Source organism: Vulpes lagopus, chromosome 10, assembly GCF_018345385.1.
Source record: "Vulpes lagopus strain Blue_001 chromosome 10, ASM1834538v1, whole genome shotgun sequence".
In the NCBI taxonomy this organism is placed as follows: domain Eukaryota; kingdom Metazoa; phylum Chordata; class Mammalia; order Carnivora; family Canidae; genus Vulpes; species Vulpes lagopus.
This window is the reverse complement of record NC_054833.1, coordinates 93,461,932-94,014,923: the sequence shown is the minus strand read 5'-3', so window position 1 is coordinate 94,014,923 and position 552,992 is coordinate 93,461,932. Positions and strand designations below refer to the sequence as shown.

At 57.0% G+C, this 552,992-nt stretch overlaps 4 protein-coding genes across 11 annotated transcripts; 1 reads left to right on the top strand and 3 right to left on the bottom strand.

Moving 5' to 3' along the window:
* Nucleotides 1–7,567: 7,567 nt before the first annotated feature.
* CIBAR2 (CBY1 interacting BAR domain containing 2) lies at nt 7,568–18,593 on the bottom strand. The gene is given in 10 exon segments (XM_041772855.1): nt 7,568–7,864; nt 8,628–8,726; nt 10,173–10,235; nt 10,237–10,287; nt 13,982–14,090; nt 14,307–14,308; nt 15,041–15,142; nt 15,217–15,285; nt 17,240–17,474; nt 18,470–18,593. Coding segments are annotated over 10 exon segments (867 nt in total). The 5' UTR covers nt 18,490–18,593; the 3' UTR covers nt 7,568–7,747.
* Nucleotides 18,594–70,901: 52,308 nt separating this feature from the next.
* On the top strand, nt 70,902–485,843 carry GSE1 (Gse1 coiled-coil protein). Of its 5 annotated transcripts, none has more exons than XM_041770335.1 (17): nt 70,902–72,480; nt 224,529–224,709; nt 448,132–448,350; nt 459,532–459,731; nt 464,894–465,066; nt 465,511–465,711; nt 466,253–466,444; nt 466,867–467,171; nt 467,672–467,996; nt 470,139–470,752; nt 471,988–472,100; nt 472,408–472,678; nt 474,268–474,381; nt 475,230–475,601; nt 477,503–477,778; nt 481,118–481,221; nt 481,997–485,843. In XM_041770335.1, exons 1-17 carry the CDS (start codon nt 71,131–71,133, stop codon nt 482,129–482,131), a joined length of 5,145 nt encoding a protein of 1,714 aa, XP_041626269.1. In that variant the 5' UTR covers nt 70,902–71,130; the 3' UTR covers nt 482,132–485,843. The 5 variants fall into 5 exon arrangements, with proteins under 5 accessions (XP_041626269.1, XP_041626270.1, XP_041626273.1 ...); XM_041770336.1 differs by having other exon boundaries at nt 464,891–465,066; nt 472,450–472,678; XM_041770334.1 differs by having other exon boundaries at nt 70,903–72,480; nt 464,891–465,066.
* A 1,500-nt stretch (nt 485,844–487,343) lies between these two features.
* Nucleotides 487,344–500,623, bottom strand: GINS2 (GINS complex subunit 2). Of its 2 annotated transcripts, none has more exons than XM_041770340.1 (5): nt 500,467–500,623; nt 498,438–498,552; nt 492,042–492,141; nt 488,252–488,378; nt 487,344–488,012 (listed from the first exon to the last, which is right to left on the bottom strand). In XM_041770340.1, the coding sequence occupies exons 1-5, from the start codon at nt 500,554–500,556 to the stop codon at nt 487,887–487,889; spliced, it is 558 nt and encodes a 185-aa protein (XP_041626274.1). In that variant the 5' UTR covers nt 500,557–500,623; the 3' UTR covers nt 487,344–487,886. The 2 variants fall into 2 exon arrangements, with proteins under 2 accessions (XP_041626274.1, XP_041626275.1); XM_041770341.1 differs by having other exon boundaries at nt 487,900–488,030.
* Nucleotides 500,624–513,738: 13,115 nt separating this feature from the next.
* Nucleotides 513,739–545,375, bottom strand: C10H16orf74 (chromosome 10 C16orf74 homolog). 3 transcript variants are annotated; one of them, XM_041770344.1, is made up of 5 exons: nt 545,152–545,375; nt 538,122–538,196; nt 536,103–536,147; nt 516,521–516,664; nt 513,739–514,273 (listed from the first exon to the last, which is right to left on the bottom strand). In XM_041770344.1, the coding sequence occupies exons 3-5, from the start codon at nt 536,128–536,130 to the stop codon at nt 514,215–514,217; spliced, it is 231 nt and encodes a 76-aa protein (XP_041626278.1). In that variant the 5' UTR covers nt 536,131–536,147; nt 538,122–538,196; nt 545,152–545,375; the 3' UTR covers nt 513,739–514,214. The 3 variants fall into 3 exon arrangements, with proteins under 3 accessions (XP_041626278.1, XP_041626277.1, XP_041626276.1); XM_041770343.1 differs by lacking the exon at nt 538,122–538,196; XM_041770342.1 differs by lacking the exons at nt 536,103–536,147; nt 538,122–538,196; nt 545,152–545,375 and adding an exon at nt 518,518–520,902.
* Nucleotides 545,376–552,992: the final 7,617 nt, after the last annotated feature.

Here is a 552,992-nt window from a genome sequence, read left to right as displayed (position 1 = left end):
GTGTCGTTGGCTTTGTCATTTCTTATTTGTTGGTTGAAATGCGTTAGGACTTTACCGTAAGGTGCCCAAAAGACTTATCCTTGTGTATGTGAGGTATTTGTATAGAAGTTTGGTTCTACTTTCTGGAGAGAGCCAAGTGGGTCCTGAGGTCCATTCCCCCAGGGAGGGGCCTGCAAGACCTCGCGGGCTTTGGAAGGAAGCAACAGCTGTAACTTCTTTCGGCTTTTTCAAGCACTTTAACTTCAAAAATGACCTTGAGACTTTTATTCCCCCATGTAGGCCTCTTGAAATAGCAGTTAAAGGTGGAAGCAAGGGCCACTTTGGGTTTTCTCCCCTCCCGCTCCTTGTTCTTTTGGATCTGGCTGGGAAGAGCGGGATTGGTCAGCCGCCGGCTGCTGCCAGAAACGTGAGCCCTCCTCAGAGGGCTTGATGATGGCTTGCCGTCTCCTGGTGGCAGCCTTAGAGTGCCTCTGGCCAGTGTCACCTGGAGGAGTACCAACCCTAGAAAGAAGGCTGGCAGCTTGCTCTGCTATTTCCTTCTGTCCTTGTAACACTGTCTCTTCCCTCCGGGGCCTGGCCGGAGCAGACACAGGACAGTCTCAGAGATCCTAGCATGTGGAGAGGTGCCACCCTGGTGTACACACAGGGACACTTTGGTGTGAAAGCCCCTCTAGCCCTTCCTGTAAACTCAGGAACCAGAGACTCAGTGCAGAAAGGGTCAGATCATATCCTAGAAGAGAGTTTCCCATCCCAGCAGATAGGGTGTCTGAAGCCGGGAGCTCTGAAGGCTCACCCTAATGCAGTGGCATTTCAGGTTTTCTGCTGCCTGTCCTCTGGGGCTGTGTGAATCACAGTGAGCCAGGACAGCCAGTCTTCTCAAATAAAAAGTTCCCTGCACGGAAAACAGGATGATGTTGAGATGCAGCTTTTGAAGGAGGGGTCAGGGTGGTGCTGAGGGAGACAGGGAAGGAGAATCCCAAGCAGGCCCCACGCCCAGTGCAGAGCCCGACACGGGGCTCCATCTCATGACCCTGAGATCACGACCTGAGCCAAAATCAAGAGTCAGATGCTTAATGGACCGAGCCACCCAGGTGCCCCACGATGCAGTTTGGTATGTGTTGACTGTTTGTTTTAATTTTAGCAATATTGGTAGATATGTAAGAGAGGCCACGTTGATATTCAGATTGCATCTGCTATATGTGTGTGCATGTGTTTCACCAAAGGAGGAGAACCGGATTCTGATACTCTGAGTTATTTGTACAGTGAAATGGAGTGATCTATGATTTTCCTGTTGCCAAAAAGGGGTGGGGGGAAATGCTAAGAAGCTCCTACATTACCAAAAGGAGGACCAGAAAGTGCCCATTTCCTGAGTTCTGCACCCAAATTAAAACCTAGGATGTTCAGGTTAGCTGGTGAGCCCACCCAGGCAGAGGTGGACAGTTAACTTGTCCCGCGGAGCACCTGGTATTCCAGACTCCTGATGTGGGAAGCGCAGCATGGATGCCAAGAAGAAGTTTGTGTGAGGCTCCGTCTCGCCCCGGTGACACCACCTGCCAGTCAGGGCCGCAAGCTGCAGGCCTGACCTTCTTGTGCACCGCGGCAGCCTGACGGTTGGCTTGTATTTGGGGAGGATCTAGGTGGACCTGTGAGGTTGGATCAATTTATTACCAGATTACCTAAAACTGCAAACACGTGGCAACTGAGTGGGGGCAGCCGAATCCTTTGCCTGGCACAGTGGAGTAGCTTGGGAAGGATGGTCTGTCATCCAGAGGGAGGGGGCAGGAGTGGGGAGCCAGGCCAGCCCCAGCCTTGGGGGAGGTGGGTAGAGCGCTCAAGCCAGCCCAGGCTGCATCCTTCTCTCCCCATGTTTAGTCATCGACCAACCTGTGAGGTGGAGCTCCCTCCTGCCCCCAGCACCCCCGGCCTTGTAGTCCTGAACCATTGCTCCCATGTCTCTGCTGCCTCCTCCCAGCCTCCCTGTACATCATTTTTCCCTTTAGGACTCTCAGCGATCAGTTTCACCAAAAAGGGAATTGTACTGGCTAGAAGCGCCCCAATTGAATAATGTGCATGGTTCAGACCACAGGCAAGGCCACCTAGGCCATGTGTCCCATACGTCCTAGTCATCATGGGGCTGGGAATACGGGTGTTTTGGTCACCAAATAATGGGTGGAGGAGTTGTTCTCATATTCACATTCAGTAAATGCACTCGATGCTAAGGCTGTCCTCCATGGGGGGCTCCAGTGGGGCCTTGTCAGTGCCCCTCGTTTTCCCTGGGCCCGAGAGTCACATACTCCTCATGAGGACTGACGTGCTCTGTTCCCTGGGTGCTGGCCTGTTTTCCCGAGTCGACCAGAGCCCAGCATGGAACCCCACCCCAACTGTGTCCAGGGGACTCACATGTCTCCAGGATTCAAGTGGGGCTGCACTCTCCATGTCGGGGCTCTTGGTGACTCATGGGAAGGGATAAACTAATCATTTCTAGAAGAGCGTCAGGATGGTCTGGGTTTGCCCGTCTTCCCATCACTTCCACACACACCTGCCACCGGGTGTCAGGAGCTGGGAGAGAACTGGGATCCTCACCTAATCCACAGACTCCAAGGCTACCAGGCAGAGTCAGAGCAGAGCCCGCCACCACCGGGAGCCCTCCTGGGCTGCACTGGGAGTGGTTTGCACTTTAGGTAAAAGGGACCGCCTCTTGGTAAATCCCTTTTGACCCGGGGGTCAATCCCAGAATTGGGGGGCTGTACCTCTTCCCTCCTCGGGCCCCGGATGTGTGTTCGTGAAAACAGGGGAAGGCACTGCGGGCACCCTCCCACACGTCAGCTCTCACGGGGTGGGGTCCTGACCCCTTCTGTGCTGCAGACAGGGTGGGTTAGCTCCCTCTGCCCGCGAGGTCGCCAGCAAGCTGGGGCTGTCACTTCTGTGAGGCGCCTTGAAGAAGACAAGCCAAACCTTTGAACGTTAGGAAATGCTAGAAATTCAGACAAGAGACATATGTCCCCTTAAAATATGTAAATGTGCTAGAATAAGGTCAGTCTGCCGCCTTTGTTATAAAAACCGTGGCCTCCCCTGGGGCCTTCGGTGATGGTTTACACGTGTGCATTGTGCTGTTTTCTCCCTCGGCCAGCTGGTCGTGGACCTGAACTTGCCATTGCCACACCCAGACCTTGCCCTTAGGAGCCCCCAAAGTAGAGTTACGACGCCGGTGTTGTTGGTGTGACAATTATGCAATCCTGTCCCGCTAGGTGTTATCCTACGAACAGTATTTTAAGGCTGAGGAGGTTTCAAGGTGGAAGATCTCAGAACAGTGCTAAAATCAAAACTGTTTTCCTGTGAAGAAAAAAATATATGTCTCTATATTGCACCTCAGATTGTCAGAAGGTGGAAACTTAAATACATTATCTTAAAAAAAAAAAAAAAAAGAAAAAAGCTGGTCTGTTTCATTTTTTTTTTTTAATTAACTTTTATTGGTGTTTAATTTACCAACATACAGAAAAACACCCAGTGCTCATCCCGTCAAGTGTCCACCTCAGTGCCCGTCACCCATTCCCCTCCAACACCCGCCCTCCTCCCCTTCCACCACCCCTAGTTCGTTTCCCCGAGTTAGGAGTCTTTATGTTCTGTCTCCCTTCCTGATATTTCCCAACATTTCTTTTCTTCACGTATCCATAAGGACTTCTCACAGAATCTTCTCAGTGACGTAAGCGGGTTTTCAGAAGAAAGGTTTTGTTTTGTTTTGTTTTGTTTTTCTGGGGCCAAATAGAGGCTGAGCATGAGGGTCTTGTCGAGATGGTTGTGCGTCCCGTGGAAGCACGAGGAGGAGGAGGAGGAGTGCCCCTCCCAGGGGCAGCCTGGCCCGCACGGGGGTCTGTGTTGGTGGAGTGGCCCCCGTGGACTGGTCCTCAGCCCGGGCCCCCAGATCCCTGCAACCCCTTCCTGCTGGGGTCCTCGCCTGCTCTTCCCCTGAGCCCTCTGAGCCCAGGCCGCATCCCTCCTGTGTTTGGGGGGCTTGGGGTGAGGGCTGTAGGTGGAACCCAGTTGCATCTCCTCCCTGACCGAGGTGGGGTGCCTTTACCGGTCCTTTCCGGTGGGGTTTGACAGGCGTGCTCTGTGAGATGGTGCTCTTTCTCATTTTCTGATTATAAGAAGTCGGAAGGCACGTTCTAAATCTCTGGCCTAAAGGGCTGAGGGAGGTGAATCTGAGGAGCAGTGAAGGGCCAGGGGAAAGGGCGAGGGGGGTCCCGGGGGCAGGGTGGGGTATGCTCCCTGGGGGTGCCTGGCCTCCATGCCCCCGGTTCTCCCACCCAGTCTGGAGAATGCCACCCCCTCTTTGGCAAATGTAGAAGGACAGACTGGGTGGTGGATGCTCCCATCCCCAGGCTGTCACATCTGACTCATCCTCTGGTGCTCCGGGGACTCCACCAGCAGCGGCAGGCCAACCGACGGTGGGGTTCGGAGGCAACTATGTGGAAGGAGAAGGATCCCCTAGGGCAACAGGGACCCAGAAGACCATGGGGCAGGGTGAGGTAGCCCCGAGAAAGAGGCCAGGTCCCGTTCCACCCCCCTTCCCCCCCCCCCAACTACCAAATCATTCCTTGAGTCTCATTTTTACGTCTGTAAAATGAGAAGGAACTTAACCACCTGCCCTGGGTGGTCCTGCAAGAACCAAACGTGGCATACACAGACCGCAGAGCTCCCACCTACAAAAGGCAGAAAAAAAGAAAAAAAAAAAAAAGACCAGACTTTTCTAAATTTTACAGGAATACATTTAAAACACCTTACTCAAAATTCGAAACTCACAAAAACTCAATTTAAAACTTAAACAGTGTGGGGATCCCTGGGTGGCTCGCCAGTTTGGCACCTGCCTTTGGCCGGGGGCGTGATCCTGGGGTCCCGGGATGGGGCCTGCTTCTCCCTCTGCCTGTGTCTCTGCCTCTCTCTCTCTCTCTCTCTGTGTGTGTCTCTCATGAATAAATAAAATCTTAAAAAAAACAAAACAGTGAAGCCTTCGATGGTGTTTCTCTCTAGGTTGTACCCTTCCTCCCTCTGACCGTATCGAAGCGTTGAGGGAACACCCCACTGTTTTCTGGACAGGATGCTGCCAAACTGATGAGTCGCTTAGCAAAGCCAACCAGATCGTCTGATTTGTCCAGTTGGATTTTTGTGTTTTGATAGAAGCATTTGTGTGCCTCACCCTCCAGCGACGGCCACTGTCAGTCTTCTCTGCCGAGGTGTCTGTTCAGACCGCTACCCGTTTTTGATGGGGTGGCTTGTCTTCTTATTGACCTACGAGAGTTCCTTGTATGTTTTGAATACAAATCCTTGGTCGATAGGGGTTTTGCAAATATTTTCTCCCAGTCTGTGTCTCGTCTTCTGGTTCCCTGAACAAAGTCTTCCAGGGAGTAGGAGGCTTAATTTTATAAAGTACGCGTTACCGATTTGTGCGTGTGTGTGGATAGGCTTTGGGGGTCTTGTGTTAAAACTCATCCCCAAACCCAAGGTTATGTAGATTGTCTTTTGTATTTATTCTAGAATGGTTATAGATTTGCATCTGAAATTTATCTCTGGACAGTTTTGCATGAATTTTGGTGTACATTGTGAAGTTTGTAGCTGCATTCATTTCTTTCCATATGGTTTCTGGTTAATTGTCCCTTAACTGTCTTTGGATAAGACATGGGATATTTGGCTCCATTCGGTTTGAATTTCAACACTTGGAGGATTCCACAGGCCAGCCGGTGGCCGCTAACTGTGGCCGGTGACCCTGGCACCACAGCACCACAGATGCTCCCGCTCCCCAAAATCCTGCTCCCCTGAAGCAGCAGCTCCCATCTTCCTGTGCTTGGACGAGGCTCCCCCTCACCAGGTCATCGGTCCTGACCAGGGAGTGGTGTTGGGTGCTTTCTCTGTCCTGCGCAGACACCCGCACAAGTATCTCTGACCAGCAGCAGGTGAGCTCGCCCTCAGGGAAGAGGGGAGAGATAGCCAAGCATACACAGGGAGAGGGACCATCCCAATCCGCTGGTCCAGAGAGCCCCCCAAAAGTCACGCTCCTTCCACCCCTGTCCACCCCACCGCCCACCTCTGCCTCTAGGGCCCCAGAAGAGAGAAGCTCTGTATCTTTCTGCTGCTTCCCAAGTGGCCATCCGCAGAGATGGTGGCGAGGAAGGCGCTGGCTGAGTCCAACCCTGGAGTTAGGAACCATTGGTCTGTTTGGTGCGCTGGGGTCAGAGCAGGAAGGGATGGGCACCTACTGTGTGCCGGGTGCCACCAGGCTGCAGGACCGCCAGGTGAATAAGTGAGGCTGGTTTTCTCTAGAAACTGTCAGTATGGTTTGGACACAGCTGAGGTTGAAGAAGATGTGCATTTGTGCGTGCGCGTGCCTGTTTGTGTGCACACACATATGCGTGTAAAAGTATGAGATACGACATATGGCGTAAAATGTGATGACGTGTAATATGCAATACAATCTATATGTCTTATAAATCATTATGTAGAAGATACAGAACATTTTTTTTAAAGATTTTGTTTATTTATTTGACAGAGGAGAGAGAGCAGAAGCAGGGGGAGCAGGAGCAGGAGAAGCAGGCTCCCCACTGAACAGGGAACCCAATGTGGGGCTTGACCCCCAGACCCCACGATCATGACCTGAGCCAAAGGCAGACGCTTAACCTGAGCCACCCAGGTGCCCCAAATATAGAATGTTTTCATTACTTTTGGAATGGGTGTTGCCCCTGGTAGAATCAGGGTGGGCTTCCCCAAGGACGTGCCACGGAGCTGGATTTGGTGACTAAGAGTCACTGTGATGAGGATGTTAATCCTGCAATGATCCCATGAAGGTTTTGTGTTCTGTACTGTGTCAATATGAAAATCACAGTCTCACCCCCTTCCTTCACCTCCATCAACCCTCCATCCCCCTAGACCTCTGTGATGTGTCCTTGGTCCCAAGGTTATCCCTGCACATCATGTCCATGTGTTAGGGGTGACTCACATCCCCCCAAAACTCTTATGTTGACATCATAACTCCCAGTGCCTCAGAATGTGGCCTTATTTGGAAATAGAATCTTTGTAGATATAATTAGTTAGGGTGAGGTCACATTGGGTAGGGTGGATCCGTACTCCAACAAGACTGGTGTCTGTATAAAAAGAGGGAATTTGGACACACACACACACACACACACACACACACACGGAAAATGCCATGTGGGGATGCAGACCAAGATCAGAGTGTGGTGTCTCCAAGCCAGGGGACACCAAAGATGGCCAGCAGGCGCCGAAGGCCAGGGGGAGGCCTGGAGCAGATCCTCCCTCACGTCAGGAGCAGCCCACCCCGCCTGCTTCTAGATCTCGGACTGCAGGCCTCCCAAGCTGTGGGAGAGTAAATTCCTGTTGTTTGAGCCTCCAGCTTGCGGTGCTTTGTTACAGCAGCCCTGGGAGACTAATCCACCCTCTTCACAGCATTAGCAGAGGTTTAACCCCTCGACTCCCCAGGTCATAAGCTGCGAAATGAGACCCAGTACGACTCAGGTTACGATGCACCCCACGTTTATTGAGCACCTAAGAGGCACCAGGCACCATGCTAAGCCCATGGATCCCCAGAGTGACCTGTGAGGTGAGCGAGATTGCCCCTGTTGTGCAGACGAGGAAACAGGCTCAGAGGACATGAGACTCACCTGGGGGTGGGGGGATGCAGCGGAGCCCCCAGCCCACCCCCAGCCCCCATGTTTCAGACTGGGGAGCGCTGGACCTATGGATGGGGCGTCTGCCCCTGCCCCGTGAGGTCCTCCACGGGGTCCTCCTCCTCAGAGTGGTCCGTGCTCTCCTCCTCGTCTCCCCTCTGGCTCTCTATGGCCGTCTGAGTGCTCTGAATGACACAGCAACAGCATCAGTAATTACAGGGGCGGCGACAAGTGTCTGCAATTTCTAAGAGCTTCCTGGAGATTGGTTCACCTAGTACCCCCCACAGCCCTGCAGGCGAGGGGGGCACTGTTATTAGCCTTACTTTGTGAGGGAGGAGTCTGAGGCACAGACAGGTTAAGGAGCAGTGGATTCGGACCCAGGTGGCCTAGCTGGGGGCCATGCTGGCTTCACTGCCTAGAGAGGATTATTCAGGAAGCCTGCCCCCTCCACTGTGGGGTGAGGCTCCCCCTTGCCCCCCACTCAGTGACTAAACCTCTTCTGATGGACATGAGGCTGCTTGGAGTCTTTATTTGTCTCATTTGGTTGAGCACTCAGAGTCCTGCAGGAATACGGATGTGCTTTGCTGGGCTCCTAGGATTACATGTACCATATGACTTTCCTAAAATATGAGAAATTCAGACTTTTGAAACCTATGGGCCCATGGGCTGGGAACTAGGAATGACCTGCCCAGAGCCCCCGCTTCTCAGTGGACACACTTCAGGATGCCTCCGGGGGGCTCTCAGGACACACAGTGGCTGCTGCGTGCTGGGCTCTGAGCTACAGATCACCGGCTCGGACTGGCCGGTCCAGGTCGGACCCCGGGGCAGGTCTCCACACTCCCCGAGCAGAACCTCGTGGAAATCCCTGCTCTCAGATGGCCTCCCCCTCGTCACAGGATGAACACTCCCAGCCCCAGTGCTCACCTGGCCAGCGAGAGACCACGGGACAGCTGGGACAGACCACGGGACAGTTGGGGAGGGGGTGGTATCCTTGAGTGGCTGGGCATCGTGATGTCCATAAACCCCATGCGTCTTGGCTCTAAAATCCTGCCACGGAGAGACCAGGGCCAGCTGTTTCCAATCAGGAAAGAAAGGAAGGGGTGTGGGGAGGAAGGAGGGGACGGAGGCGATGCACAGCAGGCACTCCCAGAACCCCGACCTGGCCCAGGTCCTGTCTGGGAGCTTCCTGCGATCTACACTAGCCCGCTAAGTGGGCGTCAGCATCCCATTTCATAGACGGGGAAACAGGCCTAGGTAACACATCCTAGGTAACACATCCATAGTCACACAGGAAAATTAGAGATTTCTCTTGCCCCTAAAAGAATATCGCAGAGATAAGTGGACACACCAGAGCCTATCTGGTCTGCATTTAGCCTCATACGGTGGTTTTAAAGCTTACCCACAAGCTGGAATACAGTTCCCTTCCCCTTGAATACATCCTTAGTGACTGACTCACTTCGAAGGCGTGGACTGCGGCCGAAACGACACTAAATTACCTCTAAGATTAGGTTATAAAAGGCGATACGTTTTCTACCTGCCTCTGTCACAGGATACTGGCTTTATTTTTTTATTTTTAAAATATTTTTAGGAGCAGGGGAGGAGCAGAGGGGAGAGAGAATCTTAACCCCCGCCACAGGGTTCGACCTCACGACCCTGAGACCCTGACCTGAGCTGAAACCAAGAATCAGACACATAACCCACCGTGGGGCGCCCCAGGATGCTCGCTTTAGACCAGCTGTGGTGCTGCGAGGAAGCCCCCCGCCACCTGGAGAGGCCTCAGGCAGGCAGCCTTCGGGCTGCAGACCCCTGAGGAGCCAGGCAGGGCGGGCTTTGTGGCCCGAGCTCGGAAGAACCCCGTATTTGGTCTAACCCTCTGCTCTCAGTCTTGCAATTCGTTGAACAGAGGGCCTACGTTTCCATTTTGCACTGAACCCTGCAGACCCAGAGGCCCGTCCTGAACCCAGAAAACAGCCATCACCCGCCAGAGGCGGGGGAGGAAGCCTCATACATGACTCCAGCCCCAGCTGCCAACTGAACACCCAGGAAAGACCCATGAAAGAGCATCCAGCGGAGCCACCGACCCCGAACCAGAGGATCATCGCAGCAGCCCAGCTGCTGTGCAGCGAGGGGTGTTACAGGTCAGCCAGCCCTGCTGCATTTGCAGCCACCGTAAGCCCTCGTCCGCACCCGAACGGCAGCAAGCCTCCGCCGGGGATGCTTTTTGTCACTGTTGACTCATTTGCTTGTTTTTTAAACACCCAAGTCATGGTGAAAATGTTGATATTCCAGAAAGATAGGATTGGGAAAATTCTCCACCTCTGGTTTTGGCAGCCGGGGGCAGATAAAGAAAAGAATTCATCAGCACGAGCCTGCGAAACTGTAACAATCGCAAAATGTTGCCAATAAAAATTGCTCCTATGAGGATAACCAGAAGCAAACGGAGTCGGAGTCCCGTACGGCCAGCTAGCAGTGGGGCATCTGTGGTGTCCATACCTCCAGGTCTCTCTCCAGGTCATAGCTGTCCAGGCTCTGGAAGGCGCTGGAATAGACCTCCACCTGCTTTGGCGTGGAAGACCATCTCAATGGTGACAAAGTCGGAAAAGATTTTCTGTGGGGAGAGAAGCCCGAATCACGCAAGCGACACTGGCCCAAGGAGAGTCCCGGGGTCACCTTGAACGTGGAGCAAATGGGCGGGTGGGGGGTAGTGTTAGCTGTCCTCTGGGGCGGGGAGGTCCTAAGCCAGTGTCACTCTGCTCAGCAAGCGCTTTCGGGGTTCCTAGGGCATGCCTGGCTCCAGTGAGGCCTGCTGCTGTGCGCCAGGCCCCGTAATGTGTGCCAGCACCCCTACTGTGCGCCAGCACCCCTACTGTGTGCCAGCACTCCTACTGTGCGCCAGGACCCCTATTGTGCACCAGGACCCCTGCTGTGAGCCACCCCTACTGTGTGCCAGGCCCCTACTGTGCGCCAGGACCCCCTATTATGCGCCAGGACCCCTGCTGTGTGCCAGGACCCCTACTGTGCACCAGGACCCCTACTGTGCGCCAGGACCCCTACTGTGTGCCAGCACCCCTGCTGTGCTCCAGGACCTCTACTGTGCACCAGGACCCCTGCTGTGCGCCAGAACCCCTACTGTGTGGCAGGCACCCTCCACTGTGCACCAGGCATCCCCTACTGTGTGCTAGCACCCCTCTCACTGTCCACCAGGCCCCCCCTACTGTGCACCTGGGCCTTACTGTGTGCTAGCACCCCCTACTGTGCACCAGGCACCTCCCTACTATGCGCCAGCCCCCCTACTGTGTGCTAGCACCCCCCACTGTGCACCAGGAACGCCCCTCACTGTGCACCAGGCCCCCTCCTACTGTGCACCAGGCCCCTCTACTGTGTGCCAGGCCCCCCTACTATGTGCCAGAACCCCTACTGTGCACCAGGCACCCCCTTACCATGTCCCAGGCCCCCTACTGTGTGCCAGGCACCCCTGACTGTACACTAGGCCCCCTACTATGTGCTAGCACCCCCTCACTGTGCACCAGGCACTCCTATACTGTGCACCAGGCAACCCCCCATTGTGCGCCAGACCCCCTACTGTGTGCTAGCACCCCCTCACTGAGCACCAGGTACCCCCCACACTGTGCACCAGGCCCCCCTACTGTGTACCAGGCCCCCCCTACTGTGCTAGCACCCCCTCACTGTGCGCCAGGCAACCCTCCCACACTGTGTACCAGGCACCCTCTACTGTGTGCCAGGTACCCCCTACTGTGCGCCAGGCACCCTACTATGTGCTAGCCCCCCTACTATGTGCCAGCACCCCGTACTGTGCACCAGGCCTTCACAGAGACTCCCACTTTGCTTTGGGCCCCAGCAGGACACAGGCTTGGGGTGGGGGAGGAGCCTGCAGTCTGGGAACACCCCGTTTCCCATAAACTTTGGAACTCCCTGGCCAGGGAGGCAGGCTCCGAGGAGGTCTCCAAGCCAGCACAGGCGAGGAAAGAGAGAAGGGCCAAAACGGGGAGCGCCTGCCTCCTGCCTCCCTCCCGCCCTCCGCAACCCCCCAGGCCGACCTGGTGGTGAGCGCTGCAGCCCAAGAGGTGCGGCCAAGCCTTCTCCTGTCACTCACTGACCTATGACTGATCCTGTCTGAGCCCCCGTGTCTTCATCTCCACGGCGGGGCCCAGAGTGGCCCCAGTTCACGAAGCCCCCCCGAGATTCAGTTACGCAGCCGCTCTGTCTGGCTGCCCTGAATCAGCACCAGCCCTACCTGGGGGTTTGTGAGAAATGCACGTTCTCCAGCGCCCCCAGACCCACGGAATGGGGCTCCAGGGTGGACCCATCGCCAGGCGGTCTGCGTGTGAAGCAGCCCTCCGGGAGCTCCCTGACCCATGCTCTGCTGTGGGAAGGCCTGCCCGGAAGCATTACCCACGTGCTTTTACAGGAGCCGGAGAGCTCTCCTGTGCTTAGGATCATTTTATTAGAAATGTGACCTAAAACTGATACACTGATAGTCATTATCTCAAGTTCTGCGTTTTTTCCCTTTTAAAACTGGGAGAGTTCTTCGGCGGGGATGGTTTGGAGAAGTGCCTCTTACAAACTTAATCCCCAAAGTTTGAAAGGTGCCTATTTTAAGCTGCATGCGCTTCTTGGCCTCTAACTGTGCCAAGAATCTTGTCCTAAACCCTTGCCAGCACCCCGCTTGCCAGGGCCCCGCTTTCAGGCCGCATAAACATCAGGTGCTGAATAACGGTCTGCTGGTACTTTTAGGTCCTGCCTGCAACGTGGATGCTTGAGCACTAACCCCCACAGGTTTCTCTCACTCGTGCATTCATTTACTCGCCCGTTCACTTCCCAAATATTTACTGAGTACTGCTCAGCGCAGGCCCTGGACCCGGTGCAGGGACCCAGCGGGGGACACGACACACAGGCGCCACGTCGTGTCCCGTGTGTGACTCATGTGGCACCAACAGGCGGGGGGTGGGGTGGGCAAGTTGCCCCCTACACTCTTCATCCCGCGATGATTGGCATGTGTCATGGGTCTTCCCCAGGGTATCAACTCCAAGGGAAAGGGGCCTTCCTTCTCTGACTGTGGTGTCCCAGCGCCAGGCACAGTGTCTGGCAATAGTAGGTGTGTATTCAACATTTGTTGGGTTGATGAGTGAGTTAAAAATACAATTAACCCATCTACCCTGGGATAACTGCCCCCAGGGGGCGCAGAGCCATGAATTAATGTCAGGGATGGACTGAGCTGAGTGAGTTTCCCTGAAGATGAGGTGTTAACTTGACGCAGAGTGAGGGCAAAGCCTTCCTGGCAGAGGGCATGGCCTGTGCAAAGGCACTGAGGTGTGTCGGGGTTTGGTGCCCTGCAGCTTGATTTTTTTTTTTTTTTAATTTTTTTATTTATTTATGATAGTCACAGAGAGAGAGAGAGAGAGAGGCGCAGAGACACAGGCAGAGGGAGAAGCAGGCTCCATGCACCGGGAGCCTGATGTGGGATTCGATCCCGGGTCTCCAGGATCGCGCCCCGGGCCAAAGGCAGGCGCCAAACCGCTGCGCCACCCAGGGATCCCAAATAATTTGTGCAGATACTTCATTTTTGATGCCCTGCAGCTTGGATTGCTGCGTCCAAGATAAGGCTGGGCTGGGGCTTCCGGAGGCTTGGGGAGGATTTCTATCTTTATCTTTAGAGTAAGGGGGGTCATGGGAGGGTACGTAACCCAGGAGTGATAAATGGCAGCCGCCGTTTGTGAGACCCCTGGGACTGTAACGTAGGTGTGGGGGGTGCTGAGAGTGGGTGCGGGGATCTCTGTGACTGGCTGGGGCTCCAGGATTCTAGGTCACACTGTGGGGTGGAGTGGGGGAACAGGGTGGGGGGGTGGAAGGAGGAGGCACCTGTGCCCCCCCACTCCTTGTGCCTAACCATAGCTTACTCGGTCAAGGGCAAAGAAAGAAGGAGGAAGCCAGAGCAATGCTGTGGGTCCTTGTGTGGAAAGGACGGGGATTTGGGGTGGTGGTGGCAAAGTCTGCCAAATTCTCCTGGTGGGAGCTGGGCCTGGGTGCTTAGAGGCAGGGCCTTCCCCTGCAGCCAGGATTAGGCCAAGATTAGGTGTCCTGGGAGCCCAGGCTCTGAGACCCGTCCGGGCAACTGGCAACACATGCTCACGTACACACATCTGTGCTCACAAACACGGTATGTACACATGTGCATGCACACTCACAGACAGGTTCACACGCAGATGTGCACACACACACGTGTGTGTTCAAACACACACTCGAGGCCAGAGTATTTCCAACACCGGGCCACCCACACCTACCTGTAGGTCCTTCAGCTTCTGCTTCTGGAAGGTGTCGATCATCTCCTCCAGCTGGTGGGTGGTACGACTGGCATCCACTGAGGCCCTCTGCACACTGGTCTCTGCCTGGCTCCAGAGGCAGGAAGTGTCACGGAGCGGTCCGGGCCTTTACACACTACTCTGGATCGTTTCCCATTCTCCCTTTGGGTCATCTCTCCTGCCTCATGGACCTCTCTTGCCAATTTGGTCATCAGAGGAAAGGCAAAGCTGGACCATGGTGAAAGGGCCAGGCGCCGCTTGGCCAGACCTGCTTACTGGCTGTGTGACCCTGGGCCAGTCACGAAACCTCTCTGAGCCTCAATCTCTTTGCCTGTAAGCAGGGGACAGTAATAATACCTGCTTTGCAGGGTTGTTGAAAGAATTAAACGGTGGGCACCTGCTGAGCTATTAGTATAATAGGTGTCCCGCCTTTGATAATAATTCCTGCATGTGGAATGTTTTTAGGTAATTAATTTGTCTGACCCAACTGGTCGCCAGGCACATGGAGAACCTGGATTTTAGAGTTAGAGACCGTCAGAGTGGAGTTCCAAGTTTGCCTCTGGCCTCCCCTGTGTGACCTCAGGCAGGTCGCCTTTCTTGGCCTCAGTTTCCCCATCTAGACAGTGGGCATGAAGCTAGAGGTGCCCACACCCAGTGAGCATTCAGTGAGTAGTCCTGGTAAGGAAGTGGGGCCTTGGAGGGGGTGACTTGCTGGCTTACTGAACAGTGCTGAGGGGACAGACTCGGGTCTCCTGACCCCCCCCCCCCAGCCCACCGCCTGCCCTGCACCTTTGACTTGCATCCTGAGTGCACAGCTCTGCACACACCTGCCCAGGTAAAAACTCACCTCGCCGTTCCGTGGGGTCATTCCTCACCTGCCATGAGCCGCTGCCTTCCCCCCACAGACACGGGGCACTCACCTGGGTCTGAGAACGGTGTGGTTAAGGAGCCAGGTTAACCAGCAGCCCCTACCCAGGGGACACCCGCGACCAATGGCCACCCTGGCCTAGCAGCCTCAGGCCCCACTTCCAGGAAGGATACAATCATTTGCCTGTCCGAAGGGGACTTCTGCCTCAGTTTCTCCAGCTTTTCCAATTGTTTGATCTCGTTCTTCTGTTCTTGCTTGAATTTCTTGATCTCGGCCTAAAGGGAAAAGGAGGGCCATTTCCTGGTTGTCCCAGCGGGCCAGACCCCGTCAGGCAGTGCCCCTTGCTCACCCGTGTCTGCTTGATGTGCGCCCCGTAGAGTTTCAGGGGGTGGATGACCTTGGTCTCCAGCCTCTCGACCTGGGGGAGCGTGGACAAGCAGAGAGTCAGAGCAGATGGAACCAGGGGGTGAGTGGAGCCGGTGTGGGCTCCAGCCTACATTCGTCGAGTGCTGCGTGCACACCCGTAGCTGCATGACAGGAGCCCGTGGGGGGCCGTGAAAGCACGAGACACCCTCCCTCCCCGCTTACGGTTGAGGATACCTGCCTGTGCTCAGGCTCTACCTCCCCAAGGCTCGGGCGATCCGTTTCATCTCACGAGCCTCGTTTCCTCCCTGTAAAATGTAAACGGCCGTGCCCACCAAGGGTTTCGTGACAGTCCATCGGGTGCCACCGCCAATTCAGTTCTCCAGCCGGCCTTACTGTCCCCACTGCGGGGACTAGTAGGTGCACTTGGAACACGAAGTAGCCCGGGATTCAGAGCTGAGAGCCCTATGCAGCCCCCGAGGGCACAGCAGGGTGTGTGAGGGGGATGCCTGACGCCCCTGAGTCAGTCCCTGAGAGTCAGACTTAGGAGCCTCCCATCCCTTCCCCTGGGCTCCTTAAAACCCTGATTGCCAGTCACCCCCCACCCCACCCCAGGGGTTCTGAATGAGCAAGTCCTCAGTGTGACCCAAGAATCTGCATTGCTAACAAGTCACAGGAGAGGCTGAGGCCTTGAGGACCAGTGGCAGGGAGATCCCCTGAAATTTTGGCTTGCCAGATGCTCCAGGAGATCTAGAAGCCCCATCAGGCCCCTTCCTTTACCTTGTCAAGGCTTATGACCCTGCTAGGGTAAACACAAATCTTAAATAAATAATAATAATTCTCCCAGGAGTCAACTTTTAAAAATAATAATAATTTTCCCAGGAGTAGAAAGGAAAAGAGACTTTCCCCCTTGCTTTCCTTACAGCATTTTCTTTTAGAAAACCTGCAATTGTAAATCCCTTTCTTCTGTCCCTTTGGGACTCATGTAAACCTTTCTAAAAGCTAAATAAGATTCTTGATGGTTTACAAGCTGGGAATGGCAGGTGTGTCTTTGAAACGTAAACATCGAGGATGACAGGTCTCTAGGGAGTTTGCTCAGGTACCTGGTTCCAAGCCTGTGAAGACCTGCTTGTTAGAGAGAAGTTTCACTCTTCCTTCGGAGAGAGGCCACTCACTGACACAGGTGGCCACCCTGTCACCAGGTGGAATTAGGAATGGTGGGGGGACGAATGGTGCCATTAGTCCTGCATCCTGAGACGGTAAGTGTGGGGTTGTTTCTGCCTGGCTGTGTAGAGGAGTGAGGTTTTTTTCTTTCCTTTTTTTTAAAGATTTTATTTATTCATGAGCGACATACACAGAGAGAGAGGCAGAGACATAGGCAGAGGGAGAAGCAGGCTCCATGCAGGGAGCCCGACGTGGGACTCGATCCCGGGGCCCCGGGATCACACCCTGAGCCAAAGGAAGATAGATGCTCGACCACCGAGCCACCCAGGCGTCCCCAAGGCAGGGAGGTTCCTGTGTGCCAGCCCCTGTGCACTGCCTGCAGTGTGTGCTACAGTCTGGTTTCATGCTTATTCCAAAGAGAAGCTGGTTGGTTCAGAGGACTCTCCAGGGCTGGCAGGTGATTTTTATTTTTAGCTCTCCCCCTAACACCCTGCTGCCTCCTCACCGCAGCCACCAGGATTTCTCCGGGTCCTGGGCTCCGGGCATGTGCCTCCGATCTGGGACTCCTGGAGCCCACAGCCCCCGCCCTCAGGCTGGGCTTCCTGGGGTCCTTGCCTTGTCTGGCTTTTGTCCAGCACCACAACGCTTCCAGGCTCTCAGCCCCATGGCACGGGGCAGGGGGGTGGGAGGGTGTATGACCGGGGAGGGAGCTCTACGCGTGTCCACTCCTCACGGACACCTCTTTAAGAGACATGTGCACTAGCTGTGCCCCCTGCAGCTCAGCTCCAGCCCTCAGACCTGAGCCCAGCAAGGGACCCGGGGTCCCCCTGGGCGCCCCCGCCTACCTCGGCCTGCCGATAATCCTGCACTTTGGCCAGGTCCTCGGCGAAGTTCCTCACGGTGGCCCGCATCTCAGGGTTCTCGGTGTTGGAGAAGTCGATGAGCTGTTTGACCAGCTGGTCGGCCTTGTCCCTCAGCCGGGCCGTCTTGCGGGTGTAGGCGGCCAGCAGTGAGCAGAACTGGCCAAAGTACTTCTCGGCATTGGTCACTGTGTTCTCCATCACCCGCACCTGGCTGTTCCTGGGGAGGGGGGAGCCTGAGAGGCCGTTCTGGGCCATGACACCGGGACAGGTCGGGACAGCAACGCAGAGGTCACCCACCCATCACCCTGCACCTAGCTGGCGAGCTCCCTGCCCGGGGCCTGGTCCCATCTGATGATGCTCGTGGTTCTATCAAGGCAGATCTGGGAGGCCAGCCAGGTCGCAGGCTGGTCAAGTGGCCGGCAGGGATGCAAAGGCTGCTCTGGTTCCAAATCCAGCCTTATCCTCCCTGGGACCCTGAGCAGGGCTTTAGCATCTTCCTGGCAGAGTTATGCATCCTAGCTGCAAGGGCCCCTCTCTCCAGAATCCCCTGATTCTGCCTCCACCTCCCACCCTGACCTCCCTGAGCTGTTCAAACTGTCTCCCTTCTCTGAGCACTGAAGGTTGTTAAAAAATGAATAAACTTTTTTTGGGGGGCCAGGTTTAGGTTTACAGAAAAATTAAATGGAAGGTACAGAGAGTTCCTCAGAGCACAGGCGGTTTCCCTATCATTAGCAGGGGCTGCGTGTTTTGAGAAGCACCTCGAGTGGTTTCAAGGTCGAGTCTGTGACCTTCAGAGGAACCAGGCACCAAAATAAATGGATAAGGGGCAGGCAAGCCCCAAGGGAGCATTGATAAAACCTGGTCAGAGAGGGTGTGGTCAGGGACCATTCCACGGGGGCTAGGGGTGTCGTCTGGGGGGCTCTGAGGCACGAAGAGAGGTTTTGCAGGTGGAGCCGAATGAGGGAAAGAGGGGATGGATCCTGTGAATTTGGCTACCCCAGAGCTGTGGGCAGTAATGCCAGAGAGCAGAGGTCAGATCTGGAAGCTTCCCTGGCCTTCCCTTGACCTTGAGGTGGGGTGAGGTGGGACGGAGAGCAGCCTTTACCACCACCCGCCCCAGGAGGCCTGGCTGCCCCTGTCTCTCTTGCTGCATCAGCCCCCCAAATCCTGCCTCCCGGCCCCTCCCAGCCAAGGCCAGTGCAGGCCACTCACCTGGAAAGAACAATGCTCATTGCGACGGGGGACACCAGCTGTCCTAGTCTAGGGAAATAGGACAGGGGCCCAGGGGTCCGGCAGGCCAGGCCGGGGAGGGGAGAGGCTGGCGGGGCAGGGCGCAGCTGTGTGGTCCTGGCTCTAGGGACACTGCCACCTGGTTGCCAGGCAACATGGGCACCCACAGCCACCCTGGGAGGAGCCCCAGCTGGTTGCCTGGCAACGTCTCCCCAGGCCAGCCTGGCTGCGGGGAGGGGTCCCAAAGGACCCTAAAGCCCCCCTCCACCAGTACACTTCGTTTGACTGGATGTTCTGTGGAGCCAGGCAGTGGGGGGGGGGGGGGGTCCAAGGATGCAACAGAGATGGGATTCAGGGCAGCTTGCATGGGGCTCAGCCTGCACGGGAGGGAGGGTCCTTCCTAGCCATGAGGGGGTGCCGCCCCACCTCCCCCCAAAAGTCTGGGAGTGGTGGGCAGGGTCCTGGGATACCTGCTTACTCGGGAGGGAAAGCACAGCGTCACTCTGGGGGCGCCTGAAGCCGTGTAGCTGAATGGAGGTGGCGGAACACCAGCCCAAAGGGACTTTTTAACATTTCCATCATCATTTTATCATTTTTCCCCTTCTTTATAAAAAACAGTTCTTGCTCGTTGTTAGAAAAGTATGAAAGTACGACACAGAGAGAAAATCCAAGACCACGTTTAAGAAATCATGCTAAAGGGGCACCTGGGTGGCTCAGCGGTTGAGCGTCTGCCTTCAGCTCAGGGCGTGATCCCGAGGTGCTGGGATCGAGTCCCGCATCGGGCCCCCTGCGTGGAGCCTGCTTCTCCCTCTGCCTGTCTCTCTCTCTCTATCTCATGAATAAATAAAATCTTTAAAAAAAAGAAATCATGCTAAAGATACAACACATTTTACTAAGGGTAAGATGTATTCATTTCATGGTCTGTACATTTTACCTAAAGAAGTGTGGAAGTGGCAGCGACGACGTAGGAGATCGGGTGGGAAGATGGACCAAACACACGCAGCAGAACGTTGGCAACTGTTGCTGCCGTGGCTCCCCGGGCGAGTCTGCTCATTTGGTGCATCTGGAAGCTAAACACGGGCTTACATCCCAGCCCCCAGCCCTGCTGTGTGACCTTGTGCGGGTCGCCTCCCCTGGAAAATGGGATCCTGACAATAGCTCCTTGGCTCGTCCTCCCTTGTTAGGAAAGAGAAGTCTCTGGAGTGAGGCAAAGGGGACAGGGCAGGGGCCAGACGCCCACTGCAGTTCCTCGCAGGCAGGTGGGCCCGGGGTGGTGATTCCCTGTGCTGCTGCTGCTGCCTGGCCGCGCCCTACGCTTCCCTGCACCCTGTGCTCCCTGCGGGCCCTGGGCGATGCGGAAACACCCTACAGAGCTCCCCACCTCCTCCGACCCCGGTGCCCTGAGGCTCTTCCCTGCAGGAAGCCGGGAGCGCTGGGGTGGGGGCTCCTGTACCCCTGCCCTGTGCAGTGCACCTGGTCACATCCCTCTCACATTCTTGGCTCCCTTCACTCTTGGCGGCTGCACTGAGTAGAACAGGGTCCCCCCGGGATCCCTGGGTGGCGCAGCGGTTTAGCGCCTGCCTTTGGCCCAGGGCGCGATCCTGGAGACCCGGGATCGAATCCCACGTCGGGCTCCCGGTGCATGGAGCCTGCTTCTCCCTCTGCCTGTGTCTCTGCCTCTCTTTCTCTCTTTGTGACTATCATAAAAAAAAAAAAGAACAGGGTCCCCCCCACCCCGGCCAAATGTCCCCCTAGAACCTCCGGAAGGGATCTTATTTGGAGAGAGGGTCTTTGCACGTGGAATTAGGTGAGATGAGTCATGCTGGAGGACGGTGGGCTCTGGTCCAACGACTGATGTCCTCATAAGAAGAAGAAGCGGAGACCCAGGGAGACAGTCGTCTGGCACGGGGCCTGAGACTGGAAGGGTCTTGCCCCGGAGCCCTCAGAGGGAGCTTGGCCCTGCCCACACCCTGATTGTGGACCTCTGGCCTCCAGACTGTAGGATAAACCTCTGTCGTGTTAAGGCCCGTTTCAGGATGGCAGCCCCAGGACACTTGCACATCCCCACATGCTGTGTCCTCCCGTGTCCAGCCTCTCTCCCTCACTAGGGGCTGGTGACCTGCCTAGTTTCCTCTGACGTCACTCTGACTTCACACCTGCGCCTTATACATTTGATTATCTCTTTGGCTGATGAATGCCCTCCCGAACAAGCCTGGTGGAGAGCCTTGTCCAATGTGGAAGAGGCACTTTGCCCTGGGTTCTGGATCCTGTCCCTGACCAGACAAGCCTCCTGCCCTGTGTCCCTGTCCCTCTTGCTCCTTCCTGCCAGCGTCAACATGAGCAAACCTCTCCTCCTTATGGAGACATGCTCCCCAGCTGACTTCCCCATCCCTCCTCGCTTCTACTCCTTGCTTTGTGGGACTTTGCAAACAAGTGGCCTCTCCTTGCTCTCGTTTCTCTACCCTCCGTCTCTCTCTTTCTCCCTCTCCCGGTCTCTATCTCTGTGTATCTCTCTCTCTGGCATCATCAAGGACTCATGCAAGTAACCCCGATGGTAACAGCGATGCCCAGCACCCCCAGGGCCCACCCTTGGAGCCCCGCTCAGCCCCCTGCACAGCCCTATTCTTACTCCTCACACACTCAGAGAACAGACTCTTTCTCTTACAAAGGGTGTGTGGGGGGGGTGCTTTCCCAGGGCGTGATCCTGGAGACCCGGGATCGAGTCCCACATCAGGCTCTGTGTATGGAGCCTGCTTCTCCCTCTGCCTGTGTCTCTGCCTCTCTCTGTCTCTGTCTCTCTCTCTCTGTCTCTCATGAATGAATAAATAAAATCTTAAAAAAAAAAAAGTATGGGCTTTCTTTTAAAAATTAGGAGTTGGAAACCAGGACAGCATAATGTGAGACCAGGGAATTTTACTTTAAAATACTTTAAAATTACTTAAAATACTGGAAAAATGCTTTAAACATTCCTGCTGACCAACACCTGGTGGTCAGATTTCTTTCTTTCTTTTTTTTTTTTAAGGTTTATTTATTTATTCATGAGAGACACAGAGAGAGAGAGAGGCAGAGACACAGGCAGAGGGAGAAGCAGGCTCCATGCAGGGAGCCCGACGTGGGACTCTATCCCAGGTCTCCAGGATCGCACCCTGGGCTGAAGGCAGCGCTAAACTGCTGAGCCACCTGGGCTGCCCTCTCTCTCTCTTTCTTTCTTTCTTTCTTTCTTTCTTTTTTTCTCTCTTTCTTTCTTTTTTTCTTTCTTTCCTTTTCTTTCTCTTTCAGATTTTATCCATTTATTCATGAGAGACACGCAGAGAGAGGCAGAGACACAGGCAGAGGGAGAAGCAGGCTCCCTGCGGGGAGCCTAATGAGGGACTCTATCCCAGGACCCTAGGATCACGCCCTGAGCTGAAGGCAGACGCTCTACCACTGAGCCACCCAGGTGCCCCATGGTGGTCAGATTTCTGGGTCAGCTGCCTGGCCCTCAGAGCATCCCACCACCCATCAGACGCCCAGGTAGGTGTTGCCCTGAGCCTCACCTGGTGCCCGTGGGCAACCCCGATGTCCGTGCTCTGGGGGCCTCACACCATCCTCAATCCCTTGATCACTGGCCTCACGAGAAAAACTAAGCTTCCCAAACTCCACCTCCAGACCCCAGCATCAGCTCCTGCAGGGGGAGGGGCTGTCCAGGCTGCTCAGTGGAGTTTGGACCTGTCGACACCCCCAGTCCCACGAGCCAGCTCCTTAGCCTAAGTCCCTCGTCTGCCTGAGGGACTGGCTCAGTTTCCCTGGAGCCCCCAGCTCTTCCAGGATGGGGAGAAGCTGCAGAGCTCTGCAGGCCCCTGCCCTCCGGGAGGGGCGTCTGTGTGGTAGTAGGCAGCGGCCACAGGAGGGCAGCAGAGACCCCCTCATGGGGACCTCCGAGCCAGCGCAGGGGTGCGGCGAGGCGGGGCACCTGGAAACCCGAGCGGGAAGCACAGCCCAGAAAGCACCACCGGCTCGACACGGGCGGCAGGGAGAGCGGCCGGCGGGTCGGACAGGAAGGGCCACGTTTTAATTCCCATCTTAGCAACTTGAAGGAACTTTGGAAAATGAAAACCACCTTCTCGTAGGGCCACGTGGAGACACCTTGCGGCGGGAGAGGGAACAGCTAGGGGACAGCGGGCCGCGGGGCTGCAGGGCCCCTCCCGCCCCCTCCCACCACCTCCCCACCCCACACCCCTTTTCAGGGGCAGGCAGGTCTGAGTCCGGGCAGGGCAGAAGGTGAACACACCTGCTGGGGACCGGGGTGTAGAGCCCCTGGGCTCCGTCTCTCTTTCCTGTGAACCACGAGAGGGATGCACATCCTGACCCTTTGCCCAGACTCCTGCGTGCACCTGCAAAGAGCAAGGACGTTCTCCTGGGAGCCCTCACCTGACTGTCACACCCAAGAAATCCAGGGACAGGGGGTGGCATCACGCGTCCCCCACCATCCCAGCCCCTGACCGCCGGCTTTCCCGCTGATCTGGGAGGGTTTGCAATACCTGCCCGAGGCTGCTTAGTCTCCTTACATTGAGAACTGCTCCTCAACCTCTCTCTCCTTCAAGACTCTGACTTTTCTATTTTGTAACTTTTTATTTTGAAATAATTTCAGTGGTACAGAAATCCCGCAAGAAAGAACGCTTTCACCCAAATTCCCCAAATGTTAACATTTTCCTGAGTTCTTCTCACCGTTGTCTCTCTCTCTCTGTGCGTGTTTTCTGATCCACTTGAGAGCAAGTTGCGGACCCGACACCCCCAGACCCAGACACTTCATGGGTGTTTCCTAAGAGCAGGACAGGCCTCTTACGTAGCCACAGTACAAATGGCGAAATCAGACAACTAACACGTATTATTATGTTCTATTATCTCATCTACAGACTTTGTTCAGAATTCACACTTGTCCCAATAATGTCATTGTAGGAAATAAGCAAACATAATTTTCTCCTGCTCCAGGATCCAGTCCAGGCTCACCGGCTGTCTTTAGCTGGCCTGATTCTGACATCTTTGTGGATGCTGGGCCCGTCGTTTTGAGGAACGTTGCTCCATTTGGGGTCATTAGTGTTTCCTGGAATGTTGGGTTTCACACCTGGGAGGAGTGCTCAGAGGTGGTCCTGGGCCTGGGCTCAGTTGATCCTCTCTGTGGGATTCGGTGCTGCTGAGGGTCCCCTCCACCCCGGCTCTGGACTGCTGGTAGGGATGCCTACCTGCACGAGCACATAGGTTCTTGCCTCATGGAACCTTCTATCCAGGGGAGTTGGAGGGGCCAAGTCCAGGATCCTGGCTGGGGTGCAGCACAGGCCAGAACTCCTCACTGAGCCTCGGTGAAGGAGGGACGGTAATCATCCGCCCTCATAAGCTCACCTTGGGGAGGTGTTGGGAAGGACCCTCGGGGTCTGGCCGTAGTAAGCCAGGGCAGGAGGGTAGTGTAAGGTCCAGGTGGGCAGAGGGCCCTCCAGAGCCCAGGGGGGCCCCGTCGCCATATGTAGCCCAACCTTGCTCGGCTCAGGGAGCTTTTCCCTCCCAGGATCCAAGCCTCAGACATTTTCATTGCAGCCAAAGATTGAATTGGTTTTTTTTCCAGAAGCCACATTACGCTGCACTGACATTTCACAGACTGTGCAAAGCCAGCGGGCTAATGCCTGAACTCAGGAAGGGGCTCGGTGCAGGGCTGCTGCAGGCCTCACCACTGGCAGTGGTTTTGCGGCCCTGCCTGGCCCCAGTGTTTCTTCCGATCCTGAATCTGGCGTGGGGGATGTGGGGGGGGGCGGATCTCGGGGGTCTTGCTAAGAGGGAAGTGGGAATGCTAAGTGGGAATGGGGTTGAGCAGAGCCCCCAGCTGGACTGGGGTTAGTGAAAGCATAAGGGTGGTCCAGACTCCTGGGAAATGGCTCCATCCCAAGTGAGGATGCATGGGGGCTGGGGGCAGGGGTATCAGGCCAGCCCAGGAGGGGTGTGGCTGGTAGGGGCGATGGGCAAGCAGATGGCACAGCACGCTGCCCCAGTTGCTGGGCTTCGTGTTGGCAAAGAGCAATACAGAACGAAGCAGGGTGTCCCAGTTCCCCGTGATGGGCAGCCTCTGCAAGGGGCGAGGACGGGGTTCTCTCCCTGCCTGTCCTTCACGCCCCCAGACTCTGCCTCCTGCTCTGCCTCCCGACCTCCAGCACGTGAGATAAAGGATGTGTGTTGTGTTATGCCACTAAGTTTGTGGTCATTTGCTACAACAGCTACAGGAAACTCCCTCTAAATTCCAGGCTGGCCATTTATCCCCTCTCTGGGGCTGGCCACAGAGGACAAGAAGTAATACAAACACTGAAGGGCCAGAGAACTCATCGGGGCACCTGTCCAGGGGGACGCTGACCACAGAGCCCCTGCTGCCTTCCCCGGCCTTCTCATGTCCCCACTCCAGGACACGGGCCCGGAGCTCCAGATGGGACCCCTGGCCCTTTGCTCATGCTCTTCCCATTGCTCGAGCCCCAATGCTCGGCCCGCAGACCCTTGGGGAGGAAAACTGCAGAGCCAGAGTGTCCAAGTGTTCAGTCCTGCCGGGTCCTTGGGGAGGTACTTACTCTCTCTGAGGCTCAGGGACCTCAGCATCATGGGACGTAACATCCATGAAGCTTTTGGTCATGGTGTTTGTTGATGTCACTTGCTCTTCTTACTCTGTCTTTAAGGCCATGTTCAAATGCCTCCAGCACCTGGGCTCTTCCCTCTGACCTCAGATGGCTCTTTGGATCCTGTGTACCAGGATACATGGTTTATTCACCTGTAAGGACAATATAGTCGCTAACATTGATCAGGCTCTTACCCTGTGCCAGGCACTGAACTAAGTGCTTTACACATACACGCTGACACGTATCACAAATTACTATTATGCAAAATAATTATCAGTCTCATCTCAGAGTCTGCCCCAGACTCTCACACATAGTAGGTCCCCTATAGCTCCTCTGCAACTGATGGCAACTCCAACCCCCAACCAAAAAAAATAAATAAATAAATAAGGTATATTATTTAAAAATAGTTTTGGCCAAAGTAAAAGAAAACCCCAAATAATCATGGCTTTAAGAACATGGACATTTGGGAAGTCTGGGTGGCTCAGTGGTTGAGCATCTGCCTTTGTCTTGGGGCGTGATCCCAGTGTCCTGGGATCGGGTCCCATATCGGACTCTTTGCATGGAGTCTGCTTCTCCTGTCTCTGCCTCTCTCTCTGCCTCTCTCTGTGTCTCATGAATAAGTAAATAAAATATTTTTTAAAAAGAACATGGACATTTATTTGTTTCTCACTTGCGTGATGTGTGATGTCATGATGTCAGAGCCCAGATTTCTCCTATCTTATTCTTCTATTGGCTTCTATGCCTAGAGTTGCCTCTTGGTCCAAAATGGCTGCTGGAAGTCCAGCCATCATGTACACCATCTATCTAGTCAGTAAGGAGAAGAGAGGGACAAAGACCATGCTCCTTTCTTTACTCAAGTTGTACACATCACTTTGTACAACAAACGCTGCACACTTTGTACAACAAAGCACTTTGTGCTTGTATCCCATTGGCCAGAACCTAGTCACATGGCCACACCTAGCTGCAAAGGAGGCGAGGGGATGTAGTCGAGGCTGCAGGGCCCCACTTTTGGCAGGACCCACATCTAGCAACTCCCCATGGACTCAGTTGGTACCGCCATTCACGAAAGCCCCGGCCCCGGGAGGCTTGAGGTAGACTCCCTCAGCGTGTGCCAACAGGGACCCAATGTCGGAGATCTGGAGAACTTGGCAAATGCCCTGTACTGTCTAGAACTCAGAGCCCATGTGCTGACCAAGCACCAGGGGCAGGCCCGATGTCCTGTGTTTCTCCAGGCCGGTGGGTTCCTGGGGCTCAAGATCATATTTGTGGCGTGCCTCATTGCCTGTCTGCAGTCTTGACCAAACAATTAGAAAGGACTCTCGGATTTCTTCAAATGAGCAGAAGAAAAGAAAGAAAACCCAAAATATGTTTCCCTTGGAAACCCCGGGGATGATTTCAAAACCTGATGATGCACAAGCCGGGAAGGGGTTGGAGTAGCTGCTATCTGGGTGCATCAAATGGAAAAGCCTGGGAGCGCTGTGGGGGAAGGGCCCTGCAGGGGAGGGCTCCCGGTCCTGGGGAGACCGCGCTGTGTGACCTGGGGCGGGTCGCTTTCCCTCTCTGAGTCTCGTGTTCTGATCTGTGTGGGGTGTACTCCCATCTGCCGGCCGGCAGGTCTGCCCAGGCCCTGCAGCCCCAGGACTCTGACCCCCAAACCGCCTTCCGATGAGCAGAAAGCCCTCAGCACCATCCCTGGAACCCCCGGCTCCTCTCTTTCCTCCTTCTGCTGGACTCCTGGCTTCGGTGCAGACACGTTTCTGTAGAGCAGGGAAGCCTTATTTATCCCTCCTCAGCAAAGGGAAGACAGCGTAGGCGCCCTCAGCAGCTCCCTCGGGGGGAGAGACGGGAAGGGTGTTGGGGAGCGTAAGACCCCAAGACAGGTCCGTGCTCACGTTCTTTACAAATCAGTTCCCCCTGATTATGGGAGATCCAGGGACATAGGCCGAGAGCCCACAATCCTCCATCCAGAGTTGTCCGTTAGTAACACTTGGAAACGCTGCTTTCCTTTCCCTTTGGTAAATCATCTACGGTCTCCTACTCTCTGCAGATCACAGGCATCCCCGGGTTTGTTTCTTACAGACTCTGCGTTGGCGTAATTTCTGTTATTGTCCACCTTTTTGGTAAGAAAGATTTCAAACATCTAGAACAGTGGGAAACAGTAGTACCATCTGCAATCTGTCTACCCAACCACCGAGGTTCGGGAGAAGTTGGATTTCTAACGGTGCGAACGCCTCGCTGGGCACTCAGGGCACTGCTGGGGTGGGGGAAGGTCTCAGGGGGACTCATGGCCCTTCCCTCAGGGGGATGGATTCTCGAGGGCACCCCCCGCAGTGGGAATCTACCGCCGAGCTTTCCCCAGCCGCACCTCCATGACTGCCGCTGGCCGTGGGCAGGACGCCTCCGTCGGGGAGCCCAGCCTGGGGCCCCCAGTTGCCGACCACATGCCTGAGCAGGCCTGGTTGGCATTTCCATGGTCCAAAGCAAACACACGGGGAAGAATATGGAAAATGCAGCAAATGTATTCGCAACGTGGGGCTGACCCCAGTTAAAAAAAAAAAAAAGATATCCCAAACGGCTGATGTCCTTTGCTTTTGGAGGTTCACGTGTCTCCTATTTGGTGCAAAATGGCAGTGGCTTGAAAGTGGTATTTTGAAAACCGTCCTCCCTTGGCAAAACACAAAGTTGGCCACCCTATGTTGGTCCCCAAAACTGAAGAAAAGAAAGAATTACTAACGTACGGTATTTAAAGGCTGGGGACCGCCATCTGGTGTATGTCATCTGCCTCTTGCCGCCCGGCCTGTCCCAGTGGCCGCTGGCCCCAGGCCTCCACGAGGTGGGGGGCAGGACCGCCTGGGCCACAGATGAGCCACTGGGGATCATGAGGGCGAGGGTCTGCACACATGGCTCAGTGCTAGGGACACGGCTGCGGGGCATGGGGCACGGGGGACGGGGCGCCTTCCAGTTCTCCAGATGAGGAGACTGATCGGGAATGGTCTGTTCTGTGCCTGAGCAGAGCAGCATGGCACCGAGGCCCGAGCCAAGCCTCCACACTGCGTCCTGAGTCCACCAATCAGCAGAGACACAGACTGTCAACTGGGGGAAGCCCATGCAGATGCAACAGCTTGTGATTTGGCCATGTCAGGGTATTTTTTAAGAGCTCCCCCAAACCAGGATGCCTGGGTGGCTCAACGGTTTAGCGTCTGCCTTCAGCTCAGGGCGGGCGTGATCCCAGGTTCCTGGGATGGAGTCCCCATCGGGCTCCTTGCAGGGAGCCTGCTTCTCCCTCTGCCTGTGTCTCTGCCTGTGTGTGTCAAAGCAGAGGTCTCCCTATCACAGTATTTTATTTAAATAAAGGATTCTATAACACCCATATATATATGAGCCTGTCCCTTCCCACTGGTGTGCTTGAATCACATGGGCTCCCTAATTTGTGCCTCTGTCTTGAGCTCGTGGGAACTTTGGCCCGTTCCTCCCCCACCCCCAGGCCACCTCTTGGGGACTGCCATAGCCCTGCGCGCTTGGTTCGAGTCCTTGGCCTCCTGGTCATGCCACTACAGAGTGGCTTGGACCTGCTCCCGGCCTCAGTAACCTCACCCGTAAAATGGGAAGAGGAAGACGGCCCCCTTGCTTGTGGGGGGCGAACGCCAGCACAGCACTTGGACAGGGTCTGGCGCCAGGCAGGGCTCCCCAGTGAGCCGCTTCTATTCCTCCTCTTCCTGGCCCTGGAGCCGGGGACGAGCGGGGCGGGGGGCAGGAGCCTCCTGGCAGAGCGGGGAGCACGGGGGTGTGAGCCTGGAAATTGGGAAGGCGCCCAAGAGCCACTCTGCTGACTTCAGGGTTCCACTGACGCCCGGGACCACCGTCCAAGCCGCCTGCGTCTGAGGGAACAAAGGATGACCTCCCCGCAGGCTCCCCGATCCCACAGGGACGACTCAGTGTCGCTGGACAGAACTTCTGTCTTGAAACAGTGAGTGCCGAGCGCCTGTGCTTCCTCCCTCGTGGGGCGGCCTCGGCACATCCGCCCCATCAATTGACATCCCGCCACATTTGGCCGAGTTGACCACCTCCGGGGCCAAGTCGGGGGGCTGGGCCCTGGCCAGGCCAGGGCGCAGTCCAGGAGCAAAGCGGCAGCCGCAGGGCCCGGCATCACCACCACCCCCCCCCCCCGCCCGACACCGAGTATCCCCATTCCCAGGGCGGTCACCCTGGGGACTTGGTCCGCCCCGGCAGGGCCGCAGCCACCGCAAGTGGTCGGGGCAGAGCTCGCCCAGGACCCGGGAATTTCCACACGACACCAATGTTGGGGTGGCTTTCTGACTTCTTGCTGATTAAAAAAAAGAAAATCTTCAGATCAAAGCAGCGTGCAGTCAGGATTTATTTGACACCATTCCTGTTGAGCAGCTGCTCGGGGCTGGGCACCGGGGACCACGGGAGTCAGGACAGGTGCGCACCCCGACTTCCTGGGGCCCCCTGTTAAACCGGAGCAGCACAGTTACTTCTGGGGGGTGAGAGCTCTGTTCGCAAGATCAGTTACTTCTGGGGGGTTGAGAGCCAAGTAGGGGTCACCCCCCCTACCAGGGTTGGAATCAGAAAGATAGTCGGTACCCTGTGCCGGTGGGTTTGCAGAGTAACCGGAGCCCAGGTGTGCCGCCCGCGGGAGTGGACACGGGTGCAGCTGCCCTGGCCCTTCCTCCAGAGGTTAAACCCAGACCTCCCGGGCGACCCGGCCCTTCCCCTCCCAGGTGTCTGCTCAGGACGAGGGGAAACGGCCGTGCGGAAACGCATTCGTGAATGTTCATGGCAGCACTGTTCGCGGTAGCCAGCAGCGCAAACAGCCCATGTGTCCATCAGCGGGTGAACGGAGAAACAGATGTGACCCGACCACGCCAGGGGATGTTGCTCAGCTGTCTGGCACCGGCTGTGACATAGGTGGACCCTAAAAACACCCTACTAAGTGAAAGGAGCCGGTTTTAAAAGACCTACATAGTACATGGTTCCGTGTACGTGAAATACCAAGAATATGGACATGGTTAGAGCCAGGAGAAGTAGGTTCATGGTCGCCAGGGCCGTGGAGGGAGAGTGGGGGTGACACGGACGTGGGGCTTCTTTTGGAGGGGCATGAAAATGCTCCCCACTACACAGCAGTGATGGTTGTGCGCCCTGGTGAGTATATTGGAAACTGCTGAGTGGCTCAGCTAAGGGTCCGACTCTTGATATCGGCTCAGGGCGTGATCTCAGGGTCCTGGGACTCGAGCCCCGCGTCAGGCTAGGTGCTCAGCGTGGAGTCTGCCTGAGATTCTCTCTCCGCTTCTCCCTCCCTCCTCTGCCTCTCCCCCACTCGTGCCCACTCTCTCCCTCTCCCAAATAAGTAAAATCTTTTGAAAAAATTGCTGAATTGGAGACACCTGGGTGGCTCAGCGGTTGAGTGTCTGCCTTCGGCCCAGGGCATGATCCTGGGGTCCTGAGATCGAGTCCCACATCGGGCTCCTTGCAGGGAGCCTGCTTCTCCCTCTCCCTATGTCTGTGCCTCCCTCTGTGTGTCTCCCACGAATAAATAAAATCTGAAAAAAAAAGAAAAAAAAAACCTCTCTGGGCCTCAACTTCCTCATCTATAAAGTGGGCAGTGATTAATCTCTTTCTAGAGCTGCTGTAGGGATTGAACGATTTAACACCAGCAGAGAAACCCCGGTCCGTGCTAATGTTCAGAATCACGTGTTGGCTGCTTTTTGCCGCCAGTCCCCAAGGGCAGGGGCTCAGCTGTCTGGTTTGCGGGGGTACCCACTGCCTCGTGCAGCTCCCGGCACACGGTAAGCCCGAAATCAATAGTTTTTGAACAAATGAATGAGTGGGTTTCCCTCGGTGCAGGGGCTGGGCCTCTGGAGGTCAGCAGAGCCCCGGGGAGAAGGGGCCGCAGCCCCCAGGTGCCCCCGCCCGGGCAGAGGTCGGGCTCTCCCTGGGTGGTCCCACCCTGGAGTTTGATCAGCACAAAGCCCAGAAAACGCGGCTGGGTGGGGGGAGCGGAGGGGGAGCCCTGGCCTCTCCTGTCCTGGCCCTGCCAGCGCCGTGACCTTCCCCACCTGGCCCTGTCCGTCTCACCGGCTGTCCTGGCCTCCAGGGACCCCGCGGGGCCGCCTGGCTCGCCTTTCACACGGAGCGGGGGCACCTCCTCCATCTGTACAGCCTCACCGGGACTTGCCTCGCCGCCTCTCAAATTACATTCCATTCACAAAACACAATCTAGATCTTAAGACGTGTGAGCGAGCGCATTATGAGGGAAAAAGTGAGGTGGAAAAATGTGGTCAGAGAGCGGGCGAGCTGGGATTGGGACACAGGAAATCACTACGCCTTCCCCCCCTCCACCCCCCCTCCACACACATGCCAGCTGGGGAGCCTTTCCATCTGCTGCGTGGGCTCCCAGTCTCGGAGCTGCCCGCTCCGTGAGGGGCTTGTGGGGGCTGAGCCAGGGAGGCAAAGAAATTCAGAGGTGGAGGCCCTAATCAACCGTCATTCTGTCCTTCCTTCTTGGCCAGGGCTGCCGGGGACAGTTGGGCAGGTTGTTGACTCTGTGAGAGTACCTGGCTCCATCCGACAAGTCATGTGCCCGGGCATGGGACTCTGCGACCCGGCTGGAGCATCTTTCTCTCAGGTACCGCATGGACTAGTGATCTTGGCTCCTGTCTCTTTCCCTCTAATATCCCTAAGGGTGAGCCCCTCACTCTGCTGCTCCCTGTGGCTCTCGCTGACGATAATAACAACACGTTTCCTGACCAGTCACCATGTGCCGGACTGTGCTGAGGGAGCTGGTATGCAATGTTCCTTCCCCACCATCACACACAATCTTTATGTCACGAAGCATAACACGTAATCAGAACACGATAGAAAACGTGCACGTGCTGTTTAACAAATTATAGCCACTTTTAGCCACTGTTACCATCCCATTTTCCAGATGTGGAGACTGAGACATAGTGAGGGTAAAATCGCAGGCCTGAGATCATCCAGTAAGTGGTAGGGGCAGGATTTGGACCCAGGCCACCAGCTACATAAACGCGTGGGAGTCCCGTGCTGCTGCATCTCAGAGAGTCCCCTCAAAGACCCACCAGGGGCTTCTCCCATTGTGCCCATTTTCCAGATGGGACCCTTAGGTCAGTGGCCTCAGGCGTTCGTCCAAGACTCCAGGCCCAGTGGGGGAGGCCACACTTAGACCGTTACTCCGTCCCGTGCATGCAGTAGGTGCTGACCACATGCCCGACTGAGGGTGGCAGTTTGCTTCCCACTGGGCAGCCACGTGTAGGAGTGGGAGCCTTGCCCTCACATCCCTTCACTCCACCACACCTTGCACACAGTAGGACCTGAACGGAGCGGAAGCCCAAGCAGCGCAGGAGTCTCTGTGCTGGGATCCCACTCCTGCGGAGGAAAGCCCTTGGCTGCCCCAGCTCGCGGCTCCCTCACCTGCAGAAGGGGTCGGGCTGCTTGCCCTAGGGCCTGTCGAGCGCCCTGCACCGCCTGCTGCTCCCCACGCGCCTGGGAACGGGCCCACACGCAGTAGGCCCGCGACAGCCGCTGTCCGCCCCGGTCCCGAGGCGCTGGCAGCCGCAGAAGTGGGGTGCGGACAGATCCGGGGGCTGCTCTTCGCGCGAATCCTTCCCCGCGGGGCCCCACAGGCTTATTCCTGCACTGGGATTTTTTCCCCCCTGTTGCATCTGTCAGTATCATAAATACTTGCAAGGGGAGGAAAAAAGTTCCCCCAGACTTTACGTCAACACAAACAGCCCTAATTGGTCCTGGAGCCTCATAATTCTCCGATTGTCTTGACCGTGTGTATCTGGGAAATTCACAGCAGTAAAGGTGAAGGTTGTTTTCATTCGTAAATTGAAGTGGAGGCTTTGTCTTCAACTGAAATTTGGCTCCAACCCCTCGCCTTGGGGCACTTTTTCTATGTGTGTGCAGAAATCTGACTTATCACTTTCTTAGGGGAAGGAGAAAATGCATGAATATTTAATTATTCTGCTGCCAAGAGGGGAGGGTTAGAAGCTAAATGAATAAAGAACTGGATTTTTCTTTTCAAAGGCCAGGGCAGGATCCGATCTGGCCCTTCGGATTTTCCCCCATCTCCCCCGCCTTCGTCCTGTTGGGGGCCACAAGCTGTCATGTTTCTGCTACTCCGGCGTCTCTAGTTTTGGAAAGGATCAGCTGTGGGCGAGTTTGGGTAATTTCCGGTTGGTTCTTCTGGGCTCCTTGGCATATTTTGTGTTGCTTGCAACAAACAGGAGAAGGGGTGGCAGAGGCGGGCGGGGGGTGGTGGGAGGCTGAAGGTAGGGGCCAAGCACGTCTTTGGCCAAAGAATTGCCAGCCCAGAGGGGAAGGGGGGCGGGGGGGGGGGGGGCTCTTGCGGCTGACCTGTGGCCGACGAGGCTAGAACATTCTGCAACGTGGAAGCCAAAACATTCCGAAAGAAACATTCTGTAGCTTCCAGCCTGTAAGAGGAGGAAGAGGATTTCCTCTTTGGGCAGCTTCTGGGGGCTCCGGGGGAGGGCCCCCATCCACAGCGGCCCCTCTGGCGGCCAGCACAGAGGGGCGGGGACAGGGGCGGGGGACAGGAAACGGGGTCAAGAGTCTGGGCAGGACCAAATTTGGAGATACTCGGGCAAGAATTTCAGCCCAGGCAGCACAGGACTGTGTAAAAGCAGAGCATCATCCTCCTGCAACCGTGATCCTGGGGAGAGCCAAGCCTGCTTCCTGGGGCGGGAGGAGGGGGGAGTGGTAAACCAAGGCACAAAGGTGCCTCCACTTTGCAGAGCAGATTTCCAGGAGGGCTGTGTGTCTGAGGAGAATAAGCTCAAGGACCACTTGCTGAGTATCAGCTGTGCACCACTGTGCCCTCCCTGAATCTCGGGCATTCGGCCCATAAGACATACAGGGAGACAGGCTCAGAGGGGTGAATGGTCTGGGCCAGGCTCCTTAGAATGAATTTAAGTTGTACTATTATAGTCTCAATAACAGCAGTATGCCAAACATAAAGGCATACTGTATAAACTACTGAACATAAAATAATGGGGAATTCAACATTTCCATAACAACTCATTGGAATAATTAAGACAACTGCATTATGTGGATTTTTGTTCGATCCAGTCCCTCTGTTTCCATCTGACAAAAAACGGACACACTGGATGTGCAAACAGCCCAGCTTTCACATCAATAAAGCCATCATAAAAGCACAAAAAATATGTTTTAAATAATAAAGATGTCCACAATACGAACAGCAGCCCCTTAGATGTGGCACCTTGTGCAGCGTGTGACCTAAACAACTGTCCACAGCAGCCCTGATGCATGAGCACATTTGAACTTGGGGTGGCCTTCCAGAGCCTGGGTACCACCCAGGCTCATCCCATGGTTTAATTGGCTTGTGATGTGCCTGCAACCCCGGCTTCTAACCACGAAGACAAAGAGCACGGATGGGTCAGAAAGGAATAGAAGGAATAGAGGGTGCAGGGATTCTACAGCTGGGCCTTGAACAACTCATGGGTCTGCTTACATGTGGGTTTTTTTTTTCCTGACAAGTACAGTATGGCACTGTAAATGTCTTTTCCTTTTGATTTTCTTCTCTCTTGTCTACTTTATTGTAAGAATACAGTATGTTGGGACGCCTGGGTGGCTCAGTGGTTGAGCACCTGCCTAGGGCCCAGGGTGTGATCCCAGAGTCCCAGGATCAGGTCCCACCTCCGGCTCCCTGCAGGGAGCCTGCTTCTCCCTCTGCCTGTGTCTTTGCCTCTCTCTCTCTCTGTGTCTCTCATGAATAAACAAATAAAAATCTTAAAAAAAAAAAGAATACAGTATGTGGAACATGTAACATCCAACATATGTGTTAATCGAGGGTTAATGTTATCAGCAAGGCTTCTGGTCCAACAATAGGCTATTAGTAGTTAAGTTTGGGGGAGTCCAAAGTTATGCATGGATTTTCCACTGCGTGGCAGGGCAGGGGGGTAGTCGGCACCTCTCACCCCGTGTTGTTCAAGGGCTAGCTGTATACAGTTGGTATCACTGTGATCCCCAGGGCTGGCACAGGGCCTGGCCCACGGTGGGTACTCATTACTGAATGAACGCAGGTACGTAGGAGTTGACCCTACGCCCACCTCCCCTGCCCTCGCTCCTCGGCTGCAGGCCGCACAGCAGCACTGAGCCCGGGGACAGTGGCAGATGGAGGGGCCGCCCCCCGAAGCCCCACTGAGCCAGGGGAACAGGAGCCAGTTCCCACAGGCCCCGGGACGCAGCGAACCGTGTGAAAGCCACCAACCAGAACCTCTTGTGATCAGGGACAATGCTTGGCTCTCAGTCCCGATGGACATCCCGGGGTCCCCGGAGACTAGACCGGTCCTGCCAAGTGCCCTGGCCTTCTGCCCGCCCGGCACTGCTTTCCGAGGGTGGGACCCACCTGGCGACTCCTTCCTTCCAGCTGCTGGCTCCGGGGGTTCCGGCCACACCTTTCCTGTGGCCGCCCCTTCTTCCCGGCCCCCGCCCTGCTGGCCAGGCTGCTCCGTGTTCTGCCCGTCACCACCACCACCCCCCCCCCCCGGCCTCTCAAGGCTGCGCCCCTGAAGGGAGGTGACAGACCGCTGAGGTGAGGGCAGGGCAGGCGCCGGCTGCGGCCTGTGTGCCTGACCCGCTCGCAGGCTTGGCAGGGGGCGGTCCTGGGAGGGGGAGCCCGTCCGTGTGACAGCCAGCCTGTGGGTGCCGGCCCCACTGACTCCCTCGTGCTTCGCTCAGCAGTCCTCATGCAAGGCACACCCTCCCTTGACAGATGGGGAAACTGAGGCTCTCGGCGCTTGGGCAGCCTGATGAGGTGACCTAGCTAAGACTCGGGCATATCTGCCTCCCCGCTGGGAGTGACAAACCCACCATCCCGCTGAGCAGAGGTCTGGGGGTCAGAAGAGCTGCATCCCCGGCCCCATCTCATCACTCATTTAGCAGCTGCCAACCCCAGGATGTCCAGCTCACTGAGGGGCATCTGCATGTCTCGTGCCTGGTAGAGATGCCAGGGCCATGTTGGAATCAGAGAGAATTCTAGCACCCTCCCCTCCAACACCTGCCCAACCCCAGATTCCAGTAACCCTCAACAGAACAGCCTGAATGGGCCAGAAAGCCTAGTGGCCTTTGCCCAGATAAGCTCTTAGGGGGAGGCCGAGCTATTGCGTTGCTTCCTCCTGAAGCTTCTGAGGACAGACCCCAGGGTGTGGGTGTGTTGCCACCTACACCTGGTGGGCAGATGTCTCCGGGAGCCTGGCTGTCAGGGAGGACACAGGGGCCGGGGGGGGGGGGGGGAAGAAGCAACTGGAAGGAAGAAAGGACGGCAGTCAAACCACAAGACCAGGGGGCTGTGTGTTACCCAAGTGAAGACAAAGGAGGAGAAGGCACTGCTCCTAGGGGAGTGAGGCCCCAGGGCCAGAAGGGGGGGGGTCTGTCCTGCCTCTCCCCCTGCCCCCAACCCCCCAGCACCCCCAGCAAATCTTCATCAGTAGGAGCCCCTGGGCTGCTGAGGGAAGAGCCCTGGTCTGGGGGTCAGGAGAGCTGCATCCCCGGCCCCATCTCGTCACTCATTTAGCAGCTGTATTCCTGCTCAGATACATCACTGCTCTGACCCTCGGTATCTTCTTCTGGAAAGTGAGCGAAGCAGAGTTCCTGGCCCAGTGGTGGGGAGGGGCGCTGGTTGTGAGGACTAGATAAGCTGTCATGATGAAATCGAAATGATTCGGGATGTTCCTCCCACAAGTCAGGGAGAAAGGAAGAAGGTTTCAGCCATCCCAGAGGGTCAGTTTGAGGGTTGAGGGAAAGAATCCTCCATCTCCCCCGGGGCTTGGCCTTAGTTTGGCCCACTTCCTGCTCCAAAGCACCACTCTGGCCTGCCCTCGCTGAGCTCCTCCACTGTTCTGCTGCTGCACCAGGGCCCAACCTGCCCGGGTTGGTTTAATTGTCCATAGCCTGCATTTTGGGGGGAAATAGGCCCTGCGGAAGTGGTCCCTCTCCTGACCCTGACACAGGCTGCAGCTGCCCGTGCACCCCCCTGCTGGGGCCCTGATGCTCAGGGTCAGTGGGTCACCACTGTGGCTCCTGCGCCCACAAGCCCGACTCAGGAGCCAGCACGGTGGCTGAGGGCACCAGAGCTATAGGCATCCCTGCCCAGCCCCCAGGAGCTCCGCCTGGCTGACCAGCACACCGTGCCACCTCCTCGCTGCGTGAGCTCTGGACCCCAGTCTCCTTGCCTGCGGACTGACTTAGGGATCGGGAGCATCTTTCCAACCGAGTGTCCCACAAGGCGTGACCTTCCCGCTTTCCTCCACCTCTGTCTACCTAGAAAAAATCTCAGGGAAGGACTTTTGATTGGCCCTGCTTATGTCACATGCCCATCCCTGAACCAGTCACAGTGGCCAGGAGGATGGCAAATTGTGATTGGCCAGAGCTGGGTCCCGTGCTCTCCCCTGTTGCCGAGGGGCAAGGGCAAACCACTGTGATTGGCACCTGCCCCCACAACCTTGGGGCCGGGGCCAGGAGGAGCTCCTTCCCCGAGGTCGGGGCGCAGTGGCCCCGGCAGGGGGTGAGGGTTCAGGGCGACCCAACCAGATGTCCACACTCAAACTAAGTCCGGGGTGGGGTGCCCTGAGCGGGCTGTGTGGGGTCAAGCAGGGGGGACGCCCACCCCTTCTGCCATATGTCCAAAGAGAAGGGGTGTGGTGACACCTCCTGTGCGGTCCCGAGCGTCGGCCAGGCTGTCCTGGTGCCCGGGCCTCCCCTCCCCGCCGCTACAGCACATGTTGCAAACATCTGCCTGGCAGGGCGGCTGCTGGGGGTCGCCTCCTGGAGTTCCCCGCTGCTGACAGGAACCAGCTCCCCTTTTTATTACCCGCAGCGCACATCTGGGAACACTCTGGATCGGTCTGGTCGAGCCAGTGGGCTGAAGAGCTGACTCCCGGCCAAGCGATCGGGGCAGGGGGGGCGGCGGTGGCGACAGCCTGGGTCTGGGAAGCGCCGCCCCCCCACCCCTCCCGCAGAGCTGCCCCGTGTGACCGCTGCTGGCCGGCTGCCACCAGGCCGGTTGTGTAACCAGCCTTGTCCAGGAGGGAGGGGACGGCTGGGCCCAGGGTGGGGCCAGCCAGCCTGGCCTGCCAAGTCCAGAGAGGGGCCTTTGGGGTGGTTTCAGGATGGGGACATGAAGGTGGGGGGTGCTGGGGCTTCTCTGATTCGGGCTCAGGAGGGGTTACTACCTCCCTGCCCTTCCTTCCTTCTTTCTTTCCTTCGTTCTTTCTTATCTTCCCTCTCCCTCCTTCCCCTTTCCCTGACTCCCTCCTTTCCCCCTTCCCATTCCCAAAACTTTGCATCCTCTCACTTGAAGCACATCCTTAAGATCCACCTTTGAAACTGAGCAGGAGGCAAGATCCTGAACAGACAATTTTTAAAATTTTTAAATTTTATTTATTTATTTATTTAGAAATAAATAAATAAAACTGCCTCCCCAGCGTGGAGCTGGATGTGGGACTCGAACCCACGAACCTGAGGTCGAGACCTGAGCTGAGATCAGGAGTCGGTCACTTAACCAGCTGGGCCACACAGGCATCCCCGAACAAAACGTTATTTTAGATAAACCTGGTCTTTCTGCTTCTAAAGATGATCGGGGTGTGGTGGGAAGGAGCCAGGTTCTCACCCCCACCCCCACCATGTGTTGCACCCCTTCCTCTCAGGCCTTTGAAAAAAGAGAAATGACCCCACGATTTCCAGCTACAGGCCAGAGCTTTCCTTTTGCTCGTGGACCACAGATGCTTGCTTCCAAGATGGACATGGCTGCAGAGTGGGCTTCACAGGCCCCAGCAGAGCTGTGACCTAGGCTGTAGTTCAGCCACATACCCTCAGGCCTGGATGGACAGACCCTCTGTCTACTGATCTATCCATCCATCCATTTGTGTGTTGCACCCTCCAACTGTTACCTGTGCAAACCCCCATCCACACTAGGCCACGATGTGTGATGTTAATTTGATTTAAAAGTGTCAACTCGGGGATTCCCAGGTGGCTCAGCGGTTTAGCACCTGCCTTTGGCCCAGGGTGTGATCATGGGGTCCCAGGGGTCGGGTCCCACATCTGGCTCCCTCCATGGAGCCTGCTTCTCCCTCTGCCTGTGTCTCTGCCTCTCTCTGTCTCTCTGTCTCTCATGAATGAATAAATAAAATCTTTTAAAAATAAAATAAATAAATAAATAAAAGTGTCAACTCTTCTGCAGATGAAAACCCTCATGGAGGAAGGCTGTCTGGCCCCAGGGCAGCAGGACAGGGGGTGCTGGCCTCCTCGAAGCCAGAACAGTAGGGAAGTCCTCAGGTGCTGCTGAGGCTCTCTGCACCACCCAGCCTCTGCCAGAAACGTCCCCTTAGGTCACATCTTGATTTTTCTCGCAGACAGTGACCAAATTGTCTGGGCTCAAGACATGTGCCAGGTATCTGGATAGTAACAGTGTGCAAGATGGAATGTTAGGAATTAAACAAAGCCAGTAAGTAAATGCAAGTCATTGTAATTAGGGTGAGTCTATAAGCAAAGTAAACTAGGCACCAAAATCCGTAAGGCCAAGGTCAACTTGCTTCAGAGGCGTGAGGCTCCTTCAACCTGGGCTGGCCAGAAAGAGAGATCCAGTCTTGTGAGAAGTGGAAAGGGGGCAGCCCAGGTGGCTCAGCAGTTTAGCGCCGCCTTCAGTCCGGGGCATGATCCTGGAGACCCGGGATCAAGTCTCACGTCGGGCTCCCTGCATGGAGCCTGCTTCTCCCTCTGCCTGTGTCTCTGCCTCTCTGTGTGTCTCTCATGAATAAATAAATAACATCTTTAAAAAAAAAAAAAAAGAAGAAGTGGAAAGGATGCTCTGGGCAGTGGGAAGAGTAGGTGCAAAGGCCGTGAGGTAGGAAATGCTTGGTGGGTTCTAGGATCTGAAAGGAAGCCAGCCATGAGGCTTTTATGGAGGGAGCAAGGAGAAAGAAGGGAGAAGAGGTTGGGGACAAGGGTGGGACCTGATCACAGGGGTCCTGTGGGCTTTGGCCAGGACTTTGAGCTTTGTTCTAAGAGCCATGGGAAGTCACTCCATGAACTTAAGGGAATGTCATGGTGTGGCTTACATTTTAGGAAGACTACTCACCAGGTGGTAGGAGAACATGAGGGGCGACAGAGCAGAGAGGCAGGGAGGAGCCCGTTATAATCATTTTTTTTATTTTTATTTATTTATGATAGTCACACGGAGAGAGAGAGAGAGAGAGAGTGAGGCAGAGACACAGGCAGAGAGAGAAGCAGGCTCCATGCACTGGGAGCCCGACGTGGGACTCGATCCCGGGTCTCCAGGATCGCGCCCTGGGCCAAAGGCAGGCGCTAAACCGCTGCGCCACCCAGGGATCCCCCGTTATAATCATTTAAGCAGAGGTGCTGGTGGGCTGGACAGGTGGAGGCCCTGAAGTAGAACAATGGGTTAAATCAGCAGGAGTCAGAGTCTCCACCCTCATTGGAGTCTAGTTAGCAAGGGAAACAATTAAACAACTATTTAATTGAAAGATATGGGGGCAACTCTAGGGGCTGCAGGAGTCCTAAATGAAGGGCATCTAACCCAATCTTGGAATGATCCAGAGGGCTTCCTGGAGGAGGAGACTTCTAAGCTAAAAAATGGAAAGATGAGTAAGTGCCAGGAGAAAGGGGGTTGGCACAGCAAGAAAATGGTGTTCCAGGTGGCAGGAGTGACCCATGCCAGGGCCGGAGACAGGAGGAAGCATTCACATGTGGTGTGAGGGCGACAGAAGGTCAGTGCTCCCGGGGCAGAGGTGAGGAAGTGAGGCTGGGGACCTAGGGACCACTGGGGGATTTAAGCCTCCTGGTCACAGTCCGACTGTAATTTAGAGAGATCCTCGTGCTGCTGGTGGCGCTGGCGTCAGGGAGACGTGTCCAGGTCTGACTCGGCGTCTCCTTCCTGAGCTCCTCGGTGGTTAATCAGCTGCCACGCTGCCCAACCTCACCTGGGAAGTGGCAAGTGGTGCGGCACAGCGGCCCCGGGTTGGGAAGATGGGCATTCCGGGCCAGCTCTGCTCCTGTCTGGCTGTGGGCCGGGCCGGGCCCAGGGAGATGAGGCTCCGCGGAGGGTAACTCCTGCTTGTGGGCCCCGGAGTCCGCACTGCTCAGTTTACCCTCCTGGGTCTGGTGGCTGGCACTGGCCTGGGACCACCTCCCTGCGACCAACTCCTGCGCCTCACCTCCGACCTCTGGAAGGAGCATCACTGACATCTGGCGTCGACAATCTTTTTCTGTTTTGGATGTATAGGATTTTTTTTTCAGGATTTTTTTTTTAATTAAAAAGAAGAAAATGTATAATATATTTGACGATTAAAGCTATTGTCTGGGGACATCTGAGTGATTCAGTGGGCTGGGCGTCTGCCTTCAGCTCAGGTTATGATCTCAGGGTCCTGGGATTGAGCCCCTTGTTGGGCTCCCTGCTCAGCGGGGAGTCTGCTTCTCCCTCTCCCTCTGCCCCTCCCGCTGGTGGTGCTCGCTTGTGGGCTCTCTTTCTCTCAAATAAATAAAATCAAGATAGATAGATAAATAAATAAATAAATAAATAAATAAATAAATAAATAAATAAATAAAGCAAGCTATTGCGTGAATAGCCTAGCTTTAAAAAAACTAAAATATTTCCGACAGTCCTGTCCCTCCCTGCGAGGTGCTTTTGGGTAATAGTAAGGCTGGTTCATGACGTGGCCTCTCAATCTTAAAAAGCAGTGTTTGGAGAAAGCAGACCATGGTGGAAGGAGAAACAGAATATGGGAACAAAGCCCGCAGGTGTTTCTGAGGCTCATCGCTGTCACCCCGTAACTATAACTTCAGCATGAATGAGCTCATTTCACCCAGCCTCAGCCTGTCACCCGCTGTGGGCCGTGTCCAGGGAATGCGAGCTCTACAAGGTTCTACGGCGACTCTCCATTTGGGGAATGAAGCCGCACACCACTTCTTTCCCTCTTATCACTGCCCCTAGTCCTGACCCCCGGGCTTGTTTGAATCAGGGGCCAGCTCAGGTCCACACTGAAGGGTTAATTTAATATGTCAGTTTAGTATAGAGACTCATAGATGGGTTTCTCCTTAGTTCCCTCTCTCTGGTCCTCTCTCCCTGTCTGTCCTGTCTTGGTGTCTCTCTCTGCCTCTCCCCCTCTCTGTCTCCGTCTCAGTCTTTCCGCCCCTGCCCTCACTCTGTATTTATTGACGAAACAGGGCTGTTTGTCTTGGAGGGATTCCCACAGTCCTGGGAGTCTACTTTAACATGGTCCCTAAGTCGTAATTCATATATATGTATGTATGTGTGTGCGTATGTGTGTATGAGTGTGTGTACATGTATGTATATATGTGTGCATGCGTGCGTGTTTATGTGTATAGGCATGTGTGTGCACATGTGTATATGTGTGTATATGTGTATGTATATTTAAAAACCACTGCCCTATGTCAGGGCTTCTCGAGTGTAGAACTACTGACACGAAGGCTGCATCATCCCTTGTGATGAGGCCATCCTGTGCCCTGTGGGACACTGAGCAGCATCCCTGACCTTCCCACTACCTAGATGCCGGTAGTACTCAAGGAGCCAACTCTGGAGAGAGCCAACATGTGGTCACTTGTCGGGGTGCCCTGGGATCAGTGTTGTGGGGGGAGGGGAGCAGGCTTGACTGGCCCCCTGGGAGCACTGGAGATGGGGTGACCCAGAGTCATCCCTAGTTGGCCTGAGACGGCCAGGCCTTTATGCCCTGGTGTCCCTGGGTCACCAAGCACCGACTGCATGGGAAGGGTGTGACCTTGGGTGTGGCCAACCCTCAGGGGTGACAGCTGAGCGCCATCCACAGACACCACTGCCAGTGGTTGTGACAACACGTTCCCATCTGGGCCACCCCCCAGGGCCACCAGAGTGGGAGAACATGCATGTGAATGATGGGCGGTGCCTAAAGCACTGGGGCAGACTGCAGGGCATGAGCTCTGCCTGCAGGAGGAGCATGGGGAAGAGACTTCCCCGTCCTGCCTCTGCCACCTCCCCCGCTCAGGCTTGCACAGAGGCTTCTCTGCAAGGTGTCTGCACGATGACGTGGTACCATGGCTGAGAGCATGGCCGTGTGAGCAGGGCGGGTGGTGAGGGGCACCGTCTCCAAAGAAGTTTGTAACGATGGAGCCAGCTAAAAGTGGGTCTGCTTTTTAATTTGTAACAGTGTCATTGAGGTAAAATTCACAGACCATACACCCCATCTCCATAAAGTGTACAATTCAGTGTTTTCTAGTATATTCACAGATTGGGCAATCTTCACCACTACCTACCTAATTCCAGAACATTTTGCTCAACCTGGAAAGAAACTCTATATTCCATTCTTGCAGTCTTCCCCCATTTCGCTCCAGCTCCCTAGTCCTAAGCTGCTGGGAAGCTGCTTTCCATCTCTAGGGATTGGCCTTTTCTGGATAGTTCACACAGAGAGTCATACACCATATGGCCTTTTGTGCCTGGCTCCTTTCACTCTGCATGATGTTGTCAAGGGCCATCCGTGTTGTGCTTTATTCCTTTTTGTGGCTGAATAATATTCTGGTGCATGGCTGGACGATACTGGTTGATCCTGTCATCCGCAGATGGACATTTGGGTGGATTCCACTTTGGGCTGTGATGGATAACGCTATGGGACCATTTACGTACAGGATTTTGTGTGGATGCATATTTCCAATTCTCTTGGACATAGACCTAAAAGTAGGATTGTAGGGTCATATGGTAACTCTCTGTTTAACTTTTTGAGGAACTACTGGATTTTTCTCCAGAGCAGTTGCCCCATTTTACATTCCTCCCAGCCACATGTGAGGGCTCAGCTTTCTCTGCATCCTCGCCAACCTTTGTTACAATCTGTCTTTTTGATGATAGACATCCCAGTGAGTGCCAAGTGGTATCTCACTGTGGTTCTGATTTGCATTCCCCTAATGACTCATGACATTGAGCATCTTTTCATGTTCTTATTAGCCTTCTGTACATCTTCTTTGGAGAAATGTCTACTTGCCATTTGCCCACTCAGGCACATAGATCAAGCTATTTGTCTCTTTGTTGTTGAATTGTGAGTATTCTTTATATGTTCTGAATATAGGTCATTTATCAGATATATGATTTGCACATATTTTCTGCCATTTTGTGAGTTGTCTTTTCACTTTCTTGATGGTCTCCTTTGGACTGCAAAAGGTATTAATTTTTTTTAAAAGGTATTAATTTTGATGAAGTTCCAATATTCCTGTTTTTTCTTTCATTGTTTGTCCTTTTGGTGTCATTTCTAAGAGCCATTACCTAACCAAGATTATGAAGATTTCCCCCTAAGTTTTCTTCTAAGAGTTTTATCATTACAGTTCTTGCATGTAAGTCTTTGATACATTTTAAGTTAAAGTATATGGTGTGAGGTAGGGGTCCAACTTCATTCTTTGGCAGGTGGTTATCTACTAGTCCCAGCCCTATTTGTTGAAAAGACTATTCTTGGAGCACCTGAGTGGCAGAGTTGGTTGATCCAACTCTCGATTCAGCTCAGGTCATAATTTCAGGGTCGTGAGGTCAAGCCCCATGTCAGGCTCCACACTCAGCAAGGAGTCTGCTTGAGATTCTTTCTCCCTCTTTCTCTACTCCTCCTACTTGTGTGTTCTCTTTCTCAAATAAATAAATGATTTTTTAAAGAAAATAAAAGACTATTCTTTCCCCTACTAAATAATCCTAGGACTTTGTTGAAAATCAGTTGCTGTAAAGGTGAAGGTTGATTTCTGGATTCTCAATTCTCTTCCATTGAAGTATATGTCTACCCTCATGTTAGAACCACACAGTCTTTTTTTTTTTTTAAGATTTTATTTATTTATTCATGAGAGAGAGAGAGAGAGAGAGAGAGAAGCAAAGACACAGGCAGAGGGAAAAGCAGGCTCCATGCAGGAGCCCGACGTGGGACTCGATCCCGGAGCTCCGGGATCATGCCCTGGGCGGAAGGCGGCGCTAAACCGCTGAGCCACCCGGGCGCCCATGAACCATGCAGCCTTAATGACTATAGGTGTGCAGTAACTTTTGAAATCAGGAAAGTGTCCCTCTTCCACTTTTGCTCTTCTTTTTCATGATTGTTTTAGAATTTTCTGTATGAATTTTGTATTTCCATATGAACTTTAGGACCAGCTTTTTCAGGCTGCTTTTTAGTCGAAATAATATCGGGGCACCTGAGTGGCTCAGTTGGTGAAGCATCTGACTCTTGATCTTGGTTCAGGTCTTGATCTTGGGGTTGTGAGTTTGAGCCCATGCTGGGTGTAGAACCTACTTAAAAAAAAAAAAAAAACTAAACTAAACTCAAATAAAATCAATGATAAAATGTTTTCTCTCCCATACCATAGCCTCCTGGGGGTATCTGATTAAAAATCGGACTGAAGAGCCAAAGCACCTGGGTTGGTGCCCTTGATCCCGCTGCTTACTAGCTGTATGACCTTACACAAGTTAATGGGCCTCTCTGTGCCTCATCTATCTCAGATGTAGAATGTGGATGATGTAGACTGTGGCTGTAACTACCTTATGGGGTTGTCCTGAAGATAAAAGACACCAGTATGGGGGAAGGATTTCATTGCATATAACACACTGGACATGAGATGGCTCTTGGGGACCTTTGAAATGTACTCTTACCAGGGGCTCATCCCCCAAAGTTCTCATTTGATAGGCTTGGGGTGCATCCCAGGGAAAGTTGTTTTTTTGTTCTTAGTTTTTTAACTCACAGGTGATTTTACAGGAAAATGCGCTAAGGCTGACACAATCATCTCCACATGGCAAAGCACCTGTGCGCCCAGAAAGGACACATCCCCTAACCTCAAGGATGTGACAATGTAGCTGGCAAGCAAAAAGACATGCCAGGGAAGATGTTAAGTGTGGTTGAACGGAAGGTTATCAACGTGATACAAAATGTGAAGATGTGAAACAAAATACAGTCTTCTCAGGGTGAACTTCAGCGGGGAATGGACAGCTCGCTGGGAACACCCGGCCTGGGGTCCAGCCTGGAGAGCTGGGATGAAATGGCAGTCCCCACACCTCCCTCACAGATTGCCCCGGGGCTACATGAGAACATCAGTGTGGATGCAGCTGCCATGACAAATTGCCACAAATGTTGTGACTTGCAACAACACAGATTTGGTATCTTGCAGTTCTGGAAGTCAGAAGCCCTAACATGAAGGTGTTGGCAGGATCGCGGTCCTTCTGGAGGCTCTAGGGGAGACTGTTTTTCTGCCTTTCTGACTTTCTCCAGGCCGCCTGTGTTCCTTGGCACGCAGCCTCTTCCCCCTTCTTCAAAGCCAGCAGCGAAGCATCTGCCTGTCTCTGCCTCTGCTTCCGTCGTGCATCTCCTCTGGTTCTCCTGTCTCCCTCTCACAAGGACCCTTCTGATGACTCTGCCCCTCATCCCCCACGAGCCAGGACCATCTCTCCATCTTGAGATGCTTCCTGTGATCATGTCTGCAAAGTCCTCTTGCCAGGTAAGGTCACATTAAAAAAGAGAGAGAGATGTTATTGATTTATCTGAGACAGAGAGAGAGCACGCACGGCACGAGTGAGGGGAGGGGCAGAGGGAGAGGGAGAAGCAGACTCCCCAATGAGCAGGGAGCCCAATGCAGGACTCGATCCCAGGATCCTGGGATCACAACCCAAGCTGAAGGCAGACACCCAACCTACTGAGGTACCCGGGCACCCCTCAGGTCACATATTTACAGGATGCAGGGATTAGGGTGTAGACACCTTATCCTGCCGACCACAGTGCTGATGGTTACTGTTGACTGATCCCTGCTGACCTGCCAGGCACTGCACTCTGTACCAATCCATAAGGCCGCTCTCGGGGAGCAAGAGTCCCCGTTTCATCAGTGGGGCAGCAGAGGCCCCCAGTCATACAGCAGAGGCCGGACCAGGGCAGGCCTGGCTGTCTTGACCACGCTGTTCACGTCGTCCCCATGGGAACATTTGCACCAGCAGCTCAACATCTGAGTTGGAGAAGCTGTCAGAATTGATCGCGATTAGCAGGAAATGAGTTGGACCAACAGTCAGAGCTGAGATAGCAAGAGGCGTAATGGTCTCCCAGGTCGGCAGGATGGTGAGGACCAGGGGCTCCATCAGGCTGGGGACGTTTCCAGTCAGAGAGGTGCCTGGCAGGAGGGAAGGCTCCCGTTGGTGGTGAGGCCTGAGAAAGCCTTGAATGCCGAGCCTCGGTGTCTAGACCTGGTCCCTTAGGCAGTGGGGAGCCACAGAAGGTATGTGAGCAGAGGAGTAGCACGAGGGGGGGGTATTAGGAAGGCTGCCCCTCACAGGCTTAAATGCCCAGCCCCTCACCCAGAGCAGCAGTGGGTCCCTATGTTCAGGGCCCCTGGCATTCCTGGGGGCCACCTGGCCCAGTCCCTGTGGAAAGCACCAAGGCCACTGGCACCTCTTTCCTGTGCCTGGGGACCACTCGGCGGCCGGAAGCAATGCATTGTAATGCTGGCCTCCAGGATTTCCCGCAGCAGCCCAGGGGCTGGACCGGTCTTTGTGGAAACCTCCCCAGAGAGCCCTGTGCTGCTTGGTCAGGGTCAGGCCCCGGAGGCTGCAGGAGGAGGACGACCTTGAGGAGAGGGCCTTGCAGGAAGTGGATGCTCTCTGCCTCTTGGACCGCAGGACCTCCAGCCCCCAGGCTCTGGGTGTACGTCACCTCCCAGCATCCTTTGTGGTGGGTGCTGTTGGCTCCAACCCCATGGCCGGCCACCATCTCCTGATTCCAGCTGGCCATTGGCTCTTGGCTCTCTGCATCCAGCAGAAACGACATCTTGGACACCAGGGACCCAAGGATGTGTCCCCCTCTTCACCGGGAGGGCTCTTATGACCCTGGCCCACACCCATCTCCCACAGGCTGGGCAAATGACCCCCCACACTGGACATGTGGGTAAGGCTCGTCGCCCCTGGCCTCCCACCGGTTTGGGCTGAGGGCAGAACACACGCTGGCCAAACGGAATTGCATTTATACAAGGAGTGTCCGCCCAGCACTTGGTGGCCAGAAGGGGCTCCGTGATGGGTGTCAGAGGCCCAGGGAGGACGGTGGAGGAGGGAAGACACCCTGCTGCCCTTCCACCCCGGGGAAGAGGGGTGTCTGCAACCCCGCCATGACTTGCCGCCTCTGGACAGGCTCTGTGGCCCAAGGTTACAATATCCTGGGGGTGCAGTTGACCCCAGACAAGGCCACACAGAACATTCCCGTCCCCAAACTTAAAAGGCTCATCCGTGTTCCCTGCGGCCCAGATCCAGACGGGACCCCACTTGTTTCAAGGAGAAACTCACCAAGGAGTCAGCGCAGGGATGGGGCTGAGGTGGATGTGGTCAACCTGACTTCTGCCCCCAGGGTGGCTGGAAGAAACACCTGCTGAGCCCCCCGTTCTCTTCGGTCCCTCTGTCCCACCACCTGGGACTCCTAGTCCCCGTCCAGCCCACGCACAGCCCAGTAGCCCAGGAACCTTTGACACAAGCGGAGGACAGATTGGGGTATTTCGTCCACCTACAAAATGCCTCTGAGCCCTGCTTGCCTTCCCCATGGCCCCAGGGAGACGTCCCAGGGGAAATCAGACAGAGCAGGTTGGAAATCTGGCTGCATGATCTTGAATAGGAGCCTTCCCTGCTCTGAGCTCCATTGCCTCACCTGGAGCATCCCTGCCCATAGGTGGTGCCGCATAGCGGTGGGTCTCCCCTCACCCTCCGCCCAGCTGGAGGGAAGAGAGGACACCCCCGCAGGCTGTGCTGTCCATCGCCAGGGGAAGCGACCACCTCCTGGCCCATGGGTCAGGCTCACCTCGGTGAAAGCAGAGCCGCTGTGGCCGAGCACTTGCTGTGTGCAGGACTGTGCCAGGCCGCCCCCCTGGACGTCTTGTCTGGTGCTCTCCATCCTGGCAGGCAGGCGCACAGCATCTAGACTCACGGAGGGGGTCTTGGCTCACCCAGCGTCACCCTGGGTCGGCTCTGTGGATTCCCCTCCACAGCGTAGGCCTAATGCTGGCCTCCAGAAGATTCTAGAAAATAAAGCTAAGCAATAAATGAAATGATTTCCAGGTGTGACTGTGCCGCATGGGGCATTGTCAGTAGGCAAACAGAGTCCCCCTCGGAAGAGGTGACATTTTCCTTCAGTGCTCTACTGAGCTTTGAGCATAAGAGCTTCGCATCAGGAAGGGACAAGTGCTTGGGGAGCTGCTTGGGCAAAGGCTCTGCCAGGAGGCTTCAAGGGACCTGCCTCCCGGAGCGGAGCGAGTGAGGCCAGGCTGACATCCAGGGCCAAGGGGGTGGGAAGGCTGCATGTGCCCCGGCTGAGCCCGCCCTGCTCAGGGTGCTGTGGGAGAGACAAAGGGCCCTAAATCAGGTTTCCTGCCTTTGAGGAAATTCCAATTAAATGTGAGATGAGATGCAGAGGCGTGATAAGTGACTAACAATGACAGGCAGGGGAGGAAGGTGAGCAGGACCAGCCGGTGAGGGCACAGGAGCCCAGAGGGGGCTGAGGCCCTGCAGGGGCTGGGAGGGCCAGGACCTTCTCAGGCCTCTGGTCTACGCAGGGTGGGGGGAGGGGAGGGGCAGCCGGGACCCCCATGATAGGAGAGGGTGTCGGGGCAGTGTATGAGTGTCCTGTGGCTGCTGTGACACATGACAACAACACCATGGCTTAAAACATCACAGATTCCTTCTCTTCCGGCACTGCAGGTCAGGTGCCTGGCACGGGTCTCACTGGCCAAATCAAGCTGTCAGCGGAGCTGGTTCCTTGCAGGGGCTCTGGGGAAATGTGTTTCTCTCCGGCTTTAGCTTCTAGAGGCCTCTGCATTCCTTGGTTTGTCTCCCCTCCCCTCTTTAAAGCCAGCCTCCCAGCGACCTCATTCCTCTCTGGTTCTTATTGTGTGCCCTCCCTCTTCTAAGACCCTCCTGATCACATCAGGGCCACCAACCAGACCACATCATGTCACACTTAGGGTGAGATGGTCCATCCCAGGATCATCTCAAAAGGTGAGCCAATAAAGAATGTCCCAAGGAAAACAATGTGATGACAGTAGAGACCAGAGACCTCACTGCAGCACACAGTAGGTCGTGGGTAGAATGGACGTGGGTAGAACGAATAAACAAGTCGGGTGGGGAGCAGGGTGCGGGGCAGACAGCAGAAGGCCCTGGATCCCACGCAGAGGAGATGTAGGGGCAGCTGAGCCGTGCCCAGGGACCGCACCAAGGGCCGGGCTGGGGGTGAATGGAGGCCTCCCTCTCCCAGAGGCGCCACTGCCACCACTGTAAACAGGGGGAGATTAATAACTGGTGACCTCGAGCTGGCTAGGCACCAGCCTGGGTCTGCTCTGGGGAGGGGCAGCCACAGAGCCCACAGGCCGGGGCTTCGTCTCCTGCCCAGAGGCTTCTATCCAAGGGATAGAAGATGTGGCCCCGGGTGTGGATTGGCTGGTGCTGCTGGTGGGTGGCTGCAAGGCCCTGCCCTTCTGCTGGGGACTTCTGGAGCCCCCTGCCCTGTCCCCTGCCCCTGACAGAGCAGCCGCCACAGGGAGGCTCACCAGCCGCCTCACGTGGTCCCAGGGCTGACTCCTGCCACGTGCAGCCGGGGGCCTGGAGAAGCCAGGACTCACAGCTAAGCAGGACCTTACGGCCTCCCCTCCCCTGATGGAGGGGCTGTGCCCTCCGCAGCAGAGGCAGCAGTTTGCAGAGCCTGTCCTCCCCCTGCCTACCGGTGTGCTAACCTGGTGCATGCCTGTTGAGTCAGGAAGCCCGGAACTGGGTGATGGGGGAGATGCTAAGACCAGTGAGACATTACTCTTGGGCTCAGAGTTTGGCTGGAGAGAAAGGACTGCTGCACAGTCTCAGCTGCCACCCCCATCCCGCCCAGACCCACTGAGTCAGAATCTGCATTTCAGCTAGGTTTCCGAGCGCCCTGTGTACACATGCCCATCTGAGAACCCCGGACTAGATAATGGAAGCAGAAAGCAAAGTGGGGTCACCTCGTGGGCCGAGGGTCTGGCCAGCTGAGCTGTGGAAGGTGGTGTGCCTCTGGAGGAGCGGGAGGCAGTAGGCAGACGTCACAGTGATGGGGCAGCTACAGGGTCGGCCAGGTGGGGGCTGTGCACCCAGCACCCCATGGTCGGGGCCAGAACAGAAAGATGGACCGCCTCTATCCTCAACATGTGTCATGCTTAGAGCACCCAGCTGGCACTGTTCTAAACACTTTCCACGTATCAGCTTATTCACCATGCCAATAATGTGGTGCCGCGGAAGCGATCGCTATTCTATTCTACAGATGGACAAAGTGAGGGACAGGAAGGTGGGGTGGCCTGCCTGACATTACTCAACTTGTAGGTATGTGGTGGAGTCAGGATTCAAATCCAGAAATCCTGGCTAACGTCCTCTTAGCACATCTCCAAAACGCCTCTCTGAGGCACTAGGGAGCCACAGAATGTTGGAGGGTAGGGGAGTGATGTGAGCAAGTGGAGTTTTGGGTGGCTGGGTGTGGCAGCAGCGTGCTGATGGGCTGGCTGGGGGAAGCATGCGTGTGTGTGTGTGTGGAGTGGGGTGGGAGCCGGCGGTGGGGTCAGAGGGAGTGGAGACTCTTCTCATCCAGGCGGCAAGTGGCCTGACCCCGTGGGGAGGGGCCAGCAAGGCTGAGTCACAGCCAAGAGCGAGGTCTCTGGAGGACCGCAAGGAGGAGGACCGCAAGGAGGAGGACCGCAAGGAGGAGGGTAGCAAGGAGGACGAGGTATGCCCTCGGCGCCCTAGGGCTGGGCGCAGAGGCCACAGCTGACTTCACGGGAGAGGTTCGGCCACTTGGGGACAGAGCTCCCCCCACCCCCGCCCCGGCAGCTTGGAGCAGGTTTCCCTGGCTTATTTTTTGCTGTTTTCCTTGCGTCCTCTTTCCCGGTCTCAGAACAGACTCGGAGTCCCCGGGAACTCCCAGCTAGCCAGGCGCCTCCAGGCCCTTCCTCCTGACGCAGCCAGGGGGCCCCACTCGGGCCACATCCTGCCGCCCCCGGAGCCCAGGCTCTCAGGGCAAGCTCCCAGGGACAGAGCCTGGTGTCCCCTCCCCTCAGGTCTATTAAGTTCCAGAGCGGGAACCGCCCCCCAGGATGGCCCAGGGCACCCCTGCCCTTGCCCTTGCGTGGAGCCCCGCCACGTGTGTCCTGGGGGCGTGGGGGCTGCAGGGGGGTGCTGGCCGACCTGGTGGCGCTCACCCTGCCCTGCAGGCTCCAAGTCGGCCAGCCTGGGCTGCTTGCTGACCTTGGGCGGGATCCTCCACCTCTCTCGGTTTCCTTCTCAGTAAACACGGGGAGATTAATAATAATAAATGTTAAAAGATTCCCATCTGATGGGATTGTTTTGAAGATTTCTTGAAGATAATGAATGTGAAGGTCAGAATAGCGGGCAAACAAGCTCGTCACCACGTTTTCCTGGCAGGGTTCCACCCGGGGCCTGGGGAGATCCCACAGAGCTCGCTACTCAGGACTTCACAGATGGTGCTTGCCCACCTACTATGTGTCGGGGGGGTTCCAGGCACGGGGGAGACAGCCTCGCCCGGAACAAGCAGACAAAACCCCTGAACATCTCGATCCTTCATTTTGAGGACCGTGCGCCCAGCGCTGAGCCAGGTGCTTTTGCGTACTGTCTGGCTGGCCTTCCCCAGCAGCGCTACGAAGGCAGGATTCCCTCCAAATCATCCCCTCTTTGTAGAGTTGGGGCAAAATTCACATCACAGAAGATGCACATTTTAACCATGTGAACGCGCACGATTCTATGGCATGTAGTACATTCACGGGGCTGTGCACCCATCACCTCTACCTGATTCTGGAACATTGCATCCCCGGGAAAGGGGCCCCTGTGCCCATGAGTGCTCACTCCCCATCCCCTCCCCTGCTCCTGGCCACCACTAATCTGCCTCCGTCTCTAAGGATTTACCTGTTCTGGGCATTTCATGGCAATGGCAATCCTCACTATGCGCCCCGTGTATCTGACTCCCATCATTTCACCTGGTGTGTTCATGGTTCACCCACGCTATAGTGTGTGCTTCACTCCTTTTTTGGGGCGCCCAGGTGGCTCTGTTGATCTGTTGATCTTGGCTCAGGCCACGATCTCAGGTGGTGAGAATCAGCCTCCGCGGGTTCCACGCTCAGTCTGCTTGAGGATTCTCTCTCTCCCGCTCCCTCTGCCCCTCCCGCCCTCCCCCACTGCTTGTGGTTTCTCAATCTCTCTCTCTCTCTCTCAAAATAAAAGACTTCACTCCGTTTTACAGGTGGATAATGCTCCATCATGTGGATAGACTGCATTTTGCTCATCCTCTCATCTGCTGTTGGACATCTGAGTTATTTCCACTTTTGTATCCCCATTTTAAAGACAAGGAAACCAGAGCCAAACCGGCTACTGGCTCAAGGTCAACACCTGCCTATGACCCAGAAATTCCACTCTGAGGCATTTACCCAGGAGAATGAGAACAGACGTCGACACCAAGAACTGTACGTGAATGTCCATGGTGGCTTTATTCATAATAACCCTACACTGGAAACAGCCCAAATATCCATCCACAGGGGATGGATAAACATCCTATGGTCGTCATATAATGGAATATTGCTCATCAGTGGGGAGGGAGGAATGATCGATTCACACAGTAACTTGGAAGAACCTCAAAAACCTGATGCAGAGGACCCAGACACGAGAGTGCCTGGGGTGTGACTCCGGTTTATATGAAATTCTAGAAAAGCCAAACCTGCAGTGACAGAAAACAGAGCCATGCTTTTTAGGGGCTGGGGTCAGGGGCTGGCGGGTGAGGGGCACAAGGGATGATTTGAGGGGTGATGGAAATGTTGATTATTTTGAGGGAGGTGGTGGCCACATGTGTATGTGTGGGTCAAACTTATTTAAATCAATCTATTGTAGAAACTGTGCCTCCATGAAGTCGACTTAAGAAAAGAAGCTGTGCGTCCCAGCCTTGTACACCCGCGTCCTCCTGGCCCCCACTCTGGCCCCCATTCCCCAGATCATGCAGGCTGGGCTCATTTTTTCTGCTCAGTCCCTGAGTCTGCAGCTTGTGTGAGCCTGCTGATGCCCAGCTTGTAGCAGGCCTGCTGGAAACCATGGTTGCCAGGCTGAGCAAGGTCTGTGGATTCCCCCTGGATGGACCCCGGATGGAGAGTCGAGCCTAGGTCGGGAGGACTCCATGGAGAGCCCAAGCCCAAGGCCACACAGCTAATTACCACATTGTGTGGGCCTGGAAGCCAGGCCTCCATCTGGACCCTGGGGTTCTGATCCCCAGCATCCTTCACCTTGGTGGTGTAGACGCATCAATGCCTGCTGGCACCTGCTGAGGTTCATTGCTTCCCTCTGGCAGGTCCGTAGCCGCCCCCTCTCTACCTGAAAGATGAGGAAACAGACTCAGGGAGGCACTACCCCTTGACCCGGGCCTCTTGGCGGGCGGATGGCAGGCCCAGGATTACGACACAGGCCACGGGTAGCCGGCCCGAGAGAGTGTCTACCACACGGGCTCCTGTGCTGCACAGAGCAAGTCCTGAGCAAGTCTGGGTCAAGACGCAAAACACTGATGCTGGGATGTGAGGCATCAGGCACCCTCAAGACGGCCCTAGGGGCTGCTCCAGCTGCTCCCCCCAGAGGTAGCCAATTCGGGGTGATGAGGGCAGCTGGCTGATGGGAGCCTTGGGGAGGGTCTCTTGGGGGGTGACGTTGGGCCACTGTGCAGGAGTCAGTGCATGTCTCTCTACCTCTCTGTCTCTCTCTCTGATGCTGTCTCTGGTTTCACCCGGCGTGAGGTCCTCTGTGTCTGTGTGGGTCTCTCTGCGTACTGTATGTCTCTGCGTATGTACCTATATCTCTCTTTGGGTGTCTCTGTCTCTGTATTTCTGCCCATCTCTGCCTCTGTGTCTGTCTCTGTCTTTGTATCTCCGACTGTCTCTTATCTCTACTTCTGTTCTCTCTCTCTTCCTCTGTCTCTCTCTGGTGTCCCTGTCTCTCTGTATCTCTGTCTTTGTCTCTCTGTATCTCTGGTGTCTCTGTCTGCCTCTGGCTCTGGTGGGAAGAAAAGCCTTCTCAGGGCGGGGACCCGAGGAGGGGACAGGCCTGCCCTGACCTGGCGCGGCTCCTTCCCAGGCCGGCGCTGGCGCCTCTGGGCCGGTGGGAAGAGGCAGTCAGCCCAGGGAGGCCAGGGCCTGGCAGGCAGGCCTTTCCTGGGACAGGCCCTCCCGCTCCCCGCCCCCGGCAGCTGGCTGGCTTTCTTCCTTTACATCTTTAGGATGAACTCCCTCTCCCTGGGTCTCCCAGGCCCTGAGCACTGGGGGGAAGGCCCTGCCTCCCTCTAGGGGCCTCCACTCTGCATGTCCCTATGGGAGGGGTGTCTAGCAGTGCCCCCCCTTCCCCAATGCTGCCTCTGGATTCCCTTTGCTCCTTCCGGGGACCCTGCCAGGTCACTATCCTCCCCCATTGTTGTCTGTACTTTCTGGCCCCCATTTGGATGAGCTGCTGGGGAGCCCCCAATGGCTTTGAGGGTTGAGGCTACAGGCCAGACCCCAGAGATCAGGGGCCCCTGGGCGAGGCTGGCCAAGCCAGACTCCAGAGCCACCAGTCCTTCCAGAAGACCTCTCTGTTCAACAAGACAGAGCCTGGGGGGCCAGCATGGCTTTGGAGCCGACCAGTCGCAGCTCTCAGCCCCGCTCCCCAGTGCCAGGTACCACTTGCCTCTGAGGTCACCATCTCCCAGGAAGGCTGAGACCACAGATGGGGCCCACAGCTGCGCAGATGCCTGCAGTGAATGTCAGCCAGCGGCTCCGCAGCGACCACCCTGCCTGGAGCGGCTGCCCTAGGAGGAGAGGACACACACGTGCCCGAGGCTTTCAGGGCTTCTTCACGGCGTGTTCTTCCAAAGGATACTTGTGAGAACCAACATGTACCGATGAGCCACTATGCATCCCAGGGTCCTGAGGTTCCATCCAGGGAATCCCCAGCCGTTCCCATCCCAGTACCCCACAGGAAGGCCTTTCCACAGGCCAGTATGGGGAGGGTGGTACATGGCCCGGCAGGAAGGAAGGGGTCAGGCAGGGCTGGCTGCCTGGAGGAAGGGGCTTGGTAGGGGGCAGAAGTAGCACAGGGTAAAACACACTCTAACTGTGGCTCCTGCCCAGCCCTCCACCCACCCCCTGCCTCCAAAGGGTTAGAAGCTCTATGTGGCTCCCTGGCCTCGGCCGGCCGGCTGGCACCAAATGCCACACACCAGGGTCCCGGCAGCTGGGAGGGTGACAGCTGAGCCTGGGAACAGGTTCTAACATGTTCCCTTCCAGGGTGGAAGCAGATTCAGAGAGGAGGGAAGAGGGGGGCCGCGGTGGGGGCAGCTGGGGTCCCAGTGACTTGGGTCCCAGTCTGGGCTTGCCCCGTGCATGCTGGCGGGACACTTGACGTTTTCCTTCCCTCATCTGCAGAGGGCTGGTGATCCTGATGGCACAAGGTTGTTCCAAGAATAAAATAAAAGTATGTGATGCCGAAGTTGAAGAAGAGGATCAGCCCGTAGCACGTGGCATGGTGACCTTTTACACCACAGCTCTGAGAGGCCTGTGCTTTTATGGAGGAGGACACCGAGGCTCAGGGAGTGTCCTTCTCGCAGGCGGGCAGCGGCAGGCCCAGGCAGCTCGTGCACTATTACATTTTGGTGTCTGTGTGGCGTCTCCTCACTGGATTTATAGGTTCTCTAAGGCCTTATGTCTGCAGCTGGCAGGGAGCCCGGTTGAGAAACAGTTAGGGAATCGATGAGTGGATCGATGGATGTTAAGCTGTGTGACCCCAGGCAAGCCCCTTCACCTCTCTGGGCCTGCATTTCGATATCTGTCAGGTAAAGGATGGGCGCACCCAGCTCTCAAAAGCTCTTAGGCCAAACTCCAGGAACCCAGTGGAGAGAACTGCAGGTCAGGGCCTGAGCACGGGGACTTTCCAAGGTCCCTAGTCATTTTTAGCCTCACTCCTAGGGGACAAGCGACCCGCAAACTGGCCTCAGCCCGGCCCGCTCTCAGCGAGTTCTTTTTCTGGCTGTATGAACTCAGGCCGCGTGCACAGCCAAAGTTAAACTCAAGAGGGCTGGACACGTGGCTTGGGCGGGGAGTCACAGCAGATGGCAGGCCACCTGTTGAAGAGGTGGCTGCAAATCAGCAGCTCCCACCCAGGGCCCCTCGGCTGCCCACTCCCTCCTTCCTGCCCGCCTGTGTCTGCCCCCCCACCCCCGCCACCCCAGGGGTCCAAGTGGCCTGTGCTTCCACTGTGGGGACTCTAGGCCTGGGACTGTCACAGAGAGGGGGACCAGCTGAGGCTGCTAGGAAGGCAGGCCTTTCATTAGAGCCTGTTCCTCATTAGAGGCTGGGGGGAAGGCAAGATCCTGAGTGGACAAAGGCAAGGGGGCTTTGTTCAGCCCTCAGAGAAGACCCCAAATGGGGCCATGCACAGGTCTGCCCCCCACCACTGCCACTCGGAGAGGTCCTCTCACCAAGTCTTTGGACATATAAAAGTTTGAAGCTCCTATTTATTAAAAAAAAAAAAAAATCACAAAGCAACATATATGCATGGTTCACGGAAGGAATCTTTGGAAATACCAGAACAAAAAAGACGAAGCCACCACCTGCAGCTCACCTGACAGGTAGACTCACTGTCAGCTTTCTGGTCATTTGTCCATGGACCCTTATCTGATGTTCTCTGGCCTTTTGCTTTCACCATATAGGAATGATCTCCTAAGTCAACACTGGTGTGATCTTTTGCGTAGCATCATTTTAGTTGCCCACATTGTTATATGGGGCTCAGTCCCTTATCTAATTTCCAAAATCACAAAAGCTCAAAAATCTAAGTTTGTGTGGAATTCATTTGGTCACAGAAATGTGCCCTGAACTGACACGAGGCTATTCATAGCCTCTACTCCCAACTCAGCATGAAGATGTGTACGTTTTTCTGTAGAAATACCAACACGCTCAGTTAAAGGTGCTGTGTCAGACCCCACGGAGGGGTAGGGTAACACTGGGCATAGGTGGCACTTTGTATTTCTCTAAGTCGCAGAGTTCCGAATTCTGGAACTCCTCTGGTGTCACGGAGATGTACCCGATTTGCACTGAGCGGATGAGTTGGGAGCTGTTCGCTGGCTGTATCTTGTATTTCCTACTCCTGCCAACACCGAGAGGGCATTGCATCCCGTTCACGGGTGGAAATGTGGAGACCCAGGGGGGCAGGACTGAACCCAGACTCTTGGCTGTGGAGTTCAAGTGCATATTGCCTCCCTGCCTCCCTGCTCTTTCCTGATACGATTCGAGACACCACCGAGATCAGGGTTTTTCCTGATGCCCCCTGCATCAGGGTCCCTGGATACTCACTGAAACAGGGCACATCTCCAGGTCCCGCTCCAGCTCCTGACCAGGCACCAGCTTGCCAAGCAGGCTCGTGGTGATTCTGGGGCTCATTGAGTTTGAGGCTGTCTGCCCTGGGCCCCAGAGACTGGGGTCAAGGGAAACGCTGCCCAACAACTATTACGTAGACAATAGCGTGGGCTCGGGGGCTCCTGGGTCTCCGTTCTTGCCTCCATTTCTGCCCCTGCACCCCGCTGCCAGAGGCATGTCAGCACTGCTGAGTCGGAGCACTGAGTCTCTGGAGCAGCCCAGGACCACTGGGCACAAGCTATGGCCGGGGGTGGGCTCTCCAAACCAAAGTCATTAATTTTGGTTAACACGAGGGAATCCCAGCTCAGTTCAGAAACTACCTTCCCTGTCCGCTCCCTTCTCGGAGCCTGACCTTCTTGCGTGCTTCAGGGACACAGAACACAGTCCCCACATGAGCACTCCCATTCCCCCTCCCTGTGCTTCTCCTCGAAAGAGTAGTTGTGTCTTTTATCTAATTCAGCCTGCCCATCTTCCCTCTTTGCTTTCCTTTTTTTCTAGGAGTAAATTCTTCCTTCCTCCCACCATTAACTTATCTATCCATCATCTCTCCTCTGTCCTTCCATCCATCCGTCTCTCCATTTTTCCTCTTTCCTTCCTTCCATCCATCCTTCTATTCATCCAGTCACCCATCCATTCTTCCTCTTTCTATGCATACATCCATCCATTAGCCAGCCACCCATCCATTGTCCCTCTTCTTTCTTTCTTTCTTTCCTTCCTTCCATCCATCCATCTATCCACCCACTCATGCACTCATCCATTCATTCACGTTGGCACCCAATAGGTGCTCAATAAATTGCAGTTGAACAAATAAATAATGAATTTCTCCAAACAATCTAACTAGAACCTTCTGAGAAAGGGGAGGAAAAAATGATCCAAGTTGAATAGGTAATTATGACTGAATCAGTTGCTCACACCTCTCCCTGTTCATTCATTTGTTCATTCATTCTTCAGCGGATGCTTATCGAGTACCCCCTAAGTGCCAGGCATTAAACTATGTTCTGGTGCTGGAGATACAGTGTTGAACAAAAACAGATGTCTGGCCCTTACCTTCATGGAACTTGCAAATTTGGGGGGAGACAGATGTTAATCGAATAACCACACTCATGAATCCATAATTGCAAACATCAGTAAGTGCCCAGAAGGAAAAGAAATCACCCAGCATATCCCAGAGGCTCCTGAGCCAGGCCTGGGGATCAGCAAAGGCTCCAGTGAGGTCTGGACCCTCCCTCAGGAGCCCAGAGATGAGCCACAACCCACGAGGGAAAGTGCATCTGCATCAGGTGGCACGAGACATGGAATTAAGTAAAGGGACCTGGTTCCAAGAGCAGCAGGAGCTTAGGAGCTGCGGAAAGCTGCTGTCACTCCCTGGGCTGGAGCGACAAAGACAAGTGTTCCTAGAGCTGTTGCTGGGGTCACAGAGGAAATAGGGCCATTTCTGGAGATGCTGCCTGGAGCAGAGATGAGAGACGGAGAGGGGAGAGAGGAGAGAAGAGGAGAAAGGAAAAAATACCCCGACTTCTTGCTCAGCCCGCCTTCTTGTCTCCCTCCAGTGCTTCTATTGGCTGAACCCAAGGGGTAGGCACAAGGCAAGGGAGGCTGGAACATGGAGTTTGCAGGGCCTGCCTGCCGAGCAGCGCAGCGGAAGGATAAAGAATGGCTTATGTCCAGCACAGGCAGGAATTAATAGGCACAGCAAGTTCCAAGCCACCGAGAAGCATGTGCAAAGGCCCTGTGAAGCAAGTACACAGAGCCTCTTAGAAAAGCCAAAGCACCCGGAGAGCACCAGGGGCCAAGTGGAGTCTTGAGGTCTCCCGAAGACATGGGTGGAGCCCCACCAGCAGGGTTTTTGAGAGCTGTGTAACCTGAGGAGGATTTTAAAGAGGAGGGAGATCACAATCAGATTTGCACTTTTGAAAAGACTCCGTGGGCTCCTGCGTGGAGAGCAGGTGGGAGGCGACCCCGGAGGGGAAGCTGGCAGGAGGCCATCACTGCCCCTAGAAACCCACCCCCAACCCAGGCTTGCGCCCCAAGCCAGGGGTCCTTAGCCTCCTCCTCCCCCTCTGGCCTCACACCCACAGCAAGAGGAAAGCTCCAGCTTCTTATAATGACATATCCACTTCCTTGGTCATGTGCTTGCCCTCCTTCCAGATCTTTCCCCCAGAAGAGGCCTCCTGCTCTACCCCCTCACTCTCCGTGAAGCCCTCTCAGCTGCCCACAGCCTGGGCTGGGGTGCCAGCCACCACGGCACCTGTTCATGGCTGCTTTCCTCTTCTCCAGGGGATCAGCTTTCAGGGCTGATAAATATTAATGGCCAGGCAGGGTCATGGGTAGCCCCCCTGGGAGATAGTCTTTCTGGAAGGTGCGTCCCAGCCAGGTTGCAACGGGACACCCCAGCCTGACTCCCGGCCTCCTGCCTGCCCCCTATCCCCTGCCCGCCCCACATCACTCAGGGGGCCAGCCTGGAGCCCCAGGAGATCACCCAGAGCGTCAGATCTGCTCTGCTTCCCTCTTAAGGCCAGAGCTGGTCATCCCGGGAGCCAAGCCTTGGGGTCTCGAGGAAGACATGGAGGCAGGAAGAAGTATTTGAACAACTAGATGAGGGCGCTTTGGCCTCAAAACCAGAAACCCCCATCTCCTGAAGGAGTGGAAGAGCTATCGGCTGAGAGTTCCCCTCTCAACTCTGCATGCCTGGGAACTGGGAAGAGCCAGGGCTGCCCTGGCCCTTGGCCCCTCCACCTGTTAAGTAAAGGGGATGAGCTGGAGAAGGTCCAAAGTCTCAACTTTCCAAAAACAGACTTTAGAAGGCATACACTTCTTCCAGGCAGGAGTCATTTCAGGGAGTGGGTGGGGGAGGAACAGGTGCTGGTGGGGTCCCTGCGGAGGGGGGGGCACCTGTGTAGTCGGTGGGCTTCCATCACCCCACGGCAATGCGGGGAGGTGGGCATGGCTGTTCCCCACACGCAGGTGTGCTCAGGTGTGCTCAGGAAATGTGGCTCAGGCGTTCAGCCACTTGCCCAGGGCCATGCAGAGCATAAATGGCAGGGCTGGGATTTCCATCCAGATGGTGAAATCCAGTGACAATGCAGTGCGACGCTTGAGACCGTGGGCTCTGGAGCCAGCCATCCTGGGTCTGAATTTCAGTGCTGTCACTGGGAAGCTGTGTGACTTTTGGCAAGTAGCATAGTCTCTCTGTGCCTCTTTCTCCTCTCCTATGAAGTGGAAATTACACATGCGTCCCTACCTCACTGAAAGGATTTAAGGGGATGACAGACACAGATTTAGAACAGAGGTGGCTAGTTGAGGATCAGGGATCTCCTCACCCTAAGCACATGAGTCTTGCTTGTACCATCCCACCGCCCGGATGCTGCGACCCTGCACAAGGTCTGGCCCAGCCTTTCCCTCCAAAATATGCTTTGACTCCGGGAGCAAGTGAAGTCAGGACTCAAAGTGGGAAGTTGGGACTGTAAGTCACTGTTCCTGGTGAGCGCCGTCCTCTCGACAGCTGGAATGTTCTAAATCATTCTAAGACCTGGGCAGATTGGAATTTTAAAATCTGTTTCCCCTTTTAGAGCAAGCCATGCCTAAGTATTTCTGGCCTGTGAAAGGAATACAGTTTCAGAGCCAGGGCAGAGAAACCACGTGCACTCACACAGCCCAAGGAAAACACCCGCCACCGAGGCCTTTTCCTTTGCGGCCCGTGTGGGCTCCATGGGGGCTGCTGGGCAGGGAGGGGGCCCTGCAGGGAGACGGCATACAGGGTCGGGCTGGCGGGTGGGTGGCTGGGAGCAGGGGGTGGCGGCCAGGGAGTCCGAGGTATTCCATAAGCCACCACGAACAGGGTTTCCAACATCTCACCACATACTGACATGCCTACCTGGGGCCGAGCAATTCCGCTCCTTGTATCTCCCTAACAGAAACACATTGTGTGTTTGTGTTTTTAACAAAAGACACAGACCAGAATGTCTAGAGGAACACCATTTGTGTCAGCCTGAAATAGGACCTATCCAAAGCTCATCCATCAATAGTGGGTGGATGAGGGGCTCCTGGGTGGCTCTCTTGGTGAAATGTCTGCCTTCAGCTCCAGTTGTGATCCCAGGGTCCTGGGATTGTCATGCCTCGGGCTCCCTGCTCTGCGGGGAATCTGCTTCTCCCTCTCCCTCTGCCTCTCCTCCTGCTTGCATTCGCTCATGCTCTCTGTCTCTCAAATAAATAAATACAATCTTTAAAAAAAATAGTGGACTGGAGGAGTAAGTTATGGCATAGTCACCAATGGAATACTATATAACAACAACAACAAAAAAGAATGGAGTATTCCTACAGGGACAAATAGGGAAGAATTTCACAGACATAATATAGAGCCCAAAGCCAGACTCATAGAAGACATACGACATACTTCTATTTATATAAAGTACAAAGGCAGTCTGTACTGACACACACCACCACTTGGGTGAACCCTGAAAATGCGGGGCTAAGTGAAAGAAGCTGCACACAAAGGACCCTGTAGTCGATAATTCCACTTACACGAAATGTTCCGAACAGGCAAATCCACAGAGACCCAGCAGACAAGGAGTTGTCAGGGACTGGGGGTGTGGGAGGTGATTGATAGTGGGTGCGGAATTTCTTTTGGAGGTGAAGTACACCTGCAAATGTACATCTGGAAGCCACTGAATGGCCACCACAGAACTGGGAGATTGTGTGCCTGTGAATTCTATCTTGATAAAGCTGCTGCAAAATAAAACACCAGTTTGGTGTTAGAAGCCAGGATGCTGGGGTGCCTGGGTGGCTCAGTGGTTGAGCATCTGCCTTTGGCTCAGGTCATGAACCTGAGGTCCTGGGATCGAATCCCGCATCGGGCTCCCAGCCCGGAGCCTGCTTCTCCCTCTCCCTCTGTCTCTGTCTCTCTCTCCATGTCTGTCATGAATAAATAAATAAATAAAATCTTAAAAAAGAAAAAAAAAAGAGAGAGAAGCCAGGATGCCTGGAGCTTTGGCTGTAAAGTGTTATTCTTGGGGGCGGGAGGGGTGGGTGGTGGGCAGTGCCCAGAAGGGACCCAAGGAGGGGCTTCTGGGAGGCTGTCCATACTTATTTCCAGGTGCCAGTAACACAGATGTACTCATTTTGTGAAATTCCCACAAGCTGTCCCCATACAGGGATGCACACTTTTCAGCATGGAGGTCAGTGAGGGGGTTTTTAAAAACAACACCGCAGTCTAGTACTTAGACACACGCTTCTTCAGTCCCATTTTTTTTTTTTTTTTTGTCCCCATGGTGAGTCCAGCACCAACCAGCCACAGAAGTGAAAGACCAGGGCAGGCGGGCTGGCAGGCGGGCTTGGAATATCCTTCAGTGACTCAGATGAACAGCTGGAAAGAATCTGTGAATCTGTTGCTGCCGGCTGCCAGCCCCCGCCCCCCCGCGAGCCAGCGCAAGGACCTGCCACAGCCCCCCGAGTGTTCCAGGGCCCGAGAGTGAGGGAGCTGGGGCTAGGGCAGGGCCACTGGCGGAGCCATAGGCAGGACTCGAAGGCGTCCAGCAAGCCCTGGCCATTAGCCTCCCTGGCAGGACCCCGCGAGGGACAAGGGTGCCTTTATTGTAGAGGCTCGGGGAGGCTGGCTGGCAGGCCAGGGGCTGAGCACACAGCAGGCTGGATTAGAGCAGGGCTGTCAGGACAGACCTCCTGGGTTTGAATCCAGCTCTGCCGCTTCCCAGCCCTGTGACCTTGGGGACGTGTGTACCCCCCCCCCCCCCCCCCCCCGTGCGGGGCTTTTGTGTCCACGTTGGTAAAATCGGGTAACAATAGTGCCTGTTTTCTAGACTGTCACGAAATCTAAACTAGATCGTGCCGTCAGCTCCGAACATAGCACCTGGCATTGCGTCAGCATCCAGCAAATTAGCTGACTACCATTGCACGCTGGAGGCCACGGGCTGGTTCGTATAGTGAGCGCCTACTACATGCCAGGCACCCTTAAGGTACCATCTACTTTAGATCCCGGACCCCCCTGCCTCCCCGCCACACCCTGCCTTCTCAGGAACCCTCCCTGGCTTGGAAGCCTGGCAGCCAACCACGTAAACGATTGCTGTGATTTTGTGCCGCAGATCAGGGTCTGTTGAGAAACCAGCAGCCAGGGAGCTTTTGAGTTCACTCAAGATTTATGTGGAGTGTTTGTCCCTTCATCCCCAGTGGCAGGTCCACCCTGGTGATCATTCATCAAAGGGGTTTTACGAGGGCCTGGAGTTGCTGGGCAGTAGCCTCGGGTTTCAAGGCGGGGGAGGTCCGGGGGAATGGTGTCACCCGGAGGGAGACTGAGCTGTTTGCTCCAAGATTCTTTTTCCAGGTTAACGGGAACCAGGCAAGGTTTTAGGGGCACCTGATTCTGCTCTTAGGACCTGCACCCCACACTCTGATCCTTAAATGTGCGTGCAAGCAGTATTTGGTTTTGTTCTTAATGGAGCACTTTTCAGCTTACAGAATGCTTCTGCATAGGGGTCTTGGGCCCCCAAGATGGAAAGTGTGCCTACCTCTCACCTCCACTCTCTGAAGCTGCTGCATTAGAAAGAGAAGGGATGCTGAGACAGGGTCACCAAACATGCTGTGCATTTTTCATGTTTGCACTGAACAGATTAGCCCGGTTTACACACAGAAAATGTGAGGAAATTTCACCAGCCTCGGCAGCTGGGAGCTTTTCCGACTCTCAGAAGCCGTGCCTTTGGGCCTCGGTTTCTCTATCTCTCAAATGGAGCTGATGACTCCTGCTTTGACCCCCCCTGGATTGCTGTGTCATGTGAGCTAACGGGTGTGAAACGGCTCATAAGCTGGAGGCCCCCATAAATCCCAGGGATTTTTTTTTTTTTTTATTGTTAACGGTTGCATTCCTTCCCTCTGAGAAAGAGGACATATTTTTGCCGGTGGCCTGCCATGTTTAAAGCTCTTTCTGAGGATGGTAGAGAAGTGCTTGCTTTGTTCTTAGGGAAGAAAAAAAAAAAAAGGAAAGAAAGAAAGGAAAAAAAAATAGGGCAGTCAGATGATAAATTTTGTTTTTCTGGTCCCCAGTGAGCCAGAAGCCAAACACATAGCGCACACAACCTCTGCAAGAGAAAGGACAGACCAGCCTGCAGAGGTAAACGGTCCTAGAAGGGGAGCTCGAGGCACATGTGCAGTTTAGAGAGAGGAGGAACAGAGCAGAGGCCCTGTGAGAAGGGAGGAGGTGGGGGGGGGGCATTGGGATGGACTTGGCCCCCATCACCGGCCCTCAGAGAGACTGGGATCCTGGAAGCCGGCCGGAGTCGCTGGGCAAATCTGGAACTTGGAAGTCTGGGTGAAGTCTTGGCATCCCACAATGTAGCACAGATTGAGCCCCAACCGTGGCCATGGCCTTGTGACACGGTAGGACAGCACAAGGGAAGCCAGTCAGGCTCTGCGCTGGGGGGAGAGGCAGGCCCAGAGGCAGATGCGCAGAACAACGTGTGATAAGTGCTCAGAGCCTGGAAACCCGCCTCCCCGGCCGGGCAAGGGCAGATTCCTGCGGTTTCTGGGCCAAGACAACCCCACAGGAAGCCGCGAATCTGAGATGTGTCCAGATGTTCCATGCTGACGGCCTTCTGGTCTCCTACAGAACTGAGGTGGGGCTTTCTGGCTGGCCGGCTGTAGCACCAGGTCTGCTCTGAGCACCTGTCGCTGCTTGCGAGCCCCCCACACCCGAGCCGAGGGAGGATGATAGGGAGAGCAGGCGGTGGTCCTGGGGGGGAGGCCAGGGGCATCCCGTCTCCAGCTGTGCTCAGAGCGGAAGCAGGGAGATGGCTCTGCTGGGCTGGGAGGCACAGGTCCCAAGGGAAGTCAATACAAATGTGCCTCATCTTCTGGCGCATGTGCCACCCACTCTGCACCTACCCGAGAACCTGTCAGGGGCTTGGTTTCTTCAGGTGTGAAGCTGGGGACACAGGTGAGGAACGGGAGGCTGAGGCGCTGGGGGCCATCCTTGCCCTAATGCACGGGTGTCTCAGGACCTGGGGCCAAGCAGAGAGTCAGGGAGACACGCTGCCTGGATTTGAGCTCAGACCTGCCTTGCTGCACTACCTAGGGCCTTAAGTCCTGGCCCTGTGCCTCTGACTCCTCACCTGTACACTGGGGCTATAAGAGAACCTCCCTCGCAGGCTTGTTGCAAAAATTTGGTGGGTTTCCCTCTATAAGGCACAGTTCCTGTGTAAAATTCACATTCAACCAGCAGGCATAAGCACTGCTGTTATTTCTGGGTCCACTGACTTCCTGTGGACTGCCTCAGCTCATGGTCCTCCCCGCCCGATGGGATGAGTCATTTCATCACCCCTGTTTTGCAGATGGGAAAACTGAGGCCTAGAGCGGTAAAGGAGCATGCGGAGGCCGCACAACTAGTAAATGTCCTGCGGTGCCAGCGGCCCCGCCCCTGCACCACCCACCCACAGAGGACCAACCAGCTTCACCTGCCTTTTTCCTGCTCTGATCTGTGATCCCTTGCTTCCTGGTTCCTGAGATGTGTGCCAGGGGACTTTCCTGAGTCACCGGTCATGGAGGGAAACAAAAACATCCAGCTGGATGCCTCTCTCTTCCCACCCTGGGCCCACTCCATATACACACACATACACACGCAGACACAAACTCTTGAACACGTGTACATATGCACCTGTGCGCATGCACACGTGCACACACCATGTGCACACATTAGCACATGCACACACAAACATAAATATATGCACACACCTACACGTGCACATACCCACACACACACATACACACATACACACTTTCACACACATGGCACATACTCAGGAAGTTCTGCTTAAAGACCAGGTTAGTCAAGAAAACTCCACCTCCCTCACTTTGTCCTGTTGACCCCTGTGGCCTTCTCCCCTACAATGAAGTACCAACGGGACGTAGCAGAATCTTTCAACCACTGGGTAGAGCCAGAAAGAGGTAGGGGGTTGGGGGGAGATAATACGAAGGTATCACCTGCATCACCTACGATGTCCCAGGCCTCTGGACCCAGGGCCTCATGTAATGGGCACAGAAAAATCTGGCGAGGATCACCACCCATTGCACAGAGCAGGCGACTGAGGCTTGCGGAACTAACAGGTTTACCCAAGATTCACACAGATAGAGAGGGACAGGGCAAGATTGGGCCCCAAGGGCATGGGACCCAGGCCCTGAGATAGGCCCTGGATAACACAGTGAGCCAGACAGACCTGGTTCCTGCCGGAGGCGGGAGTCCCCAGGCTTCCGGTCAGCCAGACAGGGAACAGCTGACAGAAAAATAAATAAAATGAGCAGCAAATTCCTAATCCTCCAGGCTGAGGCAGAGAATGGCAAGGGGGACCTGCCTGAGGTGGAGAAGGCAGGAAAGCCTTTGGGAGAGAGTGCTGCAGCCGAGACCATAAAGGTGGACAGGAGTCAGCGTGCCAGGAGAGCCTGCAGAGGCCTGCGAGGTGGGAGGAGGCATGTGCCAGGTCTCAAGGGGTCCACCTGTAGCCCCCACAAGGACCTGTGTTTCCTAAGCCAGCCTTGTTTTACCTCTTGGTCTCTGTGAGGCTTGAGGGTTGTGCTAAGGCACCACGAACAGACGTCACCCCCTTGGTACTGAATTTCTGGTGATCACGATGATGATTTTTTTAACTCCTAGAAGTGAGCCCCAGAATATACACCAGGGATTCCCAAGAGGTGGCCTTTTTCTCTTGTTCCATTTATAATGCACGGCCCTCCTCCCTGCCTGGGGGAAGCCTAGTTTTATTTACATATGAGTGCACCAGAGGGCAGAGGGGCCCACCTGGCACCTTTGTCCCCAGGCTCACTCTGGGTTCCAGCTGGCAGGCTGGGACAGCTAGCTGTCAACTCCTCAGAAGTCAGAGACTTGCAGACTTTTGAAGTTGGAAGAGGTGTGGTTTCATGGATGGGGAATGGTTACCCGGAGATGCCTGAATTTGCACAAGGCTTCCCAGCCTGAGCCAGAGCAGTGGGCAGGACAGAGGGGTCCTGGCCATGTCCCCTGCTCTGGACAGTGTCCATCAGCAGATGGGTGACATGGACCAGAGGTTTGCCTGGGCGGGGCGGGGCTTGGGAGGAGGGGCTTTTGGAATCCGCTGCCTGGGGCTGAATCCCTGCAGGCCAGCCTGAAGAGTAACTTGACACCGCCCCCCCCGCCCCCCCCGCCCCCCCCCCCGTGGATCCTCTTTCTCATCTGTAAAATGGGCTGATGGCAGCACTTAACCCAGAGTTCTTGGGAGCGGGGACTGAGCTGACGTATCTAAAGTGCTTAGAATAGCACCTGGCACAGTTCATCCCTTGCCAGGGCTCCTATTTATTAAGAGGAAGAAAGGGCCCAGAGTTGTTGAGTCACTTGCTCTGGAACACACAGGCCCAGGACACACCAGATCGTTCTTTTACTGCTGGTGAGGGTGGGGTGGGGGTGGGGGACACCGCGTGGGCCACCCGGGCCAGAGGTAGGAAAAGGCATGGCAGGTTGAGGACTCGCGTCCCCCTGATGGTGCCTTCACCGACTTGATCCAGGCGACAGCTCCTCTTCCCTCTGTCTCCAAACTTGGCACACTGGGCCCTAAAAGGTGCCCCAGCCCAGGGCTGCGCAGGGCCGTAAAGGGCCCTGGGTCGGTCCCTCCTTCCCGAGGAGGAGGGGGCCGGGCGCCCGGGGCAGGATCCGCGGGGTTCCCGGGCGTTCTCTGTCTCTCGGGCGCCCGCCGGCCGCGTCCTCCGCAGCGGCCCCCGCGTCCTGCTTGCCCTTTCCTTAAAGCGCAGCTGGGGCCGCCGACGGGGCTCCGCGGGTCCCCTCGGGGACCCTCGAGGCGGCCCGAGCCGGCGCGCTGCAGAGAGCCCGTGGTCGGGGCCGTGAATCAGGGCGCGCGACTCCGGGCGGGACGCGGAATAGATGGAGGAGCCGGCGAGCCATTGTGCGCAGCCCGGGCGGCGGGGAGGGGGAGGGGAGGGGGGGGAGGGGGAGGGGGAGGGAGGGAGGGAGGGGAGGAGGGAGGGGGAGGGGGAGGGAGGCCCGCGGGGGGGGGCGGGGCGGGGCGGGGCGGGCGCCGCGGCGGGCGGGCGGGCGGGCGGGCGCGCGGGGGAGGGATTCCCCGCCCGCGGCCCGCCCCCGCCCCGCCCCGCCCCCGCCCCGCCCCGCCCCCGCCCTCCGCGCGCCGCCCCCGCCCCGCCCCCTCCTCCCCAATTAAATGACCCCACGCTTTGGCAGGCGCCGGAGCTCGCACATGCGGCCGCCGCTCCAGCCGCCCGGGGCCCGCCGCCGCCGCCGCTGCGTTCCGGGCGCGCTCTCCGCGGCGCCGCCGGGGGCTCGGCAGGCCGGGGGGGCGCCCCCGCGAGCGGCCGTGCGCCCCCGCCCGCGCCCGCAGGCCGCCGCCAAACTTCGCGGCGCGCTCATGCCCCAAGTTGGGCGCGGCGGCGGCGGCGGCGGCGGCGGGCGCTGAGGGCGGCGCGGGGCGCGGGGCGCGGGCGCGGGGCGCGGGCGGGGCGCGGCGGGGCGGGGCGGGGGCGCGGCCATGAGCGGGCGGCCGGCGCCGCTCTCCCGCAAGCAGCGGCTCATGGCAGCCGTGGGCGAGCGGGCGGCGGCGGGCGGCGGGGCCGGCGGGGGCGGGGGCGGCGGCGGGGGCGGCGGGGCCGGCGGGGGCGCGCCGCTCTCCTGCTTCATCTGCGGCGGCGGCATCGGGCGCGGCAAGGAGCTGAAGCTGCAGGTGAAGCAGCCGGCGGCGGGCGCGGGGGCCGCGGCGCAGCCCTTCTTCCCGTTCCTGCAGCAGCAGGAGCCGGCGCCCGGCGCGCGCGAGCTGAGCCCGGCCGACGGCTGCGTGCTGGTGTGCGCCGTGTGCCGCTGCTTCCTGGGCGAGCAGTGGGCCGCGTTCGAGCGCGCCCGCACGCCGGTGGACAAGCGCATGTACTGGCTCAAGCGGCCGCACCAGTGCGACGCGGGCGCGGGCGCGGGCGCGGGCGCGGGCGGGCGGCGCGGGGCGGCCGGGGGCCCCCGCGAGTGGAACGTCGCCTACGCGCTGGGCGGCGCGGCCGACGAGGCGCGGGACTCGGAGCTGTCGGAGCTGTCGGACGCCGAGCCCCTCTCCGAGGGCGAGCCCGCCGCGCGCGACGCCGCCAGCCCCCGCCGGGACGGGGGTCCCCCGGGGCCCGGCGCTCGCGGGGGCCGCGGCCAGGAGTGGAGGCCGGCGCCGGGGCCGCCCCCGGGACCCCCCGCGGGCCCGGGCGGCGCGCGGGAGGACGCGGGCGCCGCCCCCGAAGCAGCGCGGGGACGCGGAGCCCCGGAGCGGGCCCCGGAGCGAGCCCCGGAGCGGGCCCCGGCGGCGGCGGAAGGCGGCCGGGCGGCCCTGGGCCCCCGAGGCCCGCGCCAGCGTCCTCAGGGGCGTCGCGGACCCGTGGCGAGGCGCCCCCGGCCAGCGGGCCCCCGCCGACGGCGCCCAGGGAGGCCCCCCCGGCAGGGCGCCCAAGGGCCCCGAGAGCAGGCCGGCTGCGGACGCCCGCGGGAGCTGCTGCATGTCGGAGGACAGCGACGTCAACATCACCAGCGAGGAGGAGGACCGCAAGGAGCAGCCGCTCCCGGGCCCCAGAGACCAGGAGAGCGGCGGCCGCGTCCCCTGGGGCTCGCTGGCGAGCCGGCCGGCGCCCCCGCCCCCGCCCCCGCCCCCGCCCCCCGAGGGCCTCTGCTGCTACATCTGCGGGTCGGCCCTGGCCCCGGCCTCGCAGCACCAGATCCACGTGCAGAAGCAGGAGAAGCTGGCCCAGGCCCCCTTCTTCCCCTTCCTGTGGCTGCACAGCCCCCCTCCGGGGGCCCAGCCCATCAGCGAGGGAGGCAGCACCCTGGTGTGCCCGTGCTGCTTCTCCTCCCTCATGCAGCAGTGGCAGAGCTTCGAGCTGGCCAACGTGCCCGTCCTGCAGCGCCTGTACGTCGTGCCTCTGAACAGCCACGCCCCCGGCATGGCCTCCAAGGGCCGGAGGCTCCCAAGGGAAGACGGCCCGCCTGCGGGGGCCCTGCCCGAGGCCTGCTACCTCTGCGGGGAGGACTGTACCCAGGACGCCCGGGCCGTGGCCTTCAGGATTCTCAACGGCAGCGCCCGGGGCTCCATGCACTTCCCCTTCCTCAGCCTCCTGCCCTGTCCCCCCAACGCGCGGGGCCCCAACAAGCGTTGCGAGGTCCGGAGCTGCCCCAAGTGCTTCAGCGTCCTGGAGGACGTCTGGGCCCTGTACCGGGCCTGCCAGAACGAGGAGCTTATCACCTCCGTGCAAGGCTTCCTGGGCAGGTACCACCAGGCCTTCTCCGCCTCGGAGCCCGCTCTCTGCGAGCCGCCTGCACCGGCCCGGGGCAGCCCGGCATCTGTCTGCTACATCTGTGGGGCCGAGCTGGGCCCTGGGAAGGAGTTCCAGCTCAACGTGAACCCCTCCAGCCGCCTGGGCGAGAAGGAGCCCTTCTTCCCGTTCCTCACCGTTTACCCGCCCGCCCCCCGTGCCAGGCCCGCCGACTCCACCGGCCTGGTGGCCACCTGTGTGCTCTGCTACCACGACCTGCTGGGCCAGTGGCTGCAGCACGAGGCCCGCAGCGCCCACCACACCGTCAGCGCCTGGTCTCGCCAGTACCAAGTGGAGACGTTCGTGTGCTTCTTTTGCCAGCAGGAGAAGAAGCGCTGTCTCGGACTCAAGGCCCTGCGGCTGGCGCGGCTGCCCTTGTTTCTCTATACCCTGCGAGCAAGCCACAGCCTGCTGGTGGACGATGGGCGGCAGCTGATCATCGGCGCCTGTGTGGAGTGTGGGACCCTGGTGTGTGCTGGCCCGGGGCTCGCCCGCCAGGGGTCCGTGGGTTGGAGCTCCCCAGTGGCAGCGGCGATGAAGGTAAGTGATGGTTTTCTCTTCAGCCTCCGGTGATTTGAGTAGGAGAGGAAGACATGTTACTTTCTGTTCCTCTGCTGGGGAAGTGTTTTTACGGGTTCCGCGTGGTCTGTTCCAGGAGGAGCTTCCCTCCTGGGGTCACCGGGCCGGCGGTGCCTGGGGAGGGCGCCCGAGGTGGGGGTGCTGACTGAGCTGGGAGGCATGTGGAGCTGGGGGCACCTGGAGCGGGCTTGTGGAAGAGCAGGGCACTGCTGAACGCATCGGGCTTGGGCCTGAACTTGAGTGTGTGTGCAGCGGAGTCCGTCAAACAGAGGAAGTTCGGGGCACGTCTGTCATCCGCCTGATAACATTGGTAATTAGTCCGGCCATGCAGGTCACTGGGAGGTCTGTGCGCTTACCCGGTTGGAAATGCAGCGGAGGTGGCAGTTCCTCTCCGTGCTGGCGCTGGCACCGCTTCGCTCCTGCAGTTTTCCCCCAAGTTCACACTTTTCCTCTGAGGCTCTCCGGTTGCTTCACAGCAGATGGAAACAGATTTTCAGACGTGGGGGTTTGGGACCCGGGGGACAGTGGCCTAAACAGACTTTCCCCCTGGTGGGAAGAGAGGCTTTCTTCTCTGCAAGTCAGCTGTGCAGGAGGGGGGCGGCAGAGGGGCGGGGGGTGTGTGTGGTGGCTGGCGTGTGCCCTGTTTATAAGGCGCCTGCCTTCACGCTGCCTGCCCGGGAGGAGCCAGACGGGCCTCAGTTAATTTTGGATTAGGCTTTGCAAGGGCCAGGACAGGACCTGCCTGCAGTGGGTCTGGGGAAATAGGTGTTTGTGAGTCGGGATCACCATGATGGCTCCGGGACGGGGTGGGGGTGGGGGGTCGTGAATCCTCATCGCCTGGAGGCCTAGGTTTATTATAATCAGATGCCTGTAGTGGGAGCCACCAGCGAGGGGCTCCCGCAGAGGGCCCCGTGGATGGGGAAGAGCGGCTCGGGCTTGTTCAGGAATGATTGTTGCATCCATTTGGAAGGATGGAATCCCCGTATGTGGAATTTCTGGCTTATGCGTTCACTCTCACGGGAAGGTTGCATCTGTAAAGTGGGCGCACTGTCCCGCTTCCCTCCAGTGCTTGTCCTATGCCTTCATGCTCTGCTCAGGCTTTCTTAATCTGCCAGTGTCCCTTTTGGACCATAGAGATGTAACTGGAGGCTTTGGTAGTGGTCCTCTTCTTCTAAATGGATGCACGTCTCACCCCCCCCCCCCCCCCCGTGGGTACTGGACTTCTCATTTGCAGCCTGTGGTAGTCCAGTCTGTGGGGTCTGCTGCTGGGAGTCTGAGGAAGTGCTGTTTCCAGAAGGGCCAGAAACCGGGTGGTGAGCCTGGCTTTGAGCCGGACAGACCTGGCTTCCAATCTTGCCCTGTCTCTTGCTAACCTGAGCAGCCAACGGGTAGTGTCTTACCCTCCCTGTGCCCGTTTCCTTGGCTGGGGAGCGGCAATACAGATCGCCTGCCTTGGAGGGCCAAGTATGTGAACAGACTGGGCATTTAGCTGCCCCCAGAAAGTCAAGTGCCTGGCACACAGTGGGACCCTCCCATCCACCTGATGTGTTGGGCAGATTTTTCTAGGATGCAGGTTGGTTTCTCTGCGAGGCTTTCCGTTTGCAGAATGGTTGTGGGTCTCAGGCTGGGTGATTGGTGCTGCATGGAGGAGTTAAAGCACTTCCTCTGAGGTTTGTCGGAGTGCTCTCTGCAGAACATCCACTCCGTGCTGAGTGTTCCCGAGTTGATTTGCTCACTCATCGGGAGTTGATGAGATGCCAAGTGTGGGCCTCACCGGTAGGAGCTTGAGGAAGCAGTCCCGCTGGGGAGGTGGCAGCGGAGGGTAGCCTGGTGGGGATGAAAACGCAAGCTAGTGTCTGCCCAGAAGGGGTCAGCATGAGTTTGGGAAGGCTTACCGGCTTCTTACTTTTGCAGCATTTCTAAAGCAAGTTATTTCATTTGGTTCTATGAGGCGTCATTAGTCTCATTTTACGTATGAAGTGAATTGAGACTCAGAGAAGTCAGGTGGCATTGGTGCCTGTCACACAGCCAGTAGAAGTGGCTGAGGTGGGTCTTCAACCCAGGTCTTCCCACCCTGAGCCCCCGCTCCATCCACCACCTGGCAGAGGTGTAGCCTTGAGAGATGAGTGGGATGCGGTGGAGGGGGGCCCTCCAGGGTGGGGTACAGTAGAAGAGCCATGGAGGCTGGAGGAGCCTGGAGGGCCCCTGGGGGAGAAGGGGGAATGAGGTTGCAGTGAACTGGAGGCCTTGGAGTCAGGCTCGGGAGGTGGTTTTGGAGTCAAAGGCACAGGGGAGAGATAAAAAGTCCTTGAAAGAAGGCTCAGAATGCGAGGGGAAGAGATCCACCCTGGGTTGGGTGGTGGCAGCAATCCAGGTGGGTGGTGAGGCCATCGGCCTGGGGGTGGGGAGGGGGAGGGCAGCAGAGCGGCTCCCAGGCTCCAGCAGCCAGAGGGAGGGAGAAGCATCCACTCCTGCCCTAGGAGAGCCTGACTGATGAGCAGTAGAAAGCCGGAAATGCAGCCTCCTGCCCTTCCTTCCTCCCTCCCATTCATTTAACAAATGTTTATGGAGCGCCTACTCTGAGCCAGGCACTGTTCCAGAGGCTGGGGATCTGGTGGCAAGTGCAGCGCCTTCCGTGTCAGAGGGAAGGGCCTGGCCTCCGCAGAGAGTACAGCTCCCCGCAGAGCTGTGAACAGAGCGGGACGGGGCTGCTTCCCCTGGTGCCAGGGTGGGCGCAGGGGGCGAGCCCTGGCATCGGGCAGCCGGAAACCAAGTGGGCGCTCCCTGCGGGAGCCCCAGGATCTGCTCACGCCCGGCTCCCGAGTCCTGTCTGTCTCTGATGTGTGGTTTGCGAATTTGGGGGGTAGTGGCCAGGGGCATTGGAAGGTAGCCACCGGGAAACCACTGAGCCGGAACGGCATGTTCCGGAACCTCATCCATCGTGCCTCCCATGATGCCTCAGTTGGTCCCTGGTAAATGCTCATTCATTAGTGAATCAGCTTTAAATGCTATGAAAGAACACAGAGAAAGAAAGAGGAAGGAAGAAAGGTGTCAGTGACGCCCTCTGTTTGGATCGTGTTTGTGGCTTTTCTGTCCAGCCGGACCCTTGCCTGCTGGAGGGTGCCCTGTCCTGGGTCCCTGGTCTCCGAGCTGGCCTCTTGCACAGGGCTGCATTGGGGCCAGAGGGGGCAGGCTGCAGCCCACCTTCTTGGGGCCCGGCACCCCTTTCCTGAGGAGGAGTGCCAGCACACGGGACTCTCTGTGCAGCCATGGGTGAGACTCTGGGTTGGCCTTGGCTCGGACCTGGTTTGGGTCCTCATTGTGCTGAGAGCTGACCTTGGGTCAGACTTAACCCTCCCCACTGCACCTGAGAAGTGGAGACCATCTTTCCTCTGGAAGGTTTGCGATGGGAATGGCTGATGCGCAGTAGGCACGAGGTCCATCCCTTCCTCTCTCCCTGTGGTGCTGGTAACTCGGGGTTGGGTCTCTTGTTGGAGCTCACAGGCTGTGCTGCTGAAGCCTCTGCTCCCCACCTTTCTGCTGGCGGGTGGGGATGGGCTGTCCCTCCCTTCGGGGCTTGGGGGCACAGCTGGCCAGGCTGCCGGAGGTGGCATCTGGGGACATGATAACGATGATGATGGGCTTTACAGAATGTTCTCTGCGTTCTAGGCTGTGCCTAGAGGTGCTTCCCTTATATTCACCCTTACTGGATCCTCACGGCAGCCTTGGCCAGGGAGGTGGCACCGTCTCCATTTCTTAGAGGAAAAAGCAAGTCCAGAGAGGGCAAGTGATTTGCCCAAGGTTGCTCAGTTGGTCACAGCAGGACCAACATAGGACCTAGGGGTCCGGCTCTCGTGTCTGTGTACCACCCTCTACTCTCTCTTGCCTTTCTGTGCCATCTGGGGGCTCCAGCTATTACCCCTGCATATGCCTTCCCCACTCTTGGAGCAGCCGAGGGGCAGGAGTTAGTTTGCAAGGGCCAGAGGCCCTGTAACCCGCCCCCCACTCAGCCCCCACCGGCTGGCTCTGCTGTCCCGGCCCTGGCTCCCCTTTCCAGGGGGAGCCTGCTGATAATTGGCATCCCGTGTCCTTGCTCCCCATGGCATCACGCTGGTGAGGAGCGTTCAGCTGGGCCCTCCCGCTGCTGGTCGTCCCGATGGGTCTGCTGCGTGATCGATTGGCTTTCCTCGCTCGCCACTTGGCGGGCAGGCTGTCCCGGCCCCTTCCCGCGATCGGTCGGGGAGCGTTCTGGGTAATGGAGCGTGCAGCTGTTTACCTAACCGCACCCTGGCCCCTCGCTGCGGGGACACCCGGCCCGGCCCCTGGAGCGTGGCCTCCGAGCCCTGACAGGTGTTGCTGCTGAGGCGCCTTTCTTTTCTCCACGCTGACATCTGAGGCCTGCAGAGAGCGTCTGTCATCACTCGCCTGTCAGGCCGGCCCGCACATCTGTTTCCCGTGTTTCCCGGCTCTCCGCGCCCACGCGGCTCCCTGCTCTTCAGGGAGGGCCTGGCAGCCCTCCTCCCTGGGTCCAGGCTCTCGGGACACCTGAGCGAGGCAAGTGGATGGGGGGAGCCTTCCGGAAGGTGCCGGAGGGGGCCGCCTAGCTGGGCCGACATGGGCACCCTCTCCCTGACAGGACTGGGAAGTGGCTGGGCTTTGGGCCTTTCTCCTGCTCCGGCCACCTCCTCCGAGGGGAGAGCTGGACTCATTCTTGGCAGGTTGGGAGCCATCTGCTCAGGGGAATAAACTCTCCAGACACGCCTTGTCCTAAACCTGGAGGCGATGGGGGACACCTGGGAAAGAGGAAGTGTAGGCAGAAGGCCCCCCAAACTCAGCCTTCCCTGGAAGCAGGGAGGCGCAGGGACAGGGCGGCTGAGTAGCCATCTCTGGTGGAGTCCAGAATCTTCAGAGCTTTCTGGCCCCTTCTCTTAGATCTGCTTAGAGCTCTCTGGAACTTACTATTGATAGCGTCAGAAATATCTCATGGATCATTTTTTTGGGGCAACACTGTACCCAGAAGACCAGCAAGCCCACGGCCTAATGCCACTCATGCTGGTTTATTTTTTCAATAATACGAGCTAATTAGAATTATAGTTTTTTTAAATTATTTATTTATTTACTCATGAGAGACAGAGAGAGAGAGAGAGGCAGAGACACAGGCAGAGGGAGAAGCAGGCTCCATGCAGGGGAGAAAGAAAGAAACTCTGGCACTCTTATGGATCCTGTGATGGGTACACAGCTGTAGTTCTGACTCTTGTCCCTGCTCACATGTCCACCCTTGTCCGGGGCTGCCCTGGGGAAGCACACCTGGAGAACCACACATCCTACCCATTGGACCAACAAATGTTTCTGTGCCTATGGGGCACCGGGTGCTCTGAGGATGTGGTGTGAAATCAGGCAAGCCCTGCCCTCGGGTGCTCGAGCAGTTTGGGAGGTGCTGGTGAAAGGCTCTGGTCGTGGTTGTGCAGTTTAATCAGTTCTATGCTGGGGTCTGCTGGGAGCTCCCAGGAGGGTGGGAAACTGGTGTGTTCTGGGAAGGCTTCCTGGAGGAGGTGATCTCTCAGCTGAGCCCTGAAGGCTGTAAAGGCCTCGGCCAGGTCTGTGTAGGATTCACGTGCTCCTGGTGGGAAGCATATGTGCAGAGGCCTAGATGTGGGGAGTGGGGTTTGCTGGAGAACCTTAAATAGGTTTTTGAAGTGGGAGGAGGTGATGCTGTGGGAGTGGTTGGCAGTGTCTGGATGTGGGTTTTTTTTTTTTTTTTAAAGATTTATTTATTTATTCGAGAGAGGCAGAGACATAGGCAGAGGAAGAAGCAGGCTCCATGCAGGGAGCCCGATATGGGACTTGATCCTGGATGATCCCAGGATCACGATCTGAGCCAAAGGCAGCCGCCCAACTGCTGAGCCACCCTAGATGTGGGTTTGAATCAATTTGAATTTTATAATACTGGTGATTGGGCCCTACCCCAACCTATTAAATCGGAATTTCTGAGGGGTGACCCTGGTGGCCCTGGTATTTTAAAGCTTCCAGAAGAATCCAGCACTGGAGTAAGAATTGGTGATGGAAGGCATTGGAACGTAGCCTAGGAGTTTGGGATTTTTATCTGGAAAACTGTGGTGGTCACTAGAAGGATTCTATTCATTTGTTCCATCTGTCTTTACAAAGCAGCGACTATGTCCCAGGCACCGTTCTGGGCTTCAAGGTTTCTCTGTGAGTAAACTAGATGGGGCGTAGGGAGGGGTCAAGTCAGCGGTCAGAGGAGTGGCCGGGGAGCAGTGAGCAGGCTGGGGCCGTCGCCTGAGCACCAAGGGTGGATGGTCTGGTCAGGGGCCTGAGGTGGGACCTCGGGACAGCTGACAGTGAGGAAGCCGGGGTGCCAGAGGGCCCGGGGCAGGGGGGTGTTCGGAGCTGGTCAGGCAGGCCCTCTCTTGCACTGACTTTGGACAGACACTGGTTTTGTTTGCTCTGTTTTTCAATTGAGATATAATTCACACACCATAAAATTCACCCTTTTAGTCTACAATTGAGCGAGTTCATTCACATTTACAGAGCCGTGCAACCAGCAGCACTGTCTACTCCAGAGCCTTTCCTTCACCTCTGAGAGAAGCAGCCCCTCCCCAGCCCCCCAGCCCCTCAGTCCCAGCAAGCACGAATTTCCTCTCTGCCCCTGTGGATTTACCTAGGTGACATTTCATACAGCCCACAGCCTCTTGTGCCTGGCTTCTTTCCCCATGCATGTTTCCGGGGTCTGCCCCTCACCCCTGTGTAGTGCTGAATAGCATCCCAGCGCGTGGAGAGAGCGTGTTTTGTTTCTCCGCGCCTCCGTTGATGGACGTTTGGGTTGCATCCACCTTGGCCCTCGTGGATGATGCTGCTGGGAACACTTGCAGCCAGATTTTCTTGCAGACACGTTTTCGTATTTCTCCTGGGTAGACGCCCCAGAGCGGAATTGCTGGGTCACCTGATCACCCAGTGTTTAACCCTTTGAGTCCTGCTTTCCCGCTGGGGGTTCTAACGACACAGTGGGACTTGGGTTGTTATGTCAGCTCACCAACCTAAGCCAAACCTCCCATTCTAGGTCCCCAGACATCGAATGGGTGTTGGAAGATGGGAGTTGGTCTTCTCTCTGGGATAAGGGGAGCTGTGTGAAGGATTGGGATGGGTTACACACTTGCTTTTGGGGCTTTTGACTTGCTCCACCTCTAGCCTCAGAAACCAAAAGCCCTGGATTCTGGTGCCAGCACTCACCATGGCTTTGGGCAAGACTCTCCCCCTGCCTGCATTTCGGTTTTCCATCTGTAAAATGGGTGCAGATGCTGAACTAGTAGCCGAGCCCCTCAGTTCCTGCACAGCTGCCAACCTGTAGCTGTTTCATCTTCCTGGCCCCGTGGGCGGGGTTGAGGGGGTACATGGGGAAGACCCCGGTCAGTGAGGTCTGGCTTGGCTCTGAGTCCAGTGGCTCTGAGGTTCCCCGCCCCAGCACCAGCCACCCCAACCACGGGCTGTCACTGTCCGCTGCCAGCCTGTTTGCTGTGGAACCCTGTGTGAAAACCCTTGCTGGACTGGGTTTCCTTCAAGAGATGCCAGCAACCTCAAGTGAATGACACGAAGGTCATGGTCAGTATTTGGCTCTTGTGAGCCGGGGCAGGCATGCTGGGACCCTGGGCAGGAGCAGCCACCTCTGGGGACCACCGTTTCCACCTGGCGGCTGTTGGGTGAGAGTGAAGAGGGGAGAGGAAGCAGCGAGTCCATGGAAGACCCCTCAAAGGTTAGGGCTCACTGAGGCCATGTCTTCTCACTAGTTAGTATCTCCTGTAGGGCAGAGCTGGTGACGGGGAAGGGCATGGAAGTTCTGACCACCGACCTGGTCCTGATGAAGACACAGGGAGGTGTAGGGAGATGATGATGATGACACTGATGGTCGCGCAGCAGCACATTGATGGCACTTGCTCTGTGCCAGCCGCCGCCCTGTTGTGCCTCATGTAACCCTCCACCCATCTTATGAGGTAGGTTTTCCAATGTTATTAATGAGGAAATTGAGGCACAGAGAGGGGAAGTCACTTGCCCAAAGTCATGCAGCTAGGAAGTATGGAGCTGAGATTTGAACTGGGCCATCTGGCTCCAGCGTCCAGACGCTTAACTGGTGTGCCCCACTCCCCCAGGATGCCGCCACATGGGGGATAACAGTTGGTGGATATGGTGTGTGGTTTGGTGCAAGGACAGCTGAGGGCCCAGTGAGGACCTGGCCGGGGGGGAGGAATGGGAGTCAGGGAAGGCTGCCTGGAGGAGGGGTCAATGATGTGGGTTCTACAAATGGGCAGGATTTAAATAAATGGTGACTCTAGGGAAATCTTCACTTTTGGGGATTTATATGGCAGTAATGTCATTTTTAAAATGTCCATATTTTATTCTCCTAATGTATTATTTGGATGTTGCCCGTCAATTGATTATACTCTAGGAATCACCTTAATGCTTTACAGGTATTTTCAGATGGTTTTATATTTTACATTAAGGATTTTATGTGCTTCATGTTGGAAAACTTGGAGCAGATGGAAGGTGGCCATGTGTTGAGTTCAGTTCACCTCTGCCTTGTGGGTCCTACCGACCCTCTGGGCTCCATTTCCTGCAGCCGCCCACTGATAGGCCATCAGCCCAGGACCCCAGCAGGTCCTGTCACTGGCTCCACTCTGCCACCAGCTCACTGGGTGACCTTGGCTAAGATGCCAGCCTCCCCACCAGGCTGCCTGTCCTTCCCCTGACCGGGGAGGTGGCATGAGTCCTCTTTCTCAGATGACGAGGCTGAGCCTCATAAATCTGGGAGCTGGGGATTGCATCACTAACAGTAAATGGCAGAGCTGGGCCACCAGTGAGACCAGGGTGGTCTAGCTCCAGGGCCTGGGTCTTTCCCCCTGCCGGGTTAAGTAGCACTTCCTGGAGATGGTGTGGGGTTGGCAGGGACCTGGCCTGTGTCTGGCCCCACCCTGCTTTAGCCACACAAGGAGGCTGCAGTTGGACTCTGCGACCAGCTTCCAGAATGGGGCTCAGACAAGGAGGGTCAGGGCAATGACACACCGCAACAGCGTTTTATAGGCCGTCCCAGACCCGTAAACCTCGTCTCCCCGCTTCCAGGCGAGAGGGTTCACAGATGGGGATTAAGAGGCTTGTGTGGGTTCTGATGGGCCAGTGACACAGGCAGGTGGGAGGCCGGCGTGGGCCTTCCACACTCCCGGGCATAGCAGGGCCAGAAGGTATAGGGGGGTCCCAGTGACCACGGCCCAGAGGCCACTCTGAGACGAGGGAGGCTGGGAGGAGCCTTCCTTCATCTGAGGCTTGGACAGGCTGAGGGCCCGGCTTGCCCTTGGCTGCAGCACCAGCTCCTTTAATCTGATTCCTTTGAGCAGATCGATTTCTCCAGGCTTGTCATCTTCCCTTCCAGAGGGAGGGGGTCCTGTGCTGTTCTTACCTCTGTGCAATTATGCGACATCCTGGGCCGTTGGCCGACGAAGGCCTGGAGCGTGCAGAGGAAGGCCTGGAGCGTGCAGAGCGCTCTTTTCACAGGGTTGCTTGCACCAAGCACCAAGGGACTTGCCAGCCTGGTCTGGGGGCCCCTGGGAGGGACAGGGTGAAGTGGGCTGGACGTCCCTGGGCCACCAGCCCAGCAGGAAGCAGCCCAGCCTGTTCCTTGGGTCCATTACCTGAGTCTTGTTGTGGAGCAGAGGGGCTGCCTTTCTGATGCACGATCCCCTCCCGTGTTTGCCAGAGGACCTGTATGTCCCCAGCCTGGCACGAAAGATGGCTCCTGGCCTCAGTGCCCTCAGCCCTGGTGTGCAGAGAAACCAGGCCCGGGGCTGGGGTGGCAGTGTCAGAGGCCTCTCCCCCCACCTTCTTGTGCTGTGTGTGAACAGGAGGCTTGTTTGGTGGCCTGACCTTCCTGCTTCCCCTCACCCCACACCTTCCTCCTCTTCTTGAAGTTGCAAGAGCTCTTCTTGCCTTTGCAAAAATGGATAGGGCAGTAGTGGGCCTGGTTTTGTGATCTCCCATGCTATGTGATTGCCAGTTCCTTCCCATTGACGGCCAGACCCTGGCCCTTGCTTGCCGGTTACCCATCACTTGCCAAGTGACTGGGACGAGCAGGACCTTTCTCTGCGGGCTAAGGACTGGCTTCAGGGCAGGTCCTGAGGACTGGCGGGTGGAGGAGATGGGCTTCTCTGAAGGCCAGCTGAATCAGAAGGCCAGCAGGTCGCTAGGGGTGGCTGTGGGAGGGGGGGCGTTGCTTCTTCCTCTAACATCCCCTGGTCCCCTCCAGATGCACCCACATCGCCCCAACACCCACACACTCACCTTCTCTCATGTGCATTCCCAAACCCTCTTGCTAACATCCTGTCCCCTTACCGCACGCACATGCACACATTAGCCCTGGCTCTCTCACGTGTGTGTGCACATGCTCACAGCTGTGTACACACATGCTCCCCCAGACCCTCTGAGGGAGGGGTGTTAGTATCCAGTACGGCTTGGATTTGTCTCTTTCTCCCTTTAATTTTGTCAATTTTTGTTCCTTTATGAATTTTGGGGCTCCAGCACATTTACGATCACTTTGTCTTTCTGACAGATCGGCCCTATCGTCGCAGTGATATACCTCCCTCCTCCAGCAGTATCTCAAAGTCGGTCTCATCCAGACTATCCCCATCTGAAAACCAAGGCCCCAGAGGCCCAAAGAAGGGAAGTGACTTGCCCAGAGCCACATGGCTGGCAGTGTCAGGGGCAGGATTCATGCTTGGCCAGAGGTTTCTCCACCCCAGCAGCTGCTCTGGGGCAGTGGGTCTGAGAGCAGCCCCTTCCTGGTGACTTTCTGGGTGCCTGCATTTTGATGTCATAATTGTCAGGCGGCCAGAGCTGTGTCCCCGCCCGCCCTCAGCAGAGGACCCCCCAGGAGCCCAGCATCTGGCCTGCAGCCTGCGGGAGCTCAGCTGAGCATGCTTGGAACACACTCTGGAAACTTCTCACCAAACTCTGCTCTGGAGTTCCTAACCCTCCCCACCCCGTTTGGTGAGATTGTTCCGAGCACGTTGGGCGGACCTTCTCAGCACTCATATGTAGAAAGCATTTCTCTGGGTGGCAGGAGAAGTGTCCCCCCTCACTGGCTTCCCTGAACCATGTGGGTCTTTTGGAACTTGTGCCAAATCCACCTCCTGGTGGCTTCACCCCAGCCAGGCCCACAGTCTGGAACTCCTTGGGGGGCTCTGCACTGGTGGCCTGCCAGCTCTCTGGTTCCAGGGGAGAGTGGCCTCTGCCTTTCTGGGGCATTCTGGGAAACTCTGGGGCCCTGCAGGGAGCCTCAGGGGACGTTGCCTAGGAGATGTGTATATGTGGGCTTGACACAGAAGGGGGCACCTTTGCTGTGAACTGTTTATCAGAGGGTACCAGCAAGGATGGAGGGATCGGTCTGTCCAGCAGAGTTTCACTGAGCCCTGAGCCCCTGCTACGGGCTAGATGCTACAGAATGAGAGAAGCAGGACACACGGGCTGAAGGACCATGATTGGGGCAGCCAGAGGGTGCGAATGCTGTGACTTACTCCTCTGAGATGCCATCCATCGTGAACACATTATTGTTTTACTTATCACTGTGCCAGAAAGAATGCTGCCCCTGAGGCCGACGCTCCACCCACTGTAAGCTTCCTCCTGATTGCAGAGAGGTTACAGTGAGAAACAGAGTCTGGGCCTTCAGGGGAGTGAGATGCTGGGACGTGCGTATGATGATGATGATGATCAGAAGTAGTAGTGACAGCTGCCACGTATTAGATGCTGATGAGACAGTATCTTACTGACCCTGTGCATGGGACTCTAACAGGGGAGTGAGGGAAGTTGGCACTCCTCTATCCTGCTGGGCCCCGTTGGGGGTCCCACTCAGTCAGGACCCAGGCCCTCATTGGGTTCCATGCAACGACACAGCCACACTCGGGGCCAGCCGTTAGGGAGTCATGTCCCTTGAGATAGATGCCTCTCGCCTCTGTCACCTCCAGGTCCAGTGCTGGTAGCAGGGAGCAGTCTCGCTGACAGGCTGGCTCTGTGGCATCCAGGTGCCCAGGGCTCCGGGGCGTCACAGAATCCCTCGTGATTCTGGCTGCGGTGGCACCAGGGCCCTAATCAAGCAGAACACGGCGTCAGCAGAAGCTGGCAGCTGCATGGCTCAGGGGCCCTGGCTGGTGGCGGGAGGGGGCAGGAGCGGGGCTAGGCTGTGCCCCTCTGCCTCCCCACCGCCCTGCAGACCTGGGAACCTTTCTGCTCGGGGGAGAGAGAGAGACAAGGACAGGAGACACTTGCCTCCCAGATTTTTCCCCTTCTGAAGGGCTTCTCCGCTCTGACTCATCTGCCCTTCCCGGCCATCCATACGAAAGGGGTGATGTAAGTACTGCGTCACCCCTCTGGTACCGATGGGGAAACTGAGGCTGCAGGTGGGGTCATGCTGGTCTGTTCCCGGTAGGTGGGTGGTGCAGTTTGGCTAGGTGCTCTGAAGTCACACCACCCCCACCCCTGCCCACCATGTGGTCCCTCTCTGAGCCTCAGGCCCCTCACCCATACATAAGGACAGTCTTAGGCCCTTCCTCATAGGGACATAAGCAGGCAGAGTCCCTAGTGGAGGGCCTGGCAAGCAGTCAAGACTCCAGAAGTGGTGACTAGCTACTGGGAGCAGAGGAAGCAGGAGAGGGAGGGATCTGAGGCCCCGCTGACAGCCCTGGCCTCAAGGGCCCATGGAATGAACATGCCCTGTGCCCCTTGCCCTCGGAAAGCCCCACCCCTGGGGCCATGCATATCCTGCAGCAGGAACTCCTGATTAATCTCCCATGAACCTTGGCGCTGGCTGTGGAGAATCCAGGCCCTGTTCAGGATGACCATCGCCACCATGCTGTGGCCTCTTGTCTAAGAGGAGGGAGGGTGGGGGATGGGAGACCTGGAAGTAGAGCCTGGAGCACCTGGGATCTGAGCTCCCTTCACTCCTCCCTGGGATCCCACTGCTCCTCCTCCGAGAGATGAAGGGGACATGTAGACGGATGGTGGATGGTCCTTTCTGGACTCCTGGACCCGAGAACACCCACGTTGGCATTTGGTGGCAGTCAGCAGGTACATGCCACCTGACTACCTGTCTGTCTGTGCATAGGGCCTGTGTCCTCAGCTGTATACAGGAATTATGGTAGTGTATGTGTCACAGGGCTCAGTACGTAGTACATACTCAATAAATGTTGGCTCTTAACTATTTTTATCATTTGTCATTCAGTTTCTCCCCCAGTCCTCTGCATTCCAGAGAGCTGAGCTGTGGACCTCAAACACGCAGGGGTCTGGACTCTGTTAGTGGAATGAGGTGAGCTGGGAGGGGCCACGTGGGGGGTCAGGCCCCAGGAAGAGGGACACTCCAGAGTTGAGGCAGAAGAATTTACAAAGACCCTCCATTCTCACATGCACGTCTTAACCCTCAAATCTCTGTGCAAAATCTGATGCATGCATTCATTTTTCGAGGCAGAGGATCAGTAACTCATCAGACTCTGACCAGGTTACGTGGTTCCCAAAAGGTAAAGAGCCACTGTTACAGGTGCACTGACCTGTATACACGCTTGAAAGCACCATGTACATGAGCTGGCTCTTCGTTATTCCTTGAGATCACCCCACTTGTTCCCACCATCATGTCTTGACATCCTGAGCAGCACCATGGCTGGCAGAAGCAGCGTTGGCAAGATCAAAGTGTTAGAGAAGACAGGAGCTGGGGGAGTGGGAAGGACAACGAAGATAGCGTTATGTATACGTCCCTGAAAGCCGCTGTAAATAGAAGTTCTAGGAGACATCTCTGCCAAACCAAACCAGCTTTGCCCACATTTAAAAACCAGCTCTAGTTGAGAACCTTTTCCTAAATTATGTTCTTCAGTGGGTAAGAGCCTTGGTCACCATCTTGGTGTGCTGAGAGAGAATTCTCCCGTGAGCTTTATTTCTTCCTGACATTGTTCTGGTAATTAATGTTTTTCGAGGAGGAACTTATCCGTTTTATCCAGGTAGTTGAGTTAATTGGCATCTCTGCTGTGTAATATTCCCTTAGTGTTTTTCTAATGTCTGTAAGTTCTGTAGTGATGTCCCCTCTTTCTTTGGTGATACGGGTAGTGGGTACCTTCTCTCTTTCTTCTTGATCCATCTGGCTAGAGGTTTATCAATTGGCTTGATCTCCTAAAAGGTTTATGTTTAAGAGACTGTGCCTTTTTAAAGTTTTTTAACCAGCCCATTTGGCCTTGAAATGTAAGGTCTTTTGTGCTTTGCAGCCTCTCCTGCTCTATTTTTGCAAGTCTAGATGAAATGTTCATGAGACCACTAGGCTTTTTCCAGATTATTAGTGCTTACGGGAACATTTTGCACGCCCGATCTCCTCTCTCTGTGTTGAGTCAGTGGAAGTGAGAGTGATTTCTGTCTATCATCCTGCCCTTGTGACCTCCGTGGTAGTCAAAGTGGTGTGTCCTTTTGCCTGAGGACACTTTATCCAGCCTTGCATAAGTAAGAAAGATACTAGACATAAATGATTGTTAATGCAGGAGAGAAAACTGCCTTATCTTAGAGCCACAGATTGTGAAGGGTTGCCAGCTCTGTCTTCTGTGTTAATGGCTCTCTTATTTGGAACATAGGCACCTAATAACATCTATGTTTCATTTTTTACTATACAAAGTATTCACTGTTAAAAAGATTTGTGTCCTCCCATGTTATAAAGTATATTTTATCTGTCACGCAGATAAAATTTGCTACAAAGTATACTTAATCGTAACTGTGATTGAAACCTCCATTTCTTTTGTCTTTGCATTTATGGCAAATCTCAGACTGCCTCTTCAGAATCCTAGAACTGGGAGGAGGCTTAGTGATTCTGGAGTGCAACAGCCTCACTTTGTCAAAGACTCCAAGGCGGAGGCATGGGGGGAGGGGGTAGGAACCGGCCCGTGAACATGGGGCCTGTCAGAGGCTGAGGCAGGTTACTGGCGCCCTAGAACATCTCCACTGCATCAGCCAAGGCTCTCCCCTGGCGACGGTTATCTTGCTATGTTTGCATTTGTCATTTGAGGGGCCATGGGATCCCCAGCCCTGGGTACAAAGGAGAGACACCTGGAGGTGTGGCCAGATGGCGAACAGCATGCTTCTACGAACCTCTCGTCACTCCATCTCTGGGGTCACCTTGTGTCCCCTCAGAGCCATGGGAGGTGTTTTCTTTAGGCATTGCATTCTATTTGTGTATTTATTTTTAAGAGGAGGAGAGGGAGAGAGAATTTTAAGTAGACTGCATGCCCAGTGCAGAGCCTGATGTGGGGCTCGATCTCACAGCCCTGAGATCATGACCTGAACTGAAATTAAGAGTTGGATGCTTAATCAACTGAGCCACCCAGGCACCCCTGCCCTTTGTTGTTGTTGTTGTTGTTTTTAATTTCAATATTTATTTATTCGTGAGAGACACAGAGAGAGAGGTAGAACACATAGGCAGAGGCAGAGCAGGCTCCTCACAGGAAGCCCGATGTAGGACTCAATCCCCAGACTGGGATCATACCCTGAGCTGAAGGCAGACACTCCACCACTGAGCCACCCAGGTGTTCCCCTGCCCTTTATTTTTAAAAGAATTTAACAGCAGTTTTATTGAGATATGATTTTCATACTATAAAATTTACCCTTTTAAAGCATGTGATCCAGCGGTTTTATTGTACTCACAGCATTGGGCAACCATCACCACTGCCTAATTGTAGAACATTTTTCATCACCCTCGAAAGACAACCCCCATACTCCCTTCCTCCAGGTCCCTGGCAACCACCACCCCCTCTCTCTCTGGATGTGCCTGTTTTGGGCACTTTATGTGGATGGCACCATACAACATGTGGCCCTTTGTGTCTGGCCTCTTTAGCTTAGCAAAGTGTTGTCAGGGTCCCTCCCTGGTGTAACAGGTGTCGGCACCTCAAGCCCTGGTACCGCTGAGTGATACTCCAGCATGTGGCTGTGCTGCATCTCTGGTCCACTCATCTATCGGGGGCGTTTAGAGGATCTCTGCCTTTTGGCTTTGGTGATTGATGCAGCTGTGAACATTCACATCCGGGTTTTCATGTGAATGTATTTTTTTTTCCCTTGGGTGTATACCTAGGAGTGGAATTGCCAAGTCTGATCATAACTCTGTTTAACCATCTAGGGAACTGCCAGGCTCTTCTGAGGGGCTGCAAAGGTTCTGCTTCCCACCAACAATGTGCGGGGTCCTTACGTATGACTTGCTTTTAAATGAGGAGTGGGGTAAGTGGGCAGCTTGTACTTACTTATATACCAGTACACATTCAATAAATATGAAAATTCCTTTCCATTCCTTTGCTTTCCTATCAAAAGAGGATTTTAATACCTTTTAAAAAAAATTTTAAGTAACAGGACAGATCCCAGCTCTAGCGCTTACTGTGTGGTCTTGAGCAAGTCACTTACCTTCTCTGTGCTTTACTTGCTTCATCTGTAAAACATTTGTGATTAGATCGGCCTCCAAGAGGGGGTTGGGTGGATTAAGGCGTGTGAAGCGCTCAGCGTTGTCTCTGGCAATAAGTGCCATTATTTTTACATGATGATTATGTCATGGCTGGAGGGGTTGTGGGACGTCTGTCCGCAGGGGAATCAAGAAGTTTTTGCCCAGCCCAGCCTCGGCTCAGAGGCAGCCACTGTCCCCACTGTCAGGATTGCCTCCTGGGCTCGGTTAGCACATTTCTTTCTACCAAGTTGAGCTGAACCACTACATACAGTGGTATGTCCTGCTCTTGCTCACTTAACGTCTTGATGTAAACGCTTCCCAAAGTTGTTATAAACATCATTTTAGTATCTGTGCGATAGATCCCAAGGGGAGGGGCCATGGCTTAGTGCCCCCCACCGCCTGGCCCCCAGCAATCGTCAGAGGGAGTGGAGCCCCTGGTGCTGCCGCCGTGACTATGGTCTGAGGGCCTGGAAGGACCTAGACCCTGAAGTTCCCAGAGCAGGTGGGTGTGGGTGGGAACATGCATGGGGAGGTGCCCAAGAAGAGGGGGGCAGTGGGGATCTAGGGCGGCATACCTGGCGGTCTCAGGCTTTGCCTGAAGCCTGACACGTTCTGTGCTGAAAACTCAGGCAGCAGAGCCAGAAAGGAAGTGATTAAAGGCCCCCGTGATTCAGTAACCCAGAGCTTCCAGCCTTTTTCTGTCTGCGCAGGCTGGTGCGTGCACACATGCTACTGTCGCTGGGACCACACCGTGCCCTGTTGTCATGCGTCATTTCCACGTGGGTTGTGACGATTATTTCCTAGTGAGGCTAAGACTGCAGACTGTGGAGCAAGATGCTGGGGTTCAGCTGTGGGCTGTGCCTCTGCCTAGCTGTGTGTTCTGGGGCTAGTTACATCACCTCTCTGTGCCAGTTTCCCGATCTGTCAAGTGGGATCATAGCAGTGTTCCCATGGAAGCTTGGACCGACTAGAAGGTGTCAGAGCAGCGTGCGAGTAGTTACCCAGAGTCCTCTGGGCACGTAACATCCCGGGAGGAGAGCAGTTGTAGTGGCTCCGCAGTGATCCCCGGTCATCTGCTGCTGGACACCCAGGTCATTTGTGGCTTGCACAGATGTGGACTGCTGTGCAGTAAGGCTTCTTGAACCTCCTGTGGACCTTGGGGACCCCCACCCTGGGCCTGTCCCCTGCCCTTTGGTTCATACTGGATGACCCCACCTTGCCTCCTCAGGCAGCCGGGGCAGGGGGTCTCCTGGCCTCCCTGCTCCCTGCTCGCCGTGCAGTGAGTGGCCAGAGGGGCGTGAGACTGGGAGGGGGACATTTTCTTTGGCAGCCTCTGAGTGGCTTCCCTGGACGGCTGTGTGTCAGACAGGATCATCCGGGCGGGAGCAGGCAGGGGTGGGGGCGGCCTGTCTCGCACCTGGGCCTCCGCTGGAAGCCGCCTCCGCCTTCTGGGAAGGAGGTGGGATCTGAATAAATGCCTTCCCAAACGAGAATGGTTCTGCCTCTCTGCCGCCTGCTGCCCACCTGCCTCTGGCTGCCTGGCTTTCTGCTCCCCGGCAGCTGGCAGCTCTTGACAAAGCCCTGCTGCTGAGAGACCCCGGGAGCCCTCCGGTGGTGGTGGCCCCAAGAACCAACTCTGAGGCCTGCGTTTCTCCGGGCCGTTGAGACTTTAATCAAAACAGCAAGGAAAAACGATTGAACACCGACTGTGTGCTCCATGTATTTGTCCAGTTACTCCGTTCTTCTCAGTTTGTTTAGTGAACGCCCGCTGTACGGGCAGGCGTCCCAGAGGGAATGACGAACACACCGTCTTGTTGAATATCTGTGGTGGCCCCATGCTATAGGCATTAGCCTGCTTCGTTTTAAAGAACTTATTTTGAGGGGCACCTGGTGGCTCAGTGGTTGAGCACCTGCCTTCAGCCCAGGGTGTGATCCTGGAGACCAAGGATCGAGTCCCCCATCAGGCTCCCCGCATGGAGCCTGCTTCTCCCTCTGCCTGTGTCTCCGCCTCTCTCTGTGCATCTCTCATGAATAAATAAGTAAAATCTTGGGGAAAAAAAAACTTATTTTGAGATCATTGTGGATATACATATGGTTGTGAGGAAGAATGGAGAGATCTTGTGCGCACTTCACCTCATTTCCCCCGGTGGTAACATCTTGCACAACTGTAGCGCAATTTCACCAACAGGATATTGACCTTGACACAATCCACCGAGCTTGTCCAGATCTCCCCGATTCACATGTACTTGTATGTGGGTCTCTGTGTCTCTGTGTGTGTGTTGTCTCTGTGAGTGTGTGTGGGTCTTTGTGGCCTGTTTCATTTCACAGGGAGGAAAGTGAAGCTCGGGTCAAGGCCTTGCCCAGAACCGGTCAGTGGGGGTCAGCAGAGCTGGGCTCCAAGTCCAGGCATTCTGACTCCACGTCCCTGAATTATTCTAGGGGGAAAAAAAAGTCACATTTACTCTTTGCTGCTGTTCATAGACTCGGTAACCTCACTGGTCTCTGCTGCAGCTGTGAGCTGAAAGCCTGGGCAGGCTAGAATCACAACGTGTTGGTACTGAGCTGCTGGCTTCTCTGTTTCACAGACAAGACAACTGAGACTCAGAGAAGTTGACAGTTTGCCAAGTGTCACCCAGCTAGCTGCTCAGGGGCTGGTCTCCGTCTCTTCCCTCCAGGTGCACATGTGGGAGTAACCCTAATGAGCTTGTTTTTCCAAGAGGAGAAAAAACAGAATTCTTGTTAATCACAAGTGCCAGGCTCAGGATTCAGATCAGTTATCAGGAAGAGAGCAGGGGACATTTGGGAAGCTTTCTGGGCAGGAGGTGCCTCTGGAAGTGTACGAGGTGACGAGGTGACATCAGACACTTACCATGCCCCCGTGTGTGCCAAGGAACACTAATGACTCAGGTATTGAAGTACTTTTTTTTCCTTACTTACCTGTTTGGGAACAGTATATTAAATCTAGGGCAGCCCGGGTGGCTCAGGGGTTCAGTGCCACCTTTGGCCCAGGGTGTGATCCTGGAGACCCGGGATCAAGTCCCACATCCAGCTCCCTGCATGGAGCCTGCTTCTCCTTCTGCCTGATTCTCTGCCTCTCTTTTGGTGTCTGTCATGAATAAATAAATAAAATCTTTAAGAAAGAAAGAAAGAAGGAAAGAAAGAAAGAAAGAAAGAAAGAAAGAAAGAAAGAAAAAGAAAAAAAAGAAAGAGAAAGAAAGAAAGAAAGAAAGAAAGAGAAAGAAAGAAAGAAAGAAAGAAAAGAAAGAAAAATCTATACTGGGTTGTGTGCTGCAGGACTTATCAGTGCCTTTTAGTGCTCTGATGTTCACTCTGACCCTCCAGGTAGAGGACAGATTGCCTTTCTGCACAGCATATTTCAGGAACTGCTTGATGAGACAGTCTCCAGCCTGAGATTCCAAGTGTTCGGGTCATCCATAGCTCTGGTGGGCTGGTCTTGGGGTCAGCAGCTCTCAGATGAATGTGGAGGCTCTTTCTCAGCACGGGAAACACTTAAGCAGTGATGTGACACATGGGAAGTGGGGTGCAGATCTGTCCCCTGCTCGTGATCACAGCCATGTGCTTTTGCCTGTGTGCCTGTGTGGACAAGGAGGGGAAGTCAGCTGTCCTAGGTTGACAGAATTTCAGGTGATTTATTATTTTTAATATAAGATTTTTCTTTCTTAAACCAACAAAGGAGGTTGGGCTTCATTCACTGGGGCAATAAAAAGCCATTGTGTGTTTGAAGCAAGGGTTGAAGGCGACCTAACAAAAGCGGTTTTAAGAGAAGAATTTTTCTGTGTGGCGTTGGGCAGGCAGGCTGGGAGCAGGGGGGGACAGGCAGGAGCTGCTGGGAGCTGGCTGCCGTGGGCCCGGCCTGGGCACGAGTGGCGGCCAAGAAGGCAGAGCTGGATGCAGTTTCACGGCTTCGCGGTTTCCGAGGCCCAGAGAGGTTATGTCACTTGCCTTGAGTCACACAGCTGATGGTCTCCCGACCCGGGACTTGGACGCAGCTCTGGGATTTCTGAGTCTTGGAACATTGCCACGTGGCGCATAGCTGTCTTCATCTGCATTACATTTTCACCAGCATTCGGGGTATGTACTGCTAATCTACACTCTGGAAAACAAGACTCGTCTGTGTGTGTATGTGAGAGAGCGAGCGAGCGAGAGGTGGGGGAGGGAGGGAGAACCAGCATGTCCACTGCAGCGTGACCCTGTGAATTTCTCCCTGGCAGAGAACATCCAGGGTGTCCCCGGCCCCTGCAGTGCCCCGAACATCATGGGAAGGACAGAGACACTGAGATTCTCTGCTCCGTTCTAAGAGTTAGCAGCTGCTTTCTGGTCACTTCTGGTCACTTCTGGTCTGTAGGCCCTTGTTGGATGCTTTGGGGCCAGAAATGCTTCTGAATTTTTCAGCCCCATGGACAGTTTCTCTTGCTCCGTGACTGTATTTTTACCTAACGCCTGGCGGGGCCCGGGCAGTGTGCTGTCATTAGCCACCACGGATGGCACCTCTGCATGAAACACATGGATATTCACGCCCAGTGCGGAAGGAGCCGAATATGCAGATAGCCGCCAGGCCAGGCAGGCTTCACTGCCAAATGAGCGAAGAACACTTTTGGTTTCCAGAATGCTCAGACTCGGGGGCTCTAGGGAAGGGTTTGGGGATCAGTGTTGTGATCGCCTCGACTCAGCAGATGCTCATGAATTGCGCAGTCGTGGGCACAGGAGAATCTCAATTTCAGTGGCCGGGAGAGAGCGTCTCTCCTGGACATTTCCGCGATTGAGAAACGTGGGGAAGGACAGCATCCGATTGTAAACATAGGCAGCGGCAGGGGTCAGGTAACAGCAAGGAAGGTGCTAGATTTGTTATTCGTATACCCCTGCATTGTGCGACTGCAGTGCGTGTGTGTTCCTTCTTATGTTTTAGGGGAGAAAATGGTCCCCAGGGTGCCTGAGACTAAACCCCTCCTCCCCCGCCCCCTGGTTGCTGGCAGCAGGCCTGCCTGGACCTTGAGCAGCTACATAAATTCATCCAGGAGCGTGTCACAGTCCTGCACCAACGCTCCCCAGTAGCACTGAGAGGGAGTCCTGGAGGCCGCGTGTTTAGACGGGGTGGGACCTGCTGGAATTTGCATTCCCTAATTCAGAAGCTAAATGGATCTTTTATTAAGATCAGCAAAATCCATTTTTAACTGCATTGGAAGGTCACCCTTTGCTGAGGGTGACTGTGTGTCCACGGCCCTTGAGGACCGGCCACCAGCCTTGGAGTGGGCCACAGTGTGTTGGAGGCCCCAAAACCCCAGCACAGGACCCACCGGCCATCTGGTGCCCCTGGGCCAGCAACTTAATTCCTGCAGGGTCACTTGAGGAATTGGACATGATTCATCCATCCATCAACCATCTCTCGAGCACTGACTATGTGCCAAACATAGGGGAGAAGACCTGGTCCCAAGGAGCGCAGAGCCTGGCAGGAAGGCTGGGCAGATGGACGGAAGATTCCCAGATGGGAGAATGAGTGCTGGGTTGGGGTCAGTGTTCGGCAGAAAGACTGTGGGAACACAGTGAGGCCCCCCGTTTCCTTGGGGTGGGGCAGGCGAGGATTTGTAGCTCTCACATCCTGCATCTGTATCCTAGTTTAGGGCCAAAGACCCAGGAGAAGTCAGCACATCAAGTTGTAGTTCTAGAAGATGAGTGATGGGAGCTCTATTCCTCTCTAGCTGCCCGTGGTCACAAGAGTGTCAGCCCCTCGGCAGAGCTAGAGTAAATATCTCTGTACGCCAGGTTATTTGGCAGTTCTCCCAGGATCAAGGCCATGTGTCACCCAGGTTGGGAAACTGGTCCTGGTGTCCCCTGTTCCGTGCCACCTTGGAGCTGAGGGCCCGGGGGATGGGGCTGTGTGCAGGCCACACAGCTGGCCCCAGGCTGGTCCTCAGTCTGCTGTAGCCACGTTGGTCTGAGCAGAGCAGAAGGCAGCATGATTGTCTGAAAGCGGGTTTCTACTGTGCTTTTGATGTGTGCCGAGTGTATAGAGCACCTTCTAGATGCAGTCAATGACCAACAGAACATGTGTTCTCTAAGAAGGCATCTGTGCTTATCTCCTGCCGAGGGTACCTTTGTGCCTGGGGACCCCTTAGGTACTGGGCTCAGCTGTGGCCCTCAGGGTCCTCGCTCTGGGGGCAGGGGTCTGCCTGCAGGGAGGCCGGAGGAGGGGAAGCCCTGGTGGCCTGGGCCTGTAGCCTCCAGTCCCCTCCGTCCCTCCTCTCAGCTGTAACCCTCAGGCCCACCGAACATGTAGGAAAGGAGCCCACACGTCCCTTGATATAAAGGAAAAGAAGGCTCTGTGTCTGCGGGCCGCATGAATGGATGGGTACGTGGCCAGCCAAGTGCACAGGGTGTGCTCTTTCAGCAAACATTTTCTAAGGGCCAGCTGGGGGCAGGCGCTGTCCCGGGCCTGTGGCGGGGGTGGGGGGGTGCCCATGGCCATGGACGACCCAGACCAGAGTCTCTGCTGGCTAGGAGCTGACCTTGTAGCCAAGGAGACAGGCAAAAAAAAAAAAAAAAAAAAAAAACGGATGAGCAGAGCATAGGGCAGGCATGTCAGATGGTGGCCTGGGGAAGAGGTGGCCCAGGGTCCTGCCAGCCAGAGGCTTGGCCTGGGGAGGAGCGCTGACTGCTCCCCCTGTAGGAGGACCGGCTACTTTGGAGGTGCTGTGTACTTCCCCAGGCAACCCTGGTCGCCCCTGTTTGATTCTGAGGAGCATTGCCCAGAACCCTCCATCCCTACCTCCCAGTGCACCCCTGCCCCAGCTCCGTGCTCTCTGGTCTTGGGTCCCCTCCCTGCCATCCTGGCCAGGCCTCCCCTGTGTTGAGCCAGGGCATGGGGCTCCTCCCGTCCCCCCTGGTGGGGCCTGCGTGGAGCAGAGCACAGGTCCTGAGAGTCTGTAACAGAGGGTCCTGCTAAGGCATCCTGGCGTAGCTGCAAAAGGAGGCAGAGTTGTTCACCAAAGCTTTATTTCTATGTAAATATGCGGTTTTTTGTTTTGTTTTGTTTTGTTTTGTCTGTCAAAAAACATCTTGGGTGGGAACTCGGAGTTTGCGCCTCTCATCATTTTCTCTCTGAAACCTAAGTTTGGGAGCTCGGGATCCGAGAGGATGAAGCAGGGCATTCTGACCAGAGGTCGGGCTTTGGCCACTTAGCCATGGGCCGCAGGGAAGGGTTTTGAGCAGGAGTGTGATGTGACCCCGGGGCGATGCTGAGCCCCGAGTGGAGGCCCAGGTGGCATCTGGAGGGTGGTACCCGGGAGAGCAGGGAGGAGGCTACTGCATGAGCCCGAGCATGGATGTGGGGGCAGCATGGATGGCCACCGGGGGATGGAACGAGCTGGGCTTGGGGACAGGCATCTAGACCAGGAGACGTGACCACCTGCTCTATCTGACTTTGCCCTGCCCTGCTTTCTCCTAAATAAAAATAGCTGGGGCTGTTAGCCTTCCCTCTGCTGTTTGAGGACAATCCCACCTTCTCCCCTGCCTGTTCCCTGACACTTTGTCACTCTCTTCCTCCCCTTTCCTTCCACCTTCAGATATACTTGGGTCTCATTTTTGTCACTAGCAGGTGCTTGTCCTAATGGGCCAATTTTATCTTTTCCACATGAGGCTCCAGGGTCCCTTGGGGCAGGGGCCTCTCGAAAGAACCCTTGGGTGTCTTCCATATGTCCAGTGTCAGGCAGCCAGGCCAACGCCACAGTGATTTACTGTTATCCTATTATAATGGGGATCATTAATATTTGCGGACTGTTTTCCCAAGGCTTCGTCTCATTGTCCCAGCGGCTGCCCGTACGCTCCGTGTCAGGAGCAGGGAAACAAGGAAACTGCTCAGAGAGGTCATTTGACTCGCCCCACATCACACAGCTGTGTGTGGTGGAGGCCAGACCTGAACTCAGAGCCGTGGTCTCTGGGTCCTGAGCTCTGTCCCCTGGGCACTGTCACACAGGGTGACTTCCTTTACGGGACCTTCAGATGGGGCCCTAACCGACAGGGAATCACACAGAGAGAGAGAGTTGTATTTTTTGACTCTGGCTTCAGTCTTATTGCAAGGAGATGGCTCAGGGCTGGTGCCTTGTTCAACCTCAGTATTTTTTTTTCCTGTGGTAGAATGGATGTCACATAAAATTTGCCACAAACTCATGACATTGTGTTTTAGTTTTCAGACCCTTTTGGATTTCAGAATTGCCGATGAAGAAGGTAGAGAGCTTTAGCGTGAAATCCCTAGACATACTTAGTTACCGTCTGTGGATGGTGAATGATACTAGTTTTTAAAAAATCCTTTCAAAGGTTTTTTAACAAGTGGGTTGATGAGGGGACTCTTGATTGGCTGGGTCGGTAGAGCATGCAAGTCTTGATCTCGGGGTACTGAGTTTGAGCCCTGTGGTGGGCATAGAGATGACCTAGAAATTATGAAATCTTTTTTAAAACTGAGTTGATGAGAAGGAACATTTCAGGGAAACCATGGTCCCCGGTGGATGTTAGGGACCCAGACCATGCTTGGGGCAGGCAGTATGGGGAGCTGCCCTCCAGGCCTTCCTCCGAGGCCCCTGTACATGTTCCCTGGTCTGCAACATAAGGGAGCCAGATCCCAGAACCGATGCTCCTGCCCACACAGGTGCAGGACCTGGACAGGGAGGGACCGGCCAGCTGCCCCTAGTTCCAAAACCTCTCTGCCCCAGTCCCCACTGACTAGCACCTTCTGAGAAAGGGGCCTGAGTGTTGGAGTCGCTGGGAACATTGGACCTCCTGCCAGGGGCCAGGTAGCGCTCCAACACCGCAGCCCAAGCGGATAGGAAAGGCCTGCTGAGGCCTCGGCCTGGCTCCTGGGGTCAAGGAGCTGCTGCTCGGCTGTGGGGAGCTGGGGGCCCCCAGAGCAGAGCGCTGTGTGGATGAATGGGAGGTGCTGATGCAGGGAAGCAGGCCGACACTTCCCCAGCGGACCCTGGGCAGCACGGTAGGTTCCACACCAGGCTGTGGTTCCCAGCAGGTCCCCACCCCGTAGTATCTGTAAATACGTGGGGTGTCTTTAGTTGTCACATAATATGTGGGGCCGCCAGCATTCTTAGTGCCCTTTTGTTCACAAGGAGGATTCGCCACTCACCCCTCTGCCCCAAAAGCCAAGAATCCCTCTCTAGGGAAGCTGTGTGTCCCTTGGAAGGTGGCTGTGGTCCTGGAGGCGACTCCTGGCCACACCGGGATCTCCGTGTGGAGCCTGACAGAAATCCCCTTGTCTGGTTTCACCTGGGTGCTCTCCTTGGAGCCCAGATGTGGTCCACCCAGGCCCAGAGCAGCGCCACGCCTGGCCTGGGGGAGTGGGAGGCTAGGGTTCAGGCCTCGTCCCGCCGCCACCCTGGCGACATGCTGCAGGCCTCTGGCTGTGCCCCAGCTCCCGGGGAGGCAAGCCGGCCAGCCCTGGCCTCCCACTCCCGCCAGCTCCTCCTCCAACGCCCTCGGCCAGAACATCTGTGTGCTCCTGGGGAATGTGGCGCTCAGCTCCAGTCTACCCCAGAGAGGATTTCCCCCCAGATGCTGAGCCCTTGGTCCCATCCAAGGAGTAGGTCCTCAGGGGCACATGAGTTCACATCTGGCTCCTGGGTCTCTCCCAGAGCCCCTGCCTCCTCCTGAGGACTCCCACCCTTCGCCATCTCCCCAGCTGTCCCTCCCAGTGCCCTACTCAAGGCAGCCACCTGGACAGAGCCTCGGGCAGGCTGGGCCTTGACCTGTGCGCCCTCTGGGCCTGCAGCTGTGCAAGCAGGAGCGTCAGGCCTGCTCAGGTCTGGGGTGCTGCAGCAGTGGGACACACTTGTGCACAGGGCCCAGGGGAGTTCAGGGATGGGCCTCTGTGCCCCGGCAGGGGTAGGGCAAGGGCAGCTCAGGCACAGGTGAGGGCGGTGAGCAGGGAGCCACCCAGGAGCCACGAGGACTGACCCCGGGGCCCCAGGCATGGCTGACCCACGTGGCCTGGGTGACAATGTGGCAAACTCCCGCAGAAAGGCCAGGGACCGCCATGCATGGTCCACACTCCTGCCTCACAGGACATGCAGGCAGTGGGAAGAGAGGAGGGTCGACCTGAAGCCCCTTGTACTAGAAGGAAACCAGCGAGTGGGGTTTCCTTTTTAAAATGGTTCGTTGAGATGGAATTCACGCACCGTGCCATCACTCATCTCATACGTGCAGCTCAGTGGCTCTTGGCGTCTCACAGAGTCACACAGCCGCCACCGCGGTCTGTTTTAGGATGTTTTCATCACCGTTAATGGCCACGCTGCTCTCCTCATCCCCAGCCCTAGGGGACCACTCGTCTACTCCCTGCTTCTCTGGGTCTTTCTGTTTTGGATGTTTTATGTGAATAAAGCCGCATTGCCTGTCATTTGTGCCTGGCCTCTTGCACACTTCCAAGGGCCTCCGTGTTGTGGCATGTGTTAGGTCTTCAGGCCTTTTTTATGGCTGAGTACTAGTCCATAGTGTGGCTGCATTGCCATCTGACAGCATCAGGGACGCACTCTGTGCAGGGTCGGGGGAGTTCAGGGAAGGGCCTGTGTGCCCCGGAAGGGGCAGGGAAGCACATTTATCATGTGACAAACGTTTGGGCGGTTGAGGGACATGGACAGGTCGTGCACAGTTCATGTACAGACCTGCATCTTCCTTCTGCTGGGCAGGTACCTAGGGGTGGATTGGCTGGGTCGTCCAGGGCTGCCGCACTGCTTTTCCACATTGCTGCCCTGTTTTACGTTCCCACCCACACTACGTCCTCACCAGCGCTCGTGACTACTTGTTGTCTTGCTCATTGCCATCCTAGTGGGTATGAAGTGGTGTCTTCTTGTTTAAGGGGTGAGATTTGAATTGTGGTCCTCTTGCCCCTGGAGGCTATACTCTTCCCCGCAGGAGATTACCTGTGGTGTCCTCCCTGGGACTCCAGCATCCTCAGCAGCGGGTCAGGCTCCTGTGGAGGGCAGGGTCATGCAGCCCCTGACCCCCTGCAACAGTAGGTCTGCCCCTGTGCCGCCCATACCCAGCCAGCCAGGGGGCTGCTCTCCAGTCACAGCTCCTTCTGAGGTCTTCGGGCTAGGACCTAGGTGGGTGATAGACCACAGGCCGAGTTCTGGCGTCCAGACTGTCAAAACCCTCAGCTGGGCATTCTGGAGAAAAGCCCCTGAATCCCCCAGAATGTTCTAGACAGACGGCTTGCCCAAATCATGAGTCATCAAAGTTCTCATTTGTTGGACATGTGCACATGTCTTCACTCACTTGATCCTCCACATGGATCCTCCCTCGGAGACGTGAATGCTGTGAATGCCCAGAGAGGTCAGACCACTGGCCCAGTGCTGCACAGTAAGGCCAGAACTTGAACCCATGTTTGGCCAATACGTTCAATCTCTGGCTTCACGGCCTTACCTTTTTCTCACTTTCTTTGGTTTCCTCCAGCCCGTTCGTCCCTGCCCACTGACCTCCTGCCTGGGCAGCTCATAGCGTCCTCTTGACAGCTGTGGGGGTGTCCCTGTGAGCCAGGAGCCATGGGGAGCTCTGAGGAGCGGAGGCCTCACAGCCTGGGAGGGGATTTGAACTGAGCTCCAGGTGATCTTTCTAGGTCATTTCTTCATCTACCAATTCGTTCATTTAACAAGTGTGGGTTGAGTGTAGTTACATTTCTGGTGACTAAGAAAAGGGGTTTCGTAGAACCAGACACAGCGCCTCCCTCATGGGGCTTCCAGTCTGGTGGCAGAGACAGTGCAAGTCACCAAATCACACAAGTGCAAGCTTGTAGCTGGGGTAAGGAGAGGGACATAGTACAAGGAAGGTAGGTCATGGGGGCCTTTAACCTTGTGGAGGCATCTGGGAGGCTTCCTGGAGGAAGTGACTGCTGATCCAAGGTCTGCACAATAAGAGGGAGTGGACCCGAAATAAGAGGGGAGGGAAGAACTTTCCAGGGAGAGAGCTCCATGTGCAAAGGCTCTGAGGCAGGAGAGAGGCCCATGGTGGGGAGGCTGTGTCTGGAGAGGAGGCTGAGGAGGCTGAGGAGGCAGGCAGGTCTGGAAACACCGTGATGTGAAGGGCTGGGGATCTGATGAAGGGTTTCAGCTGGGAGTGCCATGGCTAGATTTGCCATGTGAGGAGCCTCGTGGTTCTGGAAGGTACAACCAAAATGAAGCAGCAGGTTTTCAGCCTGGTCTGAACCAGCACCAGGGGCTGCCCCGGGGCAGACAGACCGTGGCTATTCCCTGGGGTTTGTGTGACCACCTGGAAGCCCAGGTGGGCTCTGGGCAAGCTGTAGAAAGCATCTCCCTCCCTTGGCCAAAGCCAGGGGCCCTAGGGAAAGGGCCTCCCCTTCCCCTCGCCCTGCTGCCTGCCCTTGTGCCTGTGGCCTCACCTCTGCCTCAGCTGGGCCTCTCAGTCCTTACCGCGGCTCATTCATTCACAATCTCCGACCGCCTCCTCCAGAAAGGGGGAGGCTTCCAGGCCTGGGAGCAGAGGGCCTGGCCCCTGGCCAGCCCAGCTTGCCTGCTCACCGCCCCCTCCTCAAACGCCCCCACCCTGGCCTGCCCTTTCTTTATGGCAGGCAAAGTGCTAATTCCCAGCGCAGAGAGGTGGGCCAGGGGCTGCGGCCAAGAGAAGAGAGACTGTTTACAGCCTCCGGCGGCTCTTGGCTCCAGCGGTCCGGCGGGCTGGCCTCGCGGTGACATGTTTATTCTCCAGGCCTGCTGCTGGCCCCGGCTCCTGGCAGGGCCCGGCGCAGGGTTCTTGGTGATGGGGATGGGCTGGCGGCTGGGGGGCTGTTGGCGTCCCTGGGCTACTCTCGTCCTCCTATTTTCACATCCAAGGAGGCAAACCATGCGCCCTAAGCCAGAAGCCTCGCCAGACCACTCCCAGGGGACCCTCTGCTGATAAGGGTCCAGGGTCCCACTGGACAGGTCTTCGGAGCCCAGCAGTCTGGTCAGCACTTCAGGGCACCCTCCGCCTGCTGGCCAGGCCGGCCCCAGCCACTCACAGCCTCAGCAGATTCCTGCCGAGAACTGAGCATGGGCCAGGCCTCTGGTGATGGCAGTGAGCAAGATAGATGAGGCCCTGTCCTCTGGGGCGGGCAGCCCAGCTGGGAGGGGCCGGTCGTCCCCTGGCAGGGGGACCTGAGGACCTGGGGATCATTCACAGGCTCCCCTCCCCGCCAAGCCATAAAGCACCTTCCCATTCACGGCGCCCGGCTGGCAGGAATGAGGGAGCCAGCGTCGGAGCCAGACGGTGCTGGGTGGAATCCCGGCTCTGCCACTGATTGGGAGGGGGACCTCAGATGAGTCCCGGTCCCTCTCCCAGCCTCTGCCTTCTCATCCATAAAACGGGAGCAGTGTGCCACTTTACAGCTGACCACACGGGGCTGAGCACTTGTGCACTCGGCATGGCTGTGTGCTGCGCTCTGCTGGGCCTGCGGTGATGAACCAAGGCAGAGGCTTTCGAGGGCAGTGTGTGAAGCAGGGGCAGCTCTCCAGGGGGCCTGGGGTGGGGAAGGACAGACGTGATTCTGCTGAATGTAGCAGGGATAGGGCCTCACTCAAGGAACAACACCTTGTCCCGGCTGGAGTATCCCCATGGGAGGGGGTCTGACTAGGAAGTTCAGGAGGGTTCCAGCTCCGCAGGTCCACGGGGACCCTCCCCCCACCCTGCAGAGTCCATGTGTGGTATAGAGCATCAGCTGGGGAGTTGGGACCCCTGGGTTCTCATCCTTGACCAACCAGACACTTTGGGTGAATCATGCTGCCTTGCCTCAGTTTCCCTGGGGTCCAATCCTGTGGTATCTCAGTGTTCCCTCCAAATCTAGGTTCTTGAGCTCCAGTGGCGAGGGGTCACGCCCTGTGGCTGGGGCCTCATCTTGCAGCATCTCAGCAGATGCTCCTGTACACACCGGGGCCAGCGGCACCATCATCCGGCCATTTCCACCACAAAGACACAAGCAGGTCCCCATACCTGGGCCCAGCACTAACTCTGAGCCCACAGGTCCTTAAAGGCAGCTCTTTGCTCACATGCTGACTCCTTGCTATCCCCTCACTCCTTTGGGTCCTTGCCCCACATGCCACCTGTCCCCTTTCAAATGATTCCATGGGATACTTTGGGGGCCTCCAGACCTGGAGTCGACAAATTTCTTCTTAAGAGACCAGATGGTAAACATTTTCAGCTTTGTGGGCCAGTCTCTGGGTTCCTGTCCCATATTCTTCTTTCTTTTTTCTTTCTTTACTTACCTATTTAACAAATACTCCTTTAAAAATGTAAAAACTGTTTTTGGCTCTGCCAGTGGGTGGGTTGCAGTTTTCTGTAGCCTGCTGTTGAAGAGCGGGTGGGGTGTGGGCTTAATGCGTGTCAGCCCACATCCAGAGCTCGTGTTTCCTGAGCCCAGCCTGTGGCCTGGGCCTGCTGAGCTGCACACAGACCAGCCCCATTAATTCTGATGACAATGATGTGCCATAGGCAGTATGACTCTGCTTTACAGATAAGGAGACTTGGACCCAAGGGCATTAAGGGAACCTGCCCACGGTGTTGTAGCTGGTCCAGGCAGTGTCAGGATTTGAACCTAGACCACCAGCATCCTCATCTTTAACTCAATGCCTTGCCACATGGCTGGCTGTTGGCACCTGGCTTCTCTGCCTTCTGACCCTGTCCAATTATTTTGAACATAAAGCCCAGATTCTATGTTGTGTTCCTGGCTTTTTCTGCATCTCCCTTGGCCTCCAGCTGGCATGCATCCCCTCAACATTTGCCCCCTCCCATCCTCTCCCCTAGCACCTTCACCTGCCTGGAATTAGGAAGATGGCCTCTGGAGTAGCTCAGAGTCCCAGAAACAGCTTCAGCAGCACCTGCTTCTCCAGGGCCAGCCCACAGGTCACACAAGGCAAAGCGGTGTCCCTTCAGCTGCTTGGCCCACATTCTGCAACCCTATATCTGAGCCACGTGGGCTCAGCCATAGCATGTGACCTGAGGCGGGGACTCGGAGCCCCAGGCAGGCAGCCCAGACATTGCCTGCAGGGCCTGCCTTGGCAATAGAAGCAGCTGAGGCTGGGAAGGCCCCTGGGAGAGCCTGTCCCTCACCATTGGTCAGGCACCAGGCACAAGAAGTGATGCATTGGCGTCCTGAAGCTGTCGGCCACTGGAGGCTAGTTCTGAACTTTCTAGCTTCCAGGGTTGCTATTAAAAAAAAAAAAAAAAAAAAGTGGGGGGTGGGGAGTTTGGACAAGTAGTTCAAATGACAAAGAACACAAATAAGCATAAAGGGAAACATTTACATGAAAACTATTAAAATATCAGAAAAGCAGTAAGACCTAGTGTTGGTGAAGTAGTAACGATGGCTCATTCCCGTTGCCAGTGGCAGCATGAATCTGAATCATACCATCTTTCCCCAAACCATCTGTTGATAGGCGTCAAGGGCTTTACAAACTCTAGGGTTTGACCCACCATCCCATTTCTGAAAACGCATCCTAGGGAAGTAACTTGTAAGAACTGAAACACAGAGAAGTTCTTTGCACTGTTTATAATTGTGGGGGAAATTCTAAATGTCCAACAGCCCAATGTGGTTAAGAAGAGTACGGTCTATCCCTGGGGTGGATGTGGCGAGGCACCAGACAGTCATGGCGCTTGCTCCAGTACAGAGATGCTGATGCCCTAATGCCGAATAGGGAGAGGTGGATCACAGAGTCGCACAGGGGTCTTGGCTACAACTGTGAGGAAGCATGTACGCACACTTTCAGACAAAAGGGAATTTGGAAAGCTGATGTGGCTGTTTTCGGGAGGTGATGGGGCCCACCCCTCCCACTGGGACACTTGACCACTGTCACCGGGTTGTCTTATTAAATGTGCTGCTTCCGAGACGAGCTGAGGCCGATGTCTGGGCCTTGCTTCTGTCATCTGTGAAATGGGATGGCACCTTTGAAGCTTCTGGAGGAGGCTGTTTAGCAAGCCCCCTGGGGTTGGTGAGCCCTTGTTCTTCTGCATGGAGCTGGGTCATTGCCATCTTGCCTTGTGAAAGCAGGGGTTGGATAGGGCCGCGAAGATGAAAGGGTCTGTACCAGGAGGCCTGGCGTCTGGTATTAAGGAGACATGAGGCAGGCATGGGGTGGCCTGTCCAAGGCCTCACAGCTCTTGCAAGTTGGAGCCGGGTGCCAGCAGAGGCCTTTTGCCCAGCTTCCAGGCTGCCATTTGTGGTAGAGCATTTCAGGCAGGGCCTCCTTCCCAGCAGCTCATGAGACCTTTGAACTCTCGGGTCTCATGGCAACGGGGAGCCAAAAGCTTCTGTGCCACCTTGGTGCCAGGGTCGTTTGAAACACGACCCGTTGAGTGGCTTCCGTTTGGTGGAGGATGCCTGACATGGGCTGAGTTATGTCCCCCTAATTCCTATGGTGAAGTCCTAACTCCCCTGCACCTCCAAATGTGTCCATATTTGGAAACAGGACCTTTAAAGAGGTGATAAAGTTAAAATGAGGCCATTCGGGTGGGCCCTGGTCCATTATGACTGGTGTCCTCATAAGCCATTGGGACATAGATACAGAGGGAGGGCCATGCGAGGGCACAGGGAGAAGGTGGCGCCTGCAGACCCCAGAGAGAGGCCTCAGGAGGAACCCCCCCATGGCAGGGCTTGGACTCCAGCCTGCAGCAGTGTGAGAAATAGAAGCCCCCAGCCTGGGGCGTGGTCATGGCCACCCCAGCAATCTAGCACACTGCCCCAAGGATATCCGTGAGCACCATCCACCTACTCACAGGGTGACAGCTGGGGATGTTCAGCAGCATATGACCAGGGGATGTCTGGGTTTTGTTACCTTATTGTTGGACACTTAGAATATTTCTCCCACTGTTATAAATAACAGTACAGGGGTGCCTGAGTGGCTCAGTCGGCTAAGTGTTTCCGGCTCAGGGTCGTGAGATCGAGCCCCATGTTGGGCTCTGCACTCAGTGTGGAGAGTGTTTGGGATTCTTTCGCCTTTTCCCTCTGCCCCTCCAGCTCATGCGTGCATAGGTACATGCTCTCTCTTTCTTTCTCTCAAATAAATAAATGAATAAGAGTGCAGAGAACATCTTTGTGCACTTTACCATTTTCGTCCTTTGATGGCACCTTTCTAGAAGCTTCTTGGTAGCTGCTGCACACATCTCTACAACCACCTGAGTGCCCTGCTCAGCCAGGCTGGCCCTGCTGTGTGCTGTGTGAGGAACATGCCATTTCCCACCCCCCTCAGCCCAGGGGAGCCCAGAGCCTTGGCTCACACTCTCAGGAGCACCCTTGAGGGGACTCTGTGACCCGGAGGCCATCCTCTGGGCTCAGACTCTGGGTTGGGGTTCCCACGGGAGCTGGGAGCACCAGAGGAACCCCTCAGCCTGGGGCAGGGGTCCAGGCGCCTGCAGACAGCTCAGGCTCACAGCCTCAGAGGGTGGAGGTCAGCGGGCTGCTGACAGCTGCGCTGAGTCAGTTGTGTGGGAACAGAGGCCTCCGTCGTCCCCACAAAGATTTTCTGTGACCGGTTCCATGAGAGGGAGGGAGTGAGTGAGTGAGCGCTGTGAAGTGAGGCGGAGGCCATCCCAGGGCGGCTCTTGCCAGGCTGGGAGCTGGCACCGGGTGCCCTTCCTCTGGGTACATAATATCCCATAATAGGGTCTGGCTGTTTGGAGTCCAGAGACAGAAAAAAAGATTGACATCATGCGAGTATTGGGTTCTGTGAGTGGAATGCCTGCTGGCCCCATCTCCACAGGAGCAGCTTCTGTTCTCCGGCGAGATGTGTCCAGGTGGCTAACCTTGGGGAAGCGGACTGTGCAGGGGTGAGGTGCCCCCCCCAGAGTCCCATCACCGAACCCGTGAGCGTGGCTTTATTTGGGAATAAGGTCTTTGCGAGTGCGGTCGAGTGAAGAAGAGGCCGCGCTGGATGAGTGTGGCCCTGAGCACACCGCCTGCTGTCCCTACAGGATGAGGGACATGCACGTACACACACCTACACCCAGGGCCACGTGAGGACGGAGGAGGGACGGCAGCGGCGCAGCTCTCAGCCAGGAACACTGAGTGTGGCTGGCAGCCACCAGGAGCTAGAAGAGGCAGGAAGGATCTTCCCTTGCAGCCCTCGGAAGGAGCACGGCGCTGCGGGCACCATGATTCCAGACCTCTCCAAACCAAGGAAATGGATTTGTGTCATTTGAAGCCACCCAGTGTGTGGGACTTTGTGAGGGCAGATCCTGGACAGCAGTGCGCACCCCGCCAGACCTTCCCTACCCCCTTCCTCCGTGGCCCACGCTGGCATGTTCCCTCTTACAGACTCGCCCGTTCCAGGAGAGGAGAGTGGCTTTCACGCGGCCTTGTGTCCTAGGTGGGGCTGGCAGTGGGGCGGCACGCAGTTGGTGCACAGTAAACGTTTGTTCAGTGGAGGAGGGGGATGTTGGGTGCATGGCAGGAGGCCGGGAGGGGCAGGGTGATTCTCGGAGCAGACCCCGTGGCCCCAGAGGGTGGCCCCTTCCCTTCCTGCATGCACCATCTCCTCCTGTTCTAGTCCTGGCTTCTAGGGGGCCAAGGGGTGGCTAGGGGCACCATGCCAGGCCCATCTGGGCCAGAGTGCCCACTCCTCACATCCCTGTCCTGCCCTTGCTGGCTGGCTTGGGGCCACTTTCTGGACAGCAGTGTTCCCAGCTGTAACGTGGGTTTGCAGCATCCTTGCTGTGGGTTTTCTTGGGGAATGAGCGAGGTAGCCTGTGGGAAGTGGTGTGCCTGACTTTTGTGCGGTCTCAACAAAGGCTGACTGGGTTGATGAGCAGCCTGGGCTGGCCTGGGGGCAGGGAGAGAGGACCCCCCACCCGTGGAGTAGTGAGGAAGGCACGATGGTTGACAGCTCAGCATTGGAGGTGGACAGGTCTGCACCATTGTTACCTTGGGGCAACCTTGAGCAATTGACAGTTCCCCTCTCTGCCTCAGTTTCTCCATCTGGGAAATGAGGGAGATGAGGCACCAACCTTACAGGTGGCCAGGAGGGTATGGAGTGTGTCAGGACACTTGCGCAGACTGTCAACAAAGCCTGCACCTGGAGATATTAGGGTGGGGGACGGGGAAGCAGAGAGTGTGCCTGACAAGGGGAAACCTGCTATGCCTGTTGGAATCGGCTTGTCTTCATTTGTGGGCTGCATTTGGTGCTGAGGACAGAAGCATTGGCAAGGCAACCCAGAGGAACCTTCTAGGTACAAAAGCCTGGTCATCCCTCGGAAGGACCATGGTCCCCAAGCCATCGACTCTGCTGCCCCCCATGTTTGATGGAGGAGACGGGAATCCCAGGCTCAGAGGGAGCATAACTTGCCCAAAGCCATGCAGTGTGGGAGGGGTGGCACTGGGTCCAGACCGTGTCCTCTCCTGGCCTGTCATGGTCCGTGTGCTGAGGGATGAGTAAGACTGGGGTCTCTCCCCACCCACATACCTCCCTCCCGGGACCCAGTAAGTGCATCGGGGAACCTCTGGCGGGGTCAGAGGGTGTTCTGTGTTGTGGAATGGAGGCATCTGGCTGGGGCTAGAGACTCCAGCCTGCTCAGCCAGCAGCCAGGGCCCCGTTGACCAGATCCTGTCCTTCAGAGTGGGGTGGGGATGCCCCAGGAGGCCTCTTTTCCTGTGGTCATTCCTTTCCTTCCTGTATTTTCTAAAATCACATACAAAGGCCTCTTGTGCCAGCTGCAGCCCCAGGATTGCGAGACCCCGAGACCACCGAGATGGCTGCTTCATACCCATGGAGCGGATGGGATCACTGAGGCCTGCCTCCTCTGTTTCTGGCCTGGGCCGGGGAAGGCAGGCTCCCCTGGTCTCCGGGCTCTGCGACTAACAAGAGTTGACTTAGGGACAGGTGGGCAGCACTCCCCAGGGTGACCCCAGCCGGAGGAAGGAGGGGGGATCTCTGCTGCTATTTTCGGCCGCTCCAGGTGGGCCCTGGGCGGCTGCCACCCGCAGCAAGCCACGGCTGCTCAGACGTGTGTGTGTGTGTGTGTGTGTGTGTGTGTGTGTGTGTGTGTGTGTGTTGTGTGTGTTCTCGGGCAATATGGGAGCGTCATCCTGTCCCGGGGGCCTGGCACCCCCAGCCCCTGCTCTCAGCCCCTCTGCCCTTTCTCTCAGGCCGGGGCGGGGTGGGGTGGGTGGGGGACCCCGTGGGCCGAAGCCACTCGGCCTGCCCCGAGCCTGGGTGTTCAGAGCACTTTCGATCGCCCCTCTGCCGTGGGTGGCTGTAAAAATAGCACTGGTTGCAGGGCGGCGGGCGGGGGTCCGGTTCCCCTGCTCCTGGAGGAATTACCGGCACACATGTTGCCAGGAGGCTTGGCTGGGAGAGGCCAGCGCGGCTCCAAGCCGGCGAGCGGGCGGCGGCGCAGATGGAAACTCGATCACCCGGCTCAGCAGACTGTTTGATTTATTTTAAAATCAAGCAGATGGCTGCTACAGGGGTTTGTTTGAGTTCAGCGCGGAGCCGGGCCCGCGGCCAGGAGCCTCGGGGCAGCTGTGCCAAAAATTTTTCAATGACTTTGGTCGTCAAACCACCTCTTCCCCTCCTCTCTGAACCTCAGCCTCACCACACACATGTCGGCCTTCTAGCGCCTTCTCTGCGGCCGCGCTCTTGCCTTCTCCCCGTCTCTTTGTCTCTGCCTCACGGCCTGCATCTCTGTCGTGCGGTTTCTCTCTCCCTTCCGTTTCTCTCCGCGTGTCTCTGCGTCTCTCCCGGCTCCTTTCTTCAGGAAGCCTTCCCCAACCGTCCTCCCTGCTCCCGGGCTCCCTCCAGCTTCCTCCTGCCCCGCCCCCACCCGCCTGTGCCCCTCCAGCAGCCCCCCCCCCTCCCCAGCCCAGCAAGGCACATGGGAGAACAGCCAAGCCTTTGTGGCCACTCAGCGTCCCCTGGGCTGTCCTCTCTGTGAGACACCGTGGCTGGGAAAACCAGGCCCCCAACCATAAAATCCTGGAGTAGACCGGCTCTCCAAGGTCAAGTGGCTCAGCCCTGCTGTAGGCTGGGAGGCCAGGGGGCGGCCTGCAGCTGTCCCTGCTCGGGGGAGGAGCCTGGTCACCCACCAGGAGCCCGCTGTGTGGCTGGTGTGCCCGGGAGGTCAGCTGCAGGCTGCTGGTGTGGCTCACGTTCCCTTCTGAGTTACACGCACACATACACGCACACACATACACATGGGTGCACACACACTGCTTCTGTACTGGGCCAGCCACATCCCCCACGCCCTCAAAGGGACTCATTGGTCCCCTGGGGCAGCAGTCCCCAGACCCCAGCCCGGGCTGCCCCCTAGCCCGCATCCTCACCTCTGGGGCGTCCTGAACAGGCCCAGGATTTAAAATAGCAGCCAGCTCTGTAAACAAGCCAAGTGCAGAGAGGAGTGCTCTGCTGGCGGGTGGGGAGCAGCCCCCGGCCTCCCCGGCACTGTGGCAGGGTCGCTGATGGCACTCAGGCTCCTTGCCTGGGCTGGGCAGGCCCTGCTTGGAGCCGGGCGGTTTCCCGCCTCTGGGTGGAGAGGTCAGGCTCTGGTTGACCTGGCAGGAGCTGACTCAGCTGCTGGCCCGGCTCTTCCCCCCAGGGTCACCCTTATCCGGGCTGGCTGCCGGGGCGGCCTCAGGGAGGACAGGGGAAGCCGACACCCACCTGGCCACAGGGCAGCCAACGGTCTGCTGGGGGCACTAGGGAGAGAGAGGACAGGATGCTGGTGCCGCATCTCCCTTCCTCTCTGCTGCACCCACGGCCCCTCCGCCCTCACTGAGGCCCTGAATGCAGCAGCCTCCTGTGCTCAGGGTGGAGGCCCCAGCCTCTCCCTCCAGCTCTCCTGAGCTGGGCCAACCAACCAAGACCTCAGGGGCAGATCTGTCCAGAAGGTCAATCCACTGTGCCCAGCTCCTGGGTTGGAGCTGGCATGGGCCTGACTCCCCAGCTCCAAGGTGGCCCCATCTGCCAGTGAGCTCGTTGGGGAGGTGGCCGGCGGGACCACAGTGGGGGCTAGAGACAGTGCCCTTGGTCACAGGACATGTCGGCTCCTTCTTCTGGGATTTTCAGGTGTTCGGGTCCTTGCATAGTTGTCTTAGCAGCTCTCCAGGATGCCATCAGTGGTTGAAGCTGGCCGAGTAGCAGCCTTAGATCTGGGAAAGACCTGCTGGGGGGAGCAGGAGGGCGCGGTTTATACCTACTTTTCCAAACAGTTCCCACTTGCAGTAGCCGTGAGCCCGTGGCTCCGTGGGATCAGACGGCTTGGACGTTGTAACCAGTGTAGCACCTCCTCCAACATGAATGAAGCCCAGGGAGCTGGAAACTGTAACCCAATTAAAAACACAGCTAAGGCTCTCCGTGTGGACTGCGAAGAAGGCTAGTCCTCATTGAGAACCCTCTGTCCAAGGTTGGGAAGCTCTTGTTTATTTATCTTCTATGTCACTAGTCTCCGGCCTGGGGGCATGGGGGCCACCCCTCCGGCCCAGCCGCCGTCCCGCCAGAAGTCCAGATTCGCTGCCGCCGGGGTTCATTCATACAGTGACTTGGCTCCTCGTGCTCTCTTAGTTTTGCATATGAAAGTGAAGAAACCTTTTAAAAACTGTCTACCGTCCAGCCCAGAAGCACGTCTGTGACGCATTCTGGTGCGTGGGGTTATGAGGTTGGTTGTGATCATCTTCCGCAGAGTCATAGCAAGAAGTTGGTTTGTTGGCCAGGCTGGAGTCAAAGCTATTTGTTCCGTCTCAGAGAAAGGAGGAACTGTCTTCACACCTACCATCACGGTCAGTTTTAAATTGCTTGGACTTCTAAACTCGACAATACCAAATGGGGCCGGCAGCAAGTTTTTGAACTACTTTTTTGTTGTGTAAAAAATAAAAAATAAACAAATGCAACGTAAAATGTAGCATTGTACTGCTGTCACCATTTTAGAGGGTGCAGTCTAATGGTATTAAGTACCGCCACACTGCTATGCAGCCCTCATGGCCCTGCCTATCTAGCTCTAGAACTTTTTCATCATCCCTGGTGGAAACCCCGTACCCATTCTCAGAACCATTGTTAAGATGTTCTAGAGGCAAAGACACTCATTTCCTCAGCTTCCCGGGGCCATGCCTGGCCCCTCTCGAAGGCTGGTGGAGGGTCGGGGGACCCCACCAAGGTTCCTGCGTTGGGCCAGACAGCCTCTGATGCCGTGGAGAGAACGAAGGAATGGGAGGAAAAGCCATGCTGGTGACAGCAGTGACTATGGAGTGCCCAAGAAGGGGAGAAGCGAGGAAAGACGAGGTTTAGGAACATAGAGGAGAGATTCCTGGAGCCAAACTCATTAAAAAAAAAAAGAAAAAGAAAAATCCTCGGTCTGGTTGGCAGCCGAGAAACATTTTTATATTTGGGTTTGCTCGAGGCTCTACAAATTAGCGTGGTCTGTTCCAGTTTGAGTTTATAACTTAGTGCAGTTTGAGCCTGACTCCCTGGTGTCCTGGATGCCACGCTCTGGGCAGAATGCAGAGGCTCATTGAGCATCTACTGTGTGCGGGCACTGCTTCGTGTAAGGGAGACGCAGCCCTGAGCTGCATGGACCCACCCCCCAGCCCCAGTGAAGATTATCTTCTACTGGGCAGCAGACAGTGGCGAGGAAATAAGTGTGCACCATGGTGTCACGTGGAGGTCAGTGCTGTGGGTAGCGGCCAAGCCAGTGTGGGTCGGAAGCAGTCAGGGAACAGGGGCTCATGGGGGTTGGGTAGGAGATGCTGTGATCAGGGGGCCCTTTGAGCAAAGCGCTGAATGGAACAAGGAACAGACCGGTGAGGAGTGGTCCTGGTAGAAGGAACAGAACAGTCCGTACAGAGGCCCAGAGGTGGGAATGAATGAGTTTGGGATTTTATGGGGGAAGCAGGAGGCCCCTGTGGCTGGAATGGACGAGCAGGGGGAGGGAGAGCAGGGCAGGGTGGGATCTGAGAGGTCAGGAGTGGCTGGAGGATGTGGAACTCACTCTAAGTGGGAAGGGGGTGTGTTGGGGAAGCTCCCCAGAAAGACGTGCGTGGATGCATGCTGCCCCCTCCCTCTGGCTGCTTGGTGGAGAGCAGACTTGGAAGGGGTACAGGGCATCATGGGTAATAATATTCATGATATTGAAGGGTGCATGGAGCCCTGTCAGGGTCCACTTCCCTTTCTAGTTACTGTTTGATCATCCCAACTACTTGAAAGCAGGCCTCAGTTTGGAATTGCTGTCTTGAGTGCCTCTCTCACGCCAGCTGTGTGAGTTATCTGTCGCGGTATTACAAAACGCCCCAAAATGTTGCAGCTTCAAACAACAAATATTCATTATCTCACCGTGTCTGTGGGGGGAGTGGCTCAGCCGGGTGATTCCGCCTCCAGGTCTCTAATGAGACTGTAATCAGTATGGTGCCTGGGGCTGCGGTCTCAGCAGAAGGTTCCACTGAGGCTGGGGGACCAGCTGCTGAGGTGGTGCCCTCCCACGCACCCTGCCACCAGTGGCCAGAGGCCTTAGTCCCTGGCCACGTGGGGCTCTCTGCAGAGCAACTGGCTTTGCAGAGGGCGTGATCTAAGAGAGAACCAGAAGGAAGCTGTTTGCCTGTAATGACGTGGTCTCAGAAGCCACACGCTGTAACTTCCACCCCGTTTTCTTCATTGGTAGTGAATCACTAAGTCTGGCCCATGCTCACGGGCTCCACCTCTTTGTGGGAAGCATGTCGAAGCATCTGTGGACGTATTTTTAAACTACCGCACTCGGTGATCTCTCTTTTTAATAGAGAGTAGGCCTCGGGCCCAGAGCCTTCGTTGGGAATAGTATTTGGCTAGAATTGAACGGCATTGCTTCATTTCCATGGTATGGATTTTTAGGGTTACCTTCTATTTATGTTGCTTAATACCGATTTTCCTTTTATGGTAGTCCTGCACACTTCAAATTTATTTAAGCTGAGAAAGTGAGTTGATTTAAGGAAAACCATGAAGGAAGAAATCCTACATAGGATTAAGACAAGGAACAAGGGAAATGGGAATGCCAGGGGGCGGGCAGGTGGAACGTGGTAGCCAAGTTTGGGCCCCTCTGGCAGCTGAGTGGCTAAGTGTGGGGGCTCTGGGGCCATGCTGCCTGCGTTCGAATCCTGGCTCAGCCACCTGCAGCTTTCTGACCCTGGGTAAACACCTAACCTCTTCCGGCCTCCGTTTCCTTCTTGGTAAAGCGAGGGAACTGTCTCTCCCTGGTGCTGCTTTGGAGTTCAGATTGCGTGGAGTCTTCATGGAGGGGACTCCGTGTGTAGCACGGGCTCTGTGAGTGCCTCCTTCCAGGAGATAACTTGGAGCTTCCAGTCTCACCCCCCCGTCTGTGACCCCAGAGAGTGGGACGTACATGAGTGTGTGTGGATGGAGTGCTAAGGAAACACCACCCCAAGAGCAGTGGCAGCCCTTGCTGGTGAGGGTGGGGGAGACCCCTTTGTGGGTTGTTCACCTGGTCTGAAGGTGGAGAGGACCCACACAGGAGTAAGTGACACAGGCAGTGCTCATTCTCCCTACCCAGCTGCCTGCCTGCCCACTTGTACCACCTCCCTTCCTTTCTCCCTCCCTCAATCCATTCTTCATCTGTCCATCTCTCCATCCATTTTTCCTTCATCATCCATGCTTGCATGCATCTATTGTCCATCTGTCTGCCTTTCCTTCCTTCTTTGAGCTGTTCATAGATCTATCTTACCCAAGTCCTGTCTGTCCGTCCATCCATCCATCCATCCATCCATCCATCCATTCATCTTTTCCTTCTCGGTGTCCATCAACTCATTCATCTACCCATCCATCTATCCATTTTCCTTCCTTTCTATTCATCCACCTGTATGTCCATCCAGCGTCTATTGGTCCATCCATCCAACATCCAAGGCATTAGAGCTTGTACTGAAGATGTAAACATGAACAAAATAACCCCTGCCATCAATGCCCCATTCCGGTTGAGGAGGCCTGTACACCGTGAAGGAGCACAGAGGGGGTGGCTCTCCTCGAGTGGTGGGGTGAGCTGCTGGGTGCAGATGCCATGTCCAGCGAAGGCAAGCACATGTGAGCCTCATAGTGGGTATGTCCATGGGACACAGGGTATCAGGCGAGCTGTGATCCGCTCTGTCTTCCAAAGGAGGCAATACTTGAAGGGACTCTTGAGGGATGTGTAGGAGTTGGCTGGGTAGGTAGAACAGTGCAAGTATGCAGGCAAGTATGGGGAAGTCTACATAGTTGAGGTGGGTCTGGGAAGGTTGTGGGTGGGATCTGAGAGATTGGGGCTGGAGCGGGGGTGGTTGGGCCCCCCAGGGAGGCCTTGAGGGTCGGAGTAGCTGAGATGAGGCAGAGAAAACGGGAGGGGAGGTTCCTTTCAGCCAGGACAGGCCAGATCTGTGCTGATCCTGCCTGAGCCCCGGGAGCTGGGGACTCAGTCACACACGCACTCACGTCTTCACTCAGTGGTCTCCGAGCACCAGCCACGTGCTGGCACAGGCGCAGCAGTAAACAAGACAGGCACAGCCCTGCCCTCACCTGTGCCTGCTAGGCAGAGGCCTCAGACAGATTATCAGGTCATGCTGGGCAGTGAAAGGTGGTGGAGAAATCTGTAGGAGAGGGCACAGTGGGGGTGCTGCCACAGGCAGGGCCTGGACAGCCTCTCCGAGGAAGTGGCAGGTGGGCAGAAAAGCGCTCTATACAAAGGCCCTGCAGTGAGTGCAGGCCAGGCCTGCTTGAGGAGATGGTGTGCTGTCAGACTCTCTAGGAGCCCTGTCCCTTGGCTCCAGTGAAGAGTCAGTGGGTTCCAGAATTCATGTCAGGAGTCAGGGATGGGGAGGGCTCTGCAAAGGATTTAGTTTGTTTTCTTCCTGTGGGTGCTGGGGAGCCATTGAAGGTTGCTGAACAAGGGAGGGTTGTAAACACTGTTCTTGGGCAGCAGCGTGCCGGGGGTGGGGGGTTGGGGGGGACAAAGCCCTGCAGCCGGAAGGTTCTGGGAATGCTGAGTCAGTGCCGTTGGTGCCCTGGCTTTAAGGTCAGCCAAGCCTTGGTTTGATTTTCTGCCCTTCCGTGAACTTGCTGTGTGATTTGGGAGAGGTACTCACACTCGCTGAGCCTCCGCGTGGTGACCCCTACGATGGGAGTAATGACATCTCTGGGGTCATCACGGAGAGGCCAGAGGCGTTGTGTGTAAACAGCCAGCTCCCTGCTTGCAGTACGTGCCTCCCGTTGACCCTCACAGCGTCCCAGGCCGATGGGACCACAGATGGCCAGCAGATGGGGGGGACTCAGGCACGTCTGATTAGCTTTGGTAGAGGAGGGGGGTCAGCAGGAACACATCCCTGAGCCCAGGAAACCAGAGAGCAGAAGAGATCTGCTCAGAAGAGACGGTACCTTAAGACGTGAGCCTTCTACCTCGGTTTACCCTGGTGTTGTGTCCCCCCCCCCCGTCCTGCTCCCGCCCCCCGCACTCTGAGCTGGGGTGTTCAGCCCTCGCCGAAGAGAACACACCCGAAAGAGTTACGTGGCCCCCAGCCCGGCAGCCTGCTCTGAGCTGTGCAGGGCCCGGGCATCCGACAAGCCAAACAACTGTTCTTGACTCACTATTGCAAGGCTGCCAAGTGGAATTGCTTTCACGCTCGGCTGTGGCGGGAGGGGTGCAGAGACTCAGCTTTCTCTGCCGCCGAAGGTGAGACTCCCTGGCCCGGAGTCAGGGGTGCTGCCGGCGGAGAGCCGGGGGGCCGCGTCCGGTCCCCCCCGGCCCACGGGACGCCCCCCTTGCGGGCTGCCAGCCTGGCTCCCGGTGGGCAAGGGCGGCATAGCCGGCGGCCGGAGGGCGAGGCGGGCGGGCTGCGTCATCGGCAGGCTGGAGCCAGCTGCTCCGGCCTTGGCAGGAGGAACACGGAGCAAGTCAGCGCGGCGTCCGCGGTGCCAAGGCCGGGAGCAGACTCCCGGCTCCCGTTCAGCTCCTGCGGGCCGGGCCTCTGCGCTGGCCTGGCTTCCCCCGGCCCGGCCTGGCCGCCCCGGCCCCCGCGTTTTCCGACTGTGATGGCTAATTGCACCTACCGTCTCTGTGGAGCACTTTCCGTGGGCCAAGCTCCGTGTTGGATGTTTTCAAGCTGGCCTAAATTATCTCACACTCACAAGTATTATTATTCCCATTTTGTAGAGAAGAAAAGGGAAGCACAGAGAGGTTAAGTAACGTGCCTGAGGTCACACAGCCAGCAAGGCATAGAGCTTGGATTTGAACCCAGTAAGACTGGTTCCAGAATCACTGCTTTTATCTGCTTCGTGAGATCACTTCCCACAACCAATGGCGAGAGTGTAAATCCCAGCTCCCGACCCTGAGTGTACACGAGACGACTTTTTCCTTAAAGCAAATTCAAGCTTGATTCTCTCGATCCTTTCCTCATGGTAGCAAGCTGGCTGCGGTAGCTCTGAGCATCACCTTCTCACATGATAGTATCTAAAAGCAGGATGGGAAGGGGAAGGGGGCTCTCTCACCCTCTTGGGAAGAGTGTTTCCCAGAAGATTTCAGCAAACTTGAGTCCACTTGTCCGGGGCTGGTCATTAGTCCATTTGTAATTGCAGGGGTGCTGGGATTTTAGGGGGAGCAGGCTGTGCCATCAAAAAGAAGGGGGTAGGAATGGCTTGTGGGTGGGCAGCTCCAATGGCTTACTCCATCACAGGTCTCCAAGCAGCCCTGCACTATAGGGTGCCGTCTCCATCTTACAGGAAGGGAAGCAGGCTTACTGATAGGGGCTTTTGGCTGTCCTGTTTCAATCCTATGCTGGCCTTGAGTGTCTGAGCTGTGTGGCTTTCCTCACTGTTTGTTGTAGGACAGCCTGTCCAGCTGGAGCATGGGGTGGGGGTGGGGGGTAAGGGACAGCTTCTGGCTGGCAAGGACAAGGCTTGTCTTCAGGGTATCCTTATCTGACTCAGGGATGAGCATCTAGAAGGTTCTAAATCACCCGGTACTTGTGTGACCCATGCCCCTTTCCGTCTGCAATTGACCCAAGCCCAAGTCCAGTGCACACAGGCAAGAAGGGGCATTTTTGAATTAAGGGTGATGCCGGCTTTAGGCACTGTGGATGCTGGGCTTGTTAGATGCCTCCCAGGCCTCTGCTTTCTCCATCCTCAGCTCTGCTTTCTCCCACGTGGGATTCATTTGCTGGCAGGTTCTCTTTACGTGCTGTCAGAGACTGCCACCAGCAGTTCTAGGCTGACATCTAGTGACTCTAGAGTGGAGAGAAGAACAGTTTCTTGGCTAATGTCCCAGGGAAGATTCTGATTGGCTTGGGCCGGGGCACATGCTCACCCCTATGGAGTGAGAGGGAGTGTGCTGATTGGCAGCCCCACCAGGTAGGGGAAGGAAGATGCTGGTTAGGTAAAGTCAAGAAGGCGCTTACTACAGATGAGTAGGGGAAGGACAGGAAGATGGAAAGACAACAGATGGATGGATGGATGTACGCATACATGGTTGAGTGTGTGGAGTGTCAGACACATGGATGCTTTCATGGATGGATAGACGGACCAATAGTTGGACACACAGGTGGAACAGAAGAGTGGCTGGCTGGCTGTGGCCCCTTTGTCTGCCTCCTCGGGGCTGTCCATGTGGGGCTGCCCGTGTGAGCAGCATCATGGCTACACTGGGCCTTCCTTGCGAGAGCTGCCTGCCAAGGTCCCAAAGCCCATCTAAAGCTTGACTGTTTTGCTTCTACATCAAGGCCATTTCTGTACCTTCCTCCTGTGAGTGTCTTTTGTAAGACACACTGTTCACACTGCTCCCCCAGCACAAAATGATGCCTGAAAACTCAGAAGATCTAGAAAAACTCACAAAAACAAATGAAGAGTCATCGTGGTCCTGGCCTCTAGGGACCCCAGTGCTGACAGCTGGTGGGTGTCACCCTGTGGCTCTTCCCTGGCAGCTGAGGATGCCAGCCAGTGCTGGCAGCCCCTCTGCCCTGGTTTACGGGGTGTCAGGTTCATGGGGCATAGGCCCAGCCAGATTTGCTTCCCCACAGTTGGGGGGTGGGGGACAGAAAGTAGCAAGGCTTTTTGGCAGACAGGCTACGGCAAAGGCGTTGGCCCTTGCTGCAGCCCTTAGAAGGTACATATTTGTCACCACAAGGCCACACTGGGCCAAGGGCTTCCATTGCTTCTTCCTTGGGAGCTGCCTTCTGGATCCTGAAGAACAAGCAGACCCCAACGAGAAGCCCTGACCATGCCGTCCTACCTGAATGTAAATGTTCTGCCCCTTTGAGCATAATCTGCTCCCTTCAGGCCTCAGGCTTTGCACAGGATGGATGGGGGTGGGAGGAAGGACTCAGACCTCCCCCTTGGACACCCTCAGGTGTGTGGATGGATCAGGGCTCGGTGTGGACAGAATTGGGAGCCAGGAGGCACAGGACTGCTTCCTGGTGCCTTGTTCTGCTGAAGAGGTGGGTGTGGGAGCAAAACGGACAGATCCTTGGTCAGGTTTGCCATCATGAGGGCCCTGACAAGGCCCAGCCCAGCTCCTGGGCGAGGAGTCAAGGCAGACAGAAGGCGGTCCTTGCCGCCAGTCCTCATGTGGTGCTTCTTCCTGCACTCTGGAGTAGGAGGGGTCCTGCTGCCACAGCCCCCTGCCCTTCTGTCCAGGGCACCAGCTCTTTTGCCTCGAACACTCAAGTGTCACCTCCTCCTGGAGGCCCGACTGCTCTGCTGAGGACAGCTTCTCTCCACCCGGGTTGCATCTTCAGGATCTCAACCCTGTATTTGTGTTCTTTTTGGTAGGAGCGGGTGAATGAATGAATGGCTGTAGGTCCCAGGGGGGCTCGAGCCCGAGCTGGACACATAGCTGCACTTCTGGATCAGAGCAGGCAATGGGTAGGCAGGGGTAGGGGTATGTGCACTGTGGTCCTGGAGGTCTCTAGGGGGCTGCTGGCTCTGGATGGGCCCCCTACCGGGGGTCTTGTTCTCCTCAGTGAAATGCATGGGGAAGTGCAGTCCCACCCAGTCTTCTCACCCTGAAGCACCCTCCCCGGTACCGCCCTCCCTCTTGCAAAGGCAAGGTGTCTGCCAAACCATGTGTATCAGCCGATCATTAATTCATTTCCTCATTTTTTATTAATCACTCTGTCCACCAGCCAAAGCTCAGATGAGGATGAAAAGCCCCAGAGAGGTCCCAGGTTGACAGCATTGCAGCCCCAAGCAGAGGAACGGGGAGCTGGAACCTGGGTGGAGCCCTGGAGTGGAGGCCCTAGGGGGTGGGGTGGCCTTTGGGGATATCTGTAACAGCTCCGGGGCCCTGTCTGTCTCCTGTCACAGGGTGGGAACTGCTTTGACCGCCATGTGCACACATGTATGTCTGTGTGCATGCATGTCTGTGCCCATGTGCATGACAGGGTGTGAACGTGCCGTGTGTGGTGCGGGGTATGTGTGTGCTGTCTGAAATCTGTGCTCTGTGCTGCTTGTGTGTGCGGTATGGATGTGTGATGTGTGTCCATGCCGAGTGCGTGCTGTGGTGTGCAGTGTGTGTTCTTGCACATGTGGCGTATGCACATGGGGCTGTGGTGTGCATGAGGCATGTGTGCACGTGTGTGTTCCTGTGTGCGTGGTCTGTGTGTCTGTGCATGTGGGGGTTGTGCTTGGGTGGAGGCAATAGGAACGGAGGGAATGACAGGGAGTTTCTTTGGATGATTAATGGCCTCTGGAAGGAGGCGCCGCATCCATCAGACACTCCTGGCAGGTTCTGAGCTTGGCATCCTGCCCACCTTCTGGCTGGACCAGCCCAGGTGAGGCTGTGCTCCCAGCCCGGGTGGCCCAGAGCTGTAGGGTGGGCCCCAGAGGGGACAGAGAGCCCCTTTAGAGTTGCCTTGGGCTTGGCCTACCCCAGACCGCTTCTCCCCTTGCCCCCATCCACAGATGGGACAGACCACCTGGGCAGCAGCACAGAAGGAGCTCCTCAGACCCCCCTCCTGTGGTCACATACACACACCTGTAATAAACGCAGATTCTGGGGCCTCCCCAGGGGAGTCCAGTGCGGTACTACAGGCCAGTGCCTGGAGATCTGCATTTTAAACACGTCTCATAGGGGTCTGATTGTGGAGGGCTTTAGACCACACTTTGAAGACCTCACCTCCTGCTACAAGGGATCCTTGGCAGAGGCTGAGAAGGTGCCCTCTCAGGGCTCATCATGCATTTGCCCCTGGGGCATCTGTTCTCTGCCTCTCACTTGCTGAGTGACCTGGGCCATTTCCCTATTTTACTAATCATCTTGTCTCTAATGGGCTTTGGGAGCTTTCTGGGCCTCAGCTTCTTCCGTTGTGCAATGGGATTGATATTAGCACCAGCCTCCTTGGGTTCTCGGTTCTTGGAAGGAATGAGGTGTGCCTATAGAGTTCCATAGGCATTTCCATTTCTCCTCACCACTGTTCTGTGCCCTGGAGATGGGATGTGTGGTTAGACGGGGCACTGTGGCTCAGAGCACTGTCGGTGGGTCAGGGAGGTGAGCACCATTCCATTCCAGATCCTAATAACAGTATCTGGGCTGTAGGACCTATGGGTTTTGTCCTCATTATGCCCAGTTTACAGATGAGAGAACCAAGGTTCTGAGTCACATGAGTCACCCAGGGTCATCCGGCCCCAGGAGGACAGGATCCCAAAGCCAGGGGCCTCACCCTGTCCTTGGCCCTCAGGTAGGAGAAGGGTAAGGTTGAGGCTTCCAGCGCCCCCAGCCCCCACCCCCAGCAGCTCTGAAAACGCCAGCCGGGAGGGCGGGGCTGGAGGGTTTGGGAGGCTCTAGAGCCAAAGCCGCCAGCAAATCCAGCCCAGCTGGGGGATTAGACCGCATCTGGCTCGGTTTACACCGAGAAACAAAGGCGGCTGCCGGCGCCTTTATCTAGAGAGGAGGGGGCAGGAGGGGGGCCTGCCCTTGGCCCTGTCGGGGACCTGGATGGCAGAGAGGAGCGGAATCTGGGCTCTGATCCCCCACTGGCTGCCTGTCCTCCCTGCCCCCCACGACCCCAGGCTGGTGACCTCATGTCTCCCAGGGGAGGATGGGGTGTTCCCAGGGTGGGGTGAGGTGGAGGGGAGAGGTTAGGGCGGGGGTTAGGAGTTCCCTTGGGGGGAGGGGACAGGGAATCCTAGGAGCACCAGGCTCCCCGCAGCTGCACTTCCTGACAGGGCAGTCCCAGCCCCTGGTGGGGATCCCCAACCCAGGGGGCTCTCGGAATGATGCCCTTCCCTAGGGCCAGGACCCCAGACGCAGCACGTGGTCTCCTCTCAGTCACAGAAGGGAGACAGCCAGTAGGAGAGAAAATCTGAGCCAGCCCAGTGCCGCCACCCACCCCCAGCGGTGCTCCCACTGAATGGGGTGGGGTTCTGGCCTCTCCCACCTCGAGGTCCCACGCCTTGCAGGGGGGTGTTGGGGGGGGTGCTGTTTCTGCTCCCCCAAGGGGGTGTCGGCTCCTTCCCTGACCTCCCGTCCCCGCTAGCCCGGCGGCCCCTCCCGGACCCCACGGGGGCTCCCTCCCGCCCCAGGAAGCGCAGTGGCGGGTGCCGGGGAGGGCGGAGGCGGCCGGTGTGCGCGGCTCGCCGGAGCCAGGAGCTGACCTTATTAGCCGGGGGCAGCTGCGCGCCCTGCACATCTGGCGGCGGGCTGCGCCCCCACCCCCGCCCCGCCGGCCTGGCGTTACCTTCCAGGAATGCTGGCAGCGCCTCGCGCATCTGGAGCGCGTTTCTGGGGGCAGCCGGCGCCCCCTCCGGCGCCTGGCCCCGGGCTGGGGGGGCGCCGCCCCACCCGGATTTCCTGGCTCCTCCCTCCCCTGGCTGTCGGAGGCGCTCCCGGGCAGGCCCGCGGCGGGCCAGCACCGGAAAGGGTGGCAGGGCCTGGCCTCTCCCCACGGTGCCTGGAGAGCCGTGGGGGACCATCTGCGCGCACCGCACCCCAGGAGGGGAGAGGACGGAGCCACCCCTGCAGCCCTGGGGCACGCAGCTGTCCCCCGCAGTGTGGCCAGTGAGGCTGCCCATGCTGATTTTGGTGTTAAAATCATAAAAGGTCTAAGTCTGATAAAGTCGACAGAGGTTCCTGGTCACGTCCCTTGTGTGGCATCCTCCCGGCCGGGCTTGCGGGGATGAGTGTTTCTGCTCCCCCAAGGGGGTGGGCCTATGGGGCTGGGCTAGGTGTCTGGGGCCCAGGGCCACAGTGAGGAATGAAAGGCAGAGCAAGGGTCCAGTGAGGAATGTTGTGCACAGTCCAAGCTGCATAAGGCACTCGGGAGTGTGGCCCTGTCCCCAGCCCAGGCCCTCACTTAAGAGCTGTGTGGCCTGGCCATGTGGCCTAACCTCTCTGTGCCTGGCCTGGTCAGGGTACCTACTTCGAGGGGGGAGGTGCCAAGAAGACACGAGTGGGTGTAGGCCTGGAAGAGTGCCGAGGGCGGGGTGGACAGGAGGGCCTCCCTGAGAGGACAAGGAGGGCTGAAGACTGCCAGTTAGGGGGAGAAAAGGGGGGGCCGTATTTGGGAGCAAGAGAACGGCGGGTACCCAGGCCTGTGGGGAGATGGGGGTGTAATGGGCCAGCATGAGGATGGTGAATGCCCACTTTGAGGGCCAATACCTGGCCTATCTTAAGACTTTGTTGCCAGGCCATGGGGAGCTCTTGAAAGTTCATGAGGACAGAGGTCTTTGGACCCCAGGCCACAGTTCCCTCTCCAGCTGTGAACAGAGGGCCTCGCGGTCTATCAGTGAGTGATTCCCACCACCTGCAAAGCCTCCAAACTGTGACCTTCCCGCCCCCACCAGGCAGCTCCCCCATCCCCTGCATTGGGACCTCTGCCTGGCTGCTACCCCTGCCACCCCTTCCTCAGGCCCCTCATCCTTCTCTCCGGCAAGATCTCCTGTGACTCATACACCCCTGAGTGTGCTCATCTCGAGATCTCACACCAGGGGTCCTCAGTTAAAGCTAGTATCTGGTAGAGGGAACCAGGAAGGCATCCTGAAAGAGCAGTGAAAATGGGCCATGCATAGGGGGGACAGGATGGCGGGGGGAGGGACCCAGCAAAGGCTTGGAGGGGTCACAATCATGAGCGTGGGCACCTCACACACCATGGGGGGTGAGGTGGGGTGCTGTCCAGATGGTTGGGGGGTTGGGGGGTTCTGGAGTCCAGAGAGGAGAGCTCCAGCCCAGGTTAACAGCTTTGAATGTGTGTGTGCGGTTCACCCCGTCCTGAAGGTAGCGGGGAGCCATTGAGGGTGAAGGGTAAACTCTGCTGACCAAGACGGGCCTGTCCACTGCTGTAATCCCAGTGCCTTGAGTGGGGCCTAGAAGCTCCGGAATGACTAGTCGGGTGAATGAAGGAGGAGTGCTGGGGGAGGATGGCCGAGGGCATGACCACAGGCAGTGGCTGTGGACAGGAGTGGATGGGGGGAGCAGCTGAGGCCTGGGGTCCTGGGCTGGGCCACCCAGCCACTGGTACTGTCAGACCCAAGATGGCAAGGAGTGTTGGCTGTGAGTGCACGAGGACCCCTGGGTGGTGGCATCCCGCCAGAGACACTTTCTCTGCTCAGGTTCCCTGCCAGGCCCAAGCGGAAGAGCCTAGGGGCCCGACCCTGGCCTGGCGCCACAGGGCACCCGGGGGGCCACCCTCCAGCCCAGCCACCCGCCAGCTCGCCCTGACCTCCTCCAGACACTATGTCTCGCCTGCCAGCATCTGCTGCCTGCTTCCTCCCTCCCCCCAAGTGCATGTTTGTTTTTCTTCCTGAACCATGCCTCCCACAGAGGCAGTCATCCAAAGGAGGTGGTGTTCTGGAGACATCCCTCTGCCCTCCACAACCCCACCATGTCGTGCAGCCCTGGAGGGGATGCTGTGGGAGACGGGGGCCCTGGGCAGGCCGGCAGGCATCCCTGGATAGGTGGGATTCCCTCAGTGCTTGGCTCCTGGTTCTGCTGGTGGAATCTGGAGCACGCGTGAGAGCAGCCCCTTGCCTCAGCACGTCCTGGGAAGGGGCTCTGGAAGGCTCTCTGCTTTTCTTGGCCTTTCTTCTTGCTCCATCTCTTCCCCCCACCTTGGAGGAATCAGGCAGGATTTGGGTCAGAGCTCCATCAGGGGAGGGCCTCTGGCTGCTGGCTCTCCCTAATGGCCCCAGGACCCTGGGTGCTGTGGGGGCCAGCCCTTGGCCCCAGCCTGGTCAGCACTCTGCAGACATCTGTTCCTCTCCCTGACCCTGGCTTCCCACTTCCTTCCTATTTTCTACACTCTCTCGGTTTGTCAAACAGACACCTAATGAAAACTGACTATGTGCCCAGCTGGCGAGACCCTCCCTGCAGGGCCCTGCCTGGGGAAGGCAGTGTGGCTCTTGCACCAACATCGAGGGAAGCCTTTGGAGGGCAGCAAGGAGGGTGCCATGACCAGAGCTGGGCGTACCAGGACTCATACGGAGATAGGAAGCAAGGTGACTACCTCCATGGGGACAGATGGGCAAGACAAGGAGTATGAGCAAAGCAGGCAGAAATGGATGAGGGGGTGCAGGAGAGGTGGGTAAGGGGATGCTGGATGAGCCACTAGAAGGGACGTGGAGGCACTCTGAGAATTCCCTCCAGCCCTTCCCTCTCCCTTGGGCCTCTGAGCTGAGGCTCAGGGACAGGCCCTCCCAGCAGCCCTGTATCTCCAGGGCCGGACCCTTTGCCATTGAACCCTGCCTGCAGCTCCCCACCGAAGGTTGTGACCTCTATGCAAGAGAAGAAGGGGAGGCCAAGAGGGTTGGGAGGGATGGAGCCAGAAGGGCTCCTAATGGATAAGTCCGGCCCCTCCAGACAGTGTTGGCAGGGGTGGGGGTGGGGGTTAAGCTGGGGTCTGTGATTTTGCCATTTGTTGTGACCCAGCAGATGGCAGACAGCTGCCCTTCACCCCAGTGCTGGGTCCTGAAATCCCAGATCCCAAAGTGAGGGGCCTCTAGGCTGGAAGAGGCTGGGGTCAAGGATCTGTGCACCAGAATCTGTTCCATGGGAGCCAGGACAGGCGAGTCAGCTCCTCAGGGCAGCGATGTGACCTGGCAAGAGGAAAGGGACACAAGGAGCCCTGGAGGGCTCGACCGGCCCTGTGTCTCAAACTGCCGCTGACAGGGGACATCCATCTCTACTTAAGCACCAGGCAGGACAGTGAACCATGTGCACTTAACTGTGCCCCAAGTCTGTGGCCTGGGGGCGGGATACAGGCTGGAGGGAAAATTAGGTCAGGAGGTCCACGGCACCACCCATCAGTTCTCTGGGTGGATTTTTGCAAATCATCAGATCTGTCTGAGCCTCAGTTTCCTCATTTGTAAAGTAGGGGCAGGGGTTTTGCCCTCACTGGGTCTCATGAGGATGAATGAGTTAACACGGTTACAGCGCTCAGCTGTGGTCGCCATCCCTGTCACACGGTGTCCCCTGGGGTGTAGTCTGTGCCATCCCACAGGAACTTCCCTGCAGGAATCCCACAGTCTTCCTGTTGGCGGGGGCCGGGTCTTTCCCGCATCCACGCAGATGGCAGATGAGATATTCTGACCCTACTTTGGACCGTCCTGGCTCACTTTTGGAAAGTGCTCTGTATTTTATTTTACTTTACTTTTTTTTTTGAGAGAGAGAGAGAGTGAGCCCCCATGTGTGCATGAGCAGGGGGAGGGGCAGAGGGGGAGAGAGACAGAGAATCTCCAGCTGACTTTGTGCTGAGCGCAGAGCCTGGAGCCGGGCTCAACCCCACAACCTTGAAATCATGACCTGAGCTGAAATCAAGTCAGACGCTTAGCTGACGGGGCCACCCACGTGCCTGGAGAAGTGCCCTATTAAATTTTTTTTTAAAGATTTTATTTATTCATTCATGACAGACACACAGAGAGAGAGAGAGAGAGGCAGAGACACAGGCAGAGGGAGAAGCAGGCTCCATGCAGGGAGCCCGACGTGGGACTCGATCCCGGGTCTCCAGGATCACGCCCTGGGCTGCAGGCGGTGCTAAACCACTGAGCCACCCCAGCTGCCTGAGAAGTGCCTTATTAGTACAGAGCTGTAGCCTGGGTGCCCAGGTCCTGCCGCCTTTCAGTCCAGCTCGGGATGCATGAGGACGCCGGTGCCCGGCTTCCCGGGGCACCTGTCATAAGCCTTGCTCTCCGCTTTGGAGACAGACCAGGCTTTGAACCCGGCTCTGGCGCTCTGCCCCTGTGGACCTTGGGCTCACGGCCTCCCGTCTCTGAGCCTGCTCTGCATTGGTCACGCAGGGCTCATGGTTCCCACTGCCGGGGTGCCAGGGGCTTCAGTGCAGCAGCCCCAGACTAGCGCCCAGCGTGCACAGGTGTCATCTCACCTGTGGTCCCCGCACTGCCTCTGGGGCACTCCCGTCACACCGGGGACGTGGACACCTCCTCTTCCTGACTCCACATGGAGCACCGTCCTGTCGGGGTCCCATCAGGAGCTTGAAATCGGCTGCCCTGGGAGTATTTATACCATGGAAATGAGCAGATGCTACGAATCAGACTTGTTTTTTGGAGGTTTTGTTTTTGTGGTTTCCGGAAGCTGGTTGTTAAGCATTTACTACACACTCCTGGGGAGGGCTTGTCAGGGAGTCTCTGAAAGAAGTGTGCCTTTCATCTGGTGTGCACCCCGTGCACCTCACCCCCCTCCAGTGTCGCTGTAGAGGAATATGCCACACAGCTGATCAGTGACAGAACAAGGGTTCAAGCTGAGGTCTGCAAGAATGCACAACCCCTTGCTTTAAGTACAGAGCCCGCAAAGATGGTAGTCAGGGAGGGCTTCCTGGAGGTGGTAGGGCTTGCAACCAGGCCCCAAAGGATTCTCTCCCCCTCTTTAAAGCAGCTTTATCCCCCTCTCCCTCCTTTAGGACTAAAGATGGTCCAGACCCTTCTTATGGCATCCTCCCCAGGCACCTCCTGGCCTGGACCGGGCAGCCTGCCCATCCTTTGTGGTGGCTGCCGGGGAGGGAGCCAGCCCCTAGAAGGCCGCTCATCTCTCCCAGCTGTTCTCTGCAGCCCCAGGTCAGTCAGGTCCCCTTCCCTCCCAACAACACCCCCCCCTCCCCAGCACAGCCCTGGTCCTGGCTGGCCTGGCGTGCCACCATGCTGGTGCTCCTGCAGCCGCCCTGCTGCCCGTATCTCAGCTGCATGCTGCTAAGTGCCCACAAATGTCCTGGCACTGAGGGTGGGTTTAATGCTTTTAAATACACACACATTTCTTACCTTAATAATAATCATGCCCGAATACTTTCTGAAGAGTCGTATCCAAAAGCCAGAAGTCCAACATCAGTCTCATGGGACTCTAGTCAGGGTTTCAGTGGGGTGGGTTCCTTCTGGAGGCTCCAGGGGGAATCTGTTTCCTCTTCCAGCTTCCAGCGGCCGCCTGCCCCTCAGGAGAGAGACGCACGGGAAGGCCATGGGGATTCCACCCAGTGGGGATGTGCATCCCTCTGACTTGATGGTCTTGCTGCTAGGACTGTGTCCGCTGCTGTCACTTTGATTTTCCCTTGGGGGTGTCACATATATTCATCACTCTTTGGAGGAGGAGGGAGGCCCCAGAAAGTCTGTGGTGGCAGGTGCGTAGAGGTTGCCATGCATTTGAGCTTCATGGAGCTGATAAGGCTGTGCCCTGCACTGTTGCCACAGGGTCTCTGGCGGCCAGGTGTCTGCTGGATGGAGCTTGTAAGGAGGTGCCGCAGGGAGTCCAGCCTGGACTCCTAAAGCTAAAGGGTCAGGTGTGTGAGGGGCTTCAGTGTGTAAACTGAAGGTCAACTGAGTCACAGCACACTGAGAAGAATCCCAAGGCGACAGGATGGATAGCCCTGGCGACAGCCATGAGAAGAGTGCACCTCTCAGACCCCATTGCACCACCTGGAAGCAGGAGGGACAAACAGGATGAGGGTAGAGGGACAGTTTTCTGTCAGTGTATAGGCTCTGGGGGCTCCTGGGTGGCTCCGTCAGTGAAGCATCTGCCTTTGGCTCAGGTCATGATCCCGGGGTCCTGAGATTGAGCTCCAGAGGGTGGGCTCCCTCTCCCTCTGCCCCTCACCCAGCTCATGCGCTTTCTCTTGCATGCTCTCTCTTTCTCTCTCTCTCAAATAAATAAATCTTTTTAAAAATAAAAGTGCATAGAATTTGGAGAACAGCCCTGGTTCAGCCCTGCTCTGCTGCTCAGTTGAGTGACTGGGGCCTTCCATGGATCCTCTTGGGATGCAGTGTCCCCTCGAAAGGTGGACACAAAAGTGAATTCCCTCATGATGGTTGTGAGGAGTCCTGCAACACGTCTTTCCTTGGTGTAGTCACACTCACACGATACTTACCCCAGTATTTATTTCATAATTTGCAGGAGTAAGTGTATTTGAAAAAGGAAGCTTCCCATCACAACCGTGGCTGGCAGCAGGTGCCAAGAGTAACCCTGCCCCCACCTCATTATTGTTGTTCTCCATCGAGAAGGGGCTTCGAAAACTGGTCCCTTTTTGAAGCTTTTGGTGGGATTTATTGAGGTAAAGTTACATGCCTCAGTCTTGATTTTAAAGCAGTTATGTTAAATTTTTTAAATATTTATTTCTTAAAATAGCCTTTCCATTTCCTCCCACTACCAGTTAATTCAGTGCTTTTTATATGCATATGTACCCGAACTGACACAGATTGGGGTCTTTAGTAGGAGGGAGTTTCTTCCTCTGGGTGCAGGGAGAGGGTGGTTAGTGGGGTGGTTAGTGGGGTGGGGGTGAGCGTGGGAGTGAGCAGCGTGGCCCTGGGGTCAGCCCATCCAGTCTGACAGTTCCAGAAGATGGACCCTAGGTGGCGCCAAACCCCCAAACCTGCAGTTTCCCATTCCTCACGGGGTTGGGTGTGTGTATGTGGGGATGTGGGGTGTGAGTGGATGTGGGAGTCGACGTGCATGTGTGTGTACGTATGCATCTGTGTCGATGTGTATGTGGAGTATGAGTGTACGTGAATGTGTGTGCACGTGCCCGTGTGGTAGGATTGTGGGAGCATGTGTGTGAGGATGTGTGAGGATGTGGGTGGGAGTATGGGAGTCAATAGGCGTGTATGTGTGCCTGTGTGGAAGGATTGTGTGTGTGTGTGTGTGGGTGGGTGTGAGTGCCTGAGTGTCCATGTGGGTGTGTGTCGGGAGGACCTGGGAGCCCCTGCCCTCCCTGGGAGCGTGGCGGCCAAGGGGGGCGCGGACCCCCCCGCAGGACGCCCCTGCCCCCACCTCAGCCATCCTCAGATGTGATTAGCAGATGTCCAGGGCCGGGCCGTGATTTATGTTCCCGGTCACCTAATTATTCCCAGCCCCAGAAGAGGAAAAATAAAATGCTTTGCAGGGCCAGGGAGCCTGAATCCCAGCGGGGGCTCTGGGGCACCGCCGCCCGCTGGACCTCCCGGGGCAGCCTGGAAGTGATGAAAGGCTCTCTCTGGGGAGCAGACCTGGGGGGTGTCTGTCGCCACTTCTGAAGGCCGAAGGGGGCGGTGGGGAGGGGGGCGGCCCTCCTTCCAGGAGTTGTGAGTGCTGTGTCCGCCTCACGCAGCCCCAGGCAGCTTTGTAGAGGGCCTGTTCGGGCCACCCTCTACGGGGACCTGAGGCAGCTCCCCGGCATCCTAGGATAGAAGGAAGCTCCAAAGCCTCACCCCAGGGCCCTGGGAGGCCTCCTGCTGCGAGCAGCACCCTCCCCAAACCCTTGGGGACCAGGGCCTTCCTCCCGTTTCTCACGCACCCTGAGTCAGCCCGCGCCTCGGCCTATGTGCTTTCCCTTCCCAGTGCCTGGAATGCTGTTCCCTGTCTCTTCGGGGTGGCTGCTGAACCTTCACCCGGTCACCCAGGCATCCCTGACCACAGGTGTCCTTGGCTCCCTGTGGGCGGGTCTGCATCTGCTGTGGTGCTCTGCTGTCCCTGCTGCCTTGAAAAGTACCTGGTGGGCGGGGAGGGCTCAGGAAATATTTGCAGTTTGCTTAGATGTACAGACAGATGGACAGCGATGGTGAGCTCGCTTGCAGCAGCTCGGAGGGGCCCAGACTTGGGGCAGATAGGACCTCAGCTCAGAAGCAGTGAGATCCCTGGGGGGTGGCTCTGCTGGGGAGAGGCATCCACGCACCACAGGGCTCCCGGCCCGGCTGACCACACAGTGGCTTCTGGACCCTTCTCCTCTGGGGCTTGGCTCAGGCCCTCACCCCCAGGGGGCTGTGTCCCTGAGCCTCCAGCAGAGGACTTCCTGCTCCTGCAGGAGTGACTAGCCCTGACCTTGGGTCGCTGGCCTTGAGCACCAGCCTGGGACTCCCTGGCCAGGTGGCCTCAGGCAGGCTGGTCACTCACCCTCCATGTGGAGCCCATCATTGCTGCCCCGTGGGGCTGTTCCTCAGACTCAGGGGATGTGGGAAGGGGCTGGTCTGTCCCTGTCCTGGAGATACCAACGCCCCCTTTCTCTTTTGAATGGTGCTGGGCACGCACTGCAGGCCTGGCTGCCAGGCTGGACGGGTGCCTGGAGGCCGTTCTGCAGGAAGGTCCCAGGCTCCTCTGGGTGGCGGGGCTCACCTTGCTGCTCTGGGAAACCTCAGGGGACAAATCACTCAGTGCTGTGGGGCTAAGGCCCGGTAGAAGCAGCTCCACCCCTAGAAGGGCTTTCCTGTGGCCTGCCTGGTGGCACCCAGCCCTGCCTGCCTGCCTGCCCGCCCACCGTGGCGGCGGGGGTGGGGGTGGGCGGTTGGCTCTGGCAGTGCGTCTTGCAGGGGACCCTGACAGGTGTCTCCTTATAGAGCTCAAGCTGCCTCCTCCCCTCCGCCTCCTCTCCCTCCCCTCCTTCCCTGTCTCTCTCCCCTTCCCCTCTGCCTTCCTCCCTTCCTCTTTCTCTCCTTCTTTCTCTCTCTTTCTTCCTCTCTCTCTTTCACTCTTCAAGCAGCTGTTACCTAATAGGCTGTTAATGATGATACAGTAAGTAGAAGGCAGAGTCCTGGGGGAACCGCCATGATCTGTGTAACTGGTCTCAAAGGAGACAGAAGTATCTAATATTTACACACCAGCATTAGTCCTTTGGGAGCCTTATCTTGGCTGGAACCGAGCAGGGAGAGGCGGCTCTGCCTGGTGCCATCTCCCTCCATCGAGCCTGCTCTGAAGGCTTCTGGTCAATGGGAACTCCTCCCTTGGGGAGGGTGGGCCAGGCTCTGGGTCGAGGGTCCTAGAAGGTACAGGCTCAATGCTGGGGGTGGTTTCATTGGAACAGCCTGGTGGGCTCTGGGTGCATAGCATCCCCTCCAGTTAGGGTTCGAGGAGGTGCTGCATGGCCAAGAGCAAGAGCAATGTTGAAGAACTCAGGGCTGGGGGGGCGGGGAGGAAGGGACTCAGACAGGAGGCAGTCTGCCTCTCTGGGCACCTCCCAGCAGGTGATGTGTTTGAGCCCCTGGATCCAGCCATGCCTGAAGGCCTTTGTGCTCCAGACTCTTTCCTTACCGAATCAGTAAAGTCCCTGTTTTGCCCAGCCAGCTGGAGGTACAGAGAGACATCCTGCCTTAGCCAGGCATGATGGATGGGTAAGTGACAGTGGCGTCTGTTCAGATCTCTTTGTCCCCGGCAGCCCGGATATCCAGTCAGAAGAAGCAAAGCTGCTGCAGAGGGAGGATTAGGGCCAGAGCCCACCCACACTGGGCCACTTCTCTAGGTCCCATGGGGAGCAGGGAACCCCCACTTTAGAGCCTTCTTTGGCCCCACAGAAGGAAGCATGGGACCCAGCGATGTGGGGTCATCGGGGGGCCTGAGGTAGCTTCTGCCAGGTGCTCTGCCCAGGCTGGGCCCCAAGCATGTTATGGGCCTCAGGTAGGTAACAGCCCCTAGCTAGCCTGCTTCCGAGACTGGGAGACTGAGGCAGAGTGCCAGCCCGCGCACAGGGACCTCGCACAGCGCGAGTCACTCAGCAACATGACAGCTCTTCAGAGCAGAGCTTCGGGCTTTCTGCCAGTGCATGGGCAGGCAGGCATCCGGGCTGGCTCTTGGGGCCCAGGGCTGAGTGGGGCTCCCACCACCCAGCTGTCCACCCAGTGGGACTCTGTGGGTCTTCCCTGTGGCCATCCTGGAGTTGTACCCTCAACGGTAAACCAGTACTAGTGAGTCTTGTGTTCCTGGGTTCTGGGAGCCACTCGCAAGTCACTGCATCTGAAGTGGGGATCGTGGGAACCCCCAGTTCATAGTGTCCGGCTGGTCAGAGGCACAGGCGTCTGGAGCCGGGGTGCTCACGTGGAGCTGAGCCGTTCCTCGGCAGCTCTGGGCTCACTCTGGTCATTGGTGTCACAGGGAATTAAACACAGGGCGCCCAGCCCATGTCCACTGCCTGCAGGGTTGGTGGTGTGGAAGAGCCACATGTTTGGTGTCAGGAGTATCCCATGAGTAGAAGCGATCGTAGCCATGGAGAGGGTGTTTTTCTGATAGCCCCATGGCCTGGCTTTGAGTGAGGTCTGCTTCCCACGGTGCTGGGCCCAGAGGCATGTGCCGGGCAGCTACTGAGATGCATGCTGTGATTGGGCAGGAGGGCAGGCGGACGGCCCCCCACAGCCCAACACCCTGACCCTCCGGGGCCCTGACACCAGGCCGGGTGGACAGCCAGGGTCATGGGTACCACGGCTGCTGATGCTTTAGGGCTGAGATCCATGTACTTGGGTATCCCTCCCTGCCTCTCTTTCTCCATCTTTGGAGCAGAAATGGTACCAGTCTTCCTCTTGGGCTGGTCTGGAGTCCGCCGGGGAGTGTGTAGTGCTTGTGGGACAGCGCCCACCTGGACATGCATCACGCTCTGTGGTGTGGATCACTACGTCAGTCACCATGCTGAGGCCAGCTCGAGCCCTTGGCTGTGCCCCTCGTCCTTGCCCACCGCAGAGAGAGAATGCAGGCCTTTCTTTCAGAAGGAGCTCAGACCCCTTACTATAGGTTCCCATCCAAGGATGCCACACAGTCCTCAGTAGAAGCGCCTGGGGAGCCCCCTCCCACCTCCAGGTGTGTGCCCCCTCTTGGCCTGGACCCTCAAGGATCCACTGACCGTTTACAGACAAGCAGCCTTGGGAGCATCTTGGCCACCCCAGGACTGGCAAGCCAGGCTGGCGGGGACAGAGTGGCCAGCCCACACTGCCTCCTGGGGATCCTGGACAAGACCTCCCCTCCCACACCCTTCCCATCCACGCCAGCAAAACCACCTTGCCATGGAAGCTGGATGGCTGCACACACCTGTTTTACTGCTCTGATCATAAGACAATATGTATTCATTCCTTTTCATTTGAATAATTTCAAAATTACTCCAATACATGAAAAGTATGCATTTTGTAAGTGCTATTCTAAGTGCAGGTTTTAAAAGATTTTATTTATTTATTTGAAAGAGAGAGAGAACAGATGGGGAGTGGCAGGCAGAGGGAGAGGGAAAAGCCGACTTCCCATTGAGCAGAGAGCATGACGCTGGGCTTGATCCCAGGACCCGGGATCATGACCTGAGCCGAAGGCAGGTCTTAACCGACTGAGCCATCCAGGTGCCCCCTTAAGTGCAATTTTTAATAACAATTTACCCATTTAAAGTGGAGAGTTCAGTGGATGTTAGGATAGTCACTGGTACATGCAGCCATCACCACTGTCTGATTCTAGAACATTGTATCACCCCCCAAATCCCTTGCCCTGAGCAGTTCTCGCTACTTCTCCCTACCCACAGCCATGGCCACCACGAATCTGCTTTCTTTCCCTGTGGGTTTGCCTCTGCCGGAGGTCACGTATAAGTGGAGCCGCACAACGTGTGTCCTTGGTATTTTCAGGGCTCATCCATGCCGTAGTGTGTGTCAGCGCTTCCTGCCTGGCAGGGTCAAATTGTAGCATCTCATGGGGTGGATGTGCCCACTGTGCCATCAGTGGGCATTCGGGCTGCTTCCACTTTGGGCGATGCTATGACCCAGGCGTGTGCAGGTTTCTTGTGGACCTGGGTTTGTGTTTCTAATGATGCACTCCCAGGAGTGGAATTGCTGGGTGGCACGGGGACTCCAGGCCTCCACACTCTTTTGGAACAGATTACCTAACATCTCCTCCAGGCCCTGCCCCTGCTCTCTGTCCGGGATTCTCAAGTCTCACGGGGTGTCCGTGTGACCCCTAAGGGTCACGTAGCTTGTTCCTATGGGTAAGGGGCTTGTCAGCCACCATGTCCAGTGCCCAGGACAGTGGCAGGTGCTCAGGACACACCGGTGGGTGGCCACACTGGTGACCTGGCCCTCCGCCAGCCAGCCTTGTGCTCCACACCCCCCCACCCCCCGCACAGGAGATCAGCTTCACTCTGGTGCCTGGCTCAGGACCTGGCACACGTCAGCCAGCTTGGTAGAGGCAGACTTGGCTGTTTTGCCTGTGACGCTAAGCTCAGTAGGTGTCAGGGCCCAGGATCATCCATCCCTGGTCAGCCTGACTCAGAGCCAGGCAGAGAGCTGGGGTAACCTTGAAGGAGGCCTGGTGACCTTCCTGCTGTGCTTCCCACCTACACCTTCCTGGCAGGTGCGGCCAGGCAAGGGGCAGAGCTGGCCTGGCTGGGGGCCTCACCTTGTCTGTGATGTAGGCACTGCCACCTGTCTGGCACAGAGGGGGCTCAGTGCTCTTTTGATGGGAACATAGCAGGTTGAGCTTCGTGCCTCTTGCTCCAGCAGTGAACGTTTGTCCAGCATTTGACCTACACCAGGATAACACTGCTGTGTTCGTTTTAATAAGTGGAAATAAGAACACTCAGGTGCCAAGGACTATAGCCTCCAGTGAAGCCACGCCCCCTCATGAGACCACACCCCTTAGGTTAGGCCACATCCACCGTGAGACCACGCCCTCCTCCTCTGATGGTAGGGTGTTCTCCTTTTACAAAGGGAGATCCAGAGGACCAGAGAGGCTGGTGCTGGGACCAGGTGGGCTAGAAGCCTCCTGGGATAGGCTTCCCTCCAGAGCAGCTGGTGATGGCCATGGAGGATGATGCCCGGGCTGCCCCAATAGGTGCCCAAGGGGGCATTAGCCCCCAAAATGCCCAAGAATGAAGAGGACATAACTGAGCCCCACATTGTGAGGCTGATGGCAGGTGGACAGCTCATTGTCCATGCCTTGCTGTCTGCATCTGTAAGGGTGGGCGTAGGTCACCTGTCTCAGGTGTTTGGTTAGGATCAATATACTTACGTTCACTGGAGCACTGCCTGCGCAAGCTGTGCTCCAAGCCCCATATGTTCACCCGGAACCTGAGAGAATGTGACCTTCTTGGGAAGGACAGTCTCTGCAGATGTAACTCGTTAAAATGAGGTCATACTGGATTAGGGTGGCTGTAAATCCAGTGACTGGTGTCCTTATAGGAAGAGGGGAATTGGGACCCAGAACTGCACATGGGGGAGGGCCACGTGAAGGCAGAGGCAGAAATTGAAATTTGTGGCCACAAGCCAAGCCAGGGATAGGTTGGCCCCCATCAGAAGCAAGAGGAGGCAAGGCAGGGTCCTCCTCTAGAACCTTCCAAGGGAGCATGGTCCTGTCCCTACCATCGTCTCCAGGCTGTGAGAAAATCCACTTCTGTTGTTTGAAGCCCCCCAGGGTGTGGTAGTTTGTTATAAATCCTGGAAGAGTAACACAGTCCATTAATTCATTGGGCCCTCACTGCCATTCCCAGAGAGGAGCTGTTGTTGGTTCCATTTAGAGAGGAGGAAACTGAGCCATAGGCAGGTGGATTCCCTGACCTGAGCCACACAAGCTGACAGGTGGCAGAGGCAGGCTCACCACTGAGAGATTCTGATTCCGGATCCCTGACTTAACCCCTGTTCTGTGGGGTTCGGTGACCCTGCCTGGCACTTTGTAGATATTCGGTGAACATCTGTTGCCTGTAAAAGTGCTCCATGGAGTTGCCTCAGCACCCAGGGCTAGCCTGCTATTCCTCAGCATTACCTCCTGCGTGGTGCAAAGCTCTAGAATCTTCCTCCCCTCCCCCCATCACTTAGGACTTGTGTGCTGATATGCTTACCGAGGAAATCAGCTCTAGACGCTTTGTGGTTTAAGGAGACAAGCCTCTGCCCCATCTATCTCCTCATCAGCTCCCCCAGACAGACCGCAGGCCTGTCTGCAGAACCCCAGAGCTCTGGGGAGCCCAGTTTGGGATGCAAGGTCACATTCAGGCTTCAGGCCAGGGGTGCCCTGAAGATTTCCCGCTAGGGTTGTCAGAACAGGAGGAGACCAGCAGGCCGTGGTCTCCAAGGGGCCCTGAAGCTCTCTCAGGGGAGGAGGACGTGAAGGGTCTCCTGGAGAGGGGCTCACACAGCAGAGCTGGGAACAAGCCTGGCGTCCAGCAATCAGAGAATGCCACAGGGCAATGTCCCACCCAGCCCGCCAGTCTGCCCTGCAAGCTGTGTGCCCTCAAGCAAGTTGCTCAGCCTCTTGGAGCCTCTTGGCTTCTGTGATGTGGGATTATAGGCCTGCCTCCCCCACAGGGGTGCTGGCACTCCTCGGAGCAGCTCCTGCGCGGCTTGCTCACTGTAGCAGTTGGGGCGAGCTCCAGCTCAGAGGCACCCCCACCCCCGCCAGCAGGCTGCTTGCGGGCCCGCTGAGATGCTGTGACAGGGAGAGCATATGGCGGGCATATGCCACGCAGGAACACGGCTGCCCACGGGAAGAGGCAGGAGGAATTCTAGAAGGGAGGGGACCGAGTCCTGGCGGTGCCCGCAGCACGCTGCACCTGCTGGCCTTACTGGTACCCTTCTGCCCTGGTTCTCCTGTGGAAGGTGAGCCTCTGCTCGCTTGGGCACTTGGGAGGCTCTGCGGAGGCGGGAGGTGGGGGGGAAGGGGGGCTCCTGGGGTGATAGGGCGAAGTGTCCTCTGCCCACTAGATGTCGCTGTCCCCTGCAAGATCCAGCAGAGCCACAGCCTAACAAGCCCTGGACAGGGGAGGGTGAGGTCTCCCTCAGGAGCTGCCCCTCTGCAGGCTCCACCAGGGACGCGCACCCAGCTCCCTTTACAGAGCCAGAGATGCACGGATTGAGACCTGGAGGAAGAGTGTACGTTAGCCACGTGGCAAAGGAGGGCAGGCAAGGGTCTTCCCAGGAGACGGACCCATGTGTGCAAAGGCTGGGAGGTGGGGCTGGGCCGGGTGCCGTGGGCTTGTGGGGCAGCAACGGAGGTTCCAGGCGGCTGGACTCGGACCTTGCTACTGTCCTGCTGCCTGGCCAAGATTGAGCACTTGCCTGTGCCAGGTGTTACTCCCTGATCCTTGCAGTCCCCCCAGAAGGGGGCACTGTTCTTCTCCGTGGTGGACTTGGCGGTCAGGTCAAGTCACTAGCCTGATGTCACACAGCGAGGAAGTGGTGGAGCTGCATGGAGCCCTCCCAGGGGGGCGGTGTCAGAGATCGGGGGAGCTGGGGGGGGGGGTTCCTGGGTGCCCTCTGCAACCCTGAGGACCCATCTTGTGTCCCTCTGGAGCCTTGCCTGCCACCTTGACCCTCCCTATGCCCGCCTCAGCCCAGGTGCCCCACAAGCCTTGCCCACTTGGCCGGCCAGGCCGGGATGCGAGTGGACCCTCAGCGACGATCACTTGCTCTCCCACAGTGCCCTGCACACTGCAGGTGTCCGCAATGTGCTCTGCGGTCTCTTAAGTGGCCCCTCAGCATGACTGCCCCAGGGGAGGGGTCCCCTGAACTCCCAGGAGGTCTGGCAACGAGTGTCACAAGTTGGCCGACTGGAAGGCCTCTCCGAAGGCCCTCCCCACCTCGCTGTGAGTCTAAATCAGGCCACACGACAGGTGACAAGGATAAGTTTCTGGAACAGCAGGAAGCCTTGGCAATGGGAGGCTCTTGGAACGCCGGGCCCTGGGGTCAGAAAACCCGAGGAGGCCAGGACACGGGAAGGGGGCTCTGGCTGTGGGCGGGAGCTGGTTCAGGGAACACAGGCACACCAGGGGCACATGGCCGTGCCCGTTACGCACGCGACAGGGAGGTGACAGGGCCTCAGGGACCATGCCCCCTGGGGACGCCCGGGCCTGGGAGGAGGGGCGGGCTGGTGACAGCCCCCGTGGAGGCAGCAGCAGGCAGGCTGGGCAAGGGCCTGACGCCCACCCCGATCCCGGCACAGGAGCAGATGGGCAGGGAGGGGGAGGCGGCGGCAACAGTTGGTGCTGCCAGCTTCCGGCTCCCCCGAGGCGGCGGGTGTGAGAGGCAGGGATGGGAGCCGGTGGCAGAAGCCCAGCCTGCTGTCGGCGCCTCCTCTCCCACCCTGCCTCCTCGGCCCTTCCAGAGGCTTCTCCCCCAAACCCTCTGCCTGCAGCCTCCCTGAGAGGCCTGAGTCCAGGAGTCAGAGGCTGGGTGTCCACTGAGGCCCCCCCCCAGCCCACCCCATCCTCCGTCTCCCCATCTGTAGAATGGGGTGAGGTCAGTGACTGTTGGATCCTGGCTCTGCTAGGTGGAGCTGTGTGGCCTTGGCAGGTCCTGACCCTCTCTGTGTTCCCTATTGGTGTCTTCCCATCCATTAAATGGGAAAGTCCTTCTCCTCCCTTGTGTTGTAGGGCGGAAAGGAGTTGGTTCTGGTAGATGCCTGGAGGCAGAGGGGGTGTCAGGAGGCCTGAGCCGGGGGCTCTGGGACAGTCATGATCACAGCCAACGTTACAGCGTGTTCTCTGCAGCCAGCCATGCTCTAAGTGCTTTGCTTGTGTGAACTCGCTTAAACCTGCAGCAGCCTTAGGTTTGGTACCACTCTGGATGTGGTCTTACAGTTGGGGAAACTGAGGCACTTGTTTGGGGTTAGTGCTTTGCTAGTCTTCACAAGGCCCTCCTCTGGTGCAGCCTAACTGCTGCAGCAGGGCGGCCGGCCTGTTGGCATTTGCTCCCGCGGGGCTTCTGTCCAGGCCTCGGGACCCCGTTACCCCTCCTCCCTCCACCTGATGACACCCACTGGTCCCCAGGGCTGGTCTGGGCCCACCGTGCTGTCAGGACAGGGCTGGTACTGAACAGTGAGGGTTTCACCCTAGAGCTGCAGTGTCAGGCCACCAGCCTCACATGGCCCCGTAATGAAATGCAGGTGGAAACCCAGTTCCTCGGCCACACTAGCTGCATTCCAAGCGTTCAGCAAGCACATGGGGCCGGCGCTGCCATGTTGGGCAGCACGATCTGGAACACTCCCCATCACAGGAAGTGCTCCTGGAGAGTGCAGCCCATGCAGGGAGGCCTTAGGGGCCTTTGGGTGGGGGAGGGAGGACATGGGGGGTTGGAGAGACGAAGGGTGGATGGCACTTGCTGCCCTACTGTGTGGGGCAGGCAAGAACAGACTGGAACCACCCTCTGCACACTGCGCCTGTGTGTTTCACCAAACCTCAAACTGAAGCACATGGTCTGAGAAAGGGTAGCTCCTTATATATTCCAAATGTGATTTATAGGAGTCTTAGGATACGAAAAACGAAATCGCATTTGGTTGAGCGCTTTGCAGATTGCTGCATCCAGAAGATGAAAGAAACTCAGCCCGTGTGTCTCTCCAGACACCTGGGACATTTATCTTCATTCGCCCAGGCCTCCGTTTACCCTTCTGCATGAGTGCGATCTCCCTGCCCTCCCTGGCTCAGAGATTCCGGGAGGCCAGGCTCAGCGGTGGGGAGCACAGGGCCTGGAATGTTCCTTGCTTTGCCCAGTGACCTTGGGCAATTTGGTTGGCTTCTGGGCCTTGGTTTCTTCATCTCTAGTATGGGTAGAAATCCCTTGCTGAGCCGAGCAGCCGATCGGGGGTACATGTGCGGCACCTGGGAGGCCCAGTGGGAGCAGAGGCCGTGAGAAGGCACGGAATAGACAGGAGGCCCCTCCGCCTGCCTGCATGCCACGAATGCCACGCAGGTGCGGCCTGAGCTAGGCTCCTTCCCTGTACATAGGTCCATCGTAGAGCCTGGAAGAACCCAAGACACCTTCCCTGTCGCGGGATGGAGGAGGGGAAAGAACCCAGGCCTGCTGTCTTCAGAGTGGGGCTCCAGATGCTTCCAGGGGTGCAAGTCAGAGGAGAAAGGTCCAGAAGGGCGTGGGTACTTCCTCCGTGTCTGCAGGACTGAGCGTGATCTCAATGGGTTTCTGTTCCAGCCCTGTGCCCAGCAGCCTGCCAAAGCCTCGGTCACAGGTGGTTAGGGAGCTGCCCATTTGTTTCTGCCACTTGGCACGTTTTCTCCAAGTACCTACTACGTGCTCCAGAGGCAGCACACACGGCCAACACAGCTCAGCCACCTGGAGCCTACAGCCTCGCCGCCCGTCCTGGCTGGGCTCCAATCTCAGAAGGCACCAGAGCATTCCAGCAAGAGCCCCCACCCCCCACCCCCCATGTGAAGAGGAGGGGGCAGGTTTCCCCAGAGTCCAGCCCCGCTCAGTGGCTGCCCTGCAGGGTCACCACGCTCTCCTCGGAGAGTGACGTGGCCCGTCTGTCCGTCCCTTTGGGCACCTGTCAGCCCCCAGTCCCACCCATTGTGGCCCCTGCGCCCTGGCCCACTCCCTGGTGGGAAGCCAGCCCCGATGCTGTGCCAGACTCCACTCCTGCCAGCTGGCCTGGCCCCGCACGGTTGCCATGGCAATCCTTCAGCTCGTCCATGGGGCCCGCTGCTCCCCCTTTATCTCTCTCTGGGGCCAGAACCACTTCTGGGAGGCCCTGGGGGCTGCCAGGCTGAGGAGAGTTTCTCAGAGGCCCCATGGGGCCCTGGGCCCAGGCCAGGCCCTGACTCCTGTGGAGGGATGGGGGCTTTCCAGAGTGAGGCTTCTGCAGGGTGGCCCGTGAGAAGGTGGCAAGTAGGGGGACAGAGAGAAATAGAGTAAAATGAGCCAAGGTGGATGCTGTGCCCCTGGGTCTCCACCTCCAGCCGGACCTACTGTGCCCAGCACCCCTGACCTTGTGTGTCCCGGCCCCACTGTGTTCCATCCCCACTGTGTGCTTCACCTAAGCCCCAGTGTGTGCTCCATCTCCCCACCATGTGTTCCATTCCCATCTGTGCCCTGCCCCAGCCCTGCTGTATGCTCCATTCCCACTGTGTGCTCCATCTCCCCATCATGTGCTCCATCTCCCCACTGTGTGCTCCATTCCCACTCTGTACCCTACCGCAGCCCTACTATGTTCTCCATCCCCACTGTGTGCTCCATCTTCCCATCATGTACTCCATTCCCTCCATTCCCACTCTGTACCCTACCACAGCCCTACTATGTGCTCCACCCCCCAACTGTGTGCTCCATCTCCCCACTGTGTATTCCATCCCCAATGTGTGTTCTATCCCCTACTGTGTGCTTCATTCCCCACTGTGAGCTCCACCTCCCACTGTGTTCTGTTCCCCCACTGTGCCCCATGCCATCCCTACTATGTGCTCATCCCCACTATGTGCTCCACCCCCACCCTTTGTGCTTCACCCCAGACCTAGTGTGTCCTCCATCTTCCCCTGTGTGTTCCATTCCCATTCTGTGCCCTATCCCAGCCCTACTATGTGCTCCATCCCCACTGTGTGTTCTACCTCTGTCCCTACTGTGTGCTTCACTCCCCACTGTGAGCTCTACCTCACACTGTGTGTTCTCTCTCCCCAGGGTGCACTGCACTCCCCACTATGTTCATCCCCCCGCCACTGTATGCTCCACCCACACACACACACACACACACATACACTATGTGCTCCTACTGTGTGCCAGATAACAGGAGACCCTTCCCTTTGTGAGGAGGCTCAAGGTCTAAAAACAGCCTTATGGGGATGTCACAGGAAAGACCACAGTCGCACTGTCTGGGAAAGTGGAGGCCCCTCCTGGAGCCATAGGCGGGGGGGGGGGGGGGGGGGGTGGTAAGCAACCAGCTCAGGCCTGTAGCTAGATCTCCCTCGGAGGAGTTTTCACTGTGGAAACATCAGTGCCAGAGGTGGGGACCCTTGGAGAAGGAAGAACTGAGAGGGAAACTCGTATGCAGGAAGTAGGCCAGTCCAGTGGAGGGCTTTGCGGGGGGCAGGGGAACAGTTGGGAGGCAGTACGGGCCCCAATCCTGGCTTCCGGAAGGTGGAGACCTCCTCACACAGGGATTTTTTTTTTTTAAAGATTTTATTTATCTATTCATAGAGACAGAGAGAGAGAGAGAGACAGAGAGGCAGACACACAGGCAGAAGGAGAAGCAGGCTCCATGCAGAGAGCCTGACGTGGGACTTGATCCAGGGTCTCCAGGATCACGCCCTGGGCTAAAAGCGGCGCTAAACCGCTGAGCCACCGGGGCTGCCCTCACACAGGGACTTAGTTTCACTGGAGCTGAACAGACAGAGAAGAGGGGGCTGGAGGAGGCGGGGGTCTACTTAGGGATGGGACAGGGCCACCCAGCAGCACCTGGATGGACACTGGGGGGGGTGGTCCCAGACCTGGGAGGCTCATGTGAGGTGCCCCATGGCAGCCCACCTGCCCTTCCAGCACATGGCGGTAGAGGATGTGGAAGGAGTGAGGGTCCAGCCACTTCGCTTTGCCACCACCTCGGGGTGGGGGGTCACACCAGGCTTTAATTTCAGTGACCTTGACACTTGTCAGGTCAAATATTTCAACTCTAGGGGCTCATCTAGCAGGAGCAGGTTTCCATGGCGACAGAGGCTGACCCGCAGGAGCCTCCCTGGTCCCCTGAGCACTCCCCCCAGGACACTGCCTCCCTGTTCCTGCCTTCCTGTCCTGCCTCCCTGTCCAGTCACAGGACTTTCCACAGTGAGCTGTTCCTGCTCTGTGCTTGCCCGTCACCCCCCGGACTATGCTGTGCAAAGACCGGGACTGTGTCCAGCAGGCCCCTGCACCTGGCACTGACCACATGTCATGTGAGCGTGGGGGGGTGGGGCGGGGTGTGTTGTCCACGAGGACACGGGGAATCCATCTGGGGCTGCTCGTCGGCATCCACATGAGCTCTTGTTCTTGTTGGGGACATCTGTTGACCCTCCCTGGCCCCACTGCAGAGAGAAGGGGAGGGAGCAGAAAAGATGTGAGGCCTGGCTCAGCGTTTGGGGATGGATCCAACGAAGACAGCCCACGACCCCCAGTTGCTCAGAGGCTGCGTGCCAGTGCGTCTTGTCTCCGCCGGAGCTCAGGTCACCTGGCAGGAGCCCTGCCACGTGAGAATGGGGGGTTCACACAGTATTTTAAGCTACCAGCCCTCACATCCACCCTGTAGGGCCTGGAGTGCTGAGGCCGCCCCCATAATCTGGGTGCTGTCCTTCTGCCCTGGGATGCTCCGTCTCTGCTCGTGTCCCCACAGCCCCAACTCTCCTGCCAGCTGCACCTGTGCCACCACCACCCGGCGCCAGCCCACACCCCCGCATGCTTGCAGAGTGCCCGGCGGGTCCGGAAGCTGTGATGCCTGATTTCATCCCTGTGACACCCCACCAGGGCTCTGGGGGACAGGAGTCCCGGAGTCACCATTCCCTAGGCGCTTGACTTCGGAGAGGTGACACCTTCTGGGTGTCTCAGTATTCCCATCTGTACAGTGGGCTGCTGCTGGGCCTCCAGGAGTGAATTCATGGAGTGTTTAGAATCATACCTAACTTCTGTTTAGGACTCTGTGAGGGTGAGCAACTGGTGTGCTTGCCCCTGCCCCGCAGAGCAGGAGGGCACAGAGAAGGTCCTCCCGTCTCCAGGGCAGCACAGCAGGTTCCCACCACCAGGGAGCACTTCCAGCAGTTTCCACAGAGGCCCTGGGGAGCAGTAGGAACAAGGTCGGGGTGAGCGATTGGCCGAGCCACCTCTGCTGGGGAGGAGGTGACAGCCAGCAGGAGAGGCCTTCCTAGCTATTGATCCCTTACCCTGAAGCTGTCCACCTTCAGCGGCGCACGGGACCCGGCAAACATCTCGGACACTGGGAGTCAAGACAGCAAACATCACTCGGGTAGATGTGTGCTAAGCGGTCTGTGCTGCCTCTGTTCGTTGAGTTCTCCTGATGACCCAGGTCCCAGCCGCGACCCCCCCATTCTGCACGTGGGGAAGCTGAGCGCAGTTCAGACATGGGCCGTGTCCACGTGGGTGAGAAGGATGCGCCTGTCACTTACCACGTGTGGATGTCGTCCTCGGGATGCCCAGCGTTTCAGACGCGTTCCTCTAAGATCTTCCCCCAAACCTTACGATGCCGAAGCTGTGATCACCCCCACTTGACAGATGGGCAGACTGAGGCACAAGAGTGACCCCACCCCCCCCCCGCAGGTCCCACAGGTAGCGAGAGGCAGAGCCTGTTCTGAACCCAGAGCCCAGGCCCTCCGCCGCTGTGCTGGCACCTCCCAGAGGACGCTCACAACGCCCTGCTCTTCCAGAATAACTTCTTTCTGAAAACTGACGATGACAAATTATTTTTTTAATGGTTTTAATTTATCCCCCTTTCCTCGGAGAGTGTCGGAGGCAATCTGCTGCTCTGCCTCTGCGAGCCTCCCCGTCTCTTGTTAGCGCCTCGGCTTTGAACATACTTCCTTTTATCATGTGGTGACACGCGGTGGCAGAGGGCGATTCCGGGAGAGATTGTCGGGGAGGGGCCGGGCTAGAGTTTGCATCGCTCCTGACAGCTAATTAGCTGTGTGTCTTTGCACCGGGGGGCCTCTCGTATGGCAGGCATCATCGCGCCGCCCCGATGCCGCCTGCCGAGGCTTCACAGGAGGCGCGCTGTGCCCTCCCTCCATCCCCCGGAGATTTCCAGGGTAACGGTTTCCACTTTGGTGACGCCGTGGGACTGCTGGGGCCTGCTGGGGCCTGGGTGTCGGCAGGGGTGGGAGGGCAGGGCCGTATCCCTGGGGACCGAATTCGCCAGCGGTTAGCGGCAGGGCTCAGGACCCAGAGCAGGGGAGGCGGTGGCTGGGGCCGCAGGGGTGCGGAGTCCAAGGCTCCTTGCAACGGCGGGTCTGCTGTTCCTAAGACTCACTTTCCCCATCTGCAAATTGGGCTCAGGAGTGACACTTAAGTCTGCCTCCCGGAGCTTGTGGAGACCATCCCAGGGGAGAACATGCTGGGGATCAGCTGAAGAACGGGTTCCTTCCTTCATTGATTCAGTATTTATTGAGCACCTGCTGGGTACCAGGCCTTGGGCTAAGTGCGGGGCTAGAGCAGTGCACGGCATGGCTGCTGACCCTCGGGGGGGAAAGAGAGTAGCACCACGAATTAGTAATCTCTGAGTAGTTTCGTCTGTGCTGGGCCGTCTAGGGAGGGGGGATGGCGGCCTCACTTCCTGACAGCTAATTAGGGGTGACTGGGGGCCCAGAGAGATGCAGGCAGGGGAGGAGGTTACATTCTCAAATAGCGTGGTCAGGAAAGGCCTCGTTGACATCATCTTCACCATCAATTAGTATTATTATGATGTTTCCTTACAGAAATGAATCGCAAAGGTCATCACCCTCCCTTTTAAAATAAACTACCCCCCCTTTTTTTGGCTTGTTAGAGAAACAGTCTATTACTTTATGTGGCCGAGAACCCCGGCCACAGGGGTTCTCACCCTGCCTTTTACGAGGGGCCCCTGGGGTCTGGTGAGACCCAGAGAGTGGGGCCGCTCCTCCGGTTTCCCAGCTCATCCCCAGTCTGCATCTCTGACAAGCTCTCAGGTGTTGTGGATGCTGCTGGCCCGGGGACCACAGTTTGAGAATCCCTTCTCTGGGCCAGGAATAGACTTGGCTCATGTACTAAAGCTTGAATTTCTTCTACCTACAGGATGTGGCTGAAAGCCACTGATTCCCGTGACAAACACTTCACAAGCACCTAAGATCAGATCAAACTGTGTGAAATCACCACTTTTTTTCCATATCATATGGTCTAGCTTCATCTGTGTTGGGTCTAAACAGCCATCCTAGCCTCACAGAACTGCTGGCCAGCAGGGACAGTAGATATACAGATGCTGGTGTGCCAGAGTAAAGCTCAGCCCAGGCCCCCCTGCCCCCAGCCTGGGCATCAAGGAGGGCTTCCAGGAGGAGGTGACACCTGAGTGACATTTCCATAGACTCTCAGTTGCCTCCAAGGTAGGGAGGGTGGGACGGCTGTTCCAGGTGGAAGGGACATCTCGCTTGGAGGTTAGGAGTTAGCGATCATGGGGCACCACCTCTTGGGGGTATGGAATAGGGCTTCACTCCAAGGCCTCAAATGTCCTGCCAGGGGCATTTCATCCTAGAGGTTCATCCTGGGGGCACCGGATAGATGAGGCATAACGTCCTTGTGCAGATGTGTGTCCTGGATGTGGAATGTGCTGCCCACCCCCCAGATTCTTTCTGCAGCACGGGAAGACCCGGGGGGCGCCTCCATCTCAGTGAACAGTGCACCACCCTTGTGCCTGCACTGCTGGCTGGACGCTGGTCCGGGTGGAGCAGGAGGCCCGGCCTCATCTGGGTTTTACACACCTCCTCTCTGGGGAGTCCCTGAGCACCTTTCTGAAGGGGCCTACACCTTATTTCTCACCCATCTCCTGTCCTCACCTTCTTATTTTTTACTTCTGACCCTGTGATGCCAAGAGCACCCCACACTTTCCATCCTCAGCAGCTCGCTTTCTCTGAGACCTGAGAATCGCCCTTAGCCTGACACAAAGGAGGGAGGGACAGGGGTGCTGCCCGGAGGCCCGTCCTCTGTGAAGTCCATCTGTGCCTGGCGTCAAGTGTGCCCGTCCACGGTGCTCCGTGGGCGCTCCAAGCTCTGTCCCGCTGCCAGCTCCCCAGCAGCAGGCAGTCTAACACGTGTAGAGAGAGAGGGATGTGAGGCTGGTCCTGGCCTCCTCGGAGGACCCCTGCTGTAGCATATGCCGGGGGCACCCAGGCAGCCCAGCCCGGGCACTGGGGCTAAGTTGTTGCATCTTGAGATCAGATGTCCTAGGTCCTTACTTGGGTTGCTGTATGATGCTGCTCTGGTGACTTGGCCTCTGAGGGGTGGGCAATACCAGCATAACAGGTACGTCGGGCCATGGCGGAGAGTCAGCAGGCGGGCCCCATGCGCTGCTCCGGGAGTGCTATGGTCGGGGGTGACATGCCCTGAGTGTTCACTGTCTTCACTGTGTGACTGAGGGGGTGCCGGGGGGCAGCTTCCCTGTAGTGCCAAGTTGGGAGTGGCCTGAAGGGGGAATCACTATCGGTTTGTTATTCTCAAGAGCGCCCAAGCGTTGGAATCACACGAAGGAGGCCTTTGGGTGGATGCAGGGAGTATAGACAGGGGTTGGGACTCGTTTCTTCAGGTCTCCTCCTGAGTATGCCCAGCCTGCCTCTCCTGCTCAGGATCTCTCCCACCCCTCCTTTGCCCTTGGGCGAACTCATCTCAGATGTCACCTCCTCCAGCAAGTCTTCCCTGATAGCCCTCTCTAAGTCGCTTTCCAGTATCTGGTTTCACATCTGCCTCCCTGCTCCACAGGCCCCTACCCACAGCTTGGCTCCCCGTGCCCCCTGCCTGGGCCACCTTCTCTCCTTACTGTTTATCTCATTCCCAGACCAGCCTCATTTCCCCTCCTCCCAGAAGCCCTCTCTGATTTCCCCAGTCTGTGGGACAGCTTTATTTCTCAGCTTTGAGGTCTCAGCCACGGCCTTGTGCCTTTCCTGGTGGCTCTCCAGAGGGTCAAGGCCCTTGGTTGTGAAGCACAGGCCCCAAAGGCCCACATGGGGATTCACAGTCCACCTGGGACCACAGACCCCATCCCTGAGGCCCCGGGCTGGGTGCGGGAAGCTGCCTCCTGATACAAAGAGCCCACAGCGAGAGAGAGGATGAGCCACCTGCTGACCCTGGGGCACACGGTGGTTCTGGTGCAGACCCTGAGCCACCACCTGGCTCTGGGCCACTGCTTCCTTGCCAGTGCTGGGGACAGGCACTGAAAGGCTCAGGGCAGGTTCTGGTTTTCCTTGGGGAGGAATGTTCCGGTCCGGCCACGGGAGGCTCTCTGCTGTTCACAGGACACAGAGCTGAGTCCTACCCACACCCTGGGTGTACAAGGCCCGCTGGCCTGTGAGAGCACATTTTTCCAGGGAGCATCCCAGGGTCGGGAGGTGAGGTTCCAAGCCCGTGGTCCTGGGACAGGGGCAGGTCCAGGTCCAGGTCATTCAGCCTTGATGTTCTCTGGACACCATGTGCCTTGTGCTGCCCGAGCACATTTACCACCCTCCCCTTGAGAGTGGCTTGGTGGCCCTCGGAGCCCTAGACAGATGACACGGGATGATGGATTCCAGGCCTTGGCGCCAGGCTCCAGCAGGAGGAAGGGAATCATTCATGCTGTCAGGGGAAGGCCGTTCCAAGGAGGCCGTGGCTCCCCGGGGAGGTGGAGGGGCACCCCACCCCACTTGGCCCAAGAGGGGCCTCCTCCTCGGGCTACAGGGCACCTTGAGGGCTGTGGTGACCTGTTTCTGCTCCAGGGTCAGGTGCTGCTTCGTGCACCTTTTCTCTCTAGGATGTCTCCAGCCAGGAGGGAACAGTTTGAATGGTGGTACAGGGATGACCGTGCTCATCACTCAGAAAAACTGAGGCCCGAGAAGCAAGTTAGTGTATGTCAAGGCCCATCAGGGAGACCTTTAGCCCTTCCCTCTTGCTTTGTTGGGTGAAATCAGGGATTGCTGACTGCAAGCCCTCCAGAGCCGCCCCCCAAGTGGACAGGGGTGACTGTTCACCAGGAAAGGAACCCTGGGGTGGGGGCTGAGCATGCCTTCTCGTGCTTTAACAGTGGCTCCTGCAGTATCTGTCCGAGCAGTGGGGTGGCCTGTGGCGAGGGCCTTCTGCCTCTGGACCTGGCTTCTTCCCAACTTAGAGGTGGTGTCTGTTGTCAGGCCCACTTCACAGATGGCAACAGTGAGGCCAGCAGCTCTGTTGCTAACGTCACATGGCAGACAGGAGATGGAGCCGGTGCCCAGCCACCCGGGGATGGGAAGGGGGTGTTTTAGGGCCTGGGAGAAAGGGGGGAGCAGCAGGATGGAGGGCTCGTGGGCTGTGTTGAGGGAGCGTTTGCAGGCTTGGAGGGCTGGAGGCAGAGACTGTGATTTCACCCCGGAAAACCATACCAGAGCCGCATCTTAAGAGTCTGAGAGACATCTGGCCAGAGGAGCGGAGGCTTGAACCCGGGTCTGTGTGACGGCAGGCACCCTCCCCCCACCCCCATCCTGCACCTTCCCACCTCGTCCCCCCACTGCCTGACACTGGTGCCCACAGAGCCGGGGAGGAGGCGCATCTGGGGGGTGGCTCTGCCCTCAGCCACAGGCCTGGGGGCCCTGGAGCAGCCAGCTCCTTCCTGCCGCAGAGCAGGGGCCCTGTCTCCCGCTCAGCTAATTATGTGGAAAATTGGAAGAAATTGCACGAGCCTTGGTGGGAAATGAGGTCAGGGCTGAAGGTTATCGGAGCAGCGGCGGTGGCTGCCCGGCCGGCCTCCCCCGAGGCTCCCGGCCCCTCGCCTGTGGCTGAGCGCCGCCAGGCCCCTTCCTCACCCCAGAGCCAGGGCCCCCAGGAAGTGGGGGTGCAGCAGGCAGCTCCCCTCCCCCAACCACAGAGCATCACGCAGTCCTTAAAAGTCCAGGGGCGGGGATCCCTGGGTGGCGCAGTGGTTTGGCGCTTGCCTTTGGCCCAGGGCGCGATCCTGGAGACCTGGGATCGAATCCCACATCAGGCTCCCGGTGCATGGAGCCTGCTTCTCCCTCTGCCTATGTCTCTGCCTCTCTCTCTCTCTCTCTCTGTGACTATCATAAATAAATTTAAAAAAAAAAAAAAAAAAAAAAAAAAAAGAAAAGTCCAGGGGCGAAGTGAATGAGCCTCCCCCGCCTGCCCACCCCTGAGTCCCCTCATTTCTCCCCAGGGGTGCTCCCCGTTGTGGAAGGGGGCACTGGGCGGCAGAGGGCCTTGCCCTGGGCCAGCGGGAGCGCTGCTGGGGGCCGGCAGGAAGACAGGGCAGAGGGGATGGGCACGTGCGTGTACACAGGAGAAGGCCAGACTCCTTAGCCTGCCCTCCCAGCGTGTGTCTTGCTGCTCCCCTGCCCCCCGCCCCTGCCCGGCACCAAGGTCAACGGATATTTACTGAGCACCCCTACATGCCAGGCATATCCTTCCTTCCTCTGCGGTGACACTTCTTTCCATTCCCCTGAACACACCTGCGCTTTCCTGCACCCCAGAGTTGTTCCCGCTACTGACTGACCAAACTTCTATTCATCCTTAAGAACCCCCTGTGGGTGGCCCCTCAGCCAGCCTGTGCCCTGCATTGCCCCGATCTAGGGCACAAGAGGCAGCCGTTTGTGCTGGTTCCACGTGGCCAGTGGAGCCAGATGCCTGGGTCGAGCCCTCTCTGCTGCAGACCAGCAGACCTTGGTGACCACCAGCAAGCCAGTAACCTTAGCTGAATTGCCTGTCTGGGCCTCAGTTTCTCCATCTGTGAAATGGGGATAATAGAGGTGCCCACATTGAGATTAATGAGTTATTTGTATACAGAGCTTGGTTTGTCGCCAGGGCCTGTCAGGGTCTGTTGTGGGTGATGAGGGAGGGGGTGGTTTTCTCAGCCTCACCAGCCCCCTGGCCCCCAGCACCTGCTGGTTCCCGAGGGACAGGTCAACCCTCATCTGGTTCCTGAGCCTCTGGTGCCTGCACAGGCGTGGCCAGGGTGATGCGGAGCCGTCCTTCAGCACAGGCCGTCTGTTGGCAGTGATGGGGCAGCAGCCGTGCCCTCCTCCTGACAGTCCTTGGTGGGGAGCTGTGTGGCCAGTGGGCCTCACTGTTCTGGGGGGAGTCATAAGTCAAACCTGTTAGGACAAAGGACTGCCTTTATGGGTGTCCAGGTGTCTAACCGAACCCTGTCCAGCTGTTGAGGCTGGCCTAAGGCTCTGCTGCTGGAAGGATCTTGGGGTGCAGCTGTCCCCGGAGCCCCCTGGGGCCCGGACAGTTCAGCCGCCAGTGCAGACTCAGCGGAAGGGCTCCCAGCCGCCCCAGTCTGCATCCTTGCAGGGGACCAGGGCGTTTTGCCTTCCACAAGGGCAGTGCCCTAGGTGAGGACCCATGTGCCACCACTCTTTAGGGTAGACTCTGGGGCCCCCACACTCTCTGTCCACGCTCAGAGCTGCCCAGGCCGGGAGTCTAAAAGACAGGATCCGTTTCTACCCCCAAGTAGGTGGGAAGGGTCTACCCCGAGGTCCAGAAAGGGCCGGGGGAGAGCAGGCTGCAGAAAACACAGGAAGAGGCAAGAGCAGACCGTGACCTCTGCTCCAGGGGCCTCCCATACTGCGACCCCGGGGTCCATTTCGCTGTCCTGCGCCAGCTCCATTTCACAGGTGGAGAAACTTGCTCGAGGCCACGCAGGAAGCACACGGCGTGTTCTTTATCACTGCGCTGTTTAATGTGGAGGTTGAGGGATGAGAATAAATGAGCTGCCCCCACCTCCGGGGTCCTCCTGATTGAGAGGCTGCGGCCTCCCAAGGGCCGGCGGTCCCCCTCCCCCGTCCTCCCCGGGGGAGCATCCCACGTCCTCGGTGTCCCGACATGGAGCGACGCCTGCCCCCGGCGGCATCAGAGGCTGGCTGGGAGGTGGGCGTAATTGACTTGTAACATGCAGACCGTGACAGGCTGTCATCTGTGTCGGGCTCGGGGTGGGAGAGCACCTGTGTGTGTGTGTGTGTGTGTGTGTGTGTGCGGGCGCGCGCGCTCTGCCTCATGTTTTATGGAGATGACAAACAATCTTTCCTGATGAGGGAGATCCTTACAGATGCAGGGCTGGGGAAGCCGGATGGAATCGGGATTCCTGACTCCGTGGAGCTTCCTCCAAGCTCTGCCTGCCAGGCCCTGCCCCTGCCCACCTTCAGACCCGAGCCACGGCAGGGCGCTCCCGGTGCCCCCCCTAAAAAGCAGCCAGAGTGCTCTGCGCACTCCTCGGCAGCACGTTTCCCTGGGGTCTCGGGGCAGGAAGTGGCGCTGTGGGCAGGGGCCCCGAGCTTCACACGGACACACTGTGCCCCTGACCGAGCAGCATCTGGGGCGACGCTGTCCATTCCATGGACACCGCTGGGGGCTTTCCGAGTTGCCAGCCCCTTTTGCAGGTGTGACAACTGAGGCCCAGGGCAGGCACGGGACATGCCCAAGGTTGCATAGCTGGTAGTGCCAACACCCAACCCCAAGTCCGCTGGACTCGAGCCCCAGCCTCTGCCTGTGATGTTGCCACGTGGCCTTCTACTCAGGGTGGGGCTCCCTCCTCTAGAGTCACGATGGCCACAGGGGACCGGACAGGTGCTCAGGAGTGACCTTCCTGGGGCCCCAGCTCCGTGAGCAGAGTCCTAGGACTGCAGCCTCATGTCCTGCCTGCCGCCACACATTTCCATGGTGTCTGCGGGTGACAGAGACTACCCTGCAGATACCCTGGGGCCACCTCGGCCAGGGCAGTGACCAGCTGCTCTCCCGCTGGCGGCAGTCAGAAGGCCGAGCTGATGGATTGGTGTCCCTTCCCTCCCGGGCCGTTTGTCCTGGTGACATCAGGGTTTGGCCCCCTCTGCCCAGGTGACTCCTCGAGGACGCAGCTCACGTGGACATTCGGCTCAGCAAGCTCCAGACGCTGCAGTAGCCAGAGGTGGATTTTTCCATTTGCATCTTCTTTTCAGATATTTTCAGAATCTGGAAACAATTAAAGCAGCCCAGTGGGGGCCGATTTTATTAAATCAAAGCTCGCAGGCTGTTGTGTTTGTTGGATTGATGCTGCCCTGGGCCGGCTGCTTTGTTAATGCTCCGTCCTGCGTGCGGCCTTGAAGGGAACTCCAACCAGAGAGAGGAAAAATCCATTTAATAATCCTTGGAAGCCCGGCTCCCGCAAGCTGCGGAGAATGTCGCCCTGGGTGTTTCTGGGGTGGGCGAGGTTCTGCATGAGGTCTTGCCATCCTCTCCAGAAAGAGCAGTTTCTAAATGTGCCTGTCTGCAGCCCGCGACAGCCCATCCATCCAGGCCAGACAGGCAGGGAGGGACAAAGTCAGGCACCCTGTGTGGGCAGACACGCTGGGCCTCGGGTCCCCACCTCGCCTTGGAGCAGCTCAGCCAGCTTCGGATTCTTTATTTATTAACCGGAGCCCATCCCCCTCCCCACCCCGTGTCGTGGCTTGTTTGGAGGCACAGCAAATGTGGTTAGGCCCGCCTGTGCCCCATCCCCTGACCACTTCATCCCGACGGCCACCTTCCAAAGGTCCCCGAATGGATCTCCTTTCTTGCTCCTTCTGGGACCCCAGGAGTGCTGGAAGCCAGCGCCCTTTCCCATGACTGCCTGGAATTGGAGAAGTGGGGTACAAATGCCCCAGCTCCCTCCCGTCATGGAGGACCCCTGAGCCAGCCTTCACACTGGTTGCCAGAGCTCCCTGCAGGGTGAGCAGAGCTGAGGAGGGGTGCCCTTCTCACCATGGCTCTCTCTACTGGTGTCCCCACCGCCACCGCCCCCCCGCATCTCCTGATGCCTCTGTCATGCAAAGAGTGTGCTGGGGTCTTTGTCTGTGCTCCTGGGGTCCAGGGGGATGCAGAGTCTGGCCTGGGGAACACAAGGTCCTGGGAGCTGGTGGCGGAGTGTCATTGTAGTTATTGGCGTGGCATGTAGTTATTAGGGGGTGAAAGTAGAGGCATCCCCAAAGCCTGGGAAGCCTCCCCAGGCAAGGGAGTAACTGTCATGACCAGCCCTTTGTAGTTTACAAATGGCTTACCGGTCCCTAAGCGTCTCAGGACTCCACTTTTGCTCCTGTCCTGAGAGGCAGGTGGAGCTGTGAGCACCAGGCCCATCTTACTGCTGGAAATAGGAGCTCAGAGGCCGAGAGGCCTGCAGGGTCATAGGCCAACAAGGGGTCCTCTGGCCCCGTGTACCCTTCCCACTGTCTTGGGTGCCTGGGACAGAGACCAAGTGGGGAGGTCAGCATTGCCTGGAGGGAGGGGAAAAGGGCCCGGGGGGTCGGGGGCAGTTTCTGGGTCACATTGTGGTTAAGATTTGCCTCAGTCTAGGGAAGCAGGCAGAGGTCCCCAGGGCTGGGGTGGGGGAACCTCGGGAGTACCTGTGGGGCCTTGTGGCCAGGCCAGCGTCTGCAGGATGCCTTCTTGTAAGGACTCTTTTCTTCTGAACTCCCACCCGCGCACCCCTTCCCTTTGATGGTGGTCGCTCGAGGAGGTCTGTAGGTGGCTGGCTGCTGCTGAGGGAGAGATGAGCCCCGGGCTCCCCTCTCCTACAGGGCTGGGCCCTGGGTGTGAGGGCTCGCTCTGCCCACTTTGCAGCTCCTCCAGGGCATGCCGGGCCCCACCTGCTGTGTCTTAGAGCGGCTTCCAGCAGGGATGGGGGCCATCCCTTCCTCCAAGGGGAAGGAACCACATCTGGCCTTCACCATCCTTGGAGTTAATCCTTTGACAACTTTTTCTGTTTCTTCCCGGGTTTGAGGTCTGTTCATGTCTCTGCTTCTTCTTGGATGAATGTTGGCAGTTTTTACTTTCCTAGAAAATTGTCCATTTTTGGTGAGATCTTTCTCCGTGCTGGCTGCACATGGTATTCAGTACACCCTCTAGGCACCTGCCAGGTCGGTGCCCGCCACCACCTCCCCGCCCTGACCCCGTGGCCCCCTGGGCACCTGGCGCCTTCCTTGAGAAGCTGAGCGTGGCTTCTGAGTGTGGCTGGGGCTCCCGGGAGCCCTGGGGCGCTGGGTCTCAGGGCCTCGAGGAAAAGCAGAGAGAGAACCTCACAGCACCGTCTGTGCTCCAGCGACCCGGCTCCTGCTCAGGCCAGGAGGGAAGCCAGGCCTGGCTGGGGGGTTGGCACATGACAGCCTGGAGGCGAGCAGTGCCAGCTTCAGAGCCACACAGGCCTCAGAGTGGGGGGAGCACGGGCAACCACTCAGCCTCTCTGGGCCCCAGTGTCCTCACTTCCAGCCTGGGGTGACCACCCCCCCGTGCCCTCATCTCTCACCTAGGGTGATTGTCACCAGCTGTACAGAGGGGGTGAGGGGGAAGGGGACATCACAGCTAAGTGAGGTGAGAAAGGTGACTATTTCTGTATGTAACTAACCTCAACAAGCCTGACTTTGAAGCTTTTTCAAGGAACCGGTGCACACATGTTCACAGCAGCATGAATCACAATAGCCAAGAGGCAGAGTCAGCCCACATGTCCTTCAACAAATGTCAGACAAAATGCGGTCCGGCCATACTGTGGATTATTACTTAGCCATTAAAAAAGAAAAGTACCCTCTTCCTAGGTTCTGTCTCTCTTGGTGTGTCTCTCATGAATAAATAAATAAAATCTTTTTTTTTTTTTAAGTAGAACACTGACACAGGCTACAGTGTGGGTGGACCCCGAAAACATCACGCTGAGTGATGGAAGCCAGTCCCAAAAGGCCACATGTGTGTGAGCCCATGTATAGAAATATCCAGAATAGGCAAATCCCTGGAAATGGAAGGCAGGTTAGTGGTTGCCGGCTGGGGGCGAGGGGACAGGGAGTGAGTGCTGGTGGAGATGGGGTTTCTGTTTGGAGTGACAAATCACAACCCAGTGGATAGAATAAATGCTCCTGAGTTGTATAATCCACTTTTAAGATGTTCAAATTTATCTTGCATGTAGGTAGAGTGGGGTGTTCAGCGACGCCTGGCAGTGCTGGCCGTGGTGGCACTCTGGAGGCTTGGCTCCGTAGGTTTGGGCTTGGTGCCATGTACTTTGCTTCCTACAGGGTTTCAGAAGTACACCGGGGTCATTGACCACGTCCCTGTCCTCTGCTCACAGGGTCAGTAGGTGGCTGGGTCTCAGCTGCGCTGACAGGTCCCAGGTGCCCATGCCCCCTCCTGCCAGCAGAAGAAACTAAACCCAGAGCGCTGGTCTGGGCTTGTCTGGTGACTGGCACCTGCCCCCAGGAGCACGTCACCTGCCACCTGCTCGGTACGGAAGCTAAGCCCTTGACCCTGAAGGTCTCCCAGGCCCCTGGCCCTGTACCTTCTGTTGTTGGTGGGAGCGATGAGGCATTTCCCACAGTTTCTCCATCAGCAGCTCTGAGGATCAAAGTGTCCCTAATTATAGCTTGTTGGCAGCCCATGTCTCGCGTTGGGAGGCTGTCAGGAACGAGAGGCCACACATGGTTCTGCCCGGCCTGGCCACAGAGCATGGCATGGAAATGTCAGCCAGCCGCAGACGCTGACCTGGGCCTGCTCTGGCTCCGCCTGCAGGCAGAGGAAGATTCCAGAGTGCACAGCCTCAGGAATGGGGAGGAGGAGGGACAGTTCTGTGCCAGGACAACCAGCCGGAGCCCCGACAGCCCGGCTCCTCAGCACCGAACGAGGGCCAGACATGAGGCTTGTGGAAGGCAGGCCCGCAGAAAGGGCGGGAGAAGGAAACCCAGGGCCTTGAGGAAACCAAAGGCCTGGAGGCAGGGGGGAGCGTGACCTTGCTGTGCTGAGGGGCACATGCCCCCCATCACTGGCAGGGAGCATCTTAGAGAAGGGCCTTGGTGAGTCTGGGGCTGCCTCAGCAGCTCATAGTAAGCATCCACTGAGCTTGAACCACCCCAGTGAAAGGAGAGAAGGTTCTCGATCCAGCACCTAGCATTCCACCCCCGGAGCCTGGGGGGCAAGGATAAATCCTGGGGAGTGTCCTGGGGTGCTGAGCCACTCAGGGCACGGGGGCCCCAGAGGCCCAGTGTGGGTACATTAAGGGCACACCCCCGCCCAGGCCCCACACCCCAGGCCCCAGACCCCAGCCCCAGGTGGCAGCTGAGCAAAGGTCACGCTGGGGTGCCGAGCCCTGTGTCCCCAGCAGATGGCGTCCTTGGCCTGGGCAGAGAAGGGGCGTCCTGGGACCTAGGCCAACGGCCTAGTAAGAGTAACCCAGCCTGCATGGTGCCCCCTGGTCCCCATTTATTTCTGCACTTACCGGTGCAAGGCCTCAGGCAGGCTGTCCCTCGGCTCCTGCATGGCTGTGGGCAAAGCCAGAGAGGGCACTTCCTAAGTCCCTGATCCTCAGGGTCCCCCTCCCCATAATGGGCATATTTTCCTGCCTCAGAGGGTGGGGAGCTGGTAGTTAATTGAGCCATCTGCTAGCACAGCACCCAGTAGGCAACCAGGGCCCCTGAGAAAGTAGTCCTGACTATTCGACTGCATTGGCAGGGTTCCAATCCCCACTTTTCAGATGAGGAAACAGAAGCCCAGAGAGGTTGAGCAACTTGCCCCAGGTCACACAGCACGAAGGACTAAACCAAGCCGGTTGTCTCACCTTGTAAGGCAGCTGGAAGACCCTTCTGATGGTTGCTGACCTTTGCTGCGCACTTGCTGTCTGCACTGTTTGAACACCCAACACAAATCTCACTTAGTTCAGTAGAAGAAACTGAGGCAGGAGGACATAAAGGAAGGTGGCTCTGGAGGTTCAGAGCTATCCTGTGGTGGGCCAGGAAATCTGATTTGGAGCGAGGCTGGGGTGGAGTCATTCATTCAGCTGACAGTTTTCTGAGCGTCTGCTATGACCCAGCCTGCCTGACACCCCTGCACCCTGCCCCACACCCCTGCATGCTGCTGAGGGCAGAGATACTAGTGAAATCAGCCTGTAGGCCACTAAGCACTTGTGGGGCAGGCCATGCAGGGGACCTCTGGAGGCTGGCAGTGAGGACTCTTCAGAGGCAGCTGGCCAGGAAGGAGGTAGAGGATGCAGGGCAGGGGTGGCGTGTGCACCTGAGGGAGACCCCAGGGGACCCCAGGACCTCTGACTGCTGGGCTATGGGTTGGGGGTGGCCAGTGGCTTTCTCTGGGCCTCCACCTCTGGGCTTCTTCCTGCCTCGGGGCCAGCAGGTCCCCTGGTGCCAGGCTCAGTATGGAGAGGGGCCACTGGGTCCCGGGTGCCATCCCTGCATGCAGAGGGGATGCAGGCAAACAGGTAGCTTCGGAGGCTTTCCTAGCTCAGTTCAGTGGAGGCATGATATTGGCCGCGCTCTTTCTAATATCATCCTGTTTAAACCTCACAACTGGCCCGTAAGAAAGGTCTTTCTCATAAGCCCCATCTTACAGATGGCAAAACTGAGGAGAGAGATGTCCAGGTCTCTGGGCCAAACGTGCAGGATTGGGTTCCAAGCAGGTGAGGGCCCCTCCTGAGCTTACCCTCCATGGGCAGTGGGGGAACCCCCACCACCCCGGGCTCTGTAGGTCTTGGCCTGAGACCCAGTCTCCTTGCTGGAGAGCCAAGAAGGACCCAAGAAGCCAGGAGCAATGGTGGTCTTCATCTGCGTCTTGAGGCAGGATGCCCCGCAACCTCCTACTGAACAGTGCTTTTGGTTTTTCTTTCTGTGTTCTCCGTTCACTTATTTATTTAAAGATTTTATTTATTTATTCATGACAGACACAGAGAGAGAGGCAGAGACACAGGCAGAGGAAGAAGCAGGCCCCGTGCAAGGAGCCCAATGTGGGACTCGATCCCAGGACCCCGGGATCACGCCCTGAGCTGAAGGCACACGCTCAACTGCTGAGCCACCCAGGCGTCCATCTATTCACCTTTTTAGAGAAAAGTGACATTGCACTTAAAAATGCAGATTTTTAAAAATTAATCTTGGACTGATTTATGCTTCTCCTATCAGAATGAATTTATGAAGATTTTTGTTATGATATTTTTACTTCAAATGTCTTGGGGATGTTTTTACCTTACCTTAAGTGGCAGATGATGCGTTATATGTTGTCACACGAGAGGTTTTCGAGGACTGGCTCATTCCTCCGGCTTCCATGTCGAGCACTGCGAAGAAAAGGGTGAGAAAATCATGGGGAAGGAAGGAGGAGGCTTGGAGTCTGCGCCCCTGCGGAGGGGACCCGTGCTTCCCTGTTCTCAGGAATGAATTCCTTCTGCCAGACCCCTGCACGCAGCCGCACAGCCCAGAGCCTCACCCGCTCACCTGTAACGGGTGGCACTGTCCCTGCCACTTCTGGGCTTGTTGGGGAGCAAACAAACCCCATACGTAACCGCCGGTGAGGCTGCCAAAAGCTGTGCTGAGATTGGAGGAGGCTGTTTTCTGAGCCCCAACTTCTGTTCACTCACATCCATGAGACTCTGTTCCCCACCCCTGCCCACATTAGGATCGAAATTTCCAGAAAAGCCTCTTTCCTGAACACCACGTCAGAGCGAACTGGGCTTTCATCGGGCGGATTCATTAGCCAGGGGGATGGCATGTGTTAACTTCAGGTGTGTGACTCCAGGAGTCATTGGATTTTTGCACCTGCAGAGCTGGGGGGGGCGGGGTGCGTGGAGCCTGCCTGGGCCCCGGAAGGCACGCTTCCCTCCAAGGTTTGCTGAAGTCAGCACATCCGTTGGCAGTTTCCCCAGAGTTAGGTCTGCGGCGCTTGTCCTGAAGCCCCTGTTATTTCAGAGCCGATGGAACCAGCCCTTGAAGGCTGGGCTTCCCTGCAGGTGGAGCGCGGGGTCTGGGGCTTTGGGGTGCATGCACCCAGCTCCAGCCTGCCCCGTGACCTTGAGCAAGTCACTCACTTGCTTGAGATGTGAGCCGGGATGAGACCTCTCTGCCCAAGACCCCTGCTACCAAAGCTCTCCGACTCCACCCATGAGGAGTCACCTTCCAGGCCAAGGTCATGGAGTCCCGTGTGGCAATTTTCCCCACATTGTTCCAGCAAACTGTTATCTTTAATTTAGAAGGCATTACCATCGGTTCCTCACTCCCTTTTCAGAGCCCTCCAAGGACCTTGTCCTGTGTGACTCTTTTTAGCTTCTCAGAAAACCAGTGCAGGAGAAATAGAGGGAGCCAGGGACAAGGAGGTCTTGTGGGCCATGCTGGTGTGGCCAAGGTCAACTCCCCAGGGCCAGGGCCAGCTCATGCAGTCCTGGGGTTGCCTGTCCAGCTCATCCCACCTGAGCCTGCTGCAACAGCAGGGCCAGGTGGGGGCTCACCTGAGAAGGTCCTGAAGCAGGTGGAAGAGCTGGGCCAGGTGCCTTTGCTGTGCCCTTGTCCACTGGTGGGAAGAATGGCTCTCTCTGCTCTGAAGTTATTTCAGTAAAGACGCAGAAAGGTGAAGAAGCAAATAAACGCACAGTGCCACCAGCCTCTCCTTCAGCACCATTAAGCTTTAGAGCTGCAAGGTATCTTAACAGGCCAGCAGTTCCGAACCTCATGGGGTGGGGGGGGGGGGGGGGGAACGTCCGAGGCCGAGAGAAGCCAGGTGACATATCCAAGGTCGTGAATTCTTGACAGCAGGCATGCGGTGGCTTCTTCCCGGAGCAGCCCGGTGGTGATGTTCACGCCCCCCAAGCTGGGCCGCAGAGCAACTCAAAGCAGTTCAGTTAATTAACCCTCCCAGCACCTCTCCAGAGGAGATAATTATTACTCATATCCCCTCTGTAGGTGGTTAAACCGAGGCCTACAGGGTTGAGCGAGTGGATTAAATGCCCAATGGAGAAGTTACTCTGCGTCGGGGCTTCATCTAACCTGCCTCTTAATTAGTCTGAGCTGTGAGCCTCCACCCAGTTTCAAAGAATCCATTTTTGTTGTCTTGTTTTAAAAACCACACTCTCAAAAAAGAAAATCACAGAAGAGGGTTGAAGCTCAAACCCCGTCCGACCTGTGGTGGGGTTTCTCTGGGCATGGCTGTCGGGAGGCAGCTTACTTCCCGGGGGCTCAACTGCCTTTCTAGTGGATTGTACGCTCCCCGCCCTGGGACAGGAGGATGGACGGGGTGCATGACACTGGCATGCCCAGCCTCTTCGCCTCTTTTGCTTCTGAGAGGTCTAGGGGCAGCCCTGGATGGACTCACCTTGCCTGAGTGGGGCACAACTAGGATGACATCTGGGAGATTATTTAGCCAGGCATCACAGGGTCCTTGGGGGCAGCCACCCGACCTGCAGAGCGCTCGCTGCCTTCGGAGCCTCTGGGGCGACACAAACATCGGGGCTCTTGGCCATGTTGGTTTTCACTGTTGCTTTATGTGGACTGGGTAACCCCAGGACTTCTGCTTTCTCGCTCCGGGTTTGTGGAATTTGCTTTTGCCAAAAGCCTGCTCCAGAGTCCTCATGTCTTTTGGGGGTCTATAGAACTGGGTTAGGGCTGCAAATCCAAGGCTATTGAATGTCTGAGTCAGAAAGGACCATCGAAGCATCTGAGTAGCTGAGTGATTTGATGATGAGGACACTGAGCCCCCAGAGGAACAGGGCTTTGCACAGTGCACACTGCTGGCAGTGGGCAGAGGTGGAACCCCAAGGCTCTTGTTTCTGTAGGAGAATTTTTATCTCAAATTGTTTCTTCTCTTTTTCTGATCCTGTACCAGAGTCTTGTAAGCCCACATTCACCTTAATCACTTACTATAGAGGGTCTAGTTTACTGATTAATTTGGATAATTCAAGGCTGTATTAATACATATAACACATAACTCACCCCCCCACCCCATACCCCCGCCACCCCAAGCTTAGTGGCTTAAAACCACGTTGACTATCTCATGGTTTCCATGGGCCAGGACTTTGAAAGTGGCTCCACAGGGTTCTGACTCAGGGTTCTCAGGATGTCGGCTGGGCCTGGCATCGTCTGCAGGCTGGCCCAGGAAGGATTAGCTCCCGAAGTGGTGCCCTCACACAGTGGGCGGGTGGGGTCCTGTCTACATGGTGGGTCCCTCCATGGAGCTGTGGGGGTGATCTTGCAACACGGCCAGCAGCTCAGGAGAGTACGTGGAAGGGTAACACCTCCAGTGACCTAGTCTTAGATGCCATGAGCTATCACTTTGTCACTGGCTGTGCAGGCCCACGCCCTTGTCTAACTAGGCCTCCAGCACCCCCTCATGTACTGAGTTGATAGAAGCTGGAAACCCTGCCGGGGGAGCCCTGAGAGGCCAGAGATGAGTGGGTGCCAGCCCCTTATGCACAGGTTCTCTATGAACCCAGCCGGGTCTCTCCCTTTGACTTCCAGGGCTGCTGCTGAAGATGAGCACACTCTCATCCTGGGGCCCGGCGGCCCCAACACATGCTCTCACTGGGACAGAGGGGCTGCCGAGGGCCCCAGTGAGCGGGCTGGTGCTGAGTCCTGGGGTGCCCTCCCAAGGGCCAAGCTGCAGATCCCCAGCCGGCAGATTTGCCTTGCATGTGCAGCCTCATCAGGCCTGTAGACCAAAGCCAGAGCAGCCCCACAGGGGTGGAAAGGACATTTGCAGCTGGGTCCTGGGTCCAGAATCTCCTCAGCGGACTAGTTGAATTACACCTCGACAGCCCCTAGGGAGTGAATGGGAAATGGATGACCAGAGAGGTTGTCACCTGCCTGAGGCCGCACAGCTAGGAAAAGGTGGAGCTGGGATTCAAACGCAGGCCCTGTGGCTCCAGAGTCTGTGCTCTCTGCCCCTCCTGCATGCCCTGGGGCCCATCACTGCCCCCTCTGGGCTCTGTTTCCTTCCTGAGTAAGATTGGGGCGGGGGTGGGGGGGGGGGGGGGGGGGTGGGCAGGATGCACAGTCTCCACACCCCTCCCGGCAGTTCGGTGGCGGCCTTCCTCGGCAGACAGCTGCCTGCCGCCCTCAGAGGCACGCGGCTCTGCTTCAGAGATGCTCGGGGGCAGAAGGCCCTGCGGGTCAGGACGCTGGGAGCACGGAGAGCCTGGCCGCGGGCAGCGCTTTAGCTATAGCTGCAGGCGGACTCCGGGCATGTAATCACAGCGTACGGCGCAGGGACAAAGAACATGACAGCAGAGGCCCATCACACAGAGAGGAGGCGGGAGAGGGCAGAGTGGGCGGGAGCCGGGCCAGCGCTGTGGGTCATATCCACTCTGCGAGAGCCGGCAAGGTGACAGGGAGGCCTGCCCGGTGCCCTCCCCCCTGCTCCTGCCCAGCCGCCCGAGCTCTGGGCAGCACCACCTTCCTCGACCTGGGGGCACAGTCCTTGCAGCGCACAGCCCTGGTTTTTCATGTCCACCAATTAAGGGATTTGCTGGGTTGACGATTCTCGGGAAGTAGGTGCAGATGTCGTGTTCCGCGCCAGCGAAGGGGAGGCGAGGGTCCGCTGACCGGGTATTAACTGCTGCTGGGAGCGTCGCGGTCGGCAGCCTGCTGGGGTCCTTCGGGCAGGGGGGTGGTTGGGGAAATGGGGGCCCACGGGATCCAGCAGGGAAGGCTGGTCGATGCCGGCTGAGGGCTGGCGCACGCAGTCACCGCCGCAGAGGCTGCCCTCCCCGCTGCCGTGCTCTGACCTCGGCCAGCAGGTGTGACGGGCACGGCTGGGGGCTCCGCTCCTTGGGACCCGGGCTCTCCTTTCACATCAGATCTATAGGAACAGACCAGAATCTGAATGAAAACATCAAGGGGGCACCCTGGGTCGCTCAGTGGTTGACCATCTGCCTTTGGCTCAGGTTGTGATCCCAGGGTCCTGGGATTGAGTCTCGCATTGGGGTCCCCTCAGGGAGCCTGGTTCTCCCTCTGCCTGTGTCTCTGCCTCTCTCTCTGTGTGTCTCTCATGAATAAATAAATAAAATAAATAAAATCTTAAAAAAAAAAGAGTGAACACAGAACGTTAGAAACAGAATTCTCATGCGCAAACAGTGTGGTCACCCTATTTCAGGCAGGAATCTTCAGTGATGCCAAAATCATGGGGTGGGGGCAGGATGATGGAAACAGGGTATTTGCGTCATCGCAGCGTGTCTTTCCACAAGACCCTCCCTGATTTAGGGGACAAAGTGGTCACTTTAGACCAGGTGGATGTCACCTACACCAAGTGATCAGTGTCACCATCAGGAAGGTATGACGAATGACATGGTGGGCCTCCTGGTATCCCACACCGAAGGGCACAGTGGCCCCACATGGCCTGTTTGGTTAAACTAAGGAAAGTAGGTGCTTCTGGAAGTCACAGAGCTGCACTGGGAGGGAGTTTTTAGGGGGCCCCCCTTTCACTTCCGGCAGCACCCGGCCTCCCCAGAGCTTGTGAGAAATGCAGAGTCTCAGACGTGGCCCCCACCCTGGAAAAGAACCTGCACCCTCATAAGACCTGTTGGTGCCTCCGCCTCTAGAGGCCTCTAACGCTTCTTTCCATCTCGGGGAGCGTGTGGTTTTGATCCAGTTCCAACATCACGAGGAAGCACGCAGGACAGCAGCACGGGCGGGCATGACCCCAGGCAGACTGGAGGAAGCCAACCGGGAAGCCCAGGGCTGTTGGGGTGAGGAGGCTTATCTGGGAGACTGGGTGGCTCTCTGGACAGCTGGTGCAGAAAAGCTGAGTGTCCTGACCAAGCCCACGCCGCCGCCTTGTCCCGAGCTGCTGAGTCCACAGCCCTGGGCACACGTGTGCACCTCACTTGGCCAAGAGGAGCTGAGCAGACCCTGCCCTGAGAAACTGGCCAGGCCGAGGGCTCCCCGCAAACCCCCACCCCGAGCTCGTTAGCGGGGGAGCACAATGGCCACTTGATATTTTCCAAGGAAGGGTTCGGGAGGGTCAGCCTGCGTGTTGGCATGAGCTCCTGGCCTTCTTGCCAAGTGACTCATTCGAAATGGGAACATTTATTTGAGGGAAGAGTGTGACAACACAGCTCTGGAAAGTAAAACGGGGGCGTCTGTGTCCACATTACCGGCCGGTATGTCGTCTCCCCCAAAATTGCTGCTGTTGTCCCACCCCGCTGAGCTGGGGCCATGGGGTGCTGGGGCGCCCGTGCACAAGGTGGGCTTCCCGTTGGCAGTCTCAGCCGTGGGAGCCTCCTGTCTGGACAATAGATCATTGTGGAGCGCCTGGCCCAGAAGCCTGGGTCCTGTTATCATAAATTAAGAGCAGGCACGTCTGAGCTATAATAATCATCATGAGGACTTCTCGGGCTTGCCAAAAATTATTTGGCGATGTGGTTTACACATCTATTAATCCAAGTGCCCTACAGCTTCAGATCAGAGTGTGTGTGTGTGTGTGTGTGTGTTTGGAGAGATGAAAGATTGAGGGGCTATTTGAACATCTGTTCTGGTATCACTTGGGAAGTTTCGAGTCAGGCGAGTTTGTATGATCAGCCAAAGTGGGATGTTCTATTCCCTGTGTTGGGAGTTTAAAAAAGAAAAAAAAAGTGAGAACCACACATGTGTATTTTCCCTGTCCCGTGGTCTGGGACTTGGGGGTCTCGCAGGGTCTGGGGCACTGCAGGAAGCAGAGCCCCTTGAAGAGAAGCTGTTGCAAAACGTGCTTCCACCTGGGACGGCCAGGGGCTGCGGGCTTGCAGGGTGGGGGTCACTCCACTGCAGAGGGATGCGGTGCCCTCGGCTCTCAGCGCCCCTGGTCTCCCCCTTGCGTCTCGGGGGATGGGGACAGCAGATGAGTGTTCTGCAGTGTCACTGAGAACTCTGGCTTGTGCGAGGGACCAGCTGGAGGCAAGCACTGGGGTCTGTTCGAGACAGATGGCTCTGTCAGATTTGGCTCCCGGAAATTGTGCAAGACAGGTGACACTTGGCGGGGCTGCAGAGGCCTGGGCTCCCAGGGTGGCCTTGGGGGCCGACTCTGTGGGGCCCTGAGCAAACAACAGAGTGGGGGGACCTACTGCTGGTCTGCACTTTGTGCCAGCCACTCCAGGATTTTGTGAGAGGACTTTGAAGCTTCAGGACCACTCATGACCTCACAGTGCCCCAGGAGGCCTTTAGTGACCAGCCCACACCTTCAGCCCAACCTCCTCCCCTTACTCACTTCATTGTAGTTCAGCTGGTCATCTTGCTGTTCCTCCAACACACCAGCCACGTTGCTACCCCAGGGCCTTTGCACTTACGGTTCCCTCTGCCTGGAATGCTCTTCCCCCTGATACCTTCATGGCTCACTCCCTCACTTCCTCTGGGTCTTTCCTGCTGTTACCTTCTTTATAGGGCCTTCCTTAACCACCCTATGTAAAGTTCCAGCCCCCTGTCCCAAGCATTATTTTTCTCTTTCACATGTGTTGCTGACGTGCAGATTTATTTGTTCGGTGTCTGTCCCCCTAACTCCACGGAGACCTAAGTCAGCTCTGTAAGCCCTGGGTTGGCCCATTCTCTTCGTGCATACTGCCTAGAACAGTGCCTGGCACACAGTAGGCCCTCACTAAATATTTGTGGAAGGAAGAAATGCAGATCAGTGAGAAGCAAGTGCTACCACTCCCCCCTTTTAGGCATTTAAAAAAATGATCCCAACGCCTGGGTGGCTCAGTTGTTGAGCGTCTGCCTTCGGCTCAGGTTATGATCCAGGGGTCCTGGGATCGAGTCCCACATCGGGCTCCCTGCATGGAGCCTGCTTCTCCCTCTGCCTGTGTCTCTGCCTCTCTCTCTGTGTCTCTCATGAGTAAGTGATAAATAAAATCATTTAAAAAATAAAATTAAAAAATGATGAAAGAGGCACTGACCCTGCGTTCATTCCAGAATGTTGAGCCGGGGCAGGGGCACAGGGGGTGACCACAGACACCAGGCAAATGGGCAGAGAGTTGGACCCCGGAAGCGACCCACCTCGTGGCCTGTGGGGTCTGTGACGAAGACATTGGGCAGCCCCAGTACCTGCAGCATGTCACACGGGGGACCCTACAAAGTTCAGAGAGGTCTCTGATCTTGATCCTAATAACCTTGTCTGGGAGGGAGACACCCCAGCGCTGCTTGGAACAGCAGAGGTAGGAACGCAGTGTGCTTCTTTAGAGGAGGGATTCTAGCTGGCTTTCTGGGGAGGTGGCATTTGTGCTTGGGTCACTGGAGTCTGGGCAGAAGGCATTTCGGTCCCAACACAGCCTGGAAGCTGGGAGGCTGGGCATTCAGCGTCCACTCGGGAGGCAGTGAGTGGGAGCTGCGGTCCTGCTCCCCTCTGCCAGTGAGCATGACCCCTGACGTGGCCAGACCAGCTGTGATCAAGGTGGGGAGGCCTGAGCCCCTGCTCTCCCAGCCTGCCCCAGGGAAGGCCGGTGAGGACCACCAAGCTGGACCGCGTGCACCCCTGGCAGCCCCTAGGAACAGCCTCAGAAAAACTGATGCCACTTCTGGGGGTGCCGGTGTTCATTGTGCATATCCCCCGTTTTTAAGAGGTGCAGGCGCTAGAGCTCCGTGAGCTCCACCACTGTTTCCTACCTACAGAGCACACCTGGTAAATGCCAGCATTTACCTGGCACGTCATGCCCTGAGCCGGGCAGACGGCAGTGAACTTGAGGGTCGTGAAGAGAGGAGCCGTGTATCGGGGCAGTAGAGGCAGGACGGTGGGAGCTGGTGACGGGGACCCCGCTGGGCTCAGGTGGGGAACCCCTCAGCCGGTGGAGGACGTGGCAAGGTCCTGGGGAGGAGGATCACTTGAGGCCAGTAGCCCCTTACAGGCGCTATTCCAAGATCCCGTTTTAATCCCCATCTTAATCCCCAGGTGGTGTTTGGGAAACAGGATTGTACGTGGGTGTCTGGGAGCAGCACGCCGCTGATTTGACTCAAGCTGTCAGACTCCAGAGTCAGGGAGGGAAAGGCTGGGATGCATCCCACCCTGGGAACCCAGGGCCCTGCCCAGGGGCGGACCTGAGACCCCAGACCCCAGACGCCAGGCCCGAGACGGCCAACCCAGGACGGCTCCCCTGAGGATGTGGCGTTGGAAGGGAGCCCTGACATGCTGTCTGATAGACCAGGCTAGGGCCCCCCAGGAAGAAAGGAAACAAGGTGGATTTTTTTCCCTAATATTTTATTCATGAGAGACACACAGAGAGAGGCAGAGACACAGGCAGAGAGAGAAGCAGGCTCCCTACGAGGAGCCTGATGCAGGACTCGATCCCAGGACCCCAGGATCACGCCCCGAGCAGAAGGCAGATGCTCAATCACTGAGCCACCCAGGCATCCCCCAAAAACAAGGTGGATTATTCAAACAATCCCATGGCACTTACAGCACAAACACTGCTGTCCTCTCCTGAATGGGACCCTGGTCCGGTGACCCACCTGACCTCACGGGCCCCCTCTCCTTCCGTGATCACGATTCCTCAGAGCCCAGAAGCCTCTCTTCTTTCAGGAGGTAGGGGATTGGTTTCTGGAAACAGCCCTAGCAGGTGCCAGTGAGCTGGGGAATAAACCAGGTTTGGTGCCACATGGAGGAAAGCCAAGAAGCAAACATCACCCCGTGAGGCTCCTTCTCTGGGGTGACCCCAAAACCAGCTCCCAAGGCAGAGCCCAAAGAGGAAATGCAGAAAGGGGTGGGAAAAGCCCAGGGAGGGCAGATCTCCCACAGGCTGCAGGAGGTGGAGGTGTTCCAAGGACGCGGCAGTCCGGGGCCCGGGACCGGGCTGTGCACCCCACAGATCTCCCCCACCTTCCCGACACCATCTCCTGCCAAGGGATTTCCCATCCCTCTTGGCCTGATGAGGACCTAGGCCCGGAGAGGCTGAAAATTTGCCCAAGGTCACATACCAAGGAGGCTCTGCACCCCAATCCCTGTCCTCCCCCAGAGCCACAGGTGCCCACAGGTGCCCAGAGACCCACTCTGCTACCTTTGTCCCGATGGGGCAGGAAAGGCTCCGTCTTCTTTCCAGCTCTCACGTTGGCCTTTGTCGGACAACGGCCGTGGGGGCTTTCGGGAGGCAGCCCATGATGCGTGACTGCTGGTGCCCGGCGCTGTCTGAGCAGGGGCCCGGGTCAGGCAGCATGACTCTCAGTACTTCACTCCACCCTGGGTGGGGGTTGGGGACCAGGACTGCCCCAGGGTACGGACCTGCCAGGAGGTTGGAGCCCAGAGAGGTCAGGCAACTTGGCAAGGTCACACAGCTGGGAGTTAATAAAGCAAGATTAAACCTGGGCAGCCTGACCCCCCAGGGGCGCATCTAAGCACTAGGGCCGTAAGCTCCCCATGGGGCCTCCCGGCATCTGCTTCTGCTTCTGGAACAGTGGCGGGCAGGGCGACGGTCCACTGCTCACCCACAGAGACCTTGCCTGAAGCTTCTGTGGAGTCCGCTCCTGCCCGGCCTCTCTGACACCCTCGTGCAAAACAAACAAGAGGTGGGTGGAGAGGCCCTGGGGGGGAGCCCGGGCCCCCTCCGCTCCTTGGTTGTCGGTCTGCTGCCCAGCTGGCCCCGCAGGGCAAGCCGCACCAGCTCCCGAGGGCTCAGCGTGGGGAAGGACTGGAGAGGTTTAGTTGCCGTGAGCAGGTCCCCCGGGTCCCCATCCATCAGGGCCCCCTACCCCCCACCCACCACCCATCCATGAAGGCTCGGAGCATTTCCTAAGGGGCACTTTGCAGAAGGGGCCCCGAGGCCATCCTCTGTTCATTTCTGTTCCATCTCCTCACCAGGAAATAACAGCACCTCTGAACAGTCCGAACCGAAGCCAGCCTGGGCCTCAGGGTCTCCCACCGGGTGGGCCACAGCCCCCCGCCACCCTGGCCTTCCATGGGGGTGCCCAGAGGAAGGTGTAGGCTGGCTTTGCTGAGACCCGGAGGTACGGGGAGGACAGGCTCGCCCTGCAGGCAGGGGCCAGGGAGACGGCAGCGCAGGGTGGCAGTGGGCCAGCGGGCAGGTGGGAACGTGAAGAGGCCCCTTTCCTGGCCTGCCTCCCTCTGAGCGGGCCTGGGGGCGGGTGCACAGCAGCACTGGTGCTGGCCAAACTGTGGGGCACAGCCCAGGTGCCGAGGGTCTCAAGGTGAGCTGGAGGGTGGGTGTCACCTGGTGTCCCTGCGAGGCTGGTCTGGTGGACGCATGCTGCATCTGTGCCCAGGACTCAGGTCACTGAGTAACTTGGGCGAGGCCTTGAATTTTGCCAAGCCTCCGTGTTTTCATCTGTAAAATGGGCATATTGCTTGGCACTTAGGAAGGCGCTGAGCACCTGTCCGCTGCCTTATCGAAATGCCACCGTGACGATGATGCCAGTGTGGAGGCTGATTACAGAGGCTGAACAAGGGAGTAGAATGTGTGGGCCGACGGCCAGAGAGGGCAGGGACATCGTGGGGGCTTCCCGACCTGGTGGCATGGCACCATCGAGACTCCAGGCCCAGGGGACAGATGTCAGCTTCAGACTCGAAAGCTTCCCATGAGAAGGGGAAACCACAGCCTCAGAGGCCTGATCCTGCAAGTCACGGTCCTTGCCTGGACCGTGCAAGTCACTGCGCCTACACCACGTCCATGTTTTAGGGGCTGGAGTGAGGGGTACCCAGAGAGGGAGAGGCAGGTAGGGACCCCAGGGGCCCAGACAGGCAGGGGCCATCTGTGGGCAGAGATCCCTGGTCTCCAGGGAGGAGCTGAGGGCCAGGGGGCCAGGGGAGTACAGCAGACTTGTTGCCAAGTAGGAAGTGACCATGGACAGTGGGGTGAAGTGAGACCTCCAAGCCAGGAACTACAGAGTTTGCCCTGGGAAGTGGGCATTGGTCATTGGCAGGAGCCACCCAGATCGTTGGCGTGGGGGGGGGGGCAGGAGAGACCGAAGACCACCTCTCCCTCACCCTCGGGGTGGCTGGGGGCCCTCAGCCCCAGGATGGGGCACCCAACTTTCCCTCCAGCGAAGATGGTCACCAACCCAGCTGATGACCTGTGCTCTCCCTCGCCAGAGGGTCTTCCCCGGTGAAGCTGGAGTGGGACGTGCTTGGGGAACAGGGCCAGGGGCGGGGGCGGGGATCTGAGGGTGCAGTGCCCCCCCTCCCTGGCTCAGCCCCGTCCAGCAGGCTGGCTCCGGTTCAGGCTGGCCCTGTGGGGGGACGCGAGACATCTCCTCACTCCTCCCACAAGCACTGTCTGGGTTTTCTCTGATAAGAAGGGGAAGTGGTTTGGATGCCAGTTCTGGCACAAGGAAGCCCTTTCCTGGAAGAGGAGGTCATGCTCCTCGTGCCGCACCAGAGGGCATCCTTCCCGCCCTCGGGCCCAGGCCCAGCCCGGTTAGCGGGCCCCAGCTCGCCCCGGCCAGCCGTCTCCTGTACTCTGCTTGCCGACCTCCAAGCACACCGCCTTGTCCGCTTTACCCCCCGACCTGACGTGCCGTTGCCTGGCTACCCACCCAGAACACACTGGCCTCGGGGATCCTTCCCCACCAAGCATCACCTTGGTCTGTGCCTTCCTATTTGGTGCCAATCCCATCCTGCCTTACATTGTTAACATACTTGGGTCTCTAAACTGCACCTAAACACTAGGCCTCTCAAGAGCAAGAAACCTGCCTTAAGCCCTGTGTCACTCGGTAGGCACTCTGTTCATGATTTTGGGGCTCCCATGTGCAGTTGTGCAGGTTCCACACTGCACAAGGATATCATCTGAAATCTAGCCTATATACATTACACACCAGGCCATGTGTCCTGGAGCAAGAGGGCACCTTTTCCTAACTTAGACCTCTAACCTATGCTTTGCTCCTATTTTTTGTAATAATCTGTAATATTAACCAACTGTGAACAAAAGCTTGATGGGGGCCTAGACCGATAAAGAGGTGAGGATGTGGTCCCTCACATACTGCCCTGTCGTCTCAGGTGCTCGTTGTTTTGTCACGCTGACCAGACGGCCAGGAAGGACCAGGCCCTCTACTACTTTGCTGCACCTACAGCCGCTGCCGCCCACTCACACAAGGGAGTGAGTGGGCCTGTGTAGGAGCCCCTGCCCAGCCTCCCTGCTCAGGACCCCGGGGAGGGAGCAAGGAAGCATCTCTTTGCTATGAGAGCCAAAGCTATTAAACTCCGAGCCGGGGCTGCTGGTCCCAAAGAGGCCCAAGAACGAGCCCTGACATGCCATGTACTGTCTGCACCCGGGGCATCTGGTGTCTCACTGAGCTGTCACCACAGCCCCGTGGGGTAGTTGCTGTCGACCTCTGTTTTACAGATGGAGAAACTGAGGCTCTAAGTGGGCCTGTCACTCTGCAGAGCCGGGGTCCAGGCCAGGCCACCTGGCTGCACGCTCCGCTATGGCCTCATGAGCCCCCAGACCCATCTGGATCTGGTGAGAGGCAGGGCGTCCCTCCCACCCTTCCCCTGCCCTGGGGGTGCGCAAGCCTTGCGCAGCAGCCACTTGGCAGGAGAGTGCCTTTGTGCCTGTCTGGCTTCTGCTGTGTTTTCTCTCCTTCCTGAAGCAACCAAGCGGCATTTTCTGGATTCTTCTATCCCAGCAGACCAGCTGCCAGCCTTGCAGAGGACCCTGCGCCTCCCTGCCTCCTACCTGGCCCCCGCTTATGCTCTGGCATCCCCGGGTGTGAATGCAGGGCTGTTTGCCCACAGGGCTTGGGCACAGTGTGTGGCCTCTGCCCCGCAGGGAGGCTGGGCCTCATCCCGGCCCTCCCCTGCCGAGCCAGCAGCAGCTGCTGATGGAGCCCCTGACTCCCGGGAGACCCTCCCCATGCTGTCCTCACCCTGCAGGAGGCTGGGGGTGGAGGTCAGGCCTGGCACAGCCATCCATTGGCAAGACCCGACAGGCCTCTCTGTGGGGTCATTAAACTCCTGGCCCAGCTCTGCCCTCCTCCCTCGCAAGCACAGAATACTTCCTTGTCACTCTTCCCACAAAGGGCTCTTATTTCCCTCCATCTTTTATTAGCTCTGCTTTTGCATTGACTGGGTCAGGCTGCAGGGACTTAGAAATAAGACGGGCCTGCTCTTGACCCTCAGAGCCCGGTGAGGAAGCTGGGAGGGAAACAGAATAACCATCCTCAGCCTGGGAGGCACCGTCGTCCCGCATCTGTGCCTAGTTGCTGTGCGTCTTTGGACAGACGACTTAGCCTCTCTGGACTTTGATTTCTCATCTGTAAAACAAGACAAGTAATTGTTAAGAATAATTATGTGTTTGCCTACATAGAAACAGTGTTGTTTTATGTTTTATTTTCTGATCAGTTTTATTGAGGTATAATGTATGACAATAAAAGCCATGAGTTTTACTTGTCGAATTTAGTGGGTCTGGATTCAGAAACAGACTCAGTTGAGTAACCATCACCACAGTCTTCGCACAGAACATCCTCACTCCATTCTGTTTGTAGTCAGTCCCCTGCCAGCCCGAGCCTTCCTCCATCCCGAGTGTGTCCTTTTCTTTTCCTTTTTTTTTTAAGATTTTATTTATTCATGAGAGACACACAGAGAGAGGCAGAGACACAGGCAGAGGGAGAAGCAGGCTCACTGCAGGGAGCCTGATGCGGGACTCGATCCCAGGACCCCAGGATCAGTCACTCCCTGAGTGAAGGCGGACGCTCAACCACTGAGCCACCCAGGCGTCCCCAAGCATGTCCCTTCCACTGGGCAGCATCTTTCCATTAGCTGCCGGGCACTCATACGCCTGTATTGTGCCCTGGGGCAGCCGTAACAGGTGACCACAAACTTGGTGGCTTAAAACAACAGAAAGGTACTTTCTCAAGTCCCAGAGGCCAGGAGTCTGGAATCAAGGTGTGGACAGGGCTGGTTCCTTGGGGCGGTTCAAGGAGAATCTGTCCATGCCTTCCTGCCAGCGCCCAGCGTATGGTGGCCCCCCCGGCCTCTCTCGGCGCGGAGTCTGTGCCTCTGTGACATTCTGTGTGTGTGTCTTTGTGTGGCCTCCTCACAGGGACACCATCAGTGAGTTTCAGGGCCCACGCTCATCCAGGACGAGCTTACCCTAAGTACACTTGCAAAACCCTTATTTCCAAATAAGCTCACTCGGAGTTTCTGGGTGGATGTGAATCTTAGGAGGATGCTCTCCCGCGCAGTGCAGCACCCCTTTGTGTGGCAGCGCGCCCATCTCTACAGGGGCCATTGCTCTGGCAGGGCAGAGAACCCGTGTGTCCCCGCACCCCGGAGCAGCTCGCTGCCTGGAGCTGGACGTTCAGACGTCCCACGCATGTGGTTATAGTCAGAGACTACCTGTACCTCGGTGTGGGCTCCTGCTTTTTTTTAATTAATTAATTTTTTTAAAAGATTTTATTTATTTATTCATGAGAGACAGAGAGAGAGGCAGAGACAGAGGGAGAAGCAGGCTCCAGGCTGGGAGCCCGATGTGGGACTCGATCCCAGGACCCCGGGATCATGCCCTGAGCTGAAGGCAGACGCTTCACCGATGGAGCCCCCCAGGTGCCCCAGCCAGCCTCCTGCTTTTTAAACTCTGGGTGAATGTCCTCTGGCAGCTGCCTCTGGTTGTGCCATCTCCATTTTGTGACGTGTGTGGGTCCTGCCCGCCTTCCCAGCCACGTGGTCCTCCGTGTGTGACAATTCTTCGTTTGAGGTCTGCACTTCCACACGAGGCTTTCTCAGGGGCTCGTGGCTGAATTTCAGGGTGATCTTCCCAAACCAGTCGTACCGGCTGCCCCTCTGCCAGCCAGATAGGAAGCGGTCCGGGCTCCCTGTCCCCCCTCAGAATGGGGAATGGGTGGCAACTGAAGCAGAAAGGATGGATGGCGGGGCAGCCCCAGGTGGCTCAGAGGTTTGGCGCTGCCTTCAGCCCAGGGTGGGATCTTGGAGTCCCGGGATCAAGTCCCACGTCGGGCTCCCTACATGGAGCCGGCTTATCCCTCCGCCTGTGTCTGCCTCTCTCTCCCTCCGTGTGTCTCTCATGAATAAATAAATAAAAAATCTTTTAAAAAAAGAAAAGATGGATGGATGGCAAGATACAGGGAACGGAGGGGCCCAGCATCCTGCCCAGGACAGCAGCAAGCCACGCCGCCGCCTCGGCTGCCCTCCTGCTGTCAGCTTATGTAGCATCTGCTCCAAGTCACTCTGTCCTCCCCGCAGCCCTCGTAGGGACCACCCCCTGGGTCACCTCTGTTTTGCAGACCAGAAAACTAAGGCCCAGAGAGGTTAAGTAACTGGTCCAGACGTCTGGCCAGTATTTGGGCTATTCTCTGGAGTGTGTGGCTTGGTGTCACACCGGCATCCATGCGCACGCTGTCCCGCACCCATTGGGCCCCTCGAGAGGGCAGGACTCCCACGTGACCCACCCACCACTGACCTCTCCAGACCCCAACAGACACCCCGTGCTTGCTGATCACCCTGTTGACCTTGACTGCAGCCTGGGGTGTTTCCTGGGAGCGAGTGGGCAGGAATATTTCCTCGAAGGCAGCTTCTGGTCATCTGTGAGGTATGACAGCCCTCCCCGTGAAGCCTGGTGGCTTAAATCAGCAGCCACTGTGTCCCTTGACCTCGCAGCATTTGGGGCCTGACCCAGCTCAGCCGGGCGCTGAGCTTGGGGTCTCTTGGGCAGGCCGGTCACAGGGACCGGGCTGGGGCTCCCCAGGACCTCCCTCCCCTACCAGAAAAGGAGATACACTCTGGACATGGGACCGTCATTACCAAGTGGAGAACATGTTTGTAAATTCCTGAGTTTCCATCTAAACCGGCTGCTGTTTTAGTTTTCGGTGACAGCTCGCTCCTTGCTAGCTGATGGGTCGTCCCTGTCACCAATGCAGCCAGCATTTCTGAGGTCCGTACTCCTTTCCTCCCTCTGCCACCGGCATGCTGGGGTTTGCAACACCACCCACAGAGCTCGTTTTGGGGACCCTGTGACTTGGAGTTAAGACGCTCTCCTGCATCAGGAAAAGCAGGGATGAAAGTGGGAAAGAAGCCTGGTCGCTTGGAGCTCAGTGCAAAGACTGCCTTCTGTGAGGACACATCAGGACAGGCCACTGAGGACGGCGAGTGTCCCTCTCCAGGCAGCAGGACGCCATGTGCCTCTCAGACTAAAGTGACACACATCTCCTGAGATCTCGTTAGAAAGGGCAGATTCTGATTCCTGAGGTCTGGGTGGGACCTGAGACCTGCATGTCCAGGGGGCTCTGGGGACAGAGCTGCCACTGGCCTGGAGAGGGCTGGCTCCCTGAGGTCAGGAGCCTAGGCCCGCTGACCCCTTCCTGAGATGTCCCCCCGGGAGGCATGTCCGATGTGTCTGGGAAGAAACAACTTTTTATCTGCTCCCCCACCCCACCCCCACCCAATGCCCTTCCAGGGTGTCCCAGCTCAGCAAGGGCATCACCCCTGCCCAGTGGTTCTCACCAGGTGTCCTGCCCCACATCCAGCCAGCCTGCCCAGGTGATTCCAGGAAGTTCCAGAGTCTGTCCTTCACGCCCCTCCTCCGCCACACCTGCTGAGGGACTTCCAGGAAACACTGAATCTTGGCCAGAACACTCGCAGGCAGGATATCACCCTGGACGGTCTGATATTTCCAGCCAGGCAGCGGGGCCCCACCCCTGGGCTGCCACCCTCATGCTGTCTCTTAATCAGTTGTGTGTGGAGCTTCTTTCATTCCCGTTATCAACAGTTGCTTCTCAGGAGTCTGAGAACCCTGCCAAGGACCGGTATTGCGATCAGAAGGAGACGTTGAGACCCAGGCATGGTCCTGCCACCGTATTGCCATGTGCCATGCTGGGCCTGCTGCTCTGGCGTCGTGTGGCTGAGGGGCCCCAGGAGGCAGGACAGATGTCCCTCTGGGGGCCCTGCTAGCTGCCCCATCTGGGAGGGAAGGCTGGCCCAGGACCACCTGGTGGGGTGGGAGGTGATGCTGGGGTGGGCAGGGCTGCGGCTGCAGCACAGCACTTGGTTTGGGCGGGTGGTCCCACCGCAGACCCAGGGCTCAGGCAGGGGGGTGGGATTGCAGAAGCAGGTTCTTACAGGGGGCCAGGAAGGCATCCCAGCAGAGGCGATTCTGTGGGCAGTGGGGCAGCGTTCGCAGGTTTTGACGGTCAGGCGAGTGACACCGTGAGAGCTCTTCCAGTAGACATCTGCGAGTCACCCACCAAGGGAGCAGCACAGCGTTTAACAGCACAGCCACCACCTGCTTGTCACTCCACCTGCAGACCTTGCCCAAGGTGCAGACGAAGGGGCTGAGTTCCTGCTGCCTGAGAGGCTGGGGTAGAGCCCAGACTTGCTTCTGGGTCCCTGGGTGCTTTGTTCCCTGCCGGTCCCTCGGGGGGCCCTGCCCTGAGCTCAGGGGATCAGCATCCCTGTTGCATCTTAGCAGGTGAAGGCGAGGCCGAGCGTGCGCACTGGCTCTCTGTAGCTGCTTCCCAAATCACCCTAAACTCGCCGGCAAAAATGATGCATGTTTATTCAAGTCCCACACGGGTCTCACTGGGCCCAAATCAAGGTGTGGGCAGGTCTGGGTCCTTTCTGGAGGGAGAATCCATTTCCTGGCCCCTTCCCACTCCTGGAGAGCTGGCTTTCCTCCGCTCCTGGCCCTGCCTTCCTCGAAGCCTGAAGCCCAGCGTCCCTGACCTGCCTCTCCTGTCATGATTCCTACTCACCACCTGAGACCAGGATCACCTCATAATGTCATGGTCCTGAACTCCAGCACACCTGCAAAGGCCCATTGGCCATGAGAGGTCGCATATGTACAGGTTCGGGGGGACCAGTGTGGACTTACCGTTGGGGGGTCATTACTTTGCCTGCTACACGTGGCTGACCTCAGATGGAGGCCAACAAGAAGGGGGCAGTAGAGAAACCAGAGCCCAGGGACCCCCAGGGAGGACTCTCCCACCCTGAGAAAGGGACTGTGGGCTGGCTGCAAACCTGCCAGCATGGGGCTGAGGGAGCATGAGCCAGGGATGGCCTGGGATGGTGGTGCCTGGGGGCAGACGAGGTGCAGAGGTCCAACCCTAGGTGAACATCTTTCCATTTCTCAAGGTCAGTTGACCTAAGGGAGGCTCTGCAGCACTTTGCAGCCAGCCTGGGCAGTGGGACCTCTCTGTGGATGGAAGACCCCAAAATCCCAGGAAGATGTGTTGTGAAGGGATTTCTCACCAGTGTTGCCCTTGGAGTCTGGAGCACCATCTTCAGTTGGTAGATGTCCTTCGTCTGTGAGAAGGGACCCCTGGGAGGTCCCTTCCTTTGTCTAGCCCTGACAAGAGAGACCTAGTAATATTATAAAACAATTAAACAGATTCAGGCCCTGTTAATGGGAAGGCTGGGGCATGGACACTCGACTGCAGATGGTATAGAAGCTGCAGGAGTGGGCTCAGAGGGAGTCTAGGTATTTTTGTACATGGTGCTGGACAGTTTTCCTTCTGGGCTGGCAAAGCCAGACCCCCACCACCAGTACTTGTGGCTATAGGCACCTCCCATCTATCTGTGTTCTCTGACATTCCATGACCATATTTCCCAGCCACCCCACCCCCACCCCCCATAATGCCATGGGGGCTCTGCCCTCTTTCTGGTCAGTGAGCTCTTTTAGTGAACACGTACCATGGTGGTGAAGCAATCAAATCTCGTGTAGTTATGTCTTTAGGGAGGAAAATGCATTTGGGGTTGACCTGGAAAGTCTAGGAAAGGTGCTGGCCACACAGCACCTTGGATGTTAACAGATCTGGTCCTGAATGTTTTGGGTGCCGAGTCTGGCAGAGCAAAATTCCCATGGCGATTTGGGAATTGGCTTGGTCTTCAGGGCAGAAACCTGTGGGTTGGCAAAACTGGAGGAAGAACCCAGATTTCTAGGTCCTCGGCTGCCTTCTTCAGCCCCCCTGCCCTCCTGTGTCCTGTCGTCCATTCAGCCCTCACCTGGCCACAGGGAGAGCCCACACTGCCTCCATGCCCACGTCCACCTTACGGATAGGGGTGTGTCCTAAAACAGGCTGCCGTGGGGCATCCAGTGAACATGCTCTTGCTTTTAGAATTCAAGGGCAGCATGTTCCAGCTGAGACCTCTGGTCTACCCCGTCCTCCACAGAAATGGAAATGATCTTCACTGTACTTAACAATTATGCTTTTTAATGTATTAAAAAACATGTGTCCTATACAATTTGCCATTTTAACCATCAGACGTAGAGTTAGGTGGCATTAAGTGCGTTCACTGTGTTGTACAACGCCCCTCCCCCCATTTCCACGACTTTTTCATCTTTGTGAACGAACTCTGTCCCCACTCAGTGATAACTGCCTATTTCCCCCGACAGCCAGCTGCCTGTAACCTCTACTTTCTGCCTCTGTGAATCTGGCTTTCTGGAGATCTCACATGATAGAATCATATGATATTTGTCCTTTATTTTAAAAGTTTTATTTATTCATGAGAGACACACAGAGAGAGGCAGAGACACAGGCAGAGGGAGAAGAAGCAGGCTGCATGCAAGGAGCCCAATTTGGGATTCGATCCTGGGAATCCAGGATCAGGCCCTGAGCCAAAGGCAGACACTTAACCGCTGAGCCACCCAGGCATCCCATGATATCTGTCCTCTTGTGTCTGGCCTCTGTCACTCAGCGTGTTTCCCCGGGCTCATCCCACTGCAGTGTGGTCAGTGGGTCATTCCTTTTCTTGGCTGAGTAATATTCCACGGTGTGGCTACCATGTTCTGCATATCCATCATCTGTGGAGGATTGCATTTTGGAGTCATCAGTATGCATGCACCTCACTTCTCATGGCGGCCCTGATTTAGATTCTAGGCTGTGAACCAGGAGGCTGGAGGGTCTATGCAGTGAAGCCCCTTGGCCTTGGCCACCTAGCACACTGCTGAGCTGGGACACACCTCGGGGGTTGTACTCTGGGATTGCACGAGCCCCCAGCCAGCCTGCCTCCTGGTATCTGGGGGTGCAGTAGGCTGGGAGAGGAGGACACAGAAGGTAGAGTTGCAGGTGCTGGTCCCCATGAGCTGGGGGACTCGCCAGCTGGCCCTCTTGAATGTGGAATAGGAGTGTTGCCCTCCTCCGGGGCTGCCTCCACCCTGCATCCTCCCACCCTGCACACTTCCCACATGGACCCGGCTGATGACTCTCTGAAGTGGCACAAAACCTCCCAAGAGCCAGAGGCCTTGGCCAGGGCCGCCCCCGCCTTCCCTTCGCCTCACTCCCGTGGCGCCTTGACGCCTGGCGTCAGGAAGGTGGCCAAGCCCGCTGCAGGAATGTTTATGGTCGAACCTCCCAAGTTGAGTCCGTGCTACGTTTTACAAGCCACGTGGGCCCTAGCAGAGTTGTGCCCTCGGTGAATGTTTGCTAATAACCCAGGCAGTTGCCAGAGGCGGCCCTCGCTGGGGGATGTGTGGAATTGTGGGGGGTGGCAGAAGGAGCTCCCCGAATGGGGCAGTCCCTAGGAGATGGGCTCTAGGGTTTGCGAATAGTTTCCAGAAAATAGAATCTCCTCCTAAAAATCTGCCACTTTGAACATAGGCTTTTTCTGCCCTTGCTTGTACAAGCCACAGTTTAGATAAAATGAGACCAGCAGGGGGGTTGGGGGCAGGGTATCCCAACCTACCCTAAGTGGGCAACAGAAAGGAAACCCACCAAAGCGACATTGTAGGGGCTAGCCTAGGACTTGCCTCCGTTTTGTGATTTCTAGGTGGGATGGTCTCCGCCCTGTTGCTATGTGTGTTTTATGTCTCTGTGGCCTCGCAGCAGGGGCCTGCCCCCTGCGTCCTCTCCCAGGGCACAGCAGAGGGATCCCGCAGCGGGCAGCAGCCCCAGCATGGGCACACCCTCCTTCCAGATGGCCCAGAGGCCCTGCTGTGTCTCTCGCTAAATGAGCACAGCCAGGAACCCCCCCATCTTGCCCTCCGCCCCACCCGTTCCCTCCTAGGCTCTGACCTGCAGGCCCCGCGCGGAACCCAGGTGCCCCCCTCCCAGCCGCTCCCTGGGGTACCAGGATGGAGCAAGGCTCTCTGGGCTCCCAGCAGGGGCCCTCCCAGACCTGCCCGCCCAGCTCAGCTGCAGAGCGGCCCTCTGAACAGCTGTTAATGGCTGCTCGGCATCCTCAAACCTTCCATTCCAATTTCCCGTCTCAGAATGTCACCTGGAGGAGGAGACACAGCCAGGGAAGGGAGAGAGGGGAAATAAAAGGGAGAGAGAGCGAGCTCGAACGCACACTCTAATCTTCGCTCAGTGGCTCAGCTTTCAGGAGCCCCAATTAATCATTATTAATTTAATCCGGGATGACTCAGAGTCGTCCTGACAAGACTCAGCCACGATTTATCCCACCTGCTAAGGGATGACCTTATCAGAACTCAATGAATTCGTCATTGCGTTAAGCGAGGACCCTAATGAATCTCTTGTCTGCCCAGTTTACTGAATGACCATCAGCCACAAATGGCTCACGGCCTCCCCGCCCCCACGGTAGTGCTGGCAGGCCTTTCACGGACGGGGGGTGGGGGTGTGGGGAGGGCCGCACTCAGGCAGGAGGACCAGGCTCGTGCCCCTTCTGCAGCATCAAATGAGAGGCGGCGATTTTCTGCTCTATTACCAGCACTTCTCGAATGCATTCGTGCATCGGCATCACCAGGGGTGCTGATGTAAAAGGGGTTACAGGGCCTCACCCCCAGAGGTTCTGACTGAGAAGGCATGGGCTGGGGCCCAGGAATCTGCATATTTGCCAAGCACCCCTGGTAATTTCTGATGCAGAGCCCCTACAGGTTAACCGGAGAGCACTGTGGGCCCCTTGACATTGGGGCCCAGCCATCCTTGAGGCTCAGTGTGTTAGGCAGGTCAGGCAGTGCTAGCTGCTGTAACAAGTAGCCCCACCTTGCACTGGCTCACGGTCAGAGTGTACGGTCGTTTGTGCGTTGTGGTTCAGCAGGATGTTCCATGAGCTGGCTCAGGGCCCTGGGCACTGCATTCTCCTGGGGGCCCAGAGTCTCCTCCCACGAGCCCAGCTGGCAGGTGGTGGAAGAAGGTACAGTGGTGCCGTCACTTACCTACATCCCACTAGCCGAGTGAGAGGGTGGAAAATGTGTCCAGAGAGAGGAAGCAGATGTGGCGAGCAGCCAGCCAGTGTCCACCTCCTCCAGGCTCTCCCGGAGCACCCAGCCCATGCCCCACATCCAGGCAAGGTGGCCACGTGGCTGAAGGCTTGCTGAGTGACCCATGCCTCGCTCTTGGAGGTCACTCTGATTTGGCTTATCCGTGGGGCTCCAGGACACGCTCCAGTCATGGTAATGCTGAGGTCAGGGGCGCCCAGGGAGCAGAGGCCCATCATTGGGTTTCAGATCCACACTTCAATGGCAGATCACTGCCCACCTGCATCTCTGGGTGCTGGCTGCTTCATCCCCTGCCTGCCCCTCTGGTGATGCTGGGCGCCTCCTCCTCCCACAGGGAGACCTTCCTGTCACCAGAGGGCACTGAACCAGAACCAGTGCTGGTGGTCCCAGGATGTCTGTCCGGCATGTGGGCAGCAGAGCGTACCCTAGTAAACCTCATAGCTGGCACTTACTGAGTATTTGCTGTATGCCAAGGGCTGTACCTGGACTCATTCATTTGACCTTAACAACAACCCTGTGAAACAGGTGCTATGGTTACTTCCATTTTACAGACAGAGAAACTGAGGCCCAGAGAGGTAAAGCGGTCTGCGCAAGGCTACACAGTTCACAAACTGCAGGCCCAGTTACAAAGATGATGGTTAGGAGTAGGGCTGTGCGGCCAGACTGCCAGTTCACAGCTGGCACCGCCTCTTGTGCTCCAGGAGTGCTCCAGGAGAGCTAGGGAAAGTGCCTGAAACCTGGCCCTGCCTCAGTTTCCCCATGAGTAAAATGAGGGTGAAGTTTGTGCTCCCCCCTGCAGGGAGGCTGTGGGTGTTAAATGTGAACCCATCTGGCACAGGGCAAGTGCCTAATAAGTGCAGCCACTGGCTGGTCACAGCTCCTGCTTTCATGGCAGGCGGTGGAGCTTGAGCCCCGACTCCTTTGTGAGCTCTGAGCACAGGGACTGTGCCCTATGCCTCTCCAGGCATTCCTCAGAGCCATCCAGGGCTGGCGACAGAAGCTACAGAAGCATCTACCTCCTGGTTGCAGGTGAGGGCGGTGACCCAGATGAGGAGAACAAGACCAGGAGTGGTCCTGGGAGGTGGAGAAGATTCTAGAAGTGAGTTGAGAGGAGACCACCGATAGTGGCTCTGAGGGCTATCAGGGGCATCTCTCCAAGCACATGGGACAGGGTGGCTATGGCTACTGTGTATCCTTTCTGCACCAGATGTCCCAAATCATGGAATGTCACACAAAGGGACCTCAGAGACAGCCTTCCTGTTCATGACGGGGACACTGAGTCCCAGAGGGAGGAAGGGAGCAATCATACCACAATTATGTTCAGAGCTTGGAATAGTCCCCAGGCTGAGCCTAGGCCCACAGCCAGGGGAGGATGGGCACTCAGGTGGGGCATGGGAGCCCCTCTGCAGAGGTCACGGGGGCCCTGGGTGGGCTCCTCCAGGCATCATAGGTGAGGCAGGGTGGCCACGAGGGGCAGCTCGTTTCCACGCCAGGAGAAGCACCAGGCTTGTGACTTCAGGAAGGAAAGGCAAAGGAGAGTGGGGATTGGAGAGGCTGCGGGCAGCCGCCAAGGTGGAGGTCCCTTTGCCCTGAGCCTGCCAGGCCTGCTATCAGCTGAGCAAGTGAAAATCTGCCTGCTGGCAGCTGCAGGGGGATGGGGGGACCTTCTCGCTGCATACAAACAACGCTCACAGAATACAGACAGGATCGGCTGGGGCCCTCATGATCTCACTGGAAACAAGACAGCTGCCAGACGGCAGGACGACCCCACTGCCACCAGCGTCGCTGGCTGCTGCTGCCTTGCTGTGACAACTCTAGCCTCTTAGGAACAGCTAAAGTCCCTGTCACCAAATGACCCCTGCTTTCCATCATCATCCAGCCCAGGATGGGGCCCCCCAGGCCCACACTACCCAGCCAAAGTCCTGAGAGAGCTGCCCCTCCACCCACAGCCCAGCCCAAGTCCCCCTGTGGGATGGGCCACGTCCTACTGGGTGCTTGCCCCTTCTGCAGGAAGTGAGGGAAGCCCCCATGGACTGAAGGCACATCCCAGGGGCCTGCTGGTGGGCAAAGCCACTTCCTGAGGGTTTTGTGTTCAGCCCATCCAGACAGGGCAGAGGAGCAGTGGCCCTCAACTCCTGCTGTCCATGATGACCAGCTGGGGGTGTTAACAAAATACCAATGCTCTGGCCCCCCCTTCCCAGACCAGCTAGGCCAGAATCTCTGACCATGGGCCTTGGGCATCAGTATTCTGTGAAGTCCCCCAGTGTCTCTGTTGTGTCCCCAGGGTTAGGAGCTGCTGCTCTAGAGAAAGTGAGAACCTTCTTCCATAGTTTGTTGGCTGCCACTGTCCCTAGAACACCCTGCGGCTCTGGCCGCGTTCCTGCCCAGCTCGGTTTCCTAATTGTCCCCACTCGGGGCTGGGAACAGGAGGGCAGGTGTCGACGCCCCAGAGCGCTGGCCTGGCCAGCAGGTGTGGAGGCGGGAGGCCAGCCAGGACGTGGATGGAGCGCACGAGGCCATGTCACCCGAGAACAAGAATGGGGCGGAAGTGCTGAGGAAGCTTCATCGCAGGTGGCATGGTGGTGCTTCCTGAAGAGTGGATGCTTTGTGTTGAGAGTAAATAGATTTATGCTCCCCTCAGACTGGGGTGGAGTATCCAGGACAAAGATGTTGACTCAGTAGGGAAGGCAGTTCCTAGCAGTCCGAGGCCGTCCGACAGAGGGCTGCCTCCACCCCCGGGCAGGGCTGTACTGAGGTCCATCTCAGGAAGCTGTCGGGTGGACAGGGTGGCGTTCAGGCCAAGCGTTTTCCAGAGAGGAGAGTGGCCTATCTGAGCCAATTCACAAAGAGGGACGGAGCTCAGACCTGAGTGTTCTGGTGCCTGGAGCACCTTTCCGTTATGCACTGGGGCCCAAGCTCTGCTTTGGGAGAGAAGGAGGCCCGAGTGTCCGAACCCAGCTCACAACATGGAGTACTCCAGCCCTGAGTGGCGGGGTGGGGGCCCTGGCATCTGGCAGGGAAGAGGGGGCCCTCCAGGGGTTGGCCAAAAGCCAGGCTCTGCTCAGACAGGTCCACTGCCCCCAGGCGTGCGGAAGGCTCAGGCATGGCTCACCTGCTGCCGTGTGGCCTCCGAGGGCCTTGAGATGGTGTGCCCAGGTGGGAGGCAGGTGCTCCCCATCAGATCTGGCCGCTCATTGCCAGCAGCCCCACCTTTCTCTTGTCTCTCTGCTGTGTTCTCTCTGGTTCAGGCATCTGCAAACCTGAGAGGCAGTGCACAAGGCGGCCCTCACCTCTCCACTGGTGCAGAGCTCAGGGTCCCCAGGACCACTCTCAGGTCTGATACTGTGCTAGGAGCACTCACGGAAGTCCAAGCTGAAAGCTCTCATGCTCATGTTATGGTTTACAATCCTGAGTATAGTTAGCTGAGGATAAGAGGCACAGGAGGCAGGGTCCAGGAGGGGGCTTTCCAGAGGTAGCCAGGCCCCACCAGAAATCACACTGATGCATAGACTCTGCCGTGTGGTCCACAGCCCCATGGAAATGAAGACACTCTTATCCAGGACATCCCAAGACCCTAGACATCCTCTCCTGGGAGCTGAAGGCAGGGGCCTGACCTCTGCAGGCACAGCTCATTCTCCACTACTCACCAGTACTTGGGAGTTTTGGAGGTTTGGATTCAGCTCTGTCAAAGCCGATAGCAGGTTCGTGAAACATAGGGAAGGATATGGTGACTCCTCCCCAGTAGAGTGCTGGTGGCACCAAGGGCATCGTCCAGTGGCAGGGGGAGGGCAGAGGAGGGATTTAGCCATGAACTCTGAGGAGACCCCTCAGAAGCATCCCAGTGTCTGTGAACTCATATTGAAAGGAGAATCTGGAGCTGCTGCCTCTCTAAATTCAGAGGAGGCATCCAAAAGAGCCCTCGGCTCTGAGGACCTCGAGGCATGTGGCTGGTATCTCAGTGGTGAGAACCTGGGGTCAACTGGTCCCCACTATACCGTGGACCCCAAATGCAGCCTCCACGAGGACCTTTTGGGGCAGCCTGGCCAGAGGACACATTGACTTCTTCAGACACTAGAGTGAGTGTCAAAACAGACAGGCCTGGAAGTCCATCCTCGAATATCTGAATGCATTTTAAGCCACCAAATGCCATGTTGACCACAGACATCAGGACAGGGACTTATTTTAAACTGCTCGAGAAGGGCTCCCAGGACTGTCAACACACCTCCTGCAATCACTTCTCAACAGGAAATCTTTCTTTTCTGTTTATTAAAACTGACTCCCCACCCCCACCCCCGCAAAAGGTCTTGAAGAGGCCAGCCTGGCTTTCCACTGCTGTGTATACCCCAAAAGAATGAAATACATATGTTGAAGTGCCTTCCCTGTGGAAGGCTCTTGAGTAAACAGTTCTCGAATTCCGCAGGCCAGACCGCCTCCTTCCACCTAGTCTAAATCAGAGAGGTTTGGACCAGAAACCTTTTGGGGGAAGATCAGGGCAACTTCAGCATTCTGAGATCCTATTTTGTTGCTACCATGACCCACAGGAGGAACCCGCGCCCTGGCCCGCTGGGGGCTGCACTGCGTCTGTGGGTGATGAGCTTGTCTGCTGATTCAGGGCTTTGCAGGCACTCAGAGGGGTGCATGGCAGTGCCAGAGGCCTGATTCGGTTTGGTGGCAGGTCACAAGTACAGTGGTCAGAGGGTTCCCCAGTTGGCCGAAGAATTAGGATTTAGGGCAGCCCCGGTGGCACAGCGGTTTAGCGCCTCCTGCAGCCTGGGGCGTGATCCTGGAGATCTGAGATCGAGTCCCACGTCGGGCTTCCTGCATGGAGCCTGCTTCTCCCTCTGCCTGTGTCTCTGCCTCTCTCTCTCTTTCTCTCTGAATGAATAAATAAATAAATAAATCTTAAAAAAAAAAGAATTAGGATTTAATTCTGCAGACCTGTGTGGGGCCTGGGAATCTGCATGTCTGGCAGGTCCCCACGGGGTGCTGAGGCAATGGGTGCGGACCCCTCTTATTAGCACAGCTCTGGACGCAGGCTGCCCGATAGTGATAGGATCCCAGCCACATATGTCGTGTGAAATTCCTGCATAGCCATTTTTTTTTTTTAAGATTTTATTTATTTATTCATGAGAGACACACAGAGAGAGGCAGAGACACAGGCAGAGGGAGAAGCAGGCTCCCTATGAGGAGCCTGATGTGGGATTCGATCCCAGGACCCTGGGATCATGACCTGAGCCGAAGGCAGACGCTCAACCACTGAGCGCCACCCCACACCCCCACCCCCACCCCCACCCCCGGCGTCCTCGGCGTCGCCACATTTTACATGTACAAAGAAACAGGTGAGATGCATCTGCAGAAGATGTTTGGTTTCATTTGGAGTATCCACAGTCGTGTCTGGGCGGCGCAGAATCCGCCGGGCGGGGCAGGCAGCCGCAGCCCTCCAGGGACCCTATGGGGACAGTGGGGACGTGTCCTCAGCTGCCGGGCCCGCCCGCCCACGGCCGCCTTCCGTGGCCTCCATTCAGGCCCAACGATCCCTCCTCAGCTGCCGCCCGGCGAGCTGGGAGCCGGCCCTCGGGAGGGTCACCATGCCGCGGGGCCTGCCCGGCCTTCCAGAAGCATCCATTGTGCTTCCAGCTGGTGGAGAGGCAGCCGCCCCCTCCCCCGCCTCGGCTCGGGAACAAACATCTCTTCTTACAAAAAAATAAAAAAGGAGAAGTGACAGGGGCCGTGGCCGCGCTTTCCGCATGACCTGCCGGGGAACAGAGCGCGTCTTTGTTAATCCAGCCGTCTGTCAGTTGGCCTCTGCACGGAGGCATAAGCCACTTAGCGCCGCCTCACCCCTGACCCGCCGCGGCGCTCTGCCGGGCTGGGCTGGGGGGCCCTCGGGGCTGGGGGGCCTAGCCTGCGCCCCCCACCAGCTGCCCCCGGCCCAGTGGCCCCAGCAGGGCTGTCCTGACGGTGACCAGAGAGGGGCCCCGGGATGGGGTGACCTGGCCGGGGGTGGGGGTTGGCAGGGGACGTGGGGCCCGAGCATCGCCCTCAGTTGTGGGGCCAGCAGGTCTCAGTTTCCCCGTCAGAGAAATGGGGACGAGAGCCGGGGCTAGCCCGCTGGCTGGCTGTGAAAGCAGACGCGTTCGTGTTTCTAAGTCAGAGGGCAGAGCCCAAGAAACAGCAGCTGTTTTTGCTAAATCATCATTCCCATTAATATTTTTCTCCTCCTATCTTCCATTTTCATAACCAGGGGATCAGGCTTGCCTCCCTCCCCCCCCTCCCTCAGACCCTCTCACCTGCCTGCCCTGCTCCTCCCCCCTTGGTTGCCCTCCTCCCCGCTCCCAGGCATTGAGGCATCAGTTATGAACCGTCCAGGCTGAGGGAGGCCACGCTGGCTGCTGTCTGGTGGGGGCTGCAGAGCAGAATGAGGGCAGCTGGATGAGGACGCCTGGCTGGGGAGGGCGTCTCCAGCCCCATCTGGAAAGGGCTGTGCCCGGGCAGGACCCCCCCAGGGAGGGACATCCCATCTGGGATGCCAGGTCACGCTGCCAGGTGGGCTGTGCACCCCACCCCGCACCATAAAGCACTTCGCAGCCGAAGCCCTGGCTTGGAAGGTCTGCTCTGGGGGTTTGGGGCACACACAGAGGGGCCAGCAGGACCCCCTCCTCTCCCACCCACCCTGTACCTCCTCAGCACCTCCCCACCCCAGAACCACCTGGGCAGGAGCAGCATGAGGCTAAATAGAGCCCCAGCCGGCCTCTCCTCCATGGCTGTCAGAAACGGCAGTGGGTCTGTCAGGAAGGATTAGCTCGTCCTCCAGCAGACAAGGGGTCTGATAGCGGCGGAGGAAGCCCGGGAGGGGAAAGACAGCCCACTCCTGGGGGCCAGGCTCACATTCCCAAGGCCCCACACACACCCCATTTCTTGGGCTCCCCTGCAGCAGGTGGATGGAAGCCTTAAGCCCACAGTGACACAAATGGGGGGAGCAGGGCCACCCCTCCAGAGAAGGTGCCCTCTCCCCTGCCAGGCAGTGGTCCTGCTGCCAGCATGTCTGCAGGCCCCAGGTGTTCCCGGGTTCATGGCCAGATCCCTCTGGTCTCTGCCTCCACTGTCATATGGCTTCTCCTCTGTGTCCCCGAATCTCCCAGTGCCTTTCTCTTGTAAGGACATCTGTCATCAGATTTAGCACACACACACCCCCACCCCCAGCCAAATCCAGCATGACTTTGTCTTGAGTCCACCTAGAAAGATCCTATTTCTGGTAAGGTCCCATTCACAGGTTCCAGGAGGACATTCATTTGGGGGTGGGGATACCATTTACCCCAGCACAAGCAGGAGGACGTCTTATCCACCCAGGTCGGGGAAGGGCAGCCCCGGTCCCCTCTCTGCGCACTGGCCTGGCCTGGCTCGGCTGGCGTGCTTGTTACCAGGACCAAAAGGCGCTGTGGGTCCTTGGAGCAAGCAGCCTCCCTGGGACTGGCTGGGACAGGGAGGAGGTGCTGTCTGCACTGCCAGTTGCAGAGGCCCCGAGGGCTGATACCCAAGGGGCCCCTACACCCTGGCAGAGACCATCCCACCACCCAGACAGGAGGGAAGCCTCTGGGGCCTCCCAGGGTTCTTTCTCAGGGCGGGAAGGGCAGGCCCGGCAGTGGCCTCTTCTCCCTGAGACCACAGCTGGGAGTCCACAGAGCCAGGTGGGCTCCGTGCCCCATCTTCCCACCCAGAGAGTGGCCCCACCTGTAGCAGCTGCATGAAGGCCGCTGTAGGATCGAGTGAGGTAGTCTGCAGTGTTCTCCTGGGGGTGCGTACAGACTAGCAGAATCAGGGCCAGAGGAGCCGTCCTGCTCCTCCTCTGGCTGACCCCACCCCACCATTGCCACGTATCTCCCCTTCAAGGGCTCGAGAGGCCTTGTTCAACCCTTGTCCTGTGTGGCTTCACATTTGGGAGGCTGCCCCCCCAAAGACCACCCTGTGGGTGTCCTGAGGTGGCCCGCCTGGTTGGGCCAGGGCCAGGCCATCTTGGTCCTCTCTCCATAGACAACAGAGCCTTTCAAGTCAGCTCTGAGGAAGCCAAGCAGAATAATCCCCACCCCTGCCTCGGTGTCCCTTCCTGCCCCCTCCCTGCCCTGCACCATGAGAGGATTTCCTGCCCTGGCGGTTACTGCAGGACAGCTGTTGGGGCATCGAATCCAGGGGGGCGAGGTCTCGGCCTAGAGCAGGACTGCAGGGTCAGCTCAGACAGGCGACTGAGGGCTGAGGCCAGGTGGCCAGGCCTGGGCCGTCAGTAACTATAGAGAAGGGGGTATGTGAGCTGCTGGAGCTGCTCTCATGTCATGCTTCCGCCACCCTCTAGTCAGGGCTGAGCTGAGACTATCCACCCTGGGCCTGCTGGACCCCCACCCCTGCTCACTTTGGGAGGCTGGGAGGCCGGGAGACCTAAGAGAGATCTGAGCAGGTTCTAGGGTGGTATGATTCCTTATGGGTCCCAGCCAGGGTGGGGTGTGTGTATGTGTGTGTGTGCCACGTGCGTGTATGAGAGAGCTGGTTCAGAGAGGTACCCCCCACACACCTCCTCCCCATTAGTGCCTCATGCGGCTGGAGGAGGGAAGAGAAAAGGAGAAGTCAATCTGCTAGCTGGTGCCACAAAAACAGCCCAGCCCTCAAGGCTGTCTGCAAATGCCTCACTAGAGTAGGGGGACAGGAATGCTACCTCCTTCCAGGAACCCTCTGGAAAGTTCTTTAGAGGGCTCTGAGTGTTTGTTTTAAGCTCACAACTCCGGGTGGAGGGCGGAGGAGAAGCACACACAGCGTGCCGTGACCCGACCAGCACCGGGCAGAGGACAGCTGGGGGCCAGATGGAGGGACGGCAGGCACAGCAGGGCTTGGGGGATGCTGCAGGCCTCGGAGGTGGCCAGGCTGCGGCCCACTGTCCCCTCTGCATGCACACAGGCACGCGTGTGCACACACACACGCGCACCTGGGCTCCCTCCACCCTCCCCTGTGTGCTCCCTGACACCTGCCTCCTCCTGTGCGCTGGCAGGTGTGTGCCACCACCGGGGTCATCCCTCTTTCAGCACCCGCCGCGCGGAGCCGCCGCTCCCATCACAAGCACTAACCTTTCTCCGGCTAGCATGCTTCTCCTGCTGTTTCTGGAGTCTTATCTCCCCAGACAGGATTCCCCGAGGGCAGGCACCAGTGTGGTCTCTGTTTCTTGTGTATCTTTCAGGGCATCTGGTAGGAGAGACAGAGCCATCCTGGGGCCCATCCTTCCTAGCTAAGAGATCTGAATCCTTATCTTGGTCACGATGAAAACTGGTGCTGTCCCTGCATTTTGCCCCGATGTATCAGAACATCCAGGACATCTGGACAAGGTTTGACAAGTGGTCAGTGTTTCAAGTCAGAACCAAGCTCAGAAAATCTGCTGTGCACTGTGCATGTTCCGGGACCAGGCGGAGGCCTGGCTGATATCTGTGGCTTGGTTCAGAAACATCCAGAGCATCCAGTAACCTTTGGCTGTCCTTAGTGTCTTTCTCCAAGACTTGCAGGGACACCTCTGTACAGTTAGATTTAGCCACTGAGAAGGAGAAGGAGGGGTCAGCCGAGGGAGAGGGGACAGGAAGCTGGTGGCCACATTCATCCCTGCCCGGCCCTGAGGGCCAAGCAGCCTAGTGCATCCTTAAACCAGAGCTGGGACAGCAGCATGGAGGTGACAACAGACTGTCAGGGCCTGCTCTCTGGAGGGCAGGGCAGGTGCGGGGCCCCAGGTGGGAGGGAAGAGGAGGTGTCAGGTGAGGTCGGAGGGGGTGGCCGCACAATATGGTCTGTTGCCCCTGTGAGGCTGTGCTCTGGTTATTCCCAAGCCACTGCTCCAAGGCACCAAGTGTCCCCTCGCCCCCAACGCCAGAGGCCATCTGGTCTGTCTGCTGGTTTCCAAAGGGTCAAGTGACTTACCGGAAACCTCACAGCAGCCAATTAGCTTCTACAGCAGCGCCCCCGCCCGGTAGAAATAACCACGCCAGCCACATAATGAAATCTTAAATTTCATGCTAGTCCCGTTAAAAACAAGTAACATTCTCATCACAAGGGAAAAAGAAAACTTTGCAGCTCCGTGAGGTGATAGATGTTAACAAAGCTTATCGTGGTGATCGGTTTGCAATATTTACACACGTCAAATCGTTGTGTTGTTCACCTGAGGCCTACACCATCACATATGTCAATTATACATCTGTGAAACTGGATGGGAAAGTAAAAAGAGGTGAAATAAGTTTTACAGTGTAGCCAAAATATTAGCATTTTTTAAAAGATTTTATTTACTTATTTATTTATTCTTGAGAGACACAGAGAGAGAGGCAGAGACATAGGCAGAGGGAGAAGCAGGCTCCTCGCGGTCCGATTCCCCAGACCCGGAATCACGCCATGAGCCGAAGGTGGACGCTCAACCACTGAGCCACCCAGGCGTCCCAAAATATTAGCATTTTAACACGTCATTGATGCGTTGAATTATTCGTGAGATCTTATCTTCATAGCAAACCCGCTGTGTCCACTTACTGTACATCTCGAGGAATGTGGGGTACATTTTGAGGGTTCCACAGCCACGTCTGGCCTGGGGCCATGGCACTGGATGAGCAGATCTGGGACCCACACCCCCACTCCCCGTCCAGGCACCTTCTCTCTCCCTGACACCCCAGCAAGCGCCACCTCCTCTTGGTCCTGCTCCTCGTCCCGACTCAGGAGGGAGGTGCTCACAGAGGTGAAGGGTCCTGCTCGTGGCCAGTAGGGGGCAGTGGTAGGTCAGCGCCCCGGGTCTTTCCGCGGGCCAGGACACCTGCCAGGGCTTCGCATGTCCTCCACAGAGAGGCCCCAGAAATAACCAGTGGGCTTTGCAGCAGATCGAGAGGTTGGGAGCCCCTGCTGGACCACATCCCCATCCTGACCCCCCGGGGCTTCACAGGTGTCCTGGTCCCTAACGGCCTGGTGGCTTGTTTCCCTGTGTGTCTTGGGAGCTGAGAGGTGGCGTCCTCTTGGCAGGAGGGCCTGTTCTCTCACCAGGGGCGTGTAGAGCAGAACCTGGGCAGGTGTGAACGCCTGTCCTGCTCAGGTAACCCAATCCGGCTTGGCTGCAGCCCAGCACAGTGTGGGGGGAAGGCTTCACAGAGTCTAAATATTGAATGAGCTGCCACTTGAGTCAACAGTAATCACAGCGGGAGCCCAGAAGTGGCACCCTGACACTTGTGTCTGCCCCCTGCATTCATAGGGCGTGGGGCTGACCTGCAGCTGGCAGGTGTTACAGGGCCCTCCCGCTGCTGACAGCAGGCGTCTATCCTGATGGGTCAGAACCCGGAGGCACCCGGCCTCTCCCCGGGCTTGCCCATGCTGCCCACCCACACCCTGAGGGCCTCTCTGCATTCTGCGGCCTGTGGGGCTGGGGCCTAGTGTGCCAGCAGGGCAGCCGGCAGGAGGAGGGCACAAACCGTCCAGCCTCCTCCCGCTCAGGTGGCCCAACCCTGGTCTACACAGCCTCCTGGGTCCCCAGAGGAATGGAGTCCCCGCCGCCATCCACTGTGTAGCCTGATGAGCCCTACTGGCTCCTCTGATTCTTGCCTCACCTCCCACCCCCAGCCTGTGCATCTGGGTCCCCTGGTCCATTCCAGTCCTGGTCTCAGGGTCAGCTTCCTGGGGACCCAAGTAAAGACGAGGGCCCTATTTTACCAGTTACCAAGTGTCTGAATATCAACCCAGTGCCTGGGTTCCCAGGCAATCTGGGCCTTAGTTGAGCCCTCAAAAGAACTCAGAAGGTTCTAGAAAGCTGAGAAAGAGAGGGGTTGGCAAGCCAGGCCGGGAGAATGGCATCTGCCAAGGTCTGGCAGGGGGGCAGGACAAGGTTCGGGCAGGCCAGGTGAGTAGCTGCACAGAGGCCCTCCCAGGGTGACATGGAAGGGACTGCTTGCAGGGTGCCATGGGGTGGGGCACCTATTGCCAGGCCCCTTAGGACATCCAGCCCTTTGCAAGCGATGACCACTGGGGTCCAGCTAGGGCTGAAGGGACCCATCTTAGACATCTCTCTCTGGGCTTTGGCTGCCCCGGGAAGACAAATCATTAATCTGCTCTGGGCCTGTGTTTTCCCATCTGTAGAATGGAAATGACATGGAGCCTACTTACAGGAATGAGTGCAGGGGTGTGGAAGCGCTCAGAGCCACGGTGGGCTCCCCTGGAATGTGGGCCATCCCAGGGCCATGGTGACAGGGGTGTTGGCAGGGCCGTACCAAGCCTGTTGGGCCGGCCCTGTAGCAATGGCCAATGGGGCTGTGGCTTCTCACCCTACCCCCTGGAGCTGGTGCCAGGAGACACGGGGCTGCCAGGACTGTCAGTACATAGGCCACCTTAGCTGTCGGCTCAACCCGTGATGTTGAACGGCATAGATGTTCTCACCTCTGAAATAATCTCAGCAACCACAAAGCCCCTCAGCAGTGTGGCTCCTGAGCAGCTTATAAATCAGGCCACGTTCTTAAGGAACCAGCAGGGCCATGGGGGCCCCGGCACTCACGTGGCGTGTAGCCCAGTGTCTGGTACCCGCATCCTCATTTGGAAAGTCAGGGTGATCTGTAGCTTGGATGGGTGGGGGCGTGGGGGGGTCATACCTAGCGCTGCCCCCACTTGCTCCTCTTCTGCCCTGACATTTGGAGAGATGCCCAGGGGCTGGGCTGGGGTCTCAGAGCTCTCCACTGCCAGCCCACAGAGATTTGTGAGGGCGGTGCTGGAAAAGTGGGCATATGACCTGAGGCTCACGGTCAGTGCGAGTGTGCTGGTGGGGTAGTGCGACAGGAATCCTTATGGAAGCTTCCAGATTGAGTGATGTCATAGCCAGGCTGCCACAGGCAGGACGGCAGCTCCTGGGCCTCCTCCTCATCCACTCGACAGCTGGGACGGCACATGTCTTCCCCCTTCCCTGGATCCGGCTGGGCTGGGCTGGGCTGGGGTGGCTGGTGTCAGGGGAGGGCTCCTCCAGCGCATCCCATCTGAGCTCGATGTCTATGGTGCAAGGCCACGAGCAAGCCGAGGCTCCGTCCAGAACGGACTTACCGGGGCGTCCAGTGCCAGCTGCTGCCTTATTTCACTGGGCTTTCTCCTTCTCTTCTCGTTGAGACGTTTGTCTTGCGGGTATTTGCACATTCGGCCTCTTACCCAGTTATTTCCGGCTGGCCTTGGGTCTTCCTCCCTTTGCACGTTCTCTAGAGGCTTTTTCACAATTTGTGCACATTCTATAAAACAGTGCTGGACTAACTGAAGGTATGTTTGTGGAGATGCCTAGTATGCAGCCAGGCAAACACACGGTGCTTAATGAATGCTTGCTGCGTCGGTGGGTGACCTCTCCCTCCATCCCTGACTGTACGTTCCTTGTCCCTGGGCCCACGTCGGGCAAAGTGTGTAGCTGACGCTACGCATCTGACTCATTTCTCCTTCCGGGCTGTGTTCTTTTAAAAAAAATTACAGGTTCTGGGGTGGATAATGACAGGCTCCAAGTTTTCAGAGGAGAGAATCTGTCTGGGAAACTTTAAATAAGGCAACAAGGAGAACTGGTCTGGACCGGCAGATCCATTTTGCTGTTGTTTCCGGGGTGCGGGGCCTCCAGCAGGGCCTGCGTGGAAAGCAGAGGGGGCGGCTGTGGCCCGCCAGGGCAGGGCCCTGATCGCCTCCCACAGGGGAGCATGCACACTCAGGATGCAGATGGCCCCAGCGGACGTGTGTCATCCCAGGGCTCCTGGGTGAGCACAGGCCACGGGTGGGACGCTGCATCCGTGAACCCCCTCTGAGGCCAGGTCATAGATGCACACGTTTGAATTCAAGAACTCAGAGCCAGGGGTGGACAGGGTGGGCCACCAGAGGCCACCTGACCCTTGAAGATGCCCATCAGATTGCCCCCTGCTTATGCTCAGATCTGTGCTGACCTACAGCGTCCTGCCCTGGCTGTAGGCCTGTCCTGGGGTGGCTGTGACACGTGACCACAGCCTGGGAGGAATTACAGAAATTTATTCTCCCATAGCTCTGGAGATCAGAAATGCCAAACTGCGCTCCCTCTGGAGGCCCCCAGGGAGGGTCCTTCCTGCCTCCTTCACGGCTCGGTGGCCCCAGGCGTCCCTTGGCCTGTGGCCATGTCCTTCCAGCCTCTGCCTTCGCTTCCCCCCGGCCTTTTTCTGTGTCTGTGTCCTCTCTCCTTCTCATAAAGACACTTTCATGGGATTGGGACCTGCCCTGATCCAGTGTGACCTCACATCAGCTAATCACATCTGTGGACAGCCTGCTTCTGAATAAGGTCACGGCCTGAAGTCCCAGGGGGACATGACGTTTTGGGGGAATGCTGCCGAACTCACTTAGCCTACCGAAGTGAGACGTGACCCCTTTGCTGGGTCCCGCGCCTTCTTTCTTCCCACTCCCCTTGGTGGCCTCAGCCACACAGGCCTTCTTGCTGTTGCTCCAAAGCACCCAAGGGTGTTCATGTCCTAGGGCCTGCCTGGAAGGCACTCGGAGCTCCCTTGCTCACTCCCCCCAGGAGTTGGCCCTCCTGGCAATAACACTCCATCACCTTGGTCCTCTTTGCATGGCTCTTAGTTTCCATTTTCTCCCTTCTAGGAGTCCGGAAGACTAGGGGCCCTGTCCTGCCCCAGCTCCTCCAACAGTTCCCAATGCTTAGTAGGTGCTCAGCTAATCAGCAGCCTGAATGAATCCTTGTAGTTCAAGTGTTCAGGCTTTATGGGATACCAAAGGGTCCTTAGCGTGGTATATTTAGCAGAGGGGCCTGGGGGCAGGGGCTCAGATCAGGGAGAAAAGGGAGAGGAAATGAAAAGGTCAGCTCCATGCCCACCTGCAATGCTAGTCTGTCTTTATCTATTTTATGTATTTATTTGAAACAAGGTGAGGGAAACAAGGTGAGCTGCCTGCAGCTGATTGAATTCCAATCTAGACAGCCCCATTTTACAGATGAGGAACGGGGGTGGAAGGGTGGGGGGGGAGGGTTGGGAACATGCCCAAAGTCCCTGAGCTTCTAGGGGGTTAGAGCCAGACCCGGGATCTGGCCCTCTGACACCAGAGCGGTGTCCCGCACCATGCCTGACCAGTGGCTGCAGGGTGTGTTGCTCAGAGCTGGCCCTGGACGTGCGTGGGAAGGCACCCAGGGCCCTGCACCCAGCAACGTGCTGGTCAGAAGGGCTAGGACGAGTGGACTCTCCCAGCCTCCCAGAGCACAGCGTCCATTTCCAAGTTCAACAGTGCTGTCCGCCAGAGGCCAGCTCCGTGTCACGTGGCACACGTTCCAGGAAACCGAGCATCCTCTGCCATGCGTGGTGGCCAGTGGCGGTCTGATAGTGCCCGATGGGTCAGGCCTCTCAAAGCCAGGGATTTGGGGCTATGTTTGGGGTGGGGGGAGGAAGGGGCAGCCCACCCAGAGTGGCCAAGAACTCCCTGAGCTTTCTGGAAACATTGTAACCGGCCACACTGTTTGCACTTCCAAACCCTATTGCAAAGAAAAATAAATATGTGAACCTAATCAGAGGTGAATTTGCCACATGCAGTGACCGGTGGACTATTTATGCTGTGATTGTGCCAATAGCTGACATTTATGGGGGTCGGCAGGGCCTGAGCACTGAGCTCAGGTGCCCCAGGGACACTGATCAGGGCCCTGCCAGGCAAGGCCCGTTATCTGTGTTTCACATTTGAGGAAACCGAGGCTCAGCCGAGTCTGGGGGGGTCACTGCTGATGAGCGACCCCGCAGAGACCGGGCCCCGGGTAGGTGTGAGGTGAACACTCATGCTCGCTCTACTTTGTCTCCTGCCTCCCGAAATAGCTGTTGAAAGGGAAAACAGAACAGGGCGCCGTTGGTTGTTGTCTCTAAGCATTTGTGGTTCACGGTGGAGACAGGACCTCGGGGAACAGCGGGGGAGCCAGTTTCAGGTAGGCCTGGGACTCCCAGGGCCACGGTCTCCAAACCAAAAATGAGGTCCGTGGCCTGAAGAGGAGATTTTTTTTTGCCACCGCTGGGGAGGGAGGCGTGGTCTGAGAGCGCTCACTGCCAAAGACTCAGCATGTCTGGAACCTTCGGCTGGTTGGTGGAGACCGTGGGATCATGGGATCGGATCCCCTGCCTGCTTCCACTGCCCTTAGAAAAGGGAGAAGTCGGAGCGCATTGGAAGACCAGAGCTCCTCAGTTAGGTTCTCAGGAGGCTGTCAAGTTGAGCCAGGTTCTGGACACTTCAAAATGGTACATTTTGGGATGCCTGGGTGGGTCAGTGGTTGAGCATCTGCTTTTGGCTCAGGGAGTGATCCCAGGATCCTGTGATTGAGTCCCCAAGTCAGGCTCCCTGCAGGGAGCCTGCTTCTCCCTCTGCCTGTGTCTCTGGCTCTCTCTGTGTCTGTCATGAATAAATAAATAAAATAATTTTTAAAAATAAAAAAATAAAATGGTGCATTTTATGAAATGTAAATTGTATCTTAGTTAAAAAGAAAAAACGGCTTGGCGTCAAGGGCATGCTTTGGGCCTGGCCAACACACTTTATTTCTTTACATCCCATGCTGCTTTGACCTCTCAGGGCTTGTGATGGTCCCTTCAGGTCCTTACTGTCTCACGATCATGGTTTTCAGATCAAAAACTGGGTCCTGGGACCCCCAAACGGATAGGAGACCCAAAAAAAAGGATATTTTTTTAAATTGATTTTTAAAATATATTCATGTGAAAAATTTTACAGGCACACAAAAACGGCCTGTTCGTGTGCTTTAACATTTTTTCATTGGAAATAATACATTTTTTCTGGAACCAGGGCCCTCCTGGCCTTTTCGGGGACATGGGACCATCACAACCACCAGGAGGGGCAGGAGAGCCTAATGGTCAAGGGTGAGGGCTCTGGAACTGGTGGCCCCATCTGAATCCCATCCCACCCACTCCTGGCTGTGTGATCCCAAGCTAGTTACTTAGTCTCTCTGCACCTCAATTTTCTCATCTGTAAAATGAGAACGATTGTTGTTAGGATGAAGTGAGTTTAATGCTTCCAGCAGTGCCTAGCACTTAGGAAGTACTTACTGCATGAGTTTTGGCTCCTGCTGTAGAGCCAACCATCAGCAAGTATTTGTGGGGGCCCGCTGTGCGCTGAGTTCTGGGGTCCCAATCAGCCTGAGAGCAGACTGCCTGGAAACATTTCTGCTGGTCATCGTCAGCTGCTGGGTGACCAACCATCCCCAACCCCACTACTTCTTGCTCACAAATCTACAATGTGGGTGAGGCTCGGCATGGGGGTTGGGGGGCGGGGGGGCACTGAGGCAGCCCTACCAGAGCTGGGGCCTCCTGGGAAGTGGCGCATCCACGCAGGCCGCTCTGCAGGGCCGGCCCGAGGTGGCACAGGCATGCACGGCACACAGCTGGCAGGTTGGGGCAGGCTGTCCCTGAGAGCTCAGCCCCTGTTGGCACCTCCATGTGGCCTGTGCTCCAGGGTAGCGCAGCCCCAAGCCCAGATGCCGGGAGTCAAAGAGATGAGCACAAGCGTTATCGCCTTTCTGACCCAAGCCTCCTTGGTGACCTGGCCACTTCTGTGGCTTCCCCATCAGTGGAGGCTGTCACAAGGCTCTCTCCTTCCCAGGTTCAAGGGGAGGAGACAAACCTGGAAGGTTCTGGAATAGTGTGGGGGGTTGGGAAATACCATTATGGCCAGTTTAGGCAATGTAATCTATTCTTGCAACATAAGGGGTCCGGGCTGGATGGGTTCAGGTCAGCTGGCCCTTGCCACACACCTCATTTTACAGATGGGGGAAACAGAAGTCCCCAGAGAAAGGAACTCTTAGGGTCACAGATTTCTCCCCCTTACCCCGTGTTAGGTCATTGGAAGGATGTCGTCTTTCCTGCTTCATACAGAATTCCTGGAGAGGAAGGCTGAGTCATCTTTATTGTTGGGTCCCCACTCTTCACCCCCCCACCAAATGCCTGGCGCAGATCCCTGACCACACTTGAATCCCGCTAACCACCCCCACCACCACCAGGTCGTGTCCCAGAAGACCGCTCAGACAGTGCTGCATGCAATAAGTGCTCAATAAATGCTAGGTAGCTCAGGTCCTGCCCGGCCAGGGATATAGGACAGCAGAGCACTTGGCACAGCCAACCTGGCACCCACTCCTCTCACAAATCAAGCCCCCAGGGAGTGGAGGACCTGGAGGTGCGGGCCTGGGTGGGGTCCTGTGCCCCAGGACGGAGGGAGAGGCCTGAAGGCCCCACTTCCTCTTCCCCCTCTGGGGGTGTCTCAGGGCTGCAGGAAGAGCCAGAGAGCCAGATAAAAGCCCAGCGGGGGCTCTTTCCCAACAAAGGAAGCCAGCGAGGCCTTTTCTCTCCCGCCTAAACTCTCCAAACGCCTTTCAGGCTCCCCAGCACACTGGCGGGCTATTCAGTGGCAAGGCGGGGGAGGTGACTACAGCAAAAATGGGGTGGGAGGCGCCTCTGCCTTTCTCCACCAGCCCAGAGGCAGATCCATTTATTTTAAAAGAAAACAAACAAAAAACCCCATGATCTCGAATATGCTTTTCAGAGGCAGGCCCCTTTCTGGGTCCTGGGGTGGGAATTGGAGAGAGCTGATGGGCCTCTGCGCGCCCCACTCCCTACCCCCTGCCACGCCTGTCTCTCCTCCTCGGGGTCCCTGCGCCTCTCCCATGATTTACGAGGCCTGCCACTGGCCGCGCAGCTGGCTGTTCTTTCTGGGCCCCAGCTCCACCCAGTCTCCTGCGTTGATTGGATGCGGAGAGACGGAGGCCACCATCCAGACCAGCTGGCTGCCGTCTGCCCGCAGCCTCACAGTAGGGGACACTGGATCTGCAGGAGGTCACCAGGGGCCTTCAGGAATGGAAGCCTCCCTGGGTCATGCATTCGGTGGCGGTGGTGGGCTAAGGGGAGGTCGTGGCCCGAACCCCCTTGTGGGGCCAGAGGCTGGGAGGCTGAACTCTGACCTCTGCCCCTGCTCCTCCCACAGCCCCCCAGGCTCCCCGGAGAGAGCTGTCGGCCTTGGAATCAGTCTGTCTCCGTTGAGTCCCAGCAACCCCCTCAACTCTCCTGCAAAGCCTTTAGCTTTTCTGCACCTCGGCCTTCCCGTCTGTAGAATGGGGGCCAACGCTGCCTGCCTCCTAGGATGTTGTGTGCGATCAATCCAGAAAGTGCGTGCACGTACCAGTCTCTGCTCCCCCGGAGCCCCTCTGGGGACAGCCGGGGCTCCCAGGGTGGGGTGCTGGTAAATGTGAGCCAAGGTGCCCTGCTGGCTCAGGGGACACAGAGTGGCCTGTAGGACGCCACCCAATCCGGGCACACGCTGCCCCCCTCCTGCCCCAGGGCCTCCGACTCCTCTGGGCTGTCGGGCGCCTCCTGGCAGGGCTGAAGCCGGCTCGTAACGAGCCCCTGGGGCGCTGCAGGGCGCCTGGGAGAGGGCAGGAGAAGGTTCGCTGGTGCCAAGGCTCATTAAGCGCTGCCGTTCAGATGGGGATTAGGCGGGAGCCAGCCCGCCGATTCCTTGGGTTTGGTTATTAAAGGCTCCGTGCAAGGTAAACACCAGGCGCTTCCTTTCAAAGCCACACCTGCTAATTAGAGGGCAGAGAACTCATTAAAACAGTAACTCCGGGGACTGCCTGGGAAGGAGGGCTGGGGGGGGGGGCGGGAGGAGCCCAGGGCCAAGAGGACAGACCCCCCTGCCCCCACCCTCCCATGGTGGGCAGGCTCCAGCACGAGGCAGGTGCAGGGCTCCTTTCCCCTAGGGGCTCGGCCCTCTGGCCCCCACCTGCCGTGCTTCCTGGTTGCCTTGGTGGGCTCCTGGGGGGGGGGGGTGTCTGTGAGCTCTTCCTGTGACAGGGGGTGGCGGAAAATGGCAGGAGCAAAGCTGCATTTATTACAAGCCTGCTGTGCTGAAGAATGGTCCCTGAGATGTCCTTGTTGGAATCCACAGAGCCTGGGCACGTGTGACCTCATGTGGCACAGGAATGTGGCAGGTGTGATCAAGTTGAGGGCGGGGAGCCGGGTAGAGGATGCTGGACCATCCAGGTGGGACCAGTGTCATCACAGGGTCCTTAGGAGAGGGAGTGGAGAGGATGCTTCAGGAGAGGAAGTAGGACAGGTGAGAGGGCTTAGAGAGGGAGGAGGAGGGGCTGGAACCTTCTTTCCTGGAGCCTCCAGAAGGAGCCAGTCCTGCTGACACTGTCCTGGAGCCCAGGGAGACCTGGGTCGGGCTTCTGCCCTCCACGCTGTGTTGTTTGAAGGCACTAGCATGTTTCCTGATATGAAAAGTATTTCATAATTTAAAATGTTTTCAGTGACATCTGCTTCGTCCCAAATCCTGCGCCCTGTTCTAGGGACCTCCTGCCTCTTTTCGGCGACGGGTGGGGTGTGTGGCCAGACCTTCCCTGTGCTTGGCCTGGCCTTCGGGGCGTCTGGGGGTTGCCCCGAGCAGGTGAGGCCCTTCTTGACTCCCTGCTCCCCTCACATTGGAGCTGTTACCGCTCGCGCTTCCCGGCCTGTCTAGGGGCAGGAATTAACCAAACCAGCCAGACTAGGAATCCCAGAGACGGCGTTCAGGCCCCACTGTGTGACCTTGGGCAAGACACCTAACCTCTCTGGGCTCAGCTTTCTCCTCTGGAAAACAGAAAAATGCTTCTGCTCTTTGCGGCTCACTTACGGATACAGAGGCCACACTGGGTGGGCCTGGCGCAGGAGTGGGCAGCGTGGGTGTAGCGGGGGCCAGGGGGACGCCTGAGACATTTAATGAGCCTGTGTCAGGCCCTGGGACCTCTGGATGAAGGGGTGTGGACACCTGAGTCACCTTTATGGTGATTCCGCGCCTGCCGGGGCACCTCCTGCTTAGCTGGGGGGTGGGGGGGTGCAGGTCTGGTTGGGCTGCCTCTGGGCATCCCTCAGCCAGGGCTCTGGCTGCCCCAGACTAGAGGCCCTGGGCACAGGGTGGGGGACACAGGGTGGGAGCCTGGACTCTCAGTCCCGGGCACCCCTTGGGTGGGTACCAAGCCACACTCATGCCTAGAGATGGGAAAGAGCAACGCTGCCCAGCGCTGTCTTCTAGGCGCAAGCTGCCGTCTGCTGTGAGATGGGGCTGGCACCTGTCACCCCTGGGGCTGCCCTGCTGTCACCCCTGGGGCTGCGTGCCTCGGTGGGCAGCTTCCCGAGCCAGGTATGCCTTGCCCCTTCTCCCCCCACCAGGTGGCACATAGGAAAGTGGCCCCTGTGCTCTCTACTTCTGAACTCCCATGCTCCTCCAGCACCCCTACCAGACGAGGACCACGGGGGCCCCACTTTCCAGAAGGGGCAGCAGAGCTCGCAGAGGTGAAGCAGTGGCCTGGAGGCCACCCAGTGGGATTCACAGCCAGCTCTCGGGTTCCAAAGCTAGGAGTCTTGATTAATATGATTAAACCTCCTCTCCCATTTGTACCTGCCCTCTTCCTTCTCCTCTGCCCTCCCCTCTCTCCCCTGCCGTCCCCTGCGCTCTCCTCTGTCCTTTCCTCCTCTGCTCTCTCCTGCCCTGCCTTTCTTCCCCTGCACTCCCCTCCTCTCCCCTGCCCTATCCTCCCTGCCCTCCCCTTCTCTCCCCTGCCTCTCCTCCCTTGCCCTCCCCTGCCCTGCCCTGCCCTTCTATGTCCTTTCCTCCCTGCCCTCCCAGGCTCTCCCCTGCCCTTCCCTGCCTTCCCCTCCTCTCCCCTACACTCTCCTCCCCTGCCCTCCTCTCCCCAGCCCTCCCCTCCTCTCCCCTGCCAGACTCTCCACCCTGCTGCTTCTCCAAGCTGGCAGCCCTGAGACCAGGGCTTTGGTGTGTCCAGACTGGTAAACACAGTCCTCCCGGCAGGGAGGGGAAGGAATGTTGTTCTCGCAGTGTATTTAGTTGTTTTTCTTACATGGAAACCCCTGACCCTGCCTCCTCCTGTCTGTGCCTCTCTCCAAAACTCCATCTCGTCTTCAAGAGGCTGTTCTTGACTGCTGGTGACCGAGGATCCCAGACGCTAGACCCTGTGAGGGGGGCTCCCAGCCTCAGAAGCCTCCCTCCCCCTGCCCCCCACCCTATCCCAGTCAGAGCCTTCGCAGGTGGTCTCAGGCCTGTGAGCCTGTGCTGAGCCTGAGTCCCCAGGGGCCTCACTAAAGTTCAGGTTCTGACACAGGGCCCGGGAATGTGCATTTCTAGCAAGCCCTCGAAGCTCCCCATGTCTCTCCCTGCAGGAGGCTTTCTGTTGGCTCCTCCCCTCCACTCGCTCTCAGAGGGCCCTGACCTTCTATAAAACCTTCTATAAACCCCCGAACCCATCAGTTCCCACGAGAGAAGCGGAACCAGAGGGAGACGGGTGTGAAGATGCCCTGCCAGGGATTGGCTTAGCGACGGCGGGTCCTGCATCCACAGGCCCCCGGCTGGACCTCTCGGGCGCGGGCTGCAGCTGCCATGCACACGCCAGACTTCTCCAGGGAAGCCTCAGCTCTGCTTTCAGGGTTTCCAGCTGAGTGAAGCAGGGCTGCATAGACACTCTAGAACCATCCCCTGACCTGATCGCGGACTGCAGCCACATCTGCAGGACACCCTCCCTGCAGCACACAGAGTGTTTGGATCCCAGTAACAGAAGCCTCCCTCCTGGGCTGGAGGGCCAGAGGGAGGTCAGGCATTGAGAGCCTGAGCCCCCAGAGCCTGAACCCTCTACCCTGTGGGCCCACACCTCCAGCTGCCCTCAGCACGTCCCTGCGTGGGAGCCCTGTTGGTACCACTTCCCTTGAGTGCAGGGGGTCCTCAGGCTTTTCCTCACCACACCACGACCTGCCCACACCTGCTCCCTTCCTCTCCTCTGAGGTGAGGGTCTCCTTGTCTCCAGTTTCTCAACCTAGGCACTGTTGACATTTGGGGTCAGATCATTCTTGGGGGGGCAAGTGCCGTCCATGCTTTGCCCCTACCTTCTCGATGCCAGGCCCCCCCCCAGAGGTGACAACCAAAATGTCTCCAGATATGGCCAGACGTTGTACCCTGTTGACACCCAGGCCCCACCCCCACTCCAGCTTGCACCCAGCCCCCTGAGAGTGGTCAGCTTTGGCTTCAGCACCATCTTCTCTCCTCCTGGGTATGGGTCCTGGGCCTCTGAGTTGCCCAGGATCAAGCTCCTGCTCTCTGCCATCCCCACCCCTGGCCCTCCTAGCTTTCCCTGGCACTGACCAAGCTGCTCCCTTAACCTCTGGGTCTCCCCTCACCCCACCCTTCCTTCGCTCCCCACTGCCCACAGGCCAAGTGGCCCTATGGGAATCTAGCAGAGGGTCGACAACGTGAATTCTGTAGCTGGGGCATCTGTTGACCAGCCGGTGGGCCTCAATTTCACCATCTGAGAAACGGGCCTTGATAGGGAGGGACTGTGTAGGGGTGGCCAGAATGACTCTCAGTCAGCCTGTGGCCCCTGGTGAAGGGCCTGTCCTGCCTTCATCCCCCACCACTGTCCTCTCAGGCCTGGGCTGGAGGCTCCACGCCTGATGAGCTCTCTCTGCCTCGGCTTCCCTTCCTTGGAATCCCTTCCTCCTGTCTATTCCCCTCAGAGTCCTGCTTATCCCTGGCACCCCGACCAGAGGAGAGTGAGCTCCCAGGTACAGGGGCAGTGGGCCACTCACTCAGGGACTCTTAACTGGGACGTTGGGACCCCTCCCTGGGGCCCCCTGCCCTCCCTTGAGCCCAGCCAGCCCCACACCACTGTCCAGACACTGGGGCAGGTGAGCCTGTCCCCTTAGCTGGCCCGGCTCCCAGTCTGAACCTCAGGGCCACAGGCCATGCTACCAAGCTGGAAGGGAGGAGGGCAGGGCTCAGAGGTGGAGTGCCTACCGTCTTAGCGGTGTTCCCAGGGAGGTAAGCAGGCAAGTTCAATCCGCTTTTTAATAAATGAGGCCTTTGATCTAGCAAAAATGAGTAATTAGCAAGGAGCCAGTGAGTTGGCACCTTGGCAGGCTCTCAGCCTGCTGGAGCATATGCCCACCCGGGCCTCTGGAGCTTCGGGAAGTGAAGGCCATGCTGTACAGGCCGGGTTCCTGAAGAGGCTGGGACTCCTGTTTCTTTTTTTTTTTGGGGGGGTGGGGGGTCATGGCCAAGGACACAAGCCTTACGCCCCAGGGCTGGTGCCTGGTTCCTCTCCCCCAACCCTGGGCTGGGGACCCCCAGTGGGCTGCCTTCCCTTCCAGCCTCAGCTTCCTGATCTATAAATTGAGGCTAGTAGCCCTTTGCTCGAGGGATTGGCATGAGACGTCACCCGTGACATGATGGAGCAGCAAGGACGCATAGTCCCCGCGAGTCCCCTTCCTCAGGACATTCCCCCAGCATCACCACTGGTCCACAGGGTAGCCACCCCATCTGAGTGTACCCATCGGCCCACTGGAAACCTGGCTCTGTGCTGCTCTGAAGCTCCCCTGCAGTCCCCCTCCAGGGCCACCGGGAAGCCTGCGTCTGGTGGCCCTGCCGTATTTCTGTGAGCAGTGTATCGATGCTCAGGGCACCTCCCCTCAGCAAACGTCCGTGCCCAGGGAAAGCTTTGGAGGCTTTAGTCCCCATAATCTCCACCACTGCCACCAGGTATCCAAAATAATCCAAGTGGAAATTTAAAGCACGTGCTTGTTAGGCCAGACTCACTGGAGAGGCATCTCTCCAGGGGACAGGCTGCCCGAGCGCAGGTGCATGGAGCCTGGCGGTCCTGGGCCCTGCTCTATCCACAGGGGTGCCAGTAATCATAACCACTGAAGCCAGCAAGGGAGGAGAGGCAAGGGAGGAGGGACCACGCCTGCCCCAGAGCTGGGGACCCTGAGGCCCAAAGAAGGGAAGCCACAGCCTGGGAACAGGTGTGGACGTTAGCCTTCTGCTCAGCTAGCCTTCTGCTCACCTCTGGGCTCACAGAGCCTCTGGCATACTCCAGGCTGGCGGGGGAGGGGTGGATTCCAGCAGTGGGGGGTCAGGGGCAGGGGAATCCCCACCTTCCATGGGCTATGCCTGGAGAACAGCCAGGCAGGGCTCGGGGACTTGGATGAGGAGGACCCCAGGTGTCTGGGACCCTAACATCTTGGAGCTAGGACAGAACAGGGCATGGGCCTGGTTATGGCACAGATGCCAGCTGGGGTCCTTCTAGAAGTCTCTGGGCTGCGCCTTGGGCCTTGGTGATCACCGGGGGCTATTTGGCAGCATCCACTGACCCTTCTCTGTCTTTGTGACTTGGTGTTCGGGGCTCAGCTGCTGGGTTTGGAGCTAATTTTTTCCTTCCCTCCATTAATCATGCAACAAACGTCTTTGAAGCCTAGCTCTGGGCCAGCAGGTTACCAGGGGTTTGTTCAAGACTCTCCCAGTCTCTGAGCCTCAGACTTTGAAAACTGTTTCTCAGGTGCCAACACTAAGGAGAGTTCCTTGGAGGAGGGGCAGAGCTGCCGCAGGGAGCCAGTCGGCCACCCGGGCTCGTGAGTCTGACAGGGCGGCCCTCGCCAACCCGCTAGACTGAACTACAGGACAGAGCATCGCAGCCCAGTGTGCACACAGTGTGTCCATGTGCACGTGTGCATGTGCACGCTGATGCCTGTGTACATTCACACATGTACACCTGCATGCTTACACACAACCACGTGGGGGGTGCCTGGCTCAGTCTGTGGAGCGAGTGACTCTTGATCTCAGAGTCATGGATTTGAGCCCCAAGTTCCATGTAGAGATGACTTAAAAATAAAATCTTTAAAAAAAAATACCAGGTGTGTGCATCTACATGTGCTCACAGGGTGCACGCACACACGTGCCCAAACACGTTCATGTATGTGTGCGCACATGCTCACATATGCACGTGTGTGCACCCATTCACACAGACACGTGTGCACACCCACAGATACGCACACATAGATGCACGTGTTCTCTGGCACATCCACATGTGCACACACACACGCACACCCAGGTCTGCCCTAGCATCTGAGGGGTTGGGGACACAGGACACAGGACTGTTTCCTTCTCTTCCTGTCTGGCCACTGTAGCCACGTCACAGGGGCCCCCACTCAGCTCTGGACATGGAGTTCGCCTGCAAGCAGGGACACCTGGGGCCCTGGAACGGGGGGCATGGCCCCTGGCCCCACAGGCTCCTTGTCCTCGGGGACACCTGGGGAGAGGCTCTTGCCTCACACCCCCCCACACACAAACCCCATCACCGGTCACCAGGCAGGAACTGGAGAGCGCCCACCAACCTCATCTCTCCCTCCCACTGGATTCTCACTCTGTCCTCCTTCCCAGGGGCTGGAGCATTAGGGCTTTAACCCTCAGAGGCTCCAGACTTGCCCCACTCTGTGTCTCTCTCACTTCAGAGCGGTTGTTTGTATTAAGTTGCTCAACCTCCTTTGTAGGGTGGCAGGTACCCGAGGGCCTCTGGACTTTACTGGCTGTTCTGGGGGACAGTTTCATGTGGAGGTTAACAATTCAGACCGAGGCAGCCCTGGTGGCGCAGTGGTTTAGCGCTGCCTGCAGCCCGGGATGTGATCCTGGAGACCCAGGATCAAGTCCCACATCAGGCTGCCTGCATGGAGCCTGCTTCTCTCTCTGCCTGTGTCTCTGCCTCTCTTTCGCTCTCTCTGAATAAATAAATAAATAAATAAATAAATAAATAAATAAATAAATCTTTAAAAAAAAAAATTCAGACCGAGGAGAGACAGCCTGACAACATCTGAGTGCAGAGCAGGCTGTGTGATCTGGGGCGGCTGACTCACCCCCTCTAGACCCCAGTCCCCTTGTCCACAAAATGGGTGTGTAACAGCAGGAGCTACCTCATGGGCGTGGTAGGATCAAGCAAGTTAAGATCCGTAAAGCATTTGAACGACGCTTGGCACATACATCAGATGACATTGAATAACTGTCTTAAGGAAGGACGCCTGGGTGGCTCAGCGGTTAAGCATCTGCTTTCCAGCTCAGGGTGTGATCCTGGAGTCCTGGGATCGAGTCTCCCTTCATGGACCCTGCTTCTCCCTCTGCCTGTGTGTGTGTGTGTGTGTGTGTGTGTGTCTCATGAATAAATAAAATCTTTTTTCAAAATGGGGGGTTGCTGTAAGATGTAAGAGCCTCTAGGCTTTATTGGGTGGGTCCTGAGGGCCAGGTTGTGTCTTAAGCATGTACATCTGAGGCCATTTGTTTTTGTCTGTGAGGTGGCTACTGTCATTATAACCATTTTACAGCTGAGGAAGCAGGCACCCAGAGTGGTTTAGTAACTTCCCCGTGGCCACACAGTCCATCGTGAAGGAGTCAGCGGCTGAAGCAAGGCGAGCTTTAGCAGAAGGAGGCTGCTGTTGCTTGAGAACCTGGTGGGGTTGTTGTGCAGAGCTCGGCCTGGCTTGGAAGCTGGGCCCCCCACAGCTCATCCTGCGAGCATCGCAGTCAAGGGCAGGTGTTCTCGTGAGGTCACAGCTGTGTGTCTGCGGCCCTGAAGGCTGTCACGAGCAGAGCAAGTCCAGTGTGGGACCACGAGGCCTCCTCACACCCTCTCGCCTCTCCTGGAGCGCCATTCATGCACCAAATGGACCTCACTGGCTTTGGCGTCATTTCCCCTCCCAGCACCGAGGCCACGTGGTAATTCTCATGCTGTTTTACGTGATGGCAATCGATTATCCCCCTGACGACTTGTTCTAGAGTCTTACCTGGGCATCAAAGCCGAGCAAGCAGTACTGTCTTTTCCAACGTGAGTGTCTTTTCCCTCCGAGGACGGGGCACGTGTGTCAGCCCGGCCCTTGGGGCTGCCCCATTTCTCTCGTGGCTTCTCTGAACAGGTGGTGGGCAGTACTGAGTGGTCCTAGAGAGTGTATGCTATGCCCTCCCCGGAGGTCCCACTTTTACGTCCCTCCTTCATGTCCCCGCCCGCTGTGGCCAGGACTTCAGCCACCTGCTTCCCTCAGATCTTTTCAGGGGACACAGTAGTGAAAAGCCCCCAGAATCGCTGCCTTCTCAATGCCCCCTCCCTTCTCTTTCCCAGGACCTGGGTGTGTGCACCTGTGTCGGGAGACAGGGACAGAACGAGAGCTTCCTTCTAATCTTTCCCTTTTATACTTCCTTTTGAAAGAATAAACTTAAAAGTCCTTTGCCAGTCAGTTTCTTAGATTCTCGAGTTGCGTCCTTACATCATGAGACTGTTTGCAGATCCATTTTCCACGGCTCTCTTATCTGCCTGTGGACTTGGGGTGAGTGGCTGTGCTACTGTCTGCCTTCCGGAATGTTCCCGTCTGTGCCTGGAGCGATGACTGGCATGGGGCTGGGGCTAAAGGACAATGTGATATTAATGACTGGGTCCTGGGCTGCTCTTTCACTCTCCTCCTGCCCCCACTGCGTACTCGGCACGGCTTGCGGCACACACTGGGGACTTTAGAGAGCTTCGGTGAACTTTCCAGTCCCAACAGGTAAGGGTGAAGCAAAATGGAAAATAAGCCATACAAGTCACTTGAAAACCAGTGTAAGTTGCAGGCCCAGCTCCCAACGGCACTGTGTGCGATGGGTCCCACGGTAGGCCCCCACCTGGAGTAGAACATGCTGCGTGTCTGCTGGCAGGGGAAAACCTCACCCTGTGCGCCCTGCTGCTGGTGGGAGGGGGGTCTTTCCCCATGCACCCTGCTGCTGGGGGGGGGCCTTATCCCATGCACCCTGCTACTGCTGGGGGAGGGTCTTTCCCCATGCACCCTGCTGCTGGGGGGGGGCCTTACCCTGTGCTCTGCTGCTGCTGGGGGGGGTGTCTTTCCCCATGCACCCTGCTACTGGGGGGGCCTTACTCTGTGTACCTTGCTGCTAGGGGGGCTTTGTCGTGTGCACCCTGCTGCTGGGGGGGGCCTCGTCCCATGCACCCTGCTGCTGGGGGGCCTCACCCCGTGCACCCTGCTGCTGGGGGGACCTCACCCTGTGCACCCTGCTGCTGGGGCAGGGGGAGGTCTCACCCCATGTGCCCTGGGCACAGAGGCCATTGAGCCCCACAATCCCTCCAAGCAGGTTGCGCAGCCTCTCTGGGCCTCCAGACTCCTTTCCTCATCTGGAAAATGAGCATGATAATGACAGTGTCTACCTCACGGGTTGTTGCAAGGATTAAGTGAATTAAAATATGTGGAAAGTACTTAAAAACGGTGCAGAGCACAGAGCAGATGCCATCCCTGTGTTTATTATTATTTGATTGCCGTTACGTTTATAATTCTCTCCTACGCTCCGTTGAAACCTTTTCGGCTACGGGGAGAGGCGGCTCGCGGCTGTGCGTACCAGGACGCACACATTCTCCTGCGTCTCCCGGCTCCTCCATCATGAACCTTGTACCAACGTGTGTGTTTTGGGTTGGCATCGGCTTTAGCAAGCAGGACACCCGGACCACCCGGGCACTCCGGCAGGCGAGGCAGCAGGGCCCGTGCCACCACTATCTCCGTCCCTCTGCAGGGGGGCGGGCAAGGTGGTGACTGCGGGCCTATAGGCCTCTGGCCATCCTGCCACCTCCCAACACCGTGGGTGGGACCCGGCTGAGCCGCCACCGAGCAGATGTGATGTCCCATGAGGCTGTTTGCTGTGGCTGTCACCATGTTTCTACGATCCCGTGACAGAAACCCTGCCCCGGCGTTAATTTACATTACAGCCAGTGCACCCCGACGTGTGTTTTTAAAGGGTATAATTTCTATCAACTTCAATTAGAGCTATTTTTATTTTTGTCACCCTGGAGAATTTCCCTGCGGTTAAGCTGCCACTTTTCACTGTAATACCCCTGGCAAGGGCTGGGGAAAAAATTAATAGTCTAGTGATCACTTAGCTAATGCACTGTCAGTGCTTGATAAACTGACTGCCCTGGGTGAGACGGCCCGGTTTCTACCATAGTAATTATGTCATGTTCACCTGCAGCAGGCAGGGGCCCCTGTGGTGGAGGCCCAGGGCGGACCTGAGCCCCCACGGAGCCCAGGGCACAGACCCTCCACTGTACCCTCTCCCCCACATCTGTCTTTGTGGTAATTTAGACACACCAGGGTGGGCGTCTGTCCATCTGGCTATGTGACATTTGGCAGGTTGCTAAATATCTCTGATCCACATTGGAACAGGGAGCATAGCAAAGGGTTACTGCTAATGAACTTGCTGACTTCCCCGGCTTGGGGCAAGAAAGGAGATGGGTGATGCCAGAGGGCAGGGGCTGCGTGGGGAGTATTGTACCTGGTAAATGGGCGTGTGGAGGCAACCCTTCATGGACGGAGGGGTGTGTGCAAGCCCTGAATGAGGAGTAGCAATTAAACCAGGCACACACTCTGAACACAGGAGGAGGGAGCAGGGACAGGGCTGTGGTGGGCTGTGAGCCTGGTGTGGGGGCAAAGGGAGCAGCTGAACCTGTGGGAACCAGCCTCCCTCCCCCTGAGGCAGGTGCAGTAAAAAGGAAGGACCCGCCCTTGAGCCTGGCAACCTGGTGAGGTTCCAGGGAATCGTGCAGTGTGGTCCCTCTGTGGCTGTGTTCACACGCATGCTGGACGTTGACAGGACTCCAGGAGTGGAGAACAGATGGGTGGTGGCCGGGGTCTGGGGTCTGGGGCGGCAGGGGCAGGTGGGTGTGCTCAACAAACAGCATCACAGGGGACACCCGTGACACAGCCACCTGTGTCTCCACCGTGGCAGTGGATGCAGGAGCCAGCAGGGACACCACAGAGGAAAGGCTGCACACCTGCAGACCCGTGGCCAGACTGGGAGGCCGCGTGTGATACAGACGTCCGGTCAGTGGCGGTATCGGCCTGCAGTGTGATGCCACAGCTCTGTAGGATGTTACCCCTGGGGGGAAAGTGAGTAAAGGGATGCCACATCTCTCTGTCTTACTTCTTACAACCACATGTGAATCTGTAAGCATCTCAACAGAGAAAGCTAAAACAAACAAAATCTGGATCCCATCTCTGTTGGCTCACTCCCAACGAAAGCCAGAGCCTCTCAGGGGACCCACGAGGCCCTCTGAAACATGACCCCATTGTTTCCCTTGATCCTCCCCGGCCACACAGCCCCTGTGCTGCTCCGCAAATACACTAGGCCCACTCCTGCCTCAGGACCTTTGCATGGGATGTTCCCTATGTCTGGAACCCAGGCCTTGGGCCTCCACATGGCTCCTTCCATGACTCAGATGTCTCCTCTGGGAGCAGAGTAGCAGATGCTGTGTTGGGGACGTCATGCCAGGGCCATTGGTTACAGAGTGCCATCTGAAGAGAGGGCGACAGTCTGGGACAGATGTGCAACCCCTGTGTCTGCGGCAGTAGGATGAGGACACTAATGGAGGTGGGCTGGCAGTGGGTCCAGCTCTGCCTGGGGAAGGGAGCTGGGGAAAGAGACCACAGAAGGGGACGCTCCCCTGGCAGAGGAGGAGGCAAGGATCCGGGACATGACATTTCAAGCAGGAGAGAGGCCCAGGACATTGCAGTGCGGGAGGGGCCTCCTGGCTCTGACAGAGGCTCTGGAGCGGGGGTCCCCAGGATCCTGAACTGAGGGCTCTGCCCCAGGGAGCCTTCACCACGTACAGATGGAGAAACCAAGGCCCAGAGACACTTGCCTGAGTGTGCACAGCTCTGGGGCAGTGGAGCTGGGATGTGAAGCAGACGGGGTTTCTGCAGCTGCCCTCAGCCCCCACAGGACACCTGGAGGGGAGAACAGAGGGCAGTGGGCTCAGAGGTGCAGATGCGCAGGTGGGGGAGATCTGCCCCGAGAATGCGTGAACCTAGATGGCAGCTGTGTGCCCGCGGTGGCCCCACCACTCCCGTTTCTCCATGCCTTGCCTCTGCTCCAAGTGGGGCTCAGCTCCCCTCCTCCCACAGATCACTCCCCCCTGCCCCCCCACCCCATCCTTCCCTCCCCGCCTCTTAGGAGGGGCAGCAAATGGCACATCCCCCTTCCCACTGCCTCCAACCCCATGGGCCTCCCTCCTGACTGCTTCTAGAACAGAGATCAGGAACTCCAGCCCTTGGGCCGCATCCATCAGGCAGCTTGTTTATGTATTACTCATGAACCAAAAATGCATTTTATGTTTTTAAAGTTGCAAAAAAAATTCTTTTTTTTTTAATTCTAAGGAAGAAAAATATTCCAGGATGTGAAAATTCAAATTTCAGTGTTCATAAATAAAGTTTTATTGAAACAGTAACACATTGTTATTTTCACGTTGTCCAAGGCTGCTTTAGGGCAACAATGCCAAAGTCAAATAGGTTCAACAGAGACTATATGGTCCTTAGAGCTGAAAATACTTATTATCTGGGCTTTTCAGAAAAGGTGTACAAACATGCTCCTATCTCAGGGCCATCATATTTGCTGTTCCCTCTACCTACGACACTCTTCCTCCATATATCGACCTCCATGGCTAGCTCCCTTGTTTCCTTCAAATCTTTGCTGAAACATCCCGTTAATGAGGCCAGCCTACAGAAAACTCTGACTCTACTCATCTGCCCTCCTCCCTGTTGTCTTCTCCTTTTTTTTTTTTTTTTTTTTAGGATTTTATTTATTTATTCATGAGATACAGAGAGAGAGCAGCAGAGACACAGGCAGATGAAGAAGCAGGCTCTGTGCAGGGACCCCGACACAGGACTCGATCCTGGGACTCCAGGATCATGCCCTGGGCTGAAGACGGTGTCAAACCACTGAGCCACCGGGGCTGCCCCCTGTGGTCTTCTATTTGCCTTCCTAGCACTTGTTACCAACGGACATGTGAATGAATATGTCTGTCTCCCCACCCAGAATGTCAGCTCCTTAATGGTGGGAATTTTTAACTGTTTTGTATCCCAGGCATACTGCAGGAAATAAATACATAATAAATGTTTGTTGGGCAGTTGGATAGATGGATGGTTGGATGGATGGATGAGGAGTTGGCCAACCAGATGGATTAGTAGTTGGATGGGTGGATGGATGAATGATTGGATAGATGGACAAATGGACTGATGAGGAGTTGGCCAGCCAGATGGATGGGTGAATGGATAGTGGATGGATGGATGGATGGATGGATGGATGGATGGATAGTTGGATGGATGGATGAACAGATAGCCAAGTGGATGGATGGATGGATGGATGGATGGATGGATGGATGGACAGACAGGTAGGTAGATGCATGGTTTGATGGATAGGCAGATGGGGTGGATGGATGTGAGGTGCAATAGACGTATGAAAGGTTAGGTTGGGCCAAATCACACAGTTCTTGGATGCCATGTGCAGGGAGAAAACTTTGGTAAAGGGTTTTGTGCAAACAGGATGAATGGTGTTTTGCAAAGATCACTCAGACAGAGGCAGGGTTGGGAATGGAGCAGACAAGGGCTCTGTGTCCAGAGACTGATGGGAGGCTCTCTCCCTGGGAAGTGGGACGAGATGTGCAGGCACAGCAGACACAGCAAGAGTGGGAGATGGGAACTCCAGGAGATCTGGGGTGTCAAATGCAATTGGTCACAGCTCAGCCTAGCTCCCCATGCTGGCCTCTAGGAGATGGGGCTCCAAGTTGATGCCAAGGACTCAGGGGCCTCCATGTCCACGAGGGCTCTTTCCTGGGCCTGGGCTGGATTCACCAACAGCACGCTCATGCTCTGTTGCCTGCAAGCCAGGGGCTCTTGCCTCTGGAAGCAGTCAACTCCACACAGCTTTCTGCCCTGTACCCGGCCATGAGAGGGAATTGGTTGCCTCAGAGGCCTGCTTTGAGGGAGGGAGTCAGGGACATACCTTCTAGAATGTTTCTTTCAGCCACAAGAGCAGCAGAAGCTGGGCATGCCTTCTTCTGGCCAGTTCCCACTGGCCCACCTACTGCCCAAATATCCCATCAGCCTCCCTGTGACCCCACCCTCCCATTCTTTCTGCTCCCACCCCTGTGTGTCTCCTGAGGCTCTGGGTGCCCTTAGCAGCAGACTCTGGCTTTCCAGTAAGGTTCTCAGAGACATCTCACCTCCCCTGCCCATCCCATGCAATGTGGCCAAACACTGGAAGCAAGTCATCCTTTCTGTGCCTTGACTTCTTCATCTGTACAATGGGGCCTCACTGTTCCTGCCCTCCCCCACCCAGACTGTCTAAGGCTTGATGGGCTGACGCCTGCAAAGATCAGCGAGAGGCCCAGCATTTGTAGCTGCTGTGAATGAACAGCTGCGACCATGCCTGATGGGCAAGCCAGCCTGCCATTTTAGGATCACGGCCCATGAGCCTTCCACCCCTTAGGAGACACGGTATTCCTGGCTTAGAAATACACCCCAGCGTCATCTGCACCAGGAGATTCCTCCCTTCTGGTCTTGATCTGGGGACTTTCTCATTCTCCCATGAAGGCCTCTTTGTGGCAGATGAGGTTGGGATCCCTGGCCTCCCATTCTTCCTGCTTGAACAAGTACATTCATGGGCTTCCTGCATGTCCCTGCAGCCTGTGCTAGGCTGAGGGAACCCTCATGGCCACTCAGGCTGTGGGGGTGAGTCTCAGCACACCCCTAACCCTTACAGATGAGGAAGCTGAGCCCCTGAGGCATTAAAAACATGTCCAAGAGCACCCAGCTTGGAGGCCAGGAGTGGCGCCCTGAGTGGCTCCGTGGCCACATACTGCCTTTCACTCCATGGGGGTTGGCTCCTCTTCTGGGAAGCACCTGTGCTTTCCTCTTCCCCAGACATACACGGGAAGTGCCCTGTGGCTGCCAGCAGTGGATCCAGGCCAGGAGATGTCCGTGTACTTCCTCCTCTTGGCCTCAGCTCCTCATCTATACAGCAGGCTGGTCACAGCCCCTCCCCTGATGGCCAAGCTCCAGGAGGTGGTTCTATGCATACTCTGCAGACTGCTCAGGTGAAGAATTAGGACCACTTCTTCTTCTTTTTTTTTTTTTTTTTAACATTTTATTTATTTATTTGACAGAGAAAGCATAAGCAAGGGGATTGGCAGAGGGAGAGGGAGAAGCAGGCTCTCCACCAAAGCAGGGACCCAACATGGGGCTCAATCCCAGGATCCTGAGATCATGACCTGAGCTGAAGGCAGAGGCTTCACTGACTGAGCCACCCAGACACCCTGAGTTAGCCATTTCCTTTTTTTAAATTTTTTAAAAAATATTTTCCTTATTTATTTGAGACAGAGCACAAGCAAGGGGAGCAGCAGAGGGAGAGGGAGAAGCAGACTCTCCACTAAGCAGGGAGCCCAACGTGGGGCTCAATCCCAGGACCCCAGGACCATGACCTGAGCCAAAAGCAGACACTTCATCAACTGAGCCACCCAGGCACCCCAAGAGATGACCATTTCTCTCTCCTTACCTAGTTGCAGCAACTTGTCACCTGGCCAGACTTGAAGCCAGGGACAAAACCTTGTTTTCATTCTTCCTGGATCACGTGTCCTCTTGGGCTTCTGTGGTCCTCGGGGCTGGATGAGCCCTGTGCCTCCCCCGCTTCCCTCTAGCCCCTGGGAGGTGGGAGCACCTGGGAGGACTCTGGTGGGGAAGAATCGGATCAAGACCCCCGGCCAAGCTGGCGACACCCCCCACCCCCCATCCCCCCAGTGCTGCAGCCGAGTGCCCTAATTGCTGTCACAGATGCAGCAGCCACCAGCCTCTCCAGCGCGCTCTGCTATGTCGCGTGAGCTTAATTAGTCCCTGATTACTCATTTACTGGGTGCTGTGTGTATTCCACATCTAATAACTTTCCAATTACGCCTGGTCTGCGCCGCACATTTAATAACCCTGTACTTGTCTGCTTATCGGGGACTCTGCATTCGACAGCCTAGGCTCCCCCTGACCCAGAGCCTTATCGTTCCCTTTACTGCAGTGTTTGGAGTTCTCTGCTTGCCATTATGGAGCTATTACAGGGAATTAAGGGGCGTAAAATACTGGTTTTTGGCCTCTGATGCACCAGCTTGCAATGCAGAACGGGGAATCCCACCAGAGAGTGCAGAGCACAGTATCTCTGTGGGGGGGCTCTGGCGGGGGCTGCAGGCAGGCCAGGAGGGGGATGGGAGGCCCGTGGCAGGGCTGGGCCGTGTCCCCTTATTCCCCTCCACTGCATCCCCCAATAGCTGGCAGACAGAGGTCTCCGGCCGGTTCAGAAGGCGCCCTTGGCCGTGCCCACCCAGCCGCCCAGCCGCCCAGCCAAGGCGTGATCCAGCCATCACCGTTTGGGAGGCAGGTGACTTTTCTCCCCAAACTTGGCTTCCGGCCTCTGCCCAGTTTTTCCTGGGGCAAAGGGAAGGTGATGCTGTGTTCTTTTGTGCCATCGGGATCCTGGCATCTCCTCCTCTTCTCCTGCTCTGTGCCCTGTCTCATCCTCCCGGCCTTGCTCCTGAAATAAATCGGTCACAGCCCATCAGCAAACCCACTGCCGTTAACCCGCGGCACAGACTTGCATCCTGGAGACCTGGGGCCGGCCTGTGTGTTGCTGTGTGTCTGCTGAGGCAGCGAGTGTGGGCATCAGAACCTGCTAGTGTTCAGTGAGCCACACGGTGTGCCAGGCGCTGTGCAGTCTGGGTGCTGGACAGAGGACACAGCACTGGCCTGATTCTCAGCTGTGGTTGTGACCCACTGGGTGACCTTGGGCAACTGTCTTGGCTTCTCTGTGCCTGGGTTTTCTCCTCAAAAGGTGGGAGGTAAGGTTGGGTTGTTGGAAGGAGTAAATAGGCTACTGACGTCAGGAGCTTGGTAGGCACCTGGCACATAACAGGTGCTCAGTAAATCTGGGGTAGGCATTACTAGCCCTTTTCCCAGAAGCGTAAACTGAGCTCAGAGCAGTCATGAGTGCCTGTCACCTGTACTTAGGGCAGCAGTAAGCAGCAACATCTGCTGTATCCAAGGCCGGCACAGCCGGCTTCCTTAGTGCATCCTGAGCTGACTTGGAACTAGAGTAAGATTCAGGATTGTAAGGAAAGTGGGGCAGCCCGTGCCCCAGTGACTGCAGGAACCCCTTGATTGACTTGGGACTCCAGGCCAGAAGCAGGCAAGGGGGCCTGGAAGGTGGCCCTGCCGGCAGCAGCCAAAACCCCCCAGAGGCCAGGTGAGCCCCCTGCCGAGGCCAGTGCAGTGAAGCCTTCCCCAACGCGTACCCTTCCAGGCTTTGTGGGGCCCTCTGGCCACTGCACCCCTTTGCCTCTTGTTTCTGACACTCATGCCACAGGTCATGAGACTGGCTGCCATTTCTTGAGCAGCTATTATGTGCCAGTACATGTAGTGTCTGATTCTCTCCACTGTCCCTTTTTATGGCAATAGACACTCATTGTTATCCTGCCCCTTTTTATGGAAGAGGAAGCAGAAGTCCAGTGAGATGAAGTCACTTTGATAAGATCTCCCCATTGGGGGGGTGGCTGGGACCCAGTGCTCGGCCACCCACTGCCCCCAGGCTGAGAGGTGGGGTCTGGCCAAGCACCTGGGAGGGGGGCAGACATCGGCTCTGCCGCAGAGGCTGCTAGAGGGAGAAATCCTGGTGCTTCGTCCAGCCCCTGGGCTGCTCTGGGCCCTCAAACTGGAACTTTCCTGGTTTTCAAAAATACATGTTTTGCACGCTATGACATGGATGAGCCTGGGAAACATGCTGAGTGAAAGAAGCCAGACACAAAGAGCCACACGCTGTAGGGTACCACGTGTATGAATCGCCAGAACAGGCAAATCTATGGAGACGGACAGGAGGTCGTGGCTGCCAGGGCTCGGGAGGGATAAGGAGTGGCGGCTAGTGGGTCGGGCTTCCTTTTGGGGTGATGGAAATGTTCTGAAATGGATTCCAGTGATGGTTGTATGACTCTGCGAGACTATTAGAAGCCATTGAATCGTACACTTTAAATGGGTGAATTGTATAGTTTATGTGAATTATATCTCAATGAGACTGGGGTTTTTTGGTTTTTTTTTTTTAAGATTTTTTAAATTTAAAAAAAAATTTAAAAAAATTAAAAAAAAGATTTTTTAAATTTATTTATTCGAGAGAGTGAGAGAGAATGAGAGAGCTTGAGGGTAGGAGCAGAGACAGCAAGCAGACTCTGTGCTGAATGCAGAGCCTGACGTGGGGCTCGATCCCAGGACCTGAGATCACAACCTGAGCTGAAACTGAGAGTTGGACACTTACCCAACTGAGCCACCCATGTGTCCCTCAATAAGACCGTTTTTAATAACAACAGAGCAGAGGGGGGACCTGGAGGGCTCAGTAGTTGAGGGTCTGCCTTCGGCTCATGATCCTGGGGTCCTGGGATTGAGTCCCACATCGGGCTCTCTGCATGGAGCCTGCTTCTCCCTCTGCCTGTGTCTCTACCTCTCTTTCCGTGTCTTTCATGAATAAATAAATAAAATCCTTAAAACAACAAAAACAGAACAGGGGTTCCCAGACTTGGGGCCTCACGCACCAGTAAGATTAATAAGACAAAGCTGGGTGCTGACAACATCGTGACATGGTTTTCCCCTCTGGAGCAGGGATGTGGCATCTGCCCAGCTGCTAAATTTACCTGGGTCGGCTTTCTCCAAAATTCACTCAGTTCCCTGGAGAAAGTGTAACAATATAAGATCTTGTTAGGATCTTCAGTGATGGGCTCCTTTTATTAGATGCCCACCTTTATTAGAAAGAACCCTGGCAATTTGCCCCCTTTTGCCCTGTCCCACTAACCACCTACCGCTGTAATCCTAGTACGTGATCCAAGAAAACAAAGGGAACAACAGCCTTCACTCCACTTGATCTTTGGGGACCCCGTGGGCTGCTCTGAGATGCTGCAATTTCCAGGGTCCCCAGGTCAGGGAACAATGTATGTCCCAGGTCCGCTCCTACAAGTACCTTGAATGGATGAATGGAGACAAGCCGTGAGCTCAGAACTCTCGGCTGTGGTCGAGAGGGCATGATGAATGTGTCGGTTCAGGGCCTGCTTTCAATGAGTCAGGAACTGTCATACATTTGGCTTTGAAGTGAAAGCAAAGGCGACTCTTTACCTCCATTTGATGGTCTGGCTGAGAACCCTTGCACCCACCTAAGATGAGCCTCGCGTGAGATGATCTGTATTCAGGACACCACGTGTCGGCAGCCTGGCCTGTCGTTAATACTGGCTGAGCCCCCCTACCCCCTGCCAGGAGTCATGGGCAGCTGCAGACGACCACCAGAGAAAAGGGGGTGAAATTCTTTCACTTCCAGCAAGAGTCACAGCAGTGGGAAGAGCTAGCATGCAGGCGGGACAGGCATCCGGTCCCCTTGTGTTTCTGGCATAGAGTGGTGCCAAGAAACGTTTATATCTGGGCCAGGCACTGTTCTAGAGCTTTACAGGTTGTCATAGCTATCCACTGCTGCATAACAAACAACTACACATTTAGCAGCTTAGATAGCAACTCATTTATCTTCACACGACTCGTCAGGGCCTCCACTCCGGTCCTCACAGGCTGCCAGTCAAGGCGCCGGCCAGCTGTGCATCTGGAGGCTCGACCGGGGAAGGACCCACCTCCAGATTCTCTCGGGCTGTTGGCAGAATGTGTTTTCCTGTGGGGCTGGGGGCTGCCATGAACACCCACATACAGGTGTTTGTGTGGATGTGGGTTTTTGGTTTTCTGGGATATCTGCCCAGGAATGGAATTGCTGGGTCATATGGTAACACTACGTTTGACCTGAGGAGCTGCCCTATTTTATACTCCTGCCAACCGCGGATGAGCATTCACACAGTGTGTTAACATGTGTTGGACTAGATGCCAATATTTAATAATCATGAGAGTGTAGCCTTTAAAAGTGGGTTTCCAGGGCACCTGGGCAGCTCAGTTGGTTGAGCATCCAACTCTTGGTTTCAGTTCAGGTCATGATCTCAGGGTCATGAGATCGAGCCCCGCACCAGGCTCCATGCTCATCGGGGAGTCTGCTTGAGATTCTTTCTCTTTCTCTTTCTGCCCCTCCCCACTGCATGCTCGCTTCCCCTCCCAGATAAATAAATAATCTTTGAAAAATAATTAAATGAAAATAAATCAGTGATAGTGTATTCCCAGCCTCTTCTTGAAAAATGAGATCTGGCAAGATGGAGCTCTATTCCCTCCATGGGACGCCGGTGACACCGAGGCCATTGTCACCCCTACATTCTGACCTACCCAGTACTTTGTTCATGGTTCACTGTCCTGGTCTCTCGAGGATGAATGTTCAAATCTCTCCTCCCTCCCCATCCTCCCTTCCTTTCAAGACCTGCTCCCTTTGAAGGCCTAGTTCAGGTTCCACCTGCTCCAGGAAGACTGCCCAGATTTCTCCAGCCCCTGGGGAGGTCTTCTAACTCCCGCAGTGCTTGTCATCTGCACCTCTCTTGCCCAGGCAAATTGTCTTTTGCTGTCTGCTCTTCTCTACTTAAAAGCCATGTCCCCTACTTGCTTTGTAACAGCTGAGTCTGCTCCCAGCTGCTTGGGTTCAAGTCCTGACGCCTCCAATTACAGTTAGGAGCTCAGACAGGCCACTTTATCTCCTCATGCCTCTGTGTCCTGGTGCATGATATGGCTGTTGGGAAGATTAAGCATGGCACATAGTAGGTACTCAGTAAATGAGGTCCTCCTGCCTACAGCTCCCCATCCTGGGAACCAGCCTTCTAACTCCCAAAAGGTGGCCCCCTCGCCTTCCCCCAGCAGGACCCTGGAGGGGGTCTAGGGAGGAGAAGCAGGAGGGGGTCTCCCCTCTCTCCCTTCTACCAGCCAGTGGGCAGGGATCAGAGCCAGCCCCTCCCCCTACTGCCCTCCCCCGTGCCCCCCCAGCCCCCCCCCGAGGGTTTGACCAGGTATCACTATATAGATAGTTCCCATGCTGGCTGGGCAAGCCATCCTGTGACTAATAGTGGATACAGCAGCCTGTGCCAGGCAGAGTTTCCCAAGACAATTAGGATAAGATTGCAAAAGCAGCTAAAACCCGACCAGACGGGATATGTATGGGGCTCCAGGGTCCCTGCCATGCTGACAGGGCCCCCTGCCCCTGAGCAAGCAAGCGAGGGAATAAAATGTGTCGGGCTGAGATGCCGCCTCCTCCTGGCTCCAGCCTAAGCCGCCAGCACGCCTGTGGGATTTGCGGGGGCTGTGGTCTGGGCAGTGTCACCATATGGATCCCATAAATTAAAGCATTCCCGGAAACAAACGGTAAACGTATCCGCCTCTCCCAGGGAGGGCTGGCGGAGGCCCTGCTCACCCAGGGAATTCTGGGCCATCCATCTCTCTTAGGGCACTTTGGTTTTATGGCAGTAATCCCTAAAACAACTGGACCAACATGAAGCGCTTTGTGACAGCCGTGCTGGCCCTGGAGCTCATAGTCGACCCCTGGGGGGTCGCCAATCGCCAGAACTGGCCCCTGGGTGGCTGTGGGCACTGGGGCCCTGGACCCTGTGCAGGGCCTGTGTCACTGCCTCCCCCACCAGCCGGACAAAGCCTCTGAGGTTGGAGTGGGAGTCCAGGACCTGAAGCCCTGTTGTCTGGGCTGACCCTGCCTCAGAGTCAAGCGGCTCTGCAACCGCAGACTCCTCCTAAGCCTCAGTTTCCCTAGATGTGGGGCAGAGGATGGCATGACCAGGATAGTCAGAGTCCTAAAGACAGAAAGTAGGATGGGACACCTGGGTGGCTCAGCGGTTGAGCGTCTGCCTTTGGCTCAGGGTGTGACCCTAGTCCCGGGATCAAGTCCCGCATCGGGCTCCTTGCATGGAGCCTGCTTCTCCCTCTGCCTGTGTCTCTCATGAATAAATAAATAAATACTTTTTTTAAAAAAAGTAGAATGGAGAAATTGTGGGTATCAGAGGGTCTGGAGAGTTAGAGCACACCAGGTATGGAGTTTCTGTTTGGGTGAGAAAGTTCTGGAAATGGGTTGAGGTGATGGTTGCATACCATGAATGTACTTAATGCAAATGGTCAAGGTGGCAAGTTTTATGTTAGGTATATTTTACCACAATAAAAAAAATAGGAAACAGGGCTTGGGGTGGGGAATGGGTGTGTGTGGAATGGGGTGACCACCACGTGGAGGAAACTGAAGATTAGCTAGGTTAATCATTATAGTTATAATTAACTAGCGGGTAGCTATTGCCAACTTCGGTGCAGAGCTGAGGGGGCTTGGGGAGCAACAGGGCCAGCAGGTGTCCTCAGGCAGCAGTCACTGGGCAAGGAAGACATTCACACTGGTTTTGCTGGGGACAAAAGCCAAGCCAGCCAAGCTAGCTCAGCCGAGTCCCCGATGGCAAAGCCAGGCCATTGTGGGGGAGGAGTGGTGCCCGGCGGCTCGGTTGTCCACCTGTTGGGCATCTCTGGGCAAGTGTGCCCAAGACTCACCATGTCCCCTCCTGTCCTTCCAGGTCACAGCTGCATCTCTCGAGGCATCGACAACTGTCCACCCTCCATCCAGGGAGCCTGAACCCCGGCCAGGTGCCCCAGCAGAGAGCACGCCCAGAGGCCCCAGGCCGGCCCAGGAGCCGGGGCCCACCCGGTGTCAGCAGAGCAGCGTGGCTGGGGCCGCAGCGGACCTCACAGGCACAGGTAGACACCAGTGCTCTCCCGTCTCTGGGTGCTGGCGTGGCTCGTGCCATCGCAGCAGGGAGGGTGGCTCCCAGCACTGCGTCCGGGCACAGACCTCCACCCCACGGTCACCGTGTTCTCGGGGAGAGCCTGGAGGCTGCGTCTCCCTTCCTGGGGTTTGGATCTTTTTTTCACACTCCTCTGAGATTAAATCAACTTGTGGTTTCATTAGAATCTGTGCTTCCTGACACCCTCCCATCCCTAATTCACAGACGGCCTCTGTGTGTTATATTTATTACCTATAATTGCATTGTATTCACTTGTTCATTTTGAAACCACTGCCCACAGTGCTGGGCCAGGCCCTTCACCTGGCCGCTTCTGCCCCCCAGGAACCACCCGCCCGTGTGTGCCTCTTTCCAGCACACCTGTGTTTGCCCAAACCCCGATTACCTCCTTTTGCTGACAATCTGAGCCACATCTCAGCCGGCTGTCCTCCCCGGCGTCCCCAGTCCGGCTGTGTGGTCTCCGCCCTGGGCTGTTCCGACGTCCTCTCTCTGCCTGTAGTGAGGGAACCGTTTCTGGGCTTCTCCGTCGTGAATGCGCCGGGGCCTGGCACATGTCTCTCTGGGGGCTGGTGTCAGCTGGGCCGGGAGCCTGTGACTGGAGGAGGATGCTGTCCACAGGTGCCCAGCATGGGCATTTTGCTGCCATCGCACCAGCCACAGAGACCCTGTCTGCCCATCGTGGCATCTTCCCCGAAGACAGAGAGGTTGTCCCTCCTTGGGTGATGGGCCTGGGAGTGTGGAGTCCTGAGGTCTTCACCACGAGGCCTGTGGACACGGGCCAGGGGCAGCGAGTGGATCCCAGGCAGGCCATTAGGCCGGATGTCGTGTGTGTGTGTGTGTGTGTGGGCACCTGCGTCCTTACCTGGGGCAGGTCCTAGAGCAGCCCCTTCAGGCCATATTTCCATCCTCAGAGGGGGTCCCTGTATGTGTCCTGCCTGTCACTGCCCTGAGAGGGCAGTGAGTGAGGCCCATGCCAGTCCCTGATATGAGCCCCCACTGACAGCACTGCTTGTGCTGGGAGGAGACAGGCTAGCTGATGTGGGGAGTCGGGGGCAGGGTTGGGGGGCAGCTGGCCTGCCCCACTCTCAGGTCCAGGGCTTCCATCTGGGGCATCCGTCTCCAGGACAACCCCTTTCTCTCTGTGGAATGCTCTCAGCAAGGGACACGTCCAAGTGACCAGGGGCTTCCAGACCATGCAGGCCCCTGAGGGATCCCCAGACCCTGGCAGATGGGCCTGCAGGTGGTGGGTGAGGATGCTGTTTGGGGGAGCCATTCCCTCCAGCCCCCAGCACACTTGGAGCCCTGCACGTGTGTCTTCTTCTGCTCCATGTCTCTTCCTCCTCCAAGAAATGGGAATGAAGGCTAATGGGAGGGCCTGGCTTATAGGACAGGTGTGGGTGGGAATCGGCTCAACTGGGATGGAAGATGTCCGGTGTAGGTCTGGCCCCGAGTGCCGGCAGCACTGGCTGGTGTCTGCGCCGTTGTGGTTTGTGATCCCCAGGGCACCTGGCCGCGCCTCTTCCTGGCAGCATGGAGGGCCCTGGAGGATGCTCTCCTGCCCCACCTCCTCCACCCCAGCCACACCTCAGCTCTGGGGAATATCCTGCAAAACCAGACTCTGGGGGATCCTATCCCCCCACCCCCACTGGCACACACAAGGCCCAGCCCCCCAGCCCCCCAGCCTCCCAGCCCTAGGGCTGCCTTGGGCAGAGCAGGGGTCCAAGGCCCACGTCTGCCAGCTGCTACTGTCAGGCTGCAGCCCTGCCCGGAGGGGGGTGCGCAGCTTCACAGCCAGAGGCCTGCCAGGAGCGCCGTCCTGTCTTCAGGCTCCTCCCCGGGAGGCCGCTGATGCTGCTCAGAAACGTGACAGTGACTAATGGTTTATTACACACCTGCCACCTCTCATCGGGCGGGCAGGCACAGCCTCCAGGTCCAGCTGTGCACTGCCAGCTGGATGGCGGGCAGGCGCTGGGGGTGAGCACATCCAGACACACGGATACAGGAGCAGGGGCGTGCAGGAACGGGACCTGGCAAACGCACCACACACAAGGGTACACACACGGGTACAGACACGTGGACCGATGTGCACACACATGCCCCGAGACTCTCTGACCTGTGCACATGGGCACACAAACACACACACACACACCCCTTCCTGGCACTTCCTCTCTCCAGAGCTCCGAACCCCTGTCTCTCCACAGCCTCCCCCCACCTCCTGCAATGGTGGCTTCCACCCCAGTGCTCATGGGGGCAGGGGCCTTTCCCAGAAGGCCTGGGTGACTGTGGGCATCTGCTGCCTGGCAGGGTAGCTACCCAGTGCAGTCCACTTCTGACCCTTGATTCCCTGCAAACATCTCATACAAAGAGACAGCAGCATTTGCTGGCAGGAGGGGGGTGGGGAGCTGTCACAGCAGGAGCCCTTGTGCCAGGCCAGGTGGCTGGGTCCGGCGCCCCCCAGGTACTCAGGTGGCCACCCTGCTTGCTTCTCTCCCAAAGGTGCATGTAGCGTGGTGCAGAATGCCCTCCTAGGACGTGGTCACTTGCTGACTGCAGGGAGTATAGCTCTGGGGCTGCCGGGGAGGTAGGGACCTCAGGGCCAGGACTCTTGTGCAGGCAAGCCACGTAGCTTGGACTGACCAGACGTCTCCAGCTGGTAGGAGATAACCAAAGCCTGGCCATAAGATGGCCTTCCCTCGTAGGATCACGAGCCCCCAGGCTCAGCTCTGTCCCATATTCTTAAGCCGTTAATCAAAGCAAGATCCATTTCTCATGTGGCATACTTGCCTGTGGTATAAAATCCAGCAAGTGGACACTCCCAATTCATCACAAACTGATGGGAACAGGCATTCCTGAACAATTATCTTTGTGCAGCCACAGCCTCCTTGGGAGAGAGCAGCACCATCTGGTGATACATGAGAGTGTGGCTCAGTGTCCGAGACCTAGGTCCAAGTTTCCAAGGCAGAGAGGTACTCCCCAGACATGGGGACTTTGCAAGGTTCAGAATCTTCCCCAAGCTTAGCTGTTCCAACTGCGAGTAGGTGTGGTAAAAATGTAGTCTTCCTGTAGCATGATGTCAGTGGGATGAACATCACGGAGGTACTCAGGGTTGCCGTGCAAGGTTGTGCAGATTGCACACTGCACAACTCCAGGGTTGTGGTCTCTGTGATGAATGTGCTTCTTGTGTGGTCATCAGGGCTGCCATATGCATAGCTAAGTGATAGCCCCAGAGTTGCGCCCTCTGGGCCCTAGATGTCCTTTCGGAGCTGTGGCAGTACCTAATAATATCTCTATAAAGAGAGATAGTGGAGGGGTGCCTGGGTGGCTCAGTCGGTGAAGCGTCTGCCTTCAGCTGAGGTCATGACCCTGGTGTCCTGGGATCCTGCCCTGCATCTGCTCCCTGCTCAAGCGGGGAGTCTGCTTCTCCCTCTCCTTCTGCTGCTCCCCCTGCTTGTGCTCTCTCTCTGCTCACTGTCAAATAAATAAAATCTTTAAAAAATAATTTTAAAAATAAAATCAATTGTGTTAGGGCAAGCCCTGACCGGTGCTGTAACAGATACTCCTGAACCCATCATGGTTCCTGGTGGGTGACACAGGGTCCTAGTTGTTCCCTGAGCCCGTGGCTCTGACATTTCTTCCAGAGTGCCCTGCTTCCCTCACCAGCAGACACAGGGAAGAGAACATGGATACTCACCCACCTTGGCCTTGAGGCGACCCATGTCGCTTCCTTTTTGGCCTGAACCAGTTCCTGCCTCACCCAGAGGCAGAGGGCACCGGGCAGTAACACCAGTCCCGTGTAGGAGGGCCGGGCCTGCTGACAGTTGGCTGCCCATCTCTGGCCCCGCCGCACGTTCTCCTGGGCAGTTCATCCAGTGCTCTGTGAGCTCCGAGGCCGTGGGTCCGAGCTTGTGGCGCTCCACCCAGACACCCTCCCTTGGCCCCCATGTACTTCAGGGGAAGAGCTGGGAGCTCGTGTGCCCTTGCAGGTGTGGGGCATGAAGCCCAGCCCCTTGGCTTCCAGCAAAGGATGCGGATGACCCTCTGGGGCTCCTGCCAGGCTGGGGCTTTACCTGGATTTGCCTCTTGCCTCCTCGGCTCCCTGCTCCTGTCCTTTCCTCAGTCTCCCTGGATGCTCTGCCTTAGAAAGCACTTGCACACACATCCTTGTCTCCTTATCTGCTTCCGAGAACCCACCTGAGACTGCACACTTCCATCCTGCTTAGCCTTGTCTGTGCAAACAGCAGGAAAACACATGTACACCTCTTCTCCTCCATGGACACTGGGTAGCTTTGCATGCGGGTGCTGTGGCTCACCTACTTCTCTCGGGAAAGGTGACCTTCAAGACTCAGGCTGGGGACACAAAAGAAGGAAGCCAGTGGAGAATCACACGGGTTCCTAGGAGCTGAGTTCCTGGAGTAGGGGGTCCAGGGGAATAAGCGATATGACTTGCCCAGGAGTTGAATGTATGTAGATGCTGATCCAGGGGCTGCTTCATTTTTCTGGACTCCTACTCCCTAAGTACAAATCCGGCCTCTGCTCTTCCCAGCCTTGGTATCAGGTAGGTAACATCCCTGTACCCTGGTTCCCTCACTCTCACCCCCCTCCTCAGTCACTGTGAGGATCCAAGAGTAGATCTACATCCTGTGCTTAGCATAGGGCCTGGCTCTCAGGAACAGGGAGCTGGTCTTGGCCCCTGATGGCCCCCTGAAGTCCTGGCCCCACAGAGCCTTTTGTCTCTTTGTTGGGCAAATGGGCTCCCAGCCCTGGGCCTCTGGGGCTGGAAAGGCAGGGCCTCCACTTGGGTACTTGGCTCAGGCCCCGAGAAGTGCTTGGCAGGCCTCACTTGGAGCGGGTGCTGGTGCTGAGTGCTTTGACAGAGGCACTCGGAGGACTCCTGCCCCTGCTGCCAAGTGGCAGCTGCTCGGAGGGCACAGAGGCCGGTCCAGCCATGGCTTCTCCAGCCCTGCACGCCCCCTCTTGCCAGCTCTGGTGGGAAGGCGCTGTCTGGCAGCCCAAGGGCCTCCCCTCCCTCTCCCCTCTCTCCCTTCCCGTGTGTGGCTCCAGCTGAGCTGGGATCCAAAGCCTGTTTTCTCTGCAACAAGCCGCGTGTTTATCTTCTGGGAACTCATGTAATGCTGGGGAGCACAGGGCCTGCAAGTCGGGGCAGGAGGTTTAGGAAGCCAGGCAGCCTTCAGAGGCCCTTCACTTCTGAGTCTGCGTCTCTCCAGGAGCCTCTCTGACATTTCTCAGGGACTCACCCCTACGGGCCTAACACCCTTCTCTCCGTTCTTCTGCTTACCCAGGGTCTCCTCGGTCTCAGCTGCTCCCAGGCTGGCATGTGACTTGGGTGTCTGTCAATCTCAGTTTTCCTGAAATAAGAAGAAGAGAATTTAATGTGCAGGGTTTATAAACCAAGCATTGGCTGAAATGCAGTTCGTGATGGCACAGAGATCAGAGTAGCTCTTTCCTCGTGGAGTCGCTGCTGGGAGGGTCTGCGTGCCTGGGCCCTTGTTTCTTTCCAGGAAGGTTTGTGATCAGACTTTCAGGTGGAAAAGAAGAGATGAGCTGAGCATTAGAACCGCCTGTTCTGGGGGTGCTCCCATGGGGGTCTCAGAGAGCTGGAGCTGGACACATGCCCCTTCCAAGGCTTCCTGCACCCATGGCCATGTGGCCTCCACCCACCGCTCTCCTGCTTTCCCTTTGACTGGGTTCAAGCTGATAAACTGGCATTCGGGGACGTCAGCTACCACAGTTTGGCACCATGTAGGTTTAGTTGGCTCGAAGAGCTTCATTTCCAAGCCCTACCGTGCCCCGCACAACTTGCACCTATGACCTAATTTAGAGCAGAAACCATTTGAACATTGGGCATCTCTCCCAGCAGACCTTTGCTTGTGTTTTCACCATGACTGCCTGTTTGCACATCTGCACTGTCACTTACATGTATGCATTTGTTCATAAATATTTATTGAGCACCTACTATTGCGTGCCAAAGACCATGTTAGGCAAAATGTGTGACCCAGGTGGTGGTAGGTGCCATGAAGAAAAGTAGGGTGCAGGGACACAGGGAAGTGAGAGGTATAACTTTAGGCAGGGTGGTCACAGAAGAAAGCCTTGTTGAGGAGGTAGTATTGAGGAGAGTTCCAGGCCATGGGAAGAGCAAGTGCAAAGGCCCCGGGGCAGCCTGTGCTCAGCACACTTGCCCTCTTCATGAAGGCAGGAACTATCTCTTCCTGTCCTCTTTCTCTCTCCTGAACCTAGCACAGTGCACATAATAAGTGCCCCGTAGACATTTGTGGAGCAGATACAAGCTTTTAAGTCAGCTAGTGCTGGGGAACCTAAAGGGGAGGTAAGGAGAAAATGAACTTCTTAGACATGCAGGAGGCGTCTGTCTCCTCGGGCTTCCTGGGCTGGGGGTAGGGGAGGCAGGTTCTTACTCCATCCCGGAATGTTTCTCCCCTTGTTGGGTGCTGCTCTAAACTATCAAATTCTAGGGCCCCCCAGCTGCCTGCTTTTCCAGAGGTTTGATCTCCTGGGGTCAAGGATACTTGAAGGTTAGCTGCGAATGATTGGTTCTTTCTCTCACTTGAACTTGGATGACTCTGAGGTGGGGCTGTAAGCTTCCTGGATCAGACACAGAGGAGAGCGCCCAGCCAGTGGCTGCTGCATGCAGGAGCCGGGATTCCGGGAACAGTTTTCCCGGTTGTACTACTTTCCTGCAGGATTCCAACAAATTGGTGAACCCAGCGGCTTAGAGCAGCACAAGTTTATGACCTTACAGTCCGGAGGTCAGAGGCGGCTGTTTGGGGCTGGTTCCTCCTGGAGGCTGGGGGGCGGGGGGTGGAGAGTCAGGTTCCTCGCTTTGCCAGCTCCTCAGGCTCCCTTGGCTTCTGGCACCTCCTCACGTCACTCTGGCCTCTTCTTCTGTCCTCACCTCACCTACCACCATGCAGCCCTGCCTCCCTCTTATGAAGACCCTTGTGATTGCATTGGGCCCCCGCCCCTGGATCGTCCAGGTCTGTCTCTCTATCTCAAGGCTCTTCACTTAATCATGTCCCCAAAAGGGTTTGCCAAGTGACGTGACACGTTCACGGGCTCCAGGGGTTGGCACGTGCCCATCTTTGTGGCGCTGTTCTCTGACCTGCCACCTGGCCACAGTGGCTGGGCTGAGCTGGCCACGTGCAGCCCGAGGGGTATGGGGCCCAACCCCTGGACTAACGCATGGGCAGGCTGGTGAGGTCCGCAGGGGCACACGGGAATTTGCTGAGTGTTGACATGACACCATGTCATGTGGGCGCTTGGCCGGGGCTGGCCCCTCAGGCTTTATGGCCGTGCTCCAGGGGGAGCCTGAGACAGCCCAGTTCGGCCCCAGCCTGTGCACTCTGGGTCGCCCTGGGGCAGTCTCCTCCTCTGGAACATGAGGATGGTGATAGGACCTTTCTCTCGGGACCATTACTATGGAGATGACCCGAGTTACCAAGTACCATATTTAGGATGGGAGACGGGGAACTGCAGGAGTCCTCACACCACCCTGGCTGGGGAGGGGGTCCTGGCAGGTGCTGGATTCTCACCCATCCCGGGATGTTCTCAGTACAGTGTAGTGTGTTCCCAGGAGGTGATGCAATAAACCACTAGAAACGTGGCTGAAGCCACAGCCCCGGGCTGCCCCCAACCCCCTACCCCTCCCCAGCCCTGCTGCACCCCAGACACCTGGAATGGCTCTGCCCCTCCCACAGCCTCCCACCAGCACACCCGGGGGCCCTGGGCCTCCCTCTGGTCCTGGCCTGCACCCCCAGCCCCCTGAATGCCCAGCCCTCTGTGCCCACAGAGGCCACGATGAGCCCTCACAGGGGGCAGAATGGCAGAGAAAGTGGACTACAGCCAGGAGGGCTCCAGGGAGGAGGGAGCACTTGAACTGGGCCTCTTTGTAGGGCAGAGAGGAGACCCTGAGAGCTAAGACCCCCATGCAGTGGGCTTCTGCTACTTCCTTCCTTCCTTCCTTCCCTTAGGAGACCTTCTGTCTCCCAGGGGTGCTCCTGTCCCAGGCAGCAGAGACCAGAGTCCTGCGGCAGGTGGCTTCCCGCCCCCCGCCGGCCCTGGCATCTCCCTCAGAGCCCCGGAACCCCTGCCTCTGCTTCTCCCCACCCTGCCTCCTGCCAGCACCGGGCCCTCGCCCACCCTGGCACAGCCTTCCCACGAGGTGCCCGCCGAGGCCTAGCGTCCGGGGTCTAGGGCCCTGGGCCCGCACCCTCCCCTTCTGCCTAAGCTGAGCTGTCCCGGGCCTGTGTCCTCCTGACGTCAGCCCGTGCTGTTCCTGACCTCTGGGAACGCGGCCACGTGAGGGCCCCTTCTGCCTAAGCACGCCCTGGTGCACTGCCGGACCTGGCACGTAGTAGGTGCTCAAAAGAGACTGCCAGGCAGTCGTGGGAATGAACGGGGGTGACCCTGGTGGGTCAGGTGACCCGCTGTGGGACCCGCCGATGAACAGTGCAAGGGTTTGCAGGGAAAGCAGGAAGTGGCCACCGCGGCTCCCGGCACCCGCCACCCTCCGCCCCGCGGGGCTCCATCTGCAGCCCGCGGGGGTGTGTGCCAGGGCGGGCTGGAGGCTGGGAGGGCAGGAGGAGGGCCCGCCGCCCGCAGGGTTGTGCCGTGGCTTGCTGGGCAGCCCGGTCTCTCTCTCTCCTGACTCCTGGGAGGCTGCTCCTGAAACTGAAGTGCAGAGCTGAGGGAGCCTTGCTCTGCTCCTCCTGCCCTGCTGCTCCGCCCCCTCTACCCTCCCCCAGGCCAGAGGGAGCTGCTCCAAGGCCGCCAGGCCAGGCCAGGCCAGGGGCGGGGGGGCCAGGCTGGGACAGTCAGTTCTCATGGACCAGAAGAGCCCCAAGTGGAAAGTGCTCCTGCCGGGTGAGTCTCCCGCAGGGCCACGTGGGTGGGGTGCATGGGTCCTGGGACGCTGGCCAGACTCCCAGGACAGAAGACAGACGTGGGGGGGCAGTAGAGTGCTGGCCTGTGACTTGGTGAGGGGTGTGTGTCCTGGCCACGGGGGCATCTCAGAGCGTGTGTAGAGCGTGAGCATGGCCTAGGGGACAGATGTGATGTCCAGGGGTGCCCAGGGCGTAGCAGGGCACTGAGGCATGGCAGCAAGCCCTGGAGCCCCTGGGCCCCCTCCTCAGGTGTACCACTGTGCTCCTGCCCTGGGCACTCCCTCTTCCCCCTGCGCCGGCTCTGGGCACCCGACGTCGAGCACTGCAGTAGGTCTCAGGGGGGCCACCTGGGAGCCAGGTGGCCTACAGAGGAAAGAGCACCCCTGCAGGGGACTGCCCACCTGCCTGATGGCAGGTGGGCAGGTCTAGAGCCCAAATGAATGACCTGTCTACAAGCTATCTCCTGCTCCTGGAAGAAGTGGGAGGGGAAGGGCAGGAAGGGTTGGGATGTGAGCCGGGCAGATCTGGGAGTTGGGGAGCAGGGCGAGAAGGCCAAAGATGACATGATTGGGGCTTGGTCTGCACGGGGATCCTGGGAGCGGCAGATACACCTGGCCCAGGTGACGCCAGAGCCCTGGAGTGCCCGTTCCCGTAGCAAGTGGGGCGTAAGGGCCTCCCACCTGCATGACCTGAGCAAGGCCAGCTTTTTGGGCAGCACAGACAGCATGCGGGGTGCCTGGCTGTGCCGTGGGAGGCGCAGACTCTTCCTGACCCTGCACCCCCTGGCTGGGATTTCATCTGATTAAGGAGGAGCACGCGGAAGAGGGGAGCATGCTCCACTGCCCACCTGTAGACCCGCCGGCCGGCTCTGAGGTAGTAAGCTCCCTGACCCCGAGAGCATTCAAGCAGAGTCCACCAAACTGGTTGGACTGCCGTGGAAGAAGTCTGATTCCCGGTGGGCACCTCACCTGTGCAGCAAGAGGGACCGTGGCAGCTGGTGTTTAGCGAGCACCTACTGGATACCAAGGCTGCCTGCCGCACTTGGTAGGTGCCAGTTCACAGAATGCTCGCAGCACTGCGAGGAGGCACTGTTCTTCCCACATGTTCCAGATGAGAAGGCTCAGCCCGGTGAGGGGGGCGGGGGCGTCAGGTGATTTGCCGATCGTCACCTGGGATCCAAGGTGCATGGCGCAGAGCTTGCGTCCCGCGCCACCATGCAGGACGAGATGTCCCCTTGATTCCAGGAGGTCCAACCCCAGTTAGGAAACTGCTCCATAGACTTGGAGAAGTCACAAAGGTTCTCCAGAATCGCTTCAGGGCCATGGCGGGAAGGACGGCGGGCTGTGGCTTTCCAGGGGCCAGGCCCTCTGTCAGGCTGAGAACGGCCCAGATCCTGCCGGGACAGCAGCTGCCAGAACACCTCGTCCACCCCACAGGCTCTGGGCAGCACCACCAGGGGACGCGGGGAGGGCGGCGGGGGCTGTCAGGGGCGGTTCCCATCACAGGGGCACGGCCCCAACTCTGCCCCTTGCTCACACTCTGTACTTTCTGGGGTCCCCCCAGAGCAGACTGTTGAAGCAGACCAATAAAGCTGAGCACTGGCCTGGGTTCTGGCCTCGGCACCTGGGTAGGGGTATCTCCCTTCCTCCAGGCACGACTCAGCCCCACCTCTTCCAGGAAGCCTTCAGAGATTGCTCAGTGGTTGCTCAGTGGTTGCTCCGTCCTAGGACTCTCCCTTTTTCTCTCCTGTTACATCTTTCCTTCAGCTCCAGAGTGGAAAGGGAGTTTATCTGGCTTCAGCGAGGTCCAAACCAGGGCACGTCTGAGAGCACAGCAGGTGCTATTATTTATTACGTGGGGTGTTAGGTGAGAACCAGGGCTGTCCCGGGCAAACCAGGACATACGGTTGCCCAGCTGGTAACTTAAGTGTGGGTGTTGCCTTTTCTGGCTCTTTCTCTTTGTTATTTCAAACAAAACAGAGGGACACAGGGAGGGGAAGAAAGGAGGGGACAGAAGGAAAGGCACAGGCTCTTGGGTCTGCTACTTCTAGTGGGGGCTTCTTGATCCGTGAAGTGGAGGGGCTGGCGGCAGCCGCTGGGAGGGCTGCAAGGAGGAGTCAGCACACCCAGCAAAGGGTCAGTAACAGTGTCGTTGCTGGTGAGTGTTCTGTGTCCTCGAGCAGCACACTGGTGTTGAGCAGGGTCCCTGATGTACTTACTGCTGCCTAGAAGAGGGTCTGCACACGATCGGTGCTCAGCAAACCTTTCTAGGATGGATGGGTGGCTGCACGACTGGAGAATGGATGTGTCCCCCTGTCCTCCCTTGCACCTAGGGCAGTATTGCTGTGCTTTTGTCCCCGTGCCCCCCGTGGTCACCCACCTCCAAGGCAGGGCCAGACTTTTCTGCATGTCCTCCTGGCTGCTCACCAGGCCTCCCTCCCCGCCTCCAGGCACCATCAGGACAGACGAGTCAAGTGGGTTTCCAGGCCGGCAGCTCCCCGCCTCGTCATTCTGGCTGCCTGTCTCTGTGCGTCGGTGTGTGCGTGTGATGCTGAGCGTGTGTGTGGGGGTGTGTGGTTCCTGTGCGTATGTGTGTGTGCACACCCAAGGGGGCCCAGCAGGCAAGGTGACCGCTGTGGCTTCGGACTGAAGGAATGACTGAGCAGACGGTGGCTTTGGTGGCCAGCCACGCCTGCCATCCCCGGAGGGTATGAGGGACATGGACGTGACACATGCCTGACCTGCTGGTTTGGTGGAGGCTGTACAGGAGGGGGCCCATGAGGGCAGCTTTTGGGACCCAAAACCCCCTCCTGCTGGCTGGCCTCTGCTGCCTACAGCCAGAAGAAGGCCTCTGTCCCCTGTAGGGCAAAGACAGATACGTGGATGGGGCCAGCCTCTCCACCCCTTCACCTGGGTGACAGTGGCACCCTGCCCTCCCTTATGGGGGCTGAGAGACCATTCCAGGCACCCCTTGCTCCCCAGATGTGGTGTGAAAGGTAGGGCTCTGGACCCAGCTGGCCTGGGTTCAAATCCTGGCACTGACACTCACAACTGTGTGCCCTGGACAAGCTGCCTAACCTCTCTGGGCCACTTCCTCACTGGCCCGGGCTGTGAGGATGGAGGGTGGTCAGGGTGTGAGGCCCTCGGGACAACCCAGCTTGGCCATGTGAGCTCCCTGATTGTCAATGTTCCCTCGTCACTGCCACTTTGGTCCAGAAGCATTTGGGTCCCTGGTGTCATCTGCCCACCACCTCCAGGTCGGCAGGAATCTCAAGACCCCGACTGGGCCAGGGAGGACCCCATGTGACCCTCACTGGGCTTGGGGTGGGAGGCAGCCACCAAGGTGAAGACACCATTCCCTTATCTGGAACAAAGTAACTGCTCAGAAACCACTAGAAAACATCGAGCGGCGGTCACGGCCACCCTTCCCCACCCCCAGCATCCTGGCCTCTGCTTCTCTCTCTCCCTCACCCAGCGAGGCACAGAAACAGAAAAGGCATTTATTAAGCACCAACTGCATGCCAGCTCTCAAGCCGTTAGCTCTGTTTTATAGATAAGGAAACGGTTTAGTTGAGGTAGGAGGTTTGTCCCAGGCCCGTGCAGGGCCTGGATCAGCCCAGCAATTCTGAAGCAGGACTTTCCACCAGGAACCAACCTCCACACTCTGGGTCCCAATCACCTGGCCTCTAAGCCCCTGGGAACCGCAAGGGCTGCTCCAACCCCTCCACAATGATAGAGCCATGGACCCTCTGCAACTTCTTGCCCCCACCCCCCTCACACCCCAGGAAGCAGCCTCGGGAACCAGACCACACAGGCCCTATGGGTGCACTCTTTGTGAGCCTCAATTACCCCATCCATAAAATGGGGGCTAGCCCGGGATTTCCATCTTCCCCAGTGCTGGGAAGGCTGCCTGGGGCATGGTTCTGGGCACAGGATAAGCACCGGTCACCCTGGGCCGTCATGAGTGCTGCTGCTGTGGCCCTGCCCTTCGGCCACCACCCCTGGCTCCCGGGGGCTGGTCTGGGCTGAGTTTGGTGACTGGGTGGGCTGGTCTGGCCGCCTCGAGTCTCCCTAATGGCAGGTTTGGGCACAGACAGAGCCTGTGGCCTGGCGGTGTGGGATGGTGGCTTTACTCCCCCCCTGCGCTGCCCCCTCCCTGCCCGCCCGCCCGCCGTGTGGTCCCGGCGGGGACACGTGAACACAGCCTGGCTCTGTTCTCAGAGCTGTGGGAGGCGGACTGTCACCGCGGGAGCCAGGAGCTGGAGGTGAGCCCAGAAGTGGGGGACGGGCAGCGGATGTCTGCGCCTTCACCCCTCAGCACCAAGCCCTGCCAAGCCACAGGTGCCCCCACAGCACAGGGTGTGAGTGGGAGTCCCACTGGTGCAGGGTGGGGGCTGGGCCCCCTTGTGAGGTTCACATTCACATCTTAAAAGTTGGGGAGCACCATGAAGGGGCACATGGGAGAGCTGCACCTCTGTGCTGGGGAAAGAGGCTGTGTCCCAAGGTGGTCGCAGGTTGATCTGCAAATCCCCCTCCACAGCCATCATCACTGGGCCATGGATCCTGCTGGGTTTCTGGACTGTTCCTACTGTCGGGCAGGTCACACACTATACAATCTCCAGGTGGGTGGGGGACAAGCATTTGCAGTATGCAATGGCCCAGGTCCTCTTTCCTATCTTCTCCACCAACCTCATTTTGATTTTGGTTCTGAAGTTCTGGTCCCATTTGATTGTAAGCCTGGAATGTTGGTGGGGTTGACATGTGTCAGCGATGGTGAGTGACCGGCACCCATGGTGGGCTGCACATGGTGGGCTTGGGGGACTGCAGGGAGCCATGACTATCCCTCGAAGCGTCCTGTGCATCCCATTCTCGACAGGCATCTGTGTAGCGTCAAAACGTCGTGGGTACCAGGCCTCCCTGCCCCCCCGATTCCCTCCCTTGTCTCCTGGTCCTCCTTGCCAGCATACAGAGCATCACTCTAGGGCTCACATATGATCTGCTGGCCAAACAGAACTGGGGGAGAGAGACCCCCTTTGAAACCTCTCCCAGCTGTGTGACCTTGGGCAAATTACCTAATCCCTCTGTGCCTTAGTTTTCTCATCTGAAAAGTGCAGATTAAATGAGATAACGATAGGGAGCACTTAGAGCAGGGACATGTATAGAAGGTACCTATTGCTTCTCACTCCACATGTCCTGGGCAGAGCTTCCGGCCCTTTTCCTCAGACACCTGGAGGTCCTGGCCAGTGGGGGGCTCGCGGCAGGCTTGGCATGGGGTAAGCCCTGGATTCATAAACTACCTGGTAGGGGGCCTCCCTCTGTGGCTCTCTGGGAGCTGGGGGAGAGGTGTATGCGCCCCCCTACCCCCACTCCAATGCAGAATGTGCTAGGACACCCCTGCTGGTACACAGGAAAGCACAGGCTCTATGGTGGCCACTTAGCTTTATCTGAGGCCTTCTGCAGACAGCCCTGTCCCCAAAGGGCTTTATCAGCCTGGTCATCTGCACCCCAGTGGGCTTGGGAACATGTGTGGTCAACCGGACTTCCCCGGGAACGGCAGCCCATCTCCTGGTGCCAACGGTCAGGGCTAGGAGGGCCAGGTCAGGGCGCTGGGGAGGGAGGGAGGCAGTGAGGGGCATGGGCCACCTGACCCTGACACAGCCCCGTCCCTCATGCTGGGCTCTGGGCAGCTCAGAAAGGGCCAGGCTTCCAGACTCCCTTCCCAGACTCTGTGATTGTCCCTGGCCCAGGGCACTCGGTACCCTACATGCAGCTGCCCTTCCCCATCTTTGGGCTGGCCTCCCAGGCAGCAGCCACTTTGGGAGGGTTGAAGCCAGAAGCCTATTCCCACCATGAGCCGTGGGAAGGCCTCAGCCTCCCTGACTCCCCACTAGAAGCCAGGGAGGCCCCAGCTCTCTTTGTTGTCGGGAGAACAGCTGTGCAGTGTTTAGCACAGGAAGGCCCCACTCTCAGTGCTTTGCACGGATTGACTCTGTGACTCCTCCCCATGACTCTAGGGAGGCATGTGTGGTTATTAGCCCAACTTAGTGACCACAAGACTGAGGCCTGGGGATCCCTGGGTGGCGCAGTGGTTTGGCGCCTGCCTTTGGCCCAGGGCGCGATCCTGGAGACCCGGGATCGAATCCCGCGTCGGGCTCCCGGTGCATGGAGCCTGCTTCTCCCTCTGCCTGTGTCTCTGCCTCTCTCTCTCTCTGTGACTATCATAAATAAATAAAAATTAAAAAAAAAAAAAAGACTGAGGCCTGGGTGAATCTTTGTGCCCCGTGGCCTTGTACACACCCTGGGTCTCTGGGTGGGCCTAGCAGGCAACTTGAGGATGAAAATGGCCAGTTGTCCCCTTCGGTCTCCAGCCACCCACCTCCGTCGGTGCTGCTCCAGCATCTCCTCTCCTTAGGGAGAGGCTTTACGAATCTGGTGCAGGTTGTTGGGGGGTAGGTAGTAAGACTCTCCCCAGCTGGTGCACACAGCCAGAGAGAGAGGACTCCAGAATTAAAATAGCCCAGTTGGGAGCCCAGCTGTGGCACTTAACTGGCTGGGCAAACCTGGACAAGCCACTTGCCCTCCTGGCCACGTAGGGAGCCAGGTGCCCTTTCCTTGCTCCAGACACCACCCCCAACCTTGTTCCTACTGTGGCTGTTCCCCAGGGAGCCGCAGGCCTCCCTCCCTCCCTCCCCTCAGATCTGGAGGTAAAATCACTCCCTGTGTGGGCTTCCTGTCCACCTCTTCTAAAGCGTCCCCTCCTCCGTGTCACCTGCCTGTCCTGAGCAAAGGCCACCATCCAGTAGCAGACTTAGCAGATTTTCCTGCTCACTGTCTGCTGTCCCTGCTGGTGGCATAGCTCCAAGAGGCCGAGCACATCTATCCATTCCTGCTCCCAGCACCCAGGACAGTGGCCAGCGCATAGTAGACCCTCAGTAAGTATCTGCCGAATGAGTGGATGGATGAATCAGTGCATAAGAAAACTAAGAACAACTTCACACCTTTCCTGGTATCGATTGACCGGTTGTTGCCCCCACCTTGCTCCTAAAGATGTTGGAGAGGTGGTCCAGGCACATAGTAGGTACGGCCAAGTATTAGTTTCCTTCCTCATCTCCCTGGTGCGCTGCTGGTCAGTCACCCAGGCCTGCTGGTTCCTGTGGGCCAGCTGAAGTCCCAGCAGAACAGAAGCCCCTGAGCCATTCCTGCGGGGCATTTCCTACTGCCCCATCCCTGCAGGTGCCAGCTCAGGGCCCGGGAGCCCACTCCCTATTGGACCATGACGGGACTGAGCCCCTCCACTGGGCGTGCACTCCCTCTGCTGCCTGACACCCAGGCCTGGCCAGATCCCCACGACCACAGCCCAGGAGGTGAGGGAAGCAAGTTGCTGTCGGCATCCTCTGCTCCTGCTGGCCCGTTGGCCTTCCTGCTCGGTCTGCACCTACCAGTGCTGCAATCTTGCCAAACATGGTGGACAAAGGGGCTTATTTTTCAAGTCCAAAGACAGGACACCAGGTGTTTGGCTTTGGGAAGTCAAAGCATTATCATTTCAGGAACATTCTGAGGGATTCTAAGGACTGGCCAGGAAATTCTAACATAGATGGTCACTAGAGCTCTAAACGACAGCAGGGTGTCAGAGCTAGGAGGTCTTGTCCTCAGGGAGCTTCATGTGCAGCTGGGCACTCCGAAGGTTAAAGGCACACAGCTGAGGCGATCTGGGAGGGCTTCCTGGAGGAAGAGGGACAGAGCTGTGGCTTGAAGGATTCCAAGATGCAAAGGGGGTTGGTTGAGGTCTTGGAGGTAGAGGGAGACAATTCTGGGGGTGGGGAGGCCCCACCCCCAATTCTGGGGTGGTGCCCCAGTGCCTCATGTGATTATGAAGATACTAACCACCCCACCACCACCACTCATCTCCCCACTTTGTCCCTGGATCAGCCCCACTGTTCTACAGATGAGGAGGCTGAAGCCTAGGGAAGGTCAGGGTGACAAGCAAGACGGGGGTGGGGATGAGGTGAGGGATGCCCCTCCCCGCCCGGGTGCCCCCACTTCCCGGCTACTCCACTCTGGGCCGCTGCACATCTCCATGGCCCTCCATCATGATCCAGTTACACGTATCTTGGACATTTGGTCTGTGCTCTGTGTTACATGGTAGCGATTTGAAATCCTGACATAAACACAGTTAACAAATTGGCTTCATTTGCTGTGGCCATGGATCTAATTTTTTTTTTTTTTTTTTAGATTTTATTTATTTGAGAGAGAGCACAAGCAGGGAGGAGCGGCAGGCAGGGGGAGAGGGAGAAGCAAGCAGACTCCCTGCTGGGCAGAGAGCCTGACACGGGGCTCGATCCCAGGACCTGCGATCATGACCTGAGCTGAAGGCAGACGCTCAACTGACTGAGCCCCCCAGGCGCCCCGGCCCGGATCTAATTAGATTCAGTTAATACTCACGAGGGGATCTGTGTCCTCAGCCCCTGACCCACCAGCTCAGAAAGCAGCCCTCTCCTGCTCCCCTACCGGAAGTGCCGTTCAGCCCAGGTGGGGAAGACCCCTTCTCCGTTTTTTGCAGCTTGTTGGGGGACCCGTACATTTCCAGAAGGGGGTGCAGGAACCCGCCACTTGTCTAGCAGAGTCTTTGCAGTGCATGTCCACCGTTCGTTTCAACTTTTCGTATTGAGACAAAATTTACACAACACAGACTAACCATTTTATAGTAAGCGATTCAGTAGCTTCTAGTACGCGCACAATGTCATGCTGCCACGCATTCTGTCCAGTTCAAAACTGTTTTCATGGGCAGCCTGGGTGGCTCAGCAGTTTAGCGCCACCTTCAGCCCAGGGCCTGATCCTGGGGACTGGAGATCGAGTCCTGTGTCCGGCTCCCTGCATGGAGCCTGCTTCTCCCTCTGCCTGTGTCTCTACCTCTCTCTGTGTCTCTCATGAATGAATGAATGAATGAATGAATGAATGAATGAATAAAACTGTTTTCATGCCCCCAAGCGGTAGCCCCCTTACCCGTTAGCTGGCATCCGCCCCTGTCTTCCCTGGCAACCACGACCCTGCTTTGTGTCTCCATGGCTCTGTGCTTTCTGGACCTTTCACGGAGGTGGCATCTGCCTGTGAAGGGCCTCCTTCACCTAGTAGGTGTCAAGGTTCATCCGTGGGTAGCCAGTACTCCCACCTCTTTTCATGGCTGAGTAATATTCCATGTGTGGACGGCCCACATACTGCGTGTTCATTCTGTCGCTATTGGGTGTTTGCGTCACCTCCACCTTCTGGCTATTGTGAATATTCATGCGCAGGTTTGACTTCCAACACCTGTTGTCAATGCTGAAGTCCCAGGAGGACTTCTTAGGAGGAGAATCTGCGAGGTCATGCCGTTAACTTAATTTGACTTCATAAACATGTATGGAGCTCTTACTGGGTGCTAATTTAATATTCATGACATCCCTGAGAGGTAGATACTGTTAGCCCCGTGTCGCAGACAAGGAAGTTGAGGCTTGGCAGTCGGACAGGATGTGAACGAGGCAGCCACAACTCGGCAGGGGCCACTAATGTGAAACGGAGGCCAGCATCTCAGGCCGGCAGCTTGGGGTGGTGACCACTTCTCAGTGCTCGGAACACACAGGCTGGGCCCAGGAGGGCCTGCTTGTGCTAACCACCCTTCCGGAGGCTGTTGGGTAAACCTGAGGCCAGCGTTTCTTCTTCTTCTTTTTTTTTCTAAGATTTTATTTATTTATTCATGAAAGACAGAGAGAGAGAGAGAGAGACATAGAGGGAGAAGCAGGCTCCCTGTGGGGAGCCTGATGTGGGACTCATCCCAGGCCCCCAGGATCACACCCTGAGTGGAAGGCAGATGCTCAACCACTGAGCCACCCAGGTGTCCAGAGGCCAGCGTTTCTGTTTGTAGAGAGACATGTCTGTGCAGAACAAGCTGGGCATGGGTCCCTCTCGGTATCTGGGAGCACCTCGCTGACCTGGGGGCCATGCCTCGGGCAGGGCTAGCTGGGGTGCCCGAAAGCGTCCTCCAGAGGCCCAGGAACAGACAACAGCAGCGTGGGCTCTCAGCCAGCTCCTCTCTCCCGGGCTGCTGGATTTCCACGGAGCCCCTGCTTTCCACTGTCCCTCCCCTCTGGGCTGGCAGGCGGCTTGTCCAGTGCACATCAATCATGAAGCCTCAGCCCTGCTTGGGGCCCGCCCCCGAAATGTGGTTATCTCCCAGCCACACACCGCCTTGGGGCCTGGCGGGGGCACAGGGCTCCTGTGGCTTATCTCCCCGCCTGTTGCTCCCTCCCCGATCACCCTGAGTCCAGCCTTATCTTGGCGCCCTGGGCCCTTCCTTTACCCACAAGCCCTGGCCAGAGCAGGACAGGAGCCAACCCCTTGTCGTCCTGGATTCTGAGGACAGGGTTTACTCCCCACATGAGGCTGATCAGCTGTGAGGCCTCCACTGTGAGCACTTGTGTTTGAGAGGACCCACAGTGACCCCTCGGTCTTCCGGGCATTCAGATCACGTGGCCCCAGCCATGAGTTCAGGGTGACCAGGAAGGATGGCAGCAGGGCACGGGGGTGTCCTGTTTGTAAGTGTAGATGCAGAGGAGGTCAGATGCTTCTGGGAAAGACCAGGAATCCCCCAAGCGAGGCCTCCTTCCCACCATCCAGCCAGGGGCTGCCACTAGGCACCGTACCATAGTCTTGTGGGCCTGGTGTGGACCTGCAGAGCCTCCCTGCACAAGGGCACGTCCTCTCTCTCTCTCTCTCTCTCTCTCTCTCTCTCTCTCTCTCTCTCTCTCTCTCTCGCGCGCGCGCGCACACACACACACACACTCATAGGCGCCGCTCTCTGACACACACACTCCTCTCAGGCTAGCCTGGGTGACTGCAGGTTTGCTCAGACGCTGCCCACAATCGACTATTCATGCTTCGTGGGTGTCTGGCTGCCTGGGTGGACAGAAGCCAGGAGGAGACAGCAGCGGGGTCTTGAGGGTAGGGCTTGGAATAAGAAAGGTCTTCCATTAAAGGGGCCCTCCCTGCCTCCAACAAGACGACACCCATCCCCCACCCCCCAACCCCCCTGGCCAAGAGCAGGAAGTCACTGGGGCTGGGAGGGCCCTATGTGCCTGCCTCCTCCCTGCAGAGCCTGGGGCCAGAGAGGACGGTTGGTCTCTAGGCCACAGGACTGTGTCCTTGGCCGTTCCCTGCAGGCCGTGGCTGTCACCCCCAACTCTGGCTCAGATTCTGTTGGGTTCTCCCCTCAGAATCCGATTAACACCGACAATCCCTCTGGATCCGGGAGCTGCCTCTTCCAAAGCAGTTTCACCAGTGACCCTCCTAAAACTCATACCCTACAGAGACTGTCTCTATCGCCTCCCTTCACAGGCAGGGACAGGCTCAGAGAGGGTAGGGATGTGCCAGGGAGGATCAGCCAGCCCAGGCCCCCTGATCCAGAGCCCTGGAGCCCCCTATGAGAGGAAAGGAACATGCCCCATGCTGGCTGAGACCCCCCACCCCCACACACCGTGAGGATGGTGGCGTGGAAGCACAGCCTTCATCCCACAAGGGCCAGGCTCAGCTTGGAGAACCTCTCACGACCCCTGTCGTGTAGCTGAGACGACACAGGGGCACTGGCTTCCCTCCCAACGCTGCCGTTTATTTGCTGTGTGATCTCAGACCACTCTCTCAACCTCTCCAAACTGTCATGCCCGCACCTATGAAACGGAACCTCCTCTAGCCCCAATCCTGTAGCCTCACCAAGATCGCGTGAGGAATCAGCCTGCACAGAGTAGACATTGAAGAGCCGCCTGGAATATCATCATGGGAAAAAGATTTCGGGTACCCGTCCCTCATCCCTGGGTCTCCCCTTTGCTTGCATAAGCTGGGACCTGTGCGGCCAGTTGCTCAGCCCACAGAAGGGCCACGAGCTCACAGCCAGGCATGTGGGGTGGAATGTTCTGGATGCCTGACAGGCTTCATCCTCGGGGATCGCGATGGGCTCTGGCTAACAAAGCCCAGGTCCTCCCGAGAGGACGCAAGACAGAAGACGAGTAGAGTGACTGGAAACTGGTCCTTCAGGAGTGGGACCCGGGAGGGTCCAAGTTTTATTTTTCTGCGCCAGGGTGGGGGTTCTTTGGCCAGTGACCAGGGGAGGTGGGCAATCGGCCTTCGGAGCGGGCCTGCCGTACTCCTGGCTGCTCAGAGTCGCTGCGAAGCTAGGTTAGCCTGCTGGGCACCTGCCCCCACCCCGCCGGGCGCGGCCAGACGTCTCCAGAACTGCTTCCTCTCGTAAAGGTCTCTCTGGCTCCCCGCCGCCTGCCCCCGAACCCTTGGGTGCCTCTGCCAAATGGGAGACAAGCCCCTTCTCGCCAAATGGGAGACAAGCCCCCATTTGCTCCCCCCGGGCCCGGCCGAGCAGGGGAACATCGGCAGGTGTTTGGGGCAGGGCCGCCAGCCAGCGGCTGTTTGTCTGGGCAGGAGGCCAGGACCAGGGCGGGAAGCAGGTCTACCGGGTCTCACGGCCTGGCCCTGGCTGTCAGCCTCCACGGCCCCGACGCCCGGACAGAGACTCACAGCCACACAGGGCACGGCCGGTGGGAGACGCCTGCCTCCCGCCCCCTGGCAACTGGCTTCGTCTCAGGGTCCCTGGGGAGTGAGGCAGGAGGCGAAGCTGAGAGCAGAGCTTAGGTGGCGCTCGGGCGGAGCAGGGGGGTGTGCGCCCCCCCACCCCAGGGTCGGGCTGGCTGCTGATGGATGGTAATGAGACCCGGGGAGTCTGATGAAGTTCATTTTTCACCTGCGTGTGATTTTGCCTCCCCGCTCTCTCGAGGCAGCCGGTAATCCATCCTGGAGCCCTTCAGAGGCCTCGGCGGTAATGGGGTCATAGATCACTCCCTTGTGGAGACAGGGCTGGACAGGAGAGCCGAGCCATTAAGAATGACCGCTGGTGACCCCCGGGCCAGAACGGCTCCGGCTCCGGCTCCGGCTCTGGCTCCAGACGGGGCCCGCCATGGTCCTGAACTGGTGGGGGTGGCCGAGGGCCGTGGGACCCTTGAGGGTTGGCTCGTGCCCCATGGTGGCATGGGCTGGGGGGCTGCCGGGGGATGATTCCTCTTCCTAACCGCGGGGGTGAACTCCTGGCCCCGGAGTGAGGCCTGTCTGGGGTCCCTGGTGCCTGGGTGACAGCTGCCCCTTAGTCAAGGCTTCTGTATCGTGGCAGGATTGACAGGTGTCTGCTTGGAGCCCACCCCCACCTCCCACCTCCCACCCTGCTTGAAGACAGCCCACCGCGGGCCTCGGGTGGGATCCTTCACGTGCACCCTTGCCCCGGAGCTCAGCAGCATGGCCTGCAGAGCAGAGTAGAGCAGAACAGAGCAAGGCAGCAGATGCCCCAGGCCCCCACACGTACAGCCCTCCTGCCCAAACCAGTAGGGGCAGCTGATTCTGGGGATGCAGAAGCCCTGTCCTGCCTGCTTGGAATCCTACCTCACTACCTTCCGTGCTTCCCTTAATCCTCTTTTGCATCAGTTCCCCCACATGTAAAGGGGGACAGTCACCAGGGTTTTGTGATGATAAGAGAGGTTGTCGTGTGGTGTGCTCCCCACAGCACCAGGTACCCAGCGCTCTGGAACTGAGGCCTGATATTATCGGTATTGTCAGAGGCTCACAGCACAGGCTTGGATCCCAGCTGTGTGACCTTCTAGGACATTCTTACCCTCTCTGGGCCTCAGTTTCTCAATCTATAAAATGGTGATGAGGGGATTATTGAACACTCTGATTCATGAAAAGCCTTGGAAGGGAGGCCTCACAGAGCTCAGCGTCCAGGAAGGATTAGCTCCCCCACCCCATGCCACCCTCCTGGGATGCTCCTTCTAGAACCTTCCTCTGCAGTTCTCGTTAACAGATTCCACCCCAGTGGTGTGTTGGGGAAGAAGAAGGGGCCAGAGCAATATTCCTGGAACTCACACCTCAGCTGGGTGGACTTCGGGAGGGTCCATGGCTCTGGGACCATGGCTCCTCAGGACCAATTAGAACCAGGGGTGGAGTGTTGGGGTGAGCTGGTCCCAGGGCCAGGGCGGGCATTTATGCTGAGCAGGACTGCACTAGGGAGGCAGGAGGGACAGGCTCCTGGTCATAGGCCTAGATGAGAGCCAGATACTCCTCCATGCAGCCCTGCAGTGACAGGGCTTCTGTGTGGGGAAACCAAGGTGCAGAAGCTTCTGGGGCCCACGAGGGCCACCCAGCATCACACACAAGGCCCTCCTGTGCCAGCTCCCGGGAGTTCTTGCCGGTTTGAGTATGGGGTGCCCTGGAAGCACCCGAAGACCACAGGGAGCAGTGCCAGAGGACGCCACATTGTCTGACCACTGTGGTCCTTCAGTGGCTTCCTGGTCCAGGCCTGAGGAGGGTGTGCACTCCCCCCAGCACCTGGGGCCCAGCCTCCAGGCCCTACCTGATTCCTACAGCAGGGGATTTCCCCAGACTTGGCCCCTCCCGGTATCTGGGCCCCTTCCCACCATCCTCCAAGCCCCACCGGCTCTGACCTAACTGTGGCCCCATCTCTCCTCCTCCTGCTGAGGGGCATTTGCATTTGGAAGGGGCCTGGAATTCCCTTTCCCTGGAAATTTGCATGACTGGTTCCCTCTGCCCTTCAGGCTTTAGCTCAACTGTCACCTCTTCCAAGAGGCCCTCCTAGATTGCCTTCTTCACAGACTCCCTCTGTTAACCACCTTGATTTGCTTTCTTCCTCATACTAGGCACTAAATGACCTCAAATTCTCTCCTTCATTGATTTCCTCTTTTTTTATTTTTTAAGATTTTATTTATTTATTTATTTATTTATTTATTTATTTATTTATTTATGAGAGACACACACATAGAGGCAGAGACGTAAACAGAGGGAGAAGCAGGCTCTCTTCAGGGAACCCGAGGTGGGCCTCTATCCCAGGACCCGGGATCACACTCTGAACTGAAGGCAGGCCCTCAACCACTGAGCACCCTGATTTCCACTTTTTTTTATTAAAAAAATCTATCTCCCTTAGCTAGACGTAGTTACTGTGAGAGCTTGTCCATCCCTTCTGTTCACTGGTGTCTCCCCAGAACATGGGGTCATACCTGGTGCATCGTAGGTGCTCAGTAAACACTGGCTGCACGCATGGGTGAGCAGAAGGATGAATGGGTGGACAGAGGAAGAAGGAAGGCAGGAAGTTTTAAGGGTGGATGGATGGGGGGACGGAAGGAAGAAAGAGAAGAGAAAGCAGGCGACTTGGGCTGCTTTCCTTTCCCTGAGCCGGTTCTGACCAGTGATGAGAGACAGTGGGACGTGTGGTTGGGTTATGACAGGTGCGAGAAGGTGAGTCAGACGAAACACCTTCAGGGGACCTCGGGGGTGGAGGAAGGCGCTGTCACCTGGGGTCCTCTCTGAACCTCGCAGTCGCTGTTGCTGATGGGGACCAGGCACGCAGCCCCCGAGGCCTTCCAGCCAGGTGCTGGGGAGAGGAGTGGCCCGCCAGGCAGCAGTTCAGGCTTGCCTTGCCTCATCTGAAGCGTGCGATGGAGCAGAGCCTGGCTCGGAAGCTGCCGGGGTCACCCCAGGGCGTGTGGGGGTGGGGGTCACGTGCCTTTGCATGGGGTGTGCATGCAGGTGGTGTGCAACCTGACTGTTTCGGGTCCCTTCACGTGGCCATGTGTCTGCTTTTCTCCCTGCACCCCACCCACTGTGGGTTACTCTCCTGCAGACCCTAAACCCAGCACAAGGCGGCCCTGCTGTGCTGGCTGAGCCTCCAGGATCTCCTCTTCTGCGTAAATAAGAATAATCCAGGACAGTCATGGAGCCCTTCCTGCTGAAACCCCCCGCCCCATCCTGTGCCAACTGCGGAGTCCTCACCGCCCTGCGGAGAGGTGCTGTCCCCATGTTACAGAGGAGCACACTGAGGCCCAGAGAGGGGCACCATCGCAAGTAGCTGCATGGTGGGGAGGCCTGAGCTTGGCACTTTGTGTGGACTGGGGCCCGCAGTCTCACAAGGACCCTACAGGGTCGGGGGCTTTGCCTGTCTTCCACAGCCAGGGACAGGGGACAGGCCCTGACAGCTGTGCCCAGGATGCACCAGGACGCGCCTGTGTTCGTGCTTGTGCTTCTAGATTGTGTCCCTAGAATCCCGAGCCGTCGCTGGCACATCGTAGGTGCTCAGTAAATACATAGTGCCTGTAGTTTTATGAGGCCACAGACACGGTCATCCAGGTGACCAAGGGCAGGTGCTCAGCAGGAGACGGAGACGAGACAGGCTCTCTGTCTTCAGGCGGGGATGTCAGGGTCAGCTCTGCACAAAGTGGAGGCACCCATGCCTGGGCGGGGGGCAGCCTGGCAAGGGCGCCGAGGCCCCCAACCCCAGAGCCCAAATTCTGCGAGCAGCTCCGCATCCCGCCGTATAACAATATGATAGGTTAGGGTCAAGCCGTGGTCCCATAACTTATTGGAAGACATTTCAGAACAATAAAGGTGTCGGGCTTTATATCTGCTCATATTTTATCCAGGCTTTAGCCTCTCCCTCGCACTTGCCTTGGATTTACTGTGCGTATATTTTAAACGGGTGGAGGTTGACGCGGGCGCTCCCCGGTGGTGCCTGTCCCCTCCTGCCCGCCCTGGGGAGCCAGCCCGTCAAGCTCCCCGCGCTGGGCTCCCCTCCGCCGCTGAAATATTTACCTCCAGGCTCCTCTGACAGCTGGAGCTGTCTCCTGAAGCAAAGGTTATGGGACCGGGAATGTTATGACATTACATTTCGTGTCTGCACTCGAGACGCGTGGCGTTGGCAGCACCGGGGCCGCGGGCGGGGCCGGGTGGCGGGCGGGCACCGCGGGGATCCGAGAGCCGGGCCCTTATGACGGCGCCTCCGCACCCCACCGCCGGCGCCCCGGAGCCGATGGAACGAGGGCGCCCGCCGCCTGGGGGGAGGCGCTTACACGGCTTGATGCTGTCAGCGCTCTGCACCCCCCCCCAGGCTGTCAGCCCGGCATGCTCCAGCAGCGGCCTCGACAGAAACAGGCAGGGCAGCCTCCGGGCGCTGTGCCGCGTGCCCCGGGTCCAGGGCTGCGTTTTGCACCTGCCACCCCAGGAGACGGGTGTCTTCCTCCCTTGTCAGCACAGAGGTAGTGACTTGCTGTGTGAGTGTCCTGGGGCTGCCACAACAGAAGGCCACACGTTGGGGTGGCCGATCCCCTCCCAGTCCCCCCAGGCAGCGGTCCGAGATCCAGGTATGGGCAGGGCTGTGCTCCCTCTGAAGGCTCTCTGGTGGATCCTTCCTTCTCTCTTCCAGCTTCTGGTGTGTGCAGCCATCCTGGGTGGCCCCCAGCGTGTGGCCACATCCCTTCAGTCCCCCCCTCTCCCCGCCACGGCCACCTTCCCTGTGCATGCGTCTCTGACCACGTACCCCTCTTGTATGGACAGCAAGCCTTAGGCCAGGGCCCTCCCTGGTCCATTGTGACCTTTTTTTTTTTTAAAGATGTTATTTATTTATTTATTTGTTTGTTTGTTTATTTATTTATTTGGCAGGGAGATAGAGCACAAGGTGGGGGTAATGGCAGAGGGAGAGGGAGAAGCAGGCTCCCCACTGGGCGGGGAGCCCGACATGGGACTCGATCCCAGGACCCCAGGATCATGACCTGAGCTAAAGGCACACGTTTCACCGACTGAGCCACCCAGGTGCCCCACTGTGACCTCCCCTTAACTACATCTGCAAAGACCCTATTTCCATCTGAAGTGGCACTCACAGGTTGCAGGTGGATATGAGTTTGAGGGGACAATATTCACCCCAGTACGATGGCCCCAGTCACTATGGCAGGTTGCCATTGGGCGCTGCCAGCATCTGCTCGGCCTGGCCTAGAGCTCACCCGCAGAGAAGTCTGTAGAATACTATTGCTTCCGGATCTCTCTGCTCCAGGCTGTTAGCTGGCTATGCCCCTACTCTGGGTATGGGGTTCACACCCCTAGGAACCACTCCCACCCAAGAAGGAAAGGTGGTAGATAAAGACCCCACCGTGTATGTCCATCCCAGGGTCGCCAGCAGGCCCACTCAAGGTGACCCCTTGATGGCTCTCCTCCCTTCTCCATCTCATGGCTTCACTTCCTCGCTTCCTGCAGTCTGCCCACAAATAAATGCCTAGCACCTAAATCCTTGACTCAGGCTCTGCTTCTGGGGCATCTCAAATTAAGACTATAAAAGTGGGGACGCCTGGTTGGCTCAGCGGTTGAGCATCTGCCTTTGGCTCAAGGTGTGATCCTGGAGACCCAGGATCAAGTTCTACATCAGGCTCCCTGCATGGAGCCTGCTTCTCTCTCTGCCTTGTCTCTGCCTCACTCTCTCTGTGTCATGAATAAATAAGTAAAATCTTAAAAAAAAAAAAAAAAAAAAGACTATAAAAGTAGTAAACATAACAAAACAGCCCCGCCATGAGTAACTGAGGCAGTTAACTATTTAATGCCCACAGCAGGCCCCAGGGGCAGGGTTGTCAGACTTAGAAAGAAAAACAAAACAGGAGCCCAGTTATATTTTAACATCAGATAAACAAGTGTGTTTTTGTAGGAGTATATCCCATGTAATATTTGGGATATACTCATACTAACTAGAAATTATTCTTTGCCTGGGGAGGGGGAGGGGCAATGGAGACTGACAGCTGGCAGGTGTGGGGTTTCTTGCTGGGGTGAGGAGTATATTCTAGAATGGACTGTGGTGATAGTTGCTTGGCTCTGGGAGTAGACCAAAAACCATGGAATGGCACACTTTTAAAGGAGTGAATTGTATGGTATGGGAATTGTATCTTACAGAGTGTTATATTTTTTTTACAATTTTTTATTCATTTACTTGAGAGAGAGAGAGAAAGCACATGCAGGGGGAAGGGCAGAGGGAGAAGCAAACTCCCTACTAAGCAGGGAGCCTAATGTGGGACTTGATCCCAGGACCCAGGGATCATGACCCAAGCCAAAGGCAGATGCTTCACCGATGGAGCCACCCAGGCACCCCAGGCTGTTATGTTTTTTAATTATTCACAGTTTATCTGAGATTTAAATTTCAGCGGGCACTCTGTATTTTATGTGGCAACCTTGTTAGGATCCCCAGTTCACAGGTGAGAAGACTGAGGCCCTGCCAGATAGCACAGCCAGGAAGTGGTAGAAGGAGCTGGATCCCAGCCAGGTGATCGTCCTGTTAACCTTTAGGGAGCATGGCTTCTGGGAGCCAGCACATCTCCTGGGGACGGAGCCTGAGGCCAGCACGGGAGATGGGGTTCAGGCTGGCTGACACTGGCCAGGCTGGGAGCCCCTCACAAGGACGCCTTCCCGTCCACCCAGATGAAAGCAGCTGAATCCTGGTGTGGCTGGGCCAGAGCCTTGCCTCCTTAGGCTCAGCCTTCTCCTTTTGACAGGACTGAAATCTGGTCAGTGGGAGGAGGACCAGAACCCAGCAGATGCTGCTGCTGCTGCTGCTGCAGGCTGCGCATGGGGCCTGCGGTCACTGCTTCTGACAGGCCAGCTGCCTCCTGGAGAGACTGAGGCACATCACCCAGAAGGAAAAGAATGAGTTCACTTCAGCTGCGTCTGAGGGAGCTGCAGAGGGCCAGAGGGGAGGCGGTGGTCCTAGTCTCCCTGGGCTGGAGGCCGAGTGACCCGATGTCTGTGATTGATGCATCCCCCTCTTGAATCTTGCTAGTGGTTACGTCTGAGCTCAGCTTCAGACCTGCGCAGTACCTGGCACATAGTAGGTGTTTGTATATGCTGCTGGAATGGACTCCATTCTGGAGCTGAAGGGCTACTGAGGCTGCTGGATGGCATTTACCTCATTTTGCAGAGATGACCCTAGAGGGCCACCTGTCGCTGCCTGAGACAGGTCTGGAAACTTCTGGAACAGCTGTTCTTCAGGCTGTGGCTGATTCACAGTCCCGCGAGGGCTGTCCCATGAGAGAGCCGCCAACTCCAGGGCTCCAGTCGTTTTAGGGGTTCTCATCCAAAACCAGGCAGCTCCCCCAGCCTCTTGACTGGGCCTGAGCCGAGGGCTTTGCAGACCCCCACCCCCACCCTCAACCCTCCCCGGGGAAGTGGGTCTCCTCGCCGCCAGGGGGCAGCAGGGGCTCGGCCGCCCGTCCTGGGCCCCTTCATCCCTGGTCAGCACCCCAGCCCTTGGTCCCCATGGGGGACTTCAGGTCACGGTGCAGGCAGCGTGGACCTTCCTGACACTTCTGCTAATCTACCTGAAGCAAAGGAATTAATGACGTACTGCCATCCCTTGCATCAGGCTGACAGTCCTGTCTGCTGGCTGCTGACTCGGGGGTTTTAATTGTTGAGTTTTGCTTCTCTCCCCAGGAGGATGCCGAGTCACCTGGCACAGGAAGCTGGCTGTCAGGTGGTCCAGGAAGGCTCACAAACTTCTCTGAGGGTGGGCAGGAGGGGGAAGAAAGGAGGTCAAGGCCTGAGAAATTAAATGTTCATAAATGTAGGCCCGGCACTCACAAAGTAGGGCAAAGCCATTAGTGCTCATTAAAGTTTAATACCTGTCGGAGCCCCTGCGGCCCCGATGGACACTGCTCTAATTTGATGGGTGTAGAGGGGAATTCTCAAATAATCATGGAAGCTGGGGGCTGGCTTTTGTCTTGTTAACATGAAGAGGACAGGTGGGCTTTGAGCTTCACCTTTAAACCAATGTTTTGTGGGTCCTTGGGTTAACAGTTCTGGGGGGTGGGGGTCTGCCCTTGGGACTGTCCCCACTGCCAGCTTTTTGTGGGGTTGCTGTTTTGTCCAGGACAGCCCTTATGCTCCTCCCCACTCTGTGGGTTCACCTCAACCTTCCAGGCCCTGCCAGCAGCCAGGTGTCCTCTTTCCCTCTGAAAGTCCCCGAGGGGGGTGCAGTATTAGCTCATCTGTCTTAGCTTCAGTGGAAACTCCCTCATCTCTCCCTAGAGCATCTGTTTTCCTATAGCAATGTAAACCTTTCCCATCCTGTTTCCCACTGCCTCCAGAAAGCCAGCCTTCCCTGGGTACCAGGAATAGCCTCCGTGCTGCCCCTAGTTCCGCCAACATACAGTTTCTGGGCTCAGCGTGGGCCCAAGCTGAGTACTCTGGAAACTCAACCAAGGGAAGGCTGGAACATCCCTAGAAGGCTTCCTGGAGGAGGTGGCACTTGAATTGGGCCTCAAAAGACATATGGGGGAATCAGCTGGGCATTCTCAGTTGGGGAGGGTGAGCATGTCAGGAAGGCAGAGCCTCAGGTACATTGTAGAAGGGAGGCTGGGAGTTTGGGGCACAGCCACGGCAACAAGGTGGGAGATGAGCAGGATGGAGGACCTGGGTCAAGTTGGGACAGGCCGTGCACGCCAGGCTGAGAGTTCATTGCTCTGAACCCCTGGTCTGAGAATGGAATGGACCAGAAGAATTGAGGCCTGGGCAGCCAGGGCTTCAGGGCAGCGTGGACTGCAGAGCATTGTTACAAAGGAAAGAAAGGAAGAAATTAAGATGAGAACATCCCTACTGTACGCCAGGCTCTTCCGTGCGGGAAAGGCCCCATGAGTCTCCCTAGTTCACAGGTGGACAAAAAGCATGAGGCCAGTGAGGGAGCCCCATCTGCCCAAGGGTGGAGCAGGAATGCAGAGGGGTGTCTCCAAGCCGGCGGGGCCTGGCCGGGCCGGACACAGGCTGGCGTGTGCACCAGCCGGAGACACCCTCCCAGTGGCCGGTGCCCAGGTCTGTGGCTTGGGCTCCTGGCCACGTGCCATGCCCAGCCCTCACCGCAGCGGCTCCAGGCCTCCGTTCTCACCAGGGCTCCCAAGAAAACCCTTTGCATCTCTCGGCTCACCCTTAATAAATGCTCCTTCCATCTGTACCTCCGCCCTCCCCTGCCCACACTCTCCAGGGGCCTGCCCAGAACAGCTCCTAAATCATCCGCCGCCTGCCTGCTCCCGGCTTCCTCCTGGCTGCCCGCCGCCCTCCCCGGGCCTCAGCCCTTTTCCCAGGCTGGCCCGGAGCACAGCGAGCCCAGAATAGATCGGGAGAGAGAGGAAAACCGCAAGCGCACAGGCCCTGCAGAGGGTTGTCTTGGGGAGTCCCGCAGGACTTGGGGTCGCCCCAGACCGGACCCAGGACCTCCGCCTGGCGCCTGGAGCCTGGAGCTCCTTGTGGCCACTGAGCTCCGAGATACTCTGGGGTTTTTCCTCCTCCTTTCTCTGGAATGTTCTCTCAGATATTAATAGGGCTGTTGAGAGCACCCGCTGAGACCCAGCCTCCCACACCCAGCTCCACGGGTCCTGCTCACTCACAGCTCACTTGTGGCCTGGAGCCCCCTCCGATCCCGGATCCCTGATCCCCAGAGAGGACGGTGGGATGTACACAGCAGCATCCCTCTGCTCCCAGCCTCCCCCCCCATAGCCATCCCCAGCTTTTCTGCGCAGGCTCGGGCTGCGGGGGGGCGGGGTGGGGGGGGAGTGGGCGGGTGGATCTTGTTTTAAGAGGCAGGAAATAATGGGCCTCAAGCCCCAGGGCAGACAGGCCCCGGCCTGAACCCCAGCCCGGAGCAGATTTGCTGCCGGCCCTGCCAGCTCCCTTCCCGTCGCCCCGTGGCCCCCACTTCCAGCTGCATGCGGGAGCCTGCGGCCGCTGCCAGAGGCGGGCTGCCCACCGCCAGGCGCCAGCTGAGGAAACCAGTTGGCCCAGGGCCCTGGCGGCTCCCTTGGCTCCCCCCCACTGGGGAGGGGGAGGCTGTGTGCGGTCCGGGGCGACCAGGCCATTTCCGACGTCTCCCAGGGGGCTCGGGGTGACCATCTAGGGGCCCCTTGCGAGGGGTCACAGGCCCATTGGGCACTGGAGGTGGGGGGGCACCCCGGGAAGCCACACCTGGAATGCTTTGGCACTGGGAAGCCTGATCAGGAGCGGCCACCTGTGACCCCAGAGGCAGAGAAACTCAGATGGCAGCAGGAGGGAGGGAGAATGGGAGCAAGTGATCTGGAGGGGACCCGCTGGCTGAGGGGGTTGCCGAGGAAGTATGGAGTTGGGGGGGAGCAGAGGAGCCAGCACCCCGGACCTTCCTTGATCCCTGTCCCCTGTGAGTCCTGGGCCCCGGGGTAGGGAGGAGGGAGGCTTGCTTTTGCCTCCAGTCAGTCAGGGACTCCAGTACCCTCTCTGGCCCCATGGCCCCCTCTTCCCAGATGGGGAACTAGATAGCAGCTCAGAGAGGGAGAGTGCCGGACCCAGAGCCACACAGCAAGGCTTGCTGGCCCACAATCCCGGCCCTGCACAGACACAGACACACACACCCACACACATACGTGCATGTGCGCACGCACACACGCCTCTTGGCGCTTGCCCTCTGCTGTGCTGTCCACTCCCGCCCCACGGCCAGGTGCCTGGTGTTAGTGTCTCCTTACTTCATCCCTGCCCAGAGCACATGGTCCCCGTGTCCCGGCTCGTGGAGGGACTAATTCTGGAGACCGAGCCCTCCTCCCAGCTTCTGGAGCTGTCACGTCCGAATTCACGAGGTTCCAAAGTCACCTTCTGGGCAGGGAGCCTAGGTTTCTGACTCAGCCCCTGGGCCTCCCCAGAGCTTCTGGCAGCGCGGGCGGCACCACCTGCCGGCCGAGCAGCCATCTGGCCCCACTCAAGGACACCCGTCAGCTTCACACCTTGGGCGTCTTCGCCCCCAGCTTCCCTGGGGAGCTGCTGGCCTTGTGCTGCGGGATTGAAATGACACTGGAAGGGAGCCCCTCCTGCAGGTATGATTTATATTCAGGCATCCCCCCCTGGGACCCTCCCCCAGCCCTCACAGAAGGAGGCGTGAGGCTTTAAAAGCCCAATGAGCCAAACGAGCCCCGAGAGGTGCCCCCCCCCCTCATTTACAGTCCCCTTTACAAAATCCCAAGGCCCCGGGCTCCATCCACCCCACAGACCAATTAATTCAGAAGCAACTGGTGGGAGATTCCAGGCCATGATGTATGTTCAAAGCTTCTGGGTGATTCCACATGCCACCCAGGCAAGAAGCTCACAGAGATGCTTCTCGGCATTCTGGGGTGCACCAGAGCCAGGTCTCTGAGGTTCATACCCCAATAATTGACGTTGCCTCTCTGCACTTCGGTGTCCTCATCTGCAAAATGGGCATGACCATAGTCCTGACTCCCATGGATGGTGATGAGGGTTACACAGGTTAACGCACGTGAGAAGCTGAAGTGCCTGCAGGTACATGGGGTGAGAGTGTTAGTAATGTCATTCTTGGTCAGCACAAGAAGCCAGGCAGGGACATGAGAACCCACTCCCTCCCAGGTCAGGAGGCAGGGACTTGGAGGTGTCCAGGCTGGGTTCAATCTCAGCTCCACTGCTGGCTGTCTTTGAGGAAGTCATGGCATCCCCATCCTTGTGTATAGAGTGGGGACATACCTGCCACCAAAGGCTGTGGCAAGCATAGATCAAGGTAACACGGACCTCAGTGTCCCCAGCTGTAAAATGGGAGAGTAGGCTAGGATTACGGGACCCATTTCAGATTCCTGCAAGTCTGGTGTTGTAGCAAAGAGGGAGAACCAAACTGCTCAGCCTGATGGGATTCCTGGCCAGGGAACATCATCCCTCCCTCGTCACTTGGTCCTGCTCAGTGTGTGCGTGTGTGTGCAGGTACGTTTAGATGTGTGTGGACTGTGTGAGAGTGTGCGCGTGGACTTGTGTGTGATGAACATTGTATGGATGTGTGCCATGTGTGATTCGTGCGTGTGCTGTGTGCACAAGTGTTTGTGTGTGTGGTGCCTGCCATATGTAAATACGTGCGTATGTAGATGTACGTAGATGGGTGCACATGTGTGGTATGAGTATGCGGTGCAGTTAAGTGCTGTGTGTGCATGTATGGGTGTGCAAATATGCACACCGGTGTGCATGGACATGCGTGTGCAGCACGGTTGGGACACTCCAGAGTGGCATCAGCCTCAGCTTCGGGCCCTCATGCTCCCAGGGATCTGCCCCGTTCCAAGGCCCTGTGAGGTCTCCCCAGCCCCAAGCCCTGTGCAGCTGCCAGCCACCTTAGCCGGGGCGCACACCCTCTGGAAAGGTGTGCTTCCCAGGGGGGTTTGGTCCCCAGGGGCTGCAGAGCCTGCCCCATGGCTCACTGTGAAATGGTTGATGCATTTATAAAGATTATAGAATAATGCAACCACTCCTGCACCCCACCTGGCCCAGGAGGAAGGCGTAGTCACCATGGCTGTACCCAACTCAGAGTTTCCCTCTTCCCAAGCCCCACCCTGGATAAGCCTTATTGGTTTCCCTAGTTCTCCTGCCTCAGTTTCCTCACTTACAAAGTATACGGTACCAAGTTTGTTAGTTGGCACATATTTACTGAGCACCAGCTAGGTACTGAACACTGCCCAGGCCTGGGTGACAGACCAACCCCCTACTCTTATGGGGTGCACATATTCCAGTGAGTTCAGGGGAGAACAAACAAGGAATATGCACAAAGCTCCTAGAATGGGCCCTGCAGGTAGCAAGCACTCTTCCCTCCTGAATCCCATTCTGCTGATTGCTGAAAGATCACTGCTGGCCAGGGGCAGACCCTGGACTGACAGGCCCAGCTCGTGGCTGGGCTCCAGAGGGCTTTGCCCGGGAGCAGCACACACTGTGCGTGGGCCCGGAACCTGTAAGGTCAAACCACTGCAGGCAGCAGGCCCTGAGCAGGCCCAAAGCGAACCCAGGCAGCTTTCTGCAGGGGTCTTGGGTAATGGCCACATTGAGCCACTGGCAGTTAGCAACAGCATAACCAAGCCAGCACCTTGAATAATTAATGCTAATTCTTCAAAAGTCAGGAAAAAAATAGAATATTTACACCAGACATTGCTCTAGCCCTCCCCACTCTGCTGTGGTTTCATCATCAAAGATATGGAAAAACAAGGATTGTGTGTGTGTATGTGTGTGAGATTGTGTATATCTGATTGTGTATATCTATGTGTCTGAGTGTGTCTCTGTGTGTTATGTTTATATGTGTGTGGTTATGTGGATCATGTGATTGTATATATCTGTGTGTGTCTCTATATTTATGGGGTCATATGTCTTGTGTGACTGTGGATGTATATTTGTGGTTGTATATATCTGTGTCTGTATTTATGTGTGTGTGACTGTGTGTCTGTATGTATCTATGCATCTGCATGATTGTAGCTGTATGGTTGTGTATCTTGTGTGTGCGTGTGTGCATCTGCGTGCCCACTTACAAGGAGACTCAGCCAACCTGTTTCAAACCATGCAAATATCTGTTTGCAAGAGGAGGCAGCTGGACCTGAGGCCTGATTTGAATATCCAAATTAGCAAGAGTGCAAATCCAGGGCCCCTGCACCCCCTGTAGCCCCAGAGACACCTCCCTCCCAAGATCTCCGTGTGGATTCCAAACTGTGGAGTGTGAATGGAGAGCAGATGGTGCCCAGGACCCAAAGAGCTGGCTTTCTGACCCCGGCCAGGTGGGCACAGTGGTGGGCGGGGGGAGAAGAGGAAGCCAGTGGGGACCCCGCCCAGGCAGGAGAGGGACTGAGCCGGATGTCATGCATTATTCAGCAGCTCCTGATTTCACATTACTCTCCCTGATACTTTTACAACCTGTCAGTAAATAAAAAGATTCTACATTATTTATAGAAATGGAGCAGAATTGGCCACGAGGATTTAGTATTGCTATTATTAGAGAGTCCTTGGGACCATCAGGACGGGATGGAGCAGGTGGGCCACTGGGTGGGGTGGGGATTCAGAGATCCTGCGGCCCCAGCTGGAGGGGAGTGCAGTTTGGTTTGCTGACCTCAGAGGGGTACATAGTGACCTTCTTTAAGGCACCTCCCCCAAACACAGGCAGCAGGGAGATCAGCTGGCCCAGAGGCAGGTGGCTGTCTACCTGGGTAGCACGCAGGTCCTCCTGGGAAAGAGCATAGCCAGTCCAGGGGCAGGAAGCCACAGCTGTGGCCACAAGGTGGTGGGAGGGATCTACCCAGGTGGGGACCCCCAGAGGCTGCGTGCTTCGTGAACGGTTGCAGAGCGTGCAAGAGGCTCTGCTCACCAGCTGTTTATGAAGCACCTTCTGTGTACTCAAGGCTCCGCACACAGCATCGAGGGCAAGGCATGCCTCCTGGGAGATTTATCCCATTTCCAGTCCCTTTGTCCTCAAACCGTCAGGCCACGGGTCCGGTCGGGCTTTGGGAATAGCAGCTGCAGACAGTTCAGGGGATGGACAATCCCTGGGGTGGGGTGCCCCACTCTTCATGTTCACAGACACCGAATCCCGCCCGAGCGCCTCCCCTGGCCAGTCCTTGACTCCTATCTGACACTTCAGCACTTTGCACATGTTGCTGGGGCAGACTGGCAGTCACCCTGCTATCAGAGCGGAGTTTCTCAATCCAGGTTCCACCAGTGGTCCCCCAGAATTTTTAAACTTTGTGCTCGCCGCTCGTAAGGCAGTCTAAATGTAATTAATCTGAGCATATTCTGGCGTTTCTGGGGCACTTGGGGCCTGCGTCTGGGGGCAGTCACATCCACACAGAGGTCACCTGGGGACAGTGGGGAGTGCCGCACACCAGGGTTCTCAGAACTAGAGCCTAGACACATTGTGGGGCAACCGTTTCCCCACGCACCCTCCAGTCCCCAACCTGAGAAGCCCTGGCCCAGAGAGGGCAAGAGCTGTATGCCATTTACCTGTAAGCCCAGCGCCCAGAACATACTAGGTGCCCTACTGGCGTTGAGTGGGTTGAGGTTACCCATCCCAGTGTAGCTGGCTTTCAGGACCGTGGTATTTCCCAAGCAGAGCCCAGAGATGTTGAGGGGCCCAGGGGTGCAGAGACCTTGGTGGGTGGAGTTGGTCAGGGAAGCCAGCCATGCAGGGGAGGCTCAGGTAGACCTGGAAGGAGTGAGCCTGGTTCACAGAGCAAAGGGTAGCCTCACAAGTGAGCATGAGCCAGTGGGGTGGCCATGCTCAGAGCAGATGCTAGAGACGGGAGCTTAAGCTGCAAAACTGCAGGACAGTGGTTTCCAAAGTAGATGCCACTGGGACTGTCTAGCTGGGTACAGCAGCTAGCTATTGCTGCGTAACAAATTACACCAAAATGTAGTGGCTCCGAGCTCCTCCGTAGGTCAGGAATCTGGTGCAGCTTAGCAGAATCTCCTGCCCCAGGACCCTTACAAGCCCAGGTGTCAGCCGGGGCTGCAGGCTCATCTGAAGGACCCCTCACCAGCTCCCTCCTGCATTCATTGGCAGGATTCAGTTCCTCGTGGGCTGTTGGACCGAGGGCCTCAGTCCCTTGCTGGATGTTGGCTAGAGGCCTCCCTTGGTTCCTTGCCACATGGCCCTCTCCCATGTGGCAGCCCAGGACACAGCAACCTGCTTTGTGGAAGTGAGCAAGCCAGGAAGGCAGGAGAGCTTGTGCCAGCAGGAGAGGGAAGTTGCTGCCTCCATAAACCAATCTGGGCAGAGATGTCCTAGTTCAGTTTCTATGCTCTGTTCGCTAGAGACCAGTCCCTAGGTCCAGCGCCTGCTGAAGAGGCCTGAACTCCAGGGGGTGGGCCTGGCAAAGCTGCCCCAACGAAGAGTGTTAGGAGAAAGAGGGTCCTCCAGCCAGTTAACTTTGCAGTGTTAATCTGTGTGCCTTGCGAGCTTTCGGGAGGTGGGGGGATGAACTTGGCAGTGTTCCCTCAGAGACACCAGCCAGAGGCTCATCGAGGATTTACGGGGGGTGGTTCTGTAAGGCACAGGTTGCATGGAGTGAGGTTGGGAGGCTTACCCTTGGCCTCTGTAGGTAGGGGTGTTCAGGAACTGGCTGCAGGGCAGGGCAGGGGGTCATCCCAGTTCCCTGAGATGTCTCCCCTGTGCCCCTAGCCCTGGGCTTTGACTGCCGTGAAGTGAGAAGCACAGCTGGGCAGACCCGGTGCCCTTGCAGATCCAGGAGCTTTCTGGGGGGCTGGCCCAGGGTAGAGTGCCAGGATGCTCGTGAGGATGCCACCCCACTGGCCTGCCTGGCACTCTGGTCAGCAGGGCCAGCTCCACCATTACTGGGTCCAGGTGCAAAATGAAAGCCCATCCACCCTTCCCACATACCTGCCACCCAAGCCACGGCAGGAGGGCCACTCCTGAGGGTGGGCCACAGCCCCAGGATGTACCCAGTGCCTGGGTGGCAGTGCGTAAGGAGGACCATGGGGGGAGGTGATGACAGCCTCCCCCCACCATCCACAGCCTGGCTGCTGTGCTGGGGGCAGGGAGGGCAGCTGTGGGAGTGGGGCCCCTGCTGGGCCAAGGCTTCAAGTCCCCACTCCAGTACCTGCCGTTGTCGCTTCAGAGCCCACTCACAAGTCACCAGTTCACAGACAAAGTGATCAGGGGTGAGTACAGAGCCCGTATTCGTGGGTGGGACGCAGGCCTGTGTTCGAGTACTGGGGTGGCCGCAACAAGCCATCACAAAGTCCATAGTGTAATCCCAGGGATGGCACAACACAAGGGATGTTTCTTCGTACAGTTTAGGAGGCCAGAAGGCCAAATTCTGTGTCACTGGGCTGAAACCAAAGTGTGGGCAGACCCTGCTCCTCCGGGGTCCTGGGGTACCCATTCCTGGCCTCTTGCAGCCTCAGATGGGACCAGCGTGGCTCAGCTCGTGGCCCCCCCCCCGCCGGCCTTCCAGGCCAGCATCTTCCAGCCTCTGCTCCGCTCTGCATGGTCTTCTCCCGTGTGTGTCAGAGCTCCTGCTGCCTCCCTCTTAAAAGGATGCATGTGATTGCATTTTGGATGATCCAAGCTAATCCCCCTAATTCATAGCCTTAACTTCATCATACCTGCAGACTCCTTTTTTTTTTTTTTCCTCTGTGTGGTAACATATTCTAAGTTCCAGGGCCTTGGACAGGGACATCTTTGGGGCCTGTATTCAGCCCTGTGTGACTGCTCTGGCCACACACTCATGAAGCCAGTCCTGGCATTTGTTCAGATGCAGGTTACAAAGCCGAACCTTTGACCTACGTGTATGAAGTCAAGTTTCTGCTCACAGAAGTCCCGGCTTCTGGAAGGTTCCATGCTGCTGCTGCTGCCAGGAACCCACAGGGAACAGCCCTGTTGCTTCCTGGTTGACCCGTGGGTCAAAGTGCTTGTTCCTGTTTGAAAGCCCTTGTGTTTCCATGCACGCTGCCAACCCAGTGTGACACTTAGTGGCTGTCATGCTTCAGCGGGTAGCTGGACCCTTGCCCTGGCCCCTCGAGTGCAGGTTCAGGCCTGGGATCTGCACAGTAGCAAACACCACAGGAACGCTTGCTGCTCCACCCTAGGCAGGAGCCCCAGTCTTCCCAGTCCTCCACAGAGGGAAGTTGAGGCAAGGAGACCACAGGACTCCTGTGTCCTGAAACAGATCATGCTCAAGATAGCCAGGGTATGGGAAATAAGGTGTCTCTTGGGGGTTGGGGAAATGGGGATGTGAGCAGCTCCAAGGGCTTCTCCCCTGGAGGAGCAAGGGTATCCCTGGGCCCTCAGTTGGGATGTTGCTAAAAACACAGATTGGGATGCCTGGGTGGCTCAGCGGTTGAGCATCTGCCTTCAGCTCGGGTCATGACCCCAGGGTCCTGGGATCGGGTCCCACATCAGGCTCCCCACAGGGAGCCTGTTTCTCCCCCTGCCTATGTCTCTGCCTCTCTCTATGTGTCTCTCATGAATAAATAAATAAAATCTTTTCAAAAAAATAAAGACAGGAAGATTGATGTCACCACTTCCCCAGCTGTCATTCCCAAGGACAGCAGCCCACTCTTCCGGTTGAATTTGGACTGCTATCTTTAATTGTTAGCATTAACAACATCTGGTGCCAGGTCAATGGTGCCCCTTGGGTCCCTGCGGTCCCCAAACTTCCTCGAGCCCATGTCTGCACAATCGCTTTTCACACACACTTCCAAAAGATGTGTATTTACACATGAGGTACATGTGCTGCTGTTCTCACAGACCGTGGGCCCTATAAAACTGACCCCAGAAGAGCAATTCAGAAAGGATTCAGATACCAGAACACCGTGGAGGGTATGCATGCTCCCTGGCCCACCCTCATATTTGAGACCACTGTTCCATGGGTGAGACGTCAGACCAGATACAGGGCAGGGAGGGGCCCGTTTATGGGACTTACGCAGTGAGAACAGACCCTTTATTGCCAAACAACTGGGACAATCAAGTGTTTCTCAAACTTGTTTTTTTTTAAGATTTTATGTATTTATGTTATTTTAGAGAGAGATGATGTGCACACAAGTCAGGGGAAGAACAGAGGGGGAGAGAATCTCAAGCAGATTCCTTGCTGAGCACAGTGCCCTATGCAGGGCTCAATCTCATGACCCTGAGATCACCACTTGAGCTGATACCAAGAGTGGGATGCTTAAAGGGACTGAGCCACCCAGGCACCCCGGTTTCTCAGACTTTTAGGTTCTGCAGCCCACCATGTGACTTTTATGTTTTATATCAGGACTCAGGCCCTGTGTGCACGGATGGGCCCCTGAAACAATGTTCCATGGACTCTGGTATTTTCCGTCGTGTTTTGTACCGTGGGGAAAAGTCTTAGCCCGTTCACAGAAGGGCTTTGCAAAACTCTCCCCGGGCCTCACCGTGGCGGTGAGAGCAGCAGTGGTGTGTGAGGACTGAGGGCTCGGTGCCACGGGGCTTCGGTGCAGGGAGAAATTGTTTTCAATCAGATATGCAGACACATCAGCACAGCTTAACTGTCATACATGGGGATCTTATCTCTCCAACCATCGGTGCCCCCGAAGAGAAGGTGCAATGTCCTCGGGGCCACCCAGGACCCAGAACACAGAGACTGCCAAATAAGGTAGCAACGTGAGCAGATGGACACGTGAATGGCTGCGTCAGGAACCCAGGCTGGAGCCAGCAGGTGCCCGCCCCACGCGGAGGCAGAAGGCCAACCCCGGCCCTGAGCAAACCCCTCCCCGGCAGGCGGCCTCCGTCGACCCCCTGTCATTGGGATCTGCTGTTTGAAAGAAGATTCATTCCCTTTGCCGCCTCTGAACCCGCAGGAGCGCCAGGGAGAGTGGGAGGCGAGGCCCGCGTTGGCCTCCAGAACTTATCGGTTTGCTCCCTTGTCCTGAGATGCTTGCTGCCAGCCTGGCAGTGACAGTTTTATTGGCAGGCGGGCCTGCTAGAAGGATTGTAGGCTATTTACAGTGTTGAGGCCATGGCTTTGCGAGGAGACAGTTAACATAAATTCACATGATGGATCCGTTATCACTTCATTGAACTTGTGGCGGACCCATCGAAGGCCGAGCAATAACACACTGTTTCCTGGGTTTGCACAGCCCTGGGATACATTAAATACACTTTATTTATGGCTCACCACCGCTGCACTGTGGGCAGGAGAATGCAGCTTTTGCAACTACCGTCTAATTTTATGATGAGCATTAAAGCCGGGCCTATAATTTGCACCTTTTTATTCATTAGACAGTGGTGCAGCCATAAGTCAGAAAGGCCCAGGGATTTAGATGCAGATCCAGAAGATAAACTATTGACAAGCCAGATGTATTTTTACATTAGAGCGCCTTTACAATAGTTTATGTTGAGAGTGGAATATAAATTGCGTTATTAAATATGAACCGCTCTTGCAACCGGGGCTTGCCGGCGGAAGGAGGGAGGGGGCTCGGAGCCCGGCACCGGGAGGGGCCGCCTAATTTCTCAAGGTTGAATGTGTAATTCTGCTCCGTGGGGGTTTTTTTCTGCTCAGACCCCACGTGGGAGCGAACGGTGTGACGGTGTGGAGGGAGCAGGGGCGGCTGACTCACCTCTGAGTGGGTGGAAGTCTGGGTTCTGCTTTCAGCTTGGCTCCCTCCAGGAGGGAGGGCTCGCTCAGGTGCCGGGCCAGGAGGGCACATGTCCACTTGCTCTCCAGAGGGATCCCGGGTTGATGGCCGTGATGTATGTTACCTTGCTTACCTGCAGGATGCTCCTCAGAATCTTTCTGGACATTCATTCCAGCAGCCTGTGGGCTTCCTGGAAAGGCGTTTGGCGGGTATTAGAGGGCTGCTGGCACCCGAGCTTTGATGGATCCCTGGTTTCCTGGTCCTGGACCGGCCTGGAGACCCCAGAACTTGCTCTAGCCCAGGGCTTCTCAATCCTGTTGCTATTGACCATTTGGGCTGAGCTGTGCTCTGTGAGAGCTGTCCTGGGCGCTGTAGGATGTCAGGCAGCACCCCTGGCTTCCACCCACCTGATTAGCACCCATGCCCCCAGCTGTGGTGAAACCAAAACTGTGTCTTGGGTCAGCCAGTGAGGTCTCCTGTGGGGCGGCTGCACGTAGTATCTGAAGACCTGAGTTCAAGATGAAGCTCAGCCACTTGACACCTCCATGACTTTGACTTGCCTCTGCGTCTTCACCTACAAAAGGCCAGGGTTGAAGTGCTGGGTTTCTGACTTCTTGGGCTCTGGGCTCCTGTGGTTCTGGAAGGGCTGGCACAGGTGTGTGAGGCTGGCCACACGATTCCCACCCTCAGTGCTGGCTCAGTCTGTCTCTGTGAGTGAGTTTGTCAGCACCGGTCCCCCTGTGCCGAGGCTACCTGCAGCCCTACTCTCGGGTGGCATTCCTAGAAGGCTGGACCCGAGTCCAGCGGGATGGATGGGGCTCCGATATTCAGGGGTTCCACAAGGCTAGTTTGGGTTCTCAAATGCCCGCATCGTCAGCAATCCCTGGAGGGTGTGTTAAAATCTGTGTTGCCCAGCCCCACTTTAGCCTTTCTGACTCAGTGGGTCTGGGTGGGGCTGCAGAATCACTGGGACCAGAAAAAGCCAGGGTGAGTGAGGCAGGACTGCTGGAAATGGGTCGGGCAGGAATCTGTTGGGCTGCATGAAGCAGGTTGACAGCAAAGACGTAGAGGTGGTGTGACGGATGGAAGCTGCAGGCTCAGGGCCCTGGGGCTATGCCAGGCTGCCCCTGACCAACGGCTCCACACAGCTTGCTCACTGCCTCTCCCAGACACTGGTCCTCTCAACTCCATCCTTTTGCCCAGTCTCCCTCTTGGCCGCCCATCCAGATGGGCACTTAGCATAAGCCCCACCTCCTCCAGGAAGCCTGTTCTGACTGCTTGAAACTGCCAGCGCAGACAAGTCCCCACTGTCCGTGGGATGCTGGGGACGGGCACCAGGGAGGATGTGGTGCAGACCTGAAAGGATGGACAGCCCCTTCACCGCTCCTTCCAGGCCCTTGACCCAGGGTCCCCTGGCACTGTTGGGAAGAATAGACTGAGGTGCGCAAGGACAGCAGTGGGGTCATTGCTGCAGCAAGCAGAGCACAACGTGGTGGCTTGGAGCACCAGGGCAATGGCTTTGGAGAGGAGGATCAGATTTGGGCTACATTTGGAATTTCAGAATTTGGGCTGCATTTCACAATTTGCTGGCAGGTCGGACGGGGACACCAGGGATGGAGGGAAGAAAAGACCATGGAGGTTTTTATTTGAGCCACTGGAAGGACAGCATTGCCAAGGAATGGTTTTGGGAGAAGGAGAGGAACCCCATCCTGGCCTTGTTAAGAGATGCCGCTAGACTCCAAGGGGAGATCCAACTGGCAGTTGGCATTTGAGTCTGGAGCTCTGAATGTGGGTGTCCTTAGCACACAGATGGTGCATGAGGCTGGGAGCCTGGTGGAGGCACCTGGGAGTGAGGGGTGATCTGGGGGCACTGAGGCCTGGGGTGTGCTGACCCTGGGGATGCTGGCCTGGTCAGTGCAGGGCCAGCAGCGAGGGTGCACGGGCCCTGACCTGGGGCCGGCTCTCACCATGGAGGGTGCAGTGGACCACATCAGGAGACCCCCTCTAGAGTGGCAGTCGAGGGTTTAGGAAGGGACTGTGTTTCCCTTGCCTATGGTGTAGGCTCCTCAGCCTTGAATGCCTGCTGACACCACCTGGGGGATGCTAACACCCCCCCTCCCTGATGCCCAGGCCCCACCCCAGAAATCCTGATAGAAGAGATCTGTGTGGGGATTGTGCAGGAGGAGTTTTGAGAGCCCCCAAGTGATGGGAACATGCAGCCAGGGCTGAGAACTGCTGTGAGACCCAGCTGGGACTGTTTGGTCGTTCCTTCTGCTGGCAGTTGTCATGGGCCTGTGAAGTGCCCAGTGATGCTCCTGGACCAGAACCTCAGAACTTTGTTTGGAAATAGCGTCTTTGCAGATATAGTTGGTTAAGATGGGTCATACTGAACTGGTATAAAGCCTTCAACCCAACCCAAGCGCCCCTATAAGAAGGCCTTGCAAAGGCCAAGGGTGCAGGCAGCCCTCGGAGCTGGAAGAAGCAGGAAGGATCCTTCTAGAACCTTTAGAGGGAGTGGCCCTGCCAATGCTTTGATCTTGGACTTCTGGCCCCCAGCCTGTGGGAGAATGCACCTCTGGTTGTGTAAGTCACCCGGTTTATGGCACGTTGTTAGGACAGCCGCAGGAAACGCATGGGGCCAGGCAGCTTCTGATTCTCCCCTTGTTTCATCCTCCCCCGCACTTCACCTCAAAGGGAGCAGAGAGAGCACATGCCCCAGTGCCATGATCCCAGATTGTCCCAAGGCTGCCACGCTGCACCTGTGTTCTCTGGCCCCACGTGGGCCTGCGTGCCCTCTGCGTCCCACCCGCTCTGGCTGACTGCGGCTGGCCCAACCGGCCATGGGGGTGCCTGCCCATCACCCGGCCTCGCCAAGCCTGGGAGCTAATGATGCTCACCTGTGCGCTACGAGCAGTTCAGGGTAGGTGGCTTCCAGTTGTCCTGGGGGGTGGGAGGAGGCTCACCTCCAGGACCCCCCAGAGAGCATGGGGAGCATCCTTGAGCGGCAGTGTCGTGAGCCTCCACAAGGGGGCACCACGCAGGTCCCGCGGCTGCCCCTGTGTGCCCCTCTGTGCCTCCTGCCCTGCCATGCCGGACATGTCTCCTGACCCGCTCGGCCTCAGTTTCCTGTTCTGTCAAACAAAGAATAACAGTGCCTACTCAAGGGTCGTCGGGAGGCTTACGCTTAGCACGTGTAGTGTTTAGAGCGCACCCAGCAGGCAGTGAGTGCAGGGAAGCATTTGTGAAATAAACTCTGCAAGGAGAACCGGGCAGGTGGGGGTGCAGGCAGGGGCCCTGGGTCTCCCAGCCTTCTGGGACCCCCAGCCTTCTGGGTCCAGGATGGGGCATCTGAGGGCTCTCTCTGGCTTTGGCCCCAGACCATGGGAGGCTAGGGAGGATGGGGGCCCAGGGCATCCACCAGGTGCCTGTTCTCCACAGGTCACCCCAGTGCCCTGTCTCACCCAGCTCTGGATGATGTACCCCACAAAGGAGCACAGCAAATAAGGCATTGACTCCCCTGTCACTCAACGAGGAGTAAGCAAGCTGAGGCCCAGAGATGGGGGCGCTGCCTGAGGATACACAGCTGCCTGAGGTTCCCAATCCACCAGCCGGGCAATGCTCCCTCCATCCCATCTCACTTAATCCTTGCCTGTGGCAGCCTCTGCTCTGGGGTGTGTGATCTCCCCACCGTATGGCCGATGGCCCCAAGGCCCAAGGAAGCTCACAGGCCCAGATCTCAGAGGTAGTGGGGTGTAGAGCTGGGTCACACAGCAGCCCCCGGCTAGCTGGTCACTGAGTCATTCAAGGCAGCTGGGCTGCTCCTAACTGGGAAGGCAGGTTTCCTGAACTCTCTGCTGCTCTTTTTGCAGAGCTGTCCTTGTGAACGGGTTCAGGCTGCTTATGTGTGTGTGTGGGTTCAATCTGCTTATGTGTGTGCGCACACACATGTGGGCGTGTGCAAAGGGTGACTGCTGCAGTGTATCACTCTTTATACTGTCTGCTTCTCCAGAGCTGGAGGCAGAGGCTAGCTGTATCTCTGTGCTTGGTAGTTTCTCTGAGGTCCCCCAGGGGTGCCCTCGAGTGCCCTGACTCAAGGGCTTTCTTCCTCAAAGAACCAATAGTAGGTAACATTCATTGAGGGCTCTACCCCTCAATGGGTAGACACCCTGCTCTACCCCTCCCACCCTCAAACCCCACCGCACCCCCACGAGGCCGGCATTTTTGTCATCCCTGCTGAACACCTCTAGGGGGCACCCTTCCTGGGAAAGGCACAGAACTGACCGTTCCTGGTTACAGGGATGAACCAGCGTGGGAAGCTGGGTCTGGACCCGTCTGTGGACCCGGGCATCCCATGGTCCCCTCAGACTCACCCACCGCGGCCCCCACCACCCCCATCCGGGGCTGTGATGCAGCAGCAGCTTCTTCTAATGGGTTAAGTGACTTTGCTCCAGACACAATCCCGTTTACATTATCGGCATGAATAAAAGATGAAATCCGCGGGGGTGACTGTCAGGCTCCTCCTGCGCTCAGCTCCCGGCAGCACTGACAGTAAGAGGCTCTGTGGGGAAGAGGCTGGGGCGCCCCCACCAAGCCACTAAATGAAGGATGTCAGCTTGCTCCCGGGGAGGCCCAGGAGGTGGGGGAGGCCTGGTGGGAAGCACTGAGGAAGGAGAGGCGGGAGGAGCACTGGGCTGGGAGTCCGGACCCATGACACAAATATTTATTGAACAGCCATTCTGTGCCCAGTGCTGCTCTGGCCAAAAGAAAAAAATCTTAAAAAGGGCAGATACGGATTTTGCCCTCAGAGGGGGATGAATAGAAAATAAACATGTGCACACAGTCATACATGACACAGGCAGGGGGTGATCAGATCTTTGAAAATAGTGAAGCCAGGAGAGGATAGGAAAGAGGCAGGTGGGGCTGATGTCGCAGGATATGACATTATGGCCTGAAGCAGGTGAGGCAGGAGGCACTATAGGTGCAAAGGCCCTGAGGTAGGCATGCACTTGGGGTGCATTCCAGGCTGGAGGGTGGGTGGGGCTGTGGAGGAGCTGGGGCAGGTCATCCAGTGCTTTGGCAGGTCATCCTGCTGCTCAGGACTTGGTCTCTTTGCTGAGTGGAGTGGGAAAGAGCCTTTCAGGTTCCCCCGTGGATGGAGCACTGCTCCCCTAGGATTGGACTCGGGGGACCCTGACAGACAGGCATCAGAGGAGCAGCTGCTGGAGCCCACTGGCTGCTCATTAACCAGGCCTGGCCACTCCGGGCTCCAGCGGGGCAGGGCAGGGCACCCTGCTCTCCTACCCGGCTGCTTTATCTTGGCAACAGATTGCACAAACCCCAGAGCTAATATTGAACTTGCCTGGATTTTAAATAGCAGTTGTAAACACCACTGCTCCCAGCCCCTGGCCCTCTGATCCCTGCCTGAGGAGGGCATTCAGGTGCCACTGGCCCCAGGCACTGCTTGGGCAAACAGTGCAGAGGGCAAGGGGGGCAGAGTCAGTTCCCCAGGAACCAGAATCGGAATCATCTGATCTGTGCCTGAGAAGTGAAGGTGTCCCCTCACCTTCTGGGCTGGAAATGGCCAGAGGGACCCCTCTCTGCAGAAAGGGACAAAGGTCCCAGACAGGCTCGGGAGCCATTTCCAGCCCCGCGGTGAGCAGCTGCAGCCAGGCCTTTGCCTTCCCGGGTGCCTGCTCCCAGAGGCCAGGCACTGGAGTCAAGCCCCCTGTGGGATGCCCAGCCGACCCCACCCTGACCCGGGGTTCCAGGCCTGGGCCGCTGTTCCTGGAGTGTGGTCAGCTCCTGCTGTCCCTTAGGACCCCGGGAGAACTCCTGAGATCACCCCCAGGCAGAGCCCCACCTGCGCTGTTCACCATCCCGTCAGCCCAGGCAGGCCCGGCCTCGCACACGCTGATGGGGCGCTGCTGTGCCCTGGACAGGCCAGGGGTTGAGAGGGCTTGGAATGAAGGAGAAAGTAAATGAGGGCAGAGGACAGGGTGCTGGGAGGGGAGAGGCGGCATCTACCCCCCGCCAAGCCACTGCACCTGCTGGAGAGCGTGCGCCTCCATGTCACTCCTCTGGGCCGCCCCCAACCTTCTCCAGCCCTTCCTCCTGCATGCAGAGCTCTCCCCCGGGGCCTGCTTCCTGGCCCAGCTCACAGGGGAGGCCCTGCAGCCCCTCATCATCAGATTTCTGGAGGGGGGGTGCTTTGAGCCCCTGACCAGCGTCCGTCCTGGCATCCGCCGCCCTCACAGGGGGGCCGGCCTGAGGACATCCCCGGAGGTGGAGCGTCCTGCCTAATTGCTGTCCAGGCAGAGGCCCTAGGGAGGCCAGAACCCCCACGCCCCAGTGCTCTGAGTCCAGACACCAGCATGCTCTTTGGAGCTGTTGCTTATTCAGATGGAGAACATTCTGGGGTCTCTTGAAGGAGCCAGAAAGGCAGCTCTTGTCTCCCTGGTAACGACAAGCCCAGTTCACCCATTCGTACATTCATTCGTTCACTTAATCAGTCATTCATTCAGAGAAGACTTCTGTTCCCCTGTGTGTTCTCAGCGACAGGACAGAGAGGAGACATCCCCCTGCCCCCCTCCCCGCCCCATCGCACCTCGCAGGGGCCAGGGCCAGGTGTTCCTGTGGGAAGTCAGGGCTCGAGATGCAAAGTCATGGTTGTTCTCCCAGATAGTTTACCTGTTTACCCACAGGCCTGCCTCCCACCAGGGATGGGGGTTTCCTGGAGAGAGGCCAGGCCTTCCCGCAGCAGCTTGCTTGGGCCCAGGCCACAGGATGGGAGTATGTCAATATTTTAACAACTGGTCCAGCTGGACTAGTTGGTACAAGCCACACGGTGACCCGCCAGCCAGTGGGATCCACCTGCGTCATGCAGTCTGGTGCTGCCTACCTCTGCAAAGCCGGAGGCCAGCCTCCAGTGTTGGGGCACCCCCCCGCCGCGCCGCTTCCGTCCCTCTCCCTTCTCTCACAGCCCTCCAGGATCTTGCTTAAATACTTTAAAACAATCTAAAAGTAATTATCACGAACAGGCTGCTTGGGAACACCTGCTCCATCCGTCCCTCGGAATCACTAATGCGCCTGCACTGAGCGCTGACAGGCATCGGGCTCCCCGCGCGTCCCGAGTCGCCAGATGCTCCCGCGCCACGGCGCCCCCCTCGCCCCCCGCCACGTGGCACGGCGAGGCCGCCCGAGCCCGTGTTCCTAGCACAGCTGTCACTTACAGCGATCAGTAGGAAAATCATCACCCCACGAAGTCATACATATGGAACATCATATTTGCAGAATATTTATTTTAACATGTGTCAGGGCCTCCTCGGGCTGCAGCAGAGCCTCTGCCTCGCATACAGGCAGCTGCGGTGGGGCTTTCATCCCAGAAGACGGCAGGGCGGGCAGAGGGCCGGGTGGGTGGCAACACTGGGGGGTAGAGGGGCCGGGCCGGGGACCCCGGCCACACACCCCGTGCTCCCGGCAGCCCTCCTGTGGCGCTCAGGGTGGGGGCCTGGCGGTGCCCGTGTCCCCGGCTGCCCCTGCGTGGCAACAGCTGTTGAACAGCTGCCTGTTCTGTGCCATCTCAGCCAGGGGCCAGAGAGAAAAAACCGTGTGAGGTATTTCAACAAGGAGAACTTAATGCAGGGCATTGGTGGAACAGGTGCCGGGGGACTGAAAAAGCAGAGGGAGGACACACAGGTAACAGAGAGGTAGGTCTTGCAGGAAGCAGTACCCGCCCAGGGTCAGGAGGCAGCCATGGAGCTGGGAACCAGACCTCAAAGGAAAGGTGTTTCTGGGCTGGTGCTGGGGGCGTGCGGAGAAGACAAGCTGGCACCAAGAACCACCAGGGTGGTGAGCTCATGAGCAAACCTCATGGCAGCAAAGGGGCACAGTGTCTGCCGGGGAACCCTGGGCTGAGCAGCACGTTGCACACTTGGGAGACGCTGCCACCCTCCCCCCCCCCCCACCCTCTGAGGCTTACCAGGCCACCTACCCTTCCCACCTTCCTAAAATCATGTCAAGCTGTGCTGGGCAGTTTTAACTCGCTGGCCTCTTACTACTAGGACGGAGCAATCTGGTTCCGGAATTTCAGATGGAGAGATTGAGGCTGAGAGGTCAAATGACTTACCTTGGTCAAGAATCCACAGCAAGAGGCAAATAGGAATCTGAACTTCCTGTACTGCTACCTCCTCAGGCTCATATAGATAATATCTTACAGATACATACCTACTTCTAGATAGGGGAACTGAGGCATGGAGAGTTGGCAGGACCAGGACTCAGACTTCAGACAGTCCTCCTCCAGAATCTATGCTTTCAGTCACCACCCTAAGAATTTGTGGGAAATGGATGGATGGATGGATGGATGGATGGATGGGTGATGGATGGATGGTTAGAAGGACAGATGGATGGATGAAGGACAGATGGATGGATGGATGGCTAGAAGGACAGATGGATGGATGGATAATGGATGGATAATGGATGGGTGGATGGATGGATGGATGGTTGGAAGGAGAGATGGATGGATGATGGATAGATGGTTGGAAGGATGAATGAGCAAGAGAAAAATACTTCCTTGTCCTGAGGTATGTGTGGTCACTAGAAGTTACTGAACCCATCCTGCTTAGCCCACTTCAGGTGGCTCAAGTAACTTTGACTTTTAGTGAGAAGTGCTTGAAGTAGAGGCTGGGGAAAGCAAGGCAGATGTAGGCTGTGTCTCACACATCTTGATTTGAATCCTACTGGAGCCTCAGTGTGCTCACCTGGCAAATGGAGCCAGGAGGCTGTCTACCCCATCTCATCACTGCCTGTGAGCCAAGACCTCATGAGAGGAATGGGCTTGATGTTTGTTTCTGTCCCCATATGTCGCACACCCACAGCTTGACACATGTCCACACACAAGACACACAGAGACCTGAGCACACACATACACCCAATATGCTGCATAACTTCCAAACACACAAGGGAGTGGCAGACATCTGTGGGTACCCACATTCCTGCAAAAAACACCTGTAAGCAGAACACACAGAGCCACACACATGGAGATGCCACCCTGGACACACACACCTTCCCAAAACGCACGACTCCGGCCCAGAACATGCATCTGGGACACCTTCAGAGAATGCCCCCATAGTGCCAGATGCCCGTGATCACATTCTGTCACAGGTGTGTGCACACCACAGCACACGTGCCAGCACATGACGCAGCTGTGCTGCACAGCCAGAGCACAGGGGAAGCCCCAGAGGGACCAGGCGGTGCTTGGCCAAGAAAGGGAAACAATCTCTCCTGGAAGCTGTGACACAGGGAGCCAAAGACCCTTTACTTATCCCTGTAGGGCTCTGGTGGCAATGGGTGGGCAGGGGGCAGCTTGTTTCATGTGACAAGTGGGAATCTATAATGGGGTACAACATGTCCGTCCTTGCTCAGAACCTGCCTGTGACTCACATGTCACTGGGGCAAAGCCAGAGTCCTTACTTTGGTCTCTCCGCCTAGTGTGATCTGTCCTGTAACCTCAACCCCATTGCCTCCCTATCTTCATCTCCTCCCACACTCTGCCTTGCTTGCTCTCCTCCAGGCACACTGGCCTCCTTCCTGTGCCTTAGACATGCCCCAGGGCCTTTGCACTTGCTGTTTCTGCTGCCCTGAACACCCTTCCCACTCACATGCATTTGTGTGATCCCTAGCCTCCCTTCCTTTCATAGCTTTGGTAGAGCTTTGGTGAGACCTCCCTCCCTCCCTCCCTCCCTCCCTCCTTCCCTCCTTCCCTCCCTCCCTCCCTCCGGCTGTCTATTTACCTTACCTCCTCTGTTTTTCTCCAGAGCTCTGCATCATAGCTGACACATGCACGGATGTGTGTATTTACTTATTAGCTGTCTCCCCAGTGGACAGTCTGCTCCACCAGGGACATGTTCTGCTCAGGGCATTATTCCCAGGGCAGTGAATGGGGCCTGACCCAGGGCAGCTGCCTGACCAGGGCAGGTCCACAGTATGAGCTGTGGAGTGTGAGTGAATGTTGGTGGATCTCATTCATTGTTCTGTCTCCTCCATGACTAGATTAGGGGCTCAGCCTGAGCCCAGCTCTGTGCCAACTGGACAGCAGGATCATAACAATATCTAGCACTTTCTAAGCACTCAGAGTACCAAGTGCTGATCTGAATCTTCACAACCTGTGGAGCATGAACCCTGTTTTGCAGATGAGAAAACAAGTACAAACGTACAGTGAAGGATAAAGTCTAACCCCTCACTGTATTTAGAGCAATAAGACCATGCATTTTGGAACACAAATCTTGGTAATCAACAGTGATAATTGTCTCAACACAGGGACTGGCTCCTGTATGGTTGTAATCCCAGTTCACATGAGGGGAAAAGCCCACACAGAGACTCAAGCAACCTGCCCGAGATTACTCAGCTTGGCAGGACCAGCTCAGTGGGCTTCAGGAGGGACCTGGGCAGGAGGGTGGCCAAGGGAGGAAGGCCTGGTGATTTGATGATGGAGTCTACTGCAGTACTTCCACTGTACCTGGAAAGCCAGGCCAGGGAGGAGGTGGGCAAGCATGGCTGGTGAGCATTGTGCGCACAGTGGATCTCAGCCTGGGCTCCAGGCAGCAGTCACCTGGGGAGCTTTACAATATATGGACACTTGGCTGCCACCCCTAGAGATTCCGGCGTGATTGGTCCAGGGTGCCATCTGGGCCTGGAGATGTGGCATGGAGGGCATTCATCTTAAGGGCATTTGCGTGTGTGAATATACCTGCAGGACCTTCCCCCAGGCCAAGATCCAGAACGGTGGTTCTCATACTTGAGTGTGCGTCAGAATGCCCCTGGGGGCCCCTTCAGACACAGATTGCTGGCTCCAGCCCCAGAGTCTCCTACTCAGCGGGTCTGGAATGGAGCCTGAGAATCCACATTTCCAGCAAGCTCCTAGGTGATGTTGCCACTGCTTGGAGATCCAACTCTGAGGACCTCTGACTGACACAAAACATCCCCAGCCCCCCAGAGGGCACTGGGCATGAGGATTTTTAAAAGCCCCCAAAGAGGTTCCCCTGTACAGCTAAGGTTGAACCCCCCCCCCCCCCAACTACCACCACCAAGGGACAGATTTCCTATGTCCAGTGAATGTTCAAACCCTGTGAGCTTAGCTCAGAATTGCAGGAGTCCCTGGGGTGTTAATGCGCAAAGCCTCTCTGGTGTAGCCAGTCTAGCCCCACAGGGTGGCCAAATGAATGGACAGGAATGAGAGGAGGAGGGGGGGGTGGGAAGCCACCTGGGGTGGGTGTGGAGGGGAGTTTGGGTCCAGTCCATGGGGGACGGAGGGGGAGGGCAGCTTGCTCAGCCACAGCTGATTGTGGCTGCAAGATGGTGTATGGCAAAATCTTTGTTTTTTTCAAGAGAAGCCAGAAGTCCAGATTTTTCTGTCAAATCTGATTTTTAAATGTTGGCAACTAATGTGAATATACAATTCTTACGTTACCACAGGGCGAAAAACACACAAAACCCCAACGGCGTCTGCTGGCCACATTTGCAGAGCTTGCCTCTCTGATCCAGGCTCCTGCTGGCCCCTGGCCTGATGCTCTGGGGAAGATCAGAGCTGGAAAGTGGCCTCCGGGGATGGGTGTGGTGTCTTCCTCCTGCCTCCCCTCCGACACTTGGCCCTGACCCAGAATCTGCCCCTGGCCTTCCCTCCCCACCCTGAGCCCAGGGTAGGAGCGGGTCCCCTGGCACCCCGAGCCCCGAGGGTGTCGGTCCCGGGCCCCCCAGCCGCCCACGCACCCTCTCCTGACAGCTTTATCAAGCCCGCAGCCTCCCCAGTCCCATTGTTCCTGACATCTGTTTCGGTAAGTGATTAATTGCAATTAGCGAACGGTTTGAAAGCCTTGGAAGAATACTCAGCAGAAAACTCATCAAGATTAATGAGTGGCGGGGTTGTCAGGAGGGGCACTGCAGACACACGGCCCCGCAGTGGGGCCTGGTGGAGTCGCTGTCGCCTGGGCAGGTGCTGGGAAGCGAATGGGAGGGGACACCCCCGCTCCACGCCCCCTACTTGCCCCCACAACCCTCCTCCCCCATAAACTACCACTAGATGATTTCTCATCAAAATGCATGAATTACCCACTAATAGGCTATTAATAAAGCCCTTAGAGTATCATAAGATTAGGTTCTAAGCATGCAGAATGGATTGCAGCGCTTCCAGAACAGTCTGCCATTGGCCGGCACGGGCGGGCCAGGAGAGGGGCGGCAGGAGGGGGGCAGCCTGTGCGCCCAGCCGTACCCACTGCTCCCCGTGACCTCTGCAAGCCCGGGGAGCATCTGATGCCAGGAGTCAGGTCCGAGGCACAGGGAATGTCCCTTGAGGTAGGAATTCTCAGCAGCATTCGTGTCCTGGGCAGGTAGAGACCAGGTAGGACGAAGGTGATGTGCAGCCTGAAACTGAGGCCCAACTTTGGCCCTCTGAGCGCCCCTGCCCACCCTGGCACCTGAGATGCACAGCTCAGAACACGCCAACTCCACGCGGTGGCTCTCACCTGTCCGTGGCCCCTTCTAGGCTTTGCCCTCACATCCATGTGTGGTCCCATGTGCACATTCTGTACCCACGTGTTATTGGGCTACACCTTGCTGTTCCAAGGAGGCACCATCCGGGGCCCATTTGGCATGCCACCTTTGCTATCACATCCTTTGTGCGAGTCCACAATCCCCACATGCCGTCTGCCCGTTTCTAATGATCATAGTTGTTCATCAAGGGACAATTATGTGTCAGGTGTTAGGGAAACTGAGGTTGGGACTAGTTAGGCAGTGTGTCCCAGACGCACAGTGCTGGAATGGGGTCTGTCCGGCGGATGCTAATGGAGCAGTCACGCGGGGCATGCAAGGGCCTGTTTTTTTGTTTGTTTTTAAAGCAGGCTCCATGCCCATCATGGGCTTGAACTCATGACCCTGAGACTGAGAGTAGCATGCTCTACAACTGAGCCAGCCAGGCGCCCCTGCAGGTCCTCATTGTTTATCTTGTGCTTTTTCAGGTCCACTTTGGGACCTACGTGGTGATAAATCCATACTCCTCCTTGCCCCAGAGACTCTTCTGGGGAAATTAGAAAGGCTCCTGGAGGTTCTGGAGGCCTCAGAGCTCACTCAGCAGGGCTCAGGTCCCGACCAGGCAGATGCGGTTACTGACCAGTAAGAGACAAGACGTGAGCAAGTAATCCACCCTGCATGCATGAAGTACATGCCCAGGCTTTGTTTATTGGTGCCCATTTTCTTTTACTCTGTACAAAACCTGAATGAGGCAGCTCTTAAGGCCCATTTTACAGACAAAGAAACTGAGACCGTGGGAGGTTAAGTCACCTGGGTCAGGTCACCAGACATAAAAGCAGAACTGTGATTTGATTAAGCTTAGGTCGGCCTGACCTCAATCCTTGGGTCCCTTTTTTTGTTCCTATCCCCAGTCACTGCCCTGCCTTCTGCCAGTCTTAGACAGAGAAGTAAAGTGTATGCCATTGGCCATGATCATTGACCACCCCAGGCTCTTCTGCTGCCCACTCCCGATAGGTTCTGGGGCCTTTCTGCTTGGCACTGATTTCTTTCTTGGATCAGAGACAGGTTGGGTAGATGGATGAGACAGAGACAGATGGGTGAATGAATGACTGGATGGATGTTCGATGGATGGATGGATGGATGGATGGATGGATGGATATGGATGGATGTTGGATGGATACTTGCATAGAATTGGATGGATGGATGGATGGATGGATGGATAGATGGATATTGGGTGGATGGATGGATGAATGTTGGATGGATGGCCAGGTGGATGAATCAATGGATATTGGGTGGATAGTTGGATGGGTAGATGGATGGATGGATGGATGTTGGTTAGGTGACTAAATGGACGGAAAGAAAACCCTGGTTTTGTGAGAGGAAGGAAGAGCCCTAATTCTTCATTTCCCTGATGAGAAGAGATGAGGCTGAACAGAAGTTCTGCAGGGTCAGTCTGAAGGACTATGGCCCAGCCCCTCCCTGTACCAGGGAAGAAACTGAGACTTGCCACCACCCTGGCTTGCTTTCTTTCTTTCTTTCTTTCTTTCTTTCTTTCTTTCTTTCTTTCTTTTTTTAAGATTTTATTTGTTTATTCATGAGAGTCACAGAGAGGCAGAGACCTAGGCAGAGGGAGAAGCAGGCTCCCTGCAAGGAGCCCAGTGAGGGACTTGATCCCGGGATCATGACCTGAGCCAAAGGCAGATGCTCAACCACTGAGCCACCCATCCTGGGTTTCTTAACAGCAGAGTTGGGAACCCTGGTCTCATCCGTATAATATAGCATGCCCTCCAGTAACCCCCAAAGTCTTCTTCATGTGCATCGTGTAGCAGGTGATGTAGCGGTCACTAGGATGGTGGCCAGCAACAACAACAACAAAGATTATAATAATAAAAATGAGTAACATCCACATCGTGGTTACTCTATGCCAGCTCTTTACATTTGTATGTAACTTCTTTAATTCCAACAATCCAGTGAAGAAGGGGCTATCAGATTTACAGATGAAACTGGAGCAGAGGGGTAGAGTCCCAAGGGTCAAGGCCAGTATTTAAGGCTGGCAGGCAGGGACCCCTGGGTGGCTCAGTGGTTTAGCGCCTGCCTTCGGCCTGGGGTGTGATCCTGGAGTCCTGGGATCGAGTCCCACGTCGGGCTCCCTGCATGGAGCCTGCTTCTCCCTCTGCCTGTGTCTCTGTCTCTCTCTCTCTCTCTCTCTCTCTCTCATGAATAGATAAAATCTTAAAAAAAAAAAAAAAAAAGGCTGGCAGGCAGCTGCGTTCACCGCTCTCTGTCCCTGGGCCCATGTAGTCACAGCCTTCCCTGCCCACCCCCGACCCCCCAGCAAGTGGCTTCATGGGGGTGTGACCTGTACAGTCACCGGGAGTCGTGCTGTGTGTCATACCCCAGTATTGCCATCTTGACATTCAACCTGTTTGAACAAGGGGCCCTGCCTTTTCATTCTGCACTAGTGCCCCACAAATTACATGGCTGGTCCTGACTCATGGCTCCTGTTCCTTGTCCGGGTCAGGCAGGGGCCCCAGCCAGCAAAAGGCTGGCAGCAGGGCCGGGATGCTGGGGACCTTGGGCCATACCCACAGGTGGGGGGCGGGCTCTACCCAGCACCCTCCCAAGGGTGAATCGGCTTTGGGTCCTTCCTCTGCTCAGCCCTGGAGATCCTGCCCCCTCATGTCTGCACCCCCCTCCCCCCACCACTGCAGTAGAGGGTCCTTGGAGCCCTATGTGCGCTGGGCCTGTGCCCTAGATCTGTCAAAAACCCCCCAGCAGGCGCTCAGCAGGCAGGACTTCTGAGATGGGCATCAAGGGGAGGGGCTGGGGCCTGCTTGCCTTCCCCACAGTCTCCGCTGCAGGGGGTACAGTCTCCGCTGCAGGGGGCCTAGGGGATAATCTGGGCCCGATGGCAGAGCTTAGGAGGGGAGAGACACAGACTATACACAGGATGCTCTGATGTCCCACGAGTCCTGAAATTCCCTCTCCTACACACCGCCCCCTCCGCTCTGTGTCTTCCTGTGTGCTCCTGAGTTTCACCATCTGAGCAATGGGGTGATGCATCCGGCCAGCCTCCTCACTGCCAGGTGGAGGCCGTGGGCCCCATTTCCTCCGTGCAGGCTGCTCAGGGCAGCGGGGTCATGTCCTGGTGTGTGCTCAAACACTGTGACCAGGCCACATTCCACCCTCAGGCTGTGTGCTCTGAGGCCCAAGACCTTGGTGTCCCTGGCTGCCCCAGGAGAGGCAGGGCCTGGGCCTCCGGGGCCCTGAATCTCAGAGGTGTGCTTTGGGATTGTATTTAGGCTCTGTTGGCTCCCCCAGCCTCTGCAGCCGGGCAGGTGCAGGGAGGGACAGGGAGTCTGGGTCTGGGTCAGCCCTGGGTTAGTGGGGAACTGTTTGGATGGCCATGTCCTCTCTACCGTCTGACCCCCCTCCCCCTTCTGCCCTTCAGAAAGCAGCCCATGAGGGCATCAGCAAGGTTTTCCTTTCTTTTATTTTTTTTTTTAAGATTTTATTTATTTATGAGAGACACAGAGAGAAGCAGAGATGTAGGCAGAGGGAGAAACAGGCTCCATGCAGGGAGCCTGACGCGGGACTTCATCCTGGGTCTCCACGATCCCACCCTAGGCGGAGGGCAGGCACCAAACCGCTGAGCCACCCAGGAACCCCAAGGTTTTTCTTTATCCTGATTTTTCAGACAAGGAAACTGCTCAGAGAGCTCAGGACACTGGTGTGTGGACCCCCAGCTGATAACAGACTCAACCAGATGCCCACCCTGGGTTCTGGCTGGGGCACCAGCTGGGTCATGAACACTCCAGTGCGATGTTGTCATCCTGAGCCTCTCCCTGGAGTATTTACAGCTCCTGCTTGCTGTAGAAGGGGGGCATCAAAGCCCGCTGGTGTTGGGGGGCGGTTAACCTTTCAGGCCCCTGGGCCCACTCCTGGTCTCGGGGCTGGGCCTCATGCTGGGCCTCACGCAGGATTCCGGGGACAGCCCTGCCCCTCTAGGAGGCTCGGAGGGGCAGCCCGGAGGGGTAAGGCTCTGACCTCCCGGGGCGCCCCGGCAGCCAGCTGGGCGCGGCCCAAGCCCTCCCCGCCCTCCCCTCCCCAGGGGCGGGACAGCGGCCTGGAGGGAGCCCCGCTGGGCTGGCCGGGTGCCCGGTTCCCGGGCGGGGACCCCACGCCGCGGCCTCCCGGCCGGAGCCCCAACCCTCCGCGGGGGGGGCGGGGGGACGGAGAGGGGCCCGGGGCCGCCTGGGGCGCCCTCCCCCGCCCATCAATAGGGGACATCTGCTTTGAGGGGTGGGGGCGGGAGGGGGAGGTGACGCCGGTCCTGCAGCCCCCGGCGCCGCCCCGCGACTTTTGGCCCCGGAGCAGATGGCGGGGGCGGGGGCGCAGACGGCCGGCCTCACGTGTCACCACACCCCGAAGTCCGGGGGGAGGAGCGGCCCCTCCCCCTCCCCCCCCCCCCCCCCCCCCCCCGGGCCATCTGATCTCCCTCGGCGCGGCCGCCTCGGCCCGGCTCCCGGAGGAGGCGCCTGGGGTCACCGAGGCCCCCTGCGCGCCCGGCCAGCGGCCCCCGCCCCCAGAGGAAGCGGAGGGGGGGGCGGGGAGCGCAGACGAGACCTTTTTACATGTAAATACGAGAACCGGCCTCCTGGAAAGGCTTTTTCCCTCCTCATTTTTATTTCGAGAAAGCCTGATGTTGCCAAGCCCGGGGCCTCCTGCTGGACCGGGAGCCTGCCGTATGGTGCTGAGAAGGAGAAATAAGGAAATAATGCCATCTAGGGAGCCGGCACCCACACCGCCCGGGGGAGCGCCGCCGGGCAGGGGCGGCGGGGGGCAGCCGCTGGGTGCTGGCCGCTGGGTGCTGGGTGCCTTAGGAGTCCTGGGCGCCTGCCTGCCTCTCACTCCAAGCTGCCCCCTGCCCCCTCTGGCCTAGGCTTTCCCACCTGTGACGTCAGTGTACTTTTGGTGCTCCTTCCTGCTGGGGGGGGCACGTTGGCTGGCACCTCTCCAGGGCTGGATGCCACCCCAGAGCCAGTAGGACGTTTTTCTAGTGGCTGGGCTGTCTCTGGGCTGGAATCCTTTTCAGACCCTTTAGCTGTGTGGCCTTGGACCAGTCGCTGAACCTCCCTGTGCCTCCAGTTTCTTAGATCATCGCAGTACCTGCCTCGCCTGGTAGGATTGTGGGGATGAAGTGAGTTACGGCTGTAAACCACGGCAACGTAGTGAGCGTGCAGTAATAACCACTCCTAGAACTTTCATGACCGCTCAGTGTCTGCTTCCCCGAAGCTGTCCCAGGCTTCGGGAGGGGGTCAGTTCTCAGCATCCTGGAGGCTGCTGACCTCTCTATGTGTGTCTGCCTGAATGGGATCCTGTGTTTTTGCCTCTGCCTCCCCTGTCTGGCTGACGCACGCCTTACACTCTCTTCTGTACTCCCTACGAGGCATCAACACAGAGTAGGCACTCCGCAAAATTTGTGGAATGAGTGAGCAAAAAAATGAGTGAGTGAATCGACACACCTGACATGAGGGGCTTCGAGCCCAGGGCCATGTGTTTATGTTCTTTCTGGACCCTTGCTCCTCTTGCACAAACTGGTGAGTGGTGGTCTCCAGGGTGGGAGAGCAAAGAGGAAAGGCTGTACCCTTTCCTGGCCCCGTGGGGACCCCCAGGGCCTGCCCCACACCCTTAGAGGATGAGGAGTAGCAGCTGCCCTCTCCGGATGGGGCACACACAGCCTCATTTAATTGTCACAGGACCTGAGGAGGGGGGTGCTAGCATCCCCTTTTATGGATGGCAAAACTGAGGCCCAAGGCAGCCAGTCACTTGCCCAGACTCTCACAGCTAAGAAGAGAGACCCCAGAATGGAGGCTTAAAGAGCTCCAGAGCCTACATGTCCCCTGCCGCCTCTCCAGCCTCTGTTGGTTGAATTATGACCACAGCAAGGATTGTCAGGGAAGGTTGTATGCAGTTGGTGCAAGGACACAGGGTCAGGGTGACTCATCTATGCCCAGGTCTTTGAGCACGGATGTTGCATGCGGAGATAAAGACCGGGAATCAGCTGGTGCAGGCAGCTGCTTAGGGCCACCCAGCGTGGCCTCCTGCCTGCCGTCCACGTGGGCCACCTGGATAGGTGCTGGCCTGCCCCCTGCCCCCCAGGCCCCCCCATGCAGGGGCCAGCCAAAATCTCCCAGAAGCCCAGGGCAACATTGTACCTTCCCGACCTCCTAGCTGGCCCCTGGAGGCCCCCTGCCTCAACTGTCAGGGGTCACTGGCAGCCACTCTGTCTGCAGGCCCCAGGGGTTGTGCCCTCCCCAGCCCTGCTCTCTCACCCCATCCTGACCTGGACGGTGATTTATGTGGTGGCTGCAAAAGGCCACTTGAGTTGGGGCCCGGGGACAGGGGTCAGGACAGCCAGGAGGCGCCAAGGATGAGGGTGGAGACCTACCCTGTGACCTGGGTGGCTGTGGGGGCAGCAGCCCCAGTGCCGCCTCCCCTGGGCACCATGAGGCCTTGACTCCTGCCATCTGGCTCTCCTAGTCCTGGAGGTTGGGAGTGCCCCTCATCACCGGCTCAAATGGCCGAGCGGCAGGAGGGGGGAGAGACAGATGGTGGTGGGCCTGCAGAGGTAGAGGGTGGACTTAGTTCAGGAGCATTTGCAGGGGGGAGAGTGCTCCCCCTACACATGCACCAGTCCCAGGCGCCAGGCTGGGACTCTTTGTAATTCTGGGCCTGTGTCAGTGGGGGGCGGGCTTCTGCTGAGCCTTCAGGTCCAGACATGCCCAATGCTCAGCACCCCAGCATAGACACTGTGTGTGTGTGTGTGTGTGTGTGTGTGTGTGTACACATGCATGCACAGCGAGGCACAGACACACACATGAAGACCCACATGAGCATACACAGGTAATATACACAGACACTGGGTATACACTCACCTCCAGCAGTCACCAGCCTGCTGAGGGCTAGATTCCTTCCTCTGGACTTCAGAGCTAATTCTCTCCTGCTCTGCCCTCACCCCCACCCCCCACCGCCTCCCTTCTCACCCTATAACCCTTCTCCTCACAGCCACAGAGGAGAGGTACACTTTTAGGACATCCATGAGCGCATTTCACTCAGTCACAACCACCTAGCTCCCCATAACAGGTGGAATAAAACCCCAACTCCTTATGACAGCTTCAGTGCCTCTGGCAGCGCTCTCCTGTGCCCCCGTGTCCCCCAAAGGGAGCCCCTGCTGCAACCCCACTGACTGCCTTGATTCCTTGCTCAACCTCAAACAGAAGATCTTGTTACTCAGGGCCTTTACACTTGCTGTTCTACTAGCCTGGTGCTCTCTACTGCCTGATACTTGCAGGACTTGGTACCTTCCTTGTTTTAGGCCTCAGTTCAAATATCAAGGCCCCACAGAGGCCTTTGCTAACCACTCTCCTTAAAAGAGCCATTCCTGGCTTCATTTCCCCTAGAGAGTCTTCAGTTGCTGAAATGGTATTCCTTGATTCTTTCTCTTTAAAAAAAAAAACAAAAACGATTTTATTTATTTATGCATGAGAGACAGAGAGACAGAGAGAGAGAGAGAGGCAGAGACACAGGCAGAGGGAGAAGCAGGCTCCCTGTGGGGAGCCCAATGTGGGACTTAATCCCTGGACTCCAGGATCACACCCTGAGCCAAGAACAGATGCTCAACCGCTGAGCCATCAAGGTGTCCCATGTATTCCTTGATTCTCTACTTGTCCACTGTCTGGCTTCCCCATCTCAGCAGCAGCTCCATGCAGGCAGCACTTTTGCCATGTTCCCTGGGGCTTCCCCATCATCTGGAAGAGTGCAGGTGTTTAGTAGATGGTTGATAAATGTTTGTTGAATGAATGCACGAATGACATTGGCCAGTGCAGAGTGGCTGATGAGTCAGGAAGCAGGAGGCTTGAACCCAACCGCAGAAATAAACTGAGGCTGGTGATGTACAGCATCTGTGCCAAGGTTTCGTCCAGGATTTCTTTCTTTTTATTTTTTTTTAAGATTTTATTTATTCGTGAGAGACACACAGAGAGAGGGAGGCAGAGACACAGGCAGAGGGACAAGCAGGCTCCATGCAGGGAGCCCAACGCGGGACTCGATCCCAGGACTCCAGGATCATGCCCTGTGGGTGAAGGCAGGTGCTAAATTGCTGAGCCACCCAGGAATCCCCTCGCCCAGGATTTTTTTTTTTAAGATTTTTATTTATTTATTCATGAGAGACACAGAGAGCGAGAGGCAGAGACATAGTAGAGGGAGAAGCAGGCTGCATGCAGGAAGCCTGACGTAGGACTCGATTCTGGGTCCCCAGGATCACACCCCGGGCTGAAGGCAGGTGCTAAACCACTGAGCCACCCGGGCTGCCCTCGTCCAGGATTTCTTAGGACAGGGGTGTGATGTATCTGTTCTCCCAAATTCCATACGGCCCTTCAACCCAGAGGGCACCAGGGAGGAGTCCCAGTCAGGTGGCCTGTGGGGCTGGGCAGGGGCCATCCCTGCAGCACTCTGCTCCCTTCTTGGGCAGTGGCCACCCTGACAGTCCCCTGTCTGAGTGTCCTAGGGCTACCATAACACATTATCACAAACTTGCTGGCTTAAAACAATAGAAATTTATTCTCTCAGAAATCATTTGACTCTGGAGTCCAAAAGTCTAAAACCAAGGAGTCCTCTCCCCTTGTAAGGGTAGCAGTCATTGGATACAGGGCTCATCCTAAATCTGCAAAGACCGTATTTCCAAATAAAGTCACATTCTGAGGTTCCATGTGGATGTAATTTGGGGTGGGGATTCAGCCCTGTGTAGTCCCCATTCCCTTCTCAGCATGCTGCTGCCTTCCATAGGAGGGTCCTGGAGCGGCCACACTGCCCACGGAGAACATGTGCCATCTATTTGGGGTTGGGGGGAACGGGGAGAAGGTGCAGCTTCCATCTCTGGGGACCAAGGACAGGTGTCCCAGTGCAGTCCCCAGCCAGGCTGGCCTCCTTGAACTCTGAGGTGACAAGTGGCTTGATTTTACCTGCACCCCCTACCCCATGGTAAAGCTACAGCTGTTGTCCTGGACAATCGCAGTCCAGGCAGCTGTGACCAGATCCTGCTGGAGACGGGCCCATGTGAGGGCTGCACAGTGCTGCTCGGAGTGGGAGTGGGGGGCAAGCCATGGCCTGGGGCACTTGACTCCAAGGTCCAGTCCCCTGGCCACAGCTGTGTGCCCTGGGGCCAGTCTTCACCTCTCTGTGCTGCTTCCCTATCTGTAAAATAAAGATAGCAGTACCTTCCTCCTGCTGGTGTTGGCAGGATTGACCTGGGAGATATTATGTAAAGTACTTAGATCTGCGTCTGGCCCCAGGTAACATTCCTGTGTGTTAGCTGCTGTTATTATGGGCAAAAACTTATATGTTATGATCAAAAGAACAAATCTAGAGGCAAAGGTATAGGACCGACAAGGCACGTGTTTGTGATGGAGCCGGGCACTGGGGAATTCTGCTGAGCTACCCTGGCAGCTCCCTTTCCTGACCACCGGGGAGGCTGAGGGGGAAGGGGGGAGGAGCCCTAGAGTCTGGAACCCCAAGGAACCAGCCCGCAGGGAAGGTTGTCCCACTGGGCCACCTACCTCTCTGAGCTTCAGCTTCCTCTTCTGGCTGCCTGTGTACCTTGTGGCAACCAGAAATAACGCATACAGAGGCTCAGAGCTCCTACCTCAAAAGGGGGCCGGCAGGATCTGGGGGGCAGGGAGGAGCATAAGTCTCCAGAGCTGGAAAGGACTTGGTCTGGGGTGGCCAGAGCCCTGAGTCCTGTAGGGGAAACCAGAGACGTGTTTGGAAGGATGCTCGGTGCTTTTTCCAGATCAGCAGCGTCTCGTCCAGCTGGATCCCTAAGGTGCATGATGCAGAAGACTATTCGTTTTTATAGCTGCCGAGTCTGGCTTATTTGGAGAGCAGACACCCGGAACAGCCAGGAAAACCTGGGGTGGGGCCTGGGGGGTGTTCTGGTGGTTGCTCTGTTTCCTGGGCTGTAGCCCAAAGGGCAAAGGTCATGGCTCAAAGTGCCCTGGGTCCCCCACATCCCCTGGACCTCTGCAGGTTTGCGGGGGGTGGGGGGAGTGGCAAATCTTTCAGGCCCTGCGCGCGCACACACACACACACACACACACACACACACAGAGACGTGAATGCACACGCACACGTGCCCACACGCTACAGCTAGGGTTCTGTGTTGATAGAAAAGCTGCCCTCTCTGGCCTCTGGCCTTACCCCTGGGGCAGCTGGGACCCCCTGGGGCAGCTGGGAGAGGCCCAAATGGTACTTCCCCCTCCCCCTAGCCTCCACAGTTCAGATGTAGGATCTGAGGCTCAGAGGGATTCAGGGATCCCCCCACTACCACAGGGTACCACCTGGGCCGGTCTTGAGTGCTTTCTTTCTGGGACCTTGTCTCAGGAGGCCCTGCCAGGGGTCAGGCTCAGCGGTCCTGGGGCAGCTTCTGATTCCGTGGGCTTCCCCCATCACTCGCACACCAGGAGGCTGCACAACGGTGGCTTTTCTGCACGCCTGGCCCCCAGTCTGCCCGGGCTTTATCTTCCTGCCACCCGCATCGCTGGTGACGCCCCTTGTCCTGAGCTGCCTGGCACTGGGCACGGGGTGCCATGCGTGTGTCCACGGCCCTCTGCCGCCCCCTCTGCTCCCCAGCGGGGCTCCTGGCTGCTTCCCCTTCCCTCCCGGGAGCACCTGCCTCCTCCAGTAATCAAGGGCTCTGCACCAGGTGTGGCCGGCACCGCTGCCAGAAACCCTGGAGGGGAGCCACTACCTGCACCATCAGCCACCAGCTCTGCAAAGCGGGGGAGTGGGTGCAGAGTGTGATCACTGAACCAGAGAGGGACAGAGGACCCTGCGTGCCCGGGTGGCCGCTGCTCACGGCCCCGCACAGGTGCAGGCCCAGATTCTGTTGAGCTAAGCTTTGCGTGGCGGGCGGCTGGCAGCGAGCTGCTGAGCCTTCCAAAGGTAGCAGCCATCTGCACTGTGATAAAAAGCCCCGAGGATGATAAATAGACAAGTCGCACTTTTATTGGATTGCAGTTCGGGAGCAGCCACTTTGGGTTTGGCACTGTGTTAACGACAGATTTCTGCTTCCCTTGCAAGGCCTGGCCTCGTGGGGAGAGCGCCAGCAGCGGCCCTCTCCTGGTGGGAGGGGAGCCCTCCCCACCCCACCCCCCGCCACCACCCCCAACCCTGGGTGGTTGGACTGCGCCCACCCACACTGCCCCCGTGGGGTTTCTGGTGGGGCCCATCTCACAGCCCCTGGGGTCAGGCCAACAGGTTCACATCCCAGAGCTGACACCTGATGGCTGTGTGTCTCCGACAGACCAGCTAACCTCTCTGTGCTGCAAGAGCCCCATCTGTGAAATGGGCAAATACTGGCACTTTCCGAACAGGCTTGGGAGGTTCTGTGAGTAATGGTTGAGTACGTAGGATTTGGAAGAGTGCCTGGTGTACATACGGTGAGCGTTATGTAAATATTAGGGGCTGCTGTCTGTGCTACCATCAGAGCATTATTGCGAGGGTAACTGCTTCCAGAGAGCCTGGCCCTGGCATCCCACTGCAGGGAGCTGGGTGGGGTCAGGTCAGGGAAGAGGGGGCTCATCCCCAGGAGGGCCCTGACCCTCCCAGGATGCCAGTGCCCCCTCTTGGTCCCTCCACTCTTTGGGTAAAAGCTCTGGCCAGCTGTGAGACACTGGACAGCAGTTGCCATGCTCTGTGCCTCAGTTTCTCCATCTGTCCAGAGGAGATCACATCAGAACTTCCCTTTTAGTGCTGTAGAGAGGCTTCTGTGAGGTGGTCATCTTTAAGCTCTGGGGCTGGTGCCCAGCACCCAGTAGGTGCACATAACAGTGGCTCGTGGTGTTGGCAGTGGTTCCTCATCTGGACACTGAGGTGCCAGGGCATCAGCGGCAGGAGTGAGAGGAGCAGAAGGGGTGGCGCCTCCAAAGACAGCCTGGGAGGCTTGTGGACAGGACAGAGGGAAGGGGCCTGGTGGGGAGGGTGTACACGGCAGCTCATGTCTCTGAGCCTGGGTTTCCTCATCTGTGACCCCTGAGGGCCACAGGCCCATCCTGCCTCCCCCCTTCCCGGACCTCTGCTCTCTCCACCCGACCTTCCTTCCTCCCCGCTGGCACACAGCTTTCCTTCCTCCACCTGCAGCCCCTTCTGGAGCCTCTGCACGATGTCAGGTGCTCCGAGCATGTGCCCCATGCCCCAGGCTGGGCTTCTATTTTCAGCCAGGACAAGAGCCAGCTGCTCCAGGTGCTGGTGCTGCGTGGGCCTCTCACCCCTGGCCCCGACCCTGCCTCTTTCCGGGACTCCACGTCCCTGGACCCTCTCAGTCCCCGCAGAGCCAAGCCAGGCTCACTTTGCCTGCTCTGCACCCAGCCAACCGTGGAGGACAGGGGTGGCAATGTGCAGTCGTCCTCCACCCCCCCTCGGTGGCCCGGGGTCCTAGGAGTGCCCCTGTCTCCCCCAGAGGATTCTTCCTTCACCCACTGGCAGCCTGGCCACACCAGCGTCCCTGGTGGGAGATCATGGAGGTGAGGGAAACCACCAGAAGGAGGCCTGCATGAGCATGCGGTGGCCAAGAGCTTGGGCTCACGAGTTCAGAGTTCAAATCCCAGCCTCACTCCTTGACCTTGGGGAAGCAGCCTTTCCAATCTGGAGAATGGGCCTGCTCCAAGGACCAGCCACGTGGGTGCACGAAACTCAGGAAGTGCTCAGGACATGGCAGCTGTCCCCATTGCCTGTTTCTCCATTTTAACTTCACAGTGACCCCATGGGTGGGCCGTCTTCCTGCTTCCCAGATGAGGCAGCTGGAGCTCTGTGGGGCTGGGAGCTCTCACAGAATCTCGTAGATAGCAAGCAGCAGAGAATGAATCGAAACGCCATTTCCCCCTCTAGAGCACAAAGAGCTCAGAAATGCACACGAGAGGCAATGAGGCAGGATTTTAGGTGTGAGACCCAACCACAGGGCACTGGGGCACAGCTTTGAGACAGTCCACACCCAGCCAGCGTGCAGCCTTGTCCACAGAGTTCCAGAGAAGGGACTCACCTGCTGCCACATAGCTTCTCATGGCCAGGCTCAGGGAGCAGCTTCCAGCACCCTGTGGCCTACTCTGTCTCAGCCCTGGGGACCCAAACACAAGTCTTTGTGGCAGCAGGAGAAGCACAGCTGGCATGTGAGGGCAGGGTAGCCCGGTGGCTAGTGAGCCTGCTCCAAGCTCTGACCTCCTTCAGTCATCCCTTGTCTGTTGCTTTCAGTAGAAAAGATGTGCAAACATCAAAAGCCAGATAAGAATGATTCAAGTCTGCGCATCTCAGCCCTCCCGTGCATTTGGACTACCCCGGAGCTTTGGAAACATACCTGGGCCCAACCTCCGGAACCCTGCAGCCAGCTTCTGGGTCGTTCCATAAGCTCCACAGATGATTCTAATGTGCAGCTAGAGTGGAGAAGCCCTGGTCTTCCAGAGCCTGCGCTCCTTATTTCTTTTTCTTTTTATTTTTTTTCTGCGCTCTTTAAATAACTGTCAGGTATTGGGCAGCTCGGGTGGCTCAATGGTTTAACGCCGCCTTCAGCCCAGGGCATAATTCTAGAGTCCCAGGATCAAGTCCCATGTCAGGCTCCCTGCGTGGAGCCTGCTTCTCCCTCTGCCTGTGTCTCTGCTTCTCTCTCTCTCTCTCTCTCTCTCTCTCATAAATAAATAAAATCTTTAAAAAAAAATGACTGTCAGGTATTGAATAGTGGCATTTCAGAAGCACAGGAGGGCCAACTGCAAGGGAGGAAGGAAAGGACCATTTATGGAGCACTTACTGTGTACCTAGGGCATTTATGGAGTGCTTACGGTGTACTCCAGGCACCTGATACATGCTCATGTTTGCCCAGCAAAGTGGACATGAGACCCAGAGAAATGAGGAGGGACCCCAGAGGGAAGGTGTACCCCTTGCCTTCTGGTGCCTTCCAAAGAGAGCAAAGACCCAGACCTGTGGCCATTCCTTCCCCCTCCTGCTCACTGATCTGGCACCTCTGCCTCCCTCCATCCACCGAGTTCATGCAGACTGGCAGGGGGTGGGGGGGCCTCGGGGCACCGCTGGCAGCCTGCCCCGTGCCGCCCATCACCCCCCCACCCCGCCCCTGGCGCCCCGGGCAGGAAACCACCAACGTGCTTGTGAGAGAGGCAGGCACAGCTGCTGCTAACAGGTGAGCCCTTCCCGAGCCGCGTCTCTCCCAGGGCCTCCTGGAGAAATCCGTAATGAAGTGCAGCTGTGAACTCCGGTTTTGGGTCAGAAAGGCAATTTCTCATCTCTCCTCGCAGCAATTGAGTCGAAAATCCGGGAGCTGTTTGCCTCTCCCGGTGCCCTCCCCCGCACACCCCCCCCACCCCACCCCACCCCCGCCAGCCCTCACCCACCAAAGCGGGAGCTTAGGAGGCGGGCATCAATATTGACGCTGTCAGAGGCAGGTGGCCGGGGCGCGCAGGGAGAGGGCTGGAAACCGCGCCTGCAGCAGCCTCGTGGGGCCCGCGAGGTGGGAGTGGGAGCAGCTGGCCGGGGTGCTCTGGGAGACGGGGAGGCTGTTTTTCCTCTCGTTTTAATTGGTCTTTGTAACTCTAATGGCAGGCCCGATTCACCTAGTGGCAGCATGTTGGCTCGGGGCTCCCGCCGCGCACCACATCTGAGGCATTCAGGAGGCGCCAGGCAGCTGTTCTGGCGTAACCGACATTTCTGGATGGTGCTGGGCCTGGAAGGGCCTAGAAAAACAAAGCCGGGGGTGGCTGGGAAAACACAGGGCCCTCACCACACCGTGGCCTGCGGCCGGGTGAGGCGGCCCCGGGCGGAGCCCCGGCTTCCAGCTCAGGCCCTGTGCGCCACCTTCCGCACAGGGTCACCTGAGAAGCGGGTTTCTGTAAAGCCCAGGGGAACCAAGGGACACCCGCCAAGTAAAAGTGATGGGAATGCGAGCGGAGCGGCGACTCCTCCCCACCCCTCCAGGAGCAAAGCTCAGAGAGCCCGACTGCCTTGTTTTCTGCTCAGCTGAGATTCACTCAGTGAACACATGGCTCCTTTAGGGGGACAGCCCGAGTGTGGAGTGTCATCGTGGCTGCGGATGGGAGCTCTGGGCCAGCATGCCTGGCTTTGCGTCGCTGTGTGACCCCGGAGACCTGACTTGACTTCTCTGATCCTGCTTCCTTGAAACGTAGGGGTTGGATGAGAAGAGTTACCTTGCACATCTGACGATGACAAAATTCTTTCAAGTTCCTTTGCAGTCATCCTCCTGTCCCCCCGCCGTCCCCACCCCTGAGCCTGCCATCCGCTGGAAGCACAGATCTGTTTTCTGTTCCTATAGCTTTGCCTTTGCCAGGATGTCCTATAGTCAGAAGCATTTGATACAAAGACTTTCATGTCTGCTTTCCTCGGCTTCCCTGTCGTTAAAATCCACGTAGCTGCTGTGAGTATCGAGGTTGCTGAGTGGTGTTCTGTGGTGTGGACGCACCACGATGAGTCTGTCCATTTGCTGCCCGTTGATGGACATTAAGGCATTTACTTTGGACCTTTTCATTCTTCCACAACTGCCTTAGGCACTCGGGGCTGCTGTAATGAAAGGCCTCGGCCTGGGCAGGCCCAGCAGCAGGTGCTTATGGAGGCCCGGAGGCCCAACCCTTGGTGAGGGCCCGCTTCCTGCTCGCAGGCAGGTGTACTCTCGCGTGTGTCTCTCTGCTTACTGATCCCTTCGGGGGCCCTACCCCGGTGACCTCACCTAGCCTACTCACCTCCCAAAGGCCCCGCCTCCAAACACTGTTGTACTGAGGCTTAGAGTTCAACAAATAGATTTGTGGGGGACACAGTTGTCCAGTCTTACAGCAGCAACTCTCAAGGCTTTCTATAAAGCCTGTGGTGTTACTATCCATCCCCTCTGACTAACGGTGCTGCAGAAGCGCAGGGTCACACTGCCAGCCTCCTCCCCACATGGCACGCAGCACAGGAGGCCGTGGAATGGGCCCTTCCCTGCCAGCCTCCCCCCGTTTCTGGTCCCCAGAGAGCCCAGGCCTCACGTGCCTGGAGGTAGAGGTATCCGCACCCCACGCCCCCCGTGGTCTCCCAGCATTGGGTCCGACCTTGACTGAAGATGCCTCTTTGTCCCTGCTGGAGACCCGTGGCCAGCGCAAATAATTGGATTTTAATAAAACGGATGGGAGTGCGGAAGCCGTTCACCACCCTGGCCTGCGCTGAGGCCCTGCAATTAAACTGATTATGTCTTGAGAGTCAAGCTGTCTGACTCTGCGTCTCTAATTTGGTGGTGCTTGACGGCCCTGCCAGCATGGTTGTTTATTTATTTACCCAACTTTCACGAGCTGGGGCATGCCAGAGGGGCCGGGGTAATTAACCGGGGTGGTGAGCCTGGCCGGGCCCTGTGTGTTCCCCCTCCAGCCACCCACCTCTCCCCTGCATCCAGAACTCCCAGTCCAGGCCCAGAGGCTCTGGGGTGAGAATCACCGGGAGACTGATGCTGATGCTGGGTGCTCTCCCCCAGGGTGTTGTTGCAGTTGATTTAGAACTGAGACCAGGCCATTGGGATTTTTCAAGGCTCCCTCAGGTGAATGTGTCTGAGCCCCTAGCCTATCGGACACAGATCCTTCTGGAATCCTGGATTGGATCCCGCCTCCTTCCCCGGACTCAGCCGGCTCCTGTGGGCACAGGCTGTTCCCATGTGAAAGCTTGTGGTTGTCTCTTCCTTACAGCTCATGGAATGCTGGGGAAAGATCCACGCACGTAGGGACCCTCAGCGTAGATACTGCCAGAGAAAAACATCTGGTGGGCGGGACTCTGGGTGTCTTTTCCGGGCAGTGTGTTGGTGGTTCTCTCCCCATTTACTGTGTTAACAAACATTGATGGAGCACCTCCTTTCTGCCAGACGTTCTGCTGGTGCTGGGGGTGGATACCCCTGTGTGGGGGCTTGGGGGCTGCTCATTGCCTCCACCCCTGCCCTGTGAGTACCAAGAGTCTTGGCTGGAGACCTTGGCTGCCCTGGAAGTGTGTTTTGGCAGTAGGAACTCCCCTTGCCTGGGTGCTGGGGCTTCGTCCTCCCCCAAGAAGTGCCCCAACACCACTGGCTCTGTCCCTGGCAGCCCAGCATGGGCACAGACCCCAACTCGGGCCCTCAGATGAGGCACAGATTTCCTCTGTTAGATGGGGGCCATAGGTTACCAACTGCAAAGCACAGTCTCACTTCTGACATTAGATGAAAGTTCTAGATTTTGGCGTCAGTACAGCTGATGGTGTTGTGAGGGGAACCATTTGGGGGATCTCTACAGTGACGCTACCAGGGGTAAAGAGACCCTGGGCAGCTGGCCAAGCTCCCTGGCCCCTTCCTTTCCCACAGTACCTCCTCAAAGGTTGTGCAGAGCCCTCTGAGCAGACGGCCGCATGAAGGCTTGGCACTGGGTGCAGGGGCACCAGGTGTTTGATAAGTGGGATGGATTGGGAACAGAGGGGCTGTAGTGGGCCCAGCGACAGCCATGCAGTGGTAGCAGCTCTGGGGGCTGTTTGCTGAGGGCTGGACCCCCTTAGTGAGGGAGAGGTCCCATCAGGTGGTGAGCTAGGGGTGATGGCGTCAGGTGCTGCTGAGGGCTGGGGTGGGCCTGCATCCCTCAGCCCAGGAGGCCGCCCCCAAGGCTGGGCTCAGATGGGTCAGTTCCCAGCCTGGGCTCCAGAGCCCAGGGGGCCAGGGAAGGGGCAGCCATCGCCTTTTTTGTGAGTGAGCCCGCCCACATCCTTTCCCCTCTCTCCCTCATTTTCTCCATCTGCCAAAGGAGGTCGCGTCCCACCCCAGTCTGGGAAGACACCCCCCCACACCAGATGCACATGTGACCAAGGAAGGCCCTTGTGCCAGCCGTACCTGCCTGCCACCCTTCAGAACTCTCGTGCCCCCTTGCCCCCCCCTCCCCCCACGCCCGCCCGTCCATCTGAAGTCTGGCAGCCCTGCTGGGGAGCTCACAGCTGAGTCTGGCCACCTGCTCCCATCCTGGGTCTCCCAGGGACCCCCAGAGTTAGACCCCCTGCCCTGTGCTCTTCTCAGGCATGTATGAACTTGGGTCATCCTCCCTGTAGTCCTGGGAGAAGGTGGTTGTGGGGTTCTTGTTTTCCAAACGAGAAACCAGAGGTGGAGAGAGGCTAATGATTTGCCTTGGGACACACCGATGTCAAGTCACAGAGCTGGGGTTTGAACCTGGGTGTCTGCTTGCCCTCCGGCCACGGCGCACCCTGGCCTAGTCCAGAGCAGCTTGGCACCTCGCTGAGTGAACCTGGTCCTGGCTTAGAGGCAGGTCCCCCCAGGGCAGGCGGGTGTTCCACTGGGTGCTGTGTGCCAGCCCCGTGGGGTGATGGGTAGGCGGTACTCAGGGTGTCTGCTGTCAGCATTCTCTTTGTCTGGCTTTGGAGCTGGGGGATCAGGCCCAGGTGAGGTGGGGTCAGGAGAAAGCTCATTCCAGGAGGGAGGGACTTGGAGAGGAAAGGCTTAGAGGTAGGACCCATTGAGCTTATGCTGGAACTGCAAAGGACCCAACCATCTCTGCCACCCTCTGGCTCCCATTATGCTCTAGAATTTCCACACTTCTGGTGCCTCCAGCAGCCTGCAGCTGTGCCATGAAGGAAAGGCTGGTGTGCTGGGGACTGGGAGCCGCTGCAAATCCCCAAGGAACCAGAGGACTGGGAGGAGATGGTCTTTTTCCTGCCTTGGGGTGTGTGTGTGTATGTGTGTATGTGTATGTAAGGACTCAAGGCAGCCAAGCGGTGCCTAAGGAAACTGCTCCGGCACCCATAGGTAGAGAATGGTGGAGCTGGTGAGCACCTGGGTGCTGGACAGGAGCACCAGCCCTCAGTACCCCTCTGGGAGAGACCACAGGCCAACTGTGCTTTCAAAAGGAGACTCCGCTGGGGTGCCCGGGTGGCTCAGTGGGTTAAGCGTCTGACTCTTGATCTCAACTCAGGTCATGACCTCAGGGTCCTGAGATCTAGCCCATCGTCGGGCTCCCCACTGAGCACAGAGTCTGCTCCAGGATTCTCTCTCCCCCTCTCTCTAAAATAAATAAGTAAATCTTTAAAAGAGTGAGAGAAGGGGCAGGGAGACTGCCACTCCTCCATTCACCGCGTGAGGACAGAAACAGGCCTGTTCCCGCTGAATTACAACGAACCACTCCCAGATGTGATGTGGTGCCCAAAAAAGCTGACCAGGGGCTTCTGCAGCCTTCTCTCCAGAAGATCACTAGTTGGGCCCTAAGACATCTTCCGATAAATGAGCCTCAGAAGTTGGTGTCCTAGGCTTGCTGCCAGCCAGGGATGGCTGAGGAGGTGAGCCAGCGGGATCCCTCCTCCCCTGCCTTTTGCTGTCGCCAGGAAAGGGCAGCTGGTGTGCCCCAGGGGCTGCTGGGATTGTATGGCCAACAGGCAGATGGGGTGGGAAGAGGAGATGGTGGTTAGAGGCCCTGTCAGGCTTATCTGGAAAAGATCGGGATCTCAGAGTGGGCCAGACAAGGGGTGGGAAGAGGATGGTGTGCATCTCTGTCCAGAACCCAGAAGCCAGGGCCCAGGCCAGCCCACCCCAAGAGGTCTGTTCCAACGTGGAAGCGGTAGTCTCTCCTTACGAGCTCATGGAATCCTGGGGAGGGATCTGAGCACAAGGCCCTCAGCTGCAGGCCTTGACCACCCATCTCAGGAATCTGACTTGGGAAGAGGGAACCGGTCATCTTGGCTTCTGGCCTTGTTTGATCTCTGTCTCACACCTATGACCTGTGTCAACAACCAGGACCTGGCAGTCCTCAGCTCCTGGCACATGGCAACAGGGTGAGGGCAGGGACAGGTTCCCTCCTGGGGGCTCCCTGTGAGCAGAACAGTGAGATCCGCACACCCCTGGATTGAGGCCAAGGGTGATTCCACCTCAGCCCTAGGGATCCGGCTTCGGCATGGCTATGCAGGGGCCGAGGATGCAGACCTGAGCACAGAGAATATGGCCCCAGCTTCCCTAGAACCACAGAATAGCGACTAATGTTTCTAATGAACTCACTGTGCACCCGGCACTGTTTCAAAACCTTCTATACACTGCCTCGTGTTATCACAGGGCAGATGAGGAGTCCCTGCACCCCGTCTCCAAGCGAGGTGATGCTCATGGCCTCTGTCCTCTGTCCTCAGGCCCCGAGGGGCTCTGGAGGCTTCCACAATGCTGCCATAAGTGACCTCACCCTGTCTTCTCCTGCGGTGGTGGTTTCTGGCGATGCCTGCACTCATTCACCCTGAACATGGCGTCAGGGCTAAGTCAGGAGGCAGAGTATATGCAGTTCTTTTTATTTTTAAAGATTTTATTTGTTTATTCATGAGGGACACAGAGAGAGGCAGAGACGTAGATAGAGGGAGAAGCAGGCTCCGTGCAGGGAGCCTGATGCAGGACTCGATCCAAGGACTCCAGGATCACGCCCTGAGCCAAAGGCAGATGCTCAACTGCTGAGCCACCCAGGGGTCCCCTAAGAGTATATGCAGTTCTGCTCACCCTAAACACTTATGTGCTTTTCTGTTCTGACTACCCAGGAACAGGTGGGTGTCCACCATTTACCCCTTCGCATGGTGTTTGGAGCCTGTGCCCCTCCTGGGTGGCTGTATTTCCAGTTTGTGATCTCAGGGTGGGAAGGAAGACTGTTCCTAGAAAAGGGATTTGGAAATAGGTGGTCAGGATTTAGAAGCAGCAGGCCTTTCCAGCAGCACCATGACCAGCCCAATACAACTCCTTCGAGTTTCTTCCTCCAAGCAGACATAACCTGTGCTCAGGTGTGTGCTGATGAGCAGGATGAGAACTGAGTTTCAGCTTCCATGTGCCTTTTTAATCTAGGTGCTCTTGTGCAGTGAACACCCTGGATAACAGTGCTTGGCCATCCTACTCCCAGGGCTCCCACTGAGTGCCATCACCACCACCTCCACTTGGCTTCCAGGGTCTCAGAGCATAAACCCAGTACTACCCAGGAATCCTTTCACCCTGGAGAAAGCAGCATACTCATTACCACTGCCCGGCTTGGTCTCTTTGCCCATGTGTCACATACTTTGCCATGTGCAGGGCTGAGCAAATGTTTACCGTCCTCTACAGATGAGGGCACTTTGCCCAAGCTCACACAGTGAGCTAATGGTGCAGTTGGAGCCTACACTCCTGTCCTCTCCCAGGAGCTTCTCAAAGAGTTTCCACCAGGCAGCAGCCCCCACAGTTCCCTCCATCCTGTTCTCTTCCCAGTGGGATGAAGAGGACGGGTCTCTAGGACCTCCCACAGGACACACCTTCACCTAATTCCTGGCCAGCTTTCCCCACGACTGCTCTTGGGGATAAGCAAGGGTGCCCCTCTTGCTACCAGCAAGGTGAGGGCGGCAGTGGTGGTGGTGGGTGCCGCCCTGTCCACCGGGAGTTCTTTCTGACCTGTGGGGAGGAGCAAGCTGCACCCAGCCCATATTCCTGGACCAGATAAGAAGATACTCCCCTACAGCCCGTCTCGCCTGGAAAACCAAGTGTGTTCAAGGTCAGACAGGCTGGCGGGGGAGGAGAGTGTGTGTTCCTAATCCTTTCATCGGCTACTCTGTCTTGACTGCACTTTGGAACTTCCTTTAAAATCCAGCAACACTGCATTGTAGAAATACTGACAGTTGGGCCCCATCCCCAGAGACTCTGATGTCACTGCTCAGGGGTGGGGCCCCAGCCTGGTGCTTTTCAGACTCCCAGGCTGATTGGCATGTCTGGCAGAGAGGACAACCAGCCTCCCGCAGATACCCATACACATGGGAGGGACACCAGACTGTACCTGAAACCGAGGTGTTTGCTCATCTGGGGATCAAGGCAAGAAACCCCTTGACCAAACGTGGTGCAGTGAGGTGAAGCCTAGCATTTAGTTTCAAAAAACAAACGAGCAGAGGATGCGGGACTTGACTTGGGAAGAGTCAGGGATGTCATCTTTGGAGCACCGAGAGATGGGACACACATGGGCAGTCATGGTCCTGCAGGCCTGAACTTTCAGAAAGACGTCAACAAACCGAGGAACGTTCCAGAACCTGGGATGTGATGGGGAATGAGCTGAGCAAACCGAGGTGGGGGGAGAGTCTGCTGGAGCGACAGGACTCAGGGGAGGGTGAGAGTGGGCTCTGCAAGGAGGTACCAGGTCTGATGACAGTTGGGGCGGGGCTTGCACAGGCTGCTCAGCCAGAGCCAACAATTGTAAAGGAGCAGTCCCAGCTTGATGCCAGCCTCTTGGGAAGGAGGCGCTCTGGAGTGGGAGGGAGAGCCGGCGATCCACTGGGAGCCTGCTCGAGGCAGTTGCTGAGCTGGGCTTTCTCAGGATAGTGTGTCCAAGGGCGTTTGCCTGCGCCTGGGACTGGTGCGGGCCAGGTTCCTCCTCGTCGGCGGGCTCTGCAGATATTTGGGGCTGGAGGATTCCCAGGCGGGCAGTGCTCCTACTAGCTGCTAGCAGCACCAACCCCCACCTCAAATTGTGACAACCTGAAAAGTCTGCAAACCTTGCCAAGTATACCCTGGGGGGACAGAACCACCCCTGCCCCACTGAGAGCCACTCACTAGAACAATGGCTCTTTACCCCAGCTGCATTCAGGAATCCCCTGGGCGCTTTAATGATGCCTGGGTCCACGCCCAGAGGTTGATGTCATTGGTCTGGGTGAGGCCCAGACAACCCCCGGGGGGGGGGGGGGTAAGGGGGGAGGTGGGTTAAAATTGCCCCAGGTGGTTCTAATATGCAGCAACGTTGGAGACCCCCTGGGGTAGATTGTTTCTTGAACTTGAGTCATCCTAGGAATCACCTGGGTGATGGCTCCAAGTAATACGTCCCAATTTAATTAGAATCACCTGGAATTGTGAGGTTCAGGCAAGTGTGGGAACCGCCGGCCTGGTTCTCCCGGAGCCGCTTGTGGTGTGAGGCTCCAGGATTCTGGACTGAAAGGCCCAGGCTGGCCCGGCTTGCTCGGACCTCCGAGCTCCCGCGGGGTTTCCTCCCGCCCCCCACCCCACCCCCACCCCGGGGTCCGGGCCTCCCGCTCGCCTCCCGCACCGCCCCCTCCCCTGTGACTCCATCCCTCGCCAGCCCCTGGGAGCCAGCCGGCAGCCCGGCCCCTCCTCCCGCCTCTCCTCCCAGCCGGTGGCTCTCAGCGCCGGCTTGATTTAGTGGGCGTCGGAGGAGAAAGGCAGCTTGAAGAGTCGCTGAGAGCCTCGGTGCTCGCCAGCACTTATCTGGAAAGGAGAGGCCGGCAGCCCCAGGGAGGGGACCACCTCTCCGTCGGGGGGGGGGCGAGCCCGCCGTGTCGCCGGCCGCGGCGCCCCCACCCCGGCGCGCGGGGGGTGCCCCTCCCTGCCACACCCCGCGGGGAGGGGGAGGGGAAGCCGGGGAGGGCGCAGGGGCCGCCCCCCCCCCCGCCTCCTCCCGCGGGCAGGGCTCGGCCCCTGCAGCCCCGAGTCGGGGGCACGAGGCCCTGGGTCAGGAGAGGTGTCAGGTGGGTCCAGGGGGAGGTGTCCCGCGGCGGCTGGCTGCCGAGTGGAGGGCGGAGGAGGCCCCCCCTCCCCTCCCCTCCCCTCCCCTCCCCAGCCTTTTGGTTGTTTGCCTGCCCTCCTCGCCCGGTGCCCGTCCCCCCCTCCTCCTCCCTGATGAAAAATACAAAAGGAAAATGCGCCAGTGCCCAGGTCTGGGGAGCCCCAGCCCGCGGGATGGAGACATGAAAAGCGGCCCCAATTAGAGGCTTTGGTTCTGCAAACTTGATGCTCGGCACTTGAACTGTCACGGCGGAGCCTTAATTAGCAGCGGCGGGGGAGAGGTCAGGAGCAGCTCGGCAGCCTTGACAAGCGCCTTATCAAGTGCAGGGGAGCGGGGGCTGCCCGGAGCGGGCGGGGCCGGGGGCGGCGGGGCCGGGGGGCGGCGGGGGCGGCGCGCGGCCCCTGCGAGCGGGAAGCGAATAAGATGGTGGCAGCGAGGCGGCCGCGCAGCCCGGGCCCGCGGGGTGTGACGCCCCCGGCGGGGGCGCGGGCGCGGGCGGGGGCGCGGGCGGGCGGGCGCGGGGCGCTCCCGGGGGCGGCGTGACCCGCTCTCCTCCCCCCCGGGCGCCACGGCACCTCCCCCGGGGCCCTGCGGCGGGCAGGGCGCAGGGCGCAGGGCGCGCGAGGCGGGCGGACGCCCCCGGCCTCTCCGGACCCCCGGTCCCGGGGCTCCACCCCCGCTCCCCCGCTCCCCCGCTCCCCACTGGGGCCCATCCCGGCTGTCCCGTGACGCTCCGGTCCCCTTGGCACCTCCCGGGCTTGCAGCACCTCCCGGGCTTGCAGCCCCCGACGCGCGGCGGGCAGGAGGAGCGCGCGGCGCGCTTGGACCGCCCCCCCGGCCTCCCCCACCCCGGCCCCCGCCCCCGCCCCCGCCCCCGCTATGCCGGGAAGCCCCTCCTAGAGTCCCCCCGGGTCCCCGCGGCCGCGGCGGGGGCGGCACACCATGCTCGGCATGAAGACCTGGTCGAGTCTGCTCCAGAACCTCAGTAAGTGCCGCGGAGAGGGGGAGGGGGAGGGCCCGGGATGGAACTTTCTGGGGCGCGCCGCCCTCCCGGCCTGGCCCTGCGACCCCGGGTCACCTCCAGGTTCAGGCACGTGCTCCCCAGGGACGCCTCCGGCCGCCTCCTCATCCTGTCAACTCAGAGAAGAAGCCAATCGATTTATTTATTTATTTATTTTTAAAGTAGAAAAGCCCCATCTGCCCGCCTGTCTGGCCCGTCGGGGTCTGGGGAATGAGAAGCATGGAGAATTACGGGATTTGGTCCGGCGGGATCGCTGGCCTGGGCCAGCCTTGGGAGTGTGTGTGTGTGTGTGTGTTGGGGGGTGGGCTGCTTCATCATGGCTAGTTAGCAGGCTGGGCTGGGAGCATCGGCCTGGCTGGGCCCCTTTGTACCTGCAGGAACCCAGATCCAGGAGGGAAATGTGCTGGGGTGTTCCTCTCCATCTTTACTTGCACACAGGTGGGGACCTGGGGAGGAATGTGTGGCTTAAACTGTGTTTTGCTACAACCTGCCCCCTTCCCAAGCTGTAATAGCGTCTCCCTGTGCCCATCCAGGCCCTCCGAGCAGGCCAGGCTGTGACCTCTGATGGCTGGTGCACTAGTCAGGTGGTAAGAGGGTAAGAAATGCCAGGGAGCCTCAGCTCCTTTCCGAGAGGGTTTAGCAGGACTCTGAGGCCCAGAGGGCACCCCTGCAAGCTGGTGGTATAAAGGTGGCATTGGGCAGGCAGCCCCAGCTCCCAGGTCCTTGGCTGAAGGGGCAGGTGGAGCAGGGTGATGGAGAGAAGGCAGCAGTGGACAGGAACGCGGGTTCCTGAGGTTCCTTCAGGTAGGGTGACAGTGGGTGGGATGATGGCATCAGCTCAGCTCCCTGCTCCTGGGACAGGCTGGACATCTTGACCTCCAGGTGCCTCCCCTGGCGGCCTTCTCTTCCAGATGGGCCAGTTTGGGGAGAGGAGAGTGGCCAGTGGAACCTGCCTGGCCCCAGAGTGCCCCTCCTGCTCTCACCCCAGCCCCCTGCTCATACTGCAGGGGTCTCCCCAGCCCCCTCCTCCTTTCCAGCCCAGTGTCGTCTCTCAAGTGTGCCTGTCCACCGTTTGAACTGCAGCTTTTAAAGCTTTTTGCCTTTTGAAACCTGGGGGGTGGGGGTGGGGTGGGGAGGTGGAGGGAGGGGGAATCACTTGTGGAGAGGTCATGAACAGTTGATGATTATAGTCCAGTGGGTAGAAAGAGCTTAAAACAAATCCCCGTCCATCAGATGTCGGCTTAGGTGGTTTCCAGTGCTCCCCTGGGGGGCGGGGTGGGGGACAGCGGCTCAAACCAAGGCGGAGGCTTTTTTCCTCAGCAAGAGGGGCCTACCAAACTCCCTCTTAATGTTTGGCCAGCACCCCCTCTGCTGGCCCCTCCTCCGTGCCCCATGGGACCTCAGGGCACACAGAAGGCCCCTGACCAGCTGTGAGCCCTTGGCCAGGTCAAGCGCACCCAGTTTCCCTAGGGTGTCCAAGGAGGATGATCAGGAGGGTGTGCATGGCCCCCCACCCGACACTTTGGCCCTCATCGTGCAGCGGTCAAATCTCAGGCTTCTCTCCACACTGGTGTCAAGGCAAGCTCTTTGGAGCTGCGAGAGCCTCCTCTTGATTCCAAACCCCAGAGCCATAGGGTCAGCGAGGACAGCGCTGGCGGAAGGAGCTTGTGGAGAAGCAGCAGGTCAGCATCCTGGGATCTCAGAACAGTCCCTGCTGAACTCAGGCAAGGGCTCACTGTGCACCGGTACCCTCCTCTCCTGGTGCCAGGCCTCACGGCAGCCTCAGAACACACATACTGGCTCTGTGCCTTCTTGCTTTTGCAGGTGAGAGAACTGAGGCTCAGAGAGGTTCAGCTCCCCACTCAGGGTCACACAGCTAGGGAGGCGGTGAGGGGAGAGATGATGGGGGCCCAGGCCGAGCTACCCCAGGACCATGCCCCTGGCCAGCCGCCCGTGGCCAGAGAGGTCAGTCTCCTGCTCTGTAGCAAGTAGGCAGCCCTACAAAGTGAGGGCTGCTCTGTGGCCTGCCCCCTGCCTGCTTACCGTCAGAGTCTCTCTTCAGCCAGCAGAATCCCAGGTCTTGTCCTTGCTGGGTCTTGGCTATTCCCGTCTCTGTTCAGTACCTTGGCCGCTGGGGAGGTGCATAGCATCACAGCAGAGTGCCAGAGCCCCGAGTGTCTCCTCCTCCATCGTCCTTGCTGTGTGACTTGGGGCAGGTGACCTAGCCTCTCTGTGCAGTGGTTTCTACCTGAAGTAGGAGGTTTGGTTCTGCCCTCCTAGAAACAAACGTACCAGTCCAGTTAATAACGGCAACTGCAGGCTGTCAGGTTCATAAAGGTCAGCTGGTATTACGCTACTTTTTCTTCTGCCTAGACGCTTTCTGGTCTCTTCCTGCAGTCTCTTTTACCTTGAGGCTGCCTCAAATGCCACCTCCTCTGAGAAGCCTTCCAGTGTCCGCCAAGCCATAAGCCTTCTCTCCTGCCTTCACCTGTCCTTGGGACCATACTTTTTCCTACAGGGACTCCATACCTTTGTGCCCATTTTTTCTCTCCTGTCAGATGGCGGTTACCCAAGGAAAGATCCTTTCCATTCTGTCTTCAGAGCCCCCAAGGTGTTGGAGTATGCATAGGTGTCCCATAAATGCTTATTGGGTAAACAGAGGGTGACCCTTTTTTTTGACCAGACCTGTTAACTTCCTCCACGTTTAAGTCAGGAGCTTGGCTTTGTCAAATACTGGAAGAATGTCTGACATCCGTGTGGGTTCTTCGGGGAACACCTGCAGGTCACCTCCAGGTCCCTGGGTGATCTCTCCTCAGGGCTCAGAGGGCAGGCTCACATCTGGACATCTATGGGGAATGTCACAGGAGGGTACTGTGTGGGCTGTGTGGTCCATTGTTGAAAGGATATGGGGTGGGTTACCCCCAAAGCTGGGTCGGGGCCACCCAGCTTCCTGCCATTCAGTGCAAGTGGGTGGCTGGGCCCTCGGGGTTGGAGTGAGTTGTTGGGGAAGCCAGAACACAGCTGTGGTTGTTGGGTTGTTTCCTTTTTTATTTTTTTATTTTTTAATTTTTATTTATTTATGATGGTCACACACAGAGAGAGAGAGAGGCAGAGACACGGGCAGAGGGAGAAGCAGGCTCCATGCACCGGGAGCCTGACGTGGGATTCGATCCCGGGTCTCCAGGATTGCGCCCTGGGCCAAAGGCAGGGGCCAAACCGCTGCGCCACCCAGGGATCCCTGTTTCCTTTTTAAAAAAAAAATTTTTTTTTAAATCATGAGAGACAGAGAGAGACGTAGGCAGAGGGAGAAGCAGGCTCCCTGCAGGGAGCCTAATGTGGGATTCCATCATAGGACCCCGGGATCACACCCTGTGCCAAAGGCAGATGCTCAACTGCGGAACCACTTGGGCGTCCCAAGTTGGGTTGTTTCCGAAGTGGGGTCCTGGGGCACCCCCAGAGGGCTGGTAGGGGACGTCTGAACCCCATGGCCGATGGACCCCAGGCAGCTCGCCCCATGACACTCTGCGGCCTCAGAGGTGGCCATTGGCGGCAAAGTGGGTTGGTGGCACAGCCATGGGAGGTGGGCGTGGTGTTTGTAAATCCTTCAGAGGGGATCTGGAGGCAGCATCTCTGAAGACCCTCATCTAGGAAAGGAAGAGGTGAATGAGGACCTGGCCCTGACCAGGTGGTCTCACAGCCAGTCCCGGGCCCAGAGGGCCAGGCCCTGGGTAGTTAGCCTGCGGCTCTGTGTCACCTGGCCTACCGGGTAGGAGTGCCAGTCTGGAGCCTGATGGCAAGGATTCGGTGCCTGGGTCTGCCTTACTGGCTGTGTGCCTTTGAATAAGACGCTTGAGCTCTCTGTGTCTGTTTCTTCCATCAACGAGAGGCAATAATGAAGCACCCGTCTTGTTGCTGGTAGCTACTGCTGTGCCAGAGCCCATCCGGTCACAGTGGCTTTAAGTGATAACCAGCAGAGGTTGCTTGCGAATCTGGGGTACAGCTCGCAGTGCCCTTGGGTTGCATGTGGTTGCAGTCAGGTGGGAGCCGCTGGGCTTCCCTACCGTTGCTCACCCAGCCTCAGAGCCATGTGGCGTCACTTCTGCTGCCTTCTCCTCTGGGGGCAGCCACCAGAGCCCACGAGTGTTCAAGGGGAGGGGATGGACTTCCGCTCCAGATGGAAGAGGATCAAAGAATTTGCGGACGTGTCTCAAAACCCCCTCATAGCTCCCAGGAGTGTTGGACTACATGGTTGATAAGTGTAAACGTACCCAGACCATGGAGAGCACCTAGTAAATGTTAGCGCTCCCCAGAGCCAGGTCCCACAGGAATTCTTTGCATCTTAAGTGACATGGGGGCTGGGGAGTGGGGGGGGGGCAACGGAGAGCACATGGGATGGGCGTTGGGGGTGGGCTGGGGCGGGGGGCGGATGCCCACCTGCTCCATGTCAGGATTCCCTCTCTGCCCATCCCTTGGTTTTCAGTGACCTTTGGCCTTTAAGGTGCGGTCGTCACCTTTTTGCCAGAGTCCCTGGCTTTCTGAGCACCACTGTCCCCCTCAGAGCCCTTGACAGAAGCCCTAATGGCTGGCTGCCTCTCACCTACGGGGTCTCTGATGTGTGTGCACTTAGGGATCCTTGAACCATGAAAATAGACTGCCCTGGTAAAACCAGGAAGATTCCAGAAGCAAATGTGTGACGTTGGGCAAGTACTTTGCTGCTTAGGGACTCTGTCTCCCTAACTCCCCAAGGAAGGACGGGCCCAGCTTCTTGAGTCCGCTCCTTCTAGGGCTAAGTGATTAACTCAGATTGGGCGGGGGCGGGGGAGGACCCCGCCCTCAGGCCTCACCTTGGTGAGCTCTGGGACCGGCACTACTGACTAGTCCCCTCTGGTAACAGCTCCCTCCCGCAAAATGTCACGGAGGGCAGACACTGGCAAGAGTGGCTGTCTTTAGGCTGAGCTCTGGGAGGAAATGGGGTCACCCCAGCAGTATGCTGGTGACATTGTTGGTGATCTTTACTGGAGGAATACTGTTCCCTAAAATTCACCTCTACCCAAACCTCAGAATGGAACCTTATTTGGAAATATGCAATTAGCTAGGGATCAGAGATGGGATCTCCTAGCGGAGGGTGGTCCTAAATCCCATGACTGGTGTCCCTATAAGAAAACTGACAGGGAGGAGGCCTTGTTGAGGACACAGCCACAGCCAAGGACCTGAAGCCACCAGGAGCTGGAAGCAGCAGGGAGGATCATCCCCTGCAGCCTTTGGAGGGAGCTCCGCTGTGCCCACACCTTCATCTCAGACTTCCTGCCTCCAGAAGTGGGAGAGAATCAATTCTCTGGTTTTAAATGACCAAATGTGTGGTTATTTGTTATTGTAGCCCAGGACAGGAATATATCCTCATTCCCCGCCCCGCCCCTGCCTTTTAAGTATTATTAGAATATGTCATGATGAGGAATGCCATCCGATGTTCCTCAGGGACTCCGAGGACCCCAGCATTGTGGGGTGGCTGAGAGTACCTGCCCATGGACCTGGGAGGCTGGGATGCCACTTTGCCTCTGGTCCCCATTTCAGGCCAGAGGAAACGAGCTGGTCTGACTTGAAGGAAGACCTTCCCCCATCTGACTGGAGCACACCAAATCCAACCCTGTCCCTGTGGACACCTTAGCCATCACTTGTCACTGTGGGAGGTTAGGGATGACAGAAGGTTGGGGACGAGGTGGAGAGAGGAGCCAGGGCCTTGGGCCTTTTGCCTGTCGGAGCCCCCGGGCAGGTCGTGGGGTTCCCTGGGACCCTGTCCTCACTATCATCTCTGATGGTGGCAAGGGGCCTGGAGGCTTTTCACTCTCAGCCATCTCCAGCCTGAGATGTTGCTGCTACCTCTGCCCCCAGCACCCTCCCCCAACCATGAGGCACATGGTTTTGGGGAGCTGGGGTCTGCTTTGCAGGAGTCCCGTCCGTATTGTTTGGTTGTTAATCATCTTGCACTCTCTCCTAGAAGGCCAGCACAATGAGCCAGCTGGTCTGGTCACCGCTGTGTCCCCAGCACCCAGAATGTGCTGGAATGAGTCCAGCTGACTTGCAAGGACCCATGAGGCCAGCAAGGTGTCTGCCTCCCTCGCCTGACCTAACATCCCTGCACACTCAACCCAGTGCTTTGGGGTGCTCGGCAGCCATCAAACGAGCCTCATCTGCCACCACTGGGCAGACAAGGAAACTGAGGCCCAGGGCAGGTCAGGGCCTGTCTTAGGCCATGTGAGGGCAGGGACAGAGCTGGGATCTGCGTCTTTCCCGGGTGAGGAGGCTGGTCGGGGTGCAAGCTGCAGCACAGACTTCTGCTACCTGGCCACTGTGTCCTAGGATCTTCCAAATATGGTCTTTGACCTGTTTGTCTCTGGATTTTTCCTTGGAGCCTCTTGTTGGGATGTGAAACTCCTCACACCTGATGACCCACAGCCTATGGAGCCGAAATCCCTCAGGGCAGAAAAGCAATTATGCCGAGTCTGGAGTCTTGGAAGGGGAGCTGTGGGGTCTGGGAGGACAGTGTAGCTGTCCCTGGGGAGGTGCTGCTGGGCCTCACTCTGCTCCCAGCGGTGGGTGAACTGCCAGGGCCTGCAGCCCTGGGATTGTTCTGCGGGGGGCAGGGGTGGGGTGGGGTGTGGAGGAGCCAGATCTGCCCCCCCACCAGCCACCAGAGTAGAGAAACCCCGGTGACCCAGTCAATGTTTCTTTTAATTAGAGACAATTAAAATGGTATAACGGGTGGCAGTTTGGTAGCTTCTTTAGGAGGAAGCAGAGAGCCCAAACGGAACCTAAAAAAAAAAAGAAAGAAAAAAAGAGATAAAACCCAGTGAATTTTTAATAGCGATTATCTCCTGACACATAGCGCGTTGCCATCTGGCAGACACACAAGCCCACTGAAGCTTGATGCTGGGGGGAGAGGGGGCAGCAGGAGGGAGGGGCGAAGTGGGGCTCCTGCTGGCAGCCCAGAGCCAGGGGCTCCCTCTCTCCCTCCCCTGCCATCCTGGGCTTTCTTACCCCAGCCCCCCCATTTCATAGACCCTCACTTGGTGACACCCTACCTCCTCCAGCTGACCTGAACGGAGAGGCTGGGCTCCTGGTGTTTTTGGCTGGAGCCAGGCCCCTGTCCAGAGCCCGCTGCTCGCATGGCCTGCCAGTGCCAGAGGCCACTGGGTCCCAGCTGGGGGGCATCCCTGACCTATACCATGTGCCAGTCTCTTGGGCATTCACTCAGCCTGTGTGCGCTAAGCTGCCACTCCTGGCCGGACCCTGGAATGGACCTGGATATCCAGCTTAAGGATGAAAAGTTTGTTTCCTTTTGTCACTTAAACATTCAAATGAGTGGTTACTTTTTTGTTGTTTTTTGGTTTTTAATGTGGGGCTTGAACTCATACGCCTGAGATCAAGACCTGAGCTGAGATCAAGAGTCCGATGCTTAACCTGCTGAGCCACCCCGGGCGCCCCATGGGTGGTTACATCTTAAAGCAGTCGGGCACTCCTGATGTTTTGGGCCGGATGCTTCTCTGTCACAGGCTCCCTGAATCATAGGCCATTAAGCAGCATCCCTGGCCTCTGCCCACTGTGTGTCAGTCACTGCCCCCAGTTGTGACAACCAAAAATGTTTCCAGACATTGCCCCGTGTCCCCTGGCAGCAGGGCAAAGTGGTCCCAGTAGAGAATCACTAGTTTAAGGCACATGAATGAGTTTCCTGGGGCTATCGTAAAAAATTGCCACAACCTGGGAGATTGAAGGCAGAAATGCATTATCTCCCAGCTCTGGAAGCCAGAGTACAAAATCAAGGTGTTGCAGGGCCATCCTCCCTCTGGAGGCTCCAGGAGGGAGGAGGAGCCTTTCCTGGCTCGTCCAGCTCCTGGGAACTCTGGGTGTCCCTTGGCTTGTGGCCCTGTCCCTCTCATCTCTGCCTCCAGCTGCCTCCCTGTTTCTCCTCATATGCTCTTCTGTATTCAGATTCTCTCAGAGGACACCAGTTATTGCATTTGGGGCCACGTTAATCCAGCATGACCTCGTTTTATCTTGATTATATCTGCAAAGACTCCATTTTTTTAATGAGGTCATATTCTGAGGTTCCAGGAGGACATGCGTTTTGGGGGACACTGTTGACCCCAGCACAGCAATGCTTTGATGAAGGGATGGGCATAGAACGGGCTACAGGTGGTACATGGAAGGGTGGCCCAGTTGGCCTGGGGGTGGGCAGGTGGGTTCCACCCAGGGAGTGGCTTTGAGCTGAGGGTTAAGATCCTGGTTCACTCCAAGAGAAGGTGTCAGCAGAGCCCCTTTGCTGCCAGTTTGCCCATCTAGAGAGGGTTGGTACCAGCGAACCCATTTAACAGAGCTGGAACTTGGGTCCTGGGTTGGGGGGCCTCTCTCAGGCTGCCTGCCATGTTTATAGAATTGGGGAGGCCATGTGTCCAGGCACTTCCTCCACCAGGGGTAGGCTCAGCCAATAGGATTTGGTTCTAGGCAGCTGCCAAGGGCTCACGTGATGTTTGGTCACCACCTTTTGGGGGTTGAATTGTGGTGTTCCATGCCCCCCCCCAAAGATACATTCATATCCAAACCCCTGGTCCCTGTGATTGTGCTCTTATTTGGAAATAGGACCTATATAGAGATAATAGGGTTGAGGCGAGGTCCTGTTGGGATAAGACGGGCCCTCATCCAATGGCTGGCATCAGATATAGGACAAACAGACATTCAGATAGAACGCCCTGTAACCAGGGGTGGGGGGGCAGAGACTGGAGGGGTGCATCTATAAGCGGGGAATGCCAATGACTGTGGACAGCACCAGGGGCTAGATGTGGCAGGAAGGACCGTCTCCCACAGCCTTCAGAGGGAGCCTGGACCTGCCACCTTGATTTTGGGCTTTAGAACTGGGAGGGTACAAATTGCCCTGTGTTGAGTCCCTGGCGTGGGGAAGTTGGCCGTGTGGCCCCCAGGACCCCAAGGCCCCACGTTCCAAGAGGAACTGAGGATTTTGGTCTTCCCTTGCCCACTTGGTCTGTGTTGTGTTTCCTCAGGATTCTTTAGGGAAGGCCCAGCCGAGGAAAAGAAGGGAAGGTTGCCCTCTGTGGATGCTTGCCTCCCTGGGAGACCCCCCCACACTGGCCGGGGAGTGGGTGAAGCACAGGATGGGAGCAGGCAGGCCATGTTCCTCCTAAGGCCTCAGTATCCTGTCATTCTGGGGGTGGCCAGGGTGCCACACTAGAGCCTCACAAAAGGAGAGAGAAACTTCTGACAATTCACCTGGCCAAGAAACATTTGAGCTCCTCTCCAGAGCAGGAGCCTCACCAGGCCTCTGCAGTGACCTGACGGCAAACAGTAATGTTTCCAAAGCCATTGGCCAATGCACAAGCCAGGCGAGACCTTGGGCAGAGGCAGGGATGTGAGTCAACCTCCCTTCTCACACACAGGGTCCTCGGGACAGAGGATGGAGCTCAGGAGCCAGGGCAGAAGCAGGGGGACCAGCAAGTTGGCTACTGCACCAGTCCAGGCGAGAGACGCAGGGGGTTAGGGTGGGAGAGGACAGGAGAGGTCTCGGTTTGGGCTCTCATCTGGGGAAAAGCACTTCTCTGTGCAGCCTCTGACCCCGGGGTGAGGAGGACAGCCTGTTCTCTGGTGGATTATGGATTTCTGATGGTCTCATCTTCTTCTCTAACAGCCATCCCCGCCACAGCCACCACCCTCCGTGCCCTCCTCCCCACCCCGCCACGTAGGCAGCTGTTGTTCCTGGGAGCAGGGACACCGGAGAGGCTGTGCCAGCCTGGGCAGGGGGTCATGTTTCATTTCTCTCTCTGTAGCGTTTCCCACGATTAAACCTGAGTGCCTTGTGCTGATGGCCTCTTGGGGCTGCAGGGAAAGTGCTTCTCTCGCCTGTGACCCCATCCCCAGCAACCCTGCATGCTCCTTCCTCACTCTCCTTCCCCCTTCTGCTTCCAGCTGCCCTCTGCCTGGAAGCTCCAGCCACCCCACTCCCCCAGGGCTGGGGGAGAGGGAGGTTGTGCCAGTTTCCAAAATGAATGTCACTTTTAATGTGCCCTCCTTAAGTCCTTTTTGCCTCTGATTTATGGGACGAGCCCCTTGATGCTGATGGATCTGAGACTCGGGCATCCTGCTGGAGTCTCCTGCTTGGCTGTATTCTCTAGACGGCTCTCGTTCACATCCTGATTCAGTCGGGGAGACCTCACTGCCCCCCGGGCCACAGCTGATGCCTGTCTTCTTGGCCCACTGTGGACAGAGTCCCAACTTTTCTTTCTCCTTCCCCCTTATGTCTGCCCTCATCAGTCAGGTCCCCGCCCTTGAGGCAGCCAAAGCAGCCAGTTTGCAGGAAGTGTGAGTGCAGACACGTGTTGCTAAATCTTTAATCCACGCGGGATGGGGGGCTCCTTAGGCTGTCATCCCTGGCGGCGGGTGGATTGGTTGGTGGTTACCAGACCGTGCACAGCCGGCCCAAACGCTGCTTCCAGGGCTCTTTCTTTTGGGGACGGTGGACTGTGTCTGGCCACATCTGAACCCCTGGAGGCTGGGCCACCAGCTGCCCCTTGGGATGCAGGAAGGTGTCCTGAAGGAAAGCAGGAGCACCAGATGCCTGTCCACTCAACTTGGTCAAACTCAGGCAGAGACAGAACCTCTGTCTCAGCCTATAATTATGCTGAGGGGTGGTGACTTCTATTAATACCATCCTCAGCCTTCAGAGGCAGGCGTACTTGTAAGGTGCCATGGTTCTGGGTGCAGTGCCATACAGTTCCTCCAAGCGCTGCCTGCTCGTGAGCAATGTCCCCCTGGCCAGGGCCGACTTCCACCTGGTCAGACCCTACCCCATGTGGACACTCAGCCTCTGTCTTGGTGCTCCAGGCCTCCTGGGCCCTCGGGAGTCACCCGCTGGACACAGGATAGGCTTCAAGGGTTTTGGTTGACTTAGCAATTGTACTGAGATGTATTTCACCATACGGTTCACCCCGCTAAAGTGTACAAGCCAGTGGCCCTTATATAGTTGCAGACTGTGCAACCATTACCACTGTGCTGTTCCAGGATGTTCTCATCACCGCGCAGAGAAACCCTGTGCTCATTCGCTGTCTGTCACTCCCTATTTCTCCCTCCCCCAGCCCCTGACAACCATATTCCCTGTCTCTATGGATTTGCCTATTTGGACATTTCACGTAAATGGAATCGTAAAATGTGGAGCCTTGTGCATCTGGCTTGTTTCACAGAGCCATGTTGTCGAGGCTCGTCCGCCCTACAGGCCTGCCTTCCATGTCACGGCTGAGTAATATTCCAGAGCGTGGATGGACCACATTGCGTTGACGCTTTCATGCACGTTTGGGTGGTTTCCACACTTTGGTTGTTGTGAACGATGCTACTGTGAACATGTTTGTACGAGTGTCTGTTCAGACATGTGTTTTCAGTTCTCTGGGGCCCCCCTGTTCTGTGGACTTCCTGTTGACTATGGGGATGGGCATTCACAGAGGCTACAGCCTGGCTGCAATGGGGAAACTGAGGTTCCCACCTGCTTGGGGCTGCACCGTCAGGACTTGTCTCTTCCTCAAGGGCTCTCAGGGTGCTGGAGATGGCCCAGCCGGAAGCGGTGTGGCAGTGGGGGTGTCTCTCTAGTGGCTCCAGGGTCCTGGCTGTGCCTCAGCACCTGTTCGAAAACTTCAGACTTTAACAACACTCCCATGAAGTATGGACTGTCACCGCACCCACTTGACAAATGGAGAAACTGAGGCATGAGATACCAAGCCACATGCCTTGGTCATCAGCCTTAGGTGTCCGGGGCCAGAGTGGGACTTGGGCCGTTTGGCCTCAGACTCCACTGCCTGAACCCCAACATCATGCCACTTGGGTAAGAGGCAGGTGTTCACATGGGGACATGGGCAGATTCTGGGCCTTCCCAGGCAAGGCGAGATTTGGTTATTCACCACCCCAGGCCTTACTGCCCAGCAGGGCCCCCACCCCAATCTCCAGCCACCCCCAGCGACCCAGCACCTGTCCCAGCTCTGCTCAAGGTATCTGATCACCCTCCCAGGGGACGGAGCAATGACCATCCACCAAGGGGTGTCACTTTCACAGCAGATGTGGTGGGCGATGGGGGCAGTCAAGGCTCCCCAGGAAGAGTGGGGGCCAGATTGGGTGGCCAGCAGTGCCAGGGATGGGGTCCCAGGCCCCCCAGTCTGACTTTTCTGCCTGGCACCCCCAGCACCCACTCCTGACAAGCTCCAGCTTGTGGCTCTGTGCCCTCCACCCCTCCTCCCTCTGCTCCTGAAATAGTAATCGCCCCAAGCAGCTGGGTTCCACACACAGCGCACGCCGGTGGGTCCCCCGGGGAGCAGCGTGTACAGAAACCACAGGTCTCGTCACCCTCCTGGGATGGCGTGTGCCGCCTTTGCTCACACTTCAGTTTTGGTTTTTAAGCTAGCCCTTGCTTCCTCCCTGGGCCAAATGGCCTCCCGCCTGGAGCCCTGGAGACGTCCCCTCACCGTCCCCCAGTCTTAGCCAATCCTGACACCTGTTCCTCCTGGTGCAGCCAAGCCTCACTGAGGTCAGAGCCAGCCCTCCTGGGCTTGGCCACCAGCCAGATCTGCAGCCTCAGTGAGTGGCTCAGCCAATCCATGCCTCAGTTTCCTTATGTGTAAACTGGAGATTATGGCACCTCCCTTTTTGAAAGAGTAAGCTCACTCAACCACATGAAGTCCTCCGTGCGGGTCTGGTTCCCCGTCGGTGGTTTCTGTGGTGGGAGAGGCATACTCCCGGCTCGGAGAGGACAGGGGACAGGCAGTGGTTAACTTGGGGTGCCGGGGGGGGGTGATGCTGGAGGATTCTGAGGGTGTCAGGGTTTTCAGGATGGGTGAGGAGTGAGTAGAAGGGCCCAGGTAGAGGGAGCCCCATTCAAGGAGATGGTCTCCTTTGTAGATGGACTCCTCCTTCCAAGTGGGGAGTTAGCCGGGAGGTGGGTTTTGTTTGTTTGTTTTAGTTTTTTTTTTTGAAAGATTTTATTTATTTATTCATGAGAGACACAGAGAGGCAGAGACATAGGCAGAGGGAGAAGCAGGCTCCCTGAAGGGAGCACAATGGGGGACTCAATCTCGGGACTCCAGGATCATGCCCTGAGCCAAAGGCAGATGCTCAACCGCAGAGCTACCCAGGCATCCCTTTTTAAAAATATTTTATTTATTTGAGAGCAAGTGAGTGAGCATGAGCAAGGTGAGGGGCAGAGGGAGAAGCAGGCTCCACACGGAACAGGGAGCCCCATGCAGGACTCAATCCCAAGACCTTGAGACACAACCTGAGCTGAAGGTAGATGCTTAACCGACTGAGCCCCCCAGGCACCTCCTTAACTTCTTGTTCTCACGGCCACTGGAATGAGAAGACACTTCTGCTTCCACCACCATCCTATAGATAAGGAAACAGAGACCTGGAGCCATGGCCTGTGACTCGCCCGAGGTGCACAGCTGGGAAGGGACAGAGCAGGGACACAGCCCTGCCCTCCGCCCTGGCGTCCACCCTTCCACCATAGTGCTTGACGCTTCTGCAGGGCAGGCTGGCCCTTCCCTGTGAGAGTTGGCGGCTTGGTGTCTGGAGGCCTTGGGGTGGGTGGCCTGGCCTGAGTTGTTTCGCCTTGGGACGTCACGCTGTCACCCATGTGAAGGGCCTTGGCAAGCCAGGTGCCCTCCAGGGGTTGGCTATGGTCGTTACTGGAGAAGGCCAGCAGATCCATGAGACAGTGAGTGGGCCAGTGCTGCAAACCACCAGAACTGTCAGAACATTCTGGGACATGCGCCAACGGGCTGCACTCAGTCTGGGGTGCCCTGGGTGGTGCCCCGTCCTGCCAGATGGGAGAGACGGGGAGAGGGTGCAGACTAGGAGCGGGGGTCCTGGCAAGGTGATGAGCCTGAGGCTCAGCTCTGGGAGTGGGGACCAGCCCCCCAGTGGCCTGGGCTCAAATCCCCCATCCATTCCTTACTGCTCATGTGAGCGTCAGTCAGCCGCTCCATGCCTCAGTTTCTCCTCCATAAAATACAGGTCATAGCGATCCTCACCTGTGGGGCTGGCCTGACGCCGAACATGAGTTCCAAGTGTGGGAGGGATGTAGTCAGCGCCAGACTCTGCTGTGAACGTCACATAGTGGCTGCTCGCACTTCCTGTCTGGGTGGGTGGCCTGAAAGGGAGAAAAGTGTGTGGACGCAGGGCAGTGTCTGGAATTCAATCCCCTCTCTGTGACCTTCAACCCTGGGTAAGCCCCTTACCCTCTCTGTGCCTCAGTTTCCCTGTCTGTAGCTGGGATGGGCAAGGGTTTGGCCGTGAGGGCTGGAAGAGCCCAGTCCCGGGCCTGGCACACAGTAGGTGCCCATGAACGGTGCGCGTGTCTTGCACCTGCTTCGTCCAGCCTGGGGTCACAGTCCCGGCCCACCTGGCTGTTTGGTGGGATCGAGTGTCCTGGAGGCGGCAGGCTGAGACCAGCGGACCTCCTGGCGCACACCTGAGAACCTGCTGGCAGGAGTGTTTGCTTAATTAATTGACTTTGCGAGAGGGAGCCCGTCCCCGTGTAAATCTACCGGCAGGCTCCGGTGCTCGCAGCCGGATGCAGCGAGTGCAAGACTAGACTTTAAATAAAGGTACTGCTCTTGTTTAAATAATTGAAGAGTATCAAGGAAACAGCAGCCCTCGGCACAACGTCCGTCCTGCGTCTGCGGCCAACTGGCTCCTGGGCCGTCCCCGCCGGCACAGCTCCGTGTGGCCGACAAGCCCTCCGCCCTCAGCCCTGCATGCTGGCTGAACCCCCTCCAGCGACCATCAGGAGAGGGCTGTCCCCATTTTCCAGATTGGGACCCCGAGGCCTTGGTGGTTAAGGGTGGAGTGAGCGGCTGGAGGCCGTGCTGAGCCTGGTGAGGCGGCTCTGGCTTCCTGCTGCTCTGTGGGGTGCTCTGGACCAGGTCGTGTCGTGCGGGAGTGTCATCTAGAGGAAGACTGAGCCATAATTTCCCTGTTCTGATCTTTCTGTGGGATGCCGGGGCGCTGCACACCTCCTGCCTTTGCTAATCCCCTTTGAACAAAGGGAGCAGGTGTCAGAGCTGAGCCCGCAGGCCCCGGGAGGGTTCGAGGACTGGGTACTCACCTCTGTTTCCACCCGTGATTGACAGCTTCCTTCTGGACAGAAGTTGGTTTTCTGAGAAAATTGCTTGATGTGAATTGTTCCTCCAGAAACTAAACAACTGGCTGATTTAAGGTTATAAGTAAATAATACAGGGGTGCAGACGTAATGGCAATCCCAAGAGTGGCCCTCGAGCGACAACCACAGACAGGCTACATGGCAGTTGGCACCGGAAGTGTCTCTGTGCTCACCTTCCTCAAAACTCTTGAGCGAGGGTTGTTACTTTCTCTAGTTTTGCAGATGGGGAAACAGAGGCACAGAGAGGCTATGTAACCTCCCACAACACACAGCAGAGCTGGGACTCGCACCCTGGCAAGCAGCCCGGCCCCGAGCCCCCACTTTCTCTGCAGCCCTCCTGCCCTCCTGTCTGTCCAGGCAGCCCCCTAGCTCATGGCCTTTGCTCTCTGGAGACAACATGGGACAGGGGGGCAGGGGTGCAGCTGGCTGGGCACTACTGCACCTGAGCCGAGCCTAAGCCATCTACCTGCTTGGGCAGCATTCAACCTGACTCCTCAGCACCTGTCCTTGGCACTGAGCCACGTCACCCACTGCCCAGGTGGTGTGGTAGGGTCACTTCCACCACCACAACAAAGACAGGATTTATAGTTGTCAGAAATCCATGTGGAACATTCCAGGCAGTATTCATGCCAACCATACCTCCCCAGACGGGGAGGGGGAGAGCCTGAGCCAAGAAACCAGGGCCACCCACCCATGGTTTCCTGCCCCCTGGAGGCACCCATTCCAGCCCCTGCCTTTTCTCAGAGGATAGCATAGGCCCAGAGAGGGAGAGTGTGTTGGCCACACAGCAGGATGGGGCCCGGTCCCGGATCCAGCCTTTGCACAGCCTTGTTCTCAAAACGGGGAAGTGGAGGAGAGCTGTGTCCTCCCTTCCTCCGTGCCTTCACCTGCCTCTATTTCAGTTTTTGGAGCAGAGAAGGAGGGAGTGAGGCAGCCCCTCTGAGTGCTGCTCCTGCCCGCAGTTCCTGGGAGGGCATCCTTCATCCCACAGACCTGCGCCGCCACCACCGCATTAAGGACAGATGGATTACAGCTAATGAGCCTGCTTGCACCATTAACACTCGAGAGCCTTCCCGGGATTAAAGCCGGCTCGCAGCCCGCCGGGGCCGGCTTGTCACTCTCTCGGTGGCGCCGAGGGGCCTGGCTGTGCATCAGTGTGCCCTAATTGTTCCTGTAATTGGGAGCCTGATGCCAGCCTCCCTGGGGAAGGCCGACTGGCGGGAGCTGGGACTGGGCCCCCACCCCTGCCCAGCCTGTCCCTCCTGCCCCTCAGACACCCCAGCAAAGGTGGTGAAAAGCCCTTTTCATCAGCATCCTGTCCTGAGCCTGGACTGGAGGTGCCTCACCTTGACGGAGCCCCCACTCTTGTCCTGGCCCTTTTTACAAATGGGATGGTAATGGTGCCTCAGCAGTGAGGAGGCTTGCCCGACGGGCTGCACCCCGCTGGCGTCTGCACATGCCCAGCACCCACGTGCAGTTCTGGCTGCACAGGCACATGCGTGCACATGCATGTAGCTCCTGTCATGGACACACATGTAGCTCCTGTTGTCACGCACATGCATGTGTGTTTGCCTATGGTACTCACGCTCCCCGGTATTGCCTCTCACACAGTGATTCACTCATCCTCAGAAGTGTGTGCACGTGTGCACCCCCACATCTGCTCTCACACATGCACTTGTGCTCCTACGCATGAGTCTCCCAGGGGGACGCCCCCCTCCATTCGGCACGGCTGCTGCATGCACAGAGTGCGCTCAGTGTTGGCGAGTGGGGTGCCAGGAAGACACTGCGATGCTCCCCGTGTTGGAGGCAGTGCCAGGCGGCTCCATTCAGGGCGGTGTGAAGGTTCTAACCTCGTGAGACCTGGCCTCTGTGTGGAACGCTCTGTGGCTCCCTGCGGCCAGTGGGCAACTTTCCCCACCTGCACACGGGGCCTGCCCCTCCCGCAGCCTTCCCTCCACTGCCTCCTCCTGGAGCCCTGTCCTGGCCCCCTGCCCCCAGCCCACACCCACCCCCTTTAACACTGCACACAACCCGAGAGAAGAACCTGAGCACTTGCCTCCGCATCTTGGTTCTGAGGGCCAGCTGTGCAGCATGCACTTGTCAGAATGAGTTTAGACGTTGCTGGATGTAGGCTGCAGAATTAAAGCTAAAACAGAATCTGTGTTACCGACTTCTCACGTGCCTGGTGCCACGTCCATCTCGGGGGAGAGGCAGAGGACCTGGTTTCCATTTGGTGTAGGCGTCCGAGGGACCCGGGGGGCTCCACTCTGCTCATAAACACCCAGAGGATTCCAACACAGGGATCCTGGAGCTGTGCTGGGAGGAACACATTCTGGAGGGTTCCAGATGCTGCCTCTCCTCCTCAGTCCACCTGGGAAGAGACAAAGGAGGGAGTGACCAGGCCGTCATGCCCTAAATGAATTGGGTGTGAGCAGCACCCCAGCAGTCACCACCACCATCCCCCCCACCAAGGAAGGCGTGTTCACCGACCCAGTGATGAAGCCTCTGTGAACGTTGCTCAGGCACGGGGGTCGCAGAGCTGCCCCCCAGCAGAGCTGACAGGGGCAGGTGCTGGGAGGGTGGCGTGCCCCTCACTCCAAGCATCCCTTCCCTCTGGCTGTTCCTGAGTTGTAATCCTTTACAGTAAAGCGGGAGATGAAGTCCAGCGTTCCCCTGACTCTGAGCTGTTGGAGCCAAGCGGAGAGCCTGAGAAGGGCCCTGGCCACCGCTGACTTCGAGCTGCTGGCCCGGAACGCGGGAGGCCAGGCCCCGTGCCGGTGTCTGAAGTCAGGGCCGCGTGAGCCCCCGACGCAGTGTCCAAAGGGACCGGTGTCCAAGGGAGAGAAACAGTTTCTCTTGAGTTGGGGAGCCCAGCAGCCCCAGGGCTGGGACCGGTGCATCACCCGAGGGAGGCCGGCAGCATCTGTGAGACTTTGGACAGTGCCCTGGGGCCCCGTTAGGTCAGTCCCCAGCCTTGGGAAGGGCCTGTCGGGCTGCGGTGACGCGTCCCTGGTGCCCGTCCGTGTCACTGGTCGCTCAGCTCAGCTCTCTGCAGGGCAGCGGGAGATGGTCAAGAGGCCAAGGCAGCCCCCTGCCAGCAGTGGAGGCTTCTAGCAGGAGCAGATGATGGTGGGGTGGGCAGTGGCCTTAAATCGTGCAGGAAGCCTGCCCCAGCCACACATGACTTCCTGGAGGGCTGCCCGGCAGAGGCAAATTGAAGCAACGGGCAGGGCCTGGGCGGGCTTCTCCAGGGTGGGGTCTGGCCTGATGGAGGACCCAGGGCCATCCACCTCCTTGTCTGAACCATCCCCTCCAGCATTGCTTCCACAGCACCTATCCTCAGGCTCCTGCTGTTTTCTCTCCACTTAATTCCACTTGGCTTCCCCCCTCCATTTAAGCTCCTACTGTTTGCTCACGTGTGCTTGGAGTGTGTGTGGGGGGGGAGCTTCTAAGACCTGCCCCTGGTCCCTGTCACTCGTTCCTGTATTCACGCGGCAGACACCTATCGCAGCCTACAGGGCTCTCGGCACGGTGTTAATCTCTAGGAAACTCAAGATCAAGTTGAGAGAGAATTCTGGATTATCCCTCCCACAGCTTATCCAGACTCCCTCCCTGCTCCCTGCCAAGTATTAAACTGACTAGTTTGGTTACAGAGGGCTCATAGCCAAGGAGGGGACGACAGATGCACAAGCAACTCAGTTCATAGCAGGAAACGCCACAAGACAAGGAAGTACAGGATGCTCTAGGAGCAGGCTTCCCAGAGGCCAGGAAGTTGGGCTGGGGTTTTGAAGGATGCCAAGGAGTTCGTGAGGTCAAGAACAGAGGACGGAGTGGTTAAAACCCTTGTGAGGCCTCTGGGAAAAGTTGGAGCAGACCAGAGTCAGACAAGGACAGGAATTAGGCAAGAGTGGGAAGAGGTGGTGGGTGACCTCGTGGAGTCGAGACAGGGCTGGACTCTGGAGGAGGTGCACGGTTCGGTCAACGACGGGAGGGCAGGGGACGCAGCAGACTGCAGACTCCGAGCCCCGTCCCCAGGGGTCTGATTTGGTGTGATGGGGAATCAAAGTCCTGTATGCTATTAATCCTTCATTTTTACTTTTATTTTTTGCATCAATTCCTTTTGACCGTGGTACAAAATGCACAAGAGAGTAGCGTAGAGAGGTTGTCCGGTGGAACTGTGTGCAGTGGTGGAGGATGCTGCACAGCTGTACAGTCCCGTGCGGTGGCCGCTAGGTACGCGTGGCTCCTATGCCTGAGGAGTGGAATTGTGAATTGTATTTAAGTCTAATTAGTTTAACTTTGAATTTAAATCACCGCCTGTGGCTAGTGGCTACTGTACCAGGCAGCAGGGCTCTGGAGTACAAAGAAAGCCCCCTCCCTGCCCCCAGCGCCCCATCCCCTGTGTTTTAGGCTTCCAGCAGGGCTGGTGTGATTGTTCGGAGCTAGGGCTCTGTCGCGTGGATGCTTGAGGTCCTTGCTCTCCGCTCCCTTGCTTCTCTGGACGCTGCAGGCTCATCCCGGCTGCTGAAGGAGCCAGCCAGGGGACCGGGAGCTCATGGCCGGGGCGCCCATGCTGCTTCTCTCTGTGGGTGCTCAGCAGGCTACAGAAGCCCTTAGGCAGAGATGGAGGTGACATATCACTTCGCCAAGGAGCAGGGACCATGCAGCCGTGGACTGGACATGGCATGTGGTCCAGCACCCCACCAGGAGCCTTGCCTCTCCGGTTCGCTTACTGAATGACCCCAAGTTTTCTTTAGAAAAGGATGGATCCCTCACAGCTGTATCCCTGAGCAGTGGCTCAGATTCCATCCATATCGGTTGAATAGCATATCCCCAAAATTCACGTCCACCCAAAACCTCCGAATGAGACCTTATTGGAAATAAGATGTTTGTAGATGTGATTGAGTTAAGATGCTGGATCAGGGTGGATCCTAAATGCAGTGATGTCCTTGTAGCAGAGGAGGGACACACAAGGGAGGCTCTGTGAGGAGGGAGGCAGAGGTGGAGGGATGCAGCCACAGCCCAGGGATGCTTGAGGTCCCCAGAAGCTGGAAGAGGCAAGAGGGATCTTCCCTGGGAGCCTTTGGAGGGAATGTGGTCCTGCAGATGTGTCAGTTTCAGACGTCTGGCTTCCAGAATGTGAAAGACTGAACTTCTGCTGTTTGAAGCTCCTGGCCTGTAGCCCCAGACAGCACACAACAGGCCTGGTGGCACTGACCTGCCCTTGGCCCCCTGGTGTCCCCTTGCTGGGCGTCGCCTAGGCTGGGGTGTGCCCCTAACTCCATGCTGAGCACGTTGCATGGGTGGGGGCTTCCAGGAACCCCTTGTATCTTCCATCTTAGGTAGATGAGATACCTGCTACAAATCCACAGTGGCCATTCGGTGTTCTCTGACCAGTTTGTCTGAGACTCTACTTTACTGACTCCTGCCCCTTGGCCTCAGTCTCCTCATCTGGGCAAAGGGACCACAGGGCAGGACAGGTGGTGTCTGATGGAGTATCCATTCCAGCACTGTCCTTGGAGGCCTAGATGATGACCTAGACCTCCTGGGCGTAGGGTCAGCCCCTTGAGACTTCCCAGAGATGAGCATCCCAGACAAGAGGTCAGCAGGCTGGGAGATGGCCCTGGAGGCGGTTGCCGTGATGACACCAGCCCTTTCCCAGCCAGACCTGCCCCCTGCCCCCACCAGCCCTCGCCACCCTCTCGAAGGTGCCAGGGCAGCCTCACCAGCTGCAGAGGGTCCCCCATGTGGAGGCGGACGCACGACCAGCAGATGCTGTGGCCGCCCCGACTTTGATCCCGGGGCCGGGCGGGAGAGTTGCTGACACCCTGGCTCTAGCTCCAAGCACTGTATCCATCAATATAAGAGGAGGCTCTGTGCAGTAATAGCGTGGGGCCTGCCGGGCAATTGATTTAAATCATTTTATAGAGAACCTATGTAAAATAAAAAGCCTTTAATCACATTTGTATCCATTTCCAGGCTCAGTAAATCAATTTGAATTGAGCTGGGTGCCACGGTTACAGCTGATTAGCGTGTGTATATATGGTCAAATTAATGCTGGCCAAGTCTGCTGGATAGGGGCGCAGCCATTAGCTCCTGCCTCAGCCACTCTTCGGGGGGTGCGGGAGCCGCACCCTGGACCCCAACCACTGGGCAGATTTCTCTCCTTCTCCCGCCACCCTCCTGGAGATTCCCCAGCTGTGCTCCAAGTGGTCCGTGTGGGAGCCCAGAGGAGGGGGTATGGCTGGACTGTACGAGCACCCATCGCCCCAGGGGTGACATCTGTGCAGCTGGAAAGAGCTTCTCCCGCAGCTCTGCCTGGCGCCTCCCTGCCCATACCGTAGCTGGCAGCCTTGTGGGCTGCCCCAGCCTCTTTTGCACAGTGGACATTGATTGCGGCCTCCTCTGGCTGCATCCCTGGGGCCAGGGGAAGGGACACGGGATCCGTGTACTTCTAACCTGATATCTGGAGCATGAGGGTTGCATCAGAACCATGCAGATAGATCCATGCCCTCAGAGCAGCCAACAGACCCAGTACTCCAGTAGGAGGAGTCGGGGTTGGGAGATGTGGGTGCTCCAGGGAAAGGGACAGGTTGCAAATTTTAGAAGCAGGTGGGTCAGGAAGCTGGTGCCTGAGTGAGGCTTTGCATGAGGTCAGGGAGTAGCCCAGTTGTCTGAGAGAAGTGCCCCAGGTAGAGGGACCGACGGGGCCCATGTGTGATGTGGAGAGAGCTAGGGCACAGGCCGGGTGGCAGGTGCAGTGAGGAGCAATAGGCCCCTCTGGCTGTCATGTGGAGGGAGGAGGGAAGGACAAAAGGACACCTAGCAAAGGAGGAGGTAAGGAAAGGAGAATGGGACTCCCTGGAGCAGAGTGGACCCCTGAAACCATGTGTGAGCTGAGCAGGGACGGGAGGTGGAGGCGTGCAGCCCAGTCCCTTACCTGGGGGACGCAGTCCCTGGCTGTGTCTGCCAGCTTGGTGGTGACTGTGGCCTGTGGCCCATTTGGACAGGAGGGGCTTTCTTACCCCCATCCTATGCCCACATGGGTCTCGAGGCCTGCTCTGGGTGCCCTGGGCGGCTGGGGCATCTTTCTTCTTTCCAGGTGCCACTGAGGTGCTGGGGAGCTGACCCCTGGGGAAGCAGCCAGGCCCAGAGAGCCAGCCACCCCTGGCCCTCCTTCAGAGGCCACCAATGCCAGATGGGCTTGGCCAGAGTACCAGGAGGCCTCGCTCCTGCGCGTCAGAACTAGCTTCTCGGCTGGGGATGCTGGGATCTTGATGATGATCCATAAATAAACCCAGTCTGACTGTTGAATGAGTTTGGTGCTACCTGGAGCTACCCAGATGGGCCCGATCCCGTCCCAGCACATTGTGGGCCCTGTCCCCCATCCCACTGAACCCAGCCATGCCTCTTCGATCCATCCTCCCGATCCCAGCTCACTGGCCTTCCCCCGGGATTCCCACAACACAGGCAGCGTCAGTAGTTTTATTTCAATAACCTCTACATGCAAAATGCAAGTCTCCTGTTCTTCCCCCTTGAACCAGCCAGGCGCCCCAAGGCAGGTACCTTCATCTCCCCAGTTTACAGATAGGAACCGAGGCCCCGAGAGGTTTAGCCTCTTGCCTGAGATCGCACAGCTCAGAAGTGGCAGGGTTGGAACTCTAGCCCAGGTGGTTTGCAGATGCCGTGCCCTCAACACCCTGCCAGGTTGCCTCCTAGAGGTCGGCTTGCTCAGGTGTCATCTTTCCCAGAGGCATCTCTCTCTGAGGGATTGTCACGTGCGACCTCACAGCACCTTTCCGACACCTTCCTGAGGTTGCCTGGCCTGGTCTTGTGCTCAGATCATGCATGTTCATCCTGCATGTTGAGCACCTGCTGTGTGCCAGGCTTTCTGCCTGGAGCTGGGAACACAGCAGGGACGAAGGTAGATGCCTATCCTGGAGGAGCTTGCTGTGTGTGTGTGTGTGTGTGTGTGTTGGAAGGAGTGTGTGACAATAAGCTCGCTGATAATAGGTGATCCATTTGGTAGTGATACATGCTAAGTCAAAAAATACAGGGCAGGGATGCCTGGGTGGCTCAGTGGTTGAGTGTCTGCCTTTGGCCCAGGGCATGATCCTAGAGTCCTGGGATTGAGTCCCGCATCGGGCTCCCTGCAGGGAGCCTGCTTCTCCTCTCTCTGCCTGTGTCTCTGCCTTTCTCTCTGTGTGTCTCATGAATAAATAAATAAAATCTTAAAAAAAAAGAATTAAAAAAAAATACAGGGCAGGGGACAGAGAACCGGGGGGCTAATGTCAGTGGAGCAGCCAAGGAGGCCTGTGTGGAACTGGCTTTGAGCAGAGGCCTGAAGAAAGGATGCACACAGGCCCTGTGATGGCCAGGGGGCTGGGGCAGCATGTGCAAAGGTCCTGAGGCAGGCCCTTACCTTAGCATATTCCCAGCAAACCTCATTTGAGATTTTTACACTCTGTTTCCCAGGACTACCATCACAAATTACCCCAAACTGGGTGTCTTAAAACAACAGAAATGGATTCTCTCAGTCTGGAGGCCACAAGTTTGAAATCGATGAGGTAGCCAGGCCGTGCTGCCTCCATAGGCTCTAGGGGAGGGCACTTCCTTGCCTCTCCCAGCCCCTGGTGTCTGTTGGCACCCTGGGTGCTGTTCCTGTCACATCTTCCATCTTAGAGGGACACCAGGCATATCGGATTTGGGGCCTACCCTGAACTAATCACATCTGCAAAGATCCCATTTCCTAACAAGGTCCCATTCTGAGGTTGTGGGTGGGTGTGTATTTGGCAGACACTCCTCACTCCAGACTCACTTTGGTAGAAGGAGGTTTAGAGCTTATCAAGGAGACCCTCTCGTCCGATGGTGAGGTCAGCCCAGCCCGGCTCGAGAGCTTCTAGGTCAGGCAGCAGCCTTCCTCTGGGCTGTGATCACACAGGACTCTTTCCCACGCTGCAGGATTTAGCATGTGACCATTCTAGTGTTCCATGGCCCTCTTGAGAGGAGAGAAAGGAAGGGGAAAGGTCCAGGGGGTGCAGTTGGCAGAGGAGAGAGCACTGGAGCTGGAGTCCAGCCTCCTGTCTGGTCCTGGCATGTTGCTCAAACCCTCAGAGCTTCTGGACCCTCCCCTCTCAGACGGCTGATAAAAGACAGCCGTGTCTCGCTGGGTTTTGAGACTCAATGAGAACGTGCTTTGAAATCTTTAAACTGGGAAAAAGGATCTGATCAAGGCCGCTGGGAGGCTGGGAGCGGGGGAGGCTGGGTCTGTGAAGCAGTGGAGGCACTTTGTCCTGCTGGGAGGGATGCTGGCACCCGGGACCTGGGAAAGTGCGCCCAACATCCTCCAGCATCCACTTCCTCATTTGTCACAAGCCCCCCGAACAGCACCTGCCTTGGGGCACTGTCGGGGGTCCCGGCGAATCGATCATTCTGGGGCCAGGGTTGGATCCCATGTGGGATTCAGCGGATGCTTGTGTCTGGCGGGGAGTAGGGCACGACCCAGGGCAGGGGTCTCCTGCGTTGTCTCCCTGGGGTCTGGACCCACGGTGACAGTGACTTGACCCCGCTCCCCAGAGGTGAAAGGCCCCCACTTTGCAGCCAGCGCTAATTCCCAGAACCATCCATCTCCCGCCGCCCGGCACCTCCCAGGGCCGTCGTCGGGGATGAGTGATCAGTGCCTCTGGTGGGTCCGGGCCGGGAATTGCTACAACAGGTTTATGCCGCGTGAGTGATGGTGTTTGCACCGCGGACGCCGGGCGCCACCGGGACGGAGCGTGCACCACAGACGAGGCTTTGCAGAGACCAGAGCAATAAATACTGTGAAGAGCTTCCGACTGGGGAGCAGCTGCCATTCAGGCGAGACCACCCCGGGCACTGGGGGAACCCCTGGAGTGGGAAGGCCCGGCCTGGAGTGCGTCTGCGAGTCAGCAGCCGGGCTGGCCTGCACCCGCCGTCGGGAGGCTGCAGAGTGCTGGGCGGTTCGTGCAGATTGAGGGCAGGCAGGGAATTGGGGAGCAGCTGGCTGATTTGGAGGGGAGCTGGGTCCGTGCTGTCGGTGGCCGTTAGCAGAGCCAGAATCGGGAAGATTCAGAACGTCTTCTTGAAGGCTGGCCTTCCCGGAGGGTGTGTGGATGAGCGGCAGGCTGCAGGAGAGGGAGAGGCTGGAGCAGAGAGCTGTCACCAGGACTCAGGACAGCATTGCAGGGACCCGTCCCGTGTCCCCCACCGCCCCTGCGGCTGCCTGTCCCCAGGGTTGGCTGGGTGGGGGACACCCTTATGTGTTGGCACCTGTCTAGTGCCACTGAAGCTGTCACTTAGTGTGGCCCCAGGGGCTGTCCTCCTGGCACCGGCTGGGTGTGCTGAGCGTGGCCGGGCAGCCAGCACGGTTCTAGCCTCCTAGCCCCTTCCTCCCTGCCCCACTGCAGTTTACGTCAGGGATTCCAGAATCCCCACAGCTGTGTGGCTGAAGCTGTGTCACCCAGGCCAGAGGCTTTAGCCGTGGGTCTCAGTTTCCTCATCTGTGAAACGGGGCCAGCGAGCTATCCAGCAGGGGCATGGATGTTTTTTTTTTGTGTTTTTTTTTTGTTTTTTTTTTTATTTAATTTTTTTTTAGGGGCATGGATGTTTAAATAAATGAGATCATGTGTGTGAATTCCTGGGCCAGGGTCCGCGTTCCCTAGGTGGCATCTTGCTGGGTTTTTTCCGTATTTCCAGTTTAAGCATACTTTTCTGCTAACGTGACCGCACAGAAGTGTGCTAGCAGTACCCAGCCCCATGTGCTAGGTCACCCCCCTACTTCTGCACAGCCCCGGTCTCCGAACAAGGTCCCCGTCGCTGATGCGCACACACAGGTGGCTGGCGCTTGGCTCAGGTCACAGGATGGGGAGCCCTGGGAAGCATGCTGCCGCTCAGCAGTGCTCGCTGGTGCCGGCGTGGTCTCAGCACCCAATGTGGAAATGGTTTGTCATTGTGACCTCCCCGTGAGGGTGGTGCTCTGATTATCCCCTTTTGCAGATGAAGAAACTAAGGCTCAGGGATCGACTGTCAGTCGAAGTCTCAGAGGTGGGAAGTGGAGGAGCTAGGTGACCTGGGCTCTGGGACTCACAGCCCTGCCCATTGTGTCTCCATGCTGCTCAAGGGTGCCACACTTCCCTGGGCTGGGTGGTACCTGGGCACAGAACCCAGGAGACACATGAGCAGAGGCCACACCAGCTGGCGGAGAAGAGGCAGGGCAGCTGCGTAGTTAGGTGGGAGTGGAAGGTCGTGATGACCATCCCCCATCACTGCCCTGCACGCCCTCCCTCCTACAGCACTCACCTGCCGGTGGCGTCTGTTTCCTCATCCCCACTCCCAAACACACACGTACACACGTGTACACACAACATACACATTGATATGCACGCAAATTACATGCGTATATCCTAGATGTTGGCCCTGAGGGGCAGGAGCGCGGATTGGGCCGTGTTCTCAGGCTCCGCCGGCTGGTTGCACCTTTGAAAGCTCTTCCACCTAATGATGATGATCAAGTCACCCAGCAGCAGAGGGAGGCCTGCCCGGCCGCAGCCAGGTGCCCTGTGGGGTGCTTCCACCCTGCTACCTTGTGAGCCACAGGAAGCCCTGTGTCCTTCCACCCTGGCTGTTCCTGCTGACAGGAGTGAGGTGTTACAGGAGTAGCAGGAGCCACACAGTATGGTGGCAGCGGTGGTGAAGGCGAGGCCTGGAATCCTGCAGTGTCTGGAGCACTGGCGCACTCTGGTTTGGGGCAGCCAGGAGGGGGATGCCGTGCAGCTGGCCAGGGATGCAGGAGGGCCACAGCTGTGCCTTGTTTCAGTTCCAGCAGAGGGAACAGCTGTCTGGTCCCGCCACCTGCAGGGAGCAGGATCAGTGTGGTCAGCACACACACATACTCTTGGGTCACAGAGCTGGAAGGGGCAGGTATCACAAGGCAGGGGAAAGATAGCACCGGCTTGAGCACTTGGAAGCTTGGCTTCGTGGTGAGGTCAGCGGGTCTGGGGAGCCAGAGTGACATGCACTCGGTGGGGGAGGGGACGGCCAGGGGGATTTTTCTAGAAGGAGTCCAGGCCTGCTGGGATAGGCAGGGGTGGGCACTGCATGGTTTTGAGCGGGGAGGGAGCACTGTGTATAGGTACGGCTGGGACGTGCCAGCCTGTAACTCCTCAGAGATAGGTCCCGGGCAGGTGAGGTGGGCCCAGCAAGGGAAGTGTAAGCCAAGTGCAGAACGAGTCAGATTGGCACCTGTGAGAGAATGCCAGCCGCCATCACAGCTCCAGGGTCACATAGGTGGAGGAAAAAATTATTGTAAATGCTATTTAACATGAATGTACTTAATTAATACTACCGAACTATATGTTTAAGAAAAGGTTAAAGGGAGGCAGCCCCGGTGGCTCAGCAGTTTAGCGCTGCCTTTAGCCCAGGATGTGGTTCTGGAGACCCAGGATCGAGTTCCATGTCAGGCTCCCTACATAGAGCCTGCTTCTCCCTCTGCTGTGTCTCTGTGTCTCTCATGAGTAAATAAATAAAATCTTTAAAAAAAATTAAAATAAAAAAGGTCAAAGGGGTACATTTTATGTGTTTTGCCACAACTAAAAATAATTTTTTAAAGATTTTATTTATTTATGAGAGAGAGAGAGAGAGAGAGAGAGAGAGGCAGAGACACAGGCAGAGGGAGACGGGGGCTCCATACAGGGAACCTGATGTAGGACTCGATCCCGGGTCTCCAGGATCATGCCCTGGGCCAAAGGGAGGTGCTCAACCACTGAGCCACCCAGGTGTCCCAAAAATAATTTTTTTAATTCACCGAAAAATGCATTTGAAGTCACCTCCCAGGGCCACTCGATACCTGCTGAGTCAGCTCCCAGGTGTAATAAAACACCCACATGCGTTGCTGGCACAGTCGTGGTGAGATGGACAGACCCTGCAGCATGTGAAGGGGAAGAGCCCCTTGGGAAAAGCAAAAGGGGAGGTTGTAGCCAGACCCACGGACATGCTCTTGCACTTGGATGCCACCAGTGCCACAGGGGGATTTATTCCAAGGAAGTAAGTTACAGTAAACAGCGGCACAGTAGGTGTGGAGATGCGTGCTGCTGCAGTGAAAACCGGGACCGCCTGAACACGCCTGCACGGGCGCCGACCTTTGGGCGCTGGTGAGTTCAGGGCGGCCTCTCACTGATGCTCCCAGGCCCTGCGGGCGTCGGGAAAGAACAGGCTGGCAGGTGCGCAGAGGGGTCCGTGCGGCCTTGTTCTTTTTTCTCCTCCTGTCCTTCTGGGGAAGGGAAAAACAAACGTGAACGTGTTTTGCAGTTCACGTGGGTTCCCTGAAAACCTCCAGAGAAGTGATAAACAGATCTCTGCATCCTGGTGCTGGCTAATTTGTTTTCAATAGGTTTCAATCAATTACAGTGGGGTCCTCGGAAGGGGAAGTGAACCAGTAATTGGCTAAAATAAATCACTCAGCACTTCAAAAGCAGCTCTCCACTGAGATGCGAGCAGCCGGGCCTTCGATTAATAAACAGGCACGCTCGTCCCCCCACCCCCTGGGTCCCTGGGCTCCATGGGAACCGCACGGCGAGGGCCCGGGAGGAGGGGCACGGCGTGGCAGTGATGGATTTGGCCGCCCCACAGAGGTCACCCGAGTCCGGCGTGCCAGGATGTCAGCCAGCCGCGCCACTCTGACTGTCCTCTCCTGTGACCCTGTGGGAGTGTCTGGGGGCTGCGTAGCAAAGTGCGAACCAGAGGCCAAAACCACAGAACTCTGTGCTCCGTCCAGAGGCGGAGGATGGAGCTCGAGGTGTCAGCAGGGCCGTGGTCCCTCCAGAGGCTCCAGGGAGGATCCTTATCTCTCCCAGCTTCTGATAGTGGCCAGTCGTCACTGGTGTCCCTTGGCTTGTGGCCACGTCCCTCCAGTCTCTGCGTCTGTGGTCACATGGCCTCCTCCCGGTGTGGAATATTGGAATGATCCCACTCGACCCGAGCGTGAGCCTGTCCTAGTGTACATATTACTTACCTCTGTGAAGGGCCTGTTTCCAAACGAGGCCGTGTTTGGAGGTGCTGGAGAACAGGGCTTCATATGTCTTTTTGAGGGTACACAGTTCAGCCCACTGCACCCCCTTCTGAGTGAGGACCCCGGAGAGCAGGCTTCCTGCCAACAGACACGGTCCCCTCTGCCTGTGGGTTTGGAGCGCCAGTCGTCATTGTGTGTGATGCTTCAGGCGCGTGGTGGCCTGCCTACTCCCCACCTTCTCCAGCGTTTGGGGATGAGGTTCTCGCCGGACAAGTGACGTTATTTCTGAATTCCTATCAGCCCCTGGTGGAGCTCTCTCCTAATGGCTGGGGGGGGGGGCCTAGGGACAGTGAGGTTCGCGTTGGGGAGCACCTGGCACAGGCCCCATGCAGCATTTATAAAAATCATCCATGAGTCCAGCGCATGCGCCGTGCTCATTATGGGAGACCCAGTGGGGGAGCTGGGTGCCACAGGGAATTCTCTGGCAGGAATATGCCGAGGGAGGCTCCGTGGGGGACAGTGGGAAGGGGGTATATACTCTGCAGGTGCTGAGCCTGAGGGAAGACAGCTTGCAGTAGGGTAAACTGAGGCTCCCAGAGCCGAGTTCAGGGCCCAGCCAGAGGGGCTGATAAGCCTTGGGCGTGGCAGGCCAAGGGCTGAGGTTACAGGAAGCTGCTGAAACCTCATGCCCTTTGCTGTGAGAACCTGGCCATGTCGGGATCCCTGGGTGGCGCAGCGGTTTAGCACCTGCCTTTGGCCCAGGGCGCGATCCTGGAGACCCGGGATCGAGTCCCACGTCGGGCTCCCAGTGCATGGAGCCTGCTTCTCCCTCTGCCTATGTCTCTGCCTCTCTCTCTCTCTCTCTCTCTCTCTCTCTCTCTGTGTGTGCCTATCATAAATAAATAAAATAAATTTAAAAATTAAGAAAAAGAAATTAAAAAAAAAAAAAAAGAACCTGGCCATGTCCTTTCAGCACGCCCCGGTAGCTGCCAGGGGTCGTCGGCGACCCTTCCTGACTTCCTGGGGTGAAGGTGAGCTCTGTACTGCAAGCCCCTTCCTAAGCGTTGCCTGTGTTTCAGCTGACCTACTCCTAAGACCGGCCCCCCTGCTCCTCGGGTAAGAGGATATAGGAATGCCCCATTCTACAGATGAGGAAAACTAAGGTTTGGCAAGTCAGGCGCTTGACATCCAGGTAGAGAGCCGTTTGCCCCGAGAGTTCCCCCCATCCATTCACGATTGTGCCTGGGGGACGCGGAGAGAGATTCTAAGAGGAACTGCCTTCCTCGCAGTCGGTCAGCAATGGGGTCAGGCCCCCAGCCCAGGTCTCAGAGTCGTGGTCCCCGTTCTCGGCCTTTCTGCTGTCCTGACTGTGAGTACTCTGACCTCCAGGCCATGTGTGTACCTCAAACACTAAAGATAGGGAGAGAGCATTAAGTGATCTGAGGTGAGGCTACGCCTGACCCACGGACACGATCAACACCTGGGGCTGCAGTCCAGAGGCATGAGCCAGCTAGGTGTTCTTGGAGGGGGAAGGGCTGCATCCAGCCTAACCTGTCAGGGGGCACCCCCCCCCTTTTTTTTAAAGGTTTTATTTATTTATTCATGAGAGACACAGAGAGGCAGAGACACAAGCAGAGGGAGAAGCAGGCTCCCTGCAGGGAGCACGACATGGGACTCGATCCCAGGACCCCAGGATCACGCCCTAAGCCAAAGGCAGACGCTCAACCACTGAGCCACCCAGGCACCCAGAGGGCTCCAGTTGAAGCTTGAACAAGATGAGCCTTGAACAGAGATAGGCTGTGGCCCTGGGGACCTGGGAAATGGGGGCAATAAAGAGCACTCAGTCTGAGACCGGCCAGAACATACAGCAAAATGTATGGTCTCAGGTGGTGATGAGGATTATCAGAGAGAAGAGGCAGGATGCAGGGAGGAGGAGATAGGGGTAAGGTCAGGGAAACCCCCCTGCCCCTCAATGCCAAGACTGAGACTGAGCTGGCATGTGAACAGAGAGAGAGGAGGAAACCATGTCGGCAGCCAAGGGAGTAACATGTGCAAAGGCCCTGTGGCCTGAGTTGGCCTGACCCGTTTGTGGAACGGGGAGGCATGGATACCGTTTACTGAGGAGCCAGGAGATTTCTGGAGCCAGGATTCTCACTTTCTGGTGGCTTTCCCTGGCATCTGGGGAATCGCTGGTTTTTGTCGCCGTACTGCCTGCCATAATGACGAGAGGGGTGGGAGGGAGGCGGCCTGCAGCTGAGAAGGACACGGGCAGGTGCGGTCCCTCCTGACTCGCCTCCCCAGCCTCCGCAGGCTCGCTCATCTCTCCTGCTCACAAATCATAGCTGCCTAATGAAGTACCATGCGCCTTGAAAGAGCTCCAGGGCCCCTTGCTCTGAGCCAGGTCAGAGCCCCCGCGAAATTACAGCTGTAAGACACGGCGAGGGGGAGCGGGGCCTCTCACCCCGCCTGTAATTACGGCCCACGGAGTGCTGATTGCCACAGTCCAATTAATTAAACACGGCAGCAACCCAAATTATGATCCCTTGCCTCTTACCGAGCAGTATTTTTAACCTTAACTGTCACGGCCGAGCTTAAATTTCCTATCTGGACAGAAGTGTCACCTGCGGGAGGAGGAGTGGTGTTGAACTGAACATCGCCGGTGACAGACCCTGTAATTAGAAACTGTAGTGTCCCCGAGACTGGTCTTTAAAACTGTCAGAAGCCAAACGGCCGTCATTTGATACAAGACTATCATTACCCGTGAACCTATTAGCTGCAGGTAAATAACATATTATGCTGGGGATAGAAAGCAGGCAGGTTGGGGAATTTGCTGACGCTTAATTAGGGCCCACAGTGCAAAAGATGGATGGTCACCTTCTCCCTTCCTTCATTAGGAGGGAGGGTCTGGCATGGCAGTGGTCGCAGGAGGGACCCGGGCTGCTGACCCTGCAGAAAGCTCTGCCTCCCTCGTCCACTGTGCCCCTCCGCCCTCGTCGGCCGCCCACACTTCCCTTCCAAGCCACGGCAGATGCTGATCCCCACGCCGCCATGGGACCTGATGTGTACACACCCCTGGGCAGAAGGGAAGGTGGGAGGAGGAGCAGAGGGATGCCTCTGTTGGACAGAGGGCATCTCGTGGGAGGGGTCCTGGGTCCTCCCTGTGGGCCGCCTTCAAAGCCCAGGCTCTGGGAGGAGCAGTGGTGAGAACAGCACTCTACAGTTTGCAAAGCCTGTCCTGGCCGAGTGCAGCAAGCTTCCTGATGTTTTGTCTGTCCCCTTATACTGAGAATTGGGATGCGAGGTCAGAACAGGCCTTCTGAGGTCCTGTAGGCCGGCTCCCCACACAGTGGTCAAGGGCGCCACACACGTACACTTTCAAGCTTGTGACGGTCTGACTGCCGTTCTGACGTGTACCCAGAGAAGGTACAGTGAGCCTGTGAAGCCTGCAGGGCCTGGGCGTCTGGACTCGGTGGCAGTCCAGCAGTGAGGGAGGCCATTTAGACAAATAGGAAGGCGATCGATCCTCCAGGATGCCTGGGTCTGTGGGGAACAGAACGCCTGACCCAAACCGGCTTAAACAATCAGGGATTTTAACGTTTCAGAACGAGGGATACAGAGGAAGGTCAGGCGGGCTCTGGGCCAGGGGGCCTCAGCCTCACTCTGCCCTCTGTGGGCGGCGTCCTTGGGCTTGCTTGTCAGAGAAATGTAGAATTTAGGAAGTTGAAGCTCTGGAAAGAAGTCACAGCTGTTGAATCCCTGGATAGAGAATTGCTTCTGTACCCAGCCATCCGCACACCCCACGCAGGCACATGCCCACGCACTTGTGCTCATACACACGCACCCACACATACATACCATTCTCCAGTTTGAATCCTGGTGTGTTTTAAATGTTTGCTCTGTACCCTCCTCTGTCCTTGTGTCAGTGGGCGGACAGACTCGGTAGGCCACATCCAGCCCAACCTGCCATGAGCCTCAGAACCCGGCCTGGGTCTCCCCCTTGTCTGGGGCCATCATGCTCCCACAATCTGTCACAGCAAATGCACCCGAGGCCTGTGAGTACCCAGGACTCTACCTGGGGGGGCCCTGTCCTCACCACGTCCCTTCCTACAGAGAAGGGGACCTGCCAAATTGAGCTCAGGCTGGAGGCCAGTGAGTTCAGGGGCACTGCTTTGGAGTCAGACCGAGCCATCCGCATCAAAGCCAGGCTCTGCTATCCACGGTGGCCTCAGCATTGGTCACTGTAAAGTCGGACGACCTTCCTTGTGGAAGTTGCGTGAAGGGACACGTGAGAAGCACTTGCTTGGGCCTGCTGCGCAGATGCACGTAATACATTGTCACGGTCATTTTTTTTTTAAGATTTTATTTATTTATTCATGAGAGACAGAGAGAGAGAGGCCGAGACACTGGCAGAGGGAGAAGCAGGCTCCATGCAGGGAGCCTGACGTGGGACTTGATCCTGGGTCTCCAGGATCATGCCCTGAGCCAAAGGCAAGCGCTCAGCCACTGAGCCACCCAGGCATCCCACACTGTCATGGTCATTATCCTCAGGTTCTTCCAGAAACTCTGCCTTCTGAGATTCAGACAACAGGAGGTAAACAGGCGGTGTCTGGGACATCCCTAAAGGTCTCCAATTCAGCGTCCAAGTTTCAGTTCCCTCCTGTATGCCAGGCTCTGAGGGGGTCTCGCTGATGAACCGGACGGGGCACCCACCACCCCCAAGGAGGGACCTGCTTCCGGCCGGTAGCAGAACACGCTGTGGCCGCCCCGTTCAGCTGCACTTCCTGCAGGGAGGGAAGAATGTCCTCACTGTCAGACCGTCGCCACCAGCCACTTGTGGCTCTTGAGCCCTTGAAATGTGGCCAGGGAGACCCAGGAACCAAAGTTTCCGTTTCCTCCCATTTGAATATTTGAGTGTAAACAGCCACATGTGGCTGCCTCCTGGGACACAGTTCTGCAGGGACACCGGGGAGCAGCCAGGCCCGTCGGTGCAGGCATGGAGGGAAAGCCTTTGCATGTGGCTGGGGTTCCTGCTCAGCCCTGCCAGGGAGGCAGGATCCACCAGGGGAAGGAGCCAGAAAAGACAGGGCCCGCCTGGCCTCAGGGAGACTCCCCCAGTGGCCTGGGGTAGTGAGATAGGGTAGGAACTGGAGGCGGCCAGGATGGGGCCGAGCTGGGAGCCCCCGTGTGTTGGCTTGTAGGCGGAGAGCATCTATGTCAATGCGGCTCTGAGCCTGGGACGTGGTGCTGGCACAGTAATGCCGAGAAAGCCAGCTTGTGTTTATTAGCCATGGACTTGACACTGTGCTGAGCACTTCAGCCACTGTGCCTGCCGTCCATCCATCCATCCATCCATCCATCCATCCATCTGTCCATCCATCCATCTATCCATCCATCCATCCATTCATGCATGCTTGCTTCAGCTGTTCTGTGAGTCCCTGCCACTTGCTGGGAGAGGCAGCCCCAGACAGTCTGCTCTCCTCCTGAGCCTCGTGGCTCGGGGAGGAGACAGAGCCATGGAAGCCTGCATCCCCACACCCCCCATTTTCCAAGCTGACACCCTCTTCCCTCCGGAGTCAGAGGCCAGGCATGCGTGCACCCTGCCCCCCACCCTGGGAACCCACAGCCCCAAGGGCCTGGTTCCTCTCTCCCTCCCTCAATCCCTCCCTCCCTTGAGGGGGCACGGGGGTGGGGGGTGGGGAGCATGCCATTTCTCGAGACTGTGTCGTGGTGACATATTCGGTTGGCCTGGCTGTCTGGCTGGGGAGATCCATCAGCCAGCATCCTCGATGCTCGCCAGCCCGACCCACGTTTTAATTTGCCAGTCTGTGGGTTTCCTATACACGTATTCATCTATATTTGTGTCAGGCGAGATTGCTTTTGTCTTCCTCTGCCTGCTAATAAATCCCTTCGTAGATCTGTGGCCTCAGCATCCAGCTTAGCTGGTATCCGGTTTGGAAATTGAGTTGGGGGCTGTGGTGATTCGGAGGGAAAACAAGCCGCGGAAGCCAAAGTGGGTGCATTTTTTGCGCCGCCCCCGCCACACACACCCGGGTGGCTGTGGGGGGCCGGCTGGCCTTCCCCATCCCAGCCTCAGGATTACACCTGTTCACCAGCTGGCTTTGTCACAGGCAGCCGAAACCAGGCCCCACATGCCGGGCGATGTGAATGGTGGAGATTTATTTTCTCTCACTTCTGGAGGCTGGAAGGCCGAGATGAGGTTGTGGGCAGGGCTGCTTCCTCCTGAGGCCTCTCTCCCGGGCCTGTAGACGGCCACCTTCTCTCTGTCCTCACACAGCCCTCCCTCTGAGCACATCTGTAGCCTGATCTCATCTGAGGACACCAGTCAGGTTGGACCAGGGCTCACCCCGATGACCTCAGATTATGAATGACCTCTTTTGTTTTATTTTATTTTGTTTTAAGATTTTATTTATTCATGAGAGAGGCAGAGACCTAGGCAAAGGGAGAAGCAGACTCCATGCAGGGAGCCTGATGTGGGATTCAATCTCGGGATCCTGGGATCACGCCAAGTCAAAGGCAGACACTCACCAACTGAGCCCACCCAGGCATACCGCGAATTACCTCTTTAAAGACCCTGTCTCCAAATATAATCACAGTCTGAGATGCTGAGCATGAGGACTTCAATGCAGGAATTTTAGGGGCCACGATTCAGCCCAAGTTTCCCTTTACCATCATCTGTGAATTAGAACATTCATCAGAAAAGTGTGTGTGAGTGCACCCCTCGTGTGCATGTTTACGAGCTGAACTCACCGTGTAACCAGAACCCAGAGACAAAACAGACAGGGCATGGCCAGTCCCAGAAGCCCCCTCGGGCTCCTTCCTGGTCAGCCACTGTCCCCTGGGGTGGCCACTGCCCTGACTTCTCAGCCCATGAGATAACTTCAGAATCAGCGATATTCCAGAGTGACATATTCTGGGTTGCTTGGGCCTAGCTGCGGCTGCGGGTCCGCGCCACCCAGGGCAGGATGGGGGAGAGGCAGGGACAGCTCCAGGAGGGGGGACAGGCCTTGGAGGAGACACGATCCAGCTGTCCCCGTGACTGTGCTGCAGGCGTGCCTCAGGGTGAGACTGGCCAGCGTCGAGCATCCCCCAGCTGCTTCATGGACACGCGGCAACAGTTACCCAGACCACAGGCTGCAGGGAGGTGGGCACCGGTGAATTTGGTGTGCAGGGGGAGGCTGGCTTCTTGGCATGTTCTCATCACACAAACTCACAAGAACCTAATAGTGCTTTTTGTCCTTTACCTACATCCTGGCTCCAGTGCACCTGACATTCAGAAATGCATGTGTGTGCTGCCCTGTGTGTGTCCTTGGGAAGCATGGTGTGCTTGTTGGGTGTTGAGCTGACCCTCGGGGCGTGTGGGCCAGGAGGCAGACACCATGGCTGCCTGTGTCTGCACAGGTGGCTGCAGTGGTTGGCTGGAATGCTTTGGCTCCCCCAGTAGGGGGGACAGGAGTGTTTTGGGGAGGTGCCCAGGGTAGGGACCTGAGGGGAGGAAGGATGGAGAGGACCTCAGGGGAGGAGAGAAGGCTCACCCAGGGAAGGCCTGGGAGCCTGGAGCCAGCAGGCCGCGGATGCCGTGGGGAAGGGCCAGGGCTTGCGTGGGTTCACACAGAGACCAGGCAGGCCAGGACAGTCGTATCTGTGCTGGGGACAACTTTGAGAGCTGGATGTGGGAAGCAGGAGTGAATTCTGGCCTGGGGCATCCGTCCTCGTGGGGGCTCCCTCCTGGGCAGCCTGGGCCTCACCTGGAGCAGCGGGGCAGAGCCTTGTGTCTCCCAGGAGCCCGGAGCCCCGAGTGTAGAGTCCGCTGCCGACAGCCCCAGCCCTGTGCCTGGGGAAGGCCCACGTCCCACCGAGGAGCCTCTCAAGCCAGCTCCTGGGGGCTGGGGGGGCGTCTTCCTCTCTGCCCACCCTGGGGCATCCCAGCCCCAGCCCCAGCTGCCCTCCAGACCACTGAGTCCTCCGGCCCCGTCTGAGTCCTGCTAGGCTGGCTTGGCCCTGGCCTTCCCGTCGTTAGCGTACCTGCCGATGAGCAAGCGCCTCATAATTACAGATCTCTCTCGAGCTGAGCCCCGGGAAGGCTCCACCTAAGGTAAAACAATGGCAGGCTGCAGGGAGGGGCCGCTGCCAACCGGACACCTCTGCCCCACCTGTCCTCCTGCGGAGCCTGCCGTGAACCTGGCTCGTGACAATGATGGTACCAGTGGCAGGGCAGGTGCTGGCCGCCCCCCCCCCCCAGAGGCTGTGGGAGGCTCTGAGATGCTCAGATCCGAACCCCCAGCCCCCACGTGCTGATGGCCCCTCCTGATCCCTCCGTCCCCTGCAGAACCTGACAAGAGCCATTTCCAAGATGGATTGATTCAATTTAGCACAAATTTTTGCTGGATTTGGTGACGTATGGCTCCCTGTTGGAATCGCATCAAATGTGACTCCAAAGAGAGAGGGTTTATTAGGCCAGGCGGCGCCGAGCAGGTGGGGCCCCGGGGGCCGGGCGCCTCCAGTGTGGCCACCATCTCGTGTGCGTGCTCTGGGGACCCCCTGGGGCCCCCACGTGCTCCCCAGTCCTCCCATTGTCGTGAGGGGGCCGCTCGGCCCGGCTCAAAGGGAAATGCTTTGTGAGCCGGCTTTTCATTATACTCCAGGGGCTGAATTTCCAGTCTATTCCCAGAAGCAAAGTTTTGCTACTGCAAGGACCCCACGGTGGGAGACCCAGAGCTAAAGACGTCTTCCCTCTGGGCTGATAAATTCTTAATGGAGGCAGCAGCTTCAGCAGGCTCAGAGCCACCCACGGCTCTCCCCCAGGCCGGGACCGCCACCCCAGGGTGTGTGTGTGTGTGTGTGGCCTGCACATCCTGCCTCAGCTGGGCACACACCATAGCTAGTGGCCTCGCATGGTGCCCGCTGCTCTGTATTCAGTAAAGGCTGGGGGCCGCTTCTGATGGTCACTGCTAGGGGAAAGTACTGGAAAGGAGCAGGGGAGAACGCAGCCGTGGTTAGGAGGCAAGACCCCAGGTATGGGAGCGCTTGGCTCTGGCCGTGTTGCGGGAGCCCTCCCACAGCTCCTACCCCACAGGAGCAAAAGTTAGAAGTCCAGAGCCCTCCGTGATCTTACCCAAGCCTCCTGCTCCCTCCCACATCCACCTCTGACTCCCCTGTCGTCTGGTCCACTCCAGCCACACTGGTCTCCTTGCTGTTCCTTGCATACTGCAGCCACAGAACCTTTGCACCCACTGTTCCCTCTGCCTGGAAAGTTCACCCTGCTCATGCTCCTGGCTTCTTCAGACCTCTATTCGAAAGCCAGCTGCTCAGCCCTGACCACCCTGTTGAAACATAGCATTGAATTCCTCTCCTGGCTTTGTTTCCCTTTGTATTGATCACTCTGTAGCCACACGCACACGTAAGCTCCATGAAGACGGAGATTGTTCTTGGGGCACCTGGGTGGCTCAGGTCGTGATCCCGGGGTCTGGGATCAAGTCCCATGTCGGGCTCCCTGCATGGAGCCTGCTTCTCCCTCTGCCTCTGCCTCTGTCTCTGTCTCTCTCTCTCTTTGTGTCTCATGAATAAATAAATAAAATCTTAAAAAAAAAAAAAGATAGGGATTGCTCTGTTTTCCTCATTGCTATATCCCCAACTCTCAGAACAGTGCCTGGCACTCGGTCAGTAGTTGCTACATGACTGTGGCTCCTAAATGAGTGACTGGCTTTCCTGGCCGTCTGAGCTGGACATAAGGAAGCAGGAACCTGGCTTGATTTTCCCTTTATCTGTATGGTATAGGCTGAAAAGTGGGCCCCCAAAAATGTATGTCCTAATTTCTGGAACCTGCAACTGTGACCTGATGTGAAAAAGCAGTTTGCAGATGTGGTGAAGTTAGGGATTGTGAGGTGATGGGATCCTGGGTAGTTCAAGGCAACCATGGGTGTCCTTAGAAGGAGGGCAGAGGGGGATCCAGGACCCAGAAGTGGAGGAGGCACATGACCGCAGAGGCAGAGCCTGGAGTGACAAGCCAAGGAACGCCTGCAGCCATGGAAAGCTGGACGTGAGGAAGGATTCTTCCCTAGAGCCTTGGGGGCGGGGGGGGGGGGGGTGTTGGGTAGGGCCCAGCCTACCCAACCTGTTGATTTCAGCCCAGTGACACTCATGTCCAATTTCTGGCCTTCAGAACTGTGAAGAATAAATGTGTGTTGTTTTATTTTCTTAAATTTATTTACAAGAGAGTGAGCATGAGCAGAGGGAAAGGGAGAAGCAGACTCCCTGCTCAGTAAGGAGCCTGAGGTGGGGCTCGATCCCAGGACCCTGAGATCATGACCTGAGCTGAAGGCAGATGCTGAACCACTGAACTACCCACACGTCCCCAAATGTGTGTTATTTTAATCCACCAAGTCTGGGTAATTGGTTGTGGCAGCCACAGGACACAAATGCAGTGCTCTGGCACTATTCGACACGACATGTAAGCAGCTCCAATGGCCCGGCAGGGACTGCACAGGCATCTGGGGGCTCACACTCCCCAAAACACGAGGCTCCCGCAGCTGCTCCAAGCCTGGGCCTCTGTGTGTGCCAGAAGCTGCCGGATTGAGGTGGTTATGGGTGGAAGCGGTAGAGATGGTAGGTGTAATGCATGGGTGGGGATCATTAAACCTTAGCCAGGAGGCAGGGGTGCAGGGGGTCTCGCTCAGCCCTAGGGTCACCCTGGGCCTCGACAGGGGACCCTCAAAACTGCGCCGGGGTATCCAGCCGCTTTCCTTAGAGCTGGGGCCCACAGGGAGGAGAACAGGTGGCCAGGGAGGAGTCAGCGGGTGGGAGGGCCAGGCGGCAGCACCCAGCATCCAGCTCTGCGGCCAGGATCCTTCGGAAGGGACCCCAGCCCCCCGCCCCCCCCCCCCCCCCCGCCGCAGCTCTGAGGATGGCCTGCAGCCTGGTGGTGGCTTTCCCCGTCCTGGCCATCGCCACTTGTCTGGGTGGTGGGAACCTCAAGCTTCAGAAGGCTGACAAGTGAATCCAGCCCCTTCCCAGCAATTTTTTTAGGGGGGTTGCTTTCGATATGTGTGGTGTTTTCTCCCTCTTTTGAGGCAAATGGGTGATTGATTGCTTTTCATCTTGTACTTTGAGTAGCTGTAAGAGCTACTTTATATAAACATCAATTACCGGCACGTAATAAATTAAGGTCCCTCGCACGGCGCGCATTAGAGTCCAGCCCCGTGTCAGCGCACTCCCATCACCCAGGATCCGGAGGGCGGGGCTCATTAGCTTCATGATAGCAGAGGAGACAAAATGCTAATTTAATTGCTGATGTGCTAGAGGCTGAGGACAGAGGGACCCCCGTTTCACCTGCTCATCCCCCGTCTGGTGAGCATGGGGACAGCTGGGCAGGTCGCTAGCCAGGGGGACTCCGTGCAGCGCCCTGACTCCTGTCCCCTTTGGATCTGCCTGTCCCACCTCCCCATCTGCAGAGAGAGCGCTTGAAAGCACGGACCCTCCCCCTGCCAGGCTTGCTTCCCTCCGGTTCAGCTCTGCGCAGGGGGTGACCTTGGGCCACTCACCCAACTTCTCGTGCCCCCCTCTGCTCCTGTGTCTACTGCGGGAACAGCAGTGTTCGTCAGATCCCAGAAACAGCGGCTGTCACCTAGATACGTTAGCTGTCCCCGCCACTGTTGTGCCACCTGCCACACCCCACGTTGGGGCTCTTCCAGGGCGCCCCAGCCTCACCCCGTTGATGAGAGACTTCTCTCTTCTCGCCCCTCTCCTGAACACACCCCCAGGCCTCTGCTTGCCTCCTGGTCCCTGGTCCCTGGCCTCGCCCTCTCCCCCGCCCCCACCCTAGTCCTTGTCTGCCTGACTTCTAGAAGGATTGGGGACACCTGCCGCCTCTGGCCTCAGCCCCACCCTCCTCCGGGAAGCAGGAGAGCCCTGCACAGACTTTTCCTGAAAGCAGCTTGCTCTTGGAGGCCCCCCAGAGTACGCACCCCAGGCGGGGTCCCACCCTCCACCAAGCATCAGAATCCCCCGGATGCATGTGCTGCACCCTGGGGAAGGACACGGGTGGGAATCTGCCTGTCTGCTCCCAGGCGATGCTGCAGGTGTGTGGGAACCCTGCTTTGAGGACCAGCACATGTTAGAATCCCTGGGAGCTCTGAATGAACAAAAGAGCCTCAGCTCCCCGGGTGACTCCAGGCTGTGGCCAGGGCTGCAAGAGGCTGTGAGAGCTGAGGTTGGAGCCAGCAGGGGCTTACCTCCTGGAGGACCCCTCTGCTTCTGCAGCCTCTTTCAGTCCTCCCTGGGCTCTCTCCCTTCTCGCTCTTCCCTCTGCCTCCCCCACCCTCTCCTCCTCCCTCGTGTCTCCTGGCTCCTCTCCCTCCCACCTCCCCTCTCCTTCTCCCACCAGCAGCAGGCTACCACTATGGCCAGGAACCCCCCCACCAGCGCTCCCCTGGAGACACAGCGAATCTGCTGCCCTCAGGGTCTCCCCCACTTGAGCTCCCCCTACCCAGGACCACTTTCCTGGAGGAGGGAAGGAGGCTGTCAGACCAGGGCAGGAGTGGGCAGTCCTGGCTTCGCAGCCCCCTGGCCTGGCCCTGCTGGGGAGCAGCAAACCCGCTGGAGGTTTGGCGCAGCCCCCTGAAAGGCTGCCAAGCCCCGTTTCTCACACACAGGCGCCCGCCCAGCTCAGAGACTCTGCAGCCCATTGTTCTGGGGAAGGCCCTGTTGCCAGAATCTATTACGGGATGGAGATTTCTCAAGTCCAGACCACAAGGCCTGGCCACGAGTGCCCCCTCCACCCTACTGCCTGAGGTTCCGGGGGCCCCCCGTCCCTGCCCAGCAGCTGCTCCTCTGCCTGTGTCTGCCCTGGGGCCTGCAGAGATCCTGGGAGTGGGCTCAGGGCTGGTGAGTCACAGGGTTGGCAGGGGTGCACGTGTGCATGTGCACACACACGTTTATGCGTGTGTGCATGTGTACACCTATATGCATGTATGCATATATCTGTGCACACGTGTGAGTGCACTGTTAGCCTGTGTACGAGTGCGGCTGAGCACATGTGTGCGCATGTGTGTGCACATGAGCACGAAGGAGCTTGCACGGGTGTGCGTGTGTACATGCACGCTCCATCTTGGGGGAGCCCTGGAGCCGCCCTCCTGCTCCCAGGGTGCCTCCCGTTGACGAATGAGCACTGATGTTTCTCAAGAAGCATTCCAGCTTTCTGAAGTCACAGTTTCCATCTGCAGGCGCCGCCCCACCTCTGCTCTGGCTTGTCCCTGTCCCCAGGGGCCTGCACTCCAGCCGGGGGGGCGGAGGGGGGTCAGTGCCCGGGGGCAGGGGCAGCCTGGTCTCAGCAGCGCGCACAGGCCTCCTGTGGGCTCCTGGTGGACGGGGTTAAGCGGTGAGCTGGCGCTGCCAGAAGAAACAACTGCTCCTGTGAGCTCCTGGGCTGGGGTCACCCCAGAGTCTGCTGATGAGCTCTGGCAGCCACAGGAGGATGGGGGCTGGGAGGAGGCAGCAGCCTCAGAAAGAGGGGCCACCGGCTGCCAGCTCACACCTGCGTTCTCTCGGGGCCCAGAGGCCCTATTTTCTGTGAGGGGGAGACCACCTGAGCACGTGGGGGGAGCTGGAGATGCCTCCGTGTTAGTCCAGGGCCCCCCATGGCCAGCTGTGGGGTGGGACTGGGGATCGTGGGAGCCCCAGCAGGCTCTCTCCAGCATACCACAGAAGATGGAGGAGAGGGTGCACGTCCCGCCTCTGTACTACCTGCTGGGTTTGCCACCAGCAAGCACCCCACCCGGCCCCAGGACGCCACTTCTGGCCCAGCCTTCTGGGACAGCAGGGCCTGGATGTGGATGAGAGGGCAGGAGGAGTGACGTGCATAGCACCTGGCTGTGGGCAAGGCTGAAAGCGGGGGTGGGGGGGGTGGGGTCATGTTCCCTGTGGCCAGCACATCTGCTGTGGTCCCCGACTGCAGACAGACAGACCATGGTGCAGCAGCCTGGTGGGGCGGCAGGCCCGTGACATGTCCCGTCCCGGGAGGCTGGAGGAAGTGGAGACCCCTGGGGCAGGGGGACAGATCGGGGCCGAATGTCCTTGGTCCAGCCACGGAACCTCCATGTGCCACGACGTCCTCATCTGTGAAATGGGGCCATAGGAGTGCCAGTAGCCAAACAAGTCCTTGCGCAGAGATGCTCCCAGAAGATCCTGATGCAGAGACAGCCCAGTCCCCCGGCCGCATGCGTGTTACTTCCCTTGGAAGCGGGTGGAAGCTGCCTCCCTGCTCCCCGGCCTCACGCCGAAGCCCCTTGCCTGGAGAGAGGCCACGGAAGGTGCTGACCCCCGGCCCGTGCTCGGCGGGCCCTCCTGGCCCACGCCGCTTTGCCAGCAATACCGAGCAGCTTTCTCTTGCTTTCTTTTTTTTATCTTGCCAGCAGAGCGCCTTCCAGGCGGTCATCCCATTTCATTTCTGGTCTGCGGAGAGTGACATTTACATATTAATATTTTCCAAGGGAGCCCCGCGCACGCTGGAGCAAGTGTCTGCCTCGTGGCCTCACATAATGTGAGGGAGATAAAGCGCCAGCTCCTCCATGAATAACGGCAGATGAAAGCCGCGTGGCCGTGAAAGGCCTCACATTTGCCCTGTCAGCATGTGGTACATCGGCTCAACAACTGATTTAGCGCCCCTTCCTCCCTCCCAAGGTTTATCTCCACTTACAGAGGACGCGCTCCTTGGGAGGGGCCTGTCCCCCGGCTCTGCTGCCTCCGCTTGCTGCAGGGGGGGCCCCCGTCGGGGCACGGGTGGCCCGGCTGCCACCAGTTATCTCACCCCTGCAGGGGCTGCGGTGCTACCCCCCCCCTGGGGGGGGCCTCCGTGCAACCCAGGCCCCAGCGCCCCATGGCGGCTGCCTGGGCAGGTGCGGGGCATTTCTCCTGGGGTGCCGGGGAGGTCTCTGGGCCTTGAAGACACTCCCCGCTCGTGGAGGGGACAGGCCAGCCACAAGCAGGGGTCGGGGAGGGGCCACCTAGCTCTGCCCTGGACTGCGCTGGGGGGCTTTGTCTGGCATCATCTCCTTAACTGGAGGCAGGGTTGTGACGGTCAGCATTTAACACCCGGGGAAACCGAGGCCCAGAGAGCCGACGAGGGCTGCCCAGGAAAGCTCCAGGGTGGTCACATTCAGGTTCCCATCCCAGAACTCCCCCAGGCTGGCTGTTGCCCTCTCTGAGACTCTGTTTCCCCCATTGTGAAGGGATGCTATGCCATGCAGGGATGAGGTTCAAAATCCATCATGAAGCCAGCCCTTGGTGGCACAGCCTGGACCTCAGTTCCTCAGGGTGAAAGGGACACTTTGCATGTGGACAGAGGATTGGTGGGTGTTTAGGGCCCTCATGGTGTAAAAGGGACCTGTGGTAATTACCCCGAGACTTGCCTGTGGATGCGTGAAATGCCCATCCAGGGAAAGAGCAGTGTTGTCTCCAAGTCCTGTCTGTTGGTCTGTCCATCAGTTTTGGGGAGCTCTCTGAGTCGTGATGAAGGGCACATGTGTCACCCGTCCGTGGGCCTGCCTGGCCCAGCCCGGGGTGCTGATGAGAGGACCCAGGATGCGGCATGAGGACGGGTTGCACAGGCCCTTGGGAAATGCTGGTTTCCACTCCCAACCAGAGACCAGGATGAGGGGTCTGGAACCTCAGGCAAGAACCCCCCATACAGCTCTGTCCTCCTCCCTGACCACCCCCCCAGAAGAGCCCTTGGACCAGCTCCATCGAGCAGGACTTCCTGCAGCGATGGAACGTTCTAGATCGGCACCATGCAGTAAGTAGGATAGCTCCCGGCTGTGTGGTTATCGATCACTTGAAGTGTGGCCCAGGCAACCGAGACCTGACCCGGTGGTGTCACTCGGTGCTGCTAATGGATGGAAATGGGAGTGTCCACATGTGGCTGGTGGCTCTGGGGTCTGGGCTGGGTTTGGGCTGGGTTCCCCTTGGCAGAACCGGCCCCCTCAGTGGAGATCCTGGTCTCTCCCTCCCTGTGTCTGACTATAGATTGTTTCCCTTTACCGGCCTCAGTCTCCCTTCTGGGCAGTTGAGATGATGAAGCAGCTGCCCTGGGGGTGGGGGGAATGGGTTATCAAGAGGCCCCTGAGTTTCCCCCCCACCCCGTCCTGTCTTGGGGGTCATGGTGTCGGGGCGGGGCAGATTCCACGCATTCCATCCGTGTTCTCAGCTTTGACCTTCATCTATGTGCTCCTCTTCATTTGTGACTGAGGAGCCCCGAGAACCCCGTCCTCACTGAGGCTGGTGGTGTGGGCTGGGTGTGGACGAGGTGTGGGGAGGGGCCTTTCCCTGGACCCAGGGCGGGATCCCCAGTGACCCGCAGTGCTTTGTTCCCTGACCTCTCCAGGTGCACAGAGAGACCAGGAGCCCCCAAGAGAAGACATGGGGGAAGGGTGAGCTCCAGGAGAATTCTCCCTCTGAAGAACCTTCTGGGCCCCCTTCCAACCTTTCAGAGGCTAAGAGCCCCTACTCTCTTCTGTTCTTCTCATTTCATGCCAGAGAATAAGGCTCTGTGGTGGGGACCCTCGGGGGAGGAGGAGCACGCAGGGCGCTGTCTTTGCCACGGGACCCCCACTCAGGCGACCAGCCCCACCAGCAGCAGCTTACTGCAGGAGCTGGGAGGCTTGAGGAGTGAGTCTGGGGTCTTCAGGAAGACCTCGGGATTAATGCAGTTACGGCAGGAACTCTGACCCCAGGGGCCACCCCTCTGCACTGACCAGCGCTGGGCGGTCTCCAGCCCCCTGACCTTGGTTGCAGTTCAGCGATGCTTACCTCTCGGGGTCCTGGGCTAGGGGGCAAGGGGCACTGGGCCCAGGTCTGGAAGCTGGTTCTCTCTCCAGACTGAGAGATTTAGACTGCAGAATGCCCCTCATCCATACCTCACCTCGAACTCGCCCTCTTGGATGAGGAGCTGGAGCCCCAGGGAGTGTGATACGGCCCTGCCCTGTGTGCCTGGCCCAGCCTCCCCCTCCTGCCCGGTGCTGGGCCTGTGGGCATCAAGAGTCCCAACATCACCTGCTGCAGACTAGCCATGGGCATGTGTGGGTTCCTTTTGGACCTTGGTTTCTTCTGTGCAGTCCTGTCCCCAGATCCCCTCCCTGCCTGGGCATTCTTCCCTTGCATTCAGGAACGTGCATTTTCCCAGCCTCCTTTTCTTCCACTTCCAAGGGGGTGGGAAGGGCTTTCCAGCCCCACCCCTGCAAAAGCAGGGAAGGCTGTGTGGTGGGAGCGGCGGGGGGCCTGGTTTTGGGCTAGAGCCGCCTCCAGGGAGGCCAGCCTTTCTGTCTTGATGTTCTTATCCCATAAAATCCGGAGCGTGCTGGCGCTCAGCCCAGGGGGTCTTGAAGGGTTTCCACATACTGTTTTAAGATCCTCTGCTAATGAGGGCCCTGGCAATGCCAAGTGTTCCCGTGTCTGTGCGTGCCAACAAGAAACTGGGCACCACTCACAGAAGCCAGTGGCATCTCCTAGCTAGCGATGGTGGCAGAGGCACGGGCCCCTTGGCCGCCTTCCTGTGGAACCTCTCCAGGGACTCCTCGAAATCCCAGGAGCCCTCACGGGAAAAGGGACCTTGGGAGCCAGGCCGGGCACTGCCGGCTGGCCGGGCGGCCTCCCCCTCCCCAAGCCTGTTGCCCGTTTGCAGCAGGGCCTCCCCCTCCCCAAGCCTGTTGCCCGTTTGCAGCAGGGCCGCCTGATGCCCAAAGGGGAGGGATGCGGACGTCAGGACTTCATCAGGCAGCCGTCAGCCCTCCACGCCCTGCCTGACCTGCGTAGATGCTTTATGCAGGAGCATCTTTTCCCCACCACCTCCCTGTGGGATTTGCCAGGAACTGGCTGGTGCATTACCCACCCACCCCCACCTCGGCTGCAAGAGAGAACGTGCTGGAGGTGCCCCCCACCCAGGCCAGGGCTGCAGTCAGGATGGGGTCAGGGCTGTACAAAAGATTAGCACAGAGTCCCAGTACCCCCGAGGTGCCTCCTTGCCTCCTCTCCAAGCCTGATCAAGCCCTGCCAGCCTTGCATCCGGGGTCAGTGCCCCTACCTCCCCTTCTGGCTTCCTCCGCCTGTGTCATTGCGTCATTCTGCGTCCAGCGTGGCCGCACTGGCCCTGGGGCATTGCTCTGGGCAGGCACTGTCCTGAGTGTGCGAGCGTATTTACCAGTCCCGGCAGGGTGAGCGATTACTCTTGTCCTGCAGATGGGGAAACCGAGGCGCCAGGAGAAATGACTTGCCCAGGGACACTCAGCTAGGCACAGAGAAGGGAGGGTGTATCCCCCACAGGCCAGGTGTGTGTGTGTGTGTGTGTGTGTGTGTGTGTGTGTGTGTACGCGTGCACACAGCTGCCCCAGCTTTCTGGCACAGCTCTGTCTTCTGCTTTTGTTGAAATGTCCCTGACCTTTGCACACTCAGGAAGGTGCTGGGTAAATATTTGTTGACTGATGATACAGGCTCTGGGTCAGGGGAGTGGGTTGTAGGAGTCTCCAGGGAATGGAGGAGGCAGGGTTGGGGGACCTGGGAGCTGGCTCCCACCGTCCTGTGGCCCCCAGCTCTGGAGGCTGGAGCTGATGCAATTCCAGAGAAGGGAAGCAGCGCAAGGGACAGGGCCCCTGACTCTTAGCTGTCTGTGCCCAAGAACTTTCCACAGGTTGCAGGTGTCACCCCAAGGGCTCCCTGGACACTGCAAGAATGGAGATCCCGTCGCCCTACCCCCAGGGAAGAGGCTTGCCCCCTCCCCACCCAGCTGTTTACAGCTGCGGAGACAAGTATGCAGGGGAGCAGTGTCTAGGACCAGGTGCTGGGTATAAACAGACCCGGACAGAGCCCAGGGTGGGCGCTGCAAGAGGCATCCCTGCCCAGCCTGGGGAGCCAGGTTGCTGACTCAGTTTCTCTCTCAGTTCCTCCCTAGGATGGAGGCTGGAACTTTTTGGAGGTGAGCCTATTACCCCCTACCTGAGTGCCCACAGTGGGGCCTCTGCCAGAAATCTCTCCCCTCCTGATTTCCTGCCACATCCCAGGCCCTGTTCTGGGTGGGGTGGGGCGCCCACATTTCTGAGCCTTCCCGCTCTCTGGTGCCAACACAGCCTGTAGGTGGCCTGCCCTCCCTGGTTGGTGGGTGGGTGGGCCAGTGGGTCTTTGCTCCTTGGACGTCAGCTCAGGAGGTGATGAGGGAGGGGAGTGTGCTTAGAGCTCAGGCCTTGAGACCAGATCCATCTGGGATCCCATCCCGGTCATGTCTCTTGCTGGCTGCCTGGCTTTGGGAAAGAAACTCAGCTTCTCTGGGCTTCTGCTTGCTCATCCAGAAAGCGGAGCTACGTGTGAAGTACAGAACAAGGTGGCGTGGATATAAAGATGCTTCTGGCAAACGGGAGGCACTCATCAATGCTAGCATGGCACCGTTATTGTGGGAATTGATAGATGGGGCCTTGCTCGCAGGAGGAGGCCCCAGGAGTACTGAGGCCACCTGGGCCACCTGTTTGAAACAGCCTGATGCCCTGAGCAGGAGGGCCAGAGGTGGATGTGTACAGCAATGGGACTGGCAGCCATGGCTGAGGCCAAGAGACCAGGGTGGGGCATGCCTGTGCCTGCTTACAGGGTCCAGGAAGTGGGGTATTGTTCCAACCTGTCCACATCCCGTGGCTGGGAAGCTGGGGCCAGGCCTGTAATTACAAAGGAAAGAGGGCAGAGGGGCCAGCCAGCTTCCGATGGCCTCATGACATCCTGTGTGTGCAGGAGACAGGGCAGGACAGGACATTTACACACTGGGGAAACTGAGGCAGCCAGCCCACAGAACTTATCCCAGGCAGCTGAGGCCTTATCTGTGCATTTCTGGGCTCTCCTCTCACCCCCCTGAGGCTACGGATACAGCCCTTAGTGAATCCACAGCAGGATTAAAGCTAATAAGTGCCCCTCCCCAACACAAGTTCCCCCTCTTCTGACAAACAGCTGTCTCCCCAGGGTGACCAGTTCTGGTGCTGCAACCGGCCCTGGGGGTTGCATCACCAAGGCCCACTGGCCCACTGCATTTTACTGCCTCCAGGCCTTGATGAGGAGCCCTGGGCCCGTGGGCCAGGCAGCCACCTTCCGGCAGCTTGGTGGCCTTATTTGGCCTGGGCAGCCATTGGCCACACAAGGCACCCCTGTCCCGCCCATGATCAGTCCCACTGATCTCCACCCCAGGCTGGTGGGATAACCGCTTTGGTGGCACAGACAGTCCCTCCACTGGGCTTAGCTCCCCTGTCCCACCCACAAGCCTTCATTGGCAGAGGCCCGACAGGACCAGTGAGCTCAGCCTGAAGGCAGGATGGCTCTGTAGGAGAGCCTGCTTTCTGCCCGGTGGTCAGCAGGATCCAGGGGGCTGAGAATGAGGGAGGCGGCCAGACTTCCTTGTTTCATGGTTTGGCCCCTTCCTGCCCAGTGCACGATGCCCATGGTACATCAGCCAGCTTTCCTTTGGGGGGCAGCTCCTCGTGGTGTGTGGGGCGCTGCCCACCTACCTGAGAGTTAGAGTTCCAGGCAGAGCCCAGACCCAGACATACCCTCTGGAGGTTCCATTTGTTCTGCAAGGGGCGGCGTGATTTGTGGTTAGCGGGTGGACTGTGCCCCAGATATCTGGGTTCACATCTCATCTCCACGGTTGTTAGCTGTGTGACTGTAAGCCAGCTACTTACCCTCTCTGTGCTTGATCTTTTCCTGTGAAAATGAGGGTACAGAGTCCCTACCTGCACCTTACGTGCCTGAGTCCCTGCAAAACACTTAGAGCAGCACCTGACGGCATGCCTGCCAGGTGCCTCAGCCATCCCACCACTGGGTAGATCTTTCATTCTGCAGCCCAGGGCCTGCATGCGGCAGGAGGTGAAGGAGGTCCCTCCAGGACACCCACTGGCAGCCCAGTGGTCAACTCTGCTGGCAGTGACAAGAGTGCTGATTTGCCAGATGTCTCCCCCCCAACACACACACACACACACACACACACACACACACACCAGCCGCCAGGGTCCCAAAAAGGTGTGACTTTACCTCTCTCCCAGACCCTGGCTCCAGGGTGTACATGAATAGCCCAAACAGGCAGAGTGACTTTGAGATGGGACCCCCATCTCGCACTCTCCCTGCTGGTCAGGGCAGCCAGCACCCTGACTTCCAGTTTGCCAGCGAGACTTATCTGCACCAAGCTAGGAGCCATGCTGGTACCTGCACGTTTATATACCCCAGTTATAATCCGGGGTTTAGCTTGGTCAGTGCTCACCCTGACTCTGTAAGACAGGGACTCCCCAGGCAGTCCCCACTGTGTCTGTGCTCACAGCCCTCGGGGAGCCATGCAAGTGCAGACACAGATCCCATTCTCAGCCCACATGTGGCAGTACAGACAGACAAACACCCATATTAGTGGCCAGGACTGGCCCACAGAAGCCCAGTACAGTGGTGCCATTGGCCAGGGTGGTGGGGCCAGATGAGCAGTGGGAGGACTGGAGGCTCCCCAGGGGAGAGGCCTGGTGGATGAGCCACCCCAGGTGGAGTCAGGAAGCCTGCTGGGATGGGGAGGGGCTGGGAGCCCACTGTCAGGGAGACTGGAGGCCCAGGTGGTCTCGAGGGGCTGCGAGCCCTCGTGGCCCTCTGGCTGGGGAAGATGCAACTGGCTGGCCCCTCCACTCACTTCTGATGATGGATAAAGATATCCGCTCTCTCTCACACGGGCGACCAGAGCCGATAATTAGCTTTTAACCTGTCCCTGCCGTTAACTCGAAAAGGCCACCATTTGTTCCAGGGAGCTGCTAGAGTATAAAGAACTAAGCATGGCCAATTTTGTTCAGGATGAATTAAGACTTGTAAATGTAGAATGAGTTCATCTATTTAATTAAGTAGCAGCAATGTGGATGTTAAATTACGTTCACAGCAGACGTGCCAAAACAGTGTTATAAAAATACTGTCAGTGGCACGGGGATTTGGGGAGGGGTGCGGCCGGCCCCCTCCTGCCTCTGAGTGGCCCTCTCCCCGGGTGAGGCCCCGACCCACTCCTCACCTGCCTCCCCCCAGCCACCAGGGCCCCTTCCAGCAGGTGTGGTGTAGGCAGGACGGATGGTTCACAGCTCTTAGAGGAACTGCCCGCCTCCCCATGCCTGGCCCGCTGGCCCGTGCACGTGCCACGCATGTGCTCCAGCGTGTGTGCTCCACTGCGCGACGCAGCAGCAGGAGGCTGCTAAGGTGAGCCCTCCGGCTAATGGGTGTGGGGAATCGCTGCCCCTGTGGTGGGGAGGGAAGCAGAAAGGAACAACTGAAATGAGCCTTGCCAGAGGAGGACCCTCTGCAGAGGATGGAGGGAGGAGCCGGCTCAGATGTGCAGGTGGATGTGTGGAGGGCCAGGGCGGCGTGCCAGAGCTGGGGCCAGAAATCGGGCCTCCCGACCCTCTCTCAGCAGCATTGGCTTTTTAGAGAAGGGGGTCGCCCTGAGCTGGGGAGCACGGGGACCCTCCAAGAGGCGGTTCTCCCACCCCCAAATCAAGCTGCTCCCCTGGAGGGATTGTGGCAACAATACAGTTCTCCTGGGCCACCTGCGGCCCCGGGTAGGCCCGATGATGGAGAGCTTCAAGGGACAGCAGTGGGCGTCCTACAAGTGTAGGCACATGGAATCTGGAGGACGGCACAGCCCACCCTGGCCTCTGAGCTGGCCGCAGAAGGCTGCACGTGCCCACATGAGCACCTGTGGTGGGGACAGAGTCAGAGGGTATTTCTTAAAGTAGGGGATTTCCTCACTTGGTTTTATTTTATTTTTCTTAAGATTTTATTTATATATTCACGAGAAACACACAGAGAGAGGCAGAGACATAGGCAGAGGGAGAAGCAGGCTCCCTGCAGGGAGCCCAGTGCTGGACTCCATCCCAGGACTCCAGGATCATGCCCTGGGCCAAAGGCAGACGCTCAACGGCTGAGCCACCCAGGTGTCCCCCTCACTGGGATTGATTGATTGATTGATTGATTGATTTTGAAGATTTTATTTATCATGAGAGACCCAAAGAGAAAGAGAGGCAGAAACACAGGCAGAGGGAGAAGCAGGCTCCATGCAGGGAGCCCGACATGGGACTCGATCCCAGGACTCCAGGATCACACCCCAGGCTGAAGGCAGGTCCTAAACTGCTGAGTCACACAGGGATCCCCCTCACTGGGTTTTAAAGGATGAGTAGGAGTTTGCCTGGTAGGTGGGAGATGGGCATGTGCTGAGCACACAGTAGGCAGCGCGTGTGGAGGGGGAATTTGGGATATAGCTGGAGAGACGGGTAGGGATGGAAGCGCCCTTGAACGTCATGCTAAGCAGCTCACAGGGCCTCTGAAGGTAGTGGGGAGACATCATCCATTCAGTGCTGTGCTAGCCTGGGCACACAGCGACTGGGGAGCCAAAGAGACAAAGCCCCCAGCTGTCACAGAGCTTATATTCAAATCAAGGCTGTAGGTAAGAAACCAAAAAACAGATAAATGAGCGTTAGGTTTGATGATGCAAAGTGATGTGGAGACAGTGCACCAGGGTTAGGAGGATTGGAGCAGCAGGGCAGAAGTCATCCGCTTTTTATGGGGTGGTCAGGAGGCCTTTCGGACACTCTCTAGCAGAGCCCGAGAGAAGCAAAAGGTGACACGGGTGTCTGGGTTGCTGCAGACAGTCCCAATTTGTGCCTTTTATCCCAGTGTGATTGTTAACAGAGACCCTTCGTGGTGATATGGAAGTCTGGTTGAGGAGATAACACATGTTCCAACAAAGGAAGGGCAGGTGCAAAGGCCCTGAGGCAGGAGTGAAAGTCAGGAGGCCGTTGACGGGGAGAAGGGGCTGGCAGAGGATAGCAGAAGATCCCAGAGAGAGTTCTTATGCCTTGGCTCTCACTCAAAATGAGATGGGAGCCGTGGATGGTTCTGTGTGGCAGCACCAGCATCCCCCCCCACCCCAGCACTCCCACCTTTGGTGTAACAGGCCTCCCCAGGCTGCTGTATCCAGATCAGACTGCAGGGGGCGCAGCGGGCGGCATGAAGCCAGAAAGGAGCTACTGCAGAAGTCCAGGCGGGCTAGGGAGGTCTGGTTGAGACAGAGTCCTACTCCAGGCTCCTTTTAAAGAGGCTGGCTGGCAGGTGGATCGTGTTGGGGGTGTGAAGCAAAGGGGATGGGGCTGTTGGGAGATTGTCAGCGGAGAAGCAGTGTGACCAGTGTGCGTGGGCAGCTCAGTGGCAGGTGGGTAGGAAGTCTGGGGGAAGCAGCAGAGCCTCCTGGTTGGGGCTGGCGGAGGACCTTGGATGGCTCAATATCTGGCCTGCAGCTATGTTTTACTTGGTTCTCACACAGTGCTTTATTTATTTTTTAAAATGTATTGCCAATACTTTAAAACCAGGAGGTTTTTTTAACCCCGGATTTTAGCTTCTCTTTAGAAAGTCTGAAGCTCTGTTTACACTGGGTCTGCATTCCTGCTTGGGCACCTGTTGGTGGGAACTGCCCCTGCCTGTGCTGGGAGGGGCATGTGTCCTACTTCTGTTGGCTCCAGACACTAGTATCATGAATGCAGGATCCTGTAGGCTTCAGCCTGCTGGTCCCCTTGGCCCAGCCTCTTGTGCAGTGCACAACCTTCCCACACGTATCTGGCCTGTCTGCCCCAATTGCAACCAGCTCTTCAAGTTTGATAGGAAATGAGAGGCTTGTCAGGAAATCTCTGCAAGTTGTGCCTGCCCTCCTGTCACCCCTGGCCCCCCAGTTTCCAGCTCAGCCGTCTGCCTGGGCTCCTTGAAGCCTGTGGAACCATTAAAAGGCTCCGAACGATATTGATCAATCTCTCTAAAATGGATTATCCCGTTTGCCTCCCAGCCTGACTGGATGCCCTGGGTAAGATCAGAAAGGAATTATGTTAGCCGGAGGCAGAGGGAGCAGGGGTGAGAATGTATCTCCTCCCCGGTGATGCAATCTTATCAGAGCTGAACTTTACTCTCCATCTTGGGATATAGGATACTTTAGGGATGTCGGAAAGAAATAATCATCTTACGATTTGCAGCCTGCTCGACACTGAGCCAGCTGGGAGGGGCGGTGGGAACCGGGGAAGGCTGCAGCGAGGACCATTTTTCGTTGGAGCTATTCCCTGGAGAAATCAAGCCCTCTTAGAAATCCCTTTGGGGCCCCAGCCATGGGTGGCACGCCTGCGACCCGCTCCGTGAAGATTACAGCCCCATGCTGTGGGCCCAAGGGACAGGCACGTTCATTAAAATTTGAAACACAAATGGAAAATTGCTACCTGAAGCCTCAGTGAGCAGCCAGCCGGTGGATCTGAGTTCCTGTTAATGTATCGAACACAGAGGAAACAATTACAGCTGCCACCACAATAGTGGGGTCTAACTAGGGAGAGAAAACCCAGACTCATTGGAGACAGGGAGAGGCCGGGAGGTCCAAGCAGTGATAACGATTTTCCTGGCCTCTGCCCCGGGGCTGAGACCCCGGTCCCCCCACGTAGGGCACTTTTCAGCTCTGGCTTCTCCCCCAACCCCACTGTCTGCAGGGCATGCACCATCCCTGGGGTCTATGGGTTTGTCACCCTGGCTGGCCCCCACACAGCCATGCCCTTGGTACACTCTGGCCCCTGGCTGGTTTGGCTGCCTGGAGCGAGGACTTGGGCTGTAGGGTTTTATTTGAGAGGTGATCCCGGAAGACACAGGCGAGGACACAATGGGAGCAGAAGGAGCTGCTAGAGCGGGCGTCACTGAGCCCCGTGTGGGCAACCGGAGCTCAGCCTTGCTGGGAACCCCTGAGAGATGCTGGGAAGGCTCCTGGGGCAGAGAGTGTCACGTGCACCGTACGCCGCCTCTGCACAGGGGTGAGGTGTCCAGGGGCCGCTGCTGGGGTGCCGTGATGCTTCAGCAAAGGGTGCTGTCCCCTGCCCGACCCTAAGGCCAGTGGGTGGCCCTTACTGGGCACAGGCCCCTGCTCTCCTGTACAGATGAGCACAGGCTGTCTGACCCCAGCCGGTCAGAGAACAGAGCGGTCAGGGCACGAAGGGGCCGACGGAGGCCTTTGCGTGGGTTTGGGTAGGAGAGAGGGGGTGCCTCTGCTAAAAGACCCACTGTGAGTGGGCTCCAACTCCCCGGAAGCCCTGCACATGTGGACGGCCCTAGTGGCGTCTGAAGCAGAAGGCCCTGGGAGCTGTGTCCCCGCCTGCCCCTTCCGCCGTCTTGCTGCCCCTCACAGCCTTGCCGGGATGTCTTTTGTGTGCACTTGTGTTTATTCGGCCAAGGGCTGGGTCAGGGACTTGGAGTCCAAGCTGCTGTAAGGAAATGGGGGTGGGGGGCTCCCTGGTTCCCCCCCCCAGGATGGACCGGATGGCCCTGGGTCCTGAGACAATGGGCCAGGGAGGGGCCAGGTGCTAGGCCCAGGGCAGGAAAAGGACGACTTAAGGGTAAACACGGACCCGCCCGTGGACATAAACTTGGGCTGCAGACAGGTTGGCAGACTCTGTCTGGCGCCCACAGGCCCAGGGAGAAGTGGCCAGAGTGGGGGTGGCCAGAGGCCCGCGTTGGTGTCCAGAGAAAGCGACAGCCAGTGGAGAGCGCCTGGTTGGCTCTGAAGGTTCTTGTTTGTTAGCTCTTCCTTCTTGCAACCACCCTGCAGGGCGTGTCATTATCCTCACTTTGTGTATGGGGATACTGAGGCAGGGAGGGATGTGCCCAGGGCCACTCTGCTAAACAGCAGTAGAGCAGGATTTGAACCTGGTACTCTGGCCCCAGGCCCCTACTGCCCCACGCTGACTCCTGGAAGCCACATACACTGCGTGGATTGCCCCCTCCCCAGCTCTGCTCCCAGCTGTGACCCGAGGCAGAGGCTGAGCCCCGCGGGGAAGGTAGGACTTGTCCATCCCTGTGGTCTGGGACTCTGCACTCCCTTGAGGATTCTACTGCACCTGCCCACATGGATATTTGGGGGGGAGGGGTGATCACATCTGTTCTTACACGTGTGTGATGGAAAGAGGCGTGTGGCACAAGAGTCGTTCCCCCTGCAAGTCATGCGCCCATGGCCTTGAGGTTTGTGGTTATCATCAGCAGACCTCAGGGGCTGGCGATCCCCCCAGAACGTTCCCCATGTGCCCCTAAACCAGCCCTCCCACAGACTGTCTTGACCCTGTCCTCCAAAACAGGACACGGCCATCCACTGAAAAAGGAAGATTATACCAAAATTCTGTTTTTCTCATCTCTTACGTGCTTTTTTGTGTGTAAATTTTATAATGGAGAGATTATTAATATGTACCATATAAAAATAACTCATAAATAAACATACATATATATCAAGATGAGGGGGTTCAAAGTTTTGGGTTTGTTTTTTAATTTTATTTTTATTTTTATTTTTAAAGGTTTTATTTATTTATGATAGAGAGAGAGAGGCACAGAGACACAGGCAGAGGGAGAAGCAGGCTCCATGCAGGGAGCCTGATGTGGGACCTGATCCCAGGTCTCCAGGATCACGCCCCAGGCCGAAGGCAGGCACTAAACCGCTGAGCCACCCAGGGATCCCCTGTTGTTGTTGTTTTTTTTTAAGATCAACTGTATTGAGATACAGTTCATATTCAATAACATACAGCCATTTTCAGAGTTCTGCTCATTGGCTTCGGACACAGGTGTCTGTCTCTGTGTCTACCACCCCCATCCTGTCCTCAGGCAGCATGTGGCTGCCATTCCAGAAGGTTCCTTCTTGAGCGTGCCTTCCCAGTCTCCACCCCAGCCAGGTGACCACCAGTGTGCTTTCCTTCACTCTATCTTAGGTTTTCTCCTTCTTTTCAAATCATGGTAAAATACACAAAATTTAGCCATGGCATTAAGTGCATTTCTGTGTCATGCAACTGTCGCCACCATCCACCTCCAGAATTTTTCCGTCATCCCAAACTGGAGCTCTGTCCCCGTGGGCGCCCCTGCCCTGGCCACTCTGTCTTTGCCCATCAGACCACTGTAGGAAGTCCTGTGAGTGGAATCCTGCAGGATCTGTCCCTTTGTGACTGGCTTCTTTGGCTGTGCATAACGTCCTAGGGGGTCATCCGCGTCCTGAAGGCTGAATGATAGTGCGTCGGGGGGTCCAAGTCACGCATTGTGTGTTGTACACCTGGAGGCATCTGCGTTTCGGGTCCGTGGGTCATGCTGCTGCGAGCCTGTGTGTGGCCTTCCCGGCCCGGCCGTGCTTTCGGCGCTTCTGGGGATCTCCTGGGGCAGCCCTGCCGGCCCGCCGGGGACGCTCGTGGAAGTGGAGCTGCGTGCCCTTCTGTCTGGCTGCCTCTGCTCCACCTTCCACCCGTGATGCTTGGCCAGGTTGCCATGTGTGACTGTATTTTGTTGTCTTCGTTGCTGAGCGATGCGGAGCAATGCTGAGCGATGCTCCTCGGCGGGATTCAGCACAACGGTTGACTGTTCTTTTGCGGACGGACAGACGCTTGAGGCCATTCTGGGAGTGAAGAGTCCAACACGCTGGACGGGCTCCGTGCCCACGGCTGTTTCTCAGAGCTGATGTGCGCACAGCCCACCCCTGGGAGCGGGGAGCTGGACCAGTTTCTCAGGGCTGGGTGGTGCTGGAAGCAGATGGAAGTGAGGTGCGGCCCTGCCTCGGGGATTCCAGCCCCGAGACCACAGGCCGGGCAGAGCCTGCCATGCGTTGGGGGGAGGCTCACAGAAGGCCACACCTTTTTTTTTTTAAGATTTTTATTTATTTATTTATTTATTTATTTATTTATTTATTTATTCTTGAGAGATGGGGAGAGAGAGAGAGAGAGGCAGAGGCATAGGCAGAGGGAGAAGCAGGCTCCCTGTGGGGAGCCTGATGCAGGACTCAATTCCAGGACCCCGAGATCACATCCTGAGCCAAGAGCAGACACACTCAACCATTGAGCCACCCAGGAGCCCCATCTTTGCCTCTTACGGCCTGGGGCCACAGCAAAGTCACCTGGGGAACCTCGGCCCCGGGGCTTCCTTCTTCCTCCTTCTGGGTTGTGGGTTAGTGGAACTGTCATCTGGAAGCCCCAGGCCCATCCCTTGGTTAATGGGGAAGCAAGTCCAGGCAGAGGGGAAAGGTTGGCCTCCTTATCAGGGCTCCCTGGAGGGAAGGATAAAAAAACAAAGCCTCCCACAGCCCTCTGGGTTTGACGGTTTGCTGATAAGAGGAAGACTGGCTGGTGGTTTGGGATGACACTCTGAAAGCAGAAGTGGGTGGACCCCTTGCTAATCGGGAGCTGTGGTCAAGACCCCTGCCCCAGTGTCGGGGGTGAAAGACCAGAACAAATCAGCCCCTAGCCCAGGGTGCCTGGGGAACAGTGTGTTCACCCCCTAGTCCAACTTGGCTTGGAGGTGCTGTGGCCAGCACAGTGACCGAAGGATCAGCTTTCTAGATACCCTCAGATGATGTGGGCCTCTGGGCCCAGCCCCACCTCTGCTTCATGTGGTCTAATGATGTGCAACCATTGAGCAGCTGCTGTGTACAGGCCCTGGGGCCTAGGCTTTGAGATTCCCAAGTGAAAGATGCTGTACAGGCTGGGGCCATCGGGACAGTGGCTACAAGAGGGGATCATGCCAACGCAGAGCCTAAGGGCCATAAAAGAGAGGTTTGGGGAGAACATGGAGAGGATATCTAAGGGAAAAGTGTCCCAAAGAGGGAGGCCTGGTGACTGCCTGAGGATTAGCAGGATGGGCCAGGTCACCAGTCAAGCGTCTGTGGGTTTGGCTAAAGGCCAGGAAGTTCTGAGTTCTCTGTGGGGCCTCACTGGCTTGTTTCCTCTAGGGAAGTGGGCCCGGTTTGGATCAGGGCTTCTTCGGAAAAGGAGAAGTAGGGCCGTTCTTGGTTGTATGCAAAGACTGGAAGAGGCGGGGTTCTTGGCCAAGCCAGGGCCAAACCAGGAGGTCTGTCTGCCAGTTGCCAAAGGTCTGCATCCTATCCCCCGTCTGACATGGGGACATTAGCCATACGTCACAGATAGCTGAATGTGCGTGCCTCCCTGGGCGCCCAGAGTGTTCAACGCTTTCTGGGTCATAGGTCCTTTATCCACACTCATTGCTGGAAGGAATCAGGTACAGAAAGGTCGTGGGCCCCAGGTAGAAGGTGGGTCTGAACACAGTCTGTCTACCCCTGGCTCCCCCTGTCCCTGGGGGCGGGGCATGGGCAGGAATGGCTGCCTCGCCTGTTCCCTGCACCCCGGACACAGCCCCAAAGCAGCCAGGGAAAGCAGAGCTTCAGCGGAGGCTGTGGGGAGTGTGGGGCCCCCAAGGAGAAGCACATAGAGCGAGCTCGGCCTCCATGACTCACAGGTCCCCACGGGGAAAGCTCCAGAAACTCAAACCCTGGCATGGTCCCCAGCTGGCGAGGGGACAGATTGCACTGTGCGTGGGAGGCGCTGCAGGGGTTTGGAGACGGGAGAGGGGACAAGTCTGAGGCAGCGTGCCCGGCAGGTGGGGCCAGGCCGCTCCCCGGGAAGTCCCCAACGTCAGGAGGGAAGCAGGAGACCAGATGCAAACCCGCTCCTCTGGTGGCTCATCAGCAGCTCCAGGCAACATTTGGTCGGGCGGCAGATGACGATCGCAAGGCCTAAAACTGGGGCTTCGAGTCATCTGTGTGCTTCCTGGTCCATGCTTGTCTCAGCCCCACGATGGCAGATAATCGGGATCTGCGCGTTGTAAAGAGGCGCTGATCCTGAATTTGATTTTCACAGGCGTCTGCTGGGACAGGGGGCAGGAAGAAGGTCAGACAGAGGAGCGAGGCTCTGCTCCCGGGAGCTCAGTGATTCTTGGCACCAAGTCAAGCTTTAAAGATTCAAAGGCTAAAGGAAGAGACGCAGGCTGCACAGGCAGACTGACCAGAGGTCACCCTTGCTGCCCGGGGCAGCTCAGGGCCTGAGCACAGACAGGGCTGCAGCCAGGGAGGCCTTCCAGCTCACACAGAGCAGAGACCTGCACTCCTTGGAAGCTTCCAGAGCCACATTCCCAGCCCAGGCTGTACCGAGCCCCTCTTCCGACACAGTGCCCTGGTTTGCTTCATACCCATTCACTCATCCCAGACCGAGTCCCCACATTGTGCTGGCCACCTTGCCAGGTACCACTGACCCAGTGGCGAAGAAGCCTGATGCAGTCCCACAGAGAGAGATGATGACGAAACTGTTCAGTGTAAACTTAGGGGTCAAGTGCTATAGAAACCCCACACAAGAGTGAGGGGATAGGGTATGGGGGGAGGGGAACTGTGAAGCTCCTTTTGGGAGGGCAGGGTCTGAAAGCAGACCCCAGTGGAGGGAGGGATGGACAGAGCCATGTGGAGATCTGGGGGAAGAGAGTCCCAGACAGAGGGCACAGCTAGTGCAAAGGCCCTGAGGCAGGAGGAGGTGAAGGGGTGAGGCTGGAGCTCCTAGAGTAGCTGTAGACAGAAGGCCAAGGCCAGGGCCATGTCTTACAGGCCTCAGAGGGACCCTGGAACCAGAATCCCTGGCTTGAGCCTGATTCCTGTCTGGGCAGGGTTTCCCAGTGGTCACCTGTCTGCCTCTCTCAGTTGTGGCTGGAAGGGGAAGAAGGAAGGCACAGCGCCCATTCTGAGCCATCGCTGGTCCACCCCGAAGCCACCTGTGGTCATCTGGCTGGCCCCATCAGCAATGGGTTTTTAATTATCTAAATATTGCCTTTGCCCTTTGGTTGCAGCCAGGACTGCTGCGCTCTGCAAAAGGCAAATGGCTTTCAGTGGCTCTACTTGGGGGCACAGGAAGCTTTTCTCCCTCTTCTGATTACAGTGAGTATAATCTGCTCGGTTTTATTGTTTAGAAACAATACAGCAACATGGCAGGGAGTTCAGAAAGTGCATGTGGCAGGAAGGGGGGCAGAGCTGCCCGCCGTCGCTAACAGCCGCGCACCTCCTGGCACACACCGTCCCCATCCCCGCTACACGTGTCCTTTGTTGTTTAACTGTGGGTGCAGCTTGCAGCGGGGAGGCCTGGCAGGGGCCTCGGGACTGAAGGCGTCTTGAAGGAGCTGACCTGGGAAGCAGGCAGGTGGTTTGATTTGGGGCCTCGCCACCCTGCTGAGGCCCCAGTGAGGCGGAGGCGGAGGAGGAAAGAGCAGATGTGGAGGTTTTCAGGGAAGAGGTCCTCTGCCAGGCAGAGCCAGCTTGCGGGAAAGGGCAGAGGAGGCGGGCTGCTCTGACACTGCCGTCCTCTGCACGCAGGATTCAAGTCACCTTCTCTGCCTCCCTGCATCCGACCTCCCTCCTGACTGTTCCCACCCATCCAATCACAGCCAGTGCCCAGGGCTGCCCCCCCCCCACCACAGGCCTGGCCCCTGGAACTTGCACCTCCATGAGGTGGACGCCCCCAGTGCCACGCTGCCCACAGGACTGCTGCTTCTCCTTCCCCCTTCTCAAAGCCTTGCCCACTCCTGTAAGTGGCTTAATTAAGGAGCTGTGCAGTTTATTTATGTATGGACCTAGCCTAATTGGCGTGTTTGTCTTTCCTCATTATTCCCAGCTGGACAGAGCCGTTTGAACAACAAATGCAAAAAGGCTGGATTTCTCCAACACAGTGTCTATTTTTGAAAGGCTGCTGGGTGCCCCCGCTATTAGCCGCGTGCACATGTTTGCCGGCTCCAGCCACATGCCCGTAAGCACTTAATTGTGGGTGCAGTTAGTCAAGGCGGGCGGCTCTCTGCAGATTTCAGGGGTGAGGGGACCTAATTACACCTGCAATTGAATGCTTCAGCACGGACAAAAGATGCCTGTTCAGCTAATTGCAGGCACCAAATTTGCCCCCACAGAAAGAATCCCTGGGAGATGCTTCGGGAGCCAAGGCCTCGAGTTATAATAAAGAACGGATAACTCAGAATTATAGCAGTAGGGGGTGCCGGGTCGGGCCTGCAGGATTCGGCTTTTTGCAGCAGCCATTACACCTCTGGGCTGTTTTTTCCACTGTGGAGGCTGCTCTGTGGCTGGGTTTATCATTAGCACCTGCCTTCACACGCAGAAATGTCACACAGAAGGGAAACGTGGGGTTAATCACCTCCTCTGCCTGTCTGCTGGCGGAGTGGAATGATTCACCGGGCTCACCTGGAGTAGGCTGATGGTTGCTCCTTCACCCCGCGGCAGGTCTCAAGTCCAGCATGTGTGTTTAATGAGTCCACAGCTATTGACTGAGCTCTTCCAACGAGCCGGGTGTGGTTCTAGGGGAGGTGGGGGTGACCGCTAGACTGTGGTGTCCTGTTCTGCGCAGATCCCATCAGGCTTGTCTTCTGTTTCTTTATCCCAGCAGCAGAACGATAGAGGCTTCCCTAATTCCAAGCTCTGGCGTGGCAGCAAGCCTGCTTGTTTTGGCTGTTTTTGCTGCTGACTCTCAACCCAGAAGTGTGGATTCCTTGTGTGCCTGGTTGTCTTCAGCTAGGTGCTGGCCGTTATATTTGGGAAAAAGAAAAAATATATATAGGTATAATTTGAAGCCTGAGATGAAGGTGGTTTCCTTTAGGAGGACTTGTATTTCTTTCTGGCAGATGTCCAGAGACACTGCTGCTTTGGAGCCTCCTTAGTCCAGTTCAGGGTTTGACAGCCCTAAGACAGCGCTAGATGCTCCTGCCTGGCTACATTTCTGCCCAAGGCCTGGCCAGCTCCCCAATTCGCTCTTACCCTGGGTGGGTGATTCTCTGGGATCCTGCCTTATTATGGGGAGGGTCTGCAGTGACTGCTTCAACTTGTGCAGAGGCCTCAGCCTTTGTTTTCTGTGTGTCTTGATCTTTAAGGCCATAAAAACAGAAGTTCGGATTTTGCAGGATTTGTAGTTGCCCTCAGGGCCAGTATGGCCTCGGTGACAAGTCAGCTCTGGGTTCCGATTTCCCTGTCCCTCTGGCCTGGCGCTTCCTTATTGTCTTGTCAGCAATTTTGTGCTTTTAGGAAACCGGGGGACTATTTTTATCCAGCTTTTGGGGTTGATTTTGTGGGTCGTTACAAGAAACAGGAAGTCCAGGCCACTTCTCCAAGTAGGGTGGTGGTTCAGGGGAGCACTGGGGGGTGAGGGGGGAGAGCAGACAGAGTGCCAGTGGAGTGTCCAGTGCTGTGCTCGGCACAGAGAATGGCAGGGAGTGGAAACACCGTGTCCACGGTGGTCAGGGCAGGTGCAGGCAACCGAGTCCAGCGCACAGCAGGAGAGCAGCAGAGAAAGTCTGAAGACCAGCTGAGCCCCTGAGGGGCCCTCTGAGGCCTGACAGCAGCGAAAGGGCAGCTTGACTGGGGGGTTCTATCAGGATCCAGCCAGCATGGAATACTAGATCCCAGGGCTTTCCTCCGTGGGGCCCAGCCGGGGGTAGAAGCTGGGCAGTTGGCAGAGGCTACAGAGCAGGCCCATCTGGACACCTGGCTGCCGCTCAGGCACCGGGTCCGATCACGGCCCTGCCGCCCCTGCTGCCGCTGCTCAGCTCTTCGGCTGAGTTAAAACCACTTCTGGAGTTTGGCTGTTGGGGGAGGGTCTCACCTGCCCAGAATGCCCCCCACCGCCCGCCGCCTTCTCTTCCCCTGGCCTCCAGCACCAGCAGTCAGCGGCCGCAGCAGGGCCGTTGGCACCACACAGAGGGCCTGTGGGCCCGTGTGTCATCAGAGCTGGCCCAAAATCTTGTTTCTTTCCCACTTTGGATAAGGGTGCCATCCCTGCCTTGCTGCCTGTCATCTGTGTGACCTTGGGCCTGACCCTTTACTTTGCAAGCTGTTTCCCCCTCTGCAAAGGGGGCAGCAGTTCTCACTTCCCGCCACTGAGGACGAGCTGAACAAGTGGGCAAGATGAGTCAGTGGTAACGGTTGTGAAGTTTGGGGACATGTTGGCGAGACGTATGCCCAGCTTTGGGGCCAGAGAAGACACTGTAAAGGGTGTGGATCCCAAGAGGGGGTTGGTTCAGACTTTTGTCAGGGTGGGCCTCTGTCATCAGCTCACTCCTCCGTTTTTGACCTTTGGGGCGGAGTGGGGGAGACAGCTCTGTGTGTGCTTGCGTGTGTGCGTGTCGGGATTTTCCAAGTCAAGGGCTGGGATGTGGGGAGGGTGTGAACCCACACTCGATCAGCAGGCGAAGGAGGAGAAGCAAGTTGCACCGGGCAGCTTTCTCTTTGGAAACCCGTTCTGTTTCTTAAATGTCAGAGTGAGCAGATGGTGTGTCTGAGTTTTATTAATCATGGGCTCACGGAGCTGGAGGGCCTGGGGGATCATTTAGTCCGTGCGTCCTCCCGAGGAGGAGACTAAAGGCCAGAGAAGGCCAGAGCCTCACTACACCAGTGCTGGGGGCTGAGCTGTGCTGCGCCCCAGATCCTCCCCATGCCCACACGCCTCCCACTCTGCGGAACGAAACAGGTGTATGCTCCCCCTGCCTCAGGAACAGCCATCCTACCTCCCAATTAAAAGCTGAAGCAGAGCTGATTCTGGGATAATCCACCCCCATGAACAACCGGAAATCCTGCCTTAGGGACACATGGGTCGGGACTGCGGTTGCCAACTGAGAACATTCCGGCCATGGTGCAGTGTGCGGCGCCACATGAGCTGGTGTTTGCCTGGTGCTGTCAGGGGACATGGTCACGAAGCCCAGAGGACCTGGCCACTCTGTGCCTGAGCTGTGGGGATCTCTACCGGACCCACCTCTTTATCAGAATTCCCCTGAGCCATGTAAGTCCTCCCAGCCCCAGCACTTGCCTGAGACTGTCCCTCCCCCTCCCCGTGGCAGCTGCTGAAAGGGACTATAACACAGGGCACCCGGAAGTTCACCTCATCACATGATGTTATGAAATTGAAACCACCGTTTTGACCCAAGTGGGCAGAATAGCTCTTTTGTCCTGCCTTTCCCTAACACATCTTACAGCTGTTCTAGTTAGTCATGAGGTGGCTCCAACCAGGCCCACAGCTTGGTCCTGTGAAGATAGTAGAGGTGGGGCTAAATTATACTAGAGTGTAAATGACTGATAGCAGATCCTCCCACACCACCCACCGCTGACCCCAGAGCAGGTTTTCCTTAGGTTGGAAGGAAAAAGGTCTGTGGAGGAAACGGAAAAACACTGAGAGGCCCAAGGCAGCAGGGGTGCCCACATAACCTGTTGGCCCATTCACCCCTTTGTTTCTGTATGAGTACTCTATCATTGGATTCCTTCCTTTTTGATCCAGTTTTCTGAGTCATAGACTTGTCCCCACTTTGGAACCATTGGTCCTCAGCAGCATCAGCGAATCAGAGGCAGCTAGAAGACCCCATTCAGCCCCTCTAATTTTTTATGTGGTAAAGTTGAGGCCAAGAGAGGACATTTGTTTGCCCAAGGCCGACAGCAGAAGCAGGTCCGAAGCTCAGGTCGCTCAGTCGACTTCCTGGACCCCTTGGGCTACATCCATGGCTCCGAACTGGGACAATTTTGTCCTTCTGCACCCTCCCACCCCTCCCACCCCCTGCCAGGGGAAATTTGGCCATTCTGGAGAGATTTTCATTGTCACGACTGGAGCGTGCTCCTGGTGTCTGGTAGGTAGAGGTTAGGGATGCTGCTAAACACCCCCCCAGTGCACAGGACAGCCCCCAACCAAGAATTCCCCAGCCCAAAGGTCAGTGTGCCGAGGATGTGAACCCTGTGCCATGTCCATGCTTCCTAAAGCCCTGGCCAGAGGAGCTAGCGTACAGGAGGATGTCTCATGCTGGGGACGTGGCAGGAGTCCCGTCAGCTCAGGCATGACCCACGGAGGGTGAATAAAGGACGGTCAGGCTTCGGAGGACAGTAGGGGCAGGGTGGGCAAGGCAGGCAGGTGCGGTGGAAGGAGGCAGCAGGGCTGAGGCAGGATGTGTTCACGAGAGACAGGTGGAGAGGGCTGACAGGGCCCTGGGGCGCCCTGCTCCAGCTGTGTCGTGCTCAGAGCCGGTGCCCAGCGTGCAGGGGGAAAGCAGGCACAAAGTCGCCTTTGAAGACTCATGTCCTGTCGGCCAGAGGGCTACACAGGCCTGAAGCAGTTAGGCCCAGGGGTAGACAGGGAGATCTGCGTGTCATCCACGGATGGGTAATTATGTCCACACCGTCACTGCTTCCCCAGGAGTAGGCAGCGGGACGGCTGCTCACAGACGCCTTTCTGCTGGAACGGGCGTCGGCAGGGAGGAAAGCCTCGCTGGCTTGCCCCAGGCAGCCCATCAGGGCAGTGGCTGCTGCCCAACCTGCGGGGATGGGCCGCACACATGGGCCATCATGGTGTCCACGGGAGGCACCTGTCGGGGTTCGTGGGAGCCACGGTCCCGCTGGTGTGCTCCCTTCCCTGGAGACCTCCCTCGGTGCTTTCCGACCCCATCACCAGCCAGGCCCGTGTTGGCTCTGCACGAAGCAGCACGTTGACAACCAGAGCTGTCTTGGATTATGAATGGATTGGCTCCAGAAGTGGCTGGCCTGGCGCAGGTGTGTGGGGACAGGCGGGGGTGGGGTGGGGGCAAGGGACACAGGGCACCTCTCGGGGATGTGCTGTGTGGCCCCAGCAGTCCCAGACATAGTTTCTGGCTCATTTCTCTGGTGTCCATGCAGCCTGGAGAAGGAAGTGCCTTGGCCCTATCACTGCTTACGGCTCGCCACACCACGATTTTGCAGAGTTCCCAGATCCTGAGCTTACAGGCAACCTGCTCCAACAGCAGGCCCAAACCAGAGGTCAGACACCCGGTTCTGTGTGTGGACTGCAAATGTGCGGGGTTCTTGCCTTCCCTGGCTTTGTTTATTTTGTTTTCCACCATGAAAAAAAGGGGGGGTATCTAAGCTCCAGCCTCTTTACCAGCTTCTACTTGGAGGTAGATACAAGAGGTACTGCAGAGAGCAGTTTAAAATGCAGGGTCTGGATTCAAATCCAAGCTTTTTCTTTTATTGGCTGTATGACCTCCAGAAAGTCACTTTTTATTTCTCTGGACCTTAATTTTCTTATCTGAGAAATGGGGGTAATGATAGACTTACTTTTGTTGGGAGGATGAAATAAGATAATGGACTCAAAGCATCCAGGTCAATGCTAGGTATTAACTAATTGACCTATCGGTAAGGTGTGTTAAGCCAACAGGAGCTGCTATAACAAAGAGGCTCTGACATCCCAGGGGCTCCTCACACTGGAAGTGACATTTCACAACACTCAAAGTAGAAGCCACACGGTAGATCTTTCTCAATCAGATGCTCACAGAATATACAACTGGGGGGAGGCCAGGTCGAGGGCCTCTGTTCTGAACAACCTTTGGGGGATTGATGGAGGTGCTGTATCTGCTATCCGTGGATTCAGGGTGGTCCTGGGAGCAGACGTCTGGTGGGCAGACACAGAAGGGGAATGTGGAGACTAGGGCAGGAGGTTTCTGTGGGCCAGGCCTGGGAGTGCGGAGTTATTACTCCTAAAACATTCCCTTGGCCACCAACTTGGTCATCTGGCCCCACACTTTCTGCAAGAGAGACTGACAAATATAGCCTGGGCATGAGCCCGAGAGGAAGGGGAAACAGGTTTGGTGGAACGCTGGCCACCAGGGCTTTTATTTGGTTATTGTCACTCCAGGCCTCACGGGGCAGCTGGGATACACAAGACCAGCTGAGCCCTGGGTTTGTAGATTGATCTGGCAGGGCTGGTTGGCCATTCCCCGGGGCAGATGGCCACACCCGCTGATCTCTTACAGCCCAGGCTGCTGCCCAAACCCCAGCCAGAAAATGTGGGTCACCAGGGAGGGCAGCAGAGGGTGAGCAGGCCACTAGAAAGCCTCCCCATCCCACTAGGGTGTTGACCTCAGCTTCATGGAAGACAGGCAACCCAAACACACCCCAGATCTAGGGCCCTGGGCCCTTCATCCCTATCCAAGCCCTTGCTACAGACCTGAAGGAGAGATTGACCCTGCTGGCCCGAGGCCCATGGTGTCCGGCCTTGGACCACACCCAGGGCTTCCCTGGGTTGGCAGTACAGAGGGCATTTGTTTCTACAGAAGTGGCAGGATGTATTAGTTTCCCGTGGCTGCTGTAACAAATTATTACAAACTAGGTGGCTTAAAACATCAGAAATTTATTTTCTCCCAGTTCTAGAGGCCAGAAATCTAAAATAAGGGCATCAGCAGGGTCCCCATGCTCCCTCTGAAGGCTCCAGGAGAGGGTCCTTCCTGCCTCTTACTGCTCCTGGGGGCCATGGCTGCATCCTCCAGGCTCTGCCTCCGTCGTCACATGGCCTCCTTCTTGTGTCTTCTCTGATCTGCTCTTTTTATAAGGATACTTGTCACCGGATGTCGGGCCCACTCCGACAATCCAGGGTGACCTCATCTCAGGATCCTCAATTTTATTACATCTGCACAGACTCCTTTTCTAAATAAGGTCACAATCACAGCTTGTGGGTGGGCATATATTTTGATGGGCCGCCATTCAACCCGATACACTGGGGCAGGTGGAGGAGGCCCCACAGGGTCTGTCCCCACACCCCCTGCCCCCAAGACAGGACAGCACAGGCTGAGCGAGGTGCTTGCTAGAACCACTGGGGAACAGGAATGCAAAGGCAGGGGCACCATGCAGAGATGGGAACCTGACCTGGGTTTGCAGTTGTCACCATAGGGTGTGCCTGGACCGCTGCTTCCCATTTCTCTTCAGACCTCTCCCACTTGCTTATCTTGACACTTAGAACATTTGTACCCGGTCTGGTCACCTCAGGACTAGAGCTGAGCAGAGGGAGAAAGCGGGTGTGTCTACACCCTGCGTGCTCTTGGGTAAGTGACTTCATCTCTTGGGGCCTCGCATCCTGAGGTACAAAACGGGGTGATGGTCATTGTACGTCTGCCTCACAGGGTGGGGCCAAATTCCAGATAAGATAATGCTCTCAGCAAAGCACGTCGCACTGATCCTTGGATGTCCTGAGGCCCCATCAGTAGCCATATTATTGCTATTATCCAAAACATGGGCGTAATTACAGCTCTGTTTATGGAGTCCTCACTCTGGACCAGGCACCAGGGCGGTTACACATCCTCGTCTGCCTGGAATGTGGGAGCAATTTCATCCTATTTTCCAGGTGAGGAAACTGAGTCTCACAATGGTGATGTCACGGCCTCAGGGCCCATGGTGGGTGGGGGCCCAGCCGACACCTGAACTCTGGTGGGTCCAGTCCCTTCCAGGCTGATGGTTATGAACATGGACTCTGGAACCAGCTCAGGTTCAAATCTCAGCTCTGCCACTTATTGACTGTGGGTCCTCGGGCAAGGTCCTTGACCTCTCTGTGCCTCATCTAGAAAATGAAACTCCTAATGGTGACCTTGAACAGCATTGTCATGAGGATCCAATGAGTTCCCTGTGAAAAGTGCTTAGAACAGCAACTGGCACAGACTGAGCGCTCAGGAAACATCAGCTGGCATGATTATCCTAAAGAGGGAAGTGAGTGGAGGGGCAGACCCAAAGGGGCATCTCGGGTTAGCCACGCTCCCAGCATCCCCTCCGTTCCCTCTCCTGGGATCCCTGGGGAGCAAGGACCTCCAGAACACGGGATTGTGGCCTGGTGGCAGCAGGGCCTGGCCTAGGTGACCACCAGAGTGCCAGTGGGCACGCTGAGGCAGCAGGCCTTGGCGGCTGCTAGCGCCCCCACCCCGGCGCCCCTGCGCGCTGCGCTCTCCAGACCCCGGCTGCAGCCGCCGTCCTCAGCACGTGCGGGGAGGCTATTTTTACTGCATCCAGCTGACGCTCTTGGCCGGCTTGGCTGTCTCCGCACTGTGGCAGCGGCAGCCCCGCTAGGGGGAGTCTCAGGCCCCTCCATCTTGAAGGAGCAGCTGGGGAGGGGGCCCTCGTGTCTTCAGAGTGGGTGTCTAGTGAGCTCCACGCAGCTTCCAGGGAAGCAGCTAGAGCCTGCTTTCCTATTGGGAGATGAAGTGATGTTTTTTCTTTCCATCCTGCCCTGGGCATGGCGCAGAGGTGCCCTCTGACCCCAGGGCTGCCTTGCAGTGTGGGCAGCGGTCTCTCAGGGAGGTGGGGGGCGACTTTGCCCTGTGGTGGCCTTAACTGGAGGGCCACTGGAGGCTCAGCCTTCCCTGTTTCCTGCCTCTTTTCTAGAAATGCTTCCCCCCCCCGCCCCAGAGGTGAGCAGAGAGCTAGAGGGTTATGGCATGACCAGCCTCAGATAGAAGAGGGGGTGGTGGAGAGAGACATCCTGTCCTTGCACAGAATCCCGTTGAGGTGGCCTTCCCAGGAAGAGGGCTGCCCTTCTCGCCTGGGCCAGGTATGGCCCAGGCTTGCCGAGTCCTTGTCACCTCCTGGCCAGGCCATCGCCACCCCCAGAGGTGGTGGGGTGGCTCCCCTGGGAATGAATGGCCATAGTGAGGCGTTCCAAAGACTCCAGCCAAGCCACAAGGGCCAGTGGGAAAGGGAAAATCCTTCCAGCTCATCGTTCAGCCACATTATGGCAAACAACCGAGCCATTCAGTGGAGAGTCAGCCCGCTAAGCAGGCCGCTTGGCACGGCAGGGGTGGCTTTCTATGTTTCAGCTCTTTTGGCTTCAGGTCAGGAACTGTGGTCTCATAGTGGATCTCCTCTTTCCCTCCCTTCCAGACGACCCTGTCACCAGGAAATGTCACCAACCTGCTCTGAGCTGCCTAGACCCCGGGCCAAAGGAGACTTAGGTATCACTTAGAATCTTAGTGCTCACCTTCTTCCCGAGGGAGTGGCCAAAAGCAATTAGGGGTTGGCCCGAGCACTTTGCGATAATTCAATGCAGGCATTCAGATGCTTATAGGGGGAGATGTTTGCCTTTGCCCGGGTAGCCGAGAGGCTGGTGCTGGCTCCCCAGCGTGGGGCCTCCTACCCCTTTTACTGCTCACCCCCCACGCACAGATCAGGCGGGGAGCTCTCCTGGGCTCTGCTCTCTGCTCTTCCAGCTTCTCCCACCGTATTTCAGTCCTGTCTCCAGGGGGTCCCGCACAGAAGCCAGGCCATTTAGAGCTGGAGACGAGAGACCCCTTTTGCCATCCCCAGGAGCTGGGAGCATTCTCCACAGGTGGCTCTCAGAAGGCAAGCTCCTTGCTGGCACCATCTTCCCCATTTTAGCAGGGGAAGGGGGGCACCTAACAGATTGGGGAACATCCCTCCCTCTGTACCCTGCCTGTGATTGGCCCATAATTACAGGTTTATTGCCTGTATAGCTATTGTGTAATGACATGTTTGCAAATTAATTTTTATGGCTCCTGCCATTAGCATATACAGTAGAGGAAGGTTTAGTATTAATTACTACTGTTGTTCATGTAATCCCGGAGAATTAAAAACCAATAAAAGAATGACAACAGAAACTGATAGTTTAGGGTCTTTTAAAAATAGTTTATTTTCCACCCCCTAGAGTAGGATCAGAGATCTTCCAAGCTTGTGAGGGACTCGGAGGTGGGGGGGAGTGGGCGGCAGCTCACCCGGGCGAGCCCTCCCCTGCGCGCCCTGGTGCCCCCCACTCCCGGAGGGACACAGATCATCGAGCGTGCGGGTGATAAGTGGATGATGAATGGGTGGGAGGCGAAGCTGGGGTCCAAGGCGCGCGGGGGGGCGCGGGGGGGTGGCGCGGGCAGGTGCTGGACCCCGACCCCGCCGCGCCGGGGCCCTCGTCTCCCTTGGCCAGGCCAGCAGCGGCGGCGGGCGCGGGGGGAGGCGCGGGGAGCGCGGAGCGCACCGCCACGCAGCCCCGGAAACAAAGGGCCGCCGCCGCCGAGGGCCGGGCGCGACCTCCGGGGTCAGCGCGGGGCGGAGCGGCCAGATGCCGGCGGCCGGTTCCCTCCCGGTCAGCAGCCCGGGCGCCCTCCCCGGTGACCGCGCGCGCTCGGCCGCCCGCGGGGAGAGGCGCCGGGCGGGGCGCAGCGGGGGCCGGGGGCCTGGAAGATGCTCCTCGCACCCCCGGCGGCCCGGCGGGCGGAGAAGGCGGCCGCCTGCGCGCGGCACCCACCCAGCCGTTGGCGGCGGCGGGGAGGAGCGCCACCTCTCCCTGGCTCCGAGCGCTCCGCCCAGCCCATTTACGATTCCCCCGGCGGGGTGGGCGTTGCGCGCGCGCGGCGGGGGGGGCGTGTGTAAGTGGCACCGAGGGGTCAGGAGGCACGCTCGGTGCCCCCACCTCCTCCAGTTTGCCCTCCGGAGCTCTCCTCTACAGTATCATATTCCGGGAGTTCAATTGTCATCTGAAGCCGCCGCGTTTAGCAGGGACCCGGGGGCTGCCGCCGGGGACCCCTGTTTTACGCAGTGGCTGGAAAGCCTTGGCAGGAACCCAAGCCCGGCGTGACCGCGGTGCCCCGCCCTGCGTACCTGCGGGCTCAAGTCTGTGCCTCAAACCAGGATGGTTTGTATGTGGGGTCAAAAGGTGACCCCTTAGTGTCACCAAGTCGCGATTCCGGCTCCTTGTGCCACCGGGGGGCCCTTCATAAGGTAAAAGGGCTTGAAAATAAATTGTCACACCGAGAGGCAGCTTTGCAGCGTGTGCTTAAGAGCGTGTGGGGGCGTGGGTAAATGGATCCTGTCTCTTTAAAATCGCTGGGCTGGACAATGAGCGCACAGGATGTGGTTTGGCGGCAGGGTTTTTTCCCCTTCGATTTGGGGAATTATCACATGGGGCCTTCTTGAGCTAGTGTGAAAGAGAGGCAGCGTGGGGAGGAGAGATACAGACTCCACACTCACTCACACACACTCTGTGCAGTTGATCGTTCTCTTAAACCAAATTAGCCAGGGCTCTCGTTACTATGGTGCAGCCGGGGCTTGCAGAATCCCAGTAATAGCATTTATTAGGTCTATTTGCCTGGAAGCATGCCTTCCCGGATCTGATAATGCACCAGTGCAGGGAGAGTGTGGAAGATGGTATCAAGCATTTGATTACACTTGCAACAGGGATTTTTTGCAGGGTGGGGTGCGGGGTGCGAGGACAAGAAAGGAGAGGAAGAAGCTGCTCGCCTTAGGAGCTCACCCGGGCTGGGCGGTGTGTGCGTTTCCGCAGTCCCGCGTGGGTTCACAAAAGGCTGGCCAGAGGCACCCCCCCCCCCGCCCCCCTCGGGCACGGGCTGGGGCTTCTCCTCCTAGGCCCCGGCGGCGGGTGAACTCCGGCTCCCGCAGCTGTCAGCCGTGGGTGGGGAGGGCGGGCGGGCGGCCAGAGCGCGGAGTTGGGCAGCCGAGGGGGGCCCGGCGGCGCCCGCAGCCGCCCACTGTTTGCAAACGGCCCCGCTTTGGGGCAGAGCGGAGCGCCCGGCTGCCAGCAACAGCACCCTCCCCGCGTTTGGAGAGGGGAGGCCGGCTCTCTGCGCCCGGATCCCAGTCCGCACGGATCTGCTGCCCGGCTCGGCGGCCGCGCGGGGAGAAGCTCGCAAGTGAAACTATTATTATCGCTCTGCAAAGCATGGAGCTCTTGGAAGATGCCGCGTAGAGACGGAAGGAGCCGCCGCCGCCTGCAGCCGCCCGCCGCTGCGCCCCTACCCTTTCGCTTTCATTAGGGGAGACAAATCTGCTGTCAGGCAGCCAGCTTTCCAATTTACCGATAATGATTCTTGCATGAAAATTGATCGAGGGGCTCTCCACCGCCGTGCGCTCTCGCCTCCCCTCTCTCCTCCTGCTCCTTCTGCCCGGGCGCCTGAGCCCCCGCGAGTTCTTTCTCCTCCTTCCCCCACCCCTGCTCTCTGAGTCAGTGGTGGGACGCCGGCCCGGGGAGATAACAAAAAAAAAAAAAAAAAAGAAAAGAAAGAAAAAAAGGAAAAGAAAAAAGGAAAAAGAAAGAAAAAGAGAAAAGAAAAAGGTGGTGGTGGGGGGTGCTGGTGGCGAGAGGGGGAGGGGAGCCGGCTCCTCGGCCTGCTTTCTCCTGCCCGAGACTGTTTGCAATCGCTGCCTCTTTTATTTACGAGAAGAAATCTCCCCCTCGGTACTTCTTGGCTGTTTGGGTATTAATTTTCTCCTCTCCCCTCTCCCGCGCGCCCCCTCCTCCTCCCCCCACCCCGCCCCTCCTCACCCAGTAGCTAAGGGGAAACGAAAACAAAGCCGATTTCTCCTTGGCAACAAGAGATACCCCCTCCCGCCGCCCCCCCCTTCCTTTTTCCTTCTGGTTCTGAACGTGAAACCCTGTTGGAAACAGGTCCCTTGACCCTCGCCCTTGACATTCAAATGGCTGAATGGAGGAGAGATTGCTACTCGCACGTCTTGGGGCTGCTTTTTTTTTTCTCTCCTCTCTCTCTGTCTCTCCTTTTTTTCTTTCAAATGAGTAATCCCTGAAGATCTTAACCCCCCAATTTCATCACCCTCACCTCCCCCCTTTATTTTTCTCGCGCTCCTCTCGGCTCTCCCGCCTGCTTCCCTCCGCCGTGCGCCCCCCTCCTTTTTTTATTTGCATCTCAAGTCCAAAAGGCAGAAAATACACACGCGGCGAAGACACCGGGCAGCCGTGGAGGCTCCGGCCCGTCCTCAGTCGTCGGTCACCCCATTGTGGATCTGCCTGGGCCGAGGTGGCCGAAACTGCCCGGGCGCTGGCCCAAGGGAGAGCCTTTTCATCATCTTAGGGAGGGGAAAAAAAGGAAAAAAAAAAAAAAAGACATTTTTCTCCGTCGCTTTCGGGATCGCTCTTCTGTCTTTATTTTATTGTTTTGGACATTTTGGAGCGCCTTGGCTCGGACGGCGCTTTTTGTCTCGTTGCTGGGTTTTAAAAAAAAAATTTTTTTTTTTTCCCTTCTTCATCCCTGTCTGGCCACTATGGAATTCTAATTTGAATCATGTTTGGATTGAAGCCGCCTCTGTATTACTTACCAGGTAAGCGAGCTGCGCGCCTCCCCGGGTCCCGCGCGGCGCCGGCGCGTCCCGGACCCCCCACCCCAGCCGCCCCCGCCCCCACCCTCGCCCCCCTCCCGGACCCGCAGCCGGGGTCGGGGCGGTGGGTCGGCCGAGCCCCCCAGGGGCGGGCGCGCGCGCAGTCCGGCGGGCGGTGTGTGCGCTACGTGCGGCGGGGAGCGCCCACCCGGCCCGCCGCCCCGCCGCCCCCACCGCGCCGCCGCCGGGGGTTGCGCGTCTCGCTCCTTTTGTCTGCCCCGAGCCGGCTCCGCCGCGGCGGCGCAGCGAGCGGCCGGGGCGCGCCGCCTTCCAAGGTGAATTGAGCACCGGGTGTGAAGTTACTTTGCTGCAGGCCGCCCCGATCGGGTGGCAGGCGCCCCCCTCCCGCCCCCAGCCTGGGGCTTATTTTCCTCTGCCTCCGGCCAGCCCCTCGCGCCGTCTCCGCGCGAGCGTGGCGCGCCTGCCCCCCGCCCCCCTTCCTGCCCGGGTTTCCCTGGAAGGTTTTGTTCCTGCCGAGGTCGGAGGAGGGGGCCGGGGGAAGCTCCGGAGGGTGGTTGGCGTGGCTTCCTGTTCCCTAACCTTCCTGCGCGCTGACAGCCGCCTGCCGCGTAACTTTCTGTTTCGGGGCAAGTGGTGCTTGCAACCCGGAGTGGAGGGGCGGGGAGGGGGCGACAGCAGGAGGTTTGGGGAGCCCCTCTAGGGCTCACCTTATTTGGATTTTGAAACCTTAAAAACAATGACATATGACATGTAGGCTAAGGGGAAGCTGGGAGGCCAGGGGTGCCTGGCGAGGGGGGTGGGAGCCCGGGTGATCCCTGGAGCCTTCCCTGGCTGCCTGCTGTCACCCCCTTCCAGTGTCCTCGGGTCGGGAGTAACTGACAAGGCCTGCCCTGGGTGGGCCCCTGGCGCGCAGGTCAGGAAGGCAGGGCAGCCTGCGACCGCTGGTACTAGGAAGCAGCTGTTTGTCTTTTCCCTTCTTGCCTCTGAGAGTTTCATCGACCCTGGGAGTTCAAACAGTTCCTCTGGAAGTTGGGGGTCGGTGGATCTGGGGGAGGGGAGATGCGAGGTGCCCTAGGGAGGAGGGGAAGTTCCTGGGCTCCTACTGGGGCTTCTAAAATTCTGCAGAAGACGCTGCCCATGGAGGGTAATTTCTGCCCTGTTTTGTGGGGAAAGGTGCAGGTGGCTGGGTGTTGGGTTTGGGGTTTTTTCACTGTACATACAGTTCAGAAGAAGCCCCTGTCACTTTGGCTGAGGTTCCCACAGAAGCCCGGGAGTCCCTGGGAGGAGTTGGGGGGGGGAGGGAAGGAATGGCCTGGACAGGACCCAGTTCTGCTGGATCTGGCCGGTGCTGCCCTGAACGGGGCAGGGCAGGGGAGGAGGTGATCCCAGAGTTCAACAGACTTAAAAAAAAGAAGTAGGAAAGGCTAATGGGTTCCGGGTGAGATCTGTATACTCACTCTGAGTTTCTTTGTGGCTGGTTTAGGTCCCTAGCCCTTCCCCAGAAACTGACAACGTCTGCATTTCATGCTGGGTGTCTATACCACTTTTGTAGGAAGAGTATTTTTCAGGGTCTGGACTTTATTCTTGGTCTCTTTTCCCTTCACTGCCTGGAACACAAATCCAGCACTTCCCCTCCCTCTCCACTGCCCTTAAAGGATCTGATCCAAATTAGAACCAGGAACCCCCAATTTGCAGAAGGGTTGTGTTCTAACACAGGGATGCTGGGAGGAGGTGGCGCTCAGAGCCATCTCCCTCATAGGAAGATAGCAGAGAGCTGGGGAGATGCCCGGGGGCTCCTGGAACCCCAGCTGGAGCTGAGCATTCCCGCTGGAGCTGCTCCTCTGGGGGCCTCCCCCCTGCACCATGAGCTGCAGGAAAGCCAGGAGAGTTCTTTCCTCTTATCTGCAGCCCCCCCCCCTCAGTGCTGAGCCTTCCCCTGTAGACACTCTGTACATGTTTGTAGCAAGAATGAATCTTCTTAAGTACAGGGCGTCTTAAAAGCACAGGTGTTTGTAATCTACACCCCACTTCACCTGCCATTGGGTGGCTGCTGGCACTTATTATTCATCAGGTGACCGGTTTTCTGTTTACACTGGGAGCCTCAGAAAGAAAAGGAGGAAGTGTCAGGCTAGGAAATTCGAAGCAATTAAGGAAAATCAGTCCTGGCTGGTGTTAAGCCCTCAGGGGCAGGAGGGTGAAGTCTGCAGGTCTGGACCCCAGGGGAGGTCAGGGCACAAGTCTTTCTCAGCCTGTGAAGGGAGGTTTGTCACCCGGTAGCATTCTCTCTCTTTTAGTTTTCTCTTTTTTAATTCTCCCACGAGGGTTTTGTACTTTATAATTCTGCTATTATAGGGTAGAAGCTAAACTGGGAAGAACCACGGTCAAGTGGCTCTGCTTCCCTGGGCTTCCATTAACTCAGAGTAGTAAAGGTAATAGTAAAAGTGGTGGCCTAGTTCTCTTGACCACTGTCAGGCCCCCTTGGGAGTGCTTTGCTGGAATCGCTCCTGTAAATCTCACTCCCACCTCTGAGAACGGTGCTGGTGGATGCCCATTTCACAGATAGGAAAGTGAGCCTCAGAGGAGAAGCTAGTGATCTGACCGGAGTAGATGCTGCAGAGGTGGGATGTGAAACTGGCTGCTACCCACTGCATTGCTCCAGGAAGGGGGGGGCCTGCATCCCCCCTTTAGAGGAAGGTGGAGGCTTGCCTTGTGGAGACCTGACACCGGGGACCAGGTTCTGTCCCCGCAGCTACATCCCAGGGCAGTGTCTGTAACCTCGGGGAGCCAGGGCCCAGAACCTGCCTGTCCAGCCCTCCCCCCGCCGCCCCCAGGCAGTTCACAGACTGCTGCTCCTGTTGGACAGGTGACCGGCTGAGGCTGAGCAGCACAGGTTGGAGATTGTGCTCCACCTCTCCCAAGCCGTGACCTTGGGCAGCTGAGAGCTCTCTGGGTGGGCCTCAACTTTATCATTTGTAAACTGGGATCTGTAATTGTATCTACCTCAGTAGCAGTGTGAGGCAGGGGTTGTGACCTGTGGTCCACCACCTGTGTTTGTAAATAAAGTTTTATTGGCACATGGCCACACCTGCTCTTTTATGTATGTCTGTGGCCACATCGGGGCTACAACAGCAATGTGAACTGTTGCAACAAGGCCGGCCAAGTCGAAAATACTCATGATCTGTTCCTTTATGGAGGACGTTTGCTGACATCTGGTGTAAGGGATTAAATGTGTCAATCTTTGCAGGGCACTGAGGACAGTGCCTGTAACAAAGTTAACACTTAGTAAGTGATAGCTACAATAAAAATTATTTTTTTCAAGTAAGCTCTACATCCAAACTATCCTGAGAGCAAGATGTGTTCTACCGACTGAACCAGCTGGATGCGCTCCCCCGCCCCAATTTATTATTTTTGAGGGGAAATTATTTGCAGAAAATCACAGGGCTCCTTAGTGAACTGGGACTTGAACATATGTCTTTGGGCCTGAACCTGGACCCCATGGCACAGTATCTCGCCTCTGCGTGCTCCTTCACTGGTGGAGGTGGGGATGGGGGTAGGGATGGCATCCAGCAGAGGGGTGCTTCCTATGCCCAGAGAAGTAGGCGTGGGCATGTGGGAAGGGAGCTGGGGACTGGTGGCTGGGTAGGGTCTCTAATGCTTCTTGGAAAACTTCCCTTCTGGGTGCTTGTGCGCCCAGCTACTCCCTTTCCTGAACTCCACCAGGCTGAGAACTGCATGCTGGAGGGAACTGTGTGTTTCCTTCATGTCCTCCTGCTCAGCACCAGATCCTTACAACAGTAATATAAGAGGTGGTGGCAGCTTCTTCTTCCATGGTGCCCATTCAGTACTAGCTGTGCTATTCATTTAATCCCCTTTGCGAGCTAAGGAAACTGAGGCACGGAGCTCTTGTGGTCACACGGGCAGTAAGCGGCACAGCCAGGCTTTGACCGCAGGCAGTCCGGCTCCAGAGTCCCTGCTTAATAAATATTTGTTGAAGGAGAGTGAGGGAGGGAATTGGCCGCTGGTGTTGGCGGTGGCGCCCTGCCGGGCCCCTTATCTTGTTCCTGGAGTTCACGGAGGGAGGACTCGGCAGCTGTCGGCTAACCCCACCCCAGCCCCGTGCTGAACTCTGGGTGACCCCGGCTGCCCCTCAGGATTTACTGTCCACTGCTGGGAAGGACACTCCAAACTCCAGTGAAGAAACTGAGGCCCAGAGAGGGTGGGGCTTGGCCCAGAGCCACACAGCCTGCTGGTAGTTGCTGTCAGGGAATCTGGGTGTCCCTCCGCACATCTGCGTCGCCCCAGGCTGTGTCCCGAGGGTCAGCTGGCCCCGGGCCCCTTCGCACAGCCCCTTAGACAGGCCTGGGAGAGATTGGGCTTTCTCCTGCCGGGAGCCCAGAGTGCCAAGCTGCCTGGATTTCGTCCCCCACCCAGACCACTGCCAGAAGGCCCCAGTGTGAGGCCAAGTGATCTTCGCTTGGGCCCACCTGGGTTGAGGGAGGGGGCTGGAGGCCTGGGCAGGCCGCCAGCTGCGGCTCCCCGTCCTCAGGTGCCCCCGGGTGCCCACCCAAGGGGCACCCCTCAGCCTGGAGGGGCTCTGTCTGTGGGAGCCGCCTGGTCCTAAGCAAGCCCCTGGCTTTGGGGCGGGCTCTGGAACCACCCAAGTCCTGCTCCCAGGGATCTGAGTCAGATAAAAGGACAACATTGCTATTTCAGTTGTGATTGAGAAAGCTGCTTATTTACAGCTCAGAAACTCAGCGGGGACAGGCATTTGGGCTCCCATCTAGCACTTTCCAGGCAGTCACTAATTAATCTTCCGATACCCCTGAGAACTGGGGAGGGGCCGCCACATTTCCATCTGTCGGCTGGGAAAGCCAGGGGCCCTTTTGTCCCAGCTGTGGCCCAGCCCTTCTCCGAGGGGCCTGGGTTGGTTCCCACCCCCCTGCTCAATTTGGTTCTCATTAAGATTTTTTTCTTGCTTAAATGAGTTGTTTTTACTCCATGGGTGGGAATCTGATAGAGCCCCACTGGAAACTCTCCTGCTTCTTATCTCCTTGACTCTAGGAGTCAGGAAAAGTTTCCTTTATTCTCTTAGAGCAAACAGGCATTATGATACCTGGATTCCTGCCCTAGGATAGAGCAGGAGGCTTCTCTTCCTTCTGTTCAGGAGGCAGGGGAAGGCTAGAAGGGCAGCTGGCCAGGGCCACCCAGCCTCCCAGAGACAGAGCCAGCAGTGGGATGGAGTATCTGGACTTGGGCTTCTGTTCCCAATTGAGTGCCCTATGGCCCCTGTTCCTCTTCCCCCTGGCTGCAGACATGTGTGAAGGGCATGACCCCTTGTGTGTCCTCCTCCCTGGTGGCAAGTGCGGATGGGCCTTGCAGTCATCTGGTCCAGCCTGGCATCTTGCAGCTAAGAAAACAAGCCCTCAGGAGCCCTTGCAGGACCTGTAGACTTGTAACTCTCCTGAGCCTTTTGGTGACGTTGGGTTGGTAGATGGGGGCATCTTCGTTTGCAAGGGTACGTGCTAGTGTGATCTACTTCGAGATGGGGGAGGGGGAATATCAGGCTTTTATAACCCTTAAAGTAGTCTTTCTCGAAAGGCAGCAGAACCCTCATCTTTGGGGTTCTCAGCAAAGCACTTCCTCATCCATATTTGGAATTGTCTTTCCTTGGTGGTCTAGCTACACAATCAGCTGAAATTTTGCAGCCACGGGGTGGGAAGGTGGGGGGAGCACATTAGAAGGGAAAAGGGAATTTGGGGGTGAGGGAATAAAAATAGATGCCGTGCTTTTTTGTGTGTTTTTAAGAGCTCCATATAGATTTAAAGTCCTTTTGTTAATTTAGGAACATAAAACCGTGTGATGTATAGCTTGGTTTGCTCGTAAAATTACTAAGTGTGGCATATTTAGAGCTGTGAAAGCTTGGGGTAAAAGGGAAAAAAATCAGTGAGACTTTTTTTACAAGTCTTTAGGGGAAAATGCGTTTTTCCGGCTTTTTCCCACTGATGCCAGGCCCTCCGCAGCTCCCTCTCGGGTTTGGTGGTTACCCTCCGCCCAGATCGCAGCCTTGCTGGAAGCTGAGTGATGCTGGTGGGGGCTGGCTGGGTTTAAGACAGGCCCAGATCTGCAGCCCCAGAGCCGGAGCCCACCCAGTCCCGGAAGGCCTCGGCCTCGGCCTCGAAAGATCCGAGGCTGCCCTGTCTTCCTCCTGCAAAGAGACAGGAAGCGCCCTCTGACCAGGCCTGGACCGCCGCCCAGTGGGCATTTGGCCACTTGCTTAATGGCCTGCGGGGTTGGGAAGTCACGGAACATTGGACTTGGAAGGGACCTCGGCGGTCAGATGGCCCAAGCCCTCCCTTCTCTCCGCGTGGGGGTCTCCTCGGGGGTCCTGTTCCTGATACTACCTTGCCACTCTGGGTTGTTAGAAGGTTGCTGTTCATGCAGAACACACAGTGTGTGCGTTTGACCCAGTTCTGCCCTCTGGAGACCCAGAACAGATGTCTCCCCTTCTAGAATCTCCCCCCCCCCAGCTGGGCAAGGCCTGCCCCCCCTCTGCCCACCCCCACCCACGCCCAGGGTGCCAGGCCCTGTGCCGTGTTGAGGTATATATAGGTAGGCAGGAGCGGCAAAGGGCTTCTGTGTCTTATCTCCTAGTTGCTTCAGGAACCAACAGGGAGTGAGATGAACACGGCCGGAATCTCCTGGGATCACCCCGATGGAGGAAATCCAGGAAGGCTCCTTGGGTGAGGCAGCATTGGAGGCGGGCCTTGGAAGTGAGGAACACAGAGGGAGTGAGGCTGAGTGGAAGGAGGCTGATACGGTGAGGAAGGATGAACAAGAATAGGGAAGCTGCTCTTAAAATACTCAGCATGTTCAGTGCACTTCAGGCAGGCTGAGAGCTGCACGCTGGGCCGTTCCTGCCGTGGTGGTGGCAGACGCGCGGGTTGAGAAATCCAGGGGGACAAATGCTGGTGTGTGCAGAATTTTCTGGGAGTGCAGGGGAGGCAACTATTGGGATTAAGGTGGGAGTGGAGGCAGTGTCTGAGAGGCCACAGGGAGGAGGGGACATTGGAGCTGGCCTTTCTACTCAGGGGGCAAACCCACCCACCCACTGGAGGGGAAGGCCAGCACTCCTACCCTGCTTCTCAGCAATGCCATCTAGTGGTGGGGCTCTGAAGCCTATGCATCCCTTAAAGAACAGTGGGGACCTTCCTGGGTGGTGTCCAGTGCAGCCCCTTCCAGAATGAGGGTCCCGGACCCAACGCGTGGAGAGGAGTGAGGAGGCAGGAGGGAGACTGAGGCAGGAGAGGGTTCATCGGCCGCCGGCAACTGTGGCTCTGACCCTGGAGGCCGGACAGATGCGTTAGGACCAGCTCTTGCCTTCAGAGTGGGGGCAGGGCAGACAGGGCCAGCTGGTGCAAGCAGAGCTGACCCTGGCAGGGGGCTGGGCTGCACCCCCGCCCCCTGGGAGTCGGGGGACTCCCAGGAAGGATAGTTTCAGAGGGAGGGGAGAGCTCCGCGAGGACAGATAGAGCCGCATGGTAGGAAATGACCCCCTTGGGTGTTGGAACCACATTTTGGAGGGTCTTAAGGGCATAAGGCCAGCAACATGTGAACTTGATTCTGTTAAGTTGTGGGGCTGAGGCTGGTGGTTCCAGGGCTTTCAAGCAGCTGAGTTCTTTCTGTTGGTTCGGTATGTGTTTACAACATGCCAGGCACTGGCCCAGGCACGTGGAGATGCAGCCGAGAACCCCCCAAGGACTGTGCTCTCCTGGAGTGCCGATCCTGGCCATGAACACGTTGTGCTGTGTCTCGTGATGCAGGCTCTGGAGTAAAGGGGAGCAGGAGAAGGGAAGGGGGTAGCCTGTGTGGGTGGAGGCTACTTTCTCCAAGTGGCCAGAAAGGGAGGTATTAACACCAGGTAAAAGCTGAGGGGCAAGGGCCCAGGCAAAGGATGATGCACGTGCAAAGGCCCTGGGTACCCAAGGATATGCATGTGGCACAGGGCACACATGCTGGGGAACAGGGTAGACGCGAGAAGAGAGATGACAGGACTTGGCCTTCAGCACCCCTCTGGCTACAGGGCTTAGGTAGATTCCAGGCGGTCAGGGGGCAGCGGGGAGACCAGCGTGGAGGGACTGCCATGGCCCCAGGCGAGAGACAGGTGGCAGGCTAGACTGTGTTGGCAGTGTGGAGGCGCTGAGAGGTGGGGGAGAGTCTGGAGGTGGAGACAGATTGGATGGCGGCACGCCTTGGGCCCATCTGTTCTGGGAAGATGGCTCCAACAGCCTCCTTGTGGAGGCGGACAGTCAGCAGAGGCTTTCCTTAGAGTGCTGGGGTCCTGCAGGAGGGGGGCAGGCTGGGGGCTCTCTGAGCATAGGGTCTGCAAGCAGAGGCCAAAGTACAGAGAGTGGAGGCTGAGCTGGACTGAGACTGCGGCGGTTCTCGAAGTGGGGTTCCCAGGCCAGCAGCATCGGTACCACCTGGGAGCTATTAGAGGAGCCGGTTCTCGGGGACACCCCCCTCTCTGCCGCCCTGAGGCCTACTGAGGCAGAAACTCTGTGGTGGGGTCTAGCAGCCTGTGTGTTCACAAACCCTCCAGGGGATTCTCCTGCTTGCTCAAGCGTGAGCACAGGCCTGACACTTGTCCTGATTAGGGAAACCGAGCTGGGTGACGGAGTCCCCGGGTAGTTTGAGAATGGGGTTGTAATTTACTTGGAGGGGAGTCCTGGATGAATGAAAGCAGGGAAGGCTGGGGAGAGGCCTGTAGACAAATCCGGAGGGAGGGGTAGCCTGTCTTTTGGGGTTGCTTCCTGTAGGAGGTGAGTATTGACCTGGAGCTGAGGCTGGTTGCAGGCTTGTCCCAGCGGGCCGGGCCAGCTTGAGACCAGTAGACTTTCCTGATGCTGTAGCACTGGTGAAGATCAAGGACGGGGCACCTGGGTGGCTCAGTGTTTAGCTTCTGCCTTTGGCTCGGGTCATGTTCCCTGGGTCCTGGGATTGAGTCCCGCATTGGGCTCCCTGCAGGCAGCCTGCTTCTCCCTCTGCCTCTCTCTGTATCTCTCATGAATAAATACATAAAATCTTTAAAAAAAAAAATGATCAAGGAGGCTGGGCAGAGAGCCCTGGGTTCCATTCTGCCTTCAGTCCCAACTGGCTGCGTGGCTCTGAGTAGGTTACTTAGCTTCTCTGGGCCTCAGTCTCTTCATTTATTAAATGGTGCCAGTGGGGCTGGTGTGAGCGTTCGGTGAGTTCATCTGTGCACCCAGTGAGTGCTCTCGAACTGTCGGCCAACTGGCCGCAGTCGCCCGTGTGGGCTTTGTGCTGCCCGTGTCTCAGACTCTGGGCTGGCATCAGATGAGGGGCCCCTGCCCAGGAGACCCGGCTGAGGCAGTCTTGACAGGGGCAGTGGCCAGGGCAGGGAGGGCATCGCTAGTCGGCCCGGTGGGGCTGGGCAGGCCAGCGAGGAGTATAGGGCCGCTTTGCTCCGACTCCTGAAATGGCTGTCAGCCAGCCGGGGCGCGCTCAGCGCCCTGGTCACAAGATGGCAAGTTGTGAATAAGTAAAGAAGAAACAGAATCACCTTGATCAGATCATCCCGGCTCTTTCCCACCGCCCCCCCCCCCCCATCAGAAAAGCTGAATCGGGTGTACCCCAGACCCTGCGTCTTATCAGATGATGGGTGTCATTGCCGGACCATCTTGAGTGGAGAATTTCATTTTAATGAATTCCTTCTTCGACCCCACCCCCCCACCCCAGAGGACGCCGGTGTCACCCTCCAGCGAATGACATAGCCCGCTGCCAGCGCCCCGAGGCCGACAGCACCTTGTCTCATGCACTGGGCCTTCTTTGAAGCTGCCCGACACTGGTCCCCACCCCCTTGTCACTCTTGCCCTATAATTCATTTAGGATTAGCTTTCAGACCTCCTCGCCGGTCCTAACTTCTGTTGTCTTGGTAACTGTGTCAACCGTTTGCTGGTTTCCCGTGATTATCTGACAAGAGGAAGGGGGGCAGGCAGGGAGCATAAAGGAAGTAGGGAGGAGACAATGCTTGGGTCTTAATTGAGCTCACTGGAGGGGCCCAGCGGGCGGGCGGGCTGCCGGGGAGCAGTTGGAGTAGCGCTGGGGAAGGTGAGGCGGGGCCGCAGCTGCGTAGGGGGGCGGCTCCCCCGGCCCCCCCCTTCTGGGATGAGTGTCAGAGCTATCGGCAGCCTTGTCTTAGATCTTCAAGGCCCAGGGACAAAGGTGTCACCCCCATTCCCCACCCCCACCCCCCAGCTCCATTTCCCTTTTGGGAAGTTTCACTCATTCACAGATTTCAACACGTCTCTGCTCCATCACTCAGCTTGGGGAAGACAGGTCATGGGTGGGCAGGCCAGCCCAGCAGCTGGGGGGAGCAGCGTTGGGGGGGGGTCTGCAGGCCTTGGGATGCCCTGGGATGGAAGGAGTCTTCGGGAGCACTGGTGTGGTTCTTAAACATTGCTTTATTGTGCTGGTGGACATGCCCAGGTGGGGTACAGCTGGACTCTGCTCCGTGACTCCTGGGGCCCTGCCAGGAGGGGTTGGATGCCCCCACCATCCAGGGGTTTCAGTGGCCAGGCTCTGGAATCACCTGAAGGCCCGTCTCTCTTGTGTCTAGTGGTTGATGCTGTCTGTCAGGGGGGACCTCCACGGGGTGGGGTGGGAGGCTGCTACTCTGAGCACCTCCACGTGGCCACTGCCTGGGGTTTGGGCTTCTTCACAACCTGGCAGCTTTGGGAAAGCTGTTCTTCGTACCTGGCGGCTCTGGGCTCCAGAGGCACCTGTCCTGGCTGGTGAGGTGGGGGTCACACAGGGTCACCTCTTCCACACTGGGTTGGTCCCAAACGAGGGATGAGCCAGCCCAGGTTCATTTGCCGGAGGCGAGGCTCTGGCTTTTGATGGGGGAGGGTAAGGTGCTGGGGGGCATGTGGGTTAGGGCTGTGGACGCTGCCTCTTGGGGAAACTGTTACACATACTCCACCCACCTGTGGTCTCCAGTCCCAGGCAGGGAGGGGAGGGGATGGCCTTGCCTCTCCTAGGACAGGACAGTTCATTCTTTCCCAGAGTCAGCTTCTAAAGTGTCCTGAAGATGCATCAGTGGAGCTTGGAGCAGAAGCCCTGGTGCTTCGGCAAGGCCTTCCTGGCAAGTAGGGAGGCCCCCCGAATGCAGGTGACCGGCCCCTCACCAGCGTCTGTGGGATGACTGTAGTGCCTTCTAGGGAGCTGCTAATGAGCTGTGCCTGGTTTTTATGAAACGCCATAGTAAATTATTAATTTGGGCCAGAAATGAAAGTGTAGAACCGGATAGGCTCATGAATATTCATCCTTGACTTTAGCACGCCGGGGTTGATCCGTGGCTAGTGCAGCCAGCCCGACTCCTGACCCAGATACGGGGCGCAGTTCTGTGGGGAGGAGGCCCTCGGGAGACCTTGTACTCTTCTTCCTTAGTTTCTCTGTCCGTCAATGGGGCTGATAACTCCCAGCTCACCCGACAAGGGTGCAACTAGACCAGGGCTGGGACTGGTCCGACAGTGGGGAGCATTAGTCAGAGGGTTCCTGACACCCCCACCCGCCACCTCGAGTTTCACAATGGCCTGTTGGCGCTGTGTAGGCACTGATGATGGTGACACCTGTATGGCAGGAACCAGAAGCCCCCACTCCCCCGCCTCTGCTCCTCAATCAGGGTCTCCCAGGGCTCAGTGCTGGGCAGCCCGTAAAAATTACCGTCCCTGGGGGTCCCTGGGTGGCTCAGTGGTTGAGCGTCTGCCTTTGGCTCAGGGTGTGATCCCAGGGTCCTGGGATGGAGTCACGCATTGGGCTCCCCATGGGGAGCCTGCTTCTCCCTCTGCCTGTGTCTCTCATGAATAAATAGATAAAATCTTTAAAAAAAAATGACAGTCCCCTTTGATGGGCATCCTCTGGTTCTGGAGAATGAGCGTGGTTAGTGCTGCTGAGGTCACGTCCATCCACGCTGGAGTGGGAAGGTATTAATAGGCCCTCCCCCGTCCTTATTTGAACCTCAGGGTCTGTCAGCCTCTTCTGGATGGTTCTGCGGGGCATCTGCTCTTCCTTGATGGCCTCGGGGGTCCACCTTTCCCTGCCTGCCCTCCGCACCCAGGTCCAGGCTGTTTCCAGCTACCTGGAGTACCAAGCTCAAAAGTCTGGGAGCCTCTCTTGGGCTTGCCCCTGAGGATCCGGCCCTCCTCATTCTGTGCTCCCCAGCTTGTCACAGGCCGGAGTAGCCTCCCATTGCAGCTCCTTATTTGTAAAGGAGCCTCATGGGATAGGTGAGCTCAGGGACTCAGAAGCAAGGCAGCCGGGGTTCGAATCTGGGCTCTGCCATTTACTCCTTACAAGACCTCGGGTGGGTTGCTTAGATGCTCCGTGCCGCCGTCTGCACGCGCAGAAGATGCGGCGGATAATAACTTGCCTAGCTTGCTGTGAGAATTGAAAGGGTTTGTGCATTTAAAGTGCCTCTCATGGTGTGCGGCACGGTGGCCTGTCGTAGGCCCTCCGTGCCGTTTACCTGCTGTCGGGATTGTTGTTTGCGTGATTGTCACCATTGTCTCATCTGCTGGGATTGGAGCTCCGGGGCACAGGGGGCACCTGCCGGCCACTGGGGTCTTGTGTTAACGTGTGTTTTCCCAGCTTCTTGGGAACCTGCGCGAGGTGCCGCTGGGGAAGGCCTCAGAGCCACGTCAGGCTTGTGTGGGTTCTGGTGGCCCTTTCTGGGGCTGTCGCACCTGCCCCCAGCCTGGACAGGCCCATCTGTATTGTCGCCCCTGGGACCGCCCTTGCGTGGAACTGAGGCCACTTCCTGCCTGAGCTGGGGATGGGGGGGGGGCGCTGGGGGGGTGCAGCGAGGGTGGGGGTTTCGATCCTCTGCCTGGCAGAAGAGGACACGGAAAAGTGAGGTTTCTGGCAGCTTCCGGGGTTAGAGCCAAGATATGAAGTGCAGCCCCGGGTTCCCAGGCTGAGCCAGCCACTCTTGCAGTGAGTTTTCAGAGCAGTGGCTCTGGGGGGTGGGGTGGGGGGACACAGGCTGAGCAGCCAGATGGGATGAAATGTTGCCTGTCTGAGCTTCAGGCTCACAGGCCGCTTCTGGGGGCCCCCTAGGGGGCGGGGGAGCCTCGGACAGCTTGGCCCTTGGTCAGCATGAGCCTCTGCGGCCCTGGTGTCAGGGGAGATGCTCGGAGCCTGGAGCGGGTGGGAGGCTGCCAAGCCTGTGGTTGTAAGAGGGAGCACGCGGGGGAGGAGAGACCTTGCCCTCGGCCTGCCTCTGCCAGTGCTTCTCGGGGCCTTCGGGGTCCGCAGGTGGGCTGCTGGCGGGCGCTCGGAGGACTCACACCTGCTGTGTGACAAAGCCGTAGCACTCGATTGCGGCCTGCAGAGAGGTTCATGAAAAGCGTGTGAGGTTTTATTTGGCTTATTGAAACCAATAACTCCACCTGCCTGCTTTTCATCCTGGTTTTGATGCCTTTGACTCAGGGCTCGGTCACCTCCCAGGTGCTCTGCTCCGAGAGAGGCAGTCAGCGGGTCAGACCGGTGGGGTGAGCTGACTGGAAGGGAGTAATAAAGCAAATAGCCCGCAACCAACTTTGTTCTCCTTGCCCTGGTTTGGAAAGAGCTGTTGGCTTCTTGCAGCTGCAGCTGCTGGGGCAGTTCCCAGGCACCTGCTGGGTGCCAGGCCTGAAAGGGGTGGAGTGCAGGATCGAAAGTGAGTCAGAGGTCATGCCTGCAAGGCCCTCCTGGCCACCTGAGGAGGGCAGGGACTTGGCTCTGAGTGGGCTGCGAGCTTCTGGGCTTGGAAGGATGCGGACGGCTCCAGGAGCTCCCAGGACAGAAGGTTCCCATTTGGCTGGAATGATCTGGGAGGGCTTCCTGCGGGAGGTGGCATTGGAAGCAGGTTTTGAAGAATCAGTGGGTTCTGCAGGGGGAACAGCCACCAAGGTCATCTGCATCCTCCCCAGGTCCCCGGTGGCGCAAATATGGCTGGCCCCTAGGCCACTCTTTGACCTAGCCGCATGTGACCGTTGAAATAGAAATTAATTAAAATGAAACAAAAATCAAAACTTCAGTTCCTCAGTCCCTTTTCAAGTGCTTGAAAACTGCGTGGGGCTGGTGGCCACCCTGTGGGACGGCGCAGGAAGAGACTGTCTCTGTCATCACAGGAAGTTCCCGTGGACAGCGCTGGGTTCATGGCCTGGGGGTGGGGGAGTGCCTGAAGGGGTCAGGAAGCCCCTGGGAGCCCAGAGCGGGGTCTTTGCTGTGTTTGGGGCCAGGGAGAGCGCCTGGGGCAGGGAGATGACCGACCTGCAACATTAAACCCTGGAAGGACAAGAGCAGAGGGACAGTTCAGAGATAACACGAACCCCCATGAGGGAGGGCAAGGCCACAGGAGCCAGGACAGAGGTCAGACTGGCAGTGTCACATGTCGGTGAGAAGGGCCACAGAGGTAGGAGTGAGGGACGTGATAAGGGGAACTGAGTTGGAATGGGGGTAGGGGCAGAAACCACCAAGTGACTGTTTGATGATGAAAGGAGTCGTTCCCATGGTCCGGTGGTGCCAGACCTGTGACCCAGTGGAGCCTGAGAACAAGTCTGGTGATTGGGGGATTGGGGTGTGTGTGTCTACACATCTGTGTAGGTGCGAGCCCACAGGCTCCGGGGTCTCTCTAGAAGGTCTCCGAGCCCGAGCTCTCTAGTGCACACGCGTGTTCAGTTCACCAGCACGGCATCCCTGGTAAGTCCACGAGGACAGAGCGCCTTGCCGTTACACTCCAGGGCAGGTGGAACGTGATGCGAGGAGCATGGACCACAGGCTGTTCTGGATCCCAGCTGTCCTCCCTCCATGTTCTCAGGGCCTCTCCCAATCCTAGGGGCCCCCGCGGCTGTGGGACCTCAGTGACCTCTCCCAGGTGCTGGAGAAGGTCTGGGTGAAGGGAGATCTTGGTCATCCGGGGGGCTTCCTGGAAGGGGTACGGGGCCTCCATCTGATACATTAGGGCGCCCCCCACGAGTGGGGTCACATGCAAAGGCCTGGGTGTCGGGCACACTTGGACTATTTGGGGTTCTGGGGCACAGAGGGGCCTGTTTACAAGGGTACCTGAAATTGTGGGCAAGGAGTTTCAGGGGCTTCCCATGGATTGATCCATCCAAGCATCACATCCCCTGTCAGGCAGGTACTGTTCTCACCAGCCCCATTCACAGAGGAGGAAGGAAACTGAGGCACAGAGAGGTTAAGTGACTTGCCCAGAGTCACACAGCTAGGAAGTGGTGGAGCTAAGGTTTGAACCTCAACATTCCAATTCCAGAAGCAATAGTGAGTGACCCTCGTTTTCCAGCCTCTCAGCTATGCACCTCCTCCGCCAGGATCATGGCACAAAAACGCATGTAATGTAAAGGTAAGAGTCCCGCCCCGTGTGTGGATTGCCCCCCAGCTACGTGACCTCACACGGGACCTTCCAGCTCTCTGAGTTCCAGTTGGTTATTTAATTATTCAGATAAAATCCACACACAGCGAGTTTAAAGCGTGCGATTCAGTAGTTCTTAACGCGTTCACAAAGCTGGGCAGCCGCCACCACTGTTTGGTTCCAGAACATTTTTCACCCCACAAAAAAACCCCTATCCCTATTAACAGTCACCCCCAATTCCCCCCATCCTCCGTGCCCTAGGCAGCCGCTCATGTTAGGTCTGTCCGTCCCGGCACTTCAGCTAAGTGGAGTCACCCGCCTGGGGGTCTTTTGTGACTGGCTTCTTCCACCGGGCATCGTGTTCGATAGGTTCATCCACGGTGTGCTGCGTGCAAGAGCTCCGTTCCTTTTCACAACCGCAGGGTACCCCGTGGTGTGGGCAGACCACATCTGGTTTGTCCGTTCATCCGTGCTAGACGTCTGCGCTGTTTCCATTTCTCGGCTGTTTGGATGCTGCTGTGCTGAACATTCATAGGCATCTTTTTGTGCAAACCCATGTTTCTCTCTCTCCTGAGGACCCCCTCCCCCCATTCCAGTCGAGGTACTGGATCCTGTGATAAGTCTCCTCCGAAGCTCTTAAGAAGCTGCAGACCCTTGGGACGCCTGGGTGGCTCAGTGGTTGAGCGTGTGCCTTTGGCTCAGGTCACGATCCTGGGGTCCCGGGATCGAGTCCCGTATCGGCCTCCCTGCAGGGAGCCTTCTTCTCCCTCTGCCTGTGTCTCTGCCTCTCTCTGTGTGTCTCTCATGAGTAAATAAATAAATATATAATCTTTAAAAAAAAAAAAAAAGCAGCTGCAGACCCCCACCCCCCAGCCCAGCCGCTGTCCTCCCAGCTGTAAAGTGGAGCCTTGTCCTGGGACCTGCTGCCCTGCTCTATCAGTGACACAGTGACCTGGAGCTGCGTGATGGCTCGTGTTGCCGCGGTCGCTAGCCACGCCAGAGCGGGCCCAGCAGTGAGTGCAGAGCAGGGGCCGGCGGGGCTCAGAAGGGATCCGTGGACCCGCGGCGTGTCTGTCAAGGGTTTCTGGAGAACTTACTGAGAATTTGAGAGAGAATTCTCCAAAGCCCAGTTCTGCAGAAAAAGGGATGAAATGCTGGGACATGTGGGTGACCTCTGCCACTCTCCTCTGGGGATTTTTCTGGAGAATTTGAGCAGACATGACTTTCTTGGCCAGGGCAGAAGCGGGACAGCCCGGGCTTAGCTTCTGGAGGACGGATTTGGGGAAGGCCCGGCCCCGCTGCGTGGGGTGGGGGGCACCCGCCTCCCGGCTGGTTCTGACAGGCAGCCTCTGGAGCTGGAGTTTTTCTTGGAGAGCGTCCAACTGGTGCAGAGCTGGCTTGGCCCTGGTGCTCTTGTGGGACAGAAAGGAAGCTATTGAGGGCCAGCCGTGGGAGTTGTAAACTGGATAAATGGCCCTCCAGGATGCTTTTCCTTAGCTCTGCAGCTAGAATCTGGCCTGGGAAAATCCCAGTGACCATTATGCAGCTGCGGCCCAGAGAGGGAGCGTGGTTTGCCTGGGGTCACACAGCAAGTTCAAGCTGAGCTGGGAAGGCTGCTCCTGACACCAGCTGTGCCTTTCAGCAGCTCTGAAATCCTCTCTTGCCCTCTGACATGGCCTCTTCTATCCCATTAAAACCCGAGGCTTAGTCCCGAAGGTCAGCAGGAGCCAGACTCCACAAAGCTGCCCCTTCCTCCGCTTGACAAGGCACCGGGGTCAGGAGGCCACTAGCCTGACCTAAGAGAAGCGTGCCTTCCGGGCACCTCCACCCAACCTCTGAAGGGCTCCCCAGCCACCAGGCCAGGAGCCTGTGGGGGAGCAGTTCTGGGGATGTGGCACATGTTGTCTGAGGGTAGCACAGAGCTGGGCTGCCCTCCTTGCAACTCTGCTGAGATTTGGGTGGGTTTCTCTTGTGCCTCCAAATGGAGGCCTCCTCACCCATCTGCAGCCTGGCCCTGCCACCCTGGAGACCCCAGAGGCGGCAGGGGGCGGGGGAGGGGGAGTTGGAGGGAGCCCTGGAGGGTGACTGGGGTCTGCTGTCCCCGAGGTGGGGGGGGTATGTAACCCCTGGTGCCCCGCTTTAGATTTATCAGGCTTGCCTCCGCACCCTCCTGACAGGGCCAGCGCCCTCCTTGCCCTCCTTGCCCTGCCAGCGGCTTGCTTAAAAGGTTAATCCCCTCGCTCCGTGGCTGCTCCCCGAGCCCCCCTCCCCCTCCCCCTTCTCCCCGGGGGTTTTTTACGCTCCAGTTAATTAAATGTGGCTGCCTATTGTCAGAAGACAAAGTTGGATATTTATTACACCTTGGCGCTCCCGAATGTCAAAGGCGCACACAGTTTGAAGAAACACTGGCAGGGAATAAGCCCAAGCACATGTCTGCAGGTTCCAGGGCGGGCAGGCGGGCTGCTGCCACCCCGGGTGACCTGCGCGTAGTTCTTCCAGATTTGGCTACAGCTAACGGCTTTCCCCCACCGCGCATCTGACAATGTGTGTTTACCAGGGTAGCTCTGGCAAGATCACCAGGAGATCTATTATCTGGCATAAACATCCTGGTTCCGGAGATTATTTCATTGGAAGGAATTAAAGATGCCGTTAAAATATAGACAGATCCTCCTTACGTTTTCTTTGGGTCAGCCCTGTGGCTGCAGCATCCCCCACCCCGCTGCCCCCCAGGACAGGAACACAGCCCCCCCCCACGAGGGAGGGGCAACCTGCTTGAGTCTCCCCATTGCTAATCTCTCACTTGGGCTGTGGCATCCTGTTTTCACTCTTTCACTGGGGCGCAACATGGCTAATTGCGATTTTTTTTCATGGGGTGTGGGGGGAAAATATGGATGCGTTCATTTTATAGGGTTTTTTTTCCCCCTTAATAATAATGCTTTAAAGATGTCTGACATCTGTAACTAACAGCTGGCATCCTGTTATGGAAGAATGTCCTTTTATTTCAAAGCAGGTTGAACTGTCATTAATAGTATAATTAGGTGATTATCACTATATAGCAGAAAACTGCTTAATTGCAGAGATCGCCTTTCTAGGATTCCAGTCTTTTTATGGTTATATTTGTTTTAGCTGCTTGAATTTTCATGATATTTTGGCATTTGGTGCGCTGTCTCATTTTTGTGTGTGTGTGTGTGTTTTCTTCCTGTTTTTTAATGTGTCTGACAGCTGTCTTCGGGAGCATTTGGTCCCGAGGAATCTTCTGGTATTAAAGCAGCGCTGGGGAGCTTTACCTGGAAGAGGTTTCTTACCCTGGGGCCCGGTTTAACCCACTCCTCGCCAGGCTGGAGTCCTGCTGGAGCAGGCCTGGGAATCCCAGGCGCCCTCTGATTTATCTGATCCCGCTGTGGATAATAGTGTGAAATTAGGCATTTAACCCTAGAGCCAAGGTTGTCTGTTAAGAGGCCCCTTTTACAATGCAATTTATTTTTATGGCGCGTCCTTAATACACAATATTACCAAATGCTTCGGAGTTGCGTGTATCCTGGCGAGAAAGGCATACGTAAAGGGACGTGGTCTCGGATATAACCGGACGTTGAAAATAAATGGGTTTTACAGAATCCAAGAGGAAAGAGTTTATCTTCCCAAACAGGGCTTGGAATGAGTGCAGAGGCAGGGTTGCCCTTGAAAAGCTGGCAGGAGCCAGGCACCGCCCCTCCCTCCGTGAGCCCCCCCTTCTTTCCCGGCTTGGGGGCTTGGGGGACGCAGGCCATGCAGAGTTCCAGAGCTGACCCTTGGCCGCAGCCTCTGGGAGAGACTATTCTGCCCACATTCCCAGAGCTAAGTTCCCTTTCTTCCTAAAAACTCAGCCCTTCCAAGGGCAGGGGTATGTTAGGGGTTTCCTGAGTTTTGATGCCTGATGGAGGGTTTTTAAGCCTGTTTCCTTCCTGAGAGGTCCAGGGAGAGACTCCCCGGCAGCTGTGCCCTGAGGCTGCAATTTGGGTTCCACACTGGCCGTGGGAGCCTCACACCTCTGCCTTGCCTGTCAAGGGACATGCAGCAGGTCCCCTGGGTTGTCATGAGGGCACCACAGTGGCCCTTCTGGGCCAGGCTGGGTCCTCCCTGACTGCAGGCTTTGCCTGGGGCCTTTATAGCCCCCCTCCTTCCCATGTCCCAGGCAGGAAACCGAGTTCCTGGAGGTGGGATCAGCTGCCCCTGACACCTTCCCAGAGCTGAACTAGGCATAGAGCGGAGCTCAACTAGGTGTAGATGCAGGCTCGGGTTGGAAGGAGGTTCTGGGGAGCAGAGATGTAGGCCCGCCCAGGACGAGTGCCGCCCTGGGGAAGTTCCTTGCTGAGAAGTGGGCTGTTCATTCAACACACTTTTGTTTTGTTTTCATCCGCTGTCCCAGGGCATGCCCACCCTGCTGAGGGTGGTGGAGCGGAGCGAGCTTCATAGCCTGGCGGGCCAGAGCCAGCAAGACGGTTCTGCCGGGAGAGGGCCCCGCCTTCCTACAGGGCCCTGTGAGCACCTGCCCTGCACCGCAGCCCAGCTGTGCCTGCGTTAGGTCTCTGTGTCCTGGGACCTTTCCGTTGCTCAGAAGAGGAAGCTGAGCCTGGGGAGGCAGAGCCACCCATTCAGGGTGGTGTGGGGTGGCTCGGCAGGTCAGATCAGCGGCTCTAAGAGCTCCTGTGGCAGATACTACCTGTCCCTTGTGACTGAGGATTCCTACTACCTTTCCAAGACTTTCTGGGACTTGGATAGAGGCCCAGATTCAAGGTTGTTCCCCGGCCTGTTCTACAGCCCCCTGGGGCTCCCGGACTTTGTGCTTCTCCCCTGGGCCTTCCAAGCTGATCAGAAGCATGGTGGGTTGGCTCCTCAGGACGGGAAGGTGGGTTTGCCCTCGTCTGCTTGGTTCTCTTCTGCAGAGCAGGTGCCTGGATCCAGGAGAGACAGGTTGGCAGCCACGATGGACGATGGAATGGCAGATCGGCAGCTGGTGCTGTGTGGCTCTAGGCAAGGCCCTTCCCTCTCTGAGCCTCTGTTTCTTAGCTGCCAGCCACCTGGTGTTGCAAGGCCACTGGCCTTTGTTCTACTGAAGACCTTGTGGTTCTTCAGATAAGTGCCAGCTCCTCCCACGCCCTCCTGCTGGTCCCTGGGGCTTTGGTGATTGGCAGCAGCCTCTCCCGGGGACTGCCAGGGCAGCCCCACATACTGTGTATTGGTGCCTGGGAGCGTAATGCCATTACGCTGGGATAGCTGCCCCCACATGGCCACCACTGGGATATATGGCCAGAGGATAAATGACCCCTAATCAGTTTTTTCCACTTTAATGCCCCCAATAACATTGATAGCTGCTGGGCCCCAGTGTAGACCAGTGGGGTCGGGACCTTGCTCAGGCCTGGGGTGGGGAGCGGGGCGGCCACAAGGCCACAGCCCGAAGCACCTCAGTGCCCACTTGACAAAGACACAGGTCAATCTGTGCCAGGTGGATGTTGGCCAGGGCTGGTACCCATTTTACAGGTAGGGCAGCTGAGCCTTGGAGGACTTCCTCCCACTGCGCTGTTTGTGTGCCTGGTTCTTTGCTTCTTCTTCTTCTTCCTTTTTTTTTTTTAAAGATTTTATTTATTTATGCATGAGAGACACAGAGAGAGGTAGAGACACAGGCAGAGGGAGAGGTAGGCTCCCCTCGGGGAGCCCATTGTGGGACCCTGGGATCACACCCTGAGCCAAAGGCAGATGCTCAACCACTGAGCCACCCAGGCACCCTTGGCCCTTTGCTTCTATCCTCTCACGTTCTGCACAGCAAGAATGTGGCAGCTGTTACTGGTTTTATGCCACCAAGAAGATCAGAGGCCTAGAGGGCGAAACCCCCTTTGAAAGCCCTGGGGCCGGAAAGTGGTAGAGGTAGGATTGGAACCGGGGCCTGCCGTTCCCTGTGCTGCAGGCTGAGCTGTCCCTTCAGGTGGGTCCTCTGCTCAGAACGCTCCTGAGAATAAAAGCCACTGATCTTAGCAGCACTGAGCCTGGGGAGGCAGAGCCACCCATGCAGGGTAGCGTGGGGTGGCTCGGCAGGTCAGATCAGCGACTCTAAGAGTGCCTGTGGCAGGAGCTGTGCCCCATGCCCCCTTACCCCACGTGGTCCCATACCAGGGCCTTTGCACACTCCGCTACTTGCCACCCTGCATATGCTCTTCACCCACCTGACATGTATTTCCTGTATATTCTACTGCTTATCTCCCCAGCTGGACTGTAGGCTCGCCAGAACAGGGAGGGATCTGGTCTGTCTTGTTCATAGTCGTGTCCTGGTGCTAACAAAGTGCCTGGCGTGCAGGAGACGCTCACGAATGCCTGTTTGTTGGAAGCTACGCCTCACTGCAGGTCACAGGCAGTCTGCGGCTTGGGATCTGTGCTCCTCTGTCCTTAGACAGCCTTGGCAGAGGGGACCCCGGCGATGCCAGCTCTTGAGCTTGGGAGAACCAGAGTGGGCTTCAGGGCTGGGGGTGGTGAGACAGAGAGGACCCTCCCCTCCTGGTGGGACTTGGAGAACCATAGGGCCCTCCCCTGGGCAGGGCTTTGGCCTTGGGGTGCACCAGGGTTTCTGCACAATCAAACCCACCCACTTCTTTTGAAATTCTGGCTGGGGCCAGCTGGGGGCGGGGGTCAGTCACAGACACAGCAGTGCTTTGTATCCTTGGAATCCTTCTGTAGCCAACTTGTTGGGGAGGGCGCTTTGTATTGTAAATTTCCACCGAGTAATTATGTCTTAATGTATGATAATCCAGCCTGGCCCCGTTGCTGGGCAGCCTGTGTCAGCTGGGAGCCTGGGCCTGCTGTGGGCAGGGTGGCCGGGGTCAAAGTGACATGTCCTGGAGATCTGGGGACAGCAGGGTTTGGCTGGGTCCTGCTGTGTCACTCCTGAGGGACTTGGGCTGGGGCCTGGGGGATTTCCCTGGACCCCAGCATGGATCCCCCCGCCCCCCCCCCACTAAGGATTTGTTTCTGGCATGGTCCCTCACCTGTCTCCCCAAGGAGCCCCATCTTAGCACCTTGCCTGCGGTTCCTGTAACAGATTACGCTGTTGTCTGGGCTAGGAAGAAAGTCCTAACCTATCAAGTCTTGGGTCCGAACTAGTCCTAAAAGATGATGCAGGTTCAGCTTGAATTCATGGGTAGGAAGCTTATTCTGCTCAGCCAACATTTTGTGAGCATTTACTCTATGTCAGGCACTGGGGTTCCAGGACTGGACTAAGCAGACAAAAATTCCTGAACTCCTGAACCAGACATAGAAGTTGATGAGGTAGACAATGGACAAGGTAAATTAGGTACATGTCAGATAGTTACAGAGGAAAGGGGATGGCGGTGTGGAGATGAGAGAGGGGTGGAGGTTTAGGCTGGATGGGCCAGGGTGAGCCTCAATGGGAGTGAGGAAGCCAGCCCCAGAGATTCCTGGGGGAAGAGAGACCAAACAAAGGAAATGGCACGTGCAAAGGCCCCGTGGCTGGTACTTCACCAAGTTGCTGGGTCCCCCAGCTCTGTCTGTTCTATATATGTTCATAGAGCTTCTGCAAACTGTGGGGAAAGCAAATAAGATCAAGAGGTGACTTTGGGTTGGACGGGTATTACTCTAGCCCCGCAGTGGGAAAGTCAGTGGTGATAGGGAGAAAGAGATGGGCTCAGAGAGAGGGTGAGTGGTGGAGGAGTGTGTGCAGGAGCCTTGGAAGGACCCTTCCTAGGGATGCCACAGGCCTCGGGAGCAGCCATTGAGCCTTGGAAGCTGAGCAGAGGTTGAGCCCCAGGACAGGAAGGCAGGACTGGGGTGTCTATGACCCTGTTGAGCTTGGGTGCCCTCTGCTCTCCTGCCTCTGTGGGGACACAGAGGAGCCTGTCAAACCTCATCTGGCCCTCTCCGCCAAGAGGACATATTCAGCTCCTTGGGTCACATACTCCAGGCGATGCCCAGAGGGTCACGTGTCTCCCTGGACCACCCAACCTGGCAGTGATGGCCGACACACATCAGGGGGTTGCTGTTATGGGCGGAATGTTTGTATCGTCCCCCCTGAAGCCCATAAGTTGAAGCCCTAACCCCTGGTGTGGCTGAGTTCTGACAAAGGACCTGTAAGGAAGTAATTAAGGTTTAATGAAGGCACAGGTAGGTTGGGTGTTCTTGTAAGAACAGATCCTGGAAAGCTCGCTTTCTCCATCCTGTGAGGACACGGTGAGCAGGTGGCCATGTGCACCCCATACCCCAACCCTGGCAGCAACCTGACCTTGGACCCCAGGAGGTAAATACCTAATACCTGCTGTTGAAGCCACTCGGTCTGTGCTATTTTGCTCTGTGGCCCAAGCGGACCGAGACAGCCACAGAGGTCCAGACAACCCATCGGTGGGTCTCCTTGGCCGGCTGCACAGTGCTGTGAGCCCGGCAGCTTGGTTTATGGGCCTGACCTGGGGAATGGTTTTATTTTTATTTATTTTTTAAATATTTTATTTACTTATTTGACAGAGAGAGAGAGCGAGAGCGAGAGCACAAGCAGGGGGGAGCAGCAGATGAAGAGGGAGAAGCAGGCTTCCTACTGAGAAGGGAGCCCAAGGCGAGACTCGACCCCAGGATCCTGGGATCATGAGCTGAGCCGAAGGCAGGCACTTCACTGATGGACCCCCCTCCCCCCAGGCACCCCTGGTGAATGTTTTAATAAGAATTTGGTCAAGTACCTACTGGCTAAGGAAAGGTGCTCTGTGAGAGGGGCTCTCTGGCAGGGAAGGAGAACCCACCTTCTCTCCCCTCTCCATGCTGAGAATTAGGCAGGGGGCATTTAGGAGAGGGAAAGAAGGCAGGAGGACAGACTTCAACGTCAGGCCACTGATGGCAGGTTGCAGGGGTCCAGAGCAGTCAGTGTGTCCGAAGGCCAGGGCCAGGTGGAGCTTGCATCCTTGGAGCTGCCTTGCCAAAGTAAACCCTGGGGGCATGCTCCTGGGGTTAGAATCTGGGGGAGCTGGGGAGGGTAGATTTGATGGGCCCTGTCCTGTTTCTGTGCCAGTGTTGATGGGGAGGACCCCAAGGCAGGCCACTGGGGAACCTGGGCCTCCGGGGTCTTTGCTTCCTTACTCCACGGAGGTGTGTGTGTGTGTGTGTGTGTGTGTGTGTGTGTGTGTAGAAGACCAGGACTGCCATGGTCAGGTAACTTGGCCAACCACTGGGGACTGAGCTTTGCTTTACCTCCTGTCTCTGATCCCAGGGAGTAAATGTGAGTCTCGGTGGCACCCCTGGCAGCTGCCCGGAACTTTCCATGCTCCACCTGGTGCATCAGGCTGACCTCGGGCCTGCATTCTGCACACCCCTCCTGCGAGCTGGAGCGCTTGGAGTCCACCCTCCTGCCTCATTGTTGTGGATTCCCAGCCCCAGCCAGCAAATCTGGTTCAGGGGACCTGGGCCGGAGCCCGGGGTGTGAGCTTCTCAAAGCCTCCTCGCCACACCTGGATGGTCAGTCAGATTCAGGAAGCGGATCCTGCCAGGACAAGTGGGGGACTCAGAACCTGCAGACCAGCGTGGGCTTCATGGAGACCCAGGGCCCGGCCTGCCGTGCACGGGCTGTTGGCGCAGACCCAGGGGGGAGGCGGGCTGGGGCACACGCACACACAGCTGCTTCTGTGCAAACCCTGGTGTCATCTCACTTAAAACTCTAAACCTGGCAGATGTAAAAGGATGCACTTAGCACCCCAAACAGGGCTCTGCAAACATTGCCCCTCCTCCCCTGAAGGTGTCAGCACCCCCGGACTAATGTGTCCCGGCAAGAAGAGAGCGTGCCAAGATTCTGTGTGACCTCGGATCCTCAGCACGTCCGGGGTAGAAGTCGGCTGCAGTAGTTGGCCGGGGTTCAGGGGGCTTGGGAAGCCCCCATGTGCTGGCGATGCCAAGCACGGGAAAGGAGACGGTGTTCTTGGGGCCTTTCTGGGAGCTGGCCAGAGCCCAGTCACTTGGGAGAGGACAGAGCTTCCTTGCCCCCCAATCAACAAGAGGACCCCTTGACAAGGGGAGGGAGGGGCCCCTCCTGGCTTGCTCTTGCCTCCGGGTGGGGGCCTCTGGAACACAGTGCGCCCCGTGTACCCTGCCCAGAGGCACCCTGAGTCAGGGCGTCCCTTTGTTGATAAATTGAGCTTCTTTTCTGCATGGTTCAGGGCATTGGGGGTGGGGATGGCCCCCCCTCGCCTCCTAATGCCTTTTTACCCCTAGCGCCCGTCTGCGGTGCCTGCGGTTGGTCGGCAGCCTTGTCATTTAGCTGTTCCGAGCCAGCGATCGGGAGGCAGCACAAACTGTGGCATTTGCTGAGCGTAAAAATTCAATTAATTCCAGAAGACAGATTAAATATAAGTGAGTTTTAATAATTTGCTGTAAAGTCGGAGGATTACTGGGGGCGCAAGGAGGGAAGCCACACATGCGCGCGTGAGCAGGTTGGCAGGGCCACAGGGATGCCAGCCGGGACGCTTCCTGGCGCCCCTCGTTCCTCCTGGTGGGGTCCCCGTCGCCCCGCAGCCACCTGCCGGAGGGGGTGTCACGAGGGTCCCTGGGCGGAATTCTAGAAGACTGAGGCAAGGCTGGCACAGCCCTCTGCCACCCCTAATGTGCCCCTCCGGATGGGTCGGGGGAAGGATCCTGAACAAGAGTGTGCCATGGGTCGGGGGAAGGATCCTGAACAAGAGTGTGCCCAGCACGGCAGGCCTGGCCGCCCTGGCCGCCTGTGCCCTGTGGTTTACAGTTCTGCCCGAGGCCCCTTTGCCCTGCAGTCTCACCTTTCTTTGCCTGCTGGTGGGGCCCCCCCAGAGTTCAGGGCTTCCAGTCCTGGGCCTGGGTCTGGCTTTGTTGTCCTAACTTTTGAGGAGGTGAAGTGAGGTGGAGAAGAGGCCTTAGAGGCCTCTAAGGCTCTCGGTTGCCTGGGATCCCCCGACATACACCTCCCATTACATTCCTGCGTGCGTGTGTGCGTGCGTGCACGCATGTGTGTGTGTGTGATCAGACGTGCACACGCACGCACACCTGCACACTGTCACACCTGTGCGTGTAGACACACGGTCCTGTCCCGGAAAGCCAGTAAGTTCGTCACCTTCCCGAGTTCCCCTCTGATTCAGACGCATCTGGGAGACAGCCTGCTCTCCATGCCCGCCTTTTGTCTTCTCCCTCTGCCAAAACACACGCGCGTGTGCGCGCGCGCGCGCGCGCGCACACACACACACACACACACACAAACAAAAAAGGAGGCCTAACCCTCTCCCCATCCTCCTCCTTGTTGTACCACCAAAAATGAGGCCTGACCCAGAAAAGGCAATTGGTGGAGGGGGCTGTCTGGAGCCTGCCTCCCCGGCCGCCCCTGCCCCTGCCCCAGGGGAGGGAGCGAGAGAAAGGAGGCAGGCAGCTTTTATGTAAAGACAGTGATGGTCCAGTGAGTACAAAATGCTATTTCAAAGCCAGCGTTCATCACTACCACTTCCCACTGTGATCTCCATAGATTTCTTTGTCTCCTTCAATTGGCCCTAATTATGGAACTGGAGGCTGTCCGATCAGTTTCATTCTTGTCATGAAATCCTGAGGGCACGCATGGGGACGGGGACACAGGCTCGCCAGCTGCACAGCCCCGAGACCGGCCTTGGGTCTTTGTGTGCGTGCCTGCGTGTGCGCGCGCCGGGGTGTGTGTGTGTGTGTGTGTGTGTGTGCCCGCGCGCACAGAGACCTGCTCTCTCCCCCTCTGCATGTTCCCCAAGATGCCTGGCTGGTGGGGGGTGGGGGTGGGGGCTCGTTTTTTTTTTTTTTTTTTGGGCAGGAGGGAGTTCCCAGCGGACCTCCCAGCTGAGAACTGGCTAGCCGGGATGTGCATATGGTAAGCAGGCTGGGATGCTGGCTGCCACCGAGATGAACACCTGCAAAGATGAAAGCCACAGCCAAGCGTGGCTTACCCTGCCTTCCCTCCACGCTCCCTCTAATGCCCTAATTATGCCGTGTTTGTTTCAGTAATTTACACTCTCCGGGTACTGATCCATCAATAATGAATGTATTACCTGTCTCCGGGTAAGGTTTGGGGGATCCAGGATGCTGCTCTGAAACCGTCTGTAGAGCAGCAGGTCGGGGAGGCGGAGGTTCCCCCCCCAAACCGCTCCCTGCCCCGCCATCCCCCCCACCGCCATCCCCCCACCCCACCCCCCCGCCCCCCGCAGCCTTCCTCCCTCCCCGCCCTCCTTCCTCAGATGGCAGCATATTTGGCAAAAGCCATCTGAGGCTGGTACTTGGTACTGCTTTTCCGTTCCCCCTCCGTTTTATGCCTTTTTAATATTTAAAGCCATCACTGGGCTGAGCGATAAAATTCTTTCAAATCAAATTTTATCCTCCAATCTCGTGCTCTGCTTCCCTCTGGCCGGAAAAGTTGGTGGGGGCAGCACTGGCTGAGCAGGGCTACCGGGGGCTGGTTCCATGTGAGTGGAGCGTGTGTGCCAACGCGGAGGCTGCCGAGACCACCCTCACCCACCCAGCATCCATCCCCAAACCCTACGGAGTAAGCAGGAGGGTCTGCATGATTTGGACTGTGGCCAGTGACCGGCCCACCCAAGATGGGCCAGGGCAGCTCTTCCAGGACCAGATCCCGTTGTGTGGGGCTGGATGCCCCCTCCTTCCTTGTGCGGATGGGAAAGAAGAGCTGCCAGGGCATTTTTTAAAAGGTGGGAAAAAAAATTCCCCACAAAACCCAAAAGCCATGCTGAACTGTGAGCAGTTTGCAAGGAGAGGGGAGAGAGGGGACAGCCATAGGCCTCCACCTGCTGTTGTCTCAGGAGCTGGCCGGGAGGACGGGACGAGAAAATGAGCTTGGCCTCCAGGTGCCAGCCTCCGCAGCTCTGCCTGCCAAGCCTGTGTGGCGCTGGCATCCTGGAATCCAGAGGTCTCTACCTGTCGGTCCCCAAGGGCTGCAGAGACCAGGCCTGTTGGGGATGCTCCACGCTCTGCCCTGCTGCTCTGCCCCGGCTTGCTTTCTCCTCTTGCCTTTTCGGTGGCTCTCCTGCATGGCAGCGAGGTGGCATTTTCGGGATACCCAGGGACAGAGCCATCAGCAGGCTTCTCCAGGGTAGCTAGCAGTTTCTCTGACCTCTTGCTTTGGCATGTTATTGTTTGGGGATGTCTTTCTGCCCGGCTGTACCTCCGTTTGGACTGGGCTGCGGGGAGAGCCCAAGTCTGGAAACCTCCCCTGTCATGGCAGCCCGGCATCAGGACATGAGACCCCCGTTCTGGGCTGGGGCAAGTCGCCTCCTCTTCTGTGCCTCCTTTGTAAGGCTGGTGGTGATGACATTAGCGACGGTCCTTTATAAGCGATTCCACATGAGGCACTGAGCCAGGTCCCCCCAGTCTCTACGTCTTCTGGCTTGAGGGTGTGATGTGCCTCAGTGAGGGGAAGGGACTCCGAGCTGGCCTGCCTGCCATCACTCCCTGGCTCTGCTGTTCACCAGCTGTGTGACCTTGGGCAGACTGCTTAACTTCTCTGTGCTTCAGTTCCCTTGCTTGTAAAATGGGGGTAATAGAAGACTCTACCTCATGTGAGAGGTGGCGCTTTGCAAGAATTACATGTTGATCACCCAGAACATCAGATAGCCATTGTTATAATAATAAACTTTCCATCCATGACCTGTGAGGTGAGGCAGTAACAATCCTCGTCTGAGGCTTACCAGGGCTTACCAAGCCGGTGACTTGCTTCACATCAGATGTCCGAGAAAGGGCTGATGAGCTCCGAGTGTCCCAGGGCTGCTGTGGCAAAGTACACCCAACCATGTGGCTGAAGCAGCACACGTGTCCTCACACGGCTCTGGAGGCCTGGAGTCCAAAATCAGGGTGGCTCTAAGCAGGGCTGCTCCTTCTGAGGCCGAGAGGCAGGATGTGTTCCAGCCACAACCACCCCCAATCCCAGCCTGTAGATGGCCACCATCTCCCTGTCTCCTCACATAATCCTCCCCATGTGTGTCCGTCTCTGCGTCCAAATTTTTAAATGACACCAGTCCTGTTGGATTAGGGCCCTACCCTGCTCCAGGACGACCTCATCCAAACTAATTAAATTACATCCGCAATGACCCTATTTCCAAATGAAGTCATATTCTGAGGTCCTGAGATTAGGGCTTCAACCTTTGACTTTGGAGGGGACACACTTCAGCCCATATCTCCGCTTGGCATGGCCTCGGACCAAGGGGTCCTTGCAGCTCTAAATTGTGAGCACCCCCTGGCCCTGGTGGGTTCCAGCCAAGGACAGGTCCCTGAATGCTGGGAGAGGGGAGACCTAGCTTCTCCTGCTCCCTCCTGCCCTCACCTTTCTTAGCTCCCACCTCCACGTGGGCTCTCCCCCAGCCGGCCTGCAGTGCGTGCCCAATGGAGCCTTCCCTCTGGGAGCCTGGCCACACCAGCCGGGCCCACCACGGGGCTGCGTGGCCAGGAGTCACTAGTGTGCCTTGAAGATGCCCCAGCCCACATTGCTCCTTCGGCACCCCCACCCCCGGGAGGAGGCAGGTAGTGGTGGTGGAGGGAGCGCCCTGCAGAACGCATACTGGCCAACTTTTCAATTTTAAATAATTCCAGCAAATAGCAAGGGAGGCGTAAGTGCCCACAGTTGCCAGAGGTCTTGATGTAGCTGGTTTTTATGGAGCTACCTCAGTTCTGAGTGTGGGATGGTTGATGGATGGATGTCTGTCTTTCTCCCTGGGAGAGATGTCAGCCCTCCAAGGCATGGAATGGGGAGGGGGCGCCTCCCTCACTTACAGCCTGGAGGAGCCGGTGGGGCTTGCGGTCTGCTGGGCGCAGCCTGGACACTCTGATGGGAGGCTTAAACGCCCCAGTCCCTGGGGCGGGCGTCTGGAGGGCCCGGCTGCGTAAAATGAAAAAAATAAATACGAGCTGGTGGGAGAAATAAGGGGGGATAAACAGTGATGTGAGCCCCAATTGCTAGCAGATGGTGCTGGTATTAGGAAAATGAAAATACATGCAGTAAATTTGCTATTTGCCAGTGTTAATTTCTTATCCCAAGGTAAAACCTTCCCCCTGGCCCTAGCCATGCCATCTGCATGTTCATAAAATACATTACAGCAGAACCGATGGAGCGGCAGTGTGCATGTGGGGCTCTGGGTGGTCGGGCTCCACGGGGGGAGGGCGGGGGACACGAACACACCTGCTGGGGTCCCGGGGACGCGCCCCTGTGCTTACCATCGTCAGCCTGGGTGCGTAGAGGTGTGCGCTTGGGCCTGGTGAGGGCTTCGTTGAGCAGAGACACGAGTTGAAGGGTGTGGGGGAGGCTGTGAGGACCCCAGGAAGTTCTCCCACATGAGAACCCACTCCTGTCCTCGTCATTCCCAGGGAGTCGGTGCTGGCAGGGCTGGTGTGGTCCCCATCTGCCCACCCCCCACAGCTTCCTGGATGCCCCCTGGGCCTCATGCCTCCGAGTGTTCCATGTCCGGGCAAGTAGATAGAGTTCAGGCTTTGCAGGACAGAGGCCCCTGGACCCCTGCTTCAGCCTGTGGTGTGGCCGGGCTGGTACCCCTGTAACCGGCCCACTGTGATGCTCCTGGCTCTCCACAGAGCACAGAGGACGTAGTGCCCCTCCCCTCTCCAGCCCACCCCAGTGGCCCGGAGCTTACCTGGTGAGCCCACCCTTTTAGGGGTGGGGACAGTGCCCTCAGCAACTTCAGCTCCCTGGGGTGACCCCCTGTCGCATCCTGGCTTCTTGCATCCTGCTCAGTCAGCCCTCAGGAGAGCAGAACTGGGCCGGCCCCTGGAACACACTCATGACCACTGCCAGGGTGAAAGGAGCCCTGTCCACCTGCTTCTCAGGATGTAACGTCCCCTGCGTGGCCTAAGTCTGGCTGTGTGGAAGGTGGGCCCTGAGCCCCTCCGGCCCCTAACCTGGAGCAGACACCGCCAGTGCTCAGGGATGACCGGTGCTCCCCCTCCTTCCCACAGTGTGCCCTGGGGGGGCCGGGGGCCCAGCCTGGGCCGCTCTGTCTGCTAATTACCAGTGTGGGAACGGCTTTATGGTCCTCTGGGGCCCTGAGAGAGCCCCCCACATCTGGTCAATTAATGCTGAATCTGTAATTCGGATGACATACAACCCCAGCCAGCTCTCCAAATGAGGCGATTAAAAGGCTCTTCTCCTCCTTCCCTGAAAAACGAGCAAAAGCAGGACCTTCTTTATTTCGCGGGATTGATGGGCCCTGCCCGTGCCCTTTGCTAGGACAAGTATTATCAGGAATACCTCCGTATTTCCCGACTTTGCAGGCTGCATAAATCTCCTATCAACTCAGGCAGGCGGCAGAGTGCTTTCCTGGAGGAAGGCCGGCCTCCATTGGGCAGGACCTCTGGCTGTGGGGTGGGGTGGGTGAGGCTGTCACCCGGGGCCCTTCTGCCCCCAGCCCGGCCCCCCTGCCCCTGGCCCCCATCTGTGCCTGGCTGTCCTGACCTCAGCTACCCCCACCCCCCACCTGCCTTCCCTGTGCCCCCACCCTCCTAGCCAAAGTGACAAGAGCACTTCCCCAATTTCATCCCTGGGGCGGGTGTTTATTTGGGAGGGGGGGTGACTGGCACCTGCCCTGAGGCCTGAGACCCAGGGATGCCAGCCGTGCCTGTGGGGTAGCCATAGGTCTGGTGGGTGGGTCCGAGGCTCAGTGTCAGGGGTCAGTGGGCGTGTGTGCACCTGTGCCCACCAAGCTATAGACCCACCAAGCTCACGGGCTGATCCAATCAGGTGCAGGTGGCCGGGGCCTGGGCCAGAACCTGGTTGGAGTTCCCCTAGCATCTCTGGAAAGGGGCGGGTCCCTGCTGGGTTTTGCCAGTGAATTCCTCAAAGGAATAACGTGTACAAAGCGTTCTGAGTGTGTGAATGAGGTTGTGTGCGCCTGTGAGCAACAGTGTGAGGGAGCCCGCGTGTGTGAGCCAGACCATGAACAGAGGTGTGAGTGTGAGACGACCGTGTCGGGGGCGTGGGGAGCGCAGAACCCTGGCATTTCGTCCACGGAAGGAAGCCAGCCCTTTGGGTCAGGCCCGATTCCTGCTCTATGGCCCTGGGGGCGGCTGGCTTTTCCCCAAGGAACCTGTTTTCTGGCGTGCAGTGTCGCCAAGGTTCAGTGGGGGGATAGATGGGACGGGACTCTGCATGCTGAGTGGCCGGCAGTTGAGGGACGCTAAGGACAGCATTCTTGGGGGACAGGACAGGCCTGGAACTGGATCAAGAGGATGTGAGGCTCGGTGCCCTTTCAGGGACAAGACAGGGCTTCAGCCAAGCCGGTGGGAAAGACCCCGCACCCTGGTGTCAGAGGCCAGAGCCAGAGGCCACCTGAGTCCCTAACTGGAGAAGGACCCCGCCCACTTGCCCTCTCCGCCCATGTCCAGGGAGGCCTTCAGACCCCCCCACCTCCCGACATCGATGGCATAAGTGGGGTTGTCTTTGGGCGGAGCGCCCATGGCTGTCCTCAGATCCTCAAGGGAGCACCTGACCCCAATGTGCAGGGTCCCCTCCAGGCCACACTTGGTTTATCCCAGCTGCATTTGATGTTCAGGCAGAGCTTTCTCTGAACTTGCCACCCACACCCCCATGCCCACATCGGAACTGAGGCCCCTGGCCCAGGAAGGGAGGAGGTGAGGATGGCTAGTTTCGACAGTGAGACAAGAGGTTTGGGAGTTCAGGGTGCCCTCCCTCTGCTCCCCTTTTCCTGAGGGCTCTGTGGTGGTGGGGAGTGGGCTTCTTCCAGAGACAGCCGCCCCTCTCCTCCTGCGGCCTGGCTAGGGGTGCCAGGGAGGGTCCGGGAGAGAGACCCCAGGTGTCGGCAGCAGTGGGGGGGCTTCCCCAGCAGGCCCAAACCTCAGCCTGGACCTTGGCGGTGGTGCTGGTGGGCTCCCGGCGGTCGGCAGGCCCGGCGCTCAGCACTCAGGCCTCCCTGGGGCCCCATCTGCTGCCCCCTTTCCACATCCACACTGTCCTTAGGAGAGAGGCTTGTCTTTCATTCATTCTTTGCGGAAGGGAACAGCCAGGCTGCTCTCTCTGGGTGCTGGGGATTTATCCGTGAACAAAACAGACCCAAATCCTGCCCTCCCATAGCTTACCTTCCAGAGCTGCGCCATCCGGTGGGATGTTTTACGGTGCTGGAATGTTCTAGCGATCCGATGCCCAAATTGGTAGCCACCACCGACTGACGTGTGGCTGTGAAGGACTTGAAATGTGCCCGCCACGACGGAGGAACAAAGCCTTCCTTTCCTTTTATTTCAATTTAGCACCTGTGGTCGGTGGCCACCCCGCCCCTGGACGGTGCAGATCTAGTGGGCAGACAACTCAGGATGGCGGCAGGTTCCTATCTGGTTTTCCCTTCCAGACCCCCTCGCCGTGTCATGGGACCTCCCGGAGCATATGTGGGGGTCTGCCTTAAACACGGCAGGTACGCTCCACCAGGACGCAGCTTCTTGAGGACAGGGGCCTTCCCTTAGGTTGGTCTTTATGTTTTGCTTCCGACCCTGAGCTTGGCATTTCAGGAGCTGCTAATTGCTGTGGAATGAAGGCACGCATCAACGAGTGCATGACAGTCCCGGCTCTGCCATTTGCCAGCTGTGTGACCATGGGCAAGTTACTTAACCTCTCTGCTTCAGCCCAGAACAGTGACAGGAGCACTACTTCACAGGGTTGTCAGGAAGCTGATGGGGGGGAAGGACACCAAAGCATGTGGGGCAGGGTGTGGTGTTTTCACCCTCTAAGTGCTTTTAGGCACTGCTTTATTAGTAATAGGGGAAACCAGCCCCGAGTGGTGGTGCCCAGGCGTTTCCACAGGCTGCTCATTCTTCCCCAGGCCCCTCCTTCCTCTGCTCAGGCATCTTGAGGAGACCTGGACCGCATTGGGCCTTGAGTGTCCTGTCCACCTTTGGAGCTTCAAGAACCAGAAGAGTCATCTTGAGTTCCTTTATTTTGAAGCTGAGCCCACAGACCACAGTGACCCCTGGCTGGGATCACACAGCTGCTTGGCCAGGAATGAGCTGGGACCCATCCTAGGTGTCCCAAGTTCTGGACTAGCAGGTTACTGTTGGTGGCTGTCACCCACCTGAACAGACCTGTCCTCACCGGGCAGCTTTGCTGACAGTTGCTCACAGTGGGGCAGTCCTGGGAAGAGTGGGAAACACCCCGCCCTCCAGGAAGGAAGCTGCCCAGGTCTTGCCCCCTTCTGGCCCCGCAGCCTCTCGGCAAGGCCACTTGGGCAAGTAACTTCACGTCACTAAGCCTCAGCTTCCTAATCTGTGAAATAGGGCCACTTGTGCCAGGCCTCAGAGGTGACAGTGGTGGTAAAGTACAAATGAGATAAATCACTGCAAGGTCCTGAGCCGGGGCAGAGGGTCGCCTCCTTGCACCCATCCAGGTTCCCCAGCCATCCTCACAGGGCCTGGAGTGTGGCTGCCCTGTCCATGGCCTTGGCACTTGGAGTCAGCATGTCCCGTCCAGCCTGGCCTTCACGTCACCCCGGGGGTGCCTCCCCATGGGGCCCAGCCATGCCTGGCGCTCTGCAACTCCTCTCTTCTCCCAGGGCCTGATGTCATCACTTGGGGCAGCCTGGGGGCCTGAGCCAGGGAGGTGCCGTTCCCACAGCCAGATCCTCCTTCCCTCCCCTGCTCCCCCAGCCCCTTCCCTTCCATTCCCTCTCCCTCCTGTCCCCCCCCCCACAGCCCAGCCCCTTAGCCTCCCCTCCCCCCCAGGCCGCTCTGCTCCCCCCGGGGGCTGCCCTGTGCCAGCTCCTGCCTGTGTGAATGTCTAATCTCCAATTTTATTCGCTGGGCTCCAGCCATTTGCATAATCCACATAGTCACCCTGGTTTTAATTGCCCACAACTCTGCAGAAAGATCATGTGGTTAAGTGGTAAATCATAATTAGATAAATAATTGGTTTGGCCACAGCAAGCTGCTTTTGTTACACCTGCCATCTGCTGGACCCGTTTTTTCTTCTGGCCAGAACAATGCGGTTCTGATGACAGAGCACGCTGCTTCTCTCTTCTGGGGGGCGGGGGGAGCTGGGGAGGGCGGGCGGGGGGGTGCTTTGAGTGGAGGGGGCTCGGAAGCAGAGTCTGGAAAATTGCCCGGTTGCTGGGGTCCGCGCCTGGCCCGCGTCTCTCTCGTTCGCCATTCATTACCCGGCTTGGTTAATGCATCAGAGTGGCAAATTTGACTTCTTTGCAGAAAAGGGAGGAGGAGAGAGGCCTGGAGGAGGGAGGGGCCCGTGGGGGCTGCCCGAGGCCCAGCCTGCCTGCGGTTTGCAGGGCGGCTCTGCCAACCAGGGCAGGAGGCCCGCTGTGGAGGGCCTGGGCCCGATCCTGGGGGGGCTGGCGGGGGCAGGTGGGCAGAGGTTAGAACCCTCAGCTCTGCCCACCACGGTCAGCTTCTCCATCTGCTCTTCGCTGGAGGCGGTTTTTATTTTCCGAGCTGCAGGCCCCATCTGTGAGCCTTGGAGTCTCCAGGGGAATTGGGGATCCTGGGCTGGCCAGGTCACCTGGCCAGGGCCTTCTGTACGGGCTGCCTGCCTTCCACTCAGCTCTTCCGCCTGGCCTCACTCCCCAGCCCACGGGGAGCTGCTTCCGACGGTCCTTTGTTCGCTCATTCATTCAGCAAATGTGGGATGAGGGTCTTACTACATCATGAGTCTGGTTTTTAGATGCTCCCCACAGGTCACCCTTGCTGTGTGACTTGAGCCGTTCGTTACGTGGCTGTCGCTTCATCTGTAGAATGGGACCATAATTGGTGCCGTTGTAGGCTTGGGTGGAAGCATCAAAGGACACGATAGGGCTAAAGTCTGCCCAGCGACACCTGCGCCAAGCAGATGCTCCGTACCTGTGGCCGCCGAGCCGCACACCAGCTAATTACAGTGACGGCATTGGTGCCCTCCTCCTGGATCACGGAGGCCCACGAGGCCATGTGTGCTGATGGAGGGGCACCCAGTGTGGTGGGTGGGACCAGGGCAAGAGGGGCCCTTGGGAAGGAACCCCGGGTGGTGCAGGGAGGAGAGGCCGGGGGGCTGCCCGGGCCTGCCATCCCTGCGTCCAGGGCATCCCTGGCCCACTCCCAGGACCCCGCAGCCTCCTCTGAGGACAGGGCTGTCCCTGGAAGTCCTTCTCCAGGCCTCACCAGCTGGCCCTGCCAGGCTGGAGCACGCATCCTGCCTTCTGGGGTTTGCACCAGGAGAGACCCCAGAAGCATCCTTTCTCTGTGGGGGCTCAGCTTCTAGTTGTCAGCCTGACAAAAGGCAGCCTGAGAGCTCAAGGCCCCTTTCCCCAGACGGAGATCTAGCTCAAGAGAGAGCAATATGCCTCCTGGCTGGGAACCCCTGGGGCAGATGACTGGCTCTCCGATGTCATGATCTTATTGACTAGAAAACATTGGTATCTTCCTTCCTGAAAACCCACTGAGGCCTGCCTGTTGGGAAAGCTTTAGACGCAGTCCGTGTGGCTGGAACTTTGGAACGTCAGATATTTTCTTTTTATCCAGCCACCCATCCATTAACCTACTTCCTTCCACCCACCCATCCATTCATCCGTCATCCATCATCCCTATCCTTGGTCCATAAGTGAGCTCTTCTCCCTGGCAGACTGGGCTGCCTCAGGCCTCCTGGAAGCATGTACATGCTCTTCTGACTCCGGGGTGATGTGTCCCTCTAAAGGGAATGGGGGGGAATCCCTGGGTGGCACAGCGGTTTGGCGCCTGCCTTTGGCCCAGGGCGCGATCCTGGAGACCCGGGATCGAATCCCACGTCAGGCTCCTGGTGCATGGAGCCTGCTTCTCCCTGTACCTATGTCTCTGCCTCTCTCTCTTTCTCTCTCTGTATGACTCTCATAAATAAGTAATAAAAAAATTTTAAAAAAAAATAAAGGGAATGGGGGACCTCAGCTGCAGACTCTCTGCTAACTTGGGAAATGAGGCCTCAAGACAGTTTCTCAGGGAGCAGGGTTCTCAGACTTCTGTAATGTTTCTAGAGCATGGCTTTCCAGGAGACCCCCTTGAGGGAAGATAGGGGGTAGCTACAGGCTCCATTCTTCTGGAAGCTCCAAGTTCAGGTATTCAGATTATTTTCTCCATGAGCCTCCCCACTCCATGTACGTCTCAGACTGAATATCATCAATCTGTGGCTCAGAAAATGGGTTATTTTTATATTCTGTGCTGTCCAGTACAGGAGTTGCTGGTCACATGTGGCTAATTACATGTAATTTTTGCATTTTAAATTAGTTAAAATCAGGGACACCTGGGTGACTCAGTTGATGAAGCATCCGACTTTTGATCTTGGCTTAGGTCTTGATCCTGGGGTCATGAGTTCAAGCCCCACATTGGGCTCCATGCTGGGTAGAGAACCTACTTAAAATTTTTTTTAATAAATAAAAATAAATTAGTTAAAATCAAACAAAATGAAAGCTTCAGCCCCTTGGTCTCACTGGCCACATTTCAAGTGCTCAGTGGCCACATGTGGCTGGTGACAACCAGATGGGACAGCTCAGAGAACATTTCCATCATCCAGAAAGTTCTTTTGGACAGGACTATCCTAAGCATTCACATGTGCAGTCTTAACTGAAAGAGAGGCTGCCCTCAGCTGTTACTGATCTGGGGTTAGAACTTTGTGATTCTCCCCACAGGAGGGGAGGTCTGAGCTGGGAATCAGATTTGAGTCTGCATCTTGTCTGTGCTGCCTTGGACTTGGATCCCATCACCAGACCTCTCTGGCCTGACGAGGTCAGACTTGGGGGTGTTTGATGAAGGGGGCGCCCTTGCCATCTTCTGGAATGGTAGAGAGGAAAGCGAGATGTAGGTCTGTACATACTTGGAGTGCTCCCCGGGCTTGGAGACGATGGGCTTGTAAGGAACATAAACACCCAAAAGTGAGCGGTCACACGGGGAGGTGGGGTTCCTCTGGCCTGAATGCTGGACGGTCTCAGGGAGAAAGTTTACCCCTTCTGCAGAGACTGTCTGCAAGGGAAGATGTTTTTCTTTCTTTTCCCGGGTCTGTGTCCTGTCTCCTGTTTCTCCACTGTGTCATCTCTCAGAGGGAAGCTGGCTGAGGCGTCCCCAAGGCTCTTGGCTGCAGATTCCTGTTTTCTGCGTTGCATGGGCTGCACTCAGACTTGTCCACAGGGCGGGCTGCCTCTCACCCCTCTCCACCGTGAAGGAGGGCTGGCCTGGTCATGTGCGGAGGGGTGGACGTGCCTCCTGCCTTGGTTTCCCTCCCCTCTCCGCCCCACTCCCACCAGGCAGCAAGCACCCGTGTGCCCACACCCCTCCCAAGGAGCCTGACTTTCTAGCTCTGTGTCCCACCTCCAGGCACACACAGTGAAACAACTTTGATCTTGCAGGAATTGCCAGGATAATTTACACGTGCTAATGAAAGCCACGCAGAGCGCAGAGCTGAGTGGGGACACCAATCCCTGCCCCACCCCCTGGCCCACCCCGGCTCCCTCAGCTACCTCTGAGGATCCAGGCCAAGGCCAAGGAGTGTACCTCCCCAGTAGCTGGGTATCTGGGTAGCCAGGCAAGGGAAGGGACTCCTGGGCAGGGCCTCCCCAACGTAGACGCTCTGGGCCGGGGCTGTTCCCCCCACAGCTGAGCACTGGGTCGGGGTGGCTTGGCTGATCTGAGCTTGGAAATCCATTCTCGCAAAAGTCCTGTGCAGATGGGCTCGTGGGCACCAGCCCCCTGGTCTGTGCAAGCAGGACCTGAATGAGCGGTACGTGGGCTGTTCCAGAGCAGTGACCCGCAGCCCCACAGCCCGTGCGGTGACAAAGCCCGTGACAAAACCCGTGGGCGGATCGGGGACTGGGACGACAGAGCAGTGGGTGGCTCCCGCCGCCACAGTGCCGTGGGCACTCCCCATACCCTCCTCCCTCCCACTCCCCCTAATTATCTTTCTTGGATGTTGTGAATTAAATCTTACAGTAACCACAGGAGACGGCTCTGGGTACGGCCCTGCTCACATCTCCGTGCGCCGATAGAAGTTGTTAAATGAATAATGTTTACTTACGCTGGGGACCCAATTCTCTCTGAATATAATTCCCCTTCGAGTTCCAGGGAGCTTCCTGGAGAAACCGTAAAAATAATAAACACGTCTCCATATCAGAGGTTGGCAATGCTGCTTTGAATTCTTTTGGGGGAAGAGAGGTGGGGAAGAAATAAATTAAGATTAATTTTTAAAAGAGGATCACGCCACAAGTCAGATGACAAAGCAAGCTGGCAGGACACACAGGGAGGTTCTCGAAGGGTGAGCCCCAGGGCTTCCCCTCACCCCAGAGTGGGGGCGGGCTTACCTGCTGAAAATGCAGGTTCCCGGGGCTCCACCCCAGGCACACCTCTGGAATCAGAACGTAGGGGAGGGGCGTGGGGTGACATCCGACAGCCTGCTTGGCATGGGGGGTGGAGCTTGGAGGTCACAGGTTAGTGGAGCAGTGGGCTGGGTCTGGAGGGCCCTGTGCGCCCGCTGAGACGACAGGTGCCTGCACTTAACCTGTCTTCACCTGTCTGGCTCCTCTGCATCCCCAGAGTAGCCAGAAACATCAGTGGCAGCCGAGGGGCTGGGGAGAAACGCTTGGTATGGTCCCTCCGTCTTTCTCTTCTTCCTTCTGCTAGACCCCAGCTGACCGCTGTCACCTGTGAGACAGGTGGGCTTGTGGGGCCCCCCGGTCTGGGCCCTGAGATGCTCCAGTCCGTAGTTCCTGTACATAGCGGGCTGTGACAGAGGTCTGCCCAGGTCCCCCTGGGAGCATCTGAGGCCTTGACCGGGGCCCTGCTGGCTCTCTGTGCTTCGAGGAGGGCCTCCAGGTGTGCAGGCCACTCTCCCCCAGCCCTCTGCAGCCAGCTGGCCGGGGTCACCTCAAACAGCGCAGCTTCCAGCAGGGCCTGCTTATAATGCGCCACCCCCGGTCAGTAGCTAGCAGCGATGGCAGTGCTCACAGAGGGGGTCAGGCTGGGGTCAGGCCGCGGTGGCGTGGAGACATTTCCAAGGTCACGAAGCAAAGGGCCGGCTGAGCCAGGAATAGCAGTCCTGAGCTAACCCCAGGCTCAGATTGCTCGCCAGGCAGGTCTGCGTGGGGAACGTGAGGAGGGTCAGGAGGGAGCCGCCACAGGCCCTCTCCGTGGTCCATGGGGAGGACCGGGAGCTGCCATCCCTCGTGGAGGGTGAAGGCCAGAGCCTTCTCCAGTGTCGCTGTCATTCCTGCAAGAGGAGGCCGGTTTGAACTCTGGGCCAGAGGTTGGTGTTGCGTGGGGGCAGCAGAGTTTGTAGCTGGGAAGGCTCCTGTGCTGGGCCCTATTTCTTTTAATGTCATCGGGGAGTGCTTAAAAAACAACGACAACAATAATCCAGCATTTGTTTTCCTAGGGACTCTTTGCAGACTTTTCTAACTACTCTTAGGGGGAGGGTTTGGTGTGGCATCGAAGGTGTGGACTCTGTAAGCGGGAATGGAAATAAAATCCACTGTCATCAACTCTGGAAAGGCACTCCGCATTCTAGAAAGAGAGGGCTCCGGGTGTGTATTTCAGGAGGTTCCCATGCTCTGTTTTTGGCTCTGTTTATTTTTGGGGCAGGAGAGATGCTTGCAGCATTTGTTGCTGATAAGGGCTTGTGTCCTCCTAGGGGCTTCCTAATTTCCTTTAAATCACTTCGGCAAACGTTTATTTCAGAGCTTGTGAAGGCCCAGGAAAAAGTAAGGCTTGTTTCCTCTGCACCAGTGGCTCTCAGAGCAGATAGTGAAGAATGCTGGTCACCCCGGGTAGGGGAACATCAGCCTCCACTAGAGGGGGTAAGAGCCACATCCAGGAAGGCTACTTGGAGGAGGCGGATTTTAAGCCAGGGCCTTCAGGAAGAGAGGTCAGCAGCAATCTAGGGAGATTTGGGAAGGGCTGGGGAGGGTACACCTCACAGTGGGTACAGACAGAGCCAAGGTAAGAGATGCTCTTATCTTTTTTTTTTTTTTTTTTTTTTAAGATTTTGTGGGATGCCTGGGTGGCTCAGTGGTTTAGCCCCTGCCTTTGGCCCAGGGCATGATCCTGGAGTTCCAGGATCAAGTCCCACATCGGGCTCCCTGCAGGGGGCCTGCTTCTCCCTCTGCTTGTGTCTCTGCTTCTCTCATGAGTATAAATAAACAAAATCTTTTTTTAAAATATATTTTATTTATTTATTCATGAGAGACGCAGAGACAAGCAGAGACACAGGCAGAGGGAGAAGCAAGGCCCCTTGCAGGGAGCCCGGTGTGGGACTCCATCCCCAAATGCCCAGATCATGCTGTGAGCCAAAGGCAGACACTCAACCACTGAGTCACCCAGGGGCACCAAAAGATGCTCTTAATCCACATTACCCTGTCTGGGGAGGATTCGAGGACACAGCCAGGACAGGCGGGTATGGTGGGGGCCCTGTGTGTCTAAAGAGGCTATGTGAGACACTTCTAGAAAGGCCTGTGTGAGGGAGGTTGGAAATTCTGTGGGGTGGCTGATGCATGGATCTGCAAGTTGTGACCCGAAAGATGGAAGCCTGAGGTCTTGAGGGTGAAGGTGGAGACCCAAAGCAGGAGAGGCAGGGTCAGAGGGGTGGGAGGGCCAAAGTCCAGGAGGGTCTCCGGAGGAGGTGGCGGGCAGCTTTTGGCTTCTCCCCAGAGAAAGGAAGAGACAGGTGCGGCGAGGGCGCTGGGTCACGTGGAGCACCCGGGTTGAGAGTGGGGGGAGGCAGGGGATGCTGGGAAGGCAGAGCTGCCTTGGGTGGTAAGTGGAGGCCCAGGTGGGAAGCCTAGGGTGGAGGCCAGAGCTGACAGCAGGGTTTCTGAGGATGGGAGCATTGCAGACTGGTGCTGGAAGGCCACGCAGGAGGGAAAGTAAAGGCCCTCCTTGGTACCCGCAGGTGGAGATTGAGAGGGAGGACAATGGGGTGGCACCTCCCACCATCCATGGGGGCCCTGTGGACACCCAGAGGCGGCTGAATCTGCCGGCCATGGCCTCCAGCAACCAGCAGCTTCCAGCTGTGAAAATGACAACTTCAGTATAATCCTTTTCTTTGATTATTTCCATTTGTGAGACCTAATTATAAAGACATAAATACAGCAAAAGCTGGAGCCAGTGACTCCTCACAGCTGCCCGGAGCCAGTAGGGACCAAGCCCTGCCATTGACCTCTTGTCCCAGGGCCCCGGCCCCCCTCCCTGGCCAAGGGGAAGCTCCGTGCTCTGCTCACATCAGGTTTCCGTGTCTGGGTGTATTGCTTGTCCAGTTGGCGGGCGGTAAGGGCAACTGGGATTTTATTGTCCTGGTGACAGCTTGGGATTTTCATGACAGGCGGTAGATTAATTAATCCAGAAATTTGTCAGGCACTGACATCCTGAAAGGTTGGGGGAGGGGGCCGAGCCGGAAGGGGAGATGCAGACTGATCCAAGGGGAGTGTGCAGGGTTTACCCCAGCTCAGCCTCCTGCCCCGGGAGCAGCGTGCTTGGCACACAGTAGGCACTCAGCAAAGCCTAACCCCCGCCAGGCAGGGTAGCAGCGTACTGTGCCCAGGGGGAGAGTGGAAAGCCCCGGGAGATAGGGCAGAAAGGCCACACACGCCGTGTGCAGATTCACAGAAGGGGGTGTCAGTTCTCCAGGGCAATTTGATAGATACTTAGAGTCTTTCAAACATGCAGAGAAAATTGGGGAGTGGATGAAAGGATGCCCTGAAGTTTCTGAGGATCCCTTAGGAGTCGGTGTGGGTATTGATGGAGACCCTGTGGACCTGGGCCAGAGTTCTAGAACATGTCCTGGTTCGTTGCTGAGCAGGGTTGAGTGGCTGAGCCCGCCCGGATCTATCTGTTTGGGTCTCAGGGTGACTCGATGTCCCAGGGCTCTCTCCTGGGGCTCTCCTGGGCGGGTGGCCTGCCTGCATGGGGGGTGGGGGGCAGGGGGCGCCCAGGTGCATGGTCCAACGAGCCAACTGGCCAGGGGGAGGAAGCCCCTCACCCAGCGCAAAGGTGGCTGGTTAATTTTTTACAAAGTGGGGCTGTTCCCGAGAAGCTGTAGAGGGAACCACCCAGGTTTCTGTGTCTACTGGGCAACCAGGTGCAGAAGGCGGAAGTGGGCCTCCACGCAGTAAATGCGTGGGGTCCTGGGAGCGCTCTTGCCGCCCCACAGGTGGGGCCCACGCTGGCCTCAGGTCTGGGTTGGAGGGCTCCCCTGCCACCAGTGACCTCCAGCGGGTCTAGCCTCCCCTGCCCACCCCCCCGGGCCTGCCCACATCCCAGCTGGCCTCTTTCCAGCCAGGGGTGGCCAGGTGGCAGGAGCCTGCTGGAGACAGGTGTGTGCCTCTCCAGGTCGTGGCCTCCCGCGACTCAGTGCTCCCCCTGGAGCCGGGAACTGTTGACAGGCGAACCGGCCACGATGAAAGCCCACTCCAGGGCTCAGAGGTCGGGTCTGCAGAGACAGCGCTGAGTGTGTGTGTGCGTGTGAGGGCGTGGGAGGCTGGTGGTGGGCAAATCCCCTGGAAGCAAAATAAGCGTGAGCAGCAGTGGTTTCTCTGGAATCTCTGCGTGAAAGGGAGTTTCCGGAGATGCTTGTCTCCAGGTGGTGCCTGCTTGGGGGGCTCTCCACAAACCCCTGGCTCTGCCCTCTGGCTCTTCTGCTTCCCGGGACAAGCAATGGGGCTTTGGCTTGGAATGTTTTTTAAAATTTGAGGTAGAATTAACATAACATAGAATTAACTGTTTAAAAGTGAACGAACCAGGGATCCCTGGGTGGCTCAGTGGTTTGGCGCCCGCCTTTGGCCCAGGGCGTGATCCTGGAGACCTGGGATTGAGTCCCACGTCGGGCTCCCAGCATGGAGCCTGCTTCTCCCTCCTCCTGTGTCTCTGCCTCTCTCTCTCTGATAAATAAATAAATAAATCTTTAAAAAAAAGTGAACGAACCCTTCAGAAGCATTGAATGCATTCAAGAAGTTGTGTAATCGCCACCTCTGTTTTGATCCAAAACGTTTTTTCCCCCCAAATGGAAATCCTATCCCCCCCCCAGCACACACTCCCTATTTCCTCACCCCCGGCCCCTGGCAGTAATGGACTTTGTGCCTCTGTTTCCACCTGTTCTGGATTTCCTGTGGGTGGAGTCACGTGATAAGTGGCCCTTTGTGACCGGCTTCTGTCCCCCAGCACGCTGCTTTCAGGGTTTATCTGTGTTGTATTGCCTGTCAGCATCCCTCCTTTTCATGGCCGAGTAATATTCCATTGTGTGGCTAGCCCATGGGATTTTAAAATATGCACATTAGCTGATGGACAGTCAGGTCATTTATGCCTCTGGCTGCTAATGAATGACACTGCCCAGGACATGTGTGTGTGTGCACGTATGTTTTTGTGCCCCCCTGGGATACACTGTGAGGTGGCCTGCATCAGGACTCTGCTCTTTTTTGGATAATACTGGATAATACTCCTTGGTGTAGCTAGACCACATTTGTTCATCCACTCATCTGTGTAGGGACATCTGGGTGGGTCGGGGAATTTTTATTTTTTTTTAATTTATCTTTAAAAGTTTTATTTAGGGATGCCTTGGTGGCTCAGCAGTTGAGCGGTTGCCTTTGGCTCGGGTCATGATCCTGGGATCCGGGATCGAGTCCCGCATCAGGTTCCTGTGGGGAGCCTGCTTCTCCCTCTCTCTGCCTGTGGCTCTGCCTCTCTCTCTTTCTCTCTCTCTGCATCTCTATTTTTTAATGAATAAATAAATCTTTTAAAAATATTTTATTTGATTTCTTTGAGAGAACGAATGAGCATGAGGCTGGAAGCAGAGGGAGGGGGGAGAGGCAGACTCCATGCTGAACAGGGAGCCTGATGGGCTCCATCCCAAGACCCTGGGATCATGACCTGAGCCCAAGGCAGATGCTTCACTGACTGAGCCACCTCGGTGCTCAGGTCAGGGGATTTTTAAAGATGAGTCTGGGGAAGGGAGTGCTGACTAGGTGCTACGAATGTTTAAAAAAAAAAAAGGCAAAACCAGGAGACCTGGGTGTCCAGCGTCTGTCGTGGCTTACACAGACCCTACAGGAGAGCTGCCAGTAGGACTAACCCTGAGGCCAGCACAGGTACATGGTGTGTGATGATGGGGCTCCCGAAGGTCTTTTTCCTGTGTGTGGGCACAGGGAGAGCCGTTCCTGCCAGGACCTGCAGGAGAGAGCATGCCAGGCCAGTGCTGCCTCCCCACGGGGCCTGATTGGGGGGGGGTGCCCCCCATGCTGGTGCACACTCCCGCGCATCTGAGAAGTGCTTCCTCCTAAAATGACTTGTTTGCATCTGCCCTTCCCCCAGTTTCCTCCTCACACCAAACGTAAGCATTTCTATGGAGCTGCCACTGTGGCCCCGGCACGGTGCAAGGCTCTTTCTAGTTTATTATCCTGTTGAGGCCTCATGAAAACTGGGGTGGGGATGCACTGCTTGCCAGTCCACAACAGGCACTGACGGTGCAGGGTGAGGCTGCTGGTCATGCAGGCTTACACAGGCCGGTGCTTCTGGCCTCAGGGTCTCAGATCCTCAGCCCCCAAACTCAAGTCCCTCCCCAGTGCAAGCATGTGCCCTGGGCAGTTTGCCCTCTGTATGAGCATTGAATGAGGTTAATGCAAAGATAGATGCCCAGGAGGTTATGTTTAGGAAAGGAGGGCAGAAAAACCTGCTGGGGGTGTGGAAGCAGGTAAGTGGCTCTGGAGGAAGGTGAAGCTGTAAAGATAGCCCATCTGGAGCCTTGAATGCCTAGGACACTGGTGGCCTCCGATCCAAGTGGCGCTGCTGGGACTGTCTGCTCCTGATGAGAGCAGGGGTGGTGAGAAGAATGCTCCACCTGACACCACTGTAAACGGGACGGTGGGGGTGGCATGTTCCTGGTGGGGTTTTTGCTTGTTGGCCATTCTGGGCCACCCCCCACACCCCCCGCCCCAGAAGCTTCCGCTCCCGCCTTGGGAGGCAGAGGCTGGGAGCATGTGCCTGTCACAGGGTTCAGGCCTGCCAGGTAGATGGGCCTCGGAGTTGGGGATCCTGAGCGCTCTGTGATTTCCTAAAAGCCTGCTAAAATAAGACCACTCAGGAACATATTCTCTCCTGCTTTACATCACAAATGTTGACAGTAGGAAAATGTGGCCAGGTTTCTCTCAAATATGAAAAATGGGAAGTAGGCAAGCCAGGAAATGAAACCTGCACCCCCCAGCCCAGACAGCAGTGTGAAGGAGGAGGAGGTGCCCTGGGCACCCCTGGAAAGCAGGGTGATGTCTCTGCGCCTCTGTTTTCCCATCCAGACCGGGGGTGGGGGTTGGGGGGTGGGGTGCCTCCCCTGAGGGCTCTGAATGCGGAAGGGGTCAAGTGCCCTGCCACAGCTGGGCGCTAAGGGTGTTCCGGAGGCGCCAGGCCACTGTGCATGGGGGGGGGCGCTCCCTGCCACAAACCGTCCTCTCTCCGGAAGCTGCAGCCGGTTGGGGGGCGCTTCCCTCCCTCATCCAGCAGCCAGGGGGAGGGACGGCTGTGGAGCGGGGCCTGAGGCCCTGCCCAGGTGGCTGGGGGATGGGCAGCAGTTCGGCCAGGCCCACCCCGAGGGTGGGGGACCCTGGCCCAGGGTGCTCAGCTGGGAAGGGAAGGCCGAGCTCCCGAGCTGGGGTAGAGCTAGGATGGTTCGTGCTTGACCCGCGGAGGCGGGGCCACCCAGGCGGGCGCTGGGCATCTCGCAGGTAGTGGGGGGCACAGGGGCTGGGGGGGAGGTATCAGCGGTGGCAGAAAAGCCTCCTGCGGACCCCAGGAGTCACTGCCCCCCTCCAGCGGCCACCCCTTCCCCCTGCCTTGGCCTGGCCCCGCCGTATAAAGTTTAAAGGTTTTAAATGCAAATATTTCTCTTTTATAGATGCCAGCTGTCTCCAGAGAGCGCGTTTCCTTGCAGCTCAACTTTATTGTCCAATTAGCTTCCCATATCTGGGTACCGGGGAGCCTGGGGCTGGGGGAGGGGCGGGCTCCCGCGCGGGCGGGGCTGGAAGCCACCCCCAGGGGACTGGGGCCGGGGGGCGGGGGGTGGGGGGGTCCCTTTCAGACCCCGGGCTCTGGAGGGAGAGGCAGGAGCCGGGGCGGGGGCTGTTAGTGGCTGGGGTGTTCTTTTCTTATTTAAAAGAAATAAAGGCGGCCCGCCCCGCGCACACTGGCTTCCTTTAAGTCCCCGCGAGGGTCCCCTCCCTGCTTCCTAGCCGCGCGGCGGCTTCCCCATTCACCGGGGCTCGGCGGCACTCACAAAGCGAGGCAATTAGAATTGAAAATCTATGCAAAACAGCTGTTAACTGATTGTAAGGGAGTGCAGCTGTGTGCCGAGTGCAGCTTGGAGGCTGGGCGAGGGCAGGAAGTGCTGGGGCAGCCCGGGGTTAAGAGGCAGGCTCCTGTCACCCCGGCCCGGGGAGCTGCCGGGCTTTAGCCCTTGCTGCTGCCCCCCCACACCCCGGGAGCCGGCCGGGAGGGCGTTGGGGGCCGGGTCCCCCCCCTGCACCCCCGGGGGAGCTGGCTCTGCCCTCCGCAGGGCCCACAGATGGGAGTGGGGGGGCATGCGTCCTTCCCCCACCCCCTCCGCTGCAGCTCCTTGACTCCATTTACCCATTCGGCAGATCGGCGTGGAGGTTGAGCTGGTGGGGTGGTTCCTGGGGGCTGGGGCCGGTCACTGAGGCTAGGAGTCCCTCTGCCCTCTAGGCTGCCTTGCAGGGGGGGCAGGGGGTAGCCCGGGGCTCCAACCACCATTTCCCCCTCTCCCCGATACTCCCTCTCCCAGCCTGTTACAGAAGCTCCCTCCTGGCCCAGTCCGGGGCTCTGTATTTCTCACACACAGATCCCCTCCCCCTCTTTGTCTAAGACTCACTGCCCTGTGGGACCCAGAGCCTAGAGGGATGAATTCCAGAGGCGGGGATGGGAAAAGCCTTGGAAGAGATAAGATTTGAGCCCAGCTTTGATGAAGAGAGAGACTCCTAGGCAGTGCTGGCTAGAAAAAGAGAACTTTGGTGTTTAAGTGGTGGGGGTCTGGCCACCGGGTCAGGCTGTATGTAGGTGGAGGGGGCACCTGTGCAGACCCCCTGCCCAGCAGTCCTTGGTGCTCCAGGTGGGACCCCCTGTGCATGTGACACCCCTGGGCTGGTCGCCTCAGGGAGGGTGGGCCACTCGCGCTGAGAGGCTGCTCAAATTCCCAGTGTCAGGCTCCAGGTGATGGGTACCCCCAACCCCCCAGGTGTGTCTGCAGCAGGTAATTACAGACACATGCTGCCAGGTATAGGCAGACAGCCGGACTCTGGATCAGGCTTGAATTGAATTTGTGTACCCTTGGCAAGTTAATTAGCCTCCTCTGGTCTCCTAACCAGACTTTGTAATGGAGGTCACACGGCCCACCTTGCAAGATCCAGGCTGAGCTGTCTGGGCACACGGTGGGTATTTGGTAAATGGCAAAAGCCATACCCTTTCCCACCTACATCGACGCCCAGGTCCCTGACGCTTATTTGCTGATACAGATGCTGAATGAGGCACCCGTGGCCATGTGACGGTGGTGTCCTTGTGTGCTGGGAACACCTGATCTGAGCGCAGGACGCTACTTGTGCCTCCTGCTGACCCCACAAGGACGCAGGATTCCCTCCAGGGTGTCATGGGCCCATCACAGACCAGGGGCTGGCACCTGTCTGGGACTCGGTGCCTACACTCCTGGGAACCTCACCTGGCCCAAGGAGCTGCACGTCTGGTGGTAGTGGGCTAAGTTCCCAACCTACCGACCTGTCTTCTTGTTCCTTGCTCTCCTGAAGCCCCCCTCTGCACCTTGCTGCTGGTGTCTGTTGCATGGTCTCTGAGGGCAGCAAGCTGAGAGCGCTGGGCCCGGCACTTTCAGGTCTGGATCTGGGAAAGCTAGTGCCGCAGAGCTGGCGCTTGGTGAGTTTGCTGACTGCCCCCTTCGTGTTGAGAGGCACCCCTTTTCTTTCCAGTGGATGCCCTCTGGGCCTCTCCATCATGAACTCCCTTCTCCATTGCTGGGAGAAGTCTGGGGCTGGGGTAGGTTTAAGGGGCCCCTGCGGCTTCTCCTTGACTGAGGCTTTTTCATCTGTTTGGCTGTGCGGGTGTCACAGGTTCCAGGCTCATGGAGGCAGGGTGGGATTTGCAGGTATCCATCTGAGTAGGTGTTCAGAGCCAGGTGGGGGCCCCAGGAACTCCTGCTTCCTGCACCAGGAGGCACAGTTCAGCGGGACAGGGGTCCGAGGGTGCAGGCAAGCACGTATCTGCGTCCTATTGCCCCTGGTACACAGTGTCTGGGCAGGTGTCCCCATGTCGCCCTGTTAGGACTGGCTCTGGCACCTTGCCCTTTTACCCTGAACCTTTTGTCCGTGCCTTCTGTTTCCGGGCAAATGGCAATGAGGGAGAGGAGGTCCAGGGAGGCAGCACTTTGCCCAGGAAGGCTGCGCGGTGGGAGCTGCTGAGGAGGAAAGAGAAAGAAAGCGCCTGGAGGGAAATGGAGGTCCGCCAGCCTGAGCCCCGAGTGGCGGGAAATTAGGAGTCAGGCTACAAACCTCGTTAGCGAGGAGCGCGGGCTGCAGGAGAGCAGTTCCCACCCTCAGACTCGGAGGCCGTGCTCCCGGATTACTAATTTCCTCGAGCTGGGCGCACTGACAGTGAGTGTCATCTATCCCCCTCGTGCCAGCCCTCCTGGCGGCCGCCAGCACCGCCACACCGAGGCCCTCCGCCAGCCCGCTGCTGCCCCCCGGTGGCCGCGGCGGTTTCCTGCAGCGCCCCCGCTGGCCTCCGCGGCGGTGCCGGCCCGGAGCCTCCAGGTGTGAGCAGCTCCAGGCCCCGCTCCCGCTGCTGCGGGGCCCACGTGACCGTGAGCGGCTCTCGGCCTCAACTTCCTCATCTGTGAAACGGGATCAGACCACCCGTCTCGCAATCCAATGGAACCACATGTCTACAAGGGACGGATCTGCCAACTCTAAAAATCAGCTAAATGATAACCTGCAGGGGCCATGGCACCAATTTTTGTTGAGCTATTCGTGGTCCTCTTCAAACAGGTGGAAGAACTTAAGTCCTCTCCCTCACTTGGGCCTCCCGGGGTTGAAGGGAAGTGCGAGCTTGGTGTCTGTCCTGGGAGGAGGTATTTGGAGGCTGGCCTGGAGGACCTGGCAGTCCAAGGTGGGAGGAGATACCTGGCCAGGTGCGAGTTCATTTGCATGTTATTCCCCGCCTCTCCCCCTTGCCCCCCAAATTCTGGTGGGAAAGGGTTAGAACTGCCCCAGAGGTCTTTAATTTTGTTTTTAAGGCCCCAGGCCTGTTGCTGAGCTCCCTCCTGACTCCTCCCTCCCCTGCCCCCGCCTGGGTGTCCCGGCGGGGATGGAGGCATCCCCTCCCCCGCGTCCCGGCCGCCTGGGCTTCGGTGAATCGCCGGCCCTTGCTGGGTGGAAGTGACCGCGCCGCGAAGACACTGCGGTGCCTAGAGTGTCGCGCGAAGGCTGAGGCCCGCAGGAGGGAGGCGCGGCCCAGAGGAGGCAGGTGGTGAGGGGGAAGCGCCCCCCCGCCCTGTTAGGGTGACCGGCGCCCGCAGGTAGGAGCCAGTAACGGCCCCCGCCCGGCCTCGCCGGTCCGTTTCCCTTTTCGTTTGTGGTCGGCCAGGAGCCTTGTGCAAGGCGGGGGTGGCGACCCGCGCGCAACCTAGCTGGCGCGAGGTCGAAGGTGGACCAGGGGAGTGGGTGGCCTGGGGGCGCCCTCGGGGCCCTTCCCCTCGCCCCGCAGCGGGCACAGAGGCGGGCTCGGCTCCCCGCTGGCGCGGGCCCCGAATGCTCCAGGCCCGCCAGCGTCATCTGGAACAGATGGATGGGGGGTGGCAGGCGCCCAGCGCTCCCTCCCATCGCAATCCGGGCTGGCGCGGGGAGGGAGGGAGCGGGAGAAGGAGGGAGGGAGGGAGGAAGGCGGGGGAGGCCGAGCCCGCGGGGACGGCAGCGTGCGCGCCTGCCAAGCGCGGCGCGGGCATGTCCCGGGGCAGGTTTGGGGCTGGCAGGAGCGCGGGCTGGCACCTGGGTCCGAAAGCTGAAACCCGCCGCGCGGCGCTGGGGCGGCTGCCTGGAGGTGGGGGTCCTGGTTTGCCTCCAGGCTCAACAGCATGAAAGCTGGAGATTAGAGAGTTTTCAAAAGAGGATGTACAGGGAGAGACCCCGGGGCATCGCCGCAGTGCCGGGAGCTTGGGACGCGCGCGGGGTCAGACCCTGGGGCGCCGGAATGCGCCGAGGCCAGGGGCGTCGGGCGAGGCGTGCCCCATTAACCCGGCGCTTCCTGGAGACGCAGGCGGCGCGGGGGGTGGGCTCCAGGCTCGCAGGCGGCGGCGGGCGCCGGTGGGGGCGGGGCGGAGCGGGGGGGGGGGGGGCTGGGGCCCGCAGTCCTTCGTCTTGCCGCCTGTGGGTGCCCAGGAATTTCAGGACGCTCCCTGAGTCATTCCAGTCTGTCAAGTGCCTGGGTGAGGTAGGGTGGGGGGGTGCCAGGAACGGGGAGGCGCTGCGCTGCGCTGGGGCCGGAGGCCCAGTGGGTCGTGCCAGTTTCTGGAGGCGGGCGGCCTCGCCTCTGACCGCAACCCCAGCTACTTAATGATCCCCCTGGTGGAGCGGCGCCTCCGTGGACTCCCCAGCCTCGGAGACGTGGGTTCTTGAAAGAACTGCCCCCCGCGTGTGGCCTTCCAAAAGTTACAGAACCACCGCAGGGGGGAGTTCCTAGAATTTTGGCAGGAAGACGCAGAGGCTCGAGTCGTACCCCATCAACCCTTTCAAGCTGGGGCAGTGAGGTCACTCATGTTGGGCGGTGGGGTAGGGAGGGTAAACGTTGCACACAGCCGGGCTTGCGTGCCCCCCCCCCGCGCCGCCGCCGACACGCACACCAGCTCCAAAAAGTTACCCTCCCCAGGTGCTCTGGAGCGCGTGCGTTTCTCCACTCTTTATTGAGCCTTCTGCCTGCCACACACTGTCGTAGGCACCGGGGCGCGGCGGTCACCAGCCCTGCAAGGGCTCTGCTCGCGTGGCGGGGCCTCCTTTTGGAGTCAAGTGGCGGGCCTGGGACGCCACTGTTATCTGGAAGCCGCGAGCGGGCGAGCCAGGGGCCCCGGGACCCGGAGGGTGGCACTCCCCCTACCTGCTGGTGTCCTCGGCTCACCTGGCCGCCCGCTGGGGGGGGGGGCGTGCGCCCGCGCGGGTGTACCCGGGCGCCCGTCCGTGCGCGCGCGCGTGTGTGTTTGCGGCTGAAACCCGACACCTCCCGCCGGCTGAGGTCAGGGAGCCGGGAGCGAGCCAGTGGCCCGGGAGTGGGCGGCGTTGCGCTTGGGTGTGTCCTCGGCGGCGGCGACAGCAGCAGGTGTTTCTTGGCCGGGGCCCCGGAAGCTCCACCTCCCCAGCGGGCCCGAGCCGCCGCCGCCGCCGCGCAGCCCCGGGTGAGATAAGCAGTTTAGACAAACACTGGGCGACGGTGGCTCCAGCATGTGTCAGCCGAGGCGGAGCTGCGGGGCCCGGGCATGAAAGGTGAGCGCGCCGCCGGGCCGGGGGGGTCCTCGGGCCCCGGCGCCCACCGCCCCGCCTCTGCCAAGTTCGCGGGTTCCGCGGGGGCGGCCGCCAACGGCTCGCGGGTAACTTCCCCGGAGTGCGAGCGGCGATAAGAGCCGAGCGGGCAGGCCGGAGCCCGGAGCCCCCCGGAGCCCCCCGCCCCCGCCCCTCCCCCTCCCGCGCGGGTCGCCGCCGGGCGGCCTGGCCCGGGGCGGGGGGCGGGGGGCCCGGGCGAGCTGTCGACGCTCGGGAGCCTCGGGACCGGGGCAAAAACTTTGCGGCGGCGGGAGCGGGGGGCAGGGGCGGGGGCGGGGGCGGCCGTGCACCCCCGCGGCAGGTGCCGGCGGCGGCCGAGCGGGCGGGGCGGGGGCGGGGGGCGCGCGGCGGAGCTCGCCCGCTGGGGCCGCGCGGCCCGGGTTTTTGTCTCGCTCCCCCTCCCCCTCCCCTCCCCCTCCCCTCCCCCCTCCCCTCCCCTCCCCCCCCTCCCCTCCCCTCCCCCTCCCCTCCCCCCCCCTCCCCTCCCCTCCCCCTCCCCGGAGCGGGGGAGGCCGCCGGGAGGGCGGGGCTGCAGGCGGCCCGGGGCTCCGACCCCCACGCCCCGCCGCCCCAGGGCGCGCCCGGGGCCCCGCCGCCCCCCAGCGGTGCCCCTGCCCCTCCTCCTGCCGAACATGGCTGCCCCGGCCTCGGAGGTGGGAGGGCGACAGCATCCGCCGCCCCCCGCTCGCGCTGCCCTCTCTCCCCGCCCGGCCCTTCCTGCTCCGCCTGGATGCGCCTCCCCGCCCCCAGCCCTCCCGGGCCCGCGGCCGCGCTGATGGGCGGCGAGTGGCCCGACCTAGTGGAGCCGATTCAATTATATTGCAGCACCAGAGACACCTCCTCGGCCGCCCGCCCGCCTCTCCGGCAGGCTAATTAAATTCCCTTCGTGGAGGCGGAGCGGGAGTCGGGCTCGCCCTCCGCAGCTCCGGGTGGGGACGAGGGGACCACTTGAGTGCGCCGCGGAGGCTCCCGGCGCAGGTCCTGGGGACAAGGGGTTTCTCTGCGCTGGGGGGCAGACGTGCCCCACCACCGCCCCCACCGGACTCGGTGGTCTGGGGGCTCGTTGCCAGGGTGCCAGCTCTGAGGCCGGAGGGCTGTGCGCCGCCGGGAGGGGAAGCACCTGCCGGCCCCAGGCCGGGTGGGGGCTCCCGTCGCCAGTGGAGTCCATTGGGCTGTTGTTTTGTAAACTAGCCTTTGTCTGCAAAGTGCATCTAAAATACATTAAACTCTTGTTAACCCCTGCAGTGCCTTATCTGGGGCCCACACAGGTTGGGTTTGGAAACAAAAAAAGCAAGACCACCAGATGAAAAAAAGGACTGCTTTTGTGAAGGCGCCGGGACAAAAGGCCCAGCCACTCTGGGTGGGAACCTCCAGGCCTAAGCCGATTTCCAGGAGGCGGGGATGGTGGGCCAGAAGGTCCTGGTGGGGTGCTCAGCCTGCTTGGCTGACTAGCTCCCGTCCCCTGGGATTCTGTGCCCTCCCCGCCAAAGACTGGAAAGTGGGGGGGGGAGCCCCAGGTGAGCGGCCGGTTTCTGGATCTCCAGCGTTACTTAAGCTTGGGGCAGGGAAAAGTTGCTCACCCTGTGTTTACAGGCCACCTCCACCGGCAGGGACGGCGGGACCTGAGGCTCAGGCTGCCGCCTGACTCAGCCAAGGCCACGCCACAGGTGAGGGGGCCCTGGGCGCAGGCTCCAACTGGCAGGCTGTGTGTGTCATCCCAGCTGCCTGCCTCGAAGGGGAGTCTGCACCCCGCCCAGGTGGACGAGGAAGCCTGCAGGCCTGGCTCTGCAAAAGCAGCTGCGTTGATACTTCTCAGCCTGTGTACGCCCATTCCTGACCCCTGGCTTGAAAGGGCTGGGGAGGCGCCTGATGGCCAGTGCTGGGTTGGCTTTTGTCACTTTGTCTCAAAGCAGGAGTAGATGGCATAGCCAGGAAGGGGGAAAGCCGGAAACCAGAGCCAGCAGGGTTTGACACTTGGAGGTTTTCTTTCTGTGAACCTTGGGAGCCGGGGAGCCGCTGGGGCTTTAAGCCAGGATCAGCCCTGCCTGGGGTGGGAGGCCCGTCCTGCTTCCACTCAACCGTCCTATCTCTGGGGCCAGGCTCCAGACAAGGCAGCAGGCTGCCCTCCGGTGCGGGCCCTGACCTGTTGGGCACAGCTTTTGGAATCCTGGCTTGTCAACGATGAAAAAGGGTTTATAGATTGCCAAGCCTGGTTTTCTAAAATTGCTAGTGACCAGGTCTCCTCAAACCCAGTTAAGCCACAGCCTCTGGGTTCCTGGCCCTAGACGAGAAAATGCTTCAAGTTCCCTTCAGGTGATTCTAATGTGCAGGCTGGAGCTGGGGACCAGACCAGCCTCCTGACGCGGGGGTGGAGGGGGGGGACACGGATAGACAGATTTGGGGTGAGCAGTGCCAGAGCGCACAGCGGGTAGAGGACCCCTCGGGAAGCTCCCGTGGGCTTTGCAGAACCGTCCTGTGGCGGCCAATAACTTCCTGTCTCTGGGGAAGTTCCGGGGTTGCAGATCCCACTGAGCCTTGGGGTTTCAAAGCAGAAGACGCCTGCCCCTGGGCGCCACAACTCGCCCCAGAGGCACCAGAGTAAAGTCAACACAGCGCCACTCGGTGGCGGACCTGAGTCCTGCAGCTCCAAACTTGAGACCTCCCTGCTGACTTCTCCCTAACTGCCCTTGACCCTTGGGGAGGTGGTGCCCTCCTGGAGAAGGAGGGGCCTCTGTGCTCTACACACACACACACACACCCCCCCGCCCCAACCTCAGGGGTGGGTGCTGGTGGCTCCTACTTCTCCAGAAGAATGCAGGTGAGTAAGACCTGGCTGCTACCTCTCTTCTTGCCCCAGGGACTCGTAGGGGCTTGTGGAATCAGCCAGCAAGGCCGGTTTTTCCTGGCCCCATCTGAAGGCTTGGAATTCCCAGCTTGGGTTACTCGAAGTCCACACTGGGCTGGGGTGGGGTGGTAGCACGTTAATTATCTTTGTTATGGCAACACGAGCAGCCTCCAAGCCACAGGGCTGCGTGAGGCCGCCTGCCCCCCGTCACTGGTGTGCTGGGAGAGCTGGTTTGTAACCTGCAGGGTCTGTGTTCCCGGTGACATTTCAGCTTGGCCTCTGTGCTGGAGACCGGTCGTCTTGCTTGAATTTCTCCCTCTCTCAGAGTGCAGCGGGGGCCCCCCGAGCTCCCGGCTTCACTTCCCCACGCTGGCCCTGCTCCCAGCCGAGGCCACAGGCGGGAGGTGACGTTTCAGAGTGTTCCTGTCAATGAGAATTTATTGAGCGCCTCCTATGAACCCAGCCGGCGCTCGTTGCTGGGAGGTGTAGGGACAGATAACATAGGAGCGCGCCCAGAGCAGCCCTTTGCACGCCTGCCAAAACGCGCGCCGGGGGCCTTTTAATCTTGCTTTTGCAGCTTCTCCCCTCCACCCGCCGCTTGTCTCTTGGCCTCCGCCTCAGCTCCTCCGGCAGGACCCCACCACGCGGCAGCCCTGCTCTGCCCAGGTCCTGCCTGGGATTCTCCCGGCAGCTCCGCACCCCAGGGTCCCTGACACCAGCCCCCCTGCCCTTCTCTTCTTGATGCCTTGAGCATGTTCCCAAGTTCAGAGGGGAAGCCACTGTGGGGCTAGGGGAAGTGAAAGCAGCCTCTGGGGAGCGTGGGATGAGGGGCCGGGCCTTGGAAGGAAGGAAGGGGACTGCAGGTTAGGGGGAGGGGGTCAAGTGTTTGCAGGCATCTGTGGGAGAGAGATCTGGGTGGACTCCAGGCTATGTGGGCCCTAGTGGGATTTGGGGATCTTGAGGGGTGTGACTTAGTTGAAGGAGGTGGGGTGGGAAGCAGAAAGCCTTCTGATTAGGGGGACTCACTCTTGGCGGGAACCTAAACACCCAGGGCCAACCTGTGGGCAATTAAGCCCAGTTTCTAGAAGAGGGGCCTGGAGGTCTGTATTTCATAGCCCCCCACCCCTACCCTCACCCCATGTGACTGCCGTGTGCAATCAGAACTGAGCTACAAGTGCCTTCTGGTGGGGGAGCGGGCAGCTGGGAAGGGATTTCTGCCCTTGGGGAAAGTGGACTGAGGCTTTTTTTTTTTTTTTAAGATTTTATTCATTTATTCTTGAGAGACCGAGACATAGGCAGGGGGAGAAGCAAGCTCCCTATGGGGAGCCCCATGCAGGATTCAATCCTAGGACCCCAGGATGATGACCTCAGCCAAAGGCAGACCCTCAATCACTGAGTTGCCCAGGTGCCCCTGGACTGAGTCCTTTTAAGGCGAATTGGAGTCCTTCCTCAGGAAACCAGAGTGTGTCCTCTGCCCCAGAATTGGATGAGGTGCCCTAGGGAGCCAGAGCCCCTCACCTGACTGGGTGAGAGAACCATCACCTGGTCGCTGGATGACACTGAGCCCTGTGTTAACCTGGGGCAAAATCCTGAAGGTAACTCCCCTTCCCTGGCCCGGGTGAGCTGTGAGCTCTCCTCCTAAGGGGCCCTTCAAATGCAGAGTTGTGTTTGGATGGATGGCTTCTGTGCCTGTCTAGAGCTCCGGCCAAGCCTTCCGATCCTGGAACGGGTTCCTCCAGCTGGAGAACTTGACATATGTGTGAGGAGTTGCACGTTGTAGTGGCTCTGGGGCTGCCAGAGCCGGGTGTGGGGCAGCCCTCCAGCTGTTTCCCATCTGTACCATGGGGGCGCACGGGCCTCCCTTATGTTGTGGATTCGGGGGACACGCATGCCCGGCACCTGCCCCTGAATGGGCAACTGGCCGGAGGAGCCGACAACCTTGGAGGCCCGAGGTGAGCCCCCAGCGAGCGTCTGCATCACTCTTCCTGCACCTGCCGAGGGTGTTAGCATCCACCTCTCCAGCCCTGTGGTCCTGGGTCTCAGTTTCCTCCTTTGAAATTGGATGGCAGGTGAGAACACCTGCATCCTAGGATGCTTGGAGATCAAATGCTTTCTCCTTAAAGCTCGGGGTGGTGCCTGGTGTGGAGAGCTCGTGTGAGGGTTTGTTAAGGAAACCACCATCATCACCTCGATGGTCCTGGCGTTTTAATTCATGAAACCCACCTGGCCTTGCAGTGCTTGGGGAGGGGGGCGGTGAGAGTGCACTTTTCCCACCAAGACTCAAAAGCTCCATTTGCCAGGTCAGCCCGTGCTGATCTCCGGGCGGGTGCTAGGGCCCCACCTGCCCGCCTGGTCTTGAACCCTGCGTGTGCGCATCCCTTTCTTCAGCCGCCTGCAGCCCCTCCCCTGGCCTGCCCTCCCTGTGCTCAGATGGTGGGTCTGTGGCCACAGGCAGCAATAAAAGGAATCGATCCGTGAGCTTCTGGTCAGGGCAGTATTGACGTTGGATAGGTTAAGCCGTCCCAAAGGAAAATCTATGTGTCAAGCTGAGGAGGACCCGGCGTCCAGGCGGGGTGGGCAGGGCCTCCTCTGTGCCGACCCCGAGCGTTATGGGGTGAGCCAGGGCACCAGCTGGCATACCACCCAGCCTGTCATGGGTGGGGGGGAGTGCTGCGAAGGCCTTCATGTGACATGTGGCACGGACTGTGTTGTCACTGTCTGACGCTCCCTTGAGGAGGGCCTGGAATGAGGGAGGGCGTATCCCCATCTGACCATTAGCTGGGATATCTAGGGGCCCCACATGTGCCCGTGCTTGCCTGGCATCCTGTAGCTGGTTATTGGTGGAGAAGGAACAAAACCAAGGGGTGGGAGGAGGTTCATGTTGCTGAATTCTGAGCTTGCATCTATCTGTGCGTTATTGTTACTGTTTTACATGTATGGGGGCGGAGGGAGGTTCATTCACTAGACTGGGTAGCCAGCCTGGAAGATACAAAGTTGAATAAGTAAAACTGAAGTTTTTAGCTGCCTGGGAACCTCCAGGGGCTTCTGATGGCTCCCTGCCACCTCATGTGGGGGCGGGGGTGCTGGTTGTCCCAATGTAAAAGGAAACTATTAGGAAACTAATAGGAAAGCTCAGTATCAGCCCCTATGCAATGCCTGGCACCCCCTCCCCCTTTAACCCTGGGCCCCAATTAGATAGATGGTCTCTTAAGGATTTCTGGTCAGCCCTGCTTGAGCTCAGAGGGGGATTGGAGGAGTGGGCTGAGATTATATGTTTTAAATCAGATTAATGCCCAGGCCTTGCCTTTCTGAGCCCGTAAGACATTTTGCATCTTGCAGGTTTTGGCTACAAGGTCTTCTATGGCTTTATGAGACTGGAGGCCTTCCTAGGGATGCCGGACCCTGGGGGCCTGTCACTCGGGCACAGGTGGTGCATTTTAACCCGATAGCTGGTTTCCAAGGTGAGACTGGTAGGACAGTGTTGTGTCCTTCCTTGTACTGTGCTGTATCTGGCAGGGGATCCCTGCCCACGCTCGGACAGTCAGGGCGCTCCGTGTACCTCGGGGTGCTGTGCTCCAGTTAACAGCAGCATCTGGGCCACACTCTGTGAGTGCCCACCCCCACCCCAGTGTGTTCATGACACAGGGCTGGCCTAGGGGATAGGTGCCAGGAAGGGAAAGCTGACGTGGAAAGACTTGAACTCCAGCTGCGTGTGTTGGGATGGCACTTCTGCCCACCAGCAGCAGCCGGGAACTTTATGTACCTGATTCTGGCTGAGTGGGCTCTCCACCCCTCAACCTTTGGCCTCCAAGGGCGTTTGCTGACCCTACAGGAGGAAGAAAGCCCTTCATGTAGCCAACACCTGCTCCTCAGAGGTTCTCTTGCCCCCACAGTGGATCTCTGGGCCAACCAGGCTGCTTGTCACTGTGTGACCCGGGACAGCTAGGGTTTGTGGTCCCAGAGGGTGAAGCCTGGCACCTGTGAGAGCTGGTTTGGGGCCTCAGCATCCTGCTTGGATTACAGGAAACTTGCAGGTTCCCAGTTGAGATGATAGAGGAATTTGTGTTAAGGAAGGAAAGGATTACTTAGGCTTGGACAGTCCATTTCTCAGCAGTTGATGGAGGGCAGTTGTGGACAGAAGAAGGTGACCAACCTGGCCTGTGGCTCCTGGTGACTGTCGTAGGAACCTTTACCTGATGGCCCTCTTCTGAGGTCCCATTTTGGTCACAGGGTAGTTGGTGTTTTTTTGTAGGGGGAGGGTAGTTGGCATTTACTGATTCCTAGGCGTAGCACACTGGGCTTTGAAGATGGTAGATGAGCCCAAGAGGAAGTACCATTAGAACTTGGAGGTTTCTGGGTATTGATACCTCATTTGCCTTTGACCCAGGTGTATAACGTTGGGAAAAGGTGTTACTGCTCAGGGTTCAGTACGTAAAGAGCTCTATGCCCTCGGATTCTCTAACCTGTGTTCGTGGACGCCACACAAATTGTTGGGTCCCTGTGAACTTGGTAAATCTGTATCCAGAATTCAGCAGGAGAGGGTCTGGTCTGCCCTTATGACCATTATGATAATGGACTTTTTTTTTTTTTTTTAAACAAAAGCAAAAATTCATTTTATGATTTGAGGCAGGTTTTGGCTTGAGTGCACTGGCTTTGAGCCAAGTGAAACCCACTTGCTGTTGACACATGCCGAGATCATGGCCTACCTTCCTGGCGGGCCGTCACCCCTAAATCTGAGAGTGTGGAGGGGTTGACCTCTTACTGCTGAATTAGGATGGAATTACGGTGTTGACAACGTCTGGGCTGAGGGTCCTGGCCATGGTGCCCATTTATCGATAAGCTCCTATAGATGCTGTTCGTTGCCTGAGCACATGGAATTTCAGACCTGGGGAGACACACTCCTGCATCAAGCAAGCCGGCCAGCCTGAGACAGTAGGGAAAGGTGGGGACTTGGGACAGCTGCTGTTCTCAGGATTTTGGGTTGGTGGCTTCTTGTTTTATAAGATCTTGTGTTATGGATCTTCATCTTGACTTAAAATCTCCCATTTTTAAATATCCATTGATTCACATTTAAGCTACATGGCTTGACATCAGGCCAAATGAAGACAGGTTGATGGGTCAAAGAAGACCTGCTTAGCCTCTGCCCCCCTGCATCTAGCTCCCCCCCAATCCTATTACTGATACGGAAGCTGAGGTTCAGACCACAGTTTTCCTACCAGCATTTTCTTTCTTTCTTTCTTTCTTTCTTTTTTTTTTTTTTTTTTTGTTTTACTTAAAGGTTTGTATTTATTTATTCATGAGACGAAGAGAGAGGCAGAGACATAGGCAGAAGGAGAAGCAGGCTTCTCAAGGGGTGCCCGATGTGGGATTCGATCCTGGGACTCCCCGAGACCACACCCTGAGCTGAAGGCAGACGCTCATCCACTGAGCCAGCCACCCAGGAGTCCCAACAGTCCAGTTTCTTGCCTCAGCTCCTGGGTGGTCCTGCCACGTGAGACCCAAAGCTTGCCAGCCTGCCTGAGCAGGGATGCCGGGCATCACCGTTAGCCCCATCGGGTCTGGTCAGCTAAGCAATGTGAGGATATGGCTGGTGTGCCTCCATCCCTCTTGTGTTGGCGGAGGACCTACCCAGTGCCCTGAGGAGTAGAGCTGCAGGAGGACCCAGCCTGCCCCGTATGGACGGCTTTTGTCAATAGCTACTCCATATCGAAGGGACAGTGCTCTTGTAATCTCTGTCCTTCCTTCCCCAGAGGGGTAAGGCAGGAGCTGTTGAAGCACCCAGACTCCTGACCCCCACCCTGAGTACAGTGAGGGAGCGGGAAGTAGGGTCCCAGCTAGCAGAGCAATGACCTCTGCTTCCTCTTCCCACTGCTTCTCAAAGTCTGTTCCCCCCTCCCCGCCCAGGTAGGTTTTATCCCTGTCAGAAGGAGGACCTGGCCTTGACCCCTGCCCTCCTGGCCTGTTTCCCCACCTGCTGCTCCATGGAAAGTTGGAGAACTTCAGTGGCTGCCTCCTGGCTGGGTTGGGTTTCTCTCCTTTGGGACCTCTCCTCTGCACCGGACACCTCTGACCCCCGCCTGCTTCCTGCACCCCGTGCTTCTGGGCATCCACTGAAAGGGCTCCTTTGTGAGTGAGACTCAGCTCAGAGGTGGCCTGGTTAGCTCAGGTGCCAGCAGGCACATGAAAGGGTCCTAATCCCGGGTTATTATCTGGGCCACATGCCCTCCAGGAGCTCCCTGCCAGAGCTGCGGAGATGTGGGGGTCCCAGAGTCCGTCCTCGTGCTCGGCCCAGGGTTGTATGCCGAGTGTAAAATGAGTCTGGCACCCAGCTGGGTGCTCTCGCAGGGGCCTTCAGTCACAGAACTGGGGTCTGCAAAATGGAAGGCAAGCCCAGTGGCCCTGCCCAGTTCCTTCTTGCTAGCACTTTCTAAACAGTTCAGGTCCCAGTCTCCGCAGGCCAGGGCAGCACTCTCTCCCCGACTTGGTGTACCCGTCTGTAGAGTGGGAGGCAGAGGCAGGCCACTTGGGAAAATTTGCTTGGGAGGTTCCTTGGCCCTGGGAGCCCCTGGGGGCCGCCCACCTCCAGGAGGCAGCAGTGTGGGGGAAGCCTGGGTGCGGGGTGGGAGGGATCAGCTGGCTGGGGGCGTCCTTGTCCTTGGCTCTGGCTCCCGCGCTGCCCTGCAGTGGGACCCTGGGCAGCCTCCCTGACCTCGCCGCCTGCCGAGGCCTGTTCATGCAGTTGCTGTGAAACTCCGGGCCAACCAGTCTGGCGTCTGCTGCAACTGTTAGGACCGTCCGCGTTTCTGGGGACAGCCTCCTGGGGTCCCGGACGCCGGGCTCCAACCTTGACCCTGTCCCTTGGTCTCCTTTGGCTTTACTACTTCTATACGGTTCTCTATGCTGTGGTTCCTGCCTCTCCGCCCCCTCTGGACGGCTGCCCCCCCCCCCTCCCGCCGCGTGCAGCCCTTCATCTGTCCGTGTCCAGGCTTCTCTAGACGCGGCAGCCGCCCAGAGTAATCGCTGTCAAATGTCGCTGCCATCTGTTGCCCGACTTCTGTCCTGTGCCTCCACCCGCAGCCTCCGCGACTCCCGGCCTTCTGCAGCCTCCAACCTCAACCTGTGGATCATCTTTGGCTGGCTCTGGGGGAGACCAGGGTGTCACCCCATGCCCACCCCATTTCCACCTGTTTTGTGACTCCCACTCCTTCCGGACACCTCTCTGGCCCCGTCGGCGCACACCTCTGTGCTGTTACCTGGTATGTGGGCACCGAGTGCTGAGTGAGTGTGGGGGTCTCTCCTGAATGCTCCTCACCCACGGTACTAGCGTGGCACTGGGGGATAGGGGCTGAGAGAACCCTAAACCTTGCCCCACCTAGGCTGAACCCCACCTGGGGTTCCTGGTGGCTGTCGGGGGACCCCAGAGGGCAGAGATGGGCTTTGGAAACAGCTTGCCCTTGTGGGCTCCCATCTCATCGATGGTGCCTCTGGAGGGCACTTGGTGCAGCTTCTGAGCCCCTGCCTTGGGCATTCCCAAGTGACTTCACGCTGCTGAGTGACAGGTCTGTGTGGGAGGGGGGGGCAGCCATGTCCCCAAGGAGGGAGCTGCCTTGTTTCTCCTTGGCTCCTAGGCCGGGGTCTCCTATGGCCCCCTGCCCCCCCCCACCTGTTCTCTGCTCTGTGCTCCGCTCCCTGCGGCCAGCAGTGGCTCAGGCACAGTCCGCCAGTTCCTGGGGCCGCAGCCTTGGGGAGTAAGTCCTCTTCTGGGACTCGGACAGAGAAAGGCCCCAGTCCCCTTACAGACCTGCAACCTGGGGGACTGTCCTTAATCGAAAGAGAACATTAGGCCTAAGCAGGCCACCCTGCGCATCCGGAGCAGGAAAACCTTCCTGACTCCCCCACCCCCATCCCCAAGAAAAATTGCTTCGTGCGAGTGAGCTCAGAACACGCCAAAGGCAAATATAATAATGAATTTATTATGAAGCCGCTCGGGTTCCCATGATCACATGGCACCCTACACCGCAGCCACCCACCGGGTCTCTGCGGCAGGGTGACCCCGGCCTTGTCAGGGCTGCAGGAGCATCGCCCCTCGGGGGGGGGCACGGTGATCCCTGAGCAGGAGGCTGGCGGGGGCCAGGGAGGCGGGGCCGCTGACCCCAGGGACGCGCTGTGTTTGCTCACAAACGTTTCTTTCTTTCTGCGGTAATGAAAAATGATCAAGAGGGGTGATTGGAGAATCCCAATCCGGATCGTGCCTGCCTGGGGCAGGACAGGGAGGCCCTGCCGGCTGGCCCCACGGGGTGTAATTACCCCAGGGTGGGGGGCTGTCAGGAGGAAGGGGCGGGCTGGTGCTTGAACCGGGAGCCAGCAGAAAATTCATCTCAGCCATTAGCTTGTAATTAGAGAGCACGGAGGGAGCAGGCCCGAGGTCTGGTGCCGGGGTAGAGCCCATGAAAGGAAGCGGTAATTATAGGGTCTGCGGGAGGCCGGGCGGGAGGCCCGCGTGCTGATTAATACGCCCGCCGCCACCGAGTCGAGGGGGCGGTGGGGCCGGGGCGTAGTTAATGGCGTGTTGGGGGGCCTCCCCCCACTTTAGTCCTGCTGCTGCGGAGCATGGGGTTTGTTCTGAAGAACCAGAACAAGGTGGGTTTCCGGAGAGCAGAGAACATCAGCCGCCCTGCCAGCCGGGCTGGCCCTGCACTTGGTTTTCTTTCCTTTTGCCCTTTTTTTTTTTTTTTTTAAAGCTCTGTGCTGCTGCTGGCCTTATTAGAAATGTAGGCAGAAGAGGAAAAGTATTGATTAAAGACACCACCGTGCTGGGGAGGGGCGGAGCAGGAGAGGAGGGGGCAGGTGGCCCAGTGGCTTTGGGGCTCTGGGCTCTGCGGGGGCGTCCCGGGCCCTCCAGCTGGGGTGCCGGGGCCGATCGGATCTCACCTCTGGGTGTCCGGCTGTGGCGGCTCTCTGCTCCTGGGAGCTTGGGTGGCAGCCGGTGGTGGCAGGAGCCCCGTCCAGAGAAGGACAGCTGTACGTGATGTAAATGAGAAGGCCGGGAGGCCACATGACCCGGTCGCCGTCCTGCCGAGGTGCACATGGCGGAGAGCAGCACCGCGCGGAGGGAGCCCTCCCTGCCTCCTGCGCCGCCCCCGGCCCCGGCGCTCTCATCCATCATTGGCCTTCACGCAGTGGAGCTTATTCCCAGCTGTTAGGATAATGAATTTACATGAGCTGATAATGTAGACAAGAATTCAGTCAATGGCCAGGAGCACAGAAGTTAATAAATACCCTCTCTAATGAGGGCACAGGGAGCAGGTGCCCCATGTTCCCCCAGGGCCTCCTGAGGATGCAGGGGCCACCCCAAGGCCCACCCCTGCTGCACCTGCCGTGGCCTGCGTGTGTGTGGGAGCTCTGGGTCTGCCTCCCTGGGCAAGGCTTGGGGTGGGGGGATCGCACAGTGTGTGAGTCCTGCAGTGACCCCATCCTGGGACAGAGGGGCATGGTGGGCAGTGGGTTCCCTCGAGGCTGCATGGAGCCGTGGTAGGGCTGGGGCGACTGTTTGCTGGTTGCCGGGGTCCCATGAGAGTGGACCCTGCCCCTCCATCCCGGGTGCAGGGGAGCTGCCATCCCTGCTGCTGGTGATCCTCCAGCCCGCCCTCCCGGGGTGCACATGCTGAGGAGCGGTGCTAATTTTAGCTCCTTAATGAAGAGGCTGGGTTGGGATTCTATTTTAAGTGACCTGACATCAGCAGTAGCTTTCCTGACTTGCAGTGCCCCTGAGCCCGTGGCTGACACTGCGACAGAGATGCTGGCTTTGGGGGACCCCCGGGAACCCAGAGGGCCACTGGTAGAGCCCTGAGCGCAGATGCCAGACTTTGCTTGAGGAGGGGAGAGGAGGTTCAGGTGGGAGGGGAGGGTACTCAATGCCAGCAGGATTGTGACCCTACCATGCAGGGGACCAGTGGGTGAGGATTTGGGTTTGAGTTCCAGCAGGGGAGGCCCTGGTCTGAGGGGTGCCTCCGGGCCCTCTGCTGGTGTGCCAGCCTCATGTTGGCGAGCTCTCTGTCTCTTTCATGACCGTCTCCCCCCCTTCCCCGTTTACCTATGATTTAATTTATTTGTATGAGAGAGAGAGAGAGAGAGCAAGCACCAGCAGGGGGAGGGACAGAGGGAGAGGGAGAAACAGACTGTGCTGACCGGGGATCCTGACACAGGACTGGATCCCAGGCTCCCGAGACCATGACCTGAGCCAAAGGCAGGCACTTTAACCCACTGAACTTCCCAGGAGCCCCAGTGACTTTGCTAAAAACCTGGTTTACTGCCGAGAAGTTACAACATAGGTATAAGGGTAGAGTAGACCTTTGCTTCTCTTGCTGACACTTGAAGACGCCCACCAGCAGCTTCAGGGGCATGTGGTATTGTGGGGTCTGGCCTGGGATTTGTCATGTGGCTGCCCCTGCCTAGCCCAGCACCTCCATGCCACCCTGCCCAGCAATGTCAGTCGGCAGTCACAGCAGGTCCACCCAGGTCACCAGCTGGCCAGCCTGTCACATGGCTCCCGGGCAGTGACCTCACATCTGCTCCTGGGCCTTGGGGACCAGTCACTGGGAGGTAGAATGACTGTGTTGCCTACCCTCACTTCCCCACCCCTCGGCCCCATCTCTTACACACGTGCGTGCTGTGGGGCAGAATGGGTCTGGATCCGGGCCCTGACCACTTTAGCATAAACAGGATGCAGGTGCTCTGTTGCAGTTATCTCAGCCCTGCTGTTAACCATCCGTTGGGCCTTGGATCCAAGACTGTCCTCCCCCATCTGTAAAATGGGCACAGTGACACCTTTGTTACAGAATTGGGAATTAAAGAGAGGTGGCTGGCTCTCTAAGGGATGAGGGAATGGAGGGAGTGTTGATGGTCTCCGATGACCTCTTGGGGGCCCACTTTGAAGACTGCAGGTAAAGTCATAGAACGTTTGCAGATGGGTGAGCTTCTTGGGCTCCAAGAGGGAGATGGGAAGAGAGTGCGAGACGGCAGTTGAGGGCAGCGCCGTGTTGGTTGTCTAGAGCTGTGTGACAAATGCTCCCACACTTAACATTCAGGGATGCGGGGCAGCTCAGAGGCCCTAAGCAGGCTGTGATCCAACTGGCAGACGGGGCTGTGGTCTCATCTGGAAGCTCAGCCAGGCTGGGGGGGAAGAACCTGGTTTTTGTCTGGTGGCGTCAGGAGACCTGGGATTCTCCATGGGCTGTTTGAGCATGGTCCCCTCAAGTGATGCTGGAGAGTGGGCAGGTGGCCGTGTGGCCACGGCACCTCTGATGGTCTTTTTGTGTTAAGTCACACATGACCACTTCCGCCGTCCTCGCTGGGTCCGACGTGAGTTCGTTTGTCTAGCCCACGTTTGGGGAGAGAGAATCAGTCCCCGCCCCTTGAAGGAGCAAAGACTTCGTGGATGTATCTCTAAGAGCCTTTGGTGAAGCGTATTTTAGGAGTGTATGTGTGTGCACATGCATTGATCCCTTCTGCTCCAGGGTCTTGTTTAGGTCTTGGAGCAGGCAGGTGTGGTGTGAGGTGTGCGGGGATACTGTGAGGGCCCAGGAGAGAGGGTTCGAGTCCTGGGTGTGCTGCTTGACTGTGTGGCCAGGACCAGACTGTGAGCGGCTCCTGGCTTCCCAGGATCATCTGAGGTCAGCAGGGTACTGGACTTTGTCTTGCTGCATCTTACAGACAAGACACGCCCAGAGAGGCAGAGTGACTTGCCTGAGGTCACAGTTGAGGCTACAGAGCGAGGATTCAAGCTCCAGGTACCTGGCAGCCAAGTGAATGCTAAGCTTGACCTTCAGGCCCCCATTTCCTCACTCCACAACCTTGGTCACACCTCGTGCCCCCTCTGTCCAGCTATCCACTGGAGGAGGAGAGGGTGGCGGTGGTAGCCTGGGGCCAAACTCCCAGATCCTAGCATCCACTGGGCTTGGTGTCCTCTAGCCAGCCGGGTGCTGGGTTGGCTGAGAATGACCTGGGTCTGAGACCTGCATTTTCCAGCTGTCAGGCTGCTGAGCAGGGACCCCACACTCTCCTGGATTCTTGAGTTTCTCTCGTGGGGGTTCACTCCCCCTTCCTGCTTTTCCAGCGGAGGCAGACACACGGGTCAGTAGGGAGTTAGCGCTCCTCTGCTGCTTAGTGGGGCTGCTGGAGGGCACCGCTGCCCGGCGAGGTGGCTGCCCACGTGACCGGCCCTGCAGCTGGGAGGCCGGCACGCTGGACGGGGGCATGGGGGCTATTGTGGGGGCCCTTTGTTCCCAAGCACAAGCCCTCACCTGAGAGAATGGTGTTCCCTGGAGCTCAGCCTGCCTCAGTGTGGTCTTTCATGCACCCCCGAGGGTGGCTCTTCCCGCCCCCCTTGGCAGGAGAGCAGCAGCCAGTGCCACCTGGCTCTCTGAGACTCGGGCTCTGGGGCAGCAGGTGAATGCCCACCCCTGCCCGGCCGCCTGTGGGGATCCCCCCTTTTTCACCTGGGTCTTCGAGCCTGCTGGCCTGTGGGGATGGCTGCAGAAGCAGGGTCCAGTTAGGCTCTTTGAGACTCAGCACAGAGCCCAACAGAGGTGAGGTGGGCTCTCGGGGCCACAGAGAGCCTCTTGGGGTGTGGGCCGCAGCCCTGTGAGGAGGGCACGTTCTTGCCCTGTTCTGTGATGGTGTTCCTCCACCCATGCTGCCCAGGGACCCTTCCCTAGATGGCCCCGTGTTGCTCCTGGAGCCCCCCCCACCCAGGTGTCTGTCTGGGGCCTTGGAAGTCCATTCGTTTCTCCCTGCACACGACCTATGGCCCCTGCCAGCTGCAAGGCCACGGGCCTTGATTTACACCCTGGAATGCGCCCACAGCGAGGGGGCGGGGCGCGGGGCCCGGCGGGCAGGTGGCCCCGAGAGGGCAGGGAATGTTAATGGAAAACTTATTTATGGCACTGCTTGCTCGGCCGCCTGCGATGGAGCTGGGCCTCTATTGATCGGGCGCTCGGGAGGCAGGACGGCCTCCTCGTTGACACTTGGACGGGACTTGAAAGGCAGGGGGCATGTGGGAAGATGGCTGTGTCCTCCCCTGTGGCATCTGGTGTCGCCCTGGCAGGAGGCGGTGCCTTGTCGGCTCCTTGCTCAGGCCTGAGCCTGGGCCTCGGCGGGAAGGGGGGCTTTAGGTCGCCGGTCGTGTGTCTTCAGTCCCCAGGTGGGGCCCGCAGGGCGACCGCCTCCTCTCCCCCACATCTGCCACGGCTGCTGATGGGGCTGCTGTGCGGGGAGGCCTGCCCAGGGCCGGATCCCGCTGTCTGCCCGTGTTTTCTCTAGAACGGGGGCAGTAGCAGCCCCCGCCTCACCAATGTGGTGGGGTCTGGGGGGCGGGGGCGGCTCTAGGGCCGTCCTCCTTACCCCAGCCCTGTTCTGTTGCGAGGACGCCGACTCCGCGCCCCCGGTCCCTCCGCCCGCGTTAGGAGATGCCAGGGATCCTCCTGGGCTGAGCCGCGGCATCTGGGATCACGGGGGTGGGGGGGCCCCGCTCTCTGTGGCGCTGGCTCTCTTCTGCCTCTGTCTGTCCTGCCCGAGCCGCCGTGTCTGCTCCTGTCCCCTGTCCCTGCATGCTGCTCGCTGGCCCGGACCCCCGGGCCCTGCGGACCTGCTCCCCGCTCTGGTGCTGGGCCCTCCTACTCTCTGGGTGACCTCTGGTTCTTCTTTTCCTGTTTCAGGCATGAGCCATGAGCCCAAGTCCCCTTCACTAGGGATGCTTTCCACCGCGACCAGGACCACCGCCACCGTCAACCCCCTCACCCCCTCGCCGCTCAATGGCGCGCTGGTGCCCAGCGGCAGCCCCGCCACCAGCAGCGCGCTGTCGGCCCAGGCCGCGCCGTCCTCCAGCTTTGCCGCCGCGCTGCGCAAGCTCGCCAAACAGGCGGAGGAGCCCAGAGGTAAGAGGCGCGCCCGCCGGGCTGCCGCCGAGGGAGGGAGCGCGCAGCCCCCTCCTCCCGCCCAGGCCCAGGCCCAGGCCCTGGAGAGGAGCAGGTGCGCGGCCCACAGACAGCTGGTCCCCGTTCCCCGCGGGCGGGAGCCGGAGCAGGAGCCCCGCTCAAGGGGCTCTAGAGGCGCAGGGCCCGCACGCGCTCCCAGCTACTCTTGAGTCTCCCGCTGCTTCGTTCTGCGGGGGGCAGCGCCGTCGCAGCTGCAGGCCCTCCCGGACACCCCCACCGCCACCCCCACCCCGGCGCCTCTGCTTTGCTTCCGCTTCTCCACTGCCTCTGTCCGGCCTTGGCTCCGGGAGCCACTGCGGGAGTGGCCACGGTCTCTGGAAACCACTTGGTCCCAGAGTTGGGGGGTCTCTGAGGCAGCTTCCCCATCACTTAAGTCCCTGGGGCCAGGATTGCGTGCTGGCTTGGATGGGTGTCCCCCAGAGGTTCAGAGCCCTGGCTTCTGGTGTCACTTGGGCAGTGACATGCTGTGTGACTTTGGGCCAACGCTGACCCTCTCTGAGCTTTGATCTTTTTTCGGTGGCTCTCTGTGCCTCTGGCCTCAGGCACTTCTGGAGATGACCCTCCAGTTGTCCATGTTAGTCTGGGTCACGGGCTGTTGGTTGGACAGGTGGGACAGGAGGTAATTTGTGGCTGGGGCCACCTCTCGACTGCCCTCTGGACTTGCTGCACAGATGCGGGGCTGACCTCCTAGCAGGTGAAGCAGGGACCTGGGTGCCCCTGGCCCAAAGGTCCAGGGCTTGGTGTCCTCGGCTCTAGGGCCTGCAGCCCTGCAGAAGGGACGTTTGCCCTGGCCAGGACTGGCTCCGGGTCTTCTGAGTTCTGAATCTCACCTTTGTCCGGTGGTTGGGCTGAGGAGGAAGTGTAAGGCGAATGTGCTCAGGATTGACAGGGTGGGCCTTGGCCCAGGAGGGCAGACCACTGGGGCAGAGCGTGGCTGCTGGCAGACTTCCCGCGTCCCCGCACACATGCCCCTCCTCCTCCTCCACGCCCACCAGGCACACTCCCTGGCCACGTCCGAGTGAGCCAGCTGCAGGAACCCTGCTGGTGCGGGAGGCCCCGCTGTTCCGGGCCAGGGCGTGCCACGCAGCTGGAGAGCAGATGGCCCGCAGAAGGCGGTGAGCTCCCTCCCCGGGCCCGCTGAGGCCCCCAGGCCTGCCGTCCTGGGCTCTGCGCAGTGTCCTGGAGGTACATGCGGAGCCGTGGAGACTCCGTGGTCCCCGCGGAGCTGGTGGGACACCCCCGTGGCAGAATTTGCCCGGCAGCCCCCTGCTCCTTCCTTGGCATCTAGAAGGCAAGTGTCAGCACGTGGGAAAGTTTGATTCTGCTGAAGTTGAGTCACCCCTACCTGTCACTCCGGCCTCCTGGGCTCGTCCTGGGGTGACACTTCTGCAGACGACGTCGCTATGGACGGGCACTTTTTGCAGAGGCAGGCAGGGGAGTCTGCAGATGGGGGCTCACGGGAGGGCCGTGGGCATAGGGCCAGAGCCTGCCTTGATGGTCCCGTCTCCTCTCTGCAGCCCATGGCTGGTCTCAGCATCTGGCTGGAAGGATGGGCCAGCCGGCAGCCAACATGCCAGAGGCTTCCGGGCCTCGCTGGCTGGGAACAAAGTGTGCTGGCGGCAGAGGCCAGGCCCGGTGGCCATGGGGCCCTGTTCCTCGCAGCTGTGACCTGGGCATTTTGCACGTTCGTTCACTGCCCTGGGAAGAGTGACTTTGCAGAGAAGGGCCAGGAGAGGGAGGCCAGGTACCAGCCACGCTGGCCGGAGCCCTTGCTGCCATGGAAGCTGGCTGGCCTATGGTCACCCCGTCGTTCAGATGTGAGGGCCGAGCTTTGGGGGGCTGCATACCCGTGGAGGGGTGTTGGGGCCCTGGGACACCCCGTGTCCCACTGTGTGCTTGCCTCGGCCCTCGTCACACTGCGTCTTGAGAATCGTAGGCTTTCTGGCAGCCACCAGCCAAGTCTGAGAGTTGGCAGCCTCAAGCCCGTGGCATTGAGCTCAGTTTTCAATTCTTTATTTGATCCACCCCAGTCAGAGTTCAGTTTGAAGAAATGAGGAGGTTCGGTCACTCTCGGGAGCATCCCTGAGCCACACCTCGTGCCTGGTCCCCTTTTTTCTCAGAGTCACCCCAACTGTGACCTCACCACCTCCCCCATCAGCGGGAGTGGCTCACAGCCAGGAGTTGCCTGCTGTACGGATGGTGAGGCTGAGAGGCTCAGAGAGGTCAAGTCATGAGCCCAGGGCACGCAGCTCGTGAGGACGTGCCTTTGCCCCTTGCTGCCGCCGTGTAGCCCTAAGTGGCTTGCAGAGCTGGAGTCGGGATGACAAGCTGGGATGGGAGCCCCCTCGCCCCTACACCCACCTCGGTGGTGCAGGAAGCACGTGGTCAGGGAAGGAGCAGGATGGTTCTCACACTGTTTACGTTGATTCAGTGCCAAACAAGTCCTCTCCTAAAGCGGTCGATGCCGTGGCCTCTAGGGTCTTCTGGGTTGTGCGGCTGTCACCACTACATCAGACCAGGTCACTGCCCCCGCAGAGGCGCCTGTGCCATGAGCACACACTGCCCCCCCCCGCCGCCGCCCTGGAGCCACGGTCTGCTGGCGCACTCTGGGGGGCCGGGGTGGGCAGAGCGCGAGTGACTGGCTTCCTGCACCTCGCCCAATGTTCCAGGGCCACCCCCACTCAGCATGCCAGGATTTCATTCCTTCTCACGGCTGAATGACCTTGCGGCTGGCTGGCACCGTGCACCTGTCACCGGGCGTGTGCGGCACCCCCGCCTTCAACACGGCGGTGGCGTGTATTGAGTGCTGGCCGTGGACCGGCCAGTCTCCTGCCGCGTTCTTTGTCCCTGTGGCTGGTGGATGAAACTGAACTGTGAGCTGGCCTCCGTCCCTCATTGTGAGCAGCAGAGAGGAATTTGGAAGCCACGCACTCAGGTCCCTCCCTGGCATGTTTGCTGACCACCGGGCTCCTGTCTTATGTGGGTGCCTCTGGTGCAGTGGGTGGAGGCCCCATGCCCTCGGAGGTGCTAGCATCTTGGCATCCGGTGGCTCCGGGGACCCAGGACTCTACTGCCAACTGCCCATGGCCTTGTCCCTTTGGACAGAGAGGTCCTGGCTGGAGCCAAAGCAGCTTCCAGACCTCCGTAGGGGGCAGGTGGGGAGGCAGGGCCGCAACCACAGCCTGTCCTGTCCACCACGTGCAACCTGGTGCATCTCCGGCTCACCTTTGACCCTGTCCCCCGCCACCCCTCCCTTGCTGTGAAGCGTCCCCTTATTTTGAGCTGCGGCCCAAGCTCTCTCCTCTGCTTCTCGGGCTCATGTCTTTCCTCACATCATGTCCTGAGGGGTACAGTTTAAACGTGCAACTCCGAGGAAGTAACCTGAGTGCCCAGTGGTTTGCTCTACCTTGAGAGCAAGGATGAGAACGGAGAAATAAGCCCCCTGGTAGGGAATTGTATCTGTCCCGAGGCTCTGAGGTGCCTTCTTCACGGCCTGACTGCCCTGGGGGTCCTGTAGGGTGGAGATGCCCGCTGCTCCTGGAGGGGCTGTGGGTGCCCCTGGGGCCTGGACCCGCCTGATCCTCTGGCTCACATCCTGGCTGTGTGACCTGGGCCGTCACTTTATCTCTCTGAGCTTTTTTTTTCTTTTCTTAGAGATCTCATCCTTGTAGATTTTGATTCAGAGAGAACACACTAGCGCTAGGTGTAGCAGCTGTGTGCACCAAAAGGAGGCCGTCGGTGCAATCATCCCCTACCCCTGACCCCCGCCACCCCTGCCACCACCACCTCCCTGGCCCTCAGTGGTGCCAGGATGGGGGTGGGGGGGCTGGAAGACTCTCACTGGGAGGTTCCTAGGAAGGAGAGGGCCACCATGGAAAGGCGGTGAGCTTGAACTCCTTTCCCCAGCCATGCCGCCGGATAAAGGGGCAGCCACACAGCACGTTCTTCTGCAAAGGGCTTTGGGTCTGGCCCCACAATGGTCGCATCTGTGCCCGTGGGACCATTTCTCTGGGACAGGCCAGGGCTCTGCCCCTTTGAGCAGAGGCAGCACGCGTGTAGCCCTTTGCTGTCGGGGCTGCCAGGGCCCTTTCCCTGTTTCTCTGGCCGCAAAAAGGATGTCCTCCTGGGCCGCTCAGCCCTCTGTCCCCTCCCAAATCTGCTTGTCCAGGTGCAGCCTTGGCCTGGCCACCTCTGCCTTGCCTGTCCCCCCCACCAGAGCCTCTCTGGACAGACTGTCCCCCCTACACACCCCAGTTTGAGCCATGGAATGACCCTCAGCCCATTACCACAAGAGCGCTGACCTGGGGCAGGCTGTGACCCCCAACCCCCTGATTGTCCCTAGCTGCCCTGTGTGCTCACAGGGAGTTGTTGAATGACTGAGTGAGGGCTGAGTCCCTACCGCCCATCAGGAAATGCCCCACCTGCAACGTGGCAGCGGCTGGAGTCCAACAGCGGCCCCACTCGCCCTGGGAGCCACCCTAGGTGCCCCCCACCCCCGTGGCCCTGACCCTTCCCCTCTGCTCCCTGCAGAGGGCGAGCCTGGGAGCCCTAGTCCCCGGCGTCCCGGAGCATGACGAAGCAGAGGCCGCTGCCAGGCCCTGGCTCCGACAGGCTGTGTGGCAATCTGCTCGCCTCCACGCTGTAGCAGGCACCTCCTGTGGGGCCTCGGCGCCCGTCTGCTGAGGGGCGGGGAGCCCCACGCGTCCTCAGCCGCACCCCTGGGGCTGGGCCCCTCCCCGCATGCCCCACCTGTCTTTTCCACCTCGCACACTGCTCACCTCCACACCCCTGTCGAGGGCCTGTTTCTCTGGGCGCTCCCTGCTGTCCCCAAGACCCGGCTGTGTCAGGGTAGGGTCTCTTTGGGTAGCTTTGGCTTAGGGGCCCCGGCTGCGCAGAGGGAGCAGGGTGGGCCCGGTGGGGTAGCTGAGCGGCCTCACCCAGGGGGTGTCTGCCAAGAGCACGGGTCCCCGTGGCGGTGGCAGCTGGACTTGAATTGCTAACTCTCCAGTCCAGAGCCCGAACACGGGTGCCCCTGCCCGGCTTCCTTCCATGGCGCTTGTTGGCTGCCTGCCTCATCTTGTCGCTGGCTTTGCAGGCGGGTCCAGTTACCGGCGGGGCCTCGGGAGCTGCTGGAACCGAGGTCCTGCCCCTGAGCCCCAGGGAGGCAGCGGCACATTCCTCCCCTGGTTGAGGCTGGAGGTGTGACTCTACCCACCAGCATTGCCATCACGCAGCCAGCCCCGTGGAGCGCGGGTGGGTCTTCCCTGCTGCCACCTGAAGTCTGCGTCTTTCAAAGAAAACAGCAAAACCAGGAAAGGAAAGATCCCACCTGGCACGCTCGCCGCCCGTGTGTCAGCCATGCGCTGGCGGGGCTCCGTGAGGTGGCGTTTCCCTGCGGGCATCTGCAGCCCCATCTGTCTCTGAGCACAGGTGTGAGCTCTTGGTCGGGGGAGGGGAGGTCCTCCAGAGGAGGCTGGGGCTGGAGGAGAGAGAGGCTCAGGGCAGGGGGCAGGCTGCGTGGGCAAGGTGCATAGGACCAGAACAGTGGACCATGGGCGATGCCCAGCACTGGGGTATTCGTGGCAGCGGGCCTTCTGGCTGTGGTGACACAGCAGTGACTGCCCCATCACCTCTCTGTGCTCCCCACTCATGCTGCTCCTCCCTGTGGGCCCCACCACGGCAGCATTGCCCTCAGCTCACGGAGCCCACTGTCCTCACCAGCCTCAGTCCTGCTCAGCGATGAATAATGGGCCCCTGGAAACGTTTCCTAAGAAAGACCCACACCTTGCCTTTGGTGATTTGGGTTTCGTGACTGTCACATGATGGCAAATTTGGTACAGGAGCACACCAGTGGCCGTGAGGCGGGACGAGGGCTTTGACGGTCCTGTGCCGTGGAGGTGCTCCAGCCTGTGGGCAGGTGGGGAGACCCCCCAGCCGGGAAGCCAGTGTGCGGCGGCCCCACAACTCTGGCCCACCCCTTCTCCCCCAACCCCTGGGGTCGTTGGAGCCGTTGACCTCGGCGGGGCAAGGAATGCCCTGCATGTGTCATCGTCCCCCCATGTAGGAAGGATGTCCCTGCCTTCGTGTGCTGGCGATGGCATTTGGCACCTGTAACCCACACACTTTGCTTCCCAAAAGGCAGAGGGGCCAAGGTTCCTCTTCTGGTGGTCATGTTCCAGGGAGGTGACTCTGGGACTGTCCAGGTTGTGTCCACCTGACTGCCTGCTGGCTGGGAGGCTTCCTGCAGGCCCCACGGGCTCCTCGGCCTTACAACCAAAGGAGGCTGCCTGATGGCCAGTCTCATTTCTGGGTCCAAGGGACACTCGCCCGCCAGGCCTGGGGGAGGTGGGGGATGTGGTGGGTGAGGACAGGAAGGGCAGTGGAGGCTGTCCCTCCTCTGGAACACAGCCATCCGAGCTCCAGCGGAATGCAGTCTGCACAGGGACCATCTGAGGTGGACCTAGGACAGGGGACGGGACACACTGCCGGGGTGAGCAGAGAGCCCTGGCGAGCAGACCCAGACAGGGTCCTCGGGGGCCCCCGCCCTCCCCTTGCTTGTGGCCCTGGGTCCCAGGACGCTGCCTACACTAATTGAAGCCGGGCAAAGCCCCACTGGGACAGGGGCCTGCAGTGCTGCCCCTTCCAGCCCTGCCAAGCTTGGATGGCCAGGAAGACAGGAGACTGTCCTCTTGTCTCCTCCCTGGCATCAGGAGTGAGGCACCTGGTCGAGGCACTCGACCAGTACAGGGTCGAGTGGACCGGGTCGCTGTGGGGTGACCCGGAGCTGGCCTTGTCCTCCAGGGCTAGTACCGGGGTGGGTGGCGGTCCTTGTTCTGGACGCCCCGAAGGGGGCTCGAGACGGTCTCCGCGGCCAGCTAAGCGCGAGTCTGGGAGGGCTGAGAGCTGACGGCCGTCGTGGTTTTGCGGTTTTGATTTCAGGCCTCAGCCCCACTCCCCTCCCCGAGTCTGGGGTCTCAGCTGTTAATTACAGGAGCCCCGCGGCCCCGGCGCTAATCCTCCCGGTCAGACAGCAGAGGTGACGCCGAGTGCGCGGCCTCCTGTCATCCCCCAGCTGCCTGCGCGCCCCGACTGGCTCCTGCCGCGCGTCTCCAGTTAATGAGGGCGGTCACAGCCCTCCCGCCGCCGTGCGTGAGCCGGGTCGGGGTGGCTGCGCGCTAATTGTGGGTGCGTGGTCGGGGATCGATCGCCTGATCGCCTGCTCGGCTGGCTGGCGAGGGACATCCAACCCCCAGGGGATCAGGCTGCTAATTGCCGATGGCCTCCTGCTCTAGTGCACCTGGGTCTCCAGCTCCCCCACCCCTCGCCCCCTGGTGATTAGAAACGAGGTTAATCCGGGAGAAGCTAGCTCGTGGCGGGAGGGGGGCCTCTTCCAGCAGCTGGCAGGGTGGTCTGACGGGGAGAGTGGCCCAAGTGGCCCCGGGGACCCTGCGCCCCAGCCTGGTGCCATCAGGTGCTCCTGCTGCAAGCTGTGCTGCCCCCCCCCCACTCCATTTGGCCTTTGACCCCAGCTTTTCCTCCAGGCTCTTCGTGGCCTCTGCCTTGACCGCAGCTGCTCTTGGCCTGTGTGTTTTCCTTCCTTCCTTCCTTCCTTCCTTCCTTCCTTCCTTCCTTCCTTCCTTCCTTCCTTCCTTCCTTCCTTCCTTCCTTCCTTCCTTCCTTCTTTTGCTCCAGAGCACAGATATCCGCCCTCCCCACCCCCAAGGGCAGAGGATTCACAAGGTCTCCCGGGGTGTAGGCCTGGTGGCCGAGCGAGGGGCCACGTGGGAGATGAGCTGTGAGTGCAGGAGACACAACACCCCTTGCGGAGCCGAGGGGTGTGGGTGTGCGTGGTTAGGGAGGGCAGCCGGCCCCAGGTAGGAGTGGGTTCCTGCTGCCACGTGGATGCAACATAAAACCACACGGGGCGAGCAGCAGCCAACGCAGAAGGTCCCGTGTGCTGGGATGGTTCACGGGAACCACGCGGAGTAGGCACATCCTTGGAGACCATGCAAATCGAGGGGTGGGGGCCGAGGGGCCGGGCTTCCTTTCCTGGGGGATGGCCACCCTGCTGTGAATGCGCCCTTGAATCCACACTTGAGGGGGCATTCTCCTGTGTGGGGATCACCTCCGTAAAGCCACTGCCACCCAGAAAGAAGAGCAGTAGAGCTTCCATGAAGTTCTCTCTTAAGGAAAAGATTCCCTATTTAGGTTTGTTTGTTTTTTTCAAGAATGCAAGTGGAACTTTTCATCAAGATCTAAATAACCTACAGCAAAGCTCACAGGTCATCGGTGTCCAGTGGGACAGCTTCTCAGAGTGACGCCCCCTGCGTCAGGAAACCGCCCCCTGCTCTCCCTCTGTGCCTCGGCCGGTGGGACCGTCTGCATTCCGACCTGTCTGCATTAGCCGTCTGTCCTCGCTTGGTGGTGTTTGTGTGACCCGCTGGCGTGACCGCGATGCGTGCTGCTTCCTGCCCCCGTGGAGGGAGGCGGGGCGGTCCCTCCAGCCCGAGCACGGGCCCTGTGTCCTCTCCACTGCCCACAGCCCCCTCGCCATGTCTGGTGGGCGTCAGCCCTGCTTTGCTGGGTGCGTGCCCCGGAATGGGGCTGCCGGGCCAGGTGGGCAGATGGCCTTGAGAAGATGCAGCCACTTTTGCAGAGTTGCACAAGCCTGGGTGAGGATCCAGGACTAGCCACCCAGATCTCTCTCCATCTCTGCAGCGGCCGCCCACCAGCCCCCGAGGGCCATTCTGGAACCTCAGGGAGGTCACTTTCCAGCTGGGCGGCTCTGCCCTCAGGACTGGCTGGATCTGCCTGTGACACACCCCAACCTCCATCCCTGTGGCCGTCCTGAAACCGGCTTTGGGTGCAGGCCGCAAAGGTCACCGCCTTGGCCAGACGTAGCTTGTTTCAAAACCTCAGGCTGTCCCCGCTGGGAAGGGAAGGTGGCCAGCGTTGTGCGCTGTTAGCTCTACCCTGGTGGTGGTGACATCTGACTAGGAGGTTCAGACCTCACCCAAGCTCACAGGCAGCAGAGCCAGGCTTGGTCTGGCCAACTTGGGGTTGCAGGATCCTTGGGGTGGGGGCTGTGGTTGCTCCTTCATCTGGGGAATCGGGGGTCAGCAGCCATCAGCCCTCAGGAAGCTCCTCATTTGCCTCCCTGGCCAAGCACGGACAGGTGGATCCAGGAATGAGGGACATCTGGCCTCCGTGCTGTACTTGATATTGCTGAGCAGAACATGCTGCTGGGCGGCTCTGGCGCTTGGCCTGTGGGGTTAGGACTGGGTGCCCCCTCATGGGGCTGCCTTTACAGTTGTACATGTCGGGTACAAGGCTAGGGAGTCATGTTGAAGAGTCCTGGACAAGAGCAACTTGCTCAGGGCAAGGCTCTGTCCTGATGTCGCTGGGGCCTCTATGTCCAGCCACTCTCCTTCCTCGCTGCCCTGCTGAGGCCCCACTTGGCTGGCCAGGGCCTCGGGGACAGGAAGATAGATCCACTGCAGTGACGCCTTGGCAGCCGGTAGGCTGTCAGCGGCTGCCTGTGAGCCATAGGCTGCCCTGACCACCCACCCCCAACACAAAGGTTCCATTTGGTAACGTGAGCATGGCACATGAGGTGGTGTGAAGACACAGTGGGGGTCCCACGACCCCAGGAACAAGGCAGGGTTGGAGCAAACTCCAGCAGGATGCCTGAACGCCGATGGGATTCTCCTTCTGAGAGGGGGTGTCTCTGCTGACCTGCTTCCCCACCCTCCCACCCAGGCCGGGCTCTTGCAAACAAGAGGTGCCCACGGGGACCTTCAGAAGGGTCAGTGTTTGCCCTTTGAGTCCAAGAGCAAGATGGGGCATGTCCCAGGTCGCCTCTTGTCAGCAGTGGCCTCCTTATCCTGCTCAGGCTGAACCCCTCTGTCTCCCCACCCCCCACCCCCAGCCATGGGTGAGTGTGTGCCCCTCCATGCGGCCCCAGAGGCTCTCATGCTTTCAGATGGAGTCGGGTCCTCCTGGGGTCTGTGACAGGGACTTGGGCGGCATGAGCCAGTGTCCATGGACTGCCACTCTGTGGGCACGTGTGGGGCTCCTTCCCCGCAGAGTGCGGGGTGGATGTGTGTGCGCCGCGGACGTCACTGGGCTCCGGCTGGGCCCTACCTGTGCTCCAGCTGCCCCTCAGCAAGGCAGGTGCCTGCTGGAGGACACGGCCTGGGGACCAGGACGCACCTGAACAGGATTACCACCTTGCTCACACTCCACCCCTCCACTCAGCACCATCGCAGGGGGAGCAGCCATTGACCTAAGCAGCTGGCCCGCCTGGCTGCACCCCTGAGCCTCCTGCCCTGGGACCCCTGGGTGCTTTTCCTCTCAGCCGTGTCCACCCTGCATCCACGCCCTGCCTCCCCCCCCCCCCCCCCGGCCAGCTCTGTCCCCTCCACACCACCTCCAAGGGGATAGTGGGTTGTCCTCCAGGAGTGACGCTGGGCTATGCTGGGGTGATGGTAGTGATCTGGAGTCAGGTAGTGGTGGTTGCACGACTCTGAATGTACTAGAAACCAGTGACCTTTATGCTTTAAATGGTGAATTAGATCTTCTCAATTTTTAAAATTTAAGAATAGATTGCAGTTGATATCTAAGAAAAAATGATGAGTCTTCCGTGGCCACTTTTCCATGTCCAGGACCCCCCGCCCCTGCCAGGCCCACGCAACGCGCTGGCCACCAGGGCACCGTCTTCCACACCTTTCCCTGTGACCTCTCCACCCGCAAGCACACGGAAGGCCCGGGGCCCTGTTGGGAGCCTGTGGGTCTTGCCCCCACCCTCTGCTCCAGCCTCACGTTGGGGGAGGGTCTTGTTGGTGTGTCAAGCAGGTTCCACCCAGCCTGGGGTGTGGGAGGCGGCCCCCACCTGCATGTAAGCATGCCCACTCTGCTGGGGCTGGTGTCTCCATCCACATCCAGCAGGATGGTTCCCCCTTCCTGCCCACCCTGCTTGCGCCCCTGGCTCTGTGCCCTCCTTTAGGGCTTGGGTCTAGGGTGACCGGCCCTGGGAGCTGGAGTGCCCAGGACCTTGTGCCCCTGCTGGGCCCGCGGGCCGAGCGTGACCCCTGCTCATGCTACCTATCCTTTCTCCCACAGGGTCTTCACTCAGCAGCGAATCGTCCCCCGTGTCCTCGCCGGCCACCAACCACAGCTCCCCCGCCAGCACACCCAAGCGCGTGCCCATGGGCCCTATCATCGTCCCCCCTGGGGGCCACAGTGTGCCCAGCACGCCCCCCGTGGTGACCATCGCCCCGACCAAGACCGTCAATGGTGTCTGGAGGAGCGAGAGCCGGCAGGTGAGTTACTGGGGTCCCAGGTGCTGGGAAGGACGACACCTGGGGGTGAAACCCCTCATCTCGACTCACTCTTGTGAGCCTGTCTGCTCTGAAGAGCAGAACAACAGCACACTCACCTGGACGGTCTGGCGTGTGTTGGAGGAAAATCCGAGGATGTCGGTCAGGTGGCTACAGTCAGGCCAGGGACCGGGGGTTCAAAGGACACGTTGATGCTTTGTGTCTCTGGAGGCCGGGAGTCCGAGCCCTCCGCCGTGGGCAGGCCTGCTTCCCCCTGGGCCTTTCTCCTGGGCCCGCGGGCACTGCCTTCTCGCTGTGTCCTCGCACAGACCTCCCTCTGTGCCTCTGCATCCTGATCTCCTTTCTTAATGACACTGGTCCTGTTGGATCAGGGCCGACCTTACCTCGAAAAAGGCCCTCCAACTTGAGAATCTTGGTGGGACACAGCTCGGCCCCGTAGGCCTGTGTGAGGTGCTTAAAATGGTGTTTGCACGTCATGGCTGTGATCACCCACCGCCCCGACAAGGATCCAAGTAGGGAAGATGCCCGTGTGCAGATTCATGTGCCCTGATTTCCCGTTTCCGTCTTAACTTCCAGATGTCCCACCCCCGTACTCTGGGGGCTCCCTGCACGGCTACCTGGCAGGTGGGAGGGGGCTGCCCCGCAGAGGGTCCTGGGAGCACTCCTTTGTTGCCTGCCCCGCCTGACCGCCCTCCCCAACCTCCACCCCTCCAACACCTGGGTGTTCCCAGCAGGGGCTGCGGGGAGGGGGGCAATGGCCTCTTTCCCTTCTGGGTTCCCAGCGGGGTGGCCATACTCCGAAATACTAATTTAACCAGAAGGAAAATGGAAGTGGAGAGTCCGGTGGGCACCAGGGCCACACATACCCGTCATCATGGGGGATCTGTGTTTTCTCTGCCCTGGGGCTCGGGGACAGCCAGCCTCTGTCCACAGAGGAGGGGCTGGCCCTCGGGCAGGCCCTGGCACACGGTGAGGATCCCTGAATTCTAGATATAGCTGTAGGCTGGGTGTGGCCCTGTGCGCATCTCGATGCTGCTGTCTTGACTCTTGGCTCTGTTCTGTTCTACCCTGTTCTGTGTGCAGTTTGGGGGTGAGAGAGCCTGGGTAGGGCCTGGCGGGCAGGTGCCAGCCAGAGGGGTTTGGAGACCCCCGAGCTGGCCTTGGTTTGACGGAGATGAGTGGTCTTCACCAGCATCTCCTGCCTCCAGGGGGGCTCCTTGCCTCTTACTGTCAGCCACCTGGCAACCCGCCTTGACCTCAGGGCCCCAGCGCCCTGCCTCCCTCGGCCCCGGGTGGTCCCTGGGTCCTGCTGGCCGTGTCCTGCTCAGCGCTGGCTGGTGACAGCCTCCCACCGCCGTGGCCCACACTGTCCCGTTTGCCTGCCCCAGGGGGGCTTCCCTCCCACCCTGTCGGCCCGGACTAGAGGAAGCCTCCCCAGTATTCCCCTCTGAGGGTCCTGCCTGCCTCAGGAACGTTTAGTAACCCCAGAGAAAGGGCCGTGATAGATCTGCTGCAGCCATTTACCGCCGCGTCGCTTAATGAAACACTAATGCCACCAGGGAGGGCGGCGGGAAGGGAACTGGATTAGCAGATGATGTATGGCTCATCAGCTCCGCACAAAGGCTCAGTGGAGAATGTAATCCTTCTGGGGAGGGGCTGGAGGGGGGGCATCCCGCCAGGTGGGGAGTCGTGGGGGCGGGGCTCTGGGCCCGTCAGTCGCCAGGGTCGCCAGGGTCCCGTTTCCCAGGTAGTGGGGGCTGCGAAAGCCGGCTGGAATGAGAAATGGTCTATTTTAGAGCTAACAGGGCATGTCCTGCCTGCCTGACTGGAACCCTCTCTAATCACCAGAGAATGAAGGATTTCCCTCCCTCCCTGCCTCCCATCCTCCCCCTCGTCCTCCCTTCATCTGTACAGCTGTGCCTGCAGCCGCAGCTCAGAAATAAAAGCTGCCCCCAGATGCTCCTTGACGCTCGCCTGTCTGCCAGAACGGCAGTGGGGAGCCCGGCCCGCTCTTGGGGTGCCCCAGGGTGGCCCGGCTTGGGGGCTGCTGCCTGGGCCCGCCCCAGCCCCTCTCTGCCGGGGCAGCGTCTGTGCGCCCCCGAGGGGGCTGGCCTCGCTCCCCGGTGCCCGTCGCGGGCTTGGCAGGGCTCCAGCCGGACCGGAGGCGCGCGGGTCCAGCCCACAGAGCCCCCTGCCTGCCCGCCAGCCCCTCCCCCCGGCTCTCCAGCGCCTTGTTTATCCTCCGCCGCCGGCGGGAAGGTGCCATCTGGCCCGGCCGCCTTCCAGCAGGGCTTTGTCTCCCCTGTCCACTCAGGGGACAAGGGGTTTCTGGGGACGGTGCGCTCAGGGCCCCTCCCACGTGGCCGGGGCAGCCCGGGGTGCGAGGCTTTGCTCTTTGATTCCGTGAACGGCGCCCGAAGCACGTGGGAGCAGGTGGCAGCCTGGTTTGCTGAGCGCGGTCTGGGGCTTCTCCCCAGTGCCCTTGGGTCGACGACTCCCTCCAGGGATTCTGCTGTCCTGGGTTGATGGTCCAGCCCCTTGGCTACTGTCTCCATCCTGCCCTGGCAGCTGGCGAGCTTTGCACACCCACTGTCATGTCCCCATCCAGAGGGTGTGGCCCATCCAGCCCGTCCCAGGCCACAGGCACGGGGCCTTCCCTACCCCACAGCGGCCCCGGTGAGGAACAGAGCACTACAGCAGGTTGGTGTAGGGCACCCGTGCAAGCCCGGCCCTGTGCCAGGTGGCAGGCGACAGGCGTGTGGGAGGACCCAGCAAGCCCTGACCTGCAAACAGCCGCTGAGACTCTAGTGTGGGCGGGAGATGTGCGGGCTCTTCACCCTGCATCCCCTTTATGTCCGTGCATCTGTCCCTGTCGCACTAGGAGCTGATGCTGTGATTGGCACCCTTGGCGGGTGGGGAAATTGAGGCACGGGACAGTGATGGGTGTCCTAGGGTCTGTAGGACCAGATGGGAGCTGTGTCCACACTAAGGCTAGGCAGGAGCCCATCCTGCTGTCCCCACCAGCCATCTGTAGGACCTATAGGTGTGGGCCCCTATATGGAAGTCTCTGGATTGCTGGGAGGTGGGAGCTCTCATCTGCTCACTCTGACCCAAGCTGTTGCTGTGTGTGCCTGTGTCTCCTTGATACCTGCCGCGTGAACGCCCCTTCGGGGAAGGGCAAGTCAGAGTTCGTGAACCTGCAAGGACCCCACTGTGAGCAGGGCGGCCATGCCAGCGTGCAGGCAGGAACAGATGTTGCTGCTCATTAAAAATTCCAATCAGCGGCTTGTCTCCTTCAATTAATTATCACAGATGTGTCTTCTGGAAGGCCAGAGAGGGCGCGGTGGTGGCCTGGCACGGCCCAGGCCCTCCTCTACTGCCCGCCCCGCCTCGTCCGTGGGCTGGCGGTGGCTGCTGGGGGTTGGGGGGGGGTGCGATTAGAGTGCGCAGCCCAGTGATAAACTGGGGGCTCTGCAGCTCGCACCCCCGACTGTACCAGAGAACAGAGAACCTCAGCCATGGCCGAGCCAGGAGTGGGGGGCATCTCCTCCGGGGACGGGGCTCAGCCTCTGTGTGTCCAGCGATCATTCTTAGACGTGTTCTCCAGTTTTTGCCTTGTTGAGGAGACTTGGTCCAAGCGTTGTGGTTCCCCCCCTTTTTTTCTAAGATTTTATTTATTTATTCATGAGAGACACACAGAGAGAAGCAGAGACACAGGCAGAGGGAGAAGCAGGCTCCAGGCAGGGAGCCCGATACGGGACTCAATCCCAGGATCCTGGGATCACGCCCCGAGCCAAAGGTAGACGCTCAACCAGTGAGCCACCTAGGGCCCCTCACCCCCCGCCCGCTTGTTTTCAAGGTGTGCTGCTTGTTTGGTGGCACAGGGGAACTACCGTGGATTTGGGTGGACATGCTGGGCTGTGACCCCCATGACTGCCACCTGCTATCTCCCGACCCCCGTTTGCTGCCTGCTGGGGGTGGGCCTGGTGGTCCAGCCAGGTGAAGGAGGGACCTGGCCCAGGAGCTCTCGGGGTGTGGCCAAGGTCGGACCTGGGCTAGTGGTGACCTCCCTTGGGCTGAGAAGGGCTGTCCCAATGATGGAGCGCCACCCCCCACCCCCCAGGCTGGTGGCTGCTCCAGAATCCAGAAGATTCTGGAAAGAAGTTGGGAGCCCCCAACTGCTACTGACACGCTCCGAGTGTGCTACACGGCTCCCTTTAGCCACGTAAATGACAGGAGCGCTCACAACTGTGGGTGGTGTGTGCTCTCGGGGCTAGACAGACGCTCCTGCCCTGGCTGTGGTAGGGGCTCCTCTTGCTCCCCCCTCTTCCTGTCTTGAGCATCCCCCTTCTCTGGTTTCCCAGGGTCTGCCTCCCCACCAGGTCCCTCCGTATGTCTGGGAGTCTGGGGTCAGCAGGGCCACGGCCCACCCCCGTGTGTACAGAGGTGTCCCCAGACAGGTCTGACCAGTTGGGTGCCACAGCTGCCTACTGTGGCTGGTGCCAGGGCTACCCCAGGGGCTGGCAGGGGGGTTAGGCTGGCGTGTTCAGCCCGGAGGCAGTGCCAGCTTCTCGGCTGTGACTCTCTGTGGGCGCCAGGGGGCCGAGGTATCTGTGACGCGTGCTGGCAGCTGTCAGCACAGCTGACGCTTCAGCCCCTGGGGGTCCTCTGTGCATGCTTGGTGATCAGCGTGCGGGGCTCTGGCTGGTTCTGCTGCTCCCTGCTGCAGAGCAGAGCTCACTTTCTGGGGTTGCTGGAACCACGTCGTCTGCCTCCCTGGGTTTGGGTTCGGAGCTGGCATAGCGCTGTGAGAAACGCACACTGGGAAGACATGGGTGTTGGCACGAGGTGGGGACCCCTGCTCTGTGCTGTGTCCCCTTGTGGGCGCTTGTTTCCATGGCCCCGGCAATCAGATGGGTTCCTGTCCTGCCCAGCATGAGAACCTGTGCCCTCCCTTCTCACCACCTCACCATGCTTGCTGCCCCCTGTGCACACCCCAGGTCTGGGTAGAAACCCTTAAGGAAAGTCCTCCAGAATGGGAGCCTCTCTGAGCCTAGGGAGCCCCGGCCTTGTGTTGTCAGCAGTCTGAGCCGGCTCCTGCCCCGCGGCCCTGTCCTGACCCAGTGCTCTCTGTCCTCCAGCAGGACGCCGGCTCTCGGGGCAGCAGCAGTGGGCGGGAGCGCCTCATCGTGGAGCCCCCGCTGCCCCAGGAGAAGGCAGGGGGCCCAGCCATCCCCTCCCACCTGCTCAGCACCCCCTACCCTTTCGGCATCTCCCCCAGCTCTGTGGTGCAGGACTCACGCTTCCCACCACTCAAGTAAGTCTGCAGATTGGAGGCCGGGGGATTGGGGGGGTGCATGTGTGCTTGGGGTCTGGATCCCGGCGGCTCTAGCGGCAGTGCCCGGCGGTGGGTCTGTACCAGCTGAGCCTGAGAGCTGCCAGATGGTGGCTGAGCCCCGGGCCTGCAGCCCTGTCTGTGCCTGCTGTCCGTTTCCACGGTGAGATGGCGGCTGGCTCTCCGACCCCACCCGAACCCCTTTTCTGGGCCCTTGGAGCCAGGGGTTCCTCCAGGCCATGGATGGCAGGCCCGAGGAGCAGCCACTGCCCACGTCTTGTTTGCAGAGGCCAGGACCTGTCCCTGGAGACCCCTTGTTCTGGCGGCGGCGGGAACGGGTGTGTGGGGAGACTGGCCTGTTGCCCAGCCTGGCGCGGGAGCCCTGCTCACCACATCCTTCACTCATCCACGTGTTCTCACCTGCAGCCTCCAGCGGCCCGTGCACCACGTGGTGCCCCCCAGCACGGTCACCGAGGACTACCTGAGGAGCTTCCGGCCTTACCACACCACCGAGGACCTCCGCATGTCCTCCCTGCCTCCCCTTGGCCTGGACCCAGCCGCTGCGGCCGCTGCCTACTACCACCCCAGCTACCTGGCCCCACACCCGTTCCCCCACCCGGCCTTCAGGTGAGCTCTCTGCCCCCCAGTGAGTCTCCGGGGCTGTTGCCCCCATGCCCTCATGCCCTGCGCCAGGCTCCATGTCTCAGTGCAGCCACTAGCCTTCCAAGTTGCCAGCAGGGGTTTGCCCCCAGGAGTGCCCCCTTCATCCATGCTGTCCCTCTGCCAGACGCTCCCCCGTTTCCTTGTGGGCCTGCTGCTGGCACTGCGCGTCTTCGCCTAGTGGAGCCACCCCTTTGCTGCGTAACTGAGACGGCCAGGGGAAGGTGTGTCCCTCATCTCTCCTGGGTGGAGGAGCCCCCCAATTCCTAGCCCGCCTGTCGGTAGAGCGGGCTGCTCCCAGGGGGCCTGCTGCTCGGGCCTGGGAGGGTCCTGGCTGGGCTGCAGCGTGGCAGGCAGTCTCTCAGGGCCTTTGGGGAGACTCCTGGCCTCTGTCCTGTCTGCCGCACTCACGTCAACACTCCTACCTGGCTGGCGGGGCCGTTGAGATGGGCCCGGGCTTTGCCTTCTCTGGCTTTGCTTCTCACCCAGCCCCACCTTCTCTGCACAGGATGGATGACTCCTACTGCTTGTCAGCCCTACGGTCCCCTTTCTACCCCATTCCCACGCCCGGCTCCCTGCCTCCCCTGCACCCATCGGCTATGCATCTCCACCTCTCCGGGGTCCGCTATCCCCCTGAGCTCTCCCACTCGTCCCTGGCAGCGCTGCACTCGGAGCGGATGTCCAGCCTCAGTGCCGAGAGGTAAGCTGCGTCCTGGGCTGGGGTGTCCCTGCTCCTCCCGCCCTGACAGAGTGCAGCACAGCCCACGTCAGAGCCTGGCTCATGCGATGCGTGCTCGGGCTAGCACACGTGTCCTTGGTCTGCTCACCTGCGAGGTGGGCAGTGACAGGTGCTGCAGTTGGAGCTCCTTGCTGGTACCTGGCAGCACTGTTGTCAGACACGGGCCTCCTGGTGTGAGCTGCTGAGGCCTGGGGAGTTGGGCGGGTGGCTTTTGGTCTGGGGAACTTGGAGTCTCTCAGGGAGTTCATAAAAGCAGAGAGCCCTGCGAATCTGCTGTCGGGGTGCAGGTCACGGTGCCAGTCTCCCCTTGGGGGGGTTTCCTGGTCCCCCCTGCACCAGCACAGCGGTTGTCACCACCTCCACCTCTTTCCACTCACCCACAGGCTGCAGCTGGATGAGGAGCTGAGGCGGGAGCGCGAGCGGGAAGCTGACCGTGAGCGGGAGAAGGAGCGTGAGCGAGAGCGGGAGAAGGAGCGTGAGCGGGAGAAGGAGCTGGAACGCGAGCGGGAGAAGGAACGCGAGCGGGAGCTGGAGCGCCAGCGGGAGCAGCGGGCCCGTGAGAAGGAGCTACTGGCGGCCAAGGCGCTGGAGCCGGCCTTCCTGCCGGTGGCTGAGCTGCACGGGCTGCGGGCCCACGCCCCCGAGGAGCGGGGCAAGCCCTCGGAGCAGCTGACCCCAACCCGAGCAGGTACCACGCGGCCGGCGACCTGTGGGCAGGCGCGCACTACAGGGCCCATTTCAGGCTACAAATGTGAGGTCAGGGCTGGGAGCTGGGGAGAGGTGCCCGGTGGCCCTCGATAGGAGTACGAGAGATGGAGCTCTCCTCGGGTGCTGCACGCAGTAGTAAACTGCAGTGAAAGCGTTAGGAAGCGAGAGGTGGGTTTTGAGTGTTCTTTACCTTTGTCTTGAACGTCGGCTGCTTCATTGGGAATATACTTAATCAGCCCTGGGAACGGCTCGCTAACCGGTGTGCGTGATGGTAGAGAAGTCAGTCTGCTGTTGTGAGCCAGTGCGAGCCCGCTGCGGCACTCCAGTGGGTCCGATTGGGAGCAGTGCCAACCGCCAGCGAGCATCCCCGGAGGTCATCTGCCCTGGCGAGAGGGGCAGGCGGCAGTGGGAGACAGCGGGGACGTGTGGACCGGCCTGCAGCTCTGAGATCCCGCTGTGGCGGCTTTTGTCTCCCCACAGAGAAGCTGAAGGAGGCGGGCCTGCAAGCACCGAAGCCCGTGCAGCATCCCTTGCATCCCGCGCCCGCCCCCCACCACACCGTGCCCAGCCTCCTCTCCAACCACAGCATCTTCTCGCTGCCGGGCAGCAGCGCCGCCACGGCCCTGCTCATCCAGCGCACCAACGAGGAGGAGAAGTGGCTGGCGCGGCAGCGGCGCCTGCGGCAGGAGAAGGAGGACCGGCAGTCTCAGGTGTCGGAATTCCGGCAGCAGGTGCTGGAGCAGCACCTGGACATGGGCCGGCCCCCGGTGCCCACGGAGGCGGAGCACAGGCCGGAGAGCGCCAGGTGGGGCCCGCCGGGTCTGGGCGCACCGGGGAACCCCTGGGTGGGAGAGGGTGTCTTCACACTTGCATTCTCCTGTTGCCAGCCACCATTTGTGGGACACCTTCATTTGGCCTGCGAGGGAGCACAGACTCTTGAGCAGGGAAAAGAGGCGCTCGGAGATGCTTGTGCTGAAGTGACGGCGCCGGCCAGAGTGGGGGGCCTTCCCTGAGTCCCTGCCAAGTCGTGGCGCCTAGAGGGGATGAGAGAAGCTTTTATTGATGATTACACCAGTTCTTTCTGTCTGCCTCTGCTTTCAAGCCCAAACATTTTTTAATGAGAAAGGAGACAGTGTTTAATTTTTATTTAAATAAGAAATTAGGTTTATTGCTATTGCAATAAATAGTACCCGTTTCCCAACCCCATCCTGGAACCCCTCAGGAGGCCTTTGTGCCCGTCGTTGGGCCCCTTCCTACATCTAGAGCCCCCCAGCCTCCTCACTCCTACCTGTTGGTCTGGCTGTCATCTAGTGTGCCCTGCCCCACCCTGCATCCCACCAGGGCTCATCAGCCAGAGTTAGCAGAGAGAGCTTGGCCTCGTCTCAGGGACAAGAATTCCAGCCTCAGTTTCCCCATTTTTGCACCAAGGAAGCCGGGTGAGAAGATTTGGGAGTGTGTCTCTAGCTCTAAATGTCTGGATGCCATCAGGGTCACAGGCTTTTTCAACGTCCACATGCTCCTTCCCTCTCTTTGCTTCAGCTTTTGGCCGACTGTGCCCTGGGCGCTGCTGGCCTGTTTGGCAGCCCTACCGTCTGCTGTTGAGTAGGGCGGCGGTGGGGATCCGCTTGGCTGATCTGCTGTGACCGGGGGAAATGGCACCCCTGCAGCCGACGGCCTACACTGCCCACCACAGCCACAGGGAGCTTCTCTGAGGCTTCTCAGAGGCGAGGAGGTCTCATCTGCCAGTGAGCTGACTTCTGCTCCTCTAACTCCTCACGCCCCGGGGACTGGGAGCCAAAACACCTCGGCACCTCCTGATAAGATCTGGGTGTCCTGACTCCCATGGAGTCTTCATCTGCCCAAGGCCTGGGGATCCCAGCACCGCTGTCCCCAGCAGAGGCATCCCCTGCCTCCGGACCTAGCAGCCCCATGCAGCCCTCGGGCACCAGGGCGGCCTCTCCTGGCCTCCGTGGTCCCCACAGCAGCTGGCAGCACACTTGGCCTTACAGCAGCGTGAATTTGACATCTGACTGGCCCTTGTGTTCCGAGCTAGAAAACCATTCAGTGCTTGGCTCCAGTGCATGAAATATTTATTCTCCTAACGGGTTTTATTCCTTGGCTGTTTACTTAAGGACACACGGCTTCTTGATATGGTTCCCTTTTGTACTCTGCCGATCAGAGGTGCACAGTGGCATGGGGGGGTTTTCTCCCAGCCTGCCTTTGGGAGTAACTTGGTGGCTACGGTTCAGTGTCCCGCCTCCTTGGCTGGGTGGAGAGAGCTCTGGAAGCCTGCTGTGATAGAGGCAGAGCATCTTACCCGATAGAAGGTCCCCTCCGGTTCCCGCCCTGCCTGAGTGTAGGGGTGCCGTACTCCAGCAAGTGGCTTGGCTCCATGGAGACCCTTTGGGTGTAGCTGCCGCTTTGGGGCCATGTGGGGTTGCTGCTGTTCTGATGGGGACCACTGCAGTTTGGCAACAGCACAGACCCACCCTAGCTGTGAGGGTCACCCTGAAAGCAGGTCTCCCCTGCCCCACTGGGCTGGGCAGACTCCCGGGAGAGAGAAGGCGGCCCCCGCGAAGGCTATACTTTTGGCATCAGAGCCATGTCTTTATTCTCTTCGCAGTGGGTCTCCCCATGGAAAACAAAGGTGAGGGTCTGTCCTTACACAGAGTTCACAGGAATTCAGGAAGTGGTGGAACAGAAGGAGCTATTGGGAGGTCATGGGTGAGAAATGGGAGCAAGCGGGTCTGGTCTGAGGCTGTCTCTGTCCTCAGCAAGCAGTGTCAGCTGTGAGCCTGTGTCCTCTCAAAAGCAGGGCTACACATACCTGCCTCCAGCTGTGTGCAGGGGGAGTGGAGTCCGTGGGTAACAGTCTGTCAAGGGTTCTTAGAGGCGGTGGCCTGGGTGGCTACCATCTTGACCATGGCCTGCTCTGTTCACTCCCTAGGCCAGGACCGAACCGTCCAGACCCGGGCACCCGAGACCCCCCGCAGCACTTTGGCGGGCCCCCGCCACTCATCTCGCCCAAGCCCCAGCACCACTCTGTGCCCACGGGCCTCTGGAACCCAGTATCCCTGATGGACAGCACTCTGGAGACGCGGCGGGCCCCTGAGAGCCACCCCCTGCACAGCCATCCCGCTCCGTTTGAGTCTAGCCGCCAGGCAGCCGTCCCACTGGTGAAGGTGGAACGGGTCTACTGCCCAGAAAAGGCGGAGGAGGGGCCCCGGAAGCGAGAGGCCACCCCCCTGGACAAGTACCAGCCACCCCCAAGAGAGGCAGGGAACCTGGAGCACCAGGCCTTTCCTCACGGGCCCGGACCCTTCCTGGCTGAGCTCGAGAAGTCCACCCAGACCATCCTGGGCCAGCAGCGGGCCTCCCTCACCCAGCCCGCCCCCTTTGGGGATCTCACTGGGCCTCTGAAGCCAGGCTCGCCCTACCGGCCTGCAGCCCCACGGGGCCCCGACCCCGCCTACATCTACGATGAGTTCCTGCAGCAACGGCGGAGGCTGGTCAGCAAGCTGGACCTGGAGGAGCGCAGGCGGCGCGAGGCCCAGGAGAAAGGTGTGGTCTCTCTGGGGGCTCTGACCTCCTGGGACTGGGGGGCAGCAGTGCCAGCCCTCCTCCCACTCCTGATTCCTGCTGTGGGCTCAGGGAGCAAGTTCATTGGCTTCTGTGTTGCTACCTGACAACCTCTGCTGGGGAGACAGACTTGGGGCCCCTGCCAGTCCTGCTACAGTGCAAATTGTCCCAAAAAGCCAAATCAAAGCTCTCTGGAAGGACAGTTCCACAGACATGCATGATTAATAAATAATGAGCAGAGGCTAATAAGACGGTTTTAAATATTAATAGCGCAGCATAACAGAGGAGGAGGCTGTCGAGAGAACAGGCCTGGGCCCAGTGGGGGCTCCTCAGGGGCTGCCATCCTCGGTGGGGGTAGGGCAGGGACAGATCTGGCCCCCTTCCCTCCCTGCTCCTGCAGTGGGGAGGATGCTGTGGCAGGGGGGGGGGGGGGTACTGTCAGCCAGCAGGTCCAGGGTACCCTTGGCTGTCTCCTACTTGCACACCCTGTCTGACCAGGAGGGGTCAAGGGTTGCTCCAGACCAGTTTTTTTTTTTTTTTTTTTTCCTGCTAGAAACGAGTCCTATTGAAATCAGCCTCTTAGCCAGAAGCTGGGACCAGGGCCAGGTCTTCCCAGGGTTCTTGCTCTAGGCTAGATTTAAGGCCCCAAAAGTATTTTTCTCCGCCACTTGTCTTGTGAGGGAGGATGAGGGAGTGCCCCATCCAGTGCCCTCGGTGCAGGGGTGCTGCTGCTTTCTACGTGAGTTTCTGTGCACATTCTCTGCCTTAGGTGGGGAACTGAGTGTGCCTGGCCCCTCCTGGGTAGTGGACCCAGATGGCCACAGCAGGAGGGGAGTGGATGTGCACACACAGCCTTGGGTTGCCATGGACACGGCCCCAGGCCTGTGGGATGAATGATTCCCTGCAGAGAGATCATGTCCATTCAGGCCACCTCAGCCTCATCACTTGGGGTCCAAAGGAAGCCTGGCATCTGCCTCCTGCCGTCTCCACCCCCACCCCTCACCAGCCATCCCTATAAAGTGCTAAAATCCTAGGACTAGGGGTTAATGCATGTTTCCACCTGGGATAAAAGGAATCTGGGGTTTTGGGGTGGTCAGGGAGGCCTGCAGGGCTTGGTCTGATGCATGCTTCTGTACGTGTCACAGAGGGGCCCCCTGTGTGCATCCACTGTAGGATGAGGCTCCTTGCCCAGCCCAACAGTCCATTCTTGTCCCCAGGATACTACTACGACCTGGACGACTCTTACGATGAGAGTGATGAGGAGGAGGTCAGGGCCCACCTCCGCTGCGTGGCCGAGCAGCCGCCCCTCAAGCTGGACACGTCCTCCGAGGTATCTGGAATCTCGTCCCTGTGTGACAGGCTGTGGGCGGGGCCTCTGGTGCCCCATCACTTTCTGCTTCTTGGCTTCCCTCCCACTGTCCCGGGCAGCCCCTCATTTGCTAGGAACCCCTGCACCCCTCCATTCCCATTGACTGCAGGTTGTCTGGAAGCGCCGTCAGGGTCTTCCTCGTCTGTGGCCCGGCGTGGAGTTGGCCACAGCTCATGGGCTGCATGGACCCCAGGAGGGGGCCCCTGGGACAGTGGAAGCATGCCACTGCCAGTGGTTTCAAACTCATTTGTTTTCTTTCCCAATCTAGAAGCTAGAGTTTTTGCAACTTTTTGGCTTGACCACCCAACAGCAGAAGGAGGAGTTGCTGACCCAGAAGCGGAGGAAGCGGCGGCGGATGCTGAGGGAGCGAAGCCCGTCACCCCCGACGATTCAGAACAAGCGGCAGACGCCTTCACCGAGACTGGCACTGTCCACCCGCTACAGTCCCGACGAGATGAACAACAGCCCAAACTTCGAAGAGAAGAAGAAGTTCCTGACCATCTTCAACCTGACTCACATCAGTGCCGAGAAGAGGAAAGGTACAGCCTAGTGTGGGCCTCGTGGGGTGGGGTCACTCTGCGGCCACAAGCTTCTGGAGAAGCAGGGGCCATGGGCTCCAGGGGCCATGGGCTCCTGGGAATGTTCCACACCCACACTCCTGGTAGGATCTAAAACCACTTCATCCTGGGGCTCTTTCTATTCCCTCTGGCCCCCAAGGAGGCAGCTACTTTGCTTGCACAGGCCTACCCAGTATCACTCCAGCATCGACTTTCTCTCCATCCAAAATGCAAATTCCCCTCCTTGGAGGGCATTTCTCTTGTCACATCCTGGGCAGGACTGAAGGCTTGGTGCCATGTGTTCTGTGTGTAAAGCCTGCTTTTGATGGCTGCTCTTGTCACTTGTCAGACCTCCCAGTGCTTCAGGCAGCAAGTGGGGCGACCCCTGGGCGCAGGGTCGCAGTGCACCATCGTGCAGGTAGCGGCTGTTTACTCTTGGCAGGTGCTGCCGTGGCCCACAGAGCTTTGCGTTCTGATAGCAGGAGGCTCAGGGTGGCCTGTGGTGGCCAGGCAGAGCCAGCATATGCTGTGAATGGGACAGCTTGCCCTGGAAGTTGCTTCCAGGTCCATCTGGCCACCAGGGGCCATGTTGGGGCCACCTTTTCAGGCTGGAGTCCATAGCACAGGAGGGGTGGTGCGGTCTGAGCACATTCTCGCCTCCCCTTCCTTGGTCTGGCCCACACCTCACTTAGGGCCAGGAAGTGAGTTCAGGTGAGAACTCCACCTGTCTCGATGCTCATTTCCATGCTTCTAAGTCCAATTTGCTGATACCTAGGTTGTCACTTCTCTGGAAGGAAGTCAGAAGGAAAGCAGAAGTGTTACTGGTCACATACTTGCTTCCACTTACTTCATTAGTGGGGTGTAGCTGTGTGCTTTTTGCCTTTAACCATAAACTGAAACCTGCGCATTCTCTTAAAGAGGCAGTGACTCATTGATCACTGGCACCTGTCCCTGGGAACAGCCATAATCTTGTTTGTAACAAGCGTCTTTTTGCCTGACTTAATTCTTAGAGGAAGCCACCAGTGATGCAGGCACTTCGGTGTCAGTTGGTAACAAGTGCCACCACAACAGGAACTCACAGTGGTGGGCGTCACGGGGGTCTGGTTCCGTTTCAGTAGATGGCAGCCTTGCTGGGACTTGTGCACGTGTGCCAAGAGCTGTAGGGGAGAGGAATGTGCCTGGAAGCAGCCCGTGCTCCCAGAGGTGCTGTGTGGATCTTCAGGGTTGTTCCTTTTGTTGGGAGCTTTTGTGTGCCTGAGTCTTTTAAATAAGAATACAGTGTCGGAAGTCACCTCTGAAGATCACGGGAACCCATTATTTTGATGTATGCACACAGCTATTTTTGGAATGCATCTAGAATGCTCTGTAGCAAAAGCTGAGCAGAACCTGAGCACACCCTAAAATGAAAGTTTCTTCCTTTAAACACAGCCTGTTCCCCTTGGTCCTTGCTTTGCTCTTCTTGATTTAAAGGACTTGCACCTGCCAGTGACGGCTTGGGCTAGAAGCCTGCTCCCCTTCCCTCTCAGCAGTGATGCAACTGTGTTGTTAATCTCAGGCTGCTTTTCTCATAGACAAAGAGAAACTTGTTGAAATGCTCCATGCCATGAAGCAGAAGGCACTGTCCGCAGCAGTGGCAGACCCACTCAGGAACTCTCCGAGGGACAGTCCTGCTGTCTCCCTGAGCGGTAAGGCCCAGGGCGGGAAGGACTGCCCCTTCCTCTGCCACCGCCTGGGACTGTCCTGAGGGATGCCCGAGGTCAGAGGCAACCATTCAAGGCCTTCGTCATCAGTCTTTCCTCTTGGAAACCGAATGTGTTTCTGTGTGTCTGTCTGTCTCTGTCTTCCGCACAAAGCTCCCAGCACAGTTGGGGAAAGCGGTGTTCAGGATGGAACAGGAGAGTGGGAAGTCCAGGCTGGGAGCCAATAGGGAGGGTCCCGGTTCCACAGGGCTGTCTGTGGTCGGTTCATGCCGACCGGTTCATGCCACAGCCACCGGCCGGCCACCCCTCTGGAGCCCGTGCCCCAGGTTCCGGCGCCTGCTGCTCCGGCGCTGCTGCTCCTGCCGGCCTCACGTTGACACTCTTCTCCGGCATCTCTTTCTTGTTCTGCCCTGCAGGCCTCTCCGACACCTGCTTTCACACCTTTCTCTCTCTTGGCTTCGGTTAAACCTCGCTGTGCTTCTGAGTGGAGCAGGAAATCTTGACGGTCCGGCCCTGTTCTCAGATCCTAACATTGTCTTTCTTATCGGGCTGGGCCATGTAACGTCTACCTTTTTAGGTGACCTGAAGTGACTTGCTTCTTCCTTCAGATTCTCTTTCTTCTCAGATGCCTTCCTGGGGCGCCTTTCAAGGATGCACTTGCTGCTGAACATAGCCCCACCTTCCGACCGCACAGGCTCACTGGCATTTAATTAAACGGCCCCCTGAGTCTTGGTTCTTTGCACTAGGTCTTTATTAAATGTAAGCTCTAGAGGTCAGGGTCCGCCTGTTCACTTGCCGCTCTTAACATTTTCCTCACTTTCTGTCTCTAAAAGAACCAGCCATGCAGCAAGCCTCTCTGGATATGGAGAAGCCTGTGGGTGTTGCTGCTTCCTTGTCTGACGTCACAAAGGCCACGGAGCCTGGGAGACTGGAGCAGCTCCGGCCCCAGGAGCTGTCGCGGGTCCAGGAGCCCGCTCCTGCCAGCAGCGAGAAGGCTAGGCTGAACGAGGCCCCTGGGGGCAAGAAGAGCCTGAGCATGCTTCATTACATCCGGGGCCCTGCGCCCAAGGACATTCCCGTGCCACTGTCCCACAGCATCAATGGGAAGAGCAAGCCATGGGAGCCCTTCATGGCAGAAGAGTTTGCACATCAGTTCCACGAGTCTGTGCTGCAGTCCACCCAGAAGGCCCTGCAGAAGCATAAAGGTAATGAGACTGCTAGTCCTTGCCCTGCTCCTGTGTCACTAGAACAGCTGGCTGGTGTTCCTGGAGCACTCAACTGCAGCCAGGAGCTCACTACTTAAACTTCAGTGTGCGCAAGGCACCTGACATCGGGCTGAGAATTCTCCGTTGCTAGCAGGTGCCAGGTGATGCTGGTGCCACTGGTCTACTGACTGCACTTCAAGAAAGTGATGCCCTCTGAATTAAGTTAGACTTCCTGGTTTTTTGGTTTTGTTGTTACAGATTTTATTTATTTTAAAGAGTATGTGTGTGCGTGAACAAGGGGGAAGGGTAGAAGGAGAAGAAGGAGCAGATTCTCCGCTGAGCAGGGAGCCTGATGCATGACACCCTGGGATCATCACCTGAGCAGAAGGCAGTCGCTTGACTGATGAGCCACCCGGGCACCTAAAGCCCTTCCTTTTATTAAGGCCAGGTGAGGGGCCTCCCAGGCAAAGAGGCTCCATTCTTTCTGTAGCTCATGGATTTCCCAGCATTCTCAAACACACTCACCTGGAAGCCTCCCCACTCTTTGACAGCCAGATCGGCAGGTGGTTGTTCCAACAACCTCGGAGAGAGCTTTGTAACACTTGAGCCCCCAGATCCACTCCCCTCAGACATTTTGGTGGGAATTCCCGAAGGTGGGATAACAGGGTTCGCTTCAACTCATTCTCACTGAATCAAAGGTTGAAACTGACTGAAAAAAAGAAAAAGAAGAAACTGGGGAGAAAAGAATCTCCCATGATTAAGTAACTACTGAGTATAAAATAAATGTTCATATATTCCAATAGCCAGAAGAAAATAATTGGGTTATCAGGCCAAAGCCATTTTAAACTTGTTTATTACTGCAAACTATAAAAGCTGAAGGGGCAAGTAAGCATCTGTAGACACAACAGCTCTGACACCATGTCAGCATCTCCCAGGTACGTTAACACTGCCATCAACAGAGTCAAAATGATACCAAAAAGCAAAGGATGGTTTTCGCAGTGAAAATCAGGAGCAGTGCTTTATTGGGTGTTTGTCATGAATTTACTTGAAAGAATCCTGTTTTTCAAGGAGAAAATATGTTGACTAGACCAGGCTAAATACTCAGTGCCCTCCTAGACAAGCCTCACAGAGGCTTTTCTGTGGCCCTAGGACACATTTTTCTTCCCTTATTTTACATCAACCCTTTCCAGACACTAAACCACTTCCTTGGGTTTTTTGTTTTGTTTTGTTTTTAAGATGTATTCATCTATTTTAAAGAGCGCATGTACAGGGGTCAGGGGAGAGGGAGAGGGAGACTCCCAGGCAGGCTCCCATGCCCAGCACAGAGCCCAACACAGGGCTCATTCCCAAGGACCAGGAGATCCCAACCTGAACCAAAATTAAGAGTTGGATGCTTCACCAACTGTCCTCTACCGAGGCACCCCTTCGTCGGGATTTTAAAGCCATCAAACTCCTACCAATCTGAGCTCTGCAAGTCCATTGACTGCGCATGTCCCAGACTGTAGCAGAGGCAGTGTATACTTGTTAGGATATCTCCTGAGGGGCCATGCCATGGGGGCAGCGCAGATCCCAACAACAGCTAATGCAGGGTATGCCCAGAGACCACAGGACCTGCACTTCCTGAGAGGGCTGGGGGGACCAGTGTCCACAGAGGGCTGGCTGCAGACCAAGCTCAAGCCTCATTTCCTAGATGCTTGGAGATTAGTGTGGCTGAGACCACACACCTGTTGTGACTGGAGTACATAGAGGGCTGCTGCAGTCTTTATGCCTCTCTGACCTTGCCTTTGGGCGCCAGGTTTGACCTCTGAAGGACACAGGCCTCTCTGAACTCCCTCTAGTCAGCAGACCTGCAGCCACTCAGACTCCTACAGGCCCATCACTCACCTGTTCTCTCCCCACAGGGAACGTAGCTGTGCTGTCTGCAGAGCAGAACCACAAAGTTGACACGTCCATCCACTACAACATTCCCGAGCTACAGTCCTCCAGCCGGCTCCCTCTGCCCCAGCACAATGGGCAGCAGGAGGCCCCCTCCGGGAGGAAGGGCCCCCTCACACAGGAGATGGACCAGGACTCAGAGGACGACGAGGAAGACGGAGAGGAGGACGAGGACGAACCCCCCAGGCGCAAGTGGCAAGGGATTGAGGCAATTTTTGAAGCTTACCAGGAACATATAGAAGGTACAGTAGGGGCAGAGGGAGGGGCTGAGGGCCATGGGAAACAAAGTTGACTCAACGCATCCATGTGGAATCTCCCTGCCAACCCTGGGGACTCTTGAGTGGTGGCACTGACACTCAGGGCACAGCTAGGTAGTGTTCCTCCACTACTCTGCCTGTTTTAAGAATTGTCCCTCAGGCTTCTGCAGGTGCCCCAAATTAGAGACCAGAGGCCACAGTTATTGGAAAAATTTAAGTACTGGTTTCTGCCACCACTCAGTGTGACAGCTCAAACCTGGGATGGGCTCTGTGCTTGCTGTCTTCTTTCGCGCTTCTAAATGTTCTATCCGTCCCAGCTGGTTACATACAAGGGTCCTGAAAAGGGAGGAAGGTTTGTGAATTCAGCTGAGCCCCAAATAGTGAGGCCTGGTCATGCCAGAGCCTGCCTCCCCTTTCAGTGCCCCAAGGCTGCCAGCCGTTCCCTTACAGGCTCTGTCACCCTCCTGGGCTATCCTGGGCTAATGCTTTGTGTAGGGAGGCAAGCCCTCATCGGCCTCTGCATGCCTCTCCCTACCCCCGGCCTAGTGTTTTGGAGTGAGAGGCAATGGGCAGGGGTCACGAGGCCTGAGTGCTGTCCTTGTGCTTCTAGCACACTGCCTCCTTTCTCTGCCCCTCTGTTTCCTCAAGAGGCATCTAGCTTGGAGGCTACAGTGCTGGGACTTCTGTGCAGGAGGCCCCTAGACCACGAACCGTCCTTGCTGCACCAAGGCTGCCAGGGTCAGGGCTGCCTCTCCCTGATGCACGTCTGACCATTCACAGAGGAGTTTTCATTCTGAGCAGGGACTGTGAATACTCATCTACGTTTGATTATGGATTGTTCTACTAATCATTGCAAATCCTTTGACATAAGTATTTTTTTTCCCCAAAGGTTTTATTTATTCATTTGACGGAGAGAGTGAGCACACAAGGGAAGCAGCAGAGGGAGGGGGAGAAGCAGGTTCCCCACTGAGCAGGAAGCCCGATGCAGGGCTCCATCCCAGGACTCTGGGATCATGACCCAGTTGGATAATGGAGGCAGATGTTTAACCTACTGAGCCATCCAGGTGCCCCTGAAATAAGCACTTTAAAACAGACTCACAAAAGGAATGCCTGTGCAGGCACAAACAGCGAGCATATCTGCTCCTGCATTTTGCTTCCTCCTCCGTGAGGAACCCTGTTTGGAATTGCTCACTCCTTACATGTTGTTTTTAAGTGCATACATATGTATCCAGGACCAATGTAGAGCATTTCTTGTTTTTTGGTGCCTTTTTGGGAATCCTTCCCTGCCCCGAGGATGTGATGATTATCTCCATTTTCTTCTAAAATTCTTAAGTCCTGCTTTTATGTCTAGAATTGATTTCTGTGCATGGATGAAAGTAGAAATTAACTTCGTCTTTGGAACGTTCAATTTGTGCAGCCAATTACCCTGGTGATTTATGGGGTGCCGTCTATGCCCCTACCTGTGCCCGGGGTGGGCTGTGGCACCCTCCTCTGCCCAGCTGCCCCTGCACCACCCTGTGGATGCTCTAGGGCTGCCGAGCTCTGCTGTGTGCTCATGAGTGCTGTGTGCTTATGAGTGTGCTCATATCTGTGCTTCTCTGGCAACTTCACTGTTTTTGGGCCTTAGGGTTACCCCATGGATTTTAGGATCACCTTGTTCCACCCAAAAAATCATTTGGAATTTGTAGTTGCATTGATTTACAGATATGGAGAGAATTAATGTTTTTGATAGCAATGTTACTGCCTTTATGATTAAATTGCATTAAACTGGGGCACCCCAGGTGGCTGTGTCGGTTAAGCTTCTGCCTCCAGCTTAGATCATGATCCTGGGATCAAGCCCCACATTGGGCTCCATGCTCATTGGGGGGTCTGCTTCTCCCTCTCCCCTCCTGCCTTCTGTCTGAAATAAAATCTTTAAAAAGTTTTTTAAAAAAAATAAAATAAAAATAAAAAGTTTTTTTTTTTAATTTTATTTATTTATTCACGAGAGACCCACAGAGAGAGGGAGGCAGAGACACAGGCAGAGAGAGAAGCAGGCTCCATGCAGGGAGCCCGATGTGAGACTCGATCCTAGGACTCTAGGATCATGCCCTGAGCTGAAGGCAGACATTCAACTGCTGAGCCACCCACACGTCCCTTTAGAAATACGTCCCTTTAGCAAAAAAAAGAAGGTGGTCACCTTCTTTGCAAAAAAAATTTAATGCAATTTTTTACTGTTTTGTTTTTGCCATGAGTAACATCCCTTATTAGACTCAGTTTTAGGTAGCAGCTAGGTTATCATGGCTTTTTTAGTTTTTTTTTTTCCTTGTTATATATGATCATAGATGTTCAGACATTCTGTAAATCAAGCTTAGTTCTTTTGAGTTTTTACTTTTTGTCCTGCTGCCATACCTAGGACCTCTGGGCTGTTGAATAGAGCACTGGCACTAACGGAGCTCTTTTCTGGTTTCTGAAATGGGGAAGAAATAAAGGTTCTCGTTTGCTGCCGCATTGATGGCATAGGATTGGCAGGGTTCATGTGGTGCCTAGGCTCCATGGAGGTGACCACCTTCTTTTTTTTGCCTTTGGTGTTTTCTGATGTTGCTTGCTCCTTGCTGAATTTGTTAGCACTTTTAACATTTTTAATCTGTGTCCTGAAGTGGTAGAAGATGGATTTATTGCACTGCATTATTCTATCTCAGTTGTTCTATAAGTTCAGTCAGCTAGCCTTTCCTGTCTTTAATTCCTTTTGTTAAACTACTACCAAAAAAATGTTTATTTCTCATTCCCATAAAGTCCATCACAGGACTGGGATTCTTCAGACAGCTGCCCTCAGGTAGGGGGCTCAGCATTCCAAACTACTTGGAGTTTCTGACCCTTTTTTCTGTATGGGCTTCCATGACTGACATAGGAAAAGCACTAGTCTTACACCAACAAATAAAGGCTCCAGCCTGGCTTTTCATTCTTGAAACACTTCAGAGAAAGCAGAGATTTATCCTTGAAAGTTTGAAGTTACTCCTATTAAAACCAGGCTCAGTATCTGGGAAAGGCAGAGATTTTCCTAATTCATGTCCAAATTTACTCTAGCCCCTTTATTGAGCAGCTTATTTTATCTTTTGAAAAATAGATTTTAAGACCATAAATTTACCCTTAATGTCTTCCTAATCTGTAGGTCTTAAATAGCCTTTTGATGCTGGGTCCTTTGTCTTTATGCCACTGGGTTGAATTCCCCTATCCACCAAGGGGCAAGAGGAGAGCCCGGACTGCTCTGAAAAGAAGGGCAGCCCTGGCCAGGCCCATGGCCCTTGTGTACAAAACACACACCAACATTGCTTGTCTTTTCAGAGCAAAACCTGGAGCGGCAGGTGCTGCAGACACAGTGCAGACGGCTGGAGGCCCAGCACTACAGCCTCAGCCTCACAGCCGAGCAGCTCTCCCATAGCATGGCGGTGAGTCTAGCGCCACACACACAAGGAAAGGGAATAAAAATCAGTGGGGGGGGGGGGGGGGGGGGGTTGCCTTAAAACACCTTATGCATTGTTTAACCTTTCAAGTTTGCATTCATCACCCATACAGACAAGTTTTGAAGGGAACGCGAATGCTGCTCTTAGGAAGCTACAATTTGTAATTGGTAGAGATTGGAGCCAGTTTGTTTTCCAAGATTTAGCTAAGTGGGGAGGTACTGTTAATTGACAGAATATTGGACCTGAAAGGGAGATGTTATTTGTGTATCCTTCTGGGGGAGTTTGTACTTGTATCTGTCTCCCCTACAGCGATTTGCTGAAGAGGATGTTACAGTTGCAAAGCTCTGGCACAGCCGATCACCTCCTACTCCTATAGCCTGGTCCCTCTGCTCTGCTAGCTGCCTTAGCATGGCCCACTCCTTGGCTTCCTCCAAGTGCATGGGCGACATGGGGCTGCAGATTTGGGCTGTTGCTGAGCTGCAATAGTTTTATAATCAGGGCTAGTGTTTAAAATCTCAGGGTTGATACTGAGCCAGCAATGGACCCTGGTTCTATGCAGGTCCTTGAGCACTCCAAGGCTTTGGGCACAGCTTAAACTGGTTCTTCCAGAGATGTGATCAGAATTCTGAGCCAGGAAGGGGAGGTTTCTTGAGTCTTGGTCTGCCTTTCCATATGACCCCCAGAGCACTCATGTATCGTGCCCATTTCCTTACAGCAAAATCAATGTTTTACCTGAATCTCTCTCTCTCTCTCTCTCCAGGAATTGAGGAGCCAGAAACAGAAGATTGTTTCAGAGAGGGAGCGACTCCAGGCAGAACTGGATCACTTGAGGAAGTGCCTTGCGTTGCCTGCAATGCATTGGCCTAGAGGTTACTTTAAGGGATATCCTAGGTGACGGTTTCCCTTGCACTAGGCCGAACCTATAGTATAGAAATATTATCTATTTTATTACCTTGAATATTTAATATTTTTCACTGGGAGGTTTGAAGCTTAAAAAAAAAAAATGAGAATGTGCCATGCATGAAGCAAAGGATTCCAGGCTCCAGAAGAACGAACGAACTCGCCTTGACTTCAATGCACCTGAATCACCTTTGTCATTCAGCGAGCAACCAATGTAGGACGCCCATAGTTCTTTCTTTTTAAAGGTGGTTTTATTCTTCCCCCATCATTATTTTTGAATCTGAAAGTGAAGGCTCCCTATACCAACACTAAAACTTGATCATTTCTGGCCCCTGGGTGCGTAAGACTGGATCAGACCGAGCGTGTTCTGTTCCTGGTGTGGCCGTGTGAGCACTCCCCAATAACCCAGTCTGCTTTCGCTGCAGCATGGGGCCGGCCTCGCTCCTCCGCAGGACTGAGACCTGCTTCAGCTGGAAGAAGGTGGGGTGCATTTCCGGGAAAGGGCTTATTTGTTTGTTACTTTTCTGCAAAATTTTCTTCAAAGCAACAGGTCCTAGGAGCACACAAAGCAACAGTACTAAAGCCTCACCCAAAGGCTTTTCCCTGGAAAAGCTCTCCTCTAAAGTGCATCAACAAACTGAAGGTACCTTTTTATTACTCCGTGGGGGAAAATGTACAGAGCTCTATGTATACATATGTTCACACCCACCAAATTGTTACTGCAGTGGGCTGTGTTTTCATACAAACGTAAATTTTGAGAGAAAAGTCAAAGGTGCTTCAGCCTTGTACTGTGTATATATATTAAAAAAACAAAGTTTTGTATGTTTTTATTACTTTAATTATTGTTATAAAAAGCCTGCCATTTTTAATATGTGGTTTGGGGGGATTTTTGTTTGTTTGTTTTCCTGTTTGGGGGTTTTGTTTGTTTTTTTGCTTTTGTTTTTCTGGGCAAAAAAACTTGCTTTTAGTGTTTGTACTGCTGCTGGTCAGGACATTAAAATATTGAAGTGTTTTTAAAAATTAAAGAAGAAGAAAAGTAAAAGAGCTTACCACTGGCGCCTATGCGATCACTTCATTTTTGAGTTGCACCAGAAAGTGATGTAGAAAGCCATGTGTTACTTCTTACCTCCTCCTGTCCCCTCCCCCTGGCTCTGGACAGCACCCAGAACCAGTTGCTATTGAGGAGGGGCTTGTCCCCAGGCGGGAACAAGCAGCTGTCGTGTATGCACCTGTGCGTGCACACGGCTCTGTTGAAAGAACCGGTCAGGAAGTGAGCGAGTTCTGTGATAGGATTCTAAGGTGTCTTACAGCAGTCTGAGAACAGGTGCAAAGTAGAAACTTTAGAAGCTTTATTTAGATGCAAAGCTTTGTAAAAGCCTAAAAGTAGGGTAAACAATGTCTGAGCTGAACTTCTCCTCCTCTCGAACTTATATGGTCATGAGCATAGGAGCAGCTGGGAATGCCATCTCAGTGCAAAGCAGTGTTTCCTCCTTGTCCCAGTTACTGCTCATTCAGGCAGTGTCTAATCTAGATCAAGCAGGTAACCTCTTGCCGAATGGGCCCAAACCAGAGACCCAGAGCAGCCAGTGGTTGGTCTGTCAGGGGTGGGAATAGAGGCAAGAATCTTGATGGCCGCTGTCCCCTTCACCCTGGGTCAGAGGAAGGGCTGGCTGACCTTCAGGAAGGCTACTCACTGTGATCAGTGGCCGCGCCCTCAGCCCCAGACCTTAGCTGTGCAGAACAGCTTGCTGGCAGATGGCACTGTGTTGCTTTATCTGTTCCCACACCGTTTGCTTTGTATGTCTGCCAAGAATCTTCCAGTTATTAGCAAACTCAGACAAAAAGTGCCGCCAGTATTATCAGCAGTCAACAAGCGCCTTCCTCTCCACAAAAACGACTTGAAGAGAACGAAGGCCTGTTCTGTGGGCCTCCTCCCCTGCAAAGACATTGAGAGATCAACATGTTCCACAAGTGGGGACAGGTGTTCAGAGGGAGCTCTACTGCCAACAGTCAGAGAAACTATTATTGAATTTCTCTAAAAGTCTGCTTGCTATTTCCAGTCTGAAACAGCAAGCTTAAGAGTTACATCTTAGCACCTCCCTCCCTGTCCCCCACCCCACCCCCCAAAATCACAGGAAAGGGCTGGATGCCCCTGCTAATCAGCTTGGCAATGGCCAGAGGAAACAGGAAGTACAGCCCAGCCCTTCACCATCCAAGGGGAGCCCCTTGTTGGGCTTTTCTGTAATGGGAGAAGGTCGCGGGGTAAAGGGATGGAGCCATACAGGGGAGGTCTCTGCCTGTGGGTTACAACCAGCTGTGGGTACAGCTCTGTCCCAGAGCTAGAACTCTTCTTGTTCCTTCCAGCTGGAAATACCACCTTCCCCCTGCCTGCCTTCATGCTTTCTGTCACTCTGACTCCCCCACATGCTCACCTATCTGTAATAAGACAATCAGAATATAAACCAGTAAGGCAGCATGAAAAAGCTAAGGTAAGAAAGCAAAGTACACCAGTGAGACCTGGTGCCCAATCATGGTTTTTTTCCCATCCTGTAATTTTCAGATGATTCAGAAACAGCACAGCAGCACCTAAGTCTTCAGTTTGGGCTGAAAAATTGACAAATACATAATTTCTGAAGCTTTCTGTTCAGCTAGTTCACACAATTTAAAAGACAAAGTTCAGAAGTACACCAAGTTTGCTTTAGAGTTGTTTATGCAACTTGTGTCAGTATTTTCGTGAAGACTTCCGTCTTTCACGACCTTGTGTCTTCCTACCACACCTGGAAGCTCCGGCTGCCATCTGTCCTAAAGGGGACTGCACTCAACTTCCAGAGCTGAGACGTGTGGTTCCACATTTAATCAGATCATTAGAAACAAACCAGAGCTCTCCCAAAACTTGGCACTATATATAACCTGATCATTTGGAAATATTTTGTTTCATAGAGCCAAATGGACATAAAATATCTCAATCCATGATCTCCTAGAGGTGACCAAGATAGGACTTAGTTTTTTCCTCTGGAAAGAAACTAGACACTTAATTGGCATTTACATTCTAGAGGATTATATCCTAAAGCAAATTCCAAAAATATTAAAAGGAGCCCACACTTTCAACAGCCGAGAATTACAACACAAGAAATCCCAAGTTTGTACATGGAATAGTACTTTCCTCAAGTAGCTTAATCATGCTGCCAAATCTCAAAATTCAGATACCCCCTTTCACCTCTGAGCTGTTTTTAAGTAGAAAATTCTAAGGATCTACCACAAGATGGAGATGGTCAGCATAAGCCGATTCTGTTACTCTTAGGTGTATATTAGCCACTTAGCCATCCCTGCACTCTTTTTCCAGGAAACCAGTTACTGACTTCCTCACTACTTGCAGTAGCCTGTCTGCCCCAACTTTTTGATCCAACGCTTAAGTGAAACTCTTCTCTCTGCCTTGACCTGAGGAAGACCATCTAATTGGTTGTGTTACTTTGTATGTACCCTGTGCTTAATTGCTAGAACAGTAAAACCAGTACATGGGAGGGAGGAGGAATGCCTCGGTCACTCTGGGGGCAGTTTAGATGCTGTGAAATTAAACCTGTTCTAAGTGTACTTGTTTGAATTAATTGTATTGTAATATTATTTGTTGAATGTAGTAATTAGGTATTTATGAATATATTGCTGTAATTTCTGACAACATCCAAAAAAATAAAATCTTCCTAAATCATTAAGAGGAAAATCTTTTTTATAATAGGGCAAAAAAGGGTGGGGGAAGGGGGCAGAAAAGCTCAGCCATCTAGCTTTACAGGTAAAACATGAAGACAAATTCGATTATAACTTCAGCCAGATTTCAAGAGCACAGGATAGTAAGGGGGAGCTCTATGATATATGGGACTCTGACCCTCCCCAGTAGCATGTGGTTTCTCATTCTAGAAGAGTCCGCAGATGAAAAGGCAAGTCCTGTCATCTAAAAGCAACCCTCTAAAACAATAACCTAAATGACAGAGACCAGGTCTTCCTATCTGACCCTGCAGTGTTCAAATAATAACCCTCAGATGTTTGTCAGAGGGACAGCTGAGTAGTGATCTGGAACAGAGAAACCGTACTTGAGTAACAGGCATCTGGGCTTTGAACACTGAAGGGCAAAATCCAGAAACTGTTCTCTAGGCTCAGTTGATCGTGCGTGTACACGCAGAAAAGCCCTAGGCAGAACATGGTCTGACCAGCAGTGCTATGGTCAAAAACCAGCTGGTGACAGAACCCTACCCTGTAGGACTTGAGACTCATTTCTCCTCTCAAGGTAAGGTTAGTTCTAGGGCAATTCTAAACCACTACAATTGAAAAGTTTCTCCTAGAAAAAGAAATGGACCCTTCCTTAAGACCACTGCCTCCAACCGGTTCTCTCCATCCAGCAAGAGCAGCAATATAGGCACGATTTCCCCTCCCAACATCTGGACTTCAGCCTCATTCACACACCCCAGATCATGCAATCTGTTTACCCTGGGCTTTTTAAAAAAAATTATAAAGTTATTAATGTGAAAGATCTGCACAATCACCACAGATAGTGTCACTGCAGAATCTTTATTCCTGTCGTCCAATCTTGAGCTGTCTGCCAGCACCAGCCTTGGCTTTTGCAGTCCCCTAGACTTTCTTAATTCTGCCTTGGCGTTCCTTTTGCTGTTTTCCTTGGGTCTTTCTCTTCTCATATGGGTTGTGTCTTACACATCAGTGTTTTGGTTTGTTTCCTCTTGTTGCATAATCCAAGGAATCCTAAATCACACCAGAGCCAGCTGTCTTGCCACCACCAAAATGGCTTCTGAATCCAAAGATGTTATCTGGTGTGGTCTTGTACATTGTGGCTACTTTGTCTTGATTTTCTGTATTAGATACTGTTGCCTTCCCCAGGGTGAAGAACACCAATGACCCATCTGTTTCCTTGAAGGAGTCTGGTTGGTCATGAACTTGCTCATCTGGACAGTTACTGTGTCATTCATGATGGCAGCTGAGCTTCAAGCAGCCAGGGAGTTCCCTGGCTTTCTTCTTGTGAAAAACCTGCTACACCTTAACCAGAAATAGCCAAAAGAACAAGAGACACCCAAGTGTCAGTCTGAATATCACCCCTGCCTGCCACACATCCCATTGGATCAGTCAAACCATTTCAGCTTTATGACTTGCTCTCTTTACTTGGTAGTAATGCAAGGAAAAAAAAAAAAAAAAACAATGCAAGATGTGGGTGGAGTCCATCTTTATTGGGCTTAGATGGTGAACCCTGGTCAACATCTTACCACTCATCTGCCATCTTCCTCTGTGTGAACAGACTCTAGGAGAGTCTAAATTTAGCCCAAGAGATCAGGGTCAAGAAAGGAAAAAAGCCCCAGGCCACATCATCATTCCTACTACATTTCTCACTTACAAGCAACACTAAACATCACTGAATGTTCACGCACATGACAATGCCACACAGGAGACCGCAGGCTCTGCTGGGGAAAATAACTTGTTTTGCCAAAACTTTCTCTCCCCCATAAAAGAACAGCTGGTTCCCTAGAGACAGATGTGGAATTAAAGAATGTCTTGAAGACTAAGCACAAACCTGTTGCTTTCCAACAATGTTATGAACCCATTCCTTGTTTCATTACAGTTTTTCATACATTCAAAAGGGGTTCTAGAGCTCCAGAGATACCAGTACCTCCATTATGACCTGGACACACACACTACCCGGCAGGCCTCCGCTGGGAGATACAAAGCCTTTCTTTCCAAGTTCACAGCCTTCTCTAGAAGTCCTGAGACTGGGTGCTTTCAGGAGGTTGCAGGTTTGTCCGTAGTTTGTACATGTGATTGAGTGCTTGTGTGAGGAAAGGCCCGCTGCTGCTGATTTCCATCAAGGTGAGGTTATCCAGCTAAACACAAGAGAAAACCTGCTGGGTTGGTTCAGGAGTGCTTGATTTGAGAAAATGTAAAATCTACTGAATAAAAATAAGTAATCGATGAATAACAGGTTTTGGGTTTTTTTTTGAGGCACAACACTATGAATAATCCCTGCTTGTAATAATCCAAGCAGCACCAGGCCTTGAGGGCATGTGAGGAGAGGCAGCTGCCACAGGAAGGATCCCTGTGCCCCTTCCCTGAGCATACCTACCTTGGCATGTGCCTCCTGCTGTCTCACAAAGCTGTCAGCAGACACCCGTAGTTTGGCAATGCGAGTGTCCCACACATCCTTGACCAGGGTCCGGATCTCGTCTGCTTTTGGGATATTGTCTGAAGCACTAAAAGAAGGGTGGTGGGTAGTGGGGAGGGAAGGGGGTCAGGGGTAGGAATCAAGTAAGGAAGCACTTGGTAAACTAAAGCAACATCCAGGTAGAAGTGGGTCTTCCTTTAAGTAGGTTCCACACCTAATCTGAAACTCAAACTCAAGACCCCAAGATCAAGAATCACATGCTCTTCCAACTAAGCCAGGCAGGCACTCCTCTAGGTAGAAATGGCCTTTAAAAAAAAAAATGCTGCGGGACGCCTGGGTGGCTCAGCTGTTGGGCGTCTGCCCTCGGCTCAGGGCATGATCCTGGAGACCTGGGATCGAGTCCCAAGTCGGGCTCCCTGCATGGAGCCTGCTTCCCCCTCTGCATGTGTCTCTGCCTCTCTCTGTGTCTCTCATGAATAAATAAATAAAATCTTAAGAAAAAAAAGTGCTGCTTGGCTTTAGGAAAACAGGAGCAAAATATTTGTTTTCTTCAAAGAGAAAGAACAAGCAGGGGGGACAAGCTCCCGCTGAGCAGGGAGCCTGATGTGGGGCTCAATTCCAGGACCCCGGGATCACAAACTGAGCTGAAGGCAGATGCTTTACCACCTGAGCCATCCAGGTGCCTTGTTTTCAATATTAAAATGTAAACCTTTCTAGCAATTTAGCTTGGTGCCAAGAAAATTCAGCCATGACCCACGCAGTTATTTGTGCTCACGTTAACTATCCCCTGACAGGTTACAATACGAGGACTTCAGAGAATAAGCTCTAAGTTGGACATTCTCTGTCTCAGGGTAACTGAGTGTTCTGTATGATAGAATTTCCATCTTGAATGAATTTGCTTCGACGGTTCGCTAAGAGGTCATGACAGCTGTTGCTCATACCTCAATATTTATCCAAGGGCTTACAACCTGCCAGGGAAAGAAGATAACAGCTCTGTGCCAGGCACTGTGCTCAGCACTACAAAGCATGTCTATCCTCCCAAAAGCTCTGAAGGCTAGGTACTGTCTCACTCCACAAAGAAAATAAAAATACACTTTACAGAAACTAAAGAAACTGCAAATTAGCATAAACTGAACATACCTATACACAGCAAATTCTGGGTAAAAGTTTTAACAGGAATCAACAAGGGTCAGTGTGACAGCCTTCCTGTCTTGAGCTACACTATGAATCCTTTGACCATTCTAGCCTTTTTTTTTTTTTAAGTAGGCTTCACACCCAGTGTGGAGCCCAGTGCAGGGCTTGAACTCACGACCCTAACTAAGATCAAGACCCGAGTGAGCTGTATTTTAAACTAACCTTTGAAGGGAAAAACAAAATAGAAGATGAAAATAGAAGCTAACACGGTCCATCACCAGGCATGCTAGGAAAGCTGGAAGTGGCCTCTCCACATGCTGAAAGTAGCTTGTGATTAGTAGTGGAGAATCAGTGGTATAAAATTTACATAGTGGATTGTATTTAAGAACCAAACATTTGGATCTTATGCTCTGGACAGCAGGTTAAAGAACAAAGGCTCCCAGGTACTTGTTAACTGCAGAACAAAGGTAAAATTAGGTCCCTTGGCCAAATGAATTACAAAGAATCATAAAACCAAAGTTTAAACTGCATACATAAGATCCTAAACTTCAAAAACTAAAGGTGAAGATGGCCCTCACCTCTGCTTCTGTACTTTCCCTTCCAAGTCCCCTGCCAACTGCCACAGAAGGCTTTCCGATCCATTGGACAACACACCCCTGCCAAACAACCTCCCCAAGACACTGCAGCCACAGAATAACAGCCTCAGCATCCTGTCCCTTCACTTAGTCTACATCTGCCCCAACAGTTCTGCTTCCCCAAACATACCATGCCCGTTCACATGTCCCTGCCTTCTACCTAGAGTGTCCCTTCCCTCCCTCTTTCTTAAAGGGATGCCTTCTCTGGCACCACCAGACATTAGGGCTGCATCCCCACATGCTCTGAACAGGACATCACACTTCAGTGTGGAACTTCTGATTAACAGGCCCACACTTCTTCCCCACTAAGTGGGGCTCAAGCCCATGTGACTATTTCCACTATCTACTGGAATGCTTAATATGTTGTAAACTGTAGTCTCATACATCAACTTAAGAGCAAGTCCATGTTACGTACCACAAATTTTCATTTGAATAGTGTCATGCAGTGGGCCCCTGGCCCATGCTCTACAGCAGACAATAGGGAACTTCCCCATTTTTGTTATAGTTCTGCTCTTGAATCCATCAATGAAAAGGTTGCTCAGAGGGCACCTGGGTGGCTCAGTCGGCTAATCATCCGACTTAGGTCTCAGCTCAGGTCTTGATCTCGAGGTCGTGAGTTCACACCCCATACTGGGCTCCACACTGGGCATGGAGCCTACTTTAAAAAAAAAAAAAAAAAGTGCTCAGGGCTTCAAAAGCTTGACATTTTGCAAATTACATTCTAATATCTCCCATGCAAGATCATCCACACTTGCCTGTCCCCTTCTGATTTCATTCAATAAATATGTATGCACCAGGCACCATATTAGGACAAACAAGACACAATCCCTGCACTTTTTTTTTTTTTTTTTTTTTAGAGGAAGAGAGCACATGTGTACACAGATTGGGGGTGGAGGGGCAAGGGGAGAGGGAGATAGAAAACCTCAAGCAGGCTTCATGCCCAGTGTGGAGCCCGACACAGGACTCAATCTCATGACCTGCACCAAAATCTAGAGTCAGACACTTCACTGACTGAGCCACTCAGGCATCCCAGTCCCCACCCTTTACAACTGGGGTAGGGGTGGGAGGGCACAGCCTGACTAGTGATTAGGAGATTACAGCTGACACATAAATGCCATGGGGGCTACAGAGCTGCCAAGAGGACTGGCATCCTTAACCTGTGAGGAGCACCAGTTAGGCTAAACCAAAGGAGGGAACAGAGAATAGCTGGACCTACCGAACAGAGGGAACAGTATATGAAAGCCCTGAGGATCCTGGTATGTGTAAGGAAGTAAAAGAGGCCAACGTGAGCCTGGAACCCGAAAAATCAGAGGGAAGAATTATAGAAGCCATGAGAGAAGGCAGAAGTTGATCAGGCTAGGCAGTGCTTTGCATGCCATCATGAAGACTTTAGTCTAAACCCTGGACAGGCTCCAAAGAACAGGGATGTCACATGGCAGCTCCATCTTTAAAAGTCCACTCTGGCTGCAACATGGAGAATGAATTAGAAGCCAATGGGGAACCATAAAATGGACACAGGGAAAAAAGCTACTACACCACACTTTTTGCCCCCAATGGGCTTTCATTACAGCTAGGGTCAGAGCAAGTGTGAGCCCTCGGGCCTTTCCTGTGAAAGACATACAAGAACTCAAATGCACACAGTGGAAGACTCACCAATAAAACACAGACACAGTAAAGCTTCACCAATAAAACAGAGCTACAGTTAAGAAAAAGGCTAGAGATGATAATGGAGACTCACTGGGGTCCAGTGTCAAGTGATAAAGCAACAAGGGATTCCCCAGGAGAGGTAGAGGTGGGAAGAAAGCCCAGGCAAGAGAGTATGTGCATACAAACACCCCCCAGGTAACTGACACAAGGAACTAAGTGGCCGGGGATACCCCTCACCTCAGAGTTGAATGTGGAATGAGAAAGGAGGGATGGTGTAAGGGACAAGAATCAGGAGTTTCACTTTACACGTGGCTCTAAGGAGGACACATACTTACTGATTTAACAGGAGTTTGGTAAGTTCCATGTAGTAAGGGCTAGGCATAGGGGTAAAGGTTTCTTCCTTCCGCTCGTGATCCCTAATCTTCTCCAACTTTTCTGAAATTTAGAAGTGCATACATTTTTACCATCACCATGCCCAAAATATTTAAGTTTTCCAACTTTATCAGGTGTCTACATTACCTATTGGATCAACTAACAGAAACAAAGGGAAAAAAGCACTTTTTGGAGTACCATATCACTAATTAGAGGATTCAGGGCCTATTTCCTCAAAAGTTTCTCTTATAGGGACACCTGGGTGACTCAGCAGTTGGACACCTGCCTTTGGCCCAGGGCGTGATCCTGGAGACCAGGGATCAAGTCCCACATCAGGCTCCCTGCATGGAGCCTGCCTTTCTCACTCTGTTGTCTCTCATGAATAAATAAAATCTTAAAAAAGGGCGGGGGGCGGGGGACACTCCAAGTGGCTCAGTGGTTTAGCGCCGCCTTCAGCCCAGGGCCTGATCCTGGAGACCCTGGATCGAGTCCCATGTCAGGCTCCCTGCATGGAGCCGGCTTCTCCCTCTGCCTGTGTCTCTGCTTCTCTATGTATCTCATGAGTAAATAAATAAAATCTTTAATAAAAGAAAAAAAAAGTTTCTCTTATAGAAGGTGGTAAATTTTTGTGGGTGTTGCTGCTCTGGCCTGCGGGATGTAGTACTGATGAAACTGTGTCTGAGTCAGAAATTCTTTTCTTAGGGAAAGAGACAAGTGTTCTACCTTTGATGCAAAAGGTGAAGAGAGTAACCAGTGACCGGAGAAATTTACTTATGTATACGAAGCCATGTTCAGAGGAGAGCAAGAGGACATAGACCAGCAGTGCTTCCAACCTGGGGGTGGGTGATGATCATGGGGGGTTAAAGCCCAGCATCTGGAATCCAGCAGTGGAGCCCAATTCCATCCAGCAGCAGCACCCCTCTCTCCCTGGTTTATGGGCCTGAGAAAGTCCTGAATCTGGACTGGCCACTGTGGCTGAGGGACACACACACACTGTGCTGGGGGTGGGGGGAATCTGTCAGTGATGGGTCCCCTCTTCAGGGACCCTTGGTGCCACGCTACAACCCGATTTACTCCCCTGTTCCATTCACCTGCTCACTCTAATGCTCTCCTTCTGAGAACCTGCACACTCCTGCTGGTACACTGCTCCCAACCCCCTCCACACCTGTCTCTGTGCACTAGGAACAGCCATCCAGGTGTATCCTGGACCTCCTCTCCAACCTTCATAGGACACCACCCTATCAATACTCACTCGAGCGTTCACTGTTGTCCTCACTACTTAACCATTCCATCAAACTCACTACAATAGCTTCCATCTTAAAATGAAAAATCCTAGGGTGCCTGGCTGTCTCAATCAGTTGAGCATTTGACTCTTGATTTTGGTTCGGGTCACGATCTCAGGGGCCTAGGATCCAGCCCCAAGTCAGGCTCCCCACTCAGCGGGGTCTGCTTCTCTTTTCCTCTGCCCCTCTCCCTGCTTGCTCTAAGTCTTTAAAAGAAAAAAAAAATAAGAGGGCAGCCCTGGTGGCTCAGTGGTTTAGTGCTGCCTTCAGCCCAGGGCCTGATCCTGGAGACCTGGGATCGAGTCCAACGTTGGGCTTCCTGCATGGAGCCGGCTTCTCCCTCTGCCTGTGTCTCTGCCTCTCTCTCTCTCTGGGTCTCTCATGAATAGATAAATACAATTTATTAAAAAAGTAAAAGAAAAAAAAATTAAAAGAGAAGGAGAAAGAGTCTAGGGGTGTCTGGGTGGCTCAATTGGTTGAGTGTCTGCCTTCGGTTCAGGTCACGATCTCAGGGTTCTGGGATCAATACCCGAGTCAAGCTCCCTGTTTAGCAGGCAGTCTGGTTCGCATTCTCCCTCGCTGTGATCTCTCTCACTCTCATTCTCTCTCAAATAAATAAAATTTTAAAAATAAATAAAACCTTAGTAAGTGAAATAAGTCAGAGAAAAACAATGATCATATGATTTCACCCATGCGGAATTTAAGAAACAAAACAGACGATCAAAGGGGAAGGGAGGGTAAAATAAGACAAAATCGGGGACACCTGGGTGGCTCAGTGGTTAAGCGTCTGCTTATTTATTTATTCATGAGAGATACAGAGAGGCAGAGACAGGCAGAGGGAGAAGCAGGTTCCATGCAGGCAGCCCAATGCAGGACTCAATCCTGGGACCCCGGGATCACACCCTGAGCAGAAGGCAGACACTCAACCGCTGAGCCGCCAGGCATCTCTAAAAAATAAGATCTTAAAAAAAAAATCCTCCCAACATCAGCTACCAAACCACTTTTTAAAAAAATAGTTAACTTCCTTCCTTCGACCACTCAGGTGGGTGTCTAGTCTACCCTTCTACAAACACTGCTCAACACCAAGGCCCATGACCTCTGCTCAGCCAAACCCAACGGTTCCATCTGTCTTCACAGCTGACAACGATCAATCCTGCTTGGAGTGTATTTACCACTTGATTTCTGGAATACCACACTCTGAGTTCTCTTATCTCATGGATTCCTCTAGCCCTACCTGACCTCTCTTTCAACACTAGGGTATAGAGCTCAGAACCCTGACCCCTTGGCCACCTAAACCCATATCCCATGTGATGTCATCCTGCCTCACTTAAATATCATTCAAGCACTCATGATGACTTCAACATTCATATCCCCAAATAAGTCCCTTCACCAAATTCCTGACTAAATACTTCTGCCCACATTATTTCTACCTAGATATCCAATAGGCATCTCCAATGTGACATGGTCAAACCCCAACTCTGGACCCCTACCCCAGCCCTCACGCTCCTGAAGCCTTTCCCAGCTCAGGAGACAAGCTACTCCGTATCATTCTGTAGCTCAGGTCAGCCACACTGGCACTCATTCTTCACTCTCCTCTCTCAGATCCTACAGCCTGTCCATCAGCAAATCCTGCAGATTCTCCTTCGAAATACACCTAGACTCTAACCATGCCTGTCCACCTCTGGCAACTGGTCAGACTCACAGCCTGGATAACTCCCTCCTGCCCTCTCTCCACAGACATTTTTATACAGTTGACATTCTTTTCTCGCATCTAAATCAGAGTATGAAATACTGCTGTTCAAACTGTGATGAATCAGTGACATCACCCAGTGTTGGCCAGGATGTGAAATTCTGGGAACTCTCACATGATTCTGGTGGGATCAGAATACCTCAACCATTCTGGAGGGCTGGGTGGCGGTTTCTTACAAAGTCAAGCATAGTCCACCCTATGACCATAGGTATTTACCCAAGAGAATTAAAAACATTTTTTCCACAAAAAGACTTCAATAGGAATGTTCATAACCCCCTCAATCAGCAATACCCAAAAATGGGAAACAATCCAAATACCCACCAACAGAAGAATGGGTGACCCAAATGTGGAATATTTTATCATGAATGAAATAGTATTTGCAATAAAAGAATGATGTAATGCCACGTGCAACAACAGGAATGAACCTCAAAAACAGTGTCAGAGGAGCACCTGGGTAGCTCAGTTGGTTGAGCACCCAACTCCTGGTTTCAGCCCAGGTCATGATCTCTGGGTCAGGTGATGGGAGGTCTGCCCTCAGTGGGGAGTCTGTTTGGAGATTCTATCTGCCCCTTCCTCCACTCACACAGGTGCACTCTCTCAAATCTTTGAAGAAAAAAAAAAAAGTCACAGAAGAGACAAAAACAGACTTAATAGATGATTCCATTCATAGGACAAGAATAGGTAGAACTGTATGGTGGCAGAAGCAGAGGGCAGTGGTCTCTTGGGCATGCTCTACTGACAAACTAGTGGGGTTTCACTACCGCTCACCCCAGCATGGGCCTGGCCTGTGAAAAAGCTCAGGCTCTCTCTCCACACCTTCACTTCACTGCCTGGCCTGCAAGAAGACAGGCTCTTGCCCCTATTCGGTTTGAAAGGACCGAAACTGCCAGAAGGGGACTAGCACTAACAACCAGAACTGAGGGGATTCCCTGTCAAAGAGCCCCTCAGCAGAAGAAATTAGGAGTTTCCCTTTGTTGCATACCTACCAGGGCCACCCCCTCTTTAGGACCAGAAGGAGAAAATGCCCACACAATCTTTCTGAAACTGTATTTGAGAGTGCCTGGCTCAAAATGTCCTTACTCCTAGATGGGAGCTGACCCTGGCTGATTCCCAATTGGGAGGGGACAATCAAAATCACTCAGGTGCTTTTCAAACTCTACATGCCCCCTCTATTCCAAATAAAATCAATGTTCTTTGCTATAATGAGCCACTTTTATCTCTGAGATAGGAAGAAGACTGCAAAGGCTCAGGATAAATTCTGCCTGCGTTGTTGATACATTATTTTTTATTTTAAAGATTTGAGAGAGGGCACCTGGGTGGCTCAGCGGTAGAGCATCTGCCTTTGGCTCAGGTCCTGATCCCAGGGGTCCTGGGATGGAGTCCAGCATTGGGCTCTCTACATGGAGCCTGCTTCTCCCTCTGCCCGTTTCTCTGTCTCTCTTTCTGGGTCTCTCATGAATAAATAAATAAAACCTTTAAAAAAATTTTTAAAAATAAAGATTTGAGAGAGCTTGTGCCCATGAGTGGGAGGAGGGGCAGAAGGAGAGGGAGAAGCAGACTCCCTGCTGAGCACTGAGCTCGCCCTAGGGCTCTATCTCAGGACCATGAGGATCAGGCCTTGAGCTGAATGCAGATGCCCCCCATAATTTTCTTTATTAGTGAGGCATAATCAATACACTATACAATTCACCCATTTAAAATATATAATTCAGGGCAGCCTGGGTGGCTCAGCGGTTTAGCGCCTGCCTTCAGCCCAGGGCCTGATCCTGGAGACCTGGGATCGAGTCCCACGTCAGGCTCTCTGCATGAAGCCTGCTTCTCCCTCTGCCTGTGTCTCTGCCTCTGTGTGTGTGTGTGTGTGTGTGTGTGTGTGTGTGTGTGTCTGTCTGTCTCATGAATAAAAATCTAAAAAAATAAAATATATAATTCAGGGGCACTTGGGTGGCACAGTCGGTTAGGGGTCCAACTCTTGGTTTCGGCTAAGGTCATGATCTCAGGGTCATGGGATCGAGCCTTGCATCAGGCTCCATGCTCACTGCACAGTTGCTCACTGCAGAGTCTGCTCGAGATTCTTTGTCTCTCCATCTCCTCCTTTAAAATAAATCTTTAAAAAAATAAGATGTACAACTCAATAGTTTTTAGTATATTCAAAGTTGTAAATGATCTTTGTGTCTTTTCTATTTTTCATGTAACATAATGTGTTCAAGGTTCATTCAGTTGAAGCACGATCAGTACGTCATTCCTTTATATGGGTAATATTCCCTTGTTTGGATGATGCATTATTTTCATGCATTCTCTATAATGTAAGAGAACCCTGCTCCTTACTTAATTTGCTGGTCGATACATGGGGCTCAAACTTATGAACCCAAGGTCACTCACAACTCCAAGGTCAAGAGTAGTATGCTCTACTGGCTGAGCCAGCCAAGCACCCCAATATAGTTATTTTTTTAAAGTTAGAAGAAATGTTTCTTCGAAGCCATACAATATTCTTAATTTTATTTTAAAGATTTTGAGAGAGAAAGAGCACACACACACAGGCATACAGAAGGGCAGAGGGAGAAACAGACTTACTGCTGAACAGGGAGCCCAATGAGGGGCTCAATCCCAGGATCCTAGTATCATGACCTGAGCCAAAGGCATAAGTTTAACCAACATGAGCCTCCCAGACACCCTACAATATTCTTAATTTTAAAGCCAGTTGAGGGGCACCTGGAGGCTCAGCTGGTTAAGCATCTGCCTTCCCGCTCAGGTCATGATCTCAGGTCCTGAGATTGAGCCCCACTTCGGGCTCCCCGCTCAGTGGGGAGCCAGCTTCTCCCCTTCCCTCTGCCCCTCCCCCACCCCGTGTTCACTCTCTCAAAATATTTTTTAAAAAATAAAAATAAATAAAAAAATAAAGCAAGTTGAATTATCTTAAAATCAAAATCTGAGGGAAATTTGGTGTAGATGCCTCAAACTAACATGACATTAGTAATAGTGGTCAGCAAACTAAGAGGTGAATCTCTAACTGTTCATTAATTCCAGCTGATCAGCACTGGGTGGCTCAGTTGTGTGTGTGTGTGTACACACACGCGCAAGCAGCCCCTCCCTCCCCCCCCCCCCCCCCCCCCCCCCCCCCCCCCCCCCCCCCCGCGGGACACTGCTCAGCAGGGAGTCTGCTTCTCCCTCTATTCCCACTCATCCTCTCTTGCACTCTCTGTCAAATAAATAAATAAAATGTTTTTAAAATTTCAGCTGACCAGTGGATGTTGGAGTAAGTGGAAGGGGCTCCATGCTTGCACCCTAAGGGAAGGTGTCACCTGGCCCTGCTCCACCCAGGTCCTTACCCACATCCATCCACTCAGGAGGAATCAGCCGACACTTCTGTCTCTGTTTCAGGTTAATCGCCAGCCACAGAGGCACTTCCACTGGTAAACCAGGGTTAAAAGGCCCCAGGTCCCCCTGCCAAAGAAAAGCCAAGTCCTGGTAAGACAAAACATGGCACAGGGCACTACTGGACCCCACTGCTGTCCAACAAGGGAAAAGGCGTTGCAGAAGTTGAAACCCAAAGGAGGGATCTCTGGGTGGCGCAGCGGTTTGGCTGCCTTTGGCCCAGGGCGCGATCCTGGAGACCCAGGATCGAATCCCACGTCAGGCTCCCGGTGCATGGAGCCTGCTTCTCCCTCTGCCTATGTCTCTGCCTCTCTCTCTCTCTCTCTCTCTCTCTGTATGACTATCATAAATAAAAAATTAAAAAAAATAAAAAAGAAAAAAGAAACCCAAAGGAAAAAGCCCAACTGTGAACATACACCCAGCAAGGTAGCTCCAATCAAGTGATCAGGCCGTGGGCACTGTCCTCAGCTGCACACCTGGCCAGCTCACCTGAGCATGGGTTTCCTGCAGGGTGCTGCAGGGAAGGTGGCTGGAACAGCTGAGGTGCTGGGCCCAGGATGAGAACCTGCTCACCTCTTCCTCCCCTCTGCATCCACCCAACCTGTACCCCTGCCCCAACCCACCACTGGCCACTCAGTGTCTCTCCCTCCCCAGTACTCCCCCACAGCACCTGCATCTCTTCCCCCAACACTCGAGGTCACCCCACCCTGTATCCTCCCATATACCATTCAGAGACCCCCCTCATGAACTCCCCCCAACCACCAAGCATCCCCTCCAGGAACTCCCCACCACCACCACTCATTGTACCCCCCCAGGTAGTCCCCCCACACCACTCAGCATAACCCCTAGGTATACCTCACCACCACTCAGGCAACCCCCGACCACTGGGCGTCCTCCCCTCAGGCGCTCCCCCCAACCACTGGGCGTCCTCCCCTCAGGCGCTCCCCCGACCACTGGGCGTCCCCGCCTCAGGCGCTCCCCCCAACCACTGGGCGTCCTCCCCTCAGGCGCTCCCCCCCACCACAGGGCGTCCTCCCCTCAGGCGCTCCCCCCCACCACAGGGCGTCCTCCCCTCAGGCGCTCCCCCCCACCACAGGGCGTCCTCCCCTCAGGCGCTCCCCCCCACCACAGGGCGTCCTCCCCTCAGGCGCTCCCCCCGACCACTGGGCGTCCTCCCCTCAGGCGCTCCCCCCGACCACTGGGCGTCCCCCCCTCAGGCGCTCCCCCGACCACTGGGCGTCCCCCCCTCAGGCGCTCCCCCGACCACTGGGCGTCCCCCCCTCAGGCGCTCCCCCGACCACTGGGCGTCCCCCCCTCAGGCGCTCCCCCGACCACTGGGCGTCCCCCCCTCAGGCGCTCCCCCGACCACTGGGCGTCCCCCCTCAGGCGCTCCCCCTCAGGCGTCCTTCCCCTCAGGCGCCCCGACCACTGGGCGTCCCCCCCTCAGGCGCTCCCCCGACCACTGGGCGTCCTCCCCTCAGGCGCTCCCCCCCACCACAGGGCGTCCTCCCCCTCAGGCGCTCCCCCCACCACAGGGCGTCCCCCCCTCAGGCGCTCCCCCGACCACTGGGCGTCCCCCCCCTCAGGCGCTCCCCCGACCACTGGGCGTCCCCCCCTCAGGCGCTCCCCCGACCACTGGGCGTCCTCCCCTCAGGCGCTCCCCCGACCACTGGGCGTCCCCCCCCTCAGGCGCTCCCCCGACCACTGGGCGTCCCCCCCCTCAGGCGCTCCCCCGACCACTGGGCGTCCCCCCCTCAGGCGCTCCCCGACCACTGGGCGTCCTCCCCTCAGGCGCTCCCCCCGACCACTGGGCGTCCCCCCCTCAGGTGCTCCCCCCCACCTCGGCGTCCCCCCCTCAGGGCCCCCCCCCGACCACTCAGGGTTCCCCAGCCCCGTCCACTCGGCGGGTGTCCGCGGAAACCCCAGCACTACCGCGTCTCCCAGGCGCTGGGGCCTCAGGCAAATGGCTGCCCCAGCCCTTACCCCGATGAGGTAGATCTGGTCTAGGCTGAAGTTTGGGATTATGGTAACCAGCTCCTTCTCAGCCAGAAACTCCACCTCCGCCGCGTCCATGCTGGCCACAGAGACCCGCCCGAGACAAGTCGCAACCGGCAGCCCCTCACAGTCCGGGGTGAAGGGCCCTGGCCACAGCTTTCCCGCCACCGCGTGGGGCCCGCCCCCCTGGGCCGGAAGAAGCCTCGGCCAGCCAATAGCAACGCGGCGCTCTCCTCGTAGCGGCGGGAGGCGGGAACGGCGGCCGCCTCGAGTCCACGGATTGGCCAACGTCAACGAGGCTGAGCAGACCACGCCCCCCAGCCTCGCGGCAGGGCCGGCCCCGCCCCCCCCCCGCGCTCCTCCGGTAGGCGGTGCTTCGCGCCGTGCACCTGGCGCTGCGGGCTCTCCGGCCGCGGTCCCCGCGCTTCCGCGTCCCTTCACCTGTCCTGAGCGCCTACCCTCTGAGTCAAGCTTGGGGTGGAGATCGGTGCACGTGGCACTGGGTCCCGCCCCGGGACACGAGTAAGTGCATTGATTATTAGGTCGTGGCTGAGACCAAGCCAGACATATGTGGCCTGGGCCCCAGCGGAGTGAGATTATATAGTCTTGTTTTCCTTAACTTCACAATCTTTTGTCTTCTCTTTACATATTGATTAGAACCTATAAAAAGGTAGATTCCTGGGACGCCTGGGTGGCTCAGTAGATTGGGCGTCTGCCTGTGGCTTGGGTCATGACCCCAGGATCCTGGGATCCAGCCCTATATCAGGCTCCCTGCTTAGCAGGGGGTCGGCTTCTCCCTCTGCCCTTCACCTGGCTCATGCTCGCTCACTCGTTCTCAAATAAATAAAATCTTAAAATTAAAAAAAAAGACAGATTTCCCACCTCGCCCACATCTTCACAGTGTGTACTTTGCCAAGCACCCCAGGTGAGACTCAGGAAGGGGCAGGTTTGCACAGCTGCTGCAAACACTACTGATGAGCTTCTCTGTCCCTTCCTCTAGACCACGGACTTATGTAAAACCTAATAGCAGTGCTTCTCACATTCTGAGTGTTAGGGATCCCTGGGTGGCGCAGCGGTTTGGCGCCTGCCTTTGGCCCAGGGCGCGATCCTGGAGACCCGGGATTGAATCCCACGTTGGGCTCCCGGTGCATGGAGCCTGCTTCTCCCTCTGCCTGTGTCTCTCTCTCTGCGTGTGTGTAACTATCATAAATAAATACAAATTAAAAAAAAAAGATTCTGAGTGTTAACATGAACGCTCCTGGAGAACTTGAGTTAGGGGTCTGGGGTGGGATAGAAAACTGAATTTTAGGGCAGCCCTGGTGGCGCAGTGGTTTAGCGCCACCTGCAGCCCAGGGCGTGATCCTGGAGACCCTGGATCGAATCCCACGTTGGGCTCTCTGTTATGATGCTGCTTCTCCCTCTGCCTGTGTCTCTGCCTCCCTCTCTCTCTCTGTCTCTGTGAATAAATAAATAAAATCTTTAAAAAAAAAAAAGAAAACTGAATTTTAACTAGGGCCAGAAAGCTTCCTGGGGGTGAAGCTGCCAGTGCAGGCTAGGGACAGACAGTGGGCTGAATTTGAACCCTTGATCATGAGGTCCTGAGAACAAACACAAGAGACAGGAGGATTCCAGGGTTCCAAATCCCCACAGGAAAGTTGCCCCACCCCAGAAAACTCCATGCTTCCCTCTCTAAGCCTCCTGAAATCTGCCCCATGTCGGGTTGTCGGAGAAATGAAATAAGGCCATAATTAAGTTCTGTCCACTCACATGGCCTAGAAAGCTATGTCTGCTATTTATTTGCACTGGAAATCACCTTCACTGTGAGCCATTTATTAAGACAAATATAAAACTGGTTGGCTCGGTTTAGCACCACCTTCAGCCTGGGGCCTGATCCTGGAGACCCAGGATCAAGTCCTGCATTGGGCTCCCTACATGGAGCCTGCTTCTCCCCCTGCCTGTGTCTCTGCCTCTGTGTGTGTGTGTGTGTCTCATGAATAAGTAAATAAAATCTTTAAAAAAAAAAAAAAAAAAAAGACTGGCTGGCTCAATCCATGGAGCTGGTGATTTTTTAATTAATCTCTAACGCAAAACAACAACAACAAAAAAAAAACCTCTAACACAACATGGGTCTTGAACTCATGACCCCAAGATAAAGAGTCAGATGTCCTACCAGCTGTGCCAGCCAGACTCCCCAGAAGGAGCTACTCTTGATCTTGGGATCTTGAGTTCAAGCCCTTTGTTGAATATGGAGATTACTTGAAGAAGGGGGGTGGGGGAGGAAAATGAATAAAAGGTCCTTTGGATGCCATGTGACTGAGGGCAAGTGACTGACTACTTTGAACCCCAGTCTCCTCATCTGCAAAGGAGGTAGGAATGAGAAGGAGCCCGGGGTGTCTGGGGAGAGGGAGAAGCTGCAGGCCACCTGGTCTCTCCTAAAATAGAAGCTCCCTCAGGCATCTGCAGGGAATGTGTGCCAGCTTGTCTGGGTTTTGACTGATAGGGGAATGTTTTCTTGACTGGCAAATATTTGTGTTCCAGAGCTGGCGAGGCTTCCCTCCCTCATTTTCATAGCCTGGAAAAGAGCAGAGGAAAAGAGCTGGTGGGGAAAGCCCAGGTTCAGAGAGGCCATGCATGGCGGGATGAGTAGGAGAGCTAGTAGAGTCCGGCGTCCACATCACCTGAGTGTCCTCGTCCCTGTCTGTGAAGTGGGGGCAGTGCTGCTGCTTACCTCACAGAGCTGCTGAGAGAGCAAGATGAGCTGGCTCAGTGTGCCGAGTTACACACTGCAACGTGATGGCGTCTCCGAGTCTCAAACATGAGCAAACATTGGGGGCACCTAGGGGCTTGCTAAATGTCTTTCCATTCCCAGAGGTATGATTCACAACAGCTGAAAGGTGGAAACCGCTCAAATGTCCAGCAGCTGAGGGACGGATAAACAAAACTGGCCTATACATCGTGTGGAGTATTCATCCACCACAACCAAGAATGAAGCATTGATTCGTGCTACAGTGTAGATGAGCCTGGAAAACATGCTACATGAAAGAAGCCAGTCACAAAAGGCCGCATATTATGAGTCCATTTATATGAACAATGCAGAAACTAGATTAGATGTAGAGACAGAAGCTAGATTTGTGGTTGCCAGGGCTGGAGGAGGGGGAGAGGACTGTGGCTGTTCATGGGTACAGGGTTTCTTTTAGGGGTGATAGAAATGTTTTAGAACTAGACTGGTGATGTTTGCACAGCTCTGTAAATACACTAAAAAACACTGAATTGTATACTTTAAAAGGGTGAGTTTTATAATATATGAATTATTCCTCAATAAGGCTGCTATTTAAGGGGCACCAGGGTGGCTCAGTTGGTTAAGGGTCTGCCTTCGGCTCAGGTGGTGATCCCAGGGTCCTGGGATCAAGCCCTGCATCAGGCTCCCTGCTCAGCAGAGAATCTGCTTCTCACTCTGCCACTCCCCATGCTTGTGCTCTCTCTCTCTCTCTCTCTCTCTCAAATAAATAATCTTAACAAATTGGGATGCCTAGGTGGCTAGGTGCCTAGGTGGTTCAGCAGTTGTGTCTGCCTTTGGCTCAGAGCCTTATCCTGGATTCCCAGGATCGAATCCCAAATCGGGCTCCTTGCATGGAGCCTGCTTCTCCTCCCTCTGCCTGTATCTCTGCCTCTCTTTCCGTGTCTCTCATGAATAAACAAATAAAATCTTTGAAAAATAATAATCTTAACAAAGAAGTCAAATAAAATAATAAATAAATAATAATAAATAAATAAATAAATAAATAAATAAATAAATAAAAGCTGTTATTTAAAATGTCCTTCCCTAAGCTCCAGATTTAGATTTTCTGACTCAGTGACCACACACCTAACTGGATCCCAAGAGGTTTTTATAATTGGGAAAATTGGGAATTGAAGGGATTTGCCCCAATCTGGTTTAGCTCTGAGCCACACTTGAGATCCAGAGAGGACTTCCAAATGCCTGTCCTCATGTCTGGTCTCTAAAAGGAGGGGAGGACGGCAAAATACACTGGAGAGAGGAACAAGAAAGGCATTGGATCCACCTGTAGGGTTGGGGTGGAGGTGGGCTGTTGCTTTAGACAGGTTGGTCAGAACCCTCACACCACTATCCCCTGTTATATAAAAGGCCTCCCCTAGAAGATGAGAATGACCCATTTGGTAGTGAATTAAGAACTGGAGATAAGGGATGCCTGGGTGGATCAGCAGTTGAGTGTCTACCTTTGGCTCAGGGTGTGATCCTGGGATCCAGGATGGAGTCCCACATCAGGCTCCCTATGAAGAAGAGCCAGCTTCTCCCTCTGCCTATGTCTCTGCCTATGTCTCTGCCTCTGTCTCTGTGTCTCTCATGAATGAATAAATAAATAAATCTTAAAAAAAAGTTGGAGATGAAGTTAATGAGGATAAAGGGACAATCTTACTGTGTAGAAAATTCCAAACAATGTACATAAAGACTCTACCTTCAAGAAGGTGACATCAGGGCACTTGGCTGGCTCAGAAGAGCATGTGACTCTTGATCTTGGGGTCGTTTGAGCCCCATGTTGGGCATGGAGGTTGCTTAAAAAATAGTGATTCAGTGTCATTTATTTAAAGATTTTAATTATTTTTATATAGAGAAAGTGTGAGGATGGTGGGGGAAGGGGCAGAAGTAGGGAGAGAGAATCTCAGACTCCCCACAGAGCATAGAGCCCAATGTGGGGCTTGATCCCAGGACCCCAAGATCATGACCTGAGCCAAAATCAAGAATTGGACGCTTGACCGACTGAGCCACCCAGGTGCCCCAAGAGTGGCTCAGAAGCATTTAAAAATAAAAACGAGGGGGATCCCTGGGTGGCTCAGCAGTTGGCAGAGAGAGCGTCTGCCTCTCTCTGTGTGTGTCTTTCTTTTTTTTTTTTTAATTTTTTATTTATTTATGATAGTCACAGAGAGATAGAGAGAGAGGCAGAGACACAGGCAGAGGGAGAAGCAGGCTCCATGCACCGGGAGCCCGACGTGGGATTCGATCCCGGGTCTCCAGGATCGCGCCCTGGGCCAAAGGCAGGCGCCAAACCGCTGCGCCACCCAGGGATCCCTCTCTGTGTGTCTTTCATGAATGAATAAATAAATAAAATCTTTAAGGGACACCTGGGTGGCTCAGTGGTTGAGCGTCTGCCTTTGGCTCAGGGCATGATCCTGGAGGCCTGGGATCGAGTCCCACATTGGACTCCCCTCAGGGAGCATGCTTCTCCCTCTGCCTGTGTCTCTGCCTCTCATGAATAAATAAATTTTTAAAAATCTTAAAAATAAAAGTAAAAACGAATGTGGCCTGTAACTCCTGAGTCCTGAAGGGTGGGCTGCCTGTAGCCACTTCCTTCCAAAAAAGACAGGTTGGAAATACAGAAAAGTGGAGTAACTTGACAGTGGAGAAACCCATCCAATATGACCTTGGCCAGGTGGTCAAGGTCAACATCAGCAGTGACAAGTCAAGGTAAGGGCATGCACCTCTCATGTAATGCAGGAGAAATGCTCTTTACTTCCTGAGCCTTCTTCCCAAAACCCATAATCCCAGTCTAATCCTGGGGAAAACATAAAACAAATGCCAATAGAAGGACATTCTGCAAAACTCCTGGTCAGCGTGTCTCAAAACTGCCAAAGTCGTCAAAAACAATATCTAAGACACTGTCACAGCCACAGGAGACATGAGGACTGAATCCTCATGGACTGGGATCCTGGAACAGAAAAAGGACACGAGGAAATGTGAATAAGGGATGGACTTTAGTTAATAATAATGTATCAAGGGGAGCCTGGGTGGCTCAGACCTCTGCCTTTGGCTCAGGTCATGATCTCAGGGTCCTGGGATCGAGCCCCACATCGGGCTCCCTGCTCAGTGGGGAGTCTGCTTCTCCCTCTCCCTCTGCCTCCCCCACGTCCTGTGCACATGCGCTCTCTTTTTTTCTCAGATAAATAAAATCTTTTAAAAATAGTATATCGGCATGCCTGGGTGGCTCAGCAGTTGAGCATCTGCCTTTGGCTCTGGAGTCCCAGGATCGGATCCCACATCAGGTTCCCTACATGGAGTCTGCTTCCCTCTGCCTGTGTCTCTGCCTCTCTCTCTCTCTCTGTTTCTCATGAATAAATAAATTAATTAAAAGAAAAGAAAAGAAACAGACTCTTAACTATAGAGAATAAACTGATGGTCACCAGAGGGCAGATGGGGAGGATGGGTGGAATAGATGATGGGGATGAAGGGCTGCACTTGTTGTGAGGAGCACCAGGTGATGTGTGGAAATGTTGAATCAACTATGTTGTATGAAACTAATACTACATTGTATGTTAACTGGAAATAATTTTGTACCAAAAAAAAAATAGTGTTTCAAAATTGTTTCATTAATTTTGAGGAATAGACCACAGTAAGTTAAGATTCAGGACAGGGGACACTGGGTGGGAATTCTATGGGAACCCTCTGTACTATTTCTGCAACTTTTTTGTAAATCTAAAGTTATTCTTTCTTATTTTTTTAAAGATTTTATTTGAGAGAGAGAGGGCTTGTGGGTGAGTTGGGGGAGGAGCAGAGAGAGGGATAAGCAGGCTGGGCGCTGAGCAGGGCACTTGATGCACGGCTCCACTCCAGCACTCTAAGATCATGACCTGAGCTGAAGTCAGATGCATGACTGACTGAGCCACCTGGGTGCCCCACTAAAGCTCTTTTGAAAAAAAAATTTCATTAAAAAAAATCCTGGGGTGCCGGGCTGGCTCAGTCAGGGGAGCATGTGACTCTTGATCTCGGGGTCATGAATTCGGGGTAGAAATTACTTAAAAAAAACTCTCCTCCAGGTTCCCCCCAGGCACCTAAGCACTCCTGAGATTGAGGTTGAACCTACTGCCCCCTGCAGGACAGTCAGTGCTCCAGTACCTTTGGTCACAGTAGAATTTAGGCGGGAAGCAAGGCACTCCAAAGAGGAGTCGGCACCTTGGAGTTCAGAACGTAAAGCAGCAGACATGCTGCCATGAGAGAAGTGTCCCACAGCCGGGCTGTGGCAGGGCTGGCCACTGAGCCTCGGGTAGAAACAGCATTTGCAGCATCTGCTACTGACTCAGGTCTGAGGTCCTCCGAAGGGTCAGGCAGGCCCGCATCTGGTGTTGGGCTGTGGTGCACCAATGCACCTGCACAAGTGATTCTGGGGATGAGCATGTTTGGGAGGGACCTGTGGCCCATCTGCGCAGAATGTGTCCATTCAATCCTTGATTAGTGTACCTCGAAGTCTGAATCTCAGCCACGTGAGAGCGATTTTCTCATGGTAAAGGGCCCTGGCATCCTACCACAGTGGTGGACTGTGCCTGGGGTGGGGGGCAGGCTGTAGGGGCTCTCAGACGTCCTCGTGCATGAAAATCACTTGCCCAAGGCCAGGCCACACCTGGACTTAAGAAAGAACCACAGCCTCTGGGGTGAAGTTAAGGGCCACTGGCCTGATAAACCGAGTCCAGCCTCACTCCTGTGGCCTCTGGGGGGAACCTAGGGGGAAGCCATGACTCGCAGATGGTGTCACCCATCTAAGAAGGGGGCAAGAATTACAGTCACGGCAGCAAAAGAGAAATGCAGAATGGAAATCACCTCCTCTTCCTTCCCCTGTCTCAGCTGAAACCAGTCATGGTATCACAGAGAGCAGGGTCCTGGTGATAGGGAAGGATCACTTCCCTAATGTGGCCCCAATCTCACAGTGTTCCAGGAGCCTGAGAGCCATAGCTCCTACTGTGACTGGGGGGCTATCTGCCCTCCAAAGTCTCTAGGGTCAGGGGAGGACATGATCTTCTTTCTGCCCATTGGGCTCACCTGCTCCAACTGTTGACTATTCTGAATATCACCACCTCCTGCAGCCGCTGTGAGGTTTTGGGGGGAGGATGACACTGTCATGCTCCATAAGTGGAGGCCCCTGCGCTCAGTCAGCTCTAGTAGCTTTTCTCATGACAGCCCACAAAGTATTGTTCTCCCTGAGGAGCGTGCTGGGAAGCAAAGCCTGAAAAGACAAGCAGCGGCCAGCTCTCCAGGGCCTCCTCCGTGAGCTGCTTCCAAGAAGGTGAACAGGATCCTGAGCTCAACAGGAGGCCCTCTGAGGGATGCAGGTCAGGGAGTGACAAGAATAGATGCACATTCTAGGAGGAGAACTCTGGTGGGCGTGGGGCACGGTCCAGCAGCAGGAGGCTCACATGGAGGCTGTGAGTAGAAATCCAGGTGAGCCCTGGCAATGGCCTGGCCTAGGGCAGCTCCAGGAGGTCCAGGAGTAGGGCCAGTCTAAAACCAGAGCCTGGACAATGCCCGCCAGGGCCCAGAAAAGCCCTGCAGCACCCAAGTGGCCAAGGGAGCTCCCGATCTACCTGTGGCTCCAGGCAGCCGCCCCTCCTGGAGGCCTGTGGACCCTCCCCACAGCTCACAGGCCTTCAGGGTTTGGCGGGGGGAGCCATCCCGCCGGCCGCCCGCGCACATCTCGACGGAGCCGGGCGCTCTCAAATGGCTCTGACATGGTGCGAATACACTCTTGTGTCTTTTTGCCATCTGCTGCTGTCATTAAAACATTACATTTCCATCTGTTTTCACACTTTCTCCCCTCCTGGAGGCACACAGCACGAATCCCTAGTCGTGGGCCCGAGCGTTCCCGTGTCTCCTGGAACCTGGGAGCTTCTCGGGGACACACCAGGGTTAGGGCCAATGGCCCTTCTCAGGGGTCAGAGTCGCCAACGTCCATCTAGTTTTTCATTCGCCTGAGACCACCAGCTCTGCACCACACCCTGCTAACAACACACTTTGGGGGGAGCCACTCACAAAGCATTTTTATTATGGCTTTTAATCGGTATGCATGACTTTGACATTAAGAGTAAATGAAAAATAAAGTACAGACATTAGTATCCATTTCCCCCAGGATGTATTTAGGGAAGAACATACTCAAGAAGCAAGAGTCAGGGAGCCAGGCTGTGGGCTCATATAAATCATCATTCCAGACCAGCCCCAAAGAGGCACCCACCCCACCTGGCCCACCCCCTCCTATAGGAGCACCCCTGACCTTTCATTGAAAAAGGACATCTGCTGCCTCCATTCTGACTGCAAACCTTTTTTTTTTTTTTTTAAATTTTTTTAAAACAATCTCTCCATGGAACGTGGAGCTTGAACTCATAACTCCAAGATCGAGAGTTGTTGCCCCACCAAGTCAACCAGCACCCTTGACCTCAAATGTCCTAGTTTGGGTTCTCCTTCCCAGCTTGTCTCTCAGCTCAGGTGGAAGACCCTGAGGGCAAAGCGTCCCGTGATGGCAACAGAAGCTACCCCTTCATGTGATAAGGGCTGCCCTGAGCCTGCGAGACCTCTCGTGATTGACCCCAGACAGTGATGGATTTGACCTTCACTGCCTACCTGCACGCACCCACCCACTTTTGCCCTACATCTTCCTTAGATAAACTGGAAGTATTTTTGACACTTTGGAGACTGTCTTAGAGCTGTTAGCCTGCTCTCTTGCTGGTGTTGGCCTCACTGGAATAAATCCCTTTCTAATCTCCTTGCACTTCAGATTCTCACGGCAGTGGCAATGAGTGGCCTGACCAAGTCTGTCCGGGACCCCAGAACCAGGCACTCTTGCATCCCTGCGTGCTGGGCTACATCATGAAGGGTCAAGTCCACACAAAACCAAACAACTTCATGAGGTCGTGACCGCACAGGTGGGCCTCATGGGTCTTCTTACACACAGTTGTGCTAACATCAGCATTATCACTGACTTTTTTTTTTTTTTTTTGAGATTTTATTTATTTGACAGAGAGCATAAGCCAGGGTGGGGGGAGTAGCAGGCAGAAGGTGACAAGAAACAGACTTCCCGCTAAGGAGAGCAGGGGCTCCATCCCAGGACCCTGGGATCACAACCCAAGCCAAAGGCAGACATTTAATGGCTTAACCAACTGAGTCACCCAGGTGCCTCAACTGTTAACACCCTAGAGGGGGATCCCTGGGTGGCGCAGCGGTTTAGCGCCTGCCTTTGGCCCAGGGCACAATCCTGGAGACCCAGGATCGAATCCCACATCGGGCTCTCGGTGCATGGAGCCAGCTTCTCCCTCTGCCTATGTCTCTGCCTCTCTTTCTCTCTTTCTCTCTCTCTCTCTCTCTCTCTCTCTCTCTCTCTGTGACTATCATAAATAAATAAAAATTTAAAAAAAATCCTAGAGGACTCTTTTTTTTAAAAAAAGATTTTATTTATTTATTCACGAGAGACACACAGAGAGAAGCAGGCTCCATGCAGGGAGTCCGATGTGGGACTCAATCCCAGGACTCCAGGATCACGCCCTGGGCATGAAGGCAGCTGCTCAACCACTGAGCCACCCAGGCATCCCTTTTTTTTTTTTTTTTTAAAGATTGTACTTATTTATTCATGAGAGACACAGAGATAGAAGCAGAGACATAGGCAGATGGAGGAGACTGGATGTGGGACTGGATCCCAGGACCCCAGGATCACAACCTGAGCCAAAGGCAGACACCCAACCTCTGAGCCACCCAGGTGCCCTCCCCCATTCTTTCTGACAGCTCCCGTGTGGGATGCTAGAGCTGCAGTGGGGGGCCCTCCTCCCTACTTTCATGCCCTCCCTGGGCAAGAGCTTCTACCGAGCAAGTACCCTCCACCTCACCCCTCCCTTGTAGGGAGAGAGAGCTTGCTTGAAGGTAGAGGCTTAGGAACAGGGGCCAGGCAGTGTCATGGGTTTGCTGCAGATTGGGGTGCAGAATTCACCAGGAAAGGTCTCTCTCCCCTTATTCAGCAGGCACCCTCATATGGATGCTGGCTTCACCAGGAATGAAGCCTCCAGCTACAAGAGGCACAAAGTCAGGACTGGTACTGATACCTTTGTCCCCATGAGAGCAAGAGAACTCACCCTGCCTGTGCAAGAAAACCATATCCAGCATCCTGGGACCACACAGCCTCTGACCAGCCCCTCCTGCCTGGGCTCCAGCTCACAGCCCTCATCCTGTTGCCATGGGCACTAAAAGCCTGGGATGAAGCCGCGATTAGCCGCAGCAGGTTGCTGAGTGGGCTGGAGGCCTCTGAGCTGTGCCTAGAGAGATATGGGGCTCCCCTTACCCTGCACCCCAGCATGTAGACCGAGCCAGTCTTCAGGGCTCATGCCCAGCACCAGCCCTGAGGCGCAGCATCTCACTGGTGCCCAGAGTCATAAGTGGAAACTGTGAACACACTTGCATGACCTGACTTGGGCCCTGTGCTCCTGCCACCCTCCATCACAGCACACTGGGGTAGAGGCTGGCCACAGCAGGAGGAGATACACAGAGCAGGTTTGAACTCAGCTTTAGCCTGACAAAGCCCAGCTCCTCACAGCCATGTAGTAGAGCCATGGCTCACCCACCCAGGGACCAGGGAGTAAGACATTGATGTTTGCTGTCCTAAGCCATTAATTTGGGGGAGCACATTTGTCTTAGTTTGTTTGAGTTGCTAGAAATTTATTTCTCATGGTTCTGGGGGTTGGGAAGTCCAAGATCAAGGCACTAGTAGATTTGGTGTCTGGTGAGGACCTGCTTCACCAGACTAAGTGTGCAAGGTTCACACTTGGCCATGTCCTCACACGGTGGGATCTCTCTGGAGGTCTCTCTGGTAAGGGCACCAATCCATTCCCCAGGGCTCTGCCCACATGACCTCGTTCACCTCCCAGAGACCGCCCCTCCTTACACCATCACACTGGAGATTAGGTCTCAATGTAAAATATGGGAAGGTGGGTACACATTCAGATTATAGCTGGGGTTGTTTGTTACACAGTAGTGTGACAGCCAAAGGAAAGCTGCCTAATACACTATCTCTAAAGGTTTCCTCCAAGAGGATCCTATGAGTTGGAAGTGCTCAGAACAGTGCCTGGCACACAACCAGCAATTTGAGCGCGAAGTAACAGAAATGTTGAATACCTGTTGTGTGTGAGCTCTGGTAGCATGCTGATGAGTGAGACTGTATCACTATCTTCTGGGATCCTATTTTCTTTTTTAAAAGATTTTGGGCAGCCCGAGTGGCTCAGCAGTTTAGCGCCACCTTCAGCCCAGGGCCTGATCCTGCAGACCCAGGAGATTCCCATGTCAGGCTCCTTGCATGGAGCCTGCTTCTCCCTCTGCCTGTGTCTCTGCCTCTATCTCTCTCTCATGAATAAATAAATAAAATCTTAAAAAAAATTATGTATGTATGTATTTAGAGAGTGTATATGAATTGGGGTAGGAGCAGAGGGAGAGGGAGGACCCTCCCAGAGTGGTCTGGCCTTTACCCTGGGCTCCTGGTAGGTGACCTCTAGGCTCTAGGAATGTCCTGCCTGATAAGAGTATCTTTGTTTACCTGGAGCCTCCGGTCACGCAGAACAGCCTAACAGTGTGATTTACTGTGGTATCAGCCTGACCTCCAGAGGGCTTGGACACTGAGGTCACCATGTGGGCGGCCAGCCCTGTCTGTGTGCAGCAAAAAGTGCTGCACTCCCAGCAAAAAGTGCAGACACCCCGGTGGCTCAGAGTGCTCCCCTGGTTGGCGGTACCCTGAGTGTGCGTCATCCCAGAGGCTGGATGCTGCCTGCAAGCCTTTCCCTACACTCTCTCCTGGGCCCCACCCTTGTCACCTCTGCCCTTTGAGGATTGTAATCTCCATTCTTTCACCATAAGAAACCATAAACACGGCCAGGTCAGCACAGCTTTTCTGAGTTCTGAGTCCTACTAGGGGATTACTGAACCCCAAGAGTGGTCTTGGGATCCCCTCACCAAACTGCACTTCTCCCCCCCCCCTTACCTGTGTGCTCCCTGATTACCTTCCAAATAAAGTCTTTCCTAGCAGAGTCTTTGCTGGGGCTCTGCTTCTCCAGAAACGTGACTAACACAGGGGGAGCCACATGGTGTCTGATAGAAGCCAAACACAGGTGCCACCGTCAGAACAGCCTAGGAGGGACGCAGGGACACCAAAGACTTGATGCTCTTGAAAAAAACAAAGCCCAGAACCACTGCCTCCCATCCTAGAGATGCATCGTTACCAGGATCCCGCAGCTGGCAAGGACAGAGCTGGGACTCAGGCTCACGTGACTTCAGGGTCCGTGCCTTTGGCCAGGCTCAGGCTTACATGGTGGTGGGCAAATAGAAGGCCCAAGAGCACCTGAAGCAGCCCCCGACCCCGGCCGGCCCCGCCCCTCCGTATGAAGTCATTCTCTTCACTTCTGCACCTGCGTGCGCTCCGTCGCGTCTGCCCAGCCCAAGGAAAGGGTTTACTGTTCATTACAGATGACCTTTATTGATAATGCAAAAAAGGAATTATAAATCACTTTGTGGACTGTTTTGATATCTGTAAAACAACTCGTAAAAAACAGAGCCACTCCTCTGCAAGAAGTTCTTGTGTGTGTCCCCCTCCTGCGTACCCGTCTGTGTAGCCCAGGGTGCAGGGAGGGTTCGTTTGTCCAGAAGAGAGCCTCTCCCTGCCACCCCGGTGGCCATCACCGTGATTGTGTGGGCGTTAGGAGTCCCCACTCGGTGGGGCCTGGGAAACATGGCTCTGGAAGCAGGCAGGGCTGATTCCTTGCTCTTCTTGCCACATTGCAACTGGTCGGCTCCCAGAATCCTTTGTTTTCCCGGCCAGCATCCAGCGACCTCAGCACAGCTTTCCCAGGCAGCCACACCCCCAGAGACTTGTGGAGTTGGGGGCAGCTGGAGCAGGAGCCAGTGAGGAGAATCTCCGACCTGTGCCTCCTCCTCAGGCCTCAGGGTCTATTTCTCCATCCTCTGGGCAGGACCCTGTCTCATCCAGCCAGACTAGGACAAAGAGGAGGAATCAGCATCTGAATGGGCACCCCCCACATCTGAGTCCCCTCCCCTCAGAGCTCCAAGGCCAGAACCTCTGGGCTCCATGCTCTGTACCACCACCCCGAGCTCCCCCCACATACAGGCAGGTAGGGATGCTGACAGGGGACCTGGGTGACACTGGGTCTCGTGGGCCTTCCCCATGCACCTGCTGCCCACACTCCGAGCTCGCCCGGGTCCCTAGCTGAGGTTCCTGGGATTGTACCCCTGGGCCCCACCCTTGGCTCAGCATCTTTTGGCAGGTGCCTTCAAGTCCAGGGCTGGATGTGAGGTCAATACCTCCACAAGCTGTCCTAGAGATGAGAAGGTGAGGCCTGGGGTGGGGGGGGGGCTGCTCTAAGTCACCCAGGGGGTTCCAACCCATTGTCTGGGGAAGCTCAGGTATGTAATCATCACTTGGAGCCAGCAGCCCCAGAGGTGGTCTCCATCTACTCTAAATATCACTGGTGGAAATATGAACAATACAGCCACTGTGCAGGGCATGAAATCAGACCCTGACCTTCTTGTAGCCAATCCTCCCCAGCTTCTCTGAGGCACCATTTTACAGATGGAGGAACTCAAGACTCAGGGAGGGTCAGTGTCTTACTCAGTGTCACAAGGTGCTAAAGTCACAGAGCAGGGAACTGAATGCAGGGTTTTCTGACCTCGAGGTCTGGGCCCTTTATCCTATGCCTTTGCTCTCTGAAAGAGGGTCTGAGCAGGCAGGACAGGAAGATACGACTGTGCAGTCCCTCTGCGCTGATTCACCCCGGAGCTGGTTACTTAAAGAGGCCTCTCCGGGTTTTAGGAATTCCTCTGCAAGCTCAGGGCCTCTGACCTTATAATGTCTCCCCACACTCCCATTGGCCCTGGGGGCAGGGAAGGTGGTTATGACCCCATTTTGCAGATTGGGGACACCAAGGCTGGCAGGGCAGGAAGCTTGACGGCAGAGCAAAGGGCCGGAGCCTCTGTTGCCTGCACTGAGCTCTCTGGTTGGACACTGGAGCAAGAGCCCAGCTCTTCCCCCACCTTGCTGTGTGCCCTCGGGTGACTCACTGTCCCTCTTTGGACCTTAGCTTTCCCAACTGTAAACTAGAGATAAGAGCGGTACTCACAGCCCTCAGGGTTGGAAGGAGAATAAACACCGCGAGCAGCATTCAGCCTGGTGTCTGGCACTTGGGAAGGTGACCAGGAAGATCACCTGGTGTGAGTCATTGATGAGAAGGCCCAGAACCAGGCCTGACATAGGGCCCAGCCCAGAGGGGATCCTGTGGCTTCCCTTCCTCCTGAGTACCCACCCTGGTGGGCAAGCTGCGATACAGGCTCAGCACTTCTGGAAAAGTCTACCCAAAGCCCCCCAGCAGACTTCCAGAGCCCCACATCAGCCTGGTTGGCCTGTGCTCCCTGACAGCTGGTGGGCTGACTGATGCTGGCCACTGGGAGGGCGCCTCGCTAGGGGCACGGGGCGAGCTCCAGGTCACACGGCTGGGTCTGAATCCCAAGCCTGCCACTTACCAGCTACATGGCGAGCGTCTCCACCCCTCTGAACCTCAGTGTGTCCATCTACCAAACGAGGATGAAAACGAGACCTAGCCCAGAGTCACCCTGAGGACCCCATGAGGAACAGCTCACTGTTCACATCAGTATTTCTTCTGATTATTTTTTGAAACAGCAGCCACAGCACCTAACACAGGCGTGGCTCCAGAAATCTCTTTGATGAACAGGTTGTCTCACCGGCTCCAACAGCATCCACAGAGGGCAGGTGGGGGCACGGGTCTGCCTTTCTTTCTGGGAACAAGTCTGTCTCCTCCCCGCTCCCTGCAGCTGGAAGGCCCAGAGAGCAGCTTGGCCCAACAGGGTGTTTCCAAGCCCATCCCGTCCAGCTGAACTGCTGTGGCCGGCAAGCCGGAGCACCCGTCCCCAGCTGGCAGGTTAAGGCACATCCATCCATTACCTCGCTGGGCCCGCCCAGCCCCATCCATCACTGGCCCTGGCTGCCGGCAGGGGCTGTCTAGCTAATTTCTTAATATGCCACATCTTGCTGAGGGTGGTACATGCAAGGGGCCCTCGGTGGATCGTACGCAGATCCAAGCATAAATTTTTAACAAACCCCAGCAGGTGGGGACGTGGGCTCAGAGCCACGGAACAAAAGGGGACCCCGTGAGCTGTCCCCAGCCAGGCCCCTCAGACACACTGGCAGTGGTGGCAGGGCGGCCTCACCTGTCTGCCTGGAGTCCCGTGGCAGCATCATGCCCGTGGGGGTCGGGGGGGTGATGATGATGTTGGGCACATCCAGGTGCTTGTCGCTCAGGACGGGGGCCTCGTCATGGCTGCTGCCGCTGCTGCTGCCACACATTTTCAAGCCTGAGAGGGCAGGCCGTGGGACACACACGTACACACAGGACAGGCAGACAAGCATCAGTGGCCACTGGGAACTGCCTGCTGTGAGCTGCCTGCCTCCCTCCCTCAGCACCGCTTCTCAGGCAGGACGGGAGTGCTGTCCCCACTTCGCATGCACGGGACCCCCGGCGCAGAGACGTTGAATGACCTGTCCAAGCTTGCATCGTTCAGGGAGGGCACCGAGTTTTACCTGCTGGGCTCACTAACGTGGCTCCAGCACCCAGTGCGGCGTGTGACACGCGGAGGGCGCCCAGAGCAGGACTCTGAACGGATGTGGGCAGCGCAGTGCGGACCGGAGCCAGGCCCATGTGACGCGGAGCCGCACCTGCCCATACAGCGTCCCCTTGTCACCTTCTGAAAGAGTGATTGTGGGATGGGGTGCATTTCTCCCTAGTGCATTTGACTGGATTTCCCAGTGGAGCTGAGCCTGGCGTTTTCTTTGTGCAAAGACTTTGGATTATGAATTTGGTGTCTTTCACAGACAGGGGGCTAGCTAGGTTTTCTGTTTCTTTTCCTGTGTCAGTTTGGATAGGCTGGGCTTTTCCAGGAACCTGGCCATTTCTTCCACGTTGGTGAATTTGTGGTCCTGGGGCTTCTGCTAATGAAGTTCGGGTGACCTGGCCACGCCCAGTTACAGACCTCCCGGCTGACACAGAAGCACCCAAACCATCCACACCACACGTCTGCCTTGCTCCGTCATACTTCCTGTCTGAGTCAGTGGAACCACGACCCGCTAGAAACCAGAGTGTCCACCACAATTCCGTTTTCTGCTTCACCCTCCAACCCCCAAGCCGACCTAACCAATCACAAGCCAACAGGTGCCACCCCTCAGCATCTTTGCCATCCTTCTCCTTCCCCACGCTGCTAACCAGTTCTTTCTGCCAGGAGCTATGAACCTGATCATACCTGATCTTGACAACTGGCTATAAGCAGTAGCTCCCAAAGTGTGTTCCCTGGAACATGGGCCTCTGAGACTCCCTCAGGAAGAGGGTCCCATGATCACATGAGTTCGGGAATACCACATAGTTGAATGTTGACTGGATCCCATCCAATCTATCTTTCTCTTGGAGATTCTCATGGATATTAGAGAATTAAAGGCTCTGAGAAGTCCTGCAGTAGGGAAGCAGCTTTAATTGGGCCTAATCCTGGGCTTCCTGAACTTAAATAATCTTGGGGTCTGTTTTTGGGGGAAGGCCTCTTAATATCTCACAGAACCATGAGTCATGAAATACATTTTGGGAAATGTTGATGATAAATTACAGCCAGTCTTCACAATCTGGGCTGAACTACCTGCATGCAACCTTATTTTCTGCCATCTGCCCACACGCCCCAAACTGCTCACAGTTCCCAAAACCCTGGGCTCCCAGCACCTTCAGGCCTTTGCATGTGCTACTTTCTGCCTGGAATGCTCTTTCTTTCTTTGCCGGGATAACGGGCTCCTACTTACCCTTCAAAGCCCAGCAAAATAGGCTCTTCTTTGGGGAAGATGTCCCAGCAAATGCGACCCCTCCCTCCTTTGTCCTACACTGATTCATTCATCAATCTTCTTCCAGCACTGATCACACTGTATTGAAACATTAGTTCTTAATTCTGTCTCCCTTTACCGCGAGCGTCTGGAGGGCGGCCAGTGTCTCACTCATCTATTTCCCTTGGGCCTACATGGTGCCTGGAGGAGAGCAAGTGGAGTGCTTTAAACTGTAAATGAGAAACACCTTCAGGCACCATTGAGCTGGGTGTTAGCATCCCTGTCTCTGGGCCCCACCACTTTGTTTCTCACTCCAAACAGCCCCAGACTGGGATGACATTTGCTCAGGTACCTGGGTCCCTGGCCAACAGCAGGAGCTGAGTAATGGGGTGATGGATGGTCATTCCTGCTGCTCCTCGATGGCCCCTGGTTGGGGGGGAGGTCACTGGTTCTCAAGCACGTCCCCAAGAGGCAGAGTCTAATTCACCTCCCCTTCAGTGTGGTTGGACTTAGCACAGATTATAGTGCACAGCCTATGACAGAAGGCATGGCATGTGACTTCCAACACAAGGTCACAAAAGACTGCAACTTCTTCCTTTCCCTCTCACTCTGGGGTATGGCAGGCACCAAGCTGCAGGGGTGAGCAAGGGGTGGGGGCGGGCCTGTGTGGTGAGGAGCTGAGTCTTCCTGCCAACAGCTGTGTGAGGGAGCCATCAGGAAAGTGAGTTCTCCAGCCCAGTCAAGTCTTTGGATGACACTGCAGCCCTAGCTGACAGCTTGAAGGTGGCCTGACAAGAGATCCTGAGCCAGAACCTCCCCACAAAGTCAGTCCTGAATACCCAAGCCACAGACACCAAGATAATAAATGTTAAAGCCACGGAGTTTGAGGGTAATTTGTTATAGAGAATTGGAAACCGATGCAGTCCACACAGCTCACTCTGACCATAGGGGGAAAGGACAGCAGGTGCACAGTAGGAATACCACACCCACCGTGCCATGGGAAAGTCACAAGGGCTTCTCAGGGTGACCTTCGGTCACCTAAGGGGTGTTCCTCTGATGGGAAATTCATGCCTGGATAGTCAAAGACAGCCTGTTTGAATCCACAAAAGCATGAACATCAGATGACCTAAAGCAATGGAATTGGGCCAATTTCTTGGCCCATCTGTAGCTTGACCTGGGCTGTGAGCTCAGAAGAGCTGCCAGCAGCAGGCACAGTGGGGAGTGCCCTAACTGTAAATCAGGCCAGCTGCTCACTATCAGTGTGACCCTGGGCAAGTCACATCTCCCCTCCAGGCCTCTGTGTGGTCAAGAATTCAACCAACTCGCAAAGAGGTCTGGCCTCTGTGCTTGAAGGCCCTGGATGCCAAGCCTGGCAGGAGAACTTTTGTTTGCCTGAGGGCCCTCGTCACATTGGAGAGTCCAGCCACATGGCCTTTGGGTGACACTCAAAGGGACTGGAGACAAATCTTCCACGTGAGCAATCAATTGTGCCTTTGTAATGGAGTCCCAGTGTATTTGTGTCCTTGGGCTGCTGTGACAAAAGGGCTCAAACAATAGAACTCTACTCTCCCACCTTCTGGAGGCCAGAAGTCCGAGAGCACCATGCCGGCAGGGCTGGTTCCTCCTGAGTCAGCGAGGGAGACTGTGTCCCAGGCCTCTTCCCCGGTTTTCGGTGGTTTGCTGGCAATCTTTGGTGTCCTTTGGCTCACAGACACATCACCCCAATTTCTGCCTTCATCTTCACACAGCTTTTCCCTGTGTGTGAGTCTATGACAAAATTTTCCCTTTTCATAAGGACACCAGTCATATTGCATCATGGACTATAATCCATAATAATCCATACTGGATTATTACCCTACACAGTATGACTCCTTCTTAACTATCACATCTGCAAACATCGTATTTCCAAATAAGGTCACATTCTGAGGGTACTGGGGGCTAGGACTTCAATATGTGAATTTGGGGGGGACACTATTCAGCCCAGAAACACCCAGTAAAACCTCTGAACACCGGGACGCCTGGGTGGCTCAGTGGTTGAGTGTCTGTCTTCAGCTCGGGTGGTGATCCTGGGGTCCCAGGATCAAGTTCTGCATCAGGCTCACCATGGGGAGTCTGCTTCTCCCTCTGTCAATGTCTCTGCCTCTCTTTCTGTGTTTCTCATGAATAAATAAATAAAACCTTAAAAAAAAATTCTGAGCATGGAGGGCCACGTGACCTTCCCTGGCTGGCACCCCTCCGTGCATGTGTGTGTGTGTCACACATCTATACCAAGAGTGTAACGCACGTATCAGTCTGTGAGGAGAGGACGATGAGAGCTCTGTCTGGACGTTTCCTGGTCTCTGCCCCATACACTCCCTCTGATTGGCTGATTGGACTCTGTGTCCCTTCCCTGTAATAAATCATAACCATGAGTACAAGAGCTTTCAGAGAGTTCTGTGAGTCTTTCTAGGAAAGACTGCAGCTGGGGTCAGAAGTGAGGGTGTTCTGTGGACTGTGTTCTCTCTGACTTCCTGTTTTCACTGACAAAATGGGGTGGGGGGGACCCACCTCTGTGGCTGGGGAGAGGATGACACAGCACCTGGCACCCTGCCTGCTCCCGCTGAACACGGCAGCCTTCCCGCCCTGTACGGCTTCCTCCTTCACTCACACCAAACTCAGGCCTGGAGTCTCTCTCCCAGGCAATGCCCCAGCCTCCTCCCAGTCCTGAACCCCGATCCTATTTCCTCCCTGGGCTGGTGCCCCGCCCCCCCGCCCCCCAACCTCCCAGGCCAGTTAGTTCTGCAGGAAGAGGCCATCTCCCAATCAGACTACAGGCCCCTCAGGATCACCCAGGGAGGCTGCCTCCAACTCCATCTGAAGCAGTGCAACCCAGAATGTAAAACAGGTGAAAGGAAGGCACTCGGAGGAGGCCTTCCTGTTATCACGTGTAGTGGTGGACATTGACGGATTCTTTGCTGCATGCCAGACACGGTGCTGAGCCCCCAATGGACTCTTTCTCCTTTGGTCTCCACTGCTCCCCGCTGCTATGTGAAGGCTAACCAGCCCCATCTCATGGATGTGGAGACTGAGGACCAGAGGAAGAACCTGCACTCGGTTCAACAGCTAGTGTATAGAGGAGTCAGGGTCTGAACCCAAACCCAATCTGACTCCAAAAGTTGGTGATTCTTTTAAGCACAATTCTAGGGGATCCCTGGGTGGCTCAGTGGTTTAGCGCCTGCCTTTGGTCCAGGGTGTGATCCTGGAGTCCCAGGATCAAGTCCCACATCAGGATCCCTGCATGGAGCCTGCTTCTTCCTCTGCCTGTGTCTCTGCCTCTCTCTCTCTCTCTGTATCTCTCATGAATAAATAAATAAAATCTTAAAAAAAAAAAACCCCTAAAAATTAATAGCTTATTTGGGATCCCTGGGTGGCACAGCGGTTTAGCGCCTGCCTTTGGCCCAGGGCGCGATCCCAGAGATCCGGGATCGAATCCCACGTCGGGCTCCCGGGTGCGTGGAGCCTGCTTCTCTCTCTGCCTCTCTCTCTCTCTGTGTGACTATCATAAATTAAAAAAAAAAAAAGCACAATTCTAATTCTATATACTGGAGCTGGCAAACTTTCTGAAAAGGACCAGACAGTAAATATTTTTTACTTTGGGGGCTATGTGGTCTTCTGTTGCAACTGCTAAACTTAGCCATTGTCATGGGAAGGCTGCCACTGACAATATGCAAATGAATGAGTGGCTGTGTTTCAATAAAACTGAATTTACTTATATATTTTTTAAAGTAGGCTCCAGGGGGCACCTGGGTGGCTCAGTGGTTGAGCATCTGCCTTTGGCTCAGGTTGTGATTCCAGGGTCCAGGGATTGTGTCCCACATCCAGCTACCCATAGGGAGCCTGTTTCTCCCTCTGCCTCTCTCTTGTGTGTCTCTCATGAATAAATAAATAAATAAAATTTAAAATATAACGATAAAGTAGGCTCTAAGGCCCAACACAGGGCTTGAATTCACGACCCTGAGATCAACACCTGAGCTGATACCAAGAGTCCTGATGCTTTAACCGACCAAGCCACCCAGGCACCCCACAATAAAACTTTATTTACAAAAACAGGCATCGTGCTAGATTTGGCCCAAGGGCTGTGGTTTGCCAATCCCTGCCCTATAACATTCAGAAGTCAGGGAGTGTGGATCCGGAACATGCCTGATGTCCTAATAGGCAGTTGCAGAACCACAAAAGCCTGAGGTTGGTTAATGCCAAAAACAAGAACAAAATCCCAAACCTGGCTGCTGCTGTATAGTGACAATACCTACCTCTGATGGTTATTGGGCTTGAGGAAATGAATGAATTCACGTAAAGCACTTGCCCAGCGAGCCAGGGGCCTAGAGGGTGCTCAATCCCTGTTAGCTTTCTCTATAATCATCCATAAAGAGCGTCTCATGGAGTGCTGGCAACAAAAGGAAGCTCTGATTATTGTTATCTTTAACAGGAGGGAGCCTCCCTGCTCCCTCTCTGAGGCCCCTTCCTCCGCGAATATTCCCAAGTTCTAAAATAAAATGCTAATAGAGAAGAGCCATACTCCTCCCGGGGCCCCACATTTGCATTTTAACAGGTTCTGGGAGCTTGGCGACAAAGCCCACATTCTTAATCAGGAAGCATCAGGTCACTTGGTGGGCCCTGGAGAGATGCTAGAGGCGGAGAGGAGAGAGGGGAGGGGAGGGGGTGGAGAGAGGAGAGAGGAAAGGAGGAGGGTGGGACTCCAGCACCTCTGAAATCCTGTCACCCCCTCGCCGCCACTGGGGCTGGCCCAGCCTCCAGCAGAGGTGGCTGAGCAAGAGGGAAAAAGCTCTCGGGAGATAAAACCTACTTTGGGGATTAAAAACAAATGCCAACCCTGCCCTAGACAAGGAGCTCATTTATGCTAAAGCCAGAACTGTTACTTGTTAATTATGTGCCCGCCTCAGGCCTTTAAAAGCCCATTTCCTGAAGGGGTGGGCTTGGCTAGGATGGGGGGGGGGGCAGGCCCCAAGGAGGCAGGGGGTAAAGAACGGATCCCAGCGCCCCCAAAATACTGAAGGCTTTCAGGGTGCAACAGGGAGCCTGTGCAGGAGGCTTTCCAGCGGGCAGTGGTCACCTGACCTGGACTGGGCTCGGGCTCTGGGTCATGCACCGTTCTGGACCTTGAAGCTAGAGCAGGCCAGACAGCCAAACCCTGGCCTCCAGGAGCCTGCCTTCTCTGCGGGTGAAATGGGGAGACACTGTGCTATGAGGCCAGACTTCCTCTGAAACCTTGGTCTGCCTTTTCCCAGCCCAAGGGGACTGGATTTCCATCTTTCCATCTTGGCTGCTCACTGGGAATCACGTGGGAAGTTTGAAAAATACCGATTGAGGACCCCACCGCCAGAGAGCCTGATTTTACTGTACTCTGGCCACCAGGGATTTTTTTTTTAAAGTAGTTTCCAGGCCCAGCTTGCACCTCAACAAGAGGCTTTAACTCATGAACCTGAGCTGAGATCAAGGGTTGAATGCATAAAGGACTGGGTCACCCAGGCACCCCTCGGGGCCAGCAGGAGTTTTGAAAGTGCCCAGGGGAGTCTAACAGCCAGGGCAGGGAATCCCCAAGCTAGAGTGACTGTGGGAACGCATGGCACTACTCTAGGCCTGTTTCCTGGCTGTAAAAGTGGAGTCACAGCAGTCTCTTAGGCACGAAGCACCTGGTGTGTGGCTGCCAGGTGCAGGAGGAGTGACCAAGGGTGAGCCCATGGGCTGGGGCCTGGGGGAGACTGAGGCGGAAGACCATGCCTCACGCAGTTTCCCTACATCACCCCTTGGAGTGGATGCTAGGCCCACAGCCGTTCTCCAGGCAAGAAAACCAAGGCTCGGAGAAAGGAGGTGCTGGAGGACACGTGGAGGCCAGGTGGCTCCAGGCCTCAGCTCTCGCCCTGCCCCTTTGGGTATCAGCCACCACTTCTCATCTTTCAGAAGCCCTGAGCCAGGCCAATGCTTTGCTCAGGATGCCCCAGTTCCCCAGGCGGCAATCAGCAGTCCCCAGGCCACTCCCAGGCCACAGCAGACACCTGTTGCCCTCAGCCGGCTTCGTGGCTAAAGGGCGCCCTCTGCTGCTTTTTTTGAAAACGGCACTCGGACTGGCACCCAACTTGGAAGGGACCATGTCCCTGGGACAGTGTTCACTCTTCCCAAAGTCACTGTCGCACACATAGTGATTCTGTTGGAGCCAAGATGTAGTGGAGGCCAGAACGTACACCTGGGCTTCAGTACACCTGGCAATGACTCCACCTCTTTGGACCCTGCTTCCTCACCTGCAAAATGAAGGTAAATAATCGTCCCCACCTCCAGGGGGCGCTGCGGGGAGTTAATGCCCACATGGCTCACTCCCGCCAAGGGGTGCAATCATTTATGTGCATCTTGCAGGTGGGAAATCCACATAGTTGGCCCTGCGGAGCATGCTGCGTAAACACAAGTGGTTATTTAATAGCATGAGATTCCGACCTTAGCGCCTATTCATTGATTCAGCCAATATTGAGCACCTACTGGATGCCACCCAGCTGCTGTTACTCCTAGCCACCTAAGCGCAGGTCAGGGACCTGGACCCACCCGTGCCGTGCGTGGGACAGCTGGAGTGGGGGTGGCTCTGACGAAATACTCCTGGTTCCAACTTAACACTCGGAGGCACAATTTCCTTATTGGCTCTAGGGGTCCAGGAGGAGGGAAACTGAGCCGACTCTCAGTTCTGCTGGCTGGCTGTTACCCCACCTCGCTTGGTCCCGACCTTCTCATGTGAGGCTTCCTTCCCTTGCAGCCCAGAGCCCGGCCCAGGGGAGGAGCAAGTTGGGTGGGCCACTAGTGAGCACCCACTATGTGCTAGGTGCTGGGGACATGGCAGAGGAGAAAGAGTCTCAGCATGTTTCTCTGTCCTCCACCCTCCCGGCCCCAGTGTGGAAGTGAGGCCCCAAAGATTTCAGAGTCAGATGGAAAAAACAGAGAGCCCTGGTGTTTCAAGGTGCTGTCTCACATTGCTGTGGCTGCGGTGGCGGCACAGGGTAGAGTGTGGGGGGCTGTGTGAGCTCCCTGAGGGGAGGTCTTCCCAGTGAGGCCGATGTGTGAGAAGCCCATCTTCCAGAAGGGCACACTAGTGGCCAAGGAGTCAGAGGCCATGCCAGGGTCATGTGGGAACTGGCGCAGAGCCCTGCCTTCCCAAGGCCGGGAAGCAAACACTTTCCAGAGCCTGGGTCAGTAGTCAGAAGCAGATGATGGGAAGGAGCAGCAGGACAGGGTTAGGAGGGGAAGGTGAGGGCACTGAGGTCAGCCACAGCATGCATAAAGGCCCTGGGGCAGGAGCAGGGTACGCTGGGGCCAGCACTAACTCCTCCAAGATGACCAGATGACCGGATGTCGGATTTAGTGTAGGTCTTTCATAAAAACAAAAAACAAAAAACCAAGCCGACAAATGCCTCCAAGGGTTCCAGATGCACTTAATCTTTTTTTTTTTTTCTCATTCCAATTAAGGGGAAAGCCTTTGCATTATTATGGATGAGGCCAGAGCAGTGAGGGTGGTTTTACCTTTTCGAGTCAGCTTGGGCCTAGTGGAGCCAGCAGTGGATGTTTTAAATCTCTTTTTAATTAAGGAAAAAGCCCCAGCTTGCGTCAGGGATGAGCTGCTGGAGCTCGAGGCTGGGAGGAGGAGCACCGTAAGGTGGGACGAAAGCACACTCCTCCGGCCAACCGGAGCCAGCCTGCCCTCCCCCTGGGGCCCCCTGGTTCCTAACCCCAGCCTCTCTGGAGGGCTTCTTGGATCTCACCTGGGGGTGGGTGGTGAGGGTGCAATGAGAGCCCAAGTCCAAGAAAGTAGGCAAAAACACCTGGGCTGGACAGCGGCCTGGGCTGTGGGAAATGCTTGCCGTGTGCAGCTTAGAGTCCCTCAGCCACTGCACCGCAGACCATGCTTTGGGGAGGGGGCTGCCTGGTGCGCAGTAGGTGGGGTATGTGGCCCTGACCTCTAGAGGCTGTAGTGCCCTCCAGCTGTGACCACTGAAAATGTCTCCAGATGTGGCCAGTGTTTCCTGGAGGTGGAGTTACCAGGTAAAATACAAATTAAAAAAATACAAATCATTTTTTGGTACAAGTCCCATGCAATATTTGGGACATACTTTATACCAGACAATTATTCTTTGTGCACTTGAAATTCAAATGTAATGGCATCCTGTTTTATGTTATTTTTTCCCCCAAATCTGGAAACTACGTAATGGGGTGGGGGTGGGGGGCAAAAATCCCCCTAGTTGAGAAGTCGAGAACATGGTCATAGCTGTTGCTAATTGCCACGATAGCTCGGCCTTTCTGAGCAGGCACCTGAGAGCCCCTGGTTTCCTTTGTCCCTTGTGGCTGGGCTGGGGCCACGGGAGGGAGCTGCAGGGGGGCCAGAGCCACAGGGACTGGTGGCTGGACTCTGCCTTTTACCAGCTGTGTGGGCTGAGCAATTTTCTTACCCTCTCTGAGCCTCTATTTGCAAACTCACAGAGAGGATAAGTAAAAGGGCGGTACCCACATTGCCTCCTTTATTAGGATAAAGATTTGAATTTTCACCCAAGATAGTGATCTATAACCCACAGGGCTCTCCTGAGGATGTGTGACATTAAGTGGAAGACGTCTGGGCAGCCTGAGCTTAGAACGGGGGCTTAGTGGGGCTAGGACTGTTATTACTGCCACCAGGGGCCACTAGGCAAGTAGATTCCAGCTAGGCCCAGAGGCAGGAGGTGAATGGGGCCTACCTGAGCAAACCTGTGAGCTCCTGGGGGTGCCCGAGCCCTGAGGACAGCCCTGAGGATGTGTCATCCCAGCTGTGGGCAGCTGGCGCGTGAGAGGGGCCATGGATGGACAGCCACAGAGCGGAGCAGATCAAAAGCTCAAGGCCCAAGTGGCATTTGGCATTTGAGAAGCAGAGCGGCAGCAGGTGCCACCATGGAGAACTGAGGCTGTGGGTCCCCCCGGGGAGGCCTGGATGTCTCCTTCCATGTGTTCCCTGGTCAGTGCCACATGGGCCAGGCCTTTCCCATGATCCAGCACTGCCCTGCACACCTCTGATTCACTGGAAGCTCAGTGAACCTTCACAGAGGGCTGGTGGCTCTGGACAGGGTGAGAGGGTTGGCCTGCCCAGGGCCTAAGGGTGTGCTGGACCTCAGTGCAGGGAAAAGACGAGTACAATGATGACAATCCCCCCAACACCTTGTATGGAGGTCCTGCCACCCCTTACAGGTATTAGTACCTGAGATTATCTAAGCAGCCCCCCAAGGAGACTGTGGTGGCCCCACCCAACAGGGGGTGAAACTGAGGCAAAAATAGGCTGCACCACTTGCCCCTAATCACACAGCTGCTGCCCACAGCACAAGCCCCAGCCCACCAGAGGCAGCACCATGTCAGCTGTAAAATCCTGTGTGGTGACAAATGATGTACAAGGGTGACAGACAGGAAGTGGCCAGCCCAGAGCATCCCACTGGGTCCTCAGGTTGGCACAGGGTGGGGCAGACCAGCCCTTACTTTGCCGAAACTGAGGCTCAGGGAAGTTTGTGCCTTCACCTAGGGTCTCAGAACAGATCAGGCTCCCCAGTGACTTCAGAGGAGGTCAGAGGAGGGTCTCAGAGGAGTTTTGGGAGTGGCTTGGGCACGTCAAAGCTCCCTGCTCAACAAAAGAGGTGACACACACAGAGGTCGGGGGCTGGGAAGGGACAGAGGCAGAAGGTGACCAGGGCTGTTAGGGGTCAGGGAAGGGTTCGCCTTGTGGGGACTGTGAGGGGGCCCCCAGAGGACTGGGAGGTTCTGTTTCTCTATGGGGACGGTGGTCTGGTCAGTGTGTGAAATCACACAGAGTGGCTCCTCACAGCCTGTCTTACATCAATAAGAATGCAAACCTATCTTGCAGAAATGAAACAAACCCCCTGAGATAGCACTTTTTACCCAGGAGATCAGCAAGAATCAAAATGAGGCCATTACCACTCCGTTAGCTTAGCCTTTCCCCATGTGGAGGACGCAGGGCCTTTGGGTGTGACTTCCAAGGTCATGTGCCAAAACTCTCAAAATGACAAAGGCGCTTGCCCTCTGATTTGGCAGTGCTGCTTCTGGGAATGTCCCACTGCCGGACTCCCTCATGAGTACATGGGACATGGTGGGTGAAAGACCAGCTGGAGATGGTTAGGACATGAGGGGGGGGCCCCCCCGGGGCCCCCCCCCCCCACACGAGGAATATTATGCAGCTGCATAAAAGGACTGGTCACATGATCCACAAGGGACCCTGTTCCCGTGCCTGCAGATCAGTGAAAGGACCAAGAGGTGGAATGGCTTGTGTTGGAAAAAGAAAAGGAATAGACCCAGGAACATGTCTGTGCATGCAGACATAGAATATTCCAGAAAGATGGGCAGCCCTGGTGGCGCACCGGTTTAGCGCCACCTGCAGCCCGGGGTGTGATCCTGGAGACCCGGGATCGAGTCCTGCGTTGGGCTTCCTGTGCGGAGCCCGCTTCTCCCTCTGCCTGTGTTTCTGCCTCTCTCTCTCTCTCTCTCTCTCTCTCTGTCTCTATGAATGAATGAATGAATGAATGAATGAATGAATAAATAAATAAATAAATAAATCTTAAAAAAAAAAAAAGAATATTCCAGAAAGAGACCCAAGGCAGCCGTAACTATGGCTGTCTCCAAGCAGGTGGCTGGGAGAGAGGCTAAGGCAGATTTACTTTTTACTACGTATCCTTTGGTACATTTTACATTCTGTACTGTGGGGGTATTTTATAGATTCAGAAAATAATGAAAAAGAGAGAGAAAACATTTTCCAAAGGGGAGTTACAGACAAATGGATGTAGGAGGTAGGAAGGAGGAAGGTAGGTTGTGCTGCTGCAGGAGAGGTCTGATCAAGGTGAGGGGCTGAGAGAGTAAACAGGCAGAGAAATGCCACAGGGAGACTTCAGAGTGTAGACCTGGAGAGGCAGAAGCAGGGATGGGATGGGAATGCTCCTTCTCAGGAGAGTGGCCCAGCGTGTGGCTAGGATAGCAGTGTGACAGGAGCTCAGGCCAACTGGAGGGGCAGGGGTTGGCTAGGACTTACAGGATAGGCAGCCTCAAGGCCTGTGCCTTCTTGGCCTACAGCCCTGGCCCCACAGTCCCTCAGTGGAACCTGTGGCCTGAGTGGACATTGTGCCTGATGGCCCAGCAGACCTGAGGGTGGCCTGCTGACAGCTCCCTAGGACCTGCCTGCCACCGAGCTGGGGGGACCCTGTGCTCAGGGCCAGGCGCACCGTCACTACCCTCATCTCGGTCCTGCCCAAGGTCATGCCCCTCCTAGCACTGCTCTCCAGTATGTCCAGCAGACAGGCAGGGAAAGGCCTGTGTCTCTCTATCTGGGACACCAGCGCGGGACCACTGTAGCTCCAGAGCCCGCCCACTGTGGGTACTGGTCCTCAAGGCGCCCTGGGCCAGTCAGCTTGCCTGTGACCCTCCCAGCCATTCCTCCCTCCTTCAGGACAGCAGGTGTTGGCAGGGGGGTGGTGGGATGGGGGTAGTTAGTCTAAGCAGGACATGGGGCTAAATCCGGGCAGGGAGCCAGGAGGGCTGCTGGCTTGCCCTTGGGGACCGGGTGGGGCGGAATTAAGTACCATCTGCTTGGGCATTTAAGATGGTCTCTGATTAGCCACCCCTCCCTGGAGCCGGTGGGGGTCTCCCTGCCCTTTGAGCCCCTGCCTTCTGGGTTTTAGACAAGCTAACCTTGTCACCTTGGGCAGTTAGTGCCCAGCCCAGGGTCCATGTGAAAAGCACAGATGCTGGCTCCAGACCCCAGTTCTCACCCTGGGCTGCCCGGGAGAATCAGCTGGGAGTGTCATAAACACGCCTGTGCCCAGGACCCCCACCCCCACCAACCAAATCCCTACCCTCTGGGGAACAGGCCAGGGCCACTGAGGTTTCAAAGCCTCCCATGTAATCCCAATGTGCATTCCTGCAGGTCGGAATCACATGGAAGTCTTGGACTCCGGGTCTGCACTGATTCTAGGGATCCCTACTACTAACGCAAGAAATTCCTGATGCCACATCTCGGCTGTCATGGCCCTGCTTGCCCCAGGGGCCTCAGTGCCTCCTGCTTGGCCCCTCAGCCCCTCATTCCTGTCACACTCCCCTCTTCACTGCTCATCAGCTCACCAAACTTGTTCCTGTCTTGGGCCTTTGCGTCTGCTGTTCCCTTTGCCTGGAGCACTGTTCCCTGCCTCCACATGGCTGGCTCAAACGTATGAAGTCCCCAACTCGTTCTGAAAATTGCTCAATGCGATGCCTGGGTGGCTCAGCGGTTGAGCACCTGCCTTTGACTCAAGGCATGATCCTGGAGTCCTGGGATCGAGTCCCACATCGGACTCCCTGCATGGAGCCTGCTTCTCCCTCTGCCTGTGTCTCTGCCTCTCTCTCTCTCTCTCTCTCTCTCTCTCTCTCTCTGTGTCTCTCATGAATAAATAAATAAAAATCTTTAAAATAAAAAAAAATGAAAATAGCTCAAAATGCATTAGCCAAATGGATACCTTTATCTTTCCCTCCACATGGAGCTCCTAGTCCCCGCTGGAGTAAACCCCAAATTCCCTGCCCCTGCCCCCCAATCTATCTGGCTGCTCTTTCCTTGATCACCTGTTGTCTCCTTCCACATGCCCCTGGCACTTCCTGCTGCCTCCGCTTCCCTGCCCTCTCCCAGCCCCACTGTCTCAGGCTTGCATGCTTCCTCGGGGCCACCCCTGCCCAGCAGCCAGGCTGCTAGTTTCCATCCTAGCACACAGCAGGTTAGTACTCAGGTGGCTGTTCACCTCTTTCTCACCCTCCCAGTTCCATGCGGTCAAGAAGTGTGGCAGCCTTGCTCAGGTCTGAAGCCCTGTATTTGGCCCTGAGTCGGTGCACAGTAGGGGTGCAATCAATGTTTGTGCAATGAGCAGTCTCTCCACCAGCTCTGTCCATAGCAGCGGGTGGCTCAAACCAAGAGTTTGCCCCAGAAGGGGTCATGCTTCATGACTCTCATCTTCGCTGTGACCTGCGGCTCGTCTCAGGCCTCCCGACACCAAGTCAAAAATGGGCATGGTGTCTACAAGCCTCCAACCACCCCATGCCTGGGTTACAGGCCAGTGGAAGAGAGGCTCTGACCCCCCTGCAAGGGAGGGGACAGAAATGCCTAGACAGCTGGGGGGGGTGACAAAGAGGGCGTACCCGTGTCCCCAGTCCCCACCATCACCACTGTCACCTGCTCGGCAGAAGAGATTAAAGACCCCACCTACACCAGACCCTAACAGTGGGTTGTCCTCCCAAACACACGGCCAGTCCTTCTCAAGATGCTCAAGATTCCAAAGACAGGGGCTCCTGAGAAACTGTCACGGCCAGAGGAGTGAGGAGATGTGACCAGTAACTGTAAGGTGGGCTCCCAGCACATGAAAGGGGCCTGAGGGGAAAACAGGAAAGCTGAACACAGCACGGATTTTACTGATGTAACACATCTGAACTGATTCGGGGCCGTGATGCAGTGACTGTGCCCCGGTTAGCTTTAACTGTTGGGGAAACTGTAAATTTGAAACCGTACTTTCTGTAAATCTAAAACTGTTCTAAAAAAATAGTCATTAAACCAAATGAGTGAGCCACCAACCCCAGTCAGAATCTCCATCTCCTGGTGCCTTTCTCCCTAGTCCAGGCGGCCCCAGAAGGACAGTCCACTGGGGCCACCCCAGCCTAGGAGTCTGTCTCTACGATAACACTGTCATTGGCTGGGGCTGGAGCTGGCACCCTCTGGGGAACCCCAGAGACCACACTCACCCTGAGGCGGCCCCCACAGGAAAGCCCACACCTCCGGGTTGACTTCCCCCGCACCTGCAGCCCCCACCAGAGCGGGAAGCTACATAGGGCAGGGGCACCCACTTTAGTGCTGATCTAGCTCAGATAACTCTCGAAACCTGGCCCAGGACACGTCACCACTCATCACTCCATTTTACAGACGGGGAAGCTGAGGCTTTGCTACATGAAGTGATTTGTATGAGGCTGCAGTTATTCTGGGACACACCTCGGAACTGAACTCAGATCCTTCTGACCCCAGTGCCACGTCACTAGTGTTCTCAAACTTGAGCAGGCACCGGAATCTCCCAGAGGGTTTGTTAAAACCACCCCCAGAGTTTCTGACTCAGTAGGTCTGAGAGGGAGCCCACACATCTGACCCGTTCACAGGTGATGCTGAGGCTGCAGGTCTGGGGGCCCCACTCGGCTGTTTCCTGGGCAGTGCCACCTGTTGCTGGTCAGGGGAGAGAACGTGCTCACAAACCAGGGAAGCCACTCACCCCTCCCTGCTGCCTGCTAAGCCAAGCCCCTCCTGAGTGGCCATGGGATGTGGAGCAGGTGAGAGTGCCCTGTGCCTCGGTCTCCCTATCTGTGAAGTTACCGACACTGTCCCGCTGCAGTAAGCATGAAATAGGCAAATCGAGGGACCCCATTCCGGGAGCAATGCCTGGCTTGCAGGGACGCCTGGCCTGTGCCAGCCGTTCTGCCAGAGGGCACAGAGGAGGTGCCCTTGGGCCAGTGGAGCATTCTCACATGTCACAGCTGTGAGGGCCAGACCCCACTCTCCCTTGGACCAGAAACAAGAGGATCTCTCCCATGCCACACCCTCACTAGTCACCACCTTGGGCTGTCTTTGCTGTGAGACCGGAGAAGCACCTTCCTGCCCCGCATGTATGGGGCTCAGGGCTGAAGTGACTCATGGGGGGGAAGAGTGTCCCCCCACATCCACACAAAACCTTTAGGTCGTGACCTTATTTGGAAACAAGGTCTTTGCAGATATGATTAGTTAAGAATCTTGGGATGAGATCATCCTGGATTTAAGGCTGGCTGTAAGTCCAAAGACTGATGTCTAGAAAGGACGCAGAGAGACACTGGGAGGAGGCTGTGTGAGGCCAGAGGCCAACGTGGGAGGACGCAGCCAGGAGCAGGGAGAGACAGGGAGGACTCTCCCTGGGAGCCTTCCGGGACAGTGTGGCGACCCTGCAGGCACCTTGATGTAGGACTTGTAACCTCCAGACTGTGGAGGAACACATTTCTATTGCGTAGAGCCTCTTGGTTTGTCACAATATGTTGCAGTAGCTCCAGGAAACTCTGACACCATCTTATAGACCGTGAAGATGAATGAGAACGTGTTAATAACGTTTCTGGCTACAGCGACTGCTTCAAATATCAACTTAAATGTTTCCTTCTCAAGAGGCCATACCAGTGGTGGTGGAAGCAAGGCCTGTGGATCGAGCCTGCCTGGGTTCACGTCCCAGCAGGTCCCAACTGTGTGGCTTCGGGCAAACTGCACTGCCTCTCTGTGCGTTAACTTCCTTATCTGGAAACTGGGGGTCCCAGTAGTCCCAATTCACTTGGTTGTCTGGAATGAGGAGGGTGGATCCACACAGAATGCACAAAATGGGGCTTTGTCCAGGCTAAGCCCCCAGTGAGAATTCACCATTCATTCTACTTGACGGGGTCATTCTGATTTCTGGAATTTATCCCAAACAAATCTTAACTAAAAAAATCAGAAATCAGAGATGTTCAAAATGGCACTACTTACAAAAGCAGTTAGAAACAACCCAAAGACCAACCCTCAGTGTGATGGGGACACAGGCGTTAGAGAGTGTTGGGGGATGCCTCTCCTAGCACCCAGATGCTGAACACAAATGTGTCCCAGCCCCAGAGCCGGGTAAAAGCATGCCTGTGGGCAGCAAGGGCTGAGCCAGTAACATGGACACCGGTGTGCAGGGAAGGGGCTGCAGGGCACCCGTGCTCTGCATTTGTTGCACACATGGCACATCCCCTACGAGAGGAGGAGGGTCTGGGGCCTCTGTGCTGGTGGGCCTGGGTCATCTTGGTTAAGCACAGAGAAGAGAATCCTGTACTAAGCTTCCTGCCCCGTGCCTGTCACCTGCCCCATGTCCTGCCCCAAGAGACCTGCTACCTCCAGAGAATAAGGCTGGGTGAGGCTGGTGTGGGTAGACGGCTGGCAGCCAAGGCCCGGTGGCAGGCCCCAACGAGCTGCAGTGAAAAATATGTGAGCAAACCTCACTGTCCCAGCAACATTCCAGCACTTAGCTCCTCCAGGTCCCAGCAATGTTCCAGCACTTAGCTCCTTCAGGGCCTGGCGGGAAGGTGGCCCTTTTAAAAGCCTCCATCACCAGGAGCATTCAGGCGCCCCCGGACAGGGGTGGGGAGATGGTGAGGGAGGGGTACAGTGGGATGTTCCCTGGGGACTCTTAGGGTTTGCAGTGTCTGCATGTCCTCCCCTGGTCAGACCCCCCACCCTGGGCTGAGCAGCCCTGGAGGGACCTCTGGTTTATTCGTCAAAGATGTCCTGGCGCAGCAGCCGAATGTGGAGGCAGCCCTGTGTCTGGGGAGGAATGAATGGGTAAACCAAACCTGGTTTATACACACAGGGGACTATAACTCAGCCTTTCAAAGGAAGCAAAGTCTGCCACCTGTCATAGCACGGAGGGACCTCCAGGGCATGCTGAGTGAGGTGAGCCCGGCAGGACAGGATAGATGCTGTATCACTCCCGTCACAGGAGGCCCCTAGAACAGGCAAAGTTACAGGGCCCGGAGTAGGGTGGGGGTGGGGCTGGGGAGTGAGTGTGTGACCAGGACAGAGCTCTCGGGTGCAAAGTGGACAAGGTCTGGAGGTGGATGGTGGGGACAGCTGCACAACGACATGAATGGACTTAATGCCACCGCACAGTACACTTACAAATGGTTAAGGCAGCAAATCTGATGTCACGTATATCTTACCACGGTTAAAAACTGAAACAAAATGCTGGTCCTGAATGCCTACTCTGTGGCCGGCCCTGGGAAAACCCGCGGGCAAGCCTAAGGGAAGAGGGTCCCTGAGCCTCAGGGGCTTAGTCTGGAGGCCACCGCTGGCCCTCCATCCCACGGATGCCCCCCACTCCTGCGTGGGCTCAGCTGCGGCCTCAGAGGGGCCAGGCCCTGGTGGGGGCGTGGGTCGCGAACGCCTCTCCAGTCAGGATCCCATCGCCACTTTGCAAACGACGCCCTGATTTTCTCCAGGGGAGCCAGGGCTGCCCCCTTGCGCGGCGTCTAGAAGGAGCTGTCCATCAGGATGCCCCGCCCCTGTCCCGCCCCCTGGCTAGGGGGCGGGGCCTGAGCTCTGAGTGGGGCCAACCTGAGGCTCTCCTGAGCTCACCGGTCCCAGCAGTGGGACCTTCCGGCGCCCCTGACCTCCTTCCGCGAAGTGATGGGGCCAGGGGCACCCTGACACATCCAGGAGGTGAGTCAGCGCTGCTGGGCATGCCACATATGGGCAGGGGGCCATCAGAACGACTCCGATTTCGGGCTGGGGAGCTTGGATCACTGAATAATGGGCTTCAAGGGGAGAGGTCTCTTTGTGGGCCATGCTGGTCTGAGTGCCTCTAGGTCATCCAGACGCTGGACACAAAGGTCCAGCTGCCTGAATGTCTGGGCTGCCTCTGCCAACACCTACAATATTCCCCCGTGATTCTGTGTCCTTTTAGGACCTACTCCAGCACCCAGCAAGCCGGGCCTCTTATGTCAGTGATAACAGGCCTACAAGGTGGACAGCCAATGCCCCAGTATGCGCCTATCAGGGGCTCTTTCTTTCTCCCTTATTTCCCACAGGTGGGATTAATCCCCCTGATGGAGAAGCCAAGGCCCAAGGGCACTGTGGCTGTCCCACATCACTCACCTGTCAGTAAGCAGGGAGGCCTGAGGGGTGCTCAGAGTCAGCGTGAGCATGTAGAAGGCACCTGCTGTGTATCGATGCTGCCTGCGGTGGCGGTCCCTTCCCTTTCCAGGGTGAGCACATTTGTGCTCTCTCCTGCCTCATTCCTTCACTACCCCCACCCCCTCCCCCAGCCCCGGAAGAACTGGTGGGGGTGTTGCCCCCCTTACCTTTCAGGCAGGACAGCTTAAGCCCCATGGTGGTGCCTCTGTGGCCTGTGAAGAGAGAAGGGGCTTGTTTAGGATTAGCCATGTGCACCCCCCCCCCCCAACGGATACACAATAGGAAGTAGTGGGGAGAGAAACTGCCAGTCACCGGTGAGGTCAGGGTGCATGCTGACTACATCTGGGCTGAGTTTGCTCAAAGACGAGTGTGTGCTAGTGGAAAACATTTTCAGGTGCCTCAGAGCTCAATGTACTAGAGATGTGGAGTATGGGGCACAGTGGAGGCGACAGCGTGGTCGGGGGGCTGACGTTGGTTCTGAACCAAGGTCCCCGGCCATTTCTTTTAGGGGTTGCTGACAGTAGCTGGCTTCAGGAGCAGGAGGACGTGAGGACCCTTGGGCCAGGCTGTGGGGCGGCCCTAAGCCCACCATGATGGGCTCACCTTCTGTTAGGGCACTGCTCCTCTTTTAAATGCATGTTCTTTGGAGACCTAATGGATCGAGGGCACATAGGCCTCAGTCTGTGGGACTTAACATTGTTCCAAGCAGCATTCCCACAGTCTGCCAGCAGTGTGATGCGTCCTTAGCATTCTGAGTGATGAATAAAACAGACAGCAGCTGATGGTGCTCAGCACCTGGGTGCTCTTGACGATTCTCAGCAACAATCCCTGGGAGGTGCTACTACTGTCCCCACTCACAGATGTGCAAATCAAGGCTCTGAGAGCTGGGATTGCAACCCCAGGACCACACCCCCAGGGGCCTGGAAGGGCAGGCTAGTCCCTCCATTCACAGGGAGCTGCCCTTGTGCCAGGCTACATGGGGAAAGGGGGTGGGGGGGTGGGCACCAGAGGAGCCCCTCAGATCTCCTCTGCAGGTGTGTGACCAAGGCCTGGCACTGTGCTCTGAAACCCGTCATCTCGTCCTGCACAGAGGCCGGCATTTACGGCTAGGAAATGCTGGGGTCCCCCAGGCACTCACTACACAGGCTGTGCTGGTGGACCGGCAGCCTTGGCGCCCCCGGGGAGCTTGTTAGCAATGCAGCATCTCAGGCACACCCAGACGCACGGAGCCAGAATCTGTATTTTAACAAGGCCCCCTGGGAGCCATGTGCCTGTTAAGGTCGGAGAAGCTCGCCCTGGGCCAGAGATTGTGGAGACTTAGGAAGGAAGACAGAGAGGGGTGGGGTGAGGGTAGGGAGGTGCGGGAGAGGGGGGTGGGGACAGTGAGGGTGTGGAGAAGCAGCTGGAAGTCTGGGAGACATGCAGGCCCAGGAGGTGGTGGGACCAGGAGGGGCTGGTTTGGAGAAACCTAGGGTGAGGGCTTCAATTTTACCCAGGTTGGGTTTGCGGGACACGTAGGAAGGAGGTAGCCTGCAGACATCTGCTAGGAGATGGGCTGGGGGGATTGGGGAAGAGGCAGCAGAGCATGAGCGAGTGGGAGGGAGAGAGACAGACACGGTGGAATGTCTACTGACTTGACGGCAGGCGCTGGAGCTGGGTGCCCTCCTGGCCGGTCCAGAGCCTGACTGAGCCAGGTGACCACAGGTGGGTTCCTCAACCAACCTAGACTTCACTTCCCTTGTCTTGAAAACAGGGATGATGCTCTTGGCATCTGAGCATCTTGGCACTGAGCAGCACGGAAGACTGCATTATCAGGAGGGCACACGGCTCAGGCTTGAGCAGTGTCAGATGCTATTATTTATGACAGCCACGGAGGGAAGACAGGTAGTGGCTTCCAGCTGGGGCCTTTCTCCAGGGCCGTGCTATCCAGTGTGGTCTTGGACCAGCAGCATGGGACCACCTGGAGCTTGTGAGAGATGCAGGCTTTCAGGCCCCGCCCCGCCTGCAGGCTTGGGGAGCTGCCTCTCAACCAGACCCAGGGGATGCTCATTACCGCTGCAGAGACTCAGCGAATTCGCCTGGGCACTTAAGAAGATACAGATGCCTGGGGCCCACCCCAGAGATTCTGGGGTAATTGGTTTGGAGTGTGGGCCTGGCACCAGGATTTTTTTTTTTTTAAAGCTCACCAGGGGAGACTGATGTGCAGGATGAGATGTCAAGGAGAGGGGATCCTTCTTCATGGGGGGAGAGGAAGGATCAGGCTGAAAGAAGAGAGAGACCAAGGCCAGGCATGTGGGAATAACAGGCGTCATCTCTTGAGCGTTTGCTGTGTGCTCAGCATTTGTCAGAGCCCCTGGACCCATGGACCCCTGGACTGAGGTCCCTGGTCCGTTAATGCTCACAACAGCCCAGAGAGGTTGGGACCATCCTCATTTCAGAGGAGGAAACAGAGGCATGGGGAGGTTAGTTAATTTGCCCAAGGTTGTAGGGATAGCAAGAGGTGGGGTCAGGATTCAAACCCAGCACTTTGAACCTTAGAGCCACAATATTTTCAGCTACAGGGCTCTGCAGGGCGGATGGGCGGGGATGTTAAGCAGGGAGTGGCATAGACCTTACCCTGTCTTTCCCAACCCTCCCCAGGATGGGTCTCCAGCCTAGAGGTCTCCAGCCCTGACTTCGGGCTTGTGAACAAATACGCCCAGGACCCCCAACTGGCCACTGTGAGCAGCACACACAACATCGCAGCCTAGTACAGACACACTGTGCGCAGCGCACCCCGACTTCACTGTGTGCTTCTGCGAGGTCTTTAAGTGGTGGCCACAGGGTACCCCATAGGTCTTATGGGCGCCCCATCCCAGGGTTTAGACAATGATTTATGTGGAAGTCCTCCTGCAGGAAATGATGTTAGTACTTTGCAATAAAATACTCCAGAAAAACTAGCTCCGTGCCATGGGCACCGGGGAACAACACGGTCGGGGCCAAGGCATCAAAGTGGAGAGGTGGGAGTTCATTACATATTTTTGTGTGTGTTTGAAAAATACTAAAATGCCAAAAGAAAGACAACTGTCTATGAGGTGACAGGATGGGGCCAATGTTTAGTTTTCTGAGCCTGATCATTGGACCGAGTCTGTAAGAGACGGTTCCTGCTCTCAGGACACACCCGCCCAGGTGTCTGGGCTCAGAGGCCATCATGCCTGCAGGTGTAACTCTCGGATGGCCCAGCTAGAAAATCAACAAAGCCATGTGTACGACAGAGAGAGACCCTAAAGGAAATGTGGCTAAATGCTCATCTCTGGGGAAGGACATGGGGTGCTTTATGTTCTTGCAACTTTTCTGGAAGCTTCAAACTATTTCAAGAGAGGTCAACCAGGGAAAGAAAAGCAGAGAAAGAGCAGCAACAGGGGTCCCACAGTCTCTGTGCCCACCACTGCCTCCCCAGCTGTGGCCCATAGAGTTCTGTGCATCAGACACTATTTTCCTAGAAACTTCTCTGATGCAGTTGTAGCTGCATTCAGGGGACTGTGGCTCTGGTCTGGGGAAGGCTGTGCTATTTCATGCCAGGAGTACTACTTCCCCAAGAGTTGTCCTGAATTGATAGGTGTTGTCTCTAAAGCTGTCTTGTAGCTTGAAAAACACTCATTTCAAAACATTCAGGACGGAAGGAGGAAGGAGGGAAGGAGAAGGAAGGAGAGAAGAAGGGAGGAAGGGAAGAGGCAGGGAGAATAAAGAACAGCCAGATCAAGGAAGCAAGAGGAGGAGGGGGAACGAGGACTGGCCCCAGTCTGGATTCCGGGGACACAGGGACAAGAAGCTGCACTGCGGTTATACAAAGGTCACGCCACAGAGTCATGTCAGTGTGTAGGGATTCTGTGTCAGCTTTCTACAATTCCCAAATGGAGAATTTTTACAAACCGCCGTTTTTTTTGTCCCAGCGTATGGGCCATAACTCTGGTCATCCTGCTTCTACCTCTGCATGGGGACAAAAACCAGGCAGCAGGTGGGGAGCAGACCAAAGGAACATGGAAGAACCAGGGTCTGAGAGCTGTGTGATCTCAGGCATGTCGTTTCCCTATCTGAGTCTCAGGAGCTGAAGCTGGGCTCCCCGGGCTCTGTGTCCTCATCTGTAAAAACGGGTGTCCTGCCACTAGCCTGGGGGATGGTTGCCACTGTCACCCAGCACTCCTGCGAAGGCCTGGCATTAGAAGACAACAGGGGGCAACCCGTGTTGGGGTCCCTTGTTTGGAGGTATGGGCTGCTGTGTGAGGAGGGGGAGCTCCTAGGGGTGATCCACCTGCAGCCACGGATATGAGCCGTGTCCACTCCATCCCTTTGTGATGGAGCTGTTGGTGGGGGCCATCTAGGCAGAGACTAGCAAGGCTTTGGTGGGAGAGAGCCCAGGGGATGGGACGAGCTGTCTGCAAGGGAGAAGCACAAGCCTGATTCCACAACCATGTGAATGGGAGCCTGACCGTGGGGAGCGAAGCTGCTTCTACCATAAACTCCTTCACTGTCATCACTGTGGCAATGAATGCTGACAGATACCCAGTTAATGCTTTTAAGAGGCCAAATCCTGGGCCAGGATAATTATAAAAATTAATTCCCCTGGACCCTAACAATGCCCTAAGAGATAAACATTACTACTACCCCATTTTACGGATGGAGTAGGGCATGGAGCTCTGAGGGGTCCAGGGGCTAGTAAGCTGCAGCCGAGGCCCAGGACCCGTCCTGGCGCTTAGCTTCAGCACCCCATCCTTCCATAGGCCACGTTTGTTACAAAGATACAGACTTTTTGCAATCAGGAAAAAGAGCTTTAAGGGAGGGAGGAAAAGATCGATGGGAGGGGTCCCCCTTAGCTCAGCAAGATGGCACAAGTGCAGTCAGGCCCGGGAGAACTGCTAGTTTAGGTCTAAATGTTCTCTCTCTCACACTCTTGCAGGAGTGTGAAAAACCTCCCTTTCATATTGAATCGGGCTGTTTATGCTCCCTCTGAAATATCAGATTGTTAATTATTTGCACAACAGCTTGAAGTAGAACAGGTTCTTTCTTGTATCCAGGCATAAAAATCTCTCTACCACCAAATGGCCACAACAGGATCCTCTTCTGGCGATAGGGACGGGCAATGATACTCACTTCCTTCCTCCTGCAGGGGTCTGTCTCTCCTCTGAGCAATCGAGATAGAAGGGTATCAGCTGCTTTGCACACCACAGTGTTCTCTAAAACCATGAGCATCTCCAGGGGAAGGACACACTTGGCCAAGTTGTCTGTTACTGTTTTGATAGCCGCTTGGAAGATAACTACCAGCCCACAGCCGTGAAAGCTTCCCAGCTCACCTTCTACATGTTTGCCATGCAGAGAAAAGTAAACCCATATACTTGTTCTCGGCACAAAATAAAAAGTAATTAAGATGTAGCACTCCCTATCCAACGTATAGAACCACTGACTGACTGGGGAGACCCTACTTCTTGAAGTCTGGCCTAGTGCAGGCTGATTTCCTTCAGTTACTTCTTTTGTGGATCAGAGGTCGGGCTCTAGAGTGTGAGGGAGAGTCTTTCTGGGGTGAATCATACAAATCTACAGCTAGAAGTGGCCGTAGATAAAAGGCTCCAGGTAAAATATGCCGTCCTAATTTCTGCATGGGACATACTCATACCCCGAATCCTTCATCATTAACCCACAATTTAAACATAACTGGGGGGACACCTGGGTGGCTTAGTGGTTGAGCATCTGCCTTTGGCTCAGGTCGTGATGCCGGGGTCCTGGGATCAAGTTTTACATTGGGCTCCCCGCAGGGAGCCTGCTTCTCCTTCTGCCTATGTCTCTGCCTCTCTCTGTATGTCTCCCATGAATAAATAAATAAAAGCTTAAAAAAAATAAATGTAACTGGGTGTCCCCCCCCCCTTTTTTTTAAAGATTTTATTTATTTATTCATTCATAGAGACACAGAGAGAGAATGAGAGGCAGAGACACAGGCAGAGGGAGAAGCAGGCTCCATGCAGAGAGCCTGACATGGGACTCGATCCAGGGTCTCCAGGATCACACCCCAGGCTGCAGGTGGCACTTAACCGCTGCACCACCGGGGCTGCCCCCCCCCCTTTTTAAAGATTTTATTTTTAAGTAATATCTACACTCATCGTGGGGCTTGAACTCATGACCCTGAGATCAAGAGTCACATGCTCCACCACCTGAGCCAACCAGAGGCATCCTGCATTTTATTTGCTAAATCTGGCATCTCTCCACAGAGGTGGTCTTGGTTCTAACAGGGGTCTCCCAGATGAAGACATGGAAGCCCAGGGAGGGAAGGTGAGTGAAAGGCTGAGTCCCGCTGGAAGTCTGATCTTGGTCTCTGTAGAGCCACCTCCTAGATGGAATTGGAATGATCCTCTGGAGGTCGTGACTCACTCCTTAACAAAGACCTCACTTGAGGCCCAAGGAGAGGGCAGGGGTGAAGAATCATAGCTAAGGAATGTGACAGTTTGCCTAGGGGCGAGGACCCAGCAGTGAGGATGGAACCAGGTGCCCCGCGCAGCAGGGGCCTGTAGGCAACCTCTCTACACCTGTTCCCTTACTGCCAACACAGGGAAGAAGGTTCTAACAGGCTGGCCATGCTGGGCTTCCATTAGGCACAAGGTACATCTTGGTTTTCTTCCTTCTTTAGAAAAAGCACTTTCTTTTTGTAACAGGATTAGAATTCCTGCAACTCCAGCCAGAGGGTCTGTGCTGGGAACAGATGCTACAAGCGTTAACATGCCTCCCATCCTGGTACACAGACTGCAAACATGAGCATCTCCCTGGCCTTAGCCCACGGACCTGCAGGAGGCGGTGAGCTCCTCTCTCAGGGGAAGTGAGGACAGCTGCTAGGCCCACAGTGGCTCACAACAGGAAGTGAAAGAGGATGGGGGTGGGGAGGCCAAGGCACCCACTGAAATCCCCTCCTACTTATTTATTTATGAGAGACACACACACACACACACACACACACACACACACACACACACACAGAGAGGGAGAAGCAGGCTCCATGCAGGGAGCCTGATGTGGGACTCGATCCCAGGTCTCCAGGACCACACCCCAGGCTGAAGGCGGCACTAAACCGCTGAGCCAAGGGGCTGCCCTCCCCTCCTACTTTTCTGTCATGGAGAAGAGTCCTGGGCCACCTGGGGTCCAGCCTTGGCCTCCCTGTGATTGACCACATAACTCTAAGAAAATACTTGCCCACGGCCAGCTCTGGGACTCTGTGTGATCAAGCTCAATGCTTATGGTTTGTGTTTCTTTTCATATGATCTATGTTAATAAAAATGTTTATTTAAAAATAAGGGGTATGCTATTAGAAGTCAAGTTAATGGTTAATTAACCACAAGATTTATTTAAAAATATGCAAATAATTTTTTTTTCCTCAAGTAGGCTCTATGCCCAATGTGGGGCTCGAACTCAAAACCCTGAGAGTGAGAGTTGTATGCTCTTCTGAGCCAGCCAGGTGCCCCCCCAAACATGCAGTTGTTTCTTACAGCAGCCTTGAGGATAGGAGACACAAACTACCAGCCCGCAGAAGTGAGTACCTGCCAGCTCATGCCCTGAAGGTTTCCAGTGCAAAGAGAAAAGTAAACTAGATGTGGCATTGCCTCTGGGAGACGTGGAACCACCACTGGCTCCTGAGGGACACTGCAGCAGGGAGGGGCAGGAGGAGATTCCTGGGGAAGTTCTGTTTCCGGTTCTGGGTGTACACTTCTGGTGTGCACATATACCATACATGTGTTATACCTTAATAATATTTTAATGGGGGGGGTGCATGTTGCACTTGCTGGTCCCAGAGGCCTGGCCTGGCCCCTGCCACATTCAAAAGCAATTCTTGAGGTGTGGCAGCTAGGGGTTCAAGGCCTGGCCCTGCCACTTACCACCCCATGACCTTTACAAGCCTCTGTGTCTTCGTCTGTAAAATGGGGATAACACGACTTCTTGGTTGGAAGATGAAGAGGGACAAGGCAAGTGACAGGAACCGGCTCTTACTGCTGCGGGGTCTGGCACGCGGCAAGTGCGCGATTCATATTAGATAGCACTGCTCCCTTTCCACGCCCACTGGGGGGATGTTCTGAGCTCCAGTCCTCAGGGGTGACCTCAACTCAGGCTCCGGGTCCACTGAGCTGCACCCCCCAAGCAAGGGAAGGGCTTCCAGGGAGAGGAGATTAGGTGGTGAGGCTTTCAGCCTCCTTGGGGCTTGCAGAGGGATTAAGTCTTTCCATAAATACATCGCCTGCCTCCCTCCACCCCCCCATCCATCCATCCATCCATCCATCCATCCATTCATCCATCTGGAGGAATCAGTAGCCAGGGTGGGGACAAAGATCCCAAGGTGGGTGTGGCCTGGACAGGTAAAGGTGGGGGGACAGGTGAAGGCATTCCTGGGGGTTGGGCTGGAAATGCCAGGGCCTGCCAATCCAGCTCTGCTTCTGTGCCTCAGTTTCCCTATCTGTAGAATGGGGGGTTTGCGCCACAAATGCTGCACCCTCTCAGAAGTGCCTTCCACCTGCCCTTCCTCGGTGATCCCCTAGCTGGTCAGCCAGCAGAGCCATTCTCTCCAGGCGGTTCCGCGGCGGCCCAGCGCCCAGCGCCCAGCGCCCCTGCCCCACCCCCTGCCCCGCCCCCTGCCCCGGCCAGCCCAGCCCAGCCCAGCCCAGCCCAGCGTCTCCGGGCCGCCGCGCTCAGCGTGCGTTCACACTGGTCGCCCTTTGCGGCTGCAAACCTGCTTTGAAGCCCTGGGAGCCAGCGGGGGCCCCTAAGTGAGGCGGCTCATAAATAATAGAGTTTGAAATACTCGATAGAGGGGAAATGGTTCCTCTGGAGGCCTCCCGCCCCCACCCCGGGCCGGGCTGGGCTCCAGCTCTCAGGAATGGCGGTCTGGCCCGCTCCCGGGAACTCGTGACAGCGCGGGGTGCCGGGCTGAGAGTGGGGGGCGCACCCCGCCCCCGCCCCCGCCCCCGCCCCGGGGAGCCGCCGCCCCGCGCAGCTCTGGGCTCAACTTTCCCCACACCCGCGTCTCCGCAGAGCGGTCTGCGCGGAGTTGGGGGCCGCCCGGCCCGCGCCCCCCGCGCCCCCGCGCCCCCGCCCCCCCGGGCGCCCCCCGCCCCCCTGGGCGCCCCGGCTGGGCGGGCTGCGGCCGGCGGGGAGCGCGGGGTCCTCGGCAGCGGCGGGGCGGGGCGGGGCGGGGCGCGGGGCACTCACCGCTTCCTGGGGGCTCACTGCGGAGCCGCGCCCGGGGCGCACGGGGCCCGCCCGGGCGCTGGCGGGGGCGGCGGGGGCGGCGGGGGCGGCGGCGGCGGCCGGGCTCCGGGGACCGGGGCGACGAGCCTGCGAGGGTGAGCAGCGGGGGTCATGGCCCGGCCGGGCAGCGCGGGCCCCCGCTCCGCCCCGGCCGCCGCTCGGGCCGCCGCCGCGCGCACGCCTCCGGCCGCCCCCTCCCCGGCCCCTCGGGGCGGCGCTGCCCCTGGCCCCGCCCCGCCCGCGGGCGCCGGGTGGCTCGGGCCGGGGAAGGGGCGGAGCAGGCCCGCCCGCCGCCTCCCGGGGACCGTGCCAGGGGCGCGCCCGGCGCCCGCCTGGGTTCCCTCGCGCCCGGCCTGGGCCGGGGAAAGTTGGGGCCCCTCCCCGGGGCTGCGTGCCAGGCTGCCCGAGGCCGTGCACCGCAGCCCAGGTTGGGTGGGAAGGGGCGCGGGGCTCTCCCGGGCCAGGTGGCCACAGAGGAGTGGGCCCCATCGCCAGGCTGCGGAGAGGGGAGCCCAGGGGTGCGAGGTTCCACCTTCTCGCCAGCCCTAGCGCCCTACGCCTGCTCCAGGGGCTGGGGTGGGGGCGGGACAAGTAAGCAGCGCCCCTCCCCCCTCTTGGGAGAGCTGTGGGGCTTCAGAGGGCCCTCGGGATCAAAAGGCGGCCTCCGGTGTCGGGGTGTCGGGTTCGGGCCCTTCCACCCTCCACTTCTCGAGGTAAACCCCGGGTGCAGCCAGAGGGGGCATGAAGACTTGCCTCCTGGCCCGCTGCCCCGGCTTCTGCTGCCCCGGCTTCAGGTTTTGCTGATGCCCAGCTGGGAGTAACTCCAGTTCCCCTCCGGTGGGTGTGGAGGCCTTTTAACCAAATGGGTTTCTTAGGAGGCTGCCTGATGAGAAGGTCTCTGCGGGCACCTTCCCAGCGAGCCGGGAGGAACAAAAGTACCCCCTTAGTGGGTTCTTTATGTCACTGTCAGAAGCCCCTCATGCCAGCTCCAGCTTTCAAGCCCAAGGTCTCCACACCCTGTGCTGTGTGTACTTTTGGAGGCTTGGAGGGGGAAACTGAGTCACAGCAGGGCAGTGGCACTCCCTTGGCAAAAGCAGGAAAGAATTCAGTGGCAGGAAATAGAGTCAGCATCCTAGCTGTGTTCTCCCTTTGAGTCATTCCTAAAAATGTTGCAATCTTTTGTATCAAGTTAGGAGTGACAGGTAGAAAGTGTATCATGTCCCCTGCCCTCCTCCACCCAAGAGAAGAACAGAGGGAGAAGGGGGAAAGGTTAAGGACAGTGCCCCCCTCCTCAAGAGAAGGACAGAAGGGGGAAGGGTTAGGGACAGGGTGTTCCTTCCAAGGGTCCCCAGTCTCCACCCTCGGAAGGAAGGTGGGCTGTCCAGGGTCTTGTGTCCTGGCTGTGAGCTGTGGGGCAGGGCTGCTCTGAACGGTCTCCTTTAATGGTGGTGACAGAGGTGCAGGGAAGCCTGCAAGGATGGTGGGCACAGGCACCAGGTCCTTGTTCTGGCATGGTGAAGAACCAAAGAGGCCTTTTCTGCAGGCAGAGAAGCCCTCAGCAGGCTGAACGAATGCTCGGTGCTGCTTGTGAGCTCAGCCTGTTTCTGGGTCTCAGTTTCCAACCAGGACAAATGGTAATTTATTATTTCTACAAATGCTTTTTGAGCACCTACTCTATGCCGGGCCCCAGTGTACCTCAGTGAATGGACAACTGTTGCTGACAGTGCCACCTATGCCCACAACCCCCATGTCACCACCTGCTCAGGACGGCCCTGTGAGGGGGAGACACTTATTCTGTCCATTTCCCTGCGGCCTGTGGCACAGGATGTCACAGGTCACCCAACTAGTGGGCTCTGTGGCCCCAAGCCGAGGGAGGAGCCTCCAGCCTCAGGCGGGGTGGCTGCTAATGAGAGGCGGCCAGGAGGATGAGTTATTCAACTGTATGGGTTGAGGTGAGGAATAGAAATAATCCAGTTTAAATTACTTCCTCCCCCAGGAGTCCTCGGTCCCCTGAGAGCAGTTCCAGGGTCGGAATATCTGCATCTGCAGATCCGCACCTGAGGTCTGGGCTGGGTCATTCTTTGTCATGGGGTGCTGTCCTGGACACTGTGGGATATTGAGCAGCATCCCTGGCCTTCACCCACTAGAGGCCACTAGCATCACCTCCCTTCTCCATGTTGTGACAACTAGACACTGCCACCTGTCCACTGGGGGAGCAATCACCTGAATGTATTCCAGTGGTTCCCAGCCCTGGTGGTCTGGCATGCTGGTGTCAAGGGGGTAGGGGGGGTGGATAGGTGGGGAGCTTAACAAGTAAATAAATAAAAACGCATAAAGCAAGCACTCAGGCCCAGGCTCACGTCTGGGATCCGCACCCAATTGGTCCAGGTAAAGTCCAGGTATAGGTGTGTTGTAAAAACTCCCAGGTGGCATCGGGACGCCTGGGTTGCTCAGTTAAGTGTCCAACTCTTGATTTTGGCTCAGATGGTGATCTCAGGGTCGTGAGATGGAGCCCAGCATCCAGCTCTGCCCTGGGGGGTGGAGCCTGCTTGAGATTCTCTCCCTCCCCCTCTGCACCTCCCCCACCCCCACACATGCACCCCCCCAATAAATTCTTTAAGAACTCCCGGGTGACATTAATTGGCTGGTCCCATGGAGAACCTCAAATCTAGCCTCAGAGCCCATGTGGAAGACTAGAGAGTTGGGACAAATCAACCAAGTGAAGTATGTGAAATGTGTACAGATCGATTTGAACAAACCCATTCATTGTAAAAAGATATTTGTGAGTTAATAGTGGAAAATGGACCATAGCCTGGGTATTAGATAATATTAAGAAATTATTACCAATTTGAATGGATGTGACTGGCATCATCGTGCTTTTAAAAGCCTTTATCTATTAGCAATGCATATGCAAACGTTATTTATGACTGAATTAGTATGAAGACCAGGTTTGCTCTATTAGTGTCCAGGAAAATGAAAAGATGGAAGAGAGAGGGAGGAGAGAGACAAAATAATGATGGAAAGTATTGATAATTGTTGAAGTTATGTGGAGATTCATTATGCTAGTCTACTTCTTTTTAAATAATTTGTTTAAAAAATTATTTGACAGAGAGAGAGAGAGAGAGTGCACAAGCAGGGGGGAGTGGCAGAGGGAGAGGGAGAAGCAGGCTCCAGGCTGAGCAGCGTGCCAGACTCAGGGCTCCACACGGGGCTTGACCCTAGAATCCTGGGATCATGACCTGAGCCGAAGGCAGACACTTCACCAACTGAGTCACCCAGGTGTCCGGATTCTCTCTACTTCTATGTATGTTTGCAATTTTCCAAAATTGGGGCACCTGGCTGGCTCAGTTGGTGGATCTTGGAATCATGAGTTGAAGCCCCACGTTGGGTGGAGAGATTACTTAAATAAATCTTAAAAAAAAAAAAGAGAGATTTTTCCAAAATAAAGAGAAACCTTTTGTTTTAAAAAGAGAGAGAAAGCCTATGTAGACACTTTTCCTGGCAGCCAGGTGAGGTGCCTACCTCCAGGAACTTGGTCTTGGTTTGGGGGTGGGGACAGGTAAAGGGAAGCTGGTAGTGGGGACCTTGTGGGTTCTGGGAGGAGAGGCAGGCTCAGAGGGCTCACCTTGCACCTCCACCTGGAAGCAGCCATGAACCCCGACCCTGGAGACTAAGCTAGGCCAGAGGCCTCATATCTGCTCTGATCAGAATCATCTGGCACTTTGGGAAAAGGCGGGTGCTGCCGCCCAGGGGGAGATTCGTCAGGTGTGAGCCTGGCTGGGTGGCTGTGAAGTCAGCCCCCTGAAACCTGTCCCCCAAAGCCCTTCCTTCTCAGCCCCAAGCCCCTTGGTCTGAGAGTAAGTAGAACAGCCAGAGCAATTCCTCCCCACTCCTCCCCCTGGGGATTAATGCATGGACAGCTTTGCTGATTCAGCAAGAGTTCTCAACAGTGACTGCGTGCCCTCCACGTGCCAGGCACGGCTCCAGGCTCTAGTGAGTGACCCAGCCCGTCGAGAACTCTTGCCCTGTGGATGTTAGTCTTCGTGCTGAGTTTTCTGCTGTGAAGGGTGGGGGTGGGGAGCTAAAACTTGGGAAAAGGTGGACAAGAAGAGGCTCTTGGAGTAATAACCCCCTCAAGGGCTTCGGGAGGAAATGCTTCCTGTGGGATTCTGGGTTCAGGGTATGGCCCAAGGATGGTAGGAAAGGGTCCACAGTTGTAGGACAACTTCCTCCTCCTGAAATACCTCCCTCTGCCCTTGCCCCGAGAGCCCCCTCCCGACTTTCAGAGCTCTGCGCAGGCGTCCCTTTGCAGTCTGGAACTGCATCCTGTCCTGGGTTTGCTGTCACTAGCAGGTAAGCCCCCAGAGGGCAGGGACTAGGTCCACTTTGCTGACCGTCATATCCCTGGCACAGGGCGGACACTCCATACTTCAGAACAAATAGGGTTTGAATGAGTGGATGAAGAACCTCAAGTCCTCAGTAGAGAAGCAGATGATAGAGCCCATTCCCAAAGGGAGCCATTTGCCAAAATGCCAAACCAGTGCAGGGAGCTGCAGGGGACTGGGCACAAGGAGGTGCCTGGTTCTGTCTACCGGTCCCAGCTTGCTTGTGCCCCTCCTCATAACCTGGGAGCAGGGATGAGGAGGGTGGCCGTGGTGACATCAGGGCTGCATCAGGAGATGGGGCTGGAGGCAGCGAAGGGGAGGGCAGGCGTGATTGCCGCCCTGGGCACTTTCTGGTCCAGGAAGGACTTTAGGGCAGACCCCAGGCTCAGCGAGGGGTGAGGGGTTGGAGACCATCCTAGCTCAGGACAACCTGTGACGTGGCAGCAGGGTGGGACAGTGGGGGTTCCTGCAGGCTGGCCTCCTAGCAGACCTCCCTCATGGGTCTGAGAAGCTTGGGCCTTCCCGGTCACTATGGCACAACCACCTTGCACCCTGGGGGCACCATCCAGTCACAGGTGGCTTTGGAGGGATCTGGGTCGTCCAACATAGGCAAGTCCGCCTCAGGCGACAGCAGTTCCAGCCAGTGTCATGAGCAGCCCAAGAACCACCTGATCAGGCCCAGGCATCCCACAGAATTGGGAGGAAATATAACATGGTTGTTGTTTTAAGCCACTTAGTTTTGGGACATTTTGTGACACAGCAACAAGGAGCTGAGACAAGTTTCTACTAAGTGATAGACGTGATCTGAGTTACTTACTGCTTTCTGTAAGCTTGGCTTACGTTTGCTGCAGTTAGATTTGTGAAGTATTCCAAATGTCCAAAAAAGCATACAGCATGAGAAAATGTACACCTACAACCAGCTATATTTGCCTGAGTTTCTGTTGCTGTTGCTACAGCTATTCGAAGCTCTGTGTGTACCCCTCCCAATCTCATTCTCTCTCCTGTCTGCCTGCCTGTGCGGCTGACCTGCTGTCTGTACTGCCTCGTGGTACACCTGTGCATTCACAGGCAGTCTGTAGTCCTCTGGGTGGTCTGTCTCCGGAGGCATCTTGCCAGGCAGTGGGTACTGGCATTCCGCTTTACAGATTCAGAAATGGGCCTGGGAGAGGTGGACCAGGGATGCCTGACTGGAGAAGGGCCCCCCCCAGGATGGAGTGGGCCACAGGTGGCTCTTCCTGTCTGGAGGAGCTTTTGTGCATGCGTGTGTGTACTGGCAGAGTGCGGCAGGGTGTCGGAAATGTGGGCCATGGGAAGCGACTGATGGGACACCTGGAATTGACTCAGTGGATGGGAGAGTAGACAAGAGCCACCCGGATAAGGCCACTGCTGGAGCTGGGTGACGGGCACATGGGACTGGTTGTGGTCCCCACCCCCCTTTTAAATGACATTTTTTCCTCTTTATTCATTTTATGTGTTAAACTACATGCGGATAAATGCATTCTCCTTCGCACAGGACGCAGTAAGTGTTCTAGATATAAATACACACGGGCTGGAGATATTCGTGCCAATTCAAGCCTTACAACGATAATTTAGTTTTCTTCAAATGTCTCCACGTATATGTTTGAGAATTCTCTGCATAAAAGTTAAAAAAGAAACACAGGCCCTGGGGAGACAGGCCCTAGGAGACAGGGCCCCAGGAGGACAGCAGCCTAGGCAGCTGCCTGGTGGGTCACCCATGCTGGGCTGTCTGCCCCAGAGGGGCCCCTGAGAGCCCTTGCAGCGCCCGGGCTGTCAGAAAGGGCTGCGGAGGGCTTAACCCACGGTGGGGGAGGCTGAGACGCCCCCACCTCATGCCCCAGGCTGGGTCTGGCCCCTTCCCCCATGCTCCCCAAATGCCCAGGGCCCTCCAGCCTTGCTGACCAGGCTGCCTCAGCAGCTTTGTCCACTCAGGGGGGCCGATGGCCAAGGGCTTGGCCAGGGGACAGCAGTGACTGAGTCTTATCCCTGTGCCCCCTTGGGCATGGGACCCTGGAGAGTCGGAGAAGGAGTCTCAGGCCTTCTAGGAGCAGCTATTGGGAACAGGCAGTTTCCACCCTGAAATGGGGTGAGGGCTGCGGTGAGAGTCAAAAATGAGGGCCCGTGTAAGCGCACTATAAACTAGAGAGAACCAGACAAATCTGAGCTAGCGCATGCTTTGTGCAGGGTGGGCGCTGGGTAAGCTGCGTGGCCTTCTGATGCAGACCCCTCTATTCCTCCCCTGAACAGGCGAGGGGCTGAGGCTGGTAGCGATGCCTCACTCCCTCCAGGTCTTGGGCCAGGAGTGGCAGATCCTGGGTTTCCCCCGGGGAGTCAGGTGTCACTCTGCTGCCCTTTGTGTATGCTGTGGACGAGAGTCGGCATGAGAGCACAGCTGTCCCTGTCCGCAACCCAAGGACGATCGGGGCTGCTTGTGGGGGAAAGGGGAGAAAGCTGCCCCACAAAAGCCCAGGCCTTCATAGCCCGCAGGCAAAGCAGCATCCGCCTGACAGATAGAAAGTCATGAGATTGGATGGCCATGTCCCCCAAATTAAAACCTTCTAGAGACACCGTTACAGAAATTAACAGACTAGCCACAGACTGGAAGAATGTGTTTGCAAATAGTGTATCTAAGAAAGGACGCACACAGACAGAAGCCTTTGGACTTGGAACAGGGAGCCAAGTAACTCAATTAAGAACTTAAATTTAAATTAAAAAATTAAATTCAAAAAAGATTTGAGTAGACAGTCTATGAAAGATCCATGTATGGTCAGAAGCACGGGAGGAAAGCTCAAGGTCATTGGTCGCTAGGGAAATACAAGCCAAACCCAGAACGAGATGCCACCAGGGTGGTCGTAATAACGATAAGGGGAAACACAACAGCAAACGTTGGTGGGGACGTGGGGAAGCTCTGATGTCACTGCTGGGAATGTAAAATGAGGCAGCCACTCTGGGAAGTGAAACACTCGTCCACCATAGAACCTGCCAATTCCACCCAAATGGTGGGATGAAAGCCGGTGTCCACACGAAGACTCGAGCACGCAGGTTCACAGCGATTTTATTCACAGTACCCCACAGGTGGAAATGGCCCAGGCGAACTTCCAGTGGTGGTGGGCGCATACATGGAGGTCCCCCCACACAGCCACGGGAGGGAAGGAAGGAAGGAAGGAAGGAAGGAAGGAAGGAAGGAAGGAAGGAAGGAGGCTCCCACTCATGCTGCAATTCAGATGAGTCTCAAAGGCGCTCTGGCCAGTGTGAGAAGCCACCTACGAGAGGGCTCACATTGCACGTGTCAGATCACCAGGAATGTGCAGAACAGGCAGCTGTGCAGAGCTAGAATGCAGACTGGCAGTTGCCCGGGGCTGGGCCGAGAATGGGGAGGGCTGCAGATGGTGGGGTGAG

Coding starts and splice junctions, on each gene's coding strand:
- GINS2 (XM_041770340.1), bottom strand. CDS start 500,556: ATGGACGCGGCGGAGGTGGAGTTTCTGGCTGAGAAGGAGCTGGTTACC. Junction 498,553..500,466: donor ACCAGATCTACCTCATCGGG/GTAAGGGCTGGG, acceptor TTTCTTTGGCAG/GGGGACCTGGGGCCTTTTAA. Junction 488,379..492,041: donor ACCAAACTCCTGTTAAATCA/GTAAGTATGTGT, acceptor CCCTTCTTTTAG/TGCTTCAGACAATATCCCAA.
- C10H16orf74 (XM_041770342.1), bottom strand. CDS start 518,569: ATGACCATCCATCACCCCATTACTCAGCTCCTGCTGTTGGCCAGGGAC. Junction 516,665..518,517: donor GCTGTTGGCCAGGGACCCAG/GTACCTGAGCAA, acceptor CTGCCCTCTCAG/GCTTGAAAATGTGTGGCAGC. Junction 514,274..516,520: donor ACGGGACTCCAGGCAGACAG/GTGAGGCCGCCC, acceptor TCTTTGTCCTAG/TCTGGCTGGATGAGACAGGG.
- GSE1 (XM_041770334.1), top strand. CDS start 71,131: ATGTCGGAGGACAGCGACGTCAACATCACCAGCGAGGAGGAGGACCGC. Junction 474,382..475,229: donor TCCTGCTGTCTCCCTGAGCG/GTAAGGCCCAGG, acceptor TGTCTCTAAAAG/AACCAGCCATGCAGCAAGCC. Junction 481,222..481,996: donor AGCTCTCCCATAGCATGGCG/GTGAGTCTAGCG, acceptor CTCTCTCTCCAG/GAATTGAGGAGCCAGAAACA.